This window comes from Drosophila bipectinata, chromosome 3L, assembly GCF_030179905.1.
Source record: "Drosophila bipectinata strain 14024-0381.07 chromosome 3L, DbipHiC1v2, whole genome shotgun sequence".
NCBI classification, from domain to species: Eukaryota; Metazoa; Arthropoda; class Insecta; order Diptera; family Drosophilidae; genus Drosophila; species Drosophila bipectinata.
In genome coordinates, this window is record NC_091738.1 from 5,226,558 (window position 1) to 5,775,714 (window position 549,157).

A 549,157-nucleotide genomic window follows, 5' to 3' on the forward strand; every position below is an offset into this window, starting at 1 on the left:
TTGACATAGCATGAACTTAGCTCCAGACCATGCCGTGCCATTATAACGCTCGATATGAGCGGCTCACGTTGATGTCTGGCGGGAGACCGGAGACCGAAGACTGTTGCCTGCACACCTTTGACAAACCAAACGCCAAAACAAAAGACTCAGGCAACGAACGTGGTTATTAGGAGCCTGTCGCTGCGCCTCTTGCATAATATGTTGGGAACATTGGGCCAAATTGATTTTTAATTATGGCCTGCCATCAAAATGTTGAAATATAAATGAGGGGTTGTCGGTTCTGAGAAGATATCTCCTTTGGGAAGTACAGTAGAACTTCTAAGACTGCGGATAGTGGCTGTGGATTTAAAGAGTTTGTCTTTAGATGACATCATATGACCAAATTCAAAGTAAAAGATATTTAAATCCTCGTTGTGATCCACTGGATTACCCGCAATTCGGTGGCCGCAATTAAGCCATTAAAGTGCTCGGCTCGGCAGCAACTTTCATTTTCTGGCATAATTGAAACATAATTTTTGTAGTGTAAAATCGCAGCAGCCGCCACTCAAACACGCCAAGAAAATTTCACCCATTTCGCACGTTTCGAGCCGGGCCGAACCGAGTCGTTAGTTAATCATTTGATGGCATTGCGCAGCCTTTTTGTCAAGTCAGCACGCGAGACGCACCCGACCAGATAGCCACTCAACCAGTAGAAGATATCGGCAATTATCACCGGAGTCATCAGCTGCCGATACCGATAGCAAGTACTCCACATTGCACTCCACAGATTCCAGCCCCAATCCTCACAGTCTCCCAGTCAGATCAGGCGCACCCAGCTCCACCTCATCCAACCCGCTTGAGATCCGCCCATCACTTGGGAGAATTGTGACATTTAGACACAACAAATCATACCAGGCGGGGGATCATTAGGATGCACTTAAAGAAGTGATTATAATAAGGCTTTGGTAATTTAATTTAAAAAGGAAACTTTATGAATACCTTAACCTTGCCTTTATTGTATTTTCTGATGATTTGTTTGAATTATATATAAGAAATCCCTAAAAACTAAAAATGATCTAGTTTTTTTGGGCGCGGTGTGGTGTGCCAGTGTCTCCGGCTGTCTCGTTTTGTATGTCAATGGGTGTATAGAAATCGAAAGTTTCACACTTGTCAATTAAGTGTACCGAGTGGTGGCTCTTGTTGTTGCTGTTTCCACACTTCATCATGCGAGGCGGACTGCAGTCTGTTGGGGAGTTGCAGTTGAAAAGCGGCTGTCAATGAAAATGAAATTTTATTGAGATTTTTTTCCCCCTCCTCGATGCTCCTCGGGAACCCCATACGAAATTAATTAGAAAAGTGCCTGCATTTGTATCGGCGGCCGTGTCTGTTTGGGTAGCTTAATTGCTTTGACGTCTCCGTCTTGGCCGGGTTGGGTGTTTGGTGTTTGGTGTATGAGGTGTGTGGTGTGTGGTGTGCGTGTGTGGTTATATAAGTCGTAAAATACTTAAGCCATAATAATCTCCAATTGGAAACGACTATCACTTTTACTATCACCCGACTGGGTGCTCCGACTCATAAAGCTAACAAGCCAAAATCGCTGACTCTTCTAACCGACGATTCTGGTATGGAAGTGTGGCAGTGAAAGTAAATGCTCAACGGGGAGCGGGTGACAATGTTGCAACCGGCCCCGGCACCTATTTATGTACTCCTGCCTCATGCCACGACTTATGCAATCAATCTCATCCGTCAGCAGCATGATCGAGCTGCTCCCGCTGCTCATTAAACGCACATAATTGTTATATCGATTCAGGCACCTACTACTACTGCTACCCAGGCCCGCCAACGATCGACCGGTTGCATTCAATGGCCAAATTTGGTTAAATAATGCACGGCCGCTTTTACTTGACCAAAAAACCAAAAGACCCACAGACCAGCCAGCAACGAAAGCGAAAGTTCTTTTGTCTCGCCATGTTTCCCAAAAAGCAGCATCGATTCTTATCATATTGGAGGGTACCCACAGCCATACCCATATCCATACCCCTACCTGTAACCCCTCCTCGACTGGCAGATTTATGCACTTTTCATTTCACTTAACAACAACAAGAGCAAAGCTGCCTCCGGTACATGAAACGATGCCGAGGAGTCGCTGCTTGCCGGCAACTTTCTTTGCCACTCTGGTCGGATCTGGAGACCCATGCTCGCTGGCTGGCTCTCTGGCTGGGGCGATCGAAATTATTATGCGCATATGGGGGCGCCAACATTGGGACACTCGCTCCTCCTCACCCGATTCTTTAAATTGCCACTTGCACTTGACCGAGCACATCGAAGTGCTACATTGCCGCAGTGCCAGTGAGCCGCTGTGCCGCAGGGGGAGGCGGAATCTCGGCCAGGACATCGCAGGGGCTGGAGCAGGGGCTGGAGCAGGGGCAGTGAAAACGGATGCACAGTGACATTGTTAATTTGTATGTACAACTGCAAGGAGAAATAAAATAAATTGGTTGACATGGAAGCTGTAATTTAAGATTGATCGAGAGCTTACAAAATGTGTTTCAGATGAAATAATAGCTGCTATTAGGGTCATCGATACCATAAATATTATAAGGTTGGAAGATCCTTTAATTTTTGTGAATGTTAAATCTCTTATTTTAAAATTTATTTTATTTATAAGTAATTTTAAAAGCATGATAAACATTTTTTATTGGTTTTACTTTATTTTGTAGTTCTGTAAAGTTTTTAAAAGAACGTTGCTAAGACCATACGAATTGGCCAAAATAATGTCTTAATTTTTTATTAAGCCCCATTAAGATTTAATTACTTTTTAAACCACTGTACCTTCCAATGGGCCACCCAGAATGTGCGACAAACTGGGCCCCAATTAAGTTTGCAGCATTTTAATCGAGCCGATGCGTTTTTCAGGCATTAAGTTTTGAGTTTTTCAGTTCACAGGTTGCTTTAATTTGTGAAAGTTTTGTGTAAACAATTGCCTGGCCCGGGTCTGGGCCTGGCCGAAAGCCCGAAAACCCTCGGGGCCCTCAGACCTCGGTGGCAGTCCTCTTTCGGCCATAAATTCAATCAGGCGTGGCCACGGGGATCGAGATCGAAAAAGGTGTACACGAGATGGGCAGACGATGTCAATATATCTTCTATATACCGTACACATAAACATATGGCTTGGGTTGACATTGGCTTAAAATATTTGGAGTAAAACTGATTTAATTGACGTTGACGTTGCGTAATCTTCAGCATTGGCCCTGGCCCTTGGATTGGCCGCATCCTGTCAGTTTAAAGCGATAACAGCACCAATCAACTGGCCAATAATGTGGCATAATTGGCCAGCCCATTGAAGTAGAGCCCCCTTGCCGGGGCTTCGACTTAACTGGGTTAGTGGCGCCGGCGCCAGAGCCAAAGCCACAGATTTTAAAAGGAAAACAAAACCAGAAAAATACAAAAAAATAAACCAAACGAGGCCCAGGGAAAACTGCAGAAAACGAAGCCAGATCGTCGACCAGTTCGTGTCATGTGATTTTTATCGTTAATAGGAAACAACTGCAGCAGCAGAAAAGCTACAGAGACAAGTACAAAGCCAAAGAGCCGCCGATTGTTTTTGTTTTTGTTTATTTTTTTGTGGGCCTAGCTAGTTTATATACTATAGTATCGAACTGGGACTGCCAGACCAACAAATGTTGTATTAACATGAAAAGGGTTTTTATTCAATTGCAGGCAACATGCACCACCAAGAGTCTATACTCTAAAATAAATAAATAAAATATCAAGTCGAATCTGTGAGTCATTTTACACCATAAGAAAAAAGGATACTGACTAAACCTTAGATTGTAAACAAATTCTCATATTTCTTGGCAATAAGTATTGACCAGCTGAAAAGCCCATTTTATGGGGAAATGTTTATCAAAACACTTGTAGAAATATAATATTCTCCATGTGTGCGATTCGAGAAAAGTGATCAATACTAATCTGGCGGTTGTTTTTGTTGTCCCGCAACTTTCATAATAAAATCAGCAACGCAATCAAATTACAAATGCTTGGAATACATATAAAAACCCGGCAAAACAAATTATGCAAAATGTTTTAGGCACGAAGCCCCAGCATTCCCAGTTGCATTTGCAATCCGTTTAAGGCAACACAGCCCCTCACTTTCCCGCCCAGATCGCCGCCGATCTTCAAATCTTTTTAGCCAGGTCAGTACTCTCACATTCACCGCTTAAACTGACGGACAAGGTCTTCGTCATTTCGCTGCCATATCCATTGCCATTTTCATTTTCATTCCCATTCCCAGCTCTCTCCCCTGTCACTGGATCTCAGGCTCCTCCAAGGATAGTTGTTTGCTTTCCAACGAAATCGAAAGTTCTGCCGGCGTGCAAAACTCCTTAAACTTAATCAGTCCAATGCCATTGTAATGGCTTAATGGAGCTAGTAAACGTAACCTCTTATATAGTCATGGCTATTAAAAATTCGGTTCAATTGCCCCAATAAATGGTTTACGACTACCAGTTTGAATTGGTTAACTTTGCGGGTTTTATTTTGGATTAGGAGTAGTTACTACTAGCAGTGGAGAGTAACTATTGGTATTTTTAAGGAAATAATAGTACATACGAGAATTAATACAAAGCTAAAACCACTACATGTTACTTAGTAAGTTAAGTTAAAATCATTTAATTTATCAAGACATCTTACTTTATTATTAACTTTCAGCGACTTGATATTTCCCTATCCGGATCGGGTATGACAGGTAATGAATGGACACGTGGAGGATCGGTGATTGTCGGTCAGTCAGCCAATCAGTCAGGGGACTTTCGTTTTCGGTGTTTCTCCTTCAGGTTCAGGTTCAGGTTCAGGTTCAGGTTGGACATGGATGTTGACAAAATGCATCCGATGCTTCGGTGGCATCGGTGGATGGGAGAGAGCTGGGCGTCGAGAGCGACAAACCATGGAAATTAATTATAATTGGCCCCGGTAAATATGCCAAGATGGGAAATGCAACAGGCAATATGCAATATGCAAAATGCAAATGCAAGATGCAAACTTGTTGGCAATCAGCAAAATCAATCATCAGGTGAGCAATTGACGAGCGGCCGCCAGCAGCAAAATCAGAAAATCTGAAAAAATCACCGGCAGTGAAGCCAAAATGGGCAATAGAGTTATCAATTTTAGTGCCAACATGTCACATTGCCGTGGTTTTATTTATTTTTTTCTCTTTCCTTGCAGGTGAAATTCGGTGGCAGGTGGGCAGCGGCAACTCTGTGTAGCAACCTTGGCGTCATTTTCTGTTCAGTTTCAGTTTCTGTTTCACTTTTATTATTTTTCCAATAACGCCGCCGCCACCATCACCTCAACCAACTACCCTGTACCTCTTTTAGCCAAGTTGTGTTAAATGCCGCGCTTAGTGCGTAAAATTTTATTTTATAGCACAAGGCATTAAGATGCGACGCTCGAAAATAAAGTTGTAGCTGAAAGCGTGTAAAATAATAACCGACAACGAGCGTCAACGAAAAACAAGAGCCTGAACAAGCCAAGGTGAAGTGTCGCGTTGCCGTGCCCCAAGCCCCCGGGCTGTACCACCTTTCCCCTCTCTCACTCACCTAACTAGGATGGTGTCATTTTTATGGCCCCGACTTGTTGCACTTTCGTTGTTTATTCATCAGGGTTTTAATCAGGTGCGGTCCACTGGACACCAATTAAATAAGTGTGACCGCACAGGGCGACCTATATTGTTTTTTGAAAAGCTTGACATGTTTTTTGAATAAATATATTTTTAATTAAGTATTAAAAGTGAGATCATTTTTAGATTTATAAGCCATGAAAAGGTCTCATTTTTAATCAAAACTTTTCTTAGAAAAGCTGGACATGCTTTTTGGCTGATTAAATTTATTAAAAAGCTTACAAAAAGAATGTGGGAAGTTCTTCAAAAAATTCAAAGAATTCAAAGTTTTTGCTTGTTTCTGTACGAGGAAACTGTTGAAAAGTTTTCCCCAAGAATTACCGAAAATTAGCCAACCACGTTCGTGGCCATTTCGACCATAATTTGTGTAATTTATTTTCCAAATTGCATTTAACTTATTGAACTGCACGCACGGCATGGTCACACTGCCACTGCAACTGCAATTGCAATTAACACTGTGCATATGCATTCACATTTCGGTGTCTGGCGGTGGTGCTGATGATGTTGCAACCGCAGCACTTACCATTTACCACTTACCACTTACAGTCTGCCTCGGCCAGACCCAGACACTGACTTTGGGCCAAGTGCAGCAGCCACTCGAGGCGGGCTTGAAGTGCAACGAAATATGGGGGGCTGGGAAGGGGAGTACCAGGGTGCAGGTATCGTCGCATTCAAATCTTCCGCATGTCAAGGTCAATTAGCATTTGGCCGCGCTTCGAGATTCAAGATTCCAGCCCCGAGCTGCGATCTGAGAGCTGAAAGCCATGAGCTTGTGCGTGATAAAAATGTCAAAAGGTTTTCATTGGCATTTTGATGTGGTTATTGCCGTTTAGTGGCTTAGGCTCTTGGCTTAGCCATCGATAAGTGTTGCCATCAGGTCGAGTCCACTCCAAAGATACTCGTACTTGTAAAAAAAAAGCACACAAACACCACAATACTTAGTCTGACTCTGAAACGGACAGAAGGCGGGGGCGTATCTGTGTCTGGGACCGTGTCATTGAACCTTTGGCTAGATAGAAAGTGGTCACTATCCTTGGTGATCTATCTTAGTGGCCAAAATAACATACCTACAACAGAAAAGTTTTCACTCCTTTCGCTTTCATTGCAATTACCAAATACGATTCTTATTTTCAATTTCAATATGACGACGACGACAGGCACGACAGCGATCGTACCTTGGTTACAAATAATACGGTTTGAAGGTCAACTAGGGGGCTTATTATGTTATAAAGATAGGAATCTTAAATCGAAATATCTTAAAGCCGAAATCAAGGCAAAACATGTAAAGTTCTTACAAGAAAGCTTATTCCTAATACCGAAATAATCTTGTTATATGAACCTCTTTATAAATCCTTTCAAATCCTTTAAGTCCCACACCACTGTGCCCGATCTGCGAAGGAGAAAAAAAACGGCCGCGACAACGCAGCTTCGCACCAAATTTGGAGCCAGGAGCTGGAGCTCCAGCCAGCCGATGCCAGTCCATGGCAATAGCAATAACAATAACGGTCGGAGCAGCTTGATGATCGCTCCAGTGACTCCAGCATCAGCTCCAGCTCTAGCTTCAGCTTCGGTTCCAGCTCTAGCTCTACCCGGCGACCCCAAACACCAAACCCCCAACCCCATCCCAAAACGCCACGATTGGTGCTCCTGCGACGCAGCCAGAGAGATGTTGAGATGTTGGCGATGTTGTTGCCGGGGCCTATTACCATTTGGCTTAGTCAAATCGTTTGTTATGTTTTTATCTTGATGTCCAGTCACCTTGATTTGTTGTAGAAAATGCAATTTTTGGCATGCTCGTTGGTCTGTCGGCTACCGTTGCGAAAAGTCGAAGGAGCGCGGAGGCACTGATGCCATCGATGCGTAGGGTGAATCGCAGCTTTCCCAGACACCGATCGCCGATGTCGTGGGTGACGGACTGCCAACGAAAGTGAAATTGCCGCTGACGGTTTAGAATTGAAATTGAGCGAAAACTTTGCGTCCATGCATCAACCTCAATCAATTTATGGGTCTGCCTTGGCGGCTTCAGGTTCAATGTACTCTCTTATAGCCAAGAAATGATGGCTCCCTGTGGAGTTGATGCACTTACAAATATTTTATACTGTCTATCTGTATGTCTATAAGATCTCAAAGAGTATCGGCTATCATATAGTCTTTTTATCCAAATTTTTAAAACCTATTTTGATTTTGCAGTGTCGAATGAGATCGAAATCCTGCCGTATGCCGGTGTCAAAGTTCATCGCATGTTTTTTGGGGGGTGGGCTGGGTTGGCGAATCTAGAAAAATGCCACATGAAAACGGTGAAGCATAAAGACAATGGGCAGACGTCGACGTTGGATGCTTGTTAGGCCTCGAACAACTTGAAACAAACAAACTGAAATGCCGCTACAAAGCAACAAAAACCAAAACAAATAACAAGCAGCAAGTAAACAATAACAAAAAAATACAAACAAGAAATGGTTAATGTTGGTAAACAGAAGCCGATTTACTCTTTGCAAATTGAAAAGATTATTTCAAATGGAAGTGGCTTAAAAATTAAAATTAAAGCATTATTTACGACTATTGTTTTCTTATAAATCAAATAAAATAAATATAATTTTTAGATGATTTAACATAAGACACTGTCTTAGCCTAAAAGCCTCAAACCTCATTCAAAATCTGACTATACCCCTTTGGCAGAGTTAGTCTTGAAAGAAAAAATAATGCAAATGTAGAGGGAGGATTGGCGGATCATTTGTTGTTGCCTTTTTGGTGGCTGCTCTGTTGTCATTATTTATTTATGCCCAAAACGTTTCATTTTCATTTGGCTTTGGCCAAAAGGGAGACATCGGAGTATTGGTTTTGGTTTCGGCTGGTCTGAAACCTGAAAACTGGGTTACTGGCGCCTGTTTCGGGCTACAAGATCGTGTCATGCGATTTCTATCTCTGTGTGACTACGAAAGCGACAACCACAGAGACAACAACGTTGTCGAACTCTGAAGAAGAAAAACCCCGAAAATCGAAACAACCGAATCCCACTGACAGCGGAGAATGAGAGCTGTGTGTTTTGGTCCATAGGAATGGTAAACTGTATACGTATGTTTGTAACTGGGTAGTTGATTTTGGGGGACTGTGACTTAAACTGGGACTGCAACTGCAACTGAAACGGCGAGTTCGACTGGGACTGTTTTGAAAACAAAAGTAAAGTGTTTGCGCCTGCGGCGTGGGCAGGAGTTGCCTTCGAAATGGGACATATAGCGAGCCGATCTCTGACTCACAAGCGCCGCCACTCGAGCCAGTAGCAGCTCTGCGATCGAGCCCTGGGAGTGGGTCATTCAAATCTATCACAGATGTTTTCCCCCAGATCGGAGGTAGTTCGGGAGGGGCGAAGTGGCGGATGGCGTAGGGCATTCAATGTTTGTTCTTATTAAATTGCTCTTAGAGAGAAAATGGGTGGTTTTTATATAATTAAAATATTAATTTCAGGAGATATTCAAAAATGATGTAATATTTTTCTTTAAATATTCAGTTTATCTATTTTTAGCCATCAGTAAAAGCCAATTTGTTCCAGTGTATGTGGCGACATGTGTGCTGAGTTCCTCAGCAGTCGCACAACAAAATAGTCACGAATTAGCGCAGTTCACATGGAAATGACTTGGGCTGGGAGGGAGACTTGGGTTGGGGGGGGGGGAGTGAGAGTGGTCAGGGGGTGGGGATACAAGGGTAGGGCCAGCCCGACATGGCTAAGAATATGCAGCTCAGTTCCAGATGTTGAAACCCAGACACATACAAACAGAAATGAGGGAAGGAGAGGAATTCTGTTGCAACTGCGTCTGAAGTTCGTTGCCTAAGTCTTTTGTTTGGCTGACGCATGAGCGAAGGAACTCGAGTGGCTGGGTGTCCCAGCTGATTTATGCGCCTGACCGCACCACATCGCACCACCTACGCACTCGCATTTCCATTTCCCTATTAGTATTTCCAACACCCCGAGTGCCCAGTTATCAACTGATAAGTAGCTTATGTAATGGCCCACGAAAATGGGTTAAAAGTCGCTCTGACAGTTTAATTTGACACTTTTTGGAACCTCAGTTTTTGGATTCGGACTCGGACTCACTCTCACTCTTTCCTGCTGTCTCTGCTTTTGAAGTTTTCTTTTTCTTCTGTTTTTTTTTTTTTGGATGGTTGGTTGGGCTGGCTGGAGAGCAGGGATGACAGAGTGCTTTTTGTTTTGGTATTTTCTTTCATATTTGCTTAACAAGATTGTGTGTATTGAATTGTCATTTCTCTTGACAATTTAATTTGGATTACGCGGAGGCTACTGAACAGCACAGAAGAGTGCAACAGAGAGTGTAGGTCGGATGAAAGGCACAAAGTAAGACGATTTTTTTTTACAAAAAATTGATAAAGCTACTGATTTTTTCATCATTTATCTTCAAAAATTGTTTATTTTGCTAAATATTTAATAATTTCAATAGCTTATTATACATTTTAAGGACAATTTATTGTAAGAAACCTATTCGAATGATTTTTTTAATTTTCAATAAAAATGTTCCAGTATTTCTGCCTTTATGGCCTGCAAAAAACAAAAGGCTGTGCCGAAACGCATCGAAGTCGAAAAAGTCACCAACCAGCAGGCCACTGGCAGCTGGAAGACAGCTCCGAAACACCGAGAGCCACAGTCGCAGACGCTGAGAGCCAAAGATTATTAATGGTCGGCCTCCTCCTGCATTTCCGTCTTGACCCAGGTTATGCAAAATGTTGGCAAAAGGCCAAACGAAAGCAGCCGAAAAGTAGAAATGTTTGCCTAACAAATGATTGCTATTTGGCCAGTGGAAGCGGCAACAAGTGCGTCGATGCGGCATTAAATGAAATGGAAATGAAAAGGCCAGCCATTAATTGAAAATGCGCATGCGCATGGCCATGGGCCATGAGTACAGTGCAGTGCAGTGCAGGGTTATGTTAACCGTTTGACTGATAACATTTAGGCCAAAAGCCCACTGTTAAATATGGTCGAAAAATGTTAGCCGCGAGTTGTTATCGCGGCGGCAAGGTAAATGTAGCAGGAAGCTCTGTTGTTGGGTTGGTGGCGACCGACCAGGCATTGTCTCAATGATTTTCTTTGATTTTATCTCACAATCAGTGCTGTTGCAGCCTGTTGCATAAACTTATTGATTTGCTATGCTAGCCGTAGCTGTTGTGAGGCTGAACATATAAACAAATCAGCTGCTGCTTGCCCCCAACAGCAATTGCATAAATCAATTTTACACAGAAAATTTGCTGTTTCTTTGGAGCCGTGGAGAAGCGGACAAGCGGACAGAGGACAAGCGGACACGAGGACAGACGACCAAGCAGACTGCCTGCCCACAGTGCGTATGATCCAAACATAGCCTGGCACATGTAAATTTGATTAAAAGCACGTTTTACCACAAAAACTGTAAGCTCGACAAGCTGCAACCAGAAAATGAAGTGCTAAAAATGAATTTCTTGGCTATTGCTAATTTCCACTGTCTCGGCCAAGAGATGACGCCTCCACTTTTGATAAATGAAAGTAAAAGTACAAACACTTGCACTTCATAGATCATTAGCGGAGTGGCTTTTAGTCTTTTTTTTTTGTTTTTTTGATTTCTTTGTAACGTTTTGTGGTGTTTTGTGCGTGGCTTTCTGCGTTCAACGAACGCTGGCCATGTAAAAAGTCATTAAAAATAGAAATGCCACAAAAAATAACAGAAAAACCGAAAACAAAACGAACCAACAGCAACCCATCAAAACTTGTTCTTTCACTTTCAATGTCACGCCACAACAGCCGCAGAAGACCTTCAACTTTTGGCCTCCCCCTTCAAAGCCTCTCTTTTCTAGTCTTTCCGATTTTGTATTTTTTTTTTTGTTGAGATTTTTGTTGTTGGCGCTTTGGGGCAACTGCTTCTTCCGCTTGGAAATTAATTGCGGCATAAAGCAAACATTTTGCGAGTCAATGTACGTAATTTGAAAATCGTGCCAAAATAGATGCCACAGACAAACTCAATTTTGGCTGGCTGCAGCAGGTGAACACCGCGAAAGAGATGGCAACATGGGTGGCAGAAAGAGATAGGCGGTAAACCGACCAACCGACCCAACCGACCGACCGGACCGATAACACCCCCGCGAATATCCAATGCAAAAATATATGCCTGCTTGTGGAGTCATTTGTCTGCATGTCGCTTTGTTGAATTGTCTATTTGTTTGCCAAAAAGTGCCATGAAGACAACTTGTTGTTGCCATGTTGCAAGTGTTTGCTGTTGCTGTTGCTTTTGCTTAGTGCTTAGTGCATTTTGGCTTTTTGCTTTTGCTCCTTGCCTAAAAGTAATTTCATTTGTTGCCCCCACTGCTGCTGCTGCTGGTGGTGCTGCTGCTGCTGCCTTGGCTGCTGCGTCCACAACAAATTACTATCATTGCTGTTAATAGTTCATTAAGTCACGGACGGGAGAGACATGGAATGGAAGCCAAGCTGAAGCCGTATGGAATCACGGATACACGGAACGTGAAACCGTAAAACGAACTTCAATCCCGCTGCACGCTGCAAGTGGCAGAATAATTGAGTGAACGGCAAGATAAACATTTCAATTTTGTTATTAAGTCATCAATTAGACGAATTGAAATCAGACTTGCAGGGTGAATTGGCCGTTACATTTGATCGATATTCGGAGATATTTATGTATTTGCAGAGCAATCTGAAAGGCATTAAAGTTTCGCAATTAAAAGGTAATAAAAACTTCTTTATTTTTCGGTTATCATGATATTGGTGGGTTTTGGTAAAAGGTATGATTTTTTTTTTGTAATATTAAAAAATAGTATAATCTATCTATGTTCTTATTTTTTTAGATATTAGTTTATAAGTTAAAAAAGCTGTAGGTTTATTTTCACAGAATGTTATGGCAGTTAATTGGTAGGCAAGACTCTTTTAAGTTATTTACAAAAATTAACTATTTTCTTACTTTATTTTAAAACAAACTCATTACAGCAAATATCGCAGCGTTCGAGTGTGGGATGTGGGTTGGGTTTTGTGACATTTGAGGAGCTTCCCGGCAAAGCTGTTGGCTTATTCTCCTTGCCAGCGAGGGATCCTCCATAGTTCTTTCGCATCACCCAAGGAGAAGTCCGCCGGGAACTCAAAAGGGAAGCAGTGTAGGTGTGCTTGCCAGGGCTGCAGGATCTCAGAGATTGTAACGTGGCCGTTGACCCTCTGAGGATTTCTAATCTGGCCAGAGCTGCCTCCAGATCAGAGTCCTCGTACCCCTCGAGTACCAGTTGATCCGGCGACTGGCTGTAAGACTTGATACTCGGAGTAGTCAGCTTGCTCATGGGCTGGATGACCACGTCCAAGTTGCTGCTGTCGGTTGACTTGGCGCTGGAAACACGCGAAGTCTCTGGCGATGGCATCTTTGGGGTGGAGGCCACAGCTTCTGGGGCTTCTGTCTTTTGAGGTGTTGGCGGCATTGAGGATAGATTCTGGTTTGTGGAGGATTCAGGTTCTGGACTGGCACTCAGTAACCTCCGAGGTAGATGATCTGCATGAGTTATGCTTTCAGGTTTCGATGTTTTCTTTGGTGTCCTACTAACTCTAGAATTGTCGAAATCTATGAATGATGACTCTCCGGTTGACAATATTGGCTTTACTAAAGTAGTTTCCACTTTCAGAGGACTCTTATCCGCTTTTCGGGAATGGAATTCAAGCTGAGATGATTCTCTTGATGGCATATTTTTCACGGGAGTTTTAATTTTCTTCTTTGAATCGAAATCAATATATGAGCCTTCTCTGGATGGCAGCATTTTCTTTTCCACATTTTTTGAAGAACTTAAATCAGTAGAAGAGTGTTCTCTAGATGACATATTTACATGATCTCTTTTCGCAGAATGTTCCTTATCAGATCTAGTTGAATTCAAATCAGTAAAGGTAGACTCCCTGGATATTCTAGCTGTATCCTCGTATAACCTATTAGGCTTATGGGAACCAGTAGTTTTCTCCACTTGTAAAGAATCAAAGTCCGTATAAGAATGCTCTCTTGAACGAACTGTTCCCTTCGGCTTTGATTTGGACACATTCTTTGAACTTTTATCCAGCTCCAAGTAGGAAGATTCTCTGGAAGTAGTTAGGCTGGAAGTCACTTTGGGAGTCTTCTTGACTGGAGTGATCGGCTGGACCGCCCTATTTCGTCCTGTGGGTACGAATTTTTCCCTGTCGGGTCGTAGAGGTTGATGGATTAGTCCCGTGCTCATTCTCCGGCCGTATCCAGGCACCTCGGGCACTGCAGATGGTCTGCCTCTGCCCCAACCGGATATCCGCTCCACGGGGGCTCTTTGGATTCCGGAACCGATGCGGCTGCGATTTCCATTGGTGACCATAGAAAGAGTGATGCGATCACGCTGCGGATTAAAGTCAAAGGCCCTGGAGGCACCTGGATTCGAGAGCCTCGAGTTGGATCGGGAGACGCTGGCCGGCTGTTCGGAGGCAACGAACTTGGCAAACTCCCTGTGACCCTTGCGAGTAGGAGCTGGTGTGACGTGACCACTAGATAAATCCGATACGGAGGCACTGGAGAGTGAGTTCCCGTCACTGAAGTGTCCATCGGTGTGGTTGGGCTTATCCCTGAGGCTCGTGTGGTCCTGGTACACTGAGAACTTGTTCTGGCTGTGGGCGAAGCTCTCGTAGGGCTTGAACTTCTTGCTTTTGGCCAACTGATCGGCGAACTTTTCCCACTCGGTGGTATTGGGTCTCCGCTGCTCCTCGTCCTTAATGTCCACGAATCTGCGACGTATCTTATGATTTCTAGGATTTTTCGTTTGGCGGAAGTGTAATTAGGTTTTGTTTTGGAAAGTTATTCGGATTATTGTTGGTTTGTGGGGTGTGGATTTTGTGTAGTGTATGTTATGAATTTGTGATTGTGTAGATAACTTGGCAAGACTGTCCGCGGACAAGAGAGGAAGGACATCTTAAGTCTGTCGCCCTTTAAAGTAAGTCCTAGTTTTGAACAAGTTATCTATATTCAATGTTTAGTGTTTGATATTCAAAATATTACCACAATTCTACGTACAAGACTTTGCTGTTGATGTTCTTGTTAGTTTGAGTTGCTGGGATCGCAAGTAAACAAAGGCAGGATATATGATATGTACATAGAAAAAGAGCAAGTTTATTTACAATTTACATACAAGTTAGAAGAGAGAAAGAGGGAAGAGAGCAATATGTTGGTAAGATATAATAAATGTATATATAATATTCGATTATCTACGACGGAACGGGTAACTACGAATCATAAGCGAACGTTGCAGGTAAAAACTACGCGTAAACTTCTTGGTGCAGTGGCGCTACGGATTACGGATTTGCGATGGGGCTACGGGTTGCGATGCGGCAGGTGCTCTCTAGGCTTACTTACTCCACGGGGGCGGAGGATTCGGTGGCAGCTGGTGGGTCAACTACAGCCGGGGCGGAGACCTCGGTCGGGGCAGCAGCGGGTGGAGTAGATTCCGCCGCCTGAGTGACCTCGGCACTGAGTTGCGCCATCTCCTCCAAAGAGGGCTTTGGACTGGGCGGACTGCCCTCCTCCTCGTTGGCCAGAGCTCTCTCTATCTCCGGCTCTGGGGTGGAGGTCTTTAGACTATCGGCATCCGCCTCAACTTTGGGAGTTGGAGCACGCGAAGAGCTCATCTCCGCCTCGGCATTCTCCTCCTTGGACTCCTGCGGCTGCTCCAAGTGCAGACCCTCCATCACCTTGTGCTTGGCCTCGTCCAGGACCTGAGTACCCTCCTTAAAGGCATTGCCCAGCTCATTGGTAATTCCCGCCACGGCACTGCCGACGGTCTCCTTGGCCGTGTCCAGTCCGGTGGTCAGTGTTTCCGAGGCGTCTATGAGTGAGAGAGGAGAATGGAAACACTTTCATTTGCCATTTCCTGATTAGAAAGCAAATACATATAATTGTGCAGTACAAGAAAAAGAGTGTTCTTTGTATTGTGAGCTTCAAAGAATTTGTAGGAGATTCGTAGGATCGCGAGGTTCTATTTTAAAAAAAAGCTTAGCACTTAACACTTTGATGTTTGCTTCATCCTTTTCTTTTAGTGTATTTTTACGTATAATATTTTTAAGTCAATGTTTTGCTCTAATTCGTTGACGGCTTGGTCACGCAACCAAGTCGTTTTTCTTCATATGCGTTAAATAAATGTATATAAATATGGTCCGCCCGGGTAATGGCAATGAGCCAGCTTTCACTTGCGACCCACTGCCAACTGGAATCGGGCCGAAAGGCTCCACACAGCACGCATTGCTTTGGCCAATTGTCCTTTATTACGTGGCTTGTTATTATAATAATGCGAAATGTGAGCACATTTATTACGTACATACGGACGCGTATATCGAGTTTCTTTTTGGCATTAAATGGTTATTCACTTGCTTGGCTTTTTATTAATTGGGGGGAAGTACATTATCGATTTGGGTGTTGGGTCAAGGATTTGTCACCTTGTTTGTACTAATTTGTCAAATATCAAGTATACGCCCGGAGTGCACTCTGTTCAAATGCCATCTGGCATCCGATAAAAACCAGTCTGGGCCAACACACACACCTTCGACCACGGCCTCGCCCTTCTCGCGGACATGGGTGGCGGCTTTCAGCATTTCGCTGCCCGCCGTTGCAACCATGGGCGTGCTGCTGGCACAGCCCATGACTTCTCCTCCTCCGGGTGGACTTCAAGTCTTACTTATCCGGCTGGCCAGACAATCGCCGAATCATGCCGATCGGATTTGGTATCAGTGCAGGAATGGTCACAGCCGAGTTGTCGGGAACGAGGATTTATTAATATCGAATATGAATATGGCAAAATAAAAATACGCCCGCCTTTGGTCACGAACTCAACGCAACTGAGCACTGACCCAAAACATTTGCTGGCCAAGTGAAGGGTCAGTTCGGCACTCAACCACCTCCACCTCCATGCTCCGTTCCTCCAGCTCCAACCATTTCCAGCTCCATCTATGGCTCCAGCACGCAACAGGACCGGACCATGGAGTACCTTCAGAGTTTGCATGTGCGTTTGCACTTCAAGTGAAGCCAAATTGTTGAGGTCATGCGCGTTGGGCGCACACTTACTTACCATTTCCATTTCCATAGTTATAGGCCAGCTCTAAAAGGGTTCTAGGTCTGCACGAAAATAAGGCGGGGCTGTGATTGGCAAGGGCTTGGGCCTCGGCATACCCGCTACTTAAATATATTTGCCATTTTTTGCCCGTCATTCAAATTAGACTACAAATTAGAGGAAAAATAATCAAAGTTTTAATTCAATTACCAGGTGTTTTGAAAATGGAGGGATATAGAAGGTATATTTTTAGAAAAAACATTAAAAATACTTAAAGTTTCAAGAAATTATAGACCTATTTTATAAATCATTCCTTTTTCCTTTATAATTTTCGGGTTATAGTCAAAACTCTAAAGGACATATGGGTATATACTCTGTTAGACCCTTCTTCAATTATCATAGAAATCTTATATCTTTTTAGATTAATTATTAAAATCATAAATTTAGAATACGAATATACCCCAGAATTACTGGAATACCTGTTAAAGAATGAGAACAAAACTAGGGAAAGTAAAGAACACGGCTTTAGGTACTAACACCATACCATGAGTGTGTGGAGTGTTTGTGGAGCTGAAGTAGCGTGTCCATCCAATAGGTGGCGTGCCTTCGATTCCAAGCCAGAAATGGCTGAATGTGTGTCTGTTGGTCAATAAAAGCTCCCAGCCCGGTTATTATTTATAGAACGCAAGCCAGTGTCCAATTGTTGCTCTAATTTCCATATGGCATATGGTTTTTGCTGGGTCCCTTGCCCATGAATGAGCGGATATGTCCGGTCCGGTTGACAGTCGAAATCAGATAGTGTAGGAGAGTACTGCGATATCGATTCGGAATACTATTCTGTACTATGCAAATGCAGATTGTGCTAGATTTGGATAGAGCCCACACTCTTAAAACACTTCAGTTTGTTTTTCTGAGCAAGATCTTCCCCCCAAAATGCCCTTTTCAAAAATTGATTGATTTTGGTTTATTTTTGGCAGTAACAGCTCTCGGTTTGTAGTGTTTCGATCGGCAAACGATTGGCTGGCCTCTTGAATGCCTATTTCTGCCGTTCGGTGATTTATGTCACTCAGCCAGTGACAGAGCTTTTCATGAGCCAATAAAGTTGTCCATGTCGCTTTGTCATATTCATATATCATGGCCAATACTCGCATCGTACACCCGGCGACTTATGTCACATGGTCGGTCCCTCGAAAACTGGAGTACGTATGCAGCATGGAGTATAGAGTTTTGAAGTCTGAGCCTGCGCATAAACGAAGTTTAAGTGCGCGATCGAAAGACTTCAAGACTTCAGTTTCAGTATGACGGTGACAAAACACAATTTGGCCTGGCCAAAACAGCACAGCACAGTACAGCAAACAAACCAACACGAAAAGTCGCATATAAATCAGCACACGCAGCTGGTTCATTAGACTCTCCATTCGGCTCTTGACGCTGCCATTTGGCCTGACATTAATTACATAAGCTAAGCGGCGCTTAATTATGTGCTCAACAATAGACCAAAAGTGCTTGGGACCCATTCCCCACAAATGATGTAATGGCCTCCCCAGTGCGAAAGTGTTTTTCGCCTCTTGATACCCTTATATCTAGGAGATCTTTTGGGAGTTACTCGGAAACAATAAAGGGAGGTTTTCCAAGAACTTCTAGAACTAGTAGTTAAGAGGTCTTGGTTTCTTATTCAAGGTACCTATTCTGTCTTAAAGTTCCTCAAATATGAATCTCCTTAAACCCGAAAAGGGTAAACGATCTTCGGCCTCCACCGCCTCCTAGTCCATCATATTCCCAATATTGTCTGGTGTTCACTTTCAATTCAGCCAAGAATAATGGCAATTGTGAGACAGGTAAACAACACACGAGCTGACAGAGGAACGGTCGAAAATAACAAAAACCTGAGACTTGAGACTGAGGCCGAGACAGCCACAAATTCAGATTCAGCTTCCTTAGCAATTTGTATGGGGCTTTTGTCTTTGGCGACAGCTTCCTCAAACACGCTTTTGAACTTGGAGGAGATCGGGACTGGGATTGGGATTTCGGGGCGGTGCTGTCTGGATAGAAGTCTATTGGAGAGGCGGTATAAGAGACCACCACCACCTTGGGCATAAATTGTAATTATGCCTGCCACCGCGTCGGACAATAAATCTCAAAGTATTTATCGTACAACATGACAGAAGTGGGTCGTACCTGAACCCAAAACCCAAGCCCAAAAACCAAAAGATTTTTCCCGATTTTGAGTGGAAAATGTTTTTTTTTTTTTTTTGCATATGAAAAGCGAAAACATTTAACATATTTACCCGCAACAATAACGCAAGAGTCAAACATTTTAAATGCAGTTATGACTAAATGCAAAAGTTATTTTTATGTTCAATGCCTTTTGTTGGGGGCTGTCGCTTAAAATTGTGCGCATAACTTGGAACATGAAAAGTTACTTAGAGTCGGAGAGTTAGCCGAGTCGGGGGCCTTTAATTAAAAGCGACAGGTTTCGAGACATTTTACTTTTGATACACACTGTTTGGTGTGGTACGTTGATGAAGTGCGGTCGTGTTGTTTGCTTTGATGCCGTTACTGTGCCTGTTGCAGTTGCATTGGAAGTTGCACTGGAAGTTGCAGTTATTGTAATTACATATGGCGATCTCCAAAGCCGCACCCAAGTCGAGGACCGAACACCAAACACTGAACACTGAACACTGAAGACTGTTGACCCACATTCCCATTCCATGTCCATGTCGGACTTTGAAGATGCAAATGGAACCGCATCGCGATCGCAGACGGCGCCAAATTTATGTAATCAAAACCAACCCAAATGGATGCGATGGCCGCTATGGCATTCAATGAAATTGCCAGCTTGGATTCGAATTTGATGATGTCAGCAGTAGACACCACTAGCACCACCGTCACCGCCACCACCTCCACCAGGAACAGGCCAAAAATCGGAGGCGGCAGCAACCCAAAACCTAGACAAAAAGGTTATCAATATCTCGATATCTTTTGTAAAAGTTGGCGAATTTCACTCGTAATGCAATCGCACGCAATGTCCGGTACAAAAAATATCGAAATTATATTGCCGAAGGGAAAGCCAATGGCTGATGACTTCGAATATCTCTCCTTTCTTTAATTATATAGACGAGTATGAGCTGGAGAGCATAAATCATATTGACACTCGGACTTAATTAAAACCAACCTACAAAGGCAGGTTCTAGGTGAATTTTTGTAGAAAAATCATAAATCAATGCGGCGCGCAGGCAAACTAATAAAATTCAATTTGTAATCAGAAACTCTTGCAACGCCCTACGAAATGAACCAGAAGACGAGACTTCAATCAGGAGGGCACTTAAAAAAAGGAATAGATTTGTATTATTTTTTAAAAATATTCATGATCTTTTAGGGTTAGCTTTCTTAGGCATACTGTTGAGAATGAACCAGATTTTGCTATCTAAGTACTAACCAGTTTTTTTCTGTGCATCTTACAGCATCCAAAATACCGCAACAGTTAGAACCCAAAGCGAATCTTTTGGACAAGATCCGAGGGGAGTTACGGTCTCGCTTTTGACTTCTAAGAATGCAGCTGTTCCAGCGGGGAGACTTCAGCTTTTGAGCCCATAAAAATGAATATGCCAGGCGGCTGTCAGAAAGCCAATGCCGCAGCTCTTCAGGCGGCTACTCACCGAAACCAAACAAAACCAGAGCCAGAGCCAGGGCCCAAGCCAAAGCCAAAAAAAAAAAACAAGAAGAACCAAAAACTCACTCGTAATAACAACAAAACAGCGATGAGAACAACACAACCAGGCTGAGTGTTGGCTTTTTGGAGTGACGTTTTGGGTTTGGCATCACAGCATCCCCAGCATCACAGCATCCAAACATCACAGCATCAGCATCAAGCTCAGACATATAAACAACATCGACCGGGCTCCAAGAAGAACAAAGTCAGCGCCGAAGTGCCCATGGGCCTAGAGACGGTCGAAATCGGAGCGTGAGAGCTATGAATGGGTCTCGTGATTTCAATTTTTGCATCCTGAAGCACTTGTGGCTGACAACCCTCATGGTTCTGGGTCAATCGAAGGGATCTAAACTGGGTTATTGGCAAAAATTGATTTCTAAATATAGACTCTTGAAAAAAAGTAACTTTTAGAATGTATAGACAAAAAAAACCAATGGCATTTAAAAATAAAACCCGTCTTACCCATTAGTATTAGCCTTATATTATGGGATACAATGTATGGTTTAGGTTCTAATATGCTTTCTGTTCTTAAGGGAGTTAAAACTTACAAGGAATATCGTCGATTGATTCCCATCGGAGGCTTGTCAGGCGACCATCTCTAGACTTGAAATCTTCAGATCCATGACGAGCTCCATTCCATTTCATTTTGGCCCGTTCCATTTGGCTGTTTGGCCCGCTTTGTTTACGCCGTTAACCTTGGGGGCACAGCAGCCGACCGCGACCGTCAAGAAGTGCAAAAAAAAATTAAAATCAAGTGAAAAAATGTTTGCAAAATATCAGCCAGAGAAATGAAATACCAGAGGAGAAGAAGCTGGGATTTGCATGCCAACCGAGTGGGCGGGAGGTGTTTCGGGTAGCCGGCTGGTTTAAGCCAAGTGCCAGAGTGATTGACGTCAGTCGAGCGGGCCGACTCAAGTGGAGTTTTCTTTTTCAATTTACCGAAGCCGAAGCCAAAGCTAAAACCAAAACCAAAGCCAAGCCGTGTCTTTTGTGGGTCAGGGTCAGGCGGGCAAATGTCAAACTAACCGCAGATGCACACATGGATCTCGTGCCCCACCTCCACCTCCTTTTGTTGTGCCCCAACCGGCGTGTAATTGCTTACGCACGCGACCATCGAGCATTGGAGGATTGGGCATCGGACTTGGGGGTATCGGAGAGTGGACATCCGACCGGGGACATTGGGCATAGCCACATGTCCATATCCACTTTCTTTGCAATTTATTTTGGTTTATGTGTTTATCGCTTCTTGCAAATCTGCGGAGAGAAAAAAGGCAGGAATACGGCTGCGGTGCGGCAGCAGTCGGCAATCAGCGACGGTGACAGTTGGGGCAACTCCCACTAAGTAAAAAGTACAAAAAAAACAGTACGCAGAAGGAGCCCAACCCAGGGAGCAGCAGCAGTTCCCAACAAAGTCGCATGATTTATGACGCGTAATTTGCGTGCGCATGCGCAAATTGCGCCATAACCTTTTTGCATTTTGCTTTTCGCCTTTTTCTCGGCAGTGGCAAGGCTTTCCACAATTCCAGCAGCTTCCTGCTGACAAATGACCGGGTTAACCCACTGACAATTGGTTCTTGCCAATAACTCGCAGAGGGCAGGCAGGAAGTTCTTAAGCCCTTTTTTTGTAAGGCATCTTGTAAGCTTCGACTTAAGAGTTTTAAAGTTTGAAAAGAATTCTTCTTGAGCTTGTGACTTGGCCTAGAAACCTCAAAAAACCATTAGGTGTTGCTAAAACGGGGTTTTTAGGTTCCATTGCCCACAAAAAGCCAACATTCCATTCGAAGTCAGCACTTCATCACATAATATTTCCAACTAAACAAATAATATTAACTAACAAATTTACGGCCCTCCTGATGGATGTTTCTTTTTTGCCTTTTTTTGGTCAATAACTAAATAAAATTATGCCTGGAATGTAGGTAGCCTATCTTTAAGGAATGTGTGGTTCAAAGGCCTTTTTCACATTTGAGTCAGCTACTTGTTTTAAGAGAAAAAAACTTAAAAAATATTTTATTTGTTTTAGGAATGAAAATAGACCTAAGTCTCCATACTTTTCAATAATTTTTGACCTACTTTATATCCTCCAATGGGTTAAGAGTGCCTCACTTGAATAAAAATTAAAATAAAAATCAAAAGTATGTCATTTGCATTCTTTCGGGTTCGACTTGAATTACCCGACAAGACAGACCAGCCCGATTAAACGAACTCAGGAGGGGATCTGCGTTGGATCCGGAGAGATTCCGGGTTAAGGGGTGCTCGGCCGGGCCGACTGATTTATAATTTCATTGAACTATTACCAGAGCGACAGTGTTCGGGGGACAGCGCTCGCCAAATTGATTAACAATCAAAATAAATCAATACACAGCCTCGGAGCGAGAAACGTCAAAAATCGCAACGAGCAAATTGCAATTGCAACACTTTCGCTGCAGATTTTGTTTTTCACACTTGATTTACATTTTAAATTGAAAAGGCTAACCAAAACCGAAACCCAAAACCGAACCGAAAACTGAAAACTGAAAACCGAACCAAGCGCTGAAAACTGAAACCCAAACTGGGATGTTGGATGGTGGAGTAGAAAAAAAAAATATGCAAAAAAAAATACAAAATTTCCAGCCGGCAGGCATGAAAACTCCAAGACGAATTGGGCGACATTGTCAGGCGGCAGCAGTTGAGATTGTTGCATGGATTTGGGGCATGTGCAATAGTCGAGCCAAGGCCCAAGCCAGACGAAACCGACCATCCGACCATCTCTCCGACCCCGGGGTCTAGACTGAAGTCCCCCCCACACCCGGCTGATAAAGAGATCAATGGCAGCGAGGACTCTGCAGGTGAAATGTCAATTCCACACCAAAACCCACGGAGTTATACCTCGTAATTTAAGTCTTAATCGTCCACGCCATAATGCTGTTAAGCCGTCTAATTGAAGTTTCACTTTTCCGCCACAAGACTCTCCGTCTGGCTGGCTGGCTGACTGGCTGACTGTCTGACCTCTGTGCAGATACATTAATTATCTGTAATGAACGTTTACACTTATTTATTGGCATTAAATCATCGTTTAACGCGTTTCGAGCATGCACTTTGGCGGTCCCGTCGTTCCTCCTTTTTGTTCGCATATTGTCAGGCCATGAACGGCCTTCGAATGCATCTCGAATTGTTGCTCCCAAAAACACTGTTCAAAATATATTTTAAAATTATAAAATCAAACATAATTTTTTACTCAGTAAAAATCTATATTGTTTTTGTATTATTATATCAAAAAATATTTATGATATTTGTGATCTGGTATGAGGTATCAATTTTTTTTTGTAAGTGTCTGGATATGCATGTCAAGTGGCTGCAAATTAAGTTTGAGGACGCTTCCGTTTCTTTGTAACGCCGGACGCTTCGTTTCTAAGCGGAATGATATCCGATAAAGCCGAAACCGAACACGAGTTCATTGGCATTTTGTGCCACATAACAAATGCTTGCCACTTAGTAATGAGTTATGAGCCACCAGGCAGCCAGTCAGTGAGTTTCCAACTTCCACAGTAGGACACTGAAGCAATTATAATTAGAAGGGTAGTGACTTTAAGCACTTAAGATTTTAATGTTTATAATAATTATAAAATAATAATAAAACTTTTACTGAAAACTAAATACTTAATAAAGAAGACTTCCTTGAATTTTAAAGCCCAAAGCCACTGTGCAAATTATTGTTTAGACAGCTTATCTTGGCCAATCAGAAAACTCCCCAGACAGACCCTGGCACATTGTCTTTGGCATCAAGATTTCAGGCCTCGTTATAGAGTTTGTTATGTTTTATGTATGGGCTCAGTGCAAATCAAATATTTAATGGCTAATTAATTGAATGCGGCGAGGCAGGTGAAAATGCCAGATTCTATTGAGATGTTGATCAGTGATTTTCCACGATGTGGGTGTGGATACTTTAATCCATCAAATGATTGTTTTTTTTTCTGGCCAACTCCGAGCTGGCTAATTGCAAGCTCTGGCACAGCTTAATGCCATAAAGGCCTGACGATTTAGTGCATAAATATGTTTATGCGGCAGAGCCAGTGCCGTGGCAAGGAAAAACAGTGGTAAAAAGTCAAATGGTGCATGTTGAACACCCACAAAGCATAAATAAAAACGGCAACGGCAATGTCTTGAACCATGGCTGGAAGTGGCAAACGCCACACAAAAAGGCTAAAAACTTAAAAGCCAAAACTAAAAACCAAAAACCAAACCAAAACGAAAGACACCCCCGTCCCGGTCGTCACAGCATCAGTACCAGCACTCATGTCTGGATCCGTGGCGAAGGTGAAAGTGTTTTTGTTGGCCCGTTGCAATTATATTGTAAATGATTTTATTATTTATTTGCTGAATTAATTTTGGCCAAGCTCGTAATCTGCTATGTGGCAGCAAGTGTGTCTGCCACCAGGAGAGTGGGTATGCTGCGAAATATTCCATATAAATATTTATGTTTTAATTAAAAAGGCCACAAGGAAATTGAAATCGCATAAATTTGGAATTTAATTTGTAACGCAATGAAAGGCCCCCCGCTTTCGGTTCAATGTGTGAGGAAACTGTTGGGGTTTATTTGATTTTTATAGGGTGCAATTTATGAATGCCATTAAGCCAAATTAAGTTGTATGTAGTTATTTGATGGTTTATGGCAAATTACTTAACCAAATTTCAGTTAGATGCATGATTGTAAGGTATTATTTGCAATCAGTGCCCTACCATTTTAATGGATATTTAAAAGAGAACTACTTCTGTCAAGTAAGGTCGTTAGGCTTAGATTTATTTGCCTTAAATCAAGAGCAAGCCCTTGGGATTAGATACACTGGGTTCTTAACTTTATTATCCCTTCTTTTTTATAGCCTTTGGAGAGTGAGTGCACCTGAATAACATGTGAGACTGTCCAAATTTATGAAGCCGCACTCGTCCTTCGCGACCTTCAGCATGTCATCCCAACAAGACATCCTCATCCTTCCTCTGGAAGCATCTGCCACCGATTTGCAATGCTTTTTGGTGCAGCAACTGGTTTCTGTTTCTTGTACAATTTTTTCGAACATTTTCCCCCCAATTTTACGTGTTCATTATCATACGACTGACTTGCTGGCTGGCTGGGAGCTGGGAGCTGGAAGCAGATGCCATGTATAATGTAGTTTTTGGACACAAACGAAAGTGAACTTTTTAAAGCCTGGCCAAAGTATTTTATTTTGTTTTTTATTTTTGTGGCAATATTTTTGTTCACATCTCTCTCGCAGGCTGCTGCTGCTGCGAAACGTGTTGGACTCGGTCATGGCGTTTTGTTGGTTATTTATCGTCGCTTTTTTGTGATTTAACATATGTACGTGCTGCTGTCGCACAAAAACAAAGAGCATACGCACCCAAAAATGCACCAACAACTACAGCATCAAAAAATATAATCATGATTATATATTAATTTCATTAATAATAAATAATTTCACTTTTCATTTCACTCAGGCGGGCGAAAGAATGCGAAACTTTCGTTGCGGGTGAAGCTGTTTTTGGCCATCTTCTCCCATCTCGCCGGCCACTTTGCTGGAAGTCATAAAGGCCAAACGTGGCTGGGAAGGCGGCTTAAATGAATGAGAAAGAAAAAAAAGCGAGTGCCTCAGAGACGGTGGCCAAAATCGATGGCCAAATTAATTGCTTCGACTCGGCCACGCATGCGTATACGTAATTTTTTCAGATTTTTGATTATTAACTGTTAATTACATGCAATTTTTCATCATGCACATATAGGCGGCAATCATTCAAGTTTTGCCGCCAAAACGGTTAATCTGGCCAATCCGGCCAAGACGTCAAATGTGTGGGCTTATCCCAAAATCAGTCGGCCACAGTCGCAGCATGTTAATTGCTCCAGAAAATTGAGTTATTTTCAGCTATTTTGATTGCTGCCTGTTGACCTTTTTTTTGTGCAGCCCCTTGGAGGGGCTCGATATCTGGCTTTGTTTTGATCTGGCCAACACACCCATGAAAATGTCAGGCAGCAGGCACTAGTTCTTGGCCAGGCCAACTATAACTTCTGGCAGTGGCAACGGGTATGAGTCGTGCCCGTCGATGTTTATCGTCACCAGCATTCATATATATTCCCCAGCTATTCCGAATGCTTGCCAAATAAAATTAAAATTGTAGATTTATATCGATCTGAGTAGAGTTCTGGCCAAAATACTTGAATCACTGGAAGGCATTGCAATACCCTAGAACCTAAATGGGGTACATATGGCCAAGCCATTCGGATAAAGTACTTTTGGAACTATTGTCCTTTTAAGTGAGAGTCTTTCTTATAAATATATTTCAATTTTTTAGACGATTATCTTAAATATTTAATATGAAAATAAGTACATTTAAGTCTTCTCATATTATCTCCTTTCAATAAGCTTCTGGAGTTGCCTTTTTCGATCGTCATTGTCATTTATTTGGAGCCTGAGAAAATTAATCATTAAAATTGCCATCGGGGGCGGTAAACTATGTAAATTTTTGATACTTTTTTTTTGTATTTTTGTGAACACCGGAAACGAGCCTTAATTTTCATGGGAGTTTTCCATTTGGCACATTGGTCCCCCTCTGCCCCGTTTCCTCCCAAGATACAACTGGAAAGTGCAACACCTGTGGAGTGTGTGCGTGTGTGTTTGTGTTTGTGGAGGCTTCAATAAAAATGTAATTACGCCCTCTAATGACGCACTGGCAACATCCAATGTGGTGTCTATCAAATGGGCCCCATAACTGGCAACTTGCAACGTGAGGGGGCAGGGGGCCGGGGCCAGTGGCAGCGTGCAACCTGCAACCTGCAAATGCCCCTGACACTGTGCGTCCATTAGCAAAGGGGGAACTGGGGTTAACCGAAGAGGGGGGGTGAAACCAGCGGGAGGGACCACTCCTTGGCCACCACGATGGCCAGTTGATTGATTACACATTCGCCGCGTGGGCCGCGTTAATGCTGATGTTGCCACGTCGCCAAGTGGGGGGGAATCGCCGGCCAGGCAGCAGCCTCCGACAAGATCGTAATGATCGCCAGATATAACCATCTACTCTGCCAGTGCCGGTGGAGTGATGTCATCTGTGGCGCTGAGGAAAAACAAGCGCATTCAACGATTATAAAACAAATTGTCTCTCCCATTATTTGGACCTTGATTCGGCCAAATGATTTATGAGACCTCCGAGCGATTGAAGTTTTCTGCGGAAAATCGGGTTCAAAGCCGCCACCGAAATACGTCAGTGTTAGTAGTCACTTTCCTTTTCGGTTGCCACATTCTCGTAATTCTCGTCACCAGTAGCCTGGATTACCTCAGCCCATGGAGGAGTCGAGCAAAGTTTCGCTTTCTACGCCAAAAGTTTGACAGCGTGCGGCTGAAATGTTGCACGTTTGACCAAATTTGGTCACAGAGCTTGTGGCCGAGACTCTCGGCTGGTTGGATAGCTGGATAGTTGGTTGGCTTGTGGCCCAAACTTCAGAGCTGGCCGTGATGCAGCGACCTCCTCCTAGGAGGAAAATCCAATCCAGAGGCACAGGGGCCGGAGCACGCTCTGGTAGCTTCTTGTCGCCGTATGTCATGCGCTTTATCTTGATGACGCTGGGAGTCATGAGCCCGACCAGGTCCTGAGTCTTCAAGTCTTGGCCCGAGTCTGATTTCGCTGTTTAACATAGTTAGCTGGGCCGTGGGCACTAGCTACACGGATCGAAATATTTCATTAAAATAACTATAAGGACATCAAGGGTAGGAAAATAAAGCAAAGGTGGGAAATCTCTTCAGAATAGGTTGAAGTACCTAAAATATATAAACCCTTTTTATAAACCCCGCTGGCTTAAATTTTTTTTCAGTGCCAGTCAATTGAAACTGCGAGGGATTTTCACCGCAATTCGGTAGCTGGTTGTTGCAAGTAGCATTGCTGCCCCAAGTACCCGTACGTAGGTAGGTTGCTGCAGGTCAGTGCACCCTGGCCATGTGATTAAAACGCTAAAACGCAGACAATCATAAATATCAAATGCGCCATATTTTAGGGTCTCTGCGGTCTCTGTGGGTTTGTTTCTTTCCATTTTCCTGTTTCCAGTTTGTTGATGTTGTGGTACCTTTGGGAGGGACACAGAATGGTTTCACTTTTGTTTGAGCGACACCTGGCGGCGAACGGAGCGCCCCGTGAGTCACAGTTGTATCCAAAGTTATCCACCAAGTGGAGGCACTACCACGGACGAACTGAAAAAAGTGCATCATAAATTATTTTGGCTTTGCAGCTTTGCTCATTCCGACTTGAATACTTTTTCTGTTTTTTTTTTTATCTTCTAAGCATTTTCATTTGCCAAAGTAGTCACACGGTTAGTGGGGCTGGAGTAGGGGTGCAGACCACATTTGTCGCCGGGCCGAGCGAAATCGAAATTGAAATTGAAATCCTGGTTCAGCCCCAGCCTCCGATCCCAATTCCTATTCCAATACCCAACCGAAACTAAAGCCAAATCCAACGGCAGCCGCACTTTTGGTCACGAATGTCGGTCAAACGTGTTTTGTTTGCTATTTTACAACTTTAAATATGCCAACAATGGCCAAGGCACCTTTGGATGGCTGGATAGGTGCCCCACCCACCGCCCGATACCTGGCCTAGGCCACATGCATACCTAATTTGTGTGCATATTTCTCGGGGGATTATCATTGTCACACGCCCGCCACATGGAGAGCCTGCAATCTGCCACGATCTCTGGGAGTTTTTCCACTTCAATTACGATCCGATGCGGTCGTAGGTTTAGTCAAGGTGGGTTCTAATTTTCAGGTCTTTAATAGGACATTAGGGGTATTATAGTGGGAGATTAGGAACTTTCTTTTTACAAAATAAAGATATTACTTGTAAGCCTCTTTATTGCCAAAAAATTAACTGATTTTTCTGCTCCACATATAATTATAATTACGGGAGGGACTGTAAATCTCTTTTCAGTCGTTTGTCGGCAATTTCCCTTTCACCAATTTAAAAGCTTCCTCTCGTTAAGACTTTGCAATGTTTTCTTGCCAGTTGCTTATTAAAATCAAGCGATATTTTCACAGTCTGTTGGCTCTTACACTTGTAAGCAATTACCTCCATTTTCCATGGGAACAGAGTCTGTTTTACTTCAAAGAAAAAAAAGTAACAACCAAATATGATAAAAATTAATTGATTTTATCGCAAGAGATCGACAAGAATACTGGCCTAATTTGATTTTAAGCATTTCCTTCTTGGAGCGTTGCTCATACGCCATGTTGCACTGCCGGGTGGCCGAGTGGCCATGTGGCCGGGTGGCGGCTAACTATTTAGCCCCAAAAACAAATTTCTCACATAATTCACAAAACGCCGTAATACGGAAGCCGTTTACGGCTTACATAGTTGGAAATTTCACTCGACTGATAAGTCGGTAGGCAAATTTGCGGCTCAAATTTGAATTTCATGTCCCTTTTATCGGTGCGACTATCTAACGCTTTAGCTCAGTTCAGTTCAGTTCAGTTGGTTTTGGTTTTTGGATTTATTTTGGCCACTGAGTCTGCTGTGTTGTGGTGTTGGCCCCTCGACTAGTAGAATTGGCCATTGTTGGCGGTGGCTTTTTGGCAAATTTGCCTGGCCATAATAACGGTTCGTGCTGGGGGGTTTTCGCCTTATTGGGCGGTCGCGGCTCGGTTCAACGGATTGATGTGCCACTATGTGAACAGAGTTTTCCAAACACCTCCAACCCTCTGGCCGCGACACGGAATTTTTTCGGCAACCGCAAAGTTATAAAATATAGAAAATTATGCGCATCGGCTACTGTTGTTGTCGCTGTCATCAAAAGCGGTGCCGAAAGTTGGTTTGGTTTTTTTTTGGCTTTTTTAGCTTGGCAGTCTCCTGCCTCCTGCCGCCTGTTGGCTGCCGCCTTTGCTGCCTGGCACTTAACACCTTTTTGACACACAGCCAGCGACGTCAAATGCAAATGAAGATAAATCGCTGCCTCTGATCTTTTTAGCACCTTTTTGCATACATTCCCCAATCCGCCAAAGCCAGCCAAGGAGATTCGGTGACAGCGCCACGAACATGCAAAATTTTGTCGCCAGTTGTACGACTCTAGTCTGCTGACTGTCTGTGGCAGCTAAGGCCGATGTTGCACGGTGGTGCTGGCCATTGCCTACGACTTTCGGGCGATTATGATTGCGGCAAGGCCCAGGCGTCTGTAATACCCTCTAAGGTGATTATGAGGCGCTGACTTTTAACACTCCGGCTACCAGCTAAGCACCTGGAATGTGTCCTGAAATGTATACATTTTAATGGTTATAGCTTAAGTTTTAGTTTTAGCTTTAGCTTTGCTACAATATCTCTAAGATATCCATAAATTTAAATACTTTCCATGATTCTTTCTCTATAACTTTCGTATCTCTAGTGTATTTTATCTTCGATTTGTGGCTTTGAACCTTTGATTGTTCAACCGAAAGGTGTTGAAAAGGTCAGGGAGGTAGCTGGGTCTGCTTTGAATGATTTTTCCCCAGTCACCCCAAACTTCTCCCCATGCATGTCTTTAAAATTTATGCAAAGTTGCCAATCAGAAAATTATCGGCCTGCCCCAGCGCTACCTCCATTGTGGCACTATTGTCATTGTTGTGAGGGGCACTGTGGTAAGTGGGAGACGGATCCACTTCCTCAAGTTGCCCGGCCTGGGCAGTATTTGTGGCATGCCACCAACTATCGCTCGGCGACTATCGGCAGCTTGTCGCCACTTTTTTCTTTTATTTAAATTACGAAATGTTTTGTCAACAATTTGTCCAGTGATTTATTGGCTTTTGTGGCGCGGCTGCAGCTTGCAACTTGCTTGCTACTTGCTACTTGCCACAGGGTAGCAGTAGGTACTCGCACAATTGCCGGAGTGTGGCTAATCGGAGTTGCCAGTTATCAGCGGGATGAGTGACAGGTGCATAAATTGCATTTAAAATCGAAAGTTGGGCAAAAAACTAAAAAAAAAAGTAAACAAGCAAGAAACAAAATAAATAAAAAGACGCCCAGAATGAAAGTGAGCGACGTGCATCCATTAAATGTGTGCCACTCATGTGGCATTCAACGGCGAACCACTGAACCGCCACACGGCGGTGCATTGGTGGTGCATTGACTCGACTCTGTTGCAGCTGTCCATCAGAGAACTTTCGATTTCGATTGCGTAGTGCGTCAACTGGGAGACTTTCCTTTGTGGCGTTTGTTGAACCGATCTCGTCGTCGGGTTGGCCAGCGCCTGTTGGCCTTGGGGCGGAGGGCGCGAGGGTCACTGGGACTCGGACAACAACCGCCACAGATCGCCGTCGCAAGAAACACATATTTTTGTGTGGCAGTGGCAGCACCCAGCACCAGTGGCTGCGGTCTTGACGTCCCCGTGAGTGACACACAATTGCGTTTTTTTGCGCATAGTTCCGTATTTGGTCAAAGATAATGATGTGAAATGCACCAACAACATACAGACATAGACTGCAGCCCCAGCTCCAGCTTCGGTTTCGGTTTCAGTTTCAATTCCAGCATCTTTGGCCAAAAAAACAAGACAACAAGGCAATCACCCACTCAAAAATTGTTGAGGAAAAATTGCCAGGCCATGTAAATGAGTGAAAATGCCTCGACTTGATTCTGTTTATGTGCGTCCGCGTTGCCAGGACGATCTTCGAGAGAAACTCGACCGACAAGCTCGACTGATTCGGTGCGCATGCCCCGGATTGCCATGACAGGGTTTTGTGCTCCGTAGCTGTCAGTGGGAAATAAACAAATAAACAAACGAATCGGACGGAACCGTCAAGCGAAACCCCGGCAGAAATAGACAACGTTAACCTGGTACCGGAATAGAAACCAAAATCCAACATGTCGACGGTAGAAAACATGCCCTCGATGGTCCGGTTGGACAGTGATATCGGAACTCCACCCGAGGGTGAACCATCGGAGGCTGCAGCCTCCTCAGCCCCAATCGCAAGCAAGAAGCACAAGACCTACCTGAAGAAGTTCAAGGAGCCCGACTCCGATGAAGAAGTCGGTGACCTGCGAAACCTCTACAATATTCAGGAGTCCTGGCGAACCCTCATGAACTTGCCCAGCTGCCAGAAAATCATGGTTTCGTAAGTTACATACTTAAGCCATTCAGAGCTCATTCTTCATCAAGTAATCCCCTCATCCATCTAGAGAGAGGGCTCAGAAAGTCCTGAAGATCGAGGTGGGCATCAATGTCACTCAGGAGTTCCCCTGGAAGCAGGTCCAGTTCAAAGATCTGCGCGATGTCCTTTTCGACGAGCTTGAGAACGCGACGGAGTTGGTCAAAAAGTTCAAGAACTTCAATCCCGATCACTACGTTCTCCTCGGTTTCTGCCCCATCCTGACTGAGGCAGAAGATGATCCCCCAGAGGGCGATCCGTTCATCTGCTACTCGAGCATAAAGGAGTCCAAGCTAGCTATGGGAATCATCCAGAACATGGAGCACTTTGATCGGTGGAGGATGCAGCGACGCCTGCGCAAGAAGCCCCGTCGGTGGGTGAGTCAGGGCACCGAGGACGAGATGACCATCTTGGTGGAACACTTCAGAGACGAGCCCATAGACGTGGAGATCCAGAGCGTGTACCCCATCCAGGAACCGCGCCACGTAGCCTTCTCACACCGAATGACCCGGGACGTGAGGGATGGCGTTATCGAGCTCCTGCCCAACGAGAACGTCAAGTGGGATAATGTGACCAAGAAAAGGATCAACGTCGCCATCCAGTCGGCTCCAGCCGTGTTGGATCGGGAACAGCAAACCAATCCCACATTCCCTTCCAACGCCTGGTCCCAATACCTCTACGAGATTGATGATGATGGTGGGTTTGTGGCTTTTTGGGCTTTTGGGCTTTAAAACATTCTAGTATTTATCTCATTATAGATCTGGAGCTGGACGAGTCCGTAGTGGACGAGGAGGAGGAAAAGAAGAAAAGCCAAAAGAACTATGTGCCCGTTGAAAAGCCACCTCCAGAAATGTCCGCCCAAATTCAACTGCTGCTCAATACTCTGGATTTCAATCAGATCGATTGTTATAGGTACATAGATAGATTTTCCTCTACGCCTTTCCAGGGCTCTAACCACTTTCCGCACTTTCTAGGGATGACTACACCATGATTTCAAACCGGCAGGTGGTTCAGTACACAAATCCCTACCTCCAGGAGTTTCTATGTTTCGCCAATATCTCCAAGAGCAACAAACGCTTTGTGGCCGGCCAGGACTGGTATCCGAAGCTCTCCGGGCTGATTGCGGTTTCCTATGCCTTTAGCACTCCGGCCACCGTGAATGAGGCCTCCGAAAGGGTGGATTATGTGCAGCGGGCCGTTTTGGAGCCCAATCCAGTACTGCTGTGGAGTTTTTCCGACAATCTCGACTACAAACTGGAGTTTGAGGCCCCCATCGAGACAACACAGCTGACCTTTTGCCCCTCGAATGGCGATGTACTGATTGGCGGTTGCCGAAATGGTCAGATTGTGATCTGGGATCTCCAGGGGCGCTGCGAGAAGCTGGAAGAGGAGGAGTACTTGACGGCAGCCCAGTCCAAGTATCGGACTATGCTTGGCGAGTTCCTGAACTGGACCATCGACCTTGAGGACAACCTGATTACCCCGGCCACCATTTCGCCTCTGGACTTATCGCCCAAGGGTCAAATCACCGGCTTCTACTGGCTGGGTCGTTCTATATACCTCAACCACTTCGGCAAAGTTTACAATGATCCGGATATGCGGGTCACCCACAAGTTCTTTGTGACGTGCTCTTTCGACGGGACAGTGAGTTTCTGGGATTTGGAGGGCGGCGCGGCTAAGGCAGCGAAGGAGAAGATGCGAAATCGCATGCTCCCCAAGGAGTTGTCCTCCCACGAGTCCGCCTTCAAGTCGCTGAGCATCAAACCGACCTACAACATTAGCTTTGCAGAGCCACTAACTGGGATCATAGCCGACACCTCGTGTTTTTCGTGCCTCACCCCGAATATGAAGCTAATCCACTCCAACCCCTCCAACTATCCCATCAAGCTGATCGCCAAGGATCCACCGTCCCTGAGGCAGAGCATGATAGTGTCCACCTTCTACGGGCACGTCAGCCGGATCGAGTGGCAGGGCATCTACACCGAGGGCGACCCCACGGAGACCATCAACACTTCAATCCCCTTCGCCATGGTTCACGATGGTCCGGTGGTGATGATGCGCAAGAATCCCTTCTATCCGGAGCTCTTCGCATCCATAGGACGAACTATCCTGGCCATCTGGAAGGAGGACTATCCGTATTCACCCATTTTCTGGAGGCAGCGGGGCTGTGATCTCACCGCTGTGGCCTGGAGCGAAACCCGCCCAGCAGTTTTGTATTTAACCAGGATGGATGGTATCCTGGAAGCTTGGGATATTCTATCTCGCGATGACGACGCCTGCTTGAGCGAGATCCTCGGCGGAGGAATCATCACCAGCATTTCGGAGCACCGACCCTCGCTGCCCTACAAGATCCTGGGGATCGGGGATTACAACAGTAGCATCCGCATGGTGAAGCTGCCACACACCTTCGATGTGCCGCTCCCCAACGAACTGCAGCAGCTGATGAACTATGTCCTCAAGGAGGAGCGCCGCAAGGTGGGCATCCAGGCATGGGAGCAGAAGTACTACGAACTCAACAAAGACATCATCGAAGCGAAGCGTGAGGCGGAGGCGGAGACTCGCAAGGAAATGGAGCGTCTGGAGAAAGAGGAGCAGTTCGCCTCGCGGAAGCGAAAGGCCGACGAAGAGGGTGGCGAGGAAAAGAAAGGGCAAGTACTTGGACATAATCCTTCACTTTGAAGGAAGGCTTTTATTTACTCTATTCCTTAGGGGAACCAAAAAGGCGTACGCAGGACTGAACTACAACGAAAGAATGGCTGTCAAGTGGGACGAGTTGAATCTGAATCGAATGATGACCATTCTAATGTCTCGCAAGCAGATGGATCCCGAGAAGCTGGCTCGCGAGACGGCACTGGAGAAGGAGAAGCAGGCCTATGAGGCAGCCAAAAAGAAGTCTCACTTGGATGTGCTGTCGCGGGTGGAACAAGACATAGCCGCCATTAGAGCTCGCATCCTGCCCGCCGAAATACCGGACTTCCAACGCAACGAGATGATACAGGAGCGGGTGAAGCGGGAAGTAGAGCTAGCGGACACCTACGAGCAGGTGGCTGCCGACTCCTGGGAGATCCTGGGCATGTTTAACGAGTTCAAGTCGATTGACTACATCGAGTTTCTGGAGCGGGGGCGACAGCGCCGCCAGTTGCTCGATCAGTCGCTCGGCGGGAACACGGATCGCCTGCTCTGGTATCAGGAGAAGGTCAAGAATGGTGAGCTAAACGAGTGCCAGTTTGGCTATGAGTTCCTCCAAGGACTCAACGATGAGGATGGTTTGGATCCTCGGGTGACGGTCGCAACCAAGACTAGATCTGACACGACTCTTGTTGTGGCGATAGATATCCATGAAGACGATGATTAGTTCTAAATCCTTCTAATTTGTCCTTCCAAATCGTTAATAAATGTTTCTTTCAGTAACTAATCTTAGTGTTTGACTATCTCTTGATATTTAACCATGAACCTATTGACTTAAACTGACATTTCTCCCATCTAAACAGTTATTCAGACTTGGCCATTCAAAGTGAGGAGCCACCGACCCTCAATCGGTTGACCCACCCACCTGGCTAAACGGTTGACTGCCTCTGGTCGCTTGCCAAAAAAAATTTTGGCTCTCAATTAGGGGCCCGGTGAACCTTGAAGCCGTACTTCCGCTTAGCGGCCAGCTGGCGGGTTCAAGTTTATGACATTTCTAGTCATTTCTAAATGAAGTCATCCCGTGCGGATGAGGCGTGCCACGGGTTTAATAAACCTGCCCTCTTTTGCAGTACCACCCATTCCACGATCTTCAAAAGCGCAGCTTGCGGAATTCCCACGACCGTTGCCGGGACTCGTATTGGCCGGTCACTTTACACAATACCTCCACATCAGTCCACTCAAAACTGCAGCCAACTCGGAGTGAACTCCATTCAGCCGGGCCAAAAGCATTCGGCTAAATGCAAACCGACAGCGGCAGTCCATCATTTTCGCAAGCAGATAATGATATACATTTCGGAAGCAATGTATCTGAACTTTACCATAATTTCGAGTGCATTATTATTGGCCCGCTCTGGGCGCTTTTTTGTTGGAGTCGAAGTTGGAGTAGGAGCTCCGTTTTGTTGCGTCATCACCGTCAGCCTCAGCCTCGACCACCTGTTGTCCTTAAAGCGATAAGTATTAAGTGATTTCTGGAGCCGGAGAGTTTCCTTTTATTTATTAATACAAATTTTGTGCGCTTGCGTGCGTCTGCGTCTGCAAGTGAGGCAAGTGCATTTACATAACAATTGGCCTTTGAATTTAAATTGGCAGCCGACTGGCCAAGACGCCAAGCGGCCAGGCAGCCAAACGGCCAGCGAGATGCATTAAAATCTGTTTACCGCCATTTAAAATAATTTACGATCTTATGCAAATTGCCAGATTCGATGCACTAGCCCCCGTGACTCGGCATAAGCGCCTTTGCCCCTCAAAGTCCCCCCGAAAATGTAAGCTAAGCACTCGCACACACATCGATTGTTCACGCCCATTGTAAGTTGGCCAGCAGTATGGTTGATCCGCAAGAAAAGGGGTCTGAAGTTACAGGTGTCGAACCTATATGCCATACTTAAACCAAACTTGATGGGGGTACTCGCAGAGTTCGGAGGAGTCCAGACCCAGACCTGTTGCAGCCAACGAGATGGGGTTATGAGTTGAGGAAACATAAAATAAAATTATTTCCATTGTTTGAAATCCTTGAGCTAATAAAGTTTCCTTTCTTAACAGATATTCATACTTTTGGTCCGTTAACTAGCAGTATAAATAGCTATCTTGGCTCCCAAAGCTCACAAAAAAAAAACAGGATCCTATAAGGGAAACCCCTCTTTTTTTTAGTGATCGCATAACGAAAATGGGCAAAAAATCTAAATGTAGAATGGTGGAGAATCAACCCAGAAAGAAATCGTTTAAGATACCCCGCTTGAGAATCGGATGAGAATTGGGGAAGATATAGCCATCCCTGTAGACCCATAGGGGAAAACACCATTTTCAAGGGATCCCATCACAAAAATGGACAAAAAATCTAAAAAATATTTTGTCTCAGGATTTTGATGCAGAATGGTGCAGAATCGATCTAGAAATCGTTTAAGATACTCCGCTTGAGAATCGGATGAGAATTGGGAAAGATATAGCCATTACTGTGGACCCTATAGGGGAAAACCCCATTTTCAAGGGATCCCATCACGAAAATGGACAAAAAATCTAAAAAATATTTTGTCTCAGTATTTTGATGCAGAATGGTGGAGAATCGGTCTAGAAATCGTTTTAGGTACTCCGCTTGAGAATCGGATGAGAATTGGGAAAGATATAGCCATTACTGTGGACCCTATAGGGGAAAACCCCATTTTCAAGGGATTCCATCACGAAAATGGACAAAAAATCTAAAAAACATTTTGTCTCAGGATTTTGATGCAGAATGGTGGAGAATCGGTCTAGAAATCGTTTAAGGTACTCCGCTTGAGAATCGGATGAGAATTGGGAAAGATATAGCCATTACTGTGGACCCTATAGGGGAAAACCCCATTTTCAAGGGATCCCATCACAAAAATGGACAAAAAATCAAAAAAATATTTTGTTTCAGGATTTTGATGCAGAATGGTGCAGAATCGATCTAGAAATCGTTTAAGGTACTCCGCTTGAGAATCGGATGAGAATTGGGAAAGATATAGCCATTACTGTGGACCCTATAGGGGAAAACCCCATTTTCAAGGGATCCCATCACAAAAATGGACAAAAAATCTAAAAAATATTTTGTTTCAGGATTTTGATGCAGAATGGTGCAGAATCGATCTAGAAATCGTTTAAGATACTCCGCTTGAGAATCGGATGAGAATTGGGAAAGATATAGCCATTACTGTGGACCCTATAGGGGAAAACCCCATTTTCAAGGGATTCCATCACGAAAATGGACAAAAAATCTAAAAAAACATTTTGTCTCAAGATTTTGATGCAGAATGGTGGAGAATCGGTCTAGAAATCGTTTAAGGTACTCCGCTTGAGAATCGGATGAGAATTGGGAAAGATATAGCCATTACTGTGGACCCTATAGGGGAAAACCCCATTTTCAAGGGATCCCATCACAAAAATGGACAAAAAATCTAAAAAATATTTTGTTTCAGGATTTTGATGCAGAATGGTGCAGAATCGATCTAGAAATCGTTTAAGATACTCCGCTTGAGAATCGGATGAGAATTGGGAAAGATATAGCCATTACTGTGGACCCTATAGGGGAAAACCCCTATAGGTCAAGGGATCAAGGGATTCCATCACGAAAATGGAAAAAAAATCTAAAAAACATTTTGTCTCAGGATTTTGATGCAGAATGGTGGAGAATCGGTCTAGAAATCGTTTAAGGTACTCCGCTTGAGAATCGGATGAGAATTGGGAAAGATATAGCCATTACTGTGGACCCTATAGGGGAAAACCCCATTTTGAAGGGATTCCATCACGAAAATGGACAAAAAATCTAAAAAATATTTTGTCTCAGGATTTGGATGCACAATGGTGCAGAATTGATCTAGAAATCGTTTGAGGTACTCCGCTTGAGAATCGGATGAGAAGTGGGAAAGATATAGCCATCACTGTGGACCCTATAGGTGAAAACCCCATTTTGAAGGGATTCCATCACGAAAATGGACAAAAAATCTAAAAAATATTTTGTCTCAGGATTTGGATGCACAATGGTGCAGAATTGATCTAGAAATCGTTTGAGGTACTCCGCTTGAGAATCGGATGAGAAGTGGGAAAGATATAGCCATCACTGTGGACCCTATAGGTGAAAACCCCATTTTCAAGGGATCCCATCACAAAAATGTACAAAAAATCTAAAAAACATTTTGTCTCAGGATTTTGATGCAGAATGGTGGAGAATCGGTCTAGAAATCGTTTAAGGTACTCCGCTTGAGAATCGGATGAGAATTGGGAAAGATATAGCCATTACTGTGGACCCTATAGGGGAAAACCCCATTTTGAAGGGATTCCATCACGAAAATGGACAAAAAATCTAAAAAATATTTTGTCTCAGGATTTGGATGCACAATGGTGCAGAATTGATCTAGAAATCGTTTGAGGTACTCCGCTTGAGAATCGGATGAGAATTGGGGAAGATATAGCCATCCCTGTGGACCCATAGGGGTAAACCCCATTTTCAAGGGATCCCTTGAAACTTTTTCAGTTTCCTTTGATCCCGTTGATCCCTTTACTTTTTCAGTTTTTCATTTAAAATTTATTTGGCAATTAAAAATCAACCTTTTGCCATAACTAGTGTCTAGATTATCTAAAATTATTTTTCGTTTGTGTATCAGAGACCTAAAAGTTACAAATAATTTGGCTAGACAAAATGTTAAAAAAAAAAATTAAATAACATATCTAGTCAAGATGATTTAAGATGCAGATTTCGGCGCCTTGCCGAACTCATCGAGACGCTTAAGTAGCTCCTTGTAGGAGTCCCGCTCCGCCACCTTGCCGCCAGATGCGCTGCTTTTAGCCAGTTCTCCCACGAGCTCCAGAATGCTAGCCACAAAGCTTCCAAACTCGTCCTCATACTCCCGGACTCCCTTCTGGAATTTCACGGGATCGCTGCCACCCTGAATGGACTCAACAAAGCCACAGTAATTGAGGCATACTTGCCCCAAAGTGAACAGGGAGCTAACATAAGTTGTGGTTGATGAGAGAAGTCCCAGCCTTAAGATCTCGTTCAAGGTGAGGCGGAACTTCTTCGTGAGCTCGTCAATAGTTTGGGCTTTGTCCACCACCTCCATGAAGGACTTCCAACGGGGCTCGGAAATGTACAAGACGATGTGATTCTCCAAGTTAAGCATGCACTTATGCATACGCTCCCGCAGGTATTCAGACTGGGCGGTTTTCATCAAACCCACTCCCTCGACAGGAGCCTTCCACAATGCGGACAGCTGGCGGCGGACGTAGCGCAGAAGGAGCAGGACACGCTGTATCACCTGCAGCTCTTCCAGTGGCTCGGAGTGGAGGACAAAGCTCAGAGGCCACTTGGCTTCATAGCGCAGAGCCAGAGATTCATACCCACATAGGTTCAGATTTTCGATGACCTCCCCTTGAGTATCCTTCGACTCGTGCAGCTCTGATAATTGAGTGGCCGCGTCGCAGGCCTTAAGGTGACAGCGCAGCATGTCCTTGAATGGATCAGTGCTTTGTTGCAGAACCTCGGACAGCAAAGATTGCATTTTTTCGGGAATCAGTCTATCCACATTCCTCTGCAGCTGCTTGTGGCAACGGTTCAGCAAAGCATCCGCGAATCCCTCCCGTTGCATTAGGAAATACGCCCATAAGTTTTTCAGATGCGACGCCAATTGGTGCTCCTTCATAAGGATCTCAAGCAGTTTCTTTGCCGGCAGCTCGTAGCTGTCCTTAATAATCTCCATGTGTTTGCTTTCCCCGGGAACATACAGCAGTGGCTGCTGCATTAGTTTCATGGTAACATTACACTGCCGCAAGATATTCAGGTACTTCCCGGCCAGAAATATGTGTTCTCCTTGGTTTAGCAGGAAGTCTGGCAACCTGTCGGGTAGTACCTGGTATCGGTGGTGCCAGTAATCGAAGCAACACTGCTCTGGGGTCAGCAAAGTGCTGCTCATAGAGTTCGGCCTTTCGTTATCGTGCACGAAGAACTCGTTCTGGGTATCGTAGATGATGCCCTTCTGAGTCCACAATTGCACAATTTTCATATAAGACCGTGTAACGTCGCCCAGGGTCTTGGATACCCTTACCTTCAGTTCGGGGTCGGTGAATTTCTGGCTCCCGAAGCTGTCATCCAGAAGCGATAGAAGCTGAGCGCTGTTAACTTCTCCGCGAGCAACTTCAGCCATTCCAGAATATAGCTTCAGGGTGGCCAGCCAAGGACGCGCCTGCCGCACCAGTTCCTTAAGGTTCAACTTCTTATCCTGCAGGTCCGTCTCCAGTTTGGCCAGCAGGTCGTAGTACAGCTGCATCGACTCCATAAAAGCGGAGGCTAAGGCCAGACGGGTCCTGCCACAGCTCGGTGTCATGTTGGTCTCCTCGATGTAGCTCTGGACACTGATGTAGTAGCCAATCAGCGGCAGCAGCTCATTGACCATGCCGCGTAAGGCGCCACTGAAGGCATCGTCCAGCCGGAAACGCACCTTCGACACGTCCATGGCACTGATCTCGGCTATCTGATCCACCTTGATGTCGGGCTTAATGTGGGTCGATGGCACTCCGGAAAAGGCATAGATCAGATCCTTAATGAGCAGTTGCTCCTGCTTCTGCAGCGACATCTTGGATAGATCCTCGGTTGGCACATAAAAGCCACCCACACTTTCGAATACCCACGAGTCCTGGCGCGGCATCTCCGGCAATGAGGACAAGCTGTGACTGCGTCCTGTGTGTCCGCTGCCTGAGGCCCGACTCTTGCTATCTCCCTGATCCCCGCGATCGTGGATGTTGCGCATCTGACGCTCCAGCTCCTCCTTGCTTAAGTGAAAGCGGACCTTGTCCGCCACCTCCTTGTCCACCTCTGGGGGATTCATAGTTCGCACGGAGTTTGTAAATAAGAAATATATTTGAAGTTTGAAATTCTTGGACTTTGGCAAGAAACAATGCTCGGATATTCAACGCAAACTAGTAAGTATTTGGGAATAATCTGTAGGAGGTTTGAAGGATCAAAATGAATGTTAAGGCAATGCCTACTATGCTTAGGTATTGCTTAGCTCTTATTTCAAAGAATTCCAAAAACTATTTTCATTGCAAGGCCATATTGGATTTGGACACCCAATGGAGAATCAGATTTAGCTTTGAAATTCGTTATGCGGTGAGGGGGGATCCTCCACTCTCTTACCCAGCGGTGATGAGTCGTACCCAGCGGTGATGTCTTCGAATCGGCTTCCGGGGAAGCCTCCAGACACAGGTGCCGGTGCTACTCATAAGAAAAGCAACATCTGAGACGCCCAGCTGTCCATCAAAGGGAGAAACAGCCGAACGTGCTGAGAATTCTCCATCAATTTCTCCGATGATGGGAACTTGGAACTTTCTATGTGCCCGCATCCAAAAAATACAGACACACTGAGAGAAATAATAAAAGGGAAATGATAACTAATTAGTTATATTTGAATAATGTTTTATTTATTTCTTTCAGTGGATATGAGATACTCGAAAATATCGCTCAGGGAACAAGATAACCATGAGAACACTTTATTTATGGGCTTTTGTCGCGTGAGTGCCACTTGTCGTGTTTCTGTTGCTACTGTGGTTGGTGTTGTTGTTGCTGTTGGTGTTGCTGGTGTTGCCCCCTTTTTGTTGTTGGGCTCGTTTTCTCGTTGTTCTCATTCTAAACAATGCAAATGCAACGTCAGCCTCAGATCCTCTGCCTCTGCCACCATCTCTGCTTCTGCCGGCGTCTATAGCTTTGCCGTCGACAGCAACATTAGCATAAATAAATAAATAACCGTACTAACAACTACTAGGTGCACTAGTAACGTGGGCAAGTAAATAACAACAAAGCTACGAGCCAGCAACATTAATCTGAAAAGCTTTCGATGGACGTTCCATGGGCTTTAGTCTTTGGGCGTCTTCGCATTTTGTAACACAGTAACCAAAAACACTTGTTCGCCTTCGTCGCCTAGCGGCACTTGCACTATAGCTTCGGGCTTGGGGGGGGCTGGGGAGGAATTGCCTAGAAACGCCCACACATCCAAGAACAGTGGCTCAAGGGTTAAGGGATATTGGCCCCAACTTACTAGGACAAGTGTTATAAAGTCTAAAGTGATCCTTCTCTTAAAGCTCCTTTTTTTTGTTCACTTTGCAACACTGATTATATAGAAGAAGATCACCTTTTCTATCCCTCTCATACCACTGTGCCTAGGCCGTGCATTTCCTATTACAACAGCAACACCTTCGCCTTCACCGTTAGTTGGGCTTCCCCGGCCGTGTTGTTGGTGCTTTTTTGTTGTCGTTTTTGTTGACGTTTTTGTTGTTGTAGGCAATCAAATCGAGTGCAAAGCTCAGTGTAGGTACTCGTTTATGGGGCCCCTCGGGAGGGTAGGAGAAGCGAACCATCCGCGATGTGCTTGGACTGCAAAAACGCTTCGTTTTTTTTTTCAATTTTCAGCTTTTGTTTTTGTAAGTGTTTCGCCCCCCTTCGCCCCAACTTATTGCATTATTTATGTATGTAGGAGCAGGGCGTTTTCTTACCCAGCCAGCCACACGCATTTTGTATAAACAAAAAAAAGCAATAGAAGCAACAAAAAGTGAGTGTATCGCGCCGGTGACAATCGAAACTGCACCGCCGCGTCCCCACCTGGTAACAGCCACCTCCCACCACCCACTGGCGTTCCCTCACTCTCGCACTCCGCTCAAGTGTCGCGGCTCTCTTTCACTCAAGGCAGCAGCTACGTCGAGCGGCAAAAGCGGCCGTATTCTCAGTCAAACAACAAACGCAACTGAAGTAACAACGAGTCCGCGTACTACCGCCCCCAAAAAAAAAACGAATCCGAAACAAAAGTGAAATTCTATTAACCCCCAGGATAATACCTGACGATCCCCGATTCCGGCCAAGTTCACGCCCCGGGAGTTATGATATTTGATTGCCCTTAGACGTGGGCCGGTCGAGTGCAGAGAGTGCTTCATGTTCAAGCTGCCCAGCCGGCAGCGGATCGCGGGCGGAGTGGGAGTCTGGGTGCAGCGTCTCATCGTCCTCGCCCTGCGTATCTGCCAGTTGTGTCGCGGCTGGAGCATGTCCTTCGCCCGCGGCCGCCAGGAGGCGCTCAAGTGGATTAAACGCCGACTGGCGCGACGTAGATGTCGCGTAAGTACACTGCAAAAATAGGATCTATTTCCTATTTCCCTATTTTACTTTTCAAACTCTCCAACTTGTTGATTTTCTTCATAATTTTCCCTCTGTGTAATGGATCCTTCGAGTCATCCCAAGTGGGTCATCAGCTCACCCCCAATTCGGCTAGTCTTTAGCCGGAATTCAATTAAAAGTTATTCAGCCTGGCAGCGAATTCAATTAAAGACAATCATTTCAAGCTTTTGGCGCAATTTTTTAGCTAATTCTGGTTTTCCTGTGAATCGGGGCACAGCCGGCGAAATGCAAGAAAAGGGTTAGAAAAGTTTCGCACTCGCGTGACTCGCTATAATTTCTCCATCAAAAAACTGGCGTGGTCTGAGGTCGGAGGTCTGAGGTCCGACTGTCTGAGGCTTTGTTCCGTTTCCGCTGCCGGGTAGGTGTGTCCCATCGACCTGCCGCAGACGTATGTAGGCTTGGTTCTGGGTACCATCCCCAATGTTGCAGCGACCAGGCCACCCCCCAAAGTGGGGTCCGCCAACCACCCGGGATAAGTTGGCGTTGAGCGATTATGGCTGTCAGGCTGAAAGGCACTTCCAGGCTATTATCAATTCAAACAAACGCCAAAATGCTAAAAAACTGATGGCCACCAAAATGTGAAACTAACCGACCGACAAACAGCCGTTAAAAGCCCCCAAATTGTGCAAATCGAATGGATGGGCTTTGGCGTTTTATGAAAGTTGACTCTGCCCCGGTGGATTTTTGGCAATTATTTGTAGTTGGCATTTCTGCGATTTCGAAATTTTTGTGTTTGTAACAATGCGGATCCCAAGCAGAGCACGTAGAGGAAACATTTTTCAGAGAAAGAAGGGGGGCTACACCGTACACCCTTTGCATATCAAAGAGTTTTCTTTTTTTTTTTTTTTTTTTTTTTTGTTGATTAAGTTACTTCCCAGCTCGGTAGAGGGGGAAGAATTCCTTGGCCGTCCCGTGAAGACGGGTAAACGCCAACGCCTATGTGTGAAATTAAAAAATTCCAAGATACTTGTTATGACAATGTGAACAAATTATTTATATTAATATGACTTGAGGCTTGATGATGTGGATGGGAAATAAACGATAATGAAGATAGATGCGATAGTCAACTATTTAAAGTGACCGTGTTAATACATGCGCATGCTGGTTGTTAATAGTTATCCATAGTTAATAGTATTAATTATCTCCAGTGACATAAAGAAGTTAAAAGGCGCCTTATAAATCTATATTAGCCAGTTTAATGAAATTAGTTATTGAGCTGTAATTTTCAACTGATTCTTGAGAAAAAAATCGATAAATGTTATCGTATTTTAGAAGGAGCGGGAAGTTCCTACGAATATTATCGTATTTGGAACAATTTAAAATTATGTGTGAAATATCCTCTATAGTATTGAAATTGCAATCGCAATTGGGACTGTCATGGACTTTTAGTTTGTATAGGGTATATTTATCAAAAGAATGACCGCTGAGGATTCTATTAATTTGTTTGATCTGCAATCTATTAAGATTGCAGTTTTCCGATTGGAACCATGGTTTGGGTAAGGTATATGGATATAGAAGACAGTATCCTTTATTCCTTTCTATGCAAAAAGAGTTATAGTCGCGCTCCCAATCAGTTTTAATTCTGTTGAAGATGTGAGTGATAGCATCATTGATCGTGTATCTGATATTTAGATAAGATCCCAAGGTATTGGCGTTTTTTGCAGCAGAGTCAGCAACTTCATTTCCTTTAATATTCAAATGGCTCGGAATATGATGTAGTTGAATAACCAATATATTGTTGTCAATTTTTCTGAGTATTTCAGCCACAATGCGATTAGTAGAATACCGCTTTTGAAGGGCTTGAATAGCACCCAAACTATCCGTTAGGATAGCTATCCTTGTAATATGTTGGTCAATTGCAAATTCAATGGCTTTCTCTAAGGCTGTAAGCTCTGCAGTAAGTGAAGAGAACTTCTTATTCATATAAAAGCTTTTAGTTGTGTTACTATTGACATGATAAAAGGAACACCCAGTGAAATTATCTCTAATAGAGCCATCCGTGTAAATTATTTCGAAATTTTGGCTAGTTAATAAACTATGTTTTTCTCTAAAAAGAATGTCCACCACGTCAGGGCTGCTAGATTTTTTGTTATGGCAAGAACCCTTAAAAAAATTTGAATCAAATGTTAAAAACCGAGGCTTAGAAAATGAGCAATTTACATAGGTTAAAGAATCAAAAATGTCTTTAAATTCTAAGTATGTTTTGATATAAGTAGTGTTTTTGGCGGCGAAGTTGTTTTTAAGTAGTAAAGCAGCTGGGAGATTAAGAGTGAAAATTTTAGCTAATTCCTTAGCTGTAGCAAATTTCATTCTATAGGCAGGGGGGAGTTCTGCTGCTAGGTGGTAAATAATATTTACAGGAGTGGATTTTAATAGTCCAAGGGATTTCCTTAGGTAGAAATTAGCATGTATTTGGATACTAGAAGTAACAGTCTTCGAGATATTAGCAAAGGTAGAGCATGCATATTCGTATTTGGATCTAACGAAGGCTTTAAAAAACTTAAGAGCTACGCTGGGGTGGATACCGAAGCGGCAACCACTAAGCATATTTAAAAACATATTTGTTTTATTCGCCTTAGCAAGCGTGTGTCTAACATGATTGATAGAAGAGTTGTTAGTACAAATGGTTCTTCCTAAGTAAATAACATGGTCAACTTCCTTAATCACTAGATTGTTGCACATAATATTTAAAGAACGTCTCCTATTGTTAAAATGTATCACAGATGATTTGGAGGGATTAAAAGTTAAATTAATCGTATCACAAGTTTCTTTAAAAAGATTCACCTTTTGTTCAAGAATTTCTCTAGCAGTCGTGAAGTCTTTGTCAAAAGCAATAAGAAAAAAATCGTCCGCGTATTGAAAAAGTAGACTTTTTTGATCAATAATAGTATGAAGGACGGTTGTGTACAGATTAAAAAGAATAGGACTGAGGCAACTTCCCTGACTAACTCCTTTGCTTACAATGACCTCGGATTTTCCCAAGACCAGGATTCTTTTTCTCAAAAACTCAATAATGAAATTAATGTAGCGGTGGTTGAAACCAAAATCAACAAGAACTTTGCAAAGAATGGAGATATTGACACAGTCAAAGGCTTTGCTCAGGTCCAGTACTGCTGCCAAAACATGAAAGCCCTTGGCTTTAAGACTAGCAACATTGTTAATCACATCATTAATGCATTGTGCTGTTGAGCGGTTTCTCCTGAAGGCGTAAGACCTGTCAGGAAGTAATTGATTTTTTGTAATGTGTTCTTCTAAGCTATTTTTAACAAGACCTTCAAGGCACTTAAAGACTACACTTAACAAACATATAGGTCTATTGTTAGTAATGATAGAGGAATCTAAATTTTTTTTTGGAACAGGTACGATTTTAATTTTTTGCCATATATCGGGTATTTGGCCTTCGTTAAAAATATCATTCAACATGGAAACAAAATTTTGAATTTGTTCGGGTGGTAAAGATAGAAGCATACTATAAGAAATGTTATCCAATCCCTTCGAAGAATTTGGGTTACGAGTCTTAAGAAAGTCTAAGACTTCATTAGGAGAAAAGTATTTTCTATTTATGGATCCAAGTTCAAAATTGGGGAAATTATAATTTATACAGCCTGGGGTGTCAGGAGCTATTGCAATTTGCTGAACAAAAATTTGATGATCCTGGTCGTCAAAAAGTTTAGGTGTGGGTTTAGTTTGTCTATAATATTTTAAGGGTTTGATTTTTTCCCATAACTCTTTTGGAGACTGGGTGTTCGATAACGAGTCAGCTAGAGTATTCATGTTTTCTTTGCGAACTTTATAAAAATAATTGTTTAGTTTTTTATTTGACTCTAAATACAATACTGCATCGGATGTCAATTTGGTTTTATAATATTTTTGCCTGCATGCATTCCTTAATCTAAAAAGCTTTTCACAAGTATTATCCCAATACTTTTTTGGAACATATTTATTATTTTCATTAAGATTTATAGTGTTTTTTTTTATTATGTCCTTAGCTGTGCTACATAAACTGTCAAGAGAGCTAATATTAATTTTGGAAAAATCTTTTATAACTTTTTCCGTTAAGGTTTTATGTAAGGTGATAGTGGATGGGACATTTAATAATTCAATAATTATTGGAAAATGGTTACTGTTAGAGATTTTAGAGTTTGCAGTAGTCCAAATAGGAGAAAGGGAATTTTTATTAACAAACGAAACGTCAGGAGCTGAACTGGAAGTAGGGTTAGTGGAATAGGTGTGAGAACCATCGTTAATACAAAAAAAACCTGTGGATAAAAGTACTTCCTCCACTGCCATACCTTTGTTGTCCTGAATGAGGCTGCCCCATATGGGCGATTTGGCATTAATATCGCCCCCCACTAACGAGGGACCATTTAGTTTAGCAGCTAAGGACATAGTTTCCTTGAGTCCTGCTTTAAAATCATGTATGCTCAAATTAGGTGGGGCATATACGCTGAATATGTTAAAGTTGTGCCTAAGGTTTTTAGTTGATATACCGATAGATTCGATTTTTGAGTTAATACTTAGGATTTTTATATTAATATTCTTTTTCACGTAAATCCCTACGCCCCCATAACCATCCTCACGAGGCTTGCAAATAAAATTATAGTTTGCTAGACTACACATGGCATTATCCACTACCCAAATTTCAGATAGAATGGCAATGTCAATATTGTTATTTATAAGAAAAAGTTCCAACAACTGTTTGTTATTTTGTGAAGTTAAGCTTTGAATATTATATTGAAGTATTTTTATAGGCTTAATCATGATGAGAGATTAAGACATTAAAGATTTCATTTTTTTAATATCGATTTCAGAGTTGGCTTTGGCTATAATATCCCTTAAGGATTCGAGAAAAGATCTGGTATTACCTGAGTTGTTCGGATTGTCTATTAAAAGGAAGGAGGCAATCTCCGAAGAAATGTTGATTAAGCTGTTCTCAGCTGTTTCCAAGGCTGAGTTCTGATAAGAACTGGCTGAAGGTGGCAAAGAGCTAGAATCAGCCGGTTGATTGGAAAGAGGAGCCCCTTGAAGGGGAACAAATCTTTCCTCAAGAGAAATTTCGTGATCTTTTATAATTCGTTTCCAATTGGACATCGTCTCTTGCGACTTTCTTCCTTCGATCGACTTGTTTTTATAATTTTTTGCTATTTTGTTGTAGGGTAAATATTTGTGAATAGATTCAGCAGCTAGTTTAGTGTTATCCTGCAAAACCGGGGATGCAGAATTTTTAGGGGTTTCTAGTAGAGGGAATTCGGTGGTATTAAAAATCTCAGGAGTGGATGGAGCTAGTTTGTCAAAAAGAGCAGGATATCTTATTCTAACTTCCACTCTAGATAAGTTTTGCGATGTCATACATTTCTGTATGGCAAACGCTCTTTTTCTTGCCGGACATTCAAGTGAGGTAGCGGTGTGGGAGAAGTGGCAGTTAATACATTTAAGTGTCGTACATGTCTCTTCTCTTGGATGAGAAAGGGAACAATTGCGACACTTCTCTTCAGACTGCTTACAGTGTTGAGCAAAATGCCCAAATCTGAAGCACCTAAAACATTGGCTAAAAGGAACATAAGGTTCCACTTTGACCTTTGTATAAAGGAAGTCAATTTCTTCTGGAATCTGGGAGCCTTCAAAAATAATCTTAACCCTGGACGTGGGGACAAATTCTTTGTTTTCATTTTTTCTATTTACTCTAATAATTTCGTGAATAGGCACTGGGGATGAAATAAATTCTTTTAAATCGTCAGTAGTAAATTTAATTGGAATTTGAAAAATGATACCAGTTTTAAAAATAAAATGCTTAAGAATTTTAGGGTCGTAGCCCTCTTTTTTTAAATCAGAATTTAATAAATTATTAGCTGCTTTAGCTGTCTTGCACTCTGCCTTACAACGCCCGTAGCCTATTTTATTGACTTTGACTATATCTTTAAGTTTAAGCTTAAAAATAGTTGCATTTAGTTCGAGGGCATTAATAGGTTCACGATTCTCTCTAGTACTGTCACCGTTAGTGAGTTTGTCAATATAAACAAAATAAGGACCTTTATGATTGCTTTTATAGCTAAGCGGTACTTGCTGTGGTTTGGATATGATGATGTTGTCATTGTCGTTGATGTTGATGACATTTGTATCCTGCTCGTTGATCAAAGTCTGCTGTAAAACATTATCGTTGCATTCTTCTGACTCCAAGATGTCCATTTCTTCCTGAACTTTTTGAGAAATTTCTGGATCCGATGTTTTTCTTTTTTTATTATTAGCCGCATCAGAGCGCAGGGTCATTGCCCTGGCTGAGTGGGGCATTTTTGACTTAAGGGGATTTCCTCCCGTTGTAAAAATATTAAATCCCTCTTTTATGAAATTTTGAAATTCCTCCGTCTACGCAGAATCTTCTTCGATGTTGCAAAGTTGCAACTTTTAAAATGGAAAGTTCTCTTTTTTTTTTTTTTTTTTTTGACAGTTTAGGAAAAAAAAGTGCAAAGTGCTTATATGTGACCAGCCGTCAGAACGTTCTGCTGCGTTTCCGTTTTTATTAGCACATGCAAAGAGTTTTCTAATATTTAACAGCCACTGATATGAGCCAAACGACAGTTAACCCTTTAATTTTATGACTATAATCCAATCAAAAACAGATCTTCCCTCAAAACAGATCACAACCCTTAATAGGTCTCTGATTTCATTTAATAATTAGCTTTGATTAAAACCAGTATCAAAGCACGATTCTATGATTCATCATTGGGGAGCACTAGGTCTGGAAAATAATTGCCTTTAATTGCATCTCGCGATGGCGGAAATATTGATACTGTTGCTCACAACCCCATTCCCGATGAAACTTTATTCTAACGCTCGTTCGAATTACGATCCCAAGTGGAAATATGGCAGAGGCCCGGGAGGAGTACTCAATACCTATATTTATGGCCCTCGGTGCGGCCGCATATTGTTTATCCCGCCGACAAATGTTTATACTCGCAGTTTCAGCGACTGCCCAGATTTTTTGTGAAACTGTAGCAGGGTAAACACTCATCGCGTGTTCCGGCTATCGGAATGGATTTGGGAGGGGGATCTCGGCTCCAGGAACCCAAGCCACCAGAAGGAGCTGCCCCAGCTCGTTAGCGTGTATTTTTCTGAACAGCCTGAGACCGTAAACAAATGCCCGTCAAAAGGCATAATACCGACAAAGTAGCAAGCAAAATATATATCCATGCTTTATATATATATATGACAACCTATTTTGGTACATAAGAACTTGCCAAGTTCAAGGCAGAAGTTGAAGTTGTATGTCTATATGATGTTTTATATTCACAAATATGGGATACAATGCCGGTCGAGGGATGGGCCCAAAAAATGGAGATGGGGGAGCCCGGCGCGAAGCAAACAATAACATTGTGCATAATACAGACCTCTCTCAGGTCCCCCACATCAAATAGAGACTAAATGGAAGGGAACTATGGGTTTTTTAGGGTTTCAAGCCGAAGTTTTAGATACTCTATAAGAGAGAAAAGGTATAAATAGTTAGGAAACATAATAATCATAAGAAACACTTAGGTAGAATTTAACTATTGGATTATAAAAGTGGACTAGTCCTTGCTCTGTTTTATTAATTAATACTTTTTAACCAACCCCCTGACTAAGCCAAGATATCCTTAGTCTGTGCCACTATAAATCACCGGTAATTGTGGGTGTGTTGCGTTTATTGTTCCTGTAGCTGTTGCCATTGATGTTCCACGAGCGTCTCTTGGCCGGTTGGCCCATTGGGGTATTCAATCAAGCGCTGCTGCCCCACGTCATTGCTGAGGTTGAGTCAGATAGTCAATCCGTCAGATAGCCCACCCGTCAGATAGTCAGTTAGTCAGCTGAGAGCCAAAGCCCAGCCAAATTCAAATATCGCGCATTTATACAAAACGTTCGCACGCATGGAAAATCATTGAAGCCTGCAATGCCTATCCGCCGGATTCAGGGGGGGCTGGGCCGGGTCGGAATGGATGAGTGTGAGTATCTGTGAGTTACACCCTCGAATCGCTGGCGCTTTTCCATTTGGAGCTGGCTCGTTTCAATTTAGTTGGTGCAAAGCGGTCGCCGCAAACGCTTTGAACTTGTTTCTCGGACACACGGGACAGACCCCGGGTCTCTCGCGCCCAGCTCTCAGGTCTTCAAGTCTTTCCTATTGATCTCCTCCAACGATTCGCAAACGCCCCATAAAAACTTAAAAAAAAAAAGGAAAACAAAAACTTAAACAAAATTTGTGCGCGTTTTGATTTTTTGGCGCGTTTTTCATTTGTTTTGATTTCTTTCGACTGGAAAACCTTTCTGGCTCTCGAGGCCATGGGGGGAATGGAAACAACTACGTATTGATAAATTGCCAGCCGACGATTTCCGTCGTGACCCGCGCGTTATGCAAAATGCTCAAATGTAAATAAATATTAAAATAATACACAAAATCACGAGGGGCACAGAGGGTTTTTTTTTCGTAACCACTGCCTTCCTTTTTTTTCGAAGCCCTGCCTTCGCCTTTGTTGGTTTTGTGGCCTGTGTGTGCGATTTTTTGCTGTGAAAAATGAAGTGAATCTGTAAGAGCTGCAAAGTGAATCGCCAATGCAACAATAATAACAAGGAGTAATAAAAATAATAATAATAATAACAATAATGCAAACCGACAAATTTTGGAGTGCCAGCCTTGGTGGATTTTCTTTATTTATGAAAACAATAAACGCAACAGCCGAGGGTACGCATTAACCGGACCCAAAATCCGAACCCAAATCTGGATTGCCTTCCCTGGCTGGCTGGCTGGCCAGGTTGGGTTTCCTGGCACGCATATAATTTGCATGTGGATATCGGGGTGATCTTTATGAACGGAGAAGCTGCTGCAATGGCTGCTTATGTAATCTGGAAAATATTCATGAAGCAATACGCTCGCCTCCGCTACGGAGCCCAGCCCCCCGGTCCGACACTGATCTGGCATTCGTATGCGGCCATCCAGACGGAGGATGCGGAGGTAGGTTGCCACTCACTATACATACTATATATGTATAGTATGGTGGGCTTATCCCCATTTTCTCGGGGGTCAATACGAGCCAGGGCTTGGCGGCGGCTACAGAGCCCTTTATTGATTTAAATTGAGTCATTTTTCTCAGTTTCTGTTTCGGTTTTGGTTTGGGTTTTGGCAATTGGCCAGTGGCCATTGGCCATTTGCCATTGGGGGCTCATACAAAGTAATTGTAGATTAATGTGGCTAGCTTTAAGTGAGCTCTCAAGACGAGAGTTCATATTTCTTGGCGGTTTCTGAGGCTTGAGTTTTGTTTTTTGGGGGCGTGAAAGTTGATTTGTGATTAAATGGCGGTTTGTTCGTTAAGGGAAGTTGGGGAAAGTTTTTTTAAAATTACCTGAAGTTTTGGGAACACTTTATGGCTAAGGGGTTTCTGGGCAATGACCTGAGATGCAAGAGCGCCTGGGAAAAAAACCTTAAAAGGGAATTACCTTACTGAATCCCTCACTTGTTGAAAGAATTAGTTACTGATTTAATATTAACTCTTGGGTTGGCAATTTCCGACAATGAACTAGTCCGATCACACCTCCAGTGTCGTTATTCAATCAGTTACCAGGGCACTCTGCTTACGATATATTTCGATGTTTTCCTTGACATTCGACTGCGGTGACAGTTGCATTTCCCGCCCATTAACGAAACGCGATAGCGCGGCACTTGGAGCCAAATTCAAAGCGAAAATGCAAAGGAAATAGCTGAGATTCGGCTGGCTGGAAGATAAGTGCTGGGAGCCAGGTAAAAAGTTGTCAGTGGCGGCACTGATGGGTCTCAAAGACACCACCCCACCTCGAAGCCTGAAAGTCGAAGCCCAGAGCCGGGTCCAGACCACCAAACTAGCTAAACGGACTGTCTGCCCCCATTGATAATAACAATCGGGAAAAGTAAGAGACGCAATAATTCAACGTAAAGTGTTAAAATGTCGATATTAATTGCAGACTGGCAGCAGTAGCAGCACTTGTGTTAGGACTCCCATTGGCCATCCAGTCCCCCATCCGATCCTGGCCTCCTCTGGCCGCCCCAAATGCATTTAAATAAATTGCGATTATGCCGCAAATGTGGCAGTCAGTGCACCGATCAAAGCACTGGAAAAAATTGTAACTTTTAACGCTATTAGTTAGCTCTATAAGTAAAGGCTAAGATGTATTTTTTCAAAGAAGAGACCAGTATTGAAGACTCTTTTCTTTCAGTGCTGAATGGGTCCTGGTGTTGCACTTGGTTTTCACAGGTTTCGGTGGCCTGGCCTGGCCTGCGACTGGCAATGCGCTAATAATATTTATCAGTGGCTCATTTGTTGGCCGGACGGCGGACAAGGAGCCAGTGCATTCGATGGCCAATAAACCAAAAAAGCAAATAAAAATTTCTTTGAGCTGGCAGCAGTGGCTAATTGCACCGTCTGTTGTTGCTGCTGTTAACTTGGCCTGTTGCTGGTTAGCCTGGCCAATTGCCATGGAAATTGGTGGAGGCTGCTGTTGCCATTGCCTTGTGCATCCGCTCGTCAGTTTTCGGTTGCCGTTTTTCAGCCACATTGTTCACAGTCACAGTCACAGATACAGATACATCCACAGCCTCAGCCACATCCGAGAGCCATGCATATTTATTTATCGCAGCTGAGTTTTGCATTTTAACTAGAAATCATGCAAAAACGCCGCGACATGCAACTAACCAAAAAACGTACAAAAACGTTCGAAATCGAAAAAGCAACAACTGCGACGACGAACTGCTTTCAAATCGAATCTCCAAAGCTGTTAAATGCAGTTGAGAGCTATTTTCCCTATGTTTTCCAAACCTCACCGCCCGTTTCCTTGTAAAAAGACACCAAGACATGAAATCTTTTTAATATTTTCCCGCGCACTCACGCACGACGTGGGAATTTTTTCATTTCGCGACTTTGAGTCTTAAGTTCGTCTTCGATGTGGACTGCCAGCATGCCAACTGCAATGAATCCGTTCGGCCCGAAACATTGAACCTTTCATAAAAGTCCGCCAATGGCAGAGACGGCTACGGTTACTCAACGCACGAGATGCAAATTTGATATAGGAAATGGGTTTTGTAATCGAATAATCTGATCTGACCTATAAGTGGAAGGAAATGCTTTGAGTTTCCTTCGAGTTAAGTTATGGTTACTTAATGTCATAACTAAGAGCTTTAGTTAGATAACTTTCAAGCATAAAATAATCTTATTCTTTAAGAAGTATCAAGAGTAAAGCCTCTGACTATTTGTTTAATAAATACCAGTGAAATCGAATTAATAAATCATCTATGGAAAATGTAAACAACAAGTGTTGTCCCACCCAAAACATCATTGGGGTTTTGCTATTTTTTCCAGCCTACTATGCAAATGGATTTTCTCAAAGGCTGGCCACCTCCGCTGGCCAGTTTCTCTTTCTTCGACCTCAGTTGGAGGTCAGGCCGGCCCATTAACGACACGCATTCACATTTTCAGTCATTTTCAATTTCTGGCCGCTGTCACTTAATTTGGGAGCAGTGGCAGTTGCAGCCCACGCACTTTCAATTGCCATGAAGCAGTTGCATGGAAAATAAATTTTCTTAATTTTTACGACCGATACTAAAAGGTATTAAGTGGGCTATATGAAAGTCAATAGATATATCAATAATATAAGACATTAAATGAAGTACTCTAATCTGGCGAAGAGTATATTATTAGTCCAGCGAAGAGTATTTTTGTTGAATACCCATTTATTTTTCTCAAGTGTGACTATGGAGTCTCCCCCGCCAAAAAAAACCAACCTGGCTTAAAAGTATGGCGCCCCGTTACTATCTCCAACGGGCAGTCACTCTGCCAGCTAACAAATTAGTTACTGACGCAATATTTCTGTGTATCTTCGCGCTATCAAAATCACACGCAATAAATTTAATTTGTTTTGTGGGCAGCTGCGTCTCGCGAATGGCAGTGGTATTTGGAATTGGAAATGGCAATGGCAATGACAGTTCCAGCTTTTGGCGGCTCTTGGGCTGCTAGGCTCCTCCAGTGGTAAGGCACAGGTGTTTCTGGTGCTGCCTAGACACGGAGGTTGTCCAATTAATAAAAGAAAACGCAGTCATAATGTTTTGATTAACACAAATGTGACAAGAGATGCATAAAAATTAATTTCCAATCTTGTTTCTCGGCGTCTTGTAAAGTGGCATCGGTGGGGGGATCTGGACGGAGGACGGACTATATATCTTTTCGGAGTGGATGATTTGGGTCAAAGCGGCGTTAGGTGAAACCATAGATGCGTGAGAGAGTGCTGGGATCGGTTCGGGTTTGGATAGCATCGGTTTAGAGTGGAGTGGAGCGGTTTGGATAGCCCCAAGGTTGTTATGTCGGTGCAGTGAAGCGACCTTCCTTTAATGGCTTGTCCAGCCAACTAGTGCAACATTTTCGATTTCCTTTTGACGCGCGGCCATAATTTGAACAGCGGGCTAGCAGCTGTAACTCCGCTGGCCATAAAAGAAAAAAAAAACCAAAAACCCAAACCACTGGCCAGTGGCCACCGACGACCCACTGCCCAAGACTCACGCGAACGCCCCCGGGCGGGCCAGGCCCAAACCAGATCGGCCGGGCCAATTAATTGATGAGCAGACTTGGCAGCAAATTGCATTTGCCTCTGATTCCTTCTTCATATCATGCGTGCCACTGCCATGGCCACTGGGCCGGGATCTTTCCACCAGAGGTGGCAGAGAGACAGAATCCAGACACTGTCAGAAAAGGGGGACTTAAACGTTGTTCTTCCAGAGTTCCCGTTGAAAGTATCTAGATTCTAGATTACCATTTTCTCTTAGATTTCTCTCAGTGCTTGGCCCAAAAAGAAAATATTGATGATATATTTATTGGTATTTATTGGCGTCGCTTCGGCCCACTTCAAAGTGCCGGCCTGAACAAATTGTGGAAATTTATAAGCTTCGACTGTTGTCGAAGAAATCTGTGGCCCCTCTTGTTGCTGGTGTTGGTGAGTATCTGTGCGAGTGCGCAGGCGCCAAAGGCGACATCTGTTGGCCATTGCTGGCCGGCGCTCTCTAGACCTGGCTAAAAAGGACCTGGGCTGTCAGTGTCAGGACTTGCAGCGCTAGCCGAATTCCGCAGCGACTTTAGTAGCCGAAGACGGTTGGGCGTGGAAAGGCATTAGCCAGAGTGAGTGGAAAATAAATAAGAAAACTAAGAAAAATCGAAAAGGTGCCGGCACCACCGCACCACAATGTCACATTGTTGTTGGCCAAGAGCATTTTGGTTTTGTTTGTTTTCGGCCTGGCAGCCCAAAAATTTAACATGCCAGGCTTTGTGTGTTGTGTGTGTTTTGGCCAAAGTCTTTCAAGGCCTCATCCCCCAGTCCCGAATCGCATCCACTTTCACTGCAAATTTGTGCCTCCCTCTCTGAGTGTGTGTGTGTGTGTAGTCCCAAAAGAAAGTGAATTCTACTGTGCTACACTTGACCTATGACAACGACAACTGAGGCACCAGATACAGATACAAATACAGTGGCTGCCACTGCCGCTGCCTCGCCAAACTAACTGGCAACCAAACGTTTGACGTTTCATTTGATTGTCATGCAATGCCACACAATGCCGCACTCCCTTTGCGTCTCTCTTGTCTCTCCAGTCTTGTCTCTCGGATCAATGCTGTCCCCAATTGATTTCTGTTTAACTTTTAACATGCAACAAGGCAGCCCTGGCCGCTTAAGCCTCTGCGATGGATGGTGCGGCATGGTGGCATGTGCAACAATACCTGGAATGTGCCGCAGAATTTCCTTGCAATAAATATTCAGATACTTTGATTTGCTAATTAACTTAAATTGCAGAAGTGGAAGTACTTTCAGGACATCTAATGACTTTCATAGTTTGTTTAAGGTCACAGTTCATAGCAATACCCTTTCAGCCTCTTCTCAAGCCACAAAACTTTTAAACCACCTTTGTGGGTCAATCTCTCTCATTAATTCACCCTTTTCCATAATTAAATATTTTATATTGATGTTAGTTATCTTTAATAACATTTTCTCCAGAATTTATGGATAGAAATCCCCCATCGGTTTACTATTTTGACCCACTGTAGTCGACACAGTGTCGCCCTCTGTTGCCTGTGGCAACCGTACGAATTGTGTTTAATGCGGCTCTTTGGGGGGAATTGCATGCGCCGAGCCAAAGAACTTTGGCCCATTTGAAATGCGGCAATTGTGTATCTGGCAGATACACGAGCGCACTCTGAACTCCACACGTGTCTACAGTATTTATCTTTCTTTTTTCTTTCTTTTTCTGTGGCATTTTGCAGGCTGACACGAACATCGAGGCAGGGCGAGCTGAAGCAGAAGCAGCTGTTTCGATTTCTGTTTCTGGTTCAGGAGCAGGAGCAGGAGCCGCAGTCCGAATTGGTATTGGAATTCCAGAGAGCAGCGAATTAGCGGAGATCTCGGTGCTGAATGACACGCAAATCGATGTTCCCCCAGGGGCAGGCGTTGGGGGAGAGATCCTAGAGTCGCCAGAGCTCTTGACCAACGGCAGGGACATGAAAGGAGCCAGAGCTGCGCCCATAGCCCGCAATGAAGAGGTCGACGAGGTGGATGTCGAGGTGGCAGACCAAGAGGCGGACCAGGAGGTGGCCGAGGTGGAGCAGCTGTCCGCGAATGCTAATTATGTGTGCTGTCGATTCCCAACAACAACCGCGACTTCTGCAACATCGGCAACAGCAACTTTGAACCGCAGCAAGTCGCGGGTGCGCAGCTATCTTAAAAAGTGCAGGCAGCGCTTAACGGGTCAGCAGCCCAAGACAAGCTCCGCTACCACCACCACTACTACCACTACCATCATCCTGGTCAGAAATGAGCCAGCCACAGCGACCATTGAAGAGAGGGAATCCGAAGAGGAGGAGGACGAGGAGAGCCTAGGGGAGGACGACGAGGAGACGGAGGGCAGCGCCAGTGCCTACACGGATGCCCTGCCCATCGACTGCCGCCTGAGTGCCAATGTTGAGGAGCAGGACCAGCAGGCGGTCGTCGAGCTGGAGCCTGAGGAGGAAGTCCCAATGGAAGCCGAGGTACATAGCTACACTTGAAGAAAGTTTTCAGCTTTGATTTCCACTTGGAAAAAATGTTTTTCTTTATTCACAGATTCAAGTCAGCGAACTCCCGAGCTCCAGCTGTGGTCCCTGCTCCTCCGCCAGCACGGATCCAGTCGAAGTTCCACGTCAGCAACCCGCCGACATGGAAGTGGATGCGGAATTGGACGACATGCTGGCCCGGCTGATTGACAGCCATCTGTCGCACATTTATCCCGTCTACTGGGGACGCACGCGTGCGATTTTAATCCAGCAGGCACGTGAGCGACTCGTTTGCGGATTCGACGGCTGCTTGGTCCGCTTCGAGCAGGGATTCTTATGCAAATTTGCGCAAATTGCCGCCGCACTCCGATCGGCTCATCAAATCGGCGAGGTAAGTTTCGGCCCAGAACCCAGTCGCGAAATCCGGCCAAAAGATATATCATTTACGAGCGGCAGCGAAATTAGCCGCAATTTGAGCTGGCTCTCCCATTCGGAGGACCTTAATCGCAGCCAAATAGTTTGCTTTGGTCTATCCGACATTCAGAAATTGTTGGGTAACTGCGCCGAGAAATCGTTGGGGAAATTAGGCAAATCTGGGAGGGATGTGATAAGTGTTCTCGGAGAAAATAGCTCTGGAAATTACCTGGGTGGAGTTGTTACACGATGTTTACGATTCCTCCAAAGGGGTTTGCTAACAGGCCTTAATTAAGAACTGTTTGTTTGTTAAGTAAACTTAACTAAAGCTTTTATGGACCTTATTTAATGTTATACTCTGTCGAAGGGTAATGTATTTTTCTACAAATTTAAGCAGGGATATTAAGAATGAAAAATGTATGAATCCACTATATGGGCGGCAGCTTAAGCTACATCTTAGCCAAAATACATCCGATTCCGATTGAATCGTGGATCGATTCTCCACAAATCTGCATCAAAATCTAGAAACAAAATATTTTTTAGATTTTTTGTCAAATTTTCTGAATGGACCCCTTCAAAAATCCACAAAAATGCAACGACCCGTTGAATGGCCCCAAGCGATGGTCTTATCTTGGCCAAAATACATCCGATTCTTAAGCGGAATACCTTAAATGAATCGTGGGTCGATTCTCCACAAATCTGCATCAAAACCTAGAAACAAAATATTTTTTAGATTTTTTGTCAAATTTTCTGGATGACCCCCTTCAAAAATCCACAAAAATTCAAGAACCCATTGTATGGCCCCATGCGCTGGTCATATCTTGGCCAAAATACATCCGATTCTTAAGCGGAATACCTTAAATGAATCGTGGATCGATTCTCCACAAATCTACATCAAAATCTAGAAACAAATTAATTTTTAGATTTTTTGTCAAATTTTCTGGATGACCCCCTTCAAAAATCCAAAAAATGCAAGGATCCATTTTATGGCACCAAGCGATTGCCATATCTTTACCAAAATACATCCGATTCTTGAGCGGAATACCTTGATTGAATTGTGGGTCGATTTTAAATAAATCGGCATTAAAATCTACAAATAAATTGTTTATTTTTTTTTTTTTTTAATTTTTTTTTTTAATTTGTACATTTGTCTTTAATTTCGATGCATACATGGCACATCCGCGAATTCCTCTTTCTTGTTTTATGCTTTTTTTTTGGATGGCTCATTTGATGGCCATATTATTGGTATTGATTTCATACAATCTGATCGCATTCCTTAATTTTTTAATTAATCATTCAAGATTCAGTCGGTATTTTATCTCCAGATGGTTTTGCTTATAAAAATGTTAAGTTCCATAAGGAATACTGTTCACCAGCAGCTTGGGGTATATTTTTTAAGTATACTAATACAAACATTACAAATTACAATTTTTTATTTTAAGAGTTTGTATTATTTTTTTCTGTGAAACAAAAATTTAAAAACCAACTTAGAATTTCGCCACAAAGGTTAACAGGCACTGTTAAAAAAGGTATAAAATAACAGAGGCTTGTAAAGTGGCAAGAGAGCGCTGCCAGAGAGACCGGTTAACAGTCGACGCCTAACAGAAAGCTAACAGAAGTCGATGTTAGCTTCAGATACTCGTTCCGACGAATGCGTACTTTTATGCCCCAAACAAGCGGTCTCTGCCACAGCGGAGTCGTGTGGCCGTCAGATGGAGATTTGAACTCGCGACGCGCAGTCTTGTGAGCGGCAAAAGGCGAATACCAATAATAATACCCTTCGAATGCGACTCGAAGACGAATATATGTGCAACCAGCTACCAGCAACGTGCAACGTGAATCGCTTAATTCGCATTTATTCGTAGTTTCGCAGTTAGCAGGCTGCCTGCTGAAAGAAATGTGCCAAGTATCTCAGAAATAACATGCAAATTAATGGAAAAAGCGAGCGCACTCAATCGCGAGAGTGATGCCCGGATAGTGCCTGAAAAATACGTTATAAAAAGTGCCTTAATGTGTGATCTTTTTACAATCTGCAAGAAATAATCATAAAAGTGCGAATCAGCTTTAAATACATACACATATATACACAACCTAGAAGTAAAATCTTTATAGCCGGCACATCAGCGTAAATCAGAGGATTTTTCTCGGCAAATAGTTTAAGGTAATTTCTGGTTTTTTTGGTTTTCACATTTTATTTGCGATGTGAAGTTGATGTGAAGTTCATTATCATTTACGGCCAATAATTGTGGAGTGCCGAGATCTAAAAGACTTGTGTGGAATGTAGTGTCTAGTGCTTAGTGCTGTTAGCCTGTCCCTGACCTCAGAATTCATTAAAAATCAATTGTTTTCCAGTCCAAGTCTCAGTCTCGGTCGCAATCACATTCGCAATTTGCATACCTATTACACACGGCCAAAGGCCAAAACAAAAAAGACCACGGAAGCGTCCTTCGGGTCAGCCTACGCGATTTGTTAGAATTATTTCAGTCAAGTCGTGGTTAGAGGTTTTTTTGTCTTTGAGTTTTGTATTTTTTTCTTTTTTTCTTAAAAACTCAATGACACAGTGGTGGCAAGTGTGGGTTGCTGAGCCAAGTTTGCCCCTTCTAAGCAGCAACAAAATCGAATTGTCCATGGTTCTGGGCTCTCAGCGGTTATCAGTGTAATTTATAATAATTTTCGTAACGCATACGCACTGTGGAACATGTGGCAGGCAGTCAAACACACACACTCTGACACATCTGTCTATCTACCCGTTATCCGTGGGAGGCAGTTGTAAATGCTTTAAAGCAAAGTGCTCGGCATGACCCACTTAGCCCGACCACATAAACTTATTTGAATCAATCAGCTCTGCGGGCACATTTGCCGCTGATTTGGAGTCGTAACTTTGTGGCATCTGTTCTGCTGTGTGGCATCTGCTGACCTGTGGCCACTGCTGATTTGCTAGTGATTCTGTTGGTGCTGCAGTTGCAGCTGCGTCTGCATGTTAATTGCTATTTAATTTGTGCCCTGCCTCTTGTGCCTCAATACCGAATGGAAGTTGCGTCGAGTTTGGATTTTGTACTCATTCGCCCCGTTCGAGGCACGTTCTGTAATTTAAATCGCCTTTTGTGCGCAGACGCAGCTGAAGAGTGGAATTGAAATTGAAAATGCTTGGGATTCGGGCTGGTACTGGGACTGGGGTAGAGCAAGTACTTTGTAGGGTTTTGCCTGGTTTTGTTCTGTTTTGTTTCGAGTTGCCCCCTCACTCCTCCTTCTCTCTGAGTGCTTAACCGTGAGCGGAAATTGTGTATTAAGTGTTTTTCAGCCAAGGGAGCGTTTGAGGGGGAACAGATCTGTACAGTCTGCTAAACAGATTCCATTTAAACTTTGATTTTACACAGGGAAAAAATCAAGATCTTTGCTATGAAATTATGTTTAAATTTTAATGGAGTATTTAAATCTGAAATTAACCTAAAAATGTTTTCTAGGCAGAAACCGAGATCGTTAGAACTATTTTCTGCGAAGAACCAATTTCAACAAAGGTCGTTGAAGTAGTGAAATTTATTTATTTTTTATTATAAATTTGGCTTTCTATAGATTGCAATACAATTTTAAGTCCAAAAAATAAAATCTTTTAAAACCAAAAATATTTGTTTATATTTTCTTGCTTTCAAATGTCTTAAACGTATTTCTTAAATGTCTTAATTCTTAAAACATTTTTTAGAAAAAATCGCGAAAGAAATATTTTCATAGCTTTCGGGGAATTAAAAACATCTTAACGAAAAATCCATAAATAGTACTTTATTTCTAAAAATAAAAATGACTCTTAAAAGTAACAACTTCTATAAAAATTTGTTTAAAGCGTAAAATGTCTCATTAACTAAATTTATGACACAGTTTTGAACTTTTATAGTTTTTGTGTTTTTTTATTTGTTATTTAGTCATTTTTAAACTTAATGGAATTCATCAAAAACTTTAAGGGGTGAATAGACGCGGTCATAAATGAATGATGGCTATTTGAATATTTAAGAGTTCAAAGGAATTTGCAACTAATTAAGACATTTTGAATATAAAGTTCATGAAACAGTCCCCCTGCCTTTAAGCCGTTTATTTAAATATCAGATAATTTTTTCTCAGTGTGCTTTAGATTCTCTGGACACAGCATATCACTTAGCCAAACAGCAATTACGATTAGCAGAGCCCGAGTGAGTAGTGAGTTGGGTGAATGCAAGTATGTGAGTGAGTGAGTGAGTGGAGGAGCTTCCGAGTTGCATTTGAAACGGGCCATCAATCGAGCCAGGGATCTGTGCAATAATTTGCAGAAAAGTGCTTTGAACTGTGTTGAACACAACATGATCGGCATTTGTTAGCGATAATGAATTGAACATTTCTGAAAACATGTTTGTACATAATTTGTATGCAGGCTCTAGGGGCCGCCACTCATGGACCCAACTCAAATACTACTTCGACTTTGGAGTCCAGTGTCCGGACTCCGGAGCATGGCGTCTGCAATGTGTCTGAATGTCTGTCTTATGGCCAGTACCAGTCACCCACCCCCGCTCCCCCTGGCAGGCCAGTATTTGTGTTGGTCTAACTAAGAGCATCTGGCCAAGACATTTGCTATTTGTTTTTGCCCGCCCAGAGAAAGACAAACGGAGAATTAGAGACTTCGGATCGGGGGAGGGGACTTGCCACAGACAAAGATAGAAACACATTTAGAAAGAGATAGATAAATGTGCAAAGTGTAAAGTGCATATTTATGGCTTGCATAAAATAACTTGTAAAATTCACTCACTCTGTCCGAGTGTCTCGATGGCTATGTGTGTTCATGTGAGTGCATTCGCCATTCGAACACGTGTTGTTTGAATTGACTCTGACTCTGACTCTGCCGGCATGGCATCACAGATCACGCGGATATATGCATATACATACTCCTATATATATGTGTATATATAGCTATAAGATCGGCGAGGAAGTCGCTGTTCAGGATACGGATGAAATGTGACTGGACTCGCCAATGATCGCAAACATTTCAAATAAACTTCCACTCTGAATGGGTTTATTATGCATCCCAGTGTGCGTCGTTTTAGCCATTATTTTGACAGAAATATGAGTGGCAGCATTAAGATAACATTTGATGGGTCAATGAGCTCTCGGATGTGGATATTCTTAAAACAAATTACACAGATCTACAAAAACTATGGTATATTCACTTCTTTGGAATGACTGTCCAATAGCCATTCATATCTTTGCACTCTGTTTTTTTTATAAAATGCCTGCAATTTGCTGCGTAATGCCAACAATTACTTACCTGGACACCTTTTGGAGCCACACACTTGCCACTTCATTATAAAATACTTAGTCATAAGCGTTGTGTCGCCCCAAACGAAACAAAGGCAGCTAAATGCATCTGTTTTTCCTCAGCCAGCCAATAGATTGAGTTACCAGGCACGTGGGGAGAGGGCTATTATAGCCACAGGGGTACTACATATAAAATATATTTCACACAGAAAGAAATACATATGTGTAATATGTAGGATAGTTTCTATGCCAATTGTTTTGTTGTATTCTGGGAGAACAAGTGTGAGAATTTCTTTATTCTATCCCCATTTTTTTTGTCAGAAGGGATATCACGTCTTTGGGTTTTGTTCTGTGCATCTGGGCAATAGATACAAATGCATCCAGAAGATAGCCTTGAATAATTCAAGCGCGTGTGACTCGCTTAGTAATTAACCCAGCACAAAAGCCGCAGGCCAGCGATGGATGAGTCGCGGCTTGGCTTGGGATTGGGATTGAGCTTGAGAGTGGAATGGGAAATGGCGACATGGGGGCATGAGGCATAAAGCTTGAGGTCTGGGGTTTGGGGCATTTGGGGGCAGGCACGTCAAGTGGCAGACACCGAATCCTCGCAGCGCGGAGCGGCGCGGCCCGGCGCTCACAGAAACACTCATGCATATATGGATACTTTTGTTCCTGTTGTTGTGTCTTCTGTCTGTCTGATTATTTTTATTTTTTTCCTTCATTTATTTGTTTGTTTTTGCCTGGGCTATGTGCTTTGTCTCTTTGTGTCATCATCGCCATCGTGATTATCCTCATTATGAGCATGTTGCGTGGAGGTGAATGCTTCCTGCAATGCCAACAGGTAGACCAAGACAAAGGCACCCAACGCCCCTCATCATCCCCCAGACCGTTCCATTTTCAATCCTCTGGCCAGACATGAACGTGGTGGGAATCGGCTGCTTCAAATGCCACTAACGCTCCGGGCAAAGCAAATAGTTACCAATAAATTGTGCTGCGAACAAACGAAGCCGTCAAATCATCCCATGAATGACTGACAAGCCCTAGCGACAATTGTTGTCTCTTACCCCAACCGTAGCTCCAGCCCCAGCTCCAGCTCCAGCCAATGCAGCACAACACAAAATGCAACAATTGCAACAAAAAGAGAGCCACGACTACAACAGAGACACGCTCTAATAAATGGTTCAATAATAAATTACCCCCCGGTTCAGGTTCAGTTTCAGGATTTGTTTCGGCATCACGTTATTTGGGCATTTGTCAAGTTCAAGCGTAACTCTCGTCTTACACTAGTCAGCAGGGTTTCAAGGGCTTACGGGCCTTAAAGACCCTAAAAACAGATGCCATAAAACAACGACATACCATTTTTGAAGCTTAGATCCTTAAGAAAGAGTATTAAAAACCCTATGCCTATGGTCTTAATAAATATGTCCAATTAGGTACCATTTTTAAAGCCTATAATTTCTGTAAAAATATTTTTATGAAGCTGAATCTCTTCTGGCGACCCAAGATAATCCTCACTTTTGTTTACGAGTGTTAGCGACACCTTGCCTGAGGGCCGCGGTTGTGAGTAGGATGTCAGATCGCGCCACCTTCGTGATTTGTGGCTTAAGGGCACATGTGCAACAATAGCAACAGCAACTGCAACAGCAATAGGCAACCAGAAACAGCAAAAGCCAAGTCGGTGGTCCCCAAAACTCCTGGTCAAATGTCCGTCTGTCCGTGTGTCCGTCTGTCCGCTTGTCCGGGCAATGTCTGGCTTTTGGCCGCCGGATTAGCATTGAAATTGACTTCGTGCTGTGCTCATTAAAATTTTACGTGCATAAAGTTTATTTCGATTTGCTCAGTCGTTGTTGTCGTCGTCCTGGGTTTGGGGTTTTAGCTTTTCCCGATTCCCGATTCCCTGAACCAAACAATTACAATTTCGTGGTCACAACTTAGAATATTTCCCAGAATTTTTCCCCCGAAACAAATATGTATTTCTGCGCTACTCGTTTTCCACTTCCTTATTGAAGCCAATCGCCCCAAAACCCTTCAAATAAAAGAAAAACAAAGTGAAATGCCCAGGCGATGGAGAAGATTCTATCGGTTACTACGGTTATTGGGGGACTTAATGTGCTTTTCTTGCCGGTTCGATGTATTAACAAGTTTACGGCCGTTTTGGAATTGATGTGGCTAACAACTTTTTCAATTACCCCAGTCCAGAGAAGAAACGGCAGAGCAGCAGTTGAGCAAACAACACGGCCACAAAGCGATCAGATCGTCATCATTGTTGTGGATACCGCTCCAGAGTATTCCTCTGCCTCCTTCACTTCCTTCATGCCCCATTGGCCGTTTGGTTATTATGCCATAAAAACTCGTTTTCAGCTGATTTAGCCGAAGTTCATGATCAGCTGTGAACTGAAAGTGGTTGATTGGAGCAGCACTTGGCTCTCGAATGCCATTCCGACCATCCACTGATCCACCGATCCAGCCATCCAGCCATTTGGTCCAGAAGAACCTCCGCCAACCGGTTTTTGCTGTTACTTGCTACTCGTGCCCCGCCAATTGCACTCGTAATTGAGAGGCCTGTGCTGATGTAACAGCAACCTGCAACCTGCAACTGGCAACTTGCAACAGTATTTTTGCTGTTTTTTTTTTGTAGGTCTTTGAAGTACCCTTAAAAACGAAACGGAACGGTCTTTGTTATCTTAAGCGACTTATTCCAATTTCAACACCCAATCCCAGGGCCAATATAAGCAACAACTTCCTGCCACAGACAGCAGCGAAAATATGTATGTATGTCTGCCCCCTCCACCAAGTGTTGCACCAAAATGCAAACTGCAATAATTTGCCTGAGGATGGCAGCGGGGGTGGTGCTGTGATGTGGGGGTGGTGGTGGTGGTGCTGAGCTTCCAAGAACATTGCAGCGGTGGCATTCCGGCCGTGCAGCCACCATGACAGCCTAGACCTGATCTATTTTTGTCTCACTCTGGGTGCCATCTCCGGGGCTCCTTCTCCTCTCCATCTCCTTGTATTTGGCGAAAAATATGCCCCACACAAGCTCAGCAGATAAATACACAGAGAGAAATGTTAGAGACATAAAATATTTTTACAAGAACTGAGATGGGAATAGGTTATAGGCTCATAGTTAAGGAAAAATAGTAGATATATATTTTCTAGTAGTGCATATTTAATATATAATATATATTTAAGAGACCTCCTCCTCCTCCGCCTCCACCCTCACACACACATACTTGCAACCACATTCACAGGCAGGGGAGCACAAACAATTTGTAGGTGTGGCCGGAATGATCCGAATCGAATGTGGCATCTGCATGGGCACGGACATGGACGCGGCGGTCTTGGCTCTGCCTGTGAATGTATCTGTGCCTCGCGTTGCATGTTGCATGTGCATGTTGGTGGTGCCGATGACGTTCCGCTGATGGCCATTCCGCGCCAGATCAAGCGGAAATGTGACGTTGACGGCAATAAATATAAAGTGAATCGCTTTGTTAGTGCAAAAGTTCAAAGCTGCGTTGTTCCTGCCACACTGCTGCACAAATATTTGGAAAGAAAGAAAGAAAACTGGGTGGGGTGTGGGAGTGCGAAATGGTGCAACTAATAATAGAAAAGTCGGAACATTTAGGATGGTAATCGATACAGGAAACATGTGGAGTAGGAAATCAATTGGAGCAGACGCATAGGAAATGGCGAAAATAGCCGATTAAACACCAGAATATATCTGGTAATAAAATGCATGCCTTGTGTGTTTATTTTGAAGCTGTTCCGGAATCTGAATTCGCTTCAAATAAATCTTTTTTGTAATTTGTAAATTCCCGTTTAAAGAAGCTTTATCTTTCTGGAAAGATCCGACATCCCCAGAGGGCATTACATAAACATTTTCTTTAAAAATTCCTCTGGACAAAGAAGCATTTTTTTTCCATTCAATTTCAAAGCCATTTTTCACCAAATAATGAATCACAAATTGAAGTTCCACCTCCTATTGGTCAACCCACAACATTAATTTTTGCAGACAAATTAAAAATTAAATAACAAACAACGAATATCAATTGTTGGCCATCGAAGATAATTTGGCCAAAAGTAACGGCAGCCCATAAAAAATGGCAAACCATCCAAAAGTTCGAGGCCGGACTTCGGGCTTACACATATGGATAATTATCCGAATGCTGGCGGCGCTTTTGACCAGGTGTGGCCCTTTTTTCCCAACAAATTAATTATTGAATGGCTTGTCTTGTCGACCTGACCAATAGGGAAAAATATTTGATACAAGCCAGCCAGTCAAATGCCAATTTAAAAATAAAAATAAAATGAAACCCAGCAGTGCCTTTTATTTTTACAGCCTTTTGTGTTGAGTTGGCTTCTAAAATTTGTTAAGAAAACAAGCCAAGTGCCTATGAGTGTGTCGAGTTGTATTTTTTTTTTATATATTTTTCTTGTTTTTGTGCAACGCCCTGTGCGCCTTTTGCATGCGTAATTTTGTTGGCTCCGACGGTGGTCCCCAGACCCGGTCGAAGTCCCAGACCCAGTCCCAGTCCTCGGATACACTCTGATATACCCACCCCAAAAAAACACTCCAAATCCAAATCCGTGTACGACTGCACCCGCATTGAATAATTGCCATAGGCTGGGCGCCACACGCCGGGACACGGCCATTCATACATCGGCAGGCCCGATGTTTCTTTTGGCCACACACAACATACCCATTGGGTATATATCTGCATATATGCTAATGCCTGGCATGTCGGCTTGATTACTCATATATATAGATATATATACCCGACCCGTCGATCCGTTGACTGCGTCGCCTGTTGATGGGTTTTTGTTTCGTTTCGTTTTGCTGCCGGTCGGTAATTTAGTTTTCAACATCAAAGGCGTGGGAATGGCAAAAAAAAAAGATATATATATATACACACAATATTGGAATGATAAATGCGCTGATCCGGGACAGGATTCAGACAAATCCTTGCCGAAATCTGTCGGCAGATTTATGACCAGGCCACTCAAAGGCCCAAAGAACCAAAAGCCAAAAGCCGCCAATGGAACGGAAATTTGTCGCCCCACAACAAATTGAAAAAAAAAACGTACTAACAAGAACCAAAAGATACATTTGTATCTTGGTTATGGTGAAATAGTTTGTACCCTTCGTTTCTGGGAAGAAATTTGCTTTCCGGTGTTGCTATTTAAGAGTTTCAGAAATTTATGGCATTCCTTTTTTCTAGTCTGGTATTTTTAAGGGTCATGTTTGTGGATGCTTTTTTCTTAAAAAACATTAAGAGCTTCCTACACCATTAAAATATATTATCAATTTGTTAGATTTTGTCTTAAATGTACCTTAAAATACAATATTGACCTTGAAAGTTTTCCGGACAGTCGTTTAAAATTTCCAAACTCCCTCTTAAGTTTTTTAAATACTTTTCGATCGTTAAATCCAAAGATCACGTGCAGTCAAGCTGCGAGGGTTGGTTTAGTGTAGGCGACATCATCTCGTAAAAAATTAAATTAAAAAAAAAAAAAGGCAACCAAAAACAACAAAAAATACGACAAAAATGACAATGACATGCGGCGTCCGAACGACGCGCGCATTTGGGTCAATGACGATGAAACTGAAACTCATTCCAATGATTTAGAACCCCCTCGGAATGGGTCCAATCCAAACGGTTTGGATCGGTGCGGATCGGGTCTGAGATGGAGACGACACACCGGCACACTGAGAATGGAACTTGAAGCTTGGAGCCGCCACCAAGTCAGAGTCAAAGCCGGGAGCAATCAGGCGGAAAATGTTACGAAAATCATTATATTAGCATGTGGCGACAGGGGTTTTATACAATATTACCTCCATGAAAGGCACTCAAAAAAAATATATGAGTTATACATATAATTTTGTATTAACCATTATAAATATATTAATATATTTTTAGTTAGAACTTCTTAAGATACATAAGATCACTAATCTCTTTAAAAAGCTTAATGGCTGTTTTAGTATTCAATCTTTCAAATATTTTTTTATTTTATTCAAAATTTTAAATATTTAATTTCTGTGCAGTTTCAAAAACATTGTGTTTTTTTGAAAAAAAGAGCGTGAGGAAGTGGTTGGGCTGTTGTCGTTGTGTGGTTCGGTTGATCGGCGATGATCATTTTGTTCAATCGATTGTAAACGATGCGTTGCGATCGTTGCTGCGGCTTTGATCAAATGACAAAATTGATCATTTTCTGTTTGAATGGATTTCGATCGGCGGCGATCGAAACCCCATCTTCTGCTCCCCATCTGATATAAAAACGACTGCCCCTCTGCGGAACGACAACAATTGATTTATGTTCGCTTCTCTCTCTTTTTGTTTGGAGTCTATCCGACTCTTTTGCTCCTTGCTGGGTGGCATGTGCAGCGGAAAAAATAAAAACAAAAATCAAAATCACCAATCGCTTTGTTACCAATAAAATATCCAAGTTTTTGTGTTGAGTCAAAAGGCGCTATAAATCAAGCCAGTGCGCACCTTTTTTCCCCTGTCTATTTTCCCCCAAAAATAGAAAAAAAAAATGAGAAAAAATGAAAACCGAATCGAAAACAAAGCCAAGTTAAAACCAAATGCAGAAAAAATCTGAACAACTGGCAAATTAGCAACATTGTGAACAACAATTAATAGGAAAACCAAAGGATTGGGTACTGGGCTCTTAAAGCTTTTTTCGGTTTTTCGGTCGCGGGACTTTAAATTCGATTTCACATTCCCGTAGGGGTGAAATCTGCGTTGAGTTTTCAAGTTTTTTTTGTTTCCAGATTTTTGTTGGCTTGGTCAAACGCTGAAGGTAATAACCAAAAATTAGCAAAAATTGCCAAAAGTTTGACTTGCATGATTTATCTATAATTTTGCATCGCCATCGCCAGGCGGTGCCTGGCTGGGTTTTTTCGCTTTTTGGGCACTTTGTTGCCACACTCGCCATCTCCGATATGGAAAACTGGCAGACAAACATGGGGGAGACCCCCGAAAACAGTCAGCAGGCATCCCAAGCATATCCCGGCTCTGACGTCGGACAGTCTAGGCCATTTTTAATACGCCAGCTTTCCCAGTCTCAGTCTCAGTCCCAAGACCCAGTCTTGGTTAGGGGCTTTGGTTTCAGTTTTTTTGAGTTTTTGGTTTCCTTTCCGCAGCTTAACACTTGCGGGTGTTGCAGCCTGCATTTTAGTTGAACGGACCAAACATGTAATCGAAGTAATAATAAAAATTTGCAAATGATTTCGTTACTCAATCTGCAATCACCGACTAACTTATCTTTCAGTCCTGGTTATGGCATCCCGGCTGGCCCCTGGCAACCCCCAATGGAGCGCTTGTGTTGCAGCTGAGCGACTCTGAGATCGCGCACGCACTTCGTCCGGCGGAGCTCTATCTCTGCATCAAATTGGGTAAGTGGGTCGCCTTCAGTGGATGGATGGATACCTATTCCACTACATAGCCCTTTCCATGCCTATGATTACCCACCCAGTAGGGGGCATGCAACCGGCAATCAAAATAATCGCTTGCCCAACTCGACTCACTTATGGGGCGGACGGCCCAGCTTGAAAGCCATTTAAATGTGTGTAGAATCGAAGAGACTTAAGTAGTACAAATTATCCAGCATATCCGACTATTTTTCAAGTATTTTAATGACTTAATTTTAACCTTGAAAAGGGGGAGACGTTTTACACGGTCGGTAAAGGCTTTTATTATGTTTTGTATTTGTTTTGGAAATTTAATTTTTAAATCAAGTCTTTTTGATGAGCACTGATGAAGTTTTATTAAATTTAAATGGTTACTAAGAGAAAAAAATTATATATTAAATTTAAATATAAATAACAAAAAAGTATATAATTAGCTTGATATTTATTATATTATTCCCCCAAAAAAATACCCGAAGGTTGCTGTTCCATATCCCGTTTTCCTTTTTTTTTAAAGAAACTGCTTGTATTTTTTTCTAAATTTTTAACAGTCTTTAAAAAATAATTAAGCTTAATATTAATCATATATTTTATTTTTTTATTTAAAACCAGAAACTTCAACTGAACCTGAAGCGGAAGACATACCGCGACTCTATGCCTTTTGGCGTTCAACTCGGCCCCAGGAGACCGTCCAGAGTCAGTGCATCGACCACGAGAATCCCCGGCAGCTGCCACTGAGTGTGCTCCAGCTGGAAATGACCACGGCGGCAGCGGCAATAATGGCGACAGATGGCGGCGAGTTGCCCCAACTGTTGCAGAATCTGCTGGTGAGCGTGGAGCGCAGCATTGAGCGTGTGTCGTTGAACGAGCTCCAGATGCAGTTGCATCCCGGCCAGGGTGAAGATCTGCTCGATGAGGCAAACAACAATAACAATAGCTGCATGGGCCTTGGCATTGCTAGTGGAATTAGCAATAATCATAGCAGCAATAATAGCAACAGCAACAGTCTGGTTGGATCACCAAAGTGTGGATTGCGTCGCAGCGACTTGATTACCAAAAACAAACTGTTCAACAACCGTTACATGCTCCGCCGACTGACCAATCGGCAGGACAGCATGAACTCGACCTCGTCGGGCAACAGCAATGTGAGCGACAGGAGCAGCAGCTCGAGTTCCAGTGGCGGCGAGGAGCTCCTTACCAACAGCATCGAGGCCAAAAAGCGTAGCAGCCACACCAGCAGCACCACCACCAACAACAACAACAACAATGAAGCTTGTGGCACGTCCACATCCCCCGCCCTGCCCCTCTTCTGTCTGGGAAACTCATTTCCGCACATCGATAGCGACGAGGAGCCGTGCGACAGCGGCAGCATGGAGAAGCACCAAAGTCTGGGTAAGCAGCAGTCTGGCGGGCACAAGCGGCGTATACGTAATATCGCATTACGCATGCGCCCCGTCAGCCGCGGGCAGTTCAAAAACCACTCAGATCTAGCTCGCTATTTGTCAGGCATTTGAAATGGCACAGAGAGAAATATTTAATAGTTTTTTCTTTTAACTCCCCCTGGAATTTGTTTAAAAATTCCTCAAATATCTTATATTTTTGCTAAAAAAAATGAGATGGCTAATTAAGATACATCTGTTGAATAACAAGCTTAACTATTTGTTGTAAATATTTGTTTATTTTTTTGCTGTGCACCTGCAACGGTTGCAACGCTCAGTTGCAACAGAGCGACCAGTCCACGGATAGCTTATCGCAATTTCTGGGCGTGATTTGTCTTATTTGTTTTGGAGCTCCGCTGCCCGGTGCTGGATCGTATGCAAATCTGTGAGCCCGAACTATTCAATTAAACGCCCCGGAGCCAAAAGTCGAGCCAACCCAAAGTGGAATTAAATCTGCGCTCATTTTGAACGGCGCTTTGATGTGGATTTTCGTGGCGGGCCAGTGGCTCCACCATTAGAGCTCTGATAACGCTCAGTTTTAGCGCTAATTTGATATATTTTCTGTTCATAAATGTTGCCCGGCACTGGATTCAATTAATCCCCAGATAGTCCACCGATAATCACAGCTGGAGCTGGGGGTTGGGATGGTCTGAATTCTATGCGAAAGTGTGCGACAGTGAAATCTTGTCCAAAATCATGGCCAACAACATGTTGCTTCTTGGAACCTATCCCAATGGGTGGCTTATTCTGAATTCTATTTTGGCTGTTCGCCAACTTCTTAATAGAGATTTCATAATTTCTGAAAGCAGCCTAATCCCATGACAACTGCGGCCATTAAATCTTTGAGCCATTCTCAATTAAGTTCAAGCCTCGAAAAGTACCACTTCTATCTATAGCCATTATTTCTTAACAGCCATTCTTTATTGGCGGCCCAAAGTGCCCCTTCAAAATGTTCCATTCAGAGAGGCAGGAGGATGAGGAGGTGGTGATCCGTCGGCAGTCGCGGCTTTAGCCATTAGCCATTAACTTGAACAACAGCGGCAAACTCAACCCACGGCATCCGGCGGCGAGACGCGGTTAGCCGCAAAATATCGTTGTCTCTGTGGCAGCGACAACGGTGCAAATGCCTTTTAATTTGTCAAAGCCTAAAATATGAAAATTAAATGAGAAACCAAAGCAATGCAATGGGAAGCCACAGTGGTTCAAGAGAGGTTTTTGGGGGCTTACTAAAATTAAGATATATTATAGAAAAGATATTGGGTTTAGAGTTTAGATATGGAAAAGGGTATTCCAACATTATAAGTATGTTTTCGAATTAGTTAACTATTTTTTAAATATTAATTTCTGTTTCATAAGGGGCTATTTAATTTCAAAAACTTGCCTTTACAAACAAATCACATTTCTATTCAACTTTGCTCCTCTACTTTACCTCTAGTTTATAGTCTGTTAGCCCTTTAAAGTTCATTTCATTTAACCAATGTGATTGACCTTTTCGAAATAGTTTTTATTGGAATTTTCCCAACTATATCCACCCACTGTTGGCTGGAATGCGTTCAACAGCTAGCTGGCCAGGGTGTGGGTGCAATTTGCAAGCGGGCATAAATCAGGCTCTCTGCCGATGCAATTTCCATGCCGCATGTGGCAACAGGTGGCCCAAGCCCGGCCCCGGAGTTCAACTATTTCGAGTGCAGAATTTCCCGAGACGCTGAAATGTGTCGCATTTATCATAGAAATATTTGTCGCATGCGAAAGTCCCCGGGGCAGTCGACAAAAATTTATGATGAACTCGTTTTCGCTTCGTTTTGCCACAAAAAGTAGCAGCAGCCACGCCCCCTTCCTAGAGAGCCGGTGTGGGCTGTTCGGCAGCATGAAATTAATCAAATGACATTATTATGCAAACGGTGCAAGATCCTGGACCAGTTTTCAAGGTTCCGTCGGGCGTTTAAAATACAATTAACCCATATTTAGACAGACTACTGGTCTCTTTTATTTTCGTGTGAGTTTTCTCGAGATTCGTTATTTCTGGTTCCCATTTATACACTGAAAAAAATCTTATTTACCTAAGGTCTTTGTATAAAATTGATTATAACTCTCATTATATTATTTTTTCCCACTGTAGAAACCTGCGAGACAGAGCTCCTCCTGCCCAGCTCGATTGGTGAGCTGCCCGAGAAATTGCTGACCAGTGGCGTCTACCTACCAGGTAAAAATCCACATACCCCATCCGCATACACATTCATTTTGGGCATCCACATCCTAGGTGACAAACTTTCCATTTTTGCCGCCGCCCGCCGCCTTGATTCTAGACTTTCACTGAACCGAAAGCCCAAATTTGCTTATAAATTGGAATCGCTTTGTAACGCCCCGCCAGCCAATTTGCCTGCAGCCATTTCCCCATCGATGGCAAAAATTGGTTAGACATAAAAAATGTTGAAGAAAATCATAAACTTGGCGCTTTTCAATTAATTCGCACACGCTTTTTCGCACATTATCGAAGTGGCCAGGCCACCCAGGGCGAACCAATTCGATCTCTATGTGTTTGTGTGTGTGATTTCCCACACCTCCAGATGGTTTTCACATCTCCCATCTCTTTGGGCTTATTTTGAATGTAATATCTTTTATTTTTATTCCAGGCACACGCACCCTCCAAGGCGACCCACTTGTGACTGTGGATGCTGCCTGTGTGGCGTCCGCCGGCCTCAATTGCTACGAACTGGCCACTCTGCTCCTCTGCTACAGCACAATTCCCGATCGCAGGTGAGTGGGGGATCTTAATCTACATAACTATATCTATACAGAGAGAGAAAAGGTTTCTTGAAATACCTTAAAGATATAAAGGTTCGATTCTTGCCTAGAGCTTGTTATTTTAGCTAAGCTTGAATTTTTTTCAGTGCCAATCTGTATCTGAATCAGAATTAGAATCAGCTTCATCGGTTTAGTGTCAAAGTAACGCATGGGAATGGGCTCAACGAGCAGCTGTGGGCAATCGCAATGGCAATGGGAATCTGGCAGAACCAAAAACCAGAACCAGTACCCGTACCAGTCGCTAGTACCTGAATCTGCATCTGCATCCGAATCAGGCATTTCAATTTGTCTGGCAATAAGTTCATAGACTTTCAGGCAGAGAGAGAGGAGCCGGTCGGGAGCCGGGGGACTAGAGCCGGGGCCCATCCATATTTACGAGCAGATATGCAAATGTGCCAGCTAGTCAGTTTGCCAAGGCAATGCATTGGCTGGCGCTGGGAACGAAGCGACAAGCTGCGTTTTAAGCCTTTAAGTCGTTTCGGTTCCCACTCCCTCAATAGACTCTACCCCTTGCTCCCCCGATTCCCTAGCCCCTGGCCCATAGTCTTCTTAGCCATTCGCCGAATGCATGTCAGTCAATTTGCCACTTTGGCTAAAAGGAAACAAGCAGCAACGGAACGGGAACATCGAACAGCACTTGCATTGTGAGCCAAGAACTTTGCCTTAGAAAATAGAACAAAAGTCTGGGCTAAAAGTCGATAAACACTGTCCAACAGGGTTGGCTATCTGGCCCAGATCTCTAAATTAATTCAAGAGCCAGCCTCAAAGTAAATACATTGAGGATTTCTTATAAAAACTAATAAAAAGAGGTCGAGTGTCATTTAACCAAAGGATAATAGATAAGTTGGTTTTAAACCGTTTGAAAGTGTATCAATAAAACCTTGTTATAATTCTAAGAAATTCCAAAATACCAAAACCAAATACCATTTAAAACGTGATTAATTTACGGGATCACGCCAAAGGTCATGGGAAATGTTGTAAAAAAAATCCATAAACTTCGAGGAACAGAGTTTTCCGTGGAGGACAGTGTAAATTAGAATTCCACTCAGGCTGGCGGGGCTGGCTCTGCTGGCACGTCTCCGAACGGCGTTCAGGGGTTCTAGAATTCTGGGGCTTCGAGGGTTTGAGGGTCCGAGGGTCTCTGTGCGGCTTCCCTTTAAAGAGCGACCGAGAGGTATGGCTTTGACAGAAGGAGACCGAGCCATAACTGCAGGCATATGAATGATTTTTTGTTTTTTTTTTTCGTCCAGACAGATTCGTGACACTTTAAAAATTTATGATGTGAACTTTTATTTTTCTATAATGGATTTTGTTAGTGTTATATACAGTTTTTTTTTTTATTTAGTTTTGGCCAAGGTTCCACACGATTCCTGGAAATATCAGAAAATCTGTGAAATCTAAATCGACATAAGAGAACACTCGTATCTGGCGGCCACTTAGAGTTGCCATGCGCGATTCCCGTTCCAGTTTCTCAGATACTCGTACCACTCCAGCTTAAGATACAACTCAAGCTCCAGCTCCAGCTGCATGTTGATGTTAATTGCTTCAATGCCAATTGGTAAAACGCGGCCAAATCGTGTAGAAAAGTCTTTGACAAACATTTGTACAGATTTGTGGTACCGGTGGCAGTTGCAGGTTCAGAGTCAGAGTCTAAAAAAAAATGATCATAAAAATTAAAATATTGAAAACCATTAAAGTAGTGACGTTTCGTTTAAGATTATACTTAATTTTAAGATTTTTTTAAGCCTTAAATATTTGATTTTTTTTTGGTGTAAGAGCTTAAGTTTTTAGTGATTTTTTTGTTGGTAGAAAATGAAATAAAAACTGGTACACCAGCAGAAGCCGTCTCATCATCATCAGTATCAGCATCTCATCCACAGTTCCCCATTCCCATTCGCATCCAGATCTCACTGACCTGACTCATGACGAGCTAGACGGACAGATGGACGGACAAACCATTGACATTATTTGCGTTTGTTTGCCGACATGTGTAAGGTATTCATTAGCTGGCTGTCCAATTCCGAATGTCAGCCAGATGGACAGCTCGAATGGCTGCGATGGCTGATGGCTGCTCACGCAAATATTAGATGTTACTCCAAGATGTTTGGCCATCGTACAGTTTTCACCACCGCGCCACCAGTGTCAACATGGCCACTCGCCTTATCCGGAGCTTACATCATTTGTCTGGGCCAAAAGGCCTGACCCCGACTGTGACTCCGACTCCTACTCCGACCCCAGTTCCTGCCTCCCTCCCCGAGTGGGGCATCTCTGATGCCAATCCACAGCCAACTACTCCCTCCTCCCTTGTGTGTGTGTGACAGCTTGCAATTAAATTTGTTTTTATGGACAGAGTTTGGCGGCCAGCACTTCTTGGAATCGGAACCTTCGACTGCGAAAGGTACAAGACTCCGGAGCCACGGAGTGCGGGCGGGTACTCCGCGTATAAATATGCATGCCCGCGCATAATACGGATATAAAAGAAAAGCTCGGGTTACACACGCTCGACCTGGGCCTAGGATTGTGCTCATATTTTAATGCGTCTTGCCCTACTAAATCGGAAAAAGAGAGAGCATTCGCGGTATTTCATAAAAACCCAAATGCATCCATCGTCACCTTAAATCTGCAAAGGTTTCCAATTATAATTACCCGTGAAGGGGTTAAAGTCATTGGCTTGAAATGCGTTTTGAAAAGTTCACAGAATATGGGTGTGAGACTTGTTTTTAAAGTTAGTTTCTTGGGAACTAAATTAAGAGAGTTTTTTTTTTGGGAAATTCGCAGTAAAAATACAGACATACATTGAGCTTAGAGGCTTGAAGGAATTTCAGAAATAAATTACAAGTTTTTTTGGCAATCATTCTCAAGTTCTTAGTTGATACAAGGTTTGTTTATAAATATCCTAACTATTTTCTTGATAGTCTTCCTTTAAGACTGTAAAGTTTCGTTGTTTAGGAATCTTTTAATTTAAAAAAAAAATCATATAATTAGCTTCTATAATTATGTGAAAATTAGGTAAGTGTATTCCCGCTTCTTGGCGGATAAATTACGGAAGAGCCCCTGGCTCATTTGAACGTGTATATAGTACAGAGTCTGCTTTAAAATTGAAATGCCAGGCGCTCTTTATAGCCGCACTGTGCGGCATCATTAGGCCGCGCGTTGCAAGGCCTGGAGGCACTGCAAACACGCCACATCAGCGGATCTCGCGGCGGAGCATTGCGTGCAATTTGCAACTGCAACAAATGCAACTGCGGCCCAGGTTGGCTGGCGGCCTAACTATGAAAACGGGGGTGGACTTGTGGCTCTGACTGCCAATTGCCATGTGAGGCCTGAGACTTGAGACCTGAGACTGAGAACCGTGAATCGAGACCTCGTCTCCGTGGCATGCGTTTACAGTTAGCTCTTTGGGCCACTTGTGGCAATGTGGCAGCGAAGCAGTGAAGAATTCCTCAACTGGCAACTATGCAAACTTTGGCTAAAGTGTTAAGACACGGCTCTCAAGCTTGGGCTTGAGCTTCTGGGGGCCTTAATGCCCACCGGCTGCCATTAGCAGCAATTTTCAATTTTTATTTACGCTGATTAAAAGTGGCTACCAACTTGTCATAGTTACGTGGCTTTGGCCCGCTGATTTACTGAAAGGTAAAGTGCTTCATCTGGTTGTGGGCTAACACGGAGACTTGGACTAAAAGCCAAGTGCAGAGGCCGCTTATTGCCAATTAAGCTGAACTTGTTTTGGGCGTAGCCCAGTTGGTGTGTTCTGCTCGCTCTTTGGCTGTCGATCCCCGATTTCCGATCGCCGATCACCGATCACCCAGTCTCAAGATATGTATTACCACCCAATCCGCCCAAGTACTGAGATTTTCAAATGATCAGAGCTGGGCAGCCCACATGGGAACCAGTTCACATTGAAATCTGAAAATAGGTGGATTTATTTAGGAGGTTTTTATAAGAGAGACTAAAGCTAGAGACTAAAGCTATTTTAGAGACTAAAGCTAGAAATTTATAATGTCATTATTAAGTATACTAATAAGAAATTCTTGGAGAAACTGGGACTTCTTAGACTTATATATTATGTCTAAGTTTACTTTATTTTAAAATATATCTAAAAACTAAAGGCTATCTTTTTCAACTAGTTCCCTTTGCCATCTCTGATCAAAAGCCAAGCCATAGTCTTTGATTTTATTTATGCGACTTGACCAAGAAGAGAAGCACCTTGGCCGGATCGAGCCACAACTCATTACTCGTTTCTCATTGCCTTTGCAGCTCCTGTCCCACCCCGGCAACACCCGGAACGACAGCAACAATCAATGGCCATAAAAGTGCAGAGCAGCAACTGCATCACCAACAGCATCACCTACAGCAGCAACATCAGCAACAGCAGCAGCAACTGCCACATCCCGCCCAACAGACATTTACAATTTTAATTGCCATCGAGAAGTCGCAGCACTTATGCGTAATCGACTTAATTTGCCAAAGTCTCAGACTATTGGCCAAACAAATTGGTAATTGTGAAATTTTGGTCGTTTGTGCCGAACCGAGTCTGCTGCAATTGTGCAACGAGCAGCAGCAACAGAAGCTGAAGAACAATAACAGTGATCGGCCGGTGAGTTTCCCATTTTACCTTTACAGTTTAGAGCATGACCTTTTCCATTTCACAAGAAGTTTACACAGAAAAAAATTGGTTCAACAAACAATAAATACATTTTTCTTAATGAGCTTGGCTTTGCAAATAAGATAGACTAATTTCTTTCTGTGTAAAAGTCAGAGGGCAGGATCAAGAGGCCAGGCAACGGGCTAACGCCCCTGCCTGATCCCCAGCCAATTAACCCTACGAACATGACCAGCCCGGTAAACAGAACTTGGCCACTAATGACATCGAATCCCCTGTTTTGCTCTGACTCTGACCCCAAACAGGAGCCCGCGTCGCCATCGCCACCATCGCCCCTGCCATCGGCGTCATCGCCATCGCCATCGCATTTGGTTAAATTCATTAGCGTGGACCAAGTCACGACAAGTGTTGCGCCATCGCAGCTCCCCTCCGGAGTGCTGCCCTCGGTGCCCGCCCTCTCGGAGCTGCCCGGCCAAAGGCATCACGACGCGGGCAAGTGGCGGGAGTTTTTCGCCCAGCTGGAGGCCTTCCAGCGCCAGTGCTCGGCGGCCGGGGGCCGTCTGGTGGCTGCCCTCAGCGACATCCGGGCCGCCGATCTCCAGGGATTGCCCACGAGGCGTCAACTCTACGGCCAGCACCGCGCCCTCAGTCGTGCCCTGATGGACTCCCAGCTCCACAGCCTGCGAAAGATGGGGGCGGGTCAACTGGTCCTCCTGCAGGAGCTGGCCCGCGGCATAACCACTGCTCCTGGCAGTCCCAGCAGCCCCAGAATATCCTCGCCAACGGCATCTCCTTCAGCCACTCCTGTGGTGGTCCTGAATCCAGATGCCGCCCTAAAGCTGCGCAAGGTGTCGCTCCTCTTCAACGAGGTGGACCGGGCTGCCCAGCGATTGGAGCAGCTAACGGAGCAGCGTCGGGAGAGACTCCGGCAGCTGACCAGACAGCGAGCTCTGGAGGATGAGATCAGTGAGGTAAGTACGCTACTATGGGAGGGAAAAATCTACAGAGCTTATAACCTTCCATACTGAGAGGTATCTTTAGAGCACCCTGATAGTCCTGATAAATCCTTTGATTTATAGCCCAGCTAGATATTCCCTTGAGTCCAATACGAAAATGGAAAGTATCTTTGACTGGCACTGTTCCCTAGGTTCAGCGAACGATTTATAATATCCATAAAATGGGTTTCTCCTGGCAACTTTGTAGCTGGATGTGCTGGAGGCTTTAATGAGCTGGGCACTCGGATTTGGGTTCGCTGACAGGAAATGCGGCAGGCACAACGAAATGCGAATGCCGAATGTATCTGGCAGATACGCGACGCACTCACCTGACATTGTTAATTGAATATGCATTGCATTTAATGCTGGCTTTATTAATTTATTACGCGCATCCGCTTAGCGTTCACTCCACAAGGCAGTTGCAGGCATTAGCTATAGGATCGAGTTGCTATATCTTGGGGGGAATTGAGAGATGAGGCTGCCAGTCGGCGTCAGCAGCCAAATGGAGCCGTTAGATAAGCCAAGTCAAGCCAAGGCAGCTGCGTGGATGCAACAGCATGTGACTGACCAGATGCATCTGCTGCTGCTGCAACTACGCTACTGCTTCCTGGCATTTTAATTGACTCGTTAATGAGTTTTGGCCAAAAGACGAAAGGGCTGCCATCGCTACCGTGCCCGTCATGAGCGTAATTGCAGGCGCACGCACCCACAACGAGTCGTCCTCTGGTACTATCTACCGGCAAGTATCTCTGCAAAATTAATCAGCAGTGACAGTTGCAGCAACGCCTTTTGGCCAGGCTAATGCAATTCCTGCTGATTAATCGCAATCATTTGTTGCGGGATTAGCCAGTGCTGCTGTTTACATATTCGTCATACTTTCGCGGCACTATTTGGCCATTATTATCATGATTGTTGATGCAGCAGCAGCCACACAGAGGAAAATTATTCTTTAAACTTTATTGCCAGTCTCTTAGACCCTTTTGGAAATAGCCAATATTTCTCTATGTGCAGTGGTGCAGATGCAGTTTTCTTGGCCAACAAAAGTATGTCAAATTGCAAATACACGACACGCAGCTACCACACATGGATCGAATACACATTCCCAGCTCCATCCTCTGCCCAAGATGTATAAGATACGTCGACGAAATCCTCAATTTCATTTAATAATTTGCGGAAATTGGCATTTAAAAATTTTCAGTGGCTTGTTAACGTTTCTTGGCCTTTTCACACGCTCCCGCGCACTCCGCGATCCGTTTTGAGAAATGTGCGGCCATTTATCTGACTTGATTTTGAGCAAAAATTGAATTTTAATTGCCAAACGAAAAGTTAATGAGAAAAGTGAAAGCAAGGTTAAAGAAATTAAATGCAATCTTTCCCTCTACCTGGCTAGTTAGCTGACTATGTGCTTTTCAGTATGTTTGTTTTTTTTCTCATTTTTTTGATTTAGTGATTTTTTCAATCGATTTGTCGGCAGTTTGGGGCACCCATTGATTCGCATTCGCATTCACATTCGCATTCGATTCGATTCGTTGGCTTTGCCACTGGCTCTGCTCATTTCATTTGATTTGATTTCATTTCATTCATTTCCATTTCAAAAGTAGTTCACCGATAAGCCGCTGCCTGTCCATTCAACTGTCCGTATGTCTGGCCGAGAGACTGACTGTCCGTCAGTCCGCCTGTCCGTGTGTCCGCCTGTCAGTCTGTCCGTTTGTCCGACTTGTCCCGCTTGTCATATCGCGATCGGCGCTAAAATCATACTAAGAGATACTTACGAGTATTTAACACCAACACGCTTTCAATTAAAAAGGCGTTGACAGCTACCAATTTTGTGCAGATCGTGATTGGCTTTTGTCTTGTCCTCTTATATATCTCATAGATACTCTCACGAACTTTTTATTTTTGGATTAGCTGACAAGGTTTATAAAGCTTTTCTAATATAATTTATAAAGAAACAATGCTTCTAAGGGATAGGTTTGAAGATTAATCCATTAAACCATTAAAAACCATGACTATTTCTTCTCCACATGATTTCCAAAGTAGTTTCAGTTCATGGGAAAGTTATACTATCTAGATTCTAGAATCTAGGGCTATTTACAAGTTGTTAGCATACTTCTGCGGACTTTGGTTTTTTTTTTATCAACGGCAACCATCTTGAAGATCTCTGGTTAGTGTATTCGTTGCTGGCCGTGCCGATTGATCAGGGATTCATCTTGTTTCTTTTTAATTAAATATTTAATCCCCGCCACCAACAGCCGATGCCAAAACAAGCCTAACACACAAAACTGGACCACGAATAGAGTCTCCAGTCGACAGGCAAGCCAGCCGGCCGGCTAAATAATGTCGCTGTCGTCCATTAGGCGTGCGCATTCAAACAAGGTGCGAAAAAAGATGCCGCCGATGTTGCTGATGTTGCATGTTGTTGCTGTTGCTATAGCTATTGCTGCTGCTGTGGCTGCTGCTGCTGCTGGTGTCGCCATTTTGTGGCCAGAGCAACCAGCTAGCTGATGACATTATGATGCGATATGCGATATTATATCTAAATTGTTGATCGGCTGCATTAACTGGGAGCTTTGGAACTGGGCGCTGGAAATGGAGATGGAGTTGGTTGGAGATCTTGAAGCTCGAGCTGGAGATGAAGGTGGATTGCTCCACAAATATGTCCATGAGTTGGGTGAAAGAGCTAAATGCAGCTGCGGAGACAGATAAATAAACATTGCTGACGGTGAAATTGGATTTGCTTAGCGCGCTTTCTTTGAGTCTCTGAGATGCGAGTGGCTTTTTTTTCTTTTAGTCGCAAATTAATTTGCGCCTTGTCGGCGGGCTTTGTGCAATGAAAACTATGTTTAATTGTTTCGCGCCTTGAATTGCCAACTACCATAAGGAGCGTTTTGCTCCACTGGAGCATCTGTGTCGCAGAAGCCTGGTCGCCTGTTTGGGCCAACTTATTTATGGCCCCTGACATTTGAACCCCCGTCTAAGGCCAGGAATGCGGTGGCAAACAACGTCTCTTTCCCCCCTCTAATTTTTGAGTCTTTAGTTTTTTTTTTTGGTGGACTTGCATAACCCCAGACCACAAGTCCAGAGAGCTAATATCGAGAAGACCGCAGCTGCTTTTGGCCAAGAACTGGCTGCATAGAATTCGGTCAGGCGAGAGCCATGAAAAATGAAGGCTTATTTACTGTCGACATACCCACTCCCGGGTCCCGGGTACGCGGCGAACCCCTGCGACATGGAGCCCCGGGACCCCATCCACAGTGGCATTAATAATAACTGCATGCATTAGCCCTCGCAGGCATAATAAGTTTTTTTTCCACCCAATAGAGATGGACTCCCAGTGTGTGAGAAGCCGCCTCCATTTTTCCACATTACGTTGAATAAGTTACTTAGTTATTTAGCTATTCAGTTATTCAGAATTTTCAAATGGCCAAACACTGAAATTAATTTAATGACCCCGTTGCATAAAACACCATTATTAATTTCCCATAGAACTGATAGAACTGGTTATGATACTTTATACTCCTAACGGTCTCCAGAGTCGATTACCCTTAATTGCAATTAGTTGGCGGAAAATGAGATCTTGATTCGGGGCTTTTCCACTTTGTCCTCGATGGCTTTATCCCAGCTGTCAATTGCTTAGCCAACTGTCGATTAGTGGCCGACACTCGGATAAATGCTAACCAGAAATTGAGAAATCAAAATAAGCTAATAAGCACTTTGGCAGCTTGACAAATCTCAAGTGGGCCATGAAAACTGGGCGAACCTGACAGGGAGAAGGCTTAAAAGGATTTGTGGTTGAGCTTGACTTAAGGTGGTTTATTTATTTCTATTTATTAGGAATATATTAGAGATTAAAAGCCAAATAATTAATATTTATTTAAAAATAATTGAAATATTTCAAAACTATGGAGACCTCTCTTAACTCTTTAGAATTCCTCCATTGCTATGTTAGCTCGTGCGTGATGGGATGTAGCACTCGTGTCTGCTGTCATCTCTACTCCTTGGCTCCCAAGATACTCGTACTCGTACTCCTGGTCGAATAAAATGAACACATGCTTGCCGCAAGTGCCGCCAATCGCAACCGGTTGAGATTGTTGCATGCAAATGTTCCACGCGAACAAACAATGCAGCTCCTGCTCCTGCTCCTCCAGTGCCTCCTGCGCCTCCTACTCCTCTTGATAGCTCCTTCACCTGACCATATTTCCATGCTGGCCGTGTCATCAAAACGGACGTTAATCATACGCTTAGCAAGCCAGCCATCGCCGATGGCAATCTTGGCCTGGCCTGGCTGGATGGCTGGCCTGTACCGTCTTGGTCTGGCTCAGAATGTCCATGGAGAGCGTATTTATTGAATTAACACTGGTCCTGCTCGGGGGACTGGGTCTGGGACTTGGACTTGAACGTGGTCTTGGTTTGGAATTGGAATTGGTTTTCATAACCGAAGGGGTCGGGCAATCGCAGACAACAGACAAAGTGTAATTGTTGTCGCCGCCAGTGGACGTCAAAACGTAACTGTCACATTGGGTTTGACATGTTTTTTAACACTAATTTTACACGCATTTTTAGAAATCGTCAACTTCATCAACAGCTGTCATCATTTTTTGAGCGTCGTCACGTCCGCTCCCCAATGCAGTTGGATTTGTAGCTCCACAAGTATCTGGAGTCTTGCTGGTAGTTGGGGTTTCGGTTGGACAGTGTCGCCAGATCGACGATAAGCTGTACACTCCTAAAAAAATATAGTTTTTTTTAACTATATTCAGAGATATAAATGAAGAGATTCCGATCTTTCTTTTCAGTTTTTATTAAAGTGCATCTGCCCCGCCTATATTTTGATGATGCACTTGCTGCGCCAAAGCAGGCGGCAAAGCAGCTTTACTGCCAGCAGCAGCTACACCAACACTAGCCACACCAGCAACTTGCAACAGCAACAACGGTTGCATGCAATATTGTCACCACATTAACGTCTTGGCCTTTTGTGGCCACAATTTATGACTCGGTGCGTGTCGCAGGGATTGAGATTGGTGGTTGGCTGGAGCTGGAGCTGGGGCTTTGGGGCTGGGTTTTAGCCAGCATTCGTGCATCTTGGCTGGTTTGGAAAGTGAAAAATAAGTAAAATTGTAATCGCCTTTTGCCGTAAAATAGTTAAACGAAATTGCTTTATTACCAGCCATGCGTGCCTCGGCGTTTTCCACTCATAAACCCCTTACTCGGCCCAGTGGGAGATCGAATAAATGTGGGCCCAAAGGGATTAGGCCGGCAATAAAACTCGAAATAAATCACCTTGGCCAGCACACAACTAACAGCAACAGGGTGCTAAGAAAAATTGACATTTCAATTGGTTTCCCCGCCTGATATATGTACTACATACATATGTAGTTACCATGGCGTCCATTAATGGTGGTCGGCTTTCATGTTTAATGTCTCACTTGGCGCAGTCGCATTCCGATCGCAATTCCTCTGATCTCTGGGCCAGTTATCGTCGCTATAATTTCTAACACGCTGCCATAAATTCAAATTCAAAGCCGCAAAAAAAAAAACTTGAACAGAAATACTTAAAAGCCAGAGATAAGCCGGCAGCGATATGCTTGAGAAACCCAGAGACACAAGACCATCAACAAGCCGGCACAGAGAACAAATTAGCCAACAAGAAATGAGACAGCCAAATGGCAGAGCATATCATTTAAGTAGTACTTCAAATAAATTACCCAATACCAGAAATAGAAGTCGCAGAATCCCCCAAACAGCTCCACAAATAAGTGGAGTTGCTAAATAAAACCGAATTGGCTAATACTCTGGGGAAATTCGAGAACTGTAGACAGACTTGCCATTAATTACTGCTAAGGACTGGTTTGGGTTTTGTATATATCACTTAGTTTTAGAACTAAAGTCGATGTAAAAACATATGATTCCTATTAATTATTGCCATGAAAACGGAAATTGTAATCCATTAAGACTTGAACCATATGTTGACATTGTCCGAAGCTAACGAGCCATAAACATTCCATATAATGACTTACAGAATCGATCTTCTTTAAAGTAGAGGCCAAGTCGAATTGCCAAATCGAATCACCCTATTGCAGGGTACATGAAATGCCAATACTTTTGGTTGTCTCTAATAGCAACAACAGCAGAAACAACTAGAATAACAACTGCAACATTGGCGACAACTTTGTAAAGTGTCAAAATAAATTCGATATTGTGGCTTAAAAAATGTTTATGGCCAAGAGATAAATGCGCGACATTTGTGTAAATTACAAGTCAGCAGCGAAAGGAGCAGGGAGCTGCAGTCATAGCTGATGCAGGAGCAGGAGCAGGAGTGGCCACCACTGGAAGCCACGCATGCTCACAACTAGCCGCCGCAAAGCAACGCATGTTGCTGTTGTAGGTGTTGCATGTGTTTTATGGCGCATGCGATCAACTTGTAAAACTGTCACGTTAAATTTGCGTTTTATGTCAGGCCGCACATAGTAGGTTGCCAGAGTTGGGAATAGCTGACTTGGGAGCTCTAAGATCATCCCGAGAACAGAGTGCAGTCAACTCGAATGCAGTGGCTTATCAGCACAAAGCGGCTCCACATCCGCTGGGGATGGACTCCCCGGCTTATCGGGCAGTCGTTGCAGATGCCACTGGAAGCACCAAAGGCGGATGGGTGACATTTGCCTATTTACTTAAGTACACGAAAGGAAAACAAAGCTTGACTATAGTATGAGTTAAGATACAACATACAGAGTGATGTTCTGGAAACCACTCTGGAAACTCTCAGTGTAAGCAAATGCAAGACACCACTTCACCGATATTGGCGACATCGTCATCGGCAGTCGGTAGTGGGTGCCGGCTCCCAGTCTAACCCATTTTTTTCTTCGGTTTCTTTGGTTTTTGTTTGTGTTTGCTAATTGTTTAGATTTTATTGAATTTCATTGAGTGCCGCCTGTCAGCGACGAGGACGGGAAATCGGAATGAAATTGAAAATGCCTCATTATATACCTCCCCAGTACATAGTGAGTGAGTGATGGAGAGCAGTTGACTTTAGCTTTTCCACTTCCAGTCGCGGTTCTGAGCTGGCTGTGGCATGTTGCTGCAGTTTTGGTCGCGTCTGACGGACTTTGTTAGAGTTGTTGGCAATCGCGCCATGATCGGCAGTGAGGACGGCCCAAACTCGGAAAGACCAGGCGCCGGTAAATTGGCAGCCGAAACAGCCAATTATGTGAGTCAGCGGCTGGAGACATTCTAGACGATTGAGACGAGTGGTGATCCACTTATCGACGGCTATTAATAGTTCACAGTTCATTGATCAGCCCACGTCGCGGCGTCTTATCAGCGTCGGTGCAGTTAGCAGTGAAAATCCACTTGGGGCCGGGCTTTACTAAATCAATTAATTAATTTATGGCCCGCCTGTGCGGGGTAATCGTTGGGAAATAATCTGCCGCAGCCACATAAAGCCAAAAAGGCCAAACCCGAAACCCCAGTGAGGCGCCCAGTGCCTCACTCCGCCGGTTCGATTTCGATGTAAACAATTTGTGCAAGCCGGCTTTCCATCTTCTCTTCAATACAGGGTGACGCAAATCCATTTGAGATCGTATTGCTATCAGATCCATCTGGGTCTGGGCCCCCATTTAGAACCGATTGTTATGACAAGTTTCGTATAAATAATGACATCATCCCCGGACGCAATGTGTTCTGCTTTATGTGATTGAAAATAGTTGAGGCTCCAAATTGAATTGCCCAAGGTCCGATTTCAATGCCCAGCTTAATTCACACTGATCTGGATGTCGGTTGGTAATAAATAAACACACTAGTGTAATGATCAAATAGTCAAAAGAGTGTTTCTTATAATGGCCTGTTTCGAGAAGGTCTTTTGTTTTCGTTTGTGACTTTACACTCAATAAGGTTCTGACTATAATACCTTTTTTAATGGGTTGTGTTTAGAATACACGGTATTCTGTTATAATTCGAGAATTTATTTAATCAAAAAAGAGTATTTCAGACTCTATTCAATGCAATCATCAACCCACCCTGCTAAATCCAACTCTCCGCTCTAAAATTAGATTAATTAAGGCATCAAGCCAATTAAGAAATCAAGTTGATTGCACCACCCTGTATCTACATGGCTTAGATGATTGTCTATATATATATATATATATATATATTTCTTTATATATATTACTCTGCTGAAAACCCGTGCCTGCCATATTTGATGAGCATGAAGAGTCAGCGTCTCTGACAGCCGATTGTGCGGCAACTGTGAAACTGGAGCAGCTGTTTCGAGCCCCTGCTCCATTTCCTCGGCCCGATCTCCTCCAGCACCCCGTTTTCAACTCCCACTTCTCTACCGTCCCTGGAGGTTTTGGTTTTCATTCATTTGGATGGGATGCAGACGTGGACATGCCCCCAAAAGAGGTTCCGAGTTACTATCTGAAAGTTAGAAAAGATCAACACTTGACTAAAACGTTGGGGAACTATTGATGAAGTTTATTCTTTGGCTTGAGTTTCAGAAGTAGAGTCAGCAGTTTTTTATCATATTTATATTTTTGCATAGATCCAGATAAAACCCTTATTTTTATTTCCCTACAAATACAAACAAATCTATTTTATAAAAATTGTTTTCTGTGCAGAATTACAGATTTAGGAGCTGGGGGAGAACCCAAAAACGGAAAGTGAATCAGTCGGAGCACGCGCCCGCGTCTCCCCCTGGGAATCTTTGGGAGTCGGGTGCTCCCTGGGATGGTTATACTACATAGTTGTGGTATGCCACAGTTTGGTATGGAAGCTGGTTAGGCTTCGTTCCGCAGCATCATCATCGGCTTTGTCGATTGTATCAATTCAATTGGACGCAGCAGGTGATTAAAAATTGGTTAGAGCCACAAAATTATCAATGTGAGATCGTTGATTGCCCCGTGGCTGTTGTGTTTTGTTTTTTTATTTTACTTTTTTTCGTTTTCTCGTTTCTGGCCATGTCTACCTGTGTGGCTATATTATTGTGATTTCCAATACCTTTGGGAGGCTAGAGCTTCATAATACCCATAGTTGAGTCGTTTTATTTGATTTGTGTTCGATTGGATTTTAATTTGTAAAGTGGAGGCTAATTAGAGCGTCGATCATTTCTATGAGTTTCACTTTTCAGCGCTGGGATCTCGGGGATCGGGGAATTGGGACATGGAAATGGGGAGGAGACGACTGTGGCGATGAGGAGATACATTTAGATATAGATGTCGATGGGGAACCTTGGCCTAGCGTGGGCTTGTTAACATTAAGTTGAAGGTTTCCCACTGATTTCTAACGCTGTTGTCCTATATTTTAAGGTCACCACTTGGCTAACCTGGAGCGATGAAGCTGAAATTCTGCAAAAGTTTTCTCAGCTACTCTGGGACGACGAAATGCAGCTGAGGGCCCAAGAGCAAGACTTTGAAAAGTTCTATTTTATCGCAATGGTAAGTGTTGAATGTTCCTTTTAATGAATGATTTTTAAAACCATTGCTGAATCCTCAGAAACATTTGGCCAAAGGACGAGATCTACATGCGGCAGCCTTGAAACTCCCCGTTCCGAGCGAGAAGGCCAACAACCTGAAGGCAGCTCTGGATAAATTTTCCCACAATCTGGAACTGGCTCACGAACGCTTCGAGTCCGCCGGGCACCTGTTGCACCTGCTCAGCCAGCAGCAGCGGGATGGCGCCGGGCGAGAGGAGCTGCAGCGCCTGGCAGAGCAGCTGGGCGCAACAGCGCTTCTGGAGAAGCACTGGCCGGCAATGCGGAAGAGCCACACCCTGCCGGCAGCCAACAGCACACCCGCCACCTCCAGCGGCAAGCGGGTGAGCTACCGCTGCAGCTCCGGCAGCTCTGTATCTTTTGAGGGCGGCCCCTCGGGTGGCAGTTGCAGCTGCTGGCGCGAGAGCCGCAACCTGGAAGACATGGACGAGCCCGAGGAGGAGGAAGAGGAGCAGGACTGCGATGGCGGCGACGGAGAGGAGCAGCAGTCCAAGATTGCCGACTCCGGCGTAGGCGTTTGCGATAACTGTGAACGTAATCCCAAGCTGGCTAGGATCTGCTCCTGCCAGAGTCTCAATGAGAAGAAGTAAGTCTTGTACTTAGTATTTTGTCCATTTTAGTACATATTTGTACCTCTCTTTTATAGTCACGATGAGCTAATGGAGGACGAGTGCTTCGGAGATCGTCCATCGAAGCGGTACATGGACATGCACTCCCCCATGGAGGCGAATGCCCACTTGCAGTGCCATGGTTCCAGTCTAGAGCTGCCCAAGCTGGAGGAGTTGAGCTGTCTGGACCCGAAAATACAAAAGTGAGACAAATATCTTATAGAATTACAATCTTATCTAAATTCTTATGGCCATCTAGAACGCTTCTATTGATCATGCGCGAGATGATTGGTACCGAACGCGACTATGTGCGCTCCCTCTACTACGTCATCGAGAACTACATCGATGAGCTGCTCCGGGAGGACATCCCGCAGCCGTTGAGGGGCCAGCGCAATGTGATCTTCGGCAACATCGAGAAGATCTTCGAGTTCCACAACTCGCATTTCCTGGGCGAGCTGGAGCGGTACGAGCGAAATCCCCTGAAAGTGGGTGCCGCCTTCCTCGAAATGGAGTCCAAGTTCTACCTGTACGCCTTGTACAACAAGAACAAACCAAAAAGCGATACTCTGCTGAGCGAGTACGGCAGCTCCTTCTTCAAGCCCAAGCAACTTCAATTGGAGGATAAGCTCGATCTGGCATCATACCTCCTTAAGCCGGTCCAACGGATGGGAAAGTATGCTCTGCTTCTCCAGCAGCTGGTCAAAGCCTGCCGGAGTGTAGAGGGCCCTGCTCTTCAGGAGATTGCCGCGGATGTGGAGGAGCTGCAGCGCGCAGAGGAGATGGTCAAGTTCCAGCTGCGTCATGGCAATGATCTTCTGGCCATGGATTCGCTTCGAGATTGCGATGTGAATCTCAAGGAGCAGGGACGTCTGCTGCGTCAGAACGAGTTCCTTGTGTGGCAGGGACGCGGCGGAAAGAAGACTCTGCGTCAGGTATTCCTCTTCGAGGAGCTGGTGCTCTTCAGCAAGGCTAGACGCTTTCCCGATCACAAGGTGAGCATTATTACTTAATTAATTGATAAGCTAATTCATTCTACCATTTTTTTGTAGAATCTGGATATATATATTTACAAAAACAGCATAAAGACCTCAGACATTGGGCTCACTGCCCACACTGGCGATTCGGCCACCAAATTCGAGATATGGTTCCGGAAACGCAAGCCGGATGATACCTGGATGCTGCAGTGCATGTCGGAGGATATCAAAAATGCCTGGACCGAGGAGATCTCCAAACTGCTTTGGAAGCAGGCGAAACGAAACAGAGGTGAGTTCTACTAAAGTTTTAAATAATAAATAAATAATCCTATTAAATCCTTGACAGAAATTCGTCTGGCGGAGATGTCCTCGATGGGCATTGGCAGCAAACCCTGCCTGGATATTCGACCCAGCAACAATCAGATCAGCGATCGCTCCATTCCTTTGGCCCAGCTGAACAAGAGTAAGGCCCGTTGTCGTCTAATGTTGGACCAAATCTAATAAAATCTCTATGTAGCACCCAAGCTGCGTCCCTCGGAGCCCGGAAAGGGCAGCATGCGTCGCCCTAATTCGCTGATCTCGGAGAGCTCTCTGTCAAGTGGCACCAGCACAACCAGCAGCTCCTCAATCAGTGGTGGCTCATCTTCCGGCCACCATGATGGTGGTGGGGGACGCCACAGTCTGCATTTTGGTAAGCTGCCCGGACCTCATAGCTCCGGGTCAGCCCCATGCAGCGCCACCCTGGAACTAATCAACGAAACACAGACCCTCAAGCTGGGCAAGTCGCAGAGCGGGGCCAGTGGCAGCACCAAAGGATCGGAGCCAGGCGGCAGTGAGGGCGGAAACGGACAAGGACTCGGAGGCAGTAAACGACACCACAAACGATCGACCACAATTGTCAGCCAGCTGTCCATGGGTATTGAGCTTGAACTGTGTTATTTCTTCTAGAGGCACCCCGTAGATAGTAGTTGATCCCTGTACATACATTTAGGAACCTCCCAGTATTACTGTATATAATCCCAACACCACCACCTTATGAACACTTAACCCACAAACCGTAAATCGTAAACCGTAATCCGTATCTGTGTCGTGTGCTGCATGTTTATGTTGTATGTTGTGACTGTCCGCTAAGATTTCTACTCACATATATGAATATCCCTCCAATGCAGAAAGCGGAATAGTCTCGGATATCTGTGTCACTCCGGATCAGGAGCAGTCGGCGGGGGAGAGCAGCCGGAGCAGCTGGTCGACGTCCACAACATCGGCATCGGCGACTTCAACGACCAGCGCCTCCACGGTGATCCTGCGACGGTATCGATCCTACGCCCATGCGGCGGAATCAGCAAGTCCGGACGGCGGCAACAAATAGAGGAGTTACTCCTAGAATTTAAATAGCGAACAATTTATAGCTTTAGCAAACGGTTTCATCTTCGATTTCATCATAACGATGAATAATCGATCATTTTATTTCATTATTTTTGTTATTTATTATTTATTACACTTTAGTTTCGTTAATTTTTTTGTCACATTCTCTGTATTTGATTTGGAAAATCGATTGAAATTATTGAATTCAGCGTGTCAATGTCGAAGCATATTTCACATATATGTATTGTATGTATGTAGATCATAAAACCCACAATCGAACCAGTGCACACGAAAACCCCATGAAACCACACACCATAGAGGATGGATAATACGAAAGAGGGCGGATAGGATGTGCCACACGCCCACGTATCTGAATCGAAGATCATTACGTACAGCTAGATAATATGTAAACTAAGTGCCTACATTTAAACATAATACATAAATCTATATTTAAACAACAAAAAAATGTATCGTAAATAATTATAAGCAAAAACTTAAATTCAATAAAGTTTGCTTCAATGTCAAAACTCCCGGTTGGAATTGTTCATTTAAATATCCCGCCAAACCTAAAAAAATACTGTGGTGAGTTTTTTTGAGGCACATTATAATTCCCAAGTTATTTTTCGTTGGGTATGTGGCTTATAATGGAGTCGTAGCCATATATTTTATCGTACATGATGAGACCAACAACCTGAGTCGCTTGCGACGGTGTGGGCCCTAACCTATTTGGATTAGGGGACGTAATTCTGATAATTTATTTTATTAATCACTTATATTATTTTTCTTTTAAATTTGTACATAAATACACATTTTACTTAGAACTATTCAAGTTGGAGCGACATCATCTAACCGCCATGAAGTGTTGATATAAACAGAACATTATCGTTGGGTTGCAGTTCGTAATCCAATTCACCCTGAAATTAAATTAAAAGCTTTATAAAAAAAAATAAAGAAAATAGATTAAGGATATTCCCACCAATAACTCCCAGTCAGTGTCATTGATCAAAACCAAAATGCCGGGTCGTCTGAAAACAAAACACAAGAATATTTTTGTTATTAAAGTGAATATTTCGGACACTAATGGCCAACTTACACTGTATCGCCTTGAAGAAAGAGTTCTGGTCGCTCTGTCAATATGTTGGCATGCATCCACTTTAGCAGGTTAGCAATGTTCCCTATAAAAACAATCTTAATAAACGAATTTTTAAACCAATTCTTTAAACTCACATTTTTTTGTACCATCCAGGGCCAACTGGCGTCGCTTAATGTTTCCAAACAAAAGTTCAGCCCCTGCGCTGTGAGTTAAATTGTTTAAATTTTAAGTATCAATTAAGTAAACCTTTATTTACCTGAATTCCAATATAATATTCAATTCTGGCGTGCTCATGATTCCATATGATTTCTATATAGTATTTTTAATATTTTTGTTTTGGTATTTAGTTAGAGTGACCAAGTCTTGGTTAAACATATGGAGCTCACACAGTTGAAAAGCTCTTAATATTATATATTTATCCTTAAAACTTATGATTATACGTTACTTACTTACTTATTTATACATTTAAAATTGTAAATATATTTTCTTCCTCAGTAACTTTTTTAGCTTTTGCTTTAATTGGGTGACAAAAACATCGACAGCGATAACATGAATTATCGATGTTTCTCCATTTCAACACGAACGCCACAGGAAGCTAAAGCAAAAGTCCAAGCAAACAATGTGTACCTTTGGCGGGGAAATTGAAAAAGTCCTGAAAAACATTTCCATCAAACCCACAGATCGGGTAAACTTTAATATAGACGCCACAATAATCGAAAACGCCTTTATTCATAAAATATCCCAAAGGGATCCATTTTTTAAAAGTGCTTTTCGAGGACTCAGCTTAACGGGAAGCTATTTGGATAGAGTTAGAACCAACCTGCCAAACGAGTTCGACATGTTAACCAAGGTGGAGTTGCCCTGCTTTATAGATCCAGTGCCAGTAAGACATCATCAAAGCTACATATTCCTACGGGTCAGGGGTAATAACATTCCTTATCATTTAACGAATCAACATGGAAACGAATTCTACATAAGCCGGCGAAAGTTACAGAAATGGTTCCGAAAAAACATCGCCGCGGTTATTCCACTTCTACAAAATATACCGTGCGGTGGCGGGCGACGTTACAGATTAAAATATATACCCAATGGGCATGTGGCCCATACCATTAAGGCGACTTTGTTGACCAATCCTTGCCACTTTATCGACTTTGATTTCGTCCCAGCGTTTGCTTTTTCCCCCAGAGAATGGCCTCGAGAATTTCCACGACATAGAAACGGGGAGCAGGCTTGGTACGCAGTGCCAAGAACATTCAAATCCCCTCTAGCTGAGGATGATCCATTATCCTTTATTGTTGCCGCTCCTCACTGGGAACGAATGGTTTTGCATAAGAAGCAGAACCTTAAGGATGGATACCGTCTCCTGAAAGCCGTGAGGGATGCAAACGATCTACCTCTACTATTTAGCTACACTATTAAAAGCGTTTTCCTGAACGACGCCGAGAAAAATATTAACTGGAATCAGTCGCCTGGAAAAATACTCATTCGGGTAAGAGTAATCTTCGTCAAATATTTTAATAATTGATATTGAAATTTCATTTTAAAGGCAATTGTTCAAACAACAAATCATTTAAATAGAGGATTTCTTCCATTCTTTTTGGTGCCGAAATCTAACGTTTTGGATCATTTACAAAAAAAGGATATCTATAACTACAAAGCAAAGCTTTTCCGTGTCCTTAAAAGACTCATCAAATGCAGAGACCGCGATTCAATGTCGCCTGAAGATATTAAATTTATCTTTGGGATAGAAATGTAATTTCATAATAAAAAAAATGAATTAAGTTTTAAATAAAAAACTTAAATTGCTTTTGGTAAACACCATTTATTGCTGCTCCTTGCTTTTCGTTGACTTATCCTCCCTGACACTTGAATCCAGCTTGAAATCAATAGGTTTATCATATCCCATGATTTTCACATAGTGTTCAGGATCATCGAACAATGCGGGATCCACAAATAAAGGCCGCTTATTGACCAAAAAGGAAGTGAACATGCCGGGGACCTCTGGCACCACAACGTCACTGGTTCGAAATGTCGTCTGAAAATCAAAAGACTATAGAAATAGAAAACCAAAAACCATGTTGATCATTACCTTTATTTTCTGCAAGAGAAGTGAGATCGTGGTGGCCGTGTATTCCTCCGTTTGTGGATTGTAGTGCAGCTCAGTCACATACTTTTTGGTAATAAAGTGCAGGAGCAGAGGTGTTACAAAAGTGAAGAAGCCTCCAACCGAACAGAGGAAAACCGCCATTCCCGTACCGCCAATTTTCATTCCCTGCTCCATGAGGATCGGTTGGGCAGCCAAGCCGGCTAGACTCGTGCTCAGCGAAAAAAACTTGACGAGCTTCATGCGGGGAGCCAATGTTCCGTAATATATGCGCTGCAGTTCATTCTCCGATCCATCTTTAGTGGACTGGGTGGCGAGCCACCTGCTTGGAAACTTTTCCTGTTGCAGCTGATGATGTTGTTTTTGTAGTGCTCCATAGGAGCCGGCGATGTATCTGGTTCTTCCTGACAGGTGGATTTGTCGGGTTGCGCTGCCAAGGCACGCAGCAAACTGCGCCCCACGGGGCAGTACTGTTCTTATTGTAAACATTTCCTCTTTTAAATTAAGTTTTAATAAATAAAATCAGATGTTTCTAAGAGGAGTTAAATAACAACGATGTAGCCAGATGTTTTAAAAAAGCTCATTCGATACTGGTATTATGTACTAACGCTACACCATGCCGCCTAATATTTTTTTGTACGGTATTAAAAATATTTGATACCAAATTGACACTAGTATCAATTTTTAAATCAAATGGAGGGAAATATTTGTAGCTCGGGTTTTAATTCCAAATAAAAGAATCCAATAAAAAAGAATGGTTGTATTCCTGTTAAACACATTTTTCCATCAAAAAATCTTAAAACTTGGAACAAAATTTTGACATATTTTTATTTGGTAAAAATCTTATTTTTTGGCGCCCTTTTTATTGAATATCTCAACTTCTTTACAACAGATCGAAAAACGGAGTACCATTAATAAATCAGAGAACTTCCTCCCCCTAATCTGCATCAAAATATAAAAAAAATAACAATCTAAGATTTTGACCCTATTTTTGGGCAAAATCACGAAGTTACCCCTTTGAAAAATTGAAAAAAATGGGTCAAAAATTTTGTTGCCAGTTTTTAATGGAAAATGATTGTACTTCAAATTCTCGAATCGGAAAAGTATAACATTTGTGGATGTGCCAAGTAGTAGCAGAATTATACACATTTTTCCATCAGGAAAACTTAAAACTTGGAACAAAATTTCGATATGTTTTTATTTGGTAAAAATCTTATTTTTTGGCTCCCTTTTTATTGAATATCTCAACTTCTTCGCAACTGATCGAAAAACGAAATACCATTTATGAATCAGAGAACTTTTCCCCTTTGAGCTGCATCAAAATATCAAATAAATAACAATCTAAAATTTTGACCCTATTTTTGGGCAAAATCACGATGTTACCCCTTTGAAAAATTGAAAAAAATGGGTCCAAAATTTTGTTTTCAGGTTTTGATGGAAAATGGTTGTTCCAAAATCGTGTTCCAAAATTCCAAAATCGTGAAGGTATACCATTTATAGATCTGACAAGTATTTGCAAAGATATACACATTTTTCTGTTTGAAAATTGAAAAATTGGAACCATATTTTTGATATATTTTTATTTGGCTCAATTCCTAACTTTGGTTCTACTTTTATGCAAAAACCAAAAGGATAACGTTCTCCTATCAGTAAAGTATTAAAAGAGGCATGGAATATATTGCCTGATTAATCGATTTTAATAAGTATATGTTGAACTAGAGTAAAAAATATATATTTGTGATAGTATTCCTAAGCTATCCAAATATCTGAATTTATTAGCTAACCACTAAGCTTTCGAAAAGCGATAGTTTTCCCAGCGGATGCAAACAATGCCACCCACAAAATGGCAAAGGTCGAGTGTCAACTGGAGATTGCAATGGATTAACAATTAACAGTGAGAACGGAGGCGTAAAGTGGAACCCCTGTTGCGGTGTTATCTGGAAACCGAAAGCATGCACAGAAAACTGGCATGTGGATCGGAATTAATATGCTCGAATTAATGGCAATTGATAGGTGGGTGGATCGGGTCATAGGATGTCCTTAAATGTGGTCCAGTTCGTATATAAATTGTTCATTATAGACCATGTGCAATAGATACGGCTCTAGTTACCGCCACTACACTTTTGGCGGTGGTAGTTGACCACATTTTTAATTTATGTTGCTTTAATTGCTTAAAATCGAATTGCATGTAGAGGTTATACTACTAGTATGGTTATATGGTTACAGTACTTATGCTGGTTATTTATTTTTATATATTTTTGTGAAATTGGAATAGTAGTGAGCCGAGTGCACGCCTGACTGAGCTGCACTTTCGCATCCAGTTCCACATAGAGTTGACTGACAGGCGGGCGGAGATCTTGAAATTGCTTTAATGCAGAGCGTCCGGTTTCATTGGGCTGCATTCAGGCGTCACTAATCAACAATTTTCAAAGTGACCAAAAATCGCATTTGATTTTGAATTGCCATTGCATCCGCTGCTCCGCCCAGCACCCAGCTCGGCAGCTAGGCAGCTCCACTGCCCAAGTCACAGCTCAACTGGCTGACATGTGCCCCTAGGCCCACTCCATCCAATCCTGGCAATCCTTTTGTTATCCGTGCCTTTTGTTGTCATTTCATTATTGTTATTTCATGCATCATATTCATTCCCCGACTGTCGTCCGTGGTTGTTGCTGCTTGGCAATTGTTTGGCCGAAAAATTTCACATGCAGCAGGCAAAATAATTCATCGCAAAAAAAAAATCAACGCTGATATATATGGACGAGCTAGTGGCAGGGCAGGAAAAATAGTTCCTGCTCCGGCAGGATGGGGGGCCATATTGCTCATTCAAATTCGCTGTGATATCAATTTATTTTTATGCTTTGGTGACGACCTTTTTTATGCAACCCGCCCCTCCATAATTCAGCCACCATGCCCCACTCTGGGCCATAAACAAGCCACCATAAGGACCTCCACGGAGGTCCTACGCTGTCTGATTGATGCGATTTTCGATTGCAGTTGGCAATTTGTTTAATTTACCTTTTTTTTGTGTGTGTCGCCCACTGGGCGGCGGCTTATTTGTTTTAATGGCTTTATTAATTTATCAAATTATGGCATATAATTTATAATTATTGTTCATCGTTCGAAACTTGAAGCTCAAAAGTTGACTCAATTTCTCCGCCGAGCTCCGTTTGCCACTCACGTTCTGGCTCACTTCTGCAAAGTTGGAAAGGACTCGTAAGGACACAAATTTGATGGCAGACACATCCTTGTTCGATACATCCTTCGAATATGTTGCAGTTGCGTGTTGGAGGGGTTTAAAAAGGACTCGCAACATGGTTGGCAACGTGGTTCGATCCAACTTCAAGGATAGGTCCCGAAAGGTCCTTGAAAGGATAGAATCCACAGTAGAATTAAGCTCAAACCTTGACTGAGTGAAAAGATATTGGGGTTGTTACCCCTCTTATACGATAGAATATCATATCTGGCTTGTTTAAAAAAAATTTAAAATCCAGGACTTGAATTAGACCCGAGCCAAGGATTCAGGACTCTGAGCTTAGAGTCATTTTAGCCCCTGAAATGCGATTAGGATGAGCTTTACAATTAACATGCTAACGAGACGGCAGAAAACGACACAAAAGTGTCACCTCAAAGGTAAAAACAAAAAATACCTGAAACACAGAGGTCAGAGAAAATGGGTGGCAATGGCGGGTCCTTTTAGTTGGTGGCGACACCACAGACAGCCCTGGTGGTCCTGTAATTGTAGAATTTGTAGTATCAGTGGTCTGGCGCGATGTGCAATAAATCATTTAAAATTCACTTTAACATGCGCATGCAGCGGCGAGGAAATTCTGGGTTTTTAGTTTCCACCGTTGCCAGGGGCGTGGCTAAATGTTAAACTAAATGTTGGAATAATTACAAGCTTAAACTATGCACAGGTAGGGGCGAGTCAAGTTAAAGGAATTCATACATATCAGCTAAAAAAAAAAATAAAGGACTTGTGGCAGCAGAGGGAATGGAAAGGAATTCGATAGCTCGCACAGGTGGGAGGTGGATGCCCCTGTTCCTCACTTCCATTTGGCTTCATTGTCAGGCCAAGTACTACACCCTATCCCCCTTCCTGTTCACCGGAACACCCCAACATCCCGACGCCCTTATACCCGTAATTCATGTTCACGCTCACCCGGAGCCATTATTATGTTTCGTTCCGTTGTACTCCGCAAATTGGTAGTTCATTTTGAGCACATTTTGTGCCTGGCTGGTTATTAAATTGGTTTATAATTTATACGCTCGTGAACTCGTAATTTCCTCCATTTAATAAAGACAAATGTGTAGCAAGTGGGTCAATTTTACGAGTGCCTAGCAAGCTGCGATCTCTGAGTTATGAGTGCAGCAGTTGCAGCAGCCAAAGGATTTTTCTATCCCCTCCGTCAGGGCAGAGTCTTGCCTGGTAGCCATGGCTGCCACCCAAAAGGGATTCAATCGGCTCCCATCGTCGATGCAGGCAAATTAGTTGCACACTAACCCACACAACCGAGAGCCTTCTTAAAACAATCGCCCACATTTTATCCTTTCTCGGGCATCCTAGTTGCCCCGGCAACGACAAAGGAAAAGTTTCACCATCTGTGCTGAAATAATTACTGACAAAGCCTTAAATATTAAATTACACACTTATTTATTTTGGGCAGCCCCCAATGAAGCTCGTTCAGTTCGAAGGACATCGGCAAACCATCGCCGTGGCCATGTCCTGTTCTCACGTACAATGTCCTTGTCCATGGCTGCAACAGTGTGCGAATACGCAATGTCTTCGCCAGCTATTCAAATACCCGTACTCCTCCGTCCGACAGCCACTCCGACTAGAGGGAACTCCGTACTCCGGAGCTCCGGACTGCGCCACTCTGGTGTTTACTTTGTGGTTATTTTGAGGCTACAAGTTGCAACTTTTACATTTACGAGAACAAGAGCAAACAGCAACCGTAGCAACATCCAGTCCAGGAGCTGTCTGGCGAGTCCCTTCTATTCCTCTTTTCAGCTCACCGAGAAAAAGGATCATCCCAATTGGTTAGCAATTTGTTATTTTTTCGACGGGAAAATGGCTTTAAAAGTTGGATTATAATCTGGTTATCTAAAGAAGGGTTTCTTTAAGATTTTTTGAATCCATAAATTAGATTTTTGAAGGAAAACGTTTTTACTTTTAGTAAAATATACCACTTTGAGGTCATAAATAAAGATTTTTCAATAAAAACCTTTTTTGTAACCAAAGGAAACTTTATGTTTTCTCTGCAGCTAGCAAAGCCTTTCCAATCTTCAGGAGTTCCCTGCTCTGGTGCTCACCTTAATCTAATGAAAATTAAATGCCTGCAAGGGGCATCAATCTGTAAGAGGCTGCCGTATTAAAGTGTCCTTTCATTAGCCCAGTTACGGTTGCCAGCACCACCCACTGTGATTCCGAAAATGCAACTTAAATTTCAATAAAGTCCCAAATGGAACTTGCTCGGCTCTCCAGTCGATTCCCCGGGCTGCCATGTCCAATGTCCGATGTGCCAGAGTCGTCCGATGTCCGATATCCGAGTGAGCGAGCATGTCTGTCCTTCCGCTTCAGCACGCAGCGAGATTCAAGCTGTCTGACAGCGTTTAAATCAAAATTAAACCCCCGAAAATAAGCTGCAGTTTTCGAGTGTGGGTGGGTGCCGTAAAACAGCTGCCACTGTAGCTGCCACTATAGCTACCACTGCAGCTGCAAGTGCAACACAATCAAGGGTCTAAAGTCATTTGGCTTTGTTGCTGCCATTGCCGCACACTTGCTCCATTATGAGTATACTTTCAAGGGTCCAGCAATTTCAGGAAATTCTCATGTAACTCTCGTTGAAATTACTTCAAATTTCCTCTCATATTCTTATCAATTCCAAGTGTTTTTACGGTACATTTCATGTGTAATTTCTTCCCTTTATCAATATCCTTGATAAAATTTTAGTTCTAGCTAAGTTTGAAGACACAAGAGGTGGAAGAGCTAGAAAGAATTTAAAAGTAATTACGGCCAATAATTTAATTTAATCTACAAATAACAGGCAGTTACTTATTTACCTTGGTTTCCTAAAATTATCAAAGGTGTTTTCTATATATTGTCACAAATAAATAAATTATGGCTTTTAAATGCTCACTAAATGGACCCACAAGCTCTTACTATGAATTTTCAATGATTTTAAATGGTTTCTCTTTCCAAATCATTGAACAGAAGTTAATTGTTATTGCGGCTTAGTTATAGTTTGCTTTAAATAGGAAATGAGATACTTTTATATAATTAAGTTCTTAAGGAAAGCAAAGTTACAGGCTTAAGAAACAATTTCACCTAAATAATTAAGCAACAAAATACCTTCAAAGGAATAAGCTTAATCCCTCTTTTAAAGATTAATTTGGATTTAAACTTAAAGGTTTAAGGAAACTTAAAACTGGCTGTGAGTAGTAAATTATATTTTTTTTGGAAAAACTCGGGAAAAATATTTTTTAATACCTTTGGTCAGTTTCTTTGGTTGTCCCACGCTGCGTATACATAACGTTGTGTTGGCTGTGGCTTTTTGGTCGATGCAGGCGCACTGACATAAGGGCATGTGTGCATCCGTGGCGATTTAATAAAAATAGATGAGTAAACCGGCATTAGACAGGACCCTTTACACGCCTCTCCCCTTTACCCTTCCAGCATCATAGCTGTCTTTCTCGTACACCCCATTGGCTTTGTGCCGTCGTCTCACTTCGAGCGTTACAAATTCAACTTTAAGCGTTTTGACGCTAAGTAGTTGATGGCAGGCATTGGGGCGTTCAGGGAGGTCCTCCCCATCACCACCGCATCTCCCAAAGACCATCTCCAGATGACTGTTGATGGCGATGCCAGGGCAACCACGATTGAGTGCACTCCCACAATATTTCCTTAGCATATATCAAAAGTTATAGTTAAAGAGTTGCCCGTTGTTTGCCGCCACATCCCAGCATATTCCAGTGCATCCCATCACAGGTCCCCATATCGTCCTGTGTCGACGTCACAGCGAACTTCCTTCCGGCACTTTGACTGCCGGGCTGCCTTGATGGTTGGCTGGTTGATTTTTGTCTGCCTTGTGGATCAGTTCCTGGTTTCTGGATCCTGGAACCCTGGCCGCATGCACGCATCCTTGAAGCCAAATTGAAGTGTTTGGCTGAGCACAAGTGCCCAAAATGTGCATGAAAACAGCTTACAGCAGCATGAAAATTTCTGACAAGATGTCAGCAGGAGATGCGGGGGCCAGGAGCTCCTCCTCCTCCTGCCATTGCAGGACGCTGCAAAATTTTTGGATGGCAAAAGGCAGCCACTTTCACAACGATGACGATGATGACGATGACGTTGCTGATGATGTTGCCGTTACGCACATCGTTTGGCTTTAATATAGCATTATATTGTTGCGCATATTTTGCTTTCATATTAAAAATAGTGCAGTGCAGTTCAAAGGGGTCTCAAGAATGCAACGTCAGTAAAGTAGATGTAGATGTATGTATACAAAAAATAAAAATTGCAATAAGCTTGGGTATGCTGATTTAGAAAAAATAAACAAAACTTAAAGGGATTACCTGGTGGAAGAACAAAAGCTTCAAGCTCATGAAATAAACAGAATTTTGTAAACAAATTGGTTCTGAATAATGTCCGACACATATTTATTATTATGGCCCAAATCGGTAATATTTTCTGAATTTATAATGCCTCTCCATTAACCTAATATGCAGGAGTATTTTAATTTATGGCTCTGTTTAATTTATATTTTCATTAAGTGGGCCAAGTGGGTGTTGCACTTACTACTATTACCAAATAAGCTTGACATACTTTAAATATTCAAATGCCTAACTCGGTCAATGGCAATCGAGTGCCAACTTTAAGCTCGAATCGTCAAAGTCCTGGCCAGGATATATGTATTCATAAACGAACTTTATTCATTAGCGTTGGCGGTGGCGAAGGCGCCTTCATTGCGCTTACTGCAAAAATATCAGCACACAAGTTGCACGACTCGTAAACGAAATAAGTTTTCCTTTTCTGCGGGAGTTCTTGTTATGAAATTTAAGCAAGTTGTCATAAAAATGTCGCCCCCATCGACACGCCCTCTGGGCCCCCAACTCCGTGCTTCAAGCTCACCGCATTCGGATTTCAGGGGGCCGCGCCAGGGGGAAGGTGTCAATCCGCACTGCAAAGTTGGCCAAATCCACAGTGTGGTTGCAGGCAACTTTTGCTCTTTCCGGTTCGTGGCGAAGGCCTTCGAGGATGCAAGCAGGGATCTGGTTGGGTTTCCAGGGGGTGGTGGGGCAAAAGCAGCTGGTGCAGCATTGCGTGCAAATTGTTGATACACAGGAAACAACACTTTGTGGCATGAAATGTGGCAACAAAAAGTCTAAGGGACAAGAACTGCCTATGGTCCCTTGTCTTGAATTATTTAAAAAGCACAATATTACGAATTTTGTTAGATGATCATAGATTTCTATACTTATAACCGTGTAGTGTTGGTGGTGTTGGTGTTGCAACTAGTTTTGTTGCCTCGTTGTTCGCCACAACTTTCCGGCTTGCACGATTGACACCTTTTGGGAAATGTGACAGCTTTAACGGAGCCTGCAGCCTGCAGGACTTGCCGTTTAATTTGCTTGCTGTCCAGAATGGAAAGCCTAGCTGGGGGCGCTTGAAGTTGCTACACGCCACCCCATCTACTAGCATCTTGCAACATCATCATTATCGTCAGCGTCATCAGGGTCTTGGCTAGTTTCGTTGTTTGTTGCCAGGTGCTCGGGATCTAGAACTTTCTTCACCAATTTAATAGATGGCATTTTACTAACAACAATACGGCGGGAATGGGGCAAACGGGGCAGGGAGTACGGAAAATGGAATACGGAAAACTAAACGTGCCCAATGCAAGATTCCAGAGAATTCGCATAAAAACTTTCAACCTAACTTGTGCAAGTTCTTTTAATTTTAATTAAACGGATGAGCAGCAATTAGCGAAATAAATCTGACAATTTTGCAAATGAGCCGGCATGGCGCCTGTTCTTGTGGGCGTGGCCGACTCGCCGATACTCCGCCGACTCCGTCTGCCCCGAAATGCGGATGCGGGTTTTCAGATTAAATTGAGCCTCCGAGAGACAACGAAAAGGAATAAAAATTGTGTTTTTCCCGCATCAGTTGCGGGCCGGGAACTTGGCCTCGCCTCGCCTCCTGGCCCAAACAATTCGAATAACCATGCAACAAATTCCGGGGGAACAGGCGAGAGCTTGGAGGCGGGAAGAACTCACTTAAATTCAAGTTAACAGCCCCCGACAGGAGAGTTCTTTTTTTTATATTCCGGCAGTTCGGTTTTCTGCAGTTCGCAGCTGGCTTTTTCAGCGGAGCATAGTTTTGGCTTCGGTTTTTGGTTTTCGGGTTTTTTGGCTTTTGGGATGTTGTGGCTTTGCTTCGCCTCCGCTTTATTTTTAGGGGTTTTTTTTTTCTTCTGTTAGCCTGGCATTTTATATTCATTTTGGCTTTTAATTGAGGGCGCTTACTTGCATTTTCGTTGTCACTTTGCGATTTCGTCCTGACTTTGGTCCTCAGACTTCTCCACTTCCCCATCAGCCATCAGCCCTTTTGCGGAGCATAATGGCCTGCACTCTGCTTTGTTACTTGCTATTTTTGCATTTAATTGCGAAAGTTTTTTAATTAAATTACTGCGTTGAACATCTGTGTCAAGGCGACGTTTTCGGGACCATAATCAGAAGGGGGTTAACCTTTCGGTTAGGTTATGGGCGTACCGTCTGGATCGGTGAATCCCCGTAAAACCAATCTACAAAATAGGTAGTACTGATTGACGCATTGCTTCTATTTCATCATCAGTATCTGAGGTAGGTCATAGAATCATCGGGGGTTGTATTAAAAGTTGGGAACTGGTTCTATTAATTGAAGAGATTAATCATAGTTTTCTTTAAATAAAATGTATGGTTCAAGTGATCTCACAGTTGGAAGTTCAAAGACTTTGTAAGAGGTTTCCTATTAAGCTTTAAGAGAATTATCTTAGAATTAAGATTTCGTGGGATTTTTGTTTTAGTAAGGACCACCTCTATTTATGCAAAAAAAACTCCTTAAGCACCCCTCTGTATAAATGCCCTACCCCATATTCAAATGTTGAGAAAAATCACCTTACACATATGAGTCCAAAAGCTATCTGCCTAGGGGCACATTGCTTATCAGCTACAATAAGTGCCACAACAGTTGAGATCTCTACCCAGTCAGTGGAAAGACACAGAAACGGAATGATCTCGAAGTGGCTCGGATGTCTGGCTCTCAGCTTGGCAGTGATTTCTGTCCAGGGGGAAGTACCGATAGTGGCGCGAGCCGAATGGAATGCAAAGGCCCCTAGCGGACCCATGGACAGCATGGAAAATCCACTACCCCGAGCGGCGATTGCTCATACAGCCGGAAGTGGATGTAGCGATGATACAGGATGTGCCCAGGCCATGCGCAACCTGCAGCACTACCAAATGTCCAAACAGATGTTCTCGGATATAGGATACCACTACTTAATCGGAGGCAATGGAAAGGTCTACGAGGGCAGGAGCACCAATCAAAGAGGAGCCTTTGCTGGCTCGAATAACGAGGGATCCCTGGGAATCGCGTTCATTGGAAACTTTGAAGAGCAGGCACCGAATCAGGAGGCGTTGGAAGTGGCCCAAAAGCTGTTGGAACAGGCCGTGAAGCAGGGTCAGCTACTGGAGAACTATAAGCTAGTGGGACACCGACAATTAAGCGCCACCAAGAGTCCCGGAGAGGCACTCTACTCACTCATCAAACAATGGCCGCACTGGAGTGAACAAATTTAAATGAAAAGAAATACAATATTGAAAAATATGGAACAATTTCATAAGATTTCGACACGTAAAGACCACTCCTTACACATTTATTTTGTAAATATAATTATGTATATTTGTTTTTTGCTTAAATACGAATACTAAAATTGTAATTTTGTTGATCTGTTTCCGCTTCGCATTTTTTGCATTTGTCAGCTGCCACCTTTTTTGCTTGCCTGGCCAACAAACTCTGCTGGCTCCCCAGGAGCTGGAGCAGTGCACTGGGCCACAATAGAGATTTGAGACATCACATAGCATCATTCACCAAACTCGAACCGGAACTTCCGCAAGAAACTAAGCTTACTATACAGAATCCTAGTAGAAGCACGGAACATAATTGAAACGAAAACAATAATCGTATGCGCCAACAAGAGGTAAAGGATGAAGTATGCCGTTACGAATTATGATTTACAAATTATTCATTATAGAATATAAATTTAGAAAATATAAAACAAGGAACTATACAAAATTCGTAAAGTACTTAGGTAAATTGCACTAATATAAGCTACCGTTCGAGCTGCCACTCGCACTGTCTGTACTGCCGCCCATATTGCCGCTGGCATCCCTGGACGAGCCGCCGCCCATGCCGATGGGCAGCTGGAGCAGCCAGTCCCGCTTGGCCAGTCCTTCGGGCGTCTCGCCACGTTGCGTACACAGCGGTTGGAAACAGGTGGTCAGGCCGACGCTTGGAGTGAACTCGGCCCGTTCGCGCAGCTCCTCCTCGGTGGCCAGCATGATGCAGTCGTCGTCGATCTCTTCACTATCGACACTGTATAGCTGTTCGGTACGCTGCTGCACAATGCTGTCGCTGTTGCGGCGGAAAGAGTCATCCGTCTTGCGCAGGAAGTTGTAGAGCGCCACGCAACCAAGCACAACCTCGCGGATATGCTTGTCGCTGATGCGTAGCGGTTGGGCCAAAATCGGAAACATATTGCAGAGGATTCGCATTGTCTGCTCCGCATGGGCATTGACTTGCTCCAGTGCTTCCAGCACGGCCCGATCCTTGGGTAGGTTGCGCGTGGTAACCAAATAAGAGGTGGCCGGAAGCACCGAATCGCCTGCGAAGTAATAGCCCTGGCGGTCCAGATGTTCGGACTGCTCCTCCAGAGCGTTCATCTTGTGCCTTATCAGCTCTACGGCAGTGGTCTGGTTATAGATATCGTTCGGACGGCTGCTCGCCGCCCTCTCCACCTTTGCGTATTGGAAATTGTTGTCGGCATCCACGATGCCTGTAAAGATGACGGTCGCCCGCTTGCGATCGTCGCTACTCGCTGCTGCACTGGATCCTGTTCCCGAACCGGAACCCGATCCGGAGCTCTGGAGCTGGATGCTGCGCATGAACAGGTTGCCCACGCAGTGGGGAAGGTTGTGCTTGCGCTCCATCTCCTCGGCGGCGGTGCGCCACTGGTCGTCAGTCTTTGGTAGTGTCACGTATTGGTCCTTGAGGTGCTCGTAGAAGCCCAGACAGATATTGGCAATCATTTCGTTTATCACAAATTTCGAGGCACGGAAGCAGTAGTTTCGACAAGAATGCACTTCACCTAAGCATTGAAAAATGGAATATAGAATGTGAAATATTTCAGGAGGGGGATTTCCATACCCGTTGCCAAATACTTGAGCGTTATGGCCAGCCGCTCCTCGGCGCTGAATGACTTCTTTTTGCGTTGTGGCGCGTACTGGCTGATGATCGGCTCCATCTTTTGGACCAAGTATCGAAACTGGCTCTCCGTGATGGCTAGGAAGTAATTCAAGTGGTAGCACTCATCCTTGCGCGACTGCAGCTCGCTTAGCAGGTTCTCCTTGCTGAGGAACTCGGTTTGGTTCTTTCGCAACCACTCCTTGGTCCACTCGAGACGCCTTCGCGTGTTCAGAATCCCAGCAAGGTCCAGGGCGCTGATTTTCGAGGTCTGAGGCCGGGATAGTACCGAGGTGCGAGCAGCTCCTCCCACGCCGGTTGTTCCTGCTCCGCCTGCGACACCTGCTCCACCACCGACTACCGTTGTTCCTTGTATAGTGACAGTGCTGCTATCCTGCGTTGCCCCCACTCCCGGGGCGTTGCCATCGTTGTTGCCGTTGTCCTGTGTGACCCCGATTGTTACGGCCACGCCCATTCCCGTGCCCCCAGCGCCCACCTGATGGCCGGCATTGGAGCCGCTAGTGCTGCGATTGCCACCGTCGCGTTCACGCAGCACACCAATGACTTTTAACTTGATTTTGTCCATCTAACCTGGATGAGGGGGGATTAAACAAAAAAAGAGACCGATGAAAAGGGGATCTGCCCAGGTCGACCTACTAGCTAAAGGCCCCACCCACCTCCTCCCATCCCCGATCCGATTTTCGCCCACCCGAGTGCAGATATACGTGGTCGTGTGTTTTGTGCAACAAATCGATTTTTACTCACCTTCCCCTCTCCACCTCCACCGCCTGCTGCTGTTCCTCCTCCTCCTGCTGCTGCTGCTGCTGCTTCTGCTGATTTTGCTGCTGTGTGTATAACCAGTTTCGCTTTACGGCTACGGCTGGTTGTATAATTAGAACCAATATTACCAATATCACGGCCTCAGCTCGGCTTCTTGAATCCGTTTTTCAATTTTCCACGGGTACTACTTCTTGCCAGAAAACCACATTTTTGACAAGTTACTTCAAACAATTTTGATAAGAGGTCTAATAGAATTACGCACTAAAAAACAAAAAACACGATTCTCCACTCTCAATTCGAATTGGGAGAAATTTAGTAGGTGGTTCGGATTCCTATTGAAAATTTCAAGATTCTCCCAATTCGTTTTGATACGAGAATCAGCTGAATTTTTTTTGTGTCCGAGATATGGTGTTACCAGATTGCCAAAGTCCAAAAATACCAGAAAATTCCCTATTTTATGGTATTTTTCAACACTAATCCTGCAATATGGTATATTTTTTTAAAAATTTCCCTGACCATTCGCAGTTTAAAAAATCTACTGACTTAAATATTTTACAATATTCAATACTAAAAAAAATGTTATATTGTAACATAATTCTGCAAAAGAAAAGTTTTTTAGTCTGAATCTCAACCAGGAACGCCCCATTTGCATAATGTCGCCTTTTTGAAGCTATTTAAGTTTTATGAACATATGGCATGTTTAAACCCAAAAGGGAAATTAAAAACAAATTATGGGGAGAACGACATTTACAAGCTTCAGCTTAAGTTTTTATACCCTTGCAGAGGGTATTATAATTTTGGTCAAAAGTGAACAGCGCAGTAAAGGAAAATTCTACGACCCTATAAATTATATATATTCTGGCAATGGACAAAAAATTTAAAAAATATTTCGTCTCAGGATTTTGAAGCAGAATGATGGAGAATCGATCTAGAAATCGTTTAAGGTACTCGGCTTGAAAATCGGATGAGAATTGGGAAAGATACAGCCATCCCTGTGGACCCTATAGGGGAAAACCCCATTTTCAAGGGATCCCATCACGAAAAGTGGACAAAAAATTTAAAAAGTATTTTGTCTCATGATTTTGATGCAGAATGATGGAGAATCGATCTAGAAATCGTTTAAGGTACTCCGCTTGAGAATCGGATGAGAATTGGGAAAGATACAGCCATCCCTGTGGACCCTATAGTGGAAAACCCCATTTTCAAGGGATCCCATCACCAAAAATGGACAAAAAATTTAAAAAATATTTTGTCTCAGGATTTTGATGCAGAATGATGGAGAATCGTTTTAGAAATCGTTTAAGGTACTCCGCTTGAGAATCGGATGAGAATTGGGAAAGATACAGCCATCCCCGTGGACCCTAAAGGGGAAAACCCCATTTTCAAGGGATCCCATCACGAAAAATGGACAAAAAATTTAAAAAATATTTTGTCTCAGGATTTTGATGCAGAATGATGGAGAATCGATCTAGAAATCGTTTAAGGTACTCCGCTTGAGAATCGGATGAGCATTGTTAAAGATACAGACATCCCTGTGGGCCCTATAGGGTCTATAGGAAAACCCCATTTTCAAGGGATCCCTCACGAAAAATGGACAAAAAATTTAAAAAATATTTCGTCTCAGGATTTTGATGCAGAATGATGGAGAATCGATACAGAAATCGTTTAAGGTACTCCGCTTGAGAATCGGATGAGAATTGGGAAAGATATAGCCATCCCTGTGGACCCTATAGGGGAAAACCCCATTTTCAAGGGATCCCATCACGAAAAATGGACAAAAAATTTAAAAAATATTTTGTCTCAGGATTTTGATGCAGAATGATGGAGAATCGATCTAGAAATCGTTTAAGGTACTCCGCTTGAGAATCGGATGAGCATTGTTAAAGATACAGACATCCCTGTGGGCCCTATAGGGTCTATAGGAAAACCCCATTTTCAAGGGATCCCTCACGAAAAATGGACAAAAAATTTAAAAAGTATTTTGTCTCATGATTTTGATGCAGAATGATGGAGAATCGTTTTAGAAATCGTTTAAGGTACTCCGCTTGAGAATCGGATGAGAATTGGGAAAGATACAGCCATCCCTGTGGACGCTATAGGGGAAAACCCCATTTTCAAGGGATCCCATCACGAAAAATGGACAAAAAATTTAAAAAATATTTTGTCTCAGGATTTTGATGCAGAATGATGGAGAATCGATACAGAAATCGTTTAAGGTACTCCGCTTGAGAATCGGATGAGCATTGTTAAAGATACAGACATCCCTGTGGACCCTATAGGGTCTATAGGAAAACCCCATTTTCAAGGGATCCCTCACGAAAAATGGACAAAAAATTTTAAAAATATTTTGTTTCAGGATTTTGATGCAGAATGATGGAGAATCGTTTTAGAAATCGTTTAAGGTACTCCGCTTGAGAATCGGATGAGAATTGGGAAAGATACAGCCATCCCTGTGGACGCTATAGGGGAAAACCCCATTTTCAAGGGATCCCATCACGAAAAATGGACAAAAAATTTAAAAAATATTTTGTCTCAGGATTTTGATGCAGAATGATGGAGAATCGATCTAGAAATCGTTTAAGGTACTCCGCTTGAGAATCGGATGAGAATTGGGAAAGATATAGCCATCCCTGTGGACCCTATAGGGGAAAACCCCATTTTCAAGGGATCCCATCACGAAAAATGGACAAAAAATTAAAAAAATATTTCGTCTCAGGATTTTGATGCAGAATGATGGAGAATCAATGTAGAAATCGTTTAAGGTACTCCGCTTGAGAATCGGATGCGAATTGGGAAAGATACAGCCATCCCTGTGGACCCTATAGGGGAAAATCCCATTTTCATGGGATCCCATCACGAAAAATGGACAAAAAATTAAAAAAATATTTCGTCTCAGGATTTTGATGCAGAATGATGGAGAATCGATCTAGAAATCGTTTAAGGTACTCCGCTTGAGAATCGGATGAGAATCGGGAAAGATACAGCTATCCCTGTAGACCCTATAGGGGAAATCCCCATTTACAAGGGATCCCATCACGAAAAATGGACAAAAAATTTAAAAAATATGTTGTCTCAGGATTTTGATGCAGAATGATGGAGAATCGATCTAGAAATCGTTTAAGGTACTCCGCTTGAGAATCGGATGAGAATTGGGAAAGATACAGCTATCCCTGTGGACCCTATAGGGGAAATCCCCATTTACAAGGGATCCTTGGTGATGATCACCAGATAGATGGAACATACTGCTGGAGCGGAACGCTCGCTCAGAATCCTGGACAGATGATATCATTATGGAGAGCTCCACATTATTAATAATAAGTCAAATTCAAAGTTGTATTAAGCATTTTATTTGGTTATTCATACGCGTGTGGTTTACAATACAATAATGTCATTTTTTTTTTTGTAATATTTCTTGTATGTTTTTAACACAAATATTATTTTATTTATATCCCATAAGAGTGGTGATGCTAAACCCTTTCAATAAATAGGCATTTTAACGAATACTCGTACACAGGATGTGCATTACGAAACTTAGCGTTACACTTGATGGATGTATGTGGTAGCTCTATGTGAATAAATTTAATATCTTTAATGTATATTCTTTAAATTTGATCTATACGCTGTTGTTCGGATTGTATATTTATGTATATTCCACTGTTAAAATATGCAAGCTTAAAAATTTGCTTGGTCTTGTAAAAAAATGAGACTTTAAAAGCATTTCACTTTCCAGGCTTCGACTATTTCATTACGTCCCCTTTTACACATGCGCTTGTATAATTGCTTAAATTAAACTACAATAATAAGCGATTCATTTAATAATAAATATCCTTCGTACATATACATATATAATAACTACATCAAATTAAAAGCAAAGGTGTATTCCATTACATCGTTCTAGCAAAAAACATTTTCTTGTTTTATTTTGTTACTTCTGAGTTTTTGTTTTTTGCAATATCATTTAAATTTTAAACATTAAAGCCAATGAGAAAATGCGTTGAACAGCTAATGCTTGCCGTATATTCATATTCATATTTGCGATTTTATAGTTTTCTTTTTTTTAAATATATAAAATATATATATTTGCATTTAAAAACTTGTGTATGCACTTCAATATCATTAAAAATGTGTGTTGAGATGGAAAAATGTCGAATTAGCTAATTTTTAAATCCCTCCTGCTGTTCGATTTGAAATCGGTGATGTTCAGAGTCGGTGAATGCTGAATGTCCCCATCTAGAGAGATCAGAAATTCCATAGATTCTTAGTGTGACTTGTCTGGAATTAGAGTAGAAGAATAAAAATACAAAATTTAATAAATATTTAGAAGGAGCTTTTAAAAAAGGCGGCGAGTATTACTTTTCTCTGTCAAAGTTGAGCTCTGCTTTTAATTTGAAGGCCAAGAAAAGACAAAAATCAAAAGTAAAACAGAAAGCCGCGTGAAATGCTTACCTAGCCACATATTCTATGTCACCATGTCACCATGTTCAAGCCCCATTTTCATATAGGATTACGCATGACTCATCTCTCCCATATCATTCTCATCTCATCTCTTATCATCTCTCATCCAGCGCCTACTGCTTCTTGGTTTGGTCGTGGCCCTCATCCTCGACCACCGTGGATTCATCGTGCGACCAGAAACTGGCCGACATTTGTGACGACGACATACCACCCACACCAGGAAATGAGTCCTCCATCAGCGTGCTCGATGCGCAGCTGGTGACGCTGCCGGACATTTGCGAATTTCCCGCACTGGTCTGATAAGTGGCTGTGGTTCCCGCCGAGCTGGTGGTCTGTTCCACGCACAAGTTCAGCGAATCCACCGATATGTCCTTGGACATGCCGCTCTCGTCCAGCGGCAGCTCCTGAATGCCACCACCCACGGTGGTCGTCGTGGTAACCACTCTCGTCACGGTATGTTCGTGCCCATCGGCATCCGTGCTGGTGGTGGTAGTGGTTGTGGTGGTGGTCAGGCCATCGCCCAACGTTACTCCACCGCCACTGACGAACTTTGTCATTAAATCTAGCTGCTCATCGCCGAAGGATTCGATACTCTCCTGGCGCGAGTGGCGCTTGTCGATTTCCAGCGAGTCGATGTCCGATCTCGTGGTGGCGTCTTTCGATATATCGAAGCTCTCGATGCTGCTGGTCATCATGTCCTGGCCACTCTTGCTAATCTCCATGCTGTCGATGCTGTCCTTCTCGGAGTCTTGGCTGTCGATCTTCGACTTTGGCTCCAGATCCGTGGTGGTGCTGGTCACCTCTGTGATCTTGACTACCTTGGTATCTCCTTCCTCCTGCTCCAGTTTCTTTTTGAGCAAAGCTTCAATGTTCTCCGCCTGACTGGAGGGCACAACATCGGTTCGGGTTACCGTGCGGGTAACTTTGGTGACCACCACATTGCCAGCGGCGCCTTTGTCACTGCCATTCGATTTGTTGGACTCGTCGGAGCGGGAGAGCAGTGCTGCCTCCTCCCTCGCCTTAATTTCAATCAAATGGGCTTCGATACAGGCATTCTCTAGGCCCTCGAATTCTTTCAGACTGGAAATGGACACATCGTCGCCAGGCGCAGTTCCACTGCCACTGTGACGCACCACGTAGCGGCGGGTGAAGCTACCGTTGCTGGAGTCTGTGGATCCCTGGTGTGTTCGATTGCGGTTCTCCAGTGAGATGGCCTGCTCCAAGGACTCGAACTCCTGCAAGCTGCTCATTGATACGTCGTCGTGTTCACCCCGAGAGTGATAGCGGCGTGCTGCGAGGTCGTACTCAGGCGTGCTTGAAAAGGAATCCTTAAAGCTGCTGATGCGGCTGCTGCCCACCTCAAACTCGCCATCCTCCTCCTTGATATCCTCCAAAACGGCTCCGGCCAGATCATAGGGATACCTCAGCTGGTTGTCTGTCAGCTGCATCTCAACCCAGCGCTTGTTGGCCGCCGCCGTGTCGCTGGAGTCGCTTTCCTCCGGCTGCTCGCTACTGCTACTGGCTCCGGTCGGCGGACTCTCTTCGAACTCAAAGTTCAAGTCGTCCTTGTACAACTGGGAGCCCAGCTTGGGATCTGCTGGCGCCGATTTTATGATTATTTTCTCGACGTCCTCGTCGTGTTTCTGCTCATACTTGATTGGCTTTATCTTGATGCTCTTGCCGCCGAGATCCACCTCTCCGGCTTCCTTGGCCACCTCCTCGATAATCACAAACTCATCTGAGATGTCTGGCTGCTCAACCATTTCAAAGGAGTCTGGGGAGTCGGGCGCCCTGTGGTCGTCGAAATCGGCTCCGATCTCGGCCCGCTTCAGCTCCTCGAGCTTCTGTCGATATTGTTCCTGAACACGTCGCTGAAAGTCCTGCTCCTTTTCTTCGGCCTTTGCTTTTTGATAGACGGATGAATCGCTGGCTTTGTGGAGCTCCTCCTCAGTGCGGACCTTGTACAGGGTTTTTTCGGGAAACACATCGGTTTCCTCCTCCAAAATTGGAGACTTTATATCCTCAGTGACCATGATATCAGGAATATTTGAGTAATCCTGCATATTTTGGGATGGTCGACGCTCCTCGATCATGGCGGCCTCGGCCTCCAACTCCTCGGTTAAGCTATCCTCAACGATTACCTCTGCCACTAGCTGGGACGGGGTGAACGGACGTTTCTCCAACTCTGCACTGTGATCCATTTCGGCAGCTGCCTGCTTTTTCTTCTTGTTCTTCCGCTCTTTGGGTGAACGGAACTGGCGGGCATATTCAGACTCATAGGGATCCGTGTCTGACTCACTCTCAGACTCCTTGCCCTCGCCCAGCAGAGCCACCTCTTTGTCCAGATTCTTCAGAGCATCTCCGGAAATGCTTTCATTTCTTTTGTGTCCACGTCGTTTGGATTCTCCTCCAGGCGGCGTACTGGCATTGGAATCCTGGGGAGAGTGTTCTTTGCTTTCCATTTCCAGCACGAAGGTGGCATCTTCGGGCACCGAAGATGATGGGCCATGTTCGTCATGGCCATACTGGAAGCCTTCAATGCCGGTCAGAGAGGAAGATCCTGCGGATCCGATAATATCCTCAAAGTTTTCCACAACGGTGTCAATATTCGAGGTACTCGACATGCTCACTGACAGGATACTTCCCTCATCCAAGCTTGAAGCCAACTTGGATTCGTCGATGGAACGACGCGGATCACTATGGTACAAAAGGATGTCTTCGCCTTTTTCACTGTCCCGTGGGCTATCCACTTTGTTGTCCTCTAAAGGATATGCCAGTCCCCAGGTGCGTTCCGCTTCTTTGGGCTTGGGAGACTCCTCGATCTGGACCGACTCAACTTCAACAGGCTCCTCAGCTTTTGGCTTGAAAATCATCTCCTGGGAGCGCTTCATAAGACTCTGCTGTTCGCTAGTCGGATAATTACCTTCCGGGATTTCTATGCTGTCATCGCTATCCTCGTCATCGGCTCGTAAGTCCCTCAGTTTTGAGATCTCATCGGCTTCAAATGCATCAGCATCGGCAGACGAGGCCACTAGAGTCTCCGAAAGCTCAGACACATCAATGCTAGCGAAATTAGCGGAGGTTTCCGACTGAGAATCCAAACTACTACTGCCCAAAGTGCTCACGGCACTCACATACTCCGTGCCTTCTGTTCGGCAAGTGGAGGTGAATTCGCGGGCGGTCTGGTATTCGCTGGAGGTGCCGGTGCCAGTGGCGGTCAACAGATTGTCCATGTCGGAGGAGAGAGGCCTACTCTGGGTCTTGTCAAAACTCTTGTGGAAGCTCTCACTTGAGCTGGAGTTATCCACGTCGGGAATGGACCAGCGGTTCGTCGAATCTGGTGATGACTCGGTCTTCAGCCGATGAACTACAACATCCACTGGCTTCATGGACTGGTCAGATGTTAGTTCCTCAAAAGTGCTGGTGGTTATGGACTTGTCAGCAGCTATCTCCTCAGCCACGACACTGGCAGTGGCCAGCTTCTCGGTATAGTAATCTTCCATGGAGCTAAAGTCCTCCGCAGTCTCTGTGGAGATAAATCCCAGGGAAGCTTGTTCCTCCTTGGCCATATGATCTTCCATGGAGCTTAGCTCCTCTGCTGTTCCAGTGGAAACAAAGCCGAGAGATCCGTGATCATCGCGCCTCTCTACTCTTCCGAACACATCCTGGGCGTAGTGAGCCATGGCTGCTTCCTTGTTTAAGGTTTCCGTAATTGTGGTGTCAAAGAGTCCTTCTGGGGGCTGAGTGCTATCAAGAGTTGATGTTAGCATGCTGGATTCTGGTATACCAATGAATGATGAGATGTCTTCACTTTCAGCGGAGGTAGCAACTCCATGGGGCACGCCGTGGTATTCAAACTCTGGCAGCGGATCCTCAATAACGCTTTTTACAGCACTCTGGGGTATTTGTTGAAGTTCCTGAACCTCGGAAAGAGACTCACCGACCAGTGAGTCATCTAATTCACTTTTAACGGAGGCATCTGGAGCCTGTTGTGGTGAGTGCACTACTTTTGGCTTACCGGAGGTTGGAATATCCTTTTCCGACGTTTCCCACTCACTCTTTTCTAAAGGCAATTCAAACCTATCTGATGAGGCAGTCTTTTCAGAGATTGTGTTTACTATTTCTGGGATTTCCTTGCCGGACTCATCGGGATCCTCGCTGCTGGAAGGCGCCACTTCTAAGATGGCCCGTCCACTGGACCCAGTCGATGTGGTCAAGCTCTCTTCGGTGGTCACTTTGGACAGTTTCGGTTCGCCTGTCTTGTCTTTGTCGGCATTTTCAAATTCCAGAATATCATTTCTCGTTTCGGAACCCTGCCTAGCTATCTTGCTATCCAATGATGCTGGTTCGTCCGGCTTCATGGTGACATATTCCTTAAAGACATCATTGGCCTCGTCAGAGTCCACGGATACCTCCTTCATCAGCGACACGTCCTTGGCGTCAATCCCGATAGCGGTCTGGGCCTCTTCCTCCTGAGGCGTGACACTCGCGGATCTTGTTGTAGTTTTGGTGATGACATTACGACTGGACTCTCCAATATAGAAGCTTGTGGTTTTCTCAGCCCCCTCCGATTTTTCAGTATCTGCATCGTCCACTGAAATTTCGCTCGTCGGCTCGAAGCTCTCGGTGTGATCCTCTGAGGCAGTGGTTGTTGTGGTGGTTGTGACCACGTCGCGCAGCTGGGAACGCAGGGAAATCTCGGTGGAGGGCTCGTCGGTTTTGGACAGCTCCTCGGTGAAGTCAAAGCTACGCAAGCTAATGCTATCGGACTGCTCGGCTAGGGCCGCCAGATTTTCAAACGGTTCCGTGTGCTTGATGGGAGCACGGGGCTTGGGAACTGGCGCTGACGGCTCAATACTAATATCAATCGGTGCATCGGGCTTCGACACCAGACCGGGACCGGGACCGGGAATGGTAGTGCTATCGGTGCCTTCGGAAACTGGGGAGCTTGCTTTGAGTACACGTGGTTTTGGTGTGGGTGTGTCATGGCTGGTGGTAGTGATTGTATTGGTTTCTACCGCCGGCTCAGTTTCGGTTTTAGTTTCAGATTCTTTCGACGGTGGTACGGGAGTAGTTTCGGTTTCACTTGAGATCGGTAAATCGCCGCCTGTTTCTACAAAACAATAGGTGTGAAAACGAAAGCAATTTTAAAAGTGTTGTGATAGTCGAGACAACAAAAGATGAGGAAGAGAAACACAATCAAACGATTACAAAGGTAGAAACAGGAAATATAAAGGTTACAGTGATAGAGAGGTTAATGCATTCGAGTATTATGTTAGCATAGGATAGATAGATCGCAGAGATAGAGTAATGTTGGTAGAGTAGGATTGCATGCATATTTTACATGAGTTAGTATGAGTACAAACTAAATCGATAATTAAGGTAAATGCAATTAGAGCTCAACTTAAACCAAAAGTCTTTATTGGCCGCCGTTTAAGATTCGACATCGCATTAAGACAACATAAACCAAACTGAATACTGCACATACATCTAGATTTTAGAGTTCTTGATGTCATATTCTCGGAATAAATTGGCAAAATAATAGAAAAATTGTATTTTTTTGTACGGTCATCGTTTTTGCTTTAGGTACCTGCGACAAGATCATTAATATCGTTATCGGGCGTTATCTGGTTCTGGCCTATATCTGCCATGGTATTCGTTGTGGGCGAAACACTGTCATCCCAGCTGAGCTTGGAGAAATCGCCCTGCAGGGCGCTGATCTCATCTTCGGGCACCGTCGCCTCAAACGCTTCATCGAACTTGGCGCTCATATCTTCCATGTCCGCATCTAACAACTTTTCGATCTTGCGATCGATCCGCCTTTCGCGAATAGCAGTCTTCTCGTCGGCCTGATCTTGACTAGGTACTAACGGCACGGAACTGGGCACAGAAGCTGATTCTAGATGGTACATGACAACGGGAATGGGAACAAACGATACAGGAAATTGGTTATAGCCAACGGACTAAGCAGCACTATTATGGAGTACAGTTTGCTGGGCTCGAGCTACGATCCTAACTGCTAAGCTATCGTAGGACTACCTCAACGCATGACTCTATTATGTATGTTACCTTTTGCCGTTGATGAGCTTGTGGCACCTGCCTGGGCCTGCTGCTGTTGGAACTGAGTGGTAATAGTCGTTGTCGTGGTGGAGGTGGTTGTGTTTTGGGCATGCATGGGTAAATGTATGTGCTCATCGGTGAAACTCATGTTGTCGTCGAACGATTTGCCCGACATGGACTCAATAGTGGGCGATTTGATGACATCGACGCCACCAATGTCATCGCAAGTAATGGCATAGTTCTCACTTTCTGAGTTGTAATCCACCTTAACGGTTTCCTGGCCATTGGCCTGATGACCGTGACCTTCAATGATCTCGACACTCTCTTCGAGCACGCGATCCACTAGGATATTGGCTTCTTCGCGAATGCGCGCCACAAGATCTTCGCCATCACTTACATCACCACCACCAACTTTAACATCACCTGGAAGACAATTGCACAGTTCATTGGTAGATAGAAATTGGACAGATAGAACAGAGTAAGATCAAAGATTCGAGGCGAAAGCGAAAGGAGAAGCTTTGAAATCATGAGAAAGGCAGTAGAAATGTGCAAGACAATGAGTGTTGGCAGATGATGGTGATATCGGTTGGTGATGTGATCGAGATCTGTCGCATACGGTTGAAGCTGACTTTACTATTTCGAATGAGCTTTAATTGCATTTGGTGAACGAATAAAATAACTAATTAATTTGGCAATCTAATGAAGCGTTATGACTAACGAGCACTATGAAAAGCTGGCGTTTACGATCAAGGACATACCAATTTCTGTTGAGATCTTTGCGGCATCCAGTTTGGGTTGTTCAATATGTTTCTCTTGAAGGGTTTCTGCAATAAACATTTAAGAGGTTAGTGGCTTGCAATATATGCTGGAAATGAACAAAAAAGTGGACCTAGGACTACGTTAGATTACGCTACTAACGAAATGATAATGAATGATTTACAGACATTCGAACCAAGAACGAACAAAATGGATTCCAAATAACATTTCGGTTAGTATCGAGTACAGTAAGAAGTAACGGTGTGGATGTTAGTTAAACGACGCCTAGTAGGTGATAGTAAAAATTAGTTAGTATGACAGGGGCACAGGGGGTTAGGTATTGTATATGGGAACGATGTGAGTAGATTTAAGGCTTTTTGCTGCTTTGATTGTGGTAACGAAAATGCTTGATAATTGTTGGCTTTACTTACAAAATGCTTGAGTGTGTGTGTTGGGTTTTCGTATCTATGAACACTTAAGAACTATTGTTGAGATTTCGTTTGGCAACAGCTGGGTACCGACTAATATCGGAATGGATCAGAACCCGAAAAGAAGACTAGTTGCCTCCCCTAGCGGCTGACTCGTCGGACTCAACATACTCAACGTCGGTATGGGCATCTCTGATCATGCCTTTTATGTGTAGCTTCTCGGCCTCGCTGTTGAAGATCCTCCCGGTCTTCTCATGCACCACCGTATAGCTCTCGTTCAGCATGTCGTTTAGCTCCTTGCTATTGCTGTTGGCCACCGGCACTGGTGGCGGTTCTAGGGCATCCTCCGCCTCAGAAGGGCACTGCACGTCTTCCACATCTGTATGCTGTTGGTTAACAATATCGTCCTTCAGCAATCTCAAGTGAAGCGGTGGAAGCTTGATCTTGGAGCTGGACTTATCGCATGTTGACGGCGGCAAGGCATCAGAGGCTTCCGACATATCAGAGACATCGTCGGTGGATGCATCCTCGGCGTCGGAGACTTTCTCCTTGGCCTGTTGCTTTAGTTGCTCCACTCTCTTGACTCCTGGCGGCAGACCACACTCGCTCAAATCCATGTCCTCGACATCGGTCACTCCATCCTCCTTACCTTTGGTGATGTCAAGTAGCTTGTTTTTGCCTTTGCTGGGGGTGCGAGCCTTCAACTTCTTGCGCCGATTTGTACCGGCCACAAAGATTTCCTCCACATCTGTGACTGACTCTGCATTGGACTGGACTTCCAGGCGTTTATTTTGCTGCTGTTTCAGCAATTCGTTGGACACGATCACTTCGTTTTCAATGAGACTGCCACCCATTGCGGCATCATCGGCCAGAGAGTGCTGCAGGCTCCATTCATCAGCGCACGAGTAGTCCTCAGAATCGGTGTGGATGGCGTCCTTTAGGTGGTTGTAGATACCGAACTCGTAATTTTTATCCATTGGCATGACGTTGGTAATAGTATCCCCGTACTTGTCCTCTTTAAGCTCCACCACCTCACGATGTGGCAGCGGCAGGGCTTCGTGGGAAACAGTCTTCACTTCTGGTATGCTGCTGGTTAAGGACGAGTCCTCACAGAACATGTCCTCCACGTCAGTGACACAAGTGCCGTCATCTCCAGATGCCAAAATGATGGCGCGGGGTATGGGTTGCTCGTCCTCCTCCTCGTTGTCAAAACTATCCTCAGCAGCCGAGTCATCTATGCCCTCCACATCGGTTAACACCTCATCGTTTCTAGCAGCCGGTTGAAGGAAATATTTTTGTCCCGGCATGGGCATACTGGACTTGGAGTTGCGGCGAGGCTGGCCACTGGCGCTCACAAAGGCCACATCTATAGCTGGAAAACTGGACTCACTTACACTGTGGCTCCACCCAGCGGCACCCTCTTGCTCCGACTCGCTGCCTGAGCAGGCTATCTGGCAAACCTCCTCATGTCCGCTGTCGGACACCTCCAGCACCTCATCCTCGGACATTCCACGAATGCCCACGCCGGTGCATTCGGACATGGCCGAGGCCAGGTCACTGATGTCGCTTATCACGGACACGTCCTCGTACTGGTCCGAGTCGTCCTGGTTCTTTTCTCCATCGGCTATGTTAACGCGTCCCTGATCGCCAACAGCGTGGTCCAAGTCCACACACACTGATTTCTCGTAGCCATGCTCTACCTCGGAGTCGGTGTCGTAGTCCTCGCAGTCTGTCAGATAGTCGGCCAAGCCATTCAGGTTTTGTGCTTGCACGAAGTCTCCAGCTTTTATTTCACAGCTCTCCTTGGCATCGTTGTCGACGGCTTCCTGGTTCTGCAATCCCTGCTGAAGAAACTCCCTCAGCGACAACTTCAGTTCAGGGTAGGCCGTGCTCTTCTCTTCATCCTCAGATTCTGTATCGTAGTCCTCCACATCGGTCACATCGCCTGTGTTTGGTTTGGGCTCGGCTTTGGGCTTTACGGATCCCGAGCCCCGCCGGGAGTGTGGCTTCAACACCTCCGCCTGACTGTCAAAGTCCTCCACATCGGTCACTCCGCCGGCGCCATCGCGACCGTAGTCCATGTCATTGCTGTCGGTATCATGGGAGGACGATGAGGATGATAGATCGGATTGAGCTGAATGCTTGTCGGCAGTTACGGATATAGTTGGGAGTTTGTTGGACATTTTGATGGGTAAGTTTGGTGGGTTTGTAGTAATAGTAGTAGTGGTGTATATTAAGGCTTTGTTTTGACGGTTTTAGTTATTCGTGTTTGCTATTTATGGAAAACAAGTTAGAGTTAGGTTAAGTAAAGTAAGTCATATAATTAAGCATATCAATAGAAAAGTTGCATTTAATAACTAATTCCTGAATATGATGGGTATCGTAACTAAGCTAATCTTAAGAGAGACTTTATCCATGTGCTAGTTACCTAACATATATGTATGTATGTCATTAAAAGCATTACCATATTTACCTTTTGTTGTATTAATCTTTTCCACCTCCGTCTCCCGTTGACTCTCACCACCCATACCGGGCATCGGCAGCGAGCTATCAAGGGCAGCGGCACCAGCCACAGCAACGCCGCTATGGAGGTGCTGCTGGGGATGGTGATGATGGTGTTGCTGGCGGCGTAATGTCTCTTCAATGAGGGCCAACGGGCTGCGGGTTGGCTTGGGCGAGCCGGGGCTGGCGGCCAACAGGCGCTCCGGTTCGGCGGTACCGAACATGGGAAGGGCTATCGAGTCCGAGAGACTGGAGTCTGTGGTGTCGATGAAGCTGACATCAAACTCGTTAAGGCACCGCTGCTGGTCGCCACTGGTGGATGGTGGGCGGACAGACATGATGGTGTGGTGCTCTACATCGAACTCGGGCTGGCGGTAGACCACTTCGAGTGGCTTGTCGGGGCCAAAGGTCTTAGTGAATACCTCGCTGGTAAGCACTTTGCGACTGTTGCTGCCGCTACCGGAGGATGATGAGTTAGAACTTTTTGTACTATCGCTTGATTTAATGGAGCGTATGGTTATCACCTCACAGTCGTCGTCAATGTGTACGGTGCTAACAGCGCTGGTGGTAGCCGTCGGTTCCCTATGAACTCGCACTGTGGACGTGGACGCTACACCTCCTGCTGCGCGCCGGATGTTGGTCAGCTCCTTGTCCGTCTTCCGGCTGACCGTGCTCACCGATCGAACGCTCCGCCGAGTGCTGTTTGAGGATCCACTGGCGCTGGTACTGCCACTTCCGGAGTTTGAGTTCGTTACCGAACTGGACTCGTTTATCGAGTCCTTCATCTTCTTTTGAAGCTTCGGCTCCATAGAACTCTGCATGGACTTGCTGATCGCAGAGGGTGCGCCACTTGCTTCACTGGCTTTGGCTGTCGTTCGTCTAACTGGTTTCTTATTGTCTACCTGAGGTCGCTTGTCGGTGTCATCACTTTTGCTTTGCTTGGTTACAGTCCTTGAACTGGAAGACACGCTAATCGGAACTTTAGTGCGCTGTATAGTGGCTGTGGATTTTTTCAGAAGCTTGTTGTCGGTTTCTATGGAAGTTCTGTAGGCTAGTGTCTTGGATGCAGTAACTGATTGTGTCTTCATGCTTTTGGTTTCTTGGCTCTTGGAGCCTATCACGTTTGTTAGCTTATTTTCCTTGGATATCTGTCGCTTATAAAGGCGCTCTGTGCTCTTCAGGGATTCCTTGCTATCGCTCTGTGAACCTCTTTTGATCTGTATCTGTGATTGGGGTTGGGTCGGTGTCTTTTCATCTAATTGTTTCTTTTGTTTTGGATCCACGGATTTGGACTTTGTCAAGGCACTTGTCGTAGTTCTGTAAGTAATTTTAGTGAGGCCCGGGGCGGGCGATTTAGGTGGGGCTGGTGACTTTGGCTGAGCCGGCGCTACGCTTTGGCCAATCTCGCCTTCGCCACTCAAACCGTAGCGCATGTTGTGGGCCAGGGTGGGTTGCATATATCTGTGGGTAGCAGACGGAGTCGGTGTTTTCGTTCGCTTAGTATCAACGTTCTCCTGGCTGCCAGTTTTCTCAGTCTTCTTGGAACTTTTAATAGTAAGCTCTTTGGTAGATCGAGTGGCAGTTGACTTTGTTTGTTTTACAGTGGTTTTTGCTGTCTTAGTAGTTTTGGTCTGAGGTTGGGGACTGAAGGAACGGACAGAGGCATTGTATGGAATTCGCGTTACGTCAGTCTTAACCCTAGGTCTGGGGGTGGTGGAACGGCTGTTGTCGCCCTGCGGATGACTCTCATAGAATATTGAACTAGATGCTGGGCTAGCAGATCTTTCGAAATGCAGTTCACTTATTACTCGACTAGTAGCGGAAGCTGAACTAGTGGTGGTTGATGTTGAGCTTGTTACTGATCGTCTAGACTCTGTTTTAGCTGTCAATTTGGGTTTGCTGGTAGCCGATGTTTTCCTAATTATATTCTTCTCCCCAGAGGTTGCTTTAGGCTTTGCTTGAACACTAGGTACAGATTTAGAATCACTCTTAGATTTTTCCTTTTCACTAACTATTTTTTTCTTCTGCGAAACCTTTAGATTTGATTTTGAAACAGTTTCCCTCACAACTTTTCTTGATTCGGACTTTATTTCGCTTTTTTCTTCAGATTTCTTAGTTGGTTTCTTAATAGAAACACTACTCTTTTGTTCATCCAATTTTACAAAGTAGGCCACGGGACGACTTTCTTTACTTTCCTCTTTCTCAACCTCCTTAATCTGCTTCTTGTCGGAATCAACCTCCCTAATTTGATTCTTCTCAGAAGAACAAGGTTTTAACTTGGCACTTCTCAAAGTTTCTTCAACTATTTGCTCCACCGAACGATCGTCGTCAGTGTCAACTAATTGCTCCCTCAAGCTGTCCAGTTTTTTTAACTGTTGAGCACTTTTAAGGGTTTCGTCAACAATCTTTTGTACCTCAGCGTCGCCAGCTTTCAGAGTGTCCTCTACAATTTGCTGCACAGATCTATTTTCATCATAACTAGAATACATTTCTTTCATTCCCTCAGCTACAGAACCCTCATGAACTGGTTTTTCTTGGCCCTTTGGAATTCCCACACCTTCATCGGTATACTCTTCTTCACTAAGCTTTACTGAGTCAATGGGACCCTGAGGCTTTTCCTCTGGCTTACTTGGTGCTTTGATGTCTGTTACGTGACTGTCAGTTACAGATATGACCGTACTCACAGATTTGACGTCTGATTGAATAGTCGTCAAGGTTTCTTCTGCATTGAATATCGTAATTGATTGAGGCTTGAAATCATCCTTAGCAGGCGATTTTTCGCCAGTACCAATGAAAGGAGTAATCAAAGGAGATGGCTGACTAACTGGTTTGTCTTGGGGCTTGGGAACATCAAAGTCTTCATCGCTTTCGTCATCGGAATACTCTTTTGGACTTGGCTTCTCTGACACGATCGGAGCCTTGGGCTTTTCGTCAGGCTTAGTGGAGTCCTTCAAGTCAATCGGTTTCGGTTTTTCATCAGTTTTGACTGGTGATTTTTCCCCAGGACCGACTAGAGGAGTAATCAAAGAAGATGGCTGACTAACTGGTTTATCTTGGGGCTTGGGAACATCAAAGTCCTCATCGCTTTCGTCATCGGAATATTCTTTCGGACCTGGTTTTACTGAGTCAATGGGTCCCTGAGGCTTTTTCTCTGGCTTACTTGGTGCTTTGATGTCTGTTACGTGACTGTCAGTTACAGATACGACCGTACTCACAGATTTGACGTCTGATTGAATAGTCGTGAAGCTTTCTTCTGCCTTGAATGTCGTAATTGATTGAGTCTTGAAATCATCCTTAGCAGGCGATTTTTCGCCAGTAAAAGGAGTAATCAAAGTAGATGGCTGACTAACTGATTTATCTTGGGGCTTGGGAACATCAAAGTCTTCATCGCTTTCGTCATCGGAATACTCTCTTGGACTTGGCTTCTCTGACACGATCGGAGCCTTGGGCTTCTCGTCAGGCTTAGTGGAGTCCTTCAAGTCAATCGGTTTCGGTTTTTCATCAGTTTTGACTGGTGATTTTTCCCCAGGACCGACTAGAGGAGTAATCAAAGAAGATGGCTGACTAACTGGTTTATCTTGGGGCTTGGGAACATCAAAGTCCTCATCGCTTTCGTCATCGGAATATTCTTTCGGACCTGGTTTTACTGAGTCAATGGGTCCCTGAGGCTTTTTCTCTGGCTTACTTGGTGCTTTGATGTCTGTTACGTGACTGTCAGTTACAGATACGACCGTACTCACAGATTTGACGTCTGATTGAATAGTCGTGAAGCTTTCTTCTGCCTTGAATGTCGTAATTGATTGAGGCTTGAAATCATCCTTAGCAGGCGATTTTTCGCCAGTACCAATGAAAGGAGTAATCAAAGGAGATGGCTGACTAACTGGTTTGTCTTGGGGCTTGGGAACATCAAAGTCTTCATCGCTTTCGTCATCGGAATACTCTTTTGGACTTGGCTTCTCTGACACGATCGGAGCCTTGGGCTTTTCGTCAGGCTTAGTGGAGTCCTTCAAGTCAATCGGTTTCGGTTTTTCATCAGTTTTGACTGGTGATTTTTCCCCAGGACCGACTAGAGGAGTAATCAAAGAAGATGGCTGACTAACTGGTTTATCTTGGGGCTTGGGAACATCAAAGTCCTCATCGCTTTCGTCATCGGAATACTCTTTTGGACTTGGCTTCTCTGACACGATCGGAGCCTTGGGCTTTTCGTCAGGCTTAGTGGAGTCCTTCAAGTCAATGGGCTTTGGTTTTTCATCAGTTTTGACTGGTGATTTTTCCCCAGGACCGACTAGAGGAGTAATCAAAGAAGATGGCTGACTAACTGGTTTATCTTGGGGCTTGGAAACATCAAAGTCCTCATCGCTTTCGTCATCGGAATATTCTTTCGGACCTGGTTTTACTGAGTCAATGGGTCCCTGAGGCTTTTCCTCTGGCTTACTTGGTGCTTTGATGTCTGTTACGTGACTGTCAGTTACAGATACGACCGTACTCACAGATTTGACGTCTGATTGAATAGTCGTGAAGCTTTCTTCTGCCTTGAATGTCGTAATTGATTGAGGCTTGAAATCATCCTTAGCAGGCGATTTTTCGCCAGTACCAATGAAAGGAGTAATCAAAGGAGATGGCTGACTAACTGGTTTGTCTTGGGGCTTGGGAACATCAAAGTCTTCATCGCTTTCGTCATCGGAATACTCTTTTGGACTTGGCTTCTCTGACACGATCGGAGCCCTGGGCTTTTCGTCAGGCTTAGTGGAGTCCTTCAAGTCAATGGGCTTTGGTTTTTCATCAGTTTTGACTGGTGATTTTTCCCCAGGACCGACTAGAGGAGTAATCAAAGAAGATGGCTGACTAACTGGTTTATCTTGGGGCTTGGAAACATCAAAGTCCTCATCGCTTTCGTCATCGGAATATTCTTTCGGACCTGGTTTTACTGAGTCAATGGGTCCCTGAGGCTTTTCCTCTGGCTTACTTGGTGCTTTGATGTCTGTTACGTGACTGTCAGTTACAGATACGACCGTACTCACAGATTTGACGTCTGATTGAATAGTCGTCAAGGTTTCTTCTGCCTTGAATGTCGTAATTGATTGAGGCTTGAAATCATCCTTAGCAGGCGATTTTTCGCCAGTACCAATGAAAGGAGTAATCAAAGGAGATGGCTGACTAACTGGTTTGTCTTGGGGCTTGGGAACATTAAAGGCCTCATCGCTTTCGTCATCGGAATATTCTTTTGGACTTGGCTTCTCTGACACGATCGGAGCCTTGGGCTTTTCGTCAGGCTTAGTGGAGTCCTTCAAGTCAATCGGTTTCGGTTTTTCATCAGTTTTGACTGGTGATTTTTCCCCAGGACCGACTAGAGGAGTAATCAACGAAGATGGCTGACTAACTGGTTTATCTTGGGGCTTGGGAACATCAAAGTCTTCATCGCTTTCGTCATCGGAATATTCTTTTGGACTTGGCTTCTCTGACACGATCGGAGCCTTGGGCTTCCCGTCAGGCTTAGTGGAGTCCTTCAAGTCAAAGGGCTTTGGTTTTTCATCAGTTTTGACTGGTGATTTTTCCCCAGGACCGACTAGAGGAGTAATCAAAGGAGATGGCTGACTAACTGGTTTATCTTGGGGCTTGGGACCATCAAAGTCCTCATCGCTTTCATCATCGGAATATTCTTTCGGACCTGGTTTTACTGAGTCAATGGGTCCCTGGGGCTTTTCCTCTGGCTTACTTGGTGCTTTGATGTCTGTTACGTGACTGTCAGTTACAGATACGACCGTACTCACAGATTTGACGTCTGATTGAATAGTCGTCAAGGTTTCTTCTGCCTTGAATGTCGTAATTGATTGAGGCTTGAAATCATCTTTAGCAGGCGATTTTTCGCCAGTACCAATGAAAGGAGTAATCAAAGGAGATGGCTGACTAACTGGTTTGTCTTGGGGCTTGGGAACATCAAAGTCCTCATCGCTTTCGTCATCGGAATACTCTTTTGGACTTGGCTTCTCTGACACGATCGGAGCCTTGGGCTTTTCGTCAGGCTTAGTGGAGTCCTTCAAGTCAAAGGGCTTTGGTTTTTCATCAGTTTTGACTGGTGATTTTTCCCCAGGACCGACTAGAGGAGTAATCAAAGGAGATGGCTGACTAACTGGTTTATCTTGGGGCTTGGGACCATCAAAGTCCTCATCGCTTTCATCATCGGAATATTCTTTCGGACCTGGTTTTACTGAGTCAATGGGTCCCTGAGGCTTTTCCTCTGGCTTACTTGGTGCTTTGATGTCTGTTACGTGACTGTCAGTTACAGATACGACCGTACTCACAGATTTGACGTCTGATTGAATAGTCGTCAAGGTTTCTTCTGCCTTGAATGTCGTAATTGATTGAGGCTTGAAATCATCTTTAGCAGGCGATTTTTCGCCAGTACCAATGAAAGGAGTAATCAAAGGAGATGGCTGACTAACTGGTTTGTCTTGGGGCTTGGGAACATCAAAGTCCTCATCGCTTTCGCCATCGGAATATTCTTTTGGACTTGGCTTCTCTGACACGATCGGAGCCTTGGGCTTTTCGTCAGGCTTAGTGGAGTCCTTCAAGTCAATCGGTTTCGGTTTTTCATCAGTTTTGACTGGTGATTTTTCCCCAGGACCGACTAGAGGAGTAATCAAAGGAGATGGCTGACTGACTGGTTTATCTTGGGGCTTGGGAACATCAACGTCCTCATCGCTTTCGTCATCGGAATATTCTTTTGGACTTGGCTTCTCTGACACGATCGGAGCCTTGGGCTTTTCGTCAGGCTTAGTGGAGTCCTTCAAGTCAATCGGTTTCGGTTTTTCATCAGTTTTGACTGGTGATTTTTCCCCAGGACCGACTAGAGGAGTAATCAAAGGAGATGGCTGACTGACTGGTTTATCTTGGGGCTTGGGAACATAAAAGTCCTCATCGCTTTCGTCATCGGAATATTCTTTCGGACCTGGTTTTACTGAGTCAATGGGTCCCTGAGGCTTTTCCTCTGGCTTACTTGGTGCTTTGATGTCTGTTACGTGACTGTCAGTTACAGATACGACCGTACTCACAGATTTGACGTCTGATTGAATAGTCGTCAAGGTTTCTTCTGCCTTGAATGTCGTAATTGATTGAGGCTTGAAATCATCCTTAGCAGGCGATTTCTCGCCAGTACCAATGAAAGGAGTAATCAAAGGAGATGGCTGACTAACTGGTTTGTCTTGGGGCTTGGGAACATCAAAGTCCTCATCGCTTTCGTCATCGGAATATTCTTTTGGACTTGGCTTCTCTGACACGATCGGAGCCTTGGGCTTTTCGTCAGGCTTAGTGGAGTCCTTCAAGTCAATCGGTTTCGGTTTTTCATCAGTTTTGACTGGTGATTTTTCCCCAGGACCGACTAGAGGAGTAATCAACGAAGATGGCTGACTAACTGGTTTATCTTGGGGCTTGGGAACATCAAAGTCTTCATCGCTTTCGTCATCGGAATATTCTTTTGGACTTGGCTTCTCTGACACGATCGGAGCCTTGGGCTTCTCGTCAGGCTTAGTGGAGTCCTTCAAGTCAAAGGGCTTTGGTTTTTCATCAGTTTTGACTGGTGATTTTTCCCCAGGACCGACTAGAGGAGTAATCAAAGGAGATGGCTGACTAACTGGTTTATCTTGGGGCTTGGGACCATCAAAGTCCCCATCGCTTTCATCATCGGAATATTCTTTCGGACCTGGTTTTACTGAGTCAATGGGTCCCTGAGGCTTTTCCTCTGGCTTACTTGGTGCTTTGATGTCTGTTACGTGACTGTCAGTTACAGATACGACCGTACTCACAGATTTGACGTCTGATTGAATAGTCGTGAAGCTTTCTTCTGCCTTGAATGTCGTAATTGATTGAGGCTTGAATTCATCCTTAGCAGGCGATTTCTCGCCAGTACCAATGAAAGGAGTAATCAAAGGAGATGGCTGACTAACTGGTTTGTCTTTGGGCTTGGGAACATCAAAGTCCTCATCGCTTTCGTCATCGGAATACTCTTTTGGACTTGGCTTCTCTGACACGATCGGAGCCTTGGGCTTTTCGTCAGGCTTAGTGGAGTCCTTCAAGTCAATCGGTTTCGGTTTTTCATCAGTTTTGACTGGTGATTTTTCCCCAGGACCGACTAGAGGAGTAATCAACGAAGATGGCTGACTAACTGGTTTATCTTGGGGCTTGGGAACATCAAAGTCTTCATCGCTTTCGTCATCGGAATACTCTTTTGGACTTGGCTTCTCTGACACGATCGGAGCCTTGGGCTTTTCGTCAGGCTTAGTGGAGTCCTTCAAGTCAATCGGTTTCGGTTTTTCATCAGTTTTGACTGGTGATTTTTCCCCAGGACCGACTAGAGGAGTAATCAACGAAGATGGCTGACTAACTGCTTTATCTTGGGGCTTGGGAACATCAAAGTCCTGATCGCTTTCGTCATCGGAATATTCTTTTGGATTTGGCTTCTCTGACACGATCGGAGCCTTGGGCTTTTCGTCAGGCTTAGTGGAGTCCTTCAAGTCAATCGGTTTCGGTTTTTCATCAGTTTTGACTGGTGATTTTTCCCCAGGACCGACTAGAGGAGTAATCAACGAAGATGGCTGACTAACTGGTTTATCTTGGGGCTTGGGAACATCAAAGTCTCCATCGCTTTCGTCATCGGAATATTCTTTTGGATTTGGCTTCTCTGACACGATCGGAGCCTTGGGCTTTTCGTCAGGCTTAGTGGAGTCCTTCAAGTCAATCGGTTTCGGTTTTTCATCAGTTTTGACTGGTGATTTTTCCCCAGGACCGACTAGAGGAGTAATCAAAGGAGATGGCTGACTAACTGGTTTATCTTGGGGCTTGGGACCATCAAAGTCCTCATCGCTTTCATCATCGGAATATTCTTTTGGACTTGGCTTCTCTGACACGATCGGAGCCTTGGGCTTCTCGTCAGGCTTAGTGGAGTCCTTCAAGTCAAAGGGCTTTGGTTTTTCATCAGTTTTGACTGGTGATTTTTCCCCAGGACCGACTAGAGGAGTAATCAAAGGAGATGGCTGACTAACTGGTTTATCTTGGGGCTTGGGACCATCAAAGTCCTCATCGCTTTCATCATCGGAATATTCTTTCGGACCTGGTTTTACTGAGTCAATGGGTCCCTGAGGCTTTTCCTCTGGCTTACTTGGTGCTTTGATGTCTGTTACGTGACTGTCAGTTACAGATACGACCGTACTCACAGATTTGACGTCTGATTGAATAGTCGTGAAGCTTTCTTCTGCCTTGAATGTCGTAATTGATTGAGGCTTGAAATCATCCTTAGCAGGCGATTTCTCGCCAGTACCAATGAAAGGAGTAATCAAAGGAGATGGCTGACTAACTGGTTTGTCTTGGGGCTTGGGAACATCAAAGTCCTCATCGCTTTCGTCATCGGAATATTCTTTTGGACTTGGCTTCTCTGACACGATCGGAGCCTTGGGCTTTTCGTCAGGCTTAGTGGAGTCCTTCAAGTCAATCGGTTTCGGTTTTTCATCAGTTTTGACTGGTGATTTTTCCCCAGGACCGACTAGAGGAGTAATCAACGAAGATGGCTGACTAACTGGTTTATCTTGGGGCTTGGGAACATCAAAGTCTTCATCGCTTTCGTCATCGGAATATTCTTTTGGACTTGGCTTCTCTGACACGATCGGAGCCTTGGGCTTCTCGTCAGGCTTAGTGGAGTCCTTCAAGTCATAGGGCTTTGGTTTTTCATCAGTTTTGACTGGTGATTTTTCCCCAGAACCGACTAGGGGAGTAATCAAAGGAGATGGCTGACTAACTGGTTTATCTTGGGGCTTGGGAACATCAAAGTCCTCATCGCTTTCGTCATCGGAATATTCTTTCGGACCTGGTTTTACTGAGTCAATGGGTCCCTGAGGCTTTTCCTCTGGCTTACTTGGTGCTTTGATGTCTGTTACGTGACTGTCAGTTACAGATACGACCGTACTCACAGATTTGACGTCTGATTGAATAGTCGTCAAGGTTTCTTCTGCATTGAATGTCGTAATTGATTGAGGCTTGAAATCATCCTTAGCAGGCGATTTTTCGCCAGTACCTATGAAAGGAGTAATCAAAGGAGATGGCTGACTAACTGGTTTGTTTTGGGGCTTGGGAACATCAAAGTCTTCATCGCTTTCGTCATCGGAATACTCTTTTGGACTTGGCTTCTCTGACACGATCGGAGCCTTGGGCTTCTCGTCAGGCTTAGTGGAGTCCTTCAAGTCATAGGGCTTTGGTTTTTCATCAGTTTTGACTGGTGATTTTTCCCCAGGACCGACTAGAGGAGTAATCAAAGGAGATGGCTGACTAACTGGTTTATCTTGGGGCTTGGGAACATCAAAGTCCTCATCGCTTTCGTCATCGGAATATTCTTTCGGACCTGGTTTTACTGAGTCAATGGGTCCCTGAGGCTTTTCCTCTGGCTTACTTGGTGCTTTGATGTCTGTTACGTGACTGTCAGTTACAGATACGACCGTACTCACAGATTTGACGTCTGATTGAATAGTCGTGAAGCTTTCTTCTGCCTTGAATGTCGTAATTGATTGAGGCTTGAAATCATCCTTAGCAGGCGATTTCTCGCCAGAACCAATGAAAGGAGTAATCAAAGGAGATGGCTGACTAACTGGTTTATCTTGGGGCTTGGGAACATCAAAGTCTTCATCGCTTTCGTCATCGGAATATTCTTTTGGACTTATCTTCTCTGACACGATCGGAGCCTTGGGCTTTTCGTCAGGCTTAGTGGAGTCCTTCAAGTCAATCGGTTTCGGTTTTTCATCAGTTTTGACTGGTGATTTTTCCCCAGGACCGACTAGAGGAGTAATCAAAGGAGATGGCTGACTAACTGGTTTGTCTTGGGGCTTGGGAACATCAAAGTCCTCATCGCTTTCGTCATCGGAATATTCTTTCGGACCTGGTTTTACTGAGTCAATGGGTCCCTGAGGCTTTTCCTCTGGCTTACTTGGTGCTTTGATGTCTGTTACGTGACTGTCAGTTACAGATACGACCGTACTCACAGATTTGACGTCTGATTGAATAGTCGTGAAGCTTTCTTCTGCCTTGAATGTCGTAATTGATTGAGGCTTGAAATCATCCTTAGCAGGCGATTTCTCGCCAGAACCAATGAAAGGAGTAATCAAAGGAGATGGCTGACTAACTGGTTTGTCTTGGGGCTTGGGAACATCAAAGTCCTCATCGCTTTCGTCATCGGAATATTCTTTTGGACTTGGCTTCTCTGACACGATCGGAGCCTTGGGCTTTTCGTCAGGCTTAGTGGAGTCCTTCAAGTCAATCGGATTCGGTTTTTCATCAGTTTTGACTGGTGATTTTTCCCCAGGACCGACTAGAGGAGTAATCAAAGGAAATGGCTGACTAACTGGTTTGTCTTGGGGCTTGGGAACATCAAAGTCCTCATCGCTTTCGACATCGGAATATTCTTTTGGACTTGGCTTCTCTGACACGATCGGAGCCTTGGGCTTTTCGTTAGGCTTAGTGGAGTCCTTCAAGTCAAAGAGCTTTGGTTTTTCATCAGTTTTGACTGGTGATTTTTCCCCAGGACCGACTAGGGGAGTAATCAAAGGAGATGGCTGACTGACTGGTTTATCTTGGGGCTTGGGAACATCAAAGTCCTCATCGCTTTCGTCATCGGAATATTCTTTCGGACCTGGTTTTACTGAGTCAATGGGTCCCTGAGGCTTTTCCTCTGGCTTACTTGGTGCTTTGATGTCTGTTACGTGACTGTCAGTTACAGATACGACCGTACTCACAGATTTGACGTCTGATTGAATAGTCGTCAAGGTTTCTTCTGCCTTGAATGTCGTAATTGATTGAGGCTTGAAATCATCCTTAGCAGGCGATTTTTCGCCAGTACCAATGAAAGGAGTAATCAAAGGAGATGGCTGACTAACTGGTTTGTCTTGGGGCTTGGGAACATCAAAGTCCTCATCGCTTTCGTCATCGGAATATTCTTTTGGACTTGGCTTCTCTGACACGATCGGAGCCTTGGGCTTTTCGTCAGGCTTAGTGGAGTCCTTGAAGTCAATCGGTTTCGGTTTTTCATCAGTTTTGACTGGTGATTTTTCCCCAGGACCGACTAGAGGAGTAATCGAAGGAGATGGCTGACTGACTGGTTTATCTTGGGGCTTGGGAACATCAAAGTCCTCATCGCTTTCGTCATCGGAATATTCTTTTGGACTTGGCTTCTCTGACACGATCGGAGCCTTGGGCTTTTCGTTAGGCTTAGTGGAGTCCTTCAAGTCAAAGGGCTTTGGTTTTTCATCAGTTTTGACTGGTGATTTTTCCCCAGGACCGACTAGAGGAGTAATCAAAGGAGATGGCTGACTGACTGGTTTATCTTGGGGCTTGGGAACATCAAAGTCTTCATCGCTTTCGTCATCGGAATACTCTTTTGGACTTGGCTTCTCTGACACGATCGGAGCCTTGGGCTTTTCGTCAGGCTTAGTGGAGTCCTTCAAGTCAATCGGTTTCGGTTTTTCATCAGTTTTGACTGGTGATTTTTCCCCAGGACCGACTAGAGGTGTAATCAAAGGAGATGGCTGACTGACTGGTTTATCTTGGGGCTTGGGAACATCAAAGTCCTCATCGCTTTCGTCATCGGAATATTCTTTCGGACCTGGTTTTACTGAGTCAATGGGTCCCTGAGGCTTTTCCTCTGGCTTACTTGGTGCTTTGATGTCTGTTACGTGACTGTCAGTTACAGATACGACCGTACTCACAGATTTGACGTCTGATTGAATAGTCGTGAAGCTTTCTTCTGCCTTGAATGTCGTAATTGATTGAGGCTTGAAATCATCCTTAGCAGGCGATTTCTCGCCAGAACCAATGAAAGGAGTAATCAAAGGAGATGGCTGACTAACTGGTTTGTCTTGGGGCTTGGGAACATCAAAGTCCTCATCGCTTTCGTCATCGGAATATTCTTTTGGACTTGGCTTCTCTGACACGATCGGAGCCTTGGGCTTTTCGTCAGGCTTAGTGGAGTCCTTCAAGTCAAAGGGCTTTGGTTTTTCATCAGTTTTGACTGGTGATTTTTCCCCAGGACCGACTAGGGGAGTAATCAAAGGAGATGGCTGACTAACTGGTTTATCTTGGGGCTTGGGAACATCAAAGTCCTGATCGCTTTCGTCATCGGAATATTCTTTTGGACTTGGCTTCTCTGACACGATCGGAGCCTTGGGCTTTTCGTTAGGCTTAGTGGAGTCCTTCAAGTCAAAGGGCTTTGGTTTTTCATCAGTTTTGACTGGTGATTTTTCCCCAGGACCGACTAGAGGAGTAATCAAAGGAGATGGCTGACTGACTGGTTTATCTTGGGGCTTGGGAACATCAAAGTCCTCATCGCTTTCGTCATCGGAATACTCTTTTGGACTTGGCTTCTCTGACACGATCGGAGCCTTGGGCTTTTCGTCAGGCTTAGTGGAGTCCTTCAAGTCAAAGGGCTTTGGTTTTTCATCAGTTTTGACTGGTGATTTTTCCCCAGGACCGACTAGAGGAGTAATCAAAGGAGATGGCTGACTGACTGGTTTATCTTGGGGCTTGGGAACATCAAAGTCCTCATCGCTTTCGTCATCGGAATACTCTTTTGGACTTGGCTTCTCTGACACGATCGGAGCCTTGGGCTTTTCGTCAGGCTTAGTGGAGTCCTTCAAGTCAATCGGTTTCGGTTTTTCATCAGTTTTGACTGGTGATTTTTCCCCAGGACCGACTAGAGGTGTAATCAAAGGAGATGGCTGACTGACTGGTTTATCTTGGGGCTTGGGAACATCAAAGTCCTCATCGCTTTCGTCATCGGAATATTCTTTCGGACCTGGTTTTACTGAGTCAATGGGTCCCTGAGGCTTTTCCTCTGGCTTACTTGGTGCTTTGATGTCTGTTACGTGACTGTCAGTTACAGATACGACCGTACTCACAGATTTGACGTCTGATTGAATAGTCGTCAAGGTTTCTTCTGCCTTGAATGTCGTAATTGATTGAGGCTTGAAATCATCCTTAGCAGGCGATTTTTCGCCAGTACCAATGAAAGGAGTAATCAAAGGAGATGGCTGACTAACTGGTTTGTCTTGGGGCTTGGGAACATCAAAGTCCTCATCGCTTTCGTCATCGGAATATTCTTTTGGACTTGGCTTCTCTGACACGATCGGAGCCTTGGGCTTTTCGTCAGGCTTAGTGGAGTCCTTCAAGTCAATCGGTTTCGGTTTTTCATCAGTTTTGACTGGTGATTTTTCCCCAGGACCGACTAGAGGAGTAATCAAAGGAGATGGCTGACTGACTGGTTTATCTTGGGGCTTGGGAACATCAAAGTCCTCATCGCTTTCGTCATCGGAATATTCTTTTGGACTTGGCTTCTCTGACACGATCGGAGCCTTGGGCTTTTCGTCAGGCTTAGTGGAGTCCTTCAAGTCAAAGGGCTTTGGTTTTTCATCAGTTTTGACTGGTGATTTTTCCCCAGGACCGACTAGGGGAGTAATCAAAGGAGATGGCTGACTAACTGGTTTATCTTGGGGCTTGGGAACATCAAAGTCTTCATCGCTTTCGTCATCGGAATATTCTTTTGGACTTGGCTTCTCTGACACGATCGGAGCCTTGGGCTTTTCGTTAGGCTTAGTGGAGTCCTTCAAGTCAAAGGGCTTTGGTTTTTCATCAGTTTTGACTGGTGATTTTTCCCCAGGACCGACTAGAGGAGTAATCAAAGGAGATGGCTGACTGACTGGTTTATCTTGGGGCTTGGGAACATCAAAGTCCTCATCGCTTTCGTCATCGGAATACTCTTTTGGACTTGGCTTCTCTGACACGATCGGAGCCTTGGGCTTTTCGTCAGGCTTAGTGGAGTCCTTCAAGTCAATCGGTTTCGGTTTTTCATCAGTTTTGACTGGTGATTTTTCCCCAGGACCGACTAGAGGTGTAATCAAAGGAGATGGCTGACTGACTGGTTTATCTTGGGGCTTGGGAACATCAAAGTCCTCATCGCTTTCATCATCGGAATATTCTTTCGGACCTGGTTTTACTGAGTCAATGGGTCCCTGAGGCTTTTCCTCTGGCTTACTTGGTGCTTTGATGTCTGTTACGTGACTGTCAGTTACAGATACGACCGTACTCACAGATTTGACGTCTGATTGAATAGTCGTCAAGGTTTCTTCTGCCTTGAATGTCGTAATTGATTGAGGCTTGAAATCATCCTTAGCAGGCGATTTCTCGCCAGTACCAATGAAAGGAGTAATCAAAGGAGATGGCTGACTAACTGGTTTGTCTTGGGGCTTGGGAACATCAAAGTCTTCATCGCTTTCGTCATCGGAATACTCTTTTGGACTTGGCTTCTCTGACACGATCGGAGCCTTGGGCTTTTCGTCAGGCTTAGTGGAGTCCCTCAAGTCAAAGGGCTTTGGTTTTTCATCAGTTTTGACTGGTGATTTTTCCCCAGAACCGACTAGGGGAGTAATCAAAGGAGATGGCTGACTAACTGGTTTATCTTGGGGCTTGGGAACATCAAAGTCCTCATCGCTTTCGTCATCGGAATATTCTTTCGGACCTGGTTTTACTGAGTCAATGGGTCCCTGAGGCTTTTCCTCTGGCTTACTTGGTGCTTTGATGTCTGTTACGTGACTGTCAGTTACAGATACGACCGTACTCACAGATTTGACGTCTGATTGAATAGTCGTGAAGCTTTCTTCTGCCTTGAATGTCGTAATTGATTGAGGCTTGAAATCATCCTTAGCAGGCGATTTCTCGCCAGTACCAATGAAAGGAGTAATCAAAGGAGATGGCTGACTAACTGGTTTGTCTTGGGGCTTGGGAACATCAAAGTCTTCATCGCTTTCGTCATCGGAATACTCTTTTGGACTTGGCTTCTCTGACACGATCGGAGCCTTGGGCTTTTCGTCAGGCTTAGTGGAGTCCTTCAAGTCAAAGGGCTTTGGTTTTTCATCAGTTTTGACTGGTGATTTTTCCCCAGGACCGACTAGGGGAGTAATCAAAGGAGATGGCTGACTAACTGGTTTATCTTGGGGCTTGGGAACATCAAAGTCTCCATCGCTTTCGTCATCGGAATATTCTTTTGGACTTGGCTTCGCTGACACGATCGGAGCCTTGGGCTTTTCGTTAGGCTTAGTGGAGTCCTTCAAGTCAAAGGGCTTTGGTTTTTCATCAGTTTTGACTGGTGATTTTTCCCCAGGACCGACTAGAGGAGTAATCAAAGGAGATGGCTGACTGACTGATTTATCTTGGGGCTTGGGAACATCAAAGTCTTCATCGCTTTCGTCATCGGAATACTCTTTTGGACTTGGCTTCTCTGACACGATCAGAGCCTTGGGCTTCTCGTCAGGCTTAGTGGAGTCCTTCAAGTCAAAGAGCTTTGGTTTTTCATCAGTTTTGACTGGTGATTTTTCCCCAGGACCGACTAGAGGAGTAATCAAAGGAGATGGCTGACTGACTGATTTATCTTGGGGCTTGGGAACATCAAAGTCTTCATCGCTTTCGTCATCGGAATACTCTTTTGGACTTGGCTTCTCTGACACGATCGGAGCCTTGGGCTTTTCGTTAGGCTTAGTGGAGTCCTTCAAGTCAAAGGGCTTTGGTTTTTCATCAGTTTTGACTGGTGATTTTTCCCCAGGACCGACTAGAGGAGTAATCAAAGGAGATGGCTGACTGACTGGTTTATCTTGGGGCTTGGGAACATCAAAGTCCTCATCGCTTTCGTCATCGGAATACTCTTTTGGACTTGGCTTCTCTGACACGATCGGAGCCTTGGGCTTTTCGTCAGGCTTAGTGGAGTCCTTCAAGTCAAAGAGCTTTGGTTTTTCATCAGTTTTGACTGGTGATTTTTCCCCAGGACCGACTAGAGGAGTAATCAAAGGAGATGGCTGACTAACTGGTTTATCTTGGGGCTTGGGAACATCAAAGTCCTCATCGCTTTCGTCATCGGAATATTCTTTCGGACCTGGTTTTACTGAGTCAATGGGTCCCTGAGGCTTTTCCTCTGGCTTACTTGGTGCTTTGATGTCTGTTACGTGACTGTCAGTTACAGATACGACCGTACTCACAGATTTGACGTCTGATTGAATAGTCGTGAAGCTTTCTTCTGCCTTGAATGTCGTAATTGATTGAGGCTTGAAATCATCCTTAGCAGGCGATTTTTCGCCAGTACCAATGAAAGGAGTAATCAAAGGAGATGGCTGACTAACTGGTTTATCTTGGGGCTTGGGAACATCAAAGTCTTCATCGCTTTCGTCATCGGAATACTCTTTTGGACTTGGCTTCTCTGACACGATCGGAGCCTTGGGCTTCTCGTCAGGCTTAGTGGAGTCCTTCAAGTCAAAGAGCTTTGGTTTTTTATCAGTTTTGACTGGTGATTTTTCCCCAGGACCGACTAGAGGAGTAATCAAAGGAGATGGCTGACTAACTGGTTTATCTTGGGGCTTGGGAACATCAAAGTCCTCATCGCTTTCGTCATCGGAATATTCTTTCGGACCTGGTTTTACTGAGTCAATGGGTCCCTGAGGCTTTTCCTCTGGCTTACTTGGTGCTTTGATGTCTGTTACGTGACTGTCAGTTACAGATACGACCGTACTCACAGATTTGACGTCTGATTGAATAGTCGTGAAGCTTTCTTCTGCCTTGAATGTCGTAATTGATTGAGGCTTGAAATCATCCTTAGCAGGCGATTTTTCGCCAGTACCAATGAAAGGAGTAATCAAAGGAGATGGCTGACTAACTGGTTTGTCTTGGGGCTTGGGAACATCAAAGTCTTCATCGCTTTCGTCATCGGAATACTCTTTTGGACTTGGCTTCTCTGACACGATCGGAGCCTTGGGCTTTTCGTCAGGCTTAGTGGAGTCCTTCAAGTCAAAGGGCTTTGGTTTTAAATCAGTTTTGACTGGTGATTTTTCCCCAGGACCGACTAGGGGAGTAATCAAAGGAGATGGCTGACTAACTGGTTTATCTTGGGGCTTGGGAACATCAAAGTCTCCATCGCTTTCGTCATCGGAATATTCTTTTGGACTTGGCTTCGCTGACACGATCGGAGCCTTGGGCTTTTCGTTAGGCTTAGTGGAGTCCTTCAAGTCAAAGGGCTTTGGTTTTTCATCAGTTTTGACTGGTGATTTTTCCCCAGGACCGACTAGAGGAGTAATCAAAGGAGATGGCTGACTGACTGGTTTATCTTGGGGCTTGGGAACATCAAAGTCTTCATCGCTTTCGTCATCGGAATACTCTTTTGGACTTGGCTTCTCTGACACGATCAGAGCCTTGGGCTTCTCGTCAGGCTTAGTGGAGTCCTTCAAGTCAAAGAGCTTTGGTTTTTCATCAGTTTTGACTGGTGATTTTTCCCCAGGACCGACTAGAGGAGTAATCAAAGGAGATGGCTGACTAACTGGTTTATCTTGGGGCTTGGGACCATCAAAGTCCTCATCGCTTTCATCATCGGAATATTCTTTCGGACCTGGTTTTACTGAGTCAATGGGTCCCTGAGGCTTTTCCTCTGGCTTACTTGGTGCTTTGATGTCTGTTACGTGACTGTCAGTTACAGATACGACCGTACTCACAGATTTGACGTCTGATTGAATAGTCGTGAAGCTTTCTTCTGCCTTGAATGTCGTAATTGATTGAGGCTTGAAATCATCCTTAGCAGGCGATTTCTCGCCAGTACCAATGAAAGGAGTAATCAAAGGAGATGGCTGACTAACTGGTTTGTCTTGGGGCTTGGGAACATCAAAGTCTTCATCGCTTTCGTCATCGGAATACTCTTTTGGACTTGGCTTCTCTGACACGATCGGAGCCTTGGGCTTTTCGTCAGGCTTAGTGGAGTCCTTCAAGTCAAAGGGCTTTGGTTTTTCATCAGTTTTGACTGGTGATTTTTCCCCAGGACCGACTAGGGGAGTAATCAAAGGAGATGGCTGACTAACTGGTTTGTCTTGGGGCTTGGGAACATCAAAGTCTCCATCGCTTTCGTCATCGGAATATTCTTTTGGACTTGGCTTCTCTGACACGATCGGAGCCTTGGGCTTTTCGTTAGGCTTAGTGGAGTCCTTCAAGTCAAAGGGCTTTGGTTTTTCATCAGTTTTGACTGGTGATTTTTCCCCAGGACCGACTAGAGGAGTAATCAAAGGAGATGGCTGACTGACTGGTTTATCTTGGGGCTTGGGAACATCAAAGTCCTCATCGCTTTCGTCATCGGAATACTCTTTTGGACTTGGCTTCTCTGACACGATCGGAGCCTTGGGCTTCTCGTCAGGCTTAGTGGAGTCCTTCAAGTCAAAGAGCTTTGGTTTTTCATCAGTTTTGACTGGTGATTTTTCCCCAGAACCGACTAGGGGAGTAATCAAAGGAGATGGCTGACTAACTGGTTTATCTTGGGGCTTGGGAACATCAAAGTCCTCATCGCTTTCGTCATCGGAATATTCTTTCGGACCTGGTTTTACTGAGTCAATGGGTCCCTGAGGCTTTTCCTCTGGCTTACTTGGTGCTTTGATGTCTGTTACGTGACTGTCAGTTACAGATACGACCGTACTCACAGATTTGACGTCTGATTGAATAGTCGTCAAGGTTTCTTCTGCCTTGAATGTCGTAATTGATTGAGGCTTGAAATCATCCTTAGCAGGCGATTTCTCGCCAGTACCAATGAAAGGAGTAATCAAAGGAGATGGCTGACTAACTGGTTTATCTTGGGGCTTGGGAACATCAAAGTCTCCATCGCTTTCGTCATTGGAATATTCTTTTGGACTTGGCTTCGCTGACACGATCGGAGCCTTGGGCTTTTCGTTAGGCTTAGTGGAGTCCTTCAAGTCAAAGGGCTTTGGTTTTTCATCAGTTTTGACTGGTGATTTTTCCCCAGGACCGACTAGAGGAGTAATCAAAGGAGATGGCTGACTAACTGGTTTATCTTGGGGCTTGGGAACATCAAAGTCTTCATCGCTTTCGTCATCGGAATACTCTTTTGGACTTGGCTTCTCTGACACGATCGGAGCCTTGGGCTTCTCGTCAGGCTTAGTGGAGTCCTTCAAGTCAAAGAGCTTTGGTTTTTCATCAGTTTTGACTGGTGATTTTTCCCCAGAACCGACTAGGGGAGTAATCAAAGGAGATGGCTGACTAACTGGTTTATCTTGGGGCTTGGGAACATCAAAGTCCTCATCGCTTTCGTCATCGGAATATTCTTTCGGACCTGGTTTTACTGAGTCAATGGGTCCCTGAGGCTTTTCCTCTGGCTTACTTGGTGCTTTGATGTCTGTTACGTGACTGTCAGTTACAGATACTACCGTACTTACAGATTTGACGTCTGATTGAATAGTCGTGAAGCTTTCTTCTGCCTTGAATGTCGTAATTAATTGAGGCTTGAAATCATCCTTAGCAGGCGATTTCTCGCCAGTACCAATGAAAGGAGTAATCAAAGGAGATGGCTGACTAACTGGTTTGTCTTGGGGCTTGCGAACATCAAAGTCTTCATCGCTTTCGTCATCGGAATACTCTTTTGGACTTGGCTTCTCTGAAACGATCGGAGCCTTGGGCTTTTCGTCAGGCTTAGTGGAGTCCTTCAAGTCAATCGGTTTCGGTTTTTCATCAGTTTTGACTGGTGATTTTTCCCAAGAACCGACTAGGGGAGTAATCAAAGGAGATGGCTGACTAACTGGTTTATTTTGGGGCTTGGGAACATCAAAGTCCTCATCGCTTTCGTCATCGGAATATTCTTTCGGACCTGGTTTTACTGAGTCAATGGGTCCCTGAGGCTTTTCCTCTGGCTTACTTTGTGCTTTGATGTCTGTTACGTGACTGTCAGTTACAGATACGACCGTACTCACAGATTTGACGTCTGATTGAATAGTCGTGAAGCTTTCTTCTGCCTTGAATGTCGTAATTGATTGAGGCTTGAAATCATCCTTAGCAGGCGATTTTTCGCCAGTGAAAGGAGTAATCAAAGGATATGGCTGACCAACTGGTTTATCTTGGGGCTTGGGAACATCAAAGTCCTCATCGCTTTCGTCATCGGAATAGTCTTTCGGACCTGGTTTTACTGAGTCAATAGGTCCCTGAGGCTTTTCCTCTGGCTTACTTGGTGCTTTGATGTCTGTTACGTGACTGTCAGTAATAGATACGACCGTACTTACAGATTTGACGTCTGATTGAATAGTCGTGAAGCTTTCTTCTGCCTTGAATGTCGTAATTGATTGAGGCTTGAAATCATCCTTAGCAGGCGATTTCTCGCCAGTACCAATGAAAGGAGTAATCAAAGGAGATGGCTGACTAACTGGTTTGTCTTGGGGCTTGCGAACATCAAAGTCTTCATCGCTTTCGTCATCGGAATACTCTTTTGGACTTGGCTTCTCTGACACGATCGGAGCCTTGGGCTTTTCGTCAGGCTTAGTGGAGTCCTTCAAGTCAAAGGGCTTTGGTTTTTCATCAGTTTTGACTGGTGATTTTTCCCCAGGACCGACTAGAGGAGTAATCAACGAAGATGGCTGACTAACTGGTTTATCTTGGGGCTTGGGAACATCAAAGTCCTCATCGCTTTCATCATCGGAATATTCTTTCGGACCTGGTTTTACTGAGTCAATGGGTCCCTGAGGCTTTTCCTCTGGCTTCGTTGGTGCTTTGATGTCTGTTACGTGACTGTCAGTTACAGATACGACCGTACTCACAGATTTGACGTCTGATTGAATAGTCGTGAAGCTTTCTTCTGCCTTGAATGTCGTAATTGATTGAGGCTTGAAATCATCCTTAGCAGGCGATTTCTCGCCAGTACCAATGAAAGGAGTAATCAAAGGAGATGGCTGACTAACTGGTTTGTCTTGGGGCTTGGGAACATCAAAGTCTTCATCGCTTTCGTCATCGGAATACTCTTTTGGACTTGGCTTCTCTGACACGATCGGAGCCTTGGGCTTTTCGTCAGGCTTAGTGGAGTCCTTCAAGTCAATCGGTTTCGGTTTTTCAGTAGTTTTGACTGGTGATTTTTCCCCAGGACCGACTAGAGGAGTAATCAAAGAAGATGGCTGACTAACTGGTTTATCTTGGGGCTTGGGAACATCAAAGTCCTCATCGCTTTCATCATCGGAATATTCTTTCGGACCTGGTTTTACTGAGTCAATGGGTCCCTGAGGCTTTTCCTCTGGCTTACTTGGTGCTTTGATGTCTGTTACGTGACTGTCAGTTACAGATACGACCGTACTCACAGATTTGACGTCTGATTGAATAGTCGTGAAGCTTTCTTCTGCCTTGAATGTCGTAATTGATTGAGGCTTGAAATCATCCTTAGCAGGCGATTTTTCGCCAGTACCAATGAAAGGAGTAATCAAAGGAGATGGCTGACTAACTGGTTTGTCTTGGGGCTTGGGAACATCAAAGTCTTCATCGCTTTCGTCATCGGAATACTCTTTTGGACTTGGCTTCTCTGACACGATCGGAGCCTTGGGCTTTTCGTCAGGCTTAGTGGAGTCCTTCAAGTCAAAGGGCTTTGGTTTTTCATCAGTTTTGACTGGTGATTTTTCCCAAGAACCGACTAGGGGAGTAATCAAAGGAGATGGCTGACTAACTGGTTTATTTTGGGGCTTGGGAACATCAAAGTCCTCATCGCTTTCGTCATCGGAATATTCTTTCGGACCTGGTTTTACTGAGTCAATGGGTCCCTGAGGCTTTTCCTCTGGCTTACTTGGTGCTTTGATGTCTGTTACGTGACTGTCAGTTACAGATACGACCGTACTCACAGATTTGACGTCTGATTGAATAGTCGTGAAGCTTTCTTCTGCCTTGAATGTCGTAATTGATTGAGGCTTGAAATCATCCTTAGCAGGCGATTTTTCGCCAGTACCAATGAAAGGAGTAATCAAAGGAGATGGCTGACTAACTGGTTTGTCTTGGGGCTTGGGAACATCAAAGTCTTCATCGCTTTCGTCATCGGAATATTCTTTTGGACTTGGCTTCTCTGACACGATCGGAGCCTTGGGCTTCTCGTCAGGCTTAGTGGAGTCCTTCAAGTCAAAGGGCTTTGGTTTTTCATCAGTTTTGACTGGTGATTTTTCCCAAGAACCGACTAGGGGAGTAATCAAAGGAGATGGCTGACTAACTGGTTTATTTTGGGGCTTGGGAACATCAAAGTCCTCATCGCTTTCGTCATCGGAATATTCTTTCGGACCTGGTTTTACTGAGTCAATGGGTCCCTGAGGCTTTTCCTCTGGCTTACTTGGTGCTTTGATGTCTGTTACGTGACTGTCAGTTACAGATACGACCGTACTCACAGATTTGACGTCTGATTGAATAGTCGTGAAGCTTTCTTCTGCCTTGAATGTCGTAATTGATTGAGGCTTGAAATCATCCTTAGCAGGCGATTTTTCGCCAGTGAAAGGAGTAATCAAAGGATATGGCTGACCAACTGGTTTATCTTGGGGCTTGGGAACATCAAAGTCTTCATCGCTTTCGTCATCGGAATATTCTTTCGGACCTGGTTTTACTGAGTCAATGGGTCCCTGGGGCTTTTCCTCTGGCTTACTTGGTGCTTTGATGTCTGTTACGTGACTGTCAGTTACAGATACGACCGTACTTACAGATTTGACGTCTGATTGAATAGTCGTGAAGCTTTCTTCTGCCTTGAATGTCGTAATTGATTGAGGCTTGAAATCATCCTTAGCAGGCGATTTCTCGCCAGTACCAATGAAAGGAGTAATCAAAGGAGATGGCTGACTAACTGGTTTGTCTTGGGGCTTGGGAACATCAAAGTCTTCATCGCTTTCGTCATCGGAATATTCTTTTGGACTTGGCTTCTCTGACACGATCGGAGCCTTGGGCTTCTCGTCAGGCTTAGTGGAGTCCTTCAAGTCAATCGGTTTCGGTTTTGCATCAGTTTTGACTGGTGATTTTTCCCCAGGACCGACTAGAGGAGTAATCAACGAAGATGGCTGACTAACTGGTTTATCTTGGGGGTTGGGAACATCAAAGTCCTCATCGCTTTCATCATCGGAATATTCTTTCGGACCTGGTTTTACTGAGTCAATGGGTCCCTGAGGCTTTTCCTCTGGCTTACTTGGTGCTTTGATGTCTGTTACGTGACTGTCAGTTACAGATACGACAGTACTCACAGATTTGACGTCTGATTGAATAGTCGTCAAGGTTTCTTCTGCCTTGAATGTCGTAATTGATTGAGGATTGAAATTATCCTTAGCAGGCGATTTTTCGCCAGTACCAATGAAAGGAGTAATCAGTGGAGATGGCTGACTTACTGGTTTGTCTTGGGGCTTGGGGACATCGAAGTCCTCATCGCTTTCACCATCGATATATGTTTTGGGCTTCGGATGCACTGGCTGAACGGACTGAACCGCCATTTCGGTTTCAGTGTCACCTTTTTTTAGTGGCTTTTCATAAAATGTATCTGTCTTGTCAATATCAAAAGCAGATTTTAATTGACTATCTGTTAAAATATCGTGACCTGTAGGAAACTTTCTTATATCTGTAGTTTTAATAGAAACTGGTTCGTTTTCATAAGAACTGCTATGCTTCTGTGTAACGTTTTGGCTGGATGTGCGTTCAGTTGTCGCTAAATGCTGCAGTTTGAGTAACTTAGTATTATGGTCTAGTTCCTCGTCACTTTCGCTATCACTTCCATGCTTATCTAATGTAGTTTCTAAATCAGACGGAAACTTGGTTATTGCTTTGTCAGTCGTTTGGGAAAGTACAAAGGTCTTTGAGACCATGAGCTGGTGGGTTTCAAACTCATCTTTTTTCTCATTTGTGGGAAATTTAACTGGAACTGTTGCATCTTCTGTGTTACTTTGTGTGATCTGATGATCTATTATTTCACCCAGCTTTTCTTCGTAATCGCTTACTACGTGTACAAAGTCTTTTGTGTCAGCTATATCAGTTTTGGAAATGGAATGCAATCGATCAAAAGTGTGTCCTAGTTTTGGAAATTCTATAAGTTTATCCTTAGTCTCTTCTATTGGAAATTCTTGTATATCACATTCGCTTAGTAAAATATTTTGTCGTTCTGTTTTCCCTGTTAGGCTATCATGAACAATGTTTTTGGCCTCAAACTCTTTAACACTCTCAGCTACGTCGCCCTTGGACTCGTGCTCTAGGAACTTGGACGTAATCGATTTGACGTCAGCGACGGCAGCTGAAGTCTCAAGCTGGTCTGGCTTTTCAAAGGCCTTTGCCATCTCAGAGATTGTTCGTTTTGAGCATATCTTTTCGCATGCGCCTTCTAGATTTTCAATACTAGGACTGGTCTTGGCGGTTTCCAAAACTGGGGACTTGACCTTTTGTTCTGGTATACGCTTAGAACCCAAGCCATCTAAAATCAGATCGGTTTCGTTTAAAATCTGTTGCTCTATTGACAACACGTCAGCCTTACGGTCTGTGGTAAGTCGTGTTCGTGGAGTAAAAGGCTTAGCCTCTAGTCTCGATGCAGGATATCGACGCTCGATGTCTTGCACGACTTCCCTGACCTTCGCACCAGCCTCCAAGGCTTCCTTATCTTCTATGTCTAAGTGCTTCTCAGTGGTTTCAGCTAAAATCTTCCCAGGTACCTGTTCTACATTCCTACCTAATCCTATTACCTGCTCTGAAAAAGTCTTTTCTGTTTCACATAAGTCTTCGGCCACCTCAAAGGCCTTGCGCTTTACGCACACCCTCTCACAAACATCCTCTTCGATTTCCTTCAGTCCAATGCCAACATTTTCCATAGCTTTAATTGGCGAAATTCTTACCACCTCAACTGGCGGTTCACCTCTTATTAACTTTTCAAAAGCCAGGTCAGCTGGCGTAAGTATTTGCTTTTCTACTTCTACAACGTCCGGTTCTGTGTCTTTTTCTTGGGGGTCACGTTTGTGAACGGCGAACGGAATAGCCGACACCACTGTACCGCAGATCTTGTCCTCGATGCTTTGCACCACTTCTCGCACCACCGGAACATTGTCACCTATATACTTGGGAGTCACTCCCGGTTGCTTGGCACTCGAGTCCAGGGATTCAGTGCTGCCACTGCTCTCCAAACGCAATATCTTGCGCCTCACATCACCGCATCCCATTATTTGTTCTAAATACTCCCTATCGCTGGAAGAAGGTTTATCTAGATCTGGTGTTCCTGCATCTTTATCTACAGGAAGTTGCTCCTTCTGCTGATTCTTATCGTCCTGTGACTGCGGCTGGGGCTCTGGTACTGTCAAGTCTACCTTGGTGCGATCTATGTGTGCTGTCAGGGTCGTCGTAGTTGTCATCTTCGGGGCTTGACTACTTGTACTCATTTCTGGAAATGAGGTAGTGTCTTGTGAGTACATGTTGTGGTTATCGGGGGAAGCTACCATACTATGAAGCAGCTTTTCAGTTTCATCTGTTCTTGTAAAGGTTTCGGGTTTTACACTATGAACACTGAAGTGCTCTGTTTTAGGCATTCCAGGATAGCAAATAGGGTTTGTTTAGAAGTAGAGTAGAGTAGAAAACATGGCAATATAAAGACAGTTAACACCGATTACAATCATTCAAAACGTACTTATTTTTTTGTGGTGGGTTAGTCTATGTACACAGTGCAATGGAAGTTGCCATCATACATACATACGATTATTTTTGGCATGTATGAAAATATATATATTTATTTTGTATTTTATTTATTGGTACTACAAGCTTTATTCCAAAAACCCAGCAGCAGACACAAACATGCAAGTAATGCTTATGCTTATTTATTACTTTGAGAAGCGAAATCAAAATATCTGTTCCGCAATTAACAGAAGCCAGATGGAGCTTAATCTGAACCGATCAGAGCCGATCGTTCAGATATGTTCAGACATATGCTGCATATGAGGTCGTGGATTATTGGGCCCGTTCTGTTTGGCTGCTGCACAAAATTCAAAGGTTCGAATACAATTCTTGAGCTGGGCTGATTACGTTTGCACATTTTTGGTTTGCAAATGTTTAAGCAATGTTTATGTTGATTGTGAAATCAAAAAGCAAAACTAGCTATTACTGCAAGAATGAGAACAAACCACGACATCATATGTCAACATACTCGTACGATATTGCGAACTATAAACAACCAATTATACAATTAAGAAGCGCGCTGGGTTGATGGTGGGACTGGGTGCAAAAAAACTCAAATGCGTGGCTAGCTAATACGGTTATTGCAATCGGTTTTTTAATTCGCAAATAATGACAAATAGTACGAATACGAGTACGATATACTATATACTATATAGAGATTCTACAGTGAGACCTTGATGTGGCTTGGCTTAACATTCAGTTAGAGTATACTATTATCTTTATAAGTATATATGTTAGGTATATATGTATGCTTTTTCGTTAGGGATTGCATAAGTTACGAAAAGCAACAGAACACATAAGTATTTGCTGAAATCAAATCAAACATAAACATTGCAAACTGAAGGCCATGGTGGTTGGAGTGTTTTTCGATGAAACCTCATATGGAGATCGTTATAGCGTGTCAGCGTTATAGATCCCAATATGAGACGAGTTCCAATTTGGATTGTTTTCAATTTGGTAAATCCAAAATATGCCAAAAGTGTTTATCTTAATGAAAAAAATCTTGTATTAATTGCTTAACGAATGTTTAGGTACATATTATATATAAGTAGTATCATAAATATGATTTGGCTTATCCATAGATCACGGCCAATCGAATATGAGAAAAGTTAACAAGATTATTAGATAGGTTAACACAAATCGAATTATTTAAGTTGTAACTTGCAGTAGTTGATCGAAAAACATAAACTGAATTGCTTAAATAGTTGTTCAAAAATTGCAAACGTAATTGGTATACCATGAGATTTGGGGCCGACAACAATGAGAGATACCTATGTATGCCTAGATAAAACGATACCCATCATAGATGATTTAATAAAAGTCCTTAAACTGTGGCAACTTTTCAAATTGATTGTAATTATACACGAAAACTTACCATTAAGTTACAATAGACTTAAAGTTACTTTAGTTTTCTGTTTCAGTTTGATTTGATAAGTTTATTTCGCTGGGCATTGAATGAATCACAAGCACAATAATCAAAGTCTTTAATAAAATTCAAGTTTTATTCTCCTCATGAGTTATTAAGGTTGCAGACAACTGATTGGCCACGAGAGGTGTTGGCGTATAAATCCACGTATATAGTTCGAATCGCGCGTACTTGGGAAATACAAATTCGTGACTAAATCTTGACGGAAAAAGCGCTCGGCGCTGTACTGCAAGAATGCAAGAATGCCAGAGACAAATTAAATTAAGTATACGCCTCGGTGTACCGCTCGGCCGATGGTGGCCCCTGGCCTCATGACATAAGTGCGCGGCTGCGGTGGCTTGCCTATCCATCCACCAATTATATAAGGAAAGCACTGTGGAAATGCTATTAACTGCGGACACTGGGAGGCCCATGGGCTAGGGGACTAATAGGCTTTTGTCAGTCAACAGGAAAGTATCCCAGATCGGCGAGGCTTTCCAGCGTAAAGTTAAAGTTATCAACGCCGAATCGATTCATCGATCGATCCATCGATTGTCTGGCCCACTGACATTGACACCTCCGAATGTTACGTATCTGCAAGGCAGGATGGCGCCGGCCAGACAATTAGCCGTGTTTTCGCGACCTTTCGTCAGTGTCCACGTAATTGGATTAGCCGGCAGCTCGGCAATACCTGTTTCAGTTCTACTAGTAAGTATCTACGCGATATTGTGACCACATTCATTCAATGCGCCATAGTTTTCAGTCGGTTATCTTGGGACTGTGAGATCCCTTGTTTGTTTAGGATTTATTTTACATTTAGTATAGTATTTACTCTCGCACTTACAGCATTTTTTTATTAAGATACACACAGTAGCAGTTTGCTATTCGAGTTTAATGATACAATTAACTAACTAGGAGTTCTTGGATCGCAATCGTTTAATGGTTCAATGGGAATTTGCAGACAAAAAGCCTTTGGACTCAAATCAAAAATAAATATAGAGAAACAGAGAAGAGTGGGGATTGAAAGTCTGGATAAAATCGAAAAACAAACAGTTCAAGAAACACTACGGATGGTGGCAATAACACAAGGTATAATCAAAATTAAGAGGTGTACAAAAAATCATGATTACAGGTTTATATTCTTTTACCAAAAAGGCAAACATAGGAAAATATATAAATTCAGTTTACATAACAATTACAAATTGCATAAAAATTGAGCATAGGGCAGCCACTCATCTCAAAAGTCACACTTACCAACTGTGGTAATGGCAGAGACGCGTTCAAAGGTCGACTCAGTGGTCGTGTGCAAAGTGGTGACAGTGTCGGCCAGGTAATCTTCGAAATGAATTCCCCGGTTAATAGAGGGTCATCGTTTTCAAGGAAGTTGGAGTACTTACCACGTTCTAAGCTTGTGAGTTCGGGCTGCTCGTTCTGCTTTTTGATGTCACAGGGCGTGGGCGGCGGAGTCTGGGAGTGTGGAATGTCGCTCGCTATGGAGGATATGAAAGTTAGAATCGTTTTGGAATCTATTCAAGTGTCTTACCTATTTTCTTGAGCTCATCAGTTATCTCAATTACGCCCTCGCTCATCTTCTTGGAGATTGTCTCGCCCACGGACTTGCAGAACTCGGCATCGGTAAGGGATTTTCGTGGCTCGACTGACACTGGAGCAGTAAGTCCCTCCTCTTTCAGGGTCTGGCTTAGTGGAACGGTGGCTCGCTTATCAAAAGTATCACTATCATATTCCTCGCTTAGAACACTGGTAACCACTTTGGTGGTGTGGAATGGTGAGTCCTCCCCAACGGGAGCCGCAGACTCAATGCCATCGATCAGCTTGGCATCACCACTAACGATCTGGGAAGGCAGCTGGGTTCGCTGCTCCATACTTAGGAAGTCCGAGGTGAGCTGACGCGCATCAATTGGCTTTTGGTCCTTTGCAAGATCGACCACCTGCTCGGCGGTTTTCACAACTTCTTCGATGAGTGTCTTTACGGGCTGGGAAACCAATTGGGTTTGCTGTTCCATGCTGAGAAAGTCGGCAGTAAGCTGACGTTCATTCAGTGCTTTCTTCTCAGTTGGCTTTGTATCCTCCAGAGGCTTTGAGGTCTCCTCCACAAGGGTCTTGGTAGGTTCAATTAAAGGCTCCACTTGTGTTTTGGCGGCTTCGTCCACCAGAGTCTTTCTGGGTTCCACTACAGGTATCTTGCTTGCAGGCGGTGCCGGCTTAATGGACACCAAGGACTCTGGCTCCGAAGTGGTGGTGGACGTCAAACTCGACTCCAACGTCTTCTCCTGGGCTTGGGGCAAGCTCGGCAGCTGCGATTGCTGCTCCATGCTGAGAAAATCGTGGGTGAGCTTGCGGGCATCGGCGGTAGTGATCTGCTCCTCAATCTTGTGGAATGTTTCCACAACATCAGCAATCTTCTCCGCCACCTTGTCCTCTTTCTTTTCTTCCTTCTGAAGGGGCTTTTCCTCAATCTTGACGAGGTCCTCGACCTTGCTGGTAATTTCGGAGGTCTTTTCAGACTTGGTAACCTTCTCCTCTATCTTGTGGAATGTCTCAATAAGCTCGGATACTTTTTCGGCAACGGCATCAGCTTTGTCAGTAATTTCTGGCTGTTTCACCGGCAGTTGTTCGGTTCCCAGTCCTGCTGTCATGATTGTCGCAGTTGAGGCAACCACATCATCCAAGATCTTAGATTCCTTTTCGACCAACTTTTCTACCGATTTCCTGGGCTCCACCTTGGGAATCTTGCTGGCTGCTGGAGCTGGCTTTGGCTCAGCCGCCAATTTTTCTCCCTGCAGGAAGTCATGTGTAATCTTCCGGGCCTCCACTTCTCCAATCTTTGGGGCATCAACAGAAGTTGTCTTAACCGGAATCTTGGACACTGGTTTCTCTGGCTTGCTTTCCGCAGAGAAATCCGCCTCTGGCTCGGCTGTTGCACGAGGAGCAGCTGTAGGTTTAATTATATCATCGCTGGGCTTTCTTGTGAACTTGGGAATCTGGGTCTTGGGCTCACCGCCATGGAAGTCGTACTTCACCTTTTTGGCCTCAAATTCGGAAATGGTCTGTTCTATACTTGAGCTCTCGATAATTTCAACCGACTTGACTTGCTCTTGGCTCTTAGTATCCTGCAGATGCTTAATAGTCTCGCTTACTTTGACTGATTCGGGTACTGATTGTGTGGTAATTGAGGCTGGAACTTCTTCTGGTTTCCCGCTCTCAAAGGAGCTTATTATGTTCTCAACCTTCTTGCTGGCGATTTCGGTCACCTCGCTGATTACTTGCTGTACCTCCTTGACGGTTTCCTGGGGCACTGAGTCCATAGGACTTGTCTTCTCTTTGATCTCCACAACGAACTTCTCGTGAACAGTAGCGCTGGTGGTGGTCGCTGGGAGTTGGCTTCGTTTCTCCATCTCCAAGAAATCTTCAGTAATGTCGCGGGCTTCCTGGCGGGTGATGGCCACCCTGCTGAAGGAAACGCTGTCCTTTTCCTTCTTTTCGGCGGCACTTATGTCGTGGACGATTTTGTCTGTCTGGTCGGGTGACGATGGCTGGTCCTCTTCTTCAGAACTACGTCCGGAAGTCTTGAACTTGTGAGTCAGCTCCTTGTCGAACTCACTCTTGGTCACTTCGGTCGAATCCATCTTACCCATCTTCATCTTGATGACCTGGTCGGGTACAGGGGTGCCCTTGATGATGACATTGTCGGCAGGCAGCTGCATCAGAATCTCGGACTCGTGAATGGCCTTCTTGTCCTCGATGAGACTCTTTCGTTTGATTTCAGTTATTTCGCGTGTGATCTCCCTTTTTTGCGTCGAGGCAGGAATGGATCGTTCCATGGACAAGCGCTTCACAATCTTCTCCCGGCGTTCCGCCACAGTTCGTTTGGCTGCTTCTTCGTCGGACTCGGATTCTTCGACCTCCTTCTCCTCTGCGGAGTATTTAACCTCTTCACGTTCGTTTATTTGCTGGATCCGCTTACCTGGGGAAGCAACTTTGGAAGTTATAGCTTAAAGTTTTAATTTGGACAAAGGGGAAAGATATATCTTTCCTTAAAGACTACTTACTTTCTCTTCGAACCAGCTCTTCGACCGATTCCGAGTTCTTCATGATGTCTGTGTCATCGAACTCCCGGGAATGTGAAAGTCTTCCGCTCTTGCACTTTTTCATAATATCATCCCTGCCAATATTCTTGAGGGCTGACTCTAGGGAAAGGATGTCGTAGTTGGGCTTGTCCTTGTACAGGCGGATCATACTTTGCGCCTGTCGAGCAATACTGTCGGTGTTGTGGTCGATGATCTCGTCAATCTCCTCGGAATTGATGCCGATCTCTGGGGCTAGTTGGATCCAATCCTTACCCAATAGGTTTGAAAGGTCTACGATGCGGATATCGCCGATGTAGTGATCGTTCTGGTGCTTGCTGAGGCTGAACATCGAGGTTCTGTAGGCGGAAGTGACGCGATCCGAGAAGGCGGTGGTGGAGTCCGGTATCACTGCCTCCGGAAGAACAATGTTCAGGATACAGATGGGCTGTTGCGGTGGCTCGCCCTTGGCCACCTTTGGCTCCTTCATGAACAGCGTGCGACCGACAATATCGGCATGCTGATCCTTGACACGGACTGTGAAGGGCAGACGGTTCTCGCGGAAGGCCTTGAACTGCAGTTGGAGCTGATCGCCAGACTTGGTCACGGGCACTAGGTTTCCAGCCATTTCTATGAACTGAGGCTTGCCCTCCAGCACCTCTACGTCTCTGCTCTTCGCCACCTCGGTGTAAAGCTCGTGCTTTTCGAGGGTCTTATCCTCGCGATCGTCTGTCATGCAGAATACCCGGAGGCGGGCTTCGTAGGGTTCGATTTTCTTTGCGAATACCACAAACTTGGCAATGAAGGGCACGTGGATTACCTCCCTAAATAATTAAAATTAAAGGATTAGATAACCCATTCTATAACTTTTTCTGGATATCAAGACATACTTGTATAGCTCAGTGGCCATCTTTGTGGCATCGGAAATATTGCGGCAGTCCATCAGCCAGAAACGAGCGGACACTGTGGTCGTGAAGGAGACACAATCGTTGACAAAGGTCAGGGGCGTGGAGCCAGTGACATCCTCCCACTGGGCCCGAGATGGTCCGCCTGGCGATGGAGGAGGTAGATGGAAAGGAGACGTTTAATTTCGGGCAGGAGACCTTGTGATATGGGGTTTACGCATAGACTACATAAATGTATGTAAAAACTCTTGAAAACTCTACTGTTGTCTCATTAGCAGATAATTATTGAATTGAATTCCAAAATTGTTGAACTAATTTCACAAACGAAACCATAAACTCAAAACAATAACTTGTTCAGAGAGAATTACGATTGTGTGTGTTAATTACAAAGCATTTAGATAGGAGTTTTATTGAAAGGTATTATTGTAAGTATATAACTTATGGTATAGTATCAAAATCGTATTTATATAGCGATAGGTATTAGAAATATTAAGTATCTTGTTTTATGTGGCATGGAATGGATGTGGGTGAGTGGTTCGTGTCTGTTGAATGTCAAGAGTTGTGTGGTGAGGTATGACTGGTATTACATGAGGCATCTTGATTCAAGCATATATCTGGATAGATTGGTAGGGCTGTAGCATTTACAGAGGTACGAGTACTAGGGTACTTGTTGCGTTTACTTTGAAGCCGTTTCGAAACAACATGCTTAATATTTTGGAAAAAAAATCATATTCTTGGTATCTCTTGAATGTAAAATAAGTGAGCGTGTACCGTGTTTCTGTTTGTAAATGTGTTCAAAACAAACCAAATGAAACGAAACCAACTAAACTCGAACCGAAAACAACTTGAACTAAATTCGGGAATGTTAAAAAATCGTCAACTGGTTGATAGATTTTATATGTTTATATTCGTATGGTACAATAACAAAACATCGTTTGTAATTAGATATTATTTATTGGGCTTGCCACAGCGATCGCTTGACTTTAGTTTCTTACTCAATAGTTGACATTTGTTGGGTTTCAGAAAAGTTCTCTTTGGTGCCACAAACAGTAGATTTTCAAAATTGATCTTCGTATGTATATAATCTTAGATATTTTTGGTTTTGGAAAGCAATTGAGGGACATAAGATTCTGCATAATATTTTACACGAACTGAACACAATCAACACAATAAGAATTATTAACGCTTAATAAACAACAGAAACTCAAACTACAATCAGGTGCACGACATTCCAACCGAAAATGTATGTAAATCGGAAATGAATCATAAAGCCTGGATAGCCTTACAATATTAGTATTAATAAGATATGGGATAAGATCCGAATCGGTAACTAAACAACTGAATAAATCAAAGGTAATCTCGGCACAATCAGTCTGCCTTGCATTTGTTACGGTTTAAATGGCCCAAAGAGCAACTTTAGTTGGCATTTAGTTTAGTAGTTTAGCTTACAAAACCTACAAACTCTTTAATGAAATTGTGCAGTTTAGGTTACATATATTAGATTGGGTTATAAACCGCGTGCAGTCAGAAATTCGCTTAGGTTGTATATTAGAGGGAGAGAGATTAGACAGAGAGAGAGATAGAGGGAGAGAAAGAGAAGGCGGCAAGGACGTTTGCATGACAAGCTTAAGGATCGAAAAAGATTGGAAAAATTGGAAAGTTTGGCTTACTTCAAAAACTAAGCTGCTTTGAGCTGGAAGCGTAATCGTGGCATAGAGAATTGCCAATGGAGCGGGGATCCTGATCAGACCCCAAAACAGAACAGAAGAATAACCCTGAGCTTCTGGTACAGTAAAACCCATATAGACGCAGCGCAACCCGAATTTAAGCAAATTATCAAAAAACGAACTAAGGAACTTAATGACAGCAACTTAGGAACTGAAGAACTGAACAAAACCAATACAAAATAAATAAGGGGTTTAGGGCTTAAAAGTTGAAAAATAATTATTGGAAATATTTGCAATAGTTTCTTAACAAGAGAATTTATCATAAATAAAATATGCAGAATTTTCAAATTTTTTTATTTTGTCAAATTTGTTATCTTTAAATAGGCGGCTGTTTGCCACATTTTGCAATACAATAATATTGTTACTGTTAGATATTTTATTTTTTATATTATTATTATTATTTTTTGGTTTTTTTTTTTTGTTGGTTGGCATAGAACGAAACAACTAAATATGAACAAATAACGATCTTATTTTGTAAACGGTTTCAATTTGAAACTTCATACATGTTTGTGAATTTCTGAATTTGTATTATTTATTTTAGTATTTGTGACATTTGAGTCAGTTTTAGTTACCTTTTAGAGACCTTTTCCGAAACACACCTTCAATGGATTGAGAAAACAGAACGGAATGCGTGCACATAATATGCAATGACGCATTAGTACGAAATTATAGAAGAATTAAATAGGTTTTCAATCAATCAAAGAATTGAATTGAAGTTTGTTTTGTTTGGGTTTGTTTTTGCTCAACACGAAATCGAAATGGAAATCGAAACCGAAATCTTAACCGAAATCATTGAAAATTAGAATGAACGAACTGAATGGGTAACGAACGCAAATCGAAAATAGGGTAACGAACACCACCATCATCTGGCACAATGAAGAGACATGACATTTGATTTGGTTTTTGGATCGATCTGAGTTTAAATCTGAGTGTATTTCAATCTGTATCTTGTTGCTGTATCTGTATCTGTATCTGTATTTGTTCTTGTTGTATCTGTATCTTTAATTGTGGAGTGACTGTGGTTAATGCAGGTTGTGTGAGTGACGAATGTTCTACAACTGGCTAAAGTTCCAAAGGATACGATGCGGGCTCCTGCCGGAACCCGAACGAACACAACTTATGGTTACGAATCTACACACAGACACAAGCCAAATCGGATGGGTCGAACAAACTAATTTTCTAGATATTTTTTGCGCTTCAATTCTGTCTTAATTTCAAGGCGGAAGGACATTGCATCCTTTCCCAGAGTTTGGAATTAGTTAATTTTTGAATTGGCAATTTCCGCTGTACAACACTATGTATAGGTTGGGATATAGTTTATATATGGCATGTATGGTATATATATAGTACTACTTATTAGCACATGAGATACTTGTATTCTAAATGTTTATAGACAATCGAAAGGAAAACAACCAAAACGGAAGCACGTACAAACTCAATTCAACGAAAGCAAACCGTATACACTGAAAAAAATAATATCATAACCAGGAATGAAGGAAATGAAGGCCTGAGACAGATATATATATGTATATAGAGACAGATAAGTTAGTTAAGATAGAGAGAAACGGAAGAGGGATGTGGAAGTTTGGGTATCAAAATCGGGGATTCAAAAAACATCAACTAACTTAATGAAAATGGTAATGAAACTGGATATACTCGTAATAGTCGTAAGTAAATGGTTTTGATAATAACTGGCTTGGATCACATCGTACAAACAACACAAAAGACCGAAACACCAGATCGGACCAGATCGGCTGGCTACAACTTACCTGTGATCGAGCAGAGCAGGCGGAGGGTGGGAGTGTTTCCGGAGTACTGATTAATCATCCCCTGGCTGTGGGCCTTGGGGGCGGGCATGCTGAGGGTGATGGCCTTGTGGAACTTGCGGCGCCGCGGCTCAACCGTAACAATTGGGGATACGGCCACCCCACGGCCGAGCAGCTTGGCGGTTAGATCGGGATCGACCGGCTGGGCCTAGAACGAGTGTAACGAACTTCGGTAGACAAAAATCGATTTCCCGGCCACGCTTACACAATACAATGACTTCAACATAAATATATAGAAAACTTAAAGATCACAACTGAAAATATCATACGAAATATGCGCTTCTTGTCTGTAAGGAATTGAAACAATAAAGACAAATAAAATGAAATGAGCATTTGGGCTAAATGGTGAACATTCTCAATTCGACACAAAACATTAAATTTGTTATCATCTTTTTAGGTTTTCATGTTTTTTGTACAATGCTTATTCTGTTTGATGTTTATGCATATCGTTTTCATGGTTTTTGTTGTTAAAATACAGCATAAGTTAACTACAAACGATAACAATGTTCGAGCCCATTTATGTCCCAATAAATTTAGTCATCAAAAAAACTTTGAACTACAACTAAAATACTAAATAGAGAACTGAACTATACAGAATGTACAAAACTAAATGGAATAATATTAAGAAAAATTAGTTTGGAAAATTTACAGAATATACAGATAAATGCAAATAAAACGTGCGAAAAATTGAAAATCATGAGTGGGGCCATTATAAAATCGTTTTTTGGCTTACGGCTTGGCTAAAATGGTTACAACTTCGTTAGGCACTTCAAACCGGACCCAATTGTAACTTTCGAAACATTTTTTCACCACTTTTTCTCTTTTATTTAAATATTTTTTTTCTCTCTACTATTTTTTTTTTTTTGAAAAAGCAATTGAATTGAAAAAGTAATCAAACAAAAACTAATTAAAACATTTTCATTGGCATAAAGTTTTTGTTGAACTAAATTTATTGGGTAGTACTGCATTTCAGATAACTTGTAAGTATAATCTTATGCATAAGTAGATAATAATCATAAATAATGTATGAATAGTTAAGAGTAGTTATTATATAGGTAAATGTATCATAATATTCGATATAGATGTTACTTTTATTTGACTTATCAAATTGGACAATTTTTGCTGCTCTTGCCTTTTATTTTTTGCATTGCGGATTTTTTCAAGCTTTACGAAAAAATATGCGATCTGACAGAAATCGCTTGATCCATGATCAAATTCAATTGGTATAATAGATATTATTGTATGTCACTGGTTGCATAGCAGTTGTGATTTGGTTAGGCATGAGGATACCGATTCGACAATGGCTCCCATAAGCTTAGTGCCGTAAAGTTCCTAAATGTGTGTCTCAATACATAATCAAACAAAGTGCACATATTTCATACGAGTAATAACATTTGGAAGGACAGCACAAAAGTTTCTTTACAGTGTTTACAAATCAAACTACTAACGCACTGTAAACAAAACTTTGGACTATTGTTCTACTTTATCTGGCTACACAGGAGTTTGGGCGGGTTAACATAGATGGTTATTAGTTACTGGTTATAGGACATTTCGGCTATAAATGCTCATTTTCGATTTGGAAAACATATTTTGCATTATTTTCTTTTGATATTCATTGGGAAGTTGTAGATTAAATGCTCGATTATATATGTTGGCTATTTGGTATTTTCGGATTATAGTTAGATAGATAACTGCCCTGGTGGCTGATTTACCAGATGAGCGAGAAGCGCTTCTTCTTGGGCACATGATTGACGCTAATCTTGCGCAATTTCTCAGGCGCAACGCCCTTGCGCGGTTTAAAGAGGTTTACCTGTAAGCCCACTTTGATCTTCTTGGTGAGTGCTCCCTGGGGGAAGACGGCCTGCACCTGTGGCACCACGGTGCTGGACACCATACCGCCCTCGGGTCCAATGGCATGCACCTCCTGGCGGATGCGCGATACCACTGCGAAGTACTGGGGGAAGTCGTAGGTGACGAATCGACAGACATGGTTGCCAGCCTGTTCCTCCAGTTGAGCGATTTCTATACGGAGAAAACAATATTAAAATTATATTTTGGATAGTTTAGATATCGCAGCATCCACTCACCCTCCGGCTCGAAGCACTGCTGCATGACATCGTGGATTATCTCTTCGGAGTTGTCGATGGTGTGCTCGCGCCAGGTTTCGCCGTTGTCCGAGCGCAGGATAATGATCTCACGCTCCTTGCCACGCAGCGAGGCGAAGTGCGGCACCTCCATGACCACCGGCCCAATGAACTTGGTGGAGCACGGACCCAGCTCCAGCACTCGGCTGGCCAGGGCCTCGCCCTCCATCAGCTGGGGCGGATGCATGGTGCGCTGCGGCTTCACGTAGCGGCAGGTGATCCGCGTCGGCTGGCAGGTGGAGCGCGAGGGTATGATCATGCGGACGCCGCTGTGACGGCAGCCTCGCATGGCGCCTCCACGGGCGTCCACCAAGAAGGAGACCAGGAAGCTCTTCCAGCTTAGTTTACGGCTGTAAAGGTTTCAAAGATTAGTTCACTCTTTATATAAAAGGATTTACATTTCTTCTCAAAACCCTCTTAATGGGAAAAAAACGATAATCCTAAAAAAACAAAATTCTGGCCTATGACTTCTAATGTCAAAAAAAGCTATATGGCCCACAGTGATGGCTACATCTTCCCCAATTCTGATCCGATTCTCAAGCGGAGTACCTTAATTTCTAGATCGATTCTCCACCGATCTGCATCAAAATCCTGAGACAAAATATTTTTTAAATTTTTTGTCCATTTTCCTGATAGGACCCATTGAAAATGGGGTTTTCCCCTATAGGGTCCACAGTGATGGCTATATCTTCGCCAATTCTGATCCGATTCTCAAACGGAGTATCTTAAACGATTTCTAGATCGATTCTCCACCGATCTGCATCAAAATCCTGAGACAAAATATTTTTTAGATTTTTTGTCCATTTTTCTGATAGGACCCCTTGAAAATGGGGTTTTCCCCTATACGGTCCACAGTGATGGCTATATCTTTCCCAATTCTGATCCGATTCTCAAGCGGAGTACCTTAAACGATTTCTAGATCGATTCTCCACCGATCTGCATCAAAATCCTAAGACAAAATATTTTTTAAATTTTTTGTCCATTTTCCTGATAGGACCCATTGAAAATGGGGTTTTCCCCTATAGGGTCCACAGTGATGGCTATATCTTCGCCAATTCTGATCCGATTCTCAAACGGAGTATCTTAAACGATTTCTAGATCGATTCTCCACCGATCTGCATCAAAATCCTGAGACAAAATATTTTTTAAATTTTTTGTCCATTTTCCCGATAAGACCCCTTGAAAATTGGGTATTCCCCTATAGGGTCCACAGTGATACTATATCATCCCCAATTCTGATCCGATTCTCAAACGGAGTATCTTAAACGATTTCTAGATCGATTCTCCACCGATCTGCATCAAAATCCTGAGACAAAATATTTTTTAGATTTTTTGTCCATTTTTCTGATAGGACCCTTTGAAAATGGGGTTTTCCCCTATAGGGTCCACAGTGATGGATATATCTTCGCCAATTCTGATCCGATTCTCAAACGGAGTATCTTAAACGATTTCTAGATCGATTCTCCACCGATCTGCATCAAAATCCTGAGACAAAATATTTTTTAGATTTTTTGTCCATTTTTCTGATAGGACCCCTTGAAAATGGGGTTTTCCCCTATACGGTCCACAGTGATGGCTATATCTTTCCCAATTCTGAACGATTTCTAGATCGATTCTCCACCGATCTGCATCAAAATCCTGAGACAAAATATTTTTTAGATTTTTTGTTCATTTTGCTGATAGGACCCCTTGAAAATGGGGTTTTCCCTATAGGGTCCACAGTGATGGCTATATCTTCGCCAATTCTGATCCGATTCTCAAACGGAGTATCTTAAACGATTTCTAGATCGATTCTCCACCGATCTGCATCAAAATCCTGAGACAAAATATTTTTTAGATTTTTTGTCCATTTTTCTGATAGGACCCTTTGAAAATGGGGTTTTCCCCTATAGGGTCCACAGTGATGGATATATCTTCGCCAATTCTGATCCGATTCTCAAACGGAGTATCTTAAACGATTTCTAGATCGATTCTCCACCGATCTGCATCAAAATCCTGAGACAAAATATTTTTTAGATTTTTTGTCCATTTTTCTGATAGGACCCCTTGAAAATGGGGTTTTCCCCTATACGGTCCACAGTGATGGCTATATCTTTCCCAATTCTGAACGATTTCTAGATCGATTCTCCACCGATCTGCATCAAAATCCTGAGACAAAATATTTTTTAGATTTTTTGTTCATTTTGCTGATAGGACCCCTTGAAAATGGGGTTTTCCCTATAGGGTCCACAGTGATGGCTATATCTTCGCCAATTCTGATCCGATTCTCAAACGGAGTATCTTAAACGATTTCTAGATCGATTCTCCACCGATCTGCATCAAAATCCTGAGACAAAATATTTTTTAAATTTTTTGTCCATTTTCCCGATAAGACCCCTTGAAAATTGGAAAATTGGGCAATTCTGATCCGATTCTCAAGCGGAGTATCTTAAACGATTTCTAAACGAATTCTCTAATGATCTGCATCAAAATCCTGAGACAAAATATTTTTTAGATTTTTTGTCCATTTTTCTGATAGGACCCCTTGAAAATGGGGCTTTCCCCTATATGATACGTTCCTATATGATGGGGATCCGTTCCTATGAAAATATATGTCGCAAAATTTTGCCCAAAATAGAATCTTTAACAAATCTTAACTTTCTAACTGTAAAAATACCGAAGTTTTGACATTTTTAATCAAACAGTTATATGGCAGCTATAGGAAATAGTTGGCTGATATGGCCGTTCGGACTTATACTGGAAGAGTATAAAAAGAGCACGTCAAAAAAAAATCCTACATTGTAAATAGTAGCCATTCCATTTTCATTCTACTTACCCCACATGAGGTGGCTCATCGTGTCCAGATCCATTTGCAATGTAAACCCCATCCACGGTGGCCTTGGGTGAGCTGCCATATACCTGGGCCTTATGGGGACTGATGACCTCCTCGCCGATGGTGGGCGGCACGCCGGAGGCATACTCCGTGCTCTGGGTCATCCGGTTGGAGTCCATACGCTCATCCCGGGTCACGTCGATCGGTAGGGAGTCGTCGCCTAGGGATTTCATTTCATCAACGGTCAGATAGCGGTATGGTTGATCTGATAGCATATTGTCTTCGCCTAGAGTTTTTGTTCGATTTCGATGCGATTCGAGGGCATTCCGCAGCATTTGCATTTTTATTAAGCACAAGACAGTCCAATTGGCCATATAGCGTTGTTGTTGTTATATTGTTGTCATATTGTTGTTGTTTATATTTTTGTTGTATTGGTGTTTTTGTTTTTGTTGTGGTGTTGGAGTCGGTTGTTGGTATTTATTGATGTGGCAGATGAGAGAGCGCAGTGCATTGAAAATAGAAGAATGCAAATGAGTTTGATTTTAGTTAAAAAATTTCGTAAATCTACATGCTTCACTTTATAATCGGTAGAATAAATATATTTATAATTATATATATGCATATTGGGGGTGATATAGTATGTAAAGCTAGCATGACCATTAATAGGAGCATATAGTACATGGATATGATGATAGTAGGTAGTACATACACACAAGAATACATATTTTCATGCCGCGATTACGAGTATATTGATTTCCACCTTCACACTGACAACCTACTCAAAAGTTTCTTGGATATATATGTATTGATAAAAACTTTAAAATTCTTTTCTGTTAAAGAAATAGGAGTACTTTTTAAAAGGATGTTGGAAATTTTCAATTGAAATAAATATGTAGAGACTCTTTAAAAGTTTAAGTCTTGATAGGAAAATACTTTCTTTTTTTAAGTAATTTAAAACCCCATTTGTAATATTGCAGATTTAGGGGTCTATTATATATCATTAAAGGATATACTAAGTTAATATTTTAAAATAGTTTAGTCATCAGTATATAATCTTTACCCAACCCTATCCTTGAATATAACTCTTTAAATAAACTTGAAGCAAATGCATATAGAAATGATAGCAAGGATAAGGAAAGTAGCTAGAAGACGGTATATCCTTGCTCAACAACAACGTCAAGAATAATTTACACATTTATACACATTGTAGCCCCATATAAAGTGCCAAACTTTTTGCGATTATATATATTTTGTATGACAACCAATCACGATCCAAAGACACAGCCAATTAGTGCACTTGATAACGGCCAGCATTTAAGATACGAATATAAATACGAATACGGTTTCTGGACTTGCAAGTGAGTTGGCCCACTTACTGGTCACATAGAGATGGTCGCCCTGGTAGTACGGCAGATAGACGTGGGCATCTGACCGACCTGGCCCAATGCCGTACTCGTATCCGGCGTCCAGTTCCCAGTTAGTGTTACCTGACGGCACAGGGAACAGGATTTGCTTAAAACTAGATATCTTTAAACTATTTTTTTTTGGGCGGGGGAGTGCATTGTGTTGATTGTGTGCTGGCTGACTAGCTGGGCTGTGATCTTCCGATCTGGTGATTCTTGTGATCATGTGGCTTATGATTAGGATTTGGGGTTTCAAAGAAAGGAGATACCTACCGCCCTCTTCCTCGGAGTCGGACATAAAGGACTCGTGCATGGCCTCGGGAGCCACGACGCGGTACTTCTCCTCGGTCTGGGCAGGGGCTGGAGAGCCCTCGTCCTCCTTGGTAATGGACTTCAGGGAGTCCAGGACACTGATGTAGCCCAGCTTGCGGGCAATATGCAACGGAGTTTGTCCGTTGACGGTCTGGGCATTGGCATTGGCCTTGTGCTCCAGCAGAAGGTTCACAATGTGGCAGTGCCCCTGCTGGGCGGTCTGATGGAGCGGAGTATACCCAATCGAGGTGGCCGCATCCACATTGGCCCCGTTCTGCAGCAGGAAACGGACCATATTGGCCTGGCCAAAGTGCGAGGCCACATGCAGCGGGGTGTAGCCTGCCTTGGTGGCCATGTCGATATTGGCTCCATTCTTCTGCAAGATCTCCGCCACATTCACGTTGTCCTCCTGGGCGCAGAGATGCATCGGGGTGAGTCCGTTCTTGGCCGGGTGATTCACGGCGGCCTTGTGTTCAATCAGTAAGTTGGAAATCTCAGAGTGACCCTCCTGGCTGCTCAAGTGGAGTGGAGTGAAGCCGGCCTTGCTCTCGGCATTGGCCTGGGCTCCGTATTCCAGCAGAGTGGTGGCTATGTCCATTTGATTCTTGCGAGCGGCAATGTGGAGGGGTGTGTGCCCGTTCTTGGCCGTGGCATGAGGACTGGCTCCCTTCTCGAGGAGCAGCAAAGCCACCTGCTGGTTGTTGTAGTGGCAGGCCACATGCAACGGGGTAACTCCATTCTTGCCCTGGGCATCCACGTCGGCCTCCTTTTGGAGCAGCAACTGGGCCACCTTGATGTGTCCATACTTGGCGGTCAAATGAAGGGGCGTGAAGCCCTTCTTGGTGGCGGCATCCAAGGCGGCACCATTTTCAATAAGTACAGCAGCCACCTAGGAAAGGTTTTCAAAAAATTCAAATAAATGGTAGAACTTTCAAATTCTGCCTTGTTCTCACAAATTTTAAATAAATTGTACTTTTCTAGTGAAAGATTGTTTCAAAAATACACTGAAAAAACATAATTTTCAATTCTAAAAATCAAAATAATAAAGAATTTTAAATCAAAGTTCGACAATACAAGATACTATTAAAAGCAAAAGCATACAAACAAAATCAATAATTTTTTAATGAAATCCCAATATATACTGCATATAAAACTTAAAAAATAATTTAAATAAATAAAACCAAAATTCAAAAATACTTAAAAAAGAGTCACAACATTTATTCGAGACAAACGCAAAAAAGACAACAACACAAAAGTGAATACTCGTCGGGTGGAAAAAAGGAAAAATCGTCGAAATAAAGGATCAAATGAAAAACTCCTGATGACGGATCCAAAACAATTGCATCAGGTAAACAGTGTCGATGTGATCGGTGATCTTTTTGGCAATCAGCTCCTTTACCTCGTCCTGGCCCTCCTTGGCGGCAATGTGCAGTGCTGTGTACATGTCCTTGGTGGTGGCATCCACCTGAGCTCCATGCTGCAGCAGAAGCATAACAATGTCAACGTTGCCCAGTCGGGAGGCGATGTGCAGAGGAGTCTGCTGCTCTCGGGCACGGGCGTCCACCTGGGCGCCATTCCTCAGCAGGATTCGAATGATGTCGGTCTAAGGATTAAAGGATTATAGCATATACCGATAACATTGAAGAGTATTAACAAACTCACCTGGTTGGCTCTAGCGGCCAGATGGAGTGGCGTCTCCCCACGCACAGTGGGTACATCGGGACTGGCATCGTGCTGCAGCAGATAGATGACAATGTTCATGCAACCCATGAAGGCGGCCACATGCAGTGGCGTCAATCCACTCTCCGTGGTGGCACTAATGCTGGCACCATGACGCAGTAGCAGCTCCACCACCTTCAAGCGGTTCTTCTTGCAGGCAATGTGCAAGGGCGTGAATCCATTGAGAGCCCTGGCATTCGCATCGGCGTTCCTGTCCAGAAGCAACTTGGCCACACGCACATGACCACAATGGGCGGCTACATGGAGGGCGGTCAGATAGTCCACGGTGACCTCGTCGACCGGAGCACGATGGTACAGGAGAATGCGGGCGGCATCCACGTGCTCACCCTGGGCGGCCATGTGCAGTGGAGCGAGTCCGTTCTTGGTTTTGGCGCTGATGGGAGCTCCTCGCTCCAGCAGCATATCCACCACCTGCTCATGTCCCGAGCGAGCGGCACAGTGCAGAGGGGTAAGCCCATCCCGGGTCTTGGCCTCAATGTTTCCACCTTTTTCCAGCAAGAGGGAGACCATGTTGGTCTTGCCCCACTTGGCTGCAACATGCAAGGGACTGATGTTGTGCTTGGCCGAGTAGTTGACATCGGCGCCCTTCTGGATCAGCAGATTGGCAATGTTCTGGTTGCCGTAATGGGAGGCGATGTGCAGCGGGGTGAAGCCCGACTTGGAAGTTACGTCCGGGTTGTGGTCATTCTGAAGGATTCATTAAATATAAATAAATATTTTACATGATGAGGGATGTGATACTTACATCTAGGAGAAGGGTAGCTGCCTTGACGTCGTCCTTCTTGGCGGCAATATGCAGGGCCGGTAGCCTGACCTTTCCACGAGTATCGCTCTCGAGGAGTACGGCCACTACCTTGTCGTGACCCTGTTGCATGGCCACGGCGAGAGGCGTGAAGCCATCTTCGGTGGCCAGACTCTGGTTGGCGCCATTGGACAAGAGCAGGCGAACCACAGCATCGTGGTTCTCCTGGGCGGCCATGTAGAGGGGCGTGAATCCGTTCTGGGACTGCACATTGACAGAGGCGTTGTGCTCCAGCAGCAGCTTCACTACCTCCTCCTGACCAGCCAGCGAGGCGATGTGGAGAGCGGTGTTGCCCTTTTTGGTGGCACTGTCCACGATCGCCCCGCGACGCAGCAGCTCCGAGACCACATGGATATGGCCATCCTTGGAGGCCAAATGCAGAGCATTCAAGCCATTCTAAGAAAGATTAAAAGGTCATAATTTTGAAATTAAAAGCCGTAGTTATTATAAGCTTACCGCATTACTGGTGTTGATGTCAATATTATTCTTCAAATGCTCGAGCACGCGCTCCAGGTTGCCAGCGCGGGCGGCACGGAGGAAGGAAGTATTGCCATCACCCTGAAAGGATTATAAGAGATTGAAGGTGTTTTACAAAATTCGAAAATTATCGGAGAAAGTATCGTAGTCCTGTAATAAAGTATGCTTCAAGATCTATGTCAACCTTAACCTTAAGACACTCTTTGAAGCTCCCTGAAATATCTATTTAAAGTACTACCTAATTGCCTTCCCTTAGACTACATTAAGTAACAAAAACTGTTGTTTTTTGTTACCAAACTATCTGAAAAGAAAAAGGTCATCGAGAAATAACTTCCTATCAACCGCAATGCAATCTATCTTCGCAAACTTTCCGCCAAACCGGAAACTTTCCATCTCGCTTTTTGTGGCAGTTGCGTGCCAATTGCGTATACATCACCTGGCCAAAAACCTGGCCGGGGGTAGTGGGTGCACTTGGAGTTTTATTGATTGTTACCTAGGTTGCGCAACTCCCCAGATGGTTGCCTATCGCTTTTTATTTTTGCACCTGCTCGTTAGCTTCAAGTTCAAGTCGTGTCGGTCAAGGCGAGGGGTCACCTCCATATATACTGCTCCGCCGTATTCCACTATCCGGCTTTTGGCGCAGGTGTAGGAATAATTCGGTCCAATGGCCAGGAACCACCCACTCGGAGCCCAACCCCTGGGCCGGACTCAGCTGTCGATTTTAACCACCAACGTTTTGTTTACGTTTTGTTTCTTCCCCCAATTCGGTTACCCGGATCCGGATTCGAGTTCGAAAATGACGTCATTTTCCCGGCCGCTTAAAACTGCAACTGGAAGTCGGCATTCGGTACTTTAGTGGTGAGTATTTCGCGACTGGAAGTAGCGGCCAAAAAATTCGCACTGGAGGTGACCGCAGCACAGACGCCCGCCAGACCCGTTGCTTCCTGGCACTCAAATCCTCACCATCCAATGCCCCAAACGATCCAATGCACCAGGCCATTCACGCTCCCACCCACCGCCTACACTCCGGCCTGCTTGGCAAACACGGAAGTGTGTGAAGGATATACAAAACTCATTTCAAATGCCCCGGGCATATACACATACGATTTCAAAAGGAGCTTGTTTGCGCCGACTGCTTCCGGATGGGTGTTTGTTTAACTATACTGAGGAAAAGGATTTTTTCTTTTTTTTAAAGAGGATTTTATGAGACATTCTAAGAGGAAATATATTTTACACATAGTATATATATTATACATCATATTATATATAGTATAGTTCTTGGTCTAATTATTAAAAAGCCATTTAAGTTTTGTAATGAAAAGTTAGTAGTTTTTGAAAGCAGAGTATATTCCTATGAACATTCCCAAAGATCCCAGTAAGCCCCAACCTATAACTAGTTTTTTTTTCAGTGTCTAGGGTGAGGTGTCGCACAGACATGGGCCAAAAGTTCAAAGGTTCTTGGGCAGGTCCTTGGCTCTTCTCCCTCCCCAGCTCATTGTATAATAACGAGAAGCTCAACTTGGCAAAATTGAGTGCTCGACTAAAGGAGTTTCGCCTTGAAGTGGATTTGCTTTGAACTTGTGTGGCCACGTAGCCACTTGAAATCATGCTCTCCACGCCTAATCGATGTCCAAGTGGAGGTCCTTAGATGGAAGCAACAAACAATCTCCTAATGCATCTCAGCGGGGACAAGAACAGATGAAAAAGTGAGTCATCTAATATGGATTTTCTGGCCGTTCCGTCGTGAATGTGTCGCATGTCATCTAGGTTTAACCTAAATCTCGATTACCTTATACAGCTACAGTTCTACACGCACGTACCACACCCAGTTCTCGGTTTCGATTAATAAAAGGATAGCGGGTGGTGGTGCCACTGTGAGCCACCACTTGGCTACAATTACTTTGCATTGCCACTGGTTAGTACAGAGACTATTTTTAGACACAAATCACAATGGCCTGCAACGCCCACAAATTAATGGGTGACTTTTGATGAAATGAAAAATCAATAATCATCCTCAAAGACAAGAAAATCATAACTTTTCTAAGGATATAAAGAAAAACCTAACATCTATAGCTTAAATATCCTTAAAGTATCTTGAAACAGTTACAATCGGTAATATATTCTCCCGATTAACTGCACTTTTTCAGCCAGACAATGAAAAATCGATAATCCACAAAATGGACGCCAACATGGCTGCTCCCCGAAAATCTCTGCTTGGAGCCTTGAAAAGGCCACTGAAAATTCAAAATGGAAAACTTGTCTTTACCTGAGCTCCATTTTCGGTGACCATTTTAGCCAATTATTCGGTTTCCGGCTATAGTTATGAGTCTGCGATTAATTGTAGTGTAGAGAAATTGTGTAAGCAGCGTATGTCGTCACTGTAGCAGATTAGTCATATTTTTTCACGGGTCCCTCACAAACATTTACAGCCAAAAAGTTTATGTTTCGCGTCGGAAAATCACACTTAATTGAGAAATCTTTTTTTTTTCGGAATTTTTAATGCACTCCTATCGATTTTTCCTTAGACTTTATGTAAGCTATATATTCACGAGTGCATGGGTGTGTGTGGACGAGTGTGTGATTGTGTGCGCGAGGGTGTGTTCGTACAGGCGACTGTGTCGGGTGTGTGCGTGTCGGGGTTAGTGTGTATTGGTGTCTGATTGGATTCTCCTGACTGCTCTCACACAGTGCCTTCAAAAATGTCACGGTTTCGAGGAGCAGTTTTCGTTGCTGCCGTTTTCTTCGATGTTCAACTCCAGACTGGATGCGCCGCCGAGTCCTGTCGCCAGTGGTGGAAACCAAAAACTTCAAAGTCAGGATTTCGAAGGACCTGCGCACTTGGCCCTGTTCCAATTGGAATGCCACCCCTAAAAATCCAAGGGTAGTTCACCCAACTGGAAGAAGCGGCTCCCGTGAAAGTGGCAGTGGAAGCGGAAGTTATTCGAGAAAGAGGCCGAACTCCGAAATGCAATCTCTCCCTTCAGGGCACGTGCCCTTTGTTATTGTTGACACTTTTGATAATCGGGTAGCACGTGCATTCAAGGAAGTTAAAGAAAGAGGTCCTGCCATTGCGTACTAAAATTAATTGTTTTTAGGCAATTTTTTGGTAGATATAATGGCTTATTTTTTGCAAAGTAGCTGAACCATGCAAATTGAGGGAATTGCATGATTTTTTAGATTAATTCGTTGTTTTCTGACAAGAGCAGGACTTTTTAATATGGGGATGAAATATATACTATAAGAAAGCCCTACAAACAATGTTTTTCTTTTAAAAGACTGTTGTTGTTTTTCATCCCCTTAGGGGGATATAACTCAAGAACAAGTTTGTTTAATGGTTTTTTTAATCAATAAAAATTATTTTCATTGGAAAACCACTTTAGATCTCAAGTAACACAAGAGCCTAGACTTTCTACTTCTCAGAATTCTTTTAATTTTAATGAAGCAAGCCCTAAAAGATAGAGCAACCACCCCCTAAGTACTCCTCACAAATATTTGCAGGACTAAATTAATCCCTTTGAGGGTGTAACTATCCTAACAAAACACACATTATTCTTTCCCTAACTGCTGCCACAATAAAACTCATAGCATTATATTTCCACGACAATTTCAGTTCGCACATTAGACTAATTAGGTAAGTACACAACGAAAAAAAGATGAAATTACCCAATGGTTCTTCCCCTAGATAATCTGCCGGCCCGGCTATAACGTTGTTGACCGGGAGCAAATAGAGGCCAGGCCGAGAGCACACAATCCACAGTTGGTTGGCGGGAAATGGCTTGGCTTTTGGGTTGGGTTTACTTCCAGCCGAGAAGTGACTTCTACGCAGTTGCGCCGCTCAACTGGACTTTGTTTACTTCCCGTTTCGAACAGGTCCAGTTCGAAAAAAGACACCCCAAAACCCACCCTCCAAGATACTATGAGCTTGGTTAAAAATCCCAATCGGATGCGTATGAATTCCTGGTCACGTTGTGCCTCCAGTAAGGCACAAAGGCACTATTCTGACAGTGCCATTAATTTAATTTCTTGGGCAGGAAACCCACCCTTCGCTCTATTCAAGGCAGAACCCTTAGAAACCCCACTGCTTACTGAATCCACCCCCTTCCTGCACTTGCATAAAAATGCATTACTAACTGCATCGTGACCGGGACAAATTCTGCAGTAAATAATAGACCCTGGCTGGGTGTGCGTGAATCACGTTGCAGGTAATTAACAGGGCTAAGAGTGGGTGGCAACCTGCAACTTGCAACCTATAAGGTGGTGGGAATTTTTTTGAATTTAATTAAAGAGCTTCCCGCTTGCTCGGCCTTTTATGGCCTGTTTGTTTTGTTTTGGCCAACTGAAGGGGTTTCCCGGTCGCACTTTAAAGCCAAAAGCCCATCGAGTTGCCCAGCAGGGTTGGCCCGAAACCAAATGGCTTGTTTGCATGTCACCTGGCACTCCAGCCATGTTTATACTCTCCCAGTGCCTGAGGACACTGTCATTTATTTGTGTCTTAATTAATAATTGAACAGGGTATTCTATTCTCATTCGCATACAATTGATAGGTTCTTAATTACTTTTGTTTTCTTGGATTGTTTTCTTGCATAAGCCCTCGGGGAAATGGAAATGTTTTGTCTCGAAATATAATAGAGTTTATGGATCTGTTACGATATTTACTTCAGAGTATGTATTTCTAATTTTACATATAATAAAACAGAAGATTTCTTAAAAATTTTAAAAGTAAAAGAGTCTCAGGAGTGGACTGGCATCAAAGAATCTTAGAACTTAAATTTTGTAAATTTTTTACCAAATATTTAGCTAATATTTAAGCCTTTAAAGAGTATTCAAAATTCGTTTTTGTGAAAATATAACCACTTTTGAAACCTCCCCCTCATTTAAGTTAATATTTGTGTTAGCATCCATGTCGCTGTGGGCTGTCGCCTGCAATATGATATTTCAAAGTCCCTCCCCCCAGCGCCAGGACCTGCGACGTGGCAGGAATGTTTCTGGGGCCATGCCCTAAGTAAATTACCAGCCTGGTGATTGCCCATAATTCTTACGACCTCAAAAAACGCAACCTAAATTGGGCACGCCAAAAAAATATATATCGCAGGTAATTTCTGGGTAAAATGAGAGGAAAAAATGGAAACATTTTCACCGTGTTCAGTTCACTGCACCCGAGGGGCAACAACACGGACACACACACCCGAGCTAAACTCAAAAACAACTCACGCATAATATTATAAAAATTGTAAAATTCCTCGCCGCGATATTCGCAATATTCGTATTTATAGGGCGACCCCAAACAGATGCCGAGATGACGAGGCGGGAGGCAGTGCCCCTCCTCCCCAAATTACATAAAATGAGTCCAAGGTAGCGTGGCAACTTACGCCCAAACTCTGCAGCGACGGGAAGCGTTTTTTCAGCGTCTCCATTTGGCTAGATCTCCCTCCTGCTTATCCACGAAGGCACATTAACTAGCGGGCCAATAAATTGGAATATATACGCGTATATATCTAAATATTGTCTAGATGTCTAGAGGGCCTCACGCGGCAGCCGCACCGAGCGATTTGAGTCGTTTTCTGAATTATTTTCGAATGCGCCCCGTCGGACGAGAGCCCCAGTACAGAATAGAATATAATAGACCCGACTACGAAGACCAGACATCGTCGGACTATGCCAAATCCAAAGAGTATGGCCAAAGAGAACGTTTAGCCCCAAACATTTAGCCACTTGGCGTTGGCTATTTATGTGCAAAGGCTAAAACAATGCGTACAATTTGGCCCGAAAGAGCTTTCATTTCTCAGGACTGTTACTCATCCAAATCAGAGAAGTTATGTGGCCGCTACGGAGGCGCCACACCGAAGTTGTTAATGCCCCCGCAAGGACAACGGATGCGCACTGCCCCTGATGGTGACTCATTTGGCATTGCGGATAGAGTCAGTCCAAGGATCACGATTGCGTCATCTCCAGAAAGGGGAGGGGGTGAACGGGCGGATGGGTTTTTTCCAGCTCCAAGATGTGACTAACCAAGATGATGCCACAAAAAAAGTTGTGCCCTTTTCAAGGATGATTTGTGTCAGATTTCTCTGGCCTAACTAAGTAGATAGCATTATTGTGTGTCAGCTCCTCCCTAAGTGATTTAAGGACGACATAAAATGGTTTAGATTAGGCACATTATTCACTTTAAGGATGATAAGGATACTTTAACAAATTGTATTACTCATATGCTAAGCCTTTTAAAGTTTAGGGTTAAAAAGGGGGGGACTTGCTTTTAAAACTTTCTTCATTTTCCTGGCCATATTTACTTTTAGGACAAATGACCTCGTCCTTGTAAGGACACATTACCCATATAAATATTTAAAATGTTCCTAAAAACTTTACGACTGCAACTCTGAAAATGTAAGGTCACCTCTAACTCATTTTTTTTATAGCCCTTCCAGATCTCGTGACTATCTATTTTTTTCAAGAACTCTACCCGCTCCCAATGATGTAATCCTAGGCAGGACTCACCGCACTCTGGTGTCCTGTGGGGCAGTGCTCGTGCTTGTTGGTGGAGTGGTGATGGTGTGGTTGCTGCTGCTGCTGCTGGTGGTGGTGCTTGTTGTTGGCTCCTCCTTCGTGGTGGAAGGCCACCTCATGCTGGTGCTGAAAGTACTCATAGTGTCCGACATGATCGGGATGATGCTCCGCCGGAGGCGAAGATACCTGTGATGGAGGACTGTGGTGGTCCTTCTTGGAGGTGTGTCCAGTTGAGGTATGATGAGTATCCTTTGATGGCTTGTGAGGATGCGAATGATGGGCAGCACTACTATGCCCGTGCCCGTGTCCATGATGATGGTTGTGGGCAGTGGGCGGCGAGGGCATGTTGTGCCCACTGTGGGGCAAATGGGAGGAGTGCTGCACTCCCACTTGGTGTCCATGATGGTGGGGGACATGACCTTGCGATGCCTCCAGCAGCGTAGGCTGGATGTGGGTCACAAACTGGGCCATCTCGGCGAGACCTTTAAACTACTTCTCTATAGCTACTGTATTTTTTTGGGGCTTAGGTAACACTTGTTTAATTTTTCACTGCTCTGCGAGGGGTATTTTATTTTGAATGGGGTAGGGGGGGGGTGGCACTTTTATATGTATCCCAGAAGTGGCAACGGGTAGCTAAAAAACACACACACACCCGCACACTAACACTCTCACTCACTCATCCGCAGGACGCGACGATGGCGACGGAGGATTCTGGATTTCGGAGCGCGGACAACCTTCTCGCAGGAGCAATGTCAAATGACTGACTGGCGAGCAGCCTAGAAGCAAGCTATCCCAGTTGTGCCTTAGATGCCACAGGACCCCCAAAACGGCCGCCCCCAACCCGACCGCCGCCCGACAACACTTCGGCAGGCGATTCGTGCAGCTCGTCGCCGTCGTCCTGGTTGGGCGGAAGCTTTAACCGGACCCTGTTTTATGCGCCTGGCTGATAAGGGATTCCCTGCTCCTGCTCCTGCTTCTGCTCCTCCTTCTGCTCCAGCTCTTACTCGTCCCTAGCGATACTGCTGATAACTTTGAGTGGATGCGAAATCTGATGGTGATTTAATGATGCCTCCACGACTCGCTCGCTTTTTTATCTGGCTGTCAACTGTGTCACGGACTCCCAGTTTATTTCGCTGGAAAATGCTGGGCAGGTGGATGGGGGCCATCTCTGTGTGTGACACGCTGTTTTTTGTTATTTTTAACGCAGCCAGAAGAACATGTTTCAGCTATTTGTGTCATGCCGAAAAGTATGCTCCAATTTTTCAAGGGCCCTAACAGGTGGAAGGAAATGCTTTCGACTTTGGGGGTACTCTTCAGGATATGAAGTTTAAGAAAGGTAATGAAATTGTTGTAAAAAATTCTAAAAGCAAAAATTTTAATAAAACTATGTAACTATTTACTTTAGTGCTATATTTTATCATTTTGTTCATGTAGTGCTATTTTGTAATGAATGCATAACTGAAAATTATGGACATAAGCTTTGTTTTTTTTAATATTTATGACATATTTAGATTCTTAATAATAAAATCATTATTTTCAAAATAATTGTAACCTTTCTTATCATAATATTTTAATAACAGATTATATTTATTCCTAAATCAAGGTTTAAACTTGTATCTTAAGGTCGAATATACCCTTGAACCTCGTTATACCTAAAAGCATTGCTTACGTACTTTGAGGGAAAGCTTTCCCTTACGTTTCTTGAAGGTTACGTCAACATATGATTACGTTTTCGCATATTTGATGTAGGGTATGATGGGTTGTTTGTCTTTATGAAAAAGGGGGCGTGTCATTTTTGAAGAAATATCAGTTATGCTTAAATAAAAGAAACCTAAAACTTAGACTAAACATTTAACTAAGTAAAATAAAGCAAATCAGCAACATTAGAAGAGCAAACAAATGTCGAGACATGGTCTTGTTATCTCCCACCCCTCTATATAAAAAAATATATAAAATGCTTGCCAGCGCAACAAAGTCCAATGTCCAAGCTTCGCTGTTCGCTATACCGGCAGATGTACAACTCGTTTGGATCATTTCGCTGCAAGCCGTCGACGAGTAAGCAACCCAGCGACCTACTTAAATTAACTAAATAATAGTATAACCAGAATTCACCCAATGGCGTTCCTCAACAAGGTGAGCATACCAGTTACCCTACTCTGCCCAAGAGAAAGTGAAAAAAAGTATATTAAGTTTGGAGGTCAAAGTCCTGACAGTCTAGTGACGACAGCAACTGTTGATCGTATATATAGTTTATATATATTTATGAGGCTGTGTGGGTTTCGTAAACACTTTTATTTTTTGGTTATCTGCGACACTAATCTGTACTTTGCCCCCCTCGGGAAATTATTATTAGCGTCGTCTAATGGCGAATGGTTTTGCACTCGATTTAAATACGGAATGTGAACTTTATAATCATGACTGATACGTATTTTATTTACCCGAGATGTTGTTTGTTTAAAAAATCAAGCATACCAATAAAAGATATAGGGTAACAATTAAACGTAAACATATATACGTAAGTTAAAAAGCGGTTTAAGGTTTTTAAGGTTTGAGGAAACTTTCTGAAAGTTTTTAAAATTTTGTATATAGTCTTTATAGTTTTTATGACTTTTATAATAGATAAAGTCATATCTCCCCTTAACCATTTCAATTAAAAATATCTTTCTCTAATTAATTCATCAAAATACATCACTTTTCTATATTATTCATAAAGAATGATCGTCTATTGCTATACCTAATATAACCATTTCATAACCTTTCCAAAATGATAGCTTGCTGCGCCTGCCCTCCGCCAGTTGGTGGCCCAGAGCCGTGCCTATGCCGCCGTCTCCCAGGTGTCGCCCAATGGAACCTCCTTCGCCCTCACCGAGGAGCAGCAGCAGCTGCAGGAGCTGGCTCGCAAGTTCACCCGGGAAGAGATCATCCCGGTAGCCGCCCAGTACGACAAGACCGGCGAGTACCCGTGGCCCATCATCAAGAAGGCCTGGGAGCTGGGTCTGATGAACAACCACATTCCCGCCGACCTCGGTGGCATGGATCTTGATGTCTTCACCACCTGCCTCACTGCTGAAGAGCTGGCCTACGGCTGCACCGGCATCATGACCGCCCTGGAGGCCAGTGGTCTTGGTGTAAGTAGTCCACATATCACCCAATTCCAAGATTTTCATTCTAAATGTTATCCTTCCTCTTTAGCAAACACCTGTGATCCTGTCCGGAAACGCGGAGCAGAAGAAGAAGTACCTGGGACGTCTGCTGGAGGAGCCGCTGGTGGCTGCCTATGGTGTGACAGAACCAGGAGCAGGATCTGATGTCGCTGGCATCAAGACCCGCGCCGAGAAGAAGGGCGACGAGTACATCATCAACGGCCAGAAGATGTGGATCACCAACGGTGGCGTGGCCAACTGGTACTTCGTGCTGGCCCGCACCAATCCCGACCCCAAGTGCCCGCCCAGCAAGGCCTTCACCGGTTTCATTGTGGAGCGGGATACCCCCGGACTGACCCCCGGTCGCAAGGAGATGAACATGGGACAGCGCGCCTCCGACACTCGTGGCATCACCTTCGAGGATGTCCGCGTGCCCAAGGAGAATGTGCTGATTGGCGAGGGAGCTGGCTTCAAGATCGCCATGGGCACCTTCGACAAGACCCGCCCTCCAGTGGCCGCCGGCGCCGTGGGTCTGGCCCAGCGCTGCCTGGACGAGGCTCTGAAATACTCCCTGGAACGCAAGACCTTCGGAGTGCCAATCGCCTACCACCAGGCTGTCCAGTTCATGCTGGCCGATATGGCCATCGGCGTGGAGACCTCCCGTCTGGCGTGGCGCCTGTCCGCCTGGGAAATCGACCAGGGACGCCGCAACAGCTACTACGCCTCCATTGCCAAGTGCCATGCCGCCGATGTGGCCAACAAGATTGCCTCCGATGCCGTCCAAATCTTCGGCGGCAACGGTTTCAACAGCGAATACCCCGTTGAGAAGCTGATGCGCGATGCCAAGATCTACCAAATCTACGAAGGCACCTCACAGATCCAGCGTCTCATCATCTCCCGCAACATGTACGAGGCCGCCAAGGGAGGCAGCTCCTAGAGCAATCCCACTTAGGCTAGCTCATCACCGATCACCTCACACATTCACAAGTCCGATAAATAAAGTAAAATAAGTAAAATAATTAAAAGAAATAATTGTCTCTTAATCTAATCTAGAAGAAGGGTCTGTAAACAATTTCCCCATGGCACGTAAGTAGTAAACAAGTGCCTTTGACTAACTTCCAAATTCCTGGTACACTCAAGTTATCCCCCTAAGGTCTAAAGTCTGGCTACTCATCTGCGTCCAACTGGCAAAAAATTGGCCAGCTATCATCCAGCGATTAGATAAGCCCAGTGGGGGCACTCAAGAGTGTCTGCCCCACTTAGATTCTACTTTTCGGCCCCCTGTATTCACGTGCGATAAGGACTGTACTACGGGTTGCTTTATAATTGTCAAACAATAAAAAAAAAATTGGGAAAAATATAAAAATTAGGGGTTTCTACAATACAAGAATTAAATATCATTTTCATCTGCCAGAAGTTTGAGGATTCCTTTGTATCTTCGGCCCGTTCTCCTCTTGGATAGGGTTAGCATCTTGGCCTTGTCGCCAAACTGCAGCTGCCAAATGGATTCAAGAGTCTCCAACGCACCAGGCATGGAGAACACCTGCCCATCGACGGTCAACTCCAGGCGCTTCGGCAGCTGCTTTTGTCCCTCGAGTTTCTGAAGGCGCGTATCATCCAGAAGATTCGTACAATTCGTAGCAATTAGTGTCCTTAATTGAGGCAGTTCATCCAAAATGTAACCAAAGGCGGTGCCACTCAATCGGGCGTTATCACTTATATCCAGCCACTGGAGTTGCTTGGCTTTTCCCAAGTGCTGGCATATCTTGTACAGATGGGCATCCGACAGCCCGCAACCAGCGAGCTCCACGCGGATGAATCGTTCGCAAGTGCCGCCCTCCAGAAGGGTAACCAAAGCCTCGCCCAAGGCGAAGCCACTGTCGTTATCCAGGGGCCACCGAACGTAGCTAAGATTCAGGTATTCCAAGCGGCAACTATTAAGCTGCTCAGTCAGCCGGCGAACGCTCTGCTGGGTGAGTTGGTTGAAGCTCATATCGAAACGGGTCAGTTGATTGAAACCCAAGTCGAAATCCTGCAGCTCCGTCAGCTCGCATTGGGATATCTGCAGTGAAGTCAAGGCACGACCAGCTGGACTGCCACAGAATTTGTTAAGTATCCTAAGACTGGAGTTTCCCAACGGATTCTGGCTGAGTTGAAGCTCCTCCAAGAGCTCTAGTTTCTCCACGCCATGACCGCAAAGTAAAGCCTCCAAGCCTTGAGAGCCGATCGCATTGCATTGCAGCCTCAGGGCTTTGAGTTGAAGAAGCGTGGGTAGTGACTTGGCCAACTGCTGACATCCTTCGTTTCCAATACAATTGCGGGAAAGATCCAAGACAGTTAGTCGAGCCTGATGCATCAGGGCCTTAAAAATTGGCTCCGTTTGGTGGGCCCGCATCCAAAGGCCAGAGAGTTCTAGCATTTGCGTGTTCTGGGAGCGTTCCAAAAGTACTTTGACCTTGTTGTCTACAACTAAAATGCAGATTATAGAGGTGTATATAGATATATATTAAGTCTTACCCTTTTGTGATTGGTGGCACATCTCTTCATATCTTTGTGAAAGCGGGGAGATTTTCCAATCCAGAATGGTGGCCAGTAGCATGTTCTGCTCCAAAGCTACGCTTACAGGATCCGTTTCCTCATAAGCAAAGCCATCCGCCGTCTTCAAACGTAATAGAGGTGTCAAGCCAGTCAACCTACAATTAATATTTAGGATTATTATCAAATAAATTATAATCTTTCTCTTATTACTTATTGTATCTCCTTCCTGCCTCTTCCGCCAACCATCGCATGTTGATGTCTTGCAGCTTCTTGCGCTCTATGGGAACCAGCAATAGCTCATCCTGGACTTTAACTTTAAACGAAACGGTGGTGGCCATAACAGGTGTGGTTTGAATTTTTATGGGCGATGATTTCGCCGGAGAGATGAGCACTTGAATGGTGTTTGTGGTGGAGTCGGGTTCTATGGTGCGCAAGCTGATGGCCGAGGACTCACTGCCCAAGGGACTCTCGCTGCGAAACCGACTGAATCCACTGTCCATGAGAGTAGACTGATGATTTTTTCTCGCAGGAGCATCAGAGCTACTGTGATTGCTGCTCATACTGGAGGAACGGGAGAGAGTCAGCTTTCGCATCTGTTTTTGTCGCTGGGAAGCATCCAGCTCCGGTATGGGCAGGAACGAGTCATCGTCCCAAGTGGATGGAAGGGACAAGACCGAGTCTTGGAGATTTTCCTTGGCGGGACGAGTGCTAAGGTTTCCGGAATTAATCCTTTTCCGTTTACGTTCGGGTCCTACATCGTCGATCAGCCAATTGTCGGCATCTACCTCCCCCTCGTCCAGGAATGCGTTACGTTTCTGCTTGGTAATACTGCTACTGATGGGCGGTTCGTCGGAGATACGATTGGGTCGCTTCAGTTGGGCCATCACACTGCGGTACTCCTTACTGGCGTTCGGTTGACTTGTACTGCTGGACTTCTTGGGGCCATATTCACTCCCCGAGCGGTTGTGGCTGAGGGAGCGCCTGTGGCTTTCGCGGAGAGCCTGCTCTTCGTCTTCATCGGATGATATGGCTCTTTCGGCCCTACTGGATCGCTTCACGTTGGCATTGGTCAGAGGACGAGCATTCTTGTCATTGCAGATCCCCACCTTGGAGAGAGTGTGCAGACGTTCCCTCAGTTGAGCATATTGCGCCTGCTCTCCATCCACCAACTTGGCAGATTCGCGCCACTTGTCCAGGCCTTCGATACAGGTCTCGTTGTAATCAGTTCGCACAGTGGCATCCGCTCCGCGGTCCAGCAGCAGCTCAGCCACGTCCAGGAAACCATTAGAGCAGGCATCGAACAAGGGGGTAATGCCATCGCAGCTTGTTCCTCCCTTATCGTTGATGGCAGACGCGGCTCCTTTATCCAGCAGAAGCTCCACAATCTCGCGAAAGCCGTGATTGCATGCCTCGTGAAGCGGCAGCCACCCAGCATGATCTCTTACATTCACCGTGTGGCCCTGGTCGATGAGGCGTCTGGCCAGCTCTAGGTTGCCGGAGATGCAGGCCTGGTGCAACTGAGTCTCTCCCTTGTTATTCTTTTTGATTGTAAACGACCTAACTCCACGAGTAGTTCGCTCTGGACGATGCTTTTCGGTCTCATCGGAATCACTGGCATCGGAGTCGGTGAGCGTGTTCAAGTCGAAATCATCGTCCCAATCGGGAGTGTTTTGCTGCACAGCTCCCTCTCCTTCATCATCATCATCGTCCTGGTCCGTTTCGTCGCTTAAATCAATACCCTTGGCTTTGGCCTCTGCCTCGAGATTTTCCACCAGGACATGCATATTGTGTTTTTGTTCCAACTTCTTCAATCGCACCAGCGCTATTTTTTCCAGCTTGGCTGAGGAGCTGCCAGCTTTCTCCGCCTGCCGGAGGGCCTTTTGGTAAATATCATGGACGGTCCAAAAGGGTTGCGCCTGCTCCTCACACACTTCCGCAATGGTACACAGGGTGGTGAAGGCCTCCGAGGGAACATCTTGGTTGACTTCGTACTCCTTCCACAGATACTCCAGGGCCTTATCGTACTGCCCACTGTCGCGATACGTTTGATATAAGCTCACATAGATAGGGACTAGACTTTTGCCGCTCTCCTGGTTCAGCTCTGCATTCTCCAGCATTTTTTGGTAGTAAACCAAGGCCTTCTCGTAATTCATTAGATGGCAACAGCCATCGCCTAGTCTCTCGTATAGGTTCTTCAGTTTTCCATAATCTACAGAACTAGCAACAACCAGGTCATCCAGAGTCTGACAGATCTTAACCACAATCCTAAGCTGCCTCTCAATACTGGTACGATCATTCTCGTCTGGAGTGTTCTTCTTGTAGGCCTTTGTGAGGATCTGCTTGGCGCTGGCAAAGTCACCCGCCTTGATAAGGATCTCTGCCTTTGTGATTAATGTCTCGCAGATCTTCTTAACCTTATTGGGGAGCCTTTTGGCCACTTCCAAAGCCATGTTGCAGTAGCGCAGTGCTGAGGTTGCATCATTCTTTTTGCAATTGAACAGCAAACTCATCGAAATGAAACACAAGTGGGTCAGATCGAACAATTCATGGGTTTTGCTGATTTTAATGGCTTTCTCAATGTATTCAATCGACTCTTCGAACTCCTCCATGTGCTCTTTCACCACACCAATGTTTAGATAGCACCGAGCTTGCATATCCAGCTGCTCCAGCTTGGAAATCTGACCCGAAAGTCTGAAAATAATTAAAAATATTTAGTTGGGATAACCAGGAGAATGAAGAACTTACTCTTTTATGAGAAGCAGGCTGCGTAGGAAGCTTTTCTCCGCCTGTTTCAGCTGCTCCATGGCACCCGAAGCCGAACTATCAGCCAGACTCTGTCCATGTAATAGATGCACCCGGCCTAGGGTAGCATATGCCCGTTGCTCCTCCACTTGATTCTTTAAACGCTTAGCAATTTCTAAAAGAACAGGTTTATGAGAGTTAACCGAAAATATGGCAAGGATTAAAGACTCACTTAAGTAGTCATTTATATGATCCTTGGCCGCGTCATAGTCGCAGAGCAGGGTGAACATCTCGCCGACCATCCGCTTGGCCTTCGCCGTTTCCAGCTCCTTGCCCATGCTGGCGTAAATCTGGGCCTCCTGTTTGTATTCCTTGACCGCCTCATTGTACTTTCCCTGCTGGTTATAAAAGTCACCCAACTGATTGCAACAATCGGCCAACTGGTCCCGGTTTCCATCGCTACGAGCCTTTTCTTTTCGCTTCAAGTAGCGCTTCTCGTCCATCGAAAAAAACACAAAACACAGAAAAAGGACACTAATCACAGGCAAGGGACACTCAAATGTTGTTTTGTTTCGGCGCGAACGAAATACCCAAGAAGGCTATCGAAGCAACACTCGATCGTTGCTAAGCGGAACTAGTTCCGAAGAGATTTATAACAACAAATATATCGTTTTATACCAGCACATCTCTAGCAGAACTTCAGTAGCCAAATTTTAAAATAATTTTACTTTTTTGTCAAAAAAAAAGAAAGTTTATTGTTCTTCTCCTGTATTACTTCATAAAAATTTTTAATATAAATTTTATTTTCCATATTTTAGTAACCAAATTTTTATAAAAAGAATATCGATATATTGATAGGCTGATACCTTTTGCGACAACCCTACGGTCTCACATCTCTACCGGCGCATATAGACTGGATTTTTCAGCGTGCGAAAAAAAGGTGATTAAAGTTACAATAGCAGTCCTCTGACTGGATAAAATATTGGTAAAAAGTGTCCTTTGAACTGTGAGACACACGTGTAACCCATTGCATGTCAGCTACACACGCGAAAAGTGCGTCTAAAGTTGCAGGAAAAAAATCAATACCAGCGAACGGGTGAAAAAAAATTTATGGAAGAAGAGAAAAGTGGTGGGGGCTTCTTTTGAGAGAAACAATTGGCATGACGTGACTAAGACCACTTTGCCTTTACAGCTATAAACAGGCTATTACCCGGAAAGCACATATAAATTCCCGAATAAATCCGCATAAATATTGACTATAGAATAGCGAGTAAAGGAGTAAAACAAAGTTAATGTAAGTAGCACATGGGGTTGGGGCATGGGATGAGGTTTTGGGGGCCATGGGGCATTAGGCATTGAACCAGATTGGCAACAAATTCGATTTCCTTCGTAATTGCAGTAGCAACGAGCGACAATGGCCAACAACAACTACGCCGGGTTTAACTACGGCGGCACTCAGTACAACACGGGCCAGGTCTCGTACCCGGCTGTAACCAACGCCACATACGCGAATGCTGCTGCTTACCAAAATGCTGCTGTAGCTGCCGGCCAGGGTGGCTATGCAGCGGCCGGTGCCGGGGGCGCTGGCTCCGGTGGTGCGGGTGGTGCCTCCTACGGTGGCTATGGCGACTATCGCAATCCCATGCAGTCGTACGACGCAACCAAGACATTCTACCAACAGTCGCCGGCCAGCTACAACGCTCCGGGCTCGGCAGCCGCAGTCAGCAAAACCCACTACTCAGCCCCGCCGGTGAAGAATCCCGTCAAGAACAAGATGGACAAGTCCAACGGCGCCCAGAAGCCACCAAATGCCCCACCTCCGGGGGGCAATAACTACAGCGGCTATGATTCGGCTATTTATAATGCAGCCAGTATGTATGTGGCTCAACAGCATCAGGGTGGACCGGGACCGAAGCCGAATGGCGGTGGCAACAATTGGTATCAGCGCAAGATGGGACCTGCTATTCCAGGAGCTCCGGCTATACGAGGCATGCGCCCCAAGGCCCCGCCACGCCCCCAGCAGTTGCATTACTGCGAAGTGTGCAAGATTTCGTGCGCCGGTCCGCAAACATACCGCGAACATCTCGAGGGACAGAAGCACAAGAAACGCGAAGCCTCGCTGAAGATGTCGGCCAGTGCCACCAGTACCACTCAGAATCGAGGCAACAACTACCATTGCGAGCTGTGCGATGTGACTTGCACCGGAACGGATGCCTATGCCGCCCATGTGCGCGGTGCCAAGCACCAGAAGGTGGTGAAACTGCATCAGAAGCTGGGAAAACCGATTCCCTCCGATGAGCCAAAGAAACTGGGAAAGATCAATTTCGTACCAGCCGCGGGCGGAGCTGCAGGATCGTCGGGAGCTGCTGCCAAAGCTGATGGGGCGGCTAACGAAAGTGATGCAGCTGGAGATCTCGATGATGGTCTGGACGATTCGCTGGGCGAGAACCCGGACAACATAAAGCCAGTCGGCGGCGAATACATTGAGGAGGTCAAGGACGATGAGGGTAAGATCCTGAGCTTCAACTGCAAGCTCTGCGACTGCAAGTTCAACGACCCAAATGCCAAAGAGATGCACATGAAGGGACGTCGCCATCGCTTGCAGTACAAGCGCAAAGTACAGCCCGATTTGGTGGTTGATTTCAAGCCTACTCCTCGCCAGCGTCGTCTGGCCGAGGCCCGGGCCCAGCGTGCTCTCATGTCCTCCCATCGGGGCGGGGATGACCACGAGGGTGGCGGCAACTACTGGGACGAGCAGCGCAATCGCCAGTACAACGAGGAATATGACTACAATAATTGGATGTCGCGCAGCTTTGGAGGTGGGTGATCCAATCAGCTATATAAGTGTCTTCTTAAAAATGATTTTATATTTTTGCAGGTGCCCAGCGCTTTGGTCGCATGGGTAATGGTCCGCCGCCGCACTTTGGCATGATGCCCGGCGGAAATGTACGTCGTCCGGAGAGCACCGACGACCGTCACGCCATTGCCCGTCATGCCGAAATCTATCCCAAGGAGGAGGAACTGCAGACAATCCAACGTATCGTTTCGCACACTGAACGTGCCCTCAAGCTGGTTTCGGATGCTTTGGCCGAGCAACCGAGCGAGGCCGGCCAGGCTGCTAAGAAGGAGAAGACCGACAAGCCGTCGGAGAAGGATGGACGCGACAACCAGATATTCTCGTTCCACAAGGACGCCGATAATGGCGGCAATGTGGTGCGCATCTTGAAGGGCGTGATGCGGGTGGGCTACTTGGCCAAGGGCCTGCTACTGCACGGCGACAATGCCGTGGAGCTGGTGGTATTGTGTGCCGAGAAGCCGACGGCTGGTTTGCTGCAGCGCGTCGCCAATGTGTTGCCCGACAAGCTGAAGGAGGTGGCAGGTAAGTGAACGACTCGCCAGGGTAGTAGTCCTTGTTTTCGAAACAATTTTTTGAAAAAATGATATTTTGGTTGTCCTATTAAGAGGAACGAAAGACAGTACTTTTTCCAGAGAAATGCGGCAAAAAAAAAATGAAAACAAAAGAAATAAATAATAAATACTTTGCTGGGCCAATTTCACTCTGACCAGCGCAGGTGAATTTGGTGGCAGTTTGTAAGCTACATACATATGTAGTCCAATATCCAAAATATCCAAGTGTTCGGGCGCCAAGATGACAGATTCACGAAACTCACGAAAATCCCATTCGACCGGCAATTTGTGTGGAAAAAGTCAAAAAAAAAAATAGTAAAGAAATAAATATATATAAAAATTATTGTACATAGTACTACTAGTAAGGACAACTACAGTTGAGCCCTGTTGTTGCGGTGGATCTGAATTGCCACGCCAATACCGCCAAAAACCACCGCGCCCAACGCCCCCAGCAACATAGCCAACTAATTGCGAATAAAAACGTATTTGCCGTTTTCAGCTTCTCTCTCTGCAGGATAAGTTTGCGATCCTAGAAGCTACACACATATGTATCTATCGCTCTAGCCTCTAATGCTCTAGAGTGAGAGTTAGCCGTCGTTCAGTTAGCCGTCAGTAGCTGTAGCTCAGTTCTCCCAGGTTGTCCAGATTGTCCAGATTGCTCCCTCGTCTTGACTGCTGCTGCTCCTTCGCTCGCTCTCAGCCAAATCAACCAAAAGGATCGTCACGGTAACAACGTCACGGACGGAGTCATCCAGCCTCCAGTATCCCTTCAAGCGGATGGGTTGTGTGGTGGCCTCCAAAAAACTTAACCAAACTCAAAAAAAAAACAGATACAAAGGAGTATATTTATACAAAGTCTATCCAATGTTTGGTCCAATCTGGGGTCCTAAGTCATAATCCCTCCTTAACTAACTAACTTTGTGTAAATAAAGTCCTTTGATGGCCAAGAAGTTGAAAAAAAACACGCCATGAAGCAATGCGATTGATCCACACACTGGATCTGCTTGACCCAAAATTGCATCACCATATAATATATATCTCTCGAAAGCAAGAAAAAAATGAAAATATATATATAATATATATATGTATATGCCCAAGCGGCCGAAATGTGTGTATCAAGCTTGATTGTCTAAATACAAGATATAGAATATAGATAACAGATTGCAAATATCGAATTGTGACCGAAATTTGTGTTGCCAAATAATGTTTTCAAACACTAACCGATCAAGATCAAAATATCTCTAAAAAACCATTCAATATATGTAATTCAAGTCGAAATTCAAGTAAAAAGTGCGCTCTAAGTGGAATTGCAACGAGTGGGGGGTATTGTCTCCATCGATGCCGTTCCGTTTACGAGAGCCGCCCATACCCGAGATCCCAGCACGCAAGTCGATTGAAGTTCATGTTTGCTGGGAGCCGAGCGGATGCCTGGATCGTGGAAAGAAACAAACATTATTCGTGCTTATATATATCCCCCCCCCCCATAAGTGATAATATTTCTATTTCTATATATATCATTGTCTCTTACTACATTGTATTATCGTGCGGGTCTCTTCACTGGAATTTGTTCGCTTCACTCACAATGTTTGTCTCTTTTTCCAACCCGAATCTAGTATTTTGAATCCAACTTTCGTGGATAGCCCTTTGATCTTCCAACCATCTACTCTCGTTTCCAGGCGACGTTCCGGTCAACTATCGTGTCGAGGTTAACACCGACGATGCCGCCGTTATCGTCCTGGATGAGGCTGTTTCGGTGAAGATTACGCTCACCTCTCCATTGCTGCGCGATGCTAACTCTGATGGTTCCGTCAAGGAAGAGGGCGACGATGCCGAGTTCTTGCCACGAGAGCCGTGTCTTCGGGTAAGTAATGGACATCCTTGTTTGAATTCAATAATTAAAGTCCTTTCTGTACAGGCTTTGGCTGACCTGCGTCATGCCAAATGGTTCCAGGCACGCGCCACTGGCCTGCAGTCTTGCGTCATGGTGATTCGCATTCTCCGGGACCTGTGCCAGCGCGTCGCATCCTGGCAGTCGTTACCCCAGTGGTCGCTGGAGTTGCTGGTGGAGAAGGTCATCTCCTCAGCTGGATTTCCCATCTCGCCCGGCGACTGCATGCGCCGCATCATGGAGGCTTTGTCCTCGGGCTTCTTGATCAACGGGCCCGGCTTGCTCGATCCCTGTGAAAAGGACCCCACAGACGCTCTGGTTAATCTGACCAAGCAGGAGCGCGAGGATCTCACTGTTTCGGCCCAGCTGTTCTTGCGCTACATCGCCTTCCGCCAAATTTACAAAGTCCTCGGCATGGAGCAACTGCCGGCCATGAAGTTTCCCATGCGTCCGTGGCGCATCAATCGTAAGAGGCGCAGGTCCTCCGGCAAGGCTGGTGCCCCCGGCGGCGAGTCCGAGTCGGCGGATATCGACGAAACCGGTTCCGATGAGAAGGTGGCCAAGAAGGAGGGCGGAAACTCGGCTTAGTTTAGTTCATAATCACATAGTCGGCTATTAAATATAACAATTCTTCTCAATATACACTATACACTAACTATTATCTCCACGAGTATTGAAACCGATTGGGACTCATCATCCGTTGCCTGGGCTGGATATTTATATATATAATAATCATGTGCAACATGTGCTGTCCAGTTGGCAATTAGAGAGAGAGACCCCCTAACCATATTTAAAGGAACATGCAAAGTGTATTTTTTCTAGCATTAGTCAAACTGAATGCAAAAGTATTCATATTTAGATGTCAACACATTGGTCCTCCCGCCTCTCACACAAATAATTATGTATATGTACGAGGGCGGATAAGATTTTAATAAAATATATAGAAAGAGACTAACATTAATGATCATTTAACTTATGGATTTCATAGAAAACTATCCCATTTGGAGCTTCTTTTGACCACAAGGGGTTCGCTTTCCGCCGAGCGTTTCAAGGATCGGGAGGTTTTCCTTTGGGATTTGTCAAAGCTCATGGAAAGTCCATTGTCCAGATCCATGTGCTCATCTTGGTGAATGTTTTGGGTGAATGTAGAACCTCTCGGTTTAGTCTCCAAAGGTTCATCTACATAGCTAGCCCATTTGTTGGTTTTCTTTTCCTGGGGAACGTTTTTCGTTTCAGAAGTCTCCTCATCTTGGATTCGATTGGAATGGACTTGGGCTGTGTGAACTAAAGTGTTTTTTCGCTGTTCCTCTCGTTTTCCGCGTTCTAAATTCAGATGCTGCACCTTGGCCCGGCATTCTGGCCCCGATCCTCGAAAGATCTCCGTAATAAGATCTTGTTTTTGTCCACAAATTTTACAATCCCATTTCTTTGCCTTCCTGACCAAGCTTCCCTTAATAATTACATTTCTGTTATAAATTAGATTATATTATAGATATTTTTAATATTCACCTGGTACATTTTGCATTGGTTGCATTGTAAAACGCAAACTTGTCCTGACATTTTTAAGCCGCCTAAAATCCAAATAAAAAGAGTTAGAGATGTGCGCGTGAGACCAATTTTAATCCGGCAACCATTGCATCCAAGGACTACTTTTATTTTCTCAAAGGACAAAGTTGAGGTCCTTTTTAGTCAAATATAACAAGAATATAATCAATTTCGGCTACTTAATTGTAATTATATTTAATTTTATTGTGAAATTCTGCGGAACTACTTGTTGCTTCTAGTTCCTTCGGAACCAGTTGGAACCAGATGCCAGTTTTTCATGGCTTCCATCCCTGGTCAAAATGTGTAAACAAATAGAGGGCGGCGTAGCGGGAGTTATCACTGCGACTATCACTCTTCCAAAATGCGTTTGGTAAATCATCCTGGTCATTAATATAAGCTTTATCAGCGGAAATGACTTCCTCTTTTTTAGTACTGTCTCAGTGGGGATTTGGCCAAGCCATGCTACATCATCACTTTCAAGGGTCTGAAGATAATGCTGGACTGCGGCTTGACGGAGCAGACGGTGCTGAATTTCCTGCCCCTGCCCTTTGTCCAGTCCCAGAAGTGGTCCAACCTTCCCAATTACACCCTCAGTCGTGACCATGATCCCCAGATGGATGGCGAACTCAAGGATTGTTGCGGGAGAGTATTTGTGGATTCTACGCCAGAATTCAACCTCCCCATGGACAAAATGCTGGACTTTAGCGAAGTGGATGTGATACTTATCTCGAACTATCTAAATATGCTGGCACTACCGTACATCACGGAGAACACGGGGTTCAAGGGCAAAGTTTACGCCACGGAGCCCACCCTGCAGATTGGGAGGTTCTTCCTGGAGGAGCTGGTAGATTATATAGAGGTCTCACCGAAGGCTTGTACGGCTCGTCTCTGGAAAGAGAAACTCCACCTCCTGCCAAGTCCGTTAAGCGAAGCATTCCGATCTAAAAAGTGGCGTACCATCTTCAGTCTGAAGGATGTCCAGGGCAGTCTCTCCAAGGTCACGATAATGGGCTACGACGAGAAGCTGGACATCCTGGGCGCCTTCATAGCTACTCCTGTCAGCTCTGGCTACTGTCTGGGATCCAGTAACTGGGTTTTGAGCACGGCGCATGAAAAGATCTGCTATGTGAGCGGCTCCTCCACCCTGACCACGCATCCTCGGCCCATCAATCAGTCGGCACTGAAGCATGCGGATGTCCTTATTATGACCGGACTGACCCAGGCACCCACTGTAAATCCCGACACCAAACTTGGCGAACTCTGCATGAACGTGGCTCTGACGATTCGGAATAATGGATCCGCTTTGATACCCTGTTATCCCTCTGGAGTGGTCTACGATCTCTTCGAGTGCCTGACGCAGAACTTGGAGAATGCAGGACTCAACAACGTGCCCATGTTCTTTATTTCCCCCGTGGCAGACAGCTCCCTGGCCTACTCGAACATTTTGGCGGAGTGGCTCAGTTCAGCCAAGCAGAACAAGGTCTATCTTCCAGACGATCCCTTCCCCCATGCCTTCTACCTGAGGAATTCAAAGCTAAAGCACTACAATCATGTCTTTTCCGAAGGCTTCAGCAAGGACTTCCGGCAGGTAAAGTCTTACAAAGGTAGTCCTTCCTCGATTATAATGTATGGTTTCTTTTCCATTAGCCCTGTGTGGTTTTCTGTGGCCATCCCAGTCTGCGCTTCGGCGATGCCGTTCATTTCATCGAAATGTGGGGCAACAATCCCAACAACTGCATTATCTTTACAGAGCCCGACTTTCCGTATTTGCAAGTATTAGCACCGTTCCAGCCGCTGGCCATGAAGGGCTTCTATTGCCCCATCGACACCTCCCTAAACTATCAGCAGGCCAACAAGCTGATCAAGGAGCTTAAGCCGAACGTCCTGGTCATACCGGAGGCCTACACCAAGCCACACCCCTCGGCCTCGAATTTGTTCATCGAACAGCCAGACAAAAAGATAATAACCTTCAAGTGCGGCGAGATAATACGACTGCCACTGAAAAGAAAGCTGGATCGGATATACATCACCTCGGAATTGGCTCAAAAAATCTCTCCTCGCGAAGTGGCCGCTGGTGTGACCTTCTCCACGCTGACGGGAGTCCTTCAAGTCAAAGACAAAGTGCACTGCATCCAACCATGTGCGGAAAGCACGCAGGACGAAGCGACGAACGGCACCAGCACCAGCACGGCTCCAACCAAGGAGGATGTGATGAAAAATATCAAGTACGAGTACGGCAGTATTGATGTGGAAGCTTTGATGAAGCGACTAACGCAGGATGGATTCTCCAATATCAAGCTGGATCGAACGGGTGGAGCTCTAACGCTCAACCTGGTAAACGAGGACACTATTATCAAATTCGAGGATAACGAAACTCACATAATATGCGGCGGAAAGCCCACAACACGCCTCAAACTGAGAGACACCATTATGAAATGCTTACAGAGTTTTTAAAAACTTAAATCTATTCTTAAGTCATAAAGAATCAACAAGATATACAGACTAGTTCCTTGCGGTCATTACTAAGGAGCAGCGATGGCAGGTCCCCTGCTCGGCGTTTTCCAAACTGTAGCGACGACAACGAGGACAGAGAGGTGCCTGGAGCGCCTTAACGGACACCTGGAGGTCCTGATCTGCGGTTTGGAGGAGGGTCACGGATCCCACTTGCAGTATTTCACACAACTCCGAGTTGGACCGAGGCTTTCCCATGGGATGGAGTTCTTGGAGGAGTTTCAACTGCTTTGCGTTTCCCACTTTGAGAACCACATCGATGTGCCAACTATTGACATCTCCAGCTTGTTGGTTTATGATCTTCTTGACCTCCAAAGCGGCGTTAACCACATCGTTGGCGTTTTGATCCTGCCATTGGGATTTGGCAGCAACACTTTGTTGGTGGAAAGCTGCTCCTGAAGTGTCGTAGTAGCTCCAACTTTCCTCCACCATAAACGGAACTATGGGCCACAAACTCTTACACAGCTCTTCGTAGCAGTGGGTGAGGGTCTGACGGATGGCAAGGAGTTCGCGTTCATCCCCACAATAGAGACGATCTTTAATTAGATGGACATAAACGGCGGACACTTGGTTGGACAGGAAGTTCTGAATGGAAGCCACTACGCGGTTGTACTCATAGGCGTTGTATAGCTTAGTTATCTTGGGAAGGGGGCTTTAATATTTTAAGTTAACTTTTAAGAACCGGTAACTTACCTCCGCATCAAAGTCAACTAGTTGACTCAGCAAGTATCTGTTTAAGAAGCTGGAGTCTTGAATATTCTCCTGGCTTGGTTGCTTTTCTCCAATGGCTCCGTTAAGATACCGCAGGGTGGCACGTACCTTGCTCAGATTTTCGGCTGCTTGCTGAAGCAGCTTCTCGCTGACCGTAATCGACATGTGCTGGGTGCCATGGGAAGCCACCCACCAACGTAGGACATCGGTTCCGTACTTTTTGGTTATCTGTTTTGGAGAAATCACATTTCCCAGAGATTTGGACATCTTGTAACCCTTCTCGTCGACCGTAAAGCCATGGACAAAGAGAGCTCTACAAGGGGGATTTAATTTTTAAGAATAATATGTATAATTATCCACAATGTCCACTTACTTGTAAGGAGCACAATCCCTAGCAGCAATGCTCATCAGCAGGGATGACTGAAACCATCCTGTGAATTGATCATAGCCCTCCAGATAAAGATCAGCCACCTTATCCTTCTTCAGCACAGCCGACCAAGTGCTGCCGGAATCAAACCAGATGTCCAATATATCACTGCCCTTGACTAAGTCATTGGCTTGGTAGCCCAGTTTTTTTAAGATCTCTGTTGGCAGTAGTTCCTCCAATGACTTGGCCCACCAGAAATCCATAGAGCCGTCTTTGCGCAACTCTTTACAAAAATGCTGTATTAGAACCTTGTTTAAGACCACCTTTCCAGTCTTTCGGCAGTAGAGAACCGGTATGGGAACACCCCAGGCCCTCTGTCTGGAAATACACCAATAGGGTCGCTTTTGGAGCTGGGTGAGCAGCGCCTTTTTGCTGGCCTCAGCATTGGCCCGGGGATATATTTCTACTTTTTCGAGGGCATCCGCAGCGGAGGACTTTAGCTTCTCCGTGTTGATGAACCACTGCTCGCTGGCGCGAATTATCACAGGCTTCTTGGTGCGCCAGTCTATGGGATAGGAATGCTCCAGAGTGGAAGAGTGAACCACATTATTGGTGATGTGCTCCAAGACTAAAGGGTTTCCTTGTTCCAAGACCGATTTTCCGACCAGAAAACTCGGAGCGTCGTCTGTGTATACTCCCTCCTCGTTCACCAAGCATTTGACGGGAATTTTCCGGGCAAGGCTGACCAGGAAATCGTCTGGACCATGAGCCGGAGCAGTGTGCACCAAGCCGGTTCCCTTACTATCCTGTACATGACTGGCATCGTAAAAGGGAAGATCATTCAGATCTTTGTCTATTAGATGTTTATAGGTAAGATCTCCCAAAGATCTGCTTTTTAGGGTCTGGACTACCTCGCACTCGATTTGGGTATTTGCCTCGAAGTCCTCCAAAAGGGCGGAGGCTATTAGGTATAACTCATCTTGGTTGTGTTCCGATAGGCGGACCAAAACGTACTCCAAGGAGGAGTTGTAGCAAATGGCTTGGTTGCTAGGAAGAGTCCAAGGAGTTGTGGTCCAGACCAGGGCGTAGAGACGTGTATCCTTTTCTGTTATATCCAGACCATTTGGGTTTATTGGAAAACGAACATAGACCGATGGGCTTATATGTTTCGGATCATACTCCAGTTCGGCCTCTGCCAAGGCTGTTCTATGGGAAACAAACATGAAATATGAATATTAAAATCTTATTTCTATATAGTATAAGTCACCTGGAAGATGGTGACCAGTAAACCGGCTTCAAATCCCGGTAAACCAATCCCTTTTCGTAGAGTTTGTAAAACAAATGAAGTTGGTTTTCTATAAACTCAGGTTGAAAGGTCATGTAGATGTCATTCTTTTGCCAATTTGCCAGTACTCCCCAACTGCTAAACTCCTTTTTCTGCGATTCAATGGCTTCTAGGGCAAAAGATCGGGCTGGAAAACAGGATATTTTTAAAAATGCCTCAATCTCCATAGGACCCACTCACATTTCTGGCGTATTTCCAAAGCATTCTGACCAGCAGCAGCACTGGTGGCCTTCAGTTCGATGGGTAATCCATGGCAATCCCAACCTGGAACATAATTGACCTGCTGCCCATGGGCTACTCGTTGGCGCAGTGTGATGTCCTTGAGGATTTTGTTGACGGCATGGCCCATGTGGAGTTGTCCATTGGCGTATGGAGGACCATCGTGAAGTATGAATGTGGGTTTATCCTTTTCACTTAAATGCTCCTGCTGGTACTGATAGGATACGGCTATCTTCTTCTGTAGAAAGTAATACTTTCTTTGAGGATTTAGCTTTTTAGGAAATTTGACCAAACTTGCCTGTAGAATAAGTCGCTCCTGTTCTTCACGTTTCACAGCTGTCAGTCGGTTGGGAAACTTTGTCTTTGGCAAATTAATGGTATCTGTGTATTTTTTAACATCTTTCTGGGCTATTTTCACAGAATAATAGCGATTTGCCGGACGAAATCTTAAAATACGAAGCATTTTGGGGAGCAAAGAAAATAAATGAAACGTAACAGCTGCCGGCAAGTGGAAATCAGCTGTTCGAGTGGAACTTAGGTACCATGTGGATTGTATGTGGATATTAAGTTTAAAATGACAAAATGCCATTTTTTATCTTTTCAGGAAACTCCCGAAAACTAACAATTAAAAAATCATATTTTCCAGCCAATAAAAAACTAAAATTTGAGAATTTTATCATTTTATTTTTTTTTTTTTTTTAAATCAAAAGATCAAACGCAACTATCTTAATTATAATCTGCCAGGACATATTTCCCTGCATTTTTCTAATCCTCCCGGATCTTGGGCATAAAAACCCTTTTTTTTACTTATCATCCTTCTTCTTGTCGTCCTTTTTGGGTTCCTCCTTTTTGGGCTCTTCCTTTTTATCCTCTTTCTTGTCATCCTTCTTAGCTTCCGCGGGCTTGGCCGCCGGGGCGTCCGGTGCCATGCTGGCAGCCAACTGGCTGGCCTTGGCCAGGACATCCTCCACATCCCCCACCATATAGAAGGCGATCTCGGGAATGTCATCATAGTCTCCATTGAGCAATCTCTTGAAACCTTCGACGCACTTCTCCACAGGCACCAGCTTTCCTGGATGGCCGGTAAAGATTTCGGCCACCTGGAACGGCTGCGATAGGAAGCGTTGCATCTTACGGGCACGGGCCACCGTTAGCTTATCCTCCTCGGACAACTCGTCCATTCCCAGAATGGCAATGATGTCCTGAAGCGACTTGTAGCTCTGAAGGGTTTTCTGGACCGCTCGGGCGACGTTGTAGTGCTCCTCGCCAACGATATCGGGATCCAGGATGCGAGATGAGGAATCCAGAGGGTCCACAGCCGGATAAATGCCCAGCTCGGCGATGGGACGCGACAGTACAGTTGTGGCGTCCAGATGCGAAAAAGTAGCAGCCGGAGCAGGATCGCTGAGATCATCAGCCGGCACGTAGACGGCCTGGACTGAGGTGATAGAGCCATTACGGGTGCTGGTGATCCGCTCCTGCATGGTGCCCATGTCAGTGCCCAGAGTTGGTTGATAGCCCACGGCCGAGGGGATGCGACCCAGCAGAGCCGACACCTCCGAGCCCGCCTGGGTGAAGCGGAAAATGTTGTCTATGAAGAGGAGTACGTCCTGGCCATCCATGTCGCGGAAATACTCGGCAATCGTCAGTCCCGTAAGCACCACACGGGAGCGAGCACCGGGGGGCTCATTCATCTGGCCAAAGACCAGCACCACCTTGGAGGTGTCATCTTCCAGGGAGATGACCTTCGATTCAATCATTTCGTGGTAGAGATCATTGCCCTCACGGGTACGTTCTCCGGCACCCACAAACACAGAGTATCCACCATGGGATTTGGCAATGTTGTTGATGAGCTCCATGATGAGCACCGTCTTGCCGACTCCCGCTCCTCCAAAGAGTCCAATCTTGCCACCTTTCACATACGGAGCCAGGAGATCAATGACCTTAATCCCGGTGACCAAGATTTCCGGCTTTACGGTCAAGTCGGTGAGCTCTGGGGCTTCGTTGTGGATGAAGGAATAGAATTCCGACTTAATGGGCTCACGATCATCGATGGGATCGCCCACAACATTCAGGATGCGTCCTAGCACCGACTTGCCCACGGCCACACGGATCGGATAGCCGGTATCGATGACTTTCTGGCCACGACGCAGCCCCTCTGTGGAGTCCATGGCCACGCAACGTACAGTATTGTTACCCAAGTGATGGAATACCTAGAGAACGTTATGGAAAGTTAATCCTACATGGTAATAGATCATTAATCCTATATCTCACCTCCAACACCAGCCGACCAATCGGAGCATCAATCACCTCCATGGCATTGAGCACCTCGGGGAGCTCATCCGGAAAATAGACATCAATAACTGGTCCAATCACAGCGTGGATATAGCCCTCACGACCTTTGCCCTCGGGCTTGTTTTTGTCGCCCTCTCCACCTCCTTTGGCGGCTCCAGCGCCCTCATCTTCGCATTCATCTTTCGGTTCCGGCTTGCATTCCTTGGGTTCCGGCTTGCATTCCACCGGTTCCGGTTTGCAAACATCACCCTTGTCCTTGTCATCCCACAAGGCCAAGGATGAGTGCAAGCCCCTGGCATGTCGTGGAGACTTTAGAAGGCTCCCAACTGGATTACGAATCTGGCCAACTTTTAGGCCATTTTTGGCGCAAGCTAAATATTTTTTTTTAGATTGGAATTATAGTCTTATAAGTAAATGGGAGTAGAGGACTTTTCTTACCCTTTGCTAATCTTGTCCAGGAAGCCAACATTTTCTTAATTTTTTCACAAAAGTTCTTTTCTTTTTTTCTGGTTTTTTTTTTCTGCAAACTATGCTAGTAGTGCTCTTAATGACAGCTCTTAGTTGAAGGAACTGAAGGGAGAAAGTCAAAGGCTACTAAGATCGAGTCCAGATTTCGATCTAAAAAATGGTCCTCTTTAAAAGTATTGCCACCAAAATAAAAATATCAGGGTTTTATTTAAGAAATATTAATATTTATTTATCAAAATATTTAAAAATAAGTAATATATACTTCCATAATCCCAATCTGATCTGATGATATTCCCGATTTCTTTATTTTAATATTTTTTATTTAAAAAAAAACCCTGAAATATCTAACTACATTTTAGTTTAAAATTAAGATTAAGGATAAAGAATTCATTAAAAATACTAAACCACTATCCTTTAAGGATCTCCTATATTCCTAGAACATTCAAATAAGGGTTGACACCATGGGTTACCAAGGAAACCGATAACCACAGCAGTGGTCTTACCTGGCGGATGAAAAATGGACGTACTTTCGCATTATAATTCTCCGGTTATAGAATTCCCAGCCACCCAGCCATTGGAGAAGCAATATGCTCTGGTGGACAACTGCACCGGTACCGATCCACCGCCTCCCAGCAAGGATGCGGGAACGGGAACCCAGGAGAAACAGAGTATGGCCACCCAAACGGAGCAGGTCTGGACGAGGGACAAGGATGTGGAGTACGATGAACGGGCATTGGCCAAGTTTCTACGAAACATGTATCCCACAATAGAACGAGAACTGATGAATCCCACTCCCTTGATCGAGGAGCAGGAAATGAATCAGTGTCGGCTAGAGGAGGAGCTACGAGTGGTCGCATATCAAAAAATAAGTATTGAGGCGATGGAGAACTCGACAGGTCTGGCTATTTGGCTCTCGGTTCATACGAATAATGTTCCAGTGTTGGTGGTCACCACAGTGGCGCCCCACGATGACTGGTGTGAACACACTGACCAACAGCTAAAGCTCTTCGTGCCCAAGAGGATGTTCCACTCGAATCTGGTTTTGTTTGAAGATCCGCAGGTGGTGCCGCTTAAGTCTTGCCTCAGGAGTCTAACCACGAATCCCTACGATAAGAATATGTTTGCTGGTTCCACCATGGATGGGGAACTCATCGTCTGGCTTTATGAACCGGGACGGAGTGTTCACACTGGAGATGCCAGTGTGGATATTAAACAGCTCTATAGCTACTCCTCCACCCAGGGACCTGCGGTAGCGATAGATTGGCCGCAGGAGCATCTCCTCCTGGCTTGCTACAGTAACGGAACAGTCCGCCAATGGGACTTGACCAAGCACATGTATCTCGATTGGGAGTAAGTATTAGGTTTCCTAAAAATAACAGACCAACATCACCATTGAATCCTCTTAGGTACTCCTTACCCGCATCCGTGACATCAGAACCCACAGCTATGGTGGCTCTGAGCCAAGATGACTTCGTCTTAGGAACAAACGATGGAGGTGTCTACCGGTGCTGGTGCACGGGTCGCCAGGTGTCGGCCAGCAAAACGATACAGACTTACGTTTTGAATCGACATCGTTTCATGGTGTCCACTTTGGTCAGGACCGAAATGGAGGGCAGTCCGTACGTGCTCAGCTGCGATCTGAGTGGAGAAGCCTTTTACCATAACGTGCGACTTGCTGAGGAGGTCTGTAATCCAAGACTAAGGAAGTTCAAATATCTAAAGCTCCCTTTTTTTTACAATCCCTCAGGATCAGGCAGTGGTGGTACAGATTCCACTCCCCTTCAAGAATGCTATTGCCTGCGGCAAGAATGGCAGCATTATCTATTGTCCTGCCAACGATGGAGCCCTGGAGTATTACCGGACTAGTAATGGAGCACATGGTCATGTGAAGGGATCTCTGCGTGGAAAGGGAAGTTTCATCCGATGCAGTGAGAATGGGTGAGTCAAAGCCCTTAAAAAATTAAACTTTATTATTAAAAAAACCCTCCTTTCAGACGTTGGATCATCACCGGGTTTTATGGAAACGACTTTCAGGTTTTCCAGGCAGAATTATAAATAAATAAAAATACCAAAACTTTTAAATAATCGCTTTTATTTGCATTGACTGCTTAATTTTAATGTACGGTTTCATCTCTTCTCTTAAGTTTGCTATTTACACGAGTTTATTTTAAAATTTCTCAGATCTCTAACAAATACCACATGTAGATATAGACTATATATTTTTGTATAAACAAGAGGTTTCTCTCTGCGTAGAATTTCGAAACAGAAATCTTTTAAAGCCATTTTGATTTTCATAAAAAAATTGATACTTATTTTTGTTGGGCAATATTAGTTAAAAAGTATAAAAATAATTGATTTAAAAAAAAAATTAATAAATTTGTAAATATCATTAACTAAACATTCAATAGTGTGTACACTCTTTATCAGGCTCGAGAATGTGATGTACAAAAATAATATGTGTGTATATAATGTTTATAAAAAAGATTGTTTCACATTTGACGTAATTACAGAATGGCATTAAATGAATGTACATCTTTATAACCATTTGCCTAGCGTAAAATAAATTATACAATTAACATTAACGAGATATACGCGATATATAAATATATAATATAGAACTGCACACAATTTTGCTAAATCTCTCACGCTCGAACGTCTGATCCTAGGCTTTACTAATCCGCTCTTCAGTCCAATTCACATTCCACGGGTCGGTTCCCAACTTTTCACTTAAGCTTAGATTGCAATCTGCATTTTGCACATATCAAATATTGTTGGTTTTCTTGCGATAATTCACACAATAATAATAATAATAATAATAATAACTAGAAGCAGTGCTCGCCCAGCTTCTTATTGGCTGATAAATTCAGTTGAAGAGCACCGTGTTGGGGTCTTCGTTATCCATCTGCTTCACATGACGCAGCACATCTTTCTTGGTAATTACTCCAAGTAGGCGACTATAAAATAAACAGAAATTTTAGCCACTTGGAAGGTGATATTGTCGGCAAAGACTTACCCATTGTGTGTCACTAATGTCTGGCGTAGTCCAAGTTTACGGAACATATCCACCACTGTCTCCATAGGCGTCTGGTCCGTTACGGTGATCGGCGCCATGTCCAGAATCTTCTTTAGTTTCAGAGGCTGGGGGCCCAGGTTTTGAGTGGGCTGCGTGGAAGTGAATAATACTATAGAACTGCTGCTGATCCCCTCAATGAGACGCTTGGCGTTGCCTAAAGAAAAGTGGATGAAAGGGAGTTACAATCAGGAAAGAAGAGTAGGGGAGGAAGGTCTTCACCAATGGCCAAATTAAGATCCCTGCGCAGTACAAATCCCACTAAGTATTGGTTCTCCCTGGAGACCACCACCGGATAGCCATTGTGTTCCGTTTCCTTCAGTAGATTCTCCACATCGTCCACTGTCATAGAGTCCTGGGTAATGACGTTCAACGTTTCGTTGCGCCTGCAAATGAAATTATAAAATATTACTATTCTTTTCTATAAATATTAATAATTACATACTTTGGTTGCATCACATCCGCAGCCAGGGTGGTGTGTGCAAACTCCTCTTTACTGTCCAGGAACGGATAACCATTCAACGCAATATGCGCATCGTATATTCCCTGCCTGCCGAGAGCATCGCCCACCCACTTGGAGGCCATGGCCGCAGCCATCAGGGGCACGATGTACCGCACTCCACCTGTCAGCTCGAACATAATCACCACCAGGGACACTGTCATGCGCGTAACACCACCCAACACAGCCGCAGCGCCCACAACAGCATACAATCCAGGTGTGATGAGGTTGCTATCCGCACATTCGCCGGTAAAGAACCAGATATTCGGGTAGCTGTAGGCGAATTGTTCAACGCCGATTCCAACGATGCGACCCATAATGGCGCCCAGTAGCAGGGACGGTATAAACAGACCAGCCGGCACCTTCATGCCAAACGTAAAGATGGTGAGGGCAAGTTTCAGTATAAAGGTGAGCATCAAAAGCCAAATGGAGCTATAAACCCCAGGGCCAGGCTGTGTGACCTCTATGATGCTGTTGCCCATTGTTATGTTCATGCGTTTGTATTCGCTGTAGTGGAAAAAAATGGGATTAGGGCATCTTCTCTAGAGAGGTTGAAGGTGACACTTACCACAAGGGATTGGTGACATCGCCGGGCGAGCATTTGCTGACCAACAGAAAGATCAGCTCGTTCATGTTCATGCGGGTGAAGGGATTAGGGTAGCAAATGATGCCAGTGACAAGGGTCACAAAGAGCACCTCCATGACGGGATACTGGCCCAGCTTGCTGAATTTCCTGTAGCGGCACCAGAACAGATTGGCCTTGATGAAGAACGTTCCAATGACACCCTGGAAAGGACATCCAAATTAATAATGATTTCTTTCAAAGATTAGGATCAAACTTACTCCCATGATGCCCAAGAACACAAACGGAATAAGTTCAAAGAATATCCAGGGCTTGTTGTATTCCACGAAGAAAAGCACGGAATGTTCGTTGCCAAATGGAGTCAACGATCGCAAGACGAAAGCCGCAATCAGGGCACAGAAGAAGGACCGCCAGAGTGTCTTCAGTGGAAAGTAGTAAGAGACTTCCTCTAGTGAAAAGAGAACTCCTCCGATTGGTGCTCCGAAAGCCACCGAGACACCTGCCGCTGAGGCTGCCGACAGTATCTCTCGTTTCTTGGCCTCGTTCCGGCCGTATTTGGGAAATAGATGCGATAGTATGTTGCCAATGCAACTGGCAATGTGGACCATGGGTCCCTCCTTGCCCAGAGTCAAGCCGGCTGACACGGAAAGCATAAGACCCACCGATTTGATCAGCAGCGTCCACTTTCCCAGATAACCGCGAATGATGAAGCCCGACAAGATGGTCTTGATCTCGGGTATACCCGATCCGCAGGCATACGGTGCAAACATCCGCACCAAAGATGCACTCAGTGCAGCAAAAAGCAATGCCCAAAGCACATACCAAATATATGCAACGATGTAGGGGCCAGTACCAGTGCGATCCAGTCCAAATATCTCTGGCCAGGTTTTCCACTAAAAAGATCCATTCATTACAGAAAAGTTTTAAAGATTAGAACCAAGAACTCACAGTGGAACAGTTTCCCTCTTCAAAAACAGACTGCTTGGCCGGATAACAGCACTGCTCGCGATTGAACCAAAAGGCGGGTGGACAAATTCCATGCTTAAGATCTGACATCCAACTGGCGCCAATGTCCACCATGCCCGCCACACAACCAGCAGCAATACCAACAAGCAAAACACACAACCAACCAGAACCAGCATCTATAGAGCCCTGAAAGATAAATAAAGTTTTTAAAATAACATTTCTTAAAAGCTCAAAGAGCCAATCTTACTTTTATCAGATCCCAGACAGAGTCCTGTCGTTTCTTGACTATATAACGATGTCGCATGCGATCTCGGGCAATGTCCCTCTGCCAGTCGATGGTATGAAAATCCTCATATTGTCCAATGCCCGGTATATCGTCTTGTACATCCGAAGAGCCATAGAAGGAGAGAGCTCCTAAAGCAACAAATAAAGGTAGAAACATTCTGATGAGTTTACAGCAAGATAGAATAGAGCTTTGGCAGCTATTATGTTATTATTCTGACATTAGAAACTTTCTTTAGAAGGTACTTGACTTGATAGTTTATATTTTAATCAGAGACTCGGAATACCTACTACTACCTTCTACAAAATTGATTTGTCAGCTGGTATGTTCCTCATTCAGATACTTGCTTATTAAATTAGCATCACGTGAGTCCACTAACAGGTTTATTATAATGAAGCTTAGCTTTTATACATCAAGTTATTATATTATACACCAACTGACTCATTTTCTCTCTGTGTATGATCATAGGTACATATTAATTGAGTTCTCCCGCCAGACAAGTACAGCTGCCAGCCACGCCACCAAAATACGAATTGCGGTGACGTCGCGGCTCTCATATGATCATGATCTTGATTAACACCACAGACAATGGAACTTTACGCAATGGATCTCTCTCTCACTCTCTAAGATGGCCACAAATATTTGACAAAATATTGATCTTTTAGTTAATTTAATAAAATTTATCGTTTCTCTCTCACCGTCCATGGGTTCACCGAAGGCACTGTGAGTTGGCACATGCTGATGGTGATGGTGATGCTGGTGCATTGTCCGTTGATTGTGATGATTGGACGACTGGCCGAAGTCGCGTTCCGTATCGGACTCGGTAGCCGTTTCCCGGTGATAGCCGCTGCTGCTGCCGCCGCCGCCGCCGCCAATCACATCACCCGGACTGGAGCGCGGTGTGATGTCGATCATATCCTCCTCGTCGGTGCCCGCCGCCGTCAGCGAGGTGGTCAATTTTGAGTGCTGGGCTAGCGGGTGGTCGCGAAAATTACCGTCCCCATCGCCACTGGTTCCTCCATTTGTGTGGCCGTTGGACTGGAAAGCGCAAAATAACGAAACAATATCAATGAAAAGACTGGCCAGACGCCACAGACCAGAGGCTTTGTTTACGCATAGACTCCGATAAGATTAAGATCTCTTGCGCAGCTGTACCACTACTATCACGGATATAGTATATAATATAAAAATTCTCTACGTTGGATTACATTTGGCAGCATTTCCGCCCCCAAATGCCACTTGTTTGTGATTCACATTGCTGTTTATCTTAAAAATAGTTACATTATTGTAATAAAATTTTATATATTATTTTAAAGACTTTAAGATACAATGTATCTTTAAGATATCTACATTCATCATAGATGGACGGGTTAATCCCCAGCTGGTTATCACGTATGACTCGTACCTTTTTCATTACTGTTTGGTAGGCGGTTATGTAGTTGTTGCCCTCGGCGGCCGCCTCTCGACTGCCCTTCAGCGGAAACTTCTCCATTTCACTCGGTTTTTTATTTGAAACCGATTTTTATTATTCAGCTATCCAACTTTTGTTGCGTTTTTGCGTTGCAGTCGGGGGGGAAGCAGCGCTGCAGCAGCGCAGCAAGCGCACGTCACTAAGTACAAATACACAAACAGTTGTTCGTCGCAAAAATCACTTTCTTGCCATTTCACTTTATTTTGGGGGAGTGTACACGAACTCTTCTTGACATTGAGTTGTTGCGAAAAGGGTTTTGCTAATTAAATGGCACACATTGCACAGGTAAAGTACTTTCTTTACCTGCGAATAAAATTTATTTGCAAAAAATCACAAATTCAGTATGACCAAGGCGGGGAAAGTAAGAGAATACCAAATGTTTGTTGTATCGGCGACAAGGATAATCGTTATCGGGTTCTTTAATCGATCGTTATATTTTTTTTGAAAATTGTACTTAATTACTCCGTTTTTAAATTATTTTAGTTGTATGTACTATTTTGATTCATGTTGTGCTACTAGTTTTACTTTTGAACGTTCCAATATCGGATAAAAATATTAAACCCTAGATTTAACCTTTTTCACATACTAAATTATTATATTATTACTAAATTATTTTTTAATCCAACAATAATATAAAGTAAAGAACTATAAATATTCTTTTTTTACTGAAATCAATATAAACATAATTAGAAGTGAAAACTGTGCATTTAACATTGAGTGTGACCAGATCTATAAAATGTAAATCCTTTTGGTAAACTATTTTGTTTTGTTATGATTTCTGCATTCCCGCCGGGCTGTAGACACTGATCCACATTTGATTTGTTTACGCCGTACAGCGCACGGACTGCAGCAAGACAACAACAATAGTATCATCGGAATAAACAACAAACACTGGGTAACATGGCCGGCTTCGTGGCGGTGCACACAGGTTTGTATCCCCTCGACTGGGCAGACAGGTCGGATGATTGATGGCAGGCAAACGGTCTTTCAGGGGCTGGCAATTGCATCGACGAGACCAAGTACCAGCGGGTGATAAAGGAGGCCTGTATCCGGGCCACGGACATCCTCCGGAACGGCGGATCGGCTGTGGATGCCTGTGAGGCGGCCATCGTTCGGTTGGAGAACTGCGGCTACACCAACGCCGGCTATGGCTCCAATCTGTGCATGGACGGATCCGTCCAGTGTGATGCCGCTTTAATGGATGGATCCAACCTTAATTTCGGGGCGTGCACAAATGTCAGTCGTGTCAAAAATCCCATCCAGCTGGCACGAAGGATATGCGATGCCCAAGCAACTCCACAACTCCTAGAGCGCATTCCACCGATGATCCTGGCGGGTAGTGGGGCAGAGCGGTATGCCGACGAGGTTGGCTGCTCCATGGTTGAACCATCTATGCTCATCTCCGCCAAGGCCAAATTCCAGTTCAATCACTACAAGAGCAAATATGACTTGGTGGTGGGCCGGTTGGCTAAGGCTCCGTCGGAAGAACCTGTAGCTGTTCCTGAAGCCGACAACGAAGTGGAATTATCCGCCGCGTTGGACACCGTGGGAGCAGTATGCGTGGACGGTGCAGGAAACACTGCAGCTGGCTGCAGTTCTGGAGGAATTTTACTCAAAGTGCCCGGAAGAGTGGGCCAAGCGGCTACTTACGGTGCTGGATGCTGGGCCACCGATACTGATGAACTGGCAATAGCTACCTGCACGACCGGCAACGGTGAGTACTTGATGAAAACACTGTTGGCCAGGGAGATCTGCAACGGTGCCTTCAGCAGCGACTGTGCGGTAACCAGCCTACACCGGACGTTCAAGCAGAAGTTCCTCGACTCACCCTTGCTGCCTAGACAGCAGGATCTCTATGCCGGCGCCCTGACCCTGCTCTACTATCCGAGCCAGAGCAGCGGCGAGGTGATGTGGAGCCACACGACGCAATCGTTTTGCGTCGGCTACATGGCCACCACACAGAAGGTGCCAAAGGTTCGACGATCCATCATTTTCTGATTTTTCATTTTTAAAAGCTATATCGTTTTCTGTTTATTCTTGCAGTTTGTGCACTCGCCTCTGCCCACGTACAGTGTGCCGGGCAGATCGTGCGTCGTCAATGGCCATAATTTCCATTTGCGCATTTAGATGAAGCCAACTAGTCTGGTCGCCGGATTCGCATCGCTTTCCACCCCTCTCTGTCGGCTGCTTCGGCAGCTTCATCTGCTGCTCATTTGATTTAATGTTTAATTGCCGCGACAATCGCTGCCAAGAGTGCCGGAGGTGGAGGAGAATATGCTTTGTCTCGGCGCAATATTAAGATAATTAAGCGAAAACTTTTATTTGTAAATTATCGTAGATTGTAAAGCAGAACAGTGTGTACTATTGGGATTTCGAATATTGTTTTTCCCTCTGCCTTCGAACTGGGTGCGCTAGATAAATCAAATAGCCAGCCAGGCAGCCAGCAAGGCAGAAAGCCGGCGGCATGCGAGTCGAAAGGAATATCATATTCGAGATTCGAGTGGGCATATGTTTGTATATCCGTGTGTATATTTAGAAGCGCTGACGTGTGTGTGCATCTGTGTGTTTATGTCCAAGTGTTTACGGCCATCAATGTACAGAACTTAACCCATTAATTTTCGACGACACAGAAACAGAAACCACAGCCCGATCACAGCATATGCACACACAATATCAAGGTCTCTAGTATCATCAGTTGTCCCCAACATGAATATTTGATTATATTGAAAATGCTTTTACTTTTAGCGTAAGCCGATTTGTACATATACTTATGACGCGAGCTGTTACAAACACATTCGATCGTATTCATTTCTCCGTTTATCGGGTTATGGCTAATAATCCTATGGTATTTCACGGCAAATATTGCTATATATATATTTCGAGGCTTTTCTCAAAGGCGAAACAACATACCCGACATCTGAGCTCCATAAACTGTTGATTAATTACTGCCTAAGTTGATGTTCTTGGTAATGATTATTTAAGTTTAAAATGGAATATTATTTATAAAAATATCTAGTTTAAAATATATAAAATTGAAAAAAGTAAAGGCCTTTGAAATAATCTTTAGGATTTGCAACACTGAACGCCTATTAAAAATTATTGTGGGGAAGGCCATTAAGATTTTCTGACTTATTGTGTATATTGTTTTTAAATTATCTTGTTTATGATATATACAATTTCTAAATTATTCAACAAAGTCTTGAGATTTTTTTATTTTTAAAATGTTTATTTATTACCAAGAAATATAATAGTATTGGACTAATAAGAGCTTTTTGTAGAAAGTGATTAACTTATATTGATCTTTCTAGGGATGTCTTCTGAAACTGATTATTGTGAAGAGTTCTCCCCGGATTAAGAAGAATCACTGGAAGAACTAGAAGCATCCGATGTGGAAGACTCGGAAGTAGCGGCACTGGAAGAACTTTCCGTAGAAGAGCTCTCGCTGGATGAAGATGAATCACTGGAGGAACTCGAATCATCCGTTGAAGAAGACGAAGATGCTTCAGTGGAACTGGACGAAGATGCTTCAGTGGAACTGGACGAAGATGCTTCAGTGGAACTGGACGAAGATGCTTCGGTGGAACTGGACGAAGATGCTTCAGTGGAACTAGACGAAGATGCTTCAGTGGAACTGGACGAAGATGCTTCAGTAGAACTAGACGAGGATGCTTCAGTGGAACTGGACGAAGAAGACGTTGTTGTAGCCGAGCAACTGGCCGGCCAGGTTGCAACGCATGTGTTGGTGGTGGAATCGTAGTAGCGGTTGGACTTGCAAGTCAAGAAGACCGACACCCAGGAATCGGTTCCACTTCTCTGGCAGTAAATATAAGTATGGCAGTTGGCGTCGTCGTAGTTCCTGGTATAGAAGTAGCTGGGATTGGAGCTGGGCACGGCATTGGTACAAGCAGTTGCCAGTTCCGTGGCACTAGGTGTGGTGGCAGGTGCCGCCGTGGTGGTAGTAGTTGTATACTCGCTGTTGCTGCACGTGGCATCAAGTTTCAACTAAAAAGGCAAAAATTAAACAATAGTTTATGGTTTTAACCTCAAGTACATACATAATCAGCGGCACAGGAGGGCACACAAATATCGTATCCATTCTGGTATTGACTGTAGGAACAGATCTCATCGGTGGCACAGTCAAAGACAGCGGAGACCGCTGAACTGACGCATCGGGCAAACTGGGTCTGGCTGACGCAAACGTACTTGGATCCTCCCGAGCAATCGCCGCAGTCTGCACCATTTCCACCGGATGATCCACATACATCCAGGACAGTATCACTGATTGCCGAAGTTGCCACACACACGTCGTCGGAATTAGAGCACACGCTGCCAGTTGGACAATTTTGTATGGTTCCAAAGAGATTGGATCCTTTTTGGAAAGCTTTCTTTTAGAACTCTCCTCTAATGGCCAGTATCCTTTCATGACTTACCACTACAGAACTGATAGGATGTCTGATTGTAACAGTAGACATCGTTATCCGTTTGGCAAACCAGGCATTCCTGGGCCTCGACAAGAGCCAGTCCACAAGCCAGAAGGGCCAAAGCTACTCCAATCCTTTGCATTTTGTTCCGGTAATGTTTTTTCAGCTAATGTAGAAACTGTTATGATCCCTTCTAGAATTCGGCTGTCTTATATATCAGGAGGTGTGTTCATTTAGAAAACAAATTGACCTTCAGTCGTTTATGAGTCCCTCAGGTGATAATGCTGTTGTCAAATCTGATTCCGTCAAAGTTGGACGAAAAGCTATCATCGTAAAGTAATATTGCTTCTCTGCATATCAGTAATTGACACTAGCTTTTTATTTTCTTTTTCCAAGTATAAACAATACGGTTACTTTGAACCGGAACGGTTGAAGGTTTCCTGGCTATTGACTCATGTAGGAAAGTCTTGTATTTAAACAATAATAATTTTAATTCCTGGGATATATAGACATTCCTATATTAAGCTAAAACACTTATCTTGTTCATATTCTTATTTTCGATCTAGAAAACGTTTAAGGTATCAAAAATCGGATCGAAATTGGCCAAGATATGGCCATCCCCCGGAGCCATATTGCCCTTCCATGCATTTTTCCACATTTTGAAGGAGATGCCCCAGAAAATCGGACAAAAAATTGAAAAAGTAATTTGTTGCCAGATTTTGATGCAGATTTGTGCAGAATCGATTCAGAAATCGTTTAAGGTATTCCCCTTAAGAATCGGATCAAAATTGGCCAAGATATGGCCATCCCCCGGGGCCATATTGCTCTTCCATGCATTTTTCCACATTTTGAAGGGGATGTCCCAGAAAATTGGACAAAAAATTGAAAAAATAATTTGTTTTCAGATTTTGATGCAGAATCGATTCAGAAATCGTTTAAGGTATTCCCCTTAAGAATCGGATAAAAATTGCCCAAGATATGGCCATCCCCCGGGGCCATATTGCTCTTCCATGCATTTTTCCACATTTTGAAGGGGATGTCCCAGAAAATTGGACAAAAAATTGAAAAAATAATTTGTTTTCAGATTTTGATGCAGAATCGATTCAGAAATCGTTTAAGGTATTCCCCTTAAGAATCGGATCAAAATTGCCCAAGATATGGCCATCCCCCGGGGCCATATTGCTCTTCCATGCATTTTTCCACATTTTGAAGGGGATGCCCCAGAAAATTGGACAAAAAATTGAAAAAGTAATTTGTTTCCATATTTTGATGCAGATTTGTGCAGAATCGATCCAGAAATCGTTTAAGGTGTTCCCCTCAAGAATCGGATCAAAATTGCCCAAGATATGGCCATCCCCCGGGGCCATATTGCTCTTCCATGCATTTTTCAACATTTTGAAGGGGATGCCCCAGAAAATTGGACAAAAAATTAAAAAAATAATTTGTTTCCATATTTTGATGCAGATTTGTGCAGAATCGATCCAGAAATCGTTTAAGGTATTCCCCTCAAGAATCGGATCAAAATTGCCCAAGATATGGCCATCCCCCGGGGCCATATTGCTCTTCCATGCATTTTTCCACATTTTGAAGGGGATGTCCCAGAAAATTGGACAAAAAATTGAAAAAATAATTTGTTTTCAGATTTTGATGCAGAATCGATTCAGAAATCGTTTAAGGTATTCCCCTTAAGAATCGGATCAAAATTGCCCAAGATATGGCCATCCCCCGGGGCCATATTGCTCTTCCATGGATTTTTCCACATTTTGAAGGGGATGCCCCAGAAAATTGGACAAAAAATTGAAAAAGTAATTTGTTTCCATATTTTGATGCAGATTTGTGCAGAATCGATCCAGAAATCGTTTAAGGAGTTCCCCTCAAGAATCGGATCAAAATTGCCCAAGATATGGCCATCCCCCGGGGCCATATTGCTCTTCCATGCATTTTTCCACATTTTGAAGGGGATGCCCCAGAAAATTGGACAAAAAAACTAAAAAATAATTTGTTTTCATATTTTGATGCAGATTTGTGCAGAATCGATCCAGAAATCGTTTAAGGTATTCCCCTTAAGAATCGGATCAAAATTGCCCAAGATATGGCCATCCCCCGGGGCCATATTGCTCTTCCATGCATTTTTCCACATTTTGAAGGGGATGCCCCAGAAAATTGGACAAAAAAACTAAAAAATAATTTGTTTTCATATTTTGATGCAGATTTGTGCAGAATCGATCCAGAAATCGTTTAAGGTATTCCCCTTAAGAATCGGATCAAAATTGCCCAAGATATGGCCATCCCCCGGGGCCATATTGCTCTTCCATGCATTTTTCAACATTTTGAAGGGGATGCCCCAGAAAATTGGACAAAAAATTGAAAAAATAATTTGTTTCCATATTTTGATGCAGATTTGTGCAGAATCGATCCAGAAATCGTTTAAGGTATTCCCCTCAAGAATCGGATCAAAATTGCCCAAGATATGGCCATCCCCCGGGGCCATATTGCTCTTCCATGCATTTTTCAACATTTTGAAGGGAATGCCCCAGAAAATTGGACAAAAAATTGAAAAAATAATTTGTTTCTAGATTTTGATGCAGATTTGTGCAGAATCGATCCAGAAATCGTTTAAGGTATTCCCCTCAAGAATCGGATCAAAATTGGCCAAGATATGGCCATTCCCCGGGGCCATATTGCTCTTCCATGCATTTTTCCACATTTTGAAGGGAGTGCCCCAGAAAATTGTACAAAAAAACTAAAAAATAATTTGTTTTCATATTTTGATGCAGATTTGTGCAGAATCGATCCAGAAATCGTTTAAGGTATTCCCCTTAAGAATCGGATCAAAATTGCCCAAGATATGGCCATCCCCCGGGGCCATATTGCTCTTCCATGCATTTTTCCACATTTTGAAGGGGATCCCCAGAAAATTGGACAAAAAATTGAAAAAATAATTTGTTTCCTTATTTTGATGCAGATTTGTGCAGAATCGATCCAGAAATCGTTTAAGGTATTCCCCTTAAGAATCGGATCAAAATTGCCCAAGATATGGCCATCCCCCGGGGCCATATTGCTCTTCCATGCATTTTTCCACATTTTGAAGGGGATGCCCCAGAAAATTGGACAAAAAAACTAAAAAATAATTTGTTTCCTTATTTTGATGCAGATTTGTGCAGAATCGATCCAGAAATCGTTTAAGGTATTCCGCTTAAGAATCGGATCAAAATTGCCCAAGATATGGCCATCCCCCGGGGCCATATTGCTCTTCCATGCATTTTTCCACATTTTGAAGGGAGTGCCCCAGAAAATTGGACAAAAAATTGAAAAAATAATTTGTTTCCATATTTTGATGCAGATTTGTGCAGAATCGATCCAGAAATCGTTTAAGGTATTCCCCTTAAGAATCGGATCAAAATTGCCCAAGATATGGCCATCCCCCGGGGCCATATTGCTCTTCCATGCATTTTTCCACATTTTGAAGGGGATGCCCCAGAAAATTGGACAAAAAATTGAAAAAATAATTTGATTCCATATTTTGATGCAGATTTGTGCAGAATCGATCCAGAAATCGTTTAAGGTGTTCCCCTCAAGAATCGGATCAAAATTGCCCAAGATATGGCCATCCCCCGGGGCCATATTGCTCTTCCATGCATTTTTCCACATTTTGAAGGGGATGCCCCAGAAAATTGGACAAAAAAACTAAAAAATAATTTGTTTTCATATTTTGATGCAGATTTGTGCAGAATCGATCCAGAAATCGTTTAAGGTATTCCCCTTAAGAATCGGATCAAAATTGCCCAAGATATGGCCATCCCCCGGGGCCATATTGCTCTTCCATGCATTTTTCCACATTTTGAAGGGGATGCCCCAGAAAATTGGACAAAAAATTGAAAAAATAATTTGTTTCCATATTTTGATGCAGATTTGTGCAGAATCGATCCAGAAATCGTTTAAGGTATTCCCCTCAAGAATCGGATCAAAATTGCCCAAGATATGGCCATCCCCCGGGGCCATATTACTCTTCCATGCATTTTTCAACATTTTGAAGGGAATGCCCCAGAAAATTGGACAAAAAATTGAAAAAATAATTTGTTTCTAGATTTTGATGCAGATTTGTGCAGAATCGATCCAGAAATCGTTTAAGGTATTCCCCTCAAGAATCGGATCAAAATTGGCCAAGATATGGCCATTCCCCGGGGCCATATAGCTCTTCCATGCATTTTTCCACATTTTGAAGGGAGTGCCCCAGAAAATTGGACAAAAAAACTAAAAAATAATTTGTTTCCTTATTTTGATGCAGATTTGTGCAGAATCGATCCAGAAATCGTTTAAGGTATTCCCCTTAAGAATCGGATCAAAATTGCCCAAGATATGTCCATCCCCCGGGGCCATATTGCTCTTCCATGCATTTTTCCACATTTTGAAGGGAGTGCCCCAGAAAATTGGACAAAAAAACTAAAAAATAATTTGTTTCCATATTTTGATGCAGATTTGTGCAGAATCGATCCAGAAATCGTTTAAGGTATTCCCCTTAAGAATCGGATCAAAATTGCCCAAGATATGGCCATCCCCCGGGGCCATATTGCTCTTCCATGCATTTTTCCACATTTTGAAGGGGATGCCCCAGAAAATTGGACAAAAAATTGAAAAAATAATTTGTTTCCATATTTTGATGCAGATTTGTGCAGAATCGATCCAGAAATCGTTTAAGGTATTCCCCTCAAGAATCGGATCAAAATTGCCCAAGATATGGCCATCCCCCGGGGCCATATTGCTCTTCCATGCATTTTTCCACATTTTGAAGGGGATGCCCCAGAAAATTGGACAAAAAATTGAAAAAATAATTTGATTCCATATTTTGATGCAGATTTGTGCAGAATCGATCCAGAAATCGTTTAAGGTGTTCCCCTCAAGAATCGGATCAAAATTGCCCAAGATATGGCCATCCCCCGGGGCCATATTGCTCTTCCATGCATTTTTCCACATTTTGAAGGGGATGCCCCAGAAAATTGGACAAAAAATTGAAAAAATAATTTGTTTCCATATTTTGATGCAGATTTGTGCAGAATCGATCCAGAAATCGTTTAAGGTATTCCCCTTAAGAATCGGATCAAAATTGCCCAAGATATGGCCATCCCCCGGGGCCATATTGCTCTTCCATGCATTTTTCCACATTTTGAAGGGGATGCCCCAGAAAATTGGACAAAAAATTGAAAAAATAATTTGTTTCCATATTTTGATGCAGATTTGTGCAGAATCGATCCAGAAATCGTTTAAGGTATTCCCCTCAAGAATCGGATCAAAATTGCCCAAGATATGGCCATCCCCCGGGGCCATATTGCTCTTCCATGCATTTTTCAACATTTTGAAGGGAATGCCCCAGAAAATTGGACAAAAAATTGAAAAAATAATTTGTTTCCATATTTTGATGCAGATTTGTGCAGAATCGATCCAGAAATCGTTTAAGGTATTCCCCTCAAGAATCGGATCAAAATTGCCCAAGATATGGCCATCCCCCGGGGCCATATTGCTCTTCCATGCATTTTTCAACATTTTGAAGGGAATGCCCCAGAAAATTGGACAAAAAATTGAAAAAATAATTTGTTTCCATATTTTGATGCAGATTTGTGCAGAATCGATCCAGAAATCGTTTAAGGTATTCCCCTCAAGAATCGGATCAAAATTGCCCAAGATATGGCCATCCCCCGGGGCCATATTGCTCTTCCATGCATTTTTCAACATTTTGAAGGGAATGCCCCAGAAAATTGGACAAAAAATTGAAAAAATAATTTGTTTCCATATTTTGATGCAGATTTGTGCAGAATCGATCCAGAAATCGTTTAAGGTATTCCCCTCAAGAATCGGATCAAAATTGCCCAAGATATGGCCATCCCCCGGGGCCATATTGCTCTTCCATGCATTTTCCCACATTTTGAAGGGGATGCCCTAGAAAATTAAAATAAAATACTCTAAAAATTGTTGGTGTTTAGATTTTTATGCAGATGGATGAAGAATTAATCACAAATTCTTTTAGGCTGACCCACTTTATAATTGGATGTTTATTGGCATAAGATATAGCCTTCGCTGGGATTATACTAACAACTGGCTGGCTTTGCTGCCACACATTTTTTGGTTTCAGAGTCAAAATAGGGTTTGGTGGAAGAACAAGTTAGGAACACGGCTGTCCAGACAGGTGTAGTACCAGAATTATTGCGCTGACAATATACATAGCTTCTACAGGTTGTGTCTTGTGAGTATTTGGTGTAGAAATATGATGGCTTAGATGTGGGTTCACCGGTGGTGCAAGAGCCCTGTAGGTCTGCCGTAGCCGGAGTAGTGGTAGGAGCTGCTGTTGTGGTGGTTGTGGCAATCTCAGCATTGCTGCAAGTAGCTTTTAAATCCACCTAGTTATAGCAGTATATAGTTGAAATTTTGTTCAAATGGATTAGTTAACTAAATACTTACAAATTCAGCTGCACAAGCTGGCACACATATACTTTTAAAAGCAAGGGCAGCGGCAATACAAATCTGGTCCTCAGGGCAGCTTTGGATAGCCAAGTATTCATTTTGGCTGGTGCAGCGGGCAAACTGAGTTCTACTGACACAGGTATACTTGGCAGTGTTTATGTTGCAAACTCCACAACCACTGTCTGCACATACATTCAGAATTGTTTCACTGAGCTCAGAAGTAGCCACACAGGGATCGTTGGCATTGGAGCAAACAGTGCCCTCGGCACAGTTCTGTACTCCGCCGACAACAGAACCAGCTATATTTTAAAAATATTGAAAATATTAAACTTTAAGGATTCCCAACCATAACTTACCCATGCAGTATTGATACGAAGTCTGATTGAGGCAATACACATCATTAGAATCCTGGCAGACCTGACACTGGTCCACCGCAGAAACCAATCCACAGGCCAGAAGGATACAAATTGTAAGGATTCTTTGCATTTTTTGTTCAAAACTCAATGTTGGTCGGTAGAATATATCAACTGATCCAACTCTGCCAATCTGCTGTCTTATATATATTGAAAAAGTGCTGGTTTATGGGTCCTCTAGGCGATTATAATGTTTGCTATTCTTTCTATAAATTCACTATGATGGCATCAAATATCAGTAATGGACTTGGATTTATTTACACTCAAAGAAAGGGTGTTATTTTTATTTAAAACAACTTAAATAAGGAATAAATTCTGAATATTTCAAGAAATCTGAATAATCAGAAGTATATGAACTATCTCTTAGAACTATCATTAAAAATTTACCTAATTAACCCTTTATAAGGCAATAACTCCGATTTTCTTCATTTTTTTTTGTTCGGTAGATAAGTGAAAATAAAAAATACACTTCTTTTTATTTTTTTTTTAAGGTGGGTTTTTCTTAATTTTTTTTTAAATAAGCGAAAAAAAGCGATTTTTTTAAACTAAGCGAAATTGTTGATTTATTTGTATTATAATGCAAAAAACACAAAAACTCAAAAATATGCAACATAATATAATATTTACCTATTTTTAACCATTAATTGAATCAATAATTCAATTTTTTTTGATTTTTTATATTTTGGATGAGAAACTGCACAACCAATTCAGATTACCACATTCACCAAATTGGCGAGAAAAGTAATCACCTGTTGAGTATTGGACAGAATTCTGACTGACCAACACTTGTTATATAAAAAACGAAAGTTGCTGAACTGCATCAAAAAGATTTTAGACAGTTTTTTAACGCAGGTTGAAAAATAATTGAATTTTAACGGTATGTTGCAGATATGCAACAAGGCCATATAAAGGGTTAATATTAGTTTTAGCTCGCTATACAAAATTTTTGAGTTTAAAAAAACAATCATTACTTCATCCAATCAAAAACACACCTTGTCGAATTTTTGCCACAAATTCTACATCATTCTAGATAGGTATTCCAGATATCGGCCATAAAATAGACATTTAGATAATAATCTGTTGCCAATTAAATCATAAACCTTGGGCTTGTGATATCACTCTAATATCATCCAATTAAAGACTTCTCAGAATTATAAACAGAAAGAAAGGTTACTTCCTTCCCAAATCCAAATGCCCAATTGATAAAACATTCAAAAAAGTTTGCTTGCGATCACATTTATTAAGTTTCGTATTTGAATTAAAGTTTCTTAAATATTTTCTCAAACAGTTTTACATATTACACAATTCACGTTTTTTATGTTTTGTTTTTATGCTTGATTATCGTTTCCATTTTACGAGTAACACAAATCTCTTAAGCGAATTTAATAAATAACAGAAATATGCGTATGATCATTTTTAAAATATATATATATAGTACGATGTAGTGTATATGTATATAATACGTTTCCAAGTGAAGAAGAAAACTAAAAGTGTGTCTGCTTAACTTAAATGTACTCCAAAATTATAAAAATAATAATATGCATCTGTCGGATCGGTAAACTATCCAGATATATATGTAGCGCCATTGAGTTATCGGCAATAAGGACTCCTCAGTTTAAGGATATACAGAGCATAGCGTTATGATAGTTTCACCGATCGATCGATGCAGCACTAAAACACAATTACAATTGGATGATAATAATGATTACACTTAGTAAGTTGACGCGTGGGCTGGTTTCGAAACACATCTCCGACTCAGGATCCTTGATGATATTACACATTGAAATGTTGAACTTATGATTCGGTTGCTTTAAATATATATATATGTAGATATATATATATATAATATGTAATGTGTATATATAATTTATATATGAAAAAATATATATATGTATATGTATATGTTTATATACGTATGTAGTTAAACTAATTCTGTAACTAGGGTTCATTTGATGAATATGTTCTCAGTTTGTATTTAAAGGTTTTTGTTTTTCAATTTTCATTGCTTAGTTCATAATCCTTGTCTGATCATAAGCTTTATTTTTTGTGTAATTTTATTTATAATAATTTTCTCTATTTCGCATAAAAAAATTTTGACCAAATACATAAAATTTTTACTTTTTTCGGTTTTTCTTTTTTTTTTTTGTGTTTATATAAAAACGAACGAAACAATTCTCAACGATATTTGAAACATGGTTTCACCTAATGCTTAAATGCCTAACACACACAAATAATAAACAAATTTTGAAATTTTCCGCGCATTTCGTGCTTTAACGATCCTCTTCCTTATTGTTTTTTTTTTTCAGCCTTTTCCTAGCTGGTTAATAAAGTAAAATTGTTGCATCTCGATGATATAGTAGGTTCTCAGACGTACATACATTGAAAAGTAAAACATAATTTCATTTACTTAATTTACTAATTACTCTAATCAACGCTGCGTTCTCCTCCTTCAGGCGATGATTATCCGTTTTGTAGGTATCGAGTTGCTGTTGATGGGAAATTTTCAATAAAAATTAATATAAATTATAAATATAATATTATATGATTGTACAATTATGACAGTGGGGGGTTAGATGTGCTTGGGGCATGCTTATTTATTGCAGCCACAGCAGCAGCAACAACAACAACAGAAACAACAACAAACAATTAGTAATTACCTAAGATATAGAAATCATCTGATCTGAACGCCCTAATCTTGTGTAAGAAAAAAAATTAACCAGATAACATGCATTTAACCACAAAACTACAACTCTGGGTATTGGATATCTGAGAAATCTGAGTATCTGAGGGGTATATGTATGTATATATACGATATACAATATATATATATGACTCGTATGATAAGCGAGCTATAGACGATCGGTCGGTCATAAAATGTCGGTGGATGGTTCCATGAATTTGAAGAATGCTTGATGCGAAAAGTCTTGAATATACACCCCACCCTATGGGGAGGTTTACAAAAAAATGCAAAACAACAATAAGTTCAATAGAAACGACAATGGGAAATATTATTGTTTATTTCATAATTTTTGTATAAATTAAGATCATCGGTCGATCGTATTCTTGTATTTCGAGAACACAGACAAAAGGATAAACGAAATAGCAGATAACACTCGTAACAATATTAACAACAAGAGGTTTAAATTTATAGTATAGAGTTTAGATATTATTTATAAAGTATAGTATTAGGAAGTATATTTAATGTATATGTACATAAAGAGTGTTTCAAAAAGCTCCAATTCCAAAATTGATCAAATACAAACGATTCTTAATTTATGATAAGTTTTGAAACACTCTATGATACAGTTATAGCTAAAATATATTTTATTATATTCGTTTTTTTTTATTATGTGGTATGTGTATAACAACAAAACAACAGCCAGCTCATAATATTTGGGACGCAGGTTCATAGAATATATGGCTCAAATCAGTGTCAGTGGTGGGGCATTTACCATTAAGCTTCCAGTATCACCAACTAGACCACTTCAGCTCCCACTGATGTTCGTATAGGTAGCCTGATCCTTGGGCCGCAACTCGCTGATGCTGTTTATTTATTTGATTTATTTATTTATTTATAATGGTGGGGACACTTGATGGTTGATTTCGTTGGTTTCGATGACATTATATTTGATTTTTGGTGATTTGGTTTTGATTTGCTAGTTCTATAGTTCCCATACAATATAGTTTGATATTAAATAGGTTAGGTTTTCTCAAAGAACTTATTTCGATTTAAGTGTGACCTTGGTTTCAGAATTGCAAGCACATGGTCACACTAAAATAAGCTTTAGAAATACCCTTTTTGATAAATTGAACCAAAAAAACAATCAGAAACTATCTCCAGCTGTGAGATTAAAAATTCACTAAGGATCTATCGAGTATTAAAGGTTTGCTCCCTTGGAGTTGTAGTATGTTTTATAATTAGTTTACCAATAGTGTGACCAGTCCAAAGCCAATGAGCTCAATGTGAACTTAATTTAGCTAAGATACATTTAGTTATTGTTACTTGTTGCACTTTCTAATGAACATTACATCAAAAGTTTGATACTTGGTTATGCTTATTTTGATCATATATGTTTATATATATTCGGTAACGACATCAAAGTGTGTTAATTATATAGTAGTATTTGTATATAAATATATTTTAGAAACGATAACGATATCCGCGACATTGTGCGATTGAGCAGGGAAATATAGTGTGGGTGTGGAAGTGTAAAATATTTTAAAAGGAGCTGTGGGTGCTGGTGTGCTGGGCAATCTAAATGCTTTTGGTCTCAGCTCTGATCTATTTGGTCTTGGCCAGCTGACTCTGAGCCGAGGTGGTCAGCTTCGAGACGACCCGGGTGAGGGCCCGATTCTCGGCTCGCAGACGGTCGTTCTCAGTCTTTAGCTTCTGCAATAGCTAAAATCACACAAGAAAATAAAAGGAGGCAAGTGACAAACAAACAGCACAGCGGCGACGCAAGAAAAACGAGTGATATATATTTTCATATTTTGATTATTTGAGCGATTATTGCGATTATCGATATATTCGACAGTTTTTCGATTTCGATTACGATTGTTTGGTTCGATCGATGAGGCGCGTGGGAAGAGAGAGAAAAGAAAAACAAATTTGAGTGAGCGTATTTTGAATGAGAGCGCATTGTTTTTAATTAATTTTTTTTGTTGTATTTTGATTTTTTTTAACAATTAATTAGGTGCGATAACGATAACGATAAACGTATAACGTGTAGACGCATGGGGACAGTGAGTGACCAGAAATCATAATAATGACTGACGAATGACATAGAGATATAGAGCGAATATGGACGATGATGATGACAGAGAAACATAATGGTCTGAAGAGATATGGATGTCTGGGATGATGAGAACATGTCTGATGTTTGTTGTTGCTGTTGTATATTTTTGAGGAAACACAAAAGAAACACACAAATCAAAGTACATGAGATGATCTAATTATCACAATAATAATGAAGGTGGAGGAGCAACGAAAATCAAAGCAATCGCTTCATTGTACAGCGGTATGATCTATACAGAGGTATCTTGGAAAATCAATTTCAAATAAACTTAAGGGGGGGTCTCTGCCACAAAAGCCATTGCATTCATATACACAGACACAGAATACAGCTAGTGGACTCTAGGTGTTCTCTATTTTGTGTAAATATTGCATTTTGGCCAAAAAGTAAAAGCATTTAAAATAATTTGAAAGGGTGTGAGAATCGTTTACTTCAACTCAGTGCGAAGAAACGAGTGCAGGATCATAGCAGGATCATAACTTGGGTTATAAAAACAAAACAAATTTTCTTAAACTAATAGGGTTACCAGACATGTTAGAGTTTTTTAAAATCAATAGTTAATACTATTTTTTTGATGATTTTAAATATCTCAAGCATGTCCTTGGCATGCATCCAAAGGATAAAAAACATAAAAATGGTAATATACTGTTGGCCAAATTATAAGAAACATAAACGAAAGTCCTGTCTTCAGAACACAAGCAGCCTATTGGGGGCTAAGGATGTCAAAAGGACACGTTATGTAATTACCTTGAGCTCTTCCTCCAACTCGGAAAGCTTCCGTTCCATAGCTCTTCTTTCGCGTTTCTCAAGCTCAGAGAGTGAATTTTTCGATGTCTGCGAATGTGGAAAATGGAAAAACAAGATTTTTCTTTTTTTGTTTTTTTTTTCGATTTTTTTTTTTTTGGATTTTCGGATATTTTTCTTGTTCAGTTGTTGTGTTGTTGTTTCAGAGACATGTTTAAACAAGATCGGGGTGATAGAGACAGAGACAGAGTGAGAGAGAGAGAGCGCGAGCAATAGCTTCACATGAGAGGAAAAGAAAGGCAGCGAAAAGTATCTATGTATCTAGTAGGTGGTGCAGGAATATATTTTATTTGTTTATTAAAAAACTAAGTATTTTATAGTGTTTGCGTGTTGTTTTTGTTGGTTACTCTGCTTATAGTTTATTTATGTAAATTTTTTTTAATATGTGGGCGTGGCAGGTTAAGGGCATGATAGGGTACTTACGGCGTTGGCGAATCGCTCGAGAGTGGCACGTGTCTGTACGACCTCGTCGTCCTTCTGTTTGAGCATCTGCTTCAGCTTATCGTTCTCCAATCTGGAAAAGGATATATTATATATATTTTTTAATAAAAAATATTAAAGATTCACTCACTTGGCCGCCTCCCAGAGAGCCTTGTAGTCGATGCCATCGCCATTCTCGGCCTTGTCGCTTCCGGAACTCTTGGATTCACTTGTGGTGGCTGTACTCGCAGAGCTGCCCAGTCGGGAGCGAGAGGTTCTTTCGCTGCCACTCTGGAAATTAATTTTAATATTTAATATTAAAAATAAATATATAATTAATAAATTAAAACTACCAACAACATAATTATGGTAACCTCTTAACAGCAAACCCCGCCCTTTCTTACTTCATAACCCTCGCTTTTCTCCGAGGAGGCACTGATGGATCGCTGAGCCGCACTCCTGGATCTGGTGCGATTCCTAGACTTGCGTTCCTGCTCCCGCAGGGAATTACTCCTTGTGGCTGCAATGGCCGCCACTGTGGCTCCGGCACTGGTGCTACTAGTTGGTGTACTGGCATAAGCTCCACTGAGACTACTATTCGAGGCCGACAGGGACTTGGTCTTGAGAAGACGCGACCCCTTGAAGGAGTTGGAGGAGCTCAAGCCGGGGGACTTGAAGCTGAGCGAGGCGGTGGTCACCCCGTTGTCATAGCTGCTCGAGTAGGGACTGACATACCGATCGCTGGCCGAATACGAAGAGCCCGCCGAGGAGTACGAGCTGGGATTATACCGGGAACTGTCGTAGCCACCACCGCTGGCTGTTCCATTCGTAGTGGAGGTGGAGTTCGAGTTGGAGTTGGAGGACGAGTAGGAGACGGTGGACAGAGAAGAGGAGAAAGCAGAGACGGCTTTAGACGGGACATAGTTGTGACTTAGGGACTTGTGGCCCACCACCAGGTGGCTATAATGATGGTGTCCGCCACCCGACGCCGGCGAAGCGGATGAAGCTGTGGCAGAGGCAGTGGGCTGCAGCTGCAGATAGTAGCGATTGCCATGTTGCAGGGTTTGCATTTTAGTCCCTGACTGCGCAGCCAGGGTGGAAGCTATGGAGTTGGAGCTTGTACTGGCGGCTGAGGATGTGGATGCGGCCTGAGCTGACGAAGCCGGATGGGAATGTTGGTTATTCGAATAGTGATTCTGATGCGAGCTGCTGATGAACTGATACTTGGAGCTTCCATATTCATATCGGTTACCATAGGAACTGCGACCACCTCCGCTGCCGGTGCCGCCACCGCCATACAGGCTCTCCCTCGAGCTATAGACACTGGCATAGGGACTCTGGTAGCTGGAGGTGGCGCTGCTGCTGGGAAAGTACCCGGTGCTCAGTGGACGACCACTGCTACTCGATCCATTGTAGCTACTCCCATTATAGTTGTACATGCTGGATCCTCCGGTCGAGGGATTCATCCTGGAGCTAGAGGATAGAGATCGCCGGCGACTGGGCAAGGGCGCCTGGGTGCGGGTTCTCGAGCGAAATGACATCTCGCTTGTAAGAACTATAAGTGATTAGAGAAGCCCATTAGTGGTATGCTATTCCCCCATCAGTCAATGCCAAAGTGCAATTAGGCTTCTAAATAGACCAACCATAACCACAATACCCCCACTATTTGAACACCAAATCCAATTAAGATGAAAATTTTTAATTGAATTTCAATTGAAGGGCATTTCAACTTCGATTCTGATTCCATTTTAAGATGAGCACCCACATCAGGCATATACAGTTGCGGCAAAAAAAATAGCACTGAGATGCACAATTTTCTATAATGCATTACAAATTATGTTTTTCTTTGAAATTTTTTTGATTATTTTATTTTACAATGTAGGCTTACATGTTATCTCTATGAGAGAAGTGAATTAAATCTCAATTAGCCATCGGTTTGTTATATATTGGGCATTTTAGCAAGTAAGATGCAAAAGAGAGCGGCAACAAAAATAGCACTAATAATGGTTTTGATCAAAGATTCAAATTTATGGAAGTTTTTTGATGTTTTTAGTTACTGATTACATTAGAGAGCATTGCAGTAACAGAGTTCTTACGAATTAGATCGGAAAAAAAATAAATATGGGTCACAAAAGGCACTGTAGTGACGACCAAAGGATAATCTTTTAAAAACTTATTGAGGAAGGCAAAACGTATGCTCAGGTGGCGAGAATTGTCGGTTTCTCAAATAAAATGATTAGTAACTCATTAAAATATGTTTCTAAGGCAGAAAACCGCGGTAGAAAGGTCGCCATGTCGAAATTTCAGGTCAACCGACTAGTTCGTGGGAGCAAGGAGTCGCCCTTTAATCCGGCTACTGAGCTAAAAATGCAGATAAATATTTCGGCATCAATTAGAATTTGCTTTAATTGCTTTAAAAAAAACGATTTAAGTCCCCACAGCCCCAGAAAAGTTTCCCTTTGGAGTGTGAAGCATGGGGAAAGTTGGATTTCGTTTGCCAAAGAACATCCGAGTTGGCCGGCAGAAAAATGGAGACATATTTTTTGGTCCGATCAAAGCAAAATCGTTCAATTTTGAGGAAAAGGATCTCGTTCATATGTAAGGCGACCCCAAAATTCGAAATACCGTCCCAGCTTTACGTACAATACCATTAAACCCGGTGGAACCAGTATTATGGTTTGGGCATGCTTCTCGTATAACGGAGTTGGTCTCAATATGGTATAATGGATCGACTCGTATACTCCGAAATCTTGAAAAACGTCATGCTGCCTTATGCTGACGATGAAATGCAATTGTTATGGGTCTTCCAACAGGATAATGACCCAAAGCATACCAGCAATAAAGCTCGAAAGTGGTAAGAAGACAGATCTCTCCATGTAATGGATTGGCCAGCTCAGTCCCCAGACCTAAATCCTATGGAAAATTGGTGGTCTGATGTGAATAACTTTGTTTCCAACACAAAACCAAAATATAATAAGGAGCTTTGGGCTTTCTGTCAAGGAGTCTTGGAGCAATATCCCACTGGAAAGGGGCCAAAGATTGGTAAATTCAATGCCGAGACATTGTGAAGCTGTCATTTCTGCCAAAGGCTTTAAAATAAATTATTAATGCATTTTTTAGATAAAGATTACAATCTAAAATAATAATTTGAATACTTTCTGGTTGTTTCCATGTTTTTTTTTAAGTTTTTTATGTTTTCAAAAAAATAGTGCTATTTTTGTTGCCGCGTCAAATGCTCAAATTTATCATTCTTACTTAAAAATTTTCTAAAGTTTGTTAAAATCGAGGTCGAATTCGCTCTATATTGTTTAATAATAACCTAATGTTTATAAAAACTCCATTAAGAAGCCAAAAAAACAAATAGTTTTCAAAAAATATTTCAAAAAAGAAAATTGTGCATCTCAGTGCTATTTTTTTTGCCGCAGCTGTACAATTATAATCAAAGCGAACGATACATCCAAAATGTTCATGAATTTGGCATAAACAAACCTGAAGGAAAAACAAACAACTCTTCTTGATGTTTACAAGTGTATGGAATCAGGGGGATGTCTATATATATATCTTTCTGGGGTATATTATACCCCAACGGATCTTTCAGAGAACGCAATATTGACATGTGGTTCAGTACGTCCGCAATTCCAACCGGTAAACCAATTTCTGGGGGAAAAAATGACGTCAAACCGTAAATTTTGACAATTTTCTTTTCAGATTTTGGGGGGCCTTTGGTACCCCCTGGCTAGCTAGTGTTATAACAACGGGATGCTCTCGGATTGAAAACACATACAAAAACCTGATAAATGGGGGACCTGGTATTTATTTGTTGCTCCAAAGTTGAGGCTGCTGCTATCCTCCACCCACGCGATACAAAACAAAAACACAGCCAATGCTTTCAATGCATATAATTTATCAGGGGGCTGAGTCTGTTTCCTACTAGATGAGAATCTGTACATCTCTTCCTATATATATAACACGTCTATCTATAGGACGATGAATGAAGCGGCTTTTAATGTTTGGCCTTTTGCAATAATTTTTCAAACATTTTCCTTCTCTAATAATAATATTTGTTGCTAAATTTCTGTTGTGTCATGGAGGGGATTTACGAAAAAAAGAAATATCTTTCAACTTTGTATCTCAAACTAAGCTATATCTTTTTGAACTTTAACATTTAATAGTTAGTCACGAAATCAAATTAAAAACTTATCAAAATAGTTGACCATATTGGTAGAACTTGTGACCACACAGTTGGCCAAAAAAGGCAAACATCGAGTTGGCTAACAACTTTGGAGGCCCCAGCCACCTCCTCCTCCTCCACTAATCCCAGGAGGTAAACTGATCTATTGACACATTCTCGACAGCTTTTGTGGTTTTTTGGTTGAAAGACTACTCATTGCACTTGACGTATTGGATTCCAGTCTTTAATTGGAATTTACATTAAAGTTTAGACTTGATTGTTTGGATTGAATGTCTTAGGATTGGCTGAACTGTAATCGAACTGAGATGATCCGGTGTGCTGGCCGCACGAAACTCAACTGTGGCGCTGGCTGGCGATCTGAAATGTTTTATTTGAAAGCCATCGGATATAAATACGAAAGAGCACAGCCGGGAAATTAAAGAGTCTGGTGTGTTCTCTTAAAGAGAAGAAAAGCCGGAAAAATGAACACAAATAATCCGGAATATTATAAAACCACAAATATGAAAAACATGACGACGACACGGGATGGACAAAAATTAAGGCGAATTTTCACTTGAAATTGCGCGCAAACCCCAAAGAAAATTCATAGAAATGTGAGGTAAGTGCGCTTTTCACCTGGTTTCGGGGCCCGTGTCTGAATCTAAATTTAGTAAATCGCACACGTATTTGGCCCAATGTCCGAGACGCAAAATTGTTAACTATGCTGGGGTCACAACAACAACAACACTAGCAGCAGCTGAGAGGCACTATATAAACTGGGCCAAAAGGCGAAAAAAAGTCATTGACATGAGTGGCAGGCAGGCAGGCTGGCAGGAACATTAAATCTTATTTTAGTTTTTCCTCTAAAATTATCACTAATAGTTGGAGAGGTGGAGTTTTTTTTTCCTTTCCCCCCCTCATAACTGGGCCAAAAGCACGCCCCTTGTACATTTACACTTTCGTTGAATGCATTTTTATTTTTTGGCCAAAAATAGAACATGACTATTGCCTCGCTGCTCCCTTTGCTGCCAAAACCCCAATTGGGAGAAATGAGGAAGCAAATGCCTTCTGTTGCAAACTGTTATAATTTTAGCCACAAAATGCGCCTCTGCCGTGGCCAAAAACAAAGTTCAATGTACGTGATGTACGTTCTTATATTATTATTGTTGAATTCTATTGTTTTGGGCTGTGGCTCGGTAATTGCCCAATTTGTTAGAGAATGCAAAACTGTCGAGCGATTGTGAAAGTGATTTTTGCAGAAAGTGCACTGAAGAATGCTTTCTCCCCCAGACACACTTGACATCGTCAATCAGAGGCGAGTGACACACAGTCAGCGTCATCTGGTCTGCCAGGTTTAGATGGATTGGGGCTGAGATATGTTTTAATGGATCTACAAGGAACCAAGAATCACTAAATATTTTTAAAATAGAGGCAGTTAAAAAGTAATACATCTTTGAAAATAGGTTTAAATATAACTAAATTGTAATAATGCCCCAACTAGTAGATAGTTCTTAAAAATAGACTTATAATAGTTAATGCCTATCTCTCCATATGGTCAAGAGACCATAACTATAACCGCTAAGGAATGTTATAATGATTCTACAAGGAACCAAGACACCGACAAGTTTTAAAAAGAGAGGCAGTTTATGGAGGTTTTAACATTACTACATCCTTGAAAATAGGCTTAATTATACCTCCATAACCTATACCTCCATCCAGACCTCCATAATTATACCTGTGAATAAGCCTTGCCTGGAGTAATTAGTGTAGATGGTAGATATTTCTTAAAAATAGACTTTTAATGTCTAATTCTTCATAATCAAGAGACCATAACTAGAACGGTTAACAAAATGGCAGATTGTGAGTGAAACAGTGTTGACTAACAAATTATTTTGGAACCCTTAGACGGCGACTAGGGTTTAAATATGCCTCCTATATTAAAAAACCCACAATGCTATCTATAATTTCGCTCCATATTATTCCAAAATTTAATTTTTATTTTGAGTTCAAAAGTATTTGCTGTTTTATAAATTTTATAATTTTGGTATAAATTGATTTAGATAAACAAATATTTCATAAATTTTGAAAGGTAGTATTGCTGCAAAATTCTTATTATAATTTTTGGTGCACATACATTCATAAATTTAATGTCTCATAAGTTCATAAAGGACTTGCATCAAAAATTTAAAAAAGGTAATTTTTTCCTTCGCACAGTAAAGGTTAAATATATTTAATAATTTGTTTGTCAAATCACTTTACAACACTGGACTGAAATAAAAAAAAAGGTCAGCAAAGAGACTTCCTTACAGACATTTGTTACATGATTAAGACCATCCTAGTGTCCTATCTAGTAATCTATCTATCTAATTACTAGATATCCTAGTATCTATTAAAGTATCTAGTATAATATCCATCTCTTGACATCTTTTAAATAGTCCATTGAACAAAACAATTAATAATCGCTTTAAGCAACAAGCCACCATGGCACACTAATGACAGCGATGCACTCAAAAATTGTGTCAGTTTTAAATAATAGGTGACACCGGCGCTGACACTTGCTCAGATAAATGGTCAACAGGTTCGCTTGAAGACTCGTCTTCTATAATTCTACAATTTCTATGCAAATTGGATGCGCACTAATAGTTCTGACCTCGGCCATGAAAGGATTTGCCGATTTCACCTTGCACTTACACCAAAAGCTATAGCTCTTAATAGATAGAAAGCCACAATGACACGTGCGCACATTTTAAAAATATGACAAAATAATAATAATTTCATTTTTGGGTCGCCCGCTAATTGGACCAGACTGCGTATAAAGACGCAGCTACTTTGAAGGACGCTCTGACGCTCTAAAATCTAAAATTGTGCCTCAAGATGTGGAGAAAGAGATTGTGCGGCTGACAAAAATTATAATTACTTGGCAAAAGGTGCGAAAAGAAATCTAAAGACTTGTTGTTGGTAGTTATACCTTATAGAGATACGATATATATATATTTTTAAGAGAAAAACTCACCTCCTTTTCCTTGTCTTCGTTATCGTTGTTGGACGATTCGTTCTGACGTTCGGGATCCAGTTCCTGTAAAATGAAAACAAAAGAAATTTCAGACTTAATCACTCGACTAATTAGAGGAATAGTTGGCAAGCCGAATGGCTCATTTATTTTGACAAACAGCCTTGCCTGGCAATTAGGCACGAAAATGATGTATCTCTAAGATATCACGACGGGATTATAAATACTCACATCCATATCGATGTGCACCACGCCGGTGGATCGGCGCTTTGGCTTGCGTCTCCTTTGTATGACGGTCTGTGTGCGATTATCGTTCTCCTTGTCGTTATCTAGAGTCATATTAAAAATTAATTAGTAACTATGTTAGAATCAAGCTAATCCAACAGCCACCTTTATCGTCATGGTTTGCTGTGGCATTGGTAGCCGTAGCATGATTGGCACTGGTTCCAGACACTGAATTCGAGGAGGAGGCGGAGGAGGAGCTGTTGGTAGTGGCCACCGTTGTGGTCGTCCCCGTGGAGGTGGCAGTTGTCTCGTACTTGCGAGCCGCGGGCGTGGCATAGGAGCTGTTGTTTGTGCTCTCGCTGGGCGCTGAAACAGGACGACCCACCGAGTTGAGCGATTGATTTGAAGCATTTACTGAAAGGAGAATTTTAAAAATTAATTTAAATATTAAATATATAATTTAAGAAAAATAAAACTCACGTGCATTGGGACCACTGCTGATGCGCCTTTGGACTCCAGTGGCGGTGGAGAGATTGGCCGCTGCCATTACCGCCGGAGCACTGGGTATAATAGTGCTGTTGTTGGGCGGATATGTGCCACCACTGGTTATATCCTCCAGCTTAAACTATATGGTTTAATTTTTTATAATTAGTATTTATATTTAAGAAAATGATTAAATATTTTAAGAGTTTAAAGAGTTATGTTTTGAAATGTTTTTTTGGGTGTGCCATGTGTTTATTTTGTCTTACAAAAAGCTATGTCTTGGAATGCAGCGGGAAATAGTTTATACTTAACATTTAGTAGTAACTAAGTCAGTCTCTGACTTTTTTTTTAAATTAGAACCCACAACCCATAAACCACAACCTAGTCTAAGTTCATGAACCATTTGGTATTAGTTTTTAAATCGAAAATAATTAATAATTAAAATAAATACATGTACTAAGGCATGCTGAGGCCTAATAAGTGTTATTAAAGCCAAGATCAGCCCAATTAATAAGCAGTTCTTTAGCTTCAGTGTGTTTATGTACAGAAAACAATAATGTTTTTGAAGGAGAATGTTTTGAATATTTACAAATGAAATAAAATTATAATTAAAATTAAATCTTAATTTAATAAAAAACAGGCTTAACTTAAATAGAAAACAAGCAGTACTAAAAGAAACTTAAAAGAATTAAATAATAAATGCAAGCAGTTAACTAGTAGAGCTTCTAAAACCTTTTAAAAATTTTTTAAAAATAAATAAAAAATATAATTTCCAATAAAAAATATCAAAAAACAACCTAAATAAACTTAAGCTATAAACCAGGTTAAGAAAATCTATAAAAATCAGCTAAAGCCAAGGATATCTCTGTTACTATATACACTCATATCATAATACATCCATGCTACACTTATAGATCGAAAAAAAAAAACACACACACACGATATATAGTCTTGAGGTTGGGATTAGGCTAGCGGCTAGTCGATTTGGGGGGGAGGGGGGGTAAGGTGTAGTGGGCATACCTTGGAGCCGGCATCGAACTTCAGGCGCCAAGACGGACGCCGCTCTGCAGCCGATGTGGATGTGGATGCAGCCCCACTGCCCGCACCACCACCAGTACCAGTACCAGTATCCGTTGTTCGTCGAGCATATAGACTGAGTAGCGAGTCCCGGGCATTGAAATCCGGATGACCCGACACGGGTGAGGCAGTATCGGACTTGGTTTCCGCATCCTGACTGCTGGACAGTCCCCTCTTGTCCCGCAAGCGCACTGGACTCTCGAGGGCAGCCGGCGTATTGGCCGCCGAGGATGACCTGATGGCCTCCGTCGCTGGGGCTGGAATCAGTGGTAGATCCGTGGGCCTGACATGCGGCTCCTCCTCCGGCCGACTCTCTATACTCGATGATTTGGCAACTGAATCAGTCTTCTGAGTCTCCGCTTGGCTGTCGGGCTGCTTCTCCCTCCGGGAAACTATCGTATAGCTGGCACTGACCACGGCCTGGTCCACCTCGGCATCGCTGTTGGCATCCGCATCCCCAGAAAGGGATCTCCTGGGAGCGGCCAGGGTGAAAGTAGCAGTGGTGTCATTGGCATCGCTGGTGGGGATCACCGCCTCGATCTCCGTCTCATCGGTGGGTATTAATGTGGGCGGCGGTGTGGTGGGCGGTGGCGGTGGCTGCTGCTCCTGCGGCGGCTGATCCTGCTCCTGTTCCTGAGTGGTGGATGTTGAGCTTGATTCGTTCTGTTAATAATATTAGTTCGGAACGTGATACAAATAAAAAAAAAAGAACTAGTTGTCCTTAAAACGATGGACGCGAGTGTCAAAAGAGGGTCTCACTTTTGGAAAAAAAAAAATAAAAAATAATTCGCGATTCGAATTGGCATGCAAATGGGACATGCTTAGACGTACATACAATAATAATAAATATTTTAAAAATTAAAAAAATTTAAAAACTATTCATAGTAGAGAAACATAAACTTAAGAAACGAAAATACAACTCGAAATGGTACACTACTATATGGTTCACTGATCTCTGACGATGATTGGAAAGTCATTCATTAAAGGCGGGCAAAAGGGGCGTGGCTGAGCAGAGCTGGGCAGCTTGATTGGTTAATTGTGATCTGGCGATCGATCAACAAACTGATTGAGAATGATGTCTGATTGATGGATGAGACTGATGATTCAGAATTAGAATGCAAGAGGTTTTCTTTTTTCAAGCTAGCTAGAGGTGTTCTAGACCCTTTAAAGCAGCTGGTCACACTATTCCAACATGTTTCAACATGAAGTATTCTCTTAACCTCCAAATCATAGTTTCTAGAGCAACCTATTGCATTCTCTTCACTACTAAACTAAATAGTTACTAATATTTTAGTAATAAAGTTCACTCACACTCCAAAATATATATTATGATAATATTTTTTATTCTTTAATGATATATAGTGTGCGTGAGGGAACATATATGTATGTATAACACTAACACATAAACAGAGAGACAATAGGAGGGAGGGGACACCATAACCATATATAAGCAATATTGTTTCTTGATCTGGTGTGTCTTTGCTCAACATTGGAGTACAGTGGGATGGATCTACCGATTCTCTATATATGATACTATGATACTATATATGGGAAGGGCTGATATATAATTTCCTGCACGAAGTGTGAAATGTTTGATTTTGAATTTTTGTTGTGATTGTGAATGATTTTTTGAAATTGTGACTTTTGGACGCTGAGAGTACTTACGCTGCTGCTGGTAGTAGTTGTGTTGTTGTTGTTATTATTGTTGTTGGCCATGCCGAGGTTCTTCTTTTTGACCAACTCCTCGGCGCTCTTGATCTCGTCGAGGGTAACACCCTGGGTGGAACGCCGAGTTTCCCTGACACGCTTGGCATGGGCCTTACGCTGCGTTTCGCTCTCCTCGTCACGTACCGGCGGCACAAAGGATCTACAAGATAAAGATGATCAGGATTAGTATCATATATATAAAGGATTTAATATTTCGAGCCTTGGAAAAGTAACAACAAAAACATTTAAGACCTATCATGCTTTTTAAGCCAGTTTTTAAAGGACTCTTAAGGGTTAGCAGCTGTCTAGCAGGGTTAGCTTCAACATTAACTGGTTGGAGGATTATTACTTGAAGAAGTTCTTGATTATATTGCCCGCCGATTGCTTGGGCGGCGGCTTGGAGCTCTCCACATCACTGACATTATCGCTCTGGCCCGTACTCTTGACTGAAACTTGGCTATAACCACCGATCGACAATAGAAGTTTAAGATATATTCTTAAAAATGGGATTTGTTTTTGTGGAAAACTCACCTGCGTATGGGTGGGGTGACTCCAATAGCTGGACTGGCCGGTGAAGCTGTGCTTGTGGGTGTGGCAACTGTGCCTGTTGTTGGTTTCCTATAGAAAGGAGTATATATACTATTAGTTATATATTATATAATCGGATAGAGACCCTAGTTGGTGCGTGGCCTAGGAAATTATGTTAAATAGTTGGAGGGTGCAATGAGTTCTGAGTTCTGGAAGTGTAGACGAGAGGAAGCCAAGCGAAAGCAGAGTGTTAGTTAGTTACTAATTAATAGCTATGATTAGGCGTTACTTTCCTTGAAGGATCAGATCAATAGGTCCTGATCCTTCAAGGTGCATGGGTGTATGTGGAACAAACCTGTAGAACATTGAGTTATCTTTGAGTGAGGCCGATCTTTGTACGCTATATAATTGATGAGAGGCCGATGCTGATCCTGCTACTTGAGTTGGTGGTGTACTTGTTGGTGTATTGTTGGTGGTGGTGTTCGAGTGCGTGTTGTTGATTGGTGTTGATGTTGTTGATGTTGTTGTTGTAGCACTTTTATTGTTATTATTGTTATTATTATTATTATTGCTACTTAGATTATTATTGTTATTGGAATTGGCAGCAGTGGCCTGAGCAGTTGCCGTTGCTGGCAATATGGGACAGGAATTGGCCTTAATGCGGGCTCTCAGTTCATTGTATTTTTGATAAAATCTGTCGTATGGTGGTGGTGGTGGTGGTCAGGTGGTGGTGCAATCAGGCAGGCAGAGCAGGCGGGCGGACGGGCGGGCGGTCAGGCAGAGCAGGTCGGAGAGCGAGGGCGAGCGAGGCGGGCAGGTTAGATTTTTTTTTAAAGCGTTTTTTGATGAGTTTTTTGTTGTTGTTTGTTGTTGTGGTGGTGCGTTGGTGATATATATTTTGTATTTTTATTTTTTATTTATAGAAAAGAATATAAAGCAAAATGAAAATAATTTTAAAAATTAATAAGGAGCTTGAGTCTTTTTTATTTTAATTTTTTTTTGCAGTTTGCGCTTTAAAATGGCCAACTGGCTGAGGCCTCTTCTGATTCACAAATGATAAGTTTTTTTATCAATGAATGGGTTGTTAATAAATGTGGTTTGTATGTTGTTGTTGTTGTTGTGAGAACCATGATAAGCTAAGTACGTATATATATTTTAATTTAAAAAAATACAAAAAACGCAAACTGCAAAATCAAATCAAGAAACCAAGTTCTTTTAGTCGCAGATTAATAATTATATAATTTATTTATAATGTAGGTTAATCTGTGATGTGATGTGATTTGATGTGTTGTGTGTGTGTGTGTTGGCACGCATTTCTGTCTGGGATTAGGACTTAACCTGGCTATCTGGACAACTCACTTTTGATCATTCTCAAAGCTCTGGGTGCGTCGCAAGATGACATCGTTGGCGGTCTCTGAGCTATTGCTGACCAGCTCTCTATCAGGAACTTCTAAAATTATAAAAAATAAAATAATTAAAAGCCTATTTATAAAAAATAATACCATTCTTACGATTATTAGTGGGACTATCATTGGAGTTTCGTGGCAACTTGCGTCTCCAGGGTGCCTCCTCTTCGGCGGTATGCTCGGCAGCATGTATCTGTTGATTAGGCTTTACATTTTCGGCTAAAAAATATATTAAAAAAACATTTATTAAAACCTTTTTAATTAAAAATACTTAAAACAATTAGTTAGTTTTATAAGTGAGCTTAGCACATATAGGATCTTAAGGAGATATATCCTCAAAACAAATGCCGACTACCTTCGCTCTCGGACATGCTGGTGGAGTGTGAGCTCTCTGTGGAATCACTTAGCTCCTCAGAGTCGCCATTTTCAGGATCCTCAACTTCAACAGGATTGGGACTAGAAGCCTTGGTGGCCACGGCGGGATCACTTGAGCTGCTGCCAGCTGCAGTGTGCGTGATTTACAAGCAAAGACAAGGGACAGATACAGATATAGATACAGATAGATAGAAAGATACATAAAGAGAGATACAATGCTACGAGTGATATGATCGATATGTAGGCAAATAATGAGATACGAGAGGCAGTGGCATATGTTTGACGATTAAATGCTCCAAAAACAACAGACTAGCGCGCATGAGAACCTAAACAGGACAATAATCAGGACGAACACAAGAGTGTGTGTGTGCAAGAAACCAAAGAAAGCTTAATTAATAAAACTAAAGACTTAATTAGATCATTAGACTAGTCCTTAAGCTGTACACACCATCCTTTGTGGCATCAGTTCTCACTTCCACGCGCACCAGTTTCGTGGGCGTCTTCTCCACATGGTTTTCAATTGCATCTGAGATTCTGCTAAAAATTAACATAATTTTATTAATTAATTGAATTTTAATTTAATAATATATTTAAGTACCTGATTTGACTAGATGGTCGCCGCTTGTTGCGCTTGTTGGCCCTCAGATCTTCCATGAACTTGACTATTTTCCGATCGGCCACATCGATGCATGAATGGCCGGCATAATTCCGTATATCCATGTCGGCCAGTGACTCCACCAGCATCTCGGCCGTCTCCCGCTGGCCCCAATGCGCCGCCGCATGCAACGGCGTCCAGCCATCGTTATCCTGCCGATCGACATTACCCCGCCCGGCCAGCAGCAGGCTCAGCACTTTCGTATACCCCTTGGCGGCGGCCACATGTAGCGCCGTGGCTCCCGTCTTCGGATGCGGCCTGTCCACCTCGGCGGCGTCGCTTCTCAGCCACTTTTTGGCATCGTTTAGCATCGCCTGCTCCTCGGCTTTGCGGGCCTGCTCCACATCAATGTTCAGCTCCTGCACCATCTTCTCCATGTAGTGAATCATGGCCATGTGCTGGACATCGATGGCCAGATCCAGGGCCAAGTCACCATCACTATTAACGGCGGCCACATCAGCGCCGTTCTCCACCAGATACCGAGCTATGCTCATGAAGCTATTTGGAATGGAATTTTTATTAGAAATCGGTAAAATATATATATATTATCGGGTTATTCTCACCCGCAGGAAGCTGTAGCATGCAGGGGCGTCCATCCTTCGTTATCCTGTCGATTTATGTCGGCACCACGCTCCACCAGAAACTCCACCATGTCGAGGTTGTCATCAATGCAGGCCTGCAACAAGTAATAGGATGTGGAGAGGTTATTACAGGGTTATTACTATGTTTTTATAGTCATATTAATAATAATAATAAAGTCAAGGTGGAATATATAGAAATACCGACTGTTATAGAAATATTTCACTTTATTTAAAATTATTTTCGTGGATGTTTTTTTAACAAATTTGTTTGGTGTTTCATATAACCCATAGATATAGTATAAGTGCCTTCCTAAGGCACAAAATCCTTGTTTTTAATATTATCAACCAATAATACTAACTTGTTATATCAAATACTAAGATTCTTGCAAAGTTTTTAATTATCCTTACTTCTCCTTTTCTTTCTTTATTCCCTAATCGTTCCGGAAAGCGTTCCTTCATTAATTAAAAAATAACAAAAGATATAAACGACTCCCAAAATTAAATACTAAAAATGCCTACCACCCTTAAAAATGTCTACTTAACCCTATGAGCCTTAATCTACTGGTATATAAACACCTCCTAATACTAAATGTCCTAATACTACATCCTTCAAAGTGTCTATTTATCCTTCCAGCTCCTTATATTCTTGTATTTAATATCTTGGTATTTAATATTTTCTTTGAAATATTAAAAACATTAATTAAACATTTTACTAAATATGTCTTCACCCTTAATATCGTCAATTTATCCCTCCAGAGCTTTAATACCTTAGTATTTAACATTTTCATTAAAAAAATACAACTCCTAAGTCTGAATACTAAATGTTCCTAAACGACCCTTGAAACTGGGGATATTTATCCCTCCAGAGCCTTGTATTTAATATCTTTAATATTTTTATTAAAATATACTTACAGCTCCTAATATTAAATATTAAATGTTCCTTAATCCTTCAAAGCGTCTATTTATCCCTCCAGCTCCTAATATCCTTGTATTTAATATCTTAGTATTTAATATTTTTTGTTTAAATATTTAAAACGTGAATCAAACATTTTACTAAAAGTGCATACCTCCATAAAAACGTATATTTCCCACAACCTTAAAAGCACCTATTTATCCCTCCAGAGCCTTGTATTTACTATTTCAGTATTTAATATTTTCTTTGAAATATTTTCTATTTTCTTTAATATTTTCTTTGAAATATTAAAAAACATTAATAAAAAATTGTGATTTCCCGGTCTCGTCAGTAAACATTTAAACATAAAACCCCGATTCGTAGAAGAGATTCTGGGCAGAATTCGTTTTTCGTTGGTATTCCGCTTCTTTTATTATAAGAGCTAGTACAATGTACTAAAACGCTGTGTTTATCTTGCTAAAAACGTTAAAGTAAACATATACACAGAGAGTCCAGTCCATAGCAATATTCGGTTGTTTATGCGGATTTCCGCCGAACCGCCCAACCAGCCTAGACGTCTTCCAGTGTTGTTGTTGGAATTGTTGCATGCGACCGACATCGACGATGATGATGATGATATCATCGCTAGTGACTCTGGGCCTGGGCTCTGCTATCTGTGTCGGTAGGAAAGCGAAGAAGAACCCCAAGCCCCACAACAATATGTATTCCGTTCGAGTTCGAGACGACAACGCCTTGTAGTTGCCAGCAAATGCCGATAAGCATTCCATTCTTTTGCAGCAAAAGCCGCAAAAGAAAAGAAAGTAAAAGAAGGGGACTCGAGCTACAAAAGGCGCCAACCCAAGACAACTCAACCGAACTGAACCCAACTCTATTCCAATCAGAACACGCGAACAAAATTTGAACAGTATTTATCAGTCATTTGGAAAGCCTCATCGTTATCTGCCTGCCTGACAGGCTTCATAATAATATTAGCATATTTTTTGAAAAAAATTAAGATTTAAGATTGCAGAAGCAGAGATTCAAGATTATGTTGGTTGGGCTTCTAATTTCTTGCAGTGTCTTGTTCTCGAAGCTGATAGTAGTTCTACTATATGGTAGGCCTTATAAAAAATCAAATCTCCAATTCTTCTGGCTCTTTCTTCTTTCTTCTCTCTCCCTACCCTTTCTTCTCTATTTTATTCTTTTCTTTGGCATATGTTAATTAAGGGGGTATACCCAGTTTCGCCACTCAAAAAAAGCATATTTTTAAACAATTTTTTTTAAGAAAAAAACTTTAAATGTTTAAATATTTAACAATTATTATTTTATCAAGTAGAAGGTATTAGGATGATAGGATATATATATATACATATATATATGTATGATAAGATAACATAGCATGTCAATCTTGTAATAAATATTTTCTAATTCCAATTCTGCAGCCTTTGAAAGAATTGTATGAAATCTTAAACAAATGGAGGTTTAAAACATAAAAAATAGAATACATAAACAAAATGACAATTGTTAAAAATATAAATTTAAAAAATGACCATTTTTGAAAAAAAGCTTAACTTTGAACAAGAAATTGAGATTTTTAATAAATATTTTTTATTAAATTGTCGAAAAAAATAGTAAGGAATAGTATTTTTACAGTATGTTTTAGTATATTTCATACTACTTCATAGTATATAGTACTTTTTTCAAATAGTATTTTTTCAAAATTAAATTTTTTAAAATAGTATTTTAATAGTATATTAATATAAAAAAATAGTATAGTATTTTAATATAAAAAATAGTATATTTTCAAAAAAAAATGTCTTCTTTCATTAAATGGGAAATATAGTATATCCAAGATGTTTTTGTACAAATTTCAGTTCGAAAATTTTATTAATTTTCAAAAAATCTGATCATCGACTTTGAGAAAGTCCCTGTTTTAAGAAAAAACCCTTCAAAGTTATCCAACTTCCTTTACTAGTACTCTGACTTGAGCTTAAAAATTAATGTATTGCTCCAAAAATATTTATCGGTTCGATTTTAAATTATAAAAGGACTTTCACTAATATATGTATATTATGTGGATTATATGTAGATATTAGTATATATCTATAATAGTATCTAATAGTATATATATGTAAATATGTAGATAAAAATAAAAAATATATATCAGATTTTTTAAAAACCTTTACTGTGTATAACCCCTTAACCCCTGCGACTTTTTTCTGCCGTTGCTTTTGGCTCTAAAAAGCATAAAAAATAAAACAATAAAAAAAACAGAAAGACTAGACAGCGGGTGGGCCAAACAATTTGCAAATCTGGAACGCAGCCAATTAATTAATTATGAACAATTTTGATAAACTGGCCAGCCAGCCAGCCAGCAGCAGAAGCTATAGACAGACAGGCCTTGCTAGTCCGATGATAAGGTCCGATCTTTAGAGATTCTATTGGCAACAAACTAAGCACTGTTGCATGCTAAGTTTAGCCTTTTGTTTTTGGCACGCTATTGAGCGGCATTTTGTGGTGCTGCACGCCTCAAATGTTATTCACCTTACCCAGTACTCAGTACCCAGTCACTGGCAGGCAGTGGCATTACGTATACGCAGCGTGGGCCAAAGGTAGAAGCTTAACGGGGCTCATTAGACGCTCCATTTACTGGTCTAGTCTCTAGGGGCCTTTTGAACTTAATTCTGAATGAGAAGAGCTTACTTTTCTAAGGAATTATATCTAAGAGATACTCCCTGAAAAGCAAAATTCCCTGCCACACAATGACCTCTTGATGTATACTATATATTGCCAAATATTTCGAAAAAATATAACCCATTCCACCCCTTGAGTTCAATAAATTACAAATTTGAATTAGCGCCACAAGATAAAAGCCCAGAGAATCTACATAAACCATATGATATATACCCCTATATATATATATATCTGGCCGATTTTGAGGCATTTGTTCTTGAAGGCTATAGACATTCTTGCTTTCAAGAATCAAAAGATTCTCATGTGTCTTTTGGGCCAAATTGTATAACGATCGGGGGCGCCAGAGCTAAGTGGATATGCCAGGTGGCTAAAAAATAAACAAATCTTTAAGAAATAATAATTTTTTTAAATCTTAAAAACCTATATTTTATAACTAAAAGTAGTAGAATACAAGCCTTAATGGTCATACAATGTTTGGGACAGAAAACCTTATCTTTCAAGTGTTTATTTACACAAGATTACCTCAAAAGTGTGAAAAAAATGATATAATAGTAGATATAGTAGTGATTTTAAGAATATATAACCCTATAGTATAACCCAAAAATCATTTCGTCATATTTCTGTTATAGTTTCCCGCTGGTTTATCCATAAAAACAGCTCACAAACAGCTCACAAATATTCAACGGCGCGTGTAAGCAAAATTTGTGTATACATAGAAGACTATATAGAGAGTATATAGTAGTATATAGTATAATCGTTGAAGAATTGGCAAACAGAAGAAGAGGCCTAAACTCTCTGCTTGTAAAAATGAAACACAATTTTTTTTTTTTTTTTTGAATGGCATACATTTTGTAGTTCTCTGGCAGCAGCCAGAAATGGTATTATGCAACGCACAGAGACGTAGATACAACTTTTAGATACATTTAGGCGGGCAATCTGCAGACATTAGAAATCAGAAAAAAATCACAAAAAAATTGTATCTGTATCTGTATCTATGTATCTATGTATCTATCGTAGCATTTGTTATTTTTGGTGTAAAACACGAAACGAGAAATAAATCAAATCAAGTGTGTAGACTGCATCCATTTATAAACAGAGGATCTCGGAGCAAGTGCGTCTGTCAGTCAGTCCGTCGAGAACCGGGCCAAGGTTAGAAAACACGTCAATAAAGCGAGTTAGCCGACAAACATCTACAATCTCACTTGATTTATTTTTTGGGAAAAAGTCACGCAGCTTTTCCAGCTACAGCTTCAGGTCAGGACTCAGTTTAGAATTTAATAAATTAATTCCCAATCATAGAAAGCTCTTATACAAATATTAATATATATATTTTTTAAAAGCTTATTCATCTCTCTATAATTAGAGCCCTAATTTCCGGATAGTTACCGTCAGTCTGTGTGGTTTCTGGCCCACGTATTTCCTCCAAAAATATTTCTATTTTTAAAATCGCGAATAAATTCTTGAAAAATATCCAAAACAGCAAGAAACAGCCTTCCATTATCCTTGAACTGTATTCGAAAAAATAATAAAATAAAATATATACTTTGGCTTGTAAACAACCGTAATTTATAGCCATTTCTTTGATAATTTTCAGCGCCTGTTCCCCAGCGATTCAAGTGGCGTGGCATGGCGTCTGTAGGCCAAAAATCAAAGTCAGCCAGCGGCATGGATACACGGTCACTGCAAGCTCCAATCCTTGGCCTCCCCCCTCCTCACTCGCCCCACCTGCCCCCTCCTATGTTTTCCTCTCCATCAGTCAACATCATTCACATAAAGTCCAAGGTAATTGCGCACAGTGGGCTCAATCAATAGGTTTTTAGGTCAAAAAGTTCAAATAGTTTTTTTTCTATAACTTTATTTATGGTTATAAGAAAATGATTCAAGTTTAGAAATAGATTTAAGTCTAGTAAGTAGCTAAGTTTTGGTACTTTTCGGTTAACTATGATTTCTTAGTATTTTTTTTAACTTTTAAACATTTCTTATTAAATAAATATTGTAATAACATGACTTATGTGGGTCTTCTAGTCAAGAAGACCTCTTCCTCTTAACTTCCGCTAAACTAAGACCGCTATTACTGTAAAAATAATTGAAATTTAAAAAAGAAATCTTTATAGTAAGATATTCTTGAACATTTAATCTATCGAACTTTGAATTATGAAACAAAATGTTGTAGATTTTTTCCAATTTCTAGACTAAAAGAACCGCTTAAACTAGAAAAATCTATGGCTAGAGAGCCAGTCACCTAATAAACATACATTAGTGTATTAATTTCTGGTTAGCTATATATAAATTATAGTCATAAATATTAGTAAGTATTTAAGTATTATTAGTATTTTAAGTTTTATTAGTCTTTTAAGTATTATGAGTATCTTCCAATCGTCCTAAGTACAAATAATTTTCAAAGCAAAAACTTTTCCATATATTTATTCAAAAAACCCACAACCACACCCACTGTGCTCTATCCCGACGAGTCTGCAACTCGTGTCGCATGCCATTGAAAATGTGTTGCAGGTGTGGTGGCCTGCTGCCGCCTCTCTTTCTCTAGTTTTGTCAATGCTTTATGAATGGAATGGCCCAAAACATTAAAAAAAACAACAAAGTTATAGATATATGTAAATGTAAAAAATAAAAAAGAAATTCGCAGCGAAAGCGGGGGCGTCTATTAGAGGCATGTAAATGCAGGCGATAAGATAATTATTATAATAAACTGAATTTCAAATTCTTATTTATTATTTTTGTTTGTTGTTTTTGTTTGCGGTTTAGTAACAACAACATGCGAGGCAAATAGCCGCAGGTTGCGGTCGCACTTGCAACGCCATACATTGTGTGGCAGCCTATCAGCCTATCAGCCTGGCAGCCGGTAATTCAAAACGTTTCCACTGTTTTCCATTGTTATTATTATTATTTCTTATTGCAGTGGTTGGTTGTCGTAATTACAGTGCACTCCCCAGACATGACCCCTCCCTCCCTCCTCCTCCCCTCTAGTAGCCCCTAGTCTACTATAATTCCCGCTCGAAGCAAATTAGCATCTGGTTAACAAGTGCGCCGCGGTTAAACGGTGAAAATGTACGACTCTTTCTGCTGGCGCAGCATAATTAGAATCAATTATTCAGAACTGGAGCACTCGGCTCTACTAGTGGCGGCTTTAGACAAGCCCCGAAATATACAGTTTTAATAAGGCATTAAAGTTTTTGGATTTAAGATATTTTTCAAAAAAAGATACCTCTTTTTCATAAAAACTCCCCTCACGTTTCCATTTTTGTATGGAAATTGAATAAAAAAAAGGAATTCTACTAATATTCATGTATTTATTTCTTTAGTTAGTTTTATATTGGTTAAGTTATGGTTTAATTTAAGCAATAAATGTGTAAAAAAAAATATTCTTTTGATAATTTGGTATGGGGGAGTTGAACCCCTAGTATCGGCTTTTAGAAATTAAGATACAAATAGGGGATTTCTACTCTTAATTATGTATTTCTTTCGTTGCTTAGTTCTAGTTAATTTTAGTTATATTTTAGGCTCTTTAAGAAATAAATCTTTAAAAAAAATGTATTTTTGATTAGGGAGTGGAGATTCCGGAGTCCAACCCGTGTAGGAGAGCTTTAGAAATTGAAGAAAAATTACAGTATTTATACTATAATTTAAGTACGATAGCTTTTTTAGTTCTTTGTGGTTCCATTTAAGAATCAAATCTTGAAGATATATTTTTTCATTATTTGGCATTGTATCCATGATACAATTATAATTAATTGTATAATTGTATCATGATTGTATCCGTGTTGGAAAACTGAGAAAAAATGGGTTGCTACTTCTAATATTTAGAAGCAAGTCATGTAATAATATTTTTCCTTTTTGAATTAGTTAGTTTTCAGTAATTTCTTATTTTAATTTAAGAAAGAAATCTAAAAAAAACGAAGCTTTTCTACTATTATTCTCTTTTCTATTTATATTATTTATCTCCTTCCTTCTTTAGTTAGTTTTTAAGTTATTTTCTTGTTTAATTTAAGAAATAAATCTTAAAAACATATTATTTTGATTAATTTGTAAGGTAAGTCGAACACGTGTATAGGATGTTTAGAGATTATGAAAAACTATTATTAATTTCTACTATTTCTACTATTATTTATCTCCCTCCTTTCTATGTTAGTTTTAAAGTCTTTATCCGGTTTAATTTAAAGCCCAAAAATGCTTGATTTTATGCGTTAATTTTATTTATTATTCTTAGCCAGCTGAAATCATTAAAAATTTTATTTCAATTTTTATTTCTATTTTTTTTTTCTCGCGATTAAGTAGAACAAATAGGAAAGCAAGGAAACATGAAAATGATTTTGCGAAAATCTCTGGCTTTTCCAATATGTACATACATACATACATACTCGTACATACTGGTATATGTGCTTTCGAGTATTGTATGTTTTTCTAGACTTTTTAAAAATAGAAAAATTTTCGTATTTTTCTTATTTAATGCTTTTGCCAGTTTTCCCAATTTTCCCAGTTGGGGCAGTTGGCGTTTTCCTTTCCTTTCCTTTCGTTTCTGTTGTTCTGCTGGGCTTGCATTTAGGCCTGTATGCTTTTCTTATTTTTTTTTTGAAATTTTGTTAATATTTGTGTTGAAACCGCAGAAAGAGAGAGGTATAGGAAGTGGGAGAGAGATGGGGAGCTTTGAAATACGCAACAAAAACAATTGTAGGGCAGCACAGTGGGTGTGAAATGGAAGGATCTGAGATGACCTTGAAGAGAGGGAGCTATAAAAATTATTATTAAAATTTTAAAGAAAATTATTAAAAATTCGATACTAATTTTTTAGAAATCTTTGTTAATTTTTTTTTTGTAATTTCTGTTCAGTGAGGCATGCTATTACCCCACAGTACCGCCCCACGTCAGCACCGCTGTTGGAAGCAACAGTGTCGAAATTGCAACCGACCCACCACACCCACCCCCCACTCCAACGGGTTGCCGACACCCATGATGCAACTTCCCTTCTTGGAAATACAAAGTAGAGTATAGATATCCTTTCTATTGATTCCTACCTGATGCAGGGCTGTGAGTCCATCCACATTGGCTGTGTTAATATCGGCTCCCTGGTCCAGTAGCTGAATCACCTCCGCCTTGTCCCCCGATAGGCAGGCGGCCAGGAAGACACACCCGGAGGTGAACTTAATCCTGCGTCCGTGCTCCTCCCGAGGAGTGGGAGCTGCTCGGTTAGTGTCGGATTCCTCCCAACGCTTCAGCTGCTCGGCCCGCTTCATCATCGCCGAATTGTTCCGTGCGTCCAGAGTGGACATCTTCGAAGGATTCTTGCGAGATAAACTTAATCCAAAAATTCCAGTCGGCGACTAGAGCGCCTTTTTTAATAATTTTTTTTTGTATTTATTTTTTATTGATTTTTTGTGTTTTGTTTTTCACAGAGAATTTGAAATTTTTGATTTTTTGAACTATTTTTAGAAAAATGCTTCACACTTTCGATTTTTGAATCACAACTACACTTTTAATGTTTGTACTGGGGCTGCTCCTGTTGAATGAATTATTTTTTATTATTTTGTAATATTTTTTTAATATTATTTTTATTTTTTTATATTTACTCTGCGTGAGTGTGAGGGAGTGTGTGTGTGTGTGTTGGCTTTTTCAGCTACTCTCATAACTTTAAATATTTAAATATATATTATTTTTTTATTTTTATTAATTTTCTTTTAAAAAACAGACCCTCTTGTTTTTTTTTTACTTTGTTTATCATTTGCGGGCTCCCACTCTCTCTCTCTCTCTCCCGCTCTATGTACTCTTTGGCGCTCACTCTCTGGCTCTCCACCCATACACACGCATGCAGCTAGGGCCTGCATACGATCTAACTGTCTGTATGTGTGTGTGTGTGTTACCAATTTGACATAAATTCAACAGCCGCGAGTAAATAGAACGAAAGATGGATACCGCCGCTTATTTTTCACGCACAATTCTTTTTTTTCGCCTGCTGTTTTTATATAATTCGGCAGTGCAATGGAATGCCAAGATGAACCCTCTGTATGGGCTATGTAATTATGTAAAGGCATTTTTACAAAAAAAAAAAGACCCACTCCACCTCGCATACACTCGGCCACACTCACACACATACACTCATGCAGCCAGCACACACACACACACCAGCACACGCACGTAGAGAAAAATGGACTGCAGTAGAAACTTTTCACACACCGAAAACGGAAAACGCACCTTTCCCCTCACAAAACCGATTGGCCGATTTTCCGGGGACTATTGGCTGAAAAGCGCTCCGTATGGGCGCTCCTCTCCTGCGAGGCACTGGTATTTCACTTTATTTTGCATATTTTTGCTGCTGGCTTTCCACAATATCATTCGCAGAGCTGGCGAAACATCGGAATGGAAGGCAGGGGAGTGGCGGGCTCTCGAATAAACGGCACGCGCACTATTCGCGATCTCGGGGATACGCCACACGTCACCGAATTTTACCGATTAGCAGATTTTTTTTGGATTTTCCGCACTGGCTTCGAAACAGTGGCTATTATTTTCCGTGAACGTTTTTTGGCTGTGCTAGTTAGAGGTGGAAACATCGGGTAAACATTAGAGATGGAGAAACTTCTAGCTTAAAAACATCGATATTCGATTGTGACTATCGATATTTACTTTTTATATCGAGTATTTTTAAAGAGGTCGTCTATAAATTATTTTATAAGCTTAAAGAAATAAGAAAGATGATTAAAATTATTTTGAACGGCTCAATATTTTAAGTCTTTTTAGCCGACTTTAAAAGGCGAGAAAAGCTTTTTTAATTTCAAATACATTTTTGGCTTGCAATTTGGTCACATTATTCTATCTGCTTTCTCGCTCTTACCGAACCGGGAAGAAAATAAAAGGGTTTTTTTAAAACAAAAACTACAATGAATTTAAGCAAAAATGTGGAAAAAAACGTAGTTTTTAACATATTTAAAGAAAAATAACTTTATAATACATCATTAAAAAATCTTGATCATTTAGAGGCTACCAGACTGACGAAAAATATCGGAAGTGGCATCTCACACGACAAAGACCAGGGCTGGCATGTTTAAATGTTTCGTTATAACGTATTTTTTCAAAAATGAGCTTTTAAAATGTTTTAAAAAGATCTAGAAATAATTAAAATATAAAATAATGACAAATAATAGTAAAATAATGACAGTTTCCTACAATTAATGCAAAATAAGTGGTAGCTAGAGAGAGTGAGAGCGAGCAGAGGCCACCCCCAAAAGTTAAAAACTGCGCATCGCATTGGCGGCAAAACTATTACGAGCGTTCCGCCCGGCCGCGTATCTGGCCGTCCTCTCCCACCCCTTTTGCTCTCGTACGGGGCAGAAAGCCAAGCAAAACAAAACAAATGAGAACGCAAAAGCGACAAAAAAACGAAAACAAATGCCGAATAGAAAATACCTATAGGAAAGTAGGCTAGGCGGCGCTACAAAATAGTTTTTCTGTAGTCGCAGCATGACATTCTAACCCACCGGTTGTCTCTCTAACGTTGAAACAAAAATTAAAAAATAATCAAGTTTTTTTTTTAAATTAATCAAAAACATATTTTAATAATCTTATCGCAAAGTGAAAACAAAATACCGCAAAAAAAGAATTAAATTTTTCAAGGACAAAAAAAAAAGCTTTACTGCATGCTAAACTGATAAGATATAACGGTTTAAAATGTCTCCGGTAAGTGTTGTTTTTTTATTTTTTATCATAATTTCTTTTAAATTTTTTTTTGCATACAAAAAGGATCTAAATTTTATCTCACCCTTGCCAATAATTTCACAATTGTTTGTTTTTCTTCATTCATGCCCTTACTCATATGCATCCCCCACCCCCAGCAAGAGTCTCTCTTGCTCTCTCGAGAATTTTCCACAGATTTTCCAACCCCTGCATACATCCTATTGCTGTCCTGCTCTTTCGCGTATCTGTTAGATATTATCTTACATTCTAGATTGTGAAATATAGTGTGTTTGCCTTTTATCTCCGCCGATGCTTAGCTCATTCGTATTGCATTTCATTCATGATGATGAAAACCACCCCACCCACATGACAGTCCAGTCCATTCTCCCAGCTAGAGCTAGAATTTTCCTATTTTTAATTACTATTCAATGTCATTTCCATTTACAGCACTGCGTAGGTTCCAAAGATTGATGATATTCGCCTATAAAGTCAGCTGCTTACCTCACTCTTTTCACTAGAATAAATTCATTCTACTTAGTGCATCGCCATTGCGTCATTAGGTGCTAAACTTGGCACAAACAGAATGATATAAACCATCTATACACATATATATATTTTTAAAGTTTAAAAACATTTCCGGTTTGACTCGCGACCCACTGGCGCCGCCCTCCAAAAGATAACACTTTCCATAGTACCTGCAACAATTGTTTTAGTAATCTTTTCTAAGAAACACACTTGTAGACTTTGGGTTATTAATCATAGGTATAGAAAATATCATCATAGAAACTTAAAGCTATAAAGGATACTGCTAAGCCCCCAAAACCCCATCTGTTTTAAATTCTTATGAAATGGGGTGGCACATTCTGAAAGAATTTAAAATAATCTTTTATTTACTTTTCTTATCATGTTATGACACCATCATCCAAAAATTACCATATGCCTTTAATTATAACACAGCTGAACAATAAAGCTGTTTATACAACTTTTATAGAGCTTAGTTCTGGATAGATTAGCAAAATGTTATACAATTGAAGAAACTATCTTACTAACTTATCTTGCAAAGAAAACCTACTTCTAGACATTTATAAATAGGTTTATTGTCTAAAAACAGACTTCAAATAGTCATAGTCTTATAATATTTATAGCTATTACAGGAGCTCCTAGATAATGATATCCTAAGATAATATTTTGAATATAATCTGTTGAATAGAACAGGAAAATCTCTTGGATAGTTTGGAAAATAGTTATAAAATTGAAGATTAAATCTTACAAACTTATCTTAAAATGGTAGACACTTCTACACATTTATAGGGTTTATTATTATCTTAAAACAGACTTAAAATGTTCCTAGTTTTATAAAAGTTATAGCTATTATTGGAGCTATTAAGGTGATGATATAATTTTACTATATCTGTAGAATAGAAGAGGATCCTCCAGAATAGAACACGATAGTCTTCTGAATAGATTAGAAAAAAGTTATATAATTATTACTGTATAAAAACATACTTAAAATAGTTATAGTCTTATAAAAGTTACAGCTTTTACAAGATTTCCTATACATATATTCCTTAATATTTTGAATATAATCTGTGGAAAGATTAGCATAAAGTTCTTACAACAGTTCTTATATAAAATGGGGTTTACTTTATTAAAAAAGAATTAAGAATTTTAAAAGTTATAACTCTTATAGAAATTCTTATATATTCATAAATATTTTCAATATAATCTGTGGAATAGAACAGGATAGAGTCTTCTGGAAAGATTTGCATAAAGTTCTTCTAACAGAACACACTCTCACACATTTTCAAAATAGAGATGACTTTCTTAAAAAAAAGAATTAAAATATTTATAGACTTTTAAAGCTCTTGAAAGACTTCCTATATATTCCTAAAAATTGTTAAATAAAATCTGTTGAATAAAACAGGATACTCCCATTATTAGTCTCTTCCATATAACCATCCCCAAGAATATAATTCCCCCGATTGACTGAGGATCCTCAACAAAGGATCGCCTGTCTGTGGCAGCTGGCGACGTCATGTGCCGCGCGATCCTTTCACTCGAGGCAGGAAACTCGACAAGGATAAGGGCCTGCCCCAGGAGCAGATGTTTCCTTTGATCCGCTTATTGTTGGCTGCCGCGGTCTGCAGCTCGCCTGCAGCTGCCGGCACACGTCTGCAATTGTCGATCCATCCAGGATCCAGGTTTTGGGCCCTGATTGAAGCAGGTAGTAAGGGTCTGACAAGCCAAGCCAAGCGGCACATGTTGTAATAGGCTATATCTAATCGAGTCCGTGCCCAGCTCGATGTTATGACACCTCTTGCCAATTGCCGCGCAAAAGAAGAGAATGCAAAAAAGCCAGAAACTGGTTTTAGCCAACTGCTGCATTTGGCTGTCAATTAAAAAAAACCACTAACCAAGTGGCCAGAAGCAGGCACGAATAATACAGGTTTAATTTCATAAGGTAAACCTATAAAAAGATTTTAAAAGATAGTCTTAAAGATAGTCCTTGAAGATATCTTTGAGATACAAACAGGATATCTTTAACAGGATATTCAAGTTTTTTTTAAGATATTCTTTATATTGAATCCCCTCTGTAGATGAGCTTAATGCCGCCCAAGTCTATACTGGTGAGCAATCAAAATCACAATAAAACCACCACAAAGCCAGCTAGAAGACTGGCCGCGAGTGCAACAACTTTAAAAGGCCTTGCAAGGCCGTTTGGGGCCTCTGAGCCAGGGATTTTCAACATTTTCAGTTTAAAACTTGTCCAGCAACTCAACATCCATCCAAAATCCATGATCTGTGTGGTCAGCTTTGTGAAACATGAAAAATATTGCCAGAGACACCCAGCCAGTAGTATCCATCCATCCGCAAATAGAATATATGTATATGTTCTACGCCACATTTTGTGGCAACAACCGCCTGCGATGGTGTCGCCTTGCAACATGTCAAAGTCGTCTAGACTCCACATTTATAGGCAAATTTCTCAAATGTGTCGCGACAGATCTTCTTGGTAAATTTAGCGACGAGTATTTATAAAATTATAAAAGTTCAACCCGTTAGCGGGCGGGTTGCTAGTCGCTATATACTTATGTCTCGCACTGTTGCCAAGTCGCCTTACCCAGTGATTCAAACTCGCCAATCTTTTGTATCCCAATAGAGTATAAACGAACGTGTTGGAATTTCCTTTGGCAAATTATTAACAAGTCCATAAATATATGGCTTTCAAAGCCATATCATATAAAGTGTTGATTAGGAAAGGAATTCTACTTTGATAGGAGCTTCAACTTTCTATACTCTTACCAAAATCAATCATGTTTTTTATTCAAACAATAGGTTTTTAAAAATATTCTTTAATTTTTTTTTATAATTTTTCATTTTTTATGTCCTGTTTATGTCCTGTTAATAATTATTCTCACATTTTTGGTAGCCCTGGTACTCAGCTTTTGGAGTTAAGTGTTGAACAATGCTTCAAGTTTCTAAAAATCTTTATAAAAATATACATATTAAAAATATGTACTTTTTTGGCGGGGTCCTCAAATATTGATTATTTTTTTATATCCCATAAAACAAATCATAAGAATATAGTATTTATACAGAGAGAATTTTAGAATTATTTTAGGTTTTTTGTTGCATCTGTTTCTTGATAATCTATACATTTTAAAACTTAAATTTGTACTTCATAAATAAACATTATTTAATGAATTATTTTTAAAAGTGTTTCATGATTTACATATATTTTAAAACTTACATATAGAGGCTTTTTTTTACATGCTATATCTGAAAACCCTTCAATCTTTACTGATGTATTACTGATGACATATGTATTTATGAAATACTTTATTAATATTTTATATTTCAAAGGAAAGATGAATAGGTAAAGGTAGCTATACAATAAAATTTAGAAAAGTTAATATTTTTTAAATAAATATTGAACAGAAAATATGAAAGTTAAGAGTAAATAAAGACAGTCTTTTAAGACAGCTGTTTTAAAACTAAGGTTTGTGGCTACGTGGATTTTCTGATTGTGGACTGATTTTCGATAGCTTTGATAACAGGATAGTTCGAGCCTTCATAGACTTTGCCAATCTAGGTAATACCTTAAAATAAACATTATTTCTTGTGTTTAAATATAATTTGTACCTCAAACCTTATCCTTAAACCCTGACATGTCGAAAACCAAGATAGGCATCACCTGCTCCAGCTCCTGCTCCGAAACATGTTCAAGAGAGTGAGAGAGATTCCTATCGGGCTTTCTTGATAAGAGACTCCCGGGCATTTCCAGCTGTCTCCAGAACAGCGAACAGCAGACAGGTAAGCCTTAAAAATAAAAGGTGAGAGGAGGTGGGGCGCTGTGAAGCGCACACACAAAAAAAAAAAAAAACGCAGCTGCAGTGCATTGACACGCGCTGCCAGTTCGGCGCATGCTCTGGGGCTCTCTCTGGCAGGAGTAATAAAATCAATGATCCTGGCGGTCCTTGACAGGACGCGCCCGTGCTTGCGAGTGCGAAAAGGATAACCATATAGTGCCAATTTACGGTTACGGCTTGCGTACTAATACTAGCCGTAGTACAACACTAGTCTCCAGTTACCTGCAATATGCCGTTTATTTTTGTTATATCTGGACTTGGTAATCGATCGTCTGGCTAATTGTAAATACATAGTTTCATGGAATTACCTTTATGGCTAAAATGGGATTTACTTTGCAAACTTTTTTTTTTCCCAAAGTATACCTGTAAAAGACCTAGAAGTAAAATGCACTTAAAAGACTCTATTTTTTGCTCTCTCGGAGAGAGACTTTGTGGCTCTCTCTCGAGTGCAGTTTTAGAGTTGTCGAAAAAAAGGCTACATTTTAGATTGTGAGGTTAGGTGGTTAGGTTTTTCTGGTTTTATTATATTATTTTTTATATTAATGATTAGAAAAAACACCGAAATTAGAAGTTATTAAAATAATTCGTATAATATTTTACCATAAAAGAGCAGGCAAATTCTTATAAGAGATTATTATACGAAAGAGTGTTAGCAGTTTTATAGCCAGTTGGCGGTAAAAAAGCCAAATGGCCGGCACCGCTAGAGGGTCGTATAGTCTCGACGGCGCTCACGAAACATCCATCGTGTCAGTTCGGGATCGAAACTCAGAAGCAGAAGAAATGGATTATTGAGAGCTGAAATTATTTCTTACAAAAAAAATTAATTTAAATGCATTTAAAGCTAAATAAAGTACAAACATAAAGTATTGACGGACTCAATTGTGATAGTTGGCATTGTAATTGTTGATAAACCAAAACGTGAACGCAAAATACAGCAGAGAACGTGTGCTTGTCTAAAAAGTGTGACTTTGTTACGTTTTCCGTTCATTTTGTTCACGGAAAATCAATAGTGACTGTGAAAGCGCTTTGTACTTTCTGTATCGTCGAATCTCATTGGAAATACGAGGGAGACTTGAGTTTTTCAACAAAAAGAGAAAAGCCTTCAAGGTGAGCTGAAGTTTCATAGCCATACCATTTTGTGGTAACAAAATTTATTTAACCCCAAAAAAGTTGAAATGAAAACGTGACATCAGAAGCCAGGCATAAGGCATAAGCTAAATCAAATGTATATTTTTCTTGAATTTTACTGATACGTTCACTTACAAATACAACCATGCAGCTACCATAACCATATCGCTTGTGTTGCTCACCACACACACACTCGTCGCATACGGTTTGGCTGATAAGCTTTACTTCTAGAAAACCTATTATTTTCTTTTAAATAATAAATATTAAATGTAATTCCAAAGTGTAAACAATAATAAAAAATATTCTATTATTTGTTTTTATGTAAATGACCTACTATATCAAAAACGACTTGTTTTATTTTGTCGGGTAAACCACCCGACCATTCGTGTTCCCATTCGCTTGCTTGCTCGCTCACTCTCTCAACGAGGAGAGATATGAAAAAATGGCGACTTTTAGAGTTGCTAAATGCTTGCAATCTTGTTTATCTTTAAAATATTTACAAAATTATCATTTTTTGTTTACGAAATGAGTTGGTTTATATTTTCGCTTAAAGTAAACAGTTATTTTAATGACACACTGCTTTTTCTGCGGACTTTTAAGCTATGAACACATGAAACTTTCCGGCATATGGTAACCCTGTTTGCGTTGAATGATTTCATACGAACTCCGCGCGCGCCCGTTTGCCTGAAAATGCTGTTTTAAAAACAACATTCTCAATTGGGTCTGATGTCTGATGTGTGAGGGGGGCGGCGCGTGTTGAAGGGGCGGGTATATTGTACACAATATATACACAATGCCATTAATTTTGTATTCATCTGAATTTTTGGCTACGCAATATGCTTTTTTCGTCGGAGATGACTCTATAGCTCGCGAAATATTCCAGTTTACCCAATTATTTTGGGAGCTCGAAGGTCATCCATCCATGTGTCATCCATCAGTAGAGTTCTAATTTAAATGCTTATTATCATACTCATATTTTTTTTCGGTGTAACCAGATGACGCGTCAGGCCACTGGGTACATACAATTACTCCATACGATATACGATACTCTATATGTGTAAGGCACTTCCTCTTTTACGCACACACACACACTCTCTCTTTGGCATAATCCGTACCCAACCCAACCCACCACCATCATCATCACTACCGATTCCGGAGCATTAGCTTCTTTGTCTGCAACATCCGCTCCCAACGGAAGTGAAGCACTCATGCGTGTTTTCCACTCTGCAGTGGAAAAATATAGAAGAAGCTACCGAAACCATGGTTCAAGCCATTGGAGGAGCTCTGTTGCCAATTTTCACTGGTTATGCTTTTTTTTTTATTATTTTTTTATTTTGCTGCCGAGTGCAGTTTTTTATTTTATGCTTCATTGCTTTGAACTTTGGCGAGAAACAAAGAGAAAGTCTCGCCGTTTCTCAATAAGAGTCTCCAGCTCCAAAGCTTCGATATACAGTACAACATCTCTAAGTGGAATCTGAAGTATCTCCCCTATATGGAAAGCCCGAGATCATTGCAGGGCATCAACTTATACCCATTATAAACCACACCCACGCATCGTCATGGTGGTCTCTCCTGGTGTGCCCACCATTACTTACTCCCACGAAACGGATCAAGACAATTCCTTAATAAAAACGATAGATAAAGGTGCTTAATAAAACAACAACAGAAACGTTCTCACGTACAAAAATATGCTGGAAAATTCAGGGGAGTAGAATTTTCCTGAAAATAGAATGGAAAGAGTCCCGAGATCTATTGTCTCGTCTTTCCATTTGTTATCGCCAGCAGACGTGACGGCAATCAGCAGATGAATGGAAATGGTCCAGGAATGGTATCCGAACAAGACACAGCATAAGATGGAAGAAAATTACAGAATTCTCGGAACTCCCGGAATTTGGTCGAGGATGCTCTCACAAGCTGAATCATCATCTCGCCTCCACTACTACCGCCACGACCTTTGAGCCCGAGCCGCGTGAAAAACGACCTTTCAACCATTATTTCCACTAACGAGGCGGCCTCCACCTCCACCTCCTCCTCCATCTCCTCCATCTCTAGTGTTTTTCTTTATTCTCTACCGATTTCCATGAGAGCGTACCCACATTCCAAGTCTCATAGAAGATGCTGCTGCGTTGATAAACTAGTATATAGTATATCCCTCTCTATCGCACACGACTTGACTTTGGGTTTGAGAACAATTTTCCTTCTGGGTTTTCCACGGAAAAACGCTGGCGGCGTCGGCGGTTCTGGGTTTTTGAACTGAGCCGCCGTTAGTTTTAGTTTTTTTTTTTCGATAATCGATCACTGCTCAATGGGCTAGAAGGGGAAGGAGGATGCTATAAATACACTGAAGAAAATTGGGCAATTTTTAAAGAATTTTATAGCTTAATATTTGTAGGAATTGTAGGAAAGCTTAAGGGCCTAATATTTTAAAACTTAATTTCCAATAGGTATAAACATTTTCAAAAAACACCAGAAGAATCATTGAAGAATTCTAGAATATTTTGAAAATTTTTAATTGGGTCCTTTGGTTTTTTTTTGGTATTTTTTGAGGAATTTTAAAAGACTAGAGTGCCTTAAGATGGTTATTATAAGACTTATTTTCATAACTTATGTCCCAAAGATATAGAAATCTTAAAAAGGCAGAAGAACCTCTGTAGAATTCCTCAATATTTTAAAACTCTAAGTAGTTTTTTGAGTTTTTAGTATTTTTTGGAGAGGTTTGAAAAACTAAAATTTTTATAAAGGTTTTTTTATAGTATTGTTTTTTAAAAACCATAAAAATCATTGTAGAATTCAAAATATTTTCGATTTATTTGGTTTGATTTTGAGTTTTTAGTATATTTTGAAAAACTAGGATTTTTTTAAAGGTTTTTTTACAGTATTATTTTTAAAAAATCAGAAAAATGATTGTAGAACTTTGGAATATTTTTTAAACTTTATTTACAGTCCTTGGAATTCAAGGATTCATAGTATTTTAATCTTAGAAAAGAGAAAAGTCATTGAAGAATTCTTTAAAATTTTTCAAAAACTTTAAGATACTTCCAGAATACCAGATAGAAGATTCTTAAAAATACCAAACTTTTGTAGGAAAAACTTTCCGTGTATTATGGATGGGGTATGGAGCCGATCTTAATGCATTCTTCAGCAGCTCTGTGGGATCGGGCGCATTTATTATGATTACAATATTGCCCTTTGTTGGCCTGTTGGCTGGATGGCCAGCATCCCGGAGATGTTGTTTCTTTATTATTGTTGTTGTTGTTGTTCTCTGTTTTCTTCTCGTATTATCGACGTCGGCGGTCGTTTTGTTGCTGCATTTCTTGGAAGGCCACAACACAGCACACACACACACACACGCACGCACATGCCGTGGAGGAATGTTCTTTGTGTGTATTGCATTTATTTATTTTTCTGCATCCTCTCGGTATGCTGTGCTCTTCTTTGGGGCCCGCTTCTGCTTCTTCTCGAGTTCTCGATGACGACTCATGCAGGGTCGTCTCCCTCTCTCTCTTTCTCTCTCTTCGGTGATCCCCTTCTTGGCTGCTTTAACCCTAGCTTCTTGTTCTTATTGCTGTTGTTCTTGTTGTTGTCGTATCTGGTATCACCGCATTCCAATCTCGGTTTGGAAGACAACAACAAAAAGAATGGTAAAGTGTTTATAATAGTTTCCCACAGTCGAGCTCATGTCTTCGGGGTCTGCTAAGGTATCTGCAAGATACATACAGCTAGGGTCAGAATAATAGGAGCTTGAGAGGTATTAAATAAAATAAATAAATAATAAAATAATAAAATAAATAAAATAAATGAAATAAATAAAAATAATAATAATAAATAAAATAAATAATAATAAATGAAATAAATAATAATAATAATAATAATAATAATAATAATAATAATATTTATTTTTAAATAAATTAAAATATCTTTAAAAAAGAATATAAAATATTATCCCCATTTTCAAGCCCATATCCTGGTCCTAAAAATCTAACCTCTGCTGTTAATGTTCTGTAAAGACCTTTTGCATGGTTTGGACCTCTGTGGTTACCTTCACTTACAACAGCTCCAAACAAAAACAACAACAATCACTAGCGTCCAATCACCAGGCCCAGCTTGCTTACAGACTGGGATTGGAAGGGGCTAGCTCCGGCTCCAGCTCTGAGCTCTGAGCTCCGGCTTATTCCAATCAGAAAACTCGAAAAGCAGCTCCAACTTCCAACTCCAGTTTGATTTTCAGAGCCCCAGAGTTTGTAGAAAAGTTGTTCGACGGCATTCCATTGCTCGTTTTTTGTTCTTCAGTGGTTTTTTTTTTTTTTTTTTTCTGTTTGTTGCCTTGCCTCCTGGGCCTAGCCTTTGCCTGGCCTTAGATTATGATTTTCTTTCTGTATCTGTGTGTCTATGACTGTGTTGGTGGTTGGAATTTTCTTTTTGGTTCCCATGCCATTCATGGTCCGCCCAGGAGGCCATGTCTTTTAATTTTTCAGTGTGCATTCAGTTGGTGTTGGGTGAAGGTGCTGCTCCTCGACTTCTCCTCCAGTTTTAGTTAGTTGAATTAATAATTAAAATACGATTAAAGGGCAGTAGAAACTAGGAACTAGTAACAACAATAAGTACACTGGGTAAGTGTCTCTGAACTTTTAAGAATTGGAATTCCAATCGCTTGGATTCAATTACAATTGTTAATGGGTTCGGCATTCCACAATAACAAACAACCTAGAATTGTAATTGCACTTTGTACAGGGCTAGGAAGTGATGAGAACTTTGTTCAGAAGTACTACGAATAACCAAATACACTTACTAAAGGAAATTCAGATGGTTTTATAGAGTATCTAGATTCTAGATAGTATCCAAAGTTGATCCACTTTGAAAATCTCTTCACTTTAGGTACATCTATATGTATAGATATTATTCTTTATTATTTTTTTTTTTTTGCGTTTTTCCTCTTTGTGGTTTGTTGTTTTTCCCATTGATGGTTTCGTCTTGGCTCCAAATGGCTATCCCGCTTCCACTCTCTGTACCTCCATATGGCTGGATGGTGGATGCATTTATGCTGCAAGTCGAGCTCCAATGCAGTGGTTGCCGAGTGCGCCGTCGCCAGAGTGGTTTGACGGCATTCCATTAAAACTTTCTCACAGTCCAGCTCTAGAGGCCCCCTCTATAGGCCCCCACCCTCCTCCTCCTCTGCCTCCTCTTTTTCCAGTTGCAATTGTTTGGCGAGTTTGGCTGGTTTGTGGTTTGGACTGAAATTTGGACTTTGAACAGCAACCAAGTCGTGCCCAGGCAGCAGCAGATACAGTTTAGGTCCTAAGGCTGGCTTACGATAAATGCCATCTTTTAGGAAAATTTAATATTATAATAGTTTTAATATCTAGTTTTTATATAACCCCAGTATAGAGATCTAGAATCTAAAATGGGTTTCCTGCCATTATTTTAATTGCAGTCTCTAGATGTCGTGTGGGCTGTGTGATTCCCTATTAGCATACTGATTTATCTATTGCCTTGGCAACTCTTTATTTTTGTGGCGGTGGTGACTCAGATCGAGTTATCGGCCAGTGTGGGCACCCCCCCAACCCAACACCCACTCTCTCGGTGTCTGGGAATACTCACTGCGATTCGGCGCACTGGATAAACGAGCGGTTGTAATATTGCGTACTCTATATACTCTATAGAGTATACACTATACTAGGGAAAACCACCCTCGACTTGGCTCTGAACTCTGACCAGATGAGAGCGAGTGGGACGACCGATATGCTCCGGCTGTTGGCCATTATTTAAGGGCTCTTAAAGTTCGTTGATGCTGCATCTGCAGTTTCTTGAACTGCGTTTCAGATTCCAGATACACAGTCTGACTAGCAAGGCGGTGAAATATATTTTTCGGTTATCTAGTGAAGGGTCTTAAGAGTGATTGAACGAATATTAATAATTCGAGATAATAAAATTCCTAAAAAAAATAAGTGAGTGGTTTTTAAAAATTAGTCATTTTGAAATAATCTACTGATAGTTGTTCGTATTATTCTCCATCCCTGATTTCATTTCAATAATTGATATTTCCATTGACGTTTGTTCGTGTCTATCGGCTTTGTTTTTTTTTTTTTTTTTTGACCTTATCTATAGTGCTACCCCGAGCTAGACATTGTTCGTTAAAATTACTTCGAGTTCAGTTCCTATCGAGAGTACTGGACGGCAACATGTCAGCTCCACGTCGGGCCTAGGGTTCTCTAGAAGTCTATACGCCCAGAAACCTCTAGGTACTTTTTTTTTTATCAGTTCTGATGTCTGATAGCTGTTATCTAAATGCAAACGTTAACATATATACTGATATTTTTTGTATTTTTGCTGCCATTTCAGTTTTGTGGCCAGAACGGAGTGACATTAATTAAGGATCAACAAAGCCAGACCAGTGGAGATAGCAGCCAAGAGCACCAGAACCAGGCAAAATGGCAAATGTGGTAACCAGCTCACGTTATATTTACGGGCCCGCCGCACACGAGGTAGTGTTCGATCAGGTGGATAACAACACGAACGCAACCCAGCTCTTTAAGAACAACATCTACAACAACATCATGAACAACAACTACAATCGGGAGGAGGATCGCTTGAAGACCTTTGTTAACTGGCCGCTGGATTGGCTGGACAAGTGCCAGTTGGCCCAAACGGGCATGTACTACACCAACGTGGACGATAAAGTGAAATGCTATTTCTGTGGCGTGGAGATTGGACGCTGGGAGCCCGAGGATCAGCCCGTGCCGGAGCACCAGAGATGGTCCCCAAACTGCCCGCTGCTGCGTCGTCGCACCACCAACAATGTACCGCTCAATGGCGAGGCGCTGGACCGCGTCCTGCCACCCCTCAGCTACGATATCTGCGGTGCCAACGATGCAGCGACAGCCGGTGTGGAGTTGCGCGAACACGCCTACCCCGAGGGTCGCATTCCCATGTCCCACATGATCCAATCGATTGGAGTGAATACGGCCAACGGTTCAGTGTCCATGGGCCCGACTCTCAGCTCGATAGCGACACAGGCATCAACGGCCACCCAGGCCAACGGAGATGTCCAGCCGGAGACGTGCAGGGCACCGGCTGCCAGTGGAAATTATTTTCCCGAATATCCGGAATACGCCGTAGAGGCGGCACGCCTGCGCACCTTCGAGGCGTGGCCACGGAACCTGAAACAAAAGCCCCCCCAGCTGGCCGAGGCGGGTTTCTTCTACACGGGTGTGGGCGATCGCGTTCGCTGCTTCAGCTGCGGCGGTGGCCTGAAGGACTGGGACGACAACGACGAGCCCTGGGAACAGCATGCCCTTTGGCTCAGCCAATGCCGCTTCGTCAAGCTGATGAAGGGTCAGCTCTATATCGATTCCCTCGCTGCCAAGCCAGTGGCGTCCGAGGAGAAGGAGGATACTCCGCCAGTAGCCAGCAGTACATCGGCCACGGAGACTTCCGAGGAGGCATCTTCAGGATCCGGGGATGTGGCACCATCATCCGTAGCATCAACAGCCGCCCGGCGCATCTTCGACAAAATTGCGGAAGCCACGTCCGCCGATGTTCCACCACCTGCCAGCAGCAACAGCGGTTCACCCGCCATACCCGAGGAGAAGATGTGCAAGATCTGCTATGGTGCCGAGTACAATACGGCTTTTTTGCCCTGCGGCCATGTGGTGGCGTGCGCCAAATGCGCCTCATCCGTTACCAAGTGCCCACTGTGCCGGAAACCCTTTACCGATGTGATGCGTGTATATTTTTCTTAAGTAACACCCAAACCCAAATCCAAACCCAACCAAGTACCATTCAAATGAATCAAAAAATAAAACAAAAGAAAGAATGTAAGAATTCATTGAAATTGTGGTTCGTCCGGCGATCGCAACGGCCAGCTGTTGGGCAGCCCTTCAGCTGGCCGTTGGCACAAACCATGACTCGAAGCCTGGTAGAAAGTGTAAGCCTCCAATGTAATATTAGTGTAGTGCAGCGCTTGTATGCGTTATTTATAATAAAAACTAACATATTACTGAAACTGTCATTGTTTTTTATCAATAATGGGGGTGTGGGATTCGAAAAAGGGAGCGGGCTCGCGATGATGAGCTCATGACCAAGCCCTGGAAATACATCATCTGGGATTCACAACAGGGAATGCTGATGGAAAATCAATCAACAATCTGGTATAAGGAATCTATAGTTTCATAATCTTATCAAGGAGATTATTATGATCTTTATCAAGGAGGACACGCGCCTTTTAATATTTTGGTTAAAAAAAACCAAAATAAAGACCTCCTCCTATCAGATAATGAACTTGCTGGTGGAATTGAAGAATTTGGTTTTATTCCTTAAGATTTGAAAACAAAGATAAGATATAGTAATTGATAAAAAGGTTTATTTGTTTATGATTTTATTAGTTTTTGGAATTCTGCGCAAATTCTGCATTGTTTTAATCAGTGTAGGGTATTGTCCAGTCCACTTCAACAAAGGACTCACCTGCAATGGGGTTTCTTTAAAAATCTGACTAAAGTCAAGAGAGGCTCTTATCAGTCATTGGGTTTATCTGTAAAGGGAATTAATCATCGCCCACGCCTAAACAAAGTGCATTCAACTGCAATTGCAGTTCTCGCCTGCAGTTCTCCAGCAATGACAAATCAGAGGTCTTTGTTGTCTCGGTTGCCAGGTGCCATAAAATTGCAAAAAAAAACGAGGTTTTTTGGGAGCTGGAATTAGTATTCTGATCTTTACAGATCCGGTTTCGGATTATAGCCAAGGTGAGAAATGCTGCCACTTCTTAGCGGTTGCATCACTCCCACTCCCAAGCTTGTAGCTAGATAGATAGACACATATGGTAATGCAATCACTTGGAGAGTTGCACACACACGTGCCAGATATCAGACACTTGTGGTATTTTATTATTATGAAATCACATTTAATGAATGAATCACTAGCAGTACCTGGAATTAGCAAGAATGTTGATCAGTAAGATCAGAAATCATAAGTCGCAAAGCTATAGACGATGTTGTTTATGCAAATTGGTGATCTAGATTCCGCGCCAAATGATCGGAAAGTCAAGTGTTGACCTTAGATTGCGTGAGGTTTCACATCGAGGCACATGCACCCCACGAAGGCCTTTGCTGAGATTAACTGCACCTGGTAGGAGGGGTTCTAATTCTAATTAATTTATTAAAAAATCTCTAAAAACTGTAGTTTATTTTTCTCAACGGTCTATTTGGGGTTTGTTTCTTTGCTAAAACTTGTTTAACAGGGGTTTGAATCAAGACTAAATATTTTCTTATAAGATGGTTTGTGTTTAAGCTAAACTAGGAGCTGCCAACTCTTTTTAATACACTGAAACAAAATACTTGGTTAGAAAGTATAAAAAATTCAACTAAAAATTTCTAAATTAATAAAATCCACATTAGCCATAACAAAGGCCTTGTGAGTCGTAACTTGTATGGCCAAATCCACGATATTGGTATTGCTGAAGTAATCCATAGACACCACATTGGCGTTTTTGCCCCAGGGTCCTTTGAGCCAACGATTCACCTTGGGATTAAGGACCTCTGCCCGCTCCTTGGCCGTTAGCATTTTGTGGGAGTTGAGGGTCTGCTCCAGACCACGAACTGCCGTGAATATCCAACCATTTTCCTGAACCGGAGAGTCCTTCTTTTTGCTAAACAAGAGACGCATATAGTCCAGGGTCTGGGAGATGTTCATGTAGCTAGTGCTGAATCGTTGCCAAGGAACACAAAGGACATTAGATTCTGAAATTAGGAATCTAAACATGATTTACCCAAAAATAAAGATTATCCAGTAATCTTACCATTTTCAGGATGTGGGAGTTCCTCTTTGGGAAATAGTATCACCACACGTATTCCCGCCTGGAGTAGTTCCTCCACATACCGATGGGCACATTGCACCTCCATGGTGGCATTGGGATTATAGGCCACCTCGCCCAGCTCCTGGCGCAGAAGGTGATACAGGGAACTATAGACTTCTGGGTGCTTATAGAATCCTATAGGGAAACTGCTGAAATCGAGCACCACCAGCTCACCAGATCGCTTCACAAAGTCCCTTACATCCCGCAGGACACCCACCAGAGGAGTGATGAACATGTTTTCATTCGCTACCCAAAAGTTGTCCGCATCATTATTGCTGTCCATGTACTTGTAGCTATAGGAAGAAGGATAATATTTATAAAGAAATAATCCATAAACTTTAGAGAACACCTCACCCCACACTGATATCCAAATAACGAATCCCAAAAACCAGTTGCGACCAAACATCTAGTTGTTGGGCTAAAAGATAATCCTTTACAAGAGCCGACTTGGTTTTGGACCCGACTCCCACCACGGCTCCCGAGGCATGTGTCCCCGGAAAGAATATGTTCTTCAAGGGCATCAGTCCTATGTCCTTGATCTGACCCATCCAATTGGGTTGTATTTTGAGGCAGTCCACTGTGAGGAGCTCGGTGCCATTGTAACTGGCCACATAATGGGGCAGGCACTTCCCCTTTGGATATCGAGTGGCAGGTTGATCCTGGTTACTTTCCTGACGATTCCAACCTCCCGGAAAATTAAGCTTTCCCAGCTTGATGGGTGTTATCATTTTCCCAGTGCGATTGGCAATGCCATCGATGCGCAGTTCTGGCTGGAAATTGGAAATGGCGGGATCTTGGCCGTAGATTCCAACCCAGTCAGGAGGACCAAAGCAATCGGGTCCCCAATTGATTTCCAGGAAGGACTCGTGCAAGGATTTGCCACTCAAAGAAATGGTCAAATAAACTGGACAGTTTGCTGGGAAAATATAAAATTAAATGTAAGTAGAAATATCTACATTTCCCTTCAGTTTTCCATTAAAAGTGTATGCATTACTTACCTTCAAGTCTACCAAAAAGCATTACAAAATGCATTAATGCCACTAAAAATTGTACTTTTATTTTCCTCATCATTACTTAAACTTGACACTCAATTAGGGATTACGTGCGCTTTGAATTTGATTTTGTGTGCTATTTGCTCGGTGTCCAGCGCCAAATTGAAGTGAGCTACAGTTCCTACAGTTTTCTGTGCATTTGTATCTCAATTGAATTAAACCACCCACCCTATGTCCCATCCCCCTCATCAACTACCTCCATTGGAAGCACTAAGATATACTCACAAGCCCAATTAATTGAGCGTTTTTTCAAGAAACTGAGTTCATCTTTGAGATACTTTTAAATTGGGGAGACCTGGGAGGGCAAGTAGCTCACATGAAGAATGAGGGGCTCTAATGGCCTATCTAAGTCCACAAAAATGCATGGAGCCCGCAACATTGGCTATATCCTCGGCAATACTCACCCGATTCTTAAGCGGAGTATCTTAAACGATTCGTAGATCGATTCTCCACAAATCTGCATTAAAATCTAGAAGCATAATTTTTTTTGAATATTTCGTCAAATTTTCTGGAGGACCCCCTTTGAAAATCCACAAAAACGCATGGAGCCACTATATGGCCCACAGCGAAGGCTATATCTTTGTCAATAATCATCTGATTCTTGAGCGGAGTATCTTAAACGATTCGTAGATCGATTCTCCACAAATCTGCATCAAAATCTAGAAGCATAATTTTTTTTATATTTTTTGTCGAAATTTCTGGAGGGTCCCCTTCAAAATCTAGAAAAAGGCATGGAGCCACTATATAGCCAACAGCGAAAGCTATATCTTTGGCAATAATCATCTAATTCTTGAGCGGAGTATCTTAAACGATTTGTAGATCGATTCTCCACAAATCTGCATCAAAATCTAGAAGCTTAATTTTTTTTAGATTTTTTGTCAAAATTTCTGGAGGGTCCCCTTCAAAATCTAGAAAAAGGCATGGAGCCACTATATGGCCCACAGCGAAAGCTATATCTTTGGCAATAATCATCTGATTCTTGAGCGGAGTATCTTAAACGATTTGTAGATCGATTATCCACAAATCTGCATCAAAATCTAGAAGCATAATTTTTTTTAGATTTTTTGTCAAAATTTCTGGAGGGTCCCCTTCAAAATCTAGAAAAAGGCATGGAGCCACTATATGGCCCACAGCGAAAGCTATATCTTTGGCAATAATCATCTGATTCTTGAGCGGAGTATCTTAAACGATTCGTAGATCGATTCTCCACAAATCTGCATCAAAATCTAGAAGCATAATTTTTTTTTAGATTTTTTGTCCAAATTTCTGGAGGGCCCCTTCAAAATCTTGAAAAAGGCATGGAGCCACTATATGGCCCACAGCGAAGGCTATATCTTTGTCAATAATCATCTGATTCTTGAGCGGAGTATCTTAAACGATTCGTAGATCGATTCTCCACAAATCTGCATCAAAATCTAGAAGCATAATTTTTTTTATATTTTTTGTCGAAATTTCTGGAGGGTCCCCTTCAAAATCTAGAAAAAGGCATGGAGCCACTATATAGCCAACAGCGAAAGCTATATCTTTGGCAATAATCATCTGATTCTTGAGCGGAGTATCTTAAACGATTTGTAGAACGATTCTCACCAAATCTGCATCAAAATCTAGAAGCATAATTTTTTTTAGATTTTTTGTCAAAATTTCTGGAGGGTCCCCTTCAAAATCTAGAAAAAGGCATGGAGCCACTATATGGCCCACAGCGAAAGCTTTATCTTTGGCAATAATCATCTAATTCTTGAGCGGAGTATCTTAAACGATTCGTAGATCGATTCTCCACAAATCTGCATCAAAATCTAGAAGCATAATTTTTTTTATATTTTTTGTCGAAATTTCTGGAGGGTCCCCTTCAAAATCTAGAAAAAGGCATGGAGCCACTATATAGCCAACAGCGAAAGCTATATCTTTGGCAATAATCATCTAATTCTTGAGCGGAGTATCTTAAACGATTTGTAGATCGATTCTCCACAAATCTGCATCAAAATCTAGAAGCATAATTTTTTTAGATTTTTTGTCAAAATTTCTGGAGGGTCCCCTTCAAAATCTAGAAAAAGGCATGGAGCCACTATATGGCCCACAGCGAAAGCTATATCTTTGGCAATAATCATCTAATTCTTGAGCGGAGTATCTTAAACGATTTGTAGATCGATTCTCCACAAATCTGCATCAAAATCTAGAAGCTTAATTTTTTTTAGATTTTTTGTCAAAATTTCTGGAGGGTCCCCTTCAAAATCTAGAAAAAGGCATGGAGCCACTATATGGCCCACAGCGAAAGCTATATCTTTGGCAATAATCATCTGATTCTTGAGCGGAGTATCTTAAACGATTCGTAGATCGATTCTCCACAAATCTGCATCAAAATCTAGAAGCATAATTTTTTTTTAGATTTTTTGTCCAAATTTCTGGAGGGCCCCTTCAAAATCCAGAAAAAGGCATGGAGCCACTATATGGCCCACAGCGAAAGCTATATCTTTGGCAATAATCATCTGATTCTTGAGCGGAGTATCTTAAACGATTCGTAGATCGATTCTCCACAAATCTGGATCAAAATCACAATGGAAGTGTTAGTTTGAAAAATAATAAAGGTAAATGCCAAATAAATGCAGGTTTAGATTTATTTAATTTAGATTTTTTATATGTAGTTTAAAATGCATTCGTTGTCCTTGACCAAATGTTCTGGGATTGTTGAAGAGATTTCAACAAAAGATTTCAATTTCGGCGCCTGCAACGGCTGTTGCAATGCCTCAAGGAGCAGTAGCGGTTCCGGTTGCCAGCACAACCATGATATCTCATCTTCTTGCACTCATTGGCGCGTTCATCGAAGTACCACATATTGGCATTGGCGGTTCGACGGCATGCCCTTTGATTGAAATGTCCTTCATCCTTGCCACGAATGCAGTTTTGGCGAAGTCCTTATTTAAAATTTAATTAATTTGTATTTTATCTATGGAAGTATAATGCATTATTGAAACTCACTAGGCTTTCCTTGACAATCCTCTTGGGCATAAGTGTAGGCCAAGTAAAGGACGAGAATGCTCAAAATCAGAATAAATTTCATAATTATTGGATTGTTGCTGAATATTCGAATTGAACTGATTAATTGATTGATCAGAGGGCTTTTATATAGTCAGATTTATCTGGCCGATCAATGAGCAAGATAATCCAACAATACTCTGATCCCCATTATCATTCATTTAAGATCGCTTTTGTCAGATGTTTTGATCTAAATTTATAAATTATGTTTTTGATTTTCATCTTTATTGATTAAATTGTAATGGAAATTTTCGCGATTATCTGTTTTTTATTTATAATTTGTTATTGTCAGGCAACTTCGTTTAAATTGATTTTGTTTTTAATTTCAACTCCCTAAAAAACACTTGTGTATAAAAATAAAAGCCATCTAGAGTATACTTGATTCGTATATTTATTTAAATTTTAAAATTTAACTTTAATATATTTTGGCCGAAGCCAACTAAAGTTCGAAACTTAGGTCTATATTGTCATTATTTATTTCTTGCATTTCTGGCGACAATGATGTAGGGTACAGTATCGATTATTATTTCCGCCACAGCCCCGATATATCTGAGCCCGGCAGTCACGCTTTCCAGAGTCGTAGAACCACATTATTTCCATAGCCTGCATTCTGCAATTCGCTCCCTTGCCATGACCAATGTCCTTGCTGCCCGTACAAGATTGTTCCGCTAAAATTGTTATTATTTTAGCATTCTTCAACTTATTATTATGTCTTTAAAATTTATTCATACTTGGTTGTCCCTCGCAAAATTCATGGCTTTTACCGTGTGCCAAAACTATAGCCAAGGAGAAGAAAATAAAATAGAACAACATTTGTTTTAAGTTTGTCTCTTTAGAAGATTTGTTTTGAAGTGTTTTTTTAAATTGGATAGTACGTGTATAATTCTATTATAGAATTAATGCATTTTTTAAAAGCGTAAATATTTGCATTAGTTACACAACTGATAATTCTTCATTTAACTTCATTTAATAACTTCATTTAAATGTATTTTGTTTTTAATTTCAACTCCCGAAAACACTTGTGTATAAAAATAAAAGCCACTAGAGTATACTTGATTCGTATATTTATCTAAATTTTGAGATTTAACTTTAATAAATTTTGGCTCAAGTCAACTAAAGCTCGAAACTTAAGCCAATATTGTGATTAAGTCTTGCATTTCTGGCGACATTGATGAAGGGTACAGTATCTATTATTATTTCCGCCACAGCCCCGATATATCTGAGCTCTGCAGTCATGCCTTTCAGTGTCGTACCACCACATTAGGTTCATAGGGTGGGGACTGCAATTCCATCCCTTGACATGACCGATGTCCATGATGTACATGATTGTTCCGCTGAAATTGTTTTTCTTTTTTAGCATTTTTCAACTTCAAATTATGTCTTAAAATTTTATTCATACCTGGTTTTGCCCTACAAAATTCCGTGTGTGCCAAACTTATGCCCAAGGAGATGAGAATTAAATGCAACAGAATTTCTATTAAGTTTGTTTCTTTAGAAGGTTCGACTTGAACTGTTGTTTTTAAATTGGAAAGTACGAGTATAATTCTATTATAGTAGAATTAATGCACTTTTTAAAAGCGTAAAAATTTGCATTATTTACACAACTGATAATTCTTTAATCTGAGGCTCGAATGAAATCAAACTCTTCCTATAAATATGCTGTGTTATTTTGTAGTTAAAAGGAATATTGATAGCTTTATATATATATATAATATTTTACTTAACTATATATTACATATTTATGTAAATATTTTCAGTTAAATATAAACGCTACTAGGCTTTTAGTTAGTTTAAAAATTCAGGATGCTTTTTCCGATTTATGAGTCATCATTTCCAGAGCGGTGGCAATAATCTTAATCTTATAATAATCTTAAAATGCATGGAGCTTATGGCACCCATCAGTGGCTATATCTTCGGCAATAATCATCCGATTCTTGAGCGGAGTATCTTGAACGATTCGTAGATCGATTATAATTTGTTATTGTCAGACAACTTCATTTAAATAGATTTTGTTTTTAATTTCAACTCCTGAAAACACTTTTGTATAAAAATAAAAGCATATTAGAGTATACTATACTTGATTTGTATATTTATCTAAGTTTTAAGATTTAATTTTAACATATTTTAACTCAATTCAACTAAAGTTCGAAACATAGGCCTACATTGTGATTAGGATTTGCATTTCTTGCGACAATGATGAAGGGTACAGTATCGATTATTATTTCCGCCACAGCCTCGATATATCTGAGCTCTGCAGTCACGCCTTTCAGTGTCGTACCACCACATTAGTTCCCTAGCCTGGGGTCTGCAATTCCATCCCTTGCCATGACCGATGTCCTTGCCGCCTGTACAAGATTGTTCCGCTGAATTTATTTTTATTTTAACAAGTTTAAAATCAGTTTAAAATTATGACTTTAAAATTTATTCATACTTGGTAGTCCCCCACAAAATTCATGGCTTTCACCGTGTGCCAAACTTATGCCCAAGTAGATGAAAATAAAATAGAACCACATTTCTTCTAAGTTTGTTCTCTATAGAAGGTTTGATTTGAACTGTTTTATTTAAATTGGATAGTACATGTATAATTCTATTATAGAATTAATGCACTTTTGAAAAGCGTAAATATTTGCATTATATACACAACTGATAATTCTTAAATTTGAGGCTAGATTTAATATTAACTCTTCCTATAAATATGCTGTATGATTTTGTGTTTAAAATGCATATGGGGCTTCTTTTTATTTACAGCTTTATATATACATATACATATATAATATTTTTTGTATCTGTTTCTTACACATGCATGTATTTATAGATTTATTTTCAGTTAAATTTAAGGAGTTTAAGACTTTCAATCAATTTAAAAATTCAGGATCTTTTTCCGATTTATGAGTCATCTTTTCCACAATTCTTGTTTTTGTTTGTTTTTTTGGTAGCACAATTTTGAAGACACTGATCCTTGGAACAATAGCGATTATTATTTCCACCGCAGCCCAAATAATTCATTTTCTGGCACGTTTTTTTTGTCGAAACGTAGTACCACATTTCTTTCGTGGCTCTTAATTTACATGTTATACCTATTTTAGTACCTGGATCACCTTTTCCCGAGCAAACCTGAAAAACTAATATTGTTTTTTGTTAAATATTTCTTGCACTTTCATTTAAGCTTACTTGGTCGGCCAAGGCAATATTCTTTTGCAAAAATATAATTCGCTAATAGAGCTAAAAATATTAAAATAAAGAGAACCTTCATTAGAAAATGGTTTTCTTGTACAAGCCTTCGATAGAAACTGTTTTTATAAATCTATTTACAGAATATTTATATGCATTTCACGGTTATAATCAGATTATACTATTAATCCGATTTAAAAAAGTGTAAAATTATTACTTGTACTTTTTACTGAATATTTATTAATAATAGAGTGTAGTTTTAAGCTGGTAATATTTAAGCGAAAGCTTGGTCTACATTTTTTTCCAACTGACTGTAGGCATTTGCCCTGAAGTATGCAACATATTTTTTAGTCTTTAAACCTATTGGCTATACTTCGGCTATATACTCTAAATATTAAACACGCTTTTTGTTTGATTTACTCGTTTATTTTTAGTTACTTTTGTTAAAAAAAAAAAACATTTTTAGGGCCTGCATTTACGACGACAATGATCCCTGGAACAATAACGATTATTATTTCCTCCACAACCGAGATATTTCATTGTCTTGCAGCTCCTGGAACCCGAATCGTAATACCACATTTCGTTCATGGCGAAGGCGATGCATCTTCTACTATTGTTATCACCTACCTCCAGAGCAAACCTGGAAAACTGGAATTTTTTCTTAGATCCTGCATTCAAAAATTAAAAGTATTTCCACTCACATGGTCGGCCAACACAGTTTTCCTGGGCGGAGGTGTAAGCCAAGAAAATTATTAAGCTAGAAAGTACTAAAATGCACTTCATTTTTAAGGTGGTAGTGTTTTAGTTAAACTGTTAAATAAGTAACATTTTTGCAGTTTATATAGGAACATTAAATCTATAACAGTTTGCAGTTGATCTTGGACTATTAAGTTTTTAAAAAAAATTATAATAGTACGGTTTTTATAATGTATTTTTTTTAAGCTTAGCCTTGTGCTGATTTTGAAATAAAACTCGCTGCAAAAAATGTAAGACAATTAAAAGCAAAAAACTTGATTGTTTTAGAACCTTATTATTAAGGTTATTTTAAGGTATCCAACCTTTCAAAAAAGAAACCTCCCCATTTATTTAAACACAATAATTTTATAAAATTATTTTTCTGGTTTATTTTCAGTTATTTGATTGATCATCCTTTTTTTTGTTTTCGAAAATGGGAACCAGTTCATTTGAAGAATGCTAACAAAAGCTAAAGCTGTAACAAATGAATTACATTGGGAATTACATCGAGTTGCATAAGTTTAAAATTATTTTAAGTTTAAGCATAACAATTCTTAGGACTAAGCTTCAACCACTGCTGTACAGGCTTAACACTAATAATGATTATTTCTAGATTAAATATTTTTATTTTTGTGTGCTTTTGTCGTTAATAGTTTTTATCTAGAAATTCTTTACAAAACATTGCTACAATTAAATATTCGATTTGTTCACTTCGCTTCTGGTTTCGCATTTTTATGTTTTTTAGTTTGTTTTCATGCTTTTGTATTTTAGTTTTAAGTTTTAACGGAATGCGGGCGGTATTAAGTTAAGTATTAAGTATTTGATTTTCGTTGCACAGGTACGCAATGATAATGATTATATTTGTATGTATGCATGAAGGCAGCTGTTAATCAATTTCATTCTTACTGATCTGAGGTAGGTATTAAACAATATAAAAAAAAAATAAAAAAAAATAAACATTTGCATTTTGGGCAATTGAAACAGTCTAGATTCCACACACAATCCAGTAAAATCCTAAACGGGTCATAAATTATCAAATAAATTACATAAACATTTACGATTATTTAGCCATATCTAGTTTGTATATAACCTACATTTTATAAACTCTATGTATCGATATATACATACATATATATATTGAACAAAATATATATATATATATATACAAAAAACATAAAAACAGTCTTGTGGTTGCATTTGTGTTTAGTTTCTCGTTAAGCTGATTTTTTTCACTTTCTCTGTGTGATTGTGATATCAGAATGCGAATGAATAAATATATAATATATATAGATCGAGTGCGAATGTCAATGTGAATACGAATACGAGCTGCAGTTCGAGTGTTACTAAAAATAAATTCAGCTTAATTACTGGGTACTATGCGCATGTCTTTTTTCTTGGTGTTTTCTAGGAATTGGAGTTGGCTCCACTTATGGTGTATGTGTGGGTGGGTGTGTCTGATTTTTTCTCATTTTCTTTTTTTTTTGGGTATTATTATGTGTGATATTTACAAAGCGACCCTACCTATAAACTATATAATACAGGGTCGTATATATTTACAAGAACGAGTGGATCGATTTTTTTTTAGAAGAAAGGGTGTCGGTTCTTTGGGAAGTAAAGGGATTGTTTCCAAATATCTATGCTTTATCTCCCCCTACAATCCTATTTAATTCCCTATTATATTAAAATCGATCCACTTCCATTTACAGGGTATCCAGTCAGTCTAGCTAACCTGCTGTGTTAGCAGGCTCACCAGCTCCGTCCGCTCCATGTTGTTCAGCGTGTGCATATCCACGCCCAGGGCGGCGGCCACTGCCTCGATGTCCAGGCCGAAGGATGTGAGCAGCTCCAGGAAGCGCATCTCCTCGCCGGTCAGAGGATTGGTCAGGGTGGGGCAGGAGTGGTTGCATTGCGGCCAACTGCAGCGTTCCAGCAGACGGGAGGCACACTTCTCCGGCACCCGTGGCACCCTCTGTCTTCTTTTCGACTTGGTGCTGGCCGAGGCGTTGTTGGAGGATCTTCGTTTCTGGGGCTCCTCCGCCTCCAGGGCCACACCCAGGGGCTGCTCCTGTTGCATGTTGGACTCCATGTTCTGCTGCTGCGCCTTGCGTCTGAGCTTGCGCTGCTCCTGCCGCTGCTCCGGAGTCAGTTGCTGCCGACGTCGCTGCTTGTGGGGCTCGCTGCCAGTGTTCGACTTGGGGCTGTTGTTGTTTTTCTTATTTTTCTGCTCCTGGCGGCGCTGCTGCTGTCGACGGCGCTGCTTGCGTCGCTGCCGCTGCTCCTGACGCAGACGCTTCCGCTCCTCGCGCTCCTCCTTGCTGAGGTGGTTGTGCCTCCGCTGGTTTTCCGTTCGTGCCACATTGTTCTGCTTCTGTTTCTGCTGCCGCTGGCGCTGATGCCTCTGGTGTCTTTGGCTATTCGGATGGGTTGACTGCGACGGACTGGACACCGCTGTGGAGGCCTCCGTGGATCGCTTGACCTGCTTGTCGTGTCTCTTGCGGCGCGTGGAGTGCTCCCAGCAACGCAGAGCCGAGGGCAGGGATATGTCGTCTATTTTGATGTTGACCCAGTCCCTTTTGGACAACACGGCATGGCCAATACAGCTTGGCGCGAACACGGCACTCACATTATCCAGCGAGGAGCGCAGGGCTCCGCCCATTTCGTGGATGTAGTTCCACTGCTGGGGTGTCACGGGAGCTCCCACATTATCGGCTCGCATTTGGGCCTCATCGAAGAGCCATTGGAACACAAACAGGGGAGCTGGAAATAAAAATAATCCCATTAGTTAAAAAATAACTTTGAAAATTCGCAATTAAAACTCACTTTTTAGAGTGGGGTACAGTCTGTAGCCAAAGTAGCATCTCCAGGGCTCTGTGGGATGGGCTTTGGTGCAGTCCTCCGGCAGCAATCCCTGCCACAGCTTCCAGCCCTGGCGTACTGCCTCGCTGGAGGCCACCGCCGCTGGGGTATAGGGCTCTCTGTCCAGGAACCAACCCGAATCACTCACACCTCGCACGGTGATCTGCAACTTCTTTTCGTTCACCAAAAAGTTACGGATCCTATCCAAGTTCAGCATCACACCTAGCCCTCCAGCTGAGGAGCCGACTAGGAGGAGTTCGCCACCAGGAACTCGACCCAAGCCCACTGGTATGAGTTCTGCAATTACTTGCCGGAGGATCAGAGCACCCATGAAGCGCCAGCTGTTCTCCGGATCCGTGGTAACTGGCTCAGTGCGAGTGCCAGACCAGGAGTCACTGCTGCAGTATGGAATTAGGACATGATTGGCATTGTGCCAGTAGGGATTCTCCTCGGGATGTGGGGATAAAATGCCACCAACTGGAAGTGGAGGAAAGACGATTAGAAAAAGGATTCAAGCTTGAAAAACTATTTCGAACTCACCATCTCTCGTCTCTGGCCACTGGGAGGAAGTCATGAGGTGCCTCAGTCGCATCCAACGTGCTCGGCAGGACCTCAGATCGTAGCAATGCCAGCCACCCTCCAGAAAGACGATCCACTTCTTGGAACTGGGCTGCTTCCTCAAGTAGAAGCCGGCATGGGTGCCATCGTTGCAGGTGATGTTGGTGTTGACCAGATTGGCCCGTTTCAGGGAGCGACTGTGATCCCCGGAAGTGGTAGAGCCACTGGCCGAGTGCATCACCATGTAGTTACGCTGGATCATATTCATGCTGGTCTCCCGCAATGGATCCTTGTCCAGGCTAGGGCTGGCCACTCCGAAGCTGTCCATGCTGGCTTCCGTCCTGGCAGGCAGGTGACTTAACGTGGCCAAAACCATCACAGTTAACAGCAGCAGCGGCATCTAAAAAATTAAAGATTTAATATTAAAATATTTTGTAATGATAAGAGGGGGATTCTCCTACTTGGTGGGGGGATACTTTCTATCTCTTTCAGAGTTTCTCTTGCTGTCCTGCTCTTTAATTTTCTCTCTCGCTCTCTCTCTCTTTCTGTGTTTTGGCGGAAAAACTTGCTTTGATCAAAATGCGAGCAAGAAGCTTTGCGATAAGATCAAAGAAATTTTTGCCGCATTTCGTTTCGTCGTTCCGTTCCGTTTCGTTTCGTTGTGTTTGTGTTTGTGTTTCTGTTTGTTTGTTGTTATTGGTGTTTTGGTTTACATAGAGAGAGAGAGAGAGAGAAGAAAAAACAACCAGAAGAATAAGAAGAACAACCTCAAAGTATTTAGTCAAACATGGCAAGAAATTGTTGTTAATCATACGCCCCATAGGCCCAGTGCTAGTCAAACAAATTTCAATTTCACATTGTCATGGCCGCTGACGCGTGGTAATCGGCAGAGACGCTGACAGCGACAGAGGCAGCAACTGAGGCAGCAGCAGCTCTGCTAACTTCAACGTCCGTTCTTGGCTTTGAACTTAAGGTCGGCTGATATTTTTTTCTTAACTTTTTTTTTTTTGCCGGCACACAGACATCAATCAAATGAGCTATCTGGCGATTTGTTTTGTTGTTTCGCTGATTCTCAAGTCGGCGTTTTTTGGTTTTTTTGTTGTTTAGCTATTTTCCAGCAATTTGTAAATAACAAAAAGAACAACAAGACATTTGTGCCGACAACATGGGGCAACGATTTTAGTGTCTCAGTGTGTCAGTCTGTCAATTCGGTCGAGTCTCCAGTCTACGGTCTTGCCTCCGCATAAATAACCATTCAGAAATCGTAAAGAAATCTTCAATCAATGTTTATACAGGCTTTTGAAGTCTGCCGACCATTTTTTTGTTTTGTTTTTTTTTTCAGCCGCCAGCAACGACAATTTGCAGACAGAAATGCAAATGACACAAAAAAAAAAAAACATATGAGCAATTATTGGCCAATAAAAAGGCCTAAAAATTGATAAATAAATTTATATAATTTGGTCAACAAAAAAAAATAACGGTAGCCGACACAAAAACATCTATTTTTAAAATACATTTAGGTGACCAGTTTCCAGATACTAAGATATTCAAAATGCAAATTCAAAGTCAAATAAATTAGATTTAAAAAAAGAAGAGACAAATACTTTAGTTGATAACATTTTAATAATAGTAAATTGATTTTATCTGACAGATAAGGTTATAAATTAGAATTAATTCTATGGTTTAAGACTTTATTTGGGATTTTTGTTTGGATTTATGGTCTTTAGAGAGGGAGTTTTGCAGATTATCTTTTGTTTTTAATAATTATTTTTGAAATTATCTTATTATTTATAGATATATCTATATTTTATCACCCAATTCCCACACCTCCTTCCTCCAAACTTTTTCGCTCTGCGAGTCTCTTACAACAGGTTTAGATATCTTGTGGCTCGTCTAAGTCGCACCTTCTGATGTTTGCCGCCAAACAACGAAAATTGACAAGAGCCCTGGCTCCTCAACATTAGATGAGTAGTTTCCATTGTTGATTAGTTCTCAGCACAGCGCCAATGAACCACCAAATAACCAACTAACAAAAAAAAAAAGATTTCACGTGTGAGTAAATACGCACTCTTCAGATACAGATACAGCGTACGTTGCACTTGCTTGTGGCTATTTACCTGTTTAGAAAAAAAACAAAAAAACCAACAAAAACTATATAAAATAAACGGCAGCAACAATAACAAGAAGAAAAACAAGGCTAGTAGCTAGACGGCGGCGTTGCCAAAGGAAAAATGTTCACAAGCGCCGCTTAATTACCCTATATAGAGTCTTAAGTTGCGCTATTAATTGCGGGCAGTGCTTATTAATATTTTGCTTTTGGCCTGTACCTGCCAGCCTACCTGCCTATACCCCCTCTTATACATTTTGTTTTTGTTATTATTATTATATAGTTTCTTTTTTTTTTATCCAATCGATGCCGACAAAGGCTTACTGCTCTGGGGTATTCGGAATCGTATGTCTGGGGGCTGGCTGGCTGGCTGGCAGCCAACTACTTGTCGCGCCGATTATATTGTCAGTTTTTATTAATTGCTGCAAATACTCAGTCGCGATGGCGCTAAGCGTTCTTTATTTTCCATTTTTTTTATTACAACAACAAAATGGTGAATAAAAAATTGAGTATACGCCCCGTTGTGACGGGAATTGATTTGATTTCATTTGATTCGATTCGAATCGATTGCGGTGGCAATTGAAGGCGGCTGTTTGTAATTAATTGAAATACGATTTGCATCTGAAAGTTGATTAGGGTTTGGAAAGCTTGATCCAATTAATAGTTCAATTATAATGCCATTAAAATAATAAAGCTTTTCCTGGTTAAGATATTTTAGACTTTTCTTTCTTGAAAATACCCTAGATTATCCCTTATTCAAGTTGTAATCTCATTATATCTTTCTCAAATCCCCATAAAAGAACATTAAACAATTGCGACCTTGTCCAAATCAAAGAGACCCCGTTGCCGCTTTGATCTTTTTTTTTCTTTTTTTTTCGAAAGTGGAGGAAGCTCTTCTCAGATGTTGTTATTCGTCTTGTTGTTGTTGGTGTTCTTGGCGCACTTGCAGCAGCAACAACAACAAAAACAATAAATAAACAACACATGGACGATCGAGTTCTCAGTCACTCGCAGCTTATCGCAATACGCTTAAGTAAATATCGGTCCGACTCATAAATAAACTTCCGTTGTCGTAGTAATTGTTGTTGCCAGTTTGTTTGATTTGCGTGCGTCGGCGTTGGCGTCGACATCGGCATCGGCATTGCGGTCTCTGTCCCGCTTTTTTATTTATATTTATTTATTTATTTACCTTTTTTTTTTGTTTGCCGGCACCGGCTACAATTAAACCGCGTATTATGAAAGCATTATGAAAGCAATCACGATTTTAAGAAGGTATAGTTTTTAGAAGAATTTTTAGAAGATTACATTGAACCAGAGAAGTTATGGAAAAAGGGGAAAATTTAAATAAATTCTTGGAAAAAAGTTTCTTTTATTAAATCGATTTTTTACCAATTTTTATTTTAATGGATTTTTAAAGGTTATATTTTTTTTAAATATAACTAAATATTCCTAAAATAACTACGAACTTAAGCCTTAAATAAACCCCTTTCCTACCTTTAACATTTCCCTAATCCTTCCCAAAAATAACTGGTATTTCCTAATTTTAGTATCACAGCTGTAAGAGATTTAAATGATGACCTGAATCGGGCTTTGGATGGGCTTTAGAATACCTGCAAGGCCTAGGCGAGTATAATTGCAGTTCCCGAAACCTGAACGATCCGTTGCTGCCTCCCTGACTGGCTGACTGCCTGTTGGGCATAAAAATACACCTGTTTGCGGCAATTTAATACTTTTTATGGCAGGGAAATAACGCGGTGGCTGCTGCTGCTGCTACTGCATTGCATTACTGCCACGGTATGGCATGGCCTGCCATGGTATGGAATGGGATGGGATGGCAAGAGGCGCAGGTAATTCGGAAGCAGCCTCAAATGAAGCCGCAAGCAGTTTTGGTTGAAGAGGCAACTGAAGAGAGCAGGAGCAGGAGGAGAAGGGGCACAACCAACAACAAAAGCGAAGCCGCCGAAACGTGTAGAGCCAGTGCCAACAACAGGCAACAGCGTTATTAGACCGGGCCAGATCTCCTCTGCCCTCGGCCGTATGTATCTGTATCTTTCTATCTGTATATCTGTGTATCTTTAAATGTGTATCTGTATCTGTAGCTGTGCGCACGTCTGCCAAGCGGTTCGCTGCTACGGCTGCTGGCTAGCTGGCTGGCTGGTCGGCCGGCCGCTCGCTGATCGCTTTTTACTCCGAGCGCGCTAAACCCGTGCCGTTTTCGGCTTTGTACTTTGCCGCCCCATGGACTCTTGTATGTTTGCGGCATGTTGCAAAGCAGATCGGACCTGGCCAGTAACACACAGGAAAAAATTGTAGTAAAATTTCGTTTATAGAATTTTTTGAGTTTCTTTTGAAGTATTATTAATATTGGAAATAGGTTTCTGGTTCCTTTTTTCAATTTTTGTTTAAGTTGTTTTTTCTATTTTCATATCACTAGAAAATTTAAATAGTTTTCTTTAATATTTTACGTAAAAAGTAGGTAAATACTTTTTTAATTTATAGAAACACCATCTGCCATAGTTGTTCTGGAGACTTATATATAATATCTGTAAAACATGCAAACGTCTCTAAAATCCTAAACGACTTTTGTAAACTAATTTGTTGAAACAAACTTTCAAAAGTCTGGAAAATATAATTTGAACTTACGAAAATATTTTTTTTGGTGACTAAACTTAAGTCCATAATCCTATTTTTAAAAATTATATCATCCTAAGTCCTATTTTAACGTTCAAGGGCTAGAAAAAATCAAAGCCTCTTTATCCTATTTTAATTTAATTTTTTAAACCACTTCTAGAATTAAACTAAAACTGAAAGATCTTAAAAAATTGTTTCTCTGCACATCGGGCCAAATACAAAAAAGCCAAGGCATAAGGCATCGTCGTCGCACTCATTGATCTTAACTTTGAAAACAGTAGCTACTACGTCTGTGAAGTGGATGTGGATGTGGGGATACGATGTGGCTTGTGGATGTGAATGTATCTGGGGATGTGGATGTGGATATGGATGGATAGGGGAATGAGTATGAGTATGGGAATGGGGTTGTGGCGGGGATATGGCTGGCGACTACTCGGCTCGACTTCAAGCGAAGTGGGGCGCACGAAAGCGGCCTGCACTTTGTTGTTGTTGTTATTGCTGTTTTTTTTTTATATTTTTGTTATTGTTGGTGTTATTTTTGTTATTGTTGTTGTTGTTGCTGTTGCTGCTGATGAGGGTTTTTGGTTAGCTACACTTAAAGTCTCATTCCCCGCTCATTTTTGTCGGTCTTTTTGTTTTCTTCCCCCTTCCGTTGTATTATTTTTCCGCCTTTTTATATTTGTTGTTGTTGTGTATTATTTCTTAATTTTTTTTGTATTATTTTTTTTGTGGCATTTTGCGCACGCAGGCAAATTTTAATCTCATTTTGAATGCCCTTGCAAAGGATTTTCAAACTATGCTAATGTCGTAAATAAAGCCATAGAGGCTTTCGATTTCGGTTCTCAGTTTTCTTACTTCTTGGTCCAAATTCCCACATCTTTTTTTTGGCTTAAGCTCAAAGGCTTAAGTCGGAAGCTATTAATTTTAATTGACGTGCTACTGTATTTTTGGTTTTCGGCTTTTGGCTTAAAGCGGCAAAACTTTTTTGATATCCCCGACCAAGTTTTTTTTTTTTGGATTTTATAATTCGCAGATGCCGATGCTCGACAACGGAGCTGCTCAGCTTCATATTTCATTCGATGAGCTACTGTATTGATAACTCACCTGCTGGGCTGATGTTGACCTGGCTTTAATCCATTTATTTGTAGCTTCTTCGGCTTCTTTAGCTGCCATATTAGCGATTTGTTCGTCTGCCATTTTCGATTCGATTACACATAGATTTGAAGTATATTTTATGTTGAAAGGTATTACACCTATATTATTATTTTAATTTAAATTTTTTTTAATGATTTTTTCAACACAGTTTGTAGCACTTTTTGTGGCGCTGCATTGTATTCGATAGATATTTTTTTATTCGCTTTTCGGTTTGGCACTTTGATGAACTTTAATTTGATGAATTGCTTTCGTGGGGGATTTTTTGATTTATGTTTTGTTTACGGGGGAATTTTTCGTAATGTATTTGATATACGATTCTATATAATTTCTTTTTTTGAATTTTTGCCGCCGCCACTGATAACACTTGATTCTCTTATCGCCGCCACGACAACACACGCGCTCAAAACGTCCGCTCACGTCGAATGCTCGCCACGGAATGAAATTTTACCTTGCGCCTTCGGAACGAAATTTTACCTTGCTCTGCCTCTGTTGCCGCTGGCATCGCTGTTGCTGTCGCCGTCGACGTTGACGCTGACGTTGACGTCGCCTATCAATTCTCTCACGTGTTGTCACTCTCTCTCTGCTTCGATATTTATCGCTCTGGCTCTCGTTCTCTGTTTGTCGGCTGCTTTTTTGTTTAGAATACGCAAAATAATAACAAAACTAATAATAAACTGCAGGGCAATGCAATTTGAGAGAATCGCTGGCAGCGCAGTTGACAGAGACAGAGGCAGCGGCAGTGGCAGTGGCAGCAATGCTGACTGCTACTTGTTAATAACCGCATTAAGGTTCCCTTTGATCTGTTTAATCGAAAAGCCGAAATGAAATTCGCTTCTGGTCTTCGGTCTTCGGTCTCGGTCACGGAATCGAGTACCTTTCCCTTCTCAAGTTCGTTGCCTAAGTCTTTTGTTTTTCTCGCTGTCCGCTCGTTGGGATTCCTTTCTTTTGGCCCTCTGCGTTAATGCTAATTTAGTGTAATTGCAATTATAATGCATACTCATTTAATGCTCTCATAATTCGCTCATCGCCATTCGAAAATTTGTATACTTTTATTGTGGATTTGGCGGTTTTTTATGCTGGCTCGTTTTCTGTTTTATGGCTGGTCGGCGGCATTTCTTGGAAACGGACCGATTTTGATATGACCATGGGAATTCCGATTCCATAGGGGCGGCTTAAAGACATAAAATCTCAATAAAGTAGCCAACAACTTTTATCTAATTGTAAATCTAAAGAAACGCAAAAAAAAGTCAAAAAAATAAAATATATAAAACAGGAAAAAATACGGTTAAGAAAAAAAAATTCACAAGAGATATCATTTAGGTGCTTCCTTTTTGCCACTGGCCCTTGCCTCTGTGCCTTTTCATTTCCATTTCTATATATACGAAACGCAATTAATGACAAATCATTAAAGATTCTTTTTTTCGGGGCTTTTGATATTTGCCGTTTGGCCCCGAAATCGAAATACTTTTACGACGGCCGGCCATAAAATTGATTCGCTTTTGCAAAAATTTTATCACTGACCAAATTGATTTTAGCTGTTCGCCGCCGCTGCTGCTGATGCCGCTGCCCCAATAGAAATTGTAGGCCTAAAGGAAGAAAACAACATTCAACGGCCAAGAGGAGGGGGGAGGGGGAAAAAAATGATGTCCAACCTGCGGCGGCGGCGGCAAACTTAAAAGTGGCAAATAGAAAGGAGCCGACTTCGTACTACCGACTCCTGGACGGCGTAGTCCGATTCAGTGCAATATTTATGCATTAAGTACACGCAATTATTATGCGACAACGACGGCGGCAACATCTCTGGAGATTATTGATGCTCGCATTGCTCATACGCAGCGTGGACACTAGGCGCTTGTGCCGTTCCATTCCGTTCGGGCAATTAAAGAGCCGCCAGCACGCGATGAATGCCATAAACATTTGACGCGCAATCACCAGCAGCAGCAAGAGCAGCAGCAGCTAAAGCTCCAGAAGAAGTTGCAACAGTAAGAGCAGCATAAGATGCAGCAGCAACAGAAAATTCTCCTTTGGCTGCCAGCAATTACAGCAGCACAAATTCAAAGACGCTCCAGCGGGCACAGCATAATGATGATGTTGAGATCGTGATGATGATCTGGCTGTGGTGAGTGCTACTTTTACTGCACTGAGACAAAAATATAGGGATTTGTTTTATAAATAAAGGTGGTCTTTAGTTTGGGAAAATATTAAAATCTTTTACAGATAAATAGTCCTTACGAAAACCTTTTTTGGGGCTTAAATATATTGTTTTTCTTCCTTCTCTTTATTTTTAATAAAGTGGGTTTAATAATTTCTGAATAATATAGATACTAGTTTACAAAATGTATCAGAATTATTATCCAAAATTGTCAATAGAGAGAGTACCATTATTTAAAGTAAACCTTTCGAGAAAATCAATAGCTTTCCAAAATGAAATAATTTAATATTTAAAAGACTAGTATATATCATAGACCTATACACAAAGATTTAACTAACTAATAATTTTTTAAAATTAATATCCCCTTTAGCTAGGATTTATTTGAAAAACTTTCACATGATAAGATTTTTTTTGGTGTTTTTTGGGGCCAGAAAAACAGATCACGGGCGGACGGGGAACGGACATGGACATTCATTTCGCTTAAGCGCACTAACCGGGTAAACTGGTCGGTGTCTTTGATCCTGGCATTCTATTGTTCCGTTTCAAAGGCCACTATTATGTAAACAATCGGCGGCTTTGATCTTGGCCGCATCAAAGTGTTGCCGCCGTGTTTCATCTTTTGCCGCATGCAGCAAATAGCAAGCAGTAAGCAGCAGCGCCAGCTGATGCCCCTGCTGAAGAAGATCCCCTGATGATGATGAGGATGATCATGATTGGGAAGGCAATGCTGGTAACGATGATGATGATGATGAAGAAGACCCGGCCAATGCGTAGTTAAAGCTACACCCTGCTACCTTCTCTCTGCTGTCACGAAACTATATAATTTCGCATAGGCTGATCACCTGGAGCAGCAGCAGCAGCAGCAGAAGCACCTGGAAAACGGAGCCAGCCTCATAACTTTGGGCATAATCTTCAAAGCGCCGACATGGCTTGACATCAATCGAGGCGACCATTGCCGCTCTAATCCCAACAGATGGGCTTCGACATCGTCGTGGGCAACGGTTACGGGTTACGGGCCTGGATCGCTTCTCTCCACCGATAAGCAATTAAAATTTCATTTAATGCACAACTTTATTATCGGTTCGGCCCAGTCACGGTCACGTCCTTTGATCCTTTCCAGCCTCGTTTCAAGGATCCCAGTGTGCAACTGTTCCCGTTTCCATTTGCAAAAAGGCAAGAGAAGCCGCCACAACAACACTGTGGGAAAAGCAACAGGTGCCATCCAATCATCGATCGACAGCCGGAGCGGGCATCTCTAATTTCAATGGCCAGGCGATCATAATTGCATTCCCCTGTAGGATTGATGGAGGTCAGTGATGAGTATATAGATAATATAATATATATTACAGTTTTAAATTATTTTGATAAGGATTTAGTATTTATTTTTTAAAGATCATCTAGTTTAAATCTTTAAATACAATCCTTTCTCAGAGTTACTAAAATCTGAAAAGTGGCAACCACTTTCTGGTGGCTTGGAGCTGGCATCTCGAATCGCACGCTCCATGCTGCTGCGGTCCACTTGGCGGCAAATTGCTGTTGCATGGAGACGAAGACGTCGAAGACGAAGATGTAGTCGAGATCGGAGTCGTAGAGTCGGAGTCGAAGTCGGCGAAACAACAAAGCGAAAATCTCTGCATTGGGGCACACGCCATTCCCAACATCAAAGCGTGCCGCCAGCACAGATTTTCTGAGGTTACCGTCGCCACCGTTGGGGCAGCAGCAACACCATCGGCAGCAGTAGCCGTAATACACTTAGGGAAAAAGAGGATAAATGAGCTTTCATGAAAGATTTCTATAGAATTTTAAGAGTAAACCTAACAAAGAAGCTTTGAATTGTCTGTATTATTATTTAATTTAATTTATAAATTATTATCCAAAAATTTCTTTCAGTGTTTTAACAGTGGGTATGCGTTGCTGCTGCTGCTCATTTGTGTTTTGAGGCGCATTGTGCGACGCGCGTGTTAAGTGGACTGTGAATATGAAAGGAAAGTTCCAAAAGGAACAAAACCCAAAGCCACTTTTGCCGCCAAATAAATGCAAGACTCAGTTCCTGGTCCTTTTTTTTGTATTTTTTTTTCCAAACCCCCTCTGGCCAGAAAACAGGCAACTGCCCCTCGTTCTTAATCAAGAAACGCATCGGCGGCGTATCACGGTAGCACTTTAAACGTAAATTGCTTTTAACATGGTTATTACAATCTTAACGTTTGTCTGGGCCAAGAAGCACTTCAGTGTCCAGCTTCCAACATCCCAGCTCCCGGCAACAACAACAGGTTGTCGATGTTGTTAGTATTTTTGTTTTTCTTTCTTGTGGCAGTTGCTGCTGCTGCTACTACTGCTGGTTTTTCAGTTTTTCGAATAGAATTCCAGGTACACTGATCTCTGCTGCCGTTAGAGGCTGGATCTGAGAAACCAGATTGTTGTAATTATGATTACGCGATTATGATTGAATTAGTTGCCGGTGGATTTGGCTTTAATCGAAATAAAAATATATCTCCAGCTCTCACTCCCTGTGGCTTCCCCCCCATTACCTTTTTTTTGCTGCTAATTAGTTGAAGGCACGGCAAGATCAAAAAAGGCTGTAATCCAGGCACGCAAAGAAATAGGGATGGAGTTTAATATTGAGGTCTAATTATAAAGAAAATATATTTAATTTTTAAGGTGTTGTATAGAGAAAAGAATAAGCTTTATAAGAAACAGAAACAGATGAGAAACTTCATAAGAAACAGCTTCGATAATTATTTTCAGTGCACTGGAACCGGGTAGGGGTGCAGCTGAAATGGGAGCCTGCAAAAGCGGCAGGATTAAGTGCGGCGAGCGAGCCTTTTTGGGCGATAATCTTGCATTTTAAATATTTCGCAAGAAGCAACACGCAAATCCGCTGACTTGTCACACCTTCGGCCGCAGGTTGGACGCAGTTTTATTATTTTTTTTTTTGCAGGTAAGCAGAATAGTAAGGAGGGGCTTAAACGTAGCACCTTGTCAGGTGATGGTGGTAGTAGTGATGGCAATTCCGAGATGGTGATCAAAGCAACAGCCGCTGATTAAAGACAAAAAAAAAAATGAAAACACGACACACACATACTGGATGGCCTCTGCGCAAAAAAAGGGGGAATTTGTCGCCTTTTGTGTAGTTGCAACGCCGTCAAACGAAAGTATTTAATTTCAGGTAAATTTGTAAGATAAATAATTGTCGCTTACCTGCATGCCACGGAAATACAGAATACAGAACACTGAATACAGAATACAGAATACGAAATACGACAACGACGCGCTTCAAAGAACTTCATTGTGTTTTGCATATGTTGGCGGCGTGTGTGTTCGACTTCATGGGAGAACTTTGGCCAAAAGGACCTTCAAAAGGTCCGCCGACAACCACCACGGCGACGACGATGGTGTAGATTGTGAAATGACAGTACTGCCATTGTTGTAAGGCCTCCTGCCCTTTGCCCTTTTGCCCTCATGCTGTGAATGGATCACAACAGCGGGACACGGACGATCAATAATACCTCGGATCATCCCAACAGATCCGATTCGATCGCTCACTTTTGATGTTAAGAATTTAGGTGGAAACCGAACATCTCATGTGGCAATGAAATCCCCCATTTCCAGCTCAGAAATGTCAAAACACTTGCCACACACGATGCAGCATCATAATTCCGGCACCGACACTGAATTGAATCCTCACTCAGTGTCGGCCAGACAATCAGCTCCAGATAGATCTCACAGCTGGGGGTGCTCACACGGCTATATAAATCGGAAATGCCAGTGGAAATGGATGTGGATGTGGATGGGCCGAAGCGTCGTTGGCCATAATCAATAAGCCGGGAATTATAGGACCGCCTTTTCATAGTGCATCACAGTGGGTTAGATTCTTAGAAATTGTGAAGAAATCAAAGTGAAAATAGTTTAGGGCTTATTTATGGGTTTTGGTTTATATTATTAAAGTATTAAATTACATATATAAAATATATATAAAAGAGTTGTATCTATTTTTAAGTTTTCAAAGTTAAGGTAAGGTTTTTTGAAAAAATACCAAATGTCTTAAATTTTCTAAGAATAATTTCGATATTTTAAGATAATATTTGAAATAATGTAGAGTATTAACAATAAGCTAGTTATAGTTCTAACAAAACCAAAGGAATACTATCTCAAAGACGTCTATCTTAAAAAACTCAAAAATTTTACATAGAGTATGAATAAATTATAGCAAAATATATTAGAAACAGCTTCTATTTAATTGAGGGTAATTCAATCCAAGTGGTTTTTTAGTAAAGATTTTTTTAAATTTTTTAAAAATGGATATTCTTATCACAGGCAATAATATAGATTATAAAGTTAAGTTCTTCAAAATAAGAAGCACGTCCATGCCATAAAATAACTTATAATAGTTAACAGCGCATGCTGACTTTCTACACAAAACCCATAGCTTGTTTCCCACTGTGCCTGGGTCATGGCCCAATAGCCCATGCCAGAGCCAGAGTCTCCCACTGTGCACTCATCAAATTGTGCCAAGATTTACGAGGCCCTTGATTGAGTTTTCTTGTGCTTTGAATACGGCAAACTTCACACAGGACCACCGCGCAGCAGTCGGCTAAGACACTGAAATACTCAGATACTCCGATACGATGCGACCCGGGGCTGGGTTGGGCGATGGTAGATGGGAGATTTCGGAAAACGGTTTCCTGGTAGTTGGCCATTGTGATGTTCCCTGCCACTGCCACTGCCCAAGATCATGACAATGATGATGATGATGATGATCGCGATTGGTCTCAACCAGGTTGAATGCAGCAGCCAGAACAGAACAGACAGATTTTTAGCCGCACTCTCTGTTGTTTATAAGATGACAAATTGCGCTGATATCGCAACATGTTGATTGAGCACACACGCGGCAACATTGTTAACACTGAGGGGAGGGGGGGAGTGTTTTTATCCAGGGGGGAGCAGGGAGGGTGCCCGACGCTTGGGCCAGATCGGTTTTCAGTCCTGAGGCCTCGGGGGCTCATCGACCATCGCGCGTGCTCATTCGTTAAACTCGGTCTTGTGTCTTCAGTCTTCCGTCTACGGTCTCCAGTTCAGGCTAAAGTTAAGGTTGAAGTTGCAGTCCCTGGTCGCTGCTGGAAAGGCCCAGAAATAAAGAAATAAATAAAACCGGCAATGGAATAAAACAGAATTCAAGAACTCAAAAAAGGACACACAGAGATTTAAGTTCTTAAATTTAAAATAGGTTTTATTCAAGAGGTTTCAGGGTTATGAGGTTTAAGCTGACTTAGCTATAAAGATATTACTTTAATCTTGTCATAATTCATTAAAATTAAGTAAATAAAAATCATTAAAATCTTTATTAATATATATGATAGCTCTTCTTATAACAGCGCATACTTTAAAAGATTAGATTTCTTTAGATTTCTTCCTCTACCAAAGTACCCTTAAAGATTCATTTCAAATAAAATATTTTGTTGAAGGTTTGTACTCTTTTTTAATATAAAAAATATACTATTTTTCACCTAAACAATTAAATAATTTTTTTACATGCATAAAACTAGAGCGAGAAAGAGATAGAGAGTAAAAGAGATCTGGATAGGTGGAGTGAAAAAAAAAACAGAAATACAAAGAAGACTTGAGATGCCGACAAAGTAATAAACCAATTAGGACATCAAAGTGTTCAGCCGACAGCAGCAGCGACAGCGACCGAGGCAGCGACGGTGACGCCAACTGAGGCAGAGCAGCGGCAGCAACGCATGCATAGAGCATTCGCCGGAGATCACAGGGATTTTCGCTGATCCGACTTTGATTCTAAGCCACGAAACTCAACCTACATATGTCGCCAGCCACGCCCCTCTCCGCCCCTAAATGACAGGATCTCACTTTTCTATCCCAGGAACGAAGAATCCATCTTCCTTTCAAAAAGGAGGCAAAGGAACTTTGATCTCGTCAATGGGATAGACAATAGATATTATATTTGTGGGTAGGAAATGGAACTCTTTTTAAAATAGTAGGGTTTTTTTACATTATTTTATAGTTTTTTTTTAAGAGTTGACGGTATTCCGCTCAAGAATCGGATGAATATTTCAAATAATTGCCTATTATTGCCTTCGCTGTGGGCCATATATGTAGTGGCTCATTGCCTTTTTCAAGATTTTGAAGGGGACCCTCCAGAAAATTTGACAAAAAATTTAAAAAAAATTATGCTTGTAGATTTTAATGCAGATTTATGGAGAATCGATCTACAAATCGTTTAAGATACTCCGCTTAAGAATCGGATGATTATTGCCAAAGATATAGCCTTGGCTGTGGGCCATATAGTGGCTCCACGCCTTTTTCTAGATTTTGAAGGGGACCCTCCAGAAAATTTGACAAAAAATTAAAAAAATATTATGCTTCTAGATTTTGATGCAGATTTGTGGAGAATCGATCTACAAATCGTTTAAGATACTCAGCTCAAGAATCGGATGATTATTGCCAAAGATATAGCCTTCGCTGCGGGCCATATAGTGGCTCCATGCCTTTTTCAAGATTTTGAAGAGGACCCTCTAGAAAATTTGACGAAAAATTTTAAAAAAATTATGCTTCTAGATTTTAATGCAGATTTATGGAGAATCGGTCTACGAATCGTTTAAGATACTCAGCTCAAGAATCGGATGATTATTGCCAAAGATATAGCCTTCGCTGCGGGCCATATAGTGGCTCCATGCCTTTTTCAAGATTTTGAAGAGGACCCTCTAGAAAATTTTACAAAAAATTAAAAATAAATTATTCTTCTAGATTTTAATGATGATTTATGGAGAATCGGTCTACGAATCGTTTAAGATACTCCGCTCAAGAATCGGATGATTATTGCCAAAGATATAGCCTTCGTTGTGGGCCATATAGTGGCTCCACGCCTTTTTCAAGGATTTTGAAAGGAAGCCTCCAGAAAATTTGACAAAAAATTCAAAAAAATTATGCTTTTAGATTTTAATGCAGATTTATGGAGAATCGATCTACAAATCGTTTAAGATACTCCGCTTAAGAATCGGATAATTATTGGCAAAGATGTAGCCTTCGCTGTGGATTATGTAGTGGCTTCATGAGATTCATAAAGTGGCGAAGTAAACCCTCCAGAAAGATAGAAATTTTTAAATTCGAAAAGAAGAAAGACTTTTAACAAATTAAAATCCAGTTCCGTTTACGCCAAAAAAATATAGCACTCTCTCTGCTGTCAGACTTCAAAATTTATCACTTTCCTTATATATATTTGCGGAATTCACCCATTTGGCAAATTTGGATACGATTTTTGGGATGGTCGTCATGCTGGCGCCTCATCGGGTCTGCCACCCGCACATATTTGCATTTTTTCGTTTCTGCATTATGCAGATATCTCAATTCGTTATCATTTAAATCATCGGCACATGCGCGCCTACGTTGCGGAGAGGCTGATGATGGCCAAAAGCGGCATTCATTAAGAATTTAAATCGCACATAATTAAGGCTCAATAAATAGCCGAGCCAGCTTCAATATGGGGCATATATTAATAACTGAGACCCATCTAACAAAAAAAGAAACAAAAAAATTAAATAAATAAAAACAAAACCGACGATAACAAACGATGGTGACAACAACAAACGGCATAATTAAATCATAAAACGTTGAGCACATCATTAAAATCGTTTAAAATCGCTACTAGACTTGAAAACTGGTAGCGGAATCTTTTGTTAGACGGAGCCGCATATACTAAATAATATAAATAAACATTTATAAAATATATTGTTATTTATAAACATTTTTGTTTATTAATTCAAATGGGGGTCTGTATGTCGCCGATTTGATTGGATCATGGGGGATCAGTGACGTTTTATTCTCTTTTTGATTTTGTGTTTTCGATTTCGGAATTTTTGTGTAAAATAGCTTTGCAGAGAGAAAAATTTATGGTTTTATTTGAATTAAATTAAATTTTAAATCAAGTTCTTATTATAAAAAAAATAATATGTTTAAAGTATGTTTATATTAATGAAAATTATTTAAAATGAACCAATATATTAAATACAATACCTATACTCGTTTTTTTTCTGTGCCTGCATGTGTAAAAGTTACGAATTCCACCCGCAACAGCTTGAGGATCTGGTCCGGATCCGAATCCGAATCGGCTTGGGAGCAGGGGAGCCAGAATTGGAGATGGGCGGAGTGGTTGATGCCACGGCACGTGGTAAACGAGATGCATGCTTCAAAGGCGCCGGCCACGGCCCACCTAAACGCTTCGAATTGAATACGAAAAGCAGGCTTTAGTCTGGCGGCTTGGGTCTTGGGCATCGGCATTGGCATCAGTTACAGCTTTAGCTTCAGCTTTGGGTTGAGCATCCCAGCATCCAGCAGCGGCACCGGCAGCGGCATCAATATATAATCAGGCCGCTCAGTCAGCCTGCGGAGGCGATGTCCATAAAACTGGTTGCAAACGCACATAAACCATTTAAGCCGAAAAGAAATCGGCTGGAGCACTGGCAACTCTAACGAGATAAACAACTTGGTGGCGAGCCACTTTGAATGGTATTTTGTATATTTATTTATTTTTTTTCTTTAGTTTTTCGTCTTAAATTTTGTTTGTTGTTTGTTGGTTTTTTTTTTGTGTAAGAAATCGATTTGGCTTTTGGATTGAGTTTCAGCAGATTCAGATTTGGATATTCGAATCGAAATTGGAATATCAAAGAGGCCGCATTTCATTTCACAAAGTCAAAACAGTTAATTTATATCATGTCGCGACTACTGGTCTTACTGATTTTGCATTTTCGACAGAGCTCCGGCTACCGTCTTTCGAAATTGAAATATGAAAATGAAATCAATTTGGGGCCAGAAACCTGATTAGCGCCCCCCACTGCAGGCGGACATCGATTTGGCATAGAAGATTGAAATCGAGATTGAATCGGAATGGCTTAGAGTGGTGGAATGGAATGGACTCTATTGGATTGGATTGGATTCGATTGGATGAGTCTGGGGCTTTGGAAAATCAAGAGATCGCAAATTAGTCACATTATAAATGTACATACAGATATGTGCGGCCATAAATTTGGGTAAATCTAGCCTGGGCATTCATTTACTGAATGAATCTGAAATTGAAAATGAAATGGAGCAAAGTTTTATAACTCTATTTTGGATGAATAATTTGGGGATTTGAAAAGATTTCTTAGAAATTGAAAGGCTTAAGATTAATGAAGTTTTCTAAAGAATACTAAAAAACTATTAAAACATTAAGATATATAAATGTATCTCTGAAAAGTATTTTTAAAGACATTACATTACTAGATTAAGATATATACTTTATATGACCAGGCTACCATTACCATATAGATTAAAAATAGAATGAATTTAAGAAGACATTATTTGAAAAGAAAGGATTATAAAGGATATTACAATATTTGAAAAGTATACTTACCCAATTATGAATAATCCATATATCCATATACCATATACCATTATACCATTATATATCCATATATCCAAATATCCATATACATGATAATATGTATGTATATTTTAGGACTATTAGGTTTATCTGTTTCTTTAGTATATTTATTCTTACAAGCCTACAACAAAACATAACTGACATGCGGGGGATGTCTGAGATGTCCCGGCCTTGACGATTTGGTGCGACTGCGTAACTGAGTAGCCGCCGCAGGACAGCTACACTCACCGACACTGACACTGCCAGCAGGTGCACTCAGCACACACTGGTACACACAGACACACACTGACACGTTATGACCTGGCTTAAAAGGTGCCGCTGAGCCTGAGCTAATTTCAAATTACACACTTCATTCGGCCGGGGAACTGGGACAGTGACTGGAAACTCAAACTGGAACTGAAACTGAGATTGGGATTGGCAGTAGTGGTAGTGGTAGTGGTGGTTATGGCATCGGGACACTAAGCCGCTTTTGAAGCCAACCACAATTGACAAGCGTGCCCCGCACCGCTCTGATCCTGAAGATCAAAGCCACCGACCGCCCGCACGCTCTTGCTCCTCACTCCGATATCCTCGCTTCTCGTTTCTCGCCTCTCAATTCTCGATCCTGGCCCATCGATTCTCCAAGATTCTCGCCATGTCGCTGGTGAAGTCACTTGCCTAACGGTCGATCGATGGGTTCGTCGTAATGTGCGTGCAAGATGGATTTTCGGGGCACCGTGGGTGTGGCTTATTTTAAAGCAATTAGGCCCATAGTGAAGCGTGTCTTCGTCTCTGGCTGATGTACGAGGACACTTTCGACTATTGTCCACGATCCTTTCATCTTTCGCCGCTAACAGTTCATTTGAGGGTCGGTTCGGCGACTTTGAGCCATTAAATTGATTGGTCGCACCGCCGAGGGGATGCCTCGGAAATTACTCAAGACTGTGATTGATATTTTATGGTGGCAATTAGGCATGCTGCTAAGCAGCAAGGATTTGGCTAATTGAAAGCAACATTGTACAGGTTTTTTTTTGAAAGGTTCATGGTCATATATTGGGGGGTTTTGAGATTTGGGATATTTAATTTAATGTATTTATATAAAAATGATATAAAATGATGGATACAACAAGTTTAAGTTTTAATCCTTTTTTTGATCGTTTTGTATCTAGCTTGTAAATCGCGCTGAAATCCTAATAGCCTTATATACTTATTTGTTTAAGCTAGAATTATTTAAGAAACTAGTTTTCTAAAAAATGTTGATTTAAGAATTATTCCTGTACTGATACATTAACATTAAAATTAAAAAATCCCGCCAAAAGAAGTCCTTTTCATAGTTAATAGAGGGAAAAAGCTTATAAGTATGTACATACGGAATATATATTTTTATTTTATATTTATCGTAATTCTTTTTAAAATATTGATGAAATAATAAAAATTAAATGAATTCGCAGCTTTTGATAAAAAGATCCTGAGTGGTAGACCGTAATTTCATTTTAGAGATGAGCCTCCGAATAAATCGCAGACTATCATTAATACCCAACACTAGATGGCTCTTCGACAGGGGGCGCCACACGCAAATTGTTGCTAACGCCCTCTAGTGTTGGATTGTGAATGGCTAGAGATGGATAAAATATCGAAAAAGTCTTGAGCGCCAAGTTTAAAATTAAAACTCAATATCCTTATATTTTAAAATTCAAAGCAATTTCACAACAAATAATTTTTTCACTAATTCTTTCTTGTATATATTTTATTACACAAAGTACATACATACGGTTATAAATGTAATAAGTAAGTTATCTAGTTTATATATTAATCTAGCTAGCTATTTTTGTAAATATTTGTTTGCATCCAATGCTCCACTCGAAAAATATTCATTGTACTCGAAGCACTTTAGCATTCCAAATCCCAGCAGCCGCGAGTTGGTAGCCGGCAGCCGGCCTGCAACCTCCTGCCCTTACCAACAAACATTAACATTTAATCCGGCTGCCCCATTCAGATGTCTGCCGGTTGCACCTGCCACTCAGCCAAAAGCCGTACAAACGAATAAAAATGATAAAAATGCGAAAAATAATAATCACTTGATGTCTGTTTGCGTATACATATTGCATGTTTTTGCACTTTTTTAATCAGTTTCGTAAAAATGATTTTGAGCGCATACTATACACCATGCCACACGCCTACCACCACCACTGACGGACAGGTGGGCTGCAACAGCAGTAGCAGTAGCAGGAGGAGGATCGGTTGGACCTGGACATGGACCCTATTCATTGGTAGCCACCGTCAACCGTCGTCATCAGCACAGCCAATTACGCAAATTAAACAGATTGTTATCCTGTCTCGACCCGGACAATGTGACAAGCCGGTTGGGCAGCTTAATTCAATCAACGTGACATAATTACTTAATTAATTAAGTGCGCCCAGTGGTCACACATTCAAATCGGCCATCATTTTGCGAAAATCGTTCAGCGAGCCGTACATCTCAAAGTCCCCGCCTCCATTGCTGCTCCCAGCTCCGTAGGCGGGTCTTTGGGATCTGGCATTTGGGGGGCGTGGTAGTGTCAGCGGGACGGGCAGAAGCTCCGGCATAACCGAATGGTGTGTGATCAGGGCCTTCAGGCTGGAGAATTCCTTGGTGAAACCCTGTATTTAAGACAGTATTAGTTAGTTTCTGGTATAGTTAGTTATATCTCATACCCACCTTAATCTTATAGCCCCTTTGTGTCCTGAGGATCAGATAGTGGGCCACCCGAGGCGATGGTGGCGGCACTCGAAGCGACAAAGCAAAGCATCCCGGTTTGGTGCTGCTCTGGCGCACCAGAAAAGCACCAGGATTTTGGCGGGAAAGTACCTCCAGGGATATCTCACGGGGAATCCCAGCCTGAAACCAGGCTGCTCCTTTCAGTTCCTGTTGCTCTGCCAAACTGAGATTATCCAGTCGGAGGGCAGTGTGTCCGGGGAACTGAAGCTTTGGACTGGAGTTGGCTGAAAAAAAAAAAATGAAAATAAAAGTTGGTTCTTATGTCAGTTGATGCAACACTAATGCTTACCACTGCAGGTCTCCCTCAGATACTTCTTGTTGCTGGCGGGCAGCTCCACTTGCAGCCGCTGGGTGGCACTTTCCAGGGCGGAGAGCGACTGGCGACACGAATCACCAAAATTGCTGGCCACATACTTGTCCGGCTCGCAGATGGCCTCGTTCACATAGCCGTCCGAAATGGAACCGGATGCGGAGGCCAGCGAGGAGCCGCAGGTGCTGTGCACCAGGGGGCGGCTGTCCTCGGTGCCACGGAGCAGGCCAATGCCCATGGTGAGGCGTTTTACCTGCGAATCAGACCAATATAAAGAGAGAGAATTTTTTTTTAGAAAAGTAGAAGAGACTTTAAGCAAAAAATTACACTAGGAATTATATTCCTGTCTATGATTTTATTCTACATCATTAGTCTATTGTTTAAAATTATTTTAAATTAAATAAAATATTTTTTCCAGTGTATTGAAGTACATTTAGTCGTACATTTTGCATGTTGCATGTTGTCTGCCAATTTGGCAAAGTTTTTGCAATGCTATAATGGCAATTTCGGGACTACTGTTCTCTGACCAGTATCGGGAGCAGGTGCAGTCTTTCCTGGGATTTGTAGCCTCACCCCCGCCACGCCACACCATCTCCCTCCCCCCTGCCCTTGGCCTGTAGCCACGCCCCCTCCACAAAATCCAGCAAACATCAAACACACTTTAGCTCTCACAACCAGAACCACAACCACGTCCAGACCCCACCCACACCTCCTCCCAGACCGAGATTGATGTGTAAAATTTTTGGTTACCAATAAAATGTTAACCAGTGCCTGCCACGCCCACTCGCCTAGGAGACTGGCTAGGAGACCGCCCACGTTTACTAGCCGCCTTTGGCTTCTGCGGCAAATTACTTTGAAATGAGTTCGAGCCAGAGTGGAAAGTTTCTGCCATTGGCGTTTGTCTGATACGGCCATGGCTATGGGTTTTCAGGCTCTAGCTTTTCGGGATTTCCACTGCCGTTTAAATTGTTTCCCATTTTCCATTGCGTTTTGTAATTAGCAGCCCGAAAGTAAATTGTTCTTGGCTATTTCGCTGTAATTTGCGATAATTATGTTGATTTTATGGACATGAAAGCAAAAGGGTAACAATTTCCATTCCCTAAATTGGAGTTTATTTCGTTGAATAAATTGATTATTTTTTTTGGGGGTTTATTTTCTATTAATTTAAGAATCTAAAACGGGGAAATTCTTGTTTTTGGTTATAGTTTGAATAGCTTAAAAGTGTTAGAATTAAATGGTTTAAGATGTTATATAAATGGTGATACTTTTAGTTTATGAGAACTTTTAACGTAAGTTAAGGTTATATTCTGAGTCCTGCCTTAAAAAACTACATAGTTCTGAATAAGTGCTGAGAGTTTATAAAACTTTTATTAAAATTCGAATATTAATACTTTCTTCTAATCGAAATTTAACCTAAATTCCCAACTAAAAAGGCCATAGAAACCAGGATTCAAGTCCTTTTCCTATTGCAGCTAATTAAATTGGCCACTTGGCTGCCGTTAAGTATGCAATCAGAGCTCGTGGCAACCTAATGCCCCCATTATGCTAATGGCATCGGAAGGGACTCACGCATTCAGCCAAGACAAGTCGAGAACTTTAGCTGCCAACTGCTGGGCCAAATCCCGACTATAAAGAATGCAGAAAAGCAGTCTGTGTGGGTGGGATGGCAGGTTGGCTGGTTGGGTTGTTGGGTGATTTTATTTTCTAAGGTATTTTCCAGACAATGGCACAATAGACGTGTCTAAGCAGCATTCACTGAACACGAAGAACAGAAAACTGTCATTTGATTTTCTCTCGTTTTCCTTTCGAGGTGGAGTGCTTCGTTATCTGTGGAAAAAGTTTTGCACGTTGCCTACTTTCAGGCGCCGGCAGAAGCCTACCTCTCCACTCTCCACGCTCCGTTCTCTATTGTCCTTTTGGCAAGGATATTCCCTAGGCCTAAAAACACGTGACACCACCGGCAGTCGTAGCAGCAGAAACTGGTTGCTGTCGGATGCATTTTCAGTTCTTATGCCGCTGTTGCTCCGATTTATGTGTCATAAAGTCAGTAAGTTAATGGCATTTTGCTGCCATTTCCCAGACATCAGGCATTGTTCAGTCGGATTTCCATTTTCCAACTTTTATTTGCACTAAAAGGAAAATGGGTAAACATTTAATGTCTGTCATTAAACTAAATAGTTAGGCAGTCGAAGTTTAAATTGTAAATTAGAAATGGTAATTGGAAAGTATAAATAGAGTAATTATTTTGAATAAATTGGTTTATTTGAGATTAAATGACTGGGATGATTAATCTTTATTGTCTAGTAAGAGAGAGAAGACCACTATATAATATTAAAAATAAAAAATAAAGAAATCAATAATAAAACCCCTCTTCTATAAAGATTCAAAGTGCATATGACTCTACCTCCGGTTACCTCTCATATCAAAATCTGTAGAACTCCTCTGATATTTCTCTCACTGCTTTTGTCGCTACCTATCCTGCAGTTATCCTGCGAGCAGGTCCTGTAGTGGCGCGTGCCAAAGTGCCGTTAGCTGCAAATTTGCATTTGTGCAAATTAATTTAATGAACTCTTTTTCGGCTGCTTGTTTAGTGGCAAAAACACTTTCCAAGTGGAGTGCACACTCCAGTTCGGTTGTGAAGGCCCAATTGCTTTTGAAATCGATTTAAGGACTGCAATTTAAGGACTAACAAAAGGACTCCACATTTAATAAAATTCCTCAGACAAAGGAACTGGCAATAAATGTTTGTTTCTTATTCTTGTCATTTTTGTTGCCTTAATTTCAAGTTATCCTTTGCAGCTTTACATTGCCTTTCCCTCAATAGATACTACTTATTACTTCCTTTTTCCTTTTGTTGCATCCTAGGAATTCATCAGAGTAAGCAGATTTATGCTCTGTACAAAGTAATATCCTAGCAATGAGGAAAAAAAACTACAAAGGATCCTGGCAATAATACAAAAAATTATTACTCCCCTGGCAGCTGCTTTGTGTATTTCCTGCCCCCCCCTAATACCTGAGCTAATAGTTAATATTAACTAGCAGGCTTTATAGAGAGGGGTGGAGGACACTATACAAAATATTATGAAACTATAATGATTTTAATAATCTATAAAATATATATATTAAGGAACTTAGGAAGACTTAAATCGCCTTAGGATACATTTTACTAATTCCTTAAATTGTAATAAAAATTATTCTTCAAGTGCATCCTTTTTAGGTCTTACCAGTGGCGGTTTATCAACCAAACGACGGCAATTATTCATTTCAGTGGGCGAATTATCCTCCTCGGAGCTGGGCGAGCGCAGCTGGTGCGGATTCGGATGCGGATGGGAATGCGATGGGGCGTCCTCCTGTCCGGACAAATCCGGAACATCGTGGTGACTGTGAAGCAGCTGAAGCTGTTCCACCGGACGCCGTTGGTGGTGCGGATGCTGATGCGTATGCTGTTGCAGGTGCGGATGCGGATGCGAATGCGGATGCGGATTTAGGCGGGGCTGTGGCTGCGGATGATGGTGATGGAAATAGTGTTGCGGCGATGAAGCTGTCCCTGCCCCGGCAGTTGCTTCGCTGTGTGGTTAAAGAAACGATCTCAGGCGAGGGAAAACTTGGAGGAAGGACAATTACGGAAATATCCTCACCTGGATGGAGACTTCTCGGCTGTTTCAATTAGGGTGGTCTCAGCGGTTTGCGAGGACGAGCATGTGGAGGTGGAGGAGCTGGACAGGGAGGCTATAAACGTGGCTGTACTGAGCTGCGGTTCCAGGCGAAGGCGTATGTCCTGCATGGCCATCGGTATGGAATCTCAAAACATCCTGAAAAATATAGAATATAATTTTAATTATAGTTCGTCCTTTGAGGTTCAAGACATGTATGCCTTTACATTTTCTTTGGAATGAGGATGAAAAAAACTTGTTAAAAGTTTGGGTAACCCTTTCAGAAAACTTTCCAGTACTCTTAAGGGGTAGAAACTTTGGTCACTTCTGGACCCTATGCTAATAATGGCAGTGCTGATGATTTCTTGACTTATTTTTGCAGTGCCTGCTACTGTTACTAGTAGAAAGTTTTTGGCTTTAAGCTGCCAGCCCGACAGCACTCTTGAAAGGCTTTAAGCCTTTCTGGCTGAAAACTTTTTAGCCACAACTGGCTGCTTATTGAATCCCAGCCACAAGTACATGTAAGGAGTTTATGTGTTTGTCTGCCTGCGGCCTCCGCCGATAGTTCTTGGGGGAAACTTTTAATGCGATTTTAAGCCGTTTGCTATTAGTTTGCAAATTGTTTCAAGATTTTCAGCATATTAATTTTTAAAGCCTTTTCGGCTAGTGGTTTCTCTGGCTTTCACACCCAAGTGTCTGATAATTGAAACCGAATGTGGGTTAAGGTTGGCTTGCTCAAATAAAACCGAAGGGGATCCAGCTCGAAGGAGGCCTTAACTTTGCCCCAAAGGTCTAGTCCTGCATCAGCTTTTATTATTCTCGACTGCATCACTTTACCCAGTTCCAAACAATGAACAATGGGAGCCTGCAACAAAGAAGCTTGCAACAAAATCCAGGGTGGAGGGGTGACAGAAATCACTCTGAGGATGGCATAGGGTTGGCGAAAAGAAAAGCTGCAGCTGCAGGCGCAAATGTCGACACTTTTTGAGATGTTCTCGGATGTTCTGTGAGATGGGGTTCTGCATTTAACAAGTATACGCCATGCTGGCCGGCCATTAATTTGGCCAAGGATGCAAAGTCACAAATGTGCTGACATTTGCCGGCACCCCGAGCCAAGTTCTCTCCCCCCCCCAAGCAGAGTGTCAGACAAGAAGGACTGTAGTTCGTCTTGGTTTTTGGCGTCGGGATAAAAGGAGATTTAGGGGCGTGTCTCACATGTTAATTTAGCTTGTCATACAGCGAATGCATCCACATGTTGTGTAGCAACAACAGTAATAAGCTACAAATATGTCTGCATCCTGCGGAGTGACAAACACAACATTCACTGCATTGTAGTTTCGCTCAACTGCAAAGTTATTCACATTCCTGCCAAAAGGACACAGATAGTGACTTAGTTTTGTGTTCTTACACTGCTTTGACTGGGATTCAGTTAAAGTTTGTGCAATAAATTTCACAGAAAAGTTTTTATTTTATGGGTATTGTTTGGTGGTAAGCAAAGGTCCTTTTATCTATTCAGAGGGACTTGCAAAACAAATGTAGTTTAAACTTTAGAAGTTTTTCAATACAGTTCGATGAAGAATTTTTATTTAAAAGACTAAGTAAAGACCTAATATAAGCTATGCTTTTTATTATATTATTTTTTTTGTCAAATCCTGTATTATTCTTTTGCCTTTCTTTGAATTGAAATTTACCTTTATGGCACCTGTTCATGTGTCTGCTGGCATATGACAGTCCTCGGTTCGGTCTATAACTTCTTATATACTTCCGCTCACATCTCGCACATTCGCTTGTTAGTTTATTGAAATGGATATTATGGTTATGTGTGCTGCTCGCCACCATTATCCTTCCTCTACTTCCTCCACTACTGACTCCGTTTATATCTATTTTCATGGGGATTTTGTTGCAGAATTCATTGTTAAATTGTTTGGAATCGTTTCGTTTCTGCGTTGTCTCTTTTTTTTGTTCAGACAAAAAGTTTGAACGTCGTCGTCGTCGTATCATGGAGTGTTTGCATGTTCAATGTTCTCGGTTTCCCATGCGGCATGTTCATATTTTTCGGTTCTGTCGTCCGATCCCTTTGGCAAATTGCACGCCAGAGGAATAGGTTCCTTATTGCGGACATGGGACTCTCTGACAAAGTCTTTAAAGCGCTTATGTCAATCAATGGGCTGCAACATGCAACTAAAACGGATGTGGTTGCCGCAACAATTGCAATAACAATAACCCACGAATGTCAACAGTCTTTGAACCCAAACTACAAAAAAAAAAAAAGAAACGAAAACAGAAACTGAAACAATAACCTGGGTGGGCTCTGGAGCTGCTCTGGGCCATGGGACATGTGAATTGTGGTAATGGAATACTTGGCCAACAACTGTGAGGAGCTGAGCGAGAAATAACGGCACCGCGCCGCTTAAACAACCTCAGATCTTGTAGGTGTGCCCCTAGGCCCAGACGGTTGCCACATTTTAAAGACTCTTTTTTAAAGACTCATTGAACAATGGAAGCGAAAATCTAAGGAAATTGTAGGCTCCACAGCCATTAGGGTTTCAAATGCTCTTTTAATAGGTTGTTTTACCAGAAAAGTACATGTTGTTTTTCCAACAATTATTATTAATTACATGCTTTAGACAACATTTGTTCATATTAGTCTTGAAAGATCATAAAAACCTAGGCCTAGCTTGGTATAAGTTTAAAGAAAAGTTTATAATTTCTCGAAAGATATATAATATCCAAAAATACTTAATATCTATTATTATTTAAACATCATCTGTAATTTTGATTACAAAAGTTTATGAAGAGCTAGTTAGCTTCTTCTCGTAAATATCAGGAAACCGTCCTCCAAAAAGGGTATTAAAATGTCAGTTTAAATCGTTATTTACTATGAGAGTGTGGCATGTGGGCTATGGGAAGTGGAGGGGCAATACAGTAGAGTGCATACCTGGCACGACAAACACTATACCCATGCCCCATGTTGGGGCGCCACAGCCTATCACAAAATTTATGTAGCCATCAAGGCGAAAGGAGTGAGTCCGGAATCCGCCATCCGAATGGTGCAGCAAGGATGCCGCTGAAGATGAGACGGCGATCGTGTGGCAGCCACAAATTCAGTTCAATTATGAATTATGCCAACAATTTTGCCTGACATGTTTGCAGAGGCAGTGTGTCTGGCCCCCTGGGTATTGCTATCCCTGCTCCTGCTCCTTTTCCCTGTCTCTGCTCTTTCCCCTCCCCTCTGATTCCTAGATCCACTAATTAAATGCAGCGCTGTGGGGTCGATTTGTTGTGCTAATGCGATTCGCGTAATTACACAAGCCGCTGCTGCGTTGCGACAACGGCGGCAACATTCCGAGGCGACCATTGCGTGTGTCAATAGAAGAGTGAGAAATGCTTTGTAGCCTCCAGAAGGAGGAGGAGGAGGAGAAGGTGATGTCTTCAAAGGATCCAGGGCTGTCATTGGGGATGGGGGCTAAAGAAAATGCAGTGTAAGAAATATTAAGGGGGAGATTCTTTTCCTCAAATCTGAAACATCAGTATCAGTTATTAGTTTGTATTAGTTTCATAAAAATAATACATTTTTTTAATTATTAAAAACTCAAATAATTAAAATTATATTTTTAGTATTTCTCTCAGTGCCTAGGACCAGCGGGTGCATTGTGTCCAAGGCGAGCTCCTTGGCGTCGTGTCTCTGTCCGCTTTTGGCATGTCCAACAAAAGCAACACCAACACAAGCAGCCAACAAAAAGCACAACAACAACAATGGCTTCTTTGTTGGCCAAGCTCCTTGTTGCCAACATTGTCATTGTTGTTGTTGCTGCAATTGTACATTGACACCTCCTGTTAGCTGGTGTTTTTATTTTAAAGAGTTTGGTCTACTTTTCAAATACTCTTTAGAAGAAAAGATTAAATATATAGAGCTCTTTTAAAAATACAATCGTAATAAAAAGGTGGTCTAAATGTTCCTCTATTTATTAGGAAATAATGTATCTTTTTAAAGAGTATCTCAAACTTCGTTTAGAGGAAAGGAAACCTCACTCTTCTTTACTTTTTGTTTGGCCTGTCATGGCGACGTACATGAAATTTATGTCGCCTTAAGTGCAACTCTGACAATGTGAGCTTGTAATTTGTTTTTTTTTTTTTTTGTTTGCTGTTTTGGCCATACTTGTGGCTGTCAGCACTCTTGGCCATGGCTATTTAATGATTGTGTCGTGCAAATACCAAAAAGCCACTGAGGAAACGAAGAAATCTTCGTTTCAAAGTTCAACTTCAATTCCAATATCAACTCGAATACATAAAGAAATCCAAACCAAAAACCAGATGTTCAACAAGTCACCAAAAAAAAAAATGGAGGGGGCTGTGGCAGGTGAAAGGCGAAAGGGGCGTGGCTATATCATGCAAATGTCACATGCAATCATAAATGCATAACGTCGAGCCCTTTGAACGCCGCGCCCGAGGGGGCAAGTGTAATAATTTATACAAATGTCTGCGGCTTTTGACTCGGCACTTGTCACCTTTGGGTTACGTTTTCCAGCCTTTTTCCTTCGATATCTGAAATATATATACTTATAGTGCAACGCAGCCAGCCCAAAGCGACAGTTCAATAAAAGTTATGCCATGTCTGATGACACAGTTTTGCCGCAAGCCCGAGGTGCAGCGAAGGTGATGCATTTTCCGGGGAGATTGAAAAACTTTTGCCTCGTTGACTGTGAAAATGAAATATGTTCGACTGCCTGTCAGGAATGCATTTTCATTCTTCCCAAGGAAACGACAAAAAAAGTGAAAGAACTGTATCAATAAGCGGCAAGAGAACTCTTTCCGAGATGACTTTTCGAAACGGGCTGTCATCCGTAAGATGCATTCCGTGGAAATGCAGATATGCGGCTATCAGAAGCTCTAGCCCGGCTTAAAGCCATAGAAATGTGGGCCATGAAAATGCTTATTAAAGTCATTAAGTTCTTAAAGCAAGTTAGTGACTTGACACTTCCGATGCTTTTAAGATACTTGATAGAGATAGGTTTTTAGATAAACAAAGTTTTGTGGTTTATTATATACGAAGGAAACTTTTATAGATTTTTGTAGAAAAATAACTATAATCTTCTGCTACCTGTGAGCCAAAGAAAAAATGACTTGCATTCCCCTCAAAGTGTGGCTATAATTTTCAGTTGAATAAAAACCCGAAAAGCCTGAGCCGGAGGCAGACTTTGGGCACGCCTGCATTCCATTAATTAACAATTAGTGCCGTGAAGAAGGGGTCTTGCCAGAATATTTTTTTGCTTTAAAAATTTCTTTTGATCATTTCGATGTCTTATAACGCTTTCCGGTTGGGAATGGGAATGGGTATCGGAGACAGGATACGGTAGCCGGTAGCCCAGTGCACACAATCAGTTGATAATGATGCGGCAACGCCTTCGGCAATTTGGCGGCAACCGTTAAGACACAGGAGAGTGAGGGATATCCAGCTTACAGCTTCCATATCCCAGATCCCAGATCCCGGATCTTCAATCTCCAATCTCCAATCTCAGATTTAAGAGCACAAGATCTCAGGTAATGTCAAAGATGACAGCCAAGAAGATGATGGGGACCAGAATGGGAATGAATGACGAGAACGACTGATGACTTGTGTAATAAGTGGAAAGAATCTTGTCGAGAAAACAATAACTCGTTGTTGCCTGGCTTTGAACTTGAACTTCAGTTGTATGTTGTTGTTGTTGCTGTTGCTTTGGTGGCATGGCTTGCTAGTTGCATGTTGCATGTTGCCGCAAACACAACTTAATGATGGTTTTCATTCCGGTCTCCCATTGGATTTTTTTTTTTTCCCCAGCTTGGCTCGACTTTCAGCTTGGCTAGATCGCGCTGACTGGCTGACTGCTCCGGCTCTGGCACTCGGCTCTGAGCGCCTGTTAACTTGGCCATGAAACATTCGCTGCCCGGCCAGAAATTTCGCAACCGGCATTGGAAAATCGCCGGCAAACGAACCTCGGGCGGGGGAAAAAAAAGTGAGTTCACTTCGTCCGTGGCTCTACGTGTTTTTCTTGTTTTCTTTTCTTAAGTTTTTTTTTTCGTAGCAGACTCTGATGCATCTACGCGATCTCTTGACTGGATTCTCCCAGTGAATCCCAGGTCCATACGCCATCCAACTCCCCCTTCTTTTGGCTTCTTTTCTTGTGGATCTGGAATGGAAACTCGTTTCCCTGGCCATATTTGTGCGTGGCGGCCGCGGCGTCTTAACCGCAAATCCTTTTAGATATGAATTGAATTCATATATTATTTATGATCTGTTTATTTTTATTGTGCACGCCAGATGAACATCATAACGATGATGATTGGCTGCCAGCCAGTGGGTTAAGAAGTGGCAGCGGGCCAAGAGGAATGCCATGCCTGTCGCTCAGGCTGTCAGAAATGCGAAAACTTCTAATTGGAATTGCTAATCAAGTCGGGCAATTTTCGGTCGATTGCACTCGGTTTTTTTTTTTTTTTTAACTCATCTGAGAATCTTTTTATACATGGGCTCAGATGGCTCAGTATTGGCAATATCAGATTGATCCAGCAAAGTGGGTTAAGTGGAAGCAAAGTCAATGATCAGTAGTGATTTGGTATTAAAAGGAAATTGATTTCGAAAGGAAGTACATTAAAATAAAATAAAATAGAAAGTTGGTAGTTGGACATCAAGGAGAAAAAATATATATATCATTTGGATTACTGGGAAGATTTGAAGAAATTTAGAAACTTCTCTAGACCAGAGCTCAGTGAAGAACTATAAGTTCTCTAACCTTTTGTTAGCCTTTTTATGGCCCTGGTTTTTGGTTCCACCCTCATAGTTGGCTCTTCAATTTCCCTACCTCACTAGTTTTTGGCCTTATGCCCGCCAGCCGACAATATCCAGTTTAAACCAAGACAAGTCCCAGGCCAATGGCGCCCCACACGACGATTCGCGAAGTAAATCGCTGGCAGGAAAGTTTTGTGCCTTGATTGCCGCCTCACCGGCCTCGGCCATACCTTTTACCAACTCGACCTGTCAGGCCACAGAACATGGTCTTAATAGTCGGCCATGTACGAGAGTATATATGGCTCATAGTCGTCGCCGAGTTGGTTATTACAATTATTATTGTTGTTGACAGCGAGCAATTTAGTGGCGGCGCCTCAGAAGGGGCCAAGCACAACTATGCAGAGGAAGTGGAAAATTTGATTCCCCAAAGTGCTTGGAAAAGTGTTCAGAGATCGATTGGATCTCTTCCCAAACGGAGGCAGGGACTCATGCCTCTAATCGGTCATTCACTTGAAAGCCAAGTGCATTTTCCGGCTCAATATGCCGGCACTGAAGAGACAGCCTGAAGGGCTTTACCTGGAAAATAAAATTATTTATCATGCCGAGTGTGTAAAGCAACGAATAAACACGTGGAATGCAATTAAAATGTTGCTACTAGCCAAGTGGATTATGGGGAGCATCTACATATGTATATCCTGCTCCTGATCCTGCCAAGTACTTGGCTACAAAAAAAAAAAGAGGGGAGAAATGAAAAGGAAAAGCGGAAGTTAAAAAACGAAATGGGGGAAAACGTTAAACAGTTTAGCGGCGCTTCCCTGTGCTCTGCTTTAATGATAATGAAGATTGTGCTTCCACGTGTGGAGGTAGAAGGGACGACTTTCAGGATGATGTGCATGCAGATGATGTGTTGCAAGTAGAGTTGCATGATAATGTTGTAGCTGCTGGCGCTATAATGAAATTGTTGCTGGAGCGTCGGTTTGGAAAAGTGCAAAGTTGTTGCAACAACACCAGACCCAGGAGCTAAAGTAAAAGCAGAAGCTCTGCAACACATGAGTGTGTTTTGGGGCCGGAGAACCCGAGTGTATATGTGTGTTGGCCGCACTTCAAGTGGCTCTTAACGGGAATCGCTTTGCATGCAGGTTACTCTAGCTAAAGGTAAGAGTTTTGAGGGATAAGGTTCCACAAAAAATATCCTTTTTTATAAGTAAATATTTTGAGATTTTTGTTACACTTTAAACACAGATATTAAGCTACAGTTATGCATAAAAATTAGATATTCAAATTTTGTAAAAAAGGGTATACAAAAGTGTCTAAAAGTAAGACATCTCCTCTTGGCCATCTCTGATTTTTTTTGTGCCCACTTGCATAAGAAACTGCAGAAATGATGTAAACATATTTCAAGGAAAACAATTTTGATAATTACATTATTTTGATGAAGAGTTACAGTTATTACAGTGGCTATGGCCACGAAAATGAAGGGAGGTACCCGGTGATGAGCCGAGGAGTATCCATGGGATTCGCTGTGTGGTCGTTTATGACTGGCGATGGGATAATTGCAGGATAGCCGGATAGCCAGATTGCAATATTGCTGGATTGCTTGATGGCACGGCATTCAAATGAGCTGCGATACTTGACCCTGATTTCGGGTCCAATCATGAAACACATTTGCTTTAATTATACATTCCATAGCAGGAGCAGAAGCAGGAGCAGAAGCCTACCAGGAGCATACCAAAAGCATTCCAGCCTACCCAGACTTTTACCCAGAATTGCATTTCGGACTTGCCATAACCGCAGGCTGGCTAAAACTATCTGGCAGGCGGCTGGCAGCCTCCGAGTAGCATTTTCATTATGGTTTCCATTTTGGCCAAGTTACACCTGCCAGTATGATGCTCCTGCTCCTGGCCTCAATTCAATTGCCAATGCATCTCCACCCTGTGCCAGACCGTTCGCCTATGTATTCAATTATTATTATAAGCCATGACCGGCCACGCCCCCATCACTTTGGCTCAGACCGCCTCCTGGGCCTGGCAATTGAAATTGATTTGCCGAAAATGTTGCTCCCAGCTCGTGGCTCGGTGAAAATTGCCGGGTTGAGGCCGAAACAATTTCCCCAGCATTTACATAATTCGTTGCCTTTGTTGCAAGACCGTTGTGGCCAGAAAGGAAAAAACCATTTTAACGTTCAGCTTTCAGCGTTCTGAAATGTAAACTCTGGCATCTGCGGCTTTTTTCCTCCCCGGGCTCGTTACGCTTGTGATTTTTCCAATGAATATCGTTAGCATTTCATTAAACGGCTGCCCCCTCAATGCTATGCTCTAATCGTAAATATTTCGTGTAAATATTTATACATTTGTGGGACTTCTTGTTGTTTCTGGGCTTTGGGGGGCAAAGCCCAACGCATAAACATGTCGATAAAGAATCCCGATCTCGATCCTGAGCCCGATCCAGAGCAGGTTTTCCTCACAAGCCGGGGATCGTGTATCTTTGGCAGTTTTGTATCTCGTATCTGGAAGTTTGCTCCTGATTTTGATGAACTCTTTGGGCATCCGCTGGTTGGTCTTTTGTTCCATCAGCTGCCAGTTGCGGCTCTGGCTTTTGATTGTCTTTTAATTAAACAGATGGAGAACAATAAAAATCCTCCAAAACAGGTTTCATTAATTTTGTTCTTACTTTTCTTACATTTTTTTTTTTGTAATTTAAGTTCCCATTGAGGTATATCTTGTAGCTGTCTGTTTGCCAGTTGCTTTATGACTGTCAAATTTGCTTCTTATCAGAGTTTTATCTAAATCTCTCTACCTGTCAACAACTTTATTGGACTGGAGTGGTGTGGAGTGTCCATAGAGTCCCCTACGATGGCTTATCTTATTAGAGCAAACGAACAGGCAATACCCTAAATACTCGGAAAGACCTTTAATTGGATGCAGGCCGTCTGATAAAGTTACGTTGAGTGGGCAAGCAGCCGCTGATAAAGTTCGTTGCAAGTTGGTTTGGTAACAAGTTGGGTTAGTTAAAAGTTTCCACTTTTCGAGGGTTGCAGAGATTCACACGGAAACCAAAAGGAAATTCTACAGAATTTTATTATTTACCATAATATTTACGATCTCCTTTATGTTCTCCTTAATTTTGTTGGAAAAACTATCTTCTATATAAGTTAACTTTTTTATTATTTCATAATCTTCAGCATCTTATTAATTCTTCCCTCCACTTCTTAAAGCTCTTATGCAAAAGTTTTACTTCTGTTTGAGTTACTTGATTGCATTCTACTGGCTCAGCATCCTTGGCATTCCCCAGTCACAGCTCGAGCGTCAGCCCACCTCTGTTTCATTTTCAAGAAATTAAAGTCACGCCGTTGATATAATTCCACTCCATTATGTGACAAGACAACTCAACCATTCGGCGTATTTCTGGCTTATGGTTGCACTCCTCCTTCCGATGACTCGATTTGTTGTGGCTGGCAGTCGTTTACCTTAATTCGCCTGTCCAAATTGCTATTTATATGCATCGCCCTCGCTTTTAATTTGCAGCGCAAATCACGAGCAGCCAGAGGTATATTTGTAGGTATAGGTTCGGGTAGTATAGGTCCTCCTGCAATCGCCAAACAAAATCAACAGGTGGCGCGCATATTTCAACATGCGGCTGCCAGGCGAACCGACCGAAATATCAATAAAAATGCCATTTGTTGCGATTGTGCACGGAGACCGAACTCAAAAAAAAGTTGGGGAGACCGGGGGCCGGGGAACTGGGGACCTGCGACTTGGGAGCTGGATCTTAAGACCCGAGACTTTGGCCTGAGAACCTGCCAGACATACATAGATAATTTTCTTTGATTCCGGCAGAGGCACATGAAGAAATTTTGGTTTTTGATGAAAAAATATTATACAAAATTTAAGGAGTATAATATTTTCTATAAGATTGTTTTCTAAAATTTCATACTATAATATCTTTGCTTTAAGAATCTATAAGAAAGAGTTATAGATGATACAATATTTCCAGAACCTCTATCATAATATGGTTGTTTCAAGACAGACTATAAAAGTTCATAAAATAGTATAAATTACTTCTAATTCTCTAAATTACTAGAATTTTTTCTCTGTGGATTAACTTGGCTTAGGCTTGATGATATTTCTGCTCGAGTGTGTGACTGTTGGCTTTTTTTTTTTTTGGCGTCACTTAATTTATTGGCCACACTTTGCCGCTGCCGTTGCTGCTGCATTTAAACGACAAGTGTTGCAAATAAAATGGAAAAATTAAAGCGCTGCATATTAGAGGGAGTAGGATAGATGGAAAAACTATAGAAAAACCAGAGGCGACGTCAGCACCCGAGGGTCCAACTAAAAAAAAACTAGTTTTCGCCTAAACAAAAAAAAAAAACTATTAAAAAAGCACCCAGATTGCAGTTGTTGGGGCGATGGTGGGGCGAGTCACTTGGCGCGGTGGCTTAATAAAGGCAGCTGGGTTTAGGGCTAACATCCCAGCGCCAAAGGCCAAAAGCGCTGGGCAATGCAAACAACCAGACAAAAACGTTGCAATTGCTGATGCTGCCGCTGCTGCTGCTGTGGCTGTTGCTCCACTCGAGCACACCAGCAACATGTGTAGCTGGTGCAAGAAAAAACAGCGACCAAAATAAAGACATGAGGCAGTGTGGAAGCAAACGCCACAGCAACAGCAATGTCGACCTTCTTTTGTGAGGCTCAGCTGCATAATTGCTATGGCAACAGCCAAGCTAACGAGTTGGGGTTGCAAGTTGCCCGTTGCAAGTAGCATGTTGGCCAGAGGAAAAGCCTCTCTCAGCTGACAGTTGAGAAATTAGAACGGTTTTTGTCTTCCAAATCACATGCACGTGTTGCTCTAGTCCTCTTCAAGAGTGGCTATAGCTGTTGCCATCCTCAAATGATTGGCGGCTGTTGCAAGTTGCAAGTTGCAGGTGCGTGCCAGAGTTGTTGCTGATGTTCCTGCTCGGGATGTTGGCTGGTTGTGTAAGGTCAGGCCTCTGACAAACCTCATTTGAGGCGTGCTTAATCAACGTTGTAATTTTTGGTTGAATTTATACACTAACTAGGGGTATATAGACCTACATATGTTTGTTTAAAAAATGTAAAAAGCTTGTATAAAATGTCCCCCCTTTTTTAAGAGTACCATAATAGTAGTTCATCTGTAAATTAATTTCTTTTGAAAGTGAGTATCATCCTGTCCCGACTAAATGATTTCAGAGTCGGTTTGTTTGCACAAATCTTCTTCGTCGTGTCTTGGGCTGATGCCTTTGCATTTGTTTCATGTTGTCATGTTTTGTCTTAAAGTTTCCCCTCATGAGTTGCATATTCGATTACGAACAGACTCGGTTCCGACACGGGCCTCCTCAATGAGGGTTTGTTTAACCAATCTGCGTAGGTGGACATTGGCGCATGTTGTGGCAGTTAGCTGGTGTTGCCGATGGTACCGATGTTGCTGGTTCTGGTGGGTTCGTTTGTGGCCGTACGTGATTGCGAGTTGTTGCCGTTGATTATTGCCTCGCGCGGCACGCATATAAATCTCAGTGTTTAAATCTCGAGTTAAACTTGTAAATTAAAACCTTAATGAGTCTGTGGAATGGTCCGGGCCATGGACCATGGACCATGCTGTGCAACATGGCTAGGCATAGCCGGGGTGTGATTTATGCTGCTCACGAGCACTTAAAGGCGGTCTACACAAACACACCTGGTTAAATCTCATCTCAGATACTTGCCCACCCGTCTGGCAATTGATTCCATTTCCATCCACCCCCATATACCAGTGCCTTATGGTCGCGAAATATAGCGTGTTTTACGATCTTCGGCAATTAGTTGAAAGGTACAAATACCACACCAACTAACCGATGACTTTCTGCAGATTTTCTTGGCTAATTAATGCCCAGTGAATATTCTCACGCTTGGCTAAAAAGAAACTGGCTTAAACATAGGGGGGAAAAATCAAGCTACAACCGCAAAACATGTTCTTGTTCGGATGACCAACAAAGTGTAACAATCTCCGGTTCCTCAATTTAATTTGCATATTTATGTCTACCCACGAGTTGATTAATTTTCATCATCAGCTTAGATAGCAGATGATTGCATAATTATTTAATTACCTTTTAGAAATTATTTTTCCGCAAAACCGCAACAGGTGGCAAAGGTCAAAGATCCCTCCCCGTCACGTAAATTTTTTGATGCTTATAGGATTTAAATATTTGTATATATTTTTTATGGTTTCTCACTTATTTCGCAATGGATTTAAAAATTATGCACACACACTTTTTAAAAATGGTTACGAAATAGACGTGCAACCTGTCTCTCACTGGGATTTTTACACAGAAACTGGCAACACGCGACGATTGCTGCTTTAGTTGATATTGCTGGATGGTAGGATGGTTGCTGTTGCTCCGGCAACACGTTCGCTTCCGCTGGCTCAACGCAAACGACTAAAAAAGGCCACATAAATTTTGATGCACATTCAATAGGCCAGGCAGCCAGGCTGCCAAGCAGGCAGGCAGGCCGGGCAAGTCAGTCAACAGAGCAGAGCAGCTGGCAGCAACATATACACAAGCAACACAGCAACACCATCAGCCACACAGCAACAGAAACAGGCAACAGCGACGCCCGCAGCAACAACCAGTTTCCTTCCATTCACACGGACATTGTTTGTGGATGGTAAGTTTGGGGAATGGGAAATGAATTCAAGTTCCACTACCGATTTCCAGTTTCCACATCGGTTTATTATCTTTTATGATAAGGCCACTGCGACCCCGCTTGCCTTTTACGACCTGAGGCTTCATAATTTTTAATGCCCACTTCTGGGCAATGGTCCGCATACACCGTCCGGGTCTGGGTCCTCGTCCTGGTCGTGAAATTGATAATTCCCACTATTTCTTCAAATGCTCAACTGCCTCAACTGGCTAATTAATTGATGGCTCAATTAGGGTTAGTGCCTGTCGAGTGGTTGTGAAGGAAAAGCTTTGCAGCTACTAGCAGAGTGAGTATTACTCCTTGGATTATTTTTACTAATAAAATAAATGGCTCCTATATGCCATCGTTGGCTTTAAAAGAGTTCCAATTAAAAATGTTTAGTGTATAATTAGGTAATTTAGAGGAATAGGTAAACAAAAAGTGGGGGCTATAATGGCTTAATTATAAAAATAAAATATATTTGTAAGTTTGCAAGGATTGAAAGAATATTTAAATATGTTTACTATAAATATCTTGGTTTACATGCTGAAAATAAAATGAATGAGTTTAAAAATTTTAGTTTTATTTTCCTTCTTTTTAAATTCTTTCTCATTTTCCATCACTTTTTAAATTTTCAACTAAAAATGGCAACTTTGTCTTTACTGAAGCGCCCAGTTCCCTTCGTAGAACCACACCATTCATCAGCCAGGAAATTAATTAAAAATGCATTAAAAATGTTCTGCTGCCAGAGAAATGCCAATCGCTGGAAGAGACGACGAAACCGTGAATACCGCGAAGACGGCAGCAAATCTTTCTCCACTTCTGCACAACTCGAAAGTATTTACAAGCTCCGGTTCGCAGTCGCATCTAAAAATGTTTGGCATTTGCCAGCCAACACGCACCAATGACTCCACAGGGCGGGGGAAAAGTGTCCAGAGAATAGTAGGGGGCTTTGGTAAAATAGAAAATCGGAAAATGGAGGCATGCCTCTGAAGGAGGTAAGTGAAAATGTTTGGATTTCAAACGAGCTCATTGCTAGCGTGCGTTTCTGCATTTCACAAATGATTTGCAAGCCGGTGGGTGGAGGTGGCGTTGGAGGTGAGGTGGGTGGGGTTTTTGGCTCACCTCAAGGGTTTGGCAGGAAGTGCCGGGCGTCTTGTTGCTTTTGTTGTTGCTGGCTTTGGTGCAGCTCCTCCCGCTGTTAGATGAACTCCGGAGCAGGGCAAGCGGAACGATCCGGAGGCCGTGGCAGACGGCGTGACTCGGATGAGTTATCGTTGCGACCACGCGTGAGTCTTCCGTATAAATGTGGCATACTTCACTAGTACACTGCAAGAAGTATGTTTAAAAAATTTAAAAAAAATTACAGTAACATTGGAAAGAATTTAAAATTTATGATGTTTATTTAGGCTGTAATCTATGAATTTGGAGAGGGCTTAATGTAATTTCTATGAAATGTAATTTCTAATGTAATTTCTATGACTAGAAAACATTATAAAATGTGTTTCCTAACAAATTCTGGTGGTTTTAGTTATAGAGACTTTTATAATATTTAAAAAAATATTTTATATCTTAAAATTTTTATAGTAAATTAAGGAAATTTAAGAAATCCATTAAAAGTCTCAATAGATGATTTTCACGAACTATTTACACGTTTTAATATTTTGTGGCTTTCTTAAATATATCGTAGAAACAAAGGATTTATAAAAGGGTTCTAATGATTTACACTTATCTATATCATTTTGAAAATATCAGTATCATATTTATAAAACCTTTAAATATTCTCCTAAATTTTTTTCAACGTGAGTGTGTGTAAAAGTGTGTTTCTGTGGGTGTTTTCCTTAACCTAACTGCCTGCTGTGTAAACAAAAGGCGGCCATAAAACCGCAACAGTTCTCATAATTTATGACAAGCGGAAAAAACTGAGTTGACTGATAAGCAACTGGACATGTTGGCACTTTAACGAGACCAACACCGTGTATTTTTTCATACGATTTTTGTAAGAGTTTAGTAGTTGCTTGAGGGAATCTATTTGGAGGTTCCTAAGCCATCCCAGCCATCCCAACCAGCCACCAGCAGCATCTTCAGCTCACGAACCAAAAACCGAATCCCAACACGAAGCTGGGTTCTAGGTGCTGTCTGCTACTTGCTACTTGATGTTGCTGTTGCCACGCGGCTTAGCTACTGTTGCTGCTTCTGCTGTGCGCCGCATCACTTGGCAGCGTGTTTTTTGTCGCCGCGTCGACGTCAGCAGCAATTGCTGCTGCTGGGCGACACACTAGCAACATATCGCTGGGCTGGTTGCAATTCTGGTCCAAATGTGTTGCCAAGTTGCAGGTGAGCTAGGGCTTTGGAGGAGTCCAAGGTGGCAGGATGAAATGAACCAGTTGGTAGATGATTTTGGAAAGAGAAAGAAAAAACAATAAATGTTATATAGTATCTTATAGTTTATTTTTCGATTTGATTTTCTTATGTGGGTTTTGGGCCTCTAATTATCCCAATTTGTTAATGATCTCATGGGGCCTGTTTGGTTTGACTTTTCTTCTAATGAAGTTTCTCCATTAAAGCCCATTCCCCCTGCATCATCATGCATTTTGACGTGTGTACTTGGACAAACTGAGATCTGTAAACTGGCAACTGACATCTGATTTATGGTCTTCACTCCGTGGCGAGGCTATGGTTTTGAGGTTTGTGCTTGGCAATTTGCATGTGTAATTACTTCACATTGGCTTACATCTTGCGGCCCCAGGATCGCAGTCGCACAAGGCCCATTCGAGAGCATTTCGAGACCCCATTTCGATTCCCATTTCTGGTATACCCAACACCCCATGGCCCCTTCTCCAATCCAATTTCAGTTCCAATCGCACTGTCATTAGTTGGCGTACTTTTTGACAGCCGTGAGTGGCCCTGGTAGTTATGGTCGTTCTGTGTTGGCATTGCTGGTTCATTTATGACATTCGCCGGCTAATTGCCGCCAATGCATAACTGCGAACTGAAAATGTTTCATACGCCCCGTGGGCGGGTCTTGTGCACTTTAAAAACGCATTTAACAGCCTCGACAAATGGGCCGAGTAATCGTGGCGCATGAAGGGGGCGAGGGGCACAGCCCAAAAGTGGCACTTGCAACATGTTTTTGGGGCGTGAACGTATTATGCATTTTGGGTTGACTAAAGTGGGGTACAAACGATTAATAAAGACACGCCGTAAAGCTTGAGAAATGTGAAAATTTCAATTTAAGGTTTGTGTATATACAAAGGTAGAAGGTGTTATTATTATAATTATAATTATTTATTAGTTTAATTAAATATTTTTAAAGCTTGTTCTTCTTTTAATAATTGAGTTGGGTGACTTAATTTAATAGAATTTTATAAATATTTTATAGGATTTATTTTTCTCAGTTTACTTGCCTCAAGTATAACACTTTTACCTGCCACTGCTCAGCCCAGATAAGATCAAAGATCACTGAGCAAGTTCAACAAAGAGGTTTTCAAGGTTTCGTGTTGCCATTGTGTTTAAGCTTTGTGGCTGCTGGTGTTGCCGGTGGCACGCGTTGCAGTTGTTGTTGCTTTTGCTGCTGTTGCTGTTGCAGGTCAAAAGCGTGCAAATCTAAAAACGGTAGCCATGATAAATGCATCCCATAGAAGTTTTTCCATGTTTCTTACATTGTTACCCATTGGCCACCAGTGGTGTCAAGTGGTGCTGTTGCAACTGGGGTCTCTGTTGCAGATGGAGCTTCTTCCGCTAATGTTGACAATTTAGCACAACATTTGTATGCCATGTTATTAAGGATTTGCAACGCTTTCATGCAACATTTACTGGGGCAATTAGTTGTGTTTATAATTGGGGACGTGATTGCTGTGGTGTTCCCTTGTCTGCTTTGGTTTTTTTTGAGGTTTTTTTTTTTGGGGGGAAACGTGTTTGAACGCTATAAATCAATTTGGCGCAGGGCAGTCGAAGGATGCATGCAAAAATGTCCAAAAAAGGACACACAACGAATACTGGGGACTCTTTACTGAAATAATTTATCAAAAATAAAAGAAATAGTCTTTGGATTATTATGTTTTTAAAAAAGAAAGTAACTATCCACCTTATTATAAATTTTACAATTTTCTCTTTGGTTTAATAATTAAAGTACCCTTTTATTTCAGAGAATCTTGTTCCATTCAAGCTGAAAATTGAAATCCCATAAAGGGAGCTCCCCGAAAAAAAAATATGTAAGCCAAAGCGAATTAAAATTTTATCGACAACAAAGTTGCGGTCCGGATGGCAATAAAAATTGTTACGCTGATGAACGACATGACACCAGCAGCAGCATCAGGAGCTACACCAAAAACATGCAACAACAGCAACTGATCGACCACAGGAACAAGCAACATCAGCACTAACAATAACAATAACAGCAACATCACTCAGTGAACCGCATCGCGAAATTCTTTATTTTTTTTTTGGTTTTTTGGTTGGGTTTCTGTGAAGTACTTTAGCTTTTTGTTGGCCGAACGAACAGCCTGCTAAACTCAAAATGAGAAATTGCCGCTGCTGCTGGTGCAATTTTCATGGTTGACCTCATTTTGTGTTGCCGCTGTTGACTTTGTGGAATATTTTGTGGCATCGCATCATGTCTGGCTGGCTGGCTGGCAGTCAGTCGGTCGATCTGTCATGTCAGTCCGTCCCTTTGTCCTCACCAGAGGAGTGAGTTTCAAACTGGATACAGGAACTCTTGTCATCGCCTGTGACAATTTGTCGCTAAACAATTTCTGCGACCAGGCCAAAAGTTGACGTTGTTTATGTACGAGTTTACGGCTGATGCTGATGCTGCTGCAGTTTTCGGGGCGAAAATTCAATAAATAACAATGTAATTATGTGTATGTACTCTCTCAGACTGGCACAGTTGCTAACTGGCATCCTGGGGCAGGAAATACTTTAATGCTTTTCAGCTACCATCGACAAAAGGAGCAGAAATCTGCATGACCGCCCGGAGTTAAATTGGCGTTAATGTGCCGAGTCAATATTTGCGAATGCTTTGAGATCAAAGCAAAAAGTGGCAACTGGTATACTACCAGAAACAGCTGCTGGTATAGCCTTCCTTCCATTTGCCACCCAAAAGCCTGGGTCAACAAAGTGCGTGCCTCTGTGTCGGTGTGTGGCAATGTGTGTCCTTTTAGCACCTTTTTCACACTTTGCTCGGGCTCTCCTCACCCTTCACACGTCGGGTTCATCATAAAAATGAGGTGTGGCGTATTAGGGGCAGGTCTGTGGATGTGAATGTGGACACAAAGTAGCCATCCCAGACTTCTTGTCAATGGGAATTCGAAAATAGGAAAATATAAAACGGGAGGCCCACAAATTGGGAGGCTGGGGAAAGTGGAGCCAATGTTGTCGGCAGTGTCCTGTAAACGTTTTGTTTACAACGATACCCATGATTTCTCTTTACACTGAAAGTATTTTTCATTTAAGGCTTATATTATTTAATTTAAAATTTAATAATTCTATCTTTTGGAATCTTTTTGGAATTAAAAACACCTTTCGTTTTTTGGCTCATGTGGTTTTATGGGTATAATTTAGTATCTCTATTTTCTCCCAGTTTATGGAAAAGCACAGGCCATAGTCATGCCCGTCATTCATCTGCGACTGTCCATGGCAGGCCTTCGAAATCGGCAAGATAGATTTGACGACGTGTTTTCCTCCGGTGGGGACATGGTGGAACATTTCGCAGCATGCTTACTGATGCGATCTTTGTTTGTGTCTCGTGCTTTGCTTTACTTTGCTTTCCATCCATCCATCCAGCAGCAATTGGACCAGGACCAGTACCAGTACCAGAAACACCATGTAGCACAGTGTTGTTACAAAAACAGCATCAACATGTCCATTTTCCTATCTCTTTTTCTGCCCTCTCTGGCAAAATGCTTGGAAAATGTGCACAATTTTCACATCCGGTGTCACATTCGATTCAATTGAGATTTACCTGAACGTGACTAAAATACGCAAATTAAAAACGCTCCACGTACCTCTGGCTCTTGTATCCTTGTATACTGGCTATCCTGTGTATCTGTGTGTGGAGTGCTTGTATCCTTGCGACCGGAGAGTGTGTGTGTGCGTGCCAGTGTTCCTGACTCCCCAGTTACCATGTTAACAACATTTACCGAGCTTTATAGTCGAGATTCATTCATTTTTTTTTTAGCAGCAAGGCTTGTTGCCTGACTGGCTGGCCCCTTTTCGGGGTTAGTGGAAAATCTTGTGTGTGAAAATATTTTTTGTTGCCTGGTCGTTTGGGTTATCATTTGAATAAATTGCCGCTAGATGGAGCAGATGATTGGATAATGTTGATCCGTTTAGGCAATGAATTAATCAAATTCCGGCTTATTTCATATCCCCCACTGGCTCTGGCCTTCTTATCCCTATAATTTACTCCACCTACACGGGCTTAATGGCTACATGGCTATATGGCGACTTAATTAAATAACTAATTGAAATTTTTGCGCACAAAATGCAATTAACTATGGCTAATAGTTGGCAATTGATTGGCTGGTTGATGCCGAAATATAGCCGGCAAATAATGCCAATAATTTAAATAATTTTCATTTGGGGCTCAATGAACCGCACGCCCTGACGGCTCACAGGCTGTGCGAAAAGTCAACACCCAGGGGGCGTCATAAATCGATTAATGCCAAAGTGTTGTGTAAATAAAATAACCAAATAAATGCTGCAAACAATGAACACAGCCCAATACGCCAAAAATTGGCCAGCCACTAGACCAATGTAATTATTTATTATTTTAGCATATATTCATTCCATTGTTTTAAAGTCAGAATTTAAGCTTCTATGAGTACTTTTTTTGTTTCAGATCACGCCTGAGTAGGTTTTATTTTCGGCTCTGTTGGGTAATCGTATTCTTTTTGCCTTGAAAAGAATTTTAAAATTTAATGTTAAGAGTTAAGTAACGAAACTTTTATTTTCACCAAATTAACGTCATAACATTTCAGCCGTAAAGTTGCGGTTTTCAATTGTATTCGCCAGTGGGAGTTGTGAGTTCAGCACGCCCGCCCTTTAAGCCATGATCTTTAATGGCGCCAACTTCAAAGTGACAATAATTTGGCCATTAAGCCGCAAACGGAGAAGGAGTCAGAGACGGACATCATCTTGGCCATTCCGTCTGCTCATTAAATTGGCTTGTCATTTAATTGTTCTTCTGGCTTCATGGCCAATGCATCAAAGGAGTTGGGATCTCTGGTCTGTGGCTTTTTTGGTGCATTGCCAATTGTCATAATGGCCGAGACGGCGCTGGCGAAGCTGCCCAAGCTGGCGAAGCTGGCAATTATGAGTTAAGAGGAATCACTCCGCCAGACTGGGCCCATTAAAAAAAAAGAAATGAGCAGTCCAGAGACGCACACAAAGTTTCCGGCTTAGTCGGGGAATGGGAGTCATAAAATTAGTCGTGGCCAGGAAAGTGCATTTGCTTGTGGCCAGCAGAAAGTGGTAGTACTAAAGGGGTAGTATAAGGGGGCTATAAGGTATATGTACAGTGGTGAGAAGGCCAACAACAAAGTCGAGAATATAGAGCTATTTTCAAACTCCAAAAAAACCTCCTTTTAAACCACTGTACTTTTAGACCAAACTCAGTCATCGTTGGACATCGTCCGCATCTCGTAAACGTTCAAATGGAATGGACAATTTAAATGCAGCATTGGGCTATTGACACGCCTCTTCAATGGGCTGCCAGGGGAGGCCAAAGGCCCCAGCCAGAGGGGCAACAGAAGAGAGTGCGTGATTTGAAATGGTTTTTAGGAGCGAGTCTTAAAAGGGCTAAATGATGACGGTCATATGTCAAGCGGTTAACTGGACTGTAAACTTTAAAAGTGCAAAGTGGCGAAAGTTTTCTGAGGAATGACTTTGGCCAAGAAAGCAGATTTAAGGGTTGAGAACTGGGGGATAACTTTAAAATCTTTTAAGGATATAAAACAAAAGCATTTCCATTCTACAGAGTTCTAAGCTAAAGCTTCAATCAACCTGGACAAGTTAATTGAATTTTCCCCCCCAGCCAAAATACTCAAAACTTTACACGCACTTACAGAGAGAGAAAAAGAAGGAGATTTTTCATAAAAAATAACAAAGGATCTCCACATATTCTTTGCTTCAAGTAACAATCAAAACAAAATGTCCTTTTTCAAAAGCAAGTACCACTTTAAACAATAAATTTTCAATGAAAGTCCATTCCGAAATTTTTCAAGTGTCTCGTCCACAAAAGCCAGTCACCGCAAAATGCACATTTTCATTTTATTTTGAATATGTGTTCAAGTGTTTTCGAAAAATGTTTGACACACAGAGATGTAGAGTTTGAGGGCTGGACGCTGGAAAGCTGGATAGCCGGAGAATACACCCGCCTTGAACGTTTTGCATAACCCTGATATTTTGCATATTGGTCGAAAGCCAAAAACTTTTTGACTTTCTATGGCTCTGGCTGTGCCAGAAACTGTATTTGAGGGACTTTCAAGTGACAGTTTTCGGACAGTTTTGCATGAAGAGCATATGAATAAAGTCAGTGGCCAGGATGGGGCAGGATGCTGAGGCGAGGACGTGTCATGAATTCATTTTGCATACATTACCAGAACCAGAGATCAAATTTGCTTTGGCATCAAACAGCATCAAATTTTAGATAGGCACCACCCTGGCTATCCTTCTCTGGTCACAAAATCAGAAATCATATTTCAATTATTGTCCGAAAACAGCAACCAGGCACCCGTAATAAACGAAATGATTACAGAGTTTTCATACAGATCCCCTCTGTGGATTGATTTTCCCTCTGTGGATGGGCGGTGTATCTCTGTGTGGGTGGAAAAAGTGTTAAAATTTCGACTGTTTGTGAGTGTGTCTGGCAGACAACAAACAATTTGCAATTGGTTGGCTGGAATTGGCCACAGTCTCGCCATTTAAAAGAGCCTCGAAAATAGTTGGTTTTCTGTCCGCTCCGCTCTGGCCCATCAATATCACATTTCCAATCTATTAGCGAACGAATCGAACCACATTGACAGCCAGTCGGTGAAAAACATGCTGAGCTGAGCTTGATTAAAAAATTTTTCCCACCTCGGAGCTGCTACCAGAGCCGGAGGAGTGCCGTGCGAAAAAGTAGCGCCAGTCGTTGGCCTGTCACAGGTTAATTTCGCATGCAAATAATGTCACGTGTTGTGTCGCATTCGCTGAATGAACTTGATTAAAATTCAATGCGACGTTAATTAAATTTACCCAATGCAATTTGCAGTATATATTTTTTCCGTCCTGGTTTGGGTGGAAATTTTAAAGCTTCCGTAAAGTAAGTTTGGTTTATCCTTTGTTTGTCATTGGATTTAAAAGTGTAGTTTATTTTTAAGCAGTGCCAAATGGTTATTAATTTTTGGGTTTACATTTATATGTGAAGGAGGAATTCTTTTTGATGATATTTTTAAGAGAGTAGGGTTAAAAATCGATTCGATTACGATATATTCCTTTCAAGAATCGGAAGAGAATTGACAAAGATATGGCCTTTCCAGTGGACTAGGACTGGGACTTGCCAAAGTCTCTCTTTTTGAAGGGGCTTCCCCGGAAAAATTTGAAAAATAATTTTTGGTCAGATTTTGATGCAGATTAGTGGGAAATCGGCAACAAATCGATTAAGATATTCCTTGCAAGAATCGGAAGAGAATTGACAAAGATATGGCCTTCCCAGATGGCTGGGACTGGGACTTGCCAAATTCCCACATTTTGATGTGGTATCCCCAGAAAAATTTGAAAAAAATCTGAAAAATATTTTTTGGTCATGTTTTAATGCAGATCTATGGGAAATCGACCAACAAATCGATTAAGATATTCCTTGCAAGAATCGGAAGCGAATTGACAAAGATATGGCCTTCCCAGGGGGCTGTATTCAAAAATACCACTTTTTGAAGGGGCATCCCCAGAAAAATTTTAATAAAACCTGAAAAATATTTTTTGGTCATATTTTGATGCAGGTTTATGGGAAATCGACCAAGAAATCGATTAAGATATTCCTTGCAAGAATCGGAAGAGAATTGACAAAGATATGGCCTTCCCAGATGGCTGGGACTGGGACTTGCCAAAGTCTCACTTTTTGAAGGGGGATACCCAGAAAAATTTGAAAAAAATCTGAAAAATATTTTTTGGTCATGTTTTAATGCAGATCTATGGGAAATCGACCAACAAATCGATTAAGATATTCCTTGCAAGAATCGGAAGCGAATTGACAAAGATATGGCCTTCCCAGGGGGCTGTATTCAAAAATACCACTTTTTGAAGGGGCATCCCCAGAAAAATTTGAAAAAAACCTGAAAAATATTTTTTGGTCATATTTTGATGCAGGTTTATGGGAAATCGACCAAGAAATCGATTAAGATATTCCTTGCAAGAATCGGAAGAGAATTGACAAAGATATGGCCTTCCCAGATGGCTGGGACTGGGACTTGCCAAAATCCCACTTTTTGAAGGGGCCCCAGAAAAATTTGAAAAAAATCTGAAAAATATTTTTTGGTCATGTTTTAATGCAGATCTATGGGAAATCGACCAACAAATCGATTAAGATATTCCTTGCAAGAATCGGAAGCGAATTGACAAAGATATGGCCTTCCCAGGGGGCTTCACTCAAAAAGTCCACTTTTTGAAGGGGCATCCCCAGAAAAATTTGAAAAAAATCTGATAAATATTTATTGGTCAGATTTTGATGCAGATTAATGGGAAATCGGCCAACAAATCGATTAAGATATTCCTTGCAAGAATCGGAAGAGAATTGACAAAGATATGGCCTTCCCAGATGGCTGGGACTGGGACTTGCCAAAATCCCACTTTTTGAAGGGGCATCCCCAGAAAAATTTGAAAAAAATCTGAAAAATATTTTTTGGTCATGTTTTAATGCAGATCTATGGGAAATCGACCAACAAATCGATTAAGATATTCCTTGCAAGAATCGGAAGCGAATTGACAAAGATATGGCCTTCCCAGGGGGCTGTATTCAAAAATACCACTTTTTGAAGGGGCATCCCCAGAAAAATTTTAATAAAACCTGAAAAATATTTTTTGGTCATATTTTGATGCAGGTTTATGGGAAATCGACCAAGAAATCGATTAAGATATTCCTTGCAAGAATCGGAAGAGAATTGACAAAGATATGGCCTTCCCAGATGGCTGGGACTGGGACTTGCCAAAGTCTCACTTTTTGAAGGGGGATACCCAGAAAAATTTGAAAAAAATCTGAAAAATATTTTTTGGTCATGTTTTAATGCAGATCTATGGGAAATCGACCAACAAATCGATTAAGATATTCCTTGCAAGAATCGGAAGCGAATTGACAAAGATATGGCCTTCCCAGATGGCTGGGACTGGGACTTGCCAAATTCCCACTTTTTGATGGGGCATCCCCAGAAAAATTTGAAAAAAATCTGAAAAATGTTGATTGGTCATATTTTGATGCAGGTTATTGGAAATCGACCAACAAATCGATTAAGATATTTCTTGCAAGAATCGGAAGAGAATTGACAAAGATATGACCTTTCCAGTGGACTACTTGCCAGAGTCCACTCTTTGAAAGCGATCCTCAGGACTTCCAATGTTTCTTTAAATTCAGCCTTTCTAAACAAAGCAGCTTTAATATATGTTTTAAAGCATTTTTTTAAATAAGGCATTTTTTGTCATAAAGCTGCTTCTTAAAATGTGAAGCAACCTCTTACCTTTTGACGTTTCACGGGGCGTATGAGCAATAAGGACATAAATTACCCGGCCAGCGATGCAAGGACTCCCCGGGAGAAAGAGTGCCCGGAATTCCGGTGCATTGTGTGGCTTCCATAGTCGCCGCCAAGTCTAGACAAAGCAATCATAAATAATTTCTGCATAAAGACGTAATAATTTGCCTCAACTCTTTGGCTTTTTCCCACCTCTGAAGGCGTATCTCTATCCACACCACACTCCTCCATCCTCTAAACACATTCCCCGAACTTCTCCAAACTGGGACGCTCGTTGGAGCTGTCCAAATATTTTGTTATTAAATGAAATTGCAATGTTTGCTGCTGACCACTTTGGCGGTGGTTGCTCCTGTGGTGCTCCCGTGGCGGTGGTGTTGGTGGTTCCAGTGGTTTGGGTATTGGAATTGCTGCTCATTATGATTGCAACTGGGGGATTGCAGCCCCAACCCTTGGAGTGGCTCTCCTGCTTGTCTGGGAATTTCATTTCTGGGCTGTGGGGCGCATTTCACTTTTGCGTTTTGTTAAACGTTTTTATGAATTGTTTGTCCGTCTGTGGGTCGTGTTGTTTGTGTTGCTCCTCTTGTTCCTGTTGCTATTGTTATGATGCGGTTTGGGGCAGGAACTTGCTGTGGGGCAAAAGGTCAAGAGAGTGGAATGAGAGGGTAGACTAAATTGCTTAGTTGGTTGCGTATACCCTTTGGGGAAAGTCCTTTTTGTGGGACTTGTTGGGAATTAGTAGAACTAATTAATTGAAAAGTTTTTAATTATTAAAAAAATATATATTAAACGTACTTTATCTATTTATTTAAGAAGCTTTTATTTTTTTTAGTTTACCATTGAAAGAGTATCCTTAGTCGTCTTTATATTTAAAGTTTCTTTTTCTGGCCACCCTCTGGGACCTAGATGGCCATGTTTGTTTGCAACCGGACAACGCAGCCATTTAATGAAATTTTAAACATTTTTGTGTTCTAATAATGAAATGCTTATGGCTGGTTTACTCCAGGACCTGGCCAAGGACATGGGCCATGGTCAGGGACCTTAGCTTATTCCCTTTACCTTTCAAGGACTTTAAGGTATTGACTGGCAAGTTATAGAGAAAAAAGTTATAGAGAATGTGAGGAAAATTGCAGGTGAGTTATGGAAGCAAAACGGAGAGAACTCGTTAAAAGTTACACTTTCCTTTCAGCCATTACCCTTCGAAATAAAAGTGTTTTGGCGGAAAGTTTGCCATAAATAATGCGCTGCTCGATATTAACAAGCGTCGACGGTGATGGCGACTAAAAAGTTTAGCGCACTTCAATAAACAAAGTGCCAGGAACCACCCACACTTACCTTCTTGAGGTCCATTGCCACCCACTTCAGACACTTCTTGTTCTGTTATTTTCAAGTTGTCAACAGTTTATTGATGTTGGCTTTTTAGCCAGCAAGCCGCAAAGCGCGACATAAATAATCAAAGACGAAAGGCTGAATAGAACGACTCTCCTTGAAGGCAAAAGGAAAAATAATTCAACTAGAGATGGAACTCTGGTCCTCCCTTTTGAACGATTAATACTCTATGGTAGAGTTTTTATAGATCTTCTAGATAATATTTAATGTTTACTTTCATAGTGAACCATCTCTAAAATCTACTAAGTGATTCTGTTGTTGTTCTCCTTCCTAAAATCTTTTTGTGGCTGACAAACCTACCTCCAAACCCAAAAATTCTCGCGATTGTCGCCTGCGGGCATTCGTCTTTCATATCCGGACTCGTTCAGCTTCCGTTTCAGCTTGCTGGGGCCAAAAGGGAAATTGATTTTGGTCCCCGGATTCTGGGGATACGGGGATGGTATACCATTCAAAATGTTAATTAAGTGTCTAGTTTAAAGGCCCAGCCCAAAGTCAGCCATGAAATATTAAGCAGACTCCCAGCTCCTCGTGGGTGGAAAGCTCATCAGAAATTTTCCCTTGGCTCAAGGACAGGCTCTAGTAACCTGAATACCAGAAAGCCATCTAGCTGGCTGACATATGTGCGCGAATAGTTAATTAACTGGTGTGCTAACTAGGCAAACACACACACACACAGCCCCATACACACTTCCCCCTGATAGCTGTTGAAAAATGTGACTTAATGAAGTGCGAAATATGCGCTGATTTCTATGGGGTAATGAGGTAGCATCCAAGCATATCTGATGACTGTCAGGATCCTGTGCGGCTGGTGGGCTTGTCATAATATCCTTTCTGCTTCATATCATATGGGGGAATCTTGTGGTTGCTTTAAGGCTGTTTTGAGGGCTTTAAGTTAGTTTTAGTAGAGTATGCATATTGTGTTAAAAATTGTAAGTTAAATAATAATTTGAAGGAACCTATTTAACGTACTTATGTACGTAGTTAAGGCTTGGAAACTTATCTACTTTATATCTTGTTTAGTCTCTTTCTGTATTTGTTGCTTTTGGTTGTCATGTTTTTGTTTTTTCACTGCTACACTTGCCCCAAATCGAAGCTATAAAAGTAATTAAGATAACGACTTTTGTGCTGTTCACATTTTTGGAATCTCCACCTCCTGCCGCCCAAAAGCCACCCACAACATCCTCTGGCTGATATGTATCGGGTATTTGCTTTATAGCCAGAGTTTACAATATTTCCTTTTGGCTCAATGCCCTCGATGCCGCCATCCCCAGCCCCACCCATCGTATTTTTGCCGGCTTCCTGTTGTTTGTGCAATTTTCTTGAAATTTCATTTCTTAACTTTTGCCGCCGGCTTTTGAGACTGTAAATCATGTGAGCCACCAATGGGGTGTGGTGGGATCTGGCTGGGTGGGTGGTGAGGCGTCGATGTGCCATGTGTTACTGTTGCTCCAAAGGACACAGACTGCTGTTGCCCTTTTCGCCTCCGCCAGCTGGAATGTTCCTTTTCCTCTAATTGTTTGTCTGGCCACAGGGGGCAGAATGTCGGGAATGGGGAGCACACATCGATTAATTAACAAAATTAAAAGATACAAGTTTAGAGCCAATGGCAGACGTCAAACGGGCATATGGGTGCCTTTGATTTATATCCCTGCCTTTTCAGCAGCAACAGGATGCGGACAATTATTTTGAGTTCCAGGGATGCAAATCAGGACAGTCTCATTATCGGTATAAGATAATATTTGGGCAGCTCTTGGGGTTGGAAATAGAGTGAATTAATTCTGGGAAGTAGACATTTTAATGATTCCAGGAAACAAAGGGAGGAAAATTAAGGCAAAATATGTAAGAAAATATATGCAAAGTATCGGAGAGAATTTCAATTAGGTAGGATATCATATGAGTCATTAGTGAAGGCTTTGCCCTAAATGAGTTTCCAGGAATTCAGAGGCATTAGTGGATTAATGCTAAACAAACGGATACAAAAACTTAAAATTGTTTTAATTGGGAATTCAAACAAAGATAAACAAAAGTACAAATGAATGGTGTTCCTTTGAATAATTTCAATAATTGGTTTGTTTACTTACATGAATGGAAGGAAAAGTTATGATTGCGTTAGACAGGAAACTGGCACCCTTTAAAATCGCATCCTTTAAAATCCTTTTCTCTTTATCGACCCTTTGAGGGCGTGTTTTTGTTGGCTGCGTTTGATATTCACTTGGCCGAGTGCCAACTGATTTTCTGTTTTATACAGATTGTGAGCCACAAAGAGACCCCATCCCTTGGCCCCATCTAGCTCCCTTTGTGATCCCATTTTTACCACCGGCCTGGGGCAACTAAACAATTGAGTGCACTTTGCGCTGCTTGTTGCATATACTAATGCCATATACTTTTTTCCTGTCGTCAGTGGATCACGTAGTGTTGAAAGGATAGGGCTAAGGATAAGGATAAGTCGGGCAGTCAGTCAGCCACCCGGCGGCTTGGTTATCCCTGTGCGTGCCACTGCTGACACAATTTTCATCTTCTCTTTCTAAGACTTGCATCATAGTAGGGTCACGGCTGGTTGGACACTCGAGTGGCACATAATTTCCGCCACACAGCTGCGAGTTTCTGGCTCGAACACTATACGAAATAGTCCAGGATATTAATGCAAGTTTGTAGTTGTATTGAGAGGAATTTAAGGTCAATTTTCTTAAAATCGTTCTTTTTTCAAAGTACTGGTTTCAAACCTGTTTTAATAATGACTGTAACTCTTATTTTAAATTTAATTTATTGAATATTTAATATAAATACAACTCAGCTATATTTGTTTCAACCTTATGACAAGTGCTAGTCATTTTCCCGAGTGCATAGCAACGTCTTGGACTGCAGCTAGCCTTTATTTTGATTGCATTACCCGACTGAAAGTTCGAATCTCTGTGGTTGATTGAATTTTCCAGCGTCCAGCTTGGCCGTATTTTCCATCATTATCGCCAAAGCCGGTGGATATGCTTTAAGCGCATTAAGGACCCAGAGCCCGGAGCTGAGGCGAGCTTCCATGCCAGAATGTCGGATGCGAAATGCGTGCTAATTAAAAGGCAAAACATTTATGCAATGCCAGACTGGCTGGAGCAGGCGCAACAAAAGGCAGTGTGGCACAAAGGCAATGGCGGCCGTCATGGCAACACATGGTTGCCACTCCCTTTTCATCCTACCGCCTCCTGCCTTTCCTGGCGAATAAATCCCATATAAACAGAAGATAATCCAGGCAACATCATTGCAAATGCCATTCATCGCTGGTGAGGTCCTGCCACCACTGATTTTCCTCCTGTTGCTCCCATTTCAGCTCCTTTTGAATGAATGTCAGTATTCAGGCAGTCAGACGGGAGAAGACCTGTACTCCTCTGCTGAATGATTGACCATTCATGGATGCACTCGTCCTCAATTATTGATTTTCCCAGTACATGGCTTACCGTTGAGAGGGAGCTATTCAAATAGAAGAGCTGTTTTTGTAATTAGCTGCGGTGGTGTCAGGTGGGGAGCAAGCGGGATACCTGAATGCTGACTTAATGAGGGCCACTAGACGCATAATCAAATCGTGGGGATCAAAGAAATTTGCAGACAAACAAATTATAATTTGTTTAACAGTGGCCGGATAAGTGAGTTTTTTTTATAAATACAAAAATATAGACAAATATATGCAATCATTTAACAAATTTTAAAGTATACAGTCCATCAACAATTTTCATTTAATTAATTTACCTGCCCATTAGAATACTTTATTTATATTTACTCTTTACTCGTGGTAGCATTTTAGATACTTACTCTGACATTATCACAACCATTTCGTAATTAGTGGGGCATACAGGTCCCCCGTGGAAATAAAACTGGAAAATTTTACCCAGCGACATTTTTGGTTGGCATGGCTTTTCAGCTGTCAGCTTTCAAAAGCTAAATAAACTGGTGAAAAAATTACGCAAATATTTCAAGTGATAGGGGAAACGAAAATAAATATAAACGTAGCATACATTTCAGATGAAAACACTTCATTAGCGGAAATGTTTGTTTTTACATATCCTTTCATGACGACCACGACTGAAGGACCAACATCAGGAGCACCTGAAATAAATAAAACAAGAAAGAATCATTTTTTGCTAGTAGTAATATAGTTGGATAAAAAAACCACAGAGCACGGAAGGTGAAGAGAATCCTACCCTGACTTTAAATCAAAAATGAAATAAATTGGCCAATCGCCAACTTCTCTTGCCAATTTGGTTTATTCTGATAATTTTGAAGACAATTTTAATAAAACATTTCCATTTTGTGGTCAGTCTGATTGGCAGCCAATTAATGACTGGGTGGCTTCGATTTAAGTTGAAAAGTTCTGAGGCCAAAAAAATTATAAAAGGCAACTTTCGTGTTCAATTAATTTATTGTCATAATTATAACATTTTCCATTTTCAGTTATTGTATTCATTTCGATTCGGTTATTAATGATGTAACGTTATTAATGCTGTCAGCGTATTCATTTATTTGTAATTTGTTTGCCAATGTTTTTTACGACCTCGTTATTGTTAATGGCCTTTTGTTTCACCACCCTCGGGTATTCATTTATATAGTCTGTCCACTATATTCTGTCCGGAGATACTGTCATTGGGTATATTTGTAGTTTATGTTTTATTCACTTGCCAGTCCATTGTTTGCACCCGTGAATTATTACGTTTATTTGGTTTAAGTAAATAATATCGAATATCAATCATGTCGTATAAAAAAGTCATTTTTCCCAGGGGGTTAACCGGAAAAATTATTTTGCATAAAAATTGATTGTCAGAGCTGAATAGGTTTTGGTGTTTTATGAAGTGGCGGTATTGTTGTTTTGTTTATTTTCAGTTTTAATTGATATGTGGAAGCAATTATAGAAGTTTTTAGTAAGCTCCCAGAGGCAATACAAATTTTAAAATATTACACATTTTTAGTTTTTTGAAAAACACCAGAAAACGTAGTTTACTTTTAGGTGCCTTTTGATGTAATGGGAGAGATGTAAGTATAATTCTTGTGTAAGTAAATGTAAGATTACATCTTACATCGTTATTTTTAAGATTTTACAAATTGTAAAATTGAATTTTGGAATATGTTGCTTTATTAACTTTTGCAATAGGTTGTAAAAGAAAAACTGAATATAAATTTCGTTCTATTTTTTGTTACATCTACGTCTTTTATTCTCTAAAAGTGGGTTTCTAAAATAATATTTTGAACAAAATATTTTAGCCCGAACATATTTAAAGTAAAATTTACCAAAAGAGCCACTTTATTGTAAAATTCTTGTAAAACATCCTGTACAAATTTAAAACCTCACAACTATTTTAATTTATTTATGAATTTACAAAGAATTGATAAATAAGTAATGGAAAGAAATAAATGCCAAAATGAAACTAAAATATAGTTTAGGATAATTTGTTTAGCTTGCCGCCCTTTTAAACTTGTAATCACTGCAGACTATTACTAATTCAGATGAATTCCATAGAACCACTCAAACGTGTAGAATTCGTTTTGCTCTAAAAGTTGTAAACCGCTGTAATTATTTATGCCACCGGCAATGTTGCAGCAACATGTTGCCAAACGCATTTCGTCGAGTGCTCCACGAGCCGCACTTGAAAAATTAATGAGAGCCACTCGAATCGCTAATCACATGTAAGTGAAGCGTTCGACGTCCAACCCTCCAACCAGCAGGATACCCTACAGTTGCAAAAGAACGAGGAGGGGGGAGAAACAGGATACGCATTTTGATTGCTGGGGCGGGGTTACATTAAGTTCTCGGGGGTTGCGTTTCTGCTGAATGGCATTGTTTGATTTTTATTCATAGTTCACTTTTACAATACAAAATAACTTAGCCTTATATCGGATACAAATCTGCACTATTTCCCTTAGTTGGTAGTCCTTAAACGATGACGTAATAGCTAACCAATATCCATAAACTATATCACAATTACTTAGACACATGAAAAACAAATCCCTATTTAATTTCACCTATCGTTCCCTTTGCAGATCGATATTATGTTAGTCCCAGTCCCAGATAGTCCCACTTAATGGCTAATTTCTACATCTCGATGCCCTTGGCCTGCAGGCTCTTCAGGATCCCCAGCAGCTGCAATGACTCCAGTGGTTCGAAGTCATCGTCGTACCGGATGGAGGCGTTCTTCACCGCATGTCGCTCCCGTGGCATGTCCAGGGTAACGGGCAGCTGCTCCTGCATCACCGAGTGGTGCGTAATCAGGGCCTTTAGGCTGGTGAACTGCTTCTTGGCTCCCTTCAGTCGGTACATCAGATTCCGGGTGGTTTGCACCGGATAGGCCTTAACCTTGCTGTTCTTCTCCAGGCGCACGACGAGCTGGAAATTCCGGGGAGTGCTGCGGCGCAGAAGAAAGCTTCCGGGTGTGGATTTTCGCAGGTGCTCCACCGCCGCCTTGGCCGTGATCCTTGGCTGGTACCAAGGACACTCCAGCAGCTCCGGCTCCTCATCGTCCTCGTCATCGGAGTTTTGGTGGGTGCTGCCGTAACGTATCGGCAATCGGATAATCCTGCGGCGTTTGCTCGATGTAATCAAGCTGGAGTTCTCCGTGACAAGTTGGCAACAGTCTGAGATCCCCGCATCAGAGTCCTCCTCGGCAACCTCCTCGTCATCGTCCTCCGGATTGGAGTCGCTGCTGGGCTGACTGGTCTGCCAGCAGTTAAGTGACAGCAGGGACTTTTGGGGCGAACGTTTGGGCGTGGTGGGGTTGCTACTCGAGGTGGTGGTGGAGCTGCAGCTGCAGTCCGCATCGCGTTCCTCCTCCTCTTCCTCCGCGTCGGCATGGTACGAGGAGTCGAGAAGGTCCTGCTAAATAGAAAAGAAAGATACAACTCATTAAAAAACTGATCAGCATTAAAAAAACTATATTTTGTACACACCTCATCGTAATCGCTGGTGGGCTCCTCGTCCAGGACCTGCTGTTCCTTGTGCGAGGATTGGGCGAACAGTTTGCGCTGCAGGAAGTTCTTCATGCTGTCATAGACCTTGTGCGTGCGACTCTGGTTGGGCTCCTGTTCTCCAGTACTTGGGAACTGCAGCTTGCTGGTCCATTGTTCACACTTCTCCTGGGCCGAGTCAACATTGTACTGACCATAGATGTCCGAGTAGTCGGGACATTTGATGGCGTTGCGTAGCTGTCGGGCGGAAACAAACAAGACACATTTTTTTTTGTTAGATTTGGTTTGTGGAAATTTGTAGAAAGTGTCAGGAAAGTGTCCCCATAAATCTTATCTGTCTCGTTGAGGGATTCCCATTTCGTTAGAAGAGCGCACTCTTATGCAACAGCCACACAACCATCCCATTATCCTGGCATTGTTCTCATATTTTTTCTCCCTTTGTTAGGCCAATCCCATTCGCAGTCCTTTCTCCTACTCAAAACACGACTCCTTTGGCTGCTAATGCTTTTGGGTCACTGCTGCCGAGATATCCTTGTAATGCGCTTGCTCTACTTGTTCATTGTTGTACAATTTCCCAGTCCCAGTCCCAGTCCCTTCGCTGCCACTGTTCTTATTTGCCTTTCATTTCGCCCATAAAATATTCATATGCAGCTACTGTCAGGGGTTGTTAGTGCTAAGGATATATTTTCAACACCTATTCAGGGCTTTAATGTGGCTTTAAATATGTCTTTTATAATCCTTTTTTTTCTCTAATAAGATAGGCCTTGTTTTTTACTTTATAAACGTTTAAAAAGCCTTCCAAATTGTAATAATAGTATATCTTAAAGCAATGTCTTTATTAAAGTGGACCACTTTTACCTTTGTACTCTTCTTGTTTCTAAAGGTAACTCTTCTTAATTTAAACTTAAAAAATATTTAATGAATTTTCGGTTTAGTGCTTCTCGGAGGGAAAAATCGGCCCATTAATCCTCCACAAGGGCAGGTCATTGCCTATTTCGGAGTATTTCGACCGAAATTCCACGCATTCTGCGGTGGTTGGCGACAAATCTTGGTCCATGATTGGCGATGCAAGCGAGTGCCTGGTCGGATGCCTCAAAATACCCGCCATTCTGTGCATGGTGATCGCTGGTGTGATGCACCCCTTGTGGATGCAACGTTGCAGGCAACACTTCAGCACGCACAAAGCACTCGAACCAAATGGGCAAAATAATGAGCATTCAATTGAAAAGCAGGACCCACTCGCACAAAGGAACCACGAACCCAGCCAGGTAAAGCTGTGCGATATGGGATTATAAAATCGAATTCGATGGGGCGTTTAAAGGAGGGTCGGGGACTCGTTATTCAACACATTCAATAAATTAGAGAAAGAATGGGTTTTTTGGGAACTCAACTCAAAACAAAGGAAGTGCAGACGCAGCACTTCCGTTGCAGCCGACCAGCCCAGCCCAGCCCATTGATTTGCATTTCCAATTGAAAATCTTGTTTACACATGCCGGCCGAAAATTGGTTGCTACATCTTGGCCAATGGCCATTAATTCGTGGCCAACGAGCCGTAGCCAAATAAGTCCAGTGGTCTTTTTCTTTGATGTGGCCACGCAGCGCATAAATCTGACGAAGCGGCGTGAAAATGCCTCAAAAAAGTATACCTTTTATCGGCTTAAATCAAACACAATGCCCCAACAAGCGTTTAATGGCCAAGATTCTTGCCAGTTACATGAGTTTTAATTTATGCAAGGCCGTCCCGAAACATTTCAAAATAGAGAAAGAGGAACAGTAATTTCAATGATAAAAGACGACGTCGAACCCTCTCTCCTGCCCCAAAGAAATCAAAATAAAATCCAGCCTACAGTAGTGACCGAAAAGGTGTTGGCCCTTTTCTCTTATTTTGTCTGGTGTTTCTGGTGTGCGTGCTAATGCAATAATGATAGGTATGGTGTTGGAGTTTTTGGGCCACATTCTGATCCGATCCTGGCCTGCGGAAAGGTTCAGCTCTAATTGATGATGAAACAGCGCCCCGGGCCGAATCGACTTTCTTTGTTTGGCCAGCGAGGTGTTAGCATATTTTTGTAATCAAAAATGGTGTTACAATAAAAACGCAGGTAACCGAATCGACAGCTGACAGACAAAAAAGGTCTAAGGCCTAAGGTCGTCTCCCCTCTATTCCACTCAAAGGTCTTATAAAAACAGTTGTTAAATTTTCATTTATTGTGCATTTATAGAAAGAAGATCGGGGGAGCAGCAGTTTAAATTAGTTGAAGTGGCCGGAGTGAGTTGATGAATTTATTGAAATGTTTCCTTTTGTGCGCCACTTGAGGTCCCTCGTCCAATACATATGCCATAATTTTCATCCCGCTGGAAAATCAAGCAGCTGGTAAAGAGCCTTGAACTGCCAAGAATCCTGCGAGAAACCACCCTACAACCTGCCCACCTCGTCGTGGGAAGTGGTTACGGGTTTTTGGTGGCTTTTAAATTGTAACCGCAATAACACTAACCGGCCACTTATTCTCTCACAAATTGGCCAATTGCCAAAACAGCTGTGCAATGAAAACAGAAACAGAACTCCACTCCACCCACTTTACAACCCCTCGTGTTTCGGGAAAATTTTCAAAAAATTCCTTGAGACATTTTCGAATCGAAATTAGTAATATTTCATTTGGTTCGTTGGTGCCATTAGTTGGGCATTTTTGAATATATTTTGGTTGGCATCTCGCTTTTAGTTCCGACTAATTTGACAGTTTTATGCCACACCAGAGAAACTGCTCAAAAGTGATCCCAGCACGGACACACGTGTCGGGGCTTTCAAAATGTCAGAGATACATGGTCTTACGAGTAGTTTATGACATTTTTTAAAACACGTCCCGCACACACACGCCTCTTTCCAGCCCCGATTCAGTGAAATATCAAAAGATTTTCTTTATAGTTAGTTAAACGAGTTCGTATTTTTTTTTGGGAGGAGGCCGGCCTGCAACTCACTCGTAAAATGATTTTCTCACTAATTTAGTTTTATATGCCCGGAAAAATGTTGGATGGACTTCGGTTTTTATTATTTTTCTGTGGCCCTTCTGTGGCAGTTTATAGGTGTAAAAAATTGGGTCACATAAAAAATTATTGAAATGTGAATCGAATTGAGTTGTGTTTTTATATCTCATCGGCTGCCTGGGGTTTCTTGTCGTATTTTATGTCGTGTTTAAAAAACCATTTTAATGGGTTTATTAAATGCAAATGAAAATTGTTGAAATTTTAATTGTATTTTATGGACACATCTCTGTTAGGGGGCTTTCTTTAAAGAGCGAGTGGGTTGCTGAGGCAATGAACTTTTGGAATTTATCACTTTGAGGGTTACGGAACAATTTAATTAGAGACTCTGACAACTTTTTCTACAAGTTGAATGTCTACTCTCCAGTAACCGGGCATGCAAATAGTTCGGACCGAGTCTAGTCTAGTCCCACTACGTCTAATGCACACAAATCCTTGGCGGAAGCCATATGAAACTCAAACACGGACACGGACCAGGCCAACGTGCCGATGATAACAACGATGATGTCGGCTTCTAGCCAGAAGTTCTCAGTTCTCAGTGCCTCAGTGTTCAGTTGATGGCCAGACTAAAACCAAAACCAAAAACTATTTGTAGTCTAGCTAGTAAGGGAGTAAGGGGGGGAAGGGGCTATAATATAGTAGGAAGGTTGGGCCACTCACTCGGATACCGTTGAAAGCTTTTTTGCATATTTGCATTACATTTTCATGGCGTGGCATGTGGCGAACAAAACGAAGAGGGGGACGAAAATTTATATTGAGTCGAGCGTAAAAATAACAATGCAGACAGATGATGGTCGAGGCGGCAGACGGCATGAAAATAAGTGAAATTGTTGTTTACTCAAAGCGACGGAGACCATCGTATTCGTTGGCAAAATATGGAGCATAAATTACAACAATGCATGCAATGCAGTATGCAGCTCCCCAGTCTTAGCTCTCAGCTCCACCAGAGTTGGCCATTTAATTATGCTCATCAATTGTGCAGGCAGGCCTGCTGCAGATAGCATTTTCCCCAATAAATCATGGCTTGTAGTCAACTAGGCGTCTGCCTCGAAATTTCTAATTAAATGCACTTAAAAGCGGTGCAATTAATTTTCTATCCTTAGACTGTTTTTCCCCCAAAAATCAAAGTCTCTTCATGTAAATACATGTGTTGAACATGAACACTAGGGCCTAGGGCCTAGGCATTAATCACTGGCCTTGAAAAGGGAGCAACTGACTGGGCTGGAGCTGGTTTCAAGAGGGAGCTCTTTGGGAAAAGTGCATTAAAATGCCTTTGGATTTAAATGCCTCAGATCATTGCTGCTAATCGTCGCCGGCAGTTGATTTAATTTTAGCTGCATCTCATCGAGAATTATGAGGCCCATCAGTGCACTCGGGGAAAATCCACTTAGGCAGGGCGTCGAAGGCATCAGAGCATGGCCCCATGAGGAGGAAAATAATTTCTGGGCCGACTTTCAACGGGATGCATTGTATGGTAAGTGATTTTGGTACTTGGTCTGGAAAAAATCTACAAACTGTCTATAGTTTTATATAGTTTGCAACTCCCCTGCAGACTCTAATTTATCTCTGGCTTTTAATTGTCTCCGATTTTAATCTAGCAATATGGTTGCAGTTCCCTTCATATCCTCCACAAAACCGACAGCATATGGTCATTCCAGACAGACCAAGACCCATACCCACAACAGTTGTATGACAATTTTATTAGTTCTGGTCCTCTGTGAAGTCGTATGTTCCACAGTTCGTGACGATTCCGTTTTGTATCTTTGACCCGCGATATCCGAGATGCCTTTTATCTGTTGCGAGCCCGCTAATTGAAATCGTTTGTCAGCACAACTTCACACACAAACTGTCTCGGTTTGTAAACATACAATACGATGTCTGGCAATAGATTCTGATAATGCGGATGCGGATTTTTCAGTGGGGTTTGTGGGGAGGTGTCGAACGATTTATACCGAGAGATCCCAAAGATCTAAGAAACTAAAGGAACATTCTTGCACTTTTCTGTTTTCGTAAGAGCTGAATGGCACTGTGAAGGGTTCTTTAAAATATTTCCTGTTAAAAACAACTCCCGTTGCGGCCACACCCACTCTTCCGATTTCAAAAGACAATCCTTTTGGGAGCCAAAATAGACAACACCTACAACTTTGGCCCGAAGAAAAATTGAATTGAAAAAGAAACAAGGAGGGGATGGAGAAGACGGATTCCATAGATCAAAACAAAAAGAATCTAGCTGAGGAATGAGGAGGGATGGGTGTCAATTCTGGTGAAAAATGACAGAAAATGCAGAGGTCGGCACGACGGAAGGCAAAACGCAAACTGTCATTCGGTTTTGTCAGTTTGAAATTACAAACTTTTTTTCTCATCATGGCTCATGGCCTGTGTTCATCATGGTTTTTGGTAAACAAATATTTTGATAAATGCCATCAGGCCAGCAGCAGCCTCAGATGTTGCCTGAGAAGAGGCTTTATTATTGTTGGGTATCTGGGCAGCAGTCTCAACTCAAATAAGGAGATTAGTAAAGCAAAGTAGCTCTGGCTCTGAAGAAAGTTGACTCTAGCATTCAGGTAGTCATAGAGGTAGTTTGTCTTAATTAAGCCACTTATACGGACTATCATCCGACTGGCATCGCGGCTAGACGATAAAGCCTAGTTAGCGCTTATCGCCAATCAAAAACAAATAACATATGCGTTTTGTTTAAACACTCGTAGATATTCAGTCAAATCAATCATTATCTTTATGGGGCCAACATATGTTTTGATTTCAATTTTCCAACTTGAACTCGTCGGGCTTCGTTTATTTGCTCTACTTATCGCCCAGAAATCAGGCTGCATTTATAATTTGATTTATTTGAATTGTGATTTCTGTTGTTTGGCTTAGCACTCGGCTTATGCCCCGTACTATCTTCCCGTACTTTATATATACTCTGATTTAGTTTTTATGCAAATCATATTTATTTGGCTCTATGTGATTTAGTGTCCCACTGATTTACGTCGACAGTTGAGTTTATTATGCCGCACTGTTGTTGTTTCAGCCTTTGTGTGGTGGTGGTGTTGCCTGGTATCTGTGACACTAAATCATTTTAATTGTTGTCGTTCGTGTTTTGAATTCGGCTATCCCCCCACTGCCCCATAGCGGGTCAATATGCTGGGGAGTTCACTGTAGAGAGATAGTGCCAAGAAGAGTGCGTGGGTTGGCCGTGAAGATAATGTCGGTATGTGTGGGGGAGTGTGAAATGTGCATAGACTGTTAGATACATTCCATGATGTTCAGAACATTGGGAGGCATGAGATATGGGAACTCTTTGGTTGATGAGTGGGTTTAGTTATCCGGAAATAATATGTTTTGTTGGTCATACATATAACATAATTATTAAAATTGTATCTAAAATCAATCTAAAAGTTTTTAGCTTATGAATAGTTTATGATCTATAGCCTAGAATGACATAATACGGGTTGAATACTATTAAAGGGCTTCAGTTTAATGACCTAACTATGGATTGTACTCATTGGAAACTATTCAAAACTATTCATTCTTTCAAGATCTACCTTAAAGGCCCTATTCCTATTTAGTCTAAGTCTAGTCTTCACTTTCCCCTTTTCATTAAGACCTTAAAGATCCTTTTTAGAGACTTTTTTGACTAAGATCTTTAGATCCTTATAGATAGATTCTAAACTTACCATCTTGTTCTTAAGCTGAGTATCCTTTTTGTTATCGTTATCCGTGGTGGCGCCAAATCGGTTGTACTGGAACAAGCGACCCATTTTTTGGTTTAAATTATTCGTTTTCTTCGGATTTTATAGTTTGTTTACACTTTGGTCTTTAAACACAGGCAGAATATGCCCCAAAAGGTCGTAATTTCAAGAACTTTATGTGCGAATGGCCTACTATGGTGTTCGATTATTTAGCGCGTAATTTCGAATCGGTTTCGGGGCTCGGAATGGTTTCCAGTTTCGAATACGAATACGAATCCGAGAGTTCCGGGAGCGATACGAGCGATCGAGTCGAAGTGCGCTGAGGGAATGAAAATGAAACGAAATCCACGGACCTCGAATGCATCGAAAAAATACAAACGGAAAATGAGCACGAGACGGAGAGCGTGGAGAAGAAGCAGCCATCCGGTGAAAGGGGGTGAGAGGTGAGTCAAAGAGAGAGGTCGGTGGTGGAGAGAGTGGCTGAGGCAAGGGCGAGGGCGAGGGAGTGTAGTATCGTTGAGATACAAAATTTCATGACAGGCAGGCCGGCGTTGTTCATGCATTTACCGCTAGTTCTATGCCTCTCTGAGTTGGTTTTTCTTCATTTGCTTCTGTATTCTCAAAACACACTCGCAGACACACACAGATTCACAAATACATACACCCGTACAGTGGAACACTCAAAACAGCAACAGCACAAATAGAAGCAGAAAAAACCACTCCAACAAAAAGCGAAATGAGAAAAATTTACTACAACCAACGGAAACTACACTGAAACAAAAAGCCAGAAGGAAGAAAAAGTGCTGTTTTGGGCAGAAGGCCCAAAGTGAATGAAACGAAATGCGAGTTTGAGTGACTGACTGAATGACTGACGATGAACCTGGGGGTAAGTCAGTCAGAGAGTGAGCGGGTGAGTGAGTCTGCCTGTCACTCCTCAACAAGTTGACTTCCCCAGTGGGTGGGTGGTGGTTTCTGGGGGGGTTGGCAAAAGGGGGAACTTGGGCCGCTGGCGAGTCATTCAGTTTGGACAGCAAAGGAATAGGAACAGGACCAGAGCCAGAACCAGAACCAGGAGCTGAATCCGAATCTGAAACAGTGAAGGAAATGACAGAAACAGAAGCCAAGCCGAGTCCAGCCGAGTTTTGACTTTTCATTTCAGTATTAATGTAGTTTTTCACAGACAAAGGCAGTATAATAGGTACTAAAAATAAATATAATTAACTAGGAAGGATATAAATAATTTTATTCAAAATAAAATAAGAGTAAAATCTTATTAAAGCCTAGTTTTTGGGGCCTCTCTAAATAACACTCATACGCACTGTTGTCTGAGCTTTGATTTGAGGATTAGATCTTTGAGAGATCCCACAGCTTCCATTTTATGCTATTGAGCTGATCATAATAGTGTGTCCTGAATGAGTCCTTGGTGATATGGGTGACTGCTTGTCTGAATGTGTGTTTGTGTCTGTGTCATTGATGCGCGCTCTACTTTCGGCTGCTTCCTTTGCTTGTGTGCTCTCCTTGCTGTTTTTACACATTGCCTTTTGCTTATTTGTTTAAGGTCCTCGTAATCGTATGTAGCCTGCCATAAGGCCCACCCACTGAAATGCATTTTCCACCCACTGCGCCACATCACCCACCCCCCCTCAAAAACCCACTCCTCTTTATCCTCTTTATCAGAGGCACTACATTGAAAGTTTCATCGTCTTTTTCTGGTCGCCTTTTTTTGCACGAGCATAAAATAAACACAAAAACTTTTCAGTCTCATTCAGCAGTCGGATACCCCTACCCCACCCCCTCGCAGCCCCCTCTTTTCGTCCTGGCATGGCGTAATTATCATTATCCTTTCGACTCTCGTTTTGCGCTTTTCATTTTTCCGTGTGCTGTTTATACAGGCAACTATGGCACTTTAATTGAAGTCAATTTTTTATACTCTGCGGCTGCCCCGGCAACTTTTGCCCCAAGTTGGCCCCCCTGCCCCCACCCATCCAAACCACTCCTTTGCCATTTTCATTGAAAATAATTTTGCAACTTATTAGCACCTCCGGAAATTATGAGTTCAAGTTTTTTTTTGTGGCTTGTTTACGAGCTGGGTGCTTGGACCGCTTCTTTCCCATTTTCCCCATTTTATTATTAATTGAGCTGCTCCGGTTTGGCTTCAGAGCTTTTTCCTCTTTTGTTTACTTAATTAGCACGTCGGAAGGATGAAGGAAACTTCCATCAACTGATGCCAAGAGTTCTGACCAGGATCACCATCAGTGTTGGATTAATTGGAAGTTTTTTTTTCACTATTTTCGGGTTATAACAGCTGCAGTTAATACCTGATCGGATACCTTAATAAATCATTCAAGTATGAAAACGAAAATCCCAGTGAAGGCTTACTAATAATCCATTTTTATTTTTCTGGTCATATGCTACCCCGAAATATTTCACCCGCGTTTTGCACCCTTCGGAGCAAATTATTTTTTTATTCCATGGAAATCAGAGCCAGAGCTGTTCTTTATAATTAGATTATTACATTAATAAGTCGCTTTAACAAATGCTTCGATTTTCCACCCCCTTCTGAACTGCAATACCCCAGTCTGACCTTCCACTTAGCTAAGCTGATATTTTGGCAACAGTTGCGAAAATTGAATTCGGTTGCAGCATTTAATACAAGTATCCCATTGTGTGCGGCAATCTCACGGTTTCGCCATCGCCCCGATGAGAAAGCACTTTTCGGTTCACTCAAGGAGCGAATACATAAATCAAGTGCAACCCCCCCTGACATCGTCAGACTGGAGAACTCGATTTCGTCCCGTTGTGAATTGCAGTTTCATTAGATAGAAAGCTTTTCCATTTCTGAGGTTGATTTGTCATCACAATAACATCAATTTTGGACGATGTCTGGGGCCCGTTTGAAGAGCATTTGATTTTTCCAATTGAATATTGTGTAAATTTCGCCAGCTGTGTCCTTTCCACACTGGAGTGGCCCACTGGAAACTCCTCCCATTCCGACCAATGGCACTTAATGTTTGTCAATTATTTGCAGTAATTTGCAATATTTCTAAATGCTTACGCCGATCCTCCCCCTTAAATTGTTTTTAATGGCCATTTGCACTTACGCACTGACTGCAGAAATTATATCCCCTCAACCAAAGTGTAATGGCTTCATCATTGAGAGCAATAAATGGCCTACAAGGACAAGAAACTCTGGCATTTCATTCCCATTTCTGTTTATTATTGTTGTTCAGGTCGTTTGGTTTCGTTTTTCGTGTTCTGATTTAATTTATAGTCGCATCGCGTTGGGAAAATAAATGTGTATTTATTGACAAAGCCAGGCCCAATTCGAATATCAATTTTATTTCCCACAGCCCGACATGGGGTCTCGCGATAGCAAGTGTTAAAAACGTAGTTTACCTCTATTCTTCAACGGCAATTTGTTTAGAAGTAGGAAAAGTGACTCAAATCATTATCCCAAAAATTATCACTAGGGGCTTTTCTTCAATGGTAGAATATCTAGCCCGCGGTGTTATTGTGCGGCTTTTCGGAGTTTCTTTATCTCTAACCCGACTCTCAAGTGATCCAAACAATTATGTTTATAAATGATTTGTTAGGGGTGGTCTGGTCTGGTTTTCCTTTCAAGTGTTTCTGGTTTTCGGATAATCCCTCCAGAACTACATATGTGTGAAAACCATTAAATCTTAGTTTAATTGTTTTCTGTTCTTATCAAAACCTTGGGGCCTTCGGTTTTGGTTATTTTGCTTTAAATTTTGGGTCTAGGGATTTTCTGGACTGTGTCGTGTCTTGGTTTACGACTGCCGGCAAGTTCAACGGATTTTTTAATTGCTGCGCCTAGAGTTTTGGGGGTTTTTCAATGTTTTCATTTTATATATATTTTCCCCCTTTATTTTCCACCGGCCCATCGTCATAAATCATTCGGTTTTCGGGCGGGGGAGACAGACAGTCCAGACCCAGCATTTTGAATAATTTTTGTTGTCTGTAATTTCTATTTTGATTTAGCTTCCATAAAGCGGGCTAGTTTCTTTATTCATATTTTATAGCACATTAACTTGTCCCGCCGATAATTTTATTTGACATGGTTTTAGTCTCAGCCCACCTTAAGAAAACAGAAAACAGAGCGCCTCTCGATCAATCAGTCATTTATCAAATGTCAGGCAAAAGTTTCCTTATCCCACTCTGGTATATCTCTGGCCCGCCCCTTTCATATTTCTTGTTCTGATAAAGAAAAGCCCGCTGAATTTTGGAAATTTCTCACACGTTTCGTTACATATCAAATATGTGGAGTCTTCTCCCTTCTTTTTAATTCCACGTAATGGTTTCGATAACGCCCACATTAACGAGAACTTCGCCGAACGAACAATGAAAACGATTTTCCGGCAGCAACTCAGCACAAACAATTAAGGCGATGCATAAATTAGGCAACAACCCAGCTTGAATAACTAATTTCCTGTACGGCAATTACTAAAAAAAAAAAAAGAGAGGCGCACTGCGTAATTCCATCCCAAGACCAAGTGCACGATAAATGAGCATATTTGGATGCATGATACATTTAATCGCTGGAAAAGTGAATGCTGGAGGGGACCGAGCCCGGACCAAGAACCATAAAAAAACGTGACAAAATGCAAGTTTTACGATAGCCAAGTGTGACCCGGTTTTTCCATTCCATTCAAAGCAGAACGAATAAATTTATGCCCATGGAGGCGAAACCACAAAAAGAGCCCGGGCCGGAGTGCTCGATAAGGTGGAACACGACCACAGATCGTCGAATTTAATGCATTTGATAGAGCCAGAGATCCGTGTTAGGGGTTAGAGGTTTTATTTACCTTCATACTTCAGAACAGACAAATAAATCGTAATTGGCGTACGAGGGTTTCTTTTTTATATTATAGTTTTTTTTTCTATTTTGAGGACTGCGCTTCGTATCGAGTGGTTCGGTTTTTTCATGCCCATTAAAATGGTAAACTGGAAAACCCATAACATACACAGAGCAGGCCAGGAAAAATTCCGAAATGGCGTTCTGCGGTTGGCAGACCTTTGTTTAGAGACCCTTTTTCCTATCCTCTATTTTTTTCCGGCTCCGGAAATAGTGAAGTGTTATCATGATCGGAAAATCTGAAAACACTGATAGAAAGATTTCATGAGCCTGCTGAAGGTGCCGTTTCCCATTGTTTTGAGTTGTGAAGAGATACGGTAGGAGATAGGAGTCGTGGAGTGCGAACAGCTGCCAAAAGTTTGCCCAGGGGCTTGGCAAAATTTTGCGATTATTCCGGAACGATAGCGGAAACAAACAGATCGGAAATTGGATGATAGCGCATAAAGGTTATAAATCATTATTTGAATGTCAAAGCAAGCTAGGGGTGACGAAGCTGAGAGTTTGAAACAAAAATATGTTAATGGTACTTTACCTTTTATATTTTATATAGGTTTATGAAAAATAAGTTTCTCAACAAACTATTTCTCCCCAAGTTATGAAGTATCCCCTTCGGGAGAAGAAAAGTCATATTTGCTGGGCCTTAATGACCTCCACTACTCACTAACGACTGCCTTAGTGACCCAATTCTTTTGGCTGATGTTCTACCAGCGTAGAAAATTTCATCTAGTTGGTAAAACCCACCGAAGATTAATGAACTACAAAAGATGGGAACACAAATCATGTGAAATAAGAGAGCCGTATGGGGGCCTTGAGTTACAAATATATATGTATTTTTAGGGAAGAACAAATGTGTGACAATTTCTCAAAGAAGGAAAAAGGATGCGAGTCCTCCACGCACACAGTAGGTGTCATGGCCAAGTGAGAATGTCACACTTGCAGCTTAACCATAAAAAATGTATGTATGTCGGAGTCGGAGGTGGAGGACACTGAATCTGGTTCTAAATGGGACTCTGAAACTAGGAGCCTGTCGCGACATTTGGGCGCGACCCTTAAAGGTGCATTTACAAGAGGAACAAAGTGAGGTTGAAAGAGGTCCTGGTACGTGTGCGTCCGCGTTTGCCGCCAGGATGTGCCATAATCAAGATGAAGACATGTGCAGTCGTTAGGCTTGTTATCCTTTACTTAGCCGTCGCCTTTCCTCTGAAAATTAATGGCCCAACCCTCACCGGTTCTCGGAGCAGCTGGCCGACCTCAAAGCCAGACTTTTCCTGCATCGAACATTTGAATATGGGCGAGGATGTAATTTGATATTTTTCTCAGACTCCAGGTCCCGTTCCGTTTGCAGGAAGTGCGACTTGTAATTCTCGATATGGGCGCCTCCTGCTGCTGTCCTTGCCGTATTTGTTTGGAATTAATGAAATTTAGACATAAAAATATATTTCCGAGTGGAAGAAAACAAGCAAACAAAGCGGCTGGCAGGGGGAACTACTTTATCCTCTGTTTGATGTGACTCATGAGGGTAATCATCGGAAATTGAGTTATCTTCGAGGACCCCACAGCATATGGATCCAATGGACAGGCCTTTTAGCGAAATCAAAGGACCTGCGACTTAGTTTGCCTAAACGATTTGGACAAAAGGAGAAACTTTTCCAGACTTGTAATCAAAATGGATATTTACGCAAAGAAAGTAGGAAACTTCTTAGGGTCTTTTGCGAGAAATTTCAGTAGCACATCCCACATACGCCTCTTGTTATCTCATCAGTCTCACCTATGACCTAATCCCCGACAAAAAATGTCACCGACAACATCCTACACAGCCTGGAGACAGTCTAAACCCAAAAAGGGAAAATCTGATGAGTGAAGGATGCGCGAAACGAAATCCGCTTAATGCGATTTTCAAGTGGAAAGCAATGAGAATGTCCTTGCAATTTATCCTACCACTCAACCTCCTGCATCTATCCTATCTCTGCTATTTTTCTCAAATTTTTCAAGGCTGCCTGGAGAGTGAAAAAAAACTAGAAGACAATGCCAAAAATTAGAACAATGCTTGCCAAAAAAAATGGAAGAGTAGGAACAAAAAGAAGTGCCTGACTGTCTGGAGCGCCGCTGTCAGGATGATGGGTGAGTGCAGTCCCTGGCCATTGTCGCACTTAAGGACCTAGGCCTAGGCCTAGACCTAGACACAAAACCAAGGGTAAATGAAATTTGGCACAGCTCCGGGATCCGAGGGAATTTATAGTGCAACGGCAATGGCAACATCAGCAGGATCAGCACCAGGCAGTTAATGACGTTGCAATGGAAAACAAAACGAGAAATAATGAGTTTTCCCTTTGTGCCTGTGTCGCCGTCTATCAACCGCAACATGCAACATGCAACACACACACAATCAGAGTCAGCAAAGTCAATTCGGATCCTTCGTCCTGGGCAGCTGCACGATTGTTCTGGGTTCCCGGCTACCTGTATCGCACCTCGAGCATATGTACATATGTACATCTACCATATCCTTTCGCACAATGGCCAATTTAAATGGTGCTGTCAGCGGGCAGTCCTCTGGCCCAAAAAAGAGCCAACACAATGGGCCAAGTAAATTAAAAGAAAATACGAATTCTCGTGTTTAATGAACCGCGCCCCAATCATATTTTTCGAGAGCGAGGCCTGAGAAATGGAGATACACGAGAAAACTTTTAGACAGCTGTCATAAACAGAGTGAGACCTTCGACGAGGGACTTGTCACTTTTTCACTCAGTCGTCAGTCAGCTGGAGTATCTGTATCTGTATCTTTCAGATACGCGATCCAGTCGAAATACGAAATTCAGTAAACGGCCCAATTAACCCCTTTAGTCGAACGCCTCGCCTCATCTCTGGCCGAGAAGGGCTCGAAAGTATTTTCGTATTTCGTGTTTATTTTGGTAATTCAAATGCATCGTTTTAACCCTTTTTCGTGTGTTGATGTCTTTTAAATGGGAGCTGGTCCGGGGTCTGGCTGTGTAAATATTTTGTTTACTCCGCTGTCATTCAGTCAGCCAGAGGCGGCTAAAAATTAACAGGGATGGAAGCGTGATGGAACGATATTGAATTTATTTTTATCATGGGACTTTTTTTTAAGGTCTTAGGTTATTCAAATAGAAATATAAGAATACATCTTGTCAGCATTTAAATAGTGTGTTTATTATTTTAATTGATGTATAATAAGGGGCACCAAAGATACTTAAATTTTTCAAACCAATTTATGGATCTCCAAAATATGTTTGTCATCCCATTATCTCCAGACCGTAAGCCCTATATAATTTCGTCCAAAAAACTGTATCGAAATGAAATACTTTTCTCCATAATTTGCATAAATGCAGAGCCCGCATCCATTTGCAACCCCTTTGGGCACTTTGACGTCAAGTCTCCATCCCGTGACCGGGTTTGTTTGTTTATCCTTTTGCCCTCGGAGTCCGACTCCGCCTCCGCCTCCGTGGCGCCAGTCTCAATTACTTTATTGACCCGGGATGCGGAGAGCATCCGTAGTAGTGGCTGCAGATTGCATTTCAATTGCGAAAACTATTTCAGCTGCATTGGAAACTGATTTATGCGCTGGCTTTGTTTCTGGGCCAAGTCGAGAATAGTTGTGATTGATTGGCTTGCCATTCAATTGTCAACGGAACGTAATCAAATTGGCTTATGTAAACAATGCATTTCAAGGAGATACTCTCAATCGAGACCGAGTTGAAATGTCAAGAGAAATATGATTTACGACCCCAGCCAAATGGGAAAAGAATCAAGAAAAATGCATTCAATGCCGGTATCTGCAATTGAAGATGCGCCATCGAATCAATAGTTCAGCTCTGTACTCTCCGGAGACCAAATCAAAGTCCATTCGAAGGGGCTGGCCATCAATTGAAGAATCATTAGCCGGTCTATAAGTTTGGACCTCATGAATAGTGAGTTAGCAATCATATAAATCAAGCTAACAAAGCGTAACCCATAGCGTAAGCAAAAATGTATATAAATTATGATTACGTCTTTGGACTTTGAGGTCGAATATCAGCAAATGACATGAAAAATTGTCATTAAGCCGGAAAAAGTTGAGAGCCGAAAAAACCCGGCCAAGTTAGCTGTGGCTTTTCTGTGGTTTTCCGCAAACAAAAAGAAAAATATCACCACTGGCAGGAAAATACACCACTGGTTAACTACACATATGTGGGCGCCTAGAAATGGAGGACATAAATCATATCCTGTTGCCTGCCGGCTACGCACTCGGCATAAGGACAAATGTTGATGATGACAAAGCGCCATTAAAGGCACATTTACACACCCACGCCAGTCCTGGCACCTACTTCCTTTTTTCCGAAAAAAGCGCCAAACAAATCACATAAATCAAGCGCGACACTTCGCTTATTATTTGCTGATTTTCCTCTTTCTGTTTATGGGCTCTTTTTTTGGGTTTCGATAAAAGTTTTCTACGAGTTTGAGGGCCTTATATCAAGATTTAGGTGTTTCAAAAATTGACAGGTTCAATTTGAACTGGTAGGCAAATATATGTGTCAAGAAAATGTGAATAGGGTGCAGCATATTCCTGCCACACATAAACGAAATTTTTTAAACTTCGAAATATATTTTGATTTATTGAAAATTGGTTGGTCAAGGGGTATCCCATTAAAATTTATGGAAAATCGATCTACAAATCGTTTAAGGTATTCCGCTCAAGAATCGGATAATTATTCCCGAAGATATAGCCTTCGTTGAGGGCCATATAGTGGCTCCTTGCATTTTGGAGGATTTTCGAAGGGGATCCTCCAGAAAATTTGACAAAAAATTGAAAAAAAATTATGTTCTTATATTTTAATGCAGATTGGTAGAGAATCGATCTACAAATCGTTTAAGGTATTCCGCTCAAGAATCTGATAATTATTCTCGAAGATATAGCCTTCGCTGTGTGCCATATAGTGGCTCCATGCATTTTGGTGGATTTTCGAAGGGGATCCTTCATAAAATATGACAAAAAATTGAAAAAAAATTGTGTTCTCATATTTTGATGCAGATTGGTAGAGAATCGGCCTACAAATCGTTTAAGGTATTCCGCTCAAGAATCGGATAATTATTGCCAAAGATATAGCCTTCGCTGTGGGCCATGTAGTGGCTTCGTGCATTTTGGTGGATTTTCGAAGGGGATCCTCCAGAAAATTTGACAAAAAATTTATAAAAAATTATGTTCTCATATTTTAATGCAGATTGGTAGAGAATCGGCCTACAAATCGTTTAAGGTATTCCGCTCAAGAATCGGATAATTATTGCCAAAGATATAGCCTTCGCTGTGGGCCATGTAGTGGCTTCGTGCATTTTGGTGGATTTTCGAAGGGGATCCTCCAGAAAATTTGACAAAAAATTGAAAAAAAAATTATGTTCTTATATTTTAATGCAGATTGGTAGAGAATCGATCTACAAATCGTTTAAGGTATTCCGCTCAAGAATCTGATAATTATTCTCGAAGATATAGCCTTCGCTGTGTGCCATATAGTGGCTCCATGCATTTTGGTGGATTTTCGAAGGGGATCCTTCATAAAATATGACAAAAAATTTAAAAAAAATTGTGTTCTCATATTTTGATGCAGATTGGTGGAGAATCAGCCTACAAATCGTTTAAGGTATTCCGCTCAAGAATCGGATAATTATTGCCAAAGATATAGCCTTCGCTGTGGGCCATATAGTGGCTCCATGCATTTTGGTGGATTTTCGAAGGGGGTCCTCCAGAAAATTTGACAAAAAATTGAAAAAAAATTATGTTCTCATATTTTAATGCAGATTGGTAGAGAATCGATCTACAAATCGTTTAAGGTATTCCGCTTAAGAATCGGATAATTATTGCCAAAGATATAGCCTTCGCTGTGGGCCATGTAGTGGCTCCATGCATTTTGGTGGATTTTCGAAGGGGATCCTCCAGAAAATTTGACAAAAAATGGAAAAAAAATTATGTTCTCATATTTTAATGCAGATTGGTAGAAAATCGGCCTACAAATCGTTTAAGGTATTCCGCTCAAGAATCGGATAATTATTGCCAAAGATATAGCCTTCGCTGTGGGCCATATAGTGGCTCCATGCATTTTGGCGGATTTTCGAAGGGGATGCTCCAGAAAATATGACAAAAAATTGAAAAAAAATTATGTTCTCATATTTTGATGCATATTGGTAGAGAATCGATCTACAAATCGTTTAAGGTATTCCGCTCAAGAATCGGATAATTATTCCCGAAGATATAGCCTTCGCTGCGGGTTTTTTGAGGGATCTCGAAAACTCTTTAAAGTTATTTAATATACCAATTAAATTCGCATTAATGTGAGATATTTTGAACTATGGTGAGCATTTAGCAAGAACCCTGATCGTGTGTGTCCTTTTATTTTCTCATCAAAAGAAAACTGCTTTATTGTACTTGGAAAAACAGCAGACATCCCACCAATTAGGAATGCTATTAGCAGCTACGCCCTCAGAAAAGTATCCTCTTGGCCGGCCAGGTAAGTCGATATAATAAAAGAAGGATAAGAAGGAGCAAAAGAGCGCTATCCCCGCCCAAACATTATACATTTTTGCCGCTTCAATTAGGATTTAATAATTTCTTAGCCTTGTGAAATTTATTGGTTTCGATTTCCGCTCCATTGCCTCATCTGCTGGCTGACCACACCCCCGCGACAGGATAATGGTGTCCTGCCGCCTCTGATGTCCTCTGATCTCCTGCGGCTTAGGCTGTGGTCTCCTGTCAGGGCCTTTAATTGAAAAAGTCTTTAGCTTAAATTATTAAATTGATTTTTATTCATTTTTAATGGCTAGTGTCCTGGACGGCCTGGCGGAAGGAAAGCTGGGCGTGGATCTGACAGCTATGCCTTAATGGCAGCTTAGGTGGCATTAGAGTTTTAACTTTTTTGTATTCCACGTTGAGTTTAAAGCTTTGTCCCCCTGGGGACTCGGAGCGGCTTTTAGCAGCTGCTGCTCTCGGGCTTAACTTTGCGGCAAACTTTGGCAGAACATATGCCACCGGGCTGAGTCATCAATCAGGTCTATTAGAAACCACCAAACTTGACACGAGACTGTCTGGTCCAACCCTATATGGTATGATGGCTTTGGCCAGCAATTTCATGGCTGACAGACGACCAGGCCAAATGACACTAAAGGTCTAGACTTCTTGTTGCATTTACTGCACTCGAAAAATAACTATAACTTTTACTTTTCCATTGAAAAGTATGATGGGTTTCTTGGCATAATTTTTCTTGTTGTGTAATTATTTTCTTTTTGCATGACAGGGTAACATTTGTGTAAGCTTCACCCTCGTCTCAGCTGAAAACTGCAAATTAAACTAAACATAAACACAATTTCTCAGCACTTAAGGCGAAATGAAATTATGATTATGCAAGCGCCGCTGGCGAGTTTCACACCGTTGGCGAGTGCGAGTCTGTTGCCAACTTTTTCCAACCCTCCTGGCCAAGCAAATGAATGAAAGGAAGTTTTTTTTCTCCCTTTCGGTGAGACGCGTGCCGAAATGAAAACGTCATGTTTTCGAATGAAGTTTTTGAATTATGATGTTGACGCGACATGGTTTTTGGGCCATCATCTGGCGGCAGGCACAGGGCATTAAATTAATTCAAAACGTTCTCAGGACACGCGTTTTGTCTGATTGGTAGAACCTTGGAAAAAAATGTAAACCGTAAATTGATGAAAGCCCGATAAAAGGTGTGCTCGAGAGTCGTGGAAAAGGACAGGACAAGATAGAATATCCTGATGTACGGCAACCAAAGTCCTCTGGGACTCCCAAGCTTAGGGAGGGTCTACTTGAAGGTCTTCACTGATGAAAAATATTGCCAAAAGATGCTTTGGTTATTGTATGTTTGGGTTTTTTTTATAAGTTCTTACAAGGCTACAAATCTATAAGCCTTATTTCAAACATAATTTCAATATGTTTTTCTTATCAGTTTCCCTCAGTGAACTTCTATTGAGGGTTACTTTTCGCCCTTCACTTTTTTTTTGCTGTTGTATCTCTGCGGAAAGTTTGCTGTTTGCACTTTCAATTCGAGTTTATTATTATTGGCGTTATTTTGAATGCATTTGTGTGTTTGCATGCCACATTAGTGGCCGACCCGTGACTCTCGCCCCACGACTCAGTCTTAGTCTCTCCCCCGATCACGGCCGTCTGCATTTGTCGTTTACAAATTGGTTTTCGTGTTCAGCTCGCATCTATTTTGCTCGGCTGCATAATCAGGGGTTTGGGTTGGACCTTGTTGGACCACAGGAGGGGTACGTGATCTCTACTCCGCACTTACTCTATTTTTATATGTCCGCTGCTTGTTATATTCCCGGCTGATAAGGCACGTGGCCTCATTTATCAACTGCGACTGCAACAAGCGAAACATGCAACTAACTTTTATACGGACTCCTCCGATTTCTATTCCTAGTTCAATTCCAATCCTTCCTTGGGGTTGTTTTATAGCTACACTTGAAGAGTAATTGTTTCTTGAATAAAATTAGACATAAATACATAAACATAATATTTATCATCTTTAGAGACTTTACAAAAATTGGTATTGAAGATATCTTTAATCCTCCATCCCAGTATTATTTTCCATATAATTCATTTTTATTTCTTCGAGTGCAACCCTGTGGGTCGCCACTTCCTGTTGCTCTCTAGCTTTTTTTCGGGGGGTGTTGTCCTGCACTTGAGCCATAAATTTGATTGTAGGAAACACGTAAGTTTTCCCTGGATGGTCTGTTGGTTTGCTGGTAATTACTGTTATTATAATTTCTGTTGACTGCCTGGGATAGTGCGTTTTCTTTCTGCTGCCCTTGCCCTCTGCCCGCAAATTGGCGTGTGTCCTGTCCACGTGCTCCCCTGCTTGTTTTCCACTTGGCTGACTTTGCAACCCTCTGGTTGAATAAATATATACATATCCTCGTATATTCAGTACTTTTGTGCATTTACCCCGGTTGTCATGACTGCAAATCTCCTCTTTTCGAGCCTTGTAATGATACCTTTGCGATGTTTATCTCACGGTGGCTCTATCGAGATGAGATTATGTCATCACTGTTGTCAAAGGTAACTCTAAAATGTTGCAAGCTTATTCCGCTCCAGTTCACAAGCTCTGCAATTTGATATGATAGCTCCTATGGTCGTAAATACGTATATATCTGGTGTCTGATGGCGGAGGGATGGGACATGACCTCTCCGTTGGCCTCTTTTTATAGAACGCAATTAATCTTCATCTGGCATTGGAATCAAACGCCTACACGACAGTTTCCACGCAACCTCCCCATTAAAGTAGTCTCTGTACTTTCCCTTCTGGCTGCCACTTAATAGAAGATTTTCCATAACAATACAAATTTTGTACTAAGCGCACTTCAAGTAGCCCCGTCTCAACACAAATTCACAATTTGTCTCAAGTGAGTTTTTGTTCAAATACCACCGACGACAGCAATTGAGCAGCAACCAGAGTCGGACCTCGGAATAAAACGCTGAATTTATCAACAATAAGATCAGTCAGAAATGATTGAAGTGGGGGTGTGGAGCAGTGGTTGGGGCAGAGGCAGAGGCAGTGGCAGGTCTTGGGCCACTGGCAGTACACTGAGCTCTTGTTACTTCCTCGCTTAATGCAGCTTCAAGTGTGGTCGCTCTGTCGTCTGAATTCTGAATTTCAGCAGTGGGAGGTCGTTCGGTCAACACGCATGATTTATTCCGCAGGCCACTTGAGCACATTGTTGCCGCATACCCCACCATCCCCCTGGATTCCCCATTTCAATGACCCCCCCACACATTATGCAGTTTTCGTCATTCCCAACAAGGGGCGCTGATTGACAAGCGCATTTCAGTCCAGGGACCTCGAAATGAAGACAGTGAAAGATGAACCTAGTAGATACAGAACAAGAAACTATGAGATACAAATATCGGTTTCATAAGGTCATTAAATATATCTTAAGTAAAGTCTCCTTGTCTTTCAATACTTTCCCAAAACCGTCTCCATATCTTTCATTATCAATGCGTATCACACATAAATTAAATTAAAGAGATCCCCGGCTGCTCACTCAACCAAATCGTATGGTAATTTCTTCGAGTGCACACTGCTATGCGCATTTTGCATACTTGCCCCAGCACCCTCCCCCAAAAGTATCCGCACGGAGGGTTAAAACGGTTCCGAATGGGTAACCCGCTAATCCTCTGCGCCTGTCATAAACATTGACATTGATGTTGATGATGACGACGATGGTCACGATGAAGTCGGGTGATGGCGATGACGAAGTTCGTTGCTGCTTTTGTGCCACTGACAACTGACAAGTGGGCGTGGACTTACCAACTACTATAGTACTATATCGAAAGTACCCTTACCGGGGGAGTAACCCCGGCCGGTCTGCCCGTCCGCCCGTCAACTTTTCCGTTCCGCTCCACAAATTGTGGAATCGTCGGACCCATTCCGGCGTATGCCCTTTAACGAGTGTATTCGTCACTCGGGCGGACAGACAGTCCGTCGCTTGACATTCATTTGAAACTGAGGACCAAACCGAACAGGACTACAAAAAAAAACCGAAAATGACAGAAAAGGATGTCCCCGAACGGGGTTCACCCAGAGGACCAACAAAAACGGCGCATGTCAATCATTAAACTGTCATTTTCAGTCGATTTAACTAGCATTAAAAATCGCACACAATTGCCAGGATTTATGCATTGTGCGTAAGCTGTCATAAATTTCACTGAGTGCTGTTTTTGCTACCATATTTATTATCGGGATCTCCCTTAAGCTGGCCTAATTTTTTATGGTCTGCAAACTAATTTTTATTCATTTTCCCAGCCACCAAAACTAAGCGCGCAAATTTATTTTAATACCAACTGGGGCACCGCATCCCCAAACCCACACAAAGCCGATGAAAATGCTCTACATTTAGCAGAGAAATCTTTAATTTCCATCTGGGACAATCTCAGCTGCCATTAACCGAAGCTAAGGAAGTGGGGAAAAGAACATAGAAATTGGGAAAAATGCTGACAGACAGGACATTCGTCCGGTGCAGGCGCCAAAAAATGTTGTATCCGAAAATTATGGAAATTTATTAATCGCATAAATTTAAAGCATAATGTGCGTGAGTGGGCCGGCAGTGGGGCCCACTCGTTAATGGCTCCCGGAGCGACAAAAACGACGGACGCGGCATAAAAATTGCGATTTGGGGGCCGAATCACGAAAACTTCTTCTACGCACTGTCATTTTGGTCCTTTGCAACCTGGCGGTGGGGCAGCCAGCATCGTTTTATGGGCTTAAACAAACTTTGTGGTGGCCAAGAAAAAAAAAGTGGAAAAGTTATTGAGTGGCGGAGGGAAAGCACTTCCTGTTGATGTGTAAGCAAATATTTTTGTGCAAATTGTTTGAAAGTGATTTTTTTAGAGGGGGATTCTATCTACAAAGATGTGGGGGATGTGCAGGTAATTTAAGGTTGTGAGGGGTATTTTTTATCAAATAATATTATAAGGTAAATTAGATTTAAGTCTAGGTTTAGGTACTTCATAGTTATACCAAAGATTATACAGTACATAGATGGGACATCTCATACAAAGAAAAATTTTCTATGGCGGGTTCCAGCAGTGGAACCCGCTGGAACGAGCGGGTTCCATTGCGCGACAAGTTAAGTTTGAGAAATTTTTCGCGCGACAGAGAATGAGGAATAGCCCAGTGGTAGAGTGCTTGGCTGATGTGCAAAGTAAAACGAGTTCAAACCTGGCTCGGGAAGTCAATTTTTTTTTAATTTTAAATCTTTATTATTATTATTATTTCATTATTATTATTATTATTATTATTTTTAAATCTTATTATTATAGTTTTATTATTTTAATGTGTTTTCCTAAATTTATAATCCAATAAAAAAATACAAAATTATAAAATCATCTTAACATCGCCTCAGTTAGTAGTGGAACCCGCTGTAAAAATGTCTATAAGTGCGGGTTCTACGGCATTTTGGCAGGCCGCGTCGTGGAACCCGCTCTCAAATGTTTTCATTTTTCCGTCGTGGAACCCGCTGTAATAACGAAAACATTTGAGAGCGGGTTCCATGACAAACGGCTGGCAGATGAGAGAGGGAAAAAGAGAATTCTGTTTTTAGATCGTAGCATCTTTGGAACGATGAAAGTTTGAAACGTTGTAACCGAACCAATGTGAGAGTAAAGAGATCAGATATATCTTCTACTATCCTTACTCGTCAGCTCTGTTTTTGGTATAGTTTCAAGCGCCTCCTTTAACACCAATTTTAAGTATCATAAAATCAACTTCGACGGTAGCTTGGATGGATAGTGCGCGGTCCTTACTCATGGGGTCCTGGGTTCGAATACATCAGCGGGCGTTTTTTTTCAATTTTGATAAAGTTTTAGTATTATGATTCTTTTTATACATATTTACTTTTATTTATTTTTTTACTTTTAATTTTTACGTTATTATTATTATTTTTAATTGCATTCTATTACAATTATTGTAAAAATAAGTGACGGACGTGTCGGATGACAAAATGCCGGAAGGACTCCCTTGAAATTTTATTAGCCGGACATAATGAAGAATTAAACAATTTTACAATTGTAAAATTAAAGAAAAATATTACAATTAAAGAAAAAAAACATAATAATAATTATAAAAGAAAGAAAAAGTTCAAAGTCCTTACGAGGATTTGAACACAGAAAAATGACACATAGAGTAACTACTCTATGCATTACGCTACCATCCTGTCTCGATCTGCGGCGATCAAAAATACTATTTGTTCTACCAACTACCACATCGGCGCATCGAAAACAGAAACGAGAAATTGAATTTGAAATTTGGAAGCCAAAACATTTTTACTCCGTCGTGCGAGCAGTCACACATACATGCAAAGGCTAACATTTTTGTTGACGGATACATGTAAAGAGTTCTAAAAATAGAATCGTATGCATGTGCGTTCCCCCCTCACCAACAAGCTCGAACAAAAAAGTTGACCGTTTTGGGCCCTGATGTCCCATCTATGTACTTTATAATCTTTGGTTATACTTAAAATGTTGTTTATAATAGAAAGTATATTATTATTCGATTGATATGCTTATCTCCCTTTTAAAGTATCTTAAATTACCCATTATACCGGATGTAATTTATCCACTGAAATCATCACAATCACTTCCTTATGTATATCCTGCGTAAAATTATCGGAATGGTTAAAGCCGGCTCCCTAGCAAATGCCAAAACAAAGTGCCAACATGTGTTGTACTTATCAAAGGGGGAACCTAGTCTTATCCACACCGAGAGACACACACCCCATGGAAGTGCAACAAACACGCGCCCTTTAAACCCCTTTTGTCAGTAAAATAGGGAGACGCCCTTCTCCCCAGGCCCTCCCATCTGGAAACGGAAAATTCGCCAAACAGCACGTGTTGGTAAATGGATTTGGTCGACGGGGTACTGGGGGAGGAGATTTTCCTGGTTTTTCTATCGCTCCTCGGTTTCCATCGAGTGCTGACATTTAAAGTAGCTGCCAGCGGTGAAGTGACAAAACTAAAGATAAGACTCAATCACGTGTAGCTGACACTGACAATCGCTGCAGTGAGGGAAATGGGGAAAAAAGCAGGCGAACCGAAAGGAAAACTCGCCAGCAACAAAATAGAAAATCAATTTCCACGTTTTAAGCAAATGTAAGTGTGTGTTTGGGTGTGAGTATGAGTCTGATGGGGACATGCAAGCAGTTGCTTTGAATTTCATATGGGAAGCAGCATTAGAGCTGGTTGATTTTGTGGGAGTCGGGTATGGGGTATGGGGGAAACTGAATGAAGAGTGACATGCAGACAAAACACGGGGGTACAAAGAAGGTGTCACTGGCAGGGACAGGATAAATGTGCAAAACAGCGACAGACAGGAAAAAAGAGCTGTCAGTGGAAAAACAGGAAAAGGAAAAGTGCCAGGAATACCAAAGACACCAAGGAAATTAAAGGAAATCTATATATTTGAAGAAATTTTATAAATATTAAACAAAAATCTAGGAAAATAAATATCTAACGACACAAACTCTTAATAAAATGTATAATACATTATTAAATTAAAATAAAATTATCCCCAGTGTATAGCTCTTACTAGCCGTGTCCTGGACAGCTTTTGGCCTGTTTAGCTTGTTTATCATGTCAGTTGTAGAACGCTGCTCCCGGAATTGGCAGCATTAACTGAAAGAGCGTCTAGAGAATGAAGCTACAACATCGGCCATCGAGATAATGCAACTTGCTACTTGGTTGACGGCTGTATCTGCACCCCACCTCTCGATCAGTTGCAGCTTCCGCTTAACGACTCTATTTACCCAACTTGGGTAAATGTAAACGCTTCAACTGCCGTAGCAGTCGCTGGAGGAAACTGAGTTCTCCTCTGGTCTCCGGTACTCAATGCAAATAAATAAACAAGACCAGGCACACGAAACCAAATAGAAACTAAACCAAACCAAGACCGAGAGCCGTAGCCCAAGAAAACCGCAAATAGATCTTTCGGATGCCTGATAAGCTTCAGATACGACATGCGTACAGTGGCTAGAATTGTTTCTTTGTCTTTAAATAAATATTAAAATAAATAAATATGATTTTGGGGGTTTAAAGAAGATATATATAAGCAGATAGTCACCACCTCGCTTTAATCCTATTCTTAGTTTGAATTCCAATACCAACTCTATTTATGTTTATTTTCCATAAAACTTATCTCCTTAAACTAATAATAACTAATCGCAGTGTCCTTTAATCACCTTGGACTAAACCATTTCGAGGACACTGTTTGAGCCGCTTCCTTGAGAGTTAAGCAGTTTAGATATGGCAGGAGCAAGTCGCTTTTGTTTCAGTTTCTGGCAGGCAAACATCACGTGTGCTCCTCAGAATCCTCCGGAATCTTTGTTTATATTTGTTTGTGTGTGCAGGTGAAACGTTCTGTGTTGGTGTACATCGTACCGTGTGTCTGTCTGGTTGTTGTCACTGCAAAAACAATGCACTCCACAACGACAACGACGACGACAGCATCAACATGCATAAAATACATTTTCATTCGCATTTTATTTGTTTTAAGCTGCGACTTTCGACAGAGCCAACAAAGTGGCAACCGCCCGCCATCTGTGTTTGTCAGAGTATCTGTGTGAGTGTGTTTTTGTAAGGGACCGGATATAGCCACGGATATCGAAAAGTTGTTCCTGGTACTCTCCACTCCTCCTTGCCCGAAAAAGTCCCATAAAACTGAATATTGTTTTTTAAAATGACAGCAGCTGGAAATTAAGTTCTTGACTTTTATGTTGGCCGCAAGTTCCAAACTATTGATATGACCTCAACTAACTGAGTTTGGCCCTCAAGGTGAAAGGGAAATGGTAAGATTTAGTTTTTGTGGCTTTTACGAGGTGAGAGCAGAAAATGGACTCGAGAGAAGTTCATGGGAAGGGAATAGTATGGAAGTATGTTCAAGCAGAATGTTTTCATTGACACATCGTTATTCTATCTTTAGTTGTTGTTTGGGGGAGGACTAAGTTAGTTTTTGAAGGCTTTTAAATTAAGAGCCCTAATGGTAATTGTCTATATAGGATTTATAGAGTATTCTAAAATTTTTGTCTTCTTCTATTTTGTCTTCTAAAACTTTCAGTAAGCATATAAATTATAAGAAATGATTACATATTTTTGTTTTACGGTTTTTTGGATTAAGAGTATATTTCATAATTAAAAGTCTATCCTATGTATTCTTCAGATAAAATTGCCTTGAAACTTATGAGTTTTCTTCGACACCCAGTAAACCCATCATCAAAGACGTGAAATGGGAAAACTAATTGGCTTTTTGGGGCCCTGGCACACCATTACCCTGTGTAATCTCATCAGCATTCGAGGCGAGTTTCGACTTTAAAATAACATTGTAAGTCACACAGCTCGTAATCATATTAAAAGTATGTCACACTTCAATTACTGTCAGCGACTGTATTTTGTTATTAATTTTAAACCATTTGTTGCGGCGTCTCCGAAGACGATTCCCTTCGGTTTGGAATGGCTGATGTGATATGAGATGTGTTTTCGGGTGACTGGGGAGACATCTGACAAACACATGCCAACGTGAAAGTGTGCAAGTGTCGTGGCCACACGTTTTGCATTAGGAATGCCTTCGGCTCAGTTCTTATGGGTTCGGTTCCAGTTTCGATGGATAATGGTGGGGTCTGGGGAACCCGAGGAAAATTGGAAAAAGTCAGCATGTGGTTTGCGTCAGTGTGTCTGGCATGACGTTTTGCGTTTTTTAACTCAGGCTCGACCTCAAGCTGTGCGCCTGCGCTCTTAACAGCCGTCGATGGACTGGCCTAATTCATTTGTAAACGTTTTTACTGGTTATGTGACACATATGCTTAGTGACTAGAGATGGAAACGTGAAATGTATTATACTTTAGGACTTGGGGCTTAAAAATTATAATAGACAAAAAGGATGGCGAATACTTGCTAAGCATTAACAACTGTATTAGAAAGAAATCCTAAAAACTAAAAGTACTTATAGATTTTCCTGTAGAAATGCTACATTGCATTGTGGCTTTTTTTTTATAAAATTTAAAATATTAAGTTTCTTATATAGCTCATAAAAAAAGGACTCACGCTGCCATCCCTAACCCTACAGATATAGCATTAAACGACGGGCGGTAGTACCTGGATTCTGGTGCCAGCGGGCGTGCCCAGGAGGCAGCCGTCCAAAAGGGGGCTGGGCCCGGGAAGTGTCGCTGCATACGCCCTTTGGCTGACACATTTTTTTTTGTGTAGTTCTCGATGCCATGGGTCGCGTGAATTCTGGGTAATTACAATTTATGGTGACGCAGTTTCTGGAGCGATTCCATTCGCATTTCCACTTCGAATTCCAATTGTTTGTCTGAAGTGGCACCCGCAGTGCGTGTTTGTATTGCTTTTGAATTGAAACTCGATTGCGAAACAAAGGTCGAACTATGGAGTGGTACTTGAGGTACGAGTGGCAAAAGACTCCTAGACGCTCTAGTTGCTTTCCCCGAACCAATAAGCAATAGTTTCGTTTTTTGTTCTGGGTCAAACAAAAGGAACTCAAGAGCACCTTGCCATTAGCCGGTCGTGGGTTTTCTTTGATATATTTTAGAAGAAAAGAGCTCTCTTTAGACTTTATGTCGGCACAGAGGAATCATTAAAAAAACATGTATACATTGGCCATTCTTCGTCCAAATGGTTACATCATCATGCGGGCAGTTGTCTTCCATTCCCATTCCCACTCCCAACTGAAATAATTGAAAGAAGGCTGGCAGAGAAAAAATTCGCTATGCATTTTCTGGCGGCGTAACGCTTCAGTGGATTAAATTAAATTCCGAGGGGGTTTCACCCCCGCCCGGGCGGTTCTTTTACCATTTATTCTCCGTCTTCCGATGCCATGGGAATGAAATTCACACATACAACTCAATTAAGTCGCTGCCAAGTGAAAAACTTAATTTAATGCTTAATTGCGGCATAAATATTGGGAGGGTCCAGGCATGAGGGTTCCCCGGGGGGCAGAGGGCAAAATCAATTTTAGTCTCCGTTTGATCCTTGAAGCATATGGCTCTCGTCAATTGATAAGCAATTTTTTAATTCGCCTACAATTTCCATTTTGATAGAAAAATCCCACGCAACACAACAAAGAGGGGCAACAAAAAAAAAAAATTCGCACAATTGCCAAATATGATGAAAATCCGCCTTTCCGCGATGGTGGGCGTGTTCAGCTATGTATAAAGCCAAATTCAATATAAAAATTCAAATCATTCAATTATCTGTGGCTCAACGCCAAGCTTCACGGTTTTAAAGCGGAGGCATCGCCAGGGGAAGGAAGTGAAAAAGTTAAATCAATTTGGCAATTGAATTTCATGGAAAGTTAGGGACGGCAGAGGAGCGGCAGACGCCGGTGGAGGTGGATATTCGACTTAAACAAGTAAAATAAATGGCATTTATCAGAAACAAATCAAATTTCCGCTTGTAATATAAGCAAAACGAGAAAAAGATACAAGAAAGATAAACAGAAATTGGCAAAAACAGGAGGGAGTTTTGCCGAAAGGACGTCCTAGAGTGTGAGATACATTTAGGGGAATAATATGCATAACCTAAAATATGAAACTTTTTTTTGGACGGCTTTCCAATAAAATATAATCAAATCCATAAAGGACAGAAAATTGATGACGGAAGCCAGCTAGATTTTCGGCCTAAAACCATGAAATGCAAATTCCGTTCAGCAAAGTTTATTCTTTTAAATTCTTTGTGCCAACTTTTTCAATAAATAATTTTTTTCTTTATTTTTTGTTCCCAAAGGGTCCAAATCAACTCAGCTTACCTAGCCCAACATTTTTTCCATTTCGCGTATTTCGTTTCAATTTACAGCCATTAAATCAGGCCCGACTGGGGAATAGACATGTAGATATATGTATCTGGGCGGAATATATCCTGCTAAACAATGCTCTAAATAAACAATAAAATGGAAAGCATATAAAAAGCGAGCAAGGGCAGACGGAAAAATCACGGAAAATCCACGCGAGTTTCAATTTTCTCTAACTGACTCTTTTTTCCTTTCATTTTATTAGCCCTTTTTATACGTGTGCACGTATTGCCGCGTATCTGTGAGATACGAGCTACCAATTTGGTAGCTGGCATTGAATTACATGGCAACGCCGTTAATGAGTTCAACACGCTCCGTTGACTTTTGTGTAAGAATTTTTCAAAATCTTTACATTAAGTTTCCGATTTCAACTGTTGCAGTAGCAATGGCAGTTGCACCTTTAAGATGCCGCCTCACCCCCTCCGGTGCGGTCAGTTTTGTTTTGTTTGTGCCGGGGCTAAGACTCTTGGCCAGGTCAATATGTTGCTCACAAAACCGCAGCTTGTATCTGCATCTTGTGGGTGTGAGCAGGGGACTACTGTATCTGCCACTGCATCTGCATGTCTGGGCATCCGTATCTGGGGTCGCATCGCAGAGCTCAGCCTCCGTATAATCCGCTTGCATAAACAATGTATCTTCATTCCGGCCCCTTATCCTGTATCTGTAACTTGTGTCTGTAAGCGGATTTGCCTTAATGTCCTTCTTCTATGCGAGACCTTTTCAGATGTTCGCCGACCCTCTTTTTAGAGTCCTCCCGGAGCACTGAAAAGTATGCAGTGCTAAACGTTCTCATAAATAGATCAGCGTTGGATTTCAAACTAATGGAGACTGCGATTCGGAGGGTGAACCTTCAAAGGTTGCCCCTGGCAGTGGCCTGCCAGAAATCCAAATAAAATTTCATTAAATTCGAAACCTTTAGAGAGTCCCAACGCAGTGCTAGATAAGATGGCATTTCCCTCTGATAAAATTACAAGAAATCAAGTTGTCACGACAACCGACAACAAACGACCAAGACGACAGTCGACAGTCACATATGGCTGCCCATTGAGGATTGGACTGAAGCGTAACCACCAGTTGCATGTCCACTGGAAGTGGCCACCCTCCTGCCAAAAAAAAACATTTCCAGTGGCAAGTCCAGCGCCGGCGCAGTGTGTGGATGCCAAGTTTCGTGTGGCAGGATGCCAAGTTTCGTGGCGAGGACAAAAATGCCAGCACATGAAGCCAGGATAAACAGTTCCTTGCGCGCTTTCAACTGCATTGGTTGGCCCCGACAAGGCGCCCCACAATTAGCCTACTGATCCCCCTAAGCAAACTTAATCTCCGAAAAACGAAAACACGACGAGACCGAGAACGACGAGAAAAAGCCATAAAAACTTAACAAATCTGCCAGTTTAGCACAAAGGGCCGCTTAACTTTTAATGACGCGACGGGGTAATTTTATTGCCAAAGTCGTGGTCGTGGCCTGATAACAGTGATAACAAAGTAGCCGCGTTAACCGAAACTTTCACACTTTCCGAAACCGAAATCAAGAGCCGTAATCGTAAAACGCGGCCCGGCCAAGTGTTGAAATTTATGAGTTCACAATCGTAATTGAATTTTATGCGAAAACTTGGCGAGCTGTTTTCTCTGGGATTATTGTGGCAATAAAACGGAAAAACATACAAATAAAGGCCCAGAGCATAACGTAAATTGCCGCCAAAAATTGGTCCAAAGGTGAGTAAATTGCACTTCTTGTATGGCCGGATTTACGATTATTTTGTTGGTCAATTTGAGCTTGTGTCTTTTGTTTATCCTTGGGATCAAAGGACACTCTCCCCCAAGTCCTTGACAAACAGTGTTAATAAAAAAAGGGTCACTAGCCTTGACTTGAAAGGATTGCATAGGCCCTCGTTTCGCCTCGCTGCCGCTGTGATCCCTTTCATCTTCCTATATATAATTATTCAAACAAAAATTCCCCTCGCATTTTCATACCGACCTCTCACCTTTTGGCACTTTGTCTGCCATTTTCTGCGATGCATTGCAAACTTTTGCCACCAAAGCTGTAACACTTTTTGGCCTGGTGCCCGATCCTTAAAGTTATCTGTTGGAGGATGAGCTAGGGGTGGGCAGGAGGGCAGGCAGGGAATCAACTTTTTTCGGGGTGTCGTCGTAGTCCTTGAGGCAGACTTCCTGTTAAGCTGTCAACATGTTTGGAGTGAAGTGTTTCAGTTTTCCCGAAGAAGTTTAAATACTTTGGGGAGTTGAAATGCAGGCGAGAGAGAGCTTGCGAAAAGTGTGAACAGAAATCGCTATTTCATTGGGTGAAATCTTCAGAGAAGATTTTGGATGTTCTATATTCCAAACTTTAAAATAGTGGGTGTGGAATTTAAAAGAACATTTTCAAACATTCTCCAATAAGAATTCAAGAATTCTTGAATTCCCATTTCCTGTTCCAAATAGAAAAGAAAAGGTACAAATAATATTGGCCTACTTTCGGGCAGAAGAGTTCTTCCTTTAACCTTTTATTAGTCCCTTTTCCTTCTCCAAATCAAATAATGTTCCATCGTATAATTTTGGGATAAAACCCGAGTTAAGCGGTATTAAAAAGTTTCATGGAAATTAATGAAGATAAACCCCTGGACAAAGTTTGGCTTTCAGTGGATTAAGCTTAAATATCCCGCATAAAAAGTGCACTTAAATGCAGTCACAAAATAAGATACACAAGGCCACCGCAGGGGTCTGCAACCCATTCGCCACCGGCTTCCCCACACTCTCCTCCCGGGCTCGTTTTTGGCATTTCCTTGAAAAGCGTCGTCGCCAAGGAAATGTCAAGCGGTGGTTTGCCGGCCACAGACGCAGTCGCATTCACAGTCGACACTTCCGCAGCGGCGACAGGTGCTGCCTGTCAGCTGCATTCAAACCGCGAATCTCCTTCCCCCTCATCTTGTAAATTTTCCCGCCCGGCACCTGGTGAATTTTCCGTCCCGCCCCACCTTGCCGCTCGAGTCACGCCACTTTTTGGCCGTGTCAAGTTAATCAGCCAGCCATGGTTTCTCCCCATTTTTTTTCGTGGCTTTTCAGCATTCCTATTTTTTTTTTGTTGGTTGTGGTACAAAAGCAAAAAATTTCACGCCCGCCGCGAAAACTTTTCATTTTCAACGAGCGACTGAGCGAGCGTTAATAAGGTATAAAAAAAGGGGGAAACCTCCAGAACCGGAATAGCAGAAAAAAGACAAAAGAGCCTCATAAAAATGGAGCTTGTTTGTCTAAGTTAGGAGCTGCTGGTAGCTCTTCTATTTCGTATTCTTCCTAGTTTTTTTTTTGTCTTCCTGTAAACACTTTTATTTGTTAAAGTTGGCTACTGTTGCTCTTGGCAGTGACTTTGGCTTTGGGGGTCTTGTCAAGTAGCTAAAGACAACACGGCGGAGCGTCTAAATGAAAATCTTGAACGTGGCCCGGCTTCCTTTATTTGAGAGACTTGCAGAAGCTACACATAAAAGTGTTTTGTATTTTCATAAAACTTTAAGCTCTTCATTTTATACGATTTCTTTAGAAATAATTCCCAACTTTTTTCAGTGATACATACATGTGGCTATAATTCACACAGCTGCATGGCAAGCGGTACAGCAAAAGGCTTTTAGGATCTGTCTTATTTTTCCGCACTCCTTCACTTAGCCGGGCGCCACGCCCACCTGCTGTCGTACGGCATCGTTGACATTTTCATTCATCGTCTTGGCAACCGTAATTAAAATCGTTTTAATTTACTTTTGCCTCACACTCACCTACACACACAAAACACACACACCCACATTCAAGCACTTGAGCGCACTCCTTCCGTTTCCCGTGGAAAGTGTAGCACACTTATCAGGGCTCGTCTGCTCCGCTTGGTTTATGTTTATCGACTTTTGTTTAGCGGCTGATGCTGTTGCTTTTCTGCTGTTGCTGTTATTATTTCAGTCTCTGCCCGGCGGCACAATCTGAGCCCCTTACCAAGTCCCCTCTACTGCCACTCCCACGCCCACTCCCATACTCCTTATAGCCCTTGCTCATTATGTGGGCGTGCAAATTGCTGCATATTCATTTACCGTTATCTCTTTCTTGTCAAGTAAAACACACATTTTACTACAACAACAGCTGCCACTGGCACAACTCTCCTGCCACTAACCATTTGCCGTTGAGCCTAGCCACGCCCCCATTTTACCATCATTCAACGCCCACGCCTCGATGTTCTTAATAACATAAACTTCTTTTCTCTCAGCGCCCAGAGTTGAGTTAATGAAGAATTTCCATGACGATGTCGTTGCCCGTCAGCCTTCAATTACACTTGAAATAAATGTTTATGATTTTATTTATTCATTAAGACGTTATCAAAGCACTCTGATACCTTTTAAAAAGAGTTTCTTTACATAAAACCAACCTAGGCTTTTAATTTAAACCTTTAAAGTATCATAATTTCTTAATTTAGTGAACAATTCTTAATAAATAAATTATTAAATCAAGCCTGTTTATTTTTTCTAGTGAAAAAAAGTATCTTTTTGTCTATATCCTTGGCACTCGCTCCTGCCACCTGGCTTGGCTCATTATATTGTTCCCGTCATTCAAGTTGCCTGGGCAACGACAAAAACGTCTACAAATTTCCTCGGTCTTGGTCTCGGTCGCCTCGTTGGCTCTCAACGCTCCAGTTGGCTTGAAGCGTATTAATTTTGCTCATAAAATGATTCCCGATAAGATGTGATCTGTGTTTGCCCACGACTCCCAGCCAGCCATAGAATTTGTCAGCCTTTTGAAGTCGACTGCGCACTTGAGGCGAATGATGGAAATTTTCGGGCGAAAGGTGGGTTGCCCAGGGCGGGTAGGCGGCAAGGATATCAACCTTTGGCTTTATAATGAAAATTCTGCGACGGCATCATCGTCGTTGTAAGCCGCTTAAAATTGCCAGGATGATGTGTGCATATGAGTAAAATCTCTCGGGCTTAGTTGGCCCGCTATCAAAACACTCGAAAGCATTTCAATGGCACCGGCAACATTTTTGGCACAAAAATTACAGTTACGCCGAAATGTTGCCAGCAACATGGCTCACTCACACACACCAATCGCTATTCATTGTCGCTGTTTTGTGGGCATGTGTCTGTGAATGATACACCCACACAAAGCGAATAATTTGGAACAGGCGGTCAGGAGCAAGTGTTGGTAGCCAAAATACGCACTCCTTGCTGAATCTCTCTCTCAGAGACAGGGGTGTAGGTAGGGTTTAATAAAGGGGGATTGATGGACAAGATATACTTCTTTGTCTTTGAATTTCTTCTAATTACAAATATATGAATATAATTCTTATAAATAATTTTTAAAGTTTAATCCCTTTTTTATGTTTTTCCACGCCCCTGCTCGCATACATGCACACTTCTTCGTGGAATTTGTGAAAGCATCGAAAATAGCGCACAAGCCGAGCAAAGTAAGACACTTTTTCGCGGGGAGCTAAATGGGTGACAAGGGGGTGGAAGCTGGTTCAACAAGGACAAACAAAAGAGAGATAAACAAGGCATATACCACTCACTAACACACACACACACACATAGGACATTGAAACACTTTTCAGGCACTATGTGTGTGTTTGTCTCGCTTGCAGTTGAGACCTATCTCGGCAGAGAAAGAGAGCCTGCTTTATGGCCATTCCACCTCTTGCTTTCACACTCAGTTGTTCTTAATTTCTCCACTTTCGGCGTTGGCATAATAAAGTTGATAAGGCAGCCGCAATGCTGCTTTGAAGGTTTTATCTTCTGCCGCCTCCGAAAAGTAGGCAATTATATTTTGCATACAGGACTAAAAAGGGAATAGTTGTAGCAAGCAAAGAAAATTGTTTTTGTTACAAAGGTACAATAAAAACTATTGTTATTTAGACTTTATGAATGAAAACATGTAGTTTCAACAAATTCTTTTAAAAAGTTTGGTACATAATCATATATAAGCCACCTTCTTAGAGTTTGAGCGCCTTGCAAACAACTGTTTTTGAGTTATAGAACCCCAACCGAACCCCGTCTTTATAATAAATCCTCTCGCCTTTTTCTCCACTCCATATAATGAATGGCAGCTCCTCGGCTGAGGGTCTTCATTTCAGCTAAGGCTGCAAAAAAGCGTGTCAAATAACTGGGCCACCATTGAGTAGAGTGGATGGGGACATCATCTGCCTGCCTAAGCGTGGGCCATAAAACAAATGAGCCTCCGACATGAGTTCGTCATTTGTTTGCCAGCCCGTCTTCTCTTTGGGAAATTTTAAAGCAGCCATTTATGAAAAGCCTTTGCAGCTGGGCCGAAGATATGTATTTCTGCGGGGAGGCATATAAACTATGCACTCGAAATTTGCCGCCTGATTACAGTAGGAAGACAATGGAATGCCATAAAGGGAGCAAACAGGAGGTGGGAGGCTGAAGCTGGAGGACCAGCCAAATATCTACTCCAAAATCCTTAGTCTGTCTGGCCGTAAAATGCAGAAAGTAACACAAAGTAAAAGGCGAAAGGATCTCCCGGGGTTTTCGGGGTATTCGTGTCTGGCTGGCATTGCATTTCGCAGGTTGCCTTTATCCTGTTTTTATGATCCTTGTAATTAATGCATACCTTAAGGATATATTACGAGCCAAGGTCTGGCCAGAGTCTAGCTTAAGTAAACTGGGAAAAGATAAACTGAAAATAAAGCTGCAACAAAGAAAATCAAAACCGAGCTCAAACAGGTACACAAAACAGAGTGTGTGTGACTGACGTTTTAATAACTTGCAACAGCTTGTGAAGCCTTTTTTTTCTAGTCGAAAGGAAACGAAAATTGCTTGGCTTTTTATTCCGAATGTGCTGCCAGAAGGCCAACCAACAATAAGTCTTAAAGTCATGCCAAGACTACCGAATGACCCAGCAGCCCCCACCACGTCCTTGCCAACTGACTGACTTATGCACTATGCATGCAGTCCTGTGAGTTGCCAACTTCAGCCATCTCTTTCTGCATCTATCTATCTATGTAACTGCGAAATTTAACTAACATTTTTATACTCTGACAGGGCAGAGTGCAGATGGCAGGATATTCAGGCCAAGTTCCTGAAAGTTATACTTCCGGCAAGCCGACAAAGAAAACATTTTCTGTATCTTGGGAAATAAAGGTTTTTAGTGAACCTCTATAATTTTTGGCCTTTAAAGGAATGTTTTCTTTATAAAAAATGTATTTTTGCTACAATAGTTTTCAATTTGGAGACCTAGAGGTAGAGCATTCTAAGTAGTCCTTCCTGGCTCTGATGTTCCTGTTTTTATGTGTGGCTGCTGTTGTCCTTCACACTCGGCTGCATCTAAGCCTGAGTAACTTCTGCTCCTCTCGGCACTGCAGCAGGACTTTTATTTTATTTGATTTTATTTATTTTTTAAGCCCTCCGATTGCCACTCAGCTGGCAGAGATAACCCTGAGAAATACCCTTTAATGCAATGACATTAATTTATGAGCCAGAGTAGAAGCTAAACTCTGTTTCAGCCATTTCAGTCACTCTCTAACTCATTTATTCACTCGGGAGTCGGGGACCGAGTCAGTTTGGCATTCACACGCCTCGTCGCGCTGGCACTTAAGTAATTTCAACTTGCAAACAAACACCCCGGAACTCGCTATCCCGGAGCCAAAGCAAATGTCAAAGTAGTTGTTAACATTTCCGCCTTTTCGCACGGCTTTACTCTACCACTTCCCCCTCGATTTTGACTCAAAGTGCGACTCTGACTCTCTGTTTTCTCGTATTTTCCGAAGCGGGGGCGAAAAGTTTGCTTGCAACCAAATTGCAAGCCACAAGGAATGCAGTCAAGTAAAGCTGCAAGCGAAAAAAGCTGAGAACGAAAAGTTTCCCCAGCTCTGACACTCTTAAATTACTGACTTAATTATAAAACATGAACGCTGGGAGCTCCGGGCAGAGCTTAGCCCTGGCCAGCATCCTCCAAGTGCCCGAGTTGGCATTGCAGTTGCCACTGCCAGTAATTTACATAAATAACTTGGTTCGCGGAGTATTAACATGAAGGTTACAAATCGCTATGGTCTCCCCCGCGCCCCATAAAATGTTAAATGGCATTTAAACGGTTGACTTTTAGATAAAAACCAGGTCAAATAAGGCTTGACCTGGAAAGCTATGGGAGTATGGGGAATTGAAATGTAGGAGGGGACTGTGACGAGGAGTGTTGGAGTGCAGCTTCAATTGTTATGCCAGGACCTGGCTTCTTCACATGTCCCTACTGCTGGCTCCCCAGCGACTTACTGTCGCTTCATGTTGACAAGCTTAACAACCGTCAGCTGCAACTTGCAACTTGCAACCATTCCTCATCCCTAGCTCAAACACCCACATATCCACACACACACATGTACATATATCGTATATATAAGCGTCCTTCCACCTATGGAATTTCCCTCAGCTTTGCCATTTTCCCCGCTTTCCCTACGGCGGCTTGACTGCTGAGGTTCTTGAGGTTTGAGGTCCCTGCCAGTCTCATGTGCAACTGACATTTTTCAACATGCTGTGGGACTTTGCCCACAACCAGCACATCACATCTACAAACATTGACTTTGACTTGTTTTCTGTTAATTTTTAGGGTAGCCCTTAAAGGGGCTAAAGTAAGCACTGAGAGAAAGTAGTTAATACTTATAGTTTTGTACTTATAGTTATAGGCAATTAAATTTTTCTTAAGAGAAAAGTAAAGCTCTTAAAGTAGTAGGAAGGACAACTATTTCCGTTTTATAAAGACTATTTTATTCAATTAAATAATAATAAAAAAAAATATAACAACTTTTCCCACAGTAGCCCAAACTGATAACTCATCAAGTTCTTATATCCTGGCTAGGTCCTGTCAGTGAAGCGCTTTTAATGTGTTTATAAATATGCCGGCCAGACGAAGTCCCTGGACTGCCGCCTCCTGGCTCGAAAGCTGTTTGCCTAACTCTAGTTTATAAAACTGTTGTCCCTTTTTGATACATTGCAAATTGACCCCAAGGCTGCTGGGCTATCCTTCGGCTTGGGGCTGAGCCCATGTGTCTGTCCCCTATCCAGGACATCCTGTGTCACGGGTGAGGCTGGGGGGATTTGTTATGAGTCGAGTGGAGTTGAGTCGGTAGACTAAACGGAAGCTCTGCTTTGGCTGTTTATCAACAACGCCACGCCTCCTGCGGCTTTGGGCCAAATGTGAGAATTAATGCAAGCTCTTGGAAGGTTCGGTAGCTCCGGTAGCTCCTGCCTCGTGGCTGCTGGCTCCAGGCTGCTGATATTGAAATTAGTTGGCCAAACCGCACAGGGGCAGTGACAGTGACTGGTTGGGTGATAAGGCGTGGCCGGCTTGGCTGGCTTGGCATTTAATGAAATCGTTAACCCGGACAAATTTGCATAATCGTTTTGGGGTGGAGTCTCGACCCGGCAGCAAATATTTGAACTATGGGCTGGCATAATTGCCATTTGATTGCCGAAAGTGAAAGGTGAAATTAAATGAATTCAGTGACGAGTTGAGGCATATAAATCATGGGATAGCTGGCTGAAAGTCCCAAGTATCCCCCTAAAATTCAATGAATAGTTTTTCTGCCCATTTTGGGTTGATTCTAGTATCGCTGTCATCTCATCATCTGGTTTCTCCATCCCATATCAGACTTACGTATTCCAACCCCCTAATGCTATGGACGACTTCTCCATTGTTACATTTTCAATTCCATGCCTAAGCCTGCTTACGAGAAGGAAAAATGAAACCATATTAGTTTCGGGCCTGTCGTTTTATTGACGCAACAAAAATGATAATTTCGTCAATAGAAAGGTTGGGCTCCCCAGCCCAGGCCCTCCCCCATGTAAGCCCCGTGGCCACAACAAAGGAGAGGTGGTCTTCCCACTGAATGCGCATGAATTTCAATTTGTGTTTTTTCCTCTGGTTTTTTTCCGGTCGAGGATTTGCAGTCTTACACCCCCGGCTTTTGTTGGTTAATAATCAAACGCAGCTAGTTTGGGGTTGATGATGTAAATGGGCCTGCGGCTCTGCTTTTTTCCCCCAAAAAGCCCACTTCCTGGGCCATCGATACTTTGCGATTGCCCTTGGTTATTTAACCTTTTTGCGTAGACATGTGATATCCGCCTTGTTTGGGGCCTCGTCCATTAGCGCCCTGCAAAAATCCTATTCCCCCCCACCGACACAGAGTCCTTGTTTGCCAGTGTTGAGTAATTGGATTAGATTACTTCTCTCCGCTTTTGTTTCTCTGTACCTGTCGGGGTCTCCTGTGGATACATTTTTGCGGCTGCCGCAGCTGCTGTCAGGCCTGATTGATTGATTGATTGATGGATGGGATGGCTTGATCTTGTGGCATTGTCAATATGCTTTTTACGGCCCTCGTCATTTTGCCCTAAGTTTATATTAAATTTCTTTTTAATGGCCACCCAAAAAAATATATGTACAAAAGCAGGATATATGTACATAGAGCCTGGTCCTGTTTCGCATCTTTATCGCTTTCCTTGCGGGCTGCCTTCGGGGCCCAGAGGATTGCACGGGCAGACTATAATAATTTTCTGCATCATATCTGCAAGGCTATTAAATTCGCATAAAAATTCGTACGGCATGCGAGCGTTTTTCCCACGCACTCCCCCATGCCAAAGCCCACCATTTCCCATCCAACATTTTCCTATTTTCCACACCACACTCTTTCACTCGCCTAGAGCTGCAACCAATGGGAAAATCATAAAAATTTATGATTGCAATAATCTGGCTTTTGCACGAAACTTGTTTTTCATGCGGAAGTGCAATTGATGCCGCTGACACGAAAATTATGAAATAAAGAAAAAAGTATTCCGGCGGAGATAGCACTGCATGTATATTGGAATTTTATATTTTAATGACACTTGTGCGGCCTTTTGGGGAAAGGACTTGTCGATTGCCCAAGAGGACGATAAGGTACTTCTAAAAAAAAAACCAATGACCAAAATGGTTATGACAAAATCGATAAATGACTTTTGGTTCTTGATGGTAAATTGTTCAATTTAAGGCCATAGCTGCACAAAGAGAAACTTTGAGTTCATGTAAATAAATAAATTATTATTTCTTATTATCATAATTTTTGGAATATATTTTTCTCCGTGCCAGCCTGTGCCGACGGACTAGCAATTTCAACTTTGGGAATAAGCCCAAACAAGAGCCTTTAAGGCCGAAAGACTCTGCCTTATCGGGGCCTGTCCGATCTGCGTTGAGTTATCAACGATATGCTTAATTTAGTTACCACAGCAAGGACCTTTCTCCGTCTCTTACTATCCCCCAAAAAGGTCCCTTGGCAAGTGTAATAATTTGTTGTTATTATCTCTCCAGTGGAGGCGACCCGAAAGACAATGCCATTCACATTGGCCCAGTTCCAAGGACCGAAACGAGGAGGCATCCTTTGCATGTGGCATCCATCTATACAGATATGGTTATAGGTATACAGTGTGTATTTGTGTGGAGGTTGTGTGTGTGTGAGGGACAACATAATGAGCGCATTACACGCCATGTGGCACTTGTGCCTATCTCCGATGTTCTCAACACTTGGCGCTTCGCCTGCGTCGAACGCATAAATTTCAAGGACGCTGAAGCACGCGCGGGGAAAATCGGAAAAACATGGCCCAAGAACATGCGAAGCGCGAAAAATAAATTGACAGCCCGGAGGTATGCAACGTGTTTTTGCTCAGCCAGTTTTGACCTACATAACAGTAAAGTTGAAGGCGGGAATGTCCTGGGGGGGTTGGCCAAGATATCGGTATTAAGGCCAAGTTGGAAAGGCGAGACATAAATAAGATACATATTTCCACTCTTACTAATTGTTGCAGCATGAAAAGTACATAAAAAATTAATAGGTTTCCTAATGGATCTGCTACTGTATAGTATACCCATTTTAGAATTAATTTTCAATACTCTTCGCGTGATTTCATCACGTTCATAATGATTAAAAATTGAATTTAACTCGCATTAAATTAATGCCCAGCTCTAGAGGAGCTCTATGCTGTGCTGTTTGCTTAATAACGATAATGGTTATAATTTATTGAACAAAAATCCTCGCGACCAGTCAAGAGCCTCGTTAATGTCATTAATTGCATACGCATGAATTTTTGATGCATTCGGTTGCGAAAACCAATTAAACGTGAAAATAAGCAATAAAATAATTTACACTGCTTGAATAAATAGTGCAACGAGGCATTTAAAGCAAATATTTAATTAATAACTAATAAAAAAATGGTACAAAATCATAACAGCAGAGATTCTTGGGGTTAAAATACATATCAGCTATATAGTTATATATCATAAAATTCGATTTGAAATGATTGCAATATGCATTTGCGATTTGTCTTAGCTTTATGTCCTTTCATTCCAATATCAAGGAAAAAGGAAAATTGCAAAACGGTTATATGAAAATTGCTGTGCCCTGTGACGTGTGCGCAATTTCCGCTGGTCGAGAGGTTAGGGGTTGAATTGGCCGAGGGGCCATTGAGAGTGGGGAGGGGGAAATGGCAGTCCCTACGCCGGGGTCATTCATCCTGCAAAGTGGCGACACACCAAAGCCAAAGTAGACACTGGGAAAACTCTCCCGGCGCGGGCCCGGTCCGAGCCCGGCACCAAAATGACTAATGGGCCAAAGGGGCAAAGAAGGCTGAAAAGAAACTGGCTCGGTCCCGGACCAGGCAATATGCAAAATTCGTAATTTGCCCTGGCAGACAGGACACTCCTCGCCCCCGCTCTGTGTTGTCCTTTTGGGGGTGTTCCCCCCTTGGGGCAGTTGTCGCATTCACTTGGCCCCTGCAACGTTCGACTATTTTTATGACCAAATGGCGTTTTATTGCCGTTGACTTTTGCCGATTCCCGTTCCCGTTCCCCACACATATAGTAGTCTACTATTCTATTCCTCTATTTCCCTATTATTCCGCAGGCTCGAATATGGGACAGGATCTATCCGGTTTCCTTAAGTTCATCGGAGTAGTTCAAAACAAGTTGACATTCTTCGCTTATTCGGTGTGTCGGCATCCCTTATCGATTTTCTGTTGTTCGGGGCTAACCAAATCGCCGCCTTAAGCTGTCCAGGAATCCATTTTACCTCCCACTCCCCAGTCCCAGCCCCAGTCCGAGTCTCAGTCTCAACCCAATTCTCATTCCAGTTTGCTTCGATTTATATCGGGGGTGGCTACACATTGGGTGTGAGGCTTTGGCAAAACGTTTCAATTGATTTGAACATTTATTGCTTTCGAGCTGCGAGGACGTCATGGGACATTGCCCAGACATGGCCAGGACGAAAGGTAGTCGAATTATTTCGTTGTTGCTCCTCCGTCTCGCCTGGCTCCGGCTCTGGTCTCTGGCTGAATATAAAATAGTTTTGGCTTGTCCTTGTAAACTCCTCGGCTAAGGTAGAGAAATCAATGGGAATTTTCCTTCCGTTTCTTATTGGCATCTTGGCCGGATGCTTGGCCTGATTTTGGCCATTTCTGCCATTCTGCCATTCCAAATTCTGTGCCGACCAATTGCTTACGTATTTCACAAATAAATTCACTTTGCTTTGCATATTTAGTTCGGTTCGTTTTTATTTTTCTGTGGAATAATTTAAACATTTAACCGATTGTGCGCCAAGCATAGCTAACATTTTTGCTTTCATATCCGGTTGAATGCAAAATTTCAATAGCGACCATGGCACAGAATAATAATAATTGTTTTGTTTATTGCCCGAAACCGAGCCGGAGCCCGTGCACGAGCTGACTTTGGCTTTAATTGCACCGAAAAGCATTCCGAAAACTAATTAAAATTCTTTTCGCTCGCTTTGTTTGACTCGTTTTGCATATTCAGATCATTAAAGAACAACTCCGAGCAGCGGTGTTGGCAATTTTTTGTAATTTGGCTCAACTCGACACCTTTTTGAGGGGTTGCTCAGCCAAGCCAACGTGTTGGCATTTGTGTTTTTTTGGTTTTTTTGAGCCCCGCAGCAAAAAACACAAAGGACCCACCAAGTGAAAAGGTAAAAAACACGAAGAAAAAAACAATTTCAAATTTCACATAATGAACTGAGGACCGAAATGGATGAACGGTGGGCTTGGCAGGCGGGCGAAAAGGACCGAAAGCTATCCTTAAAGCTCCTGCCATCCTGCCAAATAGCATGCCAGTTGGCACTAAGCGAAAAATAATTATTTGCCGTGCGAAGCGAACATTATTCACTCGAATTCGGCCAGGAAAAGGCGTAACAGCCACAGCAAAACAGGAATATGTTAAACAACACGGCCTGATACCGCAGAAAAAATGGCCAGGGAATTAGGGCTCAAAGTAAAAGTGTTTTAGCAAATTCAACACGGAAAAAATATTACTAGGGAAAGCAGAAAAAAAAACTTAAAAGCCAATGATTATTATGGAAAGAGATTATGAAAAAAAAAATATCTATAATTTAATTAGTAGAATCTGTTTTATTAACCGGTTTTTTATTTGAATCCTTTGTTAATTTTTTTCTCTGTCCACTTAGGAGCCTTTTAACGTACTCGCTTTTAATGTTGTCATTGTGGAGCCGCTTTAGTGATTTACCTTTTACCTGCTCCTTGCTTTTATTTTGTTCCGGAATTTGTTGTCTAATTTATGTAAACCTGGCTCTCATCCACACCCTTCTTAGCCATGTTTTCAGCCTCCTATTACCAGCCACCCAGTTTTATTTATGAAATTGCCATCAGCTCGTGCTCTCACGTCTTTCACTTTTCTGGCAGAGCCCTCCTCTTGCCGCCATTGACATTATGAATGTTATTCAATTTTATTTATGACGTAAATTGTTAATAAATGCAGCCGGCCTCGGAACGTGACTCGTTCGATGTCTTGTCGCAGTTGCCGGAATGATTAATGTCTGGCATAAACGAATTGCATTTTAAATAAATTATTACGCATACGCAGTGTGGACTGAGGCGGTGGCAGAGGCGCCACGTCTAATGAAGCTGCTGGCTATTTGGCGAAAGCAAGAGATGGGAGGTCCTTGTAAAAGGATATGGTGTGTGTACTCGCCAAACTTGTTCGGCAAACTCTTTTTTTCGCTTGCAGCTTGATTAAAATTTCATTAACAAAGAGCGGCAAAAACTTGCGGCATACTTTAAGGCTGCGGCTGCTGTGTGGGTGGCAGAAATCTGCGCGCTGCGGTGCCACACTCAAGCACACATACTAACACACTAACTAAGGCACACTCACACACACATGCACACAGACTGATGTCGGCACATAAAACGCTTTGCTTGTTTCGAGGCTGGCCGAGTTTTTTTTTCCTGGCTTTTTTCGCTTGAACGCTTCGTTTGTTTGCCAACTGGCGACGGATCCTCAAGGATACGTGTATGTGTGTGTGCGTGTTGAGCTGGAGGGGGTGCGGGAGTGTGTGTGTGAGTGCCTGTTAAATTGCTTGTTTATGTTGGCCCGCGCATCCTGCTGGCACAAAAACCATCGTACAAGGACTCCCACCACACATGCGGCAATCACTTGAAAATTCTCATATGATTTTGATTTCTTTTAATTTGCGAACAACTCTACTCCCGCCATGACTGCTGTTTGCCTCAGTCTCCTTAGTCCTTGCTCTCTTATTTTGCATGAAGACAAATATTTTTTGTTTAGGCTTGTTGATTTTATTACGGCCTTGTTGATACACGCTGCTCACTTAACCAAATTGGGAATTTGTAAATATTTAATGAGATGAAAAATGCAATAAAAATGAAGGCGGGAAAAAAGCAACAGGATGGCCCCGGCGCTGTAATAAACTCTTAATTATATTCTTCCGAGTTAAGACTATTAATTCAATAACTAACGTGAAGATCTTGCAATCCTTGGCTTGGTATAAAAAGAGGAATCTCAATTCCCCAAAATCCCTCTTTCCTGAAACTTATCCCAGGCAGCTTTCAGTTTTTATTTTTCATACCTGACAGCTGCAGTCCAACAATCGCTTTAACATCATGCCATAATTATAATGCCAGGCTTCCGAGTTAATTCCTGCACTGCGCGAAATTCATACCGTTTATTTATGAAGCCGGGCTTCATTAATTGTTCACTTTTGCCGGCCAGCCTGTCCAGGATTTTCGCCCGGTCGAGACATCCTCTTAGCGGCGCTAATCCTTCCCCCCGTAAAACCTCACACCCGGAGGTATGTCAAGCATTTAATTACTGGCCATCAGCAGGGCTTAAAAGTGACCCACTCGACGGGATCCTGTTGCTCGGTGGGGAATCCGCTTCGTTAAAATAATATTAAGCCAGTGAAAGGATAAAGGATTCATCGCTCTACTCGCCAGTCCTTCTTTGCTAACTGGGATTCCATTTTTTTTGCGCTCACTTTCTGGATTGCTACGCAAAATATTTTCATTAAAATGTCAAAAAATATCTGAATATATTTTGCGCAGACACGAAACATTCGTTGAGGGCAGTCTGGGTTTTCGGGGTGGCGGCGATAAAAATTAATGGCAAACGCAAATGCAGGAGGCGGCGAAAAGGATTCAAGATTTGTTTAACCAGGATTCGTTGGCGTTTGTCCCCTGCCTCGGTGAATTGTCGGGAGAGTCGTTAAATTGTTTTCATTATCCTTGTAAGCCCTGCCAGCGAACCGTGCAGGACTGGGCCAGAGGTAATCGCCCGTTCTCACTCTGCCCATGTCTAGCTATCTCCTTCTGCCATCGTTGTACGTCTCTCTCTCTCCCATCCTGTACCGTTCTCTCTGTGGCAATTAAAACCGCAATGCAAATGAGCTGTGCTTAATGCGTATGCCGATGTGTGAGTGCGTTGTTTTCGTCTGTATGCGTGATTGTGCACTGTGAGAAATTTCTTACAATTAAATTAAGTTTATTGGGAAATGCTACAGGAAGATAATTGAATGAATAAGAAGGAATTAAATAAAAAAGTCCTAAAATAAAATTTTTATCTAATTATATAGTAATATGTTTTAATATCAGTGCCTTTTTTTCGAATAGTTTGCAATTCTAGAGCCCAGAAAAATTTAATTGCTCTTCTGGGAGGACTGGTCCCTTAATATTACCGCCGTTGTTTTGGAAAACGCTTAGGCTGCTCCCCAATTTATGCTCCCCATATGCAAAGCCAAACCGGAAAACCACCAAAAAAGAACTTTGTTGTATAGCACTTGTTGTTGCTCATTTGTTTGTTTGTTGTACGGGTTGATGTTTTTTTTTTTGGTTTTTGGAAGGCCTTTTATCATACTACCATTGGGCAAACAATCGACACCCGATGCAGTCTAGCTGGGCAGAGTTCGCCTTGGTTTTGCTCGTGTTTCCGTTTCATTTGTAATTAATTAAATTACTTCCGCTTAAACTGCGCTACAGACGCAGGAACCCAAGACCGGGGGGCCAGGCCATTCCAATTCCCAGCCCGGCGACTTCTCAATTACGCCATCCGCCAGCCGCTATTCCCCGTCCACCGTCCGCCATCCGCAGTCCACCATCCTCTATCCTCTATCCGCCCACCAACCAGTGTCCTGTGTTTGCTTCTTTTTCAAGCCAACTCTGCCACGGCTTGTTTATCCTTCGCAGTCTCAGCCTCTGGACTCGGCGAAGTAATTAAGAAGACATTTCACCCGGGCATCCTTTAATCTGTGCGTTTTATTTGCGGCATCGTCTTCGTGTTTACTTCATTGCTCAGTCACTGGAAGAAATGGTTTATTAACATTAATAGTTACTTCTCATTAATAGGGTGTACTATCTGCAGTCTAACCTCCATTCTAAATTATGAAATGTTACTCAAAAACAGTCTTTATATTTCCAGCTTACAATTATCCTAATTTATTACCACTTTCTGAAATATTTTCTCTTTCTGCTGTAATTAAGTTTCGTGCTCGTCTTTTGGATGCAACACGCTCACATCTCTAGCAGGGATTCGTAGCAGGACCTCCTCCTCCCTTGACCGCAGCAATCTTGATGATTTGCTTTGGTTTTGTTTAGTGTCTGTGGCCTGGCGCCTTGTTCCATGTTGCGTCTCCTGTTTCTCGTCCTTGCGTACCCTGTGTAGGTGGCTGCTCCTTTAATCTGTTGCCAGTGGACTGAACTGGTTGTTATTTCGAGCCCAGCCCAGCACGCTTGATTAGTCGCCTAATGAGGTGTTGACTATGAACGTCTCTAATGATTGCCATACAACCGCCTTGAATGGCCCCATACCAAACACATACTCCTATGTATTTACACTTGAGCGGGGCTTAAAGTTGATTTTAATTAAATCTAAACCATCCTTTCTTAAACTTTCATCCTTTCAGCACATGAGTTGCAGAGCCGACTTTCATCAGTGAACGTGGCGCAGCATCCACTGGAGAAAAGCCCAATGAAAAGTTTGGTTGCCCCCGAACCAATGTGAGTACATCAATAAAAACTATTTCTGGAAAAAAATGAAAAACGAAAAAACTAGCCACGAATTTGCATTGAAATTTCGCTTTTTTGGTTTGCAAAATAAAATCGATAGAGCCATATATATATGTTCAGGATAGCTCTCGCTTTCCGCGAAAACTTTCAATGCAGATTTTAATATTGCAGAAGTGAAACGAAAAACTTTTTTTTATAAAAATTGGCATATTTTTCCGACTCTTTATTTACATGAAATTTGGCCTTAAAACACAACCCGAATCGCATCGAAATTGGCTTCTATCTTGTGCGCTTCCAAATTGGCAAATAATTGGCAACAAAAAATAATAAAAACACTTTACAACTGCGAATTGTGTTGCGAAATCAATAATTACATAAAATGGGAACTGCAAAAAAATTCGGATGATAAAAAAAACCACCACGACAATATGGAAATCATGTATTCCGTTTGCAATCACAACAACCACCAAAAACAAAAAACAACACCATCATCATCTTCATCATGAATGTCCTGCGAATCCTGATATTTATGCGCTTTTTGTTGTGACGTCATGGCTGCCACACCCTCCCACCCTATCCCCGCCCCTGGTTCTATTCCTATTTATGTGCATTTTTGTGGCTTTTCTCGTCTCCCTCAATATTTCTCGTTTCTATGCGTTTTCATTTGCGTTTCCGTATTCGCTTTCTCTGCCTCACTTGCCGGTTTTGTTTATGCTTCACGCTTTCAATTTTTGTTTTGGTTTTTGCCCCAAACCAATTCTCCACCCCACTGCCCTATGGCCTGTGCCCCCCGCCTTCGTTGCCAATTTCCGCTTGAATTAATTCTGTGTTTAAATCTGCGAATCGTCGTCCTGCCGCCGTCGTCCTTGCTGCAGTCGAAACCAGTACCCAGAGTGGAGCAAGTGAACCCCTGCGGCTACCACCCACCACCCACTCTAGTCAAATTTAATAAAGGCAGAGCTTTCGTCTCGCCTTTCTGGTGGTGACTGCCGATGTCCTGAATTGTCCTGGCGGGCACACACCGAGTGCGACAAAAGCCGCCCGCAGCGTTTTTATATGCGCCCATAATTCAAAGCCCCACAGAGCATCAACAACAACACCCGCCGCCAAAAGTTAATGCCCAAAAGCGAAGCCGCCGCAATGATAACCAACAATAATTTGGATTATGACCAGAGCAGTGCCAGTAGCACCACCATAGTGCCGACAGCCACATCCACAACGCCGAACACCGCAGGAGCCATGGGTGGTGGCGGCAATCGGAATGGCAGCACCAGCAGTAGCAACAACACCTCGCCCACGGCGGACAACTCTAACTCGAACTCGAATTCAAATTCCAATTCCAATCCCAATTCAAACTCAAATTCAAATTCATATTTCAATCGGTTCGATAACCGAATTGCTGCCAATTTAGCAGCGGTTTTAACCGGAGCAGGAGCCCGCTTTCGATCATCGTCCTGCAACAATCGCCCACAGGCTGCACACAATACAGCCACCTTGAGATCCCCACTGGCCACGATTAGCCGTGGCAGGACCTCCCTGGCCACGCCATCGTCACCAGCTTCCTTAGGACGTCGCCGACCTCTTCAGTTATTCACGCATGCCAACCTCAAGTGAGTATCTAACAAAATAATACGCGATTCGTAGTAGATCCCTCCAGTCAATGCTTAATCACATTCATTAAATAATACTACACACGAGACACATTTTTAATTTTTTATAAAGAAATATAATTAATGAAATTATTTAAAATTATTTTAAACAGCTGCAATGACAACGAGAAGGTGGCCCAGACGCCCAGTTCTGATGAAGACAACTCGCCCACCGAGCTGAACAATTGCAAACGACTGGCTGACAAGCCTCCTTTGGTAAGTTAAAAAATAATACATATAAAATAAATATAATATTAAGACTTAACTTATTTCAAACCCCTGAATAAAAGTCCCATACTTTTCTAATAAAAAAATTATCCTTGCAAAATAAAATTGACGTTTCTGAAACCATGTTATATGTATGTTCAGAAGAAAAGACTAATAGCTTTTCAATGCTATGGATTTATAATACCTCTGGGTATGGGATATATAATTTTTCTTAAAAGTTCAAGGCTTTCAAAGTGATTTTCTTCGACAAAGTATGGCAAATATTTCGCTTACCATCGAAGATCAAACATATTTGAGGGATTTGACTTTGATAAGGGTACGAGTGGCCCCAGAAACACTTTTACTTGGTTTATTGGTTTTCGCTTTTTTCGTTTTTTTATTTTTGGCTCAAGGACTGGCCAAAAAAATGCCCGAATTTTCAACGCTTTGTTATGAATTATTGGCACAAAAAGAATTCCCGCGGGTGGGGAGCTTAGCTTCTCCTCTCAAAGGCAAAAAACTTTAGACAACTAAGCCCCGGCAACCCTTAGGTCCTTACAGACCATTTGCTGGATTGCTTGTGGATTTTTGTCGGATTTGCCCCTGTCTCCCTTGCTGTAGGAATACCAACCCAATGCATCCAAGTTTCTCCAGTCTTTTTCATAACACGTAGACGTCGAAGGGCTGCCCACATGCGAAATGTTTATCAAATGTTTCGCCCGTGTTCTTTGTCACGTGATGGGCGGTGGCACGAGATCGAGAAGTTTTGCAATGCAAAACTTTAGCCTTTCCCAGAAGAGGACGTCGACGGGAACAAGGACTTCGACTTGCGGCACGTTGTTTTCATAAATTCAACGCCTTAAATATTCATACATGTGTGTTGTGTGTGGTGTGCTGGTGTGTGCCGTGTGGTGTGCTGGTGGATATAGACTTGAGGCAGCTGTGCTCAGTCGAGCGAATAGTCTATGCGATAAGTACGTGCGAGTTTATTCATACGAGAGTGAGACTCTCTGGACGAACGACTAGCGACGAGCGAGGACCACACTGCGTATACGTTATGTGTTTGTCTTATTTATGGCAGCAATGCGACTCGATTGCGCATTATGGTGATTACGTCTGTAAACTAATGGCTTCCACCTAGCCCTCCACCAGGATTCTGGTCCGGGTTGCAATGTAACTGAAATCAAATCGAATCAAGGCCAAGTCACACACCGAAAACTGAAACTGAAACATCAACAGCACACACAAACACCGACGGCATGCAAAACACTTTGAGAAATTGAAATCGTATCGAAAGCGAAAAGCAATCAGTTGGTCCTAATGGTAAACCATAAATATTGTCAATACAAGGACCATACCCGGTCCTGAAATACCGCATATGCCGAGGGTTAAAAAACAACATGGATGGAAAAACAAAAAAGCGACGAAAAAAGGGTTCGTTGGGGCTTTCGCTTTTGGTATTTTTCATATTACTGCCAGCATGCTGCTCGCAGTTCGCTTTCCTTGTTTTGTCAATAAATCAATTTTGGCTATAAACATTTTTCGCCGGCAACAGCAAATAACACGCATACGCCGCATGGTACGCTCGGCCCGCACGGCAGGCATATCCTTTTGTTTTGCATAGTTTTTTAGTCCTTTCCGTTTTTGCGGTTCAACATGCTGCTGCCTGTCAATAACATCATTCTGTTTCAGGGTGCGGCCCGATAAGCAAATTAATTTTTGCTTCCCCTCATGGGAGGACTAGCTAGGAGTGGGAGCGCGCAGGGTCGGAGTATTATGCTACAGAAGAGGGGCGTGATGCTTCCCTAATTGTGCCCAACAGGCAACTTGCCATCGCTGTCGCTGTCGTCGTCGACGACGACGTCTGCTTGGCTGCCTGATTCAATTTCAGATAAGGAAAATAAAGCAGCAGGCAACTGCTGCACATGCGACCAAAAACGGTGGGCCAAGGGGCACTGCCACACCGAGGGGGGTGAGTCGTGAGCCATGTCCTGGCAGGAGTCAAAGACAAATGCGTTGCCACATTATGCAGTTTGCTGTCGGTTGTCTGAGTCGGAGTCTGAGTGCCACATCACCCGCATATCCTTGTCCATGGCAGCACGAGAGTCCTGACCCCCATCCCCCTGTTCCTTCCATGCCATGCAACTTAGACGGAAATGACGCACTGTCTGTCATGGCTCGGCTTGGCTCACTGCCGGCGTTGATGCATCGATGCTGTTGACTCGGTGCCGCTAAATGTTTGTTTAGCAACTGCAACTGCAACGACAAACGAAATCCTCACACGACATCCCTGTTCCTGCCACTCCAAACAAAAATGTATTTATTTAACAAAAAATATATGTGGATTTAATAAACAAATATGCAGAAAATAATTTCATTTAGGCTTTAATAGCTTAAAATAAACACAAATTTTGAAATGAAAATTTAATAACTCATTCAACATTAAAGTTAAAGAGCTTTAGCTTTAAATAGACCTTTAAAAAAAATGTTTTTTAATTAAATATAGGATTTTTTTTGAGTGAACCACTTGATACCACAGCTATCAGCCGCCAAATGCGGCCTGGCATGGTCTGGCTTGGTTTCGGTTTCGGATTCGTTTGGTTTGGCTCGGATCTCCGATTTGGCCCCGTCATGCCTATCCATGTATCATGTGTGCACAGAATATATTTTCAGCTCGAATGCCATAAATAATATTTTGTGTGCCACGCCCTCCTTTGCAAACACACACCCACACTACCACCACCACCCATCCACAGAACCAGTTGGTGTTTTTGATTTAAGCTCGCTCGACTTTCGCTTGGCCTTTTTATTTAGCCCCGTTTTTGGCTTCCTTGGCTGCCTTATCCTTTGCCAAGGCAGTTTATTAAATTTGCATAAATGTTGAACACTTTGCGGCAAGTGTTCTTTGTTGCCTTTTTGGGGGGCACGTGCCGCCTCTTTGGCTCGGCAACAGCTGCCACTAATGTCCAGATAGCTGGCAGTTCATTAAACGAACAAGGCAATTAGTGTAGGCCAGGCCAAAACGAAAAAATGTGAAATATTTATTCAGAAATGGAGTGGATTTCCCTCCGCTTCAAGAAATGAGCAAAAGCCGAATTGTAAACAAAACAAAAAGCCAGGAATGGACTGGGTGAGCTCAGCTCACTCCTCGGAATGTAAACACCTGAAATATCCTTCGGCAAATACGAAAGAAATGAACTCCACCAATACAAACACGGCCCAAAAACATGGCCGCAATCAGTGTGCAATGCGCCGTGAAATATGCAAACAATGTCGCTGCCACCATCCACCTCGTAAGCAGCACACTTTTTTTCGGATACTGAATTATGCAGCAATGGGCAAACAATTGCTGTCAGAGCCGGAAAGGCAGGAAAGCCAGGTAGACCCAGCCAGGTGGTTGGCAGGTGGGGGTCCTCCCAAAAGCTCCACCATCGTCTCATTGTCAATGTCGCCTTAAATTATGCCACACACTCGCAGGCAAAGCAGAAGGCTTCAGAGCGGAAAGTAGTCGAGGCTTCCAGTTAGACTTTAGTTTGTAGTCTACTTTCGTGCAGACAACTATTGTTCCAGCGCCGTCAGACTTTTTCAAAGCCACTGACCCCGAAAACAGGACACAAAAGAGCCGGGCTGGGAAGGGAGAACACGATCTCAACATGGTGCATCTGAATTATTGCCGGCCGCCACTTTTTCCGCTACTCTTGGCTACCCTATAAAGCATGTCTTAGGCAGGGTGGTCCTGTACTTACAATCAGACACGAGTGATTAGTTTAAATTAATTTTCATATCTTTTTTGGTCATAATATTTTTTATTTTATATTTTTTTCCATCCTAATTTAGAAAATAAGTCAAAATCTAGTCGATCATGTAGTTTCTTCAACCCACAAGTCAACACTCTTGCTCTACATAGTTCGCTGTTCCTATTTTTTCCAATTCTGCTCCTGCTCCTGCTACTGGTAGCGAGTCCTGTGTCCTGCGGTACATTTCCGCCTAGTACGCCACAGCCGCCATTTGCTATGCAACATTTTAGATGGTGGCAATGTACTATAAAAAGTGGATATAGGGGCGGCGGCAGAGCCTGCCACGAATTTATGCGCCTTTCTCTGTTCCTTCTGCACTTTGCACTCTTTCTTCGTTTTCTGCCCGCCTCCTCCTCTGTCCCTTGTCTTTAGTCCTCCTTCAAGCCCCTTCACCGCCATCTCCGCCGGTAATGCCTAGTCCAAGCATCCGTTTCCTGTTTAAGTGCACACCCGAAAAAAAGTTTTGCCTGCATTTTCCTTTTGTGGCGCGGCGCATTTTGCCAGCATTTTGTCTCGCTGCGGTTCTTGGTAATAAATTCTATCCTTTTTTTCTGCTCCGCCTCTGTCTGTGGCTGCGGGCCACGCCTCCCGTACGCCCACGTTGCCCTTGACTGCAACATCCTTTGCTGATCCTTGTCGGCTTACAAGGTGTTTAAATTGTAGTTAATTTTGTTGCCACTTGAACGCTTCGAAATCGGAATTTTTTCGGTGGTATGTTAAAGGCTTTAAATAGGTTTTTTCAGAAATATGTAAACTCTTTACAGGAAACTTATAAAAAGAACTGTAATCTGATGTTAAACTTTTCAACTTTCAGGTCAAGCGCTTGACCATGGGTCTTTTGCGGCACAATGAAGAATCGCGCCCTTTGGTGGGTAACATGACGCCATTGACGGCGCCCCTGGATAGCCATCCGGTGTATTCCAACGGATATATCAACGAGGACTCCTATATCGACAGCAAGTTCGGTGATTCCTGCCGGCAATCCTTGACAGCCATCCCAATGCTGGACAATGTCAACCTGAACGACAACAACGAATTCAACATGAAGAAAAGATATTTAAGAGAGACCAGTAGCGGTAAGAATTTAACTTTAAACTTTAACAGATTTCTTTTTTAATTTATCTATGATTTAATTATAATAAATTTTATATTCTGAAAACTTGTATAACTCCTTTATTCGCAGCCAACTCCAGTCCCAAGATTTTCGCCAATCGCCTGCGGATGAATCAGGGAGCCAGCGGGCAGCGCAGCAGTAGCCTGGCCAACACTTTTGGCAACGAGGAGGAGGAGGGCGACCTGAAGGATGCCTGTTGGTATCAGGCGGGAATCTCCAGGGATATTGCCGTCGAGGTCCTGCAAAACAAGAGCCCAGGGGCGTTTCTGGTGCGCAAGAGCAGCTCCAAGCCAGGGTGCTACGCCCTGACATTGAGAGTTCCATCGCCACCTGGGCCAAAAATAGCTAACTATATTATACTACGATCTGCCAGAGGATTCAAAATTAAGGTAAGGATTGGGCGACTTTAAGTTAAATAGCAATAGGTTCCTAACCAAAATCATATTATTATTTTCACTTCAGGGCTTTCGCAAGGAGTTCTCCAGTCTGAAGGCCCTGATCACCCACCACTCGGTGATGCCCGAACTGCTGCCCGTCCCCCTGGCTATGCCCCGTCCCACAAACATGTCCTCCTCAAGGCGCAACCTCGACGACTTTGATACCTATGACTCGCTCCAGATGCTGCTGAAGTATCTGCGTGCCAAGAACATGGAGACGGAACAGCACCAGTAGCTAATGGAGGAAATCGATCAACTGGTGGCGCAAAATTACATTTAAGTTCTGGAATGGCAAAACTATTTTGCTGGATTCGAACCGATATACCAACAAATGTGATACTCTATGAAAAAGAAAAACACAGACACTGCAAATGAAACGCCTAGCTGATAAACGGTGAAATTATCTATAGTTTAGTTTTAGTTACTTTTCGGTTAAGTTGTTTTTTGTGGTGTGGTATTTATCAAGTTAACCATTAAAAGGGTGAACAGTGCGGAAAATAAGTGTAGGGGGCAAGAATTCTTAAATTTCTGTAAACATTCTCATCTTCAAATATGTTGCAATAATTATGGAAATATGTTAATTCTGAAATTGGTTAGCCTGGAATGTTTATTTCTCGACACCTCTTGAACATTTTCAACTGCAAGCCTATTAAAAAAAAATATTTAATAAATTAATATGTAAGTATAATAAATATGGAAAAAATCTATGTTAAATGTTGTTGCTGCTTTCCACTGTTAAGCATAAATAAATATATACCTAATTGAAATGCATATTTTAAATTTAAGCAAAACAGACCCAAAACAAGAATCGACCCAAAAATGTAAATAGCTCACAACCGTAACATAATTGAGTAAATAAAGTTGTTTAATTTATAATAAAGAACAAAAAATGGAAAAGCCAGTACGCTACAATAAAAAAGAAAACACAGAACACGAGTAATAACAATCAATTTCTCTTCTCTTGCTCATTATGCAAATTTCTGCAAGCTGCCAGCTGCGAACCGAAATAAATTTCACACGTTAATTATATGTGTTGGTGGCACAATTTCATATTTATGGCCGAAATGTTCTCAGCAGCTCTTTAAAGCCGCTTTCAGCACTGTTGGGCCGCAACAATGTCCTGCAGCACTTGTTGGCCTAATCACCGTCATTATACGATTTTAATTTGCTAAACTTTTAATCGAAAAGCGAAAAGAAAATCAGGACCGGAAGGAAGGAAGTTGGGGTGGCTGGGAGCTCGGAGAAGGATGAAAAGTGAACAAGGAGCAAATCGAAAGTCTGGCTAGGATCGTAATCCCTTTTTTAATTGCAGCTATCCCAAACACATTTTTTGTGCTTCAGCTGTGGCAAATCTTTTCAGTGGAAAACTTTCTGACCAGCGGCAATTTTTCTCCTATTTTTTTTTTGCTTTATATCCTTTATATCCTTCGTGTTCGTTGTCAAAGTGTTGCCTACTTTTCTGGTGGCTCTTGAACGTTGGAAACTTTTGCTTTGTTGCAATTATCGGCATCGCTACACACGAAGGCGTGCGTAAATGAAAAATAAAAGTAGAGAGAAAATAAAAAAGAACTGGCTGCCATTTAAATAATTCGAAAATTGCCAAAGAAGTTGGCAAGTCGCCACTCCACCCTGCCTTCGTCAGCCTCCGCCCCTTCACATTCTCCCACCACAGACAGCCTAAAGTATTCATGAGGAAAAGACTTGGGAAAACTTTCCATTGCTTTTTCACTTTATTTGTCAATTATTGCGACACAAACAAGCGCACAGGAAGTGTGGGGGCTCGGCCTGTCATTCAGTTGGATGTTTTTGACAATTTGCCACTTAAATATTTAATAAGCCAAAGTGGCCGAGCGGAACAACAAACAGAAGACGTCGAAAATCAATTATATATTGCATGTTTTTTTGAAGGACGAGGGCACGGACCTTATCATTCTTAAGTGGCTTAAACATTCGTCTCTGGTCTCTCGCCTGTTGTCTGATTTCTGCCGTCTGGCAGCCACGGGAAAAGTTTTTTAATTGAACATTCTCAATCGCTCCAATGACAAAGGCAAATAGGTAGGACTGCCGGCAAACAAATCCCCATTCAGATTGGGTCCTTGAGCCAATTGCAGTGTGGCGACGTCGTTATATTTACCCTGGAATTTTGCTCTCTTTTCCAACGCTTTTCATTAGTCGCATTTCTTTGTTCTACAGATTGTGGGGCTCCCCATTACTCTCCCCCAAACCCAAAGCTCAGAGTCCTGTTTCAGTGGCACAATGGCAAAAATTATTGCTTTGCTTATTTGCGCAGCGTCTTCTTCATTTGTCAGGAGCAGCAGTGGCAGGAGAGGTTCCTTTGTGGTGAAATCCCCACCAAACCCACAGAAAAATATAAAAATTTTCAACATGAAGAAAAGATATTTAAGAGAGACCAGTAGCGGTAAGAATTTAACTTTAAACTTTAACAGATTTCTTTTTTAATTTATCTATGATTTAATTATAATAAATTTTATATTCTGAAAACTTGTATAACTCCTTTATTCGCAGCCAACTCCAGTCCCAAGATTTTCGCCAATCGCCTGCGGATGAATCAGGGAGCCAGCGGGCAGCGCAGCAGTAGCCTGGCCAACACTTTTGGCAACGAGGAGGAGGAGGGCGACCTGAAGGATGCCTGTTGGTATCAGGCGGGAATCTCCAGGGATATTGCCGTCGAGGTCCTGCAAAACAAGAGCCCAGGGGCGTTTCTGGTGCGCAAGAGCAGCTCCAAGCCAGGGTGCTACGCCCTGACATTGAGAGTTCCATCGCCACCTGGGCCAAAAATAGCTAACTATATTATACTACGATCTGCCAGAGGATTCAAAATTAAGGTAAGGATTGGGCGACTTTAAGTTAAATAGCAATAGGTTCCTAACCAAAATCATATTATTATTTTCACTTCAGGGCTTTCGCAAGGAGTTCTCCAGTCTGAAGGCCCTGATCACCCACCACTCGGTGATGCCCGAACTGCTGCCCGTCCCCCTGGCTATGCCCCGTCCCACAAACATGTCCTCCTCAAGGCGCAACCTCGACGACTTTGATACCTATGACTCGCTCCAGATGCTGCTGAAGTATCTGCGTGCCAAGAACATGGAGACGGAACAGCACCAGTAGCTAATGGAGGAAATCGATCAACTGGTGGCGCAAAATTACATTTAAGTTCTGGAATGGCAAAACTATTTTGCTGGATTCGAACCGATATACCAACAAATGTGATACTCTATGAAAAAGAAAAACACAGACACTGCAAATGAAACGCCTAGCTGATAAACGGTGAAATTATCTATAGTTTAGTTTTAGTTACTTTTCGGTTAAGTTGTTTTTTGTGGTGTGGTATTTATCAAGTTAACCATTAAAAGGGTGAACAGTGCGGAAAATAAGTGTAGGGGGCAAGAATTCTTAAATTTCTGTAAACATTCTCATCTTCAAATATGTTGCAATAATTATGGAAATATGTTAATTCTGAAATTGGTTAGCCTGGAATGTTTATTTCTCGACACCTCTTGAACATTTTCAACTGCAAGCCTATTAAAAAAAAATATTTAATAAATTAATATGTAAGTATAATAAATATGGAAAAAATCTATGTTAAATGTTGTTGCTGCTTTCCACTGTTAAGCATAAATAAATATATACCTAATTGAAATGCATATTTTAAATTTAAGCAAAACAGACCCAAAACAAGAATCGACCCAAAAATGTAAATAGCTCACAACCGTAACATAATTGAGTAAATAAAGTTGTTTAATTTATAATAAAGAACAAAAAATGGAAAAGCCAGTACGCTACAATAAAAAAGAAAACACAGAACACGAGTAATAACAATCAATTTCTCTTCTCTTGCTCATTATGCAAATTTCTGCAAGCTGCCAGCTGCGAACCGAAATAAATTTCACACGTTAATTATATGTGTTGGTGGCACAATTTCATATTTATGGCCGAAATGTTCTCAGCAGCTCTTTAAAGCCGCTTTCAGCACTGTTGGGCCGCAACAATGTCCTGCAGCACTTGTTGGCCTAATCACCGTCATTATACGATTTTAATTTGCTAAACTTTTAATCGAAAAGCGAAAAGAAAATCAGGACCGGAAGGAAGGAAGTTGGGGTGGCTGGGAGCTCGGAGAAGGATGAAAAGTGAACAAGGAGCAAATCGAAAGTCTGGCTAGGATCGTAATCCCTTTTTTAATTGCAGCTATCCCAAACACATTTTTTGTGCTTCAGCTGTGGCAAATCTTTTCAGTGGAAAACTTTCTGACCAGCGGCAATTTTTCTCCTATTTTTTTTTTGCTTTATATCCTTTATATCCTTCGTGTTCGTTGTCAAAGTGTTGCCTACTTTTCTGGTGGCTCTTGAACGTTGGAAACTTTTGCTTTGTTGCAATTATCGGCATCGCTACACACGAAGGCGTGCGTAAATGAAAAATAAAAGTAGAGAGAAAATAAAAAAGAACTGGCTGCCATTTAAATAATTCGAAAATTGCCAAAGAAGTTGGCAAGTCGCCACTCCACCCTGCCTTCGTCAGCCTCCGCCCCTTCACATTCTCCCACCACAGACAGCCTAAAGTATTCATGAGGAAAAGACTTGGGAAAACTTTCCATTGCTTTTTCACTTTATTTGTCAATTATTGCGACACAAACAAGCGCACAGGAAGTGTGGGGGCTCGGCCTGTCATTCAGTTGGATGTTTTTGACAATTTGCCACTTAAATATTTAATAAGCCAAAGTGGCCGAGCGGAACAACAAACAGAAGACGTCGAAAATCAATTATATATTGCATGTTTTTTTGAAGGACGAGGGCACGGACCTTATCATTCTTAAGTGGCTTAAACATTCGTCTCTGGTCTCTCGCCTGTTGTCTGATTTCTGCCGTCTGGCAGCCACGGGAAAAGTTTTTTAATTGAACATTCTCAATCGCTCCAATGACAAAGGCAAATAGGTAGGACTGCCGGCAAACAAATCCCCATTCAGATTGGGTCCTTGAGCCAATTGCAGTGTGGCGACGTCGTTATATTTACCCTGGAATTTTGCTCTCTTTTCCAACGCTTTTCATTAGTCGCATTTCTTTGTTCTACAGATTGTGGGGCTCCCCATTACTCTCCCCCAAACCCAAAGCTCAGAGTCCTGTTTCAGTGGCACAATGGCAAAAATTATTGCTTTGCTTATTTGCGCAGCGTCTTCTTCATTTGTCAGGAGCAGCAGTGGCAGGAGAGGTTCCTTTGTGGTGAAATCCCCACCAAACCCACAGAAAAATATAAAAATTTATAAAAGGGGATTTTCTTTACGTCTGCCTTCGTTTTATATTTGAACTTTTTCATTAGGCTAATTAAAAATGTTTGGGGGCGAGAGTAAGAGTGTTTGTCAATGTCTTGAAAGTTTCGGCTCCTGGAAAGTGTAACACATGGCGTATGGGTAATAAGTGCTTTATGACTGCGAGGTAAACGAACTTTTTGGACCGGATAGGATTCCGGAGACCGAATGGATCCAACTGCCTGCAGCGCCAACTGTCTCCCTTTTCCGGGCTACTTAAAATCTTGTCTAAAACTTGCAGGGCTTGCATCTTAAGCAACTTTGGCACTCGGACCCAGAGCCTCGCATTAAAATGTAAACTTAAAAATACAATCGGAGGAAAAAAAAAGGCATGGAGTTTTGTACACTTTTTTGTCAACGTTGTCGCCTTTGCCGACATTAAGGCGACAATTGCGAGTCCTGTTCGTCATTAAAACTCCAACAATGCCAGCCAACGAAAAATTACAGAAAACAATAAAAAAGAAGCAGCGACACAAAAGTTTTCCTCTCCTCTAGGATTTTTTTTTTTTTTTTTGGCAGGAGCAAGAATATGCTTAAGTGTCAGTAACAGTTTTCATGCAAATATTGTCGAGGGACTGTCAGGAATGAAATGAGACTACAAAAAAACTGCTATAATGTGATACAAGGGATTAAAGTCTACTGCTTTGAGGTGGTATTCTTAGACAGAAGACATAAGAAAAATAAAGTGACATTTTTACAAGAAAAGATTCTGAACTTTGGCCAGTCGAAGGTTGAAATTTAAGAGCTTACTGGAAGCTGTAAGCCATACAAATTAAAATAGGATGTATGGTTTTCTATTCGGTTGCAATCCTCTCGAATTTGTTGCCTGCTAACAACTGGAAATCTGATTATATTGCTCTTGGGGAGTAGCCTTGCCTCATCCCACAATTGACATGGTCAATTACAAAGCTGCAGCAGAGCCTACGGGACTGGTTCGATTATGCATGGAGTTGATGGCCGAACAGGACACCTCATTAATTTGCCGGGCTGCGGCAATAACAATAACAGCTATTTCGGCTATTTGGCTCATTGACTGCCTGATTTTATGGCCCAGCTCGTGTTGGGGCTGCAGCTCATGTCCAAAATCAACATCCACATTGACCCAGCAGCCGTTTGTCCTGCTGCTGAATGCTGGCTCCTGGCTCTCCTCTTCAGTTGATCCTGCAACTGACGTTACTGCGTTGCCAAATATGTTTTTGTGGCATTTTTGGCCAATTGGCAGATATGGTTCGTCCAATGCCCGTTGGCCAATTGAATGCACCAGACTCGAACGTGGTGCTCCACGTAGCGGTGGCCTGGTGCTGATTATGCCATAATGTTTGGCCACCCAACCACCCAGCCTCCTTGTCCCTGTTTACTTGTTTGCCTAACCCAAATTGCATGCTATTGACCAGGATTCAACATATTTCAAGTGGAGCGCCCGACGAGGAGCAGGGTATTGGGATCTGCAGTTGTTCGAGATGTGACGGCTGCCATGGCACTTGAAACTTTTCCAAATCACACACTTTGCCGGCACAGTTCGATCAACTATAAGTGCTGCTGAAGAAAAAGGCACCAAATAGTACAAAATAAAACAAAGGACATAAAAGCGAAGGAGTAAGCAAAGTTGTATGGACGGAGATGTACCCTATTAAGAGGTACTATGAGATCTTCTATAGGGAATTCAGTGATGTAATGTTTATCCTTAAACTGTAAGCCAAAAAACCCTTAACGAATTATTAAATCGGTATTTCATTATATATTCTCTGAAAATCCTTTTCTTTCACTAAGCTAAATCCAAGAGATGGCTATCAATAGCTCATTTATGGGAGTTCTATGCACACCAGATATCCAAGTCTGATCGAATCCCGTCCGGAATGCCCAACATTTTTGCTTGCCAATTGAAGTGGAGCCGACCCATCTGGAGTCATACTCACATGCTCAACGTGAAACATTAATGCACTATGGCTGCTTATGCAACAGCAACAACAAAGTCAAGGGGGGTGTATGGTGCAGGAGGGGAGTGGTAAGACTAGGGTGTGGCAGGTCGGAGGTGGTGGGGCAAACAAAAGCCAGTAAAAGCAACAGTAGAGCATTTCAGTAGTCCCTGCTCGGCTTTCACTTGGATTCGCACTCGCATTCATTTTTGCTGTTTTCCATTGTTGCAGCTGCTGCCTTTCTGCTTATTGTTGTTGCACATATATACACATACACATGTATTATTGCACTTAGAAAAATAAAGTTTATTGTACAAATTTTAAAAACTAAAATTATCTTTAAAAGCCTTTTATTTTGAAAGCTGTGTCCTTTTGAAAATAATACTGCAAACTGTAAAATTTTAGGTATTTTTCTCAGTGCTTATAAAAACACATACTTGGGCGAATCCTGCCGCTGGCCTGGCTTTTTGTTTAATTCGTTTTTCTATTGTTCACAGCCAAGAACTTCAGGCCAACGGGCTTTGGCAACATTGTAAAATGCATGAATGTGTTTAGCCAACTCGTGGAGCTAGTATCTGCACTCCTTTCACGGTTTGAGCCAAGCGGGGAGCTGCAGATTTTGCATTTTGCGAACATAAAAGTAGAAAGCGACATTATTGAATATGCGTTGTCATTGTCATTGTCCTATTGTTTGGAAAATCCAACCGGCTGTGGGTGTGCTGGGCGTGGCACATGACTGCAAAGCCAAAAGCTTAGCGGATTCTTGGGCCCATTGAAATTTATATGCCACTTTCGCACACATTAAAGCCGAAATGGCCAAAAGCGAATCGTATCGGATGTTTAAGGCCCGAAGGATGGTTGCCACTACAGATAGAGATACACCCTGTCCCCCTCCCACTCAGCCCATGGCTTGCTTATTTATGCTTTGTTTGTCGCTTTGGCTAATAAATTAGCAGCTTTACCTTTTGGCCCCGACTGCAAGCCAATAGCAATTTATCGTAGCCGCAAAGAAAGGCACGTATTCTCCCGGATCCGATCGGATTCAGTTTCTGTTTCAGTTTCAGTTTCGGTTTCGGTTTTTTGGATGTGGATCCGAAGGGGTTTCGTGCCACCAAATGTGCTCACCTTATCGCCGGCTTAAGCGACACGCACAGGTGGGCTGGGGCTGGTCCAGGTGAAAATGGCGCTGGGGGAAAGGTCGTGGGGTTTTTTTTCCGAAGCCATTGAGACAGGCATGTGGCAATGGCAATAGTTGTTACCGACTTTAGCCTTTGACTAACGATGGGCGACAATAAAAATGGCCTGGCAATTGGCACATTGCGGTGGCAAGTTAAAAGGATTTTCCATTTAAATGATGGCCTCAGCAAGGAGCCAGTGGAGAGTTAGGAATGAAACAAGGATGAATAGGCGAAAAAGGGAATCAGAAGTTCAGACTAAGTTCTAGCCAAGTTAGAAATACTGAAAAGAAAATAAAATCAAAATAAAGTAAGAGAGTCTAGTCTACAATCTTACTCCAATAGGTGGTTCTTTTTAAGAATGAAAAGGTGGTGGTTTTCCCACTAAAATTCTTGATAAAAATCTTAGTTTGTATTAAAACTACTTGGACTGATTGGCTGATAAAGTTTCAATGATTGGCGTGATATAATAATATAGTTGCGTGTCGTATTATACTTGTTAATCAACTAAAAACACTCTTATCAATTGTAATGATGATTAAAATATTTTTAGATTATAGCTAACGCAATTGTTACAATCAATCTACTACCAGAACCAATACTCGAGTGTTTTCTTCGCAGACACTCTTCAAGATTTATAGTCTTGAAAGGTGGCAAGTTTTTCCCAGAAAGATTACAGCCACTCAGGGCAAGTATATAAAGGGTGAAATAACTGAGTAACCATCATTCACTGCTTGATAAACCATCAACATGAAGGTATTCCTGATCCTTGCTCTGGCCATCGCTTCCGCTTCTGCAGGCATCCTGCCTGTGCATCCTCGTGATAGGGTCGCTGCTCCTTCTATCAGTGGACGCATCACCAATGGAAAGAACGCTGTGGCCGATCAGTTCCCCTACCAGGTGGGACTTAGCTTCTCCAGCTCCGAAGGCGGTTGGTGGTGCGGCGGCTCGATTATTGCCGCCAACTGGGTGGTGACTGCTGCCCACTGCACTGATGGGTAAGTTGAAATGAAACTCTGCTCCCGCTTGATCCTTGCTAACTGGAAGCAATTTTTTGCAGTGCATCTTCCGTGACTGCCTCGTTCGGAGCTACTGTGCGCACCAGCCCCAAGTTCTCCTACACCATCTCCAGCTCGGACTTCATCCAGCACAAGAACTACCTGTCTCTGACCGTCCGCAACGACATCTCCCTGATCAAGACTCCCAGCATTTCCTTCTCTGCCGCCGTCAACAAGATCGCCCTGCCCGCCATCTCTAGCAGCTACTCCACCTATGTTGGCCAGACTGCCATAGCCTCCGGATGGGGCCTGACTTCCGATTCCGCCACCGCAGTGGCCAAGAACTTGCAGTTCGCCGACCTGACTGTCATTTCCAACGCCGAATGCAAAAAGTCTTTCTCCAGTCTGATTGTCACCAGCCGTGTTATTTGCGTGGCTTCCTCCAACGCCATCTCCACCTGCCAGGGTGATTCTGGTGGTCCTCTGGCTCTCGATGGCACTCTGATCGGCATCACCTCTTTCGGATCCCCCGACGGTTGCGAGGTTGGCTCCCCGGCTGCCTTCACCCGTGTGACCAGCTACTTGGACTGGATCAAGGAGAATTCCGGTGTTGAAGCTTAAAACGAAACTTGATGTTGATTTCTAAATAAAAATAACCATAAAAATCTATATTTTCTATTGAAAATTTTCTTTTTTTTAAACCAGAAGGCCGGGAAGAAAGGAAAGGGGAATCAGAAGTTCAAAGCAAATTTTTGCCTAGCTTTAACTAAACTGAAATTAAATTAAATTTTATGTTGTCTAAAATATTTTATCAAAAAGATATAGTATATAAATACTTTGAATTTTATTGGAAACTATTACCTTTGCATCAAAGACAACTTTAAGTGAAAATTAATAAAATTCCTCAGAGCAAAAATGCAACAAGCTGGCCAGCCCACAAAAGTAATAGAAAATCCAAGGAAATATATATTTTGGTTGCGTGCCGCTTGAGGAAAGTCCTGAAGATTCGGAAACGTTTGCCAGGATTTATCGTGCGTCCATTACAAGCGGAAATTAAGCGCGGCAGGTCGCCAGTTGGGAGAAAGAGAAGAGAAAGCTGCAGAAGGGGAGGAAGCAGAAAGCTGTGGCAGGCGGGCGTGCGTGAAAGCGTTTTGCCGGCTGGCCATAAAGTAACGAGCGAGCCATACATTCCGGCAGGCCAAAGCAGAGCTATTGTTTTCGGGTCCTGCTGGACTCCTGCCCGAGTCCTTTCCACCGTTTTGTATGCCAGTCACGTGGCACGCAACGACAACTTGGGATTTGTTAAGTGGCGCGTCGTTTTTGATGTGCGGAATGTTTAGCCCAGGTCCCAACACCCTCGGTTTTCTCTTTTTGTTTTTTTGTTTTGAACAATTTTCCTTTACATATTTTCTACTTTTTTTGGTTTGGTTTTTCAGCAAAGTCCATCACGTGTCCCGGACATTTTGCACATAACTTGTTCCAACGTTTTTATTGCCAACTTCCGCTTTCGAATGCGCCGTGCGAGTGTCTTTTGTTTTTGGCCCACCTTGCGGTTAATGGTCCTTTCCCAGTGGAAGGCAGAAGAACAAAAACTAGAAGCGCGGAGTAACCACTCCAGGAACTCCATCAGTCGGTGAGCCATGGCTGATTCGATTTTCCGATGTGTACCTTTGCTTTTAGTGATTGAAATCGCACATTTTAAGTGAAAAAGCGCACACAGAAGTGCACTCAATCATTCGTCACGTGATTCAGTCCCCCAGTCCATGGGCTTCAGGTTTTCCTTTGCTGGGTTTTTCCGGCTTTTCCTTTGGCTCCTTGTGCAAATGTTTTTCCTAGTTGGACAGCGAACCACTGTGGCAGAGTGTTTGGAGCGCGGCTGTGTTTATATAAAAGATTACGCCACCAGATGAGAAATGGAGACACAATTGTTCATGTTGTTATTGTTTGCCGGGGAGCGAAAAGCCCTGCGATAATGCCACGTAAATGTTGTGAATGGGAAATCAATAGGGCCAAGACTAACAGCTTTAAACCGAATGGAATTTCAATTCTGCTTCAAGAGGAAACTTTTCGGCCCCAGAGCCAAAGAGCGAGAAACTTTTCTAATTTTCGCATTATGAAAATTGGGTCGCAACATAAAAATGTACCAGTAAGGTCTCCCTTTGCCAAGAATTAAGTGAAAAGCAATTTTTAAGCCTAGTCAAAGGCGGAAGAATGAATGAAAAGAATTGGGAAAACTTTTCCATTAAGAAAATTAACTGAGATTAAGTGGGGGCCTTATGCTTTTGGCTCGACTGCGAAAACTTTTCCCGAATTCGGGATGAATCAAAATTGCAGCAATTTCAAGGCATTTAAGTATTTGTCACATAAACACACACAAACACATACACATGGAAGCCCAAGTAGGACCGGAAGTGAGCCCGAAAACGGAAGCAGCCCACAACACATGAAATTGGTTAAGGGAAGGAAGCGGAAAAACGAGGAAGGGACTTTATTTGTTGCCTGCCACACTTTGGTTGCTTGTTTGTTGTTGCCGCCGCCGCCGCCGCCATAGTCATCCTCATCGTCATCGTCCTCGTCGTCGATACTAATCTAATTTTATTGATATTGACACAATTTCTGCAGATTTCCGCATAAACATAAAAACACAGCTCGAATATGGAAGGTTCGGCTCAAGTAGCACCCAGAAAAAAAGGAAAACAACGGCAATGGCAAGTTGAGCCAGTCATGGCCCGCAAACAAATGGTATATAATAAAAATTGAACAAAAAGCAAACAAACTCCTATGATGCGACCACCATTCGATGGAAGTCAAACAAAGCTCGAGTTCTCGGCACTTCCTGCGGCCATCGAGAATCCATCGAATGCAAACAAAATATCAGACATTAGGCGGTAGACAGTGTTTCGGTCTAAAGGTTAGAAAAGCAATATACAACTGAACCAAGGTACCAAACAGGACTGCAAAAATTTTCAAATCAAGTTTATAATCTTAGTCCGAAAGGGAATTCCTTTACGATAGAAAAGTGGGTATTGCCCACTTACCTTCTTAAACCAAAATTTCCCAATTTCAAAAATTGATAAATCGAAAATCAAAGGTTTGATTAAACCTACTTAACCCGATTAACTGGAGTTCCCTTAATCTATATGATGTAAAATATTATATATTGCTGCTATAAACTGATAATATAGATTAGTTGATTCTATTATACTAGGAATGAGCTTATCTCGTTGATATTTCTGGCCATTTTCATGAGGCGCTGTCAGACATCGGAAGCATTTCTAAATGGTTGGGGTTTCTCCCCAGAATTTAACCAAGATTTATAATCTTTAAAAATGGGAAAGGACGGCTTTCCCCAAATAGATACTACAGCCACAGCGGTTGGTATATAAAGGGTGAATAAACTGAGTAACCAGCATTCACTGTTCGATAAACCATCAACATGAAGGTATTCCTGGTCCTGGCTCTGGCTATCGCCTCCGCTTCCGCAGGCTTCCTGCCCCAAACCAACTTTGTGCATCCCCGTAAAAGGACCTTTACTCCGAGCATTGGTGGACGCATTACCAACGGAGAGAACGCAGTGGCGGATCAGTTCCCCTACCAGGTGGGACTTAGCTTCTCCGCTTCCATACTCCGCGGTTGGTGGTGCGGTGGCTCGATTATTTCCAACAACTTTGTATTGACAGCTGCCCACTGCACCAGCGGGTGAGGATACTACATACTTCAGTACACTAAGATCATTTTCATAAATATTTTCGATGTAGCGCTTCATCTGTGGTTATCTACTATGGAGCCACCGTTCGCACCAGCCCAAAGTTTACCCAAACCGTCTCCAGCTCGGACTTCATCCAGCACGCCAGTTACAACTCCGTGGTCCTGCGTAACGACATCTCTTTGATCAAGACACCCTCCGTCACCTTTTCGTCTTCAGTGAACAAGATTGCCCTGCCCGCCATCGCCAGCAGCTACTCCACCTATGTTGGCCAGACGGCTGTGGCCTCCGGATGGGGCCTGACCTCCGATACCGCCTCCGCTGTCGCCAAGAACCTGCAGTTTGTCGACCTCACCGTCATCTCCAACGCTGATTGCGTAAAGTCCTTCTCCAGTCTGATTGTTACCAGCCGTGTCATCTGCGTGGCCACTCCCAATGCCCATTCCACCTGCCAGGGTGATTCTGGTGGTCCTCTGGCTCTTGATGGCACTCTGATCGGCATCACCTCCTTCGGATCTCCCGACGGCTGTGAGGTTGGTTCTCCTGCTGGCTTCACCCGTGTGACCAGCTACTTGGACTGGATCAAGGAGAACTCCGGGGTTTAAGCCTAACACATCCTAAATATTTTTCAATAAAGAGCATTATAAAAATTAAAACACTTGTTGATATAATGGGTAACACAAAAAGTTTATAAAATTATTTAAAGGTTTATAATAAACTAAACTTTTTATTCAATGATGAATTGAGCTTAAGAATTGAAGAAGATGGAGCGATCGCTGTGGGCCCTTTAAATGGCCCATCACAAAAAATGGACAAAAAATCGAAAAAATATTTTGTCTTAGGATTTTAATGCAGAATGGTGGAGAATCGATCCAGAAATCGTTTAAGGTACTCCGCATGAGAATCGGATCAGGATTGGGGAAGATATAGCCATCACCGTGGACCCTATAGGGCAAAACCCCATTTTCAAGGGTCCCATCACGAAAAATGGACAAAAAATCTAAAAAATATTTTGTCTCAGGATTTTGATGCAGAATGGTGGAGAATCGATTCAGAAATCGATTAAGGTACTCCGCATGAGAATCGAATCAGGATTGGGGAAGATATAGCCATCACCGTGAACCCTATAGGGCAAAACTTCATTTTCAAGGGTCCCATCACGAAAAATGGACAAAAAATTGAAAAAATATTTTGTCTCAGGATTTTAATGCAGAATGGTGGAGAATCGATCCAGAAATCGTTTAAGGTACTCCGCATGAGAATCGGATCAGGATTGGGGAAGATATAGCCATCACCGTGGACCCTATAGGGCAAAACCCCATTTTCAAGGGTCCCATCACGAAAAATGGGAAAAAAATCTAAAAAATATTTTGTCTCAGAATTTTAATGCAGAATGATGGCGAAAAAATCTAGAAATCGTTTAAGGTACTCCGCATGAGAATCGGATCAGGATTGAGTAAGATATAGCGAATCCATCAAAGGCAAACAAAATATCAGATTTATATCAGGTACACAGTCACTGACTAAAAGTTAGAAAAGCAACATTCAACTGAACCAAGGTACCAAACAGAACTGCAAAAATTTTTAAATACAAGATTCATAATCAAAATCAGAATTCAATCAAGTTTATAATCTTAGTCCGAAAGGGGATTCCTTTACGATAGAAAAGTGGGTATTGCCCACTTACCTTCTTAAACCAAAATTTCCCAATTTCAAAAATTGATAAATCGAAAATCAAAGGTTTGATTAAACCTACTTAACCAGATTAACTGGAGTTCCCTTAATCTATATGATGTAAAATATTATATATTGCTGCTATAAACTGGTAATATAGATTAGTTGATTCTATTATACTAGGAATGAGCTTATCTAGTTGATATTTCTGGCCATTTTCATGAGGCGCTGTCAGACATCGGAAGCATTTCTAAATGGTTGGGGTTTCTCCCCAGAATTTAACCAAGATTTATAATCTTTAAAAATGGGAAAGGACGGCTTTCCCCAAATAGATACTACAGCCACAGCGGTTGGTATATAAAGGGTGAATAAACTGAGTAACCATCATTCACTTTTCGATAAACCATCAACATGAAGGTATTCTTGGTCCTGGCTCTGGCTATCGCCTCCGCTTCCGCAGGCTTCCTGCCCCAAACCAACTTTGTGCATCCCCGTGAAAGGACCTTTACTCCGAGCATTGGTGGACGCATTACCAACGGAGAGAACGCAGTGGCGGATCAGTTCCCCTACCAGGTGGGACTTAGCTTCTCCGCTTCCAAAGGCAGTTGGTGGTGCGGTGGCTCGATTATTGCCAACAACTTTGTATTGACAGCTGCCCACTGCACCAGCGGGTAAGGATACTACATACTTCAGTACACTAAGATCATTTTCATAAATATTTTCGATGTAGCGCTTCATCTGTGGTTATCTACTATGGAGCCACCGTTCGCACCAGCCCCAAGTTTACCCAAACCGTCTCCAGCTCGGACTTTATCCAGCACGCCAGCTACAACTCCGTGGTCCTGCGTAACGACATCTCTTTGATCAAGACACCCGCCGTCACCTTTTCGTCTTCAGTGAACAAGATCTCCCTGCCCGCCATCGCCAGCAGCTACTCCACCTATGTTGGCCAGACCGCTGTGGCCTCCGGATGGGGCCTGACTTCCGATACCGCCTCTGCCGTCGCCAAGAACCTGCAGTTTGTCGACCTCACCGTCATCTCCAACGCTGATTGCGTAAAGTCCTTCTCCAGTCTGATTGTTACCAGCCGTGTCATCTGCGTGGCCACTCCCAATGCCCATTCCACCTGCCAGGGTGATTCTGGTGGTCCTCTGGCTCTTGATGGCACTCTGATCGGCATCACCTCCTTCGGATCTCCCGACGGCTGTGAGGTTGGTTCTCCTGCTGGCTTCACCCGTGTGACCAGCTACTTAGACTGGATCAAGGAGAACTCCGGGGTTTAAACCTAAAACATTCTAAATATTTTTCAATAAAGAGCATTATAAAAATTTAAACACTTGTTGAAATAATTGGTAATACAAAAAGCTTGTAAAGTTATTTAATGTTTTTTAACAGCTAAACTTTTTATTCAATGATGAATTTAATGGTGATCACATTTATTTAAGATTTTCCAAAGAAGAATGAATTTGATCATATAAAATTAAAATTCAAGTCTTTGATAAGAATATACCATAGTTTAAGATTTAATTATAAATTCAATAATAGCTTGGGTACAGACTATGGGTAGTTTTTCTTAGACTAGCTTCGATTTAGTTTCTATAATATGTAATGAATAACTCTTTGTATTCACATCATTATATTATATTTTAAGTTACCTATACGACACATTTAGGCACTTCAATTGAGTGAGCCCCTTAAATACAACAAATAAATCTTTATTTTAAAAGTTTCATTCTGTAAGTTGTTTTATAACAAAGATTTTAATAAGACCCTCTTGCCGGTAAGTTGCGCAAAATCAACACTCTAAACTTTAAAAAGTTTTAATTTTCTTTACAACATTCGTTTAAATAAAATTAAAGTATACAGAATGAATTTTTCAATAATCGTTTATTAGAAAGTGTACATTGAACTATAAATATTTATAGTATAGTTTTTATACACCTTTTTTTGTTTAGGCAGAAATGCCAGACTTTGACTTAATCCAGTCCAAGTAGCTGGTGACCCTGGTGAATCCTGCCGGGGCGTTCTTTTCGCATCCCTTGGAGGAAACAAAAGAAGTCACTCCGATGAGTCTGCTGTTCAATGCCAATGGGCCTCCGGAATCGCCCTGGCAGGTGGACACCTCGTTGACTGAAGCCACACAGATGACCCCGTTGGTTACCACCTTGCTTCCATAAGATGTTTGGCAAACGGAGTTAGCAATGACCTGCAGGTTAGCGTACTGCAGATTCTTAGCTACGGCTGTGGCGGAGTCGGAGGTCCTACCCCATCCGGAGGCGATAGCAGTCTGGCCAACATAGGTGGAGTAGCTGCTGGCGATGGCAGGCATGGTGATCTTGTTGATGGAAGCCGAGAAAGTCACAGTAGGAGTCTTGATCAGAGATATGTCGTTGTTCAGGGTTTCGTCGTCATAGTTGGCGTGCTGGACAAAGTTGGAACTGGACACGGAGTGGGTTAGCTTGGGACTGGTGCGCACGGTAGATCCATAGTAGATGGTCACAGAAGAGGCTCTTTAAGAGGAAGGAAGTTAGCCAAGATCACAACTACATTACTAAAAACACTTACCCGTCTGTGCAGTGGGCGGCGGTCAGAACATAGTTGTTGGCGATGATGGAGCCACCGCACCACCAACTTCCGGAGCCACTGAAACTTAGTCCCACTTGATAGGGAAACTGGTTCTCGGCAGCATTCTTACCGTTGGTAATGCGCCCACTAATAGAAGGAGCAAAGGTCCTATCACGAGGATGTACGGGAATGTCCTGAGGCACGACTCCAGCGGATACGGTGGCCACAGCCAAAGCCAGAACAATGAAGATGTTCATTCTGATGGATTGGTGTTTAATGATTAACTAGCGCCAACTGACTACCTTAGATTATGTACCCTCCCACCTAGGCTTATCAAAAATCGGGCGATTCCCATTATATTATTCGGCAGTAAATTGTGGATCAATCTGACAAAGACTTGGAGTGGTATTCCTTTTAGGGGAAACACCCCGATTATCTGTCATCATCACTTGGAAGTGATGTAAAATATTATTTATTGGTATTTTAAAGTGGTAATATAGATTAGAGTTAGCTGATACATGTTTTAACTAAGAAAAGGCTTATCTCGTTGATATTACCGTGCCATTTCCATAAGGGAACTACTAAGACATCGAAAAAAGTGCTGGGGTTTATCCCCAGAATTGAAGCAAGATTTATAATCTTTAAAGGTGGGAAAGGAGGGCTTTTCCCAAAAAGATACTACAGTCACTTTGGTTGGTATAAAAAGGGTGAACAAACTGAGTAACCATCATTCACTGTTCGATAAACCATCAACATGAAGGTATTCCTGATCCTGGCTCTGGCTATCGCCTCTGCTTCCGCAGGCTTTCTGCCTCAAACCAACTTCGTGCATCCTCGTGACAGGACCATCACTCCGACCATTGGTGGACGCATTACCAACGGAGAGAACGCAGTGGCGGATCAGTTCCCCTACCAGGTGGGACTTAGCTTTTCCAGCTCCAAAGGCAGTTGGTGGTGCGGTGGCTCGATTATTGCCAACAACTTTGTGCTGACAGCTGCCCACTGCACCAGCGGGTAAGAACGCTAAGAATTCTTAAGATCGCAGTTTTCTTTATTTCCTTTTATGTAGAGCCTCTTCCGCCGTCATCTACTATGGAGCCACCGTTCGCACCAGCCCGAAGTTCACCCAAACCGTCTCCAGCTCGGACTTCATCCAGCACGCCAACTACATCTCGCTGACTGTCCGCAATGACATCTCCCTGATCAAGACTCCTGCTATCACCTTCTCGGCTGCCGTTAACAAGATCGCTCTGCCTGCCATCGCCAGCAGCTACTCCACCTATGTTGGCCAGACTGCTGTGGCCTCCGGATGGGGTTTGACTTCCGATTCCGCCTCCGCCGTCGCCAAGAACCTGCAGTTTACCGACCTGACAGTCATTTCCAACGCCGATTGCCAACAGTCCTTCTCCAGTCTGATTGTTACCAGCCGTGTCATCTGCGTGGCCACTCCCAATGCCCATTCCACCTGCCAGGGTGATTCTGGTGGTCCTCTGGCTCTTGATGGCACTCTGATCGGCATCACCTCTTTCGGATCCCCCGACGGCTGCGAGGTTGGAGCCCCTGCTGCCTTCACTCGTGTGACCAGCTACTTGGACTGGATTAAGGATAACTCAGGTGTTGAAGCCTAAGTCTAAATATTTTTCAATAAAGAGCATTATAAAAATTGTAACATCTTTTTATTTTAACTTAATACTTAATCCTAATATATTTTTCAATGAAAAAGGGGTCTGGCTAAATAAAAGAATTATAATTTAATCATTGGTTATCAGAATCAAGCTTATCAGAAATCGGGATATTCCCACGCCATTATTCGGTTATAAATTATGGACCAATCTAACAGAATCTTCGAGTGGCCTTCAAACAATTTCTTTTTAGTAGAAATCTAAATCATCTGTTTACTGTTTACCCCAATAATTAAATTAAACATGATGCAACATATTTATTAGTGAGATAACACACAAAGGAAAGTTCAATTTATTGATAAGGAAATCAACTATAAAGGCCACTTAAGACCCCTATCAGATTTCGGCGATAAGATGGCCTAAGATGACGCCCCAGACACAGTGGACATTATGGATTTGCCTACTTAAAATTTCGTAAGAATATTATCAGATTTTTATGGTTATGAGTTGCCCAATATTTTCATCTGATAAGAAGGGGTATATAATTGGCCTGGCTAGTGGGGAAAATTCATACACCGTTCGACAAGCCATCATGAAGGTCTTCGCTGTTCTGCTTCTGGCCGTTGCCACCGCCTCCGCTGGAGTCCTGCCCAAGGCTCCTGTCCACCCCCGTGACAGGACTGCCTCGATCCAGGGTCGCATTACCAACGGAAAGGAAGCCGTCGCCGAGCAGTTCCCCTACCAGGTGGGACTTAGCTTCTCCAGCTCCCAGGGCGGCTGGTGGTGCGGTGGCTCTATTATTGCCGCCAACTGGGTGGTGACCGCTGCTCACTGCACCGATGGGTAAGTTGAAACGATAGTTGCCTCCCACTCGATCCTGATTAATTGGAACGCGTCATTGCAGTGCCACCTCTGTGACTGCCTCCTACGGAGCTACCGTGCGCACCAACCCCAAGTTCACCCAGACCATCTCCAGCTCGGACTTCATCCAGCACGAGAGCTACCTGTCTCTGACCGTCCGCAACGACATCTCCCTGATCAAGACCCCCACCATCTCCTTCTCTGCCGCCGTCAACAAGATCGCCCTGCCCGCCATCGCCAGCAGCTACTCCACCTATGTTGGCCAGACTGCTGTGGCCTCCGGATGGGGCTTGGTTTCCGATTCCGCTACTTCCGTTGCCCCGAACCTGCAGTACGTTGACCTCACCGTCATCTCCAACACCGTCTGCCAGCAGACCTTCGGCTCTCTGATTGTTACCAGCCGTGTCATCTGCGTGGCCACTCCCAATGCCCAGTCCACCTGCCAGGGTGACTCCGGCGGCCCCCTGGCCTTGGACAGCACTCTCATCGGCATCACCTCCTTCGGATCCGCTGACGGCTGTGAGTCTGGAGCCCCAGCTGCCTTCACCCGTGTTACCTACTACTTGGACTGGATCAAGGAGAACTCCGGTGTCTCTGCTTAAGTTCCTAAAACTATGAACATTTCAAAGCATATTAAAGTTTGAATCGCAAAAATTGGCATTTTCTATATACAACAAAAGCAAAAAAAAAGGGGATTGCTTTTAATTAATAAAAAAAAATTATTTATAACTCATATAGGAACATTTCCAAAACAAACATTCTTTTTATAGAACCATAAGGTAATTCCATAAAATCCCGCCAGACTCTTAATAGACGCATACAGTAAATTAAACAAATAATAAACCTTGGAATTGATAAAGCGCCAGTCAATAAATATAAAGAGTAAGAACCAGACATGGTTGACGGCATTGGGGCTGAGCGAAAATTATGCAATTGAAAGCCGGGCAACTCAATGAATGACTGGGTCGAAAGCAATTAAGGCGACTGCACTGAAGGCCTAAGCAACATAATCGCCGAAACGTGCGGCAATTACACGGGAGCTTGAGGAGTTGAATGCCAAGCATCTGGTCGTGCCCCTTCCTCTTTGCCCCTTATATTTTGCACGGGGAGGGGGCGGGACGAGGCAAATTCAATTAACAGTCGGAGCGGACACGTGCCGGAGAAAAAGACGCTGACGCTGAAGATGACGCTGACGCAGTGTTGATGCCACAAACTCTAGGGCTATAAAAACACCAACTAAGACAACAACAGTTCCAGTACTCCACATGAAGCACCCACTCAGACTCGTCCTCAACAAAGAACAATTAATAGCTGACTATCAGGCAGAGAGTCCACCAAGAGGTAAACACGAAATAAAGTGATATTAAGAAAAAGGGTAATCACCAAATATTGCAGGTGATTCGAGGAAACCTTAAAAATAATTAGAATAGGAAAAGAATATATATTCAAGTTATTCTTAGGGACATATCTACATACTACCATATAGAGAATTTCCCTTGCTCGGATTACACTTATTATCAGATTTAAAGATTAGATTTGCTTTAAAGCTTTCTATAAGTGGAACATATCAGACATACATTTGTATGTATGTCTACTAATCTTAAGTGTTAGCTTTCAAAGTGTTGAGAATATAAATTAGCGGGTATGATAGGGTATCAATCTTAATATGATGGATGTATTTTTCCAGAACGAGAAACCTTAACAATACAACTTGATAAATTAATACATAATCTTATCTTTTAAAGAATTAAAGAAATGAACTAGTATTGGTAGCCTCCATAATTTCCGTAACTATTGTGATTAAAATTTCTATTAAATAAATAAATGGCTTCTAAACGAAGATAATTTTTTTATCAAATTTGTATCTTAATTACTATTTATTTTTTCAGTTTTTTAAAGCCAATATGACACCTTGCCACTTGATATGTGTACTCTTTCTTCCACTTCTGGTTGCATCAGGTGCACCATGGCAAGATCACTCTGATGAAGATTCCATTGACGACGAAGAAGCCATCATGGAAAAACGCTGGCAGAACGGATATGAGCAGTGGCGTATTCGCTGCGAAAAATTCGAGGGGGAGATTAATCAGACCACTTTGGTATCCACTCGAATCGCTGGCGGGAACTTGGCCGCACGTGGCATGTTTCCGCATCAAGTGGGCCTGGTGATTCAACTTAGTGCTGGAGTACTGATAAAGTGCGGTGGTTCCTTAATCACTTCCCAATTCGTTGTGACTGCAGCGCACTGTTTGATAGATGGTATCGGTGCTAAGATATATTTGGGAGCAACTAGGTTTGCTGATCCAGAAGATGCTGCTGAAGAGCTTGTGGTCACGCATAGAGATTTTATAATCCATCCCGAATATTTAGGTTTTGGCGGATATAATGATTTGGCCTTGATACGACTGCCCAGAAGGGTAACTCTTTCAGAAAGAGTGAAAACTATAGAGATGGCTGGCGACTTTATGCATCAGAGTTTCTTGGAAGGACAACTGGTAACCCTCTCGGGATGGGGCAGTCTGGGCGACTCAGGGAAAAACGATACTAGAGATCTGTATTACCTGGATGTGGAGGTAATAGACCAGGAGCGGTGTATGTGCTACTTTCTGCCGGGACTGGTCAGCCAGAAACGTCACCTTTGCACCGATGGAAGCAGGGGAAGAGGTGCCTGCAACGGGGACTCTGGTGGACCTGTCGTCGTCCTCTTTCAAAATACCAGCTACCTGGTTGGGGTCACCTCGTTCGGGAGCGCCGGAGGATGTGAACTGGGGGCGCCCACTGTCTACGCCAGGATAACCGCATATTTGCCATGGATCCGACAGCAGACTGACCAACTAAATGCAATTAACGCCTAATTGCAGCCCATTAATTGCTAAACAATATAGTCGGGCCAGACAATAAAACCAATTTGACTAGAGGAGTCGAGGCGAGTTTCTACCCGAAATGCAGGGGAGGCAAGGTGCAAATGGCCATTTTACGATCGGGGGTACTGGGGGTTATTTACCCTTGAATGGAAATTGTTGCCGATAAATAACAATAAACATTTCGCCATTACAGCATGGCCAAGTCAGTTTGGGGAGTTCAATAAAAACCAAGGGCTGTGCGAGAAAAATTGATGATGGATTCGCCACTGAAATTGAATTTGAAACCGTCTTCGGGTTGGTGGATCGTTGGTATTGGTCGCCGGGCTAATCGCCTTAATTGGCCAACTGAATTGGCCATTAACCGCAGCACTGTGGTCAGAACGAAATTGCAAACGCGTCATCAAATCACGCGGCACTCGCAAATGATAAGGAACAGCATTTTGTTTGTTTATAATCGTAAATGGAAGAGCGTAAACATTTCACAGCTGAATGATTGAGCTTTTATGGTGAAACTCTTCTGGGCCAAAGAGGTTCCGAATAAAAAGCTGCAATTCCTACATGACCTTTAAGGTCCAACCAGTCAGCTCAGCGGAACTACCAGCTTAAAGCTCCCGCTTCCCTTTGGACAGATGATAAGATAGTACTGAAGTGCTGTGAGATACTCGGGCCAAAAGGTATTAGAAAGGCACGTCACTCACGGAAGATTCAATACAAACCCTTGCCAATTGTCAATGATAGATATATTTGCGAGAACCTAATCAAATTAATTAGCAACCTCATTCTGGGCTTTCCATATCAAGACTGCTAGATTTGAAAACACACCTGTGCAGATTAGATGCATATCGGGATCAATACTTGGAAAGTAATTTTGGCGACCGACTGGCTAAAGTATGTCCATTCATATCAACCGCAAAAAATCTCCGGTGATAGTACCCGCTGTTCGGAGCTACTTGGGGCCTATCTAATCGGGGCTGGGATATTTTTCGAAGTGCAACCTAATCGGTGAAGAACCAGCTAGGTGTCGGTATAAAAGACCCTCGCTAGGCCGTAGAAGACCAGTTGAGTTCCTTTCACTGAACACGCAACAATCAAGATGAAGTTCCTGATCATCCTCGCTTTGGCCGTCGCCGCCTCCGCCTTCCCCGAGGCCGAGCTGACCCACCGCAGCCGCGAGATGCCCGTCATTGACAGCATCGAAGGTCGCATTACCAACGGCCAGCTCGCCTCCGCCGGTCAGTTCCCCTACCAGGTGGGACTTTCCCTGAAGTTGAGCGCCTACTCCAGCGCCTGGTGCGGCGGTTCCCTGATCGGCAACCAATGGGTGTTGACTGCTGCTCACTGCACTGATGGTATCCAGTCCGTGACCGTCTACTTGGGCGCCACCGTGCGTACCTCTGCCGAGATCACCCACACCGTCCCCAGCTCCGACATCATCATCCACTCCGGCTGGAACAGCTCCACCCTGAAGAACGACATCTCCCTGATCAAGATCCCCAGCGTGGCCTACTCCTCCAAGATCCAGGCCGCTTCCCTGCCCAGCATCTCCAGCTCGTACTCGACCTATGCCGGTGAGACCGCCGTTGCCTCCGGATGGGGACGCACCAGCGATAACTCCAACTCTGTGGCCACCTACCTCAACTACGTTGATCTGACTGTCATCACCAACTCCGTGTGCGCCGCCACCTACGGCACCTCCATCGTGACCTCCTCCAACATCTGTGTGTCCACCACCAACGGCAAGTCCACCTGCAACGGTGACTCCGGCGGTCCCCTTGTTCTGAAATCCAACAATGTCCAGATCGGTCTTACCTCCTTCGGAGCTGCTGCCGGTTGCGAGAAGGGCTACCCCGCTGCCTTCACCCGTACCACCAGCTACTTGGACTGGATCAAGAGCCACACTGGCATCTAAAGAGTGTTCAGCGAACTTCATAAGCAAAAAATATAAATAAAAAAAATTCGAAAGAAATATTATTAAACTTTTTCTGGGCGGTTTAAAATTGAACTCAAAATTTCCTTAAAATATTTTGGTTCTCGTATGTAGTTGAAAATTTACATGAAAATTACAAGAGCTCCCGGCACATAAGTTTTCATTAAAATTCATTAAATTGCCAGGCGGCACAATAAAAACTCAAACTCCCAAGTTGCTAGAAGGGAAAACCATTCAAAAGAAAAAAGTTTCATTCAAGTGAAAGTTGAACAGGAAACAGCAGACAATATGTCAACACTTGAATTATTGCCAGGCATTTAAATACACGACAAAAGTTGGTTACTTCAATTGTAGCACTTTTTATTTTCAGAAAATGAGGCATAATTCAAGAACTTTTCAACCCCATATCTGGGGCAAGTGCTGGTTTTTTTTGCCAGTGGAAGGACCTCACATGTTGAGAGCTACCAGGTGGTGACCAAATACCACTCATGGCCAGATGGTACTGCGGTTTCGCATAAAAAGCATTTAGTCAACACGAGCCAAACGACAGAAACCAGAAACAATGACAGGAGATAGGAGACTAGAGACTGGAGGCGGGAGACTGGAGAAGAGACAGACACAGAGTCACAGATAGAATTAGAAATAGTAGCTGAAATAGGAACGAAAGCCAGATTCGGATTCTGATTCGGATCCACAGCTAGGGACATAACAAAGTCAGTCAGGGGAAATAGCAGCAGCTGAGCTTGGAAGTGGATGCGGGAGTGAATCGGAGATGGGGTTAAGACCGGGCTCTTTCCGAGGGTCGAGGGTCGGTAGTCGGGAGTCGGGAGTCCAGCCGTGCTGATAAATGTTTGCATTGCGGAAATTTATGACAGCACAAAAAGTTTCCTGCACTCGTATTCTGTGGTTTAGATATGACAAAATATCATACATAACTCCCGGAATAAAAAACACAAGTTATTCAGCTTTTTCTAGTGTGTGAGTATGGCAAAGTTAGTTAAAATGTCAACCCCGAAAACGGTCGACGGTCGACGAGTGTTTATGGCAAAAGTTTTTTATTTAAAATCCACTTTTGCCACAGCCAGTGCCATTACCATTGCCCAGTTGCATTGCTCTGATTGAACGCCCTAAAGTTCGTTTCTTACTTTGGCCACAAACTTTGTTGAACTGAGAGCGTCGATTTAGGGCATTTCTTTGGTTTTTGCAAACTACCCAGTCAGTCGGTCAAGTGGTTTGCCAGACTGACTCTGTTTGTGAAATATTTTGCCAGCCTGCGGACATCGACAGACCAAATTTGCATTGACTGGTTTTTCGATTATTTATGCCTGTGACCCACTTCGACATACGAACCAATTTAATATTAAGCTCTGCCTCATGTGGTACCTAATAAAATCGTTTCATGGAGCCCGCCATGAAGTTCTAATCACAGAGAAAAATCAATTAACAAACTGTCAGCTCATCAATTATGCAGGGACTGAGGGGAGAGGCTGGGAACTTTTCGACCGGCGAGTCAACAACGCAATCCTGGCTAATAAATGCCAACCAATTCAAAGCAATCAACTTAATTAACGATTTTCGGTGCGGCCATGATTCGGCTACATAATTAATTAAGTGGAGTCGAAATCAGCCAGCCAAAGCGCAAAAAATATCCTCCAAAAAGGCAACTCAGCAACCGCAGGAAAGCTGAGCTCGGGGGAATCCCAGATAGTTATAATCCTAATGATGTTTAGGATGATGTGTTGTTTTGGGCATGACCAGTGTTTTGAAACTTGGAAGCCGAACTTGCGGAAACTTTAACCGAATTTCTTAACCCCTTGGCGCTCTCAGTGCCTGTGACACTTTGAGTGATGTTCGGCTAATTAAACTCGGAACAATTGCTACTCCCCGGCACTTAACACAACCCCTAGACGAAGCCAGTCGCTCTGGCTTCTGCTCTGACAGGCCAACACAGAAAGTGTTTCTAACAAAAAAGCCCCCCACCCCAGCCCCAAAACACAACTCTGCCAGAGTATCGCACACTTAATTCATTTAACTCAAACATTTTCATTTATTTATCGCATTACTGGCTCTTTCCTACCCCAGTTGGAACCGCCATCACCAGAGTTTTTTCGGCTAATGACTTCCTGCTTTTCCTAACGCGCCCGGCATCCGGCTAACCCCACACCCGAGAGCACACACATGCGAATATGGGATATGGTATTTGGATTTGGTTTCACAGGCGAGGGTTGGCGAAACTCACCAGCTTACTAACTGACTGACTGAGTGACTAACTGACACCCAACCACCACCCACCAAGAAAACTGGTTGGAGACGCATCAGGCTCATTGAATGCTTTTGGCATGTTGCCCGGCTCGACACCATTATTTCTGGTAACAAGATAATTGTATAATGAAATCCAAACAACACTTGGTTTGTTCGGGTTGGCGTTTGGCTCTGACTTGTCTGCTTTTCTGGTGCTCTGGTGGCTCCACTTGAAACAAGTTCGCCCAGTCAGTCAGCCAGCCAGCCACCACACAATGACTTGACGGCAAAGTTCGCTGCTTTTTTGCTTTTGGCATCAGAGACAAAGACTTTTTGGGTGTCTCCTTTTTTGCCTCGACTGTTGATTGAGTGGTAATACTTGTTCTGGTCAAAGTGGGTTCGTTTGGCCAACTAAAAGGACCCCAGAGTCCCAAAGGGATAATCTATACATCTGAGAGAGAGAGAGAGTCTTACCTAAATTAAAATAAATATGATTATATCAGGGGATTTCCATTATTTTATTTTTAAGTAGTTTCTTATAAGCTTTTATTACTTTCAGCTTTTATTATATCAGGGCATTACTAAATGTGTACTTTAATGCCTTTAACTACTTTTTGTTGTTGAAATTGTTTTGTCTACAATGTTTATCAGTTGGAGCTTTGATTTTCGTTCGTTAATGCCATTTTAAGTAACAAGATTTTAGGTATCATTCCATGTGAAATGAGTTGTCATTTATCAGCTAAAGTGGCACAGTTTTTTCTGATAAGGATGTCTACATATTTTTGTTAAATATTTAAGGGGTACCCCTGCTATAACAATAACAATAACAATAACAAATACAATACACCCACTGAACCCTTAATTTCATTTATTTCTCATGGAAGTAAAATGTCTTGTCATGGACTCGTGCCTTTTGTTTTCATGTGTCATTTATTTTTTTGGATGGAAAGCTTTTGTTTCTTTTGTTTTTCCTTTCGAGTGACAATTGATTGACAGGAAAAGTTAATGGCTTACTTCTTGGTATGTGTATAGGGAACTTGAGAAATACTCGGCAAAGTGCGTCAGCTTTTGGGCTAACAAACGGAAACCATAATTGAAACATCACTCGGTCTCCAACTCGGCTCTCGAAAATTTTACCAAAAAGCACCAAAAGCAAACCCATACGCATATGCAAAGCCGCTCAGAGAGCACTCACCGAAATCCCCTTGCCATCGTCCCGGCATCCCAGCATCCCGACATCCTGGTATCCTGGCATTATATGTAGTACCTAGGGCCATCACTCAGCAAAAAGGATAGAGTAGGGTAACAAAAAAAATAATAATACTCTGCTCCTCGGGCAGGGCACAAAATAAAGACATAAAGCAAACAAATGCCGGCATCGAGGAGGAAATATGGAAGCCACTTCCACCTCCCAGAAGGTGGATTGAATGCCTGGATAGCTAGTTGACTGGCAGTAGAGTAGCTTTTAGTGCGTTCAAGCAGAAAAATATATAGAAAACAATAAACCAGAATTACAATAGCAGCAACAACTGTGCCAAGGCAACACAAAAAATATTGCCAAACAAAATGTTTATAAGCCATAAAGCATTGTAGACCCAGCTGTAGACTCATCATGTAAATATTTGCATGCTGAAATTTGATGAGTAGTTATATATATTTTTCAAAAGGCACGACTAGAGGCATAACATCGTTGAGATATTTATTAAGGGAGCCCTTGCATATTTTTCGGGGCATTAATGAAGCTCCGACAAAAGAGATTCCCAACTGAATGAACAATCTGCCCGTGATATTAACTATTCTCCTCCTCGGTGAGGACACCAGACTGCGAGTGCATTCAAATATGCCCAGACAAGCCAGTGGAAATACTGGTACAAAGGAAAAGTTGCATTATTTGGTGCCAAGAATGCCGGGAACAATAGAGATCCGCTGTGAGTTTTCAAGCGTCATTGATACGGCCCGAGCGGAATCATTTTTTGGGATGTGCCATTGCCAATAAGCTGACAACCAGAAGTACCACCTCCTCCGATGGGAACACGTATTTGTCTCGTCCCTCAGAAGGCCCACACTCCTCACTCCATACTCCACAGTCCACACTCAGCTCTACGGATACTTCTCCGTGAAAATCCAATTGTCGTAGTAGACAAAAATCCATGGCGTTGGCACACAATAATAAAAGCGACGATGGCGAAAAAAGGCAAGCCAAAAGCAATCTATCGAAAAGGATTTGTTTGCATGGCAGGAATTTATATTTATATATTTCGAGATGGAAAAAGACTGAGAGGGCTGAGCCTTCTCATATGCAAAAGCCAACGGGACGCCGTCAGCTTATTGATAGAAAATCACAGAGGAAGCAGAAATGGTCGCAAATATTTGCCCATCCATCCCGCCCGCTGCTTATATACATTTATGTTATGTATCCCCATATATATAATAACTTAGTTTGATCCCAGCGCATAAAATTTAATGCTGGCCACTTGTGTTTGTCGACTCGGCGTCAGTTTTGTGTCAGGATATTGTATTGGGCATTCCAATATCGACAACATGGCGTATACGCGATTTAAGTCCCAACTTTCCGCAACTCCTTCGCTGCTAAGCTCCCTCTTTATCAAGTTTTCTTGCACCGAAATTGCACTCAGGTGGAGTTGGAAACGAGTTCCTCAACATCCTTCGCCAGCTGTTGCCTAATCAAACTTTTTCAATACATCGCGCATTAAAAACGAGTTGACAAACTGCAACACAAAACTTTGACCAAGTCCTAGGACCTGCTAACTCCCGGGTTAACTTGGGTCGGGGAGTTGTGGGCGGTGGTTCTCGAACGTGAGTCATGTCATGCCTCTCCACTTGCCACCCAAGTGCACCAACAAATTGCATTCAAAAAAAGTAAAGTTTCTCAATGCATTTACGCCCCGTTGTAACATCTTGAAGATGGTATGATATAAAATGAGGCGATAAGTTCTTGGCAAGTTTCAAGCCAAGACACACAAAAAAAAAAACACCTTTTGGTGGGCTACCAAATACATTACTCATACGCAATGTGAGACCATCCCAAGAGGCATGATTAATGAGGCGGCTGCTGTTGACATCCCCGAAAGCAATTTGAATTATAGCAGGAAATAGACATAGTTCCCTGTGATAAGTCATCAGCGACAGGCTCCGAAGGACCGGGCTCGGGCTGCTCCAGGAGGTCAGCTGTGCCAGACAGTTGTCATTAATTCTTGCCAAAAAGGAGCCGGAGACGAATTTCTTCAGCTGACCACAGGCCGAGCGACATTTTCATGACAATTTAACACAAAAAACTAAAGCAAATCAAGCTGAGTAGCGGGAATGTATTTCATTACATCCACTGAGAAAATAAAACTGATAAAGTAACTGCTAGAAGAAAATATATATTATATATTTCGATTCCAGCAGAGCCTTTAAGAATAGTGAATGGCCAAAGTACACAGCCCGAGTGGCAGGGGAAGCGTAATCGATGCGGCTCACATTAGATTGTTGCCCCGGAGAGGGCCAAACTCAGTTGAAGTGAGCCGGACAGAATCCTTGGCCAGCCACCGGCATCTCAAGTGCTCCCCAACTGACCTCTTGGAGCTGCTCCTTTCGCTGCTGCTTCTTGGGCTTCTGGCTCTGCTTTTTATCCCAAGCTGCTGCTTCGTTTATCATTTGTTGTTCACTTGTCGAAATTTTATTGCTGCAATCTTGTTTGTCGTCGTCGACTCGTCCTTTTTCTCGTCAAAGGAGAGCGCACGCTGGGGGACATTTCAAATGCCTTTCCGAGCACACACTATTACACACAGCTGTGGTCGCAATAATAGAAGTAAGTGCGTAAAAACTCATAGGTGCGTATGAAAGTTGAAGAAACTATCTAATCTAGTATTTGAATTTGATTTGATAAGATACAAAATTAAATATTTTTGTGAACCGGTTTGTGCCGCCTTATGCGAAATGCGTTTTTCCTAAATTAGTGACGCCGCTTGTGCCCCAAACTACTTACATGTCCTCTTGAGCCAGGGGCGTAGTGGGCTCCTGATGTACATTCGGGTGGTTGCCTTTGCTACTGAGCCCCCCTCGGAGTCTCTGGCTTCTGGACATTCCTGTTCAGGGTGTCTTTTCTTTGTCGCAGCCGGATATGCGTCTAATAAGCGTGTGTGTCGGGCGAGGGCATTACGTATACGTAATGTACGCTTATATCCGAGTTTAAGTGCGGCTCATACATCTCTGCCAGGAGTTTAAAGGGCGACCCTTTTTTGGTCGCTTTAAAACTTGATGCTCAACCAACAATGAGAGCAAATATTTCAAGAAAATTAGTTTCTTTTGTTCCTCCTCGGAGACGTAGCTGGAGCCGGAGCCGGAGACAGAGACAAAAGGAGCGAATTTTCCCGCAATCAGCGAAAGGAGCAACCATAAAAATGCTCGGCAGTGCAAACAGAACGAAAAGCGAGGGAAAATCAATAGAATGCAGTTAATACGAGGATTAAATAAATGAGGATTTCCCAGGCCAATGCCTTGGCTCTGCTTTAAGCGATTCGAGATAGCCCAAAATCTATTTCAGGCTCGGCATTTATGGCCCAGACACGCACAGTGGCCCACAAAAGTTGCTGCCTACTAGCCAACAACTACATGTGTCAGCAGGAAAGGCAATGAATTGTTTTTATGTGCTAATGTCCGGCAGTGTCCTGAATAGGATCCTCTTTGCATTCCCAACACGTAAGACGATTTGATTTCAATTTCCCAGATTCCAGATTCAACTAGACACTGTCACCTTCCCGCCCCCGAAGCGAATGAGTTTGCAACTTTGCCCCACCACTGCCAACTCTTAACATGATCTGGGTCTGTCCATCACGAAGTAATCGTTGGGACTTTCTGCCACTTGAAGCGCTGAGAATGGCCGCAAAACAACAGTATTTATAAAAATCAAATAATTAGATTAAGGCGACTTCTATAAGCGGATTTTCCCAGCTAAGCGTATTTTCGGCCATGTGAAAGTCCATAAAATCCTACTTTTCGCACAATCAGAACTACTGCCGTCACTTTAAGAAATTTATGCTTATCACTTACCACTCGAGTGCTAGACGTCTGCCGCCTTTTGATTTTTCAAGTGAGTTTAATTGAAAGCCTGCGGTGCGCAATCTCAACAATTTCCCACAATCGGCGATAACGAAAGATACCTATTTTGTGGCGTATGTAGCTCTACATCCTCTGGCCAAATCTCTGACTGATAAGCCATTTGACTTTGGGCCTAGTGGGTTTCAAATAAACAGCAAGGAATGACTTGGTCAAAATCCAAGAGGCGTGTCAATAGATAACAGGCCAATCAAATGGTATAAAAGGTACTGCACCGACCAGTTGAAAGCTATTCGTTAGCCGATCATAATGAAAGTGCTTGTTGTCTTCGCCTTGGCCTTGGCCTACGCCTCCGCCGGAGTGCCCATTGAGCCCCGTGCGGTGCCCATCGAGCCCCGTGAGGTGCCCATCCAGCCCCGTGCGGTGCCCATCATTCCCCGTGCGGTGCCCATCCAGCCCCGTCTCCTGCCCGCTGTTTCCTCGATCGAGGGTCGCATCACCAACGGCCAGGCCGCCGCCGAAGGACAGTTCCCCTACCAGGTCGGACTAAGCTTCGCCAGCTCCAGCGGAAGCTGGTGGTGCGGTGGATCCATCATTGGCAACGAATGGGTGTTGACTGCTGCTCACTGTACCAGCGGGTGAGTAATTTTTTTAAGTCTCTATAAACTTTTCTCTCCAAATAGAGTCCAAATATTCAATTCGATTACCTTATTAATGAATTTATTTCCTTGATGCAGTGCCTCTGCCGTGACCATCTACTACGACGCCACTGTGCGCACCAGCCCCAAGCTGAGCCATACCGTCTCCAGCTCCAACTTCATCCAGCACGCCAGCTACAACTCTGTGGTCCTGCGCAACGACATCTCCCTGATCAAGACTCCCTATGTCACCTACACCAGCAACATCAAGAACGTGCCCCTGCCCGAGGTGTCCAGCTCCTACTCGACCTACGCCGGCCAGACTGCCATCGCCTCCGGCTACGGAAAGATCTCTGATGCCGCTACCTCTGTGGCCAACCATCTTAACTACATGGATGCCACCGTCATTACCAACACTGTCTGCCAGGGTACCTACGGCTCTCTGATTATCACCAGCGGTGTCATCTGCATTGAGACTGTCAAGTCCATTTCCACCTGCAACGGCGACTCTGGCGGCCCATTGGTCCTGGCCAGCAACGGTGTCCTTATCGGTGTTACCTCGTTTGTGTCCAGCGCCGGCTGCGAATCCAACTCCCCTGCCGGTTTCACTCGCACCACTTACTACCGCGATTGGATCAAGACCAACTCTGGTATCTAAGCACCAAGCTTTTAATAAAATCGACTATTGAATACAAGAAAATTAATATTTATATTGTTATTGGGTTTTTCAAGGAAGGTCAAAGCTTTGGCTTTACTATAAATTGGATAATAATCAAATAATCAAAATATGTTGTCAAAATACTAAATGTTTTAACTAAACGTAAACGATTCAAAACCTGCACACGACTTTTAAATTAGAGCTCTAATCCCCATCAATCTGCACCAAAATATCGACAAAATGCACAATTGGTAGATTTTTTGGCAAAAATATGATGGTACCCCTTTGAAAAATTGCAAAAAATGGGTCAAAATTTTTATACTCAGGTTTTTATTTAGAAGAAATCTACTAGGATTTCTAAGATCGAGAAGATATGCCTTTTGAGGATCTGGCAAGTAAAAGCCGAGATATACAAATTTTCCTCTTCAAAAATGTATAAAATTAAACCAACATTTTTGATAAATTTTTATTTGGCCAAAATCTAAACTTTTTATACACTTTTTAGGGAATATTTTAGCTATTTTGCAACCGATTCAAAAGCGGAATACCAATTATGAATCAGAGATCGAATCGTCTTCAATCTGCATCAAAATATCGACAAAATGGCACAATAAAAAATTGGTCGATTTTTTGGCAAAAATATGATGGTACCCCTTTTGAAAAATTGCAAAAAATGGGTCAAAATTTGTATACTCAGGTTTTTATTTAGAATAAATCTACTAGGATTTCTAAGATCGGGAAGATATGCCTTTTGAGGATCTGGCAAGTATAAGCCGAGATATACAAATTTTCCTCTTCAAAAATGTATAAAATTAAACCAACATTTAATTGATTAATTAATACAAATCAAAGATTGAAATCTGCATTTGGATCAATACAAATTTGGGTAATTTTTTGGCAAAAAAAGTGAACATATTTGCTAGGTTTTTTCTTAACTATTTTTAAGGGAATGATTCTTTCTTATTCTAGGTAGTATTTTTCGATTTTTAAAATAACATACTTTGCAGCGCAACGCAAAAATTTGTTTATGGAAAACGTAATCTAAGCCAATTATAAACTCGAAATGCTTAAGTATAGTTATAAATTATAGTCTCTATTTTGGACTGCGGTACGTTGAACGATTACAAATAAAGTGTCTAGAAAATTAATGTAGCATACTTGCGTCGCAATAATAATCTTGAGACATTGCAGCGCAGTATCAGGTGATGACTGTCCGTACTTATCCTAAAACTGGACCTCCCAATCAGATTGGGATTAAATTTACAGCCCTCTTTTGAGGCTTGAGGACTGGTCCGATAAGAAGTCGTGGGAATGGGTATAAATATTGTGGTGGAGCTTTAATCTAATCATTCGTTTTCAACGATGAAATGGTTTGTAGTCTTCCTTCTGGCCTTTGCCACGGCCTCAGCAGGTATCCTGCCCAAGTTAACGCCTGTCCATCCCAAGGACATGAAGCACAGTGGCTCTATCGTGGGTCGCATCACCAATGGCCAAGAAGCCACAGAGGGCCAGTTTCCGTATCAGGTGGGAATGAGCTTCAGCAGCAACACCGGCAGTTGGTGGTGTGGGGGCTCCCTTATTGGTATTGAATGGGTTCTGACAGCTGCCCATTGCACCAGTGGGTGAGTAGAATCACCAAACAACTAGATGCAGTAATCCATGGCTCAAGAAATGTGTTTTTTATTTAAGAGCCTCGGCAGCGATCGTATACCTGGGCGTAACTGTCCGCACCAAGCCGGCACAGAAATTAACCGTCTCCAGCAGAAACTTCTACCAGCACGCCAGCTACAGTTCCTTGCTCCTGCGCAACGACATCTCTCTGATCAAGATCCCCGCTGTGACTGTCTCCAACATCATTAACACTATTGCTCTGCCCGAAGTTTCCAACAGCTATTCCACCTATGAAGGAGAAAAAGCCATTGTCTCTGGACACGGTCGGGAGTCGGACAGTTCCAGCTCTAAAGCCAAGAAATTGAAGTGGGCTTTGCTTGATATTGTTTCTAATACCGTCTGCTCCGATGTTTTTGGAACGGCTGTTGTTACAAATAATATTCTCTGCACAAAAACGGAGGGAGCCGTTTCCGCATGCAATGGCGACTCTGGTGGACCTTTGGTCCTCAACGGCGTCCAAGTCGGAATTGTATCGTTCGGAGCTAGTTCCGGATGTGAGTTGGGATACCCGAATGCCTTTACTCGTGTAACTTCCTATAGATCCTGGATTCTTAGTATAGTTGGTGCGTAGCTTGAAGTTGTTTTCTTAAATATTAATTAAAAGGTTAGTTCTTGTATATATAGTTTAATTTATTAAATATATTCATAGGTATTGGAAAGATAAGATTACCCATACTTTTAGATTTAATGCAGATTTCTTAAATTGCGGTTAAAAATAATCAATTTTTGATAAGATTTATTGTGAAGATAACGATTTGATTTGATATCTCTCTAATCAATAAATAAATGTCTTTGTTAGCTTTCTTAACAATCCAAACACAAAATAAATAAAAGAGCCAAATGTGCTCCCGTTTCGTTCAGTGTATACTTAACGTGCAAATGGACTCAATAATATATGAGTTTTCCTGTTCTCAACTGATACCAGATGAATGGGTTTATAAATTACAAAGTTTTAAGATTGTCATAGAAGATGATTAGACCGGGATCGGGTGGGTATATAAAGGCGTCCCCAGTTAGTTCGGTTAGTAATCCTATAACGATGAAAGTGCTAGGAGTTTTTCTAATTTTGGCTTTGGCCCTGGTGGCCGCCTTCGAGAAGCCCGTTCCCGTGAAGGATATGCCCGTGGGCAAGAACATTAACGGACGTATCACCAACGGATATCCGGCGTACGAGGGAAAAGTTCCGTACATTGTGAGCCTGTTCTTTGACAACGGCAACGGTAGTGGCTGGTACTGTGGTGGTTCCATCATCGATCACACCTGGGTCCTCACCGCCGCCCACTGCACCAACGGAGCCGCCGGCGTGACTATCGGCTACGGAGGAGTGTGGCGTTCTCAGCCCCAGTACACCCACTACGTGCACCACAACGACTTTGTCCAGCACCACGCCTACGACACCAGCACGATCAACAACGACATCTCCCTGATCCGCACCCCGCACGTCGACTTCTGGTCCCTGGTCAACAAGGTGGAGCTGCCCAGCTACAACGATCGCTACAACAACTACTACGGCTGGTGGGCCCTTCTCTCCGGATGGGGCGCAACCTCCGACAGCAGTGGAGTATCTGAGTACCTCAACTGTGTGGACATCCAGATCGCGGACAACTCCGTCTGCGAGTCCTACTACGGCACCACTGTGATCACGCCCAACCACGTCTGCATTGCCACTCCGGAGAACAAGGGCTCCTGTGGCGGCGACTCCGGTGGTCCCCTGGTCCTCCACGACGGAAACCGTCAGGTGGCTATTGTGTCCTTCGGATCCGCTGCTGGCTGCCTCTCCAACGGCCCCAAGGGAATGACCCGTGTGACCAGCTATCTGGACTGGATCCGCGACAACACAGGCATTTCCTACTAAAATAAAAATAATCTGAGATATTTCAAAATTGTGTGATATTTTTTATTAAGATAGTGCGAGGAGGGGGAAAGTTTTCCGTAACACATGTTCCTTAAACACGGGATCATAAAATAAATATTCCTTTTGTAGAAAACCTAAAAACAAACCGTTTCTTTCAATCTTTAAGATTTAAAAGGGGATGATTATTATGCCGTATTACTCTATTTTATTTTGAAACTTTAACTTATTACAATCATGTAATAAAACTACTTTCTAAGATTCGAAAAAAATATTTATTAATTAAGCCCTTTAAAATATTCCAGTTGTATTATTTATATAGATATCAATCTCTCTCTCAATTTCATTAAACTAAATGATCGTTAAAAAACCTTAGTTTAAGACTTATAGTTTAAAACCATTTCCAAGGGCCATTTCCCAGCTTAGGATAAAAAGACTTAGCTATTTGTTTTTAAAAGCTTCAAAATTTATTTAGAAAATTGCTTAGTAGTAAGCGATGCCAGTGTGGTCGCGGATCCAGTCCAAGTAGCTGGTGACGCGGACCATTCCCTTGGGTCCGTTGGACAGGCAACCGGCGGAGGAGCCGAAGGAGACAATGCCGACCTGGCGGGCACCGTCGTGGAGGACCAGAGGGCCGCCGGAGTCGCCGCTGCAGGTTCCCTTGTTCTCGGGGGTGGGAATGCAGATGAGGTCGCCAGAGAAGTTGCTAGCAGTAGCTCTCGCAGACGGAGTTCTCGCCAATCTGGACATCAACGGCGTTCAGGTACTCGGTCACACCACCATCGTCGGAGGTCTTGCCCCAGCCGGAGACGACTGCCCAGTAGCCCTGGTAGTTGTTTCCACGGTCGTTGTAAGTGGGCAGCTCAACCTTGTTGACGAGAGACCAGAAGTCGACGTGGGGGGTGCGGATCAGGGAGATGTCGCCGGAGCCGTGTTCGATGAAGTCGCCACGTCCCACCCAGTGGGTGAACTGAGCCTGGAGGCGCCACACAGATCCGTAGTAGATGGTCACCGACTCCATGCCGTCAGTGCAGTGCTTGGCGGTCATGACCCAGGTGTTACCGATGATGGAGCCACCGCACCAGGTGCCACCTCCGTTCTTGCTGAAGCCGAGACCGACCTGGTAGGGAATCTTGCCCTCGTACGCCGGGTATCCGTTGGTGATGCGGCCCTCGATCGAGGACTTGCCCATGGGCACGTCCTTCCAGAAGACGGGCTTCTCGAAGGCCGAAGCGGAGGCGATCACCGCCAGAAGAAGAACAGCCAAAACTTTCATTTCGCTTACAGTCAGCTCACAGAAACTGAATGAATCTAAGTAAACATCAGCAGCGATTTTATACCATTTGTTTTGCCGGAAACAGCCAATATTAGTAGTTTATTTACAACCCCTAGATAAGACGAGCCTTTATTTTATCGATTTGCCAACTTAAGGCAACTTGACGAAGTCGTTCAAGTCTTGCTCGTGGGGAACTGCCCGTCTTCGATTAGATTCAAGCGTACTCATTATCATCACAATATATTAGAAAATTAAGTGTATAATTTATAATTCTATCCATCAAAATTATCAATGCTTACTTATAATTTAAATTTGATTAATGGGAAAGGAAACGAGTAAGTTTCCTTTGTTTTAAATCATGGACATGGCTATTTATTCGGGTCAAACTCATCGAATGTATCATTTAGTGAACACACAGTATTTAACAAATTAACAATATTTACCTTAAGTGTATTTTCACTCATTTTGCCAATTATATTTCTAAATTTGCCTTTATTTAATAATACTAGCTTCAAAGTCAGACTATGTATTTTCATTAGAAATCGTTTGTTGAATTAGTTGTTATGTAAAAATATAACATTCAAAAATTAACTTGGGCGGGAAAATTAAACATAAAGTTTTTTCCAACACTAACTGCTTAACAGAAATGTAAACAAACATTACAAACATAAACAAACGTTTGCAATACAAACATAACAGCAACCTCTCAAATGTATTGTACTGGCATAAATTCTTTTAAATTATTTTTTAACCATTCTACTTTGATAATTTTATCTAAAAACATAAATAATTTTAAAGTACCGGCACATTTTTGAATATAGGGGGAAATCTGGATTTTTTAGTAAGTTTTTGGAGCGGTAGATTTTAGGGGGAAGTCCAAGTTGACATCTGGCAACACTGGTAAATTGCCATTGTGGAGCTAGAAAGACATCACTGTTTTGTATTGTTTCTCTAAAAAAAAAATATAATAATAAAAATTAAGGACGCTGATACAGGTTAAAAAGTAAAAGGTACTTTGCGCAACGAATCTCTCTTTGAATAAGATAATTCACCGCCAAGACAGCATATTAAAGAAGTGTCTCCGTCGAGAAAAGGTTACCCCCTGGAGTGCAAAAAGCGAGTTTCCCCAGACAGACGCCCTCAAATAGAAATTAAAATCAAAGGAAATGCGCGAGGGGCAGCGATAAACATAATGGAAAACATTGTCTACGACTTTGCCAAAATCACTTTTCAGCCCAAGGACGTAGGACTAACTGAGAACAGGTTAGTAGTCCCCCAGTCTTCCTCTTCCTATGATTGCACCCCCTTGTTTTCCTCTTTGTTAGGCCGGCCCCTAGTGCCAATTTCTGCTGGAGCTTCAAATCCATGGCCATGTCAGATACGGAGGAGATGCAGGACACCCCCGGGTGTTCACGGGCTGAGGAGTCTGACGACAGTGTAAGCAGCGTGTCCAACGCGTCGGACGAGGCAGACTCTCAACTGAGTCGGGCCGAGGACAACGACGACGATAGCGACTGCCTCAGTGGATCTAGTCGCTCGTATGTCTATAGTTCAAGAAGTGGTGGGGCTCGTCGCAGGATGCCCGCCCGGTTATCCAAGGACAACTTCAACCGGGTATGCAGCGCCATTATGAAGCCGCAGAAGAAGAAACAGCGGAAGGAACTCAGTACCAATGCACTGACACTGAAAAGCATCGAGAAGTTATATACTAGTAAGCGAATGAAGAAGTTTACTCCCACCAACTTGGAGACTATTTTTGAGGAGCCGAGCGATGAGAATGCCGCTGATGCGGAGGATGACAGCGAAGAATGTTCCATTAGCAACCAAGTGAGGATTGTAAAGTTCGGCGGACGCAAGCTCCGACGAGCCATATCCTTCAGCGATGGACTGAACAAGAACAAGATTCTATTAAAAAAGCGACGGCAGAAGGTCAAGAAGACATTCGGCAAACGGTTTGCCCTAAAGAAGATCTCTATGACCGAGTTCCACGATCGCCTGAACAAAAGTTTTGACAGCGCCATGCTGGAAGGCGATGATGGCGAGCTGGCCTCGGGATCTGGGGACGCTTCAGAGATGCTTCCTAAGACCTCCATGACTATGGAGGATATCCAGTTGCCAACTACCACGGTGACGCTGAGCAGCCAGCAGTTTCACATGCAACCGGCTGGATTCGAGTAGAGAGAGACTGAATGTTCCATTCGATGTGCACACACCATTATTCATTTCACTTTACATCTAGTTGATAGTGCCCAAAAAACACTCGTACTGATACCAATTATGAAGATAGGGCTTTCGTTCGTTTTTTCACCAGCTCATCCGATGCATCTAATCTTAAGTCAGCATATGTATGTGTATATAGGATGTAGAACTAAACTTATCTAGCCATAGAATACGATTCTGTGCTTAGACCTTAAGCGAAAAATAAAAGTTACGATAATACATATCTATATACCGCCGACTGTCTTCGTAATCTTTATAATGTTAGCGAAGTTTTAGAAGGATTAAATATAATTTTTTTTTTTTCCATCATTGTTCATTATTTGTTAATTTAATTTTTCTAAAAGTAATGTAAAATAATTTATTAAACACAATTCCACAGTTCAAGCCCCGTTTTGTTTAATTTGTTTGTGACTAACACTTTTAAGAGTATTTTGCTGCAATGTTCCCTATCGAAATGAACTTTTTTGTTGTAAGTGACCTATATTAAACCTTTTAGAGGATATTTTAGCTACTTTGCAACCGATTCAAAATCGGAATACCAAATACAAATCAGAGATCACATCGTCTTCAATCTGCATCAAAATATCGACGAAATGGAACAATAAAAAATTGGTCGATTTTTTGGCAAAAATATGATGGTACCCCTTTGAAAAATTTCAAAAAATGGGCCAAAATTTGTATACTCAGGTTTTTATTTAGAATAAATCTGCTAGGATTTCTAAGATCGGGAAGATATGCCTTTTGAGGATCTGGCAAGTATAAGCCGAGATATACAAATTTCCCTCTTCAAAAATGTATAAAATTAAACCAACATTTTTGATACATTTTTATTTGGCCAAAATCTAAGCTTTTTATACACTTTTTGGGAATATTTTAGCTATTTTGCAACCGATTCAAAAGCGGAATACCAATAATGAATCAGAGATCAAATCGTCTTCAATCTGCATCAAAATATCGACGAAATGGAACAATAAAAAATTGGTCGATTTTTTGGCAAAAATATGATGGTGATGGAAAAATTGCAAAAAATGGGTCAAAATTTGTATACTCAGGTTTTTATTTAGAATAAATCTATTAGGATTTCTAAGATCGGGAAGATATGCTTTTTGAGGATCTGGCAAGTATAAGCCGAGATATACAAATTTTCCTCTTCAAAAATGTAAAAGTTAAGCCAACATTTTTGATAAATTTTTATTTGGCCAAAATCTAAACTTTTTATACACTTTTTAGGGAATATTTTAGCTATTTTACAACCGATTCAAAAGCGGAATATTAAATATGAATCAAAGATCAAATCGTCTTCAATCTGCATCAAAATATCGACGAAATGGAACAATAAAAAATTGGTCGATTTTTTGTCAAAAATATGATGGTACCCCTTTGAAAAATTGCAAAAAATGGGTCAAAATTTGTATACTCAGGTTTTTATTTAGAATAAATCTACTAGGATTTCTAAGATCGGGAAGATATGCCTTTTGAGGATCTGGAAAGTATAAGCCGAGATATACAAATTTTCTTCTTCAAAAATGTAAAAATTAAGCCAACATTTTTGATAAATTTTTATTTGGCCAAAATCTAAACTTTTTATACACTTTTTTGGGAATATTTTAGCTATTTTGTACCCCTTTGAAAAATTGCAAAAAATGGGTCAAAATTTGTATGCTCAGGTTTTTATTTAGAATAAATCTATAAGGATTTCTAAGATCGGGAAGATATGCTTTTTGAGGATCTGGCAAGTATAAGCCGAGATATACAAATTTTCCTCTTCAAAAATGTAAAAGTTAAGCCAACATTTTTGATAAATTTTTATTTGGCCAAAATCTAAACTTTTTATACACTTTTTAGGGAATATTTTAGCTATTTTGCAACCGATTCAAAATAGGAATACCAAATATGAATCAGAGATCGAATCGTCTTCAATCTGCATCAAAATATCGACGAAATGGAACAATAAAAAATTGGTCGATTTGTTGGCAAAAATATGATGGCACCCCTTTGAAAAATTGCAAAAAATGGGTCAAAATTTGTATACTCAGGTTTTTATTAAGAATAAATCTACTAGGATTTCTAAGATCGGGAAGATATGCCTTTTGAGGATCTGGAACGTATAAGCCGAGATATACAAATTTTCCTCTTCAAAAATGTAAAAATTAAGCCAACATTTTTGATAAATTTTTATTTGGCCAAAATCTAAACTTTTTATACACTTTTTAGGGAATATTTTAGCTATTTTGCAACCGATTCAAAATCGGAATACCAAATATGAATCAGAGATCGAATCGTCTTCAATCTGCATCAAAATATCGACGAAATGGAACAATAAAAAATTGGTCGATTTTTTGGCAAAAATATGATGGCACCCCTTTGAAAAATTGCAAAAAATGGGTCAAAATTTGTATACTCAGGTTTTTATTTAGAATAAATCTACTAGGATTTCTAAGATCGGGAAGATATGCCTTTTGAGGATCTGGAAAGTATAAGCCGAGATATACAGATATTACTTTTCAAAATTTTAAAAAGTTTGGACATAATTTTTCACATTTTTTAGATTTGGGCGAACTATACAATTTGAATTAATTTTTCAGTGCTTATTTCGCAACCGTTTTACGAAATAGTAGTCGATTTCAGATAAAAAAAAATAATTGAACATTTTCCCTGTTTCGGGATGCCTCTTCCCCTCTCATAAATTAATAAATTTTCAGCGGGAAATCAGACTTTACCAACGGAAACTAGGGCTAGCAATAAAAACCCAATAAAGTAAGTAAGCCCACACAAAAAGGAAGCGAAACGCACCGAGCAGATGTCCAAAACGGTGGCTATTATTGGCTTACAAGTGGGGGAGCGTGCGAGCCGGGTGGTGCTAAATTAAATAACGGTGCAGCGTGATTAGCAAGTGCAATAAAATGCAGTAACAAAAACGTACCCATTATTAATGAGTGCAACATGCAACGGGCAACGGGTGGTGAGCTATTATGCAGCGACTATCGACGCACCACCGCATCGATATGAAAGGGGGGAACCACTCGGTGGCGGTGGCGAAGTGGCGGTGCAGACATTTGCATAATCATGTTGTTTGCCATTCGGTGTTGTTGTGGCAGCCTCATTACACTCGGCTTCGATCCAAACCGATCCAATTTGATTCGATCCGAACATATCACTACGGCCAGCTCGAGACGATTTGATTTATCTGCTTCGCTAAGCAGACAGACCGCAGTAGCTGTGGCAGTAATTTCCTAAATCGACAACAATGGCTATTGCCAGGTAACAGAAATACTTTCAACACCAAATAAAACTGATTATCTCAGACACAGGCGGGCGGTGCACGAATTAATTTAATTAACCAAACTAACGTACGTACATATATTTTATATTCATTTCCTGCTAAGAATTTTTCGCATGCCATTTAATGTGGCATGCAACTGAATGAAAAACTGTTAAATTGTTTACTACCAACTGGTGGAGTCCCATAGTTTCCCCTTATTCAGCCCTTTAAGGAATAACTTGCCCTGGCAATAACCTTGAGATCGACAGACTCTGCAAAGTAGTTAGCTTGTTCATATTGCACTCATATTTGAAATGGGAAGTCAAAAATTATTCAAATGTGACCTGATACAGTGGAACAGGTAACTACGAGGTATTAGATATTAAATAAATAAATATATTTAAAGACTTAACGTAGAAAAAAGGTGCTAAGCTTTTAAGCAATATGATAAAAAAAACTTAAAATAATTTTAGGAAAAGTATGTTACTATTTTCCAATTAGAAATATAATTGTACCTTATCCCTCAGTTGAAGAAGAGTGCATGCAAATGAACTACGAGCTGTAACTGCGAATGTTATTGTTTCACTTACCACTTACAACAATTGCAACAACAATAAGAGCAACAACACCAACAAGTTTGTGCCTTTTTCTCAATGAAAGACTCTCGTGCAGACAGATACTTCCATCAACATGCGAATGCATAATGAAGATTGAGCGAGAAGTGATCATGATGTAATAGCGCCAAAGCAGGCAGATAACTAGAGTTACAGCTTACAGCCTCTCGCATTCAATTTAAATGGCAAAACCACAAAGACAAGCCGAAATACACCATCTGAAATGTAACTTATGCGGCACCAAATTTTATTTCGCGACTGAAATGCGGACTTCCAGACGCCAAGTTAAAGGGCGAACTTTGACGAAAAGTTGACATTTGTGACAGGGAAAGGGCCAATTGTAACAGAGAGAAACACCAGGGGGCCAAGAGACCCACAAGAGACCAGAAAGAGAGTGCGGAGAAATGAATGGCTTAGGGAAATTAAATGAAATTGATGCAACTGCAATTGTGCGCTAAAAAGCCGAATGCAGTCAAATAGATGAAATAATTCAGGCGCCTCTTGGTTCGCGCACAGAAATTGTTGGCGAAAGAGTTTATAAAAATGCTGGCAACCAGCGCGCCGGCGCAGTTTGCTAACGAGTCGCGAAGAAAGCACTACAACAAGCCGCAGATTACGACGGAGCGATTACATTTACAGGCGGTTACAAGTGAAGTGTCCAGCAACCAGCGTAACGGCTTTTCGAAGCGGGAAAACAGACTGACCACCGGTGTCAAGTGGGCGAGGGGGATTGGCGGCGAGAGGCATTGAAAGAGGAAGCCAAGGAAGTCAAGGAAGTGTACGAAATTTGAAAGGAAACAGGAAATTCAAAAAACTAGTGTTAGAATGCTTTTAGTAGTGCCAGAAGGACCGTAGGACTTGGCAGCCATCCAAGAAAGCAGCCTAGGCGGAAGTGGATAAACGCCATTTTCAATGGATTAAAAAAGAACATATTCAGAAGCAATAGCCAAGATCGAATTTAAAGTATATAACCCTATATTTTTATTTTTAAAAAACTAAACCTCAATTTAAACGTTAACTACATAAATGTACCTCACCATATACGAACTCTAACTTGAAAAAGCAGTCCTAGGCCTGAAAAGTTTGTCCAGGGAAAATCCTTTTCCGTTTCCGACTCAAAAGAATCCGTTAAACAGGAAGCCATGCTGGGGAAGCACAGTTAGCGGTGAAAGCAGCGTAATCAACACAAGAGCATTAGTGCCAGCAACTCCTATCATAATTAATAATTAAATGCGTGCGCAAGCAAAGCAACGCCAATGTACAAACAAACTGAAAGAGCCACTTTAACAGATCGCCGTCAGGTGGCATTGTGGTTCACCTGGTCATGCCTCACGCTGCACTGCCTCGGCAGTGTCGGTGTCGCGTCGGCGCTGGACTGGCAACAGGTTAAGCCGATGTACCTGGTCTCCATGTACCCGGGTCCGTTCGGTCTCTCCACCTCCTCGTCCTCCTCCCTCTCCTCCACGTCCCCCTTTTCCGGTTCCCTCGAACACGACGCGGAAATGAGTGCCAGCAGTGTGGAGAGTCGCCATATCAAGGATGACGGAGCCGGTGGTTTCAGCGAAGAGGACCTCGAGGAACGCGAGCCTCTCGTACTGAATCTGGAGACAACGCCGCTGCTGGAGAAGATGCTGCCGGAGGGCGCCATGGCCATGGATCGGATCTTTGGCGGAAACGTGGGAAACCCCCATTGCTTCCCTTACCAGGTGGGCATGCTCCTGCAGCGACCCAAAGGTCTGTACTGGTGTGGAGGCTCACTCATCTCCGAGCAGTACGTTCTCACCGCCGCCCACTGCGTGGACATGTAGGACCGGTAAGAAGAGACTGTAGGGTATTTTAATTTATGTGTTTTCTTACCACAGGGCCAAGCGGGCTCTAGTTTTCCTGGGCGCCAATGAGATCAAGAATGCCAAGGAGAAGGGTCAGGTGCGTCTGATGGTTCCCAGCAGTAACTTCCAAATCTATCCCACCTGGAATCCCAAAAGGCTGAAGGACGACATTGCCCTAGTGCGATTGCCGCATGCAGTTAGCTTTAATGGTGAGATACTATCATCTTTGTGGTAAAACCATTCCTAATTTGAAAACTTGTTTCCCCAGAGCGCATCCATCCCATCCAACTGCCCAAGCGCCATTATGAGTACCGCAGTTTTAAGAACAAGCTGGCTATCGCCTCGGGATGGGGTCGCTACGCCACCGGGGTGCATGCCATCAGCAACGTGCTCCGCTACGTTCAACTACAAATCATTGACGGAAGGACATGCAAGTCCAACTTTCCGCTCTCCTATCGCGGAACTAATATCTGCACCAGTGGTCGGAATTCCCGATCAACCTGCAACGGTGACTCCGGAGGACCTCTGGTTCTCCAGCGAAGACACTCAAAGAAACGGGTGCTGGTGGGCATCACATCGTTTGGCAGTATATATGGCTGCGACCGGGGATACCCGGCAGCCTTCACCAAGGTGGCTTCATATCTGGATTGGATCAGCGACGAGACAGGCGTCAGCTCTCACCAGGACACCACGGAGGCGATATTCTTTGACCAGTACGTACGGGAGTATGGGAAGCCCAGGCAGAGCCGTAGACTAGAGACCGAGGAGCAGCCAGACGACGATGTCCCCGACGAACTGGATGTTCATCCTAATCCGATTTCCGAAGAGGATCTCTCCGAAATCGTCACTCATCGAACCCGCACCCGCCCACAGTCTGCAGAACACGAGTTCTATTTCTTGTAATCCAAAAATAAACATTTATTTTAAGCTCGAATAGCCGCGTTTAGTTGCCGTAGTTGGCCACGCCGGTCTTCTCCTCGATCCAGTCCAGGTAGGAGGTGATACGGGTGAACACTCCTGGCCAGCCGACCTCGCAGCCGAAGGCGATGCCGAAGGAGGTGGCTCCGATCAAGGTGTTGCTGCCGTCGGCCAAGACCAGGGGGCCGCCGGAGTCGCCGTTGCAGGTGGAGATGCCGCCGGTGGTCTTGATGCAGATGTTGGTGCTACCAACCAGGCCCAAATACCAGGGAGAGCAGCCGCTGTTGGCCATGATAGGGACCTCAGCGAACTGCAGAATATCGGTGGCTCCAGTGGCGGCTATTCGATTAAACAAAAAATATTAATAATTAAAGATGGTTCAAATATCATGGATTAGTATGTTTCGTTAATCTAACAATTAAATACAAAGGTCAAATCTTATCAATATCAACAACAAACAAATAACGAATTCGATTTGTTGATAAGTTCATTAAAAGGAAAAGTTCTGATCATATGATTCATTATTTCATAAATATTTTTGCAAATTTTTAAAATTTGATTACAAAAGTGCAAAGCTATCATGTTAGGAAATTATATTTCAATAAGCATAACGTTAATTTTTCACTTATTTCCAAATTTTACGGTCATCATTCATTTCACTAACACTTTTCACACTTCTAAGTATTTTTTTTTTATGAATATGGTGATGTGATTACGTTTTAAACTTTCTACAAGAGTAAGCACGACGAAACAAAACACTTTATAGTTTCAACAAGGTCACTTACAGTCGCTGATCTTGCCCCAGCCGGAGGCAATGGCCGCTTCGCCGCTGTAGGTGTTGTAGCTGCTGGACTTCAGGGGCAGGTTGGCGGGCTGGATGAACTCTGCGGAAGGGGGTAATCTCTTAATCGGGAACTTTTAGTTGTGAATTATTTCACCCACCATTGAATTCAATGGGCACGGGCAGCTTGATCAGAGAAATGTCGTTGGTAATGGTATCCGCCTGCCAGTTCTCGTGCACAATCACGTTCTTGGTCTCCACGAAGATGATCTGCTGGCCTTCCTCCTTGGCATTGGTACGATCCCAGGCACCCAAGTAGACATCCACGCCGGTGGTCAGACTGTCCGTGCAGTGGGCAGCGGTGATGACCCAGCGATCGCTGACGATGGTGCCACCGCACCAGGCAGCTCCTCCGGTGATGTACAGCAATAGTCCGACCTGGTAGGGGAACTGCTTGGCGACGGCCAGCTGTCCGCCGGTAATCCTTCCATTGGGACCACCAACACTTCCCACACGGAGATTCGGAGCCGGAACCTCAATGTTGCGGTTCTCGACCGACTTCCAGTCGACAGCCTGGGCTCCCAAAATGGTGGCCAAAAGCAAAACCGTAGCACACGCGAATTTCATGTTGATCGCAACTAAGTCGTCCGCCAATAATCGGAGCACTTTTATACCGATTCCGATGCGCAAACAGGGATCATATATCATGGACTATCTGCTGTGGATTGCCCCGGCCCGGAATAAACCATGGTGATTTACGATCGTCTATGGGCCTAAACTCATATTGGAGACGATGCTACCGATCATCGATTACTTCTTGGCGATAAGGTTTTATTATAAAGTTGTGAATTGAAATGGCGCAGATAATAGTGCCTAATCATGTTTGGATTTATCAGTTAAAAGTGCTCTTATCGAGGGCAGTGATGACGAGCCCACGGCGGTGGAGATCAATAATGGGTGGAACCATAACAGAAAATTACAAAATAATGCAAAAAAAAACTAGCTACTTTCTGCTATTTTCAAGATTTAGAAATCTCCTGAAGTTAATCAAGAGTACTATCTTTTGATAACACAATCAAGAAACTTTTAACGATGTGTTACCAAAGATAGAAAATTCCCAGGTTTGATTACGAATGCGGCTTGAGGAATTGATTTATAGAATCCAATGCCACGAGTATCCCGCCAAATCGCACTTCGAGGTGCCCATGGCATGAGTGGACGGGCTGATCGAACGTGAGCTTCCTGCCGACTCATTATGTGATGTCATAACGCTAAGCAGGCCCGATGCATCGGGGGCTTCGGCTGTTTACTTCCCTCAACTCAATTAAAAGGTTCGGTATTCGGTATTTTCAAAACAACTTCCAAACTCATTAAAGCTCAATACTCATGGAGCCAAATGGAAATAAAATAAGTAACAAAAAAAGCTTAAACAAAAGCAGAAAACTAAGCGAAAAATGAATCAAAACGGAAACGGTTTAATATAACAATTTTGTTTGTTCAATTGAAGGTCGAGGTGTCGAAGTTATCCGAGTCCAAACAAAAGCCGTCTCAACAATGTCTACGACTTTACGGAGAAGAGATTCTCCGAGTGCTGCCATAGAAGGACATATTTGGCCAATTAATTAGCACGGCTTTCTAAATATTATTCAATTCAAATGACACCTGCCAGGCGCTTAAAGTCCAAATTAGCCATATGGCACTATCTCGTTATAAATCTGCTCAATAGCCGTTCTATTAACTGGCCAACAAACGCTGATAGATACACTTAGTTAGGCTGAACAAAAAAAACAAATGGAAAAAATCCTTGAAGCCGTTCCAAAGCAGAGCTAATTAAAACATTAAATGCGTAGCAAACTATAAAAATGTAACAAAAAAATAAAAATAGTTGAATAAATAAAAACCAAACAAGGGGGCCAGGTTTAATCAGAGAATCGAATAATTTAATACACTCTATAGATATCATAAGTAAATAGCATTGTTAATATCATAATCTTTATATTAATTTTCTTTAAATCGTGACTACTTAAAATGTACTTAAATCTTGAACAAATACTGATCCAGTTTCCAAATATCCTCGCGAGATAAAAATATCATAACAGAAATGAGCGGCAAAGTCCTAATCAAATTTATGTTACATACACTTAGCAAGTGTATTATAAAAATTTAATTTATAAAGCGAGATTAAACTGGTTTGAAGCGGCAGCGGTCAAGAGAACAATAATTTTGTGTTCAGTTGTAATGAGAAGCAAAATTATTTGATTTGGGTGCGACTCCATAATTAATATAAATGCAAACATGCGCCACCGCCCCCTCAAAGTTACATGCGTATCTCGAATCGAACACACGACAATTTGTAAATAAATAAGATAACCAAACATAAACACATCAAAATTTAATTTTAACCAAATTAACAGTTAAGTAATGTATACGTCCTGATAATTACCGCAACGAATAAATATAAACACGTAGGATAAGAATAATAATTAAAGTGAATTGTAAATCACTTGAATGTGTGCCTTTTTAAGGAGTTTGGTATTTTCTTTTTACGGCTTAGACAGATTAATTAGGATGTGTTAATAAATAAGATAAGCAAGTTTTCAAAAATGTGTTAATATTTGTTTTGTAAATTAAAACAGGTTCGTTTTTTGATTGTCCTCTCGAGAAGAAAAATGAAGTGAAACTTTTGCGCATGCGCAAGAAACCTCAAAGGAGGTTTATTTTTCATCAATAATATTATTAGACCAAACAATTAGCAAAAATATGATAAAAATAATGCCCTGAAAATAAAATTTTCCATTGCAAATGATTTTTGTTTTCAAAAAATTGTGAAATCTGTGAAAATTGTTTTCAAAAAATGGCGAAATAAGATTTTGAATTAGGATGAAGCTGTTAATTTGTAAGTTTAATATTCTTTGAAAAATTCTTCTGGAAAAGTTTACGGTTCTGTTATGAGATAAACAATAAAAACGTCTATTAAAGGAAACCAAGTCAATATTTTTCAGTTGCGAATTCCAGTGCTAATTAAAAGTATAAATAAAGTTTGGAAAGTTTCGAAGTTACATGTTGGTCACACACATTTTACACTTCTTGTGAAATTAATTTTATAATTTAAAATATAATAAACTCTTTAAAAAACAATTGAAAAAAATTAACTGTGAAGCTTTAACAAATTGCGGCATTGTCTTCCAAGGCCTCTCCACCTGATCCCCCCTGCCAATCACCATTATCTTTATCAAATCTCGTAAACTCGTTTTGTTAGATGGCCTGTGATCTGTCGGCGAGTTTAATCCCCTCTCGGCTCAATTTATGAATGGGCTGTGACGTATATATAAATATAACAAATACATTTTTTTACTAATTTCCTCAATCACACCGAGTGTTTTGGGCATGAATCACAGCCACATTCTACTGCCGTTTTTTTGGGGGGCTAATAATAAAGTCCAGCTGGGCCCAAAAGATGGGCACGAGCATTTTTTTGAAGGAGTCATGGATGTCGGCAGGCTTAAAAATAAGCAATAAGTGCCATAAGATCGTGAACCGATATGAGATCGTTTGGGGCTCGCCTGGTCGAAAACCGATGTCAGGCCGATTCAGAAAAAAACAGAGAACCGATCCAGTGAACCGGTTTGCCAGCTGTGTGAACCTACGCCGAACAGCTGCTCAAACTTTCGCTGCTGATCGCTGGATCGCCGGATGGCTGGATCGTATCGTATCGTACCGGATCGGTTTCTTGTTCTTGGCAAGCGGCAAGTGCAGCGGCTTGCGAGCTGCGAGCCGGGCTTCTTGGCCGGGCTCATATAAAAACGGCTTTTGGCGCGCGTGCTCAGTCAGTTGCAAATTCGAAACGGAAACGCGCGTGTCCGCCGCAATCGAATTCGATCAAGTATTTGGATTTTGAATTGGTTTCGGTTTCGGCTTCGGATTTTTGTCGAGTTCTGAATCACTTGGAGTGACACACATCCAGCAAGGTCGCGGTCTACAGTGCTATTGCGAATCCAAATCCAAACACACAACATGGAAGGCCAGGCAAAGCAAGCGTACTTCGTCAATGAGGCGTTCAGTCACGAAGAGCCCTCCCAGGGCCTGGATAATCTGCATCGCCGGAAGAGTGCTGGCAACAAAGAACTCCAGCTGGACTTGAACGGCTTCAAGAAAAGTCAGGATGCAATAGGAAGTGGAGCTGGTGGCGGTGGAGGCGGAGGGGATCCTCCCAATTTGGACTTTGATGACATCCTCCCCTTGATCGGGGAGTTTGGAAGATATCAAAAGTTCCTGTTCATCTGCATGATTCCCTTCTCGTTCTTCGTGGCCTTTGTCTACTTTTCGCAAATCTTTCTAACCCTGATACCCGAACAGCATTGGTGCCATGTCCCAGAATTGGATGGCTTGGATGTGGAGGCCAGGTGAGTGAACATTTTTGATTTTCCCTCGAAAGTTTGAATGGGTTTTCCCTCGAAAACCCAAACAAGCCAAGGCGAGCCAACATCGGCTCCATGGCTTTGGTTATGGCATCCGCAGTTGAGCTCGGCTTAGCTCAGTAATTCACGTAATGTGCCATAAATATTCAAATGTGTTGTGTATAATCAAGTATGTTGTTGATTAGTGGCCAGCACACTGCAGGCTAAGTGCAGTAGTTGTAGACGTCGCCTCGAGTACTAAACTATAATGAAGACTTTGGCGGTTATTCAAATGATCATGAATCTATTAGCGGCCGCTGGCGCTCAGAACACTCATAAAGACTCCATAAAACAGTGTGTGCCAGCAAGAAACGGTGCTAAATTGTAATGAATGCATTAAAATCATTCATGGTATGTGAAAATGATCCCATAAATTTAGTTGTCGAATTGCCGTAACTATAATAGAACAACAAGTTTATAAATAAAACTAAACCTCTTAATACTTAAAATAATTTATAATTCTTCAAGTGACTCAAACCCACCAGATCAGAGTCAAATATTTAATGCAATAGTTCAAGGACTTTTGCGGGTTCAATTTAGACAAAGAACCCAAACAATAACCAAACCATTAAGGTCAAAACCTATTTCGCCCCCGGTAACCTTTCAAATATTCTGAACAAACAATCCCCATCCGGAAGCATTATGTTTGTGCGTAAATGGCGAACTGAAATATGCGGTCCCGTTGATACTTTCACAAAAAAAAGCAATTGATCGATTACTAATAAGCGATCTAATATAGTACCAATCACCTTGGAATCGAAAGGCTAAGGCTAATACCGGTTAAACCTGCAAGCCTCTGTGCGTACATGAACCCAAACTGGATAAAACCAAATTAGAATTGGCCACGCAAAAAGACTTGGCCAAATTCTAATAGTCAAATTATTTAAACTGTTTGCAAGACTTTGGGGCGTGCTAACGCGATTTAAATTGAAAACGAATGAAACGTAACGATTTGGATTCGGATTCGGATCCGAGTTGGAGTTCGAGTTCGAGTTCGAGTGTTCTGACCAAAGTCATTAAAGCGTCCGACTTGGCTTAGAACGTCCAGTCGGGGCGACCTTGAGCCATGATTGGGTTTCCAGTCGGCTTAATAAGGCAAAGAACCTTACTGCCAATACGAAAAACGATCATCTGTGTAATTGCCGGGTGGCCAAGACGAGGAGGGTTTTTCCCGGCGGAGTGGGTGGGGTGGTCAGGCCCGTCTAGCAGCTGAGTGCTTGGGTGGTGCGACGGTGCGGTGGTGCGCTACCAAGGGGCAGTTAGATAAGCCAAGTTAGCCAGCCAAATTGTTTAATTAGCAGCAGCGCAGCGTGAATGTTGCGACAACGCAGCAGCAACAAAGGCAGCAGCAGCGAAACACAGGTAGCAACAACAACCATCAACAAGACTAATGTTGTGTGGCGAAGTGGCGGCTATGATGTGAATTTATGGTCAAGTATAATGGAAGTGGTCGAATTTGCATTACTCTTTCCAAAAAAAAAAGAATAAATAAAATTAAGACATCATGTTTTGACTAAAAGATTCTTAGGCCATAGGAATATCTAATCAGAGCTCATTAAAATCTTAATGAATTTGCTTACTTTCAAAGCTGAATATTCTAATAAAATAGATAAATGTCAAAGTTTGCTTTCAGACTCAAATGATAATTGATTTTGCAAGTTGTATAATAATTAGTTAATATATGTATGGCTTAGACTCAATGATGACATTTCTAATTAGATAGATTGTTTATTGATGTGAAGGGCTTAGATAAAAATATTTTTCATAAAAATAATTATTCATATGCTATTTTTATTGGCTACTTCCTACAATTACTTAAATTACTTTGAGGTTTTCGTAGACCACTACTAGCCCACATCCATCATAATCGCAGAGCAGACAATTAATCTCGGTCATACACAAAACTCGAGCTCTTTAGCCAAACCAAATGGAGCAGACCTAAATGGTTAAAGTGTATCCGAAAACGTTTAAATCGCAACCGCATTTTCGAGTGCCCCTCAAGATCATGATAATTAAGTTGTCTCTGGCTTAATATGCACATACACTCCACACTCTACACTCGCGGTGGTGTGTGCCTCACAACTGCAGAAGTGTTGGCCATGGCTTAGAGCTTCTGAGAACCGAGCGGAGACAATTCCACACGCCTGACCCTGGCTAAGTTAATTGCAGCGTCCAAATAATAATCCACGTCCCATCCCCCTTTTCAGACTCGCACTTTCCATACCCATGGTTAATGGGGAGTACAACAATTGTTACATGTACGACGTCAACTATACGGAGGTACTGGCCCAGGGCAAGGTGATGGCCGATCCGAAGTGGCCGCGGGTCAAGTGCCGCCACGGCTGGTCCTACAACTTCACGGAGATCCCCTACTCGACGGTGGCCACCGAACAGAACTGGGTCTGCGACGACGCCGCCCTGCCCACCTATGCCCAGTCGATCTTCTTCCTGGGCGCCATCGTGGGGGGCCTGCTCTTCGGCTGGGTGGCTGATCGCTTCGGTCGGATTCCGGCCCTGATTGGCACCAACATGATGGGACTGTTTGCCGGAATCGGTACTGCCTTTGTCAGCAACTTCTGGGAGTTTGCCGCTATGAGGTTCTTCGTGGGATTCGCGTTCGACAATTGCTTCACAATGATGTACATTCTAGGTGAGTTATACAGCTATTTTTCAAATATTAGATCAAATTTATTTGTGTTGAAAGTATTATTTGAGGCAGAGATAAGTGCGATAATATCTACGTAAATATTGAATTGCGAAACCAATTAATGCCAAGTGCATTTAAAAGCAAATACCAAAGCTCAGGCCTAATTGAAAACGTCTCAGATTTGGATTATTGTTTGCATTCTTTATCGTAAGATAAAGCACATAAATGCACTTAAAAGTTAAAGACATTAAAATATTTAATCAGTTTTTAAACTTCATTAGAAGCCATTAAAAGAAACATTCCAAATAATTCCAAGTTTACCAAAGTCATTTAATTAAATCAATTATCACATTTACTTTTATTTTATTTTCAGTTTTAGAATATGTGGGTCCCAAGTACCGCACCTTTGTGGCCAACATGTCGATTGCCATTTTCTTCACAGGTGCCGCCTGTCTGCTGCCCTGGATTGCTTACTTTGTGGCCGACTGGAAGATCCTGGCCATAGTCACATCCGCCCCACTATTACTGGTCATATTTACCCCCTTGATTGTTCCCGAATCGGCTCGTTGGCTGGTTTCCCAGGGCAAGGTGGACAAGGCCATTGGAATCCTTAAGAAGCTGGAGCACCGAAACGGTCGCAATGTGTCTCCTCAGACCTACCAGGACTTTGCCAACAGCTGTCGCAGGATGCAGGAGCAGGAAGAACAGAACGGCAGCTACTCCGTCCTGGACCTCTTCAAGTCGCCTCGTCTAAGGAGGACCACGTTGCTGCTGATTGTGATCTGGATGGCCATATCGCTGGTCTTCGATGGACATGTGCGGAATGTGGGTTCCCTGGGCTTAGACATATTCTTCACTTTTACGGTGGCCAGTTTTACGGAGCTGCCGGCGGATACCCTGCTGACAGTGACCCTGGATCGTTTTGGACGACGTTGGCTGGCCTGCGGATCCATGGTAGCCAGTGGAATCTTCAGTCTGCTGGCCACTGTTGTGCCCGTGGGAGTTTACTCCGCGGCTTTGGCTATAATGGGTAGATTTTTCGTGAACATCAGTTATAACATTGGGCTCCAGTGGGCTGCGGAGGTGCTGCCCACAGTTGTCAGAGCCCAAGCTGTGGCCTTCATCCACATCATGGGCTATGTGGCCAGTATCATAGCTCCGTTTGTGGTGTACTTGGCCAACATCTCCACAGCTCTGCCCCTGATTATCCTGGGACTCCTGGGCATTGTGGGTGGGCTGTTGTCCCTTCTTCTGCCGGAAACCCTTAATCACGATCTGCCACAAACTCTGTCTGATGGCGAGGAGTTCGGACGTGGTCAGAGCATCTGGGACTTCCCCTGTCTGGCCAAAAAGGTCGATGATGAGGAGGATGAGAAGAGGAATGCGGATGTGGAGGAAGTGCGATCGCAGGCTTTTGCGAGGGGAACCCAAACTGGAGCATCACTGAAATCCTCTACTGGAGGGGAACTCCGTTCCAGTATCCTGCGGCGATCCACAAAGTCACGGAACTCTACAAAGCTGTAAAGAACTACTACCCACTTATTACTAGGTAGCTCCGCCTTGCATTTTTAGCATCAACTAGCCTCTAAGTGTCTTTGTAGACTTTTGTGATACTAGAAATAGGAAAATCTCCATGAGCCTATCCAATGAACAAATCTAACGATCTATTAGTATCAAAATTCTTCTCATCAAAGGTTTGCCAAATAATAATTAATAGAAATACACGAAAAATGTATGTATTAACAAATAGTACTAGATAAAGATTAAAACTGAATGAATAAAATGTAATAAGGATCTCCAGTTATCCTTATAATTGTTACTTAAGAAAGACTTTTTTCTTTGTGTATAAACTAGCGCCTCTCTTGGCTAAAATTGGTAGAATAAGTTACCAAAACATTCCACTAGATGGAGCCAAGCTACTTACACAGCGCCACCTGCCGTGTAATATGCAACGTTTGTAGTTTGCTGCGGCCTAAAGCGGTGGTCACACTAAAATTTTGAATGCGTTGAAATTTTTTAAATATTTTAAAAATTAAGAGCGTATAAAGCTAAAATTTATATATTTGCTTTATAAGAATACTAGGTATAATTATAAACTATTTTTTGTAATTTTTTTTTGTAATTTTTAGACTCTGAAAATGTTTTTTTAAACCCATCTAAGTTACCTATTTAATAAGTATTCCAAATACTTTTTATTTCATTTGAAACGGCTTATGCAAATCATTCCGGTTCCTCCAATCAATAATTGCAATTACAATCGCCAGTCATTTTGAGAGCCCTAGGACCTGCACCCACCTCCTGTGTTTTTGCCAAATTGAAAGGAGCTTTGATCTGGTCGTGTCAATTTGGCCAGATTTGGGAAGATGGTTCTGGGTTGCTAGGTTATTGAGTCGCATCGCATTTGACCACAAGTTAATCGGCTACAATGCCCAATGATTTGCCAGGACCCCATCGATTTGCTAATGGCAAACTCGAGGCTGCCGTGCCAGGTCACTCGAGGTCTTCCAGCTCCGCCAGATGAGACAAATAAGTACTTCGCAAATCTTCACCTTCCGCCCGGGCTAATAATGGAACCCGAAGCGATTACACTGCAAAAGGTTAATTGGTTTGTAAGCGCGTCGGACTAGGATGGCAGCGTAGAGGCGAAGAAAGCGCGCTAAAAATACTGGCCGTAAGTCCAGGCAGCTGACTCAACCTAATTGGCGCACGCGGCGCATACTTAATGCGCTTAGTACCGGGCCAAGCTTTCTGCTTTTACCACTGCCACTGCTATCGCCATCGACATAGCCGTCGCCTTCGCCCAAGGCACTGCAGGAGCTGCTTTGGTGCTTGTAATTAAATCCCGACCAAGGCAGTCAACTGCAACATCACAGAATTGAGCCGTTCAAAGGGCAAATCAGGTTTAATTTTAATGCCCTTGCTAAGTAAATTGAGTGTACCAAATATATCGCATTTGCTCATCTTATTTTGGCAGTGATAAAATTGGAAATAAATTGGAAATTGCTGGCTTTGATCCCATATATGGTATGAAATGGTATTTTAATTGTATGTGCTTCATTTTATACTCCTATTTAGATTAAAAAGTCTTAAAGTCTTATTGTTATTATTCATTGATGAAACAGAGTACACAAAAATGGTAATGACTTGCTAATCACTCCTATAATTAATTTAATAAGCCACGTTTTTATGCAAAATAATGAGGTAAATAACCAGGTCTCAGGTTCAAAGCCCCCTGCCCCGTTTAGTTTCCGTTTTGTTTCCGTTTTGCGCAATGTCAATTATTGTTGCATTCTTTGTGGCGAACAATGAAAAGTGGTTAATGGTGGCGATGATGGTGGTGCGGGTGGTTCGGTTGGTTTGGGTGGCGTGGGTGGTTTGTGGGTGTTTGAGGGCCTCTGGGAGTGTTGAGGGTATTAGGGTCTAACAAGAAAATCCCTCTATGGCAACACGCGCACACCGTAATTAAGAGACACTCCACTCCATTCCGGGCACCGGGGACGATGGCTCCGGGCCAGTGGGAAAACAATGGATGAACACACGCTTGCCCCATCCACTTTTCCCTTCCCCTTTCCCTTATTTTTTCTTTTGCCCGAGGCTGACCCAATTAGTCGGCGAGGATCTCCATCCATCCATCCATTCGTCCTGATGCGTAAAACTGAATCTTCGATGTTGTACAGTATCCTTCTAGCCCATGACTGGATTGCCTGGCTCGGGGTTGCCACGTTAATTAAATTATCACGTGTCAATTAATGCTGCCCGGCGAAGCGCCAAGGAAAAAGCATTCACTTTGACTTTGGGCAGGCACACGGTGCGTATGAGCAACGTCTGTCAACTATCAGCAGGGAAATTTTTCGGCACCTTTTCTGATGTGTTGCGTCCACAAACATTTCGCGCCAGCGTTATAAAAACTGTCGTTCAAAAATACTTTTGATGATTTTCCATCCAAGTTTTGTGTTTTTTCGGAAAAGGAAAAGGGTTTATTTTAAATCCTTGCATATTAATTTAAACTTTAAAGAGCACTCCTCTAAAGAAAATTAGTTTACTAAAAGTCTATTTATTCAAAAGACGGAATTTTCACTACTTTCCAGTTGGACCTTTTTCTGGCAATAGAACGGCTTCAATTTCAGCAAGCCCGTTCGGTTCTCTAAACGGCTAAAGTTTTTCAATTAAACGATTAAAATTCCTACGCTTTTGGCACGCGTTTAATTAAACTGTGCTCGCGGCACAAATCAGTGTTGTAGCATTTATTTTGGATTTATGCTCAATTTGATTGTAAAAATGCCCCAGGGACAAGGGTTTAACAATTAGCGGTGAATGTTCGACAACTTGGTGGTGATAACTATTTCATTTTTTCTTTCAAAGTTTAAAGCCAGCCTTTATGTTTGGTGTATGGCTATATATAAGCTTTTACTATTGGCCCAATCGATTTGCCATTCCCCTAAAAAATGGCTTTTATTTAATATGCAAACAGAACAACAAAATGGCGTCGGCCCAAAACATATTTCACACCTAACAAGCTTACAAGCCACTATTATTGCTGTTGCAGGCTGGCTGCTTAAACGGGATAGCCACAAAACCGCAAAATTTGTGTTACATTTGCAGGCCGCTGTGTCAGCGAATTTCACTGCCTCACACGTCCCTCTCTCTCACGACCATTTTTTTTTTTTGGCAACATTTTGGTGCAAGGCGTGTGTGTGGCGGTTGGATTTTTTCCTGTTTAATAGCATACTTCTGGGCGCGGCGCCAACCACCTGTGAAGGGAAAAAATGAACGGGATTGTTGGCATAGGGGGAGGGGTGCAATGGGTCTCAGGTGCAAAGTATCAACGTCGCGTTATTGTCGCCATTGCAGTTGTCCATAATGGCTTCGGCCATAAGCTCAGACAGCGCTGTAACGCCGCCAGGTTCCCCGCAGGACAATTGTCCTGGCATGGCAGCAGCATGAACATTAACAGGAATTTTTATGGCTACCCTTTCCCACGCGAATTGCGTTCCAGAGCTATTTGAATGCTCTGACTTGGGACGGTATCCCCATTTAAAATCCGATTTCGATGGAATTGTTTAAACATGAATGCCAGTTTTTGATAAGCTTGGATATACAGCTTAACGGATTCAATTTTTTCTATATAGATTTAAAAACTGAGATAACTATTCCCCTTGAACCAATTCCGAACTCCATTCTACGTAAAGAGCATCGAAATATGAGCATCTAACCACCTGGAATTTCACTGAAGGATGGTCTCCATTTACATTGTATGATTAAAAGAACCCAATCGAAAATCCGTTGTCCTTTTCATATACACACCGTCGCTGGGCGCATAATTATGTGCAATATAAATGCTTAGTGGGGGAATTATGATGCAATAACTTTTTCCCACTCATCCCCACCCGCGGCAACAGCCAGCCACTTACATACATTGAAAATGCCAATCGAATGCCATCAAACACAAGTACGCAACAATACAAACTCATACCAGCTGGGTGTGTGTGTATCCTTTGATCCTTAAAGCAACCAATGCGTATACTCAATTTTTATAGCTTGTCATTTGTTGGCTTCTTTTTTGTCCTCGTTTTTGAAGCCGCACTCGACTCTGTCTGAAGAAGGAAATATGAAGAAGTCGGTGAACTGAAGGGCTTTTCCTTTGCGGAATTTTTGGCCTGCAATCTCAACATTTGTTTCACCCACTTAGCCGAAATTACAGGGCTCGAGTCGCCTCTCAGTCATCTGCCCCATCCTTTCGGAATGTATATATTTTTCTTCGCTTCTCTCTGTGTTTTTCGGTTGAGCCCTGGTATAGCCTGGATTTCGGGCCTTTCATTTGCGGCTTGGGGATTGTGTGTTTTATGCTAACCATAAGATTTTCGTTGCATTTACTTGACAAACAGGTGGCATCAACGGGGTGTTAGCTTTTGTAGCCTTCTAAGCTGGCCTTTAGTGAAATAAATTTGTTATAATGCTTATGTATTGAATGTTCCACTTTCTGAGATTTCTTAAAAAAGGGGTATTTTTATATTCATTCTTTGAATGGTTTTGTTTCCGGGCATATGGACTTAAATTGATTGGAGAGTCCACTTCAATTATCAAAAATTCATATGAATTTTATACATTCCTTTTAATGAAAAAACCAATTTGAAAATACCCAAACAATTTCACACATAGAAGAAAAAAATCTAAATTCAATAAGTGAGTCAGGAGAATATGAAAAAATATTCGAAATTCCGGTTTGGTGCACCGGGCGGATTTTCCAGTTAGCTCAGAATTTAATAAACAAAAACCAAAAATGCCCGGAGAGCAGGTTCCTAGGACCCACACTCAACTAATCGATTTATCTTTGACCAGGATGTGGGCTTATGTGGGAGATGGGTTGACTTGGATCGAAAAATTGAATCCAATTGCATAAACATTTGTGTCTCTCGAGTGTATTTCGAGATGGAGGAACTGTAGGACCAAACTGGACGACAGTCGTCTAATCAAATGGAAGGCACCATGGGGATGACAGTGGCAGTGGAGAAGCGGAGATGGTTATTTTCTAAGCCGTTGAGCTCTCAAGTGGCCTATTCCAAGTCCATTCCGACCCACTCTCACTCAATGAACTCTGCCCAATTGACTTTTGTTCTCCGCCGGGCAACTTAATATTCATGATTTATTTGCTTTTCTTATTTGAGGAGCACATCAAATGGTCGTCCTCCCTGCTTTTCTCTTTCCCAGCATTTAATTTCCTTATTTCCTTCGCCTCGTGTAATAATAATTTAAATACATTAATGCTGTATACTCAACCTGCTTTGGACTCATGATTTTCTTTGGCCTCATAAAATAATTTGTCATTAATCATTTCTGCGGCCAGGACAGGCAGTTGAGAGCTGTTTTTCCTTGCTGGTATAATTTTCACCGCTTTTTTGTGTGTTCTTCTCGTTCTTAATGCATTTTAAATCGCGAGCATTGACCAATTGTCAAGTGGCGAATTAATGAACATCTCTGTGATTTATGTATATCCTGACGTTCTCGGCCGGAGAAAAACTTTCTTCGAAGGACCTTGCTTTCCATGTTGGCCTATTTGGAATTCATTTTGACTTCTGAACAGCATTAATCAAACGAGAAAAACAATTTTGAGAATCTGGAAATGTGAAAAATAATAATTTTCATCTCATTTTATTCCTCCTGGCCACAGTCATAAATTGTTTATACATTTTAATTAATATTTGGCACTTCTGAGAAAAGGTTTGCCGAAATAACTGCAAAAGGTTGTGCCATTTCAATTGGCTAGTTTTGAGTTTTAAGGGAAAACCTCAAGTAAAAGAAGCCAAACATAGCTTACATTTTTGTGAAGAGTTTGGAGGCTGAATCTTTAAAATACTAAAGCAACCAGCCAAATTTTTCGAATGCCACAATCCGAAATACGCAATAAAACTAAATGAGCGTCTATATAGCAAGGCGGAGTGAGAAGATTCTTCTGGTATTCTTGCAAATCCTGAGCAAATAAACCAAGGATGCCAACAAAGCAAATATTAACAATGCCAATAAAACGAGGCTGTACTCTGTGGAGGGAGCGAGAGCGGCGGAGTAATCCTCGAAATAAGTAATCATTATGACCATCAGTAAACAATGTACGACGGCCTCAGAGAGCTATGTAAAAAATGCAATGGGACTATCAAAATAACAATAGGACCAAGGACAACTCGACTGAGATATGGCAATGGTCAAGGCTCGTCCTACACAGCTTGTGTATTAGCCGAGAAAACTATGTCCGGACACAAGGATGCGTGACCAAAGGATATTTGGGTAGGGACTGGGGATGGCATCGTGTTAGGCTGCCCTTCAAGGTAAACAATTATTTTTATTGCCACAGATTAGGGGGAAACTTATGAAATTGGAAATCCGAGAATCAAAGGAAATAGTTAAAGAAATATATCGATTTAAGGACTTTCCGTAATACTATAACAATTATTAAAGAACTTCCCCCTACTTTCAGTTTAGTTCAGAAACTTGGGTATTATTTGTTTTAATTTTTGAAAACCACAATCCCTTCTAACTAAGCTTCTCATCATTTACAGAAGTGAGTTTACTATCTGCATGTGCTCATCTCTCCGGCAAACAAACAATTCGGACATTCCCAAAACAAGGATAATCACCAACAGATTTAATGGCATTTTTATGTCGGCCTAAAGGATTTTTAATTGCTGATGTGGTCGTGTGGGCGGACAGGTGAACTACAAATTAGACGAGAGTTAGCACCGGATCCCAAAGGCAGGTGACAAGTCGGGATATTGATGATGACCTGGGGCATTCGCACGGGGGCGAGTTAATTACTTTTGCGGCTCGTCCTGGTTTAATTCATGATTTCTAGGACGAAAGCCGATTTCTTGGGATTTTCATATGTGGACTACCTACTCAGAAAGCTTTTTCGCTGCAGATGTAATTAGGACTGAAGTTTGTGCGGTTCGGCAGACATAAATCATGCCCGTGGTTGATCCTCAAGCATCTGCATAATTACACTTTCAGTTCGTGTTGCAACAACGCCATTTGCCACCGAGTATGGGCATGAGTTCTGTTTCCACGCCATTTTATTAAACAGCTCTCTGGCTTGCCAACACGCCACATTCATATGCCGCAGTCCGCAGTCCTCGGTGCTCGGTGTTCGGTCCGCTTTCAGTTTTCAGCTTTTCCTCCGCCTTTTCCATTTTCCCATTTCGGCTGCGGCAGCTGCAGACAGCCAACTATTAAAGGCCACTTCAAAACGAAACCGCCGGCGGTCTGACTGACTATCCCAGCTCCACCTATGCCGCGCCCCCCATCCCTTCTCCAGCAGAGTGCTTAAAATTTCAGTTACGTGCGCGATCTACGTGTGTGCCACACCTGCCCCTGCCACAGCCCTGTCCTTTTGCCCCGCTCGGGTCAAATCCAGAGACAATGGCCAAGCGAGGCAGCAAGACCGGGAGAATCCAATGTAATTTAATGTTTTATTTCTACACATTTGGTCGCCTTGGCGTATACGTAATATCGCCGGCCACACGTTGCACGGCACGCGATGACTACGCGAAGCATTCACGTAACTGGGTAACGAGTTTTCATTCATAAACAGAGCTGGCAGCGTGATTAAATAAAAAATTAGTAAATTAAATTAATAAATAAATTTAAGAGGTACATATACTACCCCAGATAATAAAATTGAAGTCACTGTCACTTCAGAATTTTGTTTTATTCTTATAGTCTTATGACTTCACGAGGACATCACTGTTGTGGGTTGCGAGTCCTGAGTCCCGAGTCAAAAGGCCAGAGGCCAACTTAAAGTTTTGTCCTCGTCGCCTTCATCAAGTGTTTCTACACGCCCGCCACAATTAAGGTAATTAGTGTTACGTCGCTACATATTCGCCACATATTAGTGTTTCTGTTGCTCCATTGTTGGCTTGGTTTATTATTATTTTTGTTTCTGTTGGCCTTTGGCTTTGGCACCGGTATGCCAGAGTCGCACATGCAAAGCCGCTTTCATGTCTGCCACACGGAAAATCAAACCTCGAAAAGCCAAAAAACGCCAACGCAATCAACCATTTCCATTCATTGTATTTTATTTTATTTTATTTCATTTCATTTCATTTGATTTCACTCATTTTTCGTGTCGTCGCGTGCTCCCATATCTGTTGCTGTTGTTATTTACTGATGTTGATTCGAGTCGCTACATCAACATCGAATCAGAGTCAAAATGCAAAACACACAAGGGTTGGCCCCGATTGGGTCCTGCTCCCCACTCAATGTATTGTTTAAATTTGCAAAAATCAAATACTCTGGCGCTGAATTGGAATATTTAATTAGTTGATTTATTGGTGGATTGCATGTGTTTGTTGTATCGGGGTGCCCTTGTTTTCCCTCTGGGTTGAAATTGTTATTCGCGTTTTCGCTGGAATTTCTTTGATTGCTGCCAGGGGATTCCTTCTCGATGGCTGCACGTGTACTGGTACATAGCGAAGCGGCTTTAATAAGCTGGAATAACAACACTTACCTTCCTTACCCTCCCAAATGCTTGTTTAATTTGAAATTCCCCTAATAATTCGTATTTAGGTAATTGCAACCAATTATAATTATTTTGCCACTCTTGAAATCCTTTTAATGTGGTATAGTAGCTCCTCAAGGGCAATGGGGATTACACATATTTAGTTCGAAGGACTCCATCCAGACTAAATGTGGCTATGTGCACCACCATACAGATCTATTCAGCCTTTGTTGTTGCTGTTTATGCATATTTAACACCCTTGAGCTATTATTGTGCGATTAAGCGGAAGAATTCTGCCGGGCTACGCATTGTCATTGCAGCTGAAGTTGTTGGTGGTGGCTTGTGGTTCGCCAAAGTATGCCAAGCTAAAATTATTACAGTGGGCAGAAATGCTAGACTTATGAAGAAAACATGAAATCTACAAACTGACACTTTAATTTGGTTGTCCATTAATTACAAGAAGCTTAATCTTCGCCTTCGGTCAGGGGCCATGTGAATACTGAGTGCGCTATCAAAAGGTATATAGAAGTGACCGTAACCATGCTTATCATCATAGGAAATCCGTATAGAAGGAAGAACAGAAAGGAGATCCTATAGCCGTTGTGGTGCGCGATCGCAGCAGCCACCACGTTCGCCGAGGCACCGATTAGAGTGCCATTCCCACCCAGACAAGCACCATAGGACAGCGACCAAATTAAAGGCGAAAGCGGCACTTCAATTTGTTCGTTGCGATATATCTCGAGGACGAGCTTCAGCATCATGGCGGTGACTGGGACGTTTCCCACGAAGGCGGATAGAAAGGCGGTCATCCAGATAACTAGCATTATGGTCACGGTCAACTGGTGTCTCTTCTCTACTGTCATTATCAGCTGGACCGTCTTTTCGCCCAGCCAACCTATGAAGCCCAACTCTTCCACCGCCTCAGTGATGACGAATAAGGCGGCGAGGAAGAGAAGAGCCGACCACTCCACCTGGGCGAGGATTATCTCGATGTCACTAATGTTGGCCAAGATCAGAAGCAGGAAAGCAGACAGGACACCTACCCAGCCAAGGGTGGCGCCCGGCAATTGGGGCAGTGAATGCAGAAGGAAGCAGGCGAGGGTGAAGGTCAGAACTATCAATGACTTGATTAGAAGCGGTACGTTTCGTATCTTGTACTGGTTCTCCAAGATGGCCAGCACAATGTAATAGTTTTCAGCCGGCTTGAGGCACCTCATCAGCGATGGCCGGTTCTTCAGCTCCTGCACTCGTGCTAGGGTCTTTTCATCGGGCAGGGCTCTCTTCATCTCGTGCTCCTTCGCCAGCAGGATCTGCTTTTCATCGAGTTCGAAAAGGGTATGGCGCATCATTACATAGATAACGCCATAGCCCGCTAACGTGGAGAGAACGACTCCGGGCAGCATGTGCAGAGTGAAGTTGACAAAGTTAATATTGTCGTGTTGCACGGTCGGATTGGTGCAAATAATCACATTGGGAGGATCACCTACCGGGGTCAAGGTACCACCTATGTTCGAGTAGGCCACCACAATTATGAGTACCAGGGACACTTTCAAGGACATGGCCTCGCACAGCCGGATTGCAATGGGCGCCATCAGGAGCAGCATAGTGACATTGTCAAGGAAAGCGGCGAATACGGCCGTGAACAGGCTCAAAAATATGACCAGACCCCAGGGTTGGCCCATGGAGACCCTATACGCCATCACTGCTAGCCAGTCGAAGAGTCCGGTTTCCGAAAGAATTGCCACCATGATCATCATGCCCATGAGCAGCATCAGAGTCTCGAAATCCACCCAAGAGATGATCATGGGAATGGTGGGCCTGTTTCCAATAGCCGTAAGTATCGCAAGGGCAGCAGCGGCAATCAACAGTGCCGCCAACGTACGGTCCGTCACCTCGAAGACAATAAGTATATATAGTCCAAACAGCAACAACGTGGCGTAAATAACTCCCTTGTCTGATATCACTGGATAGGCATCTGAATTCAGTAGCAGGGCCACCGGGAACGACGACTTTCCTTCTATCGAGATAACCGCTTTGGCATCACCCTGAACCGGAGAGATTTCGAAAAGGTTGTGCACTGTCTCATACTTATCCTCATCGTCTATCAAGTACACATTCCACATGTCAGTTTGCTTATAGGTTTCATTCAGGTCCGAGTCTCGATACTCCACCCGGAGGCCAACAGCGGGTTCATTCTTAGCCTTGCCCGGAGTGGCTGTTAGTGTTTTGTCGATGGACCCGCTCAGGGTGATCTTGGCAGCGTCGTGGGGCAGCTTTACACTTCGAACCAGAGTCTCGTTCGGGTGGATGAACACCACCACGGAGGCTATCGGCTTGGATTCTTGCAGCACCAGGTAGTATGTAAAGAAGCACCATAGTATCATCAGTGTAATAATTTTTATGATAATCAATGCATTAGTAACGCGTTCATTTTCAATCGATCGAACGCCATATATTGAGGCCTGGGAATCCGCCTCCCGCAAATCGTCGTGGATGTTGCCTAAATGGTATGACGCTTTCCATGTCTCCGGAACTCTCACCAAAGGTCTTGAATTTGTAACCGAAATAGTATCACCTTCGATTGGCATTTGATAGATAAATCAAAGCATCAAGCTATAAGAACATTAAGATAAACATTGTTTCAAGAACAGGATATTCTACTTCCATATTTTATAGAACTCTCCCACTGTACTCTACCCTGGTACGTACTTTGTAGTACACTCTTTGAGCAGAAGTTAAGTGCCGCTTGAGCCTTTTTAAATATAGAAAGACCCCATTGCCTCACATGCTGCGGCCGTAATACGCACCATTGCTACGCCCCCTCCCCAGCCAGTGCAGCCTCCTCAGAGCCCCTCGCCACCCAAAAGGGCCATTGTCATCTGACAATGCCGCTGGCAGAGATGTGTTCATAGTTTCTGGGAGTGTCAAGAGAGGGGCGCCACAACCAGAGCCAGAGCCGGGGTCTCAGCCAGGACTGGCAGTACTTGGGCTGTTGCCAGTTGAATGCAAATATTAATAGCGCAAATTTTCAGCCGCACAACAAGGCTGAGAATATGTGTGCCAGGGCTAAAAAAAAAAGAAGAGACTGTAAGCCACACTAGCTTTACAAATTTAAATGCACGAAACGCATAAATTTCTTCGCTTTGGCGAGGCCTCCCTACTCCCATCGAGGGTGTTTATTTCGCTTTGCAACCGTTTGTTGCATACAAATCAAATTTATTTGCCATTTTGTTTACATTCACTCTTACACTAGCTCGAATTGGTCTGTTTGTGTTTTTAATTTGAGTGCAGCAAACATTTTCAATTGATTTTGTTTCCCATTTTTTTGCATTTTTATTTTTTGCAACACTCGTGCAACCAGCGCGAGGAGAACCAATATTTGTTTTATCTTCCGGAACACGGCGAAGGGAGTGAGTTTTTGAACGGAGGAGGAGTACGGCCAGAACTCTATTAAATTGATTCGTGTTTTAATGGAATTGGGATTCGGTCAGCGGGGCATGTTGTCTTAGCCATTAATTGAAAACTGCTGATTGAATAATGAATGCATGGACAGGTCCAGAGATTAATGTAAATAAACAACTGAACATTTTAGTTGCAAGCTCTGTGTTATCTGGGGCGAGATGATTTCTTTCTAAGTAAATCTAAATACATTTAATTGGATTTATCAACACCAATTAAAATCATCTCAAAGGCCCGCCCCGACCCTGTGTTTGATTTTAATTCCCTTGGAGTCGCCCGGAAGCATTCATTACAAGTGTGGTGCCAGCTGGACGACTGCAGGACAATGAAAATGCTTAATAAGGCGTTGGCGAGGCCAATGTTGGCTCATTCGTAAAGTTTAATTAGAGAGAAATGGGGCTGACGGTGTCAGCATATGGAATGGAAATGCAACTGCTACAAGCTCAATGCTAGAGTTTATTAAAATTTTGTAGCTGAAGGCAAATGCCATAAGGACATCATGGACAAGGAAAAATATCCTCAAAAACTAATGTCCGCCGGCTCTAGTACTCTCCAAGAGTATTTCATGACTTCAACTAATTCAATTAAAGTCCAGGGAAAAGCAATCAAACGGAAACACAGTGCCACACCTTGGCTTAAACTATGCTCCACAACTGTGATTAAATTTTGGTCACCCAATGCGATAATTATGACACCTCAACGCACTCACATGACCAGACCACACTGCTTCTAATAAGGGTGAACCTTAGGAGTGCCAAAAAATACTTAACAAAAGACTTTTAGACTTGTGAAAATCAATAACTGATTTTATCCAGATCTAGTTAAAGTTTCCATTTAATTTAATAAGTATTTTGTCCGGTTTTGGGTCACTTTAATACACACTCTCAAAGGACATTGGCCAAGCTGAGCTAAGCAGAGTCATGTACTGGGCTGGGTCCTTTGAAATATTGCACAATCAGCGCATTAAATAATTAAGTGCTTAATTAAATAAGGAGACGGAAGCAGGACGAAGCCGATCCGGAGGTAAGCAACGAGTAATTTTTCCATTGTATTACATTTCCTTGGTCAGTCTGTGCATACAAATCGTGGGGTTAGTCAGAGTTCAACCGGCTGTGAGCGAAAGAGTTATTTGTCTTCATTTATTTATGCCCATCACGTGCTTCGCCAAAATTCGTAATGAAAACTAAGTAAGAGCCGAGCCAGAAGCCACACCTTTTGACTTGGCCTGTTGCATGCTGGGCGGCATAATTAACGATTCGATTACGAAGGCAATTGTTGAAATCATTTGTTATTAAAGTCGAATATTTGAAATCAAAACACTTTAATACTGATTCAAGATTCAAGCATAACTTGTATCTTTAAGAAGTCCTTTAAGTTCAAGCCTCCTCTGAGTTGGGTGAACAGAAAAATAGAGCTTTCTAATGAATCCATTAACAATCATTAGCTAAAGAACACTCCCAGTGCGAATAACTTTGGCAAGCCTTTAGCCCATTTACTTCAATTAGAGAGCGTGCTTGCAGCCCGATTCCAGCCCAGCCCAGCACAGCCTAGCCCATCCCAATTTGGCCAAGACCAGCCAACATCCCGAAACAAGGCTGACTGGATACAGTTATGTATGTTGTGTAATTACACAAATGCATTTATGTTTCATACTAAACAAGATACAATGTGCAGACGTTTTGTATTTGTGTAGCCATTCAGAGGCAAACAAAAGCAACAAACGAATGCATCGCAAGATAAGGGAAAAGTGGCGGGAAAGTCGAGGGGAAAATGTGAAAAGCGTCCTGTGAGAGGGGGGAAAGTAAAAGGAGAAGAGCAAATGCATACTATATACACAGAAAAATCGCAAACAAATATATGTATGTGTGTATATACCAGCATTTCAGCTGTTTAAGAGCCATTTAAGCATGAAATTTATAAAGGGTTAGGAATGTTTATACCTCTTAGGGGTTTGGTTAAAGGAGCTTTATTAAAGGGGTTTCAACATACTAAACAATATTGTAACAAGCACTTTATAGCTTTTAAAGATTTTATTTTATAAGAGAGTCCTTTTAGTCCTGCATACCCAACTCTCTCATAGAGGGGAAACGGGTGTACAAACATAATCAGTGGCATTTTCATTCGGCTGCATCAGCACAAAGCGAATCCCGGCTCAGACTTAATTAAAATTTCATTGTGTGGCCCGCTTTGACTGTTCCTGCTATTTTTTGTTGTTGTTGCGTGAGCCTTGTGTCTAAATTCCATTCAGATTTCACCCTTCGTTGGCTGGCGCCATTGTTTTGCCCGAAATGCTCACCAACATGGCCAGGACCCGGGAGGAGCCGGGCTCATGAGCCATTCAGCGTGCGTGCGATATTCTGAAGTGGCCCACTTGAGACGGCGTTGACAAAAGTCAAGCTGTTAACCTTGCCCACAGAACCCGGCAGGCACTTGTTGTTGCACTTGCAGTTCAGGCTTTCGCTTTCTATCCAATTTTGTCTTTTGTTTGGTAATTAACAGCACCAACTGCAGAAAAGTGGGCTAAAACCATTTAACCCAGCCCCCAAAAATGGGCACAAAAGCGGTGGGGGCGAGTGGTAATTGCCATTTTTGGGGGCTAGCCGAAATGACTTGGGCCACTAATTTGCAAAATTGCTCAAATAATTGGCCAGCATGATGTATTTCATTTCAAATTAAACGTCACCGCCGCCACCAAGCCAAAATAGAACCACCGTATTCCAGCCGCAAGCCAACTGCAATTGGCAGCAGTTTTGTGTGTCCTTCTCTCTTTTGCAGAATACATACTGTGGTTGAGAGTCCTTTGGAATTCCTATGGAACTTGAAACCAAAAGAGGACACTGAAAACTTACTCATAGATGGTTAAGTCTTTAGAAAAAGAGCATAGCATATCTGAATATTAACTTATTATTATTAGGAAAACCCCCTTGAAAGAGTAACCTTGGTTTTATTAAATTTCAAAGCAAAAAACCATAGTTAAACTCGGTTACTTTTTTGCTACTGACTCTGCTTTTTTCCGCCTCACTTTTTGCGGGATGTACGAGTATTTTTTCCTGCTAACCCTTTGCTTTGCTCTCACACATAATTTGGCCAATTAAGCTCGTTTATGGACAAAAATTAACAACGCCCACAGTTAAATGGCCCTGTATTTAAAGGCAGACCATAGTCAAAAAGAAAATACGGGCTTGCGTCATAAAATCAATAACATATAACATAATGCAAATGGGAAAAAGTGGGCGAGGACTGAATGGAATTTTTATGTCGTATTGGAAGCCATCGATATAGACATAAATGGCTGACGATTTTATGGCCAGTTGATTCGGTTTCGTTTTTTCCGGCCTAAGGATCTCGGTCTTATGCGTTAACGGCATTATAAGTAATCATTTATCATGGATTGCCAACATGTGTTTGGCCTCGAGTGGATCCTAGCCGATGTGCGTTAACGATGAAGTGAAGCGTCATGATGGAGCATATTGAGTTCACTTCCAATTAAGGTCATCGATTTTGCTGCGAACGAGCGGAATCGTTGAAATTTGATTTTAGTTAAGAACAGGAACCAAATCGACTCATTAAAATTTTGTTCAGCTCGTACTTCGGCGAAACTTTTGCATTTATTAGTCCCCAATGAGGCGTTGAGCCAGCCAGCCAGCTGAACTTTCTCGATTTGACAAACTACACGACTGATGCCCACTGAGATCAATCACAGGAACATGATTGATTGACATATCATATCATACCCGCACCCCAGCAAACAGCAACTGCATTGACAGTCGAATGAGTGAGAATTTGAAAAGCACATTTGAGGATGACAATGGCACTGCAGAATCGTCAACCAATTAGTCTGGCGGAGCTGATGAAGTTTTTCTGGATTTAGTGAGCTTATGATTGTGTTATTGGCATTAGAGTGCACTTATAGTGTTCATATAGTGTACATAATTCGACAATCATTGATAATTAGATACTAGTTGAATCCAAATGCTTTTAGATTTAAAATACTTCACCCAATTATATTTATTTTAGAGTCGAAGGAAGTTATGCCTGCAGTTAGGCCCAAGCCTAAAAATCAACAAACTTTTAGTTACCAAAAATAAAATATTTCCTTTATTAGTTTCATTGATAAATCAGTGTAAGTTTATTATTCGTTGTATTTCATTTAAAAATATTCAAAACAAGAAAGTATAAAAATTGCTCATATTCATGTTGAGAGTAAAGCCAACCATTTATTTCATTGGCAAATACTTGCAACATATTTTATAAGCTTGAAATGGTTTTCGATCGGTTTGCCTGGAATTTTCCATATCGAAATTGGAAATGGCCTTTTTGTGCGTGCCTTAAAAGCACTTTGGATTTCTCACTAGACTTGCACCTTTTGAACTCACTTGCCAATAAAAGTTGCAGGCATTCCCCAAAACTATTGACAAGAGAGAAATTTTTGAGTATTTTTCATGTTGGCCGTCATTCATTTGGGGCAAATTGAATTTTGTGGCCAACTTTTGTGAGGGGCTGGCCTTTGTCTGAAAGCTTTTGTGGTCAAATTGATATGTCAGTGACCTGGACCCATATCAAAATGATGTTCGACCCGCCTCGCTGACCAAGTGGGTGCCACCAAGTTTAAGAAGGCAAATCCACTTCGGAGCCAAAGCAAAATGCCACTGGGATTACTTACAATTTTCCAGGCTTAGCCGGCCGGACCAACCTAATTAGCAATTCATTTAGTTTCAGCTGCAGCCCTTTCCCAAATAAGTCTTAATCCGAAAAACGTACGGATTCTCCTTACTCATTTAATGCCAAATCTTTCATGTCCTTGAAGCCAAATAAAAGCCGACAGGCAGAACAAAAAATTAACTTCTGGGCTGACTAAAAAGTTTAAATTGAAGTACTTGGGACACTCGGCACAGTTCAAAAACTTTTCCCTCAAATTGCTCGCCAGCACACCTCTCCCCCGAACCGGAATATTACAACAAAATCATCGTAAATGTGGACCATTTTGGGTTCTTTGTACGGGGACGAGACCAATTTTCATTCGACTGCTGCTGCTTTCAGTTTCATTTCATTTCCCAGCAAAAAGCTTGACAACTTTGTGCCAGTTCAAAGTGCAAAATAAAATGCACGAAATAGAACTTTGTACTTGGCTACTTTTCGGCTCATTTGGAAGCTAGTTTGTTCTGTTCTTAGCCTTAGTGCTTTGGATAGTGGTTGTCTTGAGCACGTCCTGTGTTTGAAATAATATTACCGAGTGTGGATTAGCAGTCTATTTAAACTAAAACATAGTTAGGAAGAGTACGACACTCCTTAAACAAGCAATTATAATTATTTCTTATATTCTCTTTATCTCAGATTTATTTATTTATACATTTTTTATTCAGGTTAACCTTGCTCGGTGGTGAAAGCTGGTTAAGGTCAACCATTTCAATATTTCTCTGCAGAGTTTTTTCTTCAGCCTCTCGCAATTAATTAAAAATGCATTTCCTTTCCCGCAGAGGCCTGGCCCTGACTGGCAAAAATGGCGGTAGGGATTGTGGGAAGTAAACTGTAAAATTAATGCGGATCCTTGACGGACGGATGCTGATGGTCTGGCGGTCAACCCTTGAGCGTCCAGTCGAGGCGTTAACAAGCGGCAATTAATCAAGCGCTGAAATCTGCCAGTGTAGAGGATAAAGAAATGTTTTTTATCAAGTTAGTCAAGTGAAAGTGGTTCAAAAACAAGGTATGGCTTATTTCAAATGCTTTAAGAAACTTTTTGGAGTCTAGCAAACTTTAAATTTTATTCTATAACCGTGCCAATGTAGAGCTCCTCTTTTATGTTGGCTTTAACGGGGCTGCCATTTTAACTGGGCCGTAAACTCGTAGATCCGCTGACTGCATTTGTTGTATCGCTCTGGCTGGGCAAACAAACGACAATGCAACACGTCAACACGACTGCAGTTTGCGCCTCGGCACTAAACAAATTTTATTTGCTCATACACATCGAGATGCGAAACTTTTTTCCCAACCCTGCGGCCATGGTACAAGTGCCGCGGTTGGGGGAAGGAAAAACTGCATGTTTGCGATTTTCATCGTCTGCAAGTTTATTCAGCATCCTTGGACCAGCACCCCGCATGCCCCACATCACACATCTCAGTGGGGCATCAGTGGGGCATCCGAGGGGATGTCGGGAGTCTGTCTGCTGGCATCCGGGCGTACTTAAGTCAAATAGTCAAACTGTCAAGCAGAATGTCGATATATGCTTTAGCGTCGACTTGGCTCTCTTACTTTAATGATTTTATCTGTCAGTCTTTGGGGCTCAGAACTCTGTCTGCCGGGGCGTATACGCAATTTTTTTCACTCCAATTGAAATAAATCGTGGCAGTGCCGCGATGTGCACATGTGTGCAGCTGCCGGAGGACGACAGCGGGCAAGGCGGAGCTCGACCCATCACATTTGCCTCGTTATTTATTTATTAAATTTTTGCGATATTTTCGCCGGCAAGCCAATTGACATTTCACATTTATTACCCACTTGTTTGCCTCCATTTTATGACCAAATAAAATACACATAAGCGACCTGGTTGCCGCAGCCCCACAAACGTTTATGAATAGCTAAAATTATTCACGGCAATGTTGGCGCCCCACGAAAATCAGGAAAAACGACTGCGAATTTTGAGTGCATTTTATGAGCGTTGCATTTTTTCGGAAAGCCCCTTAATTGGGTTAAATTGGCTAGTTTTATTGGCCATGGCCAGAGAAACTAGATTTAATTTAAAAATAAAAAAAATTCAACAGCAACTTTAACTGAGCTCTCAGCCTGCCCGAAAAAATCGTTATTTCAAAGGACACACAAAGCTGATTAAATTTGCACAACTTCTTGCGATCAATCTTAATGCCGCCACTTTATTTTATGTGTCACTAAATAAAAGAAACCAAACACGAAAACAAAACATTTTGTTGTGCGTCTCACGCGTTGCAAATAAAAGCGCTGCCAATAAAATGCCACAGCCAAAAACGTGTATATATGATTTTTATGCCAAAAGGAGTAGGACGTTCCTCGCATCCTCCCAAAGGGACATATGTACTCTCATCCTGTATATTTGTATTTATTCTGCGATCACGTGCTGTGCAGTTTGTTGAGATACACACTCGTATACCGACATAGACAGGAGTGGGTAACTGCGGCCTGGTCGGCGAGTATAAAAATGTCTAAACAGAAACAAAACCGCCACAATGACAGCGACTTTGTAACAATATGAAAGCAACAATATAGGAAGCCTGTGCCAGGGTGTAAGGAATAAGTTAAAAGGACCAACATATGCAAGAGTGTGCGAAGTCATAAAAACAAAAACACAGGATTGAGCTGGTAAATAAGGGCAGGAGTAAAAAGAATCATTTTGCATTGCAAATCATAAAAATGGATTTATTTTTGCATTGTGTACGTGTTCCCCCTTTTTTGTTTCGACGTTGAATTAACAGGTTTTTCCGATGTAACTTTAAACAAGAAATACAATAACATTTTGCTTGTTGTTCCAAACTAAATAAATCAATATAATTTCATTTGAAGTACCTCAATATCCTTTTTCCAAACATTTTAAACAAAAATGTTACCTTTTCTATTTGTAATCCAAAATTGTATATGTCTCTAAAATCATTACTTTTTCATTTATCACAGAGTCTCTGCTTGTATTACATATTTGCAGAATGAATAATGCAGGTAATAATTTGCACAATTAAACAATCAACATTGGAATAAACACACTTATTTATGCAAAAGTTGTCTATTTTGTTTACCGGAAAAGGCTCTAATTATTTTATGTAAAATATTTCATTTGTGCTATTTATGCACTATTGTGTTGAAATATTTTTCCATTATTGCAAATTTTAGCTGTCAATAAAATGCGCATATGAAAGGGTGATAGATATTTAGGGTGATAGAGGATTCATAGTGTATAACTTTGGACTGTTCTATATATTTTTAAAAAAATATTATATAAAGGAACACAGTCTTATGTTGCTTTTAGATTGAACCCTTTCATAATTTCACCCTTGCATACAAAGTCTATATATACTCAAAGGTATTAATTATTCGAATACCTCAAAACTAACTTCCCAGTTAATCACAATTAAACTGCTTAATTAACATAAAATGCATTGACAAAAACGATGCAATTTATGGAATATTTAACCTTTGCATGCATGCTCATTATTTCTAGCTTGTCAAATTCCAGCTTCCACCCAGGGCCATGTTTAAACTGAACATGATGGTAACAAAATAATTAGGCGACCGCAAACTAAACAAACTCGGATTATAAATTATATAAATTTTGGTTTGAATTAGGAACGAACGGACTGTACAAATTTCACCGTCTCGTGTCTGCAATTTTCCCATTTTACTGTGCAGCTGACAATATTTACCTTGCATTACGTATACGCCACATATACAGCGCAAATTGAAAACGTTAAGTGCGTCCACAGGGGAACGGGGCACATTCCTCCACGGATGCGACATAATGACGCCAACAAATCAGCGACAAATACATGTGCGTTGCACACAACATAGAAAATCACTCCCCTTGCACCGGCATCGCAATAACAAATATTGGTTCCACTAGCACAATTTCAATTGTCGTCTATATTTACCCAAAGTCATTGTCGCCTCCGATGAGGGTTGACTGTTCCATTTTTGCACCCTTACAGAGGGTATTGGGATGCATGTAAGTCCGGTGGACCAAGATCTACCAAGATCTTATATCAAGATATAGTCGATGTACAACTTAAATATTTGTCGCATATGGAAGCTACACATATTTTCAGTATTTTCAGTAAAAAGTTTAGACTATGGCTTGATAAAAAGATATACTGTTTATAACTCGGCTTCTACTTTTCAGATCTTAAAATGAAATACCTTCCCGATCACAGAAATCCTAGTAGATTTTGACACACTAAAATGGTAATGTTAAATGTTCTGTGAACGCAACCAATTCCACTTCTCAATCAAAATCTGGTTGAGTTCTGGCCAGATAACCAACATTTTAGTAATTGATATGGATGGTAACTGATCTCTTAAATTGGCGCACAATCAACATTCGATTCGGGCTCGCCATGCTTGTTAATGGGAAAACATGCTGCACATTCTCGGGCAGTCGAAATCATTTGCAGTCGCCGCTTTCTGGTCTTATTGAGTCGGTAGTGCCAGTAAGAGGACACAAACACAGGCATGTCCTTGTGCATGACGGAATTAACGAAATTGCATAGGTCCAGTCGGCAATGCCGGTGGCAGATGCAACATAACACAGAAAGAAAAACTATGAATGTTTCTAAATATTTAGGGTCTTTAGCCAATTAGATCATATCGAGAAAGGATCCTTTCCTTAAGAATCAATAGGAAGAACCTTTTTTTTATTTTGCAAGTAATGGTAAGCTTTTCTTTGAGCGCATTTGTTGCTCTGAAGCTATCTGAATTTTGTAAAAGGATGCACATACGCACAAATCCGGGCCACTCGCATTTTCGCAATCGTTACCAATTTTTGTGGCCGAGTTTGCCGGAGGAGGAAAGTTGGTAGCTGGCATGGCATGGCATGGCATGCTCTTTGCTCATTGATCGCACACTGCACAAAAGTTTAGAAATAATTAGTAAACTTTTAATTGGAAACTGGTACGCAATGGCAAATCGATTCTCCTGCCAAACAACTCGCTCCGGCACTCGCACTTTCCACGAGTGTCGGTCGATTTTTGGTTGTTGGCGTTGATTTTTAAGAGCTTTTCACTTCAAGAATTTTTTGGAGCTCTTTTAGCGTTGTTCTTCACTAGTTCCATATTCCGCCCACTCGGTCTCTTTCTATCTGGCCTTCCGCCGTCTCTTTCTTTCGTTCGGACTGTGTATATATTTCGCTCTGTTTATTGCCTTGCATTTTTATTCCCATGAAATTTGTGGTTCTGCACAAATTTTTCAAGTCTTTGTGGCTTACAAGGATTTTCCAACGAAATATGCACTTTGCGCCTTGCCGGGTTAGCAGCACTAAAAGTTTTTATATTCCGCACTTTAAAGTGTGTGTGCCTTGTTTATATATGCTTCTAAATACGGGAAGATACTGCGTATACGTAATTTAAATGAAAGGATTAAAAATTGTTGCATATCCCTGGACTTTAACTTTGTCTCAAGCTTTATTCGTGAGCCTTTAATCTTCAGCCAGTCACTTTCGCAAAACAAACTCAAGTAATTTCATTGTCAGCAGTAATTTGATCACAATTTGTTATATTCTGCTGCTCAAGATGGCAAATTGCAGTTTAAGTAAACTGCACTTTAAATCTTAAACTCAATTTAATTTCCAATGCAATGCAGGGAGTCCTGCGATGATCCCCTCGCTGGGAGGGCGGCAAAAAAATCCAAAGGAACGGGCAATGCACCTGTGAGACCTGTGTCAGGGGATAAAAGTGATGGAGGGTCTGGAAAAAAGAGGCAGGGGGCTAAAAACGATGGAGACCAAAACCCAGACGGGACTGCATATTAGCAGCAGCAACAACAACACTCCGAAGGGGCAGGAACGAAGCTGAGATGCGATGTGCAACACTTGCTGGCAGGAATTTACATATAGAATGATTGGGGAAGAGATAAAGTTAACCAACTCGTTAATACCCTAATTTGGGAAGCTTTTAATGTTCTTCAAATATTTATTTTAATGCACTTATAGACTCTAAAAGTTTTAAAAAGGTAAATGGTTTTCAAACAGAATCTGTTTTAAATTAAAAGTTTTGAATAAGACTCTTGACTTTTAGTTCAAAAGGAACTTTAGACTTAAAAAAAAGGACCTTCCGCTGGAAGAAAATTTAAAGAACATTTGGATAAATTTAAGTTGATTGAAAAATGGAAAACTAAAGTCCTTATACTCCTTTCTAATGACAGGGCATCCGAATTGCTAGCAGCATTCACAACGCATTAGCGTGAATGTTCATAGCCGTTGTCTGCCCCCGATGGCTTTATGAAAATGTGGCGACCGGGTGGGTGGCGAGTTCAACTGGCAGCCCCGGCTCTAATGCATACACCTCAAGGCTTAATTCACAGAGTGCCGACGTTAACGTTTGCTATTTTTAACTCGTTTCGCATGCAGAACTGGGTTTTTTGTATTTTTCCTGCTGCGTCGCTTTGCGCATTCTTGTATGCCATGCCCAGCGTGAAAATGCCGCACACTGTAATGAAATGAAATGTAATTTGCATTTAAACATACTCCACACACACAATTGCAGTCGCTGACAGGTGGGGGGTGGGGCAGGATTCAGGCAGGTAAACAAAAAAGGATATGCGGTGCACCCCCGTCTGACGCTCCATTCACATTTTTTACCGCTGAGCCCACGTGCATTTCATTTTATTAAAATTGCAGACATACATTTAAACTCAACATTTTATTTATTTTCAGAGACTTTTTCCATCCTTTTGCACTGTGATTTCTGCATAGCTTTGTGTTTGCAAGTTTTATTAACATTTTTTCTCATTTTTGGATTGCATTAAACAAATATCTCACATTTAATTAATTGCATTGCTCGGGCAAAGGTAGAATGTTTTAAAAAAAAAATAAAACCTATACGAGGCTACAAATTAATGGAGTTCCATTATACAAATTTTTATTTATTTTTATACCCTTGAAGAGGGTAATATAATGTTGGTCAAAAGTGTGCAACGCAGTGAAGGAGACATCTCCCACCCTATAAAGTATACATACATATATTCTTAATTAGGATCACCTCCTGAGTTTCTAAAAGCATGTCCGTCTGTACATCTGTCTCATGATACGCAAACTGTCAGTTTCTCAGTTTTAAATCTATCGGCTTGAAATTTTGCATCCACCCTTCTTAAGGGTACTCGTGACACTCGACACCCTTCTTAAGGGTACCCTTGTCTCTGGAATTTTATGCAGAATGGTGGAGAATCAATCCAGAAATCGTTTAAGGTACTCCGCTTGAGAATCGGATGCAAATTGAGGAAGATATGGCTATCACTGTGGACCCTATAGGGAAAACCCCAAAAATGAACGAAAAATCTGAAAAATATTTTGTCTCAGGATTTTGATGCAGAATGGTGGAGAATCGATCCAGTAATCGTTTAAGGTACTCCGCTTGAGAATCGGATGCAAATTGAGGAAGATATGGCTATCACTGTGGACCCTATAGGGGAAAGCCCCATTTTCAAGGATCCCATCATGAAAAATGAACGAAAAATCTGAAAAATATTTTGTCTCAGGATTTTTATGCAGAATGGTGGAGAATCGATCCAGAAATCGTTTAAGGTACTCCGCTTGAGAATCGGATGCAAATTGAGGAAGATATGGCTATCACTGTGGACCCTATAGGGGAAAACCCCATTTTCAAGGATCCCATCATGAAAACTGGACGAAAATTCTGAAAAATATTTTGTCTCTGGATTTTGATGCAGAATGGTGGAGAATCGATCCAGAAATCGTTTAAGGTACTCCGCTTGAGAATCGGATGCAAATTGAGGAAGATATGGCTATCACTGTAGACCCTATAGGGGAAAACCCCATTTTCAAGGATCCCATCATGAAAAATGGACGAAAATTCTGAAAAATATTTTGTCTCTGGATTTTGATGCAGAATGGTGGAGAATCGATCCAGAAATCGTTTAAGGTACTCCGCTTGAGAATCGGATGCAAATTGAGGAAGATATGGCTATCACTGTGGACCCTATAGGGGAAAACCCCATTTTCAAGGATCCCATCATGAAAAATGGACGAAAATTCTGAAAAATATTTTGTCTCTGGATTTTGATGCAGAATGGTGGAGAATCGATCCAGAAATCGTTTAAGGTACTCCGCTTGGGAATCGGATGCAAATTGAGGAAGATATGGCTATCACTGTGGACCCTATAGGGGAAAGCCCCATTTTCAAGGATCCCATCATGAAAAATGGACGAAAATTCTGAAAAATATTTTGTCTCTGGATTTTGATGCAGAATGGTGGAGAATCGATCCAGAAATCGTTTAAGGTACTCCGCTTGAGAATCGGATGCAAATTGAGGAAGATATGGCTATCACTGTGGACCCTATAGGGGAAAACCACATTTTCAAGGATCCCATCATGAAAAATGAACGAAAAATCTCAAAAATATTTTGTCTCAGGATTTTTATGCAGAATGGTGGAGAATCAATCCAGAAATCGTTTAAGGTACTCCGCTTGAGAATCGGATGCAAATTGAGGAAGATATGGCTATCACTGTGGACCCTATAGGGGAAAACCACATTTTCAAGGATCCCATCATGAAAAATGGACGAAAATTCTGAAAAATATTTTGTCTCTGGATTTTGATGCAGAATGGTGGAGAATCGATCCAGAAATCGTTTAAGGTACCCCGCTTGAGAATCGGATGCAAATTGAGGAAGATATGGCTATCACTGTGGACCCTATAGGGGAAAACCCCATTTTCAAGGATCCCATCATGAAAAATGGACGAAAATTCTGAAAAATATTTTGTCTCTGGATTTTGATGCAGAATTGTGGAGAATCGATCCAGAAATCGTTTAAGGTACTCCGCTTGAGAATCGGATGCAAATTGAGGAAGATATGGCTATCACTGTGGACCCTATAGGGGAAAACCCCATTTTCAAGGATCCCATCATGAAAAATGGACGAAAATTCTGAAAAATATTTTGTCTCTGGATTTTGATGCAGAATGGTGGAGAATCGATCCAGAAATCGTTTAAGGTACCCCGCTTGAGAATCGGATGCAAATTGAGGAAGATATGGCTATCACTGTGGACCCTATAGGGGAAAACCCCATTTTCAAAATGAAAAATGAACGAAAAATCTGAAAAATATTTTGTCTCAGGATTTTGATGCAGAATGGTGGAGAATCGATCCAGTAATCGTTTAAGGTACTCCGCTTGAGAATCGGATGCAAATTGAGGAAGATATGGCTATCACTGTGGACCCTATAGGGGAAAGCCCCATTTTCAAGGATCCCATCATGAAAAATGAACGAAAAATCTGAAAAATATTTTGTCTCAGGATTTTTATGCAGAATGGTGGAGAATCGATCCAGAAATCGTTTAAGGTACTCCGCTTGAGAATCGGATGCAAATTGAGGAAGATATGGCTATCACTGTGGACCCTATAGGGGAAAACCCCATTTTCAAGGATCCCATCATGAAAAATGGACGAAAATTCTGAAAAATATTTTGTCTCTGGATTTTGATGCAGAATGGTGGAGAATCGATCCAGAAATCGTTTAAGGTACTCCGCTTGAGAATCGGATGCAAATTGAGGAAGATATGGCTATCACTGTGGACCCTATAGGGGAAAACCCCATTTTCAAGGATCCCATCATGAAAAATGGACGAAAATTCTGAAAAATATTTTGTCTCTGGATTTTGATGCAGAATGGTGGAGAATCGATCCAGAAATCGTTTAAGGTACTCCGCTTGAGAATCGGATGCAAATTGAGGAAGATATGGCTATCACTGTGGACCCTATAGGGGAAAACCCCATTTTCAAGGATCCCATCATGAAAAATGGACGAAAATTCTGAAAAATATTTTGTCTCTGGATTTTGATGCAGAATGGTGGAGAATCGATCCAGAAATCGTTTAAGGTACTCCGCTTGAGAATCGGATGCAAATTGAGGAAGATATGGCTATCACTGTGGACCCTATAGGGGAAAACCCCATTTTCAAGGATCCCATCATGAAAAATGGACGAAAATTCTGAAAAATATTTTGTCTCTGGATTTTGATGCAGAATGGTGGAGAATCGATCCAGAAATCGTTTAAGGTACTCCGCTTGAGAATCGGATGCAAATTGAGGAAGATATGGCTATCACTGTGGACCCTATAGGGGAAAGCCCCATTTTCAAGGATCCCATCATGAAAAATGGACGAAAATTCTGAAAAATATTTTGTCTCTGGATTTTGATGCAGAATGGTGGAGAATCGATCCAGAAATCGTTTAAGGTACTCCGCTTGAGAATCGGATGCAAATTGAGGAAGATATGGCTATCACTGTGGACCCTATAGGGGAAAACCACATTTTCAAGGATCCCATCATGAAAAATGAACGAAAAATCTCAAAAATATTTTATCTCAGGATTTTTATGCAGAATGGTGGAGAATCAATCCAGAAATCGTTTAAGGTACTCCGCTTGAGAATCGGATGCAAATTGAGGAAGATATGGCTATCACTGTGGACCCTATAGGGGAAAACCACATTTTCAAGGATCCCATCATGAAAAATGGACGAAAATTCTGAAAAATATTTTGTCTCTGGATTTTGATGCAGAATGGTGGAGAATCGATCCAGAAATCGTTTAAGGTACCCCGCTTGAGAATCGGATGCAAATTGAGGAAGATATGGCTATCACTGTGGACCCTATAGGGGAAAACCCCATTTTCAAGGATCCCATCATGAAAAATGGACGAAAATTCTGAAAAATATTTTGTCTCAGGATTTTGATGCAGAATTGTGGAGAATCGATCCAGAAATCGTTTAAGGTACTCCGCTTGAGAATCGGATGCAAATTGAGGAAGATATGGCTATCACTGTGGACCCTATAGGGGAAAACCCCATTTTCAAGGATCCCATCATGAAAAATGGACGAAAATTCTGAAAAATATTTTGTCTCTGGATTTTGATGCAGAATGGTGGAGAATCGATCCAGAAATCGTTTAAGGTACCCCGCTTGAGAATCGGATGCAAATTGAGGAAGATATGGCTATCACTGTGGACCCTATAGGGGAAAACCCCATTTTCAAGGATCCCATCATGAAAAATGGACGAAAATTCTGAAAAATATTTTGTCTCTGGATTTTGATGCAGAATGGTGGAGAATCGACCCAGAAATCGTTTAAGGTACTCCGCTTGAGAATCGGATGCAAATTGAGGAAGATATGGCTATCACTGTGGACCCTATAGGGGAAAACCACATTTTCAAGGATCCCATCATGAAAAATGAACGAAAAATCTCAAAAATATTTTGTCTCAGGATTTTTATGCAGAATGGTGGAGAATCGATCCAGAAATCGTTTAAGGTACTCCGCTTGAGAATCGGATGCAAATTGAGGAAGATATGGCTATCACTGTGGACCCTATAGGGGAAAACCCCATTTTCAAGGATCCCATCATGAAAACTGGACGAAAATTCTGAAAAATATTTTGTCTCTGGATTTTGATGCAGAATGGTGGAGAATCGACCCAGAAATCGTTTAAGGTACTCCGCTTGAGAATCGGATGCAAATTGAGGAAGATATGGCTATCACTGTGGACCCTATAGGGGAAAACCCCATTTTCAAGGATCCCATCATGAAAACTGGACGAAAATTCTGAAAAATATTTTGTCTCTGGATTTTGATGCAGAATGGTGGAGAATCGATCCAGAAATCGTTTAAGGTACTCCGCTTGAGAATCGGATGCAAATTGAGGAAGATATGGCTATCACTGTGGACCCTATAGGGGAAAACCCCATTTTCAAGGATCCCATCATGAAAACTGGACGAAAATTCTGAAAAATATTTTGTCTCTGGATTTTGATGCAGAATGGTGGAGAATCGACCCAGAAATCGTTTAAGGTACTCCGCTTGAGAATCGGATGCAAATTGAGGAAGATATGGCTATCACTGTAGACCCTATAGGGGAAAACCCCATTTTCAAGGATCCCATCATGAAAACTGGACGAAAATTCTGAAAAATATTTTGTCTCTGGATTTTGATGCAGAATGGATTGGATTTCTCTGGATTTTAATAAGTATATCCAATCAGACCCAAGGGTATATCAGTTCTTGTTAGTAGTGGAGGACAGGTATTTTATTTAAATTTCTAAAGGATTTTAGCTTTTCAGCTTTTGTTCCATTTGATTTGTACTATCAATATTTTGACAATATATGTAAAATAGTTTTTCTGCTTCATGTTCATGGATTGAACTTGGCCACAACTTTTTTATTTTGTTTATCCTTATTTCCATGGATAGTATTTCATTTCATTGAGTTTCAATATTCCCCAAAAAATGTTCATCAAGTGGGGAGTGGGGAGTCACCGGGCATTGTTTGTAATATTTACGGCGCCCTGTCCTGGACATTGCCGAACTGAAAACTATTATTTTTTAACGAACTAACGAATTCGGTTGATTGAACATCAACAAAGCATCCAAATTCGGGGCCAAGAGGCAGCGAGCAACATGTTGTTTGGGCAGAAAAAAAAATATTTTATGCACTATGTAAGTGGATTATCATAGATAGGGTACATATAGACAGCATATACTGTTCTCGGCTGGCTGGCGGGCGATTTAAAACATTTGCCCTTTGCCTAAAACAACAGACAATAAATCGCTTTTGTATGAGAGCATCAAAAAAGAGGCTGCGAGCAAATAAAACGAGAAATTGGCTAGTGTAAATACTAGATAAGCGGATTTAATTGAGATCTTCTCGCCCTGTATTACGTTTTATTTTTCAATGGAGCCTGGCTAAAACCTACCCAACCGAGAGTGGTGGAAAAATGATAACCAAAGCGGTGTGGCCTTCATAAGTACGATATTCGTCCGAATAAGAAATAATGTGCACTTATATCGAAGACATGAAAAATACTTTTAAAAGCCCGAGTGCCGAAATTTTCCATTTGATTGGCTCGCTTTTAAGAGATGACTCTGCAGTCCTGCAGTGTCGTAATTTTCCTGATATTTCACAGCCCACTTTGAGTGTCTCGACAGCTGTTGCTTTGCAGCACGATTCTGCGTTGGCCCAGTCCCGGTCCAGTACAATTTACTTTTTTCCCCCAAAATAAGTTGGCTATTTGTTTGCATAGTTTACTAGCCCCGTCCAGGAACGCCCTAACACGCCCTCCCGGGGCACGCCCAGGATCGAACCGAACTGGAACTGGGAACTGGAGCATTTTTGAATCTCCTTACCCCTTGTTGGGTAATTTATGCAAGGAAAACCCTTCGGTCGTGGCCCCAGCATGCTTTTAATGCTATTTGCTTGCCATTTGGACCAATAAATCATTTTGGCTCACAGATAAGTAATTTTTTCGTTGCTCTCTTTTACAATGTTACCTTCTTCTTAGTTTCGGGCTTTTCTGCTGCCGTTTGCAAAGGTTTTCCTTGTGTGATTTTTTCGGGCTTTTCTCGCACTTCCCCCACTTCGAGTTGGCCTTCCGCTTGGCTCGTGATTCATGACTTTGCCATTCCTTTGGCTCGCACAATTGTTGCCGGGAAAAATCTTGAAAATCTGTATCGTACTGCTGGTTGTAGCTTTCTTCTGCGTAAAATATTTCTCCCTCCGGCGAGTGCTCCGTATTTTGCGGGGGCCTTTATCGATGTTCTGCATTTATGCCAGAATTCATCATCGAAATTGGCCATGTGCGACCTTGGCTGCATCGTAAGCAGTATAGTGTTTTACGCAATGATGGTAAAATCTTAAGAAATGCGTCTTCAACTTTATGGAAACTCCACCTTAATTCCATAATAGGTTATGGAAGAACATCCATAATACTCTTTGGGGGAATGCTGGCCTGTAATCACAACTAATTTGATTGGCCTCCACTAAATAATATGCTAATGTTGGCCCACACAAATTGTTAGTTCCATCTGCAACTTGGCCAAGTGTTTCGGTCTGATATGTTTATTCGATAGGATTCCCATTCCCATTCCCTTCGAGGCTTATTGTTATATCCCAAAGTTTCCTATACACTCGTATATGATTTACTTTGGCAGTTAGTTTAATGATGTCACTTGGCGGTTGGCTGCTCAGTTACGCCCCCGGCAAAATTCTACCTATATATGCATTAACATTAATGTATTCTTCGGTGTCTGCTCTCTGTGGGCAATCAGGCGTCGTTTAGTTGCCAACACCTGTGTCCCTGTGTCTGAGAACTAACCCAAAGCACTCCCCCATCTACATATGGGGGGATGTTAATACAACTTGTATAGAGAATTTGTCTGTGGGCGTTGCAAAAGCAAAGTGGCACACATTCGCATTAGTCTGCTTGATTGAAATTTACGCCTAAAAGTTTTCCTCTCGAGTTGGGCATAGAAATTCTCAGATATGAAGAGCATTAAGAAATTTTTCATTTCAGGGAATGGTTGAAATATCTAGGTTTGCTGATGACTTCTCTCAAGCTGTTTTTTCTTCCATTTTCTGACACCTATTGTTCTATAAACTTTTTTACAGCATAAGGACCAAAATGTTGCATTATTTTTGTTCAGGTTACTTGCATTTTTGTGCCAAAAAAATGTATAAAAAACTTGATGTCAAGGTGACATCAGTTACAACTGTTCACCTGTCAGGAAATGCAGCGAAAAGTCCAAAACAGGTTGACACCGAAAAAAAGTGTGAAAATGTTTAAGCTCCATTTGACTGTAGCAGAAAGAACCCTCAGTTATGCAGAACCCTTAGACTTTCTAGGGTTCTGTTGAACTCAACTTGGTTTAATGGTCCTGCAATGGCTTAATTAGTTTAATGACTGGGAATTTGCCTAATTGGCATAACATTTATTGAGGGTCTGCGTGGAATATGTTTGCATGCATTTGATATTTTTAAAAATTCATCATAATTACCAAATCATTTTTCGCCAGGACCTCCTTACCCGAGCCTAGACCCCAGCTAATTCCAACAACTTATTAAATGTTATTAATATTATGCGTGCTCTCGTTATGCTTTGTTGCCTTCACTTTTTTTGTTGTTTTGGCTTTTTTCTTGTTTTGTTCTTGTTTCTGCCTTTGGTTTCTAGCCATATCCAGCTGGGCCGCAATTTTCGTTTGTGCTTATTAATGAATGTTGTTATGTCTGGTCAGGGCTTTCCCATTTCCACCACCCTCGAACAACCAATTTGTTGTTCCTTTCCTCTTATTTATTACATTTGCCTTGTTGAGGTCAGTACTACGAACCCCGCCCCCTCGATTCATTCAAGTCCCATAAAAGCTAACAGCCCCCGGGCATTAAGTGTGTTCTCATTTGGTCCCGGCCATGAGCCTTAATTAATATGAATTAATTTTAGTGTTAATTGCAAGTGGTGGGGCATGCTATACGCCTTCAATGCATGTGAAAGATTTCTGTCTGGCCATTCACTTAGACAAAATGAAAGTGTTGGCACTGAGAGAAAAGAAGTGAGTGAAAAAGTCTCTCTTTAACTCAACATCAATCACTTTCATCACCTCAGGGCAACAATAAGAGTCATATTATAAGTAATTAGCTTACTTCGAGCATTATTCAGCAGAAAGCCGCTTAAGTAATTTAGTTAATGACCGAAAGGGACAATAACATCACATTTACTTAGTCTTTGGAGACTAAATATGGCTGGATTTTTCTTTCAGTGCATCAATTTCATTATTCGAACAATGTTTATCGAACAAATCTTTCCATTCAAAAGGAAACTGAGAAAATATAACCAAGATTATCAGACGACCATTATGGGGACTCAGTTTTTCTGTTGTTTACAGTAATTAATATTAAGTATACGCCATGTTTGACAGCTTTCAGCTGTTATCTAGCTAAAGAGCCTCGAAAACGTCACGTAGATAAATAGAGCCACTAAGACCCGATGTCAAAGAGCAGCTAAATCAAATTTCGCCCGTCCCACATTTTTTTAGGGGGGTTTTCAGCGTTTTTCTGCCGGCTTCCTTGAAGGCCAACAAGGTGGACGAGAGTAAATAATAAATAAATATTTGGAAAACGTTTCGCTAACAGGACACGTACTGGGAATTAACGGGGGAGGGCTGGGAGAATAGCTGCTCCGGGGAGTGGGAGCTTTTCCGCTAGAGCGGAAGCATCTGGCTGTGGCCAAGACGTGCCCAAGTCTTTGTTGACTTAAGCTTAGATTCGGCCGAAAACTTTTGGCTGGCCATTAAAGTTTAAAGATGAAGGCGACAGCTTGCAAAACCGCAGAGGATTTGACCCCGGCGAATATAATCCCTCTCCTGACCACTCTCCCCGCGGCACTCCTTTTAAACGATTTCATTCTTCATGTCGGTCTCCCGGTCTCCCGACTGAATAACCGCACTGGAGGTTTTTGGAACGGCTTTCCAAGGAGGAGGAGGTGAGGCCCTGGGACCCGAGGGCTGGGGTCTGAGGCCGAGACCGAGGCCCGCATAGATTTACAATCAGCTGCTGCTTGGGCATTGTGCCACAAATCATAAAACGCGTCCACACACACACACACACACGGGGAAGACATATGCTCGTGTTAGTTCATCATGCGCCCTCCTGCGGCCATGTGGCCTGCGTATACGTGATATTTTATGGGTCACTCGCTTTGCCGTCGACCCCAAAATCCCAGGGATGTCCGGAGAGCCGATTTCCAACAAAGCCAGCACTTCGTATTCCGCCGGGGCCGTAAAAGGAACCACTCGTTCCTGACCACCTCCCCCGGGAGTTTCGTGTAAGTCGTGTAACTATAATCCTAGCTCAAACTGTATCTCATTACATTTGATTTACAGATAATCAGAGGTCGTACACGAGGGTTTCTTAAACACTTTCTCTACTGAAGGTTCTATGGGTGTAGGTAGGTAATGAGCAACTAGTGGTGAATGAAATAAGAAACATGTTTATGAATCTAGTTTTATTAGAACTTCCATTCACTATCGTGCTAGACTCTCTAGAAAATGCTCCCCAAAAAGAGGCCCAACAGATGCCATAAAATTGCATGATGCAACAATTCAATTAACCAAAATTGCAAACGTTTTTACACATCGTTTAATGCCAAAATTCACAGAAATGTGCTTCCCAGAACGATACGATGTCAAGCAAAAAATATGAAATTGTTGTGAAACCCATTCGTTCCCAGGGGTCTCATTTTTGGGCAGGAGACTGACAAAAAGAAAGCGCTCGCCCCGTTGACCCGGAAATGGCCAGAAAAAAGGTGCAACCGCCCACAGCAAATATATTCATGTATGAGCAGCAGTCAAGTGTCCAACAAATTTGCACAGATTTTTGCAAGTGGAATTTCATATGCATCTGCATGTGGTACAAATGAAAGCTCACAATAAATACATCATATATATTTTATCACTGCCTGTCCCATCCTGAGGAGCACAAAATATTTCATTTAACTCAAAAAAAACATTCAATTTAATATTACGAAGCAGTTTTTTCTCCAAACCATGCCAGATTGCAGGAGGTTGATGGTGAAAGGAGCCGAGCTGAAAGCCAAACATTACACGAAAATTGTGTGTAAAATTAAAAAAAGGAATGGGAGCTTGATGTTGGAAATAAATTGAGCAAAATGGTGGCAGCTACTTAAGTGAAAATATTTTTGCGCTTGTAATAACTTGGCTGCTCTAACCACAGTATGGTCCTGGCCAAAAAGCACAGTCAAGAGGAGCAACACGAAAGGCGCTTAAGTGCTGTGGCTTTGGCCTAGAGACGGGGGCTATGAAGATCGTGAATACCAAACGTTGTAAGCCAATTAAAATTTTATAATTCATTCAAAAGGAGAGGGATTTATTTTAGTGGAAAAATATGGCTCAGAAGATGACTATTTCTCGTGAGTGCATTTCTTTACCTCAATCGAGGTGCCATCTCTAGACCTCTCAGGCCTCTTAGGATCTCGGCTGCATTCATACGTTTTCGATTAAGCTCGTTCTCGGTCTACTTTGCCGAAAACGGAAAGCGGAAATTTACACAAAGAAAGGATGTAGTACACGAGCGGCTATAAGACTGAATCGCAGCTGTAGCCGCATAGCTGTAGCTGCAGCTCCACGACCAGCCGGCCCAAAGTGGGCTAAAATTGTAGCACGAGTATGACTGACAGGCCATTAATTTTGGATTACCCGGCCAGGACTTCTACTTTGCTCCTGCCAAGAGCCGTCGACAGGAGGCCACACCGCCGCCAGCCGAAAAAAAAGAAGGAAAAACTGCACACATACTTGCCGAAGGTCCTCAGACGAGGCTGTTAAACATTTCATAATGCCTCGACACACTTTTTGGCCAGTGCCTGCCTGGTTGCCGGGTTGCCTGGCTGGTTTGGTGGTCGTTAACGTTAATGACAACCTAAGTGGTCATGTATAATTTCTGTAAATTACTGCCAGCCTATGCCAGCCAATAGCCTGCCAACAATAAAGAAACGTACACTCGAAGTCTTTCTTTAAGTACAAACGGAAAAATCTACAAATGAAAACTTTTCTTCCAACTACTTAGAATAATTAAACCCACAGAATCTTTGGCACTAAATCACTGGACCTCCTTGAAGGTAGTGACAAAATAATAACACCGACCTTGCCACAACAATGGCGACGACGAATCCAATTACACAATAAGCCTTTTAAGAGCTTACAGGCCAAAAAACGTAAAGTTTTCGTGTCGACAGCAATGAAACTGTCGACTCTGAGACAATTTTCTGCCATCAGGAACCTGCCTTCCGGCCCAAACCACTAACCCTGCCAAGAAGCGGCAAAGGAAACTAAAATACGTCGAGTCCTAAATTCAATTAATGTAATTCAGTTGAACATGGAAACTAAATTGGCCACCTTGGGCCGACTGGATAATAAATCCACGACTAATTAGGTAATGAATGCTCCAGATCGAGGAACCGTCTGCCAACTTATGTATCCGAAATGACAAACTTTTAGCAAGTTGGCTAAATGTGTGTACTTAAACCCTTTACTCAGCTGAAACTAAAGCATGTTCATCAAGTCAAATATTTTATAAATGTACTTTGCCACATACAGAAAGACATATATGTATAGCAAACTGGCTAAATGTACAAATCTCGAGGCATAAATCACAATTTCTTAGCCATTAAGACGAGACCACAAAGATTTGCGGCTCCGCAGGACTTGGTGATGAAGCGCCTGCCGCCTGGCACTCTTTGGTGCCGAGTCCCCAGCTGCGTCTGTGGTTTTTATTCCCGGGACTCTACATTTGGCTGAGGAAAAACTTGGAAAGTAAACTTAAAGGAGATCTCTTTTAAATTAGGGTTAAAATACTTTGATTTAGCTTTTCCTCAGACTTCTTTAAGCAAAACATGGAAGTAAAGTTTTATAAAACTATTAATACATTTTTATTGTAGAATATATTTTTTAAAAAACACAGAATAGCTCGAAAACTATTGCATTCACCAAAGATTCGGTAAGCACTATCATTTGACTTCTTTATTTTTGAACTCTTCGCCCAACTCGTACCCCAGATCGATGTTACTTTTGAGCTCGGGCAAACAGCACTTTAGTGCCGCTTCCTCCTCCTCGTTCATTTCCGGCAGGCCGAGGTTATCCTTGATGCCCTGCGGTCCCAGCTTGAGGCGAGTGGCAAAGAACTCTACTTTTGTGACGTCCGATTCGACATAGGCGTACTCCTCAATGTCCTCATCGCCCTTGCCCATGACACCCTTGATCAAGGAGCAAACAAACTGGTTGGCGGCAAACGCCATTGAGAGGGTGGCCGATCCCGCACCGGCCTTTGCCTCCACCACTTCAGTGCCCGCCTGCTGGATCCGGTAGATTAATGCCAGACGCTCCGTTTCGTCGCCCTTGAACTCCGGCTTGCACTGAGAGATGATGGGCAGGATTGTGGTGCCTGTGTGTCCACCGATCACCGGTATTTCCACGCACTGTGGATTCACGTTCATGGCCTCTCCCAGAAAGGCCTTGGCTCGGACACAGTCGAGGGTGGTTATTCCAAACAGGCGTTTGGGATCGTAGGTGCCCTTGGCCCTCAGGATGGTTGCAGCAATGGGGACGATTGTATTGACCGGGTTGGTAATATAGGCCAATAGGGTTCCGGGGCAGACTTCACTTGCTGCGATGGCCACATCCGCTGCCACTGAAGCATTAACGCCAATGAGGTCGCTCCGTGCCATGCCAGGCTTGCGTGGCAGTCCTGCCGGAACGACCACAATGTCAGCATCCTTCATGGCTGCCTTGAGGTTCTTTGGCCCCTCATAGGCTTTAACCACTGATTTGGTGCAGATGTGCGAGAGATCCGCCGTCACTCCGGCCGTGTGACGGAGGTCATGTAGGGCCAGGATATCGATATCCGGGTGGGACTTTAGCAGGAGGGCCAGAGGCTGGCCAATCCCACCAGACGCCCCCACGACGGTGACCTTCAGACCACGCCGACAGCTCAAACCGCAAAGATCAACCGCACCCAGCTGCCGCCCACAGACATACATCGGTGCCTTGGGAAGGCGGGCACAGGCCCGCAGAAGTATCATGTTCGGTACTCCTTAGATCCGTAGATACAATTTTGAATTTTTTTGTTTGTTCAATGATTTTTTAAGTCCGAACGACACTGGTCTCAAATAGGACTTGATTAGAGTGAATTTATTAGGTAATTCGAGTAAAATTGTTTAATGATAACAAGTAGGCCATTCACTGGCAAATCAAAACCTGATAGCTTCCATCTTGAAGGATTTTCATTCTCAGCAAAATGATACTATTTGGAATACTAAAATCCACGCTCGTCGCATCTACTTCCCCCTGGCGTCTTTTGGCCCGAAACTACAAGGTGACTGTAGTGGGCGCCGGTGGAGGAATTGGGCAGCCACTCTCGCTTCTCATTCGCCAGAATGCAGGAATCAGGGAACTGGCCCTGCACGACATCAACGAGATAAAGGGAATCGCTACGGATCTGTCGCACATTTCCATGCCGGGACGAGTGACAAGCTTTGTGGGTGAGAGCGAGCTAGAGGCAGCGGTGTCGGGAGCCAATGTAGTGGTGGTGGCCGCGGGGAAGCCCCGTCTTCCAGGCATGGAACGGGAGCAGCTGATGGCCGCCAACGGTGTTGTGGCAGCAAAGGTGGCCAGTGCCGTGAGTGTTGCCTGTCCGGGCACTCTTCTGGCCTTCATCACAAATCCCATCAACATGATTGTTCCAACGGCAGCGGAGATCCTAAAGGCCAACGGGGTGTTTGACCCTAGACGTCTCTTTGGTATCACTACTCTGGATGTGGTGCGAGCGAAGAAGTTCATAGGCACTGCCATGGGGAAGGATCCCCGTCATGTGGACATCACGGTTATTGGCGGACATGCGGGAACCACAATCCTGCCACTAATCTCCACTTGTAAGCCTAAGTACGTGGATGAAGACAAGCAAATCGAAAAAATGGTCCATCGCATCCAGGAGGCGGGAACCGAGGTAGTGGAAGCCAAGGCCGGCAGTGGATCGGCCACTCTATCGATGGCCTTTGCCGGAGCCCAATTCGTTGACGCCCTCCTGCGAGGAATTCGCGGCCACGAGGGCGTGGTCGAGTGCGCCTTTGTGGCCTCGGAGCTGACAGAGGCACCCTTCTTCGCCAGTAACGTGGAACTGGGACAGTACGGTGTCAAGCGTTACCTGGATATGCCGCAGTTGAGCGAGATGGAAATGGAGGCCCTGGCGAAGCTTCTTCCCATTTTACGTAAAAGCGCCGAAGAGGGCATCGAGTTTGCCAGAAAATACTTAAAAGAACTCGAGGAGACCGTTCCTACTGCGTTGCCAAAAGCGCAGTAATAAGTATATATAATTATTGTCTTCAGTGAAATCTCCAAAACATCTTGGCACTGCCACTTTTTATGACGTCTCGACAAGGAGCCGTCTAGACAGCAGAAAAAGTTCCCAAACAAACTACTTTTCAAGGCTGACAAGTACATATATGTATGTCGCTTAACATTCAAATACTTTTACAATAAAGGGACTATTTTCTGAAATTTAACTTTTACTTTTTAGCTTTCGGTTGGAAAAAGTCTTAAAATTCATTTAGTTTTCCTTTTGCCAAAGTGGCCGCAAATAAATTTCGGCCAAAATATTTCGGTGGCCCTGCGTATATCGTCTGGCAGTAAATTACATTTGCAGTGAGACGCTCTCTGCTCGACCTGCTAACAAATTGCTTGGCCATCTTTGGTGCCCGATTCTCGTTCCACCTAAACGCCCGAAAGTAGGCAGCAATTTTCTTCATTTTATTTCACACCCTACCCCAGAATTCTCGCACCTCGCTGCCAAGTAAAAGCGAGAAGCACATAGGGTGTGTCCATTTTATCTGAAAGTCCCCCCTATGAAAAAAAAATTGGAAAGGAGAAAGGCGAAAGTCGAAAGACGAAAGGGGGCGGAAACTTTCTTGCGACCCAGTTTCACTTTCACCAGGAAGTTCACCTGGCAAGTTTCGGAAGGATCGTGTGTGTGAGTAATTCAACTATTGCGGCTGCATTTGTTGCTGCCAACCAGGCTGACAACAAGATAAATTAAGCCAAAGCATTTCAGACAACATTCTGGCCACCTACAAACAGAAACCAGAAAATGTGTTTCTCCAAATAAGATAAGAAATAACATAAAAGGCATTTCAGTCCAGTATTCTTGAGGTCTTTAAATTTCAAAATAATATAATATATTTTAAGAAATCTCAGACATTAAATATTCAAAAATCACCTTACCTTACATGACTTATATTTACAGAGTACCTCCATGGTCTACTACGCTCTTTCCTTATCTCGTTCATAAATTTTCGTTGACCGGACTCTCGGCAATTTGTTGGCATTTTGTGGTCACATAATTCATATGCAACACTTTCCGTTTATAGGTTAACTAATTGCAGAATTGCAGGAGAAAAAATCTAAGCAACATCGGCAAACAATTTCTGGCCCCAAACTACTTTCTTCAACTTGCCATACTATTTCATCTTTTTTGTTTGGTTTCCGGTGCTTTCGGTTTATTTGGTCACAAACTTTTTGTGGGTCATGCCGAGTGTTTACCTGGCCATCGCAAAACTTTATTTATTAGCCAAAGTCATTTGGACTTGAGTCCTGTTTGGCTGTTGATCTTTCCGGGCATATTAAAAAAGTTGACCAAGTAGCCAAATCATAATACTTGGGACACGGCTTTTTGTCGGGCGGCTTTCAGTAAATTGGCCAAAGCCAAAGCGAAAATTGTGGTAAAAAGCTAAAACAGGACTTTATCCTTTTAATGCATTTCACTCTCAAAACATACGCTCAGGCTGGAAGATTTATTTAGCATACCCTTTGTGGGCCGACAATCTGGCCAGACTCATTTCTCGCTTATCAAAACAAATAAATTCCCCCCGGCTAAATGTGTTCATTTATCTTAATTTAGCAGCTTTAGAATGCACAGGCTGCCGGGGGCAGCGTGGCAGCGGAGAGGGCGTGGCATACAATAATTTTTCACACTATTTTCATAGATCCTTGTCAAAATAGGATAGCGCCTCAGGAAACCGGAAGTCCGAGCAGCTGTGCTAAAGCCGTTTAATTTCCATGGAGCTGCACATAAATTTCCAACTTGGCTATAATTTCAGGGATCCCCCCGAAAGGACTCTGATGGCGAACCTTTTTTGGGGCGTAAACAAGGCGAGCGAAAAGTTGCAGCTAGGAATTCGCTTTCGATGCGAATTTATGGCCATTGCCCTCACCTTTTGGCCAGTCGTAGTCGTAATTTGAGTTTTTTTCTTGTTGCTTTTCTTTGGGTAATTTATTTCGAGTGCGGCCAAAACAAACACGTTAATTTCGCAAATTAGTAGCATGTGTTGTTCCTTCTACCGGGCCTTAATTAGTTTAAAAGGCCCGGCCTGGGCGGCCTGGACGGCCAGTCCAGCCGGTCGATCGATAAGTCCAACAGTTGCGAACGAGTCGTCGAGTTGGCCATAATTTTGCTTTACTTTTGCACTTGTCAGCGTCCAGGACGAAGGAGATGGATGTGGATGTGGCGGTGGAACTGGAACTGCTTGTGGCCCTTGCCAAGTGCGAGACTCGATGTAGTGGCCCTTGGCTCGTGCATCTCCATAAATCCCGGAGCCAGGCCAGCGAAAGAGGCGGTGGCTGCCAAAACTATTACTCACACTCCTCCGATTCTGGCCAACACCGACGGACGGATAATTCAAATTGTCCATTACGCGCAGCTGCCGCTCGATTTGAGTCCTTTGGCAATTGGCCTGCACCGGGCTGAGATTTGCCGTGGCTGCCAACTTTTTCGCCTTTGTTTGTCTTTCCTGGATGTTGTCCATAAATTTCGTGCCTTCAAATCGAGTTTTCAACTAAAATTTAAGTCACTCAGACCAGACCCGCGACGGCGATTCACAACGCTTGGTGGCTAATTGCGAATCAACAGAAGCGCCGATTAAAAGGAAGAAGTGCCAACTCTGCCAACTGCCAATCAATAAAAACAATTGAAAACCAATCAGAGTTTAATTACCGCAACAAAACCTTGATGAGACGGCGGGGCCAACCGAGTAAACAGTAAATCCAGCGCGCAAGGAGCAGAATCACCAAACCATAAATCAATGGCAAACAAAAAGGCTCCTACGACAGAACAGCATATCCCGGGGCAAGGAGCATATGAGGCGCAACCAAGTAGACCGCAAAATAAAAGCAACAATAAAAACTGGCAATAGGATGGTCTCGTAAACGAGGCGAGAGCAGGCCGGGTCATAAACAAAGAAGTAAACAAGCTCCAAGTACAATTCAGATGCTCAAACATGCAGGCAGAGCACACACAAAATGTCTGCCCCCCGCGCGAGCAGCACTTCCGCCGGAAATGGAGTGCCGAATGAGCGTCACTCGTCTGCTGATATCAGCAGCGATAGACGAGGAACATAAAACCCCCATAGTCAGTTCCCCGGCATCATCATTACGAGCTTGACACAAAAATAAAGGAAATTAATAAACAAATAAACCAGAACGGAACATCATACATGGGTTTTATGTTCCATATGCTCTAACTTTGCATTTGGGTCATGCCCACTCTATTGTTAAGCTCATTAAAGTATAAATCAAATATATTTTCTACTGTATTCCTCTAATATTTATTAGATTCTCACTAAACAATAATATATTTTTGCTTCTAAACTTGTAAGTTCATTGACCGCACGCAGGCATACATTTGATATGAAGTCTTCAATGTCTGTAAAAACAACGAAAATATTAATTGATCAATTAACTTTTATAAAAAAAAGATCAGCTTACATCCACGTAGTTTAAAATCGAAACTTCTGACAGTTTAATGGTCTTCCACTTATAAGGCTTTGAGGCTCGCAGCATCAAGATGAGCAACATCTTCCGATAAGGGAGATCACCCTCGTACCAATTGTTGTAGAAGGCTGCTGGCAGAATTTTTTCACTCTGAAACAAAAGACTTTTCAATCTAGTTTTAAAGTAGCATAATACCGGTCATACCGCCAAGTTGATCTGGGTGCCCAAGTAGCTCAGCATAAAGTGGTAGACGAGGAACGCCAAGAGACCATTGATGTTTTTTAATGCCGGGGCCAGGTCCAGAAGCAGGACAGCCACACTAGTCATGCAAATGGCAAGGGTAGAGCAAATCAAACTCGTCAGGAATATAGAGTCGAAAATCTCGTTAGTTTTATCCGAAATATCGATTAGCTGGCGGTGGTAGCGAATCAGATGTTTGAGCTCCTGATGGGCTTGTGGATGTCGTGCATCGAGATTGAGTAGTTGAGTGGCCAGTCCATCAAAGTGCATCACCAGCTGGACAGTACAGACACAGAGAATGTTTAGAATTGCGAGGGTCAAGAATATTCCCAGATTGCCAGCCATAGTCGACACCCATATAGCCAAGGCATATCCCCAGGCAGATCCACGAACCTTCCAGGGATACCAGGCGTTGGCCTGCGTTTTGTAACTCAGATTCTGATCGTCCGTAATGTACTCCCACAGAAGCAGCACCAACGGGGAGCCATTATAGAATATGTAGAACGCAAAGTAGAACAAGTTCGCATACTTCATTATTAGATCGGCCCAATCGTAGTGGTGCTGAAGGCGGTAATGCTCTTTCCTGGTTGTGGGATACAATTCATGCAGTTCCGCCATTACATCTTCCATCTGGTTTCGCCGCCGGGTGAAACACCATATTTTCGAAAAGCCCACACAGGTCAGCATTAGGGATCCGAAAACCTGTGCTGTTTCTATTATGAAAGTGGTGGCATCCTTGGCCTTTAGGGCGTAGAGGCACCAGTACACGACACCTCCAATATTCTGATAGCCCATAAAAAAGCTTCCGAGATAGTAACAAACTGTTTGCAATTTCTCAAACGGAATCTTCTCGTGTCCACGGCGTGGCCACTCCAAGCGACGGGCCCAGGACCAGCGACATGCTATGTCAGGATACTTCAGATAATCTGTGAACTGCATTCTGCCTCGAACAAGAATCGACTATTAATGTGCAGATGGCCGACCTGTGCCTTTATAGGCAGCCAGAAATTTAGCCAAATTACAATTAATCGCACGTCTTGGGAATGAGCAGTTGTTGGTAGGGAACTTGAGGGAACCAGGAAACCTGACCCTCCTTTCAGATTAGAACTCAAGCCATCTCTTCCAAAATCTGGGAATTATGCATCTGCTATCTATTAAAAACAGTTGTCCATTCCCACTCGGTTTTTTTAAATTGCTCAATTAGGCTTAGGAATTTTAGCCAAATGTCACTAAAACATGCACCAAAAAAACAAGAAGAAATTATTATTAAAATTCTAAAGAGGATATTCTGCAAACTAGTTTTACTTTTCCCTTGGAACAATGCAGTTGAAGGGCTCGGGCATTGTCGGAAAATGGAAAAATATACAATATTAGGACTGCCAATATTAGGACTAGCATGGTCCTAATATTAGCAATATTAAACAAAGGATACCCAAAAAAAAAAACTCGATTTAAAATGGCATAGGACCGGCTGCTTGTATAAACTTCAGAAAAGCTTGAAAAAGAAAATAAAACAAGCTGAGTGCCTGACTTTTTTGGGGGGAACTAAGCAAACTTATTAAAGCCAGACAAAGGTTGTCGGGGATCCAAGTTTTCATTTCGGAAATTCAAAAGCGTAAAATTAAGTTCCTTGGGAAAATTGGTGGAATTATGTACAAGTCACCTGGCGTTGTTATCTGACCGAGCGACCGGGCTTTTCTCTCGACCATCGTCTGTCATATGCCAAGGGGTCTGAGTGGCTGTGATGGGTGTGATTATCACATCGTTATCCTGGATCAGTGGCAACAGCGTCGCCATCGTGTCTTGTTGGGAAGCACCACCTCACCTCATCTCATCCACCTACCGATGACCTACGCTGACCCACCGCCTCTCAAGCTTGCTTTTCTTGTTTTATATAATAACATTTTAATTCCCTTAATACACGCTACACTGCCCGCAAAGCCAAACAGAGTAGTTGTTGCTCTTAGCTTTAGCTGCTTTATTATTGTTTTTGTTATTTTTTGCTCTTGCCCTCAAGTTGGCCAGAACTTGGGTGTCCTTCTGGCACGGCGATGTTGTGCCTTTTTTGTGCGTGCAAATCATTAATCATGAGCAGCGCATATTTATTGTTCTGCTTTCGATGACAGCTTTTTGCTGGCCCTGGATTTTGCACGTTCCATTTAGTAAGAATCGAGGCAACGGACTAAAAATTTAATATTTAAAGAACAAGTTTCCACACTGCTTATGTGGGCTAATTGCTTCCAGATATCTTTACTTTCTGCGAGAATTTCCATCTGACAGCCTGCAAAGCACGTTTGGCAGTTAATTGAGTCATCGGCTTAGACAACACAGTCGGGGTGACCATATGAAAAAGATTGTGAATTGCCCAATCATGTGGAAGTGACTGGCAAGACCGGCAAGGACCTTTAAAGTACATACACATCCCACGGCAGGCATTTGCCAGGACAATAGCCAACGGAATAGAGAACTAAGAGAGAGAGACACCCACCCAGAATCGACAGTTTGTATAAAAATTGGCCAGGATAGTAAAGGAAAGGGAGGAAAGCAATGCCGAGGAAGACAGCTGCAGGATCATCATTGCAGGCATTTGCTTGTTGTTTACCCAGGACTCCTCATTCCAGCTGCCCAGCTTTCCAGTTGCCCAGACCATAGCCTTGATAAGTTTTTAGCAAACAAAGGCGGCTCGTTACAGCTACATGACCGGGCCCAGTGGGGTACCGGCTGGTCCAGTTGGGTCGAAGTCTTGGAATCGGTTGGCCGAGCTGCGATGTGCATTTAAAATTGCATACACAAAACACGAAAATTCCCCCAGCCATGTCCGTCTACTAGGGCAAAACCACAAAATGTACTCAAACAACATGTCTCAATTTCGTAGTTCAACTTGGCTTGGAAGGATAAGGATAAGGGGGTGCGGCCCTAACTGAGTTGCCCAAAATGGTAATTGAAAATGTTATTCGAGGTTGGTGGGGCGCCTGGGGAGCTATAGTGCGGTGGGCCCAGAAACGGTAGGACATAATTGGCCTTGGTTTGCAAACGTTTAAAAGTTATAGACTGGATTGCAGCAATCCTATTTGGGAGAGGTAATTAAATTTTCAGATTTCCCTTCAAGTTAGAAAGACCAATTGTAGTTAAGTTCTCCCCCAAAACTTTAAGGCCTCTTAAACTTGCCATTTTTTGGAATTCATTTTCGATTCCTCTAGCAATGACGCCGCCTGGCTCCCCTAAGTGAACCACTTACAAAAGCCAGTCCGTCTGCTGGCCATGTCCATCAATTACTTAGCCTTATCTGTTGGGGCCATATGGTGTCACCCCATCTTGTGACCGACCAGGAGGGTCGCAAAAAAATGTAATAACAACGCGATGGCGAAATTTTTACACACAATTTAGACACATTTCCGCACGTAGCCGGGGAAATGCCTAAGCTCCATGTGCGCGGAAAACAAAGGCAGTTGAAGCTGGAGGATGGAGAAAAAACCGCCACTGCGGAAAACGTCATGAAATCCAACTGGGAGGAAGTAATGTTGGTGGGTAGTCCGGCGCAGAAAAAAAAAGAGGAAAATATAAAAAGGAAAGCCATGTTGAATAAAAAACTTCCTTCTCTGATATATTAATCTTTGAGCTTATTGAAGTATGTAAGCGATTTATGGAAATTGGCAGGCCCCCAAGTTGATCCTTAAATGTACATAAAATTTAAAAAATAAAATGCAAAATACGTTTTTAAAAGTGTATTAAAAGCCCCCAAAAAAAATCTGTTAGCACTTGTGCCTGCTGTGCTCTAGCCATAAACTTCATAAATTTAACAAATTAGAATGATTAAATTTCATGTCCGTATAATTTCCAGCCGGCAGACGTGCCCCTGTTTCGGGTAATCAAATTTTTCACCACCCGTGGATAAAATTAATGGCAAGTGATTTGACTGTGGTCGAAATCTTTGCTCTGTTGGCTGTCATTATTGGCTTAATCTGTCAATCGAACAATATTTGTCATTGCCACTTGACAGTGTAATCAGTTCGGACCACTCTTCACCTTTTGCGAGGACATACAAACACATATCGTTTACCCGGATGCGACACAAATTGGTTATATGATGTTCAGCGATAATTATTGTCAATTTATTGAATGCTCATTATTGAAATATCACTCATACGCCACCGAGGCATGCTAATAAACCCACTGCTGCGAACGCTACGATGTCCGCGGCCAACTTTCAAGGGCCGCAACCGCAACGCAGTTGCAACATTTCCATATATCGTTGTGTCTATGGCTGTATCTGTATTTGTATCTGTGGAGTGCTCATATGTCCTTGTGTCCGTGTGTGTAGCTGCTGCGGACAGGACGACCGCGCAATCACGATGACGATGCCACCTATTTCCAATTACCGATGATGCTGAGCGTGCAACGGCCACCCATCGACCCGGCCATGATTGATTGCAACAAAACCAGATTTTGGTTACTGTCATTTAAGCGGCGACTAACTTTCGACGTGGCACCGACTACGCCGACAGTGCCGTTGCCCATGACAACGCCGTATGTTAAATGCATGGTATAATTTTAATTGCGCCCGCCTGCATTTTTAATTAAACGCAAAATTAAAAATTGATTGCTTTTTGACGCCATAACTCACAGGGCGATAATGCCCGGCCCGAGCCGATACCGATGCGATCCTTTCCCAATATCCATGGCACACTTTTTCTTTTTTTTCCAGTCTCTTCGTACTTTCCATTTAATTTTATAAAATTTAAACCCGTGAGAGAAGAAAAAAGGAATGCAAGTACATAAAATTTGCATTTGCGTGGCACATGCAATGTGCGGATAAAGTTTGGCTATTTCTGGCTAGTTGTGTACTTTTTCGAAGCACTGTTGGCCGGAAGTGGAAGGTTTTGAGCGGAAGTGCGCAGAGTTGCAACGACATATTGTGTATATGCATGACTGTATGGGTGTACGAGTTAGTGTAATTATATGCAGGCCATTGCTAAATGTTGCAAAGACATGCAAAGTGGCTCTAGTTTGTTTTGTAAATGTGGTAAGATGGGCTTTTGTTCCCAAACTGCTTAGAAATGTGCTACCTCTTTGTCCAGATTGCGAGTAATTGTTTTTGAATCAGTGATTAACTTAATCGAGCAAAATTGCTGAATTGAGTTCTATGAAAAACTATAATTATGACCATTAAGTGGTCCATCTCACCCATTGACCATTTCGGTATTTAATTAATGCCGTTTTAATGCGGCAAATTAATGAATTTTAATTCGATCGAACAGCGACCGCACGGAAGCCCCTAGCGAGGGGAAATGAATACGAGGACATTGTCAATATGCCAACTGAATGCACTTGATTAATTTGTAAGAATTCTTTAGTCGCGCCTATTAATATTAATGGCTGGACAATAGCGTAATTAAAATATTCATATAAATATTTACCACGCTGGATAGTCACTTAATCAATGCAATTTGCGTTGAAGTCTTGTATATGGCTTGTAAAATAATTTTATTGCTATTATTCTGACTACTGAAAGAGATCCATGAAGCTTTACTTAGCTCTTTCAGACGTATTCTGGCTCCTCTGCTAGTTACACATAGTCTACGTATAATAGGTCTAGGTCTAGTCTTATTTTGAACCTAAAAAAGCATTCCAGGACCACTTAACGGATGGTGCACCAGAAACATTCGTTCCTTAGAGAACGAACCTAAAACTCCTACCTTGAAAAGTGAACCTATACCAAGACAATGAATCTTTACCGAGTATCTGAAGCGAAAACATGTAAGAACTACTTGAAGGATGATCGCATTAACTGGCAATTTAAGCCAATGAAGGGCATGGAATTATGGATTATGGAAAACCTTCCCAAAAAACGGATAACCAAGAAAAAATTTATTAATAAAATTAATACACTTTCTTGCTACGCCCTTTAATCGGCGATCTATTTTTAATAAATTTTTCCTGTTCTATTTTAACACTTACATTGCATTTGGTTGTTTCGTATCGGGTTGGTAGTACGCAAAAATTCCTTGTTCTCGTCCCGAAGGAAGCACTTAAATTGGGCGTAACAAAATGTCTGACACGCCAATTATTTTGCTTTTTATATAGAAATAACAGCCAGTCAGACAGACACTCTGACTACTCCAGTTTGCCGAGTGCGATTGCTGCAGATACTTCTCGAGCTCTGGCTGTTCTGCGTGTTAGTTTTTATACGAGGGTGTCGTGTGGCGCCACGGGTTGAGGGAAATTTTCTGCTGCTTGCTTTTTAAGTGGTTTTATTGTTCACTTGTTTGTGCTTCTTGTTACAACTTGGTTATTTTATTTTCATTTGTACTTTTCTTTACATATTGGTTTAAAAGTGCTGCTGCTACTTCTGGTGCTGCCCGGACTGCAAGTCAGTGAGCCATGGCCAAAAGCGACGATGAGCTGCAATTTGCGATGCCAGAAAGGTCAACATGTTGAGAAGTTGCTTCGAGTCGGGTTAAAGTAAAACTTACTAACAATAGCGAGCAGTAATTTACAAGAACTGTTTACTTGATAACTTACACACGAAAGACAACACGTTTACCAGGAATTTCAACTGAAATACAGAGCATAATTATTTCAAAACATTTGTTTAAAGTTAAGTTTCCGCGCCTAAAATGGCGTACAACTTTTCATCAAAATGACTTGCTAATTACAGTATGTAATAGAAATGATAACAAAAACTAGCAATTAGATAAATATTTTCGGATACCAACTGCCACAATATTTCCAAATTATTGTTTATAAAGAAACTGCATTCACGATTAGTTTCGCCAACTTGGCTTATGATTAATGGCTTTCTGGCTGTCACAACGAATTCCCTAATATAACTAATTGATATATGGCTGAAGACGATTTGAGTATCTCTTCCTTTATTGAAATTGGTTTATTTATGGTTATCAGAGAGACAGTTCTTCCGGGACTCCTTACGGAAATGTAATTTAATTTACCAGAAATGCATACTTTTTTCTCAGTTAAGAAATTTATGTTTCTGAAAGCCAGAAATCTCTCACCTTGAAGCTAATTCCGATCTCTATTCTCCTAATTTTCTTGTACTTTAGTAGCCAAGTGCGCTTTTCCAGCTTTCCAGCCAGCTCTCCGCTGGCTGAATTCTGACATTTCATTAAGCTTTGCCCCATTTGCAGTTTGATTTCAATCAGGAAATGGAGTACATCTCTGGGGTCAGAATATTTCCTGCAAATTTCTACAGTCTAGACTATCTTCTGACCCATAAAGATACGAAATTAAAGTGAACTCGTCGGTCTCACTTATTTCAGATTATTGCCATGAGGTCTCTAATACCAAATACCGCAGCAAATTAGCACTCGGCAGTTTTTGGAATTAAAAGCTGCGGGGCCCAAAAAAGGCCAAACTGCAATGCAGTTAATCACAGTCTCTACCGGCGGCTGAATCCTTTGGTCGTAGAGTGGACAGGACCCAGGAGTCATAGCTTCTGGCACAAAAAGCAACAATCGACTGGCATTCGATGGGCGCCTGCGGTTCGAAAAAAGGCCCAAAAGCAGCGCGAGCGAACAACGGGCGCCGATAAATGAGAAATTCGCAGTGAATTTGCACGCACGGCTTAATTGTTGGCCATGTTGTTAGGGGTCCGATGGCGGATTAAATCGCCCGAAATGTAAAACGCAGCCGGCGGTGGCAGAGGGCTCCGAAATTGTGACAGTGGACCACGGCCCTTGCCAAATGAACCCAGCTCCGGCTCAACTCACTTCACTCCAAATCCAACCCGGCCAATTGGGCCCTTTTGCTGATAATTCACAATTGCAAGAGCACTTTGGCGTAAATTTTCCAATTTGAACAATTCATTTGCGAACCTCTCGTTGTTACCGATGGGCTTTTATTGCAAAACATTTTGTCATTATATCCGAAATGGGAAATCATTTCATGATTTTAAATACCATTTAAAGGTATTTTAGGAATTTGATGACCTAAATACTGGTATAGTTTTCTATGTTCCAGAAATTCAATAAAGTTGAAAAGCAAAGGTAAAACACTTCCTCTTGATAACGTCTGTTCTCATTTCCAACAATTTGTGTCATCCAGCAGAAAAGTTCAATAAACTCTGAAACTTAGATCTACATACGTCCGTTCGGAGCCCTTTATGATGCAAATGCGGAAACAAACAGAAGCTGGCTGTATGATTAAAATATAATTCATATGCGAGTCCAAAGTTGAGGCACATTTCCGGTGTTGTAAAAAAAAAAAAAAGCAAACTCCAACCCATTCTCGTAATGAACACATACATATTCATAAGGCGCACGCACCCACGAATGGCTGGTGGGATGTGTGCGGGAGTGTGTGACCCACAGGTGTGGATGCGTGTGTGTTCGTGCAAAAATATTACGACAGGCCTGTCTTCCTGCATGTGACATAAATCTTGGGCAAATAAATAAAATCCAAAAAACCCAACCAGACAGAAAAATGAAAGATAGAGCGAAGACAGTAAAAGCAAATGAAAACGCACGCGCAGCAGTAAATTTTCCTTTAGGGTCACCGAAGGAGAGTGATAGGAGACGGGTCATGGGGGGCGCGAGGCGTAAAGACTCTCGAGGGCAGGTGGGACAATCATGAACACCTAGACGTGCCGACAATTTTTGCATTTAAATGCGAGCAATTTGCCGACGCCAACTGAAAGAAGAAGCGCAAAAAACTGTTGCCTACTTTCCGGGGCCATCGAAAAGAAAATGGCGTTAAACGGATGTGAATCATGTGCGGAACTCCTCACCAAAAAAAAAAAAACAAAAAAAAATATACACCCGAGAAATGTGTAAGCCAGGCAAAAAAAGTTAAGCAGTCGAGTGGCGGAAGCACAAAATGAAAATGATAATAACAATGCGGTGGCAGGCGTCTTCAATTATTGAAAATGGTGCGATTTGCATGGTAAGCGTTTCATTTGACAGCGGAAGTTCATTAGCGCCATCTGGCGGTGGGTGTCCTTTTTTATCCTCTTTGCAATGATGTGTATGTGTGAATGCAAATTGCAATGCCAGAGTATCTGCGACACTTAATTAGAAACCGCAATTGCTAAAAGGAAAAGAAAAAGTACAAAATTGATTGGGGCTGTGGTCAGTTGAATAAAATATTTAAAAAAGGTATGCTGGAATGACAGGCTTTAAGGGCATAAGATATAAGCTATAGGATTATAGTTTCATATTTTTTTAATAATTTTAGTTTGTATAAACCCAAGCTTGACAGAAAAATCGTTACAAAAAAAATAGTTACATTTTATTTTTGGAAAGTATAAAGTTCATATATTCCTTAAGAAACCCCCTTTTAATATTTACAAATCTTACTTCCTAATGAGTATTTTTTAAGTCTAGAATGAAAAAAATTCGAATAGACTCGAAAACCGATAAAAGGATTCAATGCTACTTCATTCAACATTAATTACACCCGCGGTTTTTCGAAGTGGATTGGTTCATTCCCCATCGTTTCCCTTTCCTTTACGAGTCCAAGTTGATTTTATATTTCGTTCGGTCCGTGAGCATTTAAATCACCGCCAAGGCCACTTTTTTACCAGGACACGGATGCGAAGCCGAATGCTGAATGCTGATGTGTGGAATGTGGAATGTGGCGGTGGCAGGCGTTCATCATCCGCGTCATTATCGGGTTTTCCACATTCGGCACGCCGCCACCAAAAGAATGAATGTTCGTCCTGTGAAAGGCAACCAAAAAAAAAAAAAATAACGAATGCGATGAAAAATCCCCTTGACTGCCAAATGCAGCGGTTGCTTTTGCTTCAATTGAATAATTCGTTTGATAAACGAGAGTGTTTGGCATCGTGGGTGTGCTGGGTGTGTGCTTTTTATATGCCCTCCGGCATTTCGATTACACTTTTTGCACTACAGTTTCAATTGGATTCTCCTTCCGGCATCTGGCTGGTTTTAATGCCTCTATCAAAATATTTTTCTGTTTCTGCGCATAATTTTCGCACCCATATCTCATTTCGTTTATTTTTGATTTTGACATTTTTTCCCATGTGTGTTTAAACGCTGCAGGTTGTTTGCGACACCTCAACGATATTGTTTGTTCAGCAAATGTTGGTTTTTTGAAAATATCAAGTAGAAAATTTGCATTTTCACTGGAAATTGAAGAGGATTTGTGGATTAAGTATAGGTCTGTGTACGGCTATAGGCAAAACTAATGCTGGTATAAGATTTATGATGATAATACTTTAATTGGGCGTGACAGACATTTCATTTCCATTTGGTTCTGGCCTAGTTTATAACTGAAGAACTGTTTATAATCCGGGGCAGGTGTGACGAAAAAATCGATGAAGCAGCAGCTGGTCAATGGCCAAGGACATAAATAAATTCGGGAAAACAATTACAAAGAAAAGGCAAAAATGCTAGGCCCCGAAAACAGAATCGCTCGCCCTTCGCTTAATCCTGAAATCAGCAAACAGGTTGAGAGGAAAATCCCCAAAATAAGGTGCCCCAAACTCCACTCCAATAGCATAAATTTGTAGCCCGAAAAAAAAATGTGCAGATTACACATCCATTTGAATAATTAACCAACGAGGAAAATTAGCTTCGGCCGGAGGCAGCTACTTCAAAATAGCAAGTGCCGTCTGCCATGGAAAAGTTTTGCTTTGTAGCATATTGAGAGAGTGCCTTGAAAGTTTTCTTTTCTGGCAATTTCAATATTTATTCCACCAGTCGAGATGTCCTTCATCTTCGTTCGGACTTTGGGGGGAGAAAACTTTGGCCAACTATTAGCTAAAGCGCCAACAAATGGCCAACTTGTAGCTGCCCGGAGCAACACCTCACCGCCCCGCCATCTGGCGAGCCTCAACCTGGTAAAGAATTACGATGCATTCCGAAATTTATGATCCATTGAGCAGGCTGCCGGCGGAAGCGGATATCTCCAGGCCAAAGCCAAAGCCGAAGCCGAATCCAAAGCAGGAGTTCCCTGGCAGGAATCGTGTGCGTGTAAACATATTGGCTGCCTTCGAGAATATTTACGGTTCCTCTTCGCCGTGTGTCATTGATGTACGTTCTGTGCAGAGTCGTATGCAAAGGTCCGGGGCCTGGGAAAGTGCGGAAAATGGAAAAGCGGAACGCCGGAGACGGTAGCGTGCCGAATGTGTCGTGTGGCAAAGCATGAAAAATGGCAAATTAACTGAAATTAATGGCAGGACATGCATGAATTTATTAAAATTGATACGCTTAAGCCGAAGTGGCAACTTTCTAACTTCATTTAAAGGATTTATGCCGCCCGACAAGGCAATAGCCCGACAACAACCTGTCCCAGCTCAACACTCGCTCCTGTCCAAATACCCCAATAAGCCAAATACCGAATACCAAATACCAAATATCAATCAAAAGTCAAATCGATAGGACTTAGCCAAAGGACTAAGGCTGCCGCTCCTTGTTGATTGACCAGGCCGTAAATCATCTGGCTTAAGTTATCAATATGGGTATTAGGTATTGCTCGTGGCCTTTTCCTCCTTGCCTTTGACGGCCATCAATTTTTTGCCGAAGTTTTCGTTTCAACGCATTTTATTTATTTATGGTTTCAATTTGCTTGTAAGTAATTAAGCCGAGTTTGTCTGGATTAGCGGCGGACTCTGAAATTGGCCGAGAAGCCTGTCAGAACATTGGACTGGCAGCTTAGTCTTCAGTTTCACTTTAATGCCAGTCGCAGATCAATAACTTTTTAGAGTCCTTTGTGGCACTTGATTGTTGTTGCTGAAAAGACAGACAAGGCACTCACACCATATCCCTTACAAATTTTCAGCTCAAAATTAAGGTTAAAAGTTGCTCTAACTAAGCCAGTTCTGGCTGTCGCTTCATTTAGCCACTTTGCGCTGGCATTTCCCTTCCAAATCCCTTGTCTACCTTCATATTTGGCCGGAATTTTTGTTTTTACCTGCCAGCCTGGGTCACTAATGATGACAAATGTACAAAAACAAAAAGTAGAGACAACAAAAAAGCCAGCAACGAGTAGCCGACAGAGTTCAAAGGTCAGACAGTGTCGCATATGTTGCGACAATGTCCAGATGTCCGAGCTGCTCATTTCGTCTGCATGCAAATGACTTTATTTGAATTTTAAATGTGTAAATTGTGCCTGTCCTGTCATCCTCATCCTTGTCCACTCATCCTCCAGCCGCCCTTCCCTAGTCGGCGTCGACGTCGGCCCTTTATGACCTGGCCCAGGCCGTTTGTCACTGATAACGGCCAAGAAAAGGACGGCCAAATGAAAATTGCAGCGGCATCAACAGCACAAAACTCCATAATGGAACAATGGCCGCAATGACAACAATAGCACCACGCCCCCATGTCACCTCCGCCTCCCCAAAGGACATTCGGAAGATGAGAGCGAGGCGGAGCTGAAATAATCATTTCCGTTTTCCGGCCCACGTTCATGTCTTTTATCTCTTTCAAATTTTCGTTATTGTTATTCGTTTCAAAAAGGTTGCCTTGATACGCATACATAAAAAAAAACAAAAAACCAGAAAAAATATATATCGAAAAGAAAAGTAACCCCTCGAAAAGGAAACCAAAAAAAATGAGAGAAATTGTTGACTCACCTGGTAATTTCCGGCATTGAAATCATCTTGTACACAATGCGTATACTTAATATATGTAATTTTCTTGTCTCGCACCTATGTAGCTACGTAGACCCCTGATCGTGACAGATTTTTAATTAATCCTCGCTGTGTACACGGCGGTGGAAATTCAAGGAAAAACTTCAACTACTCGCGGAAGGGAAATTTGTCTAATCGATTTCGCCCCACTCAGCCAAGTTCATTAACGCGACTCATACCTCGAAAGTTGGCAACACGCAGGTACTAGATGAGAGAGTACTATCCAACCAATAGATACCCTTCACTATATAAGACTTTCATATGACCTGGTTAAATATTTGTTGGTCCTTTCAATTATTTCTATCATAGCCTGCTACCCTCAAGTCCTTAGTTAGCAAACTAACCCCATAAAAAGGATGAAGGTTGCATAAATTTAGTTACACGTTTCGGTTTTTTATGGCATTTCAATTAAGTTGCATAAATTAAAAGTTGGTTCGAGGGTGCGGTCTATAAATCACAACAGCCGCTAATTTGATTAGCCAAGTTGGCGCATCCATTTTTGGCATTCAGTTACGGGGGCGTCTATCAGGTTAATGGGGTCGCAGGTGTGAAAGAAAGTTTCTCCCAAGCACCCGAGTATATTGAGTCATTTACATAGGACCTTAATTTACGACCTCCAGCCCGTAAGAGCCGGATAGTCAATCAGTTTCCTATGAAAAATTTGCATTTTCTTTTTATGAATTTACCTTCGAAAATCTTGAAAACTTAATACACTTAATTATTTTTGATTTTTTCCTCGTTGTTGTGTTTTGTTCTCTGATTAAAGATGTTGGAAAAACTTGAACAAAATGTTACTTTCATAACTTCTTAGTGAGTGTGTTCGGCAAACAAAAAAGTTAAAAAAAAAAGAATACGAAATGTTGTATTATCGCCTTGCACGCAACCAAAATGGCAAAGTTTGTAGCCAAAATGAAAAGGAAGCTGACGAGAGGCTGTGCCAAGTGGGAGGAAAAAAAAAGCTACAAGAAAATTGCGGCCAACTGACGGGAGCTTGACAAGATGCCAAAAACAGCGAGAAAATTCCTGTGGTCTGTGATGATGTCCTGATGGGGGCCCAGAGACGTTTGCCGAGGTGGTCCTGCGGATTCGGGGGATTGCTGCTGGATTGTCTCTTGGTGTGTTGCAAAAAGGTGTGGCAACTGTTGCGGCTTCCAACGGGCAGGGAGACATCAAGTCGGATGGATGAGGATGTGGGTGTGGATGGAGATGGAGATGGGTGCCTTTTTGCTTAGATAAACTGTCATGATTTAAATAGCAGAAAAACTTTGTAGTGACTCTGGCAGAGAAACAAATGCAAAAACTCGCATTTGCCGGCAAGAGTGGGAGGCGAAACCATTGAGTGAGTCCGTGTAGTTGTGGCACTTTTCAACATGGCAACTGTCATCTTGCGTTTGTCATGTTCTCCTGCATTGTGGCATTGGCTGAGGCCTTGGTGGGGGGACAGCCCACATCCTGCATCCGCATCCCAACCCCCCTTTGTTGTTGATTGAATAAACAGGCAAACCCAAAGTGTACTATATGGGTGTGTGTACATACAGAGTGTAAACTTTTTTGACATGGGAGCGATGAGGGTGTGTGCCTTTGCCTGGTCCTGCCCTGCCTTGTGCCATGCATGGCAAAGTATAAAAATAATATTTACACGCCGACGAAAATAGTCAAAAAGGCTTTTCGGTCGTTAGACACACATTTTACACTAAAAAGCACAGGTCAAGAGGTCGTCAAAGTGGGGAAAAGCATGTAACTTGAGGTCCTCACGAAGATGTTTCCATAAAAATAAAGAAAAAAATATTCTTTCCATTTAACACTCCGAATAAAATTGTTGATTTAAAGAAATCCATTGTATTCTACTGATAGAGTTAATTATTGGGCTTACTGAATTGCTCTGGAAACCGAAAGAAATTAATTTTAAAGCCGCCATTGTAATTAAAACAATAAATATGGCGATGCGAAAATGTTGCAAATAAAACAAATGGCAAATTTATAAAACTGTCAGCGTCTAGCGAGAGGCAGTTGCGAAAACGAAACTCACAAATACAGAGGAGGAGCATCAACGTTGGACAGTTAAGGATATGTGGGATAAACAGGACAACAAGCCAAGCCCCACATGCTACCGAACAAGGCAGAGGAGGCAGTGCGGGGGGGCTGTAGACAAATGTGACAGGACGTGGTAGTGCCGTTCTCATTTAAAATTAATTATACGCCGAGTGTTGCCGTAGCTCTGCATCATTCAGTTAATCGCTCGTTTACTGACGCATTGCGACGACTGAGAGGGAAGACACTGGGTCGAAAGAGAAGGCTACATTTCTTCTGGTATCTAATGGATGTGGGCCAGCTCTTTGTTTGCCATTATTTATAGGTTTTATAGAGCTTACAATGACTACATAGAATAAAACTAAAACTAGAGTCCCATTTATTTATTATAGTTTCCGTTTTTATGTTAATTTTAAACGAGAGAATAGACTATATAGTATGTATACTACCTCATCCCAACAGTATATAGCTTTAAGAGAATCGAGTTTATTTTTCAGGCCACCATTTAATTGCGAACCATTTTGTGACAGCTTTTGGCATTGAATTTCTTAGCATGGCATGCCAAAAATCCAGCAGCTCCATTCTTTCACACACAAAACCAGATATCGAATATGTTATTTTCTCTAGAATTTATTTTTTCTCTTCCCGCTTGTTCGGATTCATTGAGCTTTTTGGTTTTTGGTGCTCGGTGCTGTGAGCCCGCAAGGAAATTGAAAGCGTATCGAAAATCCAACCACGCGGCCAATGCGGCAAACAGTCCAAACAAAAGTTTTCCTTTTATGATTGTGTGTGTGTTTGGGTGTGCGTTTGTGTTGGCCAACATCTATGCATACGCTTGTGTGTGTGTTCTAGTGTGTGTCAGAGGGGGTCATAAAACAGAAATTAGTTGCAATTGGAGTTTGCGCTTCGCTTTTGCGTTTTTGGTTCTGTTGCGGTCGGATTGGTCTGACCGTCGTCATGCAGCCCCATGTCCTAGTTCCCCACTGCCAGTGCTTCCCCTTCTTTGGCTCTTTCGTTTCCGGTTTGGCTTGGCCGGAGGGCAAACTATTCGAAATATCACATACTAATTTACAGACTTTTTCCCCATCCACCCCCTCCCATAAAAACACTAAAAATGACGTTTTGTGGCAAGAGCAGAAAATAAAATAAAAATGCCAACAAGGAAAGACCAAATACATTAATATTGAACATAGATTTTTGTGGGTTTTGGGCTTACACTCGCTTGAATATGCATGTTCCGGAAATGTGTGTTAATAGAACGGAAGCGGAAGTGCCAATCCAATGTTCGGTTATGAATTCAATTTGAGGAACTTAATTGCCATAAAACATATTGATTATTCCAATGAAAGTGATGCAGTTAATTGGCAAACTGTTAATTATTTATATAACTAATTCAATATCGTAAAAGCAAAATAATTCAATAAGTACCTAAATTCTATGAATTATCTCTAAAAAGATAATTCCACAACAACAAATTTCCTGTGCATACAAGTATGCCCAATCCCCGAAAAAGTATTCCACCGCAAAATAAATCACTAAAAACCATATCTTTCATTGAAATCAATAAAATCTGTTCAATATTTTTTATGCCATTTCCAATTGACACAATCAACAAATCACAAACGGTGTCCATCAATGATGATGTTTACAAAAAGCCAACAAAAATATGCATTTGTGGTCCTAAATTTGGCTCATACATACATGAATAAACCGAGAGTGGCTGGCATGCACTTGACTGCGCTAAAAAATAAAGATAAATAAGTAAACTTGGTTTTTTATTTGCGTATATCAGTTGCCATGGCCGAAATTTCATATGCATGCCCTCAAACGTGAAAAACATTTTCCGCACACAGAGGCAGGAGGACAGGAAAGCACATAGCTTCACAGATTTTTAGGTTACATTCTGGCCATGGTTATTTTATACATGTTGGTAATATGCACCTGTGCTCACTTTTTGACCATATTTTATTTATTTATTTTAAATTCGTTGTATATAAATTTTACTTTGTTTTATGACTCGACAACTGGCAGGTGGACCAATTAGTTACCAAGCGTTTTTTCTGCTAAAAATATTTCTGCAATATTTAAATCATTTTCGAATGCCCAGACTTGATTTATGTGAGCAATAATTGCTCCAAATGAATTCTGGGTCATGCCGATTCCGTTCAAAAACAAACACAATGGGCTTTGCATAAAAAAATGTTGTCTAGGTATTTACTCATCAGTTGCAGTTCGTATTCATTTGCAGTATAATGATTTAAATACCTTGCATTTTAGCAATCACTTTGTTAAATCCTTGTGGCCATTGAATAAAAATTATTTATAGTTTGGTTACACTTTATTTTTTCTGCTATAAGCCTAGTTTATTGTGTTATTGTGTTGAAAAATACCCGGGCCTTTGACGGCGAGAGCTTATCTTGTTTTTCTATCGTTCAATTCCATGCGGAAATCAGCTTAAAATATTAGCAAAAATATACAAAATACAAAAGTTGTTCAATGGTCTGGCTTGCCATCAATATGCAATGAAAAAGAAGAAAAAAATGTACTCCTTTTTATATAAATAAATAAAAATATGCTTAAGAGCTTAGCGGTTTGGCTGCTTCCTATGGCGGTAGATTTTTCCTCAATTTCTCGACCAGCCATGATTTTTCTTTTGATTTTCCTATACAGGAGAATCCTAGTGGGAGCCTGTGCAGCTTTAAATTTAAGATTTAAGCTAATCTGTGAGTTTGCAATATTTCTGAGTTCGCTTTCCCTAGAAATATTGTGTATTTGCTATGCAAATTTCACGCTCATTACCTGTCTAAATAAACAGTTTCCATTTCAATTTGTTTGCTTTATATTGCCTTTAGTCGCATAATAGACTTTATTGACATTACTAATATAAAAGAAACTAACGCAACGAAGTCTAAATATTCTTCTTTAAATTCTTGAAGATATTGTTGGTTGAATGAATGCTTTTATATGATGTGGGAGTGCGGTGTGCCATTCCAACCACATTAATGAATAAAGCCGAGACAGCATTTTATGCAACTAATTTAATTTTGCTGCGGTTTTTTTTTCTGTTGCCACTCCGGCACCATTCCACTTCACAAATGTTGCACGCTTATGGTGTTGATTTAACTCATTTTCCCTGTTGACTCTCATGCGCGTAATTTTTATGTCAACAAGCCGCATGATGTGGGCCTCCCTAGCCGCCCACTCCCACAGCCATTGGATTTTGCCAGCTAAGCGGGTTTTAATGAATGAGCCACAAATTGGCTGAAAGCGGCGCCGCTATTATATGGAGCTTGCCACTATTGGCTGAGTTCTAAGGTCAAGAGGTATGACGTCAGCTTAGTAATTAGCATAGGTGCTCCTTTGAACAGAACTTTCAGAGTTGAATCCCGAACTCATTTTGTAAAGGCGAAAAAGTTTTTTTTTGTTTCTGATGAGCATGTGGACAGATGTTCTGTTTCTCGCATATTAATGGGAAATTTAATTGGATTTTGAAGCTATGAATTTTTAATACCCAGCTCGGTAACTACATCAAAGTAAATAAACAAAGCTCACGAGTCCGCAGAGTAACTCAAGAAATAACACACATTAATAATTACAGCTTTTGGGGAAAGTAAAAACCTAATTAAAACTATTACATGCCCTAAGGTGGGTAAAGTGTATCGCAAAATTACAAAAATTATTGAGATAGGATAGACGATATCTATAAATACAACACACCCAGAAAATACTCATTTAATTGGTATTCCCTCAAACTTAACACACTCTGCCGCCAGACAATTCTCAGTAATCAAATTCATCAAAAATTGAGGACATATTCCCACACTTATTAACTGTTACTCCTGGTGATAATACCCCCGAGCCAGAAGCTTTTTGCGGTTTTTGGAAAAACCTATTTATTATGTACTCGTATGTTCAGGTACCTGAACAGTGCGAGGCTCTTTTCTCCCTGTTCGCTCGCAATTTCATATTTAGAGGAAACGCAATGGAAAATTGTCAAGTGGCAGAAAATCAAAGCACGCACAAAATTATAATTATTTTATGTGCGGAAAATGTGATGCATACATAAACAGAAAGCCACGACATCAAGTGGTAGAGCGAGGTGTGTAATGAGAATTTTTAGAAAAAATAAACAAAAAGATATACCTCTGTGTATTAGACTTTTAAATATGAAGTTTGAGAAATTTAAGAACTAAATTGTAAAGTTATAGAACGTGACTATAGAACCGACCCTCGTGGATTATTTGTTGCTTTAATCTGATGAAAATTACTGGAGTATGGAGCGGTTCTGCTTCCCACAAAAACAGGATACTCAAAATGCTAGTGTGGTTGTACCAGGAATGCCCATCCCTACACAGACACATGCATTTGTTGCAATTATCTATCAAAAGCAATTGTTGTATGATGCCGCTCTCGTGCATCTCCTGCATGTAGGCTTAATTGCTGCTTTTGCTTTTGATATGCAAAATTATGCACAGTTTATCAACGCTGCGAAGCATGCTTTTTCCCCTCCACCCGTCTCCACCCAGCAAGACCATTGCATTTTCCATTTGCCATTTTCACGTTTATGGCTACACCATTTTCCACTCGCCCAAATTCAAATATTGTTTTCCGTCATTTGGGAAAAAGAGTACAATGGTACCGAGGCTGAAACAGAAACTGTCATCGCAATTGCATTTCGGGCTCTGGTCTTTTAGATTTTAATTGAAAATTACGCATACGCCACGTTGAACAGCATGCAGAAGCCATGCGTGGTTGCCCGCTTGTTGATTGTTCGTTACAAATTATGTTTATTAAATGTGGCTATGTCGATTTTAAATATTTTACTTAATGAATGAGCGAAATTGTGGGGAATTTAAACATGGTTGATATTTTTAAGAGGGGTTTTCCATTTATTATTTTGTTTTTCAATGAACAAAACTTCTTCCAAGACTTGAAAAAAAAAACACTTTGTGTAAGAAATTTTTAAAGTAATTTTTAGATAAAGACTTCTTTGCGGTTTTCTTCCTAGTTTCTACTAAATAAAAAGATTGCTAAGCAAAATAAATACAAATCAGATTTATTTTGAATTCAATTGCGATATACCACTTCGACCACAACTTTCCATTCCAGTAAAGCACTATAATCAATGAAAAGACGGCGGGGAAGCAACAAGTAAGCTTGGCTATAAAATCGTTACGGAAAATTAAACAACTTATTGAGGTTTCTTTTCTCCACGATACGCTTTTCCCGGAACTGTTGGCAACGCTGACTCCGCGTTCTTTAATTTATGTAAATTTCATGCTACGCGTGGCGTTCCGTGGCGTCCCCGGGTACAGCCAGCACCCCCCCCGCTGAGAGAGCGCCCCGGCTACTGTGTGTGTGACACAATTTTCTGCCACTCAACATGTGGCAAAGGGCACCAAGGAAAAGTCACTTTCAGCTGCAACAATGGCTCTGCTGAAAGCTGCTCAAGTGCCAAATGTCTTTGGACCTCAACTTCTGGGTCCTGTCTCTGCTCCTAGCCCAGCTCCGTCGTAATTTGTTGCAATTCCGGGCTGCTTAAAAAATGTATATTAGTTGAAATTTAATTTTCTGTTTGTTCACTTGACTTTTTTTCATTTTCATTATTATTTCTTTTTGCCAGCTCCTTGTTGTTTGTGTGGTGGAAAAGTTTCGCAAGTGGAAATTATGCAAAATACGTTGGGAGCTGCAAAATATTATTACGCATACGCCAGGTGGGCCCTGCTGGCAGCGATGCAGGCGAAACTTTTCCCCGTCGTCGCCCTATGCCAGGTGCACATGCTGGCTGCATTCAGTTTTGACTGCGGCTGTGGCTTTGCCAGTGCAGTAACTTCAATTAAATTCGGTTGCACATTTTTCACGTAACGCATGCTGGGATGCCGGCATCCAACTTTCGCTTAAATCAAATTTTTTCCCCAGTTTTCAAAAGGCCAAAGGCAAGTCAGTCCTTTTTGTGTGTTCATTAGCACCAAAGTTGAAGGAGTTGTTATAAAAAGGGAGACTATCTATATTAAAAAGAGACTCCCAATTTCAGAATAAATTTATGCAGTTGTCAGGAATTTGGTTTAATATAGACATCCTGAAACGTCTTACCCAAATTCTGTAATTACCTGGCTCATAAGTCAAAACCGTTTATTGGCTCTTTTCTCGTTTATGGCCTTTAAGCTAACGACTTTATTAATGCATCCCATTTCACACAGACAATTGAACAATTTTAAAAAAATTTAGAGACTTTTCGGATTACATCGGGGATTCTTTCAAGTCCGTTAATTGTTAAGGAATGCAAACAGGAGAGTTTGTCATCGTGTTTAATATAAATATGGGTATAAGGATAATGACTTTTTTCGTTGGAGCCCGGCCCGAGGCTTTGTTCGCATAGATGAAGATCTGGAGATTGGGATTTTGAGATATCAAGTTAAGTGCTTAAATGTTGCTTTATAACATTTTAATGGCCCGGCATGCCCGGTCCCAAGTTTTAAAATGTCATAAAATTTTCAACAAGTCCTTTAACTTTTCTTGGGGCGAGCCTGGCTTGAGTTTCCTATGCCTAAGTGCATTGAGTTCAATTTGGAAACTGCTTCGTCGGCGATAAGCGCCCAAGCACTTAAAATGCTTTATTTCCACTTCAGCTACAAAGCAATTTTATTAGCTTTAGAAAATTACAACAAAGTCGCCTGAGAGGACATCAGAAGGCGGTGGGGATGGGCGAGGAGGACGTACAGAGGGCTGCCTTGCCAGCAGCTGCAACTCAAAATTATGATGACTTTTTAATTAAGCAACGCGAATCCAGACAAACAGCAACAACAGCAGTGGCAACATAAAATTGTCGCCAAGTGAATGAGCTAAAATTTTCTGACGAAATGAATGAGTTCAGTTTGGCGGAGGTCCTCGGCAGGATGAAAGGAAACAATGGAGAATGGGGTAATAGAGGATGGGCAGCCATTTGGCTACTTTGCCGTTGTCGTAGTCCTATTGTTTTTCTAGAGCCACGTGATGCGAAAATTCACAAACAACAGCAAACGGCAAACAGCCAGACAACTGCCGGGCTGGTCAAGAGCAGAGACAACAACTGCGCCAGCTGCTGGCCAGAGATTCAGCCAACCATTTAGACTCCGGGCCACAGACAGAGGCAGAGGCAGATTCAGATTCAGATGCGAATCCCCCGATTCTGGCCTGAAACTGAAGATGCAGATGCTTAAATACAAATGCCAAACTGCACTCGAATGTCTGGGGACGGCAACGCTCCAGATAATGCTGAACTCTCCTTGTCATTGTCCTGTAAAATAACTCTATAATCCCCAGTCTCGTTGCTCAGCTCGAACAACAATCATTGCCGGCTGTAAGTAGTTGCACAAACGCCTTCATCCCACCCTCGATATCCCTCACTCACTCTCTATATAAACTCAAACAATGAACATTCATTTGATGTTGGCTTTTGTCGTTCCGCAGAAGGATGGAAGAAGACTCCAGGGTTTGCTTGGCTTGTTTCGCTTTTCCTTTTTTTTATTTTCTTTTTGGCTTTCTGGAATTTTAAGGCAATTTAGTTCTGTAATAATTCTCTCAAAAATACTACTTATATATTTTTCGAGGGCAATTCATATTTCTTAGGAATTTCGCCTTTGAGCAGTTAATGAAAAAGACTTTCAAAGCTTGAAATTAGGGCAAGATTATTTATTCTCTGGGAGTCTGACTGAGACAAGCTAATTTCCAAAGATTTCTGAATATCGTCCTTCTCTGAGGCACTTTCAATATTTCAATAATTTATTAAAGGTCCCTGTTTTAATATCGTAGGCAAGTTAAAGTTTTTTTTTGCCTTTTAGGAGCAATCCTAAAACAAAAAGAAAACACTGGCAACTGGCAGGAAACTGCCAAATGGAGCAAAAGTTTCTACCAAGTTGCTAGCATGTGGCCAAAAAGCGCTGCGAAGCGGAAATGTCAATGCAACGGCACTTGCACTTCCGCCGCCTACTTTCGTGCGCTTCCAGGCTCAACTTTGCCTGCCGATTCCGATTCTTGTTCCGATTCGGATTCTGAACCTGATTCGGTTTTGGAATCTCTGCTGCGGAGCCCCATGACTGCGGCGAACTCGACCTGCTGACGTTGGCACAAAATGGAAACAAATGGAGACCCGAGGGCTCTAACATCTAACTCTATCCCTGCCCCGTCATGCCGATGGCTGTCTGCTTAGCAAATGTTCGATGATGATAAATGTGACTGCTAAAGAGGGAAAAACCCTATATTGATAAGTTCAAATTTGGGCCCAGACCCCACATCCCACATCTCAAAACCCCCAGCCCCTGTCGATACAGTTTAAAATTGTCAACTTGGCTTTTTCACGCATCATCAATTGGCGTTTATTTAGTAGCCAGCTGGGAGGAGGCGGTGGTTCCGGGTCTGAATAGTTTTCTTAGAGCCTCCCCTCCGGCAGCTGTCTTTTGTTTGTAGGCCATAAATTCAGCTCGACCAACTGCATAAATTATGGCCGAGGGTGCGTGAGGCGCACTTTATTTTATCGCCATCACCAAGAAGGAACACCAGGAGTTGGACCAGCACCAGCACAGTGGTCCTCTTTCTTCTTCTCCAATAACGACGACGTCGACTCCGACTAGGACAACGATGTCCTTAAGCTGCTTGTGCAATTGCCGCATACTTAAGGTAATCTCGGCGAGCAGTGCGCTTACTTCAAATGGCCATTCATCAGACTCGTTGAATGCAAACGGCAAATAAATGGCAACTGTCGCAACTTCCAGCCCCGCCTTCCTGATCCTGCAGCTCAGCCCAGAGCAGCTCCTTCTAGTTGGCGTTTGGGCCAACAATAGCTGACCAGCCAACAATTGTCATAGAAAACTGTCGACTCCTAGCCGGGCTCTATGTCAGGGTCGATGGCGTCGGAGGGGTCGCCTGTGTCGCCGGGGCACTGTAATTGTAATTGTATGTAGTCGGCCACTTAGCGCTCTTTTGCTTTAATGTCACTTTTCTTTTTGAGTTGCACAAACGCCATTGTTGCCCTTTGTGTCGGCTGAAATGTGTTCGAAAACTATTTTCATCTAAAATAAAATTGTTTTTCCAACAATTGCTGAAGGTGGCAGCCTAAAGAATGCTAATTGCTGCCATTTAACCAGCATTGTGTTTAATCAGAGTTCTTGGGTTGTAAGAAGACATATCTTAATTAAATCTTTTAGAATAAGCTTCAGAACAAATTTCAGACTGCCTCAACAGGCTTAACTTAAAAAGGATTAAAACATATTAAGCATAATTTATGATACTTTTTAGTATAACATTTTGTTAAAAAAAACTTTAAAATTTCTTGTAAACTTGTCTACAATTTAAATGCTATTAAATGCCAAATTTAAATAATTTTAAGAAATTCAAAAGGAAAGTAAACTTCTCGGCAGACAAAAGGTTGCTGGAGCCAAATAACCTTGCCACTTTTCAGCTAGTAAGGCATATGTGTCTGCCAAGAAGAGGACTCGGGCCAGACTGCGGGCATTAAGCCAGCAGAGCAAACAAGTTTAATCACACTTTGATGGCCATAATTCAAATTAGGCAACTGACAAATAGGCCGGGGAAGTTGTTGCCTTTAAACGGGCTTTAAGCTGACCAAAATTTGGGTCGCCATTTTGGGTGTGTGGCGACTAAAGACTAAAGATGGCGAATACAAAATGGCGCGGAGGCACGGGGGCTTATGGAGAGACAATGGGTGCGCGTCTGGCGGAAAACGGAAGCGAGCAATGGCGAACTGCGGCCTAATGTACGGCACAGTGGGCTGTGGGGAGTGGGGGAGTGGAGCATTGCGTTCTGGGTGGGTGGCTAAATGGCCTTTCCATGGGCCGGGCTCAAGCGGAAGCTTTCAATTTCAAGCTGCAATGGAGAGAGGGACAAAGAAAGAGCAAACGGGAACGAGTAGTGGGACCAGCACCAAGCAAGTGGCCCAGGATCACAAGGACGAAAGACGAAGGACGAATAGTCTCGGACTGCAGCTCAAAGCAGAAAAAGTAATTTATTTCGTATTGCGGTTTTTAACCACATTTTCCACTTTGTACAACAGCAACGACAGCCGAAAACTGCAGCTACCATCTTCATTCCTATCTCCATGGCTATATAAATTTTCCCCAGCTCTGCGCACTCTGTTTCCGTCCCCCCTCCCCTCTTACCAACTAGCTGCTGCTGTCTCTGTCTCTGTCTTTTGTGTGCCGCCTGCTCCACTTTCTGCTCGATAAAAAGGGCTCAAATGCGGTTCCGTTTTTCTTTTGCCGTTCGTCGCCTCCTTTTCAGCACATTCCCAGGCATTTCTTTTTAGCTTCGCACAAAATTTCACCGTTCAAATTGCATTTGACCTAGCCAACAAAAAAAAAAAACAGAAAAGGCCAACAAAAAAACTGCAAAAATTGAACATAAAATCACACGAAAAAAACTCGACCAAAAAAAACTATAAAACAGAAAGAAGAAAAGTGGCTAAGAGGGCAAATAGGTATTTTCTATTTCTGTTTCGCTTCTTCAGTATTTTTTGTTTGGCCACCTTTTTTGCCACCTTGCCACGCAAATTGCATTACCATGAAGTTATGAGCGACAAGTGTGCGAATGTGAATCTCTGGGCGGGCGATAGAGAACAGAGTGCTGCCTGCCTGCCGGCTGCCACTCGCTAAGCAAGATCTATGTATTTCCGGGGGGTTATTTGGTATGCACCGCAAGGCCAGAGACAAGTTGTTTATTGTGCTGTTTTTCAAAACATAACTGATGGCACTTATTTATCCCCCAACCCACTCCCCAGCCCCAAGGCGGGTCCTGTCAATTACAGTTACAGCAAAGGAAGGCAGGAAATTATAGACGCGATTTGCGTTTTGGGGTCATGGGTAACACCATACTTGGGATAATGTTAAAGTAGTTCAGATCTTTATTTTCTTAAAACATTAAAATTTAAAAGTTTTACCTTAAGGAAACTTAAAAATGATACAATTAAAGATGCATGGAGCTCCTATCTGGTCTCAACAAAGGCCAAAACTTTAGCAAAAATGATCAGATTCTTGAGCGGAATACCTCAAACGATTTGTAGATCGATTCTCCATAAATCTGCTTCAAAATATGAGAACATAATTTTTTTCAGATTTTTTGTCAAATTTTCTGGGGACCCCATTCGAAAATGTACAAAAACGCATGGACCCACTATATGGCCCACACCGAAAGCTATATCTTTGGCAATAATCATCCGATTCATGAGCGGAATACCTTAAACGATTTGTAGATCGATTCTCCGTAAATCTGCATCAAAATATGAGTGCATAATTTTTTCAGATTTTTTGTCAAATTTTCTGGGGACCCCATTCGAAAATGTACAAAAACGCATGGACCCACTATATGGCCCACACCGAAGGCTATATCTTTGGCAATATTCATCCGATTCATGAGCGGAATACCTTAAACGATTTGTAGATCGATTCTCCGTAAATCTGCATCAAAATATGAGTGCATAATTTTTTTTCGATTTTTTGTCCATTTTTCTGGGGACCCCCTTCGAAAATGTACAAAAACGCATGGACCCACTATATGGCCCACACCGAAGGCTATATCTTTGGCAATATTCATCCGATTCATGAGCGGAATACCTTAAACGATTTGTAGATCGATTCTCCGTAAATCTGCATCAAAATATGAGTGCATAATTTTTTTCAGATTTTTTGTCAAATTTTCTGGGGACCCCATTCGAAAATGTACAAAAACGCATGGACCCACCATATGGCCCACACCGAAGGCTATATCTTTGGCAATATTCATCCGATTCATGAGCGGAAGACCTTAAACGATTTGTAAATCGATTCTCCGTAAATCTGCATCAAAATATGAGTGCATAATTTTTTTCAGATTTTTTGTCAAATTTTCTGGGGACCCCCTTCGAAAATGTACAAAAACGCATGGACCCACTATATGGCCCACACCGAAGGCTATATCTTTGGCAATATTCATCCGATTCATGAGCGGAATACCTTAAACGATTTGTAGATCGATTCTCCGTAAATCTGCATCAAAATATGAGAGCGTTATTTTTTTTCGATTTTTTGTCAATTTTTCTGGGGACCCCCTTCGAAAATGTACAAAAACGCATGGACCCACTATATGGCCCACACCGAAGGCTATATCTTTGACAATAATCATCCGATTCATGAGCGGAATACCTTAAACGATTTGTAGATCGATTCTCCGTAAATCTGCATCAAAATATGAGAGCGTTATTTTTTTTCGATTTTTTGTCAATTTTTCTGGGGACCCCCTTCGAAAATGTACAAAAACGCATGGACCCACTATATGGCCCACACCGAAGGCTATATCTTTGGCAATATTCATCCGATTCATGAGCGGAATACCTTAAACGATTTGTAGATCGATTCTCCGTAAATCTGCATCAAAATATGAGAGCGTTATTTTTTTTCGATTTTTTGTCCATTTTTCTGGGGACCCCCTTCGAAAATGTACAAAAACGCATGGACCCACTATATGGCCCACACCGAAGGCTATATCTTTGGCAATATTCATCCGATTCATGAGCGGAATACCTTAAACGATTTGTAGATCGATTCTCCGTAAATCTGCATCAAAATATGAGAGCGTTATTTTTTTTCGATTTTTTGTCAATTTTTCTGGGGACCCCCTTCGAAAATGTACAAAAACGCATGGACCCACTATATGGCCCACACCGAAGGCTATATCTTTGACAATAATCATCCGATTCATGAGCGGAATACCTTAAACGATTTGTAGATCGATTCTCCGTAAATCTGCATCAAAATATGAGAGCGTTATTTTTTTTCGATTTTTTGTCAATTTTTCTGGGGACCCCCTTCGAAAATGTACAAAAACGCATGGACCCACTATATGGCCCACACCGAAGGCTATATCTTTGGCAATATTCATCCGATTCATGAGCGGAATACCTTAAACGATTTGTAGATCGATTCTCCGTAAATCTGCATCAAAATATGAGAGCGTTATTTTTTTTCGATTTTTTGTCCATTTTTCTGGGGACCCCCTTCGAAAATGTACAAAAACGCATGGACCCACTATATGGCCCACACCGAAGGCTATATCTTTGGCAATATTCATCCGATTCATGAGCGGAATACCTTAAACGATTTGTAGATCGATTCTCCGTAAATCTGCATCAAAATATGAGAGCGTTATTTTTTTTCGATTTTTTGTCAATTTTTCTGGGGACCCCCTTCGAAAATGTACAAAAACGCATGGACCCACTATATGGCCCACACCGAAGGCTATATCTTTGACAATAATCATCCGATTCATGAGCGGAATACCTTCCGCAAAATATGAGTGCATAATTTTTTTCAGATTTTTTGTCAAATTTTCTGGATTTTCCATTCGAAAATGTACAAAAACGCATGGACCCACTATATGGCCCACACCGAAGGCTATATCTTTGGCAATATTCATCCGATTCATGAGCGGAATACCTTAAACGATTTGTAGATCGATTCTCCGTAAATCTGCATCAAAATATGAGAGCGTTATTTTTTTCGATTTTTTGTCCATTTTTCTGGGGACCCCCTTCGAAAATGTACAAAAGCGCATGGACCCACTATATGGCCCACACCGAAGGCTATATCTTTGGCAATATTCATCCGATTCATGAGCGGAATACCTTAAACGATTTGTAGATCGATTCTCCGTAAATCTGCATCAAAATATGAGAGCGTTATTTTTTTCGATTTTTTGTCCATTTTTCTGGGGACCCCCTTCGAAAATGTACAAAAGCGCATGGACCCACTATATGGCCCACACCGAAGGCTATATCTTCGCAATAATCATCCGATTCATAAGCGGAATACCTTAAACTAGTAAATACTCCGCTACCCACTCCACATAGTCCACTCCACCTCCTTGAAACTTCCTCTTGATATCAGAAACACAAAGGATTATCTAATTTTAGTCCAAAGAACCATGAATGCCCTAATCAATCGCCAGTTCAATTGTTTAAGCACCAAGAACAAAGAAACAGGGACGGAAAGGGTGAGAAAAAAACAAATTATTTCCCAGGATAATTACATTTGGGCCATGTAGGAGACAACAACAAGGAGGCAAACGAAAGCAAATGAAGAAAACATTGCAGCAAGAAAACAAACAGCAACAACATCGGAAAATCAAACAAAAAACCGCGGGGAAAGTCTGCAATGAGTAGTGGCTTGGGGGGTGGGTGTGCGGGTCGGAGGTCAAATGAAAATGAAAAGAAAAACGGAAAATGAAAATGAAAATGAAAATGGTGGAGGCGGCAGAGAAGTGCCATTGATTACAGAGTGAGCTCGAGGAGCTCTCGGTTGAGCAGAGCCTTTGCCATCGAGCCGTTTAATGTTAGCAGTTAGCAGCAAAGTGGAGCGCAGCGACTGCAACTTAAGCGCCATCAAAATCGCAATCCCCTCTGGAGAGGACGTGGGTGGTGGAAAAGCAAATTCAATTGCCACTGACACGGATGTTGAAGCCAAAACAGAGCCAAGCTTGGCTAAAATGGCTGAGATGCTATGGAGTGGGATCCTGATCGATTTCACGCTCCAAACAGACCTCCAGACGTGCCCGGGGACATCTGGTAGCTGGCTGCATTGTTGCACCTGCTTTTTGGCTTTCAGGTTTTGGCCCTGGGAACACTCTCTAAATTTTGTCCCTGGTAGTGTATTACTTTGTCCTGAACAGTAATTCTGTTACAGTTTGGTTTGATTAGAAACACCTTTTCGGTGTATTATATCCCATCGAAATAGGTCAGCTTAGGGTAAATGAAATTGAGGCTAAGAAGAAAACATTTCTTTGACTTTAATATTATTTAAGTTAATAAGTAAAACTAGTTTACATTGCAATCCAAATCCCAGCCACTTAGGTTCTCGAAATGAAACTCCCACTACACAAAAAAGGCCACAAATCAACGCAATAGACCATGGCCGAAATCTTAGTTGGACTTGGCTAAATTAAGTAAATGCAAATTTGTGTTTTTCTTATCAAAAAAGGATTCCCCCAGCAAAACAATGGCCTCGCAATGGAGGGAATCCTTTTGAATCCTCTGCACAAAAAGCCCAAAACAGGATGCAGGTGCGAGGGGTGGAGTTCAAGTCGAAAATGTGCCTCCTCGCTCTCTCCGTTTCTCTCTAAAAATATTTGCATATTAATGCAGGCATATTGCGTATACGTACCGTGTGTTTGTGTGAGCCCCTTGTTTCTGTGTGTGTTTTATGTTGGTGTGAACGGCTGACCCCTTTAGCCTTTGCCGGTGCTGTTGTTGTTGTTGTTCATTCTCGTGGCACTCGTGCAGACAGTTCAAACATTTACATACAAAAGTAAAAAGCAAAATAAAAATAAAAAAAACAACCGAAAAGGATAAAGGATAAAGGCAACGCATCTGCACTAGGGATGTGAAGCATTTCGGGTGGTGTGTCACGACTTTGTGACCGTGACAGACCGAGAAGATGATGCCCAGAATGCCCAGGATGACTCGTATCCAATAATTCACACGTTAAGTGTGCAAAGGCCGGAGACTAAGATTTCTCAAATTTCAATTTTAAATTGCTTGACGCCGAGAGCTGAAAATTGGGTCAGCCAGTGACAGGACATGCGAGGACCTTCTTCAGTTACTAATTTGTCTGAGACGTGACTTTCGGGCACTTCCCTCGATCAAATCACAGACTCGAATAATCCTCTGCCGGCCATCTCCAGTGCGAATCCTTCGTGTGGTTGTGTCCCTTTTTGGCATATCCTTTTGTAAATTGTTACATTTTCGCACGTGTGAATGTTTTTTTCTTTTCTTGTTTTTTTTTTTTTGTTTTGTTGTGTGTTACCTGTGTTGGACCTTTGCCTAATGTGTGCGAGTGACTGTGTGTGAGTGACTGCGAGCCAGTGTAAATTGAGGAGCTTTGGCTGCGCTCACCTTTTTCCATTTCTCCATTTTTGCATCTCCAGGTATGTTGGTATGTGTATCCTTGTGCGGCACGTTGGCCATTAGGACACTGGCCTGAAAATGTATTTTCATGTGTTTTAATGGACTTTTCGGGTTAAGTCGGATATCATTTTTCCTTTTGCGAAAAGCCGAAATGGAACTCACCTTAATTGGTTAGGCCTTTGGAATGGAATTAGAGTGGATTAGCTAAAAATAAAATGTGTGGCCACTAAGGCTAGGTAGAGCCAGGGACAAATTTAAGATCCGAAACTTTAAAAAGAAAATATAAGATAAGTATTTTAAAATTAGCCACCATGTCCCAATTAGTATCATAAAGAAAAACTCAAATTTTTTTTATTTAAACAAGAAATTTTATTTCAAATTAATTTATTATTTAATTTTTTTCTAGCCTATATAAGCATATTTAATGTTTCAAAAAATTGCATTACGTATACGCAATGTTGACTCTTGAAAACTAAAAATTAAACAAACAGCTTTCTTTGCGGAAATTCACCTTTTATTTTAAAATCTATAAAATAAAATCATATTCTCCCTTAGCTCATTGGATGAATAAAACATGGTATTTTTCACATAAAACATTTTAATATTACTTTACTCAGGGATGGATCAACAAAAAAAATCAGTATTTATTTGGTAGAAGATGGTAGTAGAAAATATTCGAATTTCCATAAAGTGGAGCCGAGCACTATTGAAGGGTAGTGCCATGGGCAAATATGCAAACCAACTACAGAATCCCCAGACGGAAACTGCTTGCCTATGCAAATTAAAAGACCGAACAACCCGAACAAATCAAGCGGGCCGAACAAGGATACGCTCTCAGGACGAACTTTAGTGGCAAGCCTCTCAGTGGAATATGCAAGACCAGATGAAAGTCAACTCGGTAAACAATTGAAGCCCTAGTTCATACCGCTCGTTTACCCACAGGTATTATTGGGCCAGATAAAAAAAACAACAAAAAAATAATAATAAATGAACAAAGGAACGAGCCAGGAGTACCATCATAAAAGTAAACTAATTAAAATGTAATGAATTCGAAAAGTTCTTCGGCATTCGAGGCCATAATTCACCATTAATGCAGCCAACAGAATTCACATGCAGCTGTGGCAGCTATTTTAGCGAGCTTTCTGCTGAATTTACGGCCACAATAAAAGTCATGGAAATAATCCTAAATTCGAGTGATAAAAATGATGGTGTATGAGTCACACATAGTGGAATGGCATTATGTCGTGCTAAAATTTTAAACAGCCATCACATTTATTTATGCGTGTTAATGCCCCATTTTATATCCTGCTGGGCGTGTCTCGGCCTCAAAACAATCGACTGTCAACACCCAACAGCCTTATAAATCCATATCCGAATGCCGGAATAGAATTTCCATATTGAATAACATTATTTTTTGGCAATCAATTGGAAAACATTTTGTTAGACCATGCATGTGACACATTGCCAATTGGCGAAGGAATTTATTTACCAAAAGGACTTGGTCATATTTTGTTATCATTAAGCTCTGGTAATAGTGTTTACTCTAATTACAGATAAATTGCATTCAATTCTTAAAGTGCGCTGCATATCTTGATGTGCGTTAACTACGTTTATTGTTAATTATGAGTAGGGGGTACTTTCGCTTTGATTTATCAATCTAATGATAAATGTGCGAACCGGCACACATGCCCGAATTATGCCCTGTGGTCGAGAACTTTGCTCGTTTGCGGTCTGCAGCAATATTATAAATAATTAATTTAACCAGCCAGCTCTCGAGTGCCTTGGGCAAGTTGTGATAATTATTTTGCCAGCTTACAGGCAGAGTGTAAACAGCCAGATGCCTGCCCACATGGCCAAGTTTAAATTGCTTATTTTTATGGCCAATATAGTTGAGGGGATTTAAAGTCTAAAATAACAAGATCAATTTCCAGAAACTCCAAGGTGTTCTCTGATTTGCAGCATCTGCTGGCTAAAGTGAAAAGTTGCATTTGAATTGATTTTGCTTATTCAGGTCATATAGTAGACGCTTCCTAAGGTTATCCGGCACTTTGACCATTTCGATTTAGAATTTCTTCTACTTTTTGCTGCCAACACTTTTTAATCAATTTCCAGCTTGATAAATATTTTCTTGGACAATTGCGAAGTTGTTGCTCAAGGCAACTGCAACACTTGAATTTCATTTTGCTTCTTGGCCATTTCTTTCTATGCTCACACTTTTTGGCCTTCTTTTCCTTCTAGTAGTATTTGTTGTAGCTTTTCTTTTTTTTTTTGTTGGTTTGGAGCTGTTTCTACTGCAGCCTTGCTACAACCACAACAGCCAGCTAATCCAGACGATCTGAGTGAGCTGGCACTTTTCAAGTGCCGCAGCCTCTTTGCCATCCTCATCCCTATACCTTTCTCCGTTTTTTTTACTCTGACCTCCCCCCGCCCAGAAAAGATGACATTTGGGATGGCAAAACGTATATCAGAGATGCTGGTGGAAGGAGCTAAAGGACATATTCCCCATGACAGTTTTTTGCACACTATGTGGGAGGAACAAAAGCAGAGAAATAAAAAATTCTACCCACTGCACAGAATGTGATAAACTATGACAGTGTTCTTCTCGAGTTCATTGGATCATTTTTGGGGGTTGAGCAAAGGTTTCTGGAGGTTACCCACCCAGATAGGAGGTGAGATAGTAGACAATTGCTGTGAATTTGTCACGTTTCTTGTTGGACTGACGTTGCGATTCTGTAGGCTTGAAGGAAACTAAAATATTTATTCAATTAATTATTTAATTTTGTAATCCTAGAGCTGAATACTCCAAACATCTTAAAGACGAGCTATGAAGCTCCTTAAAGTTTACCATCCCTCTTCACACAAATTGCAACATGGACTTCATTATTTGTCTGTACTATGGCATTCATGTTCAGAATTTCAAGGATCCTGTGTGGGTTAGTTGGAGTCGCATATCATTGGGCAACAATTGATACGCCTCGGTCTCAAAGCCCCCCGTCTGCCCCCGCTTAGACAGTCGTTCCATGAAGTGACCAAACTAAGCGGTTCCTAATTTCCCATTGCCTGCTCTCGGGCATTGAAGCAAATTGTAATACAATTAGCGTCATTTACATGGCATTTTGCAACGCAGCCAGGACTACCGCCCTCCTGCCCCCCTGCACTCGCACATTCGCATTTCAAGCTCCTGTCTGGGTATGAGTGTGTGCCAAATCAGCTTACACCGCAAACCTTTGAGCGCCTTGGGGGCATCCGCCCCCTTTCGCATAATAGAGAGCCCTCCCTTGGCATTTTCCATGGCCCGATGCGTTGTGGCGTTTAAATCAGCTGTTAGCTTATTAAATAATTATGTCCTTGGAGGCAAGTGTTAAGCTCCATTGATCACTGCCTAAATGGATTTAGATTCTACGCAGGTAAACAATTATGGAGTTACTCTGCTAAGAGTTTTCAGTTTAAGAATTTAGTACTGAGGATATATTAATAAAGTGCCTTTTTTACGACCCTTAATCCAAAACACCAAGCAAAACTACTGCGAGAGTGCAAGAATTTAACTCCCATCACTTTGGCTTAAAGTGTTTGGCTTACTGGACATAAAAAATAGATGCACTTACGTCCACTGACCACCGACATGGGGCATGCAGTACTTGGAGGCGGCAGCTGCAAGGATGCAGCAAGGATGCCGACTCATTGCGGTGCGGTGTGGTGACTGACGAGAAGTCCTCGTTACTGTTAATCCTTCATTCTCACATGGCATTAGGGCACATCTGGCTCGGGGGAAGCCCTAAAGCGGCCAAATTGCAGTCCAGCCTGTCACACAAAGGCGATGCAGATGCTCCGAAAAAATCTCATAGTGCACTCAAAATAAAATTTACCCTTAAATTTAGAAATTCGCCATAAAACTTAATTGTTTCTAAATACAAGAAAAAATTTCTAGTTTCTAGAAAAAATTTTCTGAAAACAAGAAAAATTTCTTAAATCAAAGAAGTTTTTCTCAAATATAGAAATAGTCGCCATAAACTAAAATCGCCCTAAAATCAAGAAAACTTTTCTATAATTAAGGCAAATTATGACTTATTTTCAGGAAATATTTTCTTAATAATAGAAAGGCTCACCATAAAATTTACTAACCCTAAAAAATAGAAAACTGTTTCTACAATATAGAAATTTCTTTCTAAAAAAGTTACTAACCCTAAAAAATAGAAAACTGTTTCTACAATATAGAAATTCTTTTCTTAAAAAGATACTAACCCTAAAAAATAGAAAACTGTTTCTACAATATAGAAATCCCTTTCTAAAAATGCACGGTGTTACCCTTTAATTTAAGTAACCCTAGAAAATAGAAATATTTTGTTTAATAAAGAATTTTTTTTATATTTTATCTCTGTCCGTGGTCGGCACCCAATACATTGATATGATTTTAACGCATTAGTATTAGTATAGCAGAAAGCAGAAAGTAGGCTCTAAGCATGACGCGTCATGACGTTTCACACACTTATACTGTGTGTGTGGCAGAGCACGGGCAGATAAATGCAGACTGATCTATATTATATTTTATGTATAAAGTTTTAACATGTTAAATACAAAAAATCATGTTAAGAAATAATGTAACGATATTTAAACTATCTCTAAGATGTTGACATTACAAGTTTATTAAAAAGTTTATTTAAAAAGTGCTAATTGATTCCTTGCTGAAAAAGATAAACTGAGAAGCCTTTTCTTTTTTTTCGCTGGTAAGTTACTAAAAACGTTACTAATTTCATAAGTAATTTATTTTAATTACTAATTAAATTAATCTAGAGCTAATTGTGGAAAGACATGATAGATCTTAACATCGGAAAAAAGCCAGAAGGTCTGCTGCATATGGCAAAATTTATCATTTGAAGGCTAAGGAGAAAAAGTTATCAACTGGTAAATTACGCCCCACTTCAAAGGTTAAAAATAATTTCCCAAATACATTTTTAGGTAATATGGCTGATGTTCAATAGTGAAGAGGTGAAGCTTAACGCAAAATTTGATCTTACTTTTGAGTGGCGCAAAAGTTTCTTTTTCTAGGACGATACAAGTGTAGCTACACTTAGCTTAGGAGGAATTGCCCATTCTTAAGCAGAATTGTGAAGACAAATTGGTAATATTTTTTATACATTAATTTTGTTTTATTTAATGCATTTATTGAATAAATTCTTAGATTGTGGCAATTTTTTCTCTCATTTCGTTAAAAGGAAGTCCAGAGTTTTATCTTACTAAAAACATTCCCTCAACAAAGCGAAGGTAAAAAGGCAATAATTACACTACCTTAAAAGATGTTTTAAAACATTCACGATTAAATAGTATATTAATATATTTATATCGCAATATTAATTGACGTTATTTTCCACAGATAAAAAGGACGCAAATGATTCACGCTATTCTAGTCCCCACCAAAAGGGGAAAACATGGTGCTACTGGAAATTTATAAGTCAAGTATACAATTCAAGATTCGAGGGTCAAATTTATTATATACCATAAATAAAGTGTTATGTGAAAGTAAGAACTGAAGAGAGCTATCAAAGAAAACAAATGTAAATGTAAAAATAATGTAAAAATATGTAAATGTATGATGTAATATGTAATGTAAAATGTAGAAATAAAATTTCTAGAATTTAGAAAAGGTGACCTTTAATTTAAGAAATATTTGTATATATTGTAGAAAGGGTTATCTTAATTTTAGGGCGCCTTGCCCTGGGGCTTAGAAAAAATCGCCATAAAATCAAGACATTTTTTCCTTAGTTTTAGAAAAGTACTTTCTAAAACCTAGAAAAACAAACCCTAAATTTAAGAAATTTTTTTCTATTTTTTAGAAATTTTTTTCTTATTTTTAGGGAAATTGGCCTTAGATTTTAGAAAGGAAACGCCATTAATTTTAGAAAAATTTACCCTAAATTTAAGAAATTTTTTTCTATTTTTTAGAAATTTTTTTCTTGTTTTTAGGGCAATTTTCCTTATATTTTAGAAAGGAAATGCCATTAATTTTAGAAAAATTTACCCTAAATTTTATGGTGCGGTGCCGTTGAAGACAAAAATAGGGCGAATTTCTAAATCTTAGGGTTAATTTTTTTTTGAGTGTGTATGAGAATGTGTGAGGATAAACAAAAACCGAATTAGTCGTGAAAAGCAGAGTGGCAAAACATTTATTTTTTCTTTTTGGTCATTTTTTTTCCCCTCTGCTTTTGCTTTTACCAAGCTTCTCAGTTCTTGCCTTGTCCTTTTGGCCAAAAAGCCACAAAACCTCAACGGCTTTCAGGCTCGGACAGCTGCTGTTCACTTTCCCCGCACACTGACGTTACTTTCCAGTCAAATAGAGTGTCTCCCCCCCAAAAAAGGAGTCATCAAGGATAACCTTCTCTCCTTCCCAAATAAAAAAAAACCAATATAATAAGAAAGTAAGAAAAATTAAAGCCAATAACATTATTTCCTGCTGTTTGGCAATCAAAATCACGTCAAATTCCAAAACTCCCGCAAAGTTTGAGCCTGTGTTTATGCAAATGGTTTGAAACTAATTTAAGGTTGCCATGACAGCCGAAAATTAATTCAAATTGAGTGATCACCATAAAGCCGACAAGCACAACAACAGCATCCGCAAAGGCCGTAGTTTTCATCACGCACGGACACTGGACAAAGGACACAGGGTAGAGGATACCGGACACTGGGTAGCGGGGACAATACTGCATGGACCACGAACCACAATCCAATGCCAGTCTAATATATGCCGCAATATATATTCCATAATATATTCAATTGTGCGGCCCAGACCGGCACTCACAGATGGAGTTAGCAGTTACCAGTGCTGGTCGGATGGAGGTCACCTGGTTCAGTGGGTCAGGTGGGGTCACGTAAACAAGAGAAGCACAGCATGAGAATGGCATAAATAAAACACATCATTCAAAAATTCAGCGAGTTATTCTATTTTATGGCACTCAGTTGACTGCACTTAAGCACTCAAAAGATTAAAATGCTTTTATTACCAATGCAGGAAAAGTTTTAAAGGAACATTACCTTTCTATCATTAAATTAGGGATAATATAAGATAGGGACTAATAATATTATATCCTGGGTATAATTTCCAGGACATTATATTCATCCCACAATCCAAAATAATCAACTGCCGACAAACAAACTATTTTTACAAGACGAATTATTCCTTTTGTCGTCAAAGCACATCAATCGCTCACATGACTGGTCCTGTCTATCCAAGGACTCGTCACTAGACATTATTGATTTCGGCCAAACGAACTGTGCCCGGAGTGTCAAAATGAACTTAACTGTTGCTATTGGCCAGCTGCTCGTCCTGCCATCGTACGTCCAAAGAAGGACATAGCCTGACATCTTCCAGGAAACATTTGTCAGGGGGTCTGATTCTGTTTCGGATTCTGTGTCTGCCTCTGTGCCGGTCCAGCAATTTGTGTCACGCACAGAACAGCGGCAGGACCTGCGACAGTTTCGGTTACACAAACCCAAGGCTGCCATGAGGTATCCCTGGAATCCCGCCCAGCTGGCCGATGATAATCAGTCAAGCTATTGAGCCTCCGTGACTTTTGTCATCATCATAGAGGGCATAGGGGCCTGTCTATCTGTGTTCCTCCACTAGTACTTCAGCTCGCCGGTCACGTCGCCGAAAGTCGCTATTTTTGTTTGATTTATTTACCTGGATTCGGCAACTGTTAACTGTCATCTCCGGGCCAGCTATTCGGTCATTATCCCAAAGTCCTGGCCCTGACGATGATCATGATGACGATGATGTCGCCAGCCATGTGTGTGCATTTGAAACGGAATTTGGACAGCAGGAACAGCAGGATATATAGCAGCAGCTGTGTCGATGTTGTGGACTTGTTTTTGTGCCATTGGTTGCCACTTTCCACTTGCCACACACATGCCAAAAATTTCTAAGCATCATGCCCCACTGACTGTACCAAAGGGACATCAGGTGAGTGAGTGACTGGAGTGAGTGGCTGACTGGGTGGATGGCTGGCTGGGTGAGAGACTGATTTTTTTGCGCTGTCCAGTGTCTTGGTTATCCACTGACATGCATGTGGGTTTTGTGGCTTTACGTACCACACGGCGTATGCGTGCTGTCGTCTATTTGTTATGCTCTTTTAGGGCGCAAATTCAATTTGTATCCTAACCTCACCGGCCGCAGATGTTTGTTTATTCAACGTAGTACACCCACCCACAGACAACAACCATCTGGGAGATGTATTCAGTGTTGGGACATGCATTTTTAAAGCGTCTCGATGACCCAGACTTTTAAGTGACTTATACTGGGAATCGGACCTATAATCTACCCAACTGAATTTATGAGTTTGCCGATGCCAAGTTGATGAATTCTATTTTATTAATTGGCACGTGCCGTCTGCATAATGCCTTTGTATATTAAGTATACGCCATGTGTTGCTATGGGAAGTTACTGGCGTCGATTTGCATGAAGGGAACCAACTGGCCGCGCTCGCCACTGATTGCTGCAACAAATTTTAAACTTATTAAAATAAAGAAGGGAAGCCCAAGTTTAGAAGAATACGAAGAATAGATACACTCCCGAAGTATCAAAAAGCTTTACTTCTGATGGAAATACTAAAGGGAAGACCAGAGGGATTACCTTCTATTGTCTTAATTGTTTCTTGTAAATACAATGAATTCTGAAAGGGTATAACAAAAAGCCGTAGCAAGTTCATCAAAGAAAGGCAACGCAAATTGCATTTTGCTTGGCGCTTAACTTTGGCTTCGACTCCTTGGTAGCAGCAATTCTGCATAATTTAGTCGGAGCATTTTGCAAACAATGCAATGCCAATGCCACTCTGCTGTTGAAAAAGTTGATTCACTTGCAGGCGTCGGCAAGTTGCAAGTTTTTCGCTGATGCTCGTTAATGTTTGGCCGGTTTACTCTGGCCCATTTTGGACCATTCGGGTGGGCCCTCCGCCTTTCGCCACTCGCCTGCGGACATCAGTGTTTCATTACCAACTAAAGCAACGGAAAACGGCAAACAGAAACAACAGCCCCCAAAAGCAAAAGCAAAAGGAGCAGCAGGAGCAACAACTGTAAAAGCAACATCCTTTGGGCGTCCTTAGCTCGTTGTCACTGTTGCGACTGTTTCGAGCCATTTGCGAGGTTTGTCTGGCCATTTTTGTTTGCTCGTTATGAGTTTTGCCAATTTGTTGCCTTGCTTGCAGTTTCCAGCAGCAGCCATTGTCTTCTGGCTGCTGGCACTCTCATTTAAAATGTCTTCAAGTTTCTGATGCAAAACTTTTCATTTTCCCAACCCCAATGTTTGTTTAAAATTATTTTTAATGACTTGTCATTCCTGCCAATTTGCTGCACTTCGTTGCCTTGCATAATTGTCTGCGCCATTGATTCTCTGAAATGTTGACAACTTCTTACACGGACAATTAGGTCAATGGTATGATCTACAAACAAGACTGACATGATGGGATGAGCTTGAAAAATGATATCTTACCTCAGGGTTTTGCGTTTAGCCAGGGCAGCAAATTGCGGCAGCCTTGGATCACGAAAGGACTAAAGACTGCTGGCGTAAAAAGCCAGCTTCATAGTTTTCCAGGTAAGTTTCTGCTCACATTTTCCACATTAGTCAGCATTAAAAATTTATTTGCTTTGAGTAGATTACACGCACCCACCACAACATTACGGCGGCGGGTGGGGCTCGGCAGGAAACGGCTTCTAAAGTTTTCCCTTCATTTTTTTTATAGTTCATATTCTCTTCGAACCGAGAACTCAGAGACCGACAAGATGGTTGGGAGAAAAAAAAGAAAGCGGTGTAAAAAACGGCAAGAAAAATGCACAATGCCTCAGACTTGTGGTTGGGGATAATACCGAGGCGGAGGAGGATCTAGAAGGTAGTAGGGAAAACAAATGAGCTGACTGCAAATTAAGTGCAGCTGCCAGTTTCACTTTGCTGCAGTAACTACTTTAAACAAACTTAAACTGGAGCAAACTAAGGGAGCCATTTGAAAGAGCTCTCTGGACATAGAACTAGTCTTCGAATAGCCTATAGAGCAGAATATGTTGGATATTGTTCAAAAAAGTTTATAATACTTAACTCATGAAAAACGAAAACAAAATATTGGTTTTTTTTTTAAGAGTAAACAGACAAAAGTTTCCTCTCAATGTAAATAAAGACACTCTTTTATTTGTTCCCAAAGTCCACCTTTATAAAGTTTATATATTTGTGAATTCACATATGTATGTATATTTGCCATTATTGTGGATGATAAGACTTTTTAATTCCATCTGGGGGTTCGAAGCCATAATACCTTAAAAACGTAATGTTAAGGATGACTAGCTGTTTCAATAAATATGTGCATATGACATTTAGTCCGTTTGACTCAAATGCCTTATATACCCATCAATAACAATGGCGTATCTGAAGCTCTTCTCTCTTCTAAAGAATCGCAGAGTCTCCGTATATATTTCAGTTTCTTTTTTCGTTCAGTTCAAGTCGGACGTGTTGATTAGCCGGTTTAAGTCCGGGAATAAAAATATATATGTACATACATACGTTTGTTTTTATCGCTTCAGAGTTTTCATTGCAAAGATCGCTTCAAAATCGCAAAAACTTTATGAAAAATTCAAATTAATTTAAAATCATGGCTACTTTAACGAATCTTAGTCATTTTGAGCTATTTCGAATTCTCGATTACATGAAGTGGAATTGTGAGAGGCAGAATAGTCTGGAATCAGTCCACTTGATCAAGTATTTGGATATTTTCAACTTCGCTCTCACATGCAAGAAACTCCGACGCATCGTTTGGGACTGGTCCAAGGATATATACTATCAACTCGAGATTAATCCACTGCACAAGCATCTTCACAAAGACATGAATGTTTCATTCAATAAAATACATTCCATTCTAAAAAGAACCACAAAAAAAGGGAAAGAAAACATTAACGATGTTTTCATTGCTTCCTTAATGAAGGAGGTGACTCTTAATTCCATCGAACTTACTTACAAGCCCCAGGAACATATTACGAATCACGAAGAAATATTTGAAAGGTACTTGAAAGCGATACGAGGCGAAAGGTCACGTAGGCAATTCTGCGTTTTAAATCCAAATGCAGTAAAAAACCTAGGAGACCTATTGACAAAATCAGGTAAGTAAATTGTATTTTTCAAATGTTCGTCTCTGGTATATAATTTTTCACATACTATAGATATCGACGATCAAAGTGGTTACCTTTTTTTTAATCATGACCAATCCATAAAAGTGAAGGAACTTATTTTAGATATAGCAGGTAGCTTCGATCAAGTATGTTTCTAATAAGATCAATTAATTAAATTTTCTTCAAAATTGCAGAACTTAATATGGGAGAAAGAGCCATTGCCAAGGACAAAATAATTCTAGATTTACAAAAACTTAAAAGACTTCAAGGAATTATTAAAGAAATTAAGGGTATTTTAAATGATTTCATCAAACAATTTCATTCTAAGCTTTTTATTGTAAAGTTTTATGACATTCCAGATTGTAACCTGTGTTGCAGTGAGGACCGAAAGGAATTTACGATTCTAAGTCAAGAAATTATTCTTAAGATAAGAATTATAACGGAAGTGAAAGGTAAATGGTTCATAATTTAATATTTCTAGTTTATACTTTTTTATTCAACGTAGACCGTGGAAGATGGGACAACATTGAACGTATAGAATATGAACCCCTTGATTCAAAACAAAAGGCAAAAATCCGTAGGATATTTATGGATATCTCGGGTAGTTAAACTCTTAATACCACATATTTTTTCATTCCAAGATTTATTTTAATTTTAGATGGTCTTATATTGGATGATTTCATAAAAAACTTTAAGAGCCTAAAGTCAAGCATTTTCCCTCAGGTCAGGCACATAATTATGGACCTAGCAGGCAAATTAAAGAGCATATTATGTTAAATATTTAAAACTATTCTTATTTTGAATTACAGAGAAAAACGATATAATGATTTTGGGACCGAAGAATGTACCCAAGTTCAAAAATGTCACCATAAACATATGTGGTAAATGAGAATCTTAATCAACCAAACATGTTTCAAACATAATACAGCCCTAATACTTTTCAGACCGCAGAATTAGTGATCTGGGACTCTTTCGACACATTTCCAAACTAAGTTTAACTGCCTCCTTCGAAATAGCCGATCTTATCGAGTTCTGCAAACAAAATCAGTCTTTGGTATCATTAGATATAAATGTTTCTAGCTTCGCAGATCACAGATACTTATCGGAAATTGCTGATCATTGTCCTCTGTTAAAGCAACTGAAGTTTGTGTTGAACGATAATGCCGGAGAAAAGGAATATGTCCGCCTGGCCAATTTAGTTAGGTTGCAGCAGTTGGAAATCGTCAAGACACCCAGTCATACTGACGATATGGAAAACTACTCTGATTTGGACTTTGAAGGGCTTACACCGAAGAGACTGCGAATAGAACCCGAAAACGAAGCCCTCAGTGGCAACATAAATAATACTTTCGAATCAAACGTGGCTCTGCACGAACTTTTAAAAGCTATATTGGCAAAGAAAAGGTCTTTACTCGTCAACTTGGCATTAAAATTTGATGTTGAGGATGAAATAGTCCAGACCATTTCCAAAATAAAAAGTCTTAGAGTTTTACAGTGCGGTTTATGCGATGTTAATAGCATAACCCATCTAAAGGATAGTCCAGTCCTAGGCCATTTGAGCCTCTTCAACAAAGGACATCTGATTTCCGAAGATATTGTACATTTATTAAAGAAACAAGTCAACGTCTCAAGCTTGGACGCAAAAATGAACCTTAGCCAACGCGGCTCTCTTTATATTGAAACCAACAATGCGGCTATTTATACAAATATTAATGTGGAGCCCCTTTTAAAAATTAAAAATTTAAATTGCGTTATAATGAGTAACGATCTTTTTAAATTAAGGGGATCATGTTTGGTCAGATTATTGGAGCAAGGTGTTTGGTTCAAAACTCGATCATGCCAAATGAATTTGGACTCTAGCATAAAGGAATTATATATTTATTATGATATAGATCCGATTCTAGAATTTCCACTCCCAGAAGTAAAAAACTTGAAATCATTTTTATTCTTTAAAGCTAGTCCCCCCGAATCGGTCCTAAATCAACTTATAGAGGACCATGCAAAAACTTTGGAAGAACTTAATATAAGTCTTCCTCAGACATTATTTGAATTAGACAAAGATGTTTGGCTTAATGAACCAAAAGTAAAGATGCTATCATCATTCACCAGTCTAAAGTACATATCTTGTGGACTTCAAAAATTAAAAGACATTCAACATTTGGCCAATTTGACGAATTTGGAAAAGATCATCATCTCGTCCAAGCATGATCCCAAATTTGTGGGCTTTTCCCGATTTCTGACCCCGGTGCTGCAAAAATGTATAAAATTAAATTACTTGGAAATCAAAATAGTTCCAAAGGGCTTAACACGAAAATTTTTAATTAGTCTTCACCGTATTGTGTTTAAAGAAAGGCATCAGGAAACTCAAATTTCATTGGAAGTGTGTTTAACCCTAAGCGCCAAAACAAACTTAACTGAAAATCAGGTTGGCATTATCAAAAATTAGCTTCTAATTCTATTATTAAAAATATTCTCTTCTATTATTTCAGGAAAAATTTACAAAACGGCCTTTTGAAGGAATGACGCTGACTATAAAGAAACAAGAAAATGATTTTGTATTGGATTAAACTTTTTATTAATTACCTTGTAGTTTCCTTTGGTAAATTCATTTTTGGAAGTCACAGGTGTTTATTTTAAGAAAATGCAATTCACAGGAATTTGAGATGTAATGCGGCTTAAGTATTACATTATTAATTACATGTTAGTTTCCTATTTCCAGTTCTCGCCTTAATTGCATTTTAAGCACAGACAGAAACTGTCAATTTCCATTTTTAAGCCCTAACCAATAAAAAAAAAGGAATTGACGTTTAATAGACAACAGCTGGCACTTGGCATTAGATAATGCCACATTCGTTGAAAGTGCCCAGAGGCCATTTGCATTGCGTATACGCAGTGTGTGCTGTTTGTGTGCCGTGAGTGGCAATGTGCAAATTAAGCAGCATCGAGCGGTCTCTGTTTTATTTACGCAACTGAAAACCCGTTGAAACTGAAATGCACACACCACCCGGCGGGAGACAATGCCTGGTAAATAATTTAGGCCGACTGCATTAGGGCCTGTTCCAGTGGCAGACGGGACGGGACACATTGGCATAATTTGTCAGCTGTCGGGTAATTTGTGAGACTGTTGCTAATTAAATATTCCAGCACATATGGTACATACATGTATATATAGGAAATCTGTAAAGTTGTTGAGTGCCATGCAAATATACTGTCCTGGCTCAAATCGAAAGCCAATTCTAATTCAGATCTCGGTAATGCCAATGTAAACAACGGCCCAGAAAACACAAAGAACTGGGAGCAATCAGAGCCATGTCACTTCAATTCACTTTGAATCAGGCAATGTCCATGGACACACCATCTTCTTGCCACTCAGAGTTGGTTTTGCGGCTTTCAGCCATTAATTGGGTCTCAAATTGAATACACAAATATGTTTTAAAATAATGAAAATCAGATAATGCATTCGGTAAGCAAGACGCACTGGCATTCCTGCATTTAAAATCAAAGTCCTCTTTTTTTTCTACTCCTTTGAAAGTCACGCCAACCGATATTCAAATTGGTAACCGAAACCCGGTCATACATCGCATTCTCATCTCCGGCCAGGATAATCTTTATTGTTTCACAGTTCAGTGACACAAATTTTCAATCGCAATTGAATGAATTCTCACATTTCGGGTGCGGCTTTTCCATTTCCATTTCCAAACACACAATCAGAAAGATAAAAGTGGCGGGAAATTCAGTAAAAAAAAGAAAAATATGCAGAAATATATTTATATTGAAAAGCCGAGGGCATGGCCTATAAAATGTATTCATATATCTGCTTTTACGGCTCTCGCTCTCAAAAGCCTGTGCATTTATTTTAATCAAGGCTATGGAGGTCAACATGCCTTGTCTGATATACATATTTATTTAAAGGCATACGCCCAAGTTTATTAAAACACATTACGCAAAAGAGCAGTGCTAATTATGTATTTAATGTAACAAAAAAAAAATTAATATATATATCATCCTTCAAGCCAGGCGTAAATATTTGCGTTGTTAATTACAAAATGCATGGCGAAGAATTATGAACTCATAGTTGTCGGTTCGCTGAATTAATGTATCAATTCGACCGTTAAAGTCAGTAAGTGAACTTCACTCTGGCTTCAATGAGTTGATTTTAAGCATATTGAAAAAAATACTATATTATAAAATGTATGTACATGCCCTAAGCTTGATTATTTTATCCACGCAAATCCCTTTCAAACACATTCAATTAAACGGTGCGCTTTGGGCCGGCAACTGAAGAGCGACCCAATTATGGACCTTTCTGTGCAGCCAATTAGCCATTTTGTCCGGGACTAACAGGTGAGACCTGAACCCCTGTGCCCGAAACTTCAAACCGCCACTTTGGCACTGCCGACGGCCGTAAACCAATTACTTCAAGTCCCAGAAGAAGGTCTCGTGTCACCCTTGTCAATTAATTGGATTATTTATGAGTGGGTGTATGGCCAAATCACAGCCAACGAGAAACTCGACTCAGAATGTGTGTAGACGGTCTTCAATTAATTCACAACATATTGACAACTATCAGCAAAGCTCTTAAATTAAAAAGGGTCAATTAATCGCTTTACAGCTGTAAAATGCATCCACGAACAAGGCCATTGAATTAATGAGAACCAAAAAACTGCCCATTAACTTTTTTCCGCCATATTTGCACTCATTAATTTTATTTTATAGAAAATTACGCATTTGCAATGACTTTTTAATAAGCTAAAAAAATGCACAAAGCACTTAGATTAAAAAAGTGGAAGCCAGAACAGGAATTTAATTCAATTTAATGTTGTAAAAAATCAACATAATTTTTTTGCTTGTCACCAACCACTCGTAGAGATGGGCTTTAAGTCAATCATTGGTTTCAAAGTCCTGTGTCTGTGCAATGTCCTTTGGCAAGTACACCTCCTTCTGGCAAACTGCCATTGAAATCTCCCCCAGATGTCTGCTCCCGGTGAACTGAAAGTCTTTCAACAATGACATTAAGAACTACCATCAATGTCTTTTTGTTATCGAAGAAACCCCAGGCTGTCAAGGCGGACAGAATGTGTGCTGGGCTTTACAAAACCCTAGTCAGAACAGGATGCGACACTGATGTCTTCGTGTTCGATGAGTGTCAACAAGTTGAGCAAGTTTTAATTGAAACACTTCGGCAAGAAGTTCTGCATCTTGGCACGAAATTTGCACAACATTTTAAAAGGTTCCGAAATATCCAATTACCCAAATGCCTGATGGTTGTCGGGCTAGTTCAGAAGAAGTCAAGAAGCCAAAGGATTTCCAAAAAACTTTGACTATTCGACACTCGACGGCAAAGATGGTAAAGGTCATGCTTCTCTTTGTCAAACAATGCAATTACTCTGGTAAGTAATCAAACAACTGGCGACTGGCAATCACTTTACTGCATTCCCAGGACAACTTAATTTATGCCAAACGATTTCATACTCGACTTGCCTTAAAGTCAAATAACACTGACCAAAAGTATCTCCATCCGCTGTACCCAGATAATGGCATCTTTAGCTTCAACTTTTTCTGAAAGACACATTTCCAAATGGAAAACTAGCATGTCATAAATGGAAAAGTTTAACCAACAAACAGTCGGCGGGAATCTAAAATAGAAACAATCATTTCCGTCGCTCGTCCTTCAAAGGACACAATGGATGTCGCGTGGCCGTTTCCTGTCCAGAAACTTATTCTCCTTTCGCCATATTTATCTGTGTGTTTCACTTCCGCCCTGGCTTGACGGCTTTGTGGCCGCACTTGATATATTTCCGTTGCCGCGAGTTGCCATTTTGTTTTTCCCCCTCTACCCATCTCTATGCCCCTTTGTCAGTACAAATATAAATAAAAATAAAAAAAATAATACGGCCCAACAGGTAAAAACATTTTATGTATTTGAATTTTATATTTATTCAGGGGCCTTTTCTAATTATAAATTGCTTTTCTGCTTTAGGTGGAAAATTATGCCAAATTGTTTCTGACACATTTCATTAACAGTTCGGAGTTTGGAGCATAATTGAAAATTCTGGTCCAGCAGGCACCAAATTTTTTCTTTTAACTTATTTTTTTAGCCCTGAGGCACTGATGATGTGTTGGCGAATCATAAATAAACCGCATCTTTAAAGAGCCTGTAGAGCCACATAGCAGGAAAATAATAAACTCTTACTAAAAATAATATATTTTAAATATTAGCTCTTTCTATAAATATTTTTAAATAGAAAAGACATTTTATTGAAATCCATTCAATACGTCAAATTTTTTTAATCTTTGTGAATTTTTTAGAATAAAGTCAACAGTTCCGTCGCTGTCATAGACCGTAGCAAAACATTTCTTCTATCCATCGATGTGGATTTAAACTCCCTCAGTGCATCTTCAGTATAAACTCCGTGAATCAAAAGTGTTAATTTATTTTTTGCCTCGTTTTGGGCCAAAACCTCGTCCACTTTTTCAATGAATTTTGGACTGATATTGTTATCTAAAATCCGTAGAAAGCTAAGATTTGGGCAGGCATAGATTACATTCAAGTACAAATTTGATACGTCTACGGAACTTATGGTGGTTACTCGGAGCATTTCCAAGGAAGTGAGCTTGCTAAGGTAGGGCACACAAGCGGGACTAGAAAAATGGCAATCCAATTTCTTTAGCGATTTTATTTTAGTCAGGGCTTCAGCCTCATTCTTAGCTCTTATAGAACCTCGGATCTGGAGAGCTTCCAGGGTTCGTTCACTGGCCAGAAAATTTAAAATCTCAATCAAGGAGTTTAAAGGACTCCATTTTGGGTAGCAAACTAAATGACTTTTTGTCCTAGAGCGATCTATCTGGAAGCTCAAGTCCTGAAGGTGCGGCAAATGTTTCAAAATATCCCTAAGATAGAGGCTACCAACTTCTGAGGACAAATGAAGTGTCCGCAAATTCTTTAGTGAGCTGCAGTATCGCCGCAGGACACGAGATGGTAACTCCACATCTATGGAGATGAACTCCAGTTGATGGAACATTCCCAGAAGTTTTGTTCCCTGCTCTGGAACATTTGAAATCATTTGTATTACAAATCATTTGATGAAAATAAATTTTGTTATACATACTTGGCGTACTTATGTGCATTTGCTTTAAACAGGGCAGGTCCCTTAGAGCTCTGAGTAAGCTTCCGGTTATCGGATGTGGATAAGACTGCCGTATCTTCACAGACTCGAGCTTTTTCATTCTTTGTACAAGATCACAGAATTGAATTAAACGTTCTTTACTTCTCAGTTTGTAAAGCGACTGAAAGGAACTAATCAGATCGTCAACAAAAATTGTGAGTCCTTTTATGTGCCTGGCAACCAGACTCATTAAAACTAACTCCTTTTCCACTACATCACCAACAATCGAAACTTTTGTATATTTATTTCGGGACCAGGTGCCAAACACCTGACGAAACCTGGAACAAGTCTGAGAGAAACTAATATGCTCGCTGAAATTCGAATAGTTTAAAATTAACTCCAGGCAGTTTTCGCTCAAATGCATAAATCCTCGTTCTTTCATGTTGATGATCGTCAATGTACTACCAATGACAAATTTTTCGCAGTTATTAATAAACCCTTTTCTTGCTAAAAGCTCAGATAAGATAACGTGTTACTGGTATTATCGCAAATACAGTATATCGCGAAGGGCAGTGGAAAAAAAGTTCACAGTGTGTCAATACAACTCACAGTTTAAACAAATATAAAAATAAACAAAAAAATAAAATAATCTTTTTGAAGATAAAATAAAGACTCGTTTACTGCAATGTAAGAATCAAATTAAGATCTATATATATATATTCCTGCTAAAGGAATATAAACATTATCTTTAAAAATGGTATACCCCCATCAATATAGAGGTCTTCTACAACTTTATCCAATTGCCTGGGTTTCGAATTTAAATGTTTAATATCTACTCTTAACAGGCATTTTAAAATTCTATAAATATTAAAAAATATCAACAGGCCAGGACATACATCTCTACAGCCAGGAACATATGTGGGTATGTGTGGCATACACGCACACTCACCTGGAAGCATTAACTTTTATTGGCACGGCACTACTACTGACCTACTTTATATAAAACCGAGATGGCTCAGCGCTCTTACAGCTCGCACCTGCTGACAGCTCAACACATACTGTAGATGTTATACAATATATATGATATATATAGGAAACACAAATACAAGGGCTACACGGAGGAAAAGCCGTGCTCAGCAGGCGTGCTTTGATCTATGGCCCCACTGCCAGGCATTTTCCTTTTACCTTTTCCGCGAAGAACTCCACCAGCCGCAGCTGTAAAACTTTTCAGTAATTTCTTTACCTTGGCCGTTAATTAAATTAAAACAGCAAGGGTTCCAGCTTCTAAGAGACCCAACCACGAATTGCCATAGAGTTCGAATATATATTAAATTGAATCAGAAATTGGCTTGACACTTTTTTCAATCTTAACCTATTGCGGCGCAGTAAGCTTAAGAATTATATTTCATCTTAAAGTCCCATCGATTCTCAATCTTATGAATATTTCACAGCAAAAACCCCCACCAAAGTGTGGCGGCAAGAAACAATTTTAAATAATTCAAAGCCAGAATAATAAGGAAGAGGACGAGTATCTGGCGGATACATGCGTTTACGATGGCAATGGATAATAGTGTCTTGCAGTCAAAGTGCGTGTATGCAGGGAATTACCAAGTGTTGTCAACACAAGCACCCGAACTACCCAAACACTCACGCCTGGATGTGCTAGATGTCCTGCAGGAGGCGCTCAACACCATAGCGCTGTCACTACAAAGGACTTATGTAAAGTGAAAGTGTGCGCGGGCGTGTCATAAGAACGGCATACATACATACATTTCTATATGTCCACCCACTCCTGATCCCAAGCACTCTTGTTTGGGCGATTGTCTGTGCGACAATAAACGAACTTACACATGCGAGAAATGCGTTGGGCAAGGAAAACGACCGGAAAGGCATACATAAATAAGTTTCCGGATTAAACGCACACCTCCTGTGTCCTGTGTCCTTCGCATCCATGGATCCTTGGGACAAACGGACAACCTCGCAAGTTGGTGCAATAAAACCAAAATGAAACCGGGTTGCCCAAAAACAACATGAATAAGCCAATCTGAACTCATATTTGCAAGATTTTCATCACGCACATGAAAAACAGATGTGGGTTCATTTAGGTTGAGACTTTCCAACCAAAAGAACTCTTTTTCTTAAAGACAAAAGCTTAAATACAAATACAAATATTTAATACTAAGTAAGAAACAATTTTGATTTAGTAGATTATTATGGTTAGCAGTGCACAGTTTACTCCTTCATCGTTGGACTCATAAAGCATTTTGTTTGAAGGAATTTTATTTTCGCTTTTTATGTGTTATTTTGCCACGAAGATATTTCATTTTTATTTGGGGAAATGTCCCCGCACGTGGTCCACATTCGCATTCAATATTCAAGAGTCTCAACAAATTACTTGAACCCTTTTCATGGCCCGTCGGATGCCCCAGAAGGCTTTAAGTCATTTGTCAAAATGCGCAAAAAACAGCTTAAGGAGGCAGGACTGGAGCAAGACCAGGGCAGGACTGGCAGGAGTTTCACTTTCACACTTTCTTACTTAAGCAAATGTTGTCATCTCATTTGCTCGTCAGAGACAACAGAAACGGATAAAATAAGGATAAAATACATAATACAATATCAGAGGTCCTGCCTGCCGGCAAGGACACAAGCCAAATACATTGCCTGTCATCTTTGTCGCACATTCGGATTCTGGGCCCCTGTCTGATTAAATTACTCAAATTTTTCGGGAGGGCGACAAGCGGTGACAGATCATTGAATCGAAAACTAACATCCATCCTGGTGGGTAAGCAAAAATCGCAAAAATGTCGAACACAAAAAATCAATTTGCGAACGCACAACGTTAACTCACTCGATACTAAATAAATGCTAAAGGTCACTATAATTTACCTGTCTTACCTGATCCTTGGCTCTTTTTTTATCGTCGAAAGGGAAATGGATAAGCTCCCCTCATTCAACCAACCGAATTTAATGGCTCCAATTTGCGTCAATTTTCCCAAAAGTTTCCAATAAAAAGGCGAGACAAGGGATAAAGGCTATCTGCGATGTACCAGCTCGAACCAATAGCTCGAACGTTTCTCCTAATTGTATCTCTGAGCTGGCGAATTTATGGTCGCCACTATTAAATGTTCCAGCTCGAGGTCCTCCGCCACGGCTATTTTATGGCCCGAGCTTGGCCAGAAAAATGAGGCCAGGATGTGGCCAAGGCAATGCCCACCTTTCTTTTCGAAGGTTAGTCGTTCAGCCAGGCCAGCACATTATAAAAAATTCAATTATAAGCTTTTTATAATGGTATGGTTTTGGTCACACCTGGACTAAAGGCTCTGCACATTCATTCTCCATTCATACACATATAACTATACATATAGACATTCGATTGAAAGATCTTTTAATGTATGTATGTGGAAAACATCGGATATAGGTGTCCCATTCTTACACATATTTATAACGACCCATGGTGTGATCATCAACAATCGAATATTTATTTGGTTTATAAAGTCTAAGATATCTCCTTCAGTGCATTGCACACTTTTGGCCAAAACTAATATAAGGTATAATAACTTTTTGTTCTTTTTGATTTTTTTTCCGTGTATATTAGATTGCCTTATCAAAATAATTCTTAGATAAGGTTAGGTATCAACAAATCGAGAATTACGTATTTTAGTTCCACTGGAGAGTTATTTCAATGCAGAAGTGTATTTCTTTTCAAAGAGAATCCGTAATGGAACTACCTCCGATTTATAAACTAAACTATTATTGCATATTTGAAATTTTTAAACAAATCAAATTAAATTGTGATAAAAACTGTAATCACACCAATTCAGTGCTTCGATACAAAGACATTATATCGTTTGTGTCGTCCAATTCTAAATTTAATGACATTTATTTAGAGTGGAATGGAATCAAAAATAACGATTTTATAATGTGGACAGGAAAACAAGTTCACATTTATTTTCATAGGTTATATGAAACACTAAAGAAACTCAAATCATCGGAGAAAGAACAATATTTAAGCATCTTTAAAATGGCGATCGAAGAAAATAATTCGGTTGAGGCTTGTTTTTTGGATTATAATCCAAAATCGTATTATCCTGAGCACATTGACATATTTGAAATGACAACGCGACTGCTCCAAGAAAAAACAAGTTTAAAAGCTTTGCTTATTCGATTGACAGGTGAGTACGAAATATAATTTTATAATATTTATCCTTACATAGTTTTTTAATATTATTTTCTTTTAGGTTACACTCCCGAGAATCTAGAGAATTTCCGGCATCTTCGTACGTTGCAGCTCGATGTAGACATCGAAGTAAGTTATTTGATCGAAATAATCAAAGCAAATCCCAATCTGAGAAATCTTGAATTTATACACCCTGGAAGAAATGGAAAAATATCGGATGTTGCAGTTTATTGTCAGAAACTGGAAAGTTTGACTATAGAAATGAACCCAAGTGTGGATGCCGGAGACTACATACCTTTTGCAAAATTGCCATACCTTAAAAAGTGGAATATCCGAGGAAATCCGATGAAAGGTTCTTCCCATAAATTGTTCAAGTCCATATCTCATTCAACAACTTTAAAGGACTTGAACTTAAGTCAAATGGTTCTCAATGCCGAGGAAATAAAAGAATTGTCGAATCTTAGGTCTTTGAAGAGATTACAACTTCGATTGCAGGGATCTAACATGGCACAGAATTCAAACACTAAATCAGACTTATCCTTAGTTACCCTATCGATTTTGGACGTACCTTGGGAGCAGGAATGGAAATTCAAAGTACAATATAATGAAAATATTATCCGTATGGATAATATATATATACATAATGTGATGAATGAACTATATATAAGTTCTCCAAGCACAGATATAAAAGATGTAATTTTTAAAGCACAGTCTAATATAAACACTTTTAATACTATGAAAGAAATGTGCAATGCATTGAACGATCCTATGGACCTTAATAAAATTGCCTCATTCTTTGTGTTAAAGTCGTTATTCTCCTTAGTTCAAGAATATGCTGAGAACATAAATCTTTTCGCAAATCTGAAAGATCTCCAATGGCTTGAAATACATATCCAAATTAATATTCAGAATGAGTTAAAGGAACTTCAAGAAACCAACCCACTTGTTGATTTGATAGATATTGAACAATCGATTCCACTGCATCCCGCTTCGAAAGGTCTTATATTGATGTACCAATTACAAGGATTAAAAAAAGTCCTAAATATCAGTGTGCTTACTAATGTGAGAAATGAAAAAATCATAACAAATTGTAAAATAAATTTTGGTTTATCACTTCAATTCCATCAAATAATCCCACGATTTAAAAATTTTATAAAGTATTAAATCTTCACAAATTAAATAAACTTTATAACATTATTGCCTGAAAGCGAATACTATAAATTAACGACACACATTTAAAATATAGCATATAGCATTACTTGTTAAATTAAATAATTAATTTCGTTTAATAATATTTATGCCAAGAATATACATATATTATTAAGCACCCAAATAATAAGTAGCTTAAATCCTTTGATTTTATAGCTAATTTTTCACACTGGAGAGATGGTTGGTGGTACTTTTTTCCAAATTCCCCTTAACCCGAATCTAAAAGAATACCAATTTTTAAGAGTATTACAATTTGTTGTTGGCAGAAATCCAGTAAAGCTTCCTGGAAAGATCCATCAATTATAAGAAAAAAAATAAATAAAAAAAAACACTGCAAACAAAAATCAGGAAGGTGCTTTGAAAATTTCCGATAATCCATATGCTTGCCAAACATTTTTGATGACAATATGACAAATTTTCGTATTCAGCTTCTGTCAGACAATAACGTCGTCCTTGTCCAGGCGACAGGCCATGAGACGGAGGTATTTCTGCCCCAGCTGCATAACGAGCGCTTCGCTCTGAGGAACATCATCCGCAGCCGAAGGCCCCATCCCAGATACGAAGCTGACGAGGATACCTTTAACCAAGAGCAAGCGCCCTCCAGCTACATTAATCAACGTCCCAGACTGACCACGGCAACGGCCGGCTTGGCCCCCATTGGTGAGGGTCCACCTCCTGGAGGCGGACGAAGAGGGTCGGTCTACTCTGGGTTAAGCGGAGGAGGAGGCGGAGAAGGTAGCAATCATGGGCGGGTCCTACAATTTACCCTGAAACTAATATCCAACGAAAAAGTGGTTCTCGTGGAGTCCCGTGGTCACGAATCGGAAATATTTCTGCCGTATCTTTTTGACCAACTCATTGCCATGAAACGAGTTACCGCCAATGAGCTGATCCAGTGCTCTCGTCTCAAGTCCCGACCACAGCTCCCGCCGGTTGTGGATCTGAGCCCAAACCCCCCATTGAAAAAAGACAACTTGTTCTTCAATCCCAGCCGATTCTTTATCCAAAACAATAGCATTGAAACAAATACTCCGGAACCAGGGAAGCAGGTCAAGCCCCGAAGAAAACGCCGCTACCAGGCCAAGTACTCCGGAGCCGGGGATCAGCAGTCCGGAAAACGCTGAAACCTAGTCCGGCCTAGCATCTAGCATCAAAACCCAAAAATTCTGTTGGAAATTTAAGGTTTTATCGAACTGAATGCGAGTCGAGGGAAAACTCAAGGCTAAAATGCATTGCAGCCGCGGTAGCAGTGCGTCCAAATTTTCGTTGAAGCTACTGATGGGCCAGAGTGTGGTCCTCGTGGAGCATCCGGATCTGGAGCCGCAATTATTCGCCCCCATTCTGAGTGAGGATGGTGTGACTTTGGAGAAAATGACCATCAATATATCGTCGGGTAGCCCTTTGGGTCAAGTACAAAATGAAGGTCCCCCCCATTCTGAAGACGTCATTAAAGACAATCAGATCGATTACCCGGTGAAATTACGTCATCCTGTTGATAAGGCTGTAGATCATTTGCAGCAAAGGAAAAGGATACGATTCCATATGGCACCCAAGACCCAAAAAAATCTGGAACCCAGTCGAGAATGTGTCGTTCACGGCCGAAAGCTGCAAAACAAGAACATCCGACATGTGCCGCCACCGTTTGATGTCAATTACAAGATCTTCTACCTGGGCAGGAATAGCTAGAGAAGGAATCAGACACTCATTTGGGCCAACACATAGGGAATCTTCAACTGTCCTCCCTGCAGGAAGATACATATTCTTCAAACTGAACCTCTTCAACTGATAAGGGGGCTCACTGTGAAGTGGATGTATCTTCGAGGAGGATATATTATTACTTTTTTGAATAAAAATTTAACAGTGAAATATTCTATATAATTTCAAGGGTTGCTAAATTATTTCAAATTATTTTTTTACAGATTCAAGACTAGAACCGCCTTACAGAGCTTTTTCTTTTAGCTTTAAGCTGCTTTAAAAACAACATTGTGATAGGTCAGTTCCGACAAATACCCGATGAACGGGTTTGCCGACCAATAACCTACGACTACGTATCTTATCTGAAGAATAATAATACAAAATTACTCATAACATTCAATTCCGTTGCAATTTTGATTCAGTTTCGCTTCGATCGCTGTAGCAAAATGAGTATCAAAAATCTGGCTGATCTCTGCGACGACAGCCTCTATTATATTTTTGATTATTTATCCAGCGAGGATCGCATTAGTCTCGCGCAAGTATCCCAAAGATTTCGAAATGTTTTTGTCGATAAATACGGCAGCAAGTACAGTGACTATACCCTAATTGCTGCCAGTTCTCGTTTGGAGCTTATAGAGTTCTGCATCTGTCGGGTAGTGGTGAAGTCTTTAACCATCGATTTGGATCATTTCGATACGAATAGATACTTTAGAAACTATGGTTGCATAGCTCCCAAAAACTGCTTTCAAATCCTGTGTCATACTTTGGCGGGAATGGTCCGGTTGGAGCATTTATCAATAAAACAATTAAAAGATCTAGTCACACCGATTAAAAGATTGTTTGATCAAATACTAGAGCCCATTAGATTATTGACAAATCTAAAAAGTCTGCAGATCGAAGCAAGAGATGGTAAGATTTTTTTCGCATTTTCATATAATAATTTCATCATAAATAAGTTTACGTGGCTTTCAATAAATGTATATACGTGGCTTTTAATTCATTCATTTAAAATTAAATTTTCATATATAAAAATATTTATTTTTAATTCAAACCCATAGATTGTGTTCTCAACCACTTGTCACAACTCCAATACCTCGAAAGCCTGACCCTTCTGGTTCCCAAAGTCCCTGTTGCAACTTTGGTCAAGTGCTGCAAGTTCAATACCAATCTCAGGGTACTGCATCTTGGATACTCGTGTGTCCAGGGAAGCATAGGTGACATCGTGCCACACTGTAATAAGCTAGAAGTTCTCAAGTTCGGAATGACGGCAGAAGCCTCAACCTACAAGCCACTGGCAAGACTTCCCAGGCTCAGGGAGCTCTACCACTTTGGTATCCGCAGAAGTGGCTCCTTCGAGCCTCTCCTCTCCGATCTGGCCACTCATCCGCAGCTGACCCATCTCTCCATTGACGGGGGAAGTCTCACTCTCCCGGAGGCAACACAGCTAGTCCGCATCCGGAGTTTGACCCACCTGAAGTGCTTTTTCTTCACCATCGAGCCCTTGGAGTTGCTAGCTGACCTGGTGAACCTGGAGGAGCTGTGTATATGGATGTCCTGTTCCGTGGACATATCCAATAGCCTTCTTAAAATCATAGCAAGCTGCAAGAATCTGAAGCTTCTTCGACTGGCAGCGGGAAAGGTCAAAACCACATTTTTTCAAGAAGCAATAGACTTCATCAAAAAGGATAAAGAAACTGAAATATTGAAACCAACATTAAAATTGGAACTTCCGAATGATATTAATAAGCAAGATATTACTCAGGAGGTTTTTAATAAATTATATTATCCATTTCCCATCGGCAGATGGGTTCCATCTGCCCATTTGATGGGCAGATTGGATAAGCTCATCAAATGGAATACATTCAATAATGATTGAGCTATAGGTTTAAGTTTGTAACGAATTTTACTTTGACTAGAATTTTCAAAAAATAATTTAATAAACAATGTAAAACTTATTTTTAGAAGAAAGACCAAACTAATTTATAAATGGTGGCTTAATATTAATTATCCTTATTTTAGTCTTTTACTTTGTCATCGACAATGAGTACGTAGTAGCAGTAGCTAGGAAACCTACTTCCCACCTTAATACATCATTTAATTGTAATTAAAATCATAAAGAAGGTAAAATCAGAAAAAGAAATAGTGCGCCACCTTACTTCCATCTAATCAACTTGAGAATCTGCTTTCTAGCAGATCCTACATCCTTCAGCAAAGTCCCGACAAAAGCCTGCAGCCTCACAGAACTTCAAAAGTATGTCGCAAATTTCGCATACTCAAGTGCCAAAGCAGGAACATGATATGAGTATCTCAAAAATAGTTGTGCAAGTTGTTCGCCCTTCTGGGAGAATGATGAAAAATGCACTTTGTAATTTTCGTAGCTCGTTGCTCGTTGCTCGTCAGTGTGTGGCACATGCAACGTCGCCCATCCGTCGCCCGGCACTTATAAATGTCACATTAGAGTCCCATTCTCGGGCACAGAGACGCGGGGTATGGTGGTATACGGGTATGGAGGTGTGGCTGGGGAAGCTCGTTATACTTCCGCCCCCCCTGCACAGCCGAGGGTGGGCGTGGCTCTGGCTATATTTGTCCGCACAGTTGTTGTAATATGAATTTATATTCTTGTCACATACACTTTAGCCGTGAGAATCCAAGTTAGCAAGTGGCATGGTCCTTGACAACTTGTACATGAAATAGATTATTTCAAAGTAGAGTACTTAAATCTCATTATTTATAAATAAAAAACTTTTCCTTTCTATCAAGGTAATTTATGATTTATTTTCAGAGGTCTTGTTATAAATACCATCACCCATTTAAAAAAAAAATAATAATAAAGCTTATAGGGGCAGTTTATTCTGGCGTGATTTATTCAACTGTTGCTTTTCGAACCCATCAGCAAAAGTATCAATTTCCCTTCCATCAGTTAAAACCTTTTTGTTTGACAGAGTATTTAACAAGAGCTGGCCCATAAATCTCCGTATTTCCGGCCACCTTTCTCGGCCACCTATGGACTGGGCCCAATAGATTGAAATACATTTTCGTTTTTATGTTTTTTTTGGGTATTGGGGAGTTTGTTTTTTATTTCATTTCGGTGTTCATTGAGATTTAAAGTCGGCAGGATTTGGCGACGGCGTCAGAAATCGAAGTCCTTGTCGTTGTCTGCCCCGCAATTTGTCAGACAGGGCCGGGCTGGTCGGTCTCCTCCCGCTACTTGCCAACTTAAAGCGCCCTAATGACCGCCATTGTAGCCGGACGGGCGTTTGTTTGCTACCAAAGCTCTCACTTCCCATATCCGTTTTCGGTGATTGGCCTGGCAAACGTATCCATTCGTTTCTCCTTTGTGAGCGCCCTTCGATTCAATTGATTTTCAGTAACGAAAGCGTTAAAATCACACACTCCCATCCCACGTAGATTTATATGCTGTTTGCCTATATGTGGCCTCCTGGCCTATATATATTTTATGTACTTTGGTGTATTGTTGCTTGGCGATTTATCTGTGATTGCACTTGTACATATCAGGCGCCTCGAGGCCATCAAATTTACACTTGAAGTGTCTCTGGGAAATGCTTTTGTCAAGATTTCGTCACCTATGTAACTTATGTGGCTTACGGCGCCGGAAAAGTGGTCAGTTCATTGAACTGTAAAGTGTAAATCATTTAGGGCCGCCTTTTAAATTCCTGACCGGGTCCAAAGAATAGACAGATAAATGGCACACATTTCTGGGTTCATTCAATTCGATAGAAACAAATAAATCAATTACAGATGTTTGAGTAATCATTGGGATATTCTTAGGAATTCAAAGGGATGCAAGGAAATATTTTTAAATCATCAAAAACATACCTAGATTTAGATATATTCTTGAAATTCAAAGCCTCATTTTCGTGAAAGGAAAACTTTGACGACACTCGGCTGATTCAAATGCAAATTACACTAAACTTGCAAACCCAAAAAGTTATCTACTTTCTGGAGCACCACAATAAAACTGAATGATAACAATTTGGTTTGCATGGCAAAGTCATTTTCAAGCCACCGTACCACCGTACTGCCAGTTGTTACCTTTTTGGCTTCGTCTTGCCAGAAGGTGAGCTAGCTCGCTTGTGGTAATCTTTTCACC

The 549,157-nt window shown here is 42.0% G+C and overlaps 54 protein-coding genes, 7 long non-coding RNA genes and 1 pseudogene across 92 annotated transcripts; 32 read left to right on the forward strand and 30 right to left on the reverse strand.

Moving 5' to 3' along the window:
- Positions 1-12,604: 12,604 nt before the first annotated feature.
- On the reverse strand, positions 12,605-16,887 carry LOC108127496 (uncharacterized). The gene is made up of 3 exons (XM_043209977.2): positions 16,220-16,887; positions 15,040-15,508; positions 12,605-14,435 (listed from the first exon to the last, which is right to left on the reverse strand). The coding sequence occupies exons 1-3, from the start codon at positions 16,317-16,319 to the stop codon at positions 12,605-12,607; spliced, it is 2,400 nt and encodes a 799-aa protein (XP_043065912.1). The 5' UTR covers positions 16,320-16,887.
- Positions 16,888-32,138: 15,251 nt separating this feature from the next.
- mmm (missing minor mitochondria) lies at positions 32,139-35,963 on the forward strand. The gene is made up of 5 exons (XM_017245120.3): positions 32,139-32,515; positions 32,580-33,244; positions 33,307-33,460; positions 33,523-35,196; positions 35,258-35,963. The coding sequence occupies exons 1-5, from the start codon at positions 32,265-32,267 to the stop codon at positions 35,901-35,903; spliced, it is 3,390 nt and encodes a 1,129-aa protein (XP_017100609.2). The 5' UTR covers positions 32,139-32,264; the 3' UTR covers positions 35,904-35,963.
- A 3,816-nt stretch (positions 35,964-39,779) lies between these two features.
- On the reverse strand, positions 39,780-42,195 carry t-Grip84 (testis-specific gamma-tubulin ring protein 84). The gene has a single exon (XM_017244686.3). It carries the CDS (start codon positions 42,067-42,069, stop codon positions 39,931-39,933), a length of 2,139 nt encoding a protein of 712 aa, XP_017100175.2. The 5' UTR covers positions 42,070-42,195; the 3' UTR covers positions 39,780-39,930.
- A 1,779-nt stretch (positions 42,196-43,974) lies between these two features.
- On the forward strand, positions 43,975-94,825 carry Pura (Puratrophin-1-like). Of its 4 annotated transcripts, none has more exons than XM_070279529.1 (18): positions 43,975-44,342; positions 58,691-59,452; positions 59,526-59,846; positions 72,416-72,539; positions 73,164-73,943; positions 76,110-76,193; positions 76,251-76,403; positions 76,624-76,747; positions 81,053-81,392; positions 81,704-82,369; positions 91,690-91,818; positions 91,877-92,460; positions 92,521-92,685; positions 92,742-93,474; positions 93,532-93,745; positions 93,803-93,919; positions 93,974-94,372; positions 94,626-94,825. In XM_070279529.1, exons 1-18 carry the CDS (start codon positions 44,163-44,165, stop codon positions 94,823-94,825), a joined length of 6,075 nt encoding a protein of 2,024 aa, XP_070135630.1. In that variant the 5' UTR covers positions 43,975-44,162. The 4 variants fall into 4 exon arrangements, with proteins under 4 accessions (XP_070135630.1, XP_070135632.1, XP_070135631.1 ...); XM_070279530.1 differs by lacking the exon at positions 43,975-44,342 and adding an exon at positions 53,216-53,379; XM_070279531.1 differs by lacking the exon at positions 76,251-76,403.
- Positions 94,826-95,585: 760 nt separating this feature from the next.
- On the reverse strand, positions 95,586-96,254 carry Urm1 (Ubiquitin-related modifier 1). The gene is made up of 5 exons (XM_017244761.3): positions 96,171-96,254; positions 96,049-96,116; positions 95,915-95,996; positions 95,798-95,846; positions 95,586-95,735 (listed from the first exon to the last, which is right to left on the reverse strand). Exons 1-5 carry the CDS (start codon positions 96,206-96,208, stop codon positions 95,667-95,669), a joined length of 306 nt encoding a protein of 101 aa, XP_017100250.2. The 5' UTR covers positions 96,209-96,254; the 3' UTR covers positions 95,586-95,666.
- Positions 96,255-96,508: 254 nt separating this feature from the next.
- LOC138926383 (uncharacterized) lies at positions 96,509-97,696 on the forward strand. The gene is made up of 3 exons (XR_011442880.1): positions 96,509-96,599; positions 96,662-97,403; positions 97,461-97,696. It is a non-coding gene; the product is annotated as an uncharacterized lncRNA (long non-coding RNA).
- Positions 97,697-97,716: 20 nt separating this feature from the next.
- On the reverse strand, positions 97,717-98,792 carry LOC108127572 (transmembrane protein 70 homolog, mitochondrial). The gene is made up of 2 exons (XM_017244701.3): positions 98,004-98,792; positions 97,717-97,949 (listed from the first exon to the last, which is right to left on the reverse strand). The coding sequence occupies exons 1-2, from the start codon at positions 98,505-98,507 to the stop codon at positions 97,737-97,739; spliced, it is 717 nt and encodes a 238-aa protein (XP_017100190.2). The 5' UTR covers positions 98,508-98,792; the 3' UTR covers positions 97,717-97,736.
- Positions 98,793-108,241: 9,449 nt separating this feature from the next.
- On the forward strand, positions 108,242-108,988 carry PGRP-SD (Peptidoglycan recognition protein SD). The gene has a single exon (XM_017245065.3). It carries the CDS (start codon positions 108,282-108,284, stop codon positions 108,846-108,848), a length of 567 nt encoding a protein of 188 aa, XP_017100554.3. The 5' UTR covers positions 108,242-108,281; the 3' UTR covers positions 108,849-108,988.
- Positions 108,885-111,708, reverse strand: LOC108127776 (uncharacterized). 3 transcript variants are annotated; one of them, XM_070279784.1, is made up of 4 exons: positions 111,420-111,708; positions 111,277-111,353; positions 110,476-111,102; positions 108,885-110,416 (listed from the first exon to the last, which is right to left on the reverse strand). In XM_070279784.1, the coding sequence occupies exons 3-4, from the start codon at positions 111,095-111,097 to the stop codon at positions 109,371-109,373; spliced, it is 1,668 nt and encodes a 555-aa protein (XP_070135885.1). In that variant the 5' UTR covers positions 111,098-111,102; positions 111,277-111,353; positions 111,420-111,708; the 3' UTR covers positions 108,885-109,370. The 3 variants fall into 3 exon arrangements, with proteins under 3 accessions (XP_070135885.1, XP_043068499.1, XP_017100553.2); XM_043212564.2 differs by having other exon boundaries at positions 111,277-111,356; XM_017245064.3 differs by having other exon boundaries at positions 111,277-111,708.
- A 2,914-nt stretch (positions 111,709-114,622) lies between these two features.
- On the reverse strand, positions 114,623-174,438 carry Ank2 (Ankyrin 2). The gene is made up of 37 exons (XM_070279435.1): positions 173,920-174,438; positions 171,633-171,734; positions 171,120-171,572; positions 170,297-171,061; positions 170,034-170,237; positions 168,596-169,523; positions 166,923-167,205; positions 164,051-164,457; positions 163,774-163,985; positions 161,907-162,111; positions 158,396-158,555; positions 157,491-158,329; positions 154,964-157,405; positions 154,818-154,910; positions 154,675-154,755; positions 149,090-151,860; positions 145,073-149,005; positions 143,135-144,988; positions 140,666-143,050; positions 139,478-140,581; positions 138,290-139,393; positions 137,321-138,205; positions 136,571-137,236; positions 136,040-136,486; positions 135,509-135,955; positions 134,759-135,424; positions 133,352-134,674; positions 132,602-133,267; positions 131,321-132,517; positions 130,571-131,236; positions 130,040-130,486; positions 125,464-129,955; positions 122,565-122,630; positions 121,816-122,229; positions 121,337-121,645; positions 115,738-120,859; positions 114,623-115,563 (listed from the first exon to the last, which is right to left on the reverse strand). Exons 1-36 carry the CDS (start codon positions 173,941-173,943, stop codon positions 115,860-115,862), a joined length of 38,040 nt encoding a protein of 12,679 aa, XP_070135536.1. The 5' UTR covers positions 173,944-174,438; the 3' UTR covers positions 114,623-115,563; positions 115,738-115,859.
- On the reverse strand, positions 122,565-153,483 carry LOC108127714 (uncharacterized). The gene is made up of 3 exons (XM_043214214.2): positions 153,391-153,483; positions 122,994-125,262; positions 122,565-122,630 (listed from the first exon to the last, which is right to left on the reverse strand). Exon 2 carries the CDS (start codon positions 125,171-125,173, stop codon positions 123,119-123,121), a length of 2,055 nt encoding a protein of 684 aa, XP_043070149.1. The 5' UTR covers positions 125,174-125,262; positions 153,391-153,483; the 3' UTR covers positions 122,565-122,630; positions 122,994-123,118.
- A 3,692-nt stretch (positions 174,439-178,130) lies between the features above and the next one.
- Positions 178,131-178,625, reverse strand: LOC122321040 (histidine-rich protein PFHRP-III-like). The gene has a single exon (XM_043210036.1). It carries the CDS (start codon positions 178,623-178,625, stop codon positions 178,131-178,133), a length of 495 nt encoding a protein of 164 aa, XP_043065971.1.
- A 1,506-nt stretch (positions 178,626-180,131) lies between these two features.
- Mcad (Medium-chain acyl-CoA dehydrogenase) lies at positions 180,132-182,329 on the forward strand. The gene is made up of 3 exons (XM_017245914.3): positions 180,132-180,287; positions 180,926-181,282; positions 181,347-182,329. The coding sequence occupies exons 1-3, from the start codon at positions 180,270-180,272 to the stop codon at positions 182,232-182,234; spliced, it is 1,263 nt and encodes a 420-aa protein (XP_017101403.1). The 5' UTR covers positions 180,132-180,269; the 3' UTR covers positions 182,235-182,329.
- Positions 182,330-182,601: 272 nt separating this feature from the next.
- On the reverse strand, positions 182,602-187,253 carry LOC108128355 (tonsoku-like protein). The gene is made up of 5 exons (XM_017245910.3): positions 186,810-187,253; positions 186,581-186,752; positions 184,046-186,526; positions 183,815-183,990; positions 182,602-183,766 (listed from the first exon to the last, which is right to left on the reverse strand). Exons 1-5 carry the CDS (start codon positions 187,078-187,080, stop codon positions 182,688-182,690), a joined length of 4,179 nt encoding a protein of 1,392 aa, XP_017101399.2. The 5' UTR covers positions 187,081-187,253; the 3' UTR covers positions 182,602-182,687.
- Positions 187,254-187,365: 112 nt separating this feature from the next.
- Zn72D (Zinc-finger protein 72D) lies at positions 187,366-192,534 on the forward strand. Of its 4 annotated transcripts, none has more exons than XM_070280375.1 (6): positions 187,366-187,517; positions 187,770-187,871; positions 187,977-189,396; positions 189,456-189,956; positions 191,662-191,846; positions 191,901-192,534. In XM_070280375.1, the coding sequence occupies exons 3-6, from the start codon at positions 187,992-187,994 to the stop codon at positions 192,459-192,461; spliced, it is 2,652 nt and encodes an 883-aa protein (XP_070136476.1). In that variant the 5' UTR covers positions 187,366-187,517; positions 187,770-187,871; positions 187,977-187,991; the 3' UTR covers positions 192,462-192,534. The 4 variants fall into 4 exon arrangements, with proteins under 4 accessions (XP_070136476.1, XP_070136477.1, XP_043065596.1 ...); XM_070280374.1 differs by having other exon boundaries at positions 187,417-187,706; XM_070280376.1 differs by lacking the exon at positions 187,770-187,871 and having other exon boundaries at positions 187,398-187,517.
- A 193-nt stretch (positions 192,535-192,727) lies between these two features.
- Positions 192,728-193,508, reverse strand: LOC108128358 (MRN complex-interacting protein). Its single transcript, XM_017245916.3, has 2 exons — positions 193,383-193,508; positions 192,728-193,323 (listed from the first exon to the last, which is right to left on the reverse strand). Exons 1-2 carry the CDS (start codon positions 193,431-193,433, stop codon positions 192,856-192,858), a joined length of 519 nt encoding a protein of 172 aa, XP_017101405.2. The 5' UTR covers positions 193,434-193,508; the 3' UTR covers positions 192,728-192,855.
- A 203-nt stretch (positions 193,509-193,711) lies between these two features.
- Positions 193,712-195,923, forward strand: IntS9 (integrator complex subunit 9). The gene is made up of 3 exons (XM_017246030.3): positions 193,712-193,788; positions 193,849-195,006; positions 195,066-195,923. The coding sequence occupies exons 1-3, from the start codon at positions 193,780-193,782 to the stop codon at positions 195,870-195,872; spliced, it is 1,974 nt and encodes a 657-aa protein (XP_017101519.2). The 5' UTR covers positions 193,712-193,779; the 3' UTR covers positions 195,873-195,923.
- Positions 195,866-199,091, reverse strand: IleRS-m (Isoleucyl-tRNA synthetase, mitochondrial). The gene is made up of 6 exons (XM_017246029.3): positions 198,870-199,091; positions 198,533-198,809; positions 198,275-198,479; positions 197,014-198,213; positions 196,623-196,953; positions 195,866-196,568 (listed from the first exon to the last, which is right to left on the reverse strand). Exons 1-6 carry the CDS (start codon positions 199,032-199,034, stop codon positions 195,921-195,923), a joined length of 2,826 nt encoding a protein of 941 aa, XP_017101518.2. The 5' UTR covers positions 199,035-199,091; the 3' UTR covers positions 195,866-195,920.
- A 199-nt stretch (positions 199,092-199,290) lies between these two features.
- On the reverse strand, positions 199,291-201,447 carry ATPsynbetaL (ATP synthase, beta subunit-like). Its single transcript, XM_017245755.3, has 3 exons — positions 201,305-201,447; positions 200,846-201,237; positions 199,291-200,784 (listed from the first exon to the last, which is right to left on the reverse strand). Exons 1-3 carry the CDS (start codon positions 201,333-201,335, stop codon positions 199,375-199,377), a joined length of 1,833 nt encoding a protein of 610 aa, XP_017101244.2. The 5' UTR covers positions 201,336-201,447; the 3' UTR covers positions 199,291-199,374.
- Positions 201,448-201,847: 400 nt separating this feature from the next.
- Positions 201,848-203,389, forward strand: LOC108128249 (uncharacterized). The gene is made up of 4 exons (XM_017245739.3): positions 201,848-202,684; positions 202,741-203,017; positions 203,082-203,272; positions 203,329-203,389. The coding sequence occupies exons 1-4, from the start codon at positions 201,852-201,854 to the stop codon at positions 203,387-203,389; spliced, it is 1,362 nt and encodes a 453-aa protein (XP_017101228.2). The 5' UTR covers positions 201,848-201,851.
- Positions 203,390-203,409: 20 nt separating this feature from the next.
- Positions 203,410-208,568, reverse strand: ClC-c (chloride channel protein 3). The gene is made up of 10 exons (XM_017246031.3): positions 208,141-208,568; positions 207,434-207,773; positions 206,700-206,866; positions 206,435-206,638; positions 205,747-206,379; positions 205,472-205,689; positions 204,850-205,410; positions 204,627-204,790; positions 204,348-204,561; positions 203,410-204,288 (listed from the first exon to the last, which is right to left on the reverse strand). The coding sequence occupies exons 1-10, from the start codon at positions 208,225-208,227 to the stop codon at positions 204,198-204,200; spliced, it is 2,679 nt and encodes an 892-aa protein (XP_017101520.2). The 5' UTR covers positions 208,228-208,568; the 3' UTR covers positions 203,410-204,197.
- A 337-nt stretch (positions 208,569-208,905) lies between these two features.
- Positions 208,906-210,583, forward strand: Tasp1 (Taspase 1). Of its 4 annotated transcripts, XM_070280199.1 has the most exons (4): positions 208,906-208,957; positions 209,043-209,134; positions 209,198-210,180; positions 210,250-210,583. In XM_070280199.1, exons 2-4 carry the CDS (start codon positions 209,107-209,109, stop codon positions 210,331-210,333), a joined length of 1,095 nt encoding a protein of 364 aa, XP_070136300.1. In that variant the 5' UTR covers positions 208,906-208,957; positions 209,043-209,106; the 3' UTR covers positions 210,334-210,583. The 4 variants fall into 4 exon arrangements, with proteins under 4 accessions (XP_070136300.1, XP_017101527.2, XP_070136301.1 ...); XM_017246038.3 differs by lacking the exon at positions 208,906-208,957 and having other exon boundaries at positions 208,971-209,134; positions 209,198-209,920; XM_070280200.1 differs by lacking the exons at positions 208,906-208,957; positions 210,250-210,583 and having other exon boundaries at positions 208,971-209,134; positions 209,198-209,920; positions 209,976-210,127.
- Positions 210,584-211,421: 838 nt separating this feature from the next.
- On the reverse strand, positions 211,422-212,821 carry LOC108128439 (uncharacterized). The gene is made up of 3 exons (XM_017246040.3): positions 212,637-212,821; positions 212,262-212,575; positions 211,422-212,208 (listed from the first exon to the last, which is right to left on the reverse strand). Exons 1-3 carry the CDS (start codon positions 212,767-212,769, stop codon positions 211,558-211,560), a joined length of 1,098 nt encoding a protein of 365 aa, XP_017101529.2. The 5' UTR covers positions 212,770-212,821; the 3' UTR covers positions 211,422-211,557.
- Positions 212,822-218,605: 5,784 nt separating this feature from the next.
- LOC108128292 (uncharacterized) lies at positions 218,606-219,569 on the reverse strand. The gene is made up of 3 exons (XM_017245791.3): positions 219,440-219,569; positions 219,081-219,382; positions 218,606-219,019 (listed from the first exon to the last, which is right to left on the reverse strand). The coding sequence occupies exons 1-3, from the start codon at positions 219,567-219,569 to the stop codon at positions 218,711-218,713; spliced, it is 741 nt and encodes a 246-aa protein (XP_017101280.3). The 3' UTR covers positions 218,606-218,710.
- Positions 219,570-220,716: 1,147 nt separating this feature from the next.
- Mbs (Myosin binding subunit) lies at positions 220,717-249,889 on the reverse strand. Of its 15 annotated transcripts, none has more exons than XM_070279273.1 (21): positions 249,522-249,889; positions 248,348-248,829; positions 239,714-239,826; positions 239,094-239,648; positions 238,944-239,032; positions 238,226-238,339; positions 238,074-238,164; positions 237,070-237,408; positions 236,718-236,804; positions 236,536-236,643; positions 236,145-236,346; positions 234,423-235,142; positions 233,400-233,544; positions 233,085-233,333; positions 232,926-233,023; positions 232,698-232,760; positions 225,665-225,804; positions 225,517-225,607; positions 225,037-225,123; positions 222,949-223,895; positions 221,478-221,982 (listed from the first exon to the last, which is right to left on the reverse strand). In XM_070279273.1, exons 2-20 carry the CDS (start codon positions 248,600-248,602, stop codon positions 223,779-223,781), a joined length of 3,663 nt encoding a protein of 1,220 aa, XP_070135374.1. In that variant the 5' UTR covers positions 248,603-248,829; positions 249,522-249,889; the 3' UTR covers positions 221,478-221,982; positions 222,949-223,778. The 15 variants fall into 15 exon arrangements, with proteins under 15 accessions (XP_070135383.1, XP_070135382.1, XP_017101380.2 ...); XM_070279274.1 differs by having other exon boundaries at positions 238,944-239,029; positions 249,504-249,889; XM_070279275.1 differs by having other exon boundaries at positions 238,074-238,161; positions 249,504-249,889.
- An 896-nt stretch (positions 249,890-250,785) lies between these two features.
- Positions 250,786-264,316, forward strand: Diap1 (Death-associated inhibitor of apoptosis 1). Of its 3 annotated transcripts, none has more exons than XM_017245947.3 (2): positions 250,786-251,000; positions 262,835-264,316. In XM_017245947.3, exon 2 carries the CDS (start codon positions 262,924-262,926, stop codon positions 264,232-264,234), a length of 1,311 nt encoding a protein of 436 aa, XP_017101436.2. In that variant the 5' UTR covers positions 250,786-251,000; positions 262,835-262,923; the 3' UTR covers positions 264,235-264,316. The 3 variants fall into 3 exon arrangements, with proteins under 3 accessions (XP_017101436.2, XP_017101434.2, XP_017101437.2); XM_017245945.3 differs by lacking the exon at positions 250,786-251,000 and adding an exon at positions 256,109-256,474; XM_017245948.3 differs by lacking the exon at positions 250,786-251,000 and adding an exon at positions 262,599-262,734.
- A 1,309-nt stretch (positions 264,317-265,625) lies between these two features.
- Positions 265,626-267,482, reverse strand: LOC108128278 (uncharacterized). Its single transcript, XM_017245774.3, has 4 exons — positions 267,341-267,482; positions 266,697-267,258; positions 266,286-266,635; positions 265,626-266,226 (listed from the first exon to the last, which is right to left on the reverse strand). Exons 1-4 carry the CDS (start codon positions 267,411-267,413, stop codon positions 265,847-265,849), a joined length of 1,365 nt encoding a protein of 454 aa, XP_017101263.3. The 5' UTR covers positions 267,414-267,482; the 3' UTR covers positions 265,626-265,846.
- Positions 267,483-270,288: 2,806 nt separating this feature from the next.
- On the reverse strand, positions 270,289-271,978 carry LOC108128298 (uncharacterized). Its single transcript, XR_011442924.1, has 4 exons — positions 271,824-271,978; positions 271,156-271,758; positions 270,368-271,092; positions 270,289-270,303 (listed from the first exon to the last, which is right to left on the reverse strand). It is a non-coding gene; the product is annotated as an uncharacterized lncRNA (long non-coding RNA).
- A 1,294-nt stretch (positions 271,979-273,272) lies between these two features.
- Positions 273,273-273,716, reverse strand: LOC122321042 (uncharacterized). The gene is made up of 2 exons (XR_011442889.1): positions 273,596-273,716; positions 273,273-273,546 (listed from the first exon to the last, which is right to left on the reverse strand). It is a non-coding gene; the product is annotated as an uncharacterized lncRNA (long non-coding RNA).
- Positions 273,717-274,741: 1,025 nt separating this feature from the next.
- On the reverse strand, positions 274,742-284,060 carry Notum (palmitoleoyl-protein carboxylesterase notum). The gene is made up of 4 exons (XM_017246017.3): positions 283,587-284,060; positions 277,727-278,144; positions 277,151-277,663; positions 274,742-277,087 (listed from the first exon to the last, which is right to left on the reverse strand). The coding sequence occupies exons 1-4, from the start codon at positions 283,677-283,679 to the stop codon at positions 276,051-276,053; spliced, it is 2,061 nt and encodes a 686-aa protein (XP_017101506.2). The 5' UTR covers positions 283,680-284,060; the 3' UTR covers positions 274,742-276,050.
- Positions 284,061-297,038: 12,978 nt separating this feature from the next.
- Egfrap (EGFR adaptor protein) lies at positions 297,039-316,511 on the reverse strand. Of its 3 annotated transcripts, none has more exons than XM_043211716.2 (6): positions 316,488-316,511; positions 301,908-302,081; positions 301,494-301,836; positions 298,249-298,522; positions 297,900-298,183; positions 297,039-297,841 (listed from the first exon to the last, which is right to left on the reverse strand). In XM_043211716.2, exons 2-6 carry the CDS (start codon positions 302,057-302,059, stop codon positions 297,626-297,628), a joined length of 1,269 nt encoding a protein of 422 aa, XP_043067651.1. In that variant the 5' UTR covers positions 302,060-302,081; positions 316,488-316,511; the 3' UTR covers positions 297,039-297,625. The 3 variants fall into 3 exon arrangements, with proteins under 3 accessions (XP_043067651.1, XP_017101540.2, XP_043067646.1); XM_017246051.3 differs by lacking the exon at positions 316,488-316,511 and adding an exon at positions 314,789-314,848; XM_043211711.2 differs by lacking the exon at positions 316,488-316,511 and adding an exon at positions 303,614-303,636.
- A 15,144-nt stretch (positions 316,512-331,655) lies between these two features.
- Positions 331,656-332,783, reverse strand: LOC138926446 (uncharacterized). The gene is made up of 4 exons (XR_011442981.1): positions 332,656-332,783; positions 332,470-332,560; positions 332,267-332,401; positions 331,656-332,203 (listed from the first exon to the last, which is right to left on the reverse strand). It is a non-coding gene; the product is annotated as an uncharacterized lncRNA (long non-coding RNA).
- A 1,479-nt stretch (positions 332,784-334,262) lies between these two features.
- On the reverse strand, positions 334,263-342,455 carry LOC108128425 (uncharacterized). Of its 2 annotated transcripts, none has more exons than XM_017246023.3 (3): positions 342,121-342,455; positions 335,390-335,644; positions 334,263-335,315 (listed from the first exon to the last, which is right to left on the reverse strand). In XM_017246023.3, exons 1-3 carry the CDS (start codon positions 342,202-342,204, stop codon positions 334,539-334,541), a joined length of 1,116 nt encoding a protein of 371 aa, XP_017101512.2. In that variant the 5' UTR covers positions 342,205-342,455; the 3' UTR covers positions 334,263-334,538. The 2 variants fall into 2 exon arrangements, with proteins under 2 accessions (XP_017101512.2, XP_017101511.2); XM_017246022.3 differs by having other exon boundaries at positions 334,263-335,318; positions 342,121-342,454.
- Positions 336,016-337,168, forward strand: LOC108128426 (uncharacterized). The gene is made up of 2 exons (XR_011442771.1): positions 336,016-336,290; positions 336,343-337,168. It is a non-coding gene; the product is annotated as an uncharacterized lncRNA (long non-coding RNA).
- Positions 342,456-366,607: 24,152 nt separating the features above from the next.
- Positions 366,608-391,398, forward strand: PVRAP (PVR adaptor protein). Its single transcript, XM_017246050.3, has 7 exons — positions 366,608-367,074; positions 383,576-383,669; positions 384,554-385,288; positions 385,441-385,543; positions 390,146-390,407; positions 390,515-390,834; positions 390,908-391,398. The coding sequence occupies exons 3-7, from the start codon at positions 384,795-384,797 to the stop codon at positions 391,115-391,117; spliced, it is 1,389 nt and encodes a 462-aa protein (XP_017101539.2). The 5' UTR covers positions 366,608-367,074; positions 383,576-383,669; positions 384,554-384,794; the 3' UTR covers positions 391,118-391,398.
- Positions 391,399-393,267: 1,869 nt separating this feature from the next.
- On the forward strand, positions 393,268-394,292 carry LOC122322316 (EGFR adapter protein-like). Its single transcript, XM_043214085.1, has 3 exons — positions 393,268-393,301; positions 393,409-393,728; positions 393,802-394,292. The coding sequence occupies exons 1-3, from the start codon at positions 393,268-393,270 to the stop codon at positions 394,009-394,011; spliced, it is 564 nt and encodes a 187-aa protein (XP_043070020.1). The 3' UTR covers positions 394,012-394,292.
- A 5,735-nt stretch (positions 394,293-400,027) lies between these two features.
- LOC108128261 (serine protease 1-like) lies at positions 400,028-400,960 on the forward strand. The gene is made up of 2 exons (XM_017245751.3): positions 400,028-400,291; positions 400,354-400,960. The coding sequence occupies exons 1-2, from the start codon at positions 400,044-400,046 to the stop codon at positions 400,910-400,912; spliced, it is 807 nt and encodes a 268-aa protein (XP_017101240.2). The 5' UTR covers positions 400,028-400,043; the 3' UTR covers positions 400,913-400,960.
- A 2,759-nt stretch (positions 400,961-403,719) lies between these two features.
- Positions 403,720-404,602, forward strand: LOC122322034 (serine protease 1-like). The gene is made up of 2 exons (XM_043213261.1): positions 403,720-403,990; positions 404,050-404,602. Exons 1-2 carry the CDS (start codon positions 403,728-403,730, stop codon positions 404,600-404,602), a joined length of 816 nt encoding a protein of 271 aa, XP_043069196.1. The 5' UTR covers positions 403,720-403,727.
- Positions 404,603-406,082: 1,480 nt separating this feature from the next.
- LOC122321800 (serine protease 1-like) lies at positions 406,083-406,954 on the forward strand. The gene is made up of 2 exons (XM_043212757.2): positions 406,083-406,342; positions 406,402-406,954. Exons 1-2 carry the CDS (start codon positions 406,083-406,085, stop codon positions 406,952-406,954), a joined length of 813 nt encoding a protein of 270 aa, XP_043068692.1.
- Positions 406,955-407,622: 668 nt separating this feature from the next.
- Positions 407,623-408,493, reverse strand: LOC122321043 (serine protease 1-like). The gene is made up of 2 exons (XM_043210045.2): positions 408,237-408,493; positions 407,623-408,181 (listed from the first exon to the last, which is right to left on the reverse strand). The coding sequence occupies exons 1-2, from the start codon at positions 408,491-408,493 to the stop codon at positions 407,623-407,625; spliced, it is 816 nt and encodes a 271-aa protein (XP_043065980.1).
- Positions 408,494-408,985: 492 nt separating this feature from the next.
- On the forward strand, positions 408,986-409,899 carry LOC108128270 (serine protease 1-like). Its single transcript, XM_017245764.2, has 2 exons — positions 408,986-409,250; positions 409,306-409,899. The coding sequence occupies exons 1-2, from the start codon at positions 408,991-408,993 to the stop codon at positions 409,862-409,864; spliced, it is 819 nt and encodes a 272-aa protein (XP_017101253.2). The 5' UTR covers positions 408,986-408,990; the 3' UTR covers positions 409,865-409,899.
- Positions 409,900-410,436: 537 nt separating this feature from the next.
- LOC108128437 (serine protease 1-like) lies at positions 410,437-411,373 on the forward strand. The gene is made up of 2 exons (XM_017246036.3): positions 410,437-410,701; positions 410,763-411,373. Exons 1-2 carry the CDS (start codon positions 410,451-410,453, stop codon positions 411,319-411,321), a joined length of 810 nt encoding a protein of 269 aa, XP_017101525.2. The 5' UTR covers positions 410,437-410,450; the 3' UTR covers positions 411,322-411,373.
- Positions 411,374-412,623: 1,250 nt separating this feature from the next.
- Positions 412,624-413,789, forward strand: LOC108128436 (brachyurin). The gene has a single exon (XM_017246035.3). It carries the CDS (start codon positions 412,624-412,626, stop codon positions 413,572-413,574), a length of 951 nt encoding a protein of 316 aa, XP_017101524.2. The 3' UTR covers positions 413,575-413,789.
- An 838-nt stretch (positions 413,790-414,627) lies between these two features.
- On the forward strand, positions 414,628-415,549 carry Jon65Aiv (Jonah 65Aiv). The gene has a single exon (XM_017246041.2). It carries the CDS (start codon positions 414,677-414,679, stop codon positions 415,490-415,492), a length of 816 nt encoding a protein of 271 aa, XP_017101530.2. The 5' UTR covers positions 414,628-414,676; the 3' UTR covers positions 415,493-415,549.
- Positions 415,550-423,100: 7,551 nt separating this feature from the next.
- Positions 423,101-424,154, forward strand: LOC122322331 (serine protease 1-like). Its single transcript, XM_043214153.1, has 2 exons — positions 423,101-423,450; positions 423,550-424,154. The coding sequence occupies exons 1-2, from the start codon at positions 423,122-423,124 to the stop codon at positions 424,106-424,108; spliced, it is 888 nt and encodes a 295-aa protein (XP_043070088.1). The 5' UTR covers positions 423,101-423,121; the 3' UTR covers positions 424,109-424,154.
- A 1,316-nt stretch (positions 424,155-425,470) lies between these two features.
- Positions 425,471-426,371, forward strand: LOC108128250 (serine protease 1-like). Its single transcript, XM_017245741.3, has 2 exons — positions 425,471-425,730; positions 425,798-426,371. The coding sequence occupies exons 1-2, from the start codon at positions 425,471-425,473 to the stop codon at positions 426,348-426,350; spliced, it is 813 nt and encodes a 270-aa protein (XP_017101230.2). The 3' UTR covers positions 426,351-426,371.
- A 419-nt stretch (positions 426,372-426,790) lies between these two features.
- Positions 426,791-427,663, forward strand: Jon65Aii (Jonah 65Aii). The gene has a single exon (XM_043214154.2). The coding sequence runs from the start codon at positions 426,819-426,821 to the stop codon at positions 427,632-427,634; it is 816 nt and encodes a 271-aa protein (XP_043070089.1). The 5' UTR covers positions 426,791-426,818; the 3' UTR covers positions 427,635-427,663.
- A 412-nt stretch (positions 427,664-428,075) lies between these two features.
- LOC122321274 (serine protease 1-like) lies at positions 428,076-429,207 on the reverse strand (annotated as a pseudogene).
- Positions 429,208-429,821: 614 nt separating this feature from the next.
- On the forward strand, positions 429,822-431,511 carry tant (tantalus). Its single transcript, XM_017245906.3, has 3 exons — positions 429,822-429,910; positions 429,967-430,170; positions 430,233-431,511. Exons 2-3 carry the CDS (start codon positions 430,100-430,102, stop codon positions 431,083-431,085), a joined length of 924 nt encoding a protein of 307 aa, XP_017101395.1. The 5' UTR covers positions 429,822-429,910; positions 429,967-430,099; the 3' UTR covers positions 431,086-431,511.
- Positions 431,512-436,155: 4,644 nt separating this feature from the next.
- LOC108128352 (chymotrypsin BI) lies at positions 436,156-437,735 on the forward strand. The gene is made up of 3 exons (XM_017245905.3): positions 436,156-436,807; positions 436,866-437,041; positions 437,101-437,735. Exons 1-3 carry the CDS (start codon positions 436,260-436,262, stop codon positions 437,733-437,735), a joined length of 1,359 nt encoding a protein of 452 aa, XP_017101394.2. The 5' UTR covers positions 436,156-436,259.
- On the reverse strand, positions 437,721-439,179 carry LOC108128251 (brachyurin). Its single transcript, XM_017245742.3, has 3 exons — positions 438,693-439,179; positions 438,536-438,634; positions 437,721-438,089 (listed from the first exon to the last, which is right to left on the reverse strand). The coding sequence occupies exons 1-3, from the start codon at positions 439,156-439,158 to the stop codon at positions 437,776-437,778; spliced, it is 879 nt and encodes a 292-aa protein (XP_017101231.2). The 5' UTR covers positions 439,159-439,179; the 3' UTR covers positions 437,721-437,775.
- A 3,096-nt stretch (positions 439,180-442,275) lies between these two features.
- LOC108128262 (organic cation transporter protein) lies at positions 442,276-447,463 on the forward strand. The gene is made up of 3 exons (XM_017245752.3): positions 442,276-442,934; positions 445,196-445,638; positions 446,009-447,463. The coding sequence occupies exons 1-3, from the start codon at positions 442,546-442,548 to the stop codon at positions 447,157-447,159; spliced, it is 1,983 nt and encodes a 660-aa protein (XP_017101241.2). The 5' UTR covers positions 442,276-442,545; the 3' UTR covers positions 447,160-447,463.
- An 8,576-nt stretch (positions 447,464-456,039) lies between these two features.
- LOC108128252 (P protein) lies at positions 456,040-458,230 on the reverse strand. Its single transcript, XM_017245743.3, has one exon. It carries the CDS (start codon positions 458,206-458,208, stop codon positions 456,085-456,087), a length of 2,124 nt encoding a protein of 707 aa, XP_017101232.2. The 5' UTR covers positions 458,209-458,230; the 3' UTR covers positions 456,040-456,084.
- A 24,771-nt stretch (positions 458,231-483,001) lies between these two features.
- On the reverse strand, positions 483,002-484,277 carry LOC108128272 (malate dehydrogenase, mitochondrial). The gene has a single exon (XM_017245766.3). It carries the CDS (start codon positions 484,177-484,179, stop codon positions 483,109-483,111), a length of 1,071 nt encoding a protein of 356 aa, XP_017101255.2. The 5' UTR covers positions 484,180-484,277; the 3' UTR covers positions 483,002-483,108.
- A 68-nt stretch (positions 484,278-484,345) lies between these two features.
- Positions 484,346-485,658, forward strand: LOC108128273 (uncharacterized). Its single transcript, XM_017245768.3, has one exon. It carries the CDS (start codon positions 484,395-484,397, stop codon positions 485,454-485,456), a length of 1,062 nt encoding a protein of 353 aa, XP_017101257.2. The 5' UTR covers positions 484,346-484,394; the 3' UTR covers positions 485,457-485,658.
- A 3,131-nt stretch (positions 485,659-488,789) lies between these two features.
- Or69a (Odorant receptor 69a) lies at positions 488,790-490,096 on the reverse strand. The gene is made up of 3 exons (XM_017245744.2): positions 489,122-490,096; positions 488,912-489,067; positions 488,790-488,849 (listed from the first exon to the last, which is right to left on the reverse strand). Exons 1-3 carry the CDS (start codon positions 490,094-490,096, stop codon positions 488,790-488,792), a joined length of 1,191 nt encoding a protein of 396 aa, XP_017101233.1.
- A 34,094-nt stretch (positions 490,097-524,190) lies between these two features.
- On the forward strand, positions 524,191-525,321 carry LOC122322326 (uncharacterized). The gene is made up of 5 exons (XR_006246525.2): positions 524,191-524,444; positions 524,512-524,622; positions 524,677-524,839; positions 524,900-524,982; positions 525,092-525,321. It is a non-coding gene; the product is annotated as an uncharacterized lncRNA (long non-coding RNA).
- Positions 525,322-530,197: 4,876 nt separating this feature from the next.
- Positions 530,198-533,448, forward strand: LOC108128254 (uncharacterized). Of its 2 annotated transcripts, XM_043210088.2 has the most exons (9): positions 530,198-530,850; positions 530,911-530,991; positions 531,054-531,149; positions 531,219-531,311; positions 531,365-531,460; positions 531,518-531,610; positions 531,669-531,740; positions 531,804-533,284; positions 533,349-533,448. In XM_043210088.2, the coding sequence occupies exons 1-9, from the start codon at positions 530,346-530,348 to the stop codon at positions 533,424-533,426; spliced, it is 2,595 nt and encodes an 864-aa protein (XP_043066023.2). In that variant the 5' UTR covers positions 530,198-530,345; the 3' UTR covers positions 533,427-533,448. The 2 variants fall into 2 exon arrangements, with proteins under 2 accessions (XP_043066023.2, XP_070136451.1); XM_070280350.1 differs by lacking the exons at positions 531,365-531,460; positions 531,518-531,610; positions 531,669-531,740; positions 531,804-533,284; positions 533,349-533,448 and having other exon boundaries at positions 531,203-531,311.
- Positions 533,449-537,091: 3,643 nt separating this feature from the next.
- Positions 537,092-538,412, reverse strand: LOC108128286 (uncharacterized). Its single transcript, XM_017245783.2, has 2 exons — positions 537,969-538,412; positions 537,092-537,904 (listed from the first exon to the last, which is right to left on the reverse strand). The coding sequence occupies exons 1-2, from the start codon at positions 538,405-538,407 to the stop codon at positions 537,165-537,167; spliced, it is 1,179 nt and encodes a 392-aa protein (XP_017101272.2). The 5' UTR covers positions 538,408-538,412; the 3' UTR covers positions 537,092-537,164.
- A 3,174-nt stretch (positions 538,413-541,586) lies between these two features.
- Positions 541,587-542,459, forward strand: LOC138926410 (uncharacterized). The gene is made up of 3 exons (XR_011442926.1): positions 541,587-542,137; positions 542,204-542,271; positions 542,343-542,459. It is a non-coding gene; the product is annotated as an uncharacterized lncRNA (long non-coding RNA).
- Positions 542,460-543,668: 1,209 nt separating this feature from the next.
- LOC108128287 (uncharacterized) lies at positions 543,669-545,229 on the forward strand. Its single transcript, XM_017245785.3, has one exon. It carries the CDS (start codon positions 543,759-543,761, stop codon positions 544,473-544,475), a length of 717 nt encoding a protein of 238 aa, XP_017101274.2. The 5' UTR covers positions 543,669-543,758; the 3' UTR covers positions 544,476-545,229.
- A 255-nt stretch (positions 545,230-545,484) lies between these two features.
- On the forward strand, positions 545,485-546,983 carry LOC108128295 (uncharacterized). Its single transcript, XM_017245796.3, has 2 exons — positions 545,485-545,955; positions 546,105-546,983. Exons 1-2 carry the CDS (start codon positions 545,493-545,495, stop codon positions 546,920-546,922), a joined length of 1,281 nt encoding a protein of 426 aa, XP_017101285.2. The 5' UTR covers positions 545,485-545,492; the 3' UTR covers positions 546,923-546,983.
- The last annotated feature ends 2,174 nt before the right edge of the window (positions 546,984-549,157 follow it).

Excerpts from the sequence above, each read along its gene's own strand:
- LOC108128251 (XM_017245742.3), bottom strand. The coding sequence starts at position 439,158 with ATGAAATTCGCGTGTGCTACGGTTTTGCTTTTGGCCACCATTTTGGGA. Across the intron at positions 438,635-438,692 it reads CGTGCCCATTGAATTCAATG|AGTTCATCCAGCCCGCCAAC; the intron begins GTGGGTGAAATA and ends CCCCTTCCGCAG. Across the intron at positions 438,090-438,535 it reads CTGGGGCAAGATCAGCGACT|CCGCCACTGGAGCCACCGAT; the intron begins GTAAGTGACCTT and ends TTAATCGAATAG.
- Mcad (XM_017245914.3), top strand. Across the intron at positions 181,283-181,346 it reads TGGAGGCCAGTGGTCTTGGT|CAAACACCTGTGATCCTGTC; the intron begins GTAAGTAGTCCA and ends CTTCCTCTTTAG.
- tant (XM_017245906.3), top strand. The coding sequence starts at position 430,100 with ATGGAAAACATTGTCTACGACTTTGCCAAAATCACTTTTCAGCCCAAG. Across the intron at positions 430,171-430,232 it reads GTAGGACTAACTGAGAACAG|GCCGGCCCCTAGTGCCAATT; the intron begins GTTAGTAGTCCC and ends CCTCTTTGTTAG.
- LOC108128352 (XM_017245905.3), top strand. The coding sequence starts at position 436,260 with ATGTACAAACAAACTGAAAGAGCCACTTTAACAGATCGCCGTCAGGTG. Across the intron at positions 436,808-436,865 it reads GCCGCCCACTGCGTGGACAT|GGCCAAGCGGGCTCTAGTTT; the intron begins GTAGGACCGGTA and ends TTCTTACCACAG. Across the intron at positions 437,042-437,100 it reads GCATGCAGTTAGCTTTAATG|AGCGCATCCATCCCATCCAA; the intron begins GTGAGATACTAT and ends TTGTTTCCCCAG.
- LOC108128439 (XM_017246040.3), bottom strand. The coding sequence starts at position 212,769 with ATGCAAAGGATTGGAGTAGCTTTGGCCCTTCTGGCTTGTGGACTGGCT. Across the intron at positions 212,576-212,636 it reads ATCCTATCAGTTCTGTAGTG|GATCCAATCTCTTTGGAACC; the intron begins GTAAGTCATGAA and ends CTTTCCAAAAAG. Across the intron at positions 212,209-212,261 it reads CCTCCTGTGCCGCTGATTAT|TTGAAACTTGATGCCACGTG; the intron begins GTATGTACTTGA and ends TTGCCTTTTTAG.
- LOC108128358 (XM_017245916.3), bottom strand. The coding sequence starts at position 193,433 with ATGTCAGGACAAGTTTGCGTTTTACAATGCAACCAATGCAAAATGTAC. Across the intron at positions 193,324-193,382 it reads ACCAATGCAAAATGTACCAG|GGAAGCTTGGTCAGGAAGGC; the intron begins GTGAATATTAAA and ends GTAATTATTAAG.
- Ank2 (XM_070279435.1), bottom strand. The coding sequence starts at position 173,943 with ATGGTCACCGAAAATGGAGCTCAG. Across the intron at positions 154,911-154,963 it reads TGATGAGCTCAAGAAAATAG|CGAGCGACATTCCACACTCC; the intron begins GTAAGACACTTG and ends TATCCTCCATAG. Across the intron at positions 120,860-121,336 it reads TATTAATGATCTTGTCGCAG|AAACAGGCGGCGATTTACCG; the intron begins GTACCTAAAGCA and ends ATTGTTTTGTAG.
- IntS9 (XM_017246030.3), top strand. Across the intron at positions 195,007-195,065 it reads TCAGCAAGGACTTCCGGCAG|CCCTGTGTGGTTTTCTGTGG; the intron begins GTAAAGTCTTAC and ends CTTTTCCATTAG.
- LOC108128437 (XM_017246036.3), top strand. The coding sequence starts at position 410,451 with ATGAAGGTCTTCGCTGTTCTGCTTCTGGCCGTTGCCACCGCCTCCGCT. Across the intron at positions 410,702-410,762 it reads GCTGCTCACTGCACCGATGG|TGCCACCTCTGTGACTGCCT; the intron begins GTAAGTTGAAAC and ends GCGTCATTGCAG.
- LOC108127496 (XM_043209977.2), bottom strand. The coding sequence starts at position 16,319 with ATGGGCTGTGCCAGCAGCACGCCCATGGTTGCAACGGCGGGCAGCGAA. Across the intron at positions 15,509-16,219 it reads GGGCGAGGCCGTGGTCGAAG|ACGCCTCGGAAACACTGACC; the intron begins GTGTGTGTGTTG and ends TCTCACTCATAG. Across the intron at positions 14,436-15,039 it reads GAATCCTCCGCCCCCGTGGA|AAATCATAAGATACGTCGCA; the intron begins GTAAGTAAGCCT and ends GAAAAATCCTAG.
- LOC108128355 (XM_017245910.3), bottom strand. The coding sequence starts at position 187,080 with ATGGACGAGAAGCGCTACTTGAAGCGAAAAGAAAAGGCTCGTAGCGAT. Across the intron at positions 186,753-186,809 it reads TCATATAAATGACTACTTAA|AAATTGCTAAGCGTTTAAAG; the intron begins GTGAGTCTTTAA and ends CTGTTCTTTTAG. Across the intron at positions 183,991-184,045 it reads GCAGGAAGGAGATACAATAA|GTTGACTGGCTTGACACCTC; the intron begins GTAATAAGAGAA and ends TATTAATTGTAG.
- LOC108128273 (XM_017245768.3), top strand. The coding sequence starts at position 484,395 with ATGATACTATTTGGAATACTAAAATCCACGCTCGTCGCATCTACTTCC.
- Or69a (XM_017245744.2), bottom strand. The coding sequence starts at position 490,096 with ATGCAGTTCACAGATTATCTGAAGTATCCTGACATAGCATGTCGCTGG. Across the intron at positions 489,068-489,121 it reads GCACCCAGATCAACTTGGCG|AGTGAAAAAATTCTGCCAGC; the intron begins GTATGACCGGTA and ends CTTTTGTTTCAG. Across the intron at positions 488,850-488,911 it reads CGATTTTAAACTACGTGGAT|ACATTGAAGACTTCATATCA; the intron begins GTAAGCTGATCT and ends TTGTTTTTACAG.
- LOC108127776 (XM_070279784.1), bottom strand. The coding sequence starts at position 111,097 with ATGGACAAAATCAAGTTAAAAGTCATTGGTGTGCTGCGTGAACGCGAC. Across the intron at positions 110,417-110,475 it reads GCTCAAGTATTTGGCAACGG|GTGAAGTGCATTCTTGTCGA; the intron begins GTATGGAAATCC and ends TTCAATGCTTAG.
- LOC108128262 (XM_017245752.3), top strand. The coding sequence starts at position 442,546 with ATGGAAGGCCAGGCAAAGCAAGCGTACTTCGTCAATGAGGCGTTCAGT. Across the intron at positions 442,935-445,195 it reads GGCTTGGATGTGGAGGCCAG|ACTCGCACTTTCCATACCCA; the intron begins GTGAGTGAACAT and ends CCCCCTTTTCAG. Across the intron at positions 445,639-446,008 it reads CACAATGATGTACATTCTAG|TTTTAGAATATGTGGGTCCC; the intron begins GTGAGTTATACA and ends TTTTATTTTCAG.
- LOC122322316 (XM_043214085.1), top strand. The coding sequence starts at position 393,268 with ATGAAGAAAAGATATTTAAGAGAGACCAGTAGCG. Across the intron at positions 393,302-393,408 it reads TTTAAGAGAGACCAGTAGCG|CCAACTCCAGTCCCAAGATT; the intron begins GTAAGAATTTAA and ends CTTTATTCGCAG. Across the intron at positions 393,729-393,801 it reads CCAGAGGATTCAAAATTAAG|GGCTTTCGCAAGGAGTTCTC; the intron begins GTAAGGATTGGG and ends TTTTCACTTCAG.
- LOC108128287 (XM_017245785.3), top strand. The coding sequence starts at position 543,759 with ATGACAAATTTTCGTATTCAGCTTCTGTCAGACAATAACGTCGTCCTT.
- ClC-c (XM_017246031.3), bottom strand. The coding sequence starts at position 208,227 with ATGGAGAAGTTTCCGCTGAAGGGCAGTCGAGAGGCGGCCGCCGAGGGC. Across the intron at positions 204,791-204,849 it reads GCGGATGTGATGCAACCAAA|GCGCAACGAAACGTTGAACG; the intron begins GTATGTAATTAT and ends TTTCATTTGCAG. Across the intron at positions 204,289-204,347 it reads ACATTAGTGACACACAATGG|TCGCCTACTTGGAGTAATTA; the intron begins GTAAGTCTTTGC and ends TTTATTTTATAG.
- LOC108128436 (XM_017246035.3), top strand. The coding sequence starts at position 412,624 with ATGACACCTTGCCACTTGATATGTGTACTCTTTCTTCCACTTCTGGTT.
- LOC108128261 (XM_017245751.3), top strand. The coding sequence starts at position 400,044 with ATGAAGGTATTCCTGATCCTTGCTCTGGCCATCGCTTCCGCTTCTGCA. Across the intron at positions 400,292-400,353 it reads GCTGCCCACTGCACTGATGG|TGCATCTTCCGTGACTGCCT; the intron begins GTAAGTTGAAAT and ends AATTTTTTGCAG.
- Jon65Aii (XM_043214154.2), top strand. The coding sequence starts at position 426,819 with ATGAAAGTGCTAGGAGTTTTTCTAATTTTGGCTTTGGCCCTGGTGGCC.
- LOC108128286 (XM_017245783.2), bottom strand. The coding sequence starts at position 538,407 with ATGAAAGAACGAGGATTTATGCATTTGAGCGAAAACTGCCTGGAGTTA. Across the intron at positions 537,905-537,968 it reads AATGCACATAAGTACGCCAA|AGCAGGGAACAAAACTTCTG; the intron begins GTATGTATAACA and ends CAAATGTTCCAG.
- LOC108128252 (XM_017245743.3), bottom strand. The coding sequence starts at position 458,208 with ATGCCAATCGAAGGTGATACTATTTCGGTTACAAATTCAAGACCTTTG.
- Tasp1 (XM_070280199.1), top strand. The coding sequence starts at position 209,107 with ATGGCCGGCTTCGTGGCGGTGCACACAG. Across the intron at positions 209,135-209,197 it reads CTTCGTGGCGGTGCACACAG|GGGCTGGCAATTGCATCGAC; the intron begins GTTTGTATCCCC and ends ACGGTCTTTCAG. Across the intron at positions 210,181-210,249 it reads CCACACAGAAGGTGCCAAAG|TTTGTGCACTCGCCTCTGCC; the intron begins GTTCGACGATCC and ends TTATTCTTGCAG.
- LOC122322331 (XM_043214153.1), top strand. The coding sequence starts at position 423,122 with ATGAAAGTGCTTGTTGTCTTCGCCTTGGCCTTGGCCTACGCCTCCGCC. Across the intron at positions 423,451-423,549 it reads GCTGCTCACTGTACCAGCGG|TGCCTCTGCCGTGACCATCT; the intron begins GTGAGTAATTTT and ends TCCTTGATGCAG.
- LOC108128292 (XM_017245791.3), bottom strand. The coding sequence starts at position 219,569 with ATGCAAAGAATCCTTACAATTTGTATCCTTCTGGCCTGTGGATTGGTT. Across the intron at positions 219,383-219,439 it reads TTCGTATCAATACTGCATGG|CTGGTTCTGTTGTCGGCGGA; the intron begins GTAAGTTATGGT and ends TTTAAAATATAG. Across the intron at positions 219,020-219,080 it reads CAGCTTGTGCAGCTGAATTT|GTGGATTTAAAAGCTACTTG; the intron begins GTAAGTATTTAG and ends TGCTATAACTAG.
- LOC108128425 (XM_017246022.3), bottom strand. The coding sequence starts at position 342,204 with ATGGGTCGCTTGTTCCAGTACAACCGATTTGGCGCCACCACGGATAAC. Across the intron at positions 335,645-342,120 it reads CTCAGCTTAAGAACAAGATG|CTACGCAACGCCATCAAATG; the intron begins GTAAGTTTAGAA and ends TCCGCCCGACAG. Across the intron at positions 335,319-335,389 it reads CCACCAGCGATTACGATGAG|CAGGACCTTCTCGACTCCTC; the intron begins GTGTGTACAAAA and ends TTTTCTATTTAG.
- Notum (XM_017246017.3), bottom strand. The coding sequence starts at position 283,679 with ATGGCAGACGAACAAATCGCTAATATGGCAGCTAAAGAAGCCGAAGAA. Across the intron at positions 277,664-277,726 it reads GTGGCCAGAGACGAGAGATG|TTGGTGGCATTTTATCCCCA; the intron begins GTGAGTTCGAAA and ends CTCCACTTCCAG. Across the intron at positions 277,088-277,150 it reads ACTGTACCCCACTCTAAAAA|CTCCCCTGTTTGTGTTCCAA; the intron begins GTGAGTTTTAAT and ends TTTTATTTCCAG.
- Jon65Aiv (XM_017246041.2), top strand. The coding sequence starts at position 414,677 with ATGAAGTTCCTGATCATCCTCGCTTTGGCCGTCGCCGCCTCCGCCTTC.
- mmm (XM_017245120.3), top strand. The coding sequence starts at position 32,265 with ATGTCGACGGTAGAAAACATGCCCTCGATGGTCCGGTTGGACAGTGAT. Across the intron at positions 32,516-32,579 it reads TGCCAGAAAATCATGGTTTC|AGAGAGGGCTCAGAAAGTCC; the intron begins GTAAGTTACATA and ends TCATCCATCTAG. Across the intron at positions 33,245-33,306 it reads CTACGAGATTGATGATGATG|ATCTGGAGCTGGACGAGTCC; the intron begins GTGGGTTTGTGG and ends ATCTCATTATAG.
- Diap1 (XM_017245947.3), top strand. The coding sequence starts at position 262,924 with ATGGCAAATGTGGTAACCAGCTCACGTTATATTTACGGGCCCGCCGCA.
- LOC122322034 (XM_043213261.1), top strand. The coding sequence starts at position 403,728 with ATGAAGGTATTCCTGGTCCTGGCTCTGGCTATCGCCTCCGCTTCCGCA. Across the intron at positions 403,991-404,049 it reads GCTGCCCACTGCACCAGCGG|CGCTTCATCTGTGGTTATCT; the intron begins GTGAGGATACTA and ends TTTTCGATGTAG.
- PGRP-SD (XM_017245065.3), top strand. The coding sequence starts at position 108,282 with ATGATCTCGAAGTGGCTCGGATGTCTGGCTCTCAGCTTGGCAGTGATT.
- IleRS-m (XM_017246029.3), bottom strand. The coding sequence starts at position 199,034 with ATGCTTCGTATTTTAAGATTTCGTCCGGCAAATCGCTATTATTCTGTG. Across the intron at positions 196,954-197,013 it reads AGGGATTGTGCTCCTTACAA|AGCTCTCTTTGTCCATGGCT; the intron begins GTAAGTGGACAT and ends TCCCCCTTGTAG. Across the intron at positions 196,569-196,622 it reads TAGTTGACTTTGATGCGGAG|ATAACTAAGCTATACAACGC; the intron begins GTAAGTTACCGG and ends CCCCTTCCCAAG.
- LOC108128295 (XM_017245796.3), top strand. The coding sequence starts at position 545,493 with ATGAGTATCAAAAATCTGGCTGATCTCTGCGACGACAGCCTCTATTAT. Across the intron at positions 545,956-546,104 it reads GCAGATCGAAGCAAGAGATG|ATTGTGTTCTCAACCACTTG; the intron begins GTAAGATTTTTT and ends TCAAACCCATAG.
- LOC108128270 (XM_017245764.2), top strand. The coding sequence starts at position 408,991 with ATGAAGGTATTCCTGATCCTGGCTCTGGCTATCGCCTCTGCTTCCGCA. Across the intron at positions 409,251-409,305 it reads GCTGCCCACTGCACCAGCGG|AGCCTCTTCCGCCGTCATCT; the intron begins GTAAGAACGCTA and ends CCTTTTATGTAG.
- Egfrap (XM_043211716.2), bottom strand. The coding sequence starts at position 302,059 with ATGGCCATGCAGGACATACGCCTTCGCCTGGAACCGCAGCTCAGTACA. Across the intron at positions 301,837-301,907 it reads GCCGAGAAGTCTCCATCCAG|CGAAGCAACTGCCGGGGCAG; the intron begins GTGAGGATATTT and ends TTAACCACACAG. Across the intron at positions 298,184-298,248 it reads TCTGAGGGAGACCTGCAGTG|CCAACTCCAGTCCAAAGCTT; the intron begins GTAAGCATTAGT and ends TTTTTTTTTCAG.
- LOC122321043 (XM_043210045.2), bottom strand. The coding sequence starts at position 408,493 with ATGAACATCTTCATTGTTCTGGCTTTGGCTGTGGCCACCGTATCCGCT. Across the intron at positions 408,182-408,236 it reads GCCGCCCACTGCACAGACGG|AGCCTCTTCTGTGACCATCT; the intron begins GTAAGTGTTTTT and ends TTCCTCTTAAAG.
- LOC108127714 (XM_043214214.2), bottom strand. The coding sequence starts at position 125,173 with ATGTCCAACAAACTCCCAACTATATCCGTAACTGCCGACAAGCATTCA.
- ATPsynbetaL (XM_017245755.3), bottom strand. The coding sequence starts at position 201,335 with ATGTTGGCTTCCTGGACAAGATTAGCAAAGG. Across the intron at positions 201,238-201,304 it reads CTGGACAAGATTAGCAAAGG|CTTGCGCCAAAAATGGCCTA; the intron begins GTAAGAAAAGTC and ends AAAAATATTTAG. Across the intron at positions 200,785-200,845 it reads TTGGTCGGCTGGTGTTGGAG|GTATTCCATCACTTGGGTAA; the intron begins GTGAGATATAGG and ends AACGTTCTCTAG.
- Pura (XM_070279529.1), top strand. The coding sequence starts at position 44,163 with ATGTTCAAGCTGCCCAGCCGGCAGCGGATCGCGGGCGGAGTGGGAGTC. Across the intron at positions 76,194-76,250 it reads CAGTGGCGTCTACCTACCAG|GTGACAAACTTTCCATTTTT; the intron begins GTAAAAATCCAC and ends TCCACATCCTAG. Across the intron at positions 93,475-93,531 it reads GACGCTTTCCCGATCACAAG|AATCTGGATATATATATTTA; the intron begins GTGAGCATTATT and ends ATTTTTTTGTAG.
- t-Grip84 (XM_017244686.3), bottom strand. The coding sequence starts at position 42,069 with ATGAATCCCCCAGAGGTGGACAAGGAGGTGGCGGACAAGGTCCGCTTT.
- LOC108128254 (XM_043210088.2), top strand. The coding sequence starts at position 530,346 with ATGGCTACTTTAACGAATCTTAGTCATTTTGAGCTATTTCGAATTCTC. Across the intron at positions 531,150-531,218 it reads AATTATTAAAGAAATTAAGG|ATTGTAACCTGTGTTGCAGT; the intron begins GTATTTTAAATG and ends ATGACATTCCAG. Across the intron at positions 531,741-531,803 it reads TGTCACCATAAACATATGTG|ACCGCAGAATTAGTGATCTG; the intron begins GTAAATGAGAAT and ends AATACTTTTCAG.
- LOC108127572 (XM_017244701.3), bottom strand. The coding sequence starts at position 98,507 with ATGTTTACAATAAGAACAGTACTGCCCCGTGGGGCGCAGTTTGCTGCG. Across the intron at positions 97,950-98,003 it reads TTCTCTTGCAGAAAATAAAG|ACGACATTTCGAACCAGTGA; the intron begins GTAATGATCAAC and ends TTTGATTTTCAG.
- Zn72D (XM_070280375.1), top strand. The coding sequence starts at position 187,992 with ATGGCCAACAACAACTACGCCGGGTTTAACTACGGCGGCACTCAGTAC. Across the intron at positions 189,397-189,455 it reads GATGTCGCGCAGCTTTGGAG|GTGCCCAGCGCTTTGGTCGC; the intron begins GTGGGTGATCCA and ends ATATTTTTGCAG. Across the intron at positions 191,847-191,900 it reads CACGAGAGCCGTGTCTTCGG|GCTTTGGCTGACCTGCGTCA; the intron begins GTAAGTAATGGA and ends CTTTCTGTACAG.
- PVRAP (XM_017246050.3), top strand. The coding sequence starts at position 384,795 with ATGCCCAAAAGCGAAGCCGCCGCAATGATAACCAACAATAATTTGGAT. Across the intron at positions 385,289-385,440 it reads TTCACGCATGCCAACCTCAA|CTGCAATGACAACGAGAAGG; the intron begins GTGAGTATCTAA and ends TATTTTAAACAG. Across the intron at positions 385,544-390,145 it reads TGGCTGACAAGCCTCCTTTG|GTCAAGCGCTTGACCATGGG; the intron begins GTAAGTTAAAAA and ends TTCAACTTTCAG.
- LOC108128249 (XM_017245739.3), top strand. The coding sequence starts at position 201,852 with ATGGACGTACTTTCGCATTATAATTCTCCGGTTATAGAATTCCCAGCC. Across the intron at positions 203,018-203,081 it reads ACGTGCGACTTGCTGAGGAG|GATCAGGCAGTGGTGGTACA; the intron begins GTCTGTAATCCA and ends ACAATCCCTCAG. Across the intron at positions 203,273-203,328 it reads ATCCGATGCAGTGAGAATGG|ACGTTGGATCATCACCGGGT; the intron begins GTGAGTCAAAGC and ends CCCTCCTTTCAG.
- LOC108128272 (XM_017245766.3), bottom strand. The coding sequence starts at position 484,179 with ATGATACTTCTGCGGGCCTGTGCCCGCCTTCCCAAGGCACCGATGTAT.
- LOC122321800 (XM_043212757.2), top strand. The coding sequence starts at position 406,083 with ATGAAGGTATTCTTGGTCCTGGCTCTGGCTATCGCCTCCGCTTCCGCA. Across the intron at positions 406,343-406,401 it reads GCTGCCCACTGCACCAGCGG|CGCTTCATCTGTGGTTATCT; the intron begins GTAAGGATACTA and ends TTTTCGATGTAG.
- LOC108128278 (XM_017245774.3), bottom strand. The coding sequence starts at position 267,413 with ATGATGAGGAAAATAAAAGTACAATTTTTAGTGGCATTAATGCATTTT. Across the intron at positions 267,259-267,340 it reads GCTTTTTGGTAGACTTGAAG|CAAACTGTCCAGTTTATTTG; the intron begins GTAAGTAATGCA and ends ATATTTTCCCAG. Across the intron at positions 266,636-266,696 it reads TATTTGGATATCAGTGTGGG|CTACAAGTACATGGACAGCA; the intron begins GTGAGGTGTTCT and ends TTCTTCCTATAG.
- Mbs (XM_070279273.1), bottom strand. The coding sequence starts at position 248,602 with ATGTCCACTCTGGACGCACGGAACAATTCGGCGATGATGAAGCGGGCC. Across the intron at positions 236,644-236,717 it reads GTCACCCCACCCATACGCAG|CCAAGTTTCAGTCAAGAGTA; the intron begins GTGAGTTTTCCA and ends CGGTGGTTATAG. Across the intron at positions 225,608-225,664 it reads GCTCTCTGGGAGGCGGCCAA|ATTGGAGAACGATAAGCTGA; the intron begins GTGAGTGAATCT and ends ATCCTTTTCCAG.
- LOC108128250 (XM_017245741.3), top strand. The coding sequence starts at position 425,471 with ATGAAATGGTTTGTAGTCTTCCTTCTGGCCTTTGCCACGGCCTCAGCA. Across the intron at positions 425,731-425,797 it reads GCTGCCCATTGCACCAGTGG|AGCCTCGGCAGCGATCGTAT; the intron begins GTGAGTAGAATC and ends TTTTTATTTAAG.
- LOC122321040 (XM_043210036.1), bottom strand. The coding sequence starts at position 178,625 with ATGGCCCAGTTTGTGACCCACATCCAGCCTACGCTGCTGGAGGCATCG.
- Urm1 (XM_017244761.3), bottom strand. The coding sequence starts at position 96,208 with ATGAGCACGCCAGAATTGAATATTATATTGGAATTCAG. Across the intron at positions 96,117-96,170 it reads AATATTATATTGGAATTCAG|CGCAGGGGCTGAACTTTTGT; the intron begins GTAAATAAAGGT and ends TTTAACTCACAG. Across the intron at positions 95,736-95,797 it reads ACACTGACTGGGAGTTATTG|GGTGAATTGGATTACGAACT; the intron begins GTGGGAATATCC and ends ATTTAATTTCAG.